The sequence below is a fragment of the Heterocephalus glaber genome, unplaced genomic scaffold (assembly GCF_053883595.1).
Source record: "Heterocephalus glaber isolate CG9 unplaced genomic scaffold, H.glaber_assembly_v1.0 deba00001593, whole genome shotgun sequence".
Classification (NCBI taxonomy): Eukaryota; Metazoa; Chordata; class Mammalia; order Rodentia; family Bathyergidae; genus Heterocephalus; species Heterocephalus glaber.
Window position 1 is genome coordinate 4121288 of NW_028258368.1, and position 501217 is coordinate 4622504.

The following is a 501217-nucleotide window of genomic DNA, read 5'->3' on the forward strand; positions in this document are numbered from 1 at the left end:
AATGTCTTATAATTATTAATATAGTATATAAAATAATACAGTATAATATAGTACTACTTAGAGTATATTAATATAAGTTTTTAAATATCTCTTGAGAAGCACCATTTCTCTCTGTACATGTATCTATTATAAAGTCTAATTGCTAAAAATCAACTATTTTAGTTACAAATTTTCTCTTTTCTAAAGAAAAATTGTTTCATATCTCTTGATCATTTTCCACTTTTGTTTTATTTCAGTACTGGGGATTGAACTCAAAGCCTTCACACTGAGCTTCTGAGCTTCTTCTCCAGCATTTTTGTTTCGTTTTGTTGGGTTGGGTTGGGTTTGGTGTAGTTGGATTTTTTTGTTTTGTGTTTTGTGGGGGGGTTTGGGGGGTTTTTTTGTGTTTTTTTTTGACACAAGTTCTCACTAAGTCACTGAGTTGCCAAATCTCTAACTCATGATCCTCCTCCTGCCTCAGCCTGACAGAGTTTTGGGATTACAGGTGTGCACAATTCCCAGCTTTGTTTTCCAATTTTATGTTACCTTTCTATGCCTTTTGATTTTCCCACTCAAACTGCATACCTTTTTGAAAAAATTAAAGACTATTTTTACTCTGTAATTTGAATTTTTCACTTTATAATAATCCACTCACACATATGTCATTCATCACTAGATATGCCGGATGTCTCAAGACATATCTTCTTTTTTTTTTGTACCAGGAATAAAACTCAGGACCATCCACTTGCGAGGCAGGAGGCAGAACCACTGAGCTAAATCCCCAGCCTTTTTCTATTTTTTTAAAATAAACTATATTGTGTATATTTGACGTTCACAATAATATGTTATGGGATACATATAACATCTACTATAGTGAAGTAGATTAACATTGCTGTTATCTCACACTGTTATTTTTTGTCTGACATGAACAGCTAAAATCTACTTATTTAACAAAAATCCATAGTAAATGAATTTTACAAACTTTCATCCTCCTGTTTAACATTGATAACTATACTAGTGCATATTTCTATATCTGTTCTTTGGCCTCCATTGAGCTGTGTCTTTCTACCTCCTCGTTTATCTTTGTATACTGGCTAGAACATGGATGGCCCTGGGGACATTATGCCAAATGAAATAAATTAACATTTTAAGTCAACAGTTGTTTTCTTCCAGACATATGCTAGTAAGTAAAGATGTGTTAAACATTTATCAAGTTTATGCATGTACATATTTGAGTAGTGTTGCTTTTCTTTCTCTAAGATGCTTTGTTCAAGGTGGCAACACTGAATCAACAGGTACATACTTTCTAATTTTTAATACATTTCAATAAATTCTGCTAGGTTACTTCCTGAAAAAGTCACAATGACTTATATTCCCACTCACAGTGAAGATGAGACCTTGCTTTTCCATACAGCCTCCCTAAATCCACACCATTGCTGGCCAAACTTCAGTTATTCCGAAATTATTAATGTCCAAATCCTACACATTTGCATCTCAGAGAACTTTTAACAATTTAGAATCACGGACCACACCTCAAAACAATTAAATCTTCATCCCCGAGAACCAGTATTTGTTGTTCCCTGGGCAAGTGCCATGTGACCAGTTTCCTGAGATACTACCCAACCCACACCGCTGTTCCTAACTTCACACTTTCATGACTAGTTTACGTGGCAGTTTCTCCACTTCAACTATCTCTTCTGTGAAATTTGTTTCATCCTCTGATAATTTTCTTTGTTTTCACATTTTCCTATTATTTTCAAGGAAGTCTTTTAATAGGAGAGAAATTAATGCTTTATATCATTTTTCTTGACTTAAATAGTTCCTCTAGTCACATAGAAAGTTTTTATCTTTATGTCATCAAATCTGACAAGTTTTCTCCCCCCCCCCTTTTTAGATTCTGGACAGTCTGTATAAAAATGCCTTTTCCACTCTAAGGTTATGCAAATGTTAGCTTGTATTTTATTCTAATAGATCAGTACTCTCCCTAGAATCATTTTTGTAGTTAGCATAAACTTTGTCAGTTTCCAAAAGGATAGATAATTGTCTCCAAAACAATGTGGAACAAGCTGTGTATTTCTGTTATTACTATGTTATTACATTTCAGAGAGCAAGGCGATTATTGAATAAATTATAGTTCATGGTTAGTATTTACTATGATACAACTTTTTTTAAAGATGATGATACAAACTTTTAAAAAATTTGTATGTATTGATTCGAGAAGCTGCCCATTTTATATACTTAAATTTAAAAAGTAAGATGTAGGATAATTTGTATAATATGATTGTCTTAGTTACTTTCTCATTGCTGGGACAAAATACCCAACACCCACAAGTTAAAGGAGGAAAGATTTAATTTGGCTCACAGTTTGTAGGGGTTTCAGTCTATAGTTGGCTGGCTTCAAGTCAGGGGAGCATAATAGAGGCAGATCACAGAGGAGAAACAGTTCATGGCATGCTGGTGTGGAAGCAGACAGGGATCAAGGGAGAAGGAAGGCCACGCCCCCAGTGACCCACCTCTTCCCTCTAGGCTTCTCCTCCCAAGACCATACCTAGCTAATAAACTCATCAGAGAACTAATCCATTGAGGAGTATCACACTCCCATGATCCAATCACCTTCTAAGATCCTCACCTATGAATGCATGAGGTGTTGGAGGGACATCTAGCTATGAACCACAACAGATCCCAGTTTTATTAAAGGAAAAGCCATGTGCATATATTAATTGTACAAGGCAAGGAAGAAGTTTGGAGAGACATAAATGAAACATAAGGCTTAATATTGTGACTCAAGTCATATGGTAGAAAAATCATTTTAAACACTTGTTATTTAAGTTTGACTGGAGTATGTGTAGCTGTTAAATCCAAATTACTGTAGGAATGATGATAATTTTAACAGGTAATGAAAAAGCACTTCTGCTCCTGTATAAAGAGATGACATTTGATTTGCTTTTTAATTTAGAAGAAAATTGTTGGTATGCCCAAAATAAATGATCACATGTCATTTATCGTAAGGGGAAGAATCCTAATGGATGACCTCATACCAGAATTTCATCCTGGATGCTTGGTTGGATTCAGGGAATAAGAACAATGGTAGCAATAGCCACCAATTCAAAATAATGAAGCTCAGCTAGGTGTGGTGGCACAGGTCTATAATTCAGTACTTTGGGAGCCTGAGGCAAGAGGATCCCAAGTTTGAGCATAGCCTGGGCAATTTAGCAATTACTAAGACTCTGTCTCAAAGTAAAACAACAACAACAAAAAAAGGGTTGGGCATGTACTTCAGTGTGAAGGCCCTGAGTTCAATTTCTGGTACCAGAAGAAGAAGTGGTGGGTGGTGGGGGTAAAAAAGCTTAGTGACCAAGGAATTCACTGAACCCCCCAGAGAAGAGTTTCCCTGGGAGAGCTATGCACTTGAGATTCATTTGTTCAAGAAAAAAGAGAAACTTCTTAAGCTACCACCCATCACCAGAAGTCACCCTGCTCACAGGGGATGTCAGGCCAGCAGCCGCAGCCTGATCCTTATAAGTGATTGTTGTGGGAAGTAGTGGGGACTCTGACCTTGAGTTAGAAGTCCCAGGCAGCCTCTTTTTGGGCCTTTCTTTACTGAAACAGGTTCCAGAGATCAACTTGCTTTACTTTTGCCTGAAATCTGTTCCTCTTCAACAACATCCCTCTAGATTCTGCCTACTCAACCTGGCTTCGCAGGGGCTCAGTTCCTCCCCGTCATGTCTCCCCTTCCCTAACCTCTGCTATGGCGTCTACTAACCAGAAGGGTAGAACTGATGGGGAGTCAGGGGTCTGGGCTTTCCTAAAGCTCATTCTGTCCATTCGTAGAGAAGCTCTGCTTATATCACAGACTCTGGACCAGCGCAGCCACTTCTTATCTGCTTAATCTGAGCAAGTTTCTTAATTTTTCTGTTCCTCAGTTTCGTCCTCTGTAAAATGGGATAAAAACAGTACCTACTACATGGGGTTGCTATGTGGATTACATACGCTATGTCATATGTTAAAATAGTGCTGGGCAAGTACTAATTGTTAGTTAATTATACCATTTTTATTACTTTCTCTACTGGCAATTTTATTTCAGAAATAGTTCCTGGGAAGAGCTTACCAAATCTTTTCCCCATGAGTGTTCTAACCATTTTAGGGAGAAGATCTCTTAGAATCATTCTTTACTTTTTAAAATTGTGATTTAACAACAACAACAACAAAAAAACCCACTATGAAACATGAGCTGTGTTCTCAGGAAATCATCAGTATACAATGCAAGATTATTGACCCGAATCATGGTATCATGGGGTAGATCTCGGTCTTAGAGTCTTGACAGCTCTGTGGCAGCTCAGGCATCCGGGGAATGGACGGCATCCTCACAGTTCCTTTCGAGGAATTCCCTCAGGCCTCCAAAGTGTGCACCAGCAGGGCCTCGCCTCACCTCCTTGGACTCTTCTTCTCCACTCACAGACAGCGTGCAGCTGGATGCTGCATGTTAAAGATCTGTAAACTGCAGAAATACAGCCTGGCCCTGCTTTGACAGGCCCTTGAGCTAAGGAGAGGTTTTATATTTTCAAAGGGTTGTAAAGCAGAGACCCCAAAAAGAGCCTAAAATACCTACTCTGATACCTTAGAGAAGTTTGCTGGCCTGTGAGATTGAGTTTCTCAAGACGAACACCATTTGTGGCTTTTCCGACAGCTTTCTTTGCAGAGATTTGTCAGATGTGGGTGCGCAAAGTCTACTCAGCACCCCATTGCCTCTGCCACATTTCTGTCTGAGTTTTTTTTGGTTCCTCCCATGAAACACTTCAGTTTCCATGAAGAATCCCCTTCTTTTTTTTTCCTCCCATGTCCCCTGCCCTGTGTTTGAGGATGGTGGGATTTTCAACCACTGTCTGTAGCATAGAGACAGCGTCTCCTGAGTAATCACACAGAAAGCTGTGCAGGTCCTTTGCTTCCTGCAGGTTGTGTTCATTTCCTAGTTGGGGCACCTTCCAGGTCAGCAGCGCCCACAGTTCACAGAGCTGCTGGCATCGACACCAGGACTGTGAGGACTTGGCTACTCTGCAGAGCTGCTTTCTTGGGGGCTGTGTGCACCCCATTGGTGAAGGCGGCACACGTGGACCCATGTCCTCACTTACAAGTGGACAGTAAAACAAAGAAATGCACAAGCAGAGGTGGTTAGCAGGGGCACAGATGGGGATATAAGAGAATTATCAGGGAGGACAAAGCTTCAGTTTGATAAGAGGAATCAGTATGAATTTTTTGGATCTACTGCATGGCACAGGGAAGTGAGCTAATACTTTAGGACTGTACATTTCAATATCACTAATGTTCTCATGATGAATAAGAGAAAAGGACCAAAATTATACACATATAATCCTGTTTTTTATAATCAATCAGTCAATCAATAAGAGAGGGAGCATGTGTGGCTTCTGAGAGCTCTATGGAGTGGGCAGAATGAGAGTAGGATGGTGACTCAGTTTGGGAGGTGATAAACCTTGTTTGTTCAAGGTTTTGGGTCCTTGGGATTGGCTCTTTTTTCACCTGGAGGCCTTGTCATTCCCCAGAGACCAAAACAGTCCTAAAAGCTTCTAAGATCTTGAGTCTCCATGTCAGAGGAGACTTGGAGGTTGGGAAAAAAGGGACTCATCCAGCTGGGCCACTTCCACAGAAACAGGATGTAGGAAATTTGAAAGAGCATCTATTTTGCCTTTCTGCTTTGATGCAATCACAGGAAGTAGTTGATAAATTCTTCCATACTGCTGTAAGCTCTCTGCCATAGGCATTCCATTGATTTAAAAAAATCTAGACCAAAGCATGGCTGCTTTTTCCATAGGAAGAAGCCTAGCGCCGACTTTGTTTCTGGACTTTCTGGGTTTAGATCTTTCTCCTGCCTGAACTCAGGATCTTATGATCCTGGACTTGAACCAGTTGATAGAAACAATTCCAAGTAAGTAAAATGAGCTTCTCTATCCAAACCTTCTGTCTTTGCAAACCTTCATACAGGTGGAACATTGCTCATCTGAAACACTCCAGTGTCTGAAAGTTTTGGAGTGCCAACACGATACTAGAAAAGTTTAGGTTTTGGAACATACTGGATTTTGAAATTTTAGATTACAATGTGTACTGGTAAAGTCTGTGTAAATATTCAAAAACCTGAAAAACTCCCAAATCTGAAGTACTTCTAGTTCCAAGCATTTCCAATAAGGGATGTTCACCTTATATACATTTCTTTAGCTTTCAGAATAGATTGGATTGTAAAAATTGGTAGGTATATTTTGAAATAGCAACAATACATTAAAAGATAAGTAAGAGATCATGTATTCTAGCTGAAGTCCATTCTTTTCCGAGAAGCACCTAGAAGCTTCCTAGCAGCCCTTCCCTGCATTTTAAAGAAACATTTCCCTGCTGCAGCCCCAGGAATCAGCCTGCACCTGACTTCCCGGAAGGAAGGAAGGAAGGAAGGAAGGAAGGAAGGGAGGGAGGAAGGAAGACACGGCAAGCTCCCAGAGCCCACAACACTGCCCATGCTGTGACTGTACCTCTGCCCTTCCCTCCTGTGCCCCCAGCCTGTGGTCTGGGGCCCTGGGTATTGAAATGTGTTCCTTCTGGTTGTAAATGTGGAAACATTCAGGAATCTTTACAGCTTAACCTCCACTGAGTCTAGAGTGAACTTGGGAATTCAATCAGCCCATAAAAATGTTTACCAGCTCACAAACCTTTCCCTGGCCTTTCCACGATCACTGGTTTCTCAATGAAAAGGCAGCTGATGGCAGGTGCTAGTGCTGCAGCGGTGAGGCCTCACAGCACAGAGTGCATCTGCCTTCAAGGGCCGCAGGCCTCTGTCCTTCCCACAGCTCCTGGTGACTGGAGCTTGGCCCCAGGCCCAGAGTTGGCTACTTGGGAGCACTTTCCCTGCATCCTGCCGGTGCAGTACTGAGCTTATTCCACCCAGTTTCTGTTTCAAAATCGCTCTTCAGAATGCTTGCCCAAATACTGCCTTGCTCCCATTTTTGGTTTTGTCACTCTCAGCTAGTTAGGGTGAAATCTGCTGTTTAGTCAGTTCTGCACAGATACTCTGTGCCTTCGTTATAGCCATGGTCTGCTTCTGGGCCATGAGATAAGAGATGTCTTGTGGCCCCAGAACACTGAGCCTGGCCCAGTACTGTATCAGCTATCAGGTGCCCAGGTTTTGGGCAAAAATCAGTCTTTTGCTTACCTGCTGCTTCTGTCATAAACTGGGGGCAGGAAAGTACCTATCACTACCTCAGTACACCCACTAAGTGCTAAGAGAGGAGTAACTGCTGGTCCGCTGTCCTACCCAAGAAACTGGGGAACACATTTCTCCAGAATTTCAAGGGCATTTTGCCTTAAAATTTCATCGAAGCTTTCTTTCTAGTCATAAAATGGGGAAGCTTGTTGAGATGCAAAGTTAACATTTTGTCTGGTCCTTGAGCATATTTTCATATGTACTCTGTGATTCCCAGTGACACCTAAGATGCTCACAGTGGTTCTTCTGACCACTCAAGTTCAGTGTCAGGAAGATTTGCCCATCTCTGCCATTCACAAGATTTCTGACCTTGGGAAGGTTACATAACTGTGTTAAATCTCAGTTTATCATCTGTAAAATAAGCTAATCATACTTTTATTCTAACAGGGGAGCTGTAAAAATTACCAAGAAACATGGAATAAAGTCACTACGAGATACAGTGAAACCCCAAAAATGGTACTCGTGTGTATAAGTGTGTACGTGTGTGGTTTTTCTCAAGGTAAAAAGGAAAATCAAACATTCCTTCTGCAGAGAGAGTGTCTTTACAGTGCCTTGGCTTAAATGCTGCTTAGTCCACACAGCAGCATCTTCCATCACAGGGGATTTTCCCCATCTCTCCCTTCAACCAGGTTTCCCTGGCCATGTGTAGGCAGTTCCATGAGGAAATTTATCTCTGTCCTCCTCTGTTCGTAGCTCTGCTCTGCAATTGTAAGCTACCATGGATGTGAACTTAAAACTAGCTCCTTAATGCATATAGACCAAATGATGAAGGTTAGAAAAATTTTGCTTCCCCAAGGCACATATTCTATATTTTTGGAGTAGCAAATCTAAACATGATAATTCTGAATTTAAATATCCCCAGAGGCTTAAGGACTTATAACATTGAAGAAAGTGATCCTGTGGCAGAGTGGGAGCTGAATCAATGCATAGATATCCCCAACCTTGACACACACCGATGGGAAGACTAAGATTTTATGATTACCAATATTCCCTCAAAAGGTTGGTCAGTGGAAGTAACAGCTGGCACACATAGAGAGCTCTATTTTTCAGTGTTCTGAGAAGGGTAACAAGGTTCAGACAGGATGTGTGGAGAGGAGGGGAAACAAGACTATGGCCATATAAGGAGACTGAAAAATCTTGATTCAAAAGCAACAAGGCTGAACAAAACTAACCAAGCCACTGCCATTTCAGCACTCTGCAAACTGACCAAAGGTGCACAACAATCTAAGAAATGTTGATTCTTGGAAAAACTGCTAAACTTTGAGTAAGTTCAGTGTGAATTTGTGGTGTTGTCTAGAGCTGCTCCCCACCCCCACCCTCTACCACTGGGTCAGCACCAGAACAGGGCAGGACATAAGAATGGACAGCTTCAGTGCTGGTTTATTATGAAGAATATGGCAAAGAATAAAGATGAACAGGTTGTAGAAGAAATGGATAGACAAGGTACAGAGGAAGGGCACGGAGCTTTCATCCCTTTCTGCACCCTCTAGGCACCCCACGTGCTCAGCTACTGAGAAACTCTCTGAACACTGCTCTTTTGGGCTTCTGTATAGGCTTCGTTACATGCACATAATTAATTACACCTTTGGCTGTATGTGACCAACTCAGCCTTCAATCCCTCTCCCCTCTTCAGAAGTTGCAGGGTGCAGCTCAGAACTCCAAACTTCTAGGCCTAAGGTTGGTTTCCCTGGCAACCAGTCCCCACCTGAGGCTAACCAGAAGCCCACCAAGAGTCACCTGATTAGAACCAAAGATGTCCTATCACTCTGGAAATTCTAAAAGGTTTGGGAGCTCTGTGTCAGGAGCCCAGTCAAAGACCAGATACTAGAATGGAAGATTCTCCTGGCACCCTTATCTTCAAGGTTTTTAAGAGTTCTGTCTTAGGACCTGGGGCAGAGCTGAATTATATATTTCTATACCATAACACAACAATAAAAGGAGTAAGGTGGAAGAGTGAACAAAAAAGAAGACAAAGCAATAGCAAAATGGCTGATGTAAGTCCAAATATAGCAATAATCCCATTAAACATAAATGCTCTGGGAGGGCAAAAGTAATTTCAAACATCATCACTAACAGGGATAGAGGCTCAGTCCACTGGTCCTGTACTAGGTATTGCAGGTGCAGATCTCTTTTCATCTTCACAGGACTCCTATAATGTGGGCACTGTTCTGATTTCCATTTTAGAAAGGAGAAAACCAAGGAAAACAGATTGAAGATCTTGTCTAGTGAGTACTAGAATAAGATTATAAATACCTTCTTGGAATCAAATCACTCAAATATATAAAGAACCCAACCCAGCCTAATAAAGGAAATCAGCCATGAAATTGCAGAGGATTCTCAAAAAAGAAAAAAATGTCAGCCACTGTCTTTAAATGTTCTGCATGAATGAGCCCACGTGTAGTCTTCACAGCAATCCCTTCTGGCAGGTGGCATGATTCTCTCTTTTTATGCTATACTGAGGATATAGTTTGAGCATGCCTCACAAGGATTCATGTGTTGGAAGCTCTGTCCTCAGCGTGGCAATTTTTCCAGGTAGTGGAAGTTTTAAGAAATGAGACCAAGTAGATATAGGTGTGCACATCTGTAATCCCATCACTCTAGGCAGCTGAGGCAGGAGGATCAAAAGTTTGAGCCCAACCTGGACAACTTAGCAAGACGTTGTCTGAAAAAAAATGTACTGTAGGTCAGTACAAAGCCCCTGGGTTCAATCCCCAGGCCTGCAAAAGAGGGGGGGGGGGGAGAGAGAGAGAGAGAGAGAGAGAGAGAGAGAGAGAGAGAAATAGGCCTAGTGCAAGGTCATTGGGGAAAGTACCTTCATAAGGAATTAATGTAATTCTCCTAGGATCCCAGTTAGTTCTCTCAAGGGAGAGTTGTTATAAAAGAGCAAGACTGGGGCCGGGGATTTAGCTCAGTGGTTCCGCTGCCTGCCTCAAAAGCACAAGGTTCTGAGTTTAATCCCTGTACCAAAAAAAAAAAAAAAAAAGAGCAAGACTGGCCTCTCCAATTTTTTGTTTTTCCAGTTTCTTTTTTTTTTTTTAATAGGAGATAAGAACGTCTTTATTGATGAGGGAAAAATAAGCTTTGCTGGTCACTCACAGGACGAGGTCACTGGATGACCACCACCTCCACTAGCTCATCATCACTCTCCCTGTAACTGGCTGATTCTGCAGGCTCAGCCTCTTCGCTGGGGTTCCACCCGGCCTCTGGATCTTCCACTCTGGCTCTTCTGTACCTGACGCAGAGGGCGATGATGACAGGTATCAGCATCATAACCAGGGCTGCTAATGCCCCGAAGATCCAGTTGTATATATACATGTCTTCAAGAACATGTTCTCTGGACATCCGAGGCGTCTGCTGTCCCTTCTGCTTGCCATGGGCTTCTGTCCCCTCCATGACCATGGGGTCAGAATACAGCTGCTGCTGCTCCCACTGGGCCTGGGACACCGTGGACTCCAGCTGCTCAGTCAGATGCATCAGCAGGTGGTGAGACTTGGAGATGAGCTTGGCACAGGCGGGGGACACGGGGAGCTCAGCGCAGTCCGTTTTCAAAATGCTGATGAGCTGGGTGATGAACCATCTCACGCTGTCGTCAGGGATGAGTGGCTCCAGCAAGTGATTCAGCTGTGTTTCTAACCCGACCCCCAGGGACAGCAGCACTGGGGAGGTGATGTGTGTGGGGGCTGAGGTTGAGCCAGAGGCAGAGTCTGCAGCAGACACACTCAGGTCCCCTGGTGCTGACGGGAAGCCTCCTGGAGGGGAGTCCATGAGGCTCCTCCATGACCGGAACCCAGGCCTCTTTGCTGGGCTCAGGTCGCTGCGTGCATTTCCCTTGGTGAGCTGTGCCCTTGGGTTGGCCTGGGCTGTTCTGAGGGACACAGGGAAGAGCATTTCAGCCAAGCAACGACTCTTTTGTGACTGCCAGGCAGGTGGAGTTGCCTTCATTCTTAGCACTCCATCCTGCCCGTGGTTTAGAAACCGTATGCTGTGGGTGAAGTCTTTTGCTCTGCTTCTCACCACAGGCTGGGCTCTGGCAGGGGTGGAAGTGGGGGACCTGCCCAGCCAGGGAGCTGGCAGGGAGGAAGGGGTGGCCACCCTCTGTCCTTCTGTGAGGATGGAGAATCTCTCCAGGTTCCTGGGGCTGGGGGCCCCTATGATGCTGCTCCAGCTCTGTGGCACTGGGGTCCCCGAGGCTGCTTGTGCAAGGGGCCAGGTGACCTGCCTGTCCCTGACCTGCTGCTTCCTCCTGTCCTGCAGCAGCCTTTTACCTGTGCCCTTCAGGCCCCTGAGGCCCCTGTCCACTGTGTGCAGCCTTCTTCCTCTCAGGTTCTCCACCATGCTGTTTTCCTGTGTTGGAGCCCTTCCCAGTGTTCTAGATATTTGGGGCTCCAAGGTGGGACCCAAAATGCTGGGCTGTATACACCTGACAGTGTCTTCTTCCTTCTTAACTTCCTCCATTTTTTTCTGAATTTCTACATTTGACCAATTTCTGAGCAGATTCAGCTCTTCCAATTTATTTTTGTTGGATTCATGGATAAAGGAGGAGTTCTTTATATCCTTTTTTAAAGAATCTGTGTTATCTCCATGAAATGCATTTGGAAAAAGCCTTGCAATGAGTGGCAGTAGAGCTGACTGCACAGCCTCTGGGTTTCCCTCTGAGAGACAGAGCTGAGGGCGTTGCTGAGGGCGTTGATCACATCACTTGGGTCATCAAACTTGAGCTGGTCGCTCATGATGCCCAACCAGGGGGCCACACTTTGCTGCGAAGATGACGTCTCAGGCTCGATGCTCAGCTGAGTGCTGGTGCTGTTGTTCCGGGCCTGTAGCGCCTTCATGAGTGTCCCATCCACATTCCCCATGGCTGCTGCCTCAAGGCACTGCATAGTGTTGGACAGACAGGTGCTGTCACAGTGCAGCTTGACTGTCAGGCACACAACCTCGATATCACTCTTAATTTGGCAGAGGCAGCAGGCCATGTGGCTTGGCAAGATCAGTTTTTGCAACTCCAGAGTCATGGTGAGGATATTCTCCAGCACTGCAGGGGGCACGTGTGTTGCTCCCAAGTCTAGGTGTTTTAATGCTGGTAATTTACAAACAGATGGATCTTTGATAGTTGTCAGAGGGTTATTGTTGAGGACTACTTGATGTAAAAACTGCATCCCATGCCATGCATGAAATGTTCCGTAGCTGATCTGAGAAACAAAATTGCAACGAAGATTTACAAACTGCAAAAAGGGTAGTGAGTCAAATGTCCTTCTTTCAATTGAATGTATTTTATTGCAGGATAAATCTAAGTACTGCAGGGACAGCAGGCCTGCAAAGGAGTCTTTTCGTAATTCAGTCAGGGAGTTTCCACTGAGATTTAGTTTCTCAACCCACTGGTATGTTCTCCAAACATTCTTATCAAGGGAAGAAATAGAATTTCCTTGGAAATTTAAGATGGTGAAGGTCCTGTTGTGGGCACTGGGCTCGAGGGCAGGCACCTCATGCAGCCTGCGGGTGGGGCCGAGGTCAGTGCAAGACAGGGTCGCCTCCTGGCAGGAACAGAGCTCGCACATGTCCTTGTGTGTCGTGCTGCTCTGTGCACTTAGCACAGTTAGAGCCTTCACCTCCGCTGGTTGAGTGGTGACTTCAGTCAGGATTGGATGCTGAGCCTGAACCTGGTCCGGGCGTGGCAACGTTACCCCAGTCTGTGTTACAGGAGCTGTAGATTTCTGCAGGGACAGAGAGTGTGCAGCCCCTGTGGAGGGCACGGCAGTGCTGCTGGGATCCACGTGGGAAGGTGGGCCTGTGACCGGGCATGATGGGCAATGTTGAGTGGGCTTCTGACCAGGACTTGGAGCTCCTGTCTCCGGAGGCACTGGAGGTTGAGTGACAGACTCAGTGGGGTCTGCAGGCTGGGAGGAGGGCTTCTGCACAGCTGGAGGAATTCTAGCTTCTGCAGTCCATGGTGGAGTTCTGGTAAGCTGTGGGTCCAAAGGTCCAACTGTGCCCAGAATCAGGTTTGGTGGTGGAAGCGTCACCTCGGCGGGCCTTGCCTGAACAGCTGCAGACCTCAGAAGCAGTTTTCAGAGCCTCTCTTGCCAAGGTAGCTTGGTACGCAGACCTTCAGGTGGGGCGGCAACCTTAACCAGCTGTGGGGACAGCTGTCCAGCAAACCTCTGAGGTGGAGACAACATCTTGGTGGGCACTGAGGAATCTGGGTAAACAAAGCCCCCAGGCTCTTCTGGGGGAGTAAGAGCAGTGAGTGATTCGAGCAGGAGATCAGAATCGAGGGAAGAGGCCTTATTAGCTGCTAGGGGTACAGAGTTCAAGTGAACTCGGTATGGGGTCCAGCCTGGCTGTGGGACAGCCAGGATGGGCAGGCACATCTGTTGCCAGTGCAGCAACAGTGTAGCCCAGAAACAAAGCAAAAACATGACAGGGCAAGGTTCAGTTGCACAGATCTAGGCCAGTAGGGTGCTGACCCTAGGTCTGCTAGAACCTTTCTGGCAGCCACCTGTGTGGCAAGTGCCTTGGTAATGGTGCTCACCCACATTCTGCCACACCCCACCCTTTCTGTATGACATCATAGGGGAGGAAACCTTTCTCAGGGCTGCCCATCAGTGCCCAGGCCTGGCTCTCTTTCCCTTAAAAGGTGACAGTGGCTTTTCACAGGGCCTCTTCTCCATAGCAATGCCAACGTGTGGTCTTGGGCCTGCACCAGCCATTGGGTGGGGTGGGGAAGAGGTTCCCATGGAAGTTAGGGCTTAGTCTTGGGATGCTCAGAAGTGTTGCAGCAGAGAGGAGCAGCTCTGTGCTATAGCCAAGTGTTACAACTCAGTGAGGTGGCTCTGAAACACAGCTCTGTGGCACAGCTGAGCTTTATTGCTCAGTGGGGCAACTCCGGGTCACAGCTCTCATTCTTTGAAGACTTGAGAATCTGATGGTCAGTTGAAGGGGTAGAGATAAGCCTTTTAGTAGAGGCGTCTTAGCACTCTACCAGAAATGAGAGCCTCCTTATAGAGGGAGCCACGGGGTAGGTGAGCATGCTCATTGAAGCGGGGGGCGGGGGGGGGGGACGGGGACGCAGGGACAGAGTTACAGAACATTTCTGACAGGGTCCAGAGCTTAACAGAACCTTCTTGTGAGAGGGCAGGGCTTGACAGAACATTCCTGAAAGGTCACACAGTTCAAACAGCCACACACCACTTTGATACACTGGGCAGGAGCCCAGCCACATAAACTTACATTTCCAAAACAAAACATTCTGTGGAGAAAAAAATGGAGGCAAGGCCACGGCCTGTCTTACTGTTTAGCACTGCTCTATCAGAAGTAGTGGTCCAGCCCTGGCAACTGGAGCTCTTCTCCCTCCACCTGAAACCTAGAGTGAGTCTTCCTCCCCTGCACTGCTTCCAAGCAAAATCAAGACCAGGTGGGGTGGAGGCAGGGGCCTCTCCAATTTTTGATCTCCCGTCCCATCATGTGATCCCTGGTCCACTCACTATATTAGTCACTTTCCTGTAGCTGGGAAAAAATACTGACACACCCAACTTAAAGGAAGAAAGATCTATTTTGGCTCACAGTTTCAGAAGGTTGAGTCCATGGATGGCTGGTTCTAGGGCATGGCAGCAGGGTGTGGTGAAAAAAGGCTGCTCACCTATGGCAGCCAAAAAGCAGAGAGAGAGAGAGAGAGAGGAGTAAGAGAGAAGACTGGATAAAAATATACTCTCTCAGGTTACACCCCCAGTAACCCACCTCTTTTGACAAGCTCCCCTCACAAGAGCACATTCAACTATGAATAATTCATGGATAAGTAGAGCACCCCCATGATCTAAACTTCCTTTAAAAGCCTGCCTCTAAACACATGGGACTTTTAGGGACATTTTAGACTGAACAATAGCACTCAGTGTTCACCAAGAAGATTTGTCAGAGTCAGCACCAAATTCTCAGAGTCACTTCTTCAGATTTTCAGCCTCCAAAATGGTAAACTAAATAAACCTCTTTTCTGTATGTTACCTAGCCTCAGATATTTTGTTATAGAAACAAGGGAAAGGAGACTAATATATTCTACAAGTGAAGAAGCTAAGGCACAGGGAAATTAACTTGCCCGAGATCACTCGCTGACTGGTAGAATGAGAATTTCAACCGGTTGTCTAGTTACAGAGCCTTATGCATGTATAATGTAGCCTCTCAATGTATCACATCCCCTTCCCCCGATTCATGTTTTATCATGAAGAATATGGGTAAAAGGGAACATGCAGATAGCTTTGTTAAGGGAAGAGTGCCCTGAAATGGAATCCTGGGCTGGAAGTGGACCAGTTTCACTTCCATGAGGAGAGAGAGCTTTTTAAGCTAGAAGTACACGGTCTGCACCATTCATCGTCCATGCACTCATTCATTTATCAATAGTTACTCTCAAGCCTCTTCCCTTCACAGGGAAGGAGCTGGGATTCAGCATTAGAGAACAACTGTTTTAATGAGCACTTCATTTAAGCCACCATTCTCCAAATGAGGTGTTATTATCACCATTTTGTTGGTAAGCTGAAACTTTGAAAAGTTAATTGCCAATAATTCTAAAATTTTCAAAAATTGAGGCTCAGCCTGCTTTCTGCTGTTGTCCCAACCCCAGGGGGATGTCCTGGGATTCATCCCTGGGGGAACATTCTGTAGTAGGGAGGCTCCTGCCATTCAGACCATGGTATTCTGAGGATCTTCAAATCACTTTGATTTCATACACTCAGTAGTGAACCATTAGCAAGAAGTGGAGCATACAAAAAAACCAAAATCTGTTATCTTTATTCTTTATTTGAACATCAAATAGGTTGAGAAAATTGGCTTAGAGGTGCTCAAGTGTCCCTCTGGATTCTTTACTTTTTCAAGGTGCAAAAGAGGTTTACAAGTGTGTTTCATTAAACAAAGCAAAGCTGTGACAGACTGGAATCACATCAATAATAGTAGCATCAGCAGAAGGGCATATGGATCCATCAAATACAATTTGGCATTTGAGCCTTTCCCCATAAAACAAGAGCTCTTTACTGAAGAATATGTAGTGCACAAAAAGCATTGTTTATAAGCTGTGAGAGAACATAAACTGGCATAATGTCACTTATTAATTCAAGTCTCTATGACCAATGACCTCTTTGTTAGTGCAAAGGGGTCTATGTCTTAGGCACCTGCTCATGGGACTATATGTTATTTCCAGGGTGCACAGCTCTGTACACACACACTAAAGATGGATTTGAAACATGGCAGCATTTACATATTTTAAAAGTTCAGGCACATTTGGATGCAAAAACAAAAAAAACAAAGAAGAATATAAATTTTTTAGTCTCTGAAAAAACAGTGCAAAGTTGAAGTATCATAATAGAGGCAGCAATTACTTAGAAAACACTTTTAAGTGACTTAAGAAGAGCTCACACTTTCAATGGAAAAATGAAGCTAGAAACAGTATAATCACACTAATGAAAAGATGGATATCAGGGACCACAGTTAAATCCATTTCCTCCAGGTGAGAGTGAGTAAATTTTCAGGGGGTTAATCTAAAAAGTGTGCAGTGTAATGTGGATCAACCTCCCAAGGCTTGCACCAAAGAGAATCATGGTTGCCTTATGAGCTACTGTATGTCTCTATTTGCCTTTCAAAGGACTAGTTTCTCCAAGAGGATCTGCCTGTGAATGTCAGATATTACTATGGTCCTAGTGATCATTCCTAATATCCACAGTCCATTTCAAAGTTGGAAAATATGAACAGGAAGGGATCTGTAGTTAGTTTTATGTAGGAGCAAGGGAGCTCTAAATCAATGACCATTTGAATGTATACCATTTCAAAGTAAGAACATTTTAATGTGATTAAAAGTAAATTATCAGTAAGTCACTTATTTTTTCAGTCCCCAAAAGGCATAGGATGTGGCATGGTCAAAGAGATTTTCAAGGCTACTAGGGAATCAAAGGTTACACTTCCTTGGGGGCTGAATTTTGCACCCTAGATCAATGGGGATTTTTCTCTTTAGATAACCTAGTCTTTCTCATTGCTGCATGATAGTATTACAAAATCATTGCAGCAAGCTAGGTGATGGCTAAAAGAAACACAGACCCCCAGCTATTCTTTGGACTTCAGTGTCTATGTCTCTTTCTTCTCCAGAACTCAAGCTGCCATGTTGGAAATGGCAGTCACTGGAGCTGGTTATTTTGGATACAGTGCAGAAATGGAATTCTGAAACCTGGTATATATCCCAGATGCCAGAATCTTTCAATATTCTTATTCCTAGTTTCCCATTCTTCAAATTCTCAAACCCACTTCTCCACCTTATCCCAAATCTCCAAGTGGATCATGTCTTTCAAGCTTTAAATTGCCTCAAAGTGGAGGAAAATCAGGGGGAAAATTCTCTTAGCATGTCCCCTATGCCCTACAGCAACATAGGCTAAAAAATATCAGCAGCTCACTATTGGCACTTCAAATAAGAATAACAAGAGATTTCCAAAATTGTTTGAAACTCTTGGGCTAACATTTCAACGATCTGATGTTCTCTGCCCATTTCAAAAGTAGTAGTATCTTAACATGAATACAAACACAGTAGATGAATAATGTAAAACCTTTCACTGTATTATTGTTTGGATTTAGCTGGTATTACATCATCAATAGTCCTAGAAGATTTTTTTTTGTTTTTTATTTTATTTTTAAAAGAAAAATCTCAGTACAAACATTAAAAAGAACCCACCGACCCATTAGCTACTGTCCAAAAATATTACTACTGGTATTTTGGTAAAAGCAAAATTAGCTGCCCTGAATAATTTTCCTTTTCAGGCATAATCTCTGCTACATAAGATTGTCTGTCATTCAATATCCAACAATAGGCATGTAGATTAGCGCTATTTTGTCTACTGTGGATACAAAAGTTGATATGAAATGTGATCTTCATTTAAATGAATAATCACCAGGCTTTAGGCATCAAAACTGCATACATGACAAGGTAGCTTGAAAAGTATACAAAAAAACTAAAATATTTTTCCTTGGTTTTTGCACGTTAACCCAGTCAAATTAAATCCAAAACAGAATTATTACATTCAATTGTCTGATAAACAAGCAATGCAATCTCAAAAAAATATATATTATACTATATAAGGTGCTTTAAAAACAAACAACAAAAGAATTATGTTCTTAAACATATTCTTAGCACAGATATATAAAACTTCTCCCAAATTTAGATGCACATATATGAAAAAACCTTTTAAAAAATTTTTGGCCCTCCTGGTTTCCCAGTCCTTTGGTAGTCACTTAACTGGGAAACCAGAAATTAAAGAAACTCACTTTTCCAAACAGAACATACTGAGAGAAGCCTCGCAGCTCACCTGGGTTGTTGGCTCGTATCTCACCTCTCAATGAGGCTTGAATTATAGAACTTGAAGTCAGGGAAGGAAACCAAAGTTTCTTTTTCATTAAGAAAAGGAAATGACTCAAAATTGCACTAGAGAAGCAAAGGCCAGGAAGGCAACCCTGTGGCTGGAGCAATACTTTCTTTTTTTAGTCTACTGGTCAAAGAATTCTTGTGGACCAATTCTGGTCTTCTTCTCCTGGTTTGTGCAGTTTTAGGGTATGAGTTGGGGGACGGTTTGGAGAAGTAAGGGTATTCTCTTCCCAAGATCATTAGCTGATTTTTGGATGAGCTCTGAATAACCAAGGGCATGTGTAGTCTGACCAGGCCCAAGCAGCCCGAGGGGGTGAATTTTCCAATCCCTGCCCTCCTCCTCTTCCCCTGCCTGGAATGTGCTGGGCTGAGAATGCAGTTGGCTAATGTTACTTCTTCCAAGCAGTGCCACATGAGCATGAAGAAGAGGGAAACCACTCAGTCAACTCCAGGCCAGCTCTGCTGTGCAGTGCAGGATCTGTGAGGTACAAACCACCTGCAGCCTGTGATCTGGTCACCCTATGACCCTGTTGCAGAGTTTTATCCAGTTTCTCCCTTACCTTCCCATTCTCTAGCAGCCACAGTCATCATGCACATTTACTATTTCGTCCCATGCCCTGGGGCTAAAGAAAAACAAGTCCAAAAGTATCACCAGTATGTCAGCTCATTTAAACTGCCCTTGATCATGGCTGAGTTCTGAATAATTCAGTGTTAAATCACACAGGAAGATCCAAGCAGAGTGCCCTCTGCTGGTAAGTGTGAAACCCCACCAGAACAGGTCCTAAATCTGCTTTTCCTGCAAGTTCTGGGGATAGGACGGGGCCTTTCTTTTATAAAAGGAAAAATAGAATTAGAACTTGTCCCTTATATGAGGACACTGATCTATGTGGGAGTGACTTAACTGAAATTGACTAGCTGTTTCCCATAGGTCCTTGGGAAGCAAGGATCACCTGGAACCCATGACCTATATATGTAGTGCTCTGGGAAGCCAGCAGTGGAAACTTGAGCAAGCTTGAAGGTTCAGTGCTTAAGCTGACATGGTCTTGACAATTAAGGATCTTCCTTCCCTGTGTGAATCTTGTATTCTTATAGGGCAAATGAATAGACAATTACCAAATATTGTGCTAAAGCCATGCGACAGAGCAACAAGGTCAAAATATCACTTTTTAACAAAGTGACACATTACAGAGGAATACAAGAAGATGCTCTAATGAACCCTTGAGTTAGCTTTCTCCAAGTCATCAATTAAAGGAGCCACTTTAAATTCTTTCCTGAGGCTTATTCTTGGAGCCATTACAAAGTGCTTAGCAGAGGTGAAAAGTCTGTTCTCCGGGTCTGGGTCTCAATGAGTAGCTTCCATGCAGTCATCTCATAGGCTGAGTTCAGTTGTGCAGAGCCACAGGAATCCTCATTCTTAATAATGTAGCAAAGGGAGGAAGAGAGCTGTTATAAAGATTTAGCCCTGGAATCCCTTTGGCTGTTCCCTACAGAAGATGTGTCACTAAGAACTGAGCAAGCAAAGGAACAGTAACTCTTATTAGAAAGCCACTGGCAGTGGATGCATGCTGGAGTGTGCAGGAGACAGAGTTCTGCTAAAGTGATGCATGACGGGTAAAAGGCTACAGGGATTCTCAGAACCTTGGGGAGGCCAGGAGCTCTCAGACTGTGTTGGGGAAACCCTCTGCTTCCTGGGGAACATAATACGTTTGCAAGGAATGTGCTGAAGAGGAGCCCATTGTGGCCAGCTGGCTCTGGCTAGGCTCCTCTGGAGACTGGCCCATGGGATTGGAGGGTGTGTTCAGGCGATGGGCCTCCAGCATCTCCAGCAGCAGGTCATACAGAGGCACTACGTTCTTGCACTTCATGTTGTACAGATGCTCCATGCCTTTGTTACTGTGGAGGACACAAAGAGGACCATGTTAGGAGGACCCAAATTCATAGGAAGGGGAAGTAAAAGAAACTCCAAGGATACTTGTAATGCCATCTTCCTTCCTATGCAAAGATCCATTTTTTAAGATGGTATCTGAAGAAGACTGAAGGGCTTCTGAGACCCTAGGCTGGGACTCACCTCCTTGTGGTTTTCAAGTCACCCCTCTACAAAAGCAGTCCTACTCTCAGGCACTCTCTTTTCAGCCAGCTCCAGGGACTTCTTACTTGGTGACTTCTTCCTACATTCTGAACCAAGGCCCTGTTCTCCTCTACTACCATGATATCTAAAAGGAGAACCTGACATATGTGGCCAGTAGGAGTGCAGTTTTTAAATATGTGAAGCAGTTCAAGAAACTCCCATGCTGAAGCCTCTCAGTAGATTCTCATGGAACTCAGAAGAAAATGGAAAGTCCTGGCCACATTCTCCAAGGCCCACCTGACCTGCCCTAGTCTCCCTTGGGGAGCTCATCCTGCCTTGCATCTCTCACTCTCCTTAGCCATGCTTCCTGCTCCATACAGGAACTGTGTCCTCCCAGAGGCAGGGGATCTGCACATGGCAGATCCCTCATTCTGGATGCATTGCTCCCAGGTCCTCAAGTGCCACCTCCTCTGAGAGGCTTCTGCTAGTGTGTGCCAATGGTCTCAGACCCCTGCAGTCTCAGCTGCTGTCCTCCACATCATTCCTTTTTCCCTAACACACTTATTGCTGGAATTCTCCTATGAATTTATGTGTGTTTGTTCTTCCCAACTCCAAGCGCACACACACACAAACCAGCACATACTGTGCAAGTTCCAGCAGGGACAAGGATTTGTTCATACTGTTCTCTACTGTAGCCAGAACAGTACCCAGAACTTGGTAAATGTCCTGCAAACAGGGGGTAAACAGGAGGAGGGAAATGTAGGCACATAGCATTTTTCCCATGCTCCTCCTCTACCCTCCTCCATCAGCCAGGGCTCTGCTCTGTCCCTAACACAACACAGGATGGAGATGGAAGGACAATAACCACTCTCTAGCTAGAAACTTCTTTAAAACAAACATGTGCCAAGAGTAGGCAGGCCCAGAAGAATGTCCTAGCAAATATCTGCATTGTTGGTAAGGCGAAAGCCAGCATAAGTTGGAGCCCTGCCATGAAATACAGCCCAGAGCCCTTCAGGCCAGCAGGCCAACCTAAATCACATGTTTAAGTGTTATTTTGTTTTTGTTTTGCTTTTTAATTTAAAATGCTGTTAAAGTTAAATGCCCCTTGGGTCTGGCAGTGTCTCCCTCGTGCAACCTAATGAATCACATTTACAGTCAGGTGAAATACGGTGTTAAATTCTCTTAGTAGGAACATATGGCTGGGGCCAAGTTTAATAAAACAGGTCTATGATTTAGATTGCCTGTAGTGAGGTACCAAAATATTATTGTGTGTATGTGTGTATTTGTGTGAGAGAAAGACAGAGACAGAGAGACAGAAAAATACACAGAGAAACACAGAGACAGAAAGGGGTAGGAGCAGGGAAAATGCCCCAAGATTTCTATAGAATTGCACCTTCTCTCTGGTTTTCTGCACAATTCCAAACTACTTGCTGCTAGGATCTCTATCATACATTGCCAGTAAAATCAGCGAGGGCTAAATATTTAGGGTAGATACTCTTGGTATTACTGGTAATTAATTGGGCTTGTTAATGTGGACAAGCAGTTAATGGCTCTGAAAAGTCAGCAATTCCTTCCAACAAAATAAAGGCATTCCTGGGTACACGTGATTTCTGCAGCTTTACTGAAATCCCTAGCTTGGAGTAAGAGCTAGCAAGTTTTTTTGAGGGAAAGATTACTCTCACAGCTAGGTAATTTGGCAGGGGCGATGTTATTCAGATCCATTCTCTGCTTCCCTCTCTAGGATATTCATCAAAAGAAAAAGACAGGAAAGGACTGGAAATGTTTACTCTGAAGCACCCACCTACTGTACCTGGCAGTGTGAGTCCCTTGCCTATTCACAGGTATTCTTGGGGAGTCATGAGGAGAGAGAACCCAACTAGTTTCTCCCTAACACCATCACATGGAAGCCTTTACTCATGAATTTCAAGTTCACAGGATAGGGAAAAACATGCCATGAGTCATTTAGTCACTGATTCATTCACTTCTTTATTATTCATTTATTCAATAATAATGTTGTGACCACATATTACTGTATATGTAAATTTTCATATATAGCACTCTGTGGGATACAAAAGGGAAAAGGTTATTTCTATGCTCACAAGAAGCTAAAAATTTTGCAAGACTGTCTCCAGGAAGGGTGATACCTGGGTCTTTCATGGCCCATCTTGCCATTTTAATCACAGAGCTCAAGGCCTGAAGACTACTTAAATTATCCCAACTTTTTTTTTTTTTTGGTACCAGGGATTGAACTCAGGTCCTTGTGCTTGCGCAGCAGGTGGTGAAACCACTGAGCTAAATCCCCGGTCCCTATCCCACCTTTTTAGATAGTTTGGTCCTTTCCTCATAGCTACTTAGGGAAGTGATCTCTTTTTAATTCCTAGGAACTTGGTGTAAGCCCAAGGTCATGTCATAACCCAAGGATATCTGCCCCTCTAGGGTCACCGCTCCAGAGTATTGTCATTATGATGGGCTTTCTGGAGTCTGCAATAAAGAATCCATTATTTTTTCATCTCTTTTCTGTAGGCTGAGCTATGCTTAGAAGCATGGTATCCACTAAGCCTGTGGTCAGTCAAGTTCATGATTATTTCGAATGCAGTTGAGGTCATTTCCACCTTTTGGCATAGAAGGAATCTGTTTCCTCTGCTGATGTCCTTCCTTGGCTTCTCTAGAAAATATTTTTTGAATACTTACTATGTGCCTAGCACTGTGCTAGGTTGAATTGGGTTAACAGAGTAATCAAGACAGATTGTGATGAATGCCTCACAGTTTATAGTCTAATGAGGTAGAAATTAATAAACATGGGCAATTATGATAGGGGAAAAATAGGGTATAAGTCCCAAGCAGGTCTTAACAGTCAATATATGCTTCTGAAAGGAGTGACATCTAAGTAGTGATAGGTTAGATTGATATTCAGAAATATTTGCTTCCCTGCCATGTGTCTGTGATCCTTGGCTTTGGGATTTACCATCTGACTCTCTTAGCTAATGGAACGTTAATAGACATGATATAACCAAAAGATTCAAATGAAGCTGCCCAAATGGCCTTGCTTACTTGTGCCACTGGCATTGTGAAGAGAACACATCCCAGCTAACCTGTGGATACAAGGAGGATGAGACAGGTAAAGCAGAGTAAGCTGGACAACCCAGAGGCCCTGCAGATGGGGGAGTGAGCCCCACTGAGATCCACAAAGCTGCCAGCCAACCTGCAGCCTGCAGTGGAGCCTCCAGACGACTCATACAGCACTTTGCTACAGGCTCAGATAATGAGGAGGTCTCAGTAAATTACATAGGGCTGGACCACAAGGAGAAATGTAAAGAAGATAAAGAGAGTTACATCTTTATCTAAAAGCCATGGGAAGCCCCTCAAAGGTTTTAAGCAGGGAGACCACATGATCTGACTTGATTTTAGATTGATCACTGTAGTTACATCATGGAAAATGGACTTGAAAAGACCACGATTAAAGGCAGGAAGATACGTTAGAAATCCAACAGGAAATGACAGTGACTTAGAATACATTAATGGCAATGGAGGTGACAAGAAGGTGTGGAATCAGTGTTACTCTTCAAGAGGCATCTGGCTAGAGAGTGTTTCAGTTAAGGCTTTTCAGGGTAAGTGGGGGAAAGTATGTCACAGGAACACTAAGGGACATGCCCAGTGCCTTCAGAGGAAGTACAAGTCACCCATTTCCCTTGATTGGCCTCTCCCAATGATGTAGGACCCTGTCCACTTCCTCTAGAAAGCCTTCTCTAACATTTTCCCGATGCCCCAGACAGAACCAGTGCCTCTTTCTTCTATCCTCCCACAGCATGTGAGCTTATGATGTTCTGAAACTGTTCCAAGGGTACTCTCCACAAGCAGTAGAAGATCTTTCCTGGCCCAGCTGTCACATGGGTTGGATGAGCCCTTTTTAGGTCTCTGCCGTGAGACCCCACAGTGCCTCACCTCATGTGCCGGATGTGGGAGAGGATGAGGAGGAGCTGAGCCAGGCGCCGATGCTGCTGTTGCAGAGTCAGGCCTGCTTTGGCCATCAGGTGGATCAAAGTGTCTGTGATCTTGTCCAGGACCCGGTGGATATGCTCCTTCTCTTCCAGAGACTTCAAGGTGCTGGACAGAAAGGTGTATACTCCTGAATGTGCAGAGAGAGAGAGAATAACTCAAAGAGGACAAGGTCTAAAGACTGGAAGTGTCCCTGGGGCATAGGTAGAGCCGGGGACTTTCCCTACACAGCAGTAAAGCAGTGAAGCATCCGGGACCCATTTGAAACCAAATGATTCAGTGAAATTCTCAATGAGTGCATGAGTGTGAGCCTCAGGAAGTCAGTGTGACCCCCTGTGTCTCAGCCAAGATTCTCAGAGGAGAAATGTTAGCGTTGGGGCTGTAGTGAGAATGATGGCCACTCCTCGGATTGGTCTGACCAAGACCAACCAACGTGAACTGACCATTTAACCCCGCGAATAACTCCAAGGAGAAACCATCGTTGTTTCTTTAGGGGAAGAGAGATCAATGAACTTGCCAAGCTAAGTCAAACTGTATGGAGTGGAGCTTATACTGCACCCAATCTGCCAACTCCACATCTGGTAATGACAAGGTAGACTCTCAGGAGACATGGGTGAGCCCCAAAATGGTGAGGAGTAACTGGATAAGTCACTGGGAGGTGAGTTTCTCAGGTAGGATTTAATTTGCTTCTATGTTTCTGATGAGGTTTGGGGCCTATGCATTTTTGAGCTTTATCTGAAAAAATTACGATATGGGTGCCTACAGAGGACCTTGGAAAAAGCTTCGTGTAATGCCTTACAGGTTTGTTCTCTATTTCCCTTCTGTACTCTGTGCCATACGTAGGTTTGGGACTGAATCCCAGCTCACCATGGCACTCTGTTCTGGACAGAACTAGTCCCAAGCCAAACAATCAGAGGCCTCTTCTGGGATTGTACATAGAGGTTGTGAGCCAGAAACTCTTTCCTTTCAGGTTGCTAGGCTGGGAGATGAGAATATTGGATAGGGCCCTGAATGGCACTCTTCCCAGCACATGTATCTCCTTCTGCAGAAAAAGGTGAGCAGTAGTAAGCAGAGCCCAAATAGATAGATAGATAGATAGATAGATAGATAGATAGATAGATAGATAGATAGATGGAGTGGGGCAGAGGGAGTCCAGATTCAGTCACAAGGTCCTAGTTCTTATATATTTTTCATTTTACTTCGGAGCTTTTATAGAATCCTTCCTAATGTATGAATCAACCAATTCTTTCTTGGATTAAAAGAATGTGAGTTGAGTTTCTGTTACTTGCAACAAAAAGAATCCTAACTTCCCAGGATGGGAAGAAGGTGAGTAGTAAGGAAGTGAAGACTGATGAGAACAAGAGGAGGAGGGCAGAATGGGGCAGAGCTGTCTTGGGACCACAGGGATAGACTCTATCGGGTAAAAATCTCCAGAAATAAGCTCCTCCCACCTAATCACAGCATCTTACAGGGATAGATGGCATGATGGTTTTCTCTAGATTATGAATATGCAGCAACATTTTTCAGTCTATTTCTATTCAGTGCACTGACCATTTATAACATATGTCTCTTCACTTCCTCTCCCTGTCGTCAAGATAAAGGCTTTCAAGTTTATTGATCCCCAGTTTACACCAGTAATGTGGTGACAAGTTACTGCCCATACAACAACCTGTAGGCTGGGAATGAAAAGAATGAATGTATATGGGGGAGGGGGTGGAGGAACTCATAGTAAACAGAATTGTATCTGCCCAGCATGGAAAATGGCTATGGTTTAAAACAAAACACAAAGAACAACAAGATCAGAATGGTTGGGGTCTCAGTCACATGCAGTGGAGTAGAACAGAATCATGTAGCTTTTGGTATATGGATGCACACTGATCCAAAACACACAGGGGGCAGAATAAGAAAGCAGCAGACAGGCAGTAGGCTAGGAAATCGCTGGATTGCTTCACTTCGTTTCTGTGTGGGCTGTTGGCAGAGAAAGCATGTATCCATCAGAAAGATGGGCAAATTTCCAGTGGCCATGGGTTGAGCTACAGGTAGCAGGGAGGAGTGCCGTGGTGGGCTGGGGTCAGGGGTGGCCTCGGCTGAGCTCCCTATTGGCTTTGCCTCTCGAGTTCCATGCTCTATGTCATCATCCATACTCTAGCCTCATCTCTGAGAGGTCGGGCCATGGGCTGGATATCCTGGGAACCTGCCCAGGCCACAAAGCTGAGTTAGTCCAAATTGAATGATGCAATTTCTCCCAATTTCCTTTTTTTTTTACCACCTAGGATTCTGGCCTCATTCCTCAATAGTCCCTTTCCTGTTCAAGAAAACTCTAGAATTGAGGATCAAACAGCTTGGGGGATTCCTGTCTAGGAAGGTGATCTTTGTTCATCCTTTTTCTCCCTCCTGTGTCCCCAGCAGTGCTGAAACTTCAATCATTCAAAGGCCAGCATTTCGTGAAGCTCTTTCCAATGGAGTTAAAGATGTGGCATTCAGTCTCCAGTGAGCCAAGCTTTCCCTAGGGCTGCCAATTCCCAAGTCCTCCTCCACATGCGTGTGTGTATGGATTCCATCATCTAGCAAGCGTTTATTGAGAACCTATTGTTTGCATCACTGTGCTACTAGATAGGGATTCCAAGCCTGATTTCCTTTCAAGTGTTAATATTTTGAGAGCAGATATTGCCTATGGAGAGAGAATGTTCTTAACACGGACTCTCAGGATGCAAGGCACTCTCAGAATGAGCCTGTTTTGCTAATCCTGTTTTGGCACCAGTACAGCTTATCATCTCATCCTTGTCAGCAGATGCTTCCTAGCTGTGCAAATATACTTAGAAATAAAAATATAGTTCTGTCAAAATGCCAATAATTGACAACAGCAGCCATTATCCTTTTGGACTCTTCTGGCAAAGCTTGGTCCATGTTTGCTGTCAGTTGCCTTTAAGGAGCTGTTGTAGAAACAGCAGCAATCCAATTCCCAGAATGCTTCAGGTGCTCTGGCAACTGCTATTAATGAGCAAGAGCAAACCAGGGCTGCTGGTAATTTCCAAATCCCAGGTGGTCTCTGCCACGCTGGACTGCTGCACCACAGTTCCCAGCAGCACAGGCCAGTACACAGACAGTGAGGCCTTCAGAAAGAGTCTTGCAACAAGGCAGCTTTTGCAACTCTGGAGGATGCTTCAAATCCCCAAGATGAGGGGAAAAAGAAGAGAAGCAATCTATATGTCATCACCCAGGCTCTTATGGTTGGCAGATCTGAGCTTCTACTCACTGAATCCTGAAGCCACCACTAGCAGATTTAGGAAGGGTCTGTGGGGAAACCTAGTGGCAGGGAAGAATGAGGGGGTAAAACCATATGGACTCCCCTGTGTGTAACAGGTCTTCACCCTTTGGCTCTGGCTAACCTGATTCTTCTCTCCTGCCAAGACATTCTCTTCCTGCTTCCCTTTCTGTCTCTACCCTGTAGGATTCCGTTCAGCTGTTTCCCAGATGACAGGGGAAGGTGGGCTTGGAGACTGCTGGGCACATGTGTCTGTGGCTGTGACCAGAAGAAGGAAGCACAGGCATCCCCCAGGGGCCCAGCTCGCCCTGCCTTTGAACTCCACTTGGATGGGGGAGCACATCTGACTGCTGTAGGGAAGTAAGGAATGCAGGCAGAGGCCCTGGCCCTCACTTCTTGAGGACAAGTTCTTCAAGCAAGGCCACATAGTTTATTATTATTTTTTGTTTGTTTCCAAAAGAAAGGATGTGACAGCAGACTCCAGGGAAGTTCCTCAGTTTATGGCCGCTTAATCACAAAAAGGGTGGCGGGGGTAGAGGGTGATTAAAAGGGAAGGTGCAGTGAAGAAGACTGACTCCACAGTTGTAAGCAGTCCCGGCCAGGATGCTATCACTCAGCTTGGGTGCGGAGGGGATCCAGTGCTCACAGAAGACCCTGTGATGAATCAGCACATCAGCATTTGGGGTTTCCTACTTCTACAACCAAATAGCACGTTTGTCTAGATTGCCTTTACGGCTGACAATTTGATCAGCCCACGACTGTCGTCACTCCTGGGGATGATACCATCCCTAGTTGGGTGTCTGGACAGCTCTGTGTTGCTGCTGTCCCTGGCCAGGGCTGTGCATGTCCTATCATGTGCGGGACAGTACCAAACCATGGAGTAGTCTGTCCTAGCCTCTTTATCTCCTGAAAGTCCTGTTGAATATTCTACAGCAAATAGAAATTTGTAGTGAAAACTTTTGAAAAGTGAGCTGGGGATGTAGCTCAGTAGGGGAGCACTTGCCTAGCATGAGCAAGGCCCTGGGTTTGAACCATAGCATCAAAATTAAAATGAAATATAGATAGATAAATAAAAGAAAAATGTTTAAGTTTCAAAAAGCTTTTGAAAGGCTATATTATGCAAACTGGTTTACAGAAAGGGCAGCTTAAACAGAATCCATTTTATCAAAATTATCAAAAACTTATTTACTTTATGCAACCTGTCGATTGAGGATATTGTATGTTTTCCAAGTATACATTCCACTGAAATAATTTCAGTGCAATTGTGTAGGTACTACAAAAAACACACAATAGTTGTAAATATGTATAGAAAAGATTCTTTTAAACAAAATTATTATAAAATAGTATACATAAATGAAACAATATGTTATTGCCTTCTATACATTTTAAGTAATTTTGTAACATGGTAAGAGATCTATTTTGTGAAAAGTACATATTTAAATTATCTAGGGGTACTTTTCTATCTTGCATTGACATTGTCTCCTGAATTTCCCCGCACACTTTTTGATAGACTCTTATGTGTATTACTATTTCTTTTTCCAATCTATTCCCTCTTGTCCATTGCTTATACAAGTGATACGGTCTCTAAGGCCTTTTGAAGTTTGAGATCTATTTGCCTTGATTGTAGTGAGATATTAAGGTCTGTTTCTTAATGTTCTAAGTATCCTATGCATCCTGTTCTGCTAAGATGAGAGAGTTGTCACTTTTTCATCCTATATTATAACAAAGGGAGCCCATTTGACAATACAGTTATAATAAAGCCCAGGTTGCTTGCAGAATGACTTCCTCAATTTTCTTTCACTCTGACAGACTTCTGTGACCCTAAGAGGTGGAAGGTTCCCCTCACCAAAAAGCAAGCAAGCCCTTCTGCAGTGGACACCAGCTAGTGTCCTCTAATTCAATTCATTTCTGACACTGTGTACCTGAAGGTGGTGTCAGATCCAGCAGGTGAGGGCTCCTTCCCAAGGAGTTCCCCCATCCCCTTCAGATGTCAGCCCTAGCTTGTTTTACCTGTGCTCTGACCAACCAGCTAGAAATCCAGGTTCCTACAACTCCTTCCTTGCTTCGGTTCAATTAATTTGCCTAAACTGCTCATGGAGCTCAGGGAAACACATACTTGTTTCTATTGATTTATTCTAAATGGCATTACAATGAATGAGGACGAAGAGTTGCCTAACACAAGCTGGAGAAGGAGTGTAGAGCTTCCATACCCTCTCCAGGGACACCACCCTCCAGGTACCTCCACATGTTCAGCTAACCCAAAACTCTCCAAACCCTGTCCTTTTGGGATTTCATTACAGGGGTATGATTGATTCAGTCATTAGCCACTGCTGGTCAACTTGGCTGCCAGACCTGTAATCCTGCCCTGGTCTTTTCAGTGACCAGCCTACATCCTAAAGTGACCATGGGGTTGCAAGCCAGTAAGTAAACTCATTAACACTTTACACTTTCCAAAGATTTGGAGAATTGTACACCAGGAAATGGAGGGGAAGACCAAATAAATGTTTCACAATGTCACAGACACTAAAATGTTCATGGATCCAGCATTGTTAAGGAAACAAGAAATATACCTCCAGGGGTTTGAACTGTGTATTATACAATGTGGAGCTGATTCATTATAGCAGACGTCCTACTCTAATGCAGAATGAGAAGTATTGTATGACTTACTGATGGTTAAATTAATTCATTTGTGTGAAGAGAAAGTCCAAGGGATGTTCTGCATATCTCCTGTTTTTGAATGCATTTATTTTTATTTATTTATTTATTTAGTCATTTATTTTTGTGAAACAGGTTTTTGCTATGTTGTCCGTGTTATTCAGCCTGGCCTTGAGCTCATAATTCTCCTGCTTGGCCATCCAAGTATCTGGGAATACAGGGAGATGCCACTCCCATTTTCTATATTTTTAGGACCTTAGGTTGTACAGTTTACCTAGAAATCATTTATCTTCCTAAATGCAGACATCACCACCCTTTCTTAATAGAAAACAAAATCTAAATTGTAGAACTCTTTAGTCATCCAGTCTTGTTAACCATTCATTCTGAATTTCAACATCCTTCCTTGCAATCCATTTGTTCAAAAAAACTGAGGGACATTCCAAGACATCTGAATGCTTTTCTTGATGTGATTCAAAACTATAGCTTCCAACATTACTAAGGATGTCACAGGGATTGCTCTATCCCATGAAGGAACTAGATCCATATTTTCTGTTTTAAACAAGAAGTGTATTGTTTTGGGAAATATTTGTCCTCAGGTAGAGAACCTCTATCCTTTTACTAATGTGTAGTTATTTACCTGGAAGGTGAAGAATCTGCTCATAATCCAATGTTTGCACAAATGTGTACTAATTACACTAGTGTGTATAAGACCACACTTATCAAAGTTGTCATCGAGGAACCCTGCTCTCTTAAAGTGAGCGAGATCATGATGTATGGACACAGTGTCCCTGCTCACTTGGGATTGCTATATCCCCATAAGTGCCCTCTTGGCACTGATGACTATAAACCATATACTTCTGATTCAGTAACATTTGTTAATTTTATATAATTTTTAGTGAAATGTACTAGATGTTCCAGAAGGTAAATACTTGGTACAGAAACTCATTCAAGCTCAGAAGATAAATCTCTTAACGATGTCTTCAGATGTGAAGCGATGGACTTGGTTGACTTGAAAAGAATCTGAAATGTGAATATTTCTTTTAAATTTAAGTGGCAGCTGTGTGTTTTCCTGTTATATATGAGGTCTCAGCTCTCAAATTCTATAATAAATAACCTTATATCATTTAGGAAAAAGACATTATATATATATATTTTGCTTAAGAGGCTTATTTTTATTAGTTACATCTGTAATATGTTAAGGCACATCCATGTTTCTGAATTTTCTATTCTTCACTCAGTTTCTATCCTTCCAGGTAAGAAAGCAGATGCCTCAAAGACACACTTGGTGGAAAGCATGTCATGAATCTATCATAAAGCAGCTTGCATGTGGTGTCATGTGTGACTCCTCACCCCAGGAAGTTGGCATGGTCTCAGGACACCCTAACCATTTTCTTTTTCTTTTCCCTGGACCTACCTTTTCTTGACTGTTATTTCAAGGATCATGGAAAAAACATAGAGCAGGAAGCAGCTCTGACACATTAGGGCACATTTTATTTTCCAATGATGACCACACCAGTATCTCCTATTAGCACGCTTGCCTACAAAGGGATCGTCATACCCTTCATATGGAGATATGGGGAGCCTTGTCTCTTGAGTCTGGGCAGGCTCATGATTTGCTTGTAGGCAACAGAATGGGCTAGAAGTGAGCCTGTGTGACTTCTAAGCATATGTCATAAAAGGTCTTGCAGCTTCTCACCTGAGACTCTTGCTTCATGAGGCCTCACTATCCTGTAAGAGTTCCATGTGCCATGTTGTAAGAGGCCACAGATAGGTGTCCCAGATGACAGCTTCCCTTGATGTCCCACCCAATAAGCAGCATCAACTGGGAGCATATGAATAAAGATACCTCATTGTGGCTTCAACCCACAACTATCAAAAGACACCAAGTTGTTGAGTCTCCTCATTTGAGGCCCTACATACTGTATAGAAGAGAAAGCCATTCTCTCTGTGCCCTAAGTTCATGAACAAACTTCTCTTTTACCTGTTAAGTTTTGGCATTATTTATTGCACAAGAGCAGTAACCAAAACATACTAGGTCATCCACATCAGAGCCTTGGAGAAGAAAGTGAGAGCCTTGGAAGTTAGACTCCTGATCTGGCATACCATGAAGTATGCTAGCATTTGGATAGTTCCTGCTCCATGTTATAAATTCTGCTGCCTGCCAATGCTCTGGCTCAGCATCATCAATGTAGTGTACTGACTTGAGCTCATCTTATCATATATGTGCACAGTTAACAGTTTTCATAGGAAACCTGGGGCTTAACCACTCTCCAGCTAATCATCAAAATACATGAGTCAGCCCTAACTGGTAGCCTAAAATATCTGATATCTGTACTATAGTTTCCCACCAGATAACAAGGGACTAAATACTCAGCTGTACAATCCATAGCAAGTCCTGGTTGTCAGAAGTCAACTTTTTAGTGATTTTCCTGAAGAAGAATTTTTATGTTGAACAACTAGTCTATTTTATTTTATTTTTATTAAAGCCTCTGAACCTCATAATGGAATGTGTTTTCTTTAGTTTGGCCAGGCAAATGAAATGTAGAGCCAAATGTGTGGCCCATCCTAGGAACTGTACAGAGGAACTTCTGTGTATTAATGTGATTCCTGGATTTATTTTCTTCATGTTACTCTCCCTCTATACAAATTTGTTCAACTATTAACTTACCCCTTTACATAATATGAAATTTGGTAAGCCATTTCAAATCCCTGAGGCATAGGTAATATATGACTAAACTAATGGAAAAGTTGCCCCTTTATCGCTGCCAAATCAATGAACAATGTTAGTGTGAATAGAAGTGTTTTTAGAACATTGTTCAACTCATCTGACTTGGCCTCCAATCCAGAAAAAAATGGCAAATGATCTAAGAACTTAGCTGATGTGCACACATCCACATCATCCTGATCTGAACAACCAACTCAGATGCTCTGTCATGTTCAGCACTGCTACCTAACAAATGAGGTCATGCTCCTGGTTCTAGCCTGCATGTTTAATTCCTAAGTCACAAACCTGCAGATACATTTTCCCCTTTTACCTTGTTCTCAGTGACTTTTGAAAAAGATAAATGATGCCAAAATTCCTATTTTCAAGCAAGTAGCCATGTAAGGGGTACGTGTCTTTATGTATATCATTTCCATCATTTTAAGCAAGTACTAGAGTGGATAAAAGCTGAAAGACATTACATGAATGTAATAGGTTAGTCTTATTTTTTCCATACGAAGAGAAAATATACTGTATTGCAAAAAATGAAGACATGGGTTTCCAGAACTATCAATTTTAAAAGTACCTTAATAGGGCAGAGAAGCTGAGCCAGTCCCAGCACCCGGAAGGAAGCTCCCCCACCGTCATAAAAAGCTCCTAGGGCAGAGAAGCTGAGCCACGTGGATGCCAGAAGCACCCCACCCCCGTGGAAATGAGAAGACACATAAACAAGCCTCAAAAACAGACTTCCAGATCACCTACAGCAACTCCAAAGGGAAACGAGATGGAACACTCTGATACTCAACCACCTGGACTCTCTGAACTGGCAACAAAAGAGGAGCTGGGAAAAATGAAATCAGAAATAATTACTCAGATAACAGCAAAGATTTTGCTCATGGTGCAAGACATGATTAATAAATCTAGAGAGGACACAGATAAAAAATAGAGGATCTGAGGAACATGATGGAATCCCAACATAGGAAACAAATGGAATCCATAAAACAGATACAAACAGATTTCCAAGAGGTTAAAAACTCCATTGAAAGTCAGCACAGCAGAATGAACCAATGTGAGGATAGAATTTCACATATAGAAGATAAGATTGCAATTAATGAGGAGGAAAAGAAAAATTGCTTTAAAATTGTAAGGGAATGTGAGAAATCAATCCAGAAGCTGCTAGACGATGCAAAGAAGAATAACATAAGACTGATTGGAGTCAATGAAGAAAGAGGAGAGAGTGCAGATGACATAAAAACACTGTTCACAGAAGTGATGGCAGAAAACTTCCCAAGGAGGGGAAAAGAACTTGACATACAGATAAGTGAGGCATATAGGACTCCAGCCAGCCTTGATAAAAAAAAAAATCTACACATAGGCATATAATAGTTAGGATTCCAGAAATCCAACAGAAGAACAAAATTCTACAAGCAGTGAGAGAAAAGGAACAAATCACATACAAGGGAAAGCCCATCAGAATCACAGCAGACTTCTCAGTGCAAACCCTCAAGGCAAGAAGAGCTTGGAGTGATGTATTTCAAGCCCTAAAGGAAAACAGCCTTCAACCCAGGTTGATGTACCCTGCAAAACTATCTTTCAAAATTGATGGAGAAATAAGATACTTTCATGATAAAGAGAACCTCAGGAACTTCATGAATACCAAACCAGCACTCCAAAAAATTTTAGACAATACCCTAGGTAAAGACAATGAGGATCACAACCCCAGGAAACCCAGCAGAATGAATCCATTGAGCATGACAAATTAAACGCAAAGTGGGAGAATCCAACAAAAAGAAAAAGTCATGACATGACAAGGCTTTTAAAATTTTTAACTTCATCTCCCTAATGAGTGTATAATTCAATCTTATTATTGTACTGATTAGTATTTTTCTGATTCTAGAGTTGCACACCATACCTTGTGCTCTACTGGCTATTTATCATCTTCTTATGTCTACATTTTAATTGGGTTGTCTATTAATGAGCTCTAAGAATTCTTTATATATTCTGGTCATAGGTTATATGCATTGGAAATATGGCCTGTATAAGGACTACTTTTCATTTTAATAATGTCATTTAAAGTTCTAAATTTTGATGGAATCTCATTTATCAATTTTTTTCTTTTATACATCATGTTTTTTGTATCCTAGGTAGTTCTTGCCTACCCTGAATTCATAAATATTTTCCCTTATAATTTCTTCTTAAAGTTTTACACTTTTAGGCTTTCTTATTTAGGTTCATAGATCCCTTCAAGTTATTTTCATGTATGGAAAAAAAGGGTTGAGGTTAATTTTTTATATATAGATACCAGGTGTTCTAGTGCCATTTGCTGAAAACACTATCTCTTCCTCGGCTCTTGAATTAAGTTTATATTCTATAAAGTGCTAATGTTAAATAATCTTTCAAAACTCAGTGGACCATATATGTGTGGTTCTATTTCTAGATTCTCTGTTTTATTCAAATGATCTATATGTCTTTCCTTACACCAACACTGCCTTGATTACTGTAGCTTTAGAAGAAGTCTTAAAATTAGGTACTAAATGTCTTCCAACACTGTTTTTGTTTTTGTTTTTAACTTTTCTAGATCCTTTGTACTCCTACATAACTTTTAAATTTCAATATCCAATTCTTCATTTATAGCAAGTATACACAGACCTGAATTTTTATATATACCTTGTGTTTTCTAATCCTGCTAAATTCAAGTACAAGTTCTAGGGTCTCCTAGAGATTTCTTAGCATTTTCTCTGTAGATGATCATTTCATCTACATATAAAGATTTTACTTCTAGTTGTGTCATTTTATTGCCAGACTATTTTGGTTTGGGCCTAGGTTTCAAAGTTTATTGGACAGATAAAGAGTAAGCACATCTGCCCTTGTTCCCCACCTTAAGGAGAAAGCATTGTATCTTCTCCATTTATATAAGGTGTTCTCGTTGTAAGTATGGAGTACATGTCTTTAATCTGTTGAGAAGTTTCTGTTCTACTTCTAGCCTCCTGATAGCTTTTACCATGAACAGCTGTAGAATTTAGTCCAATACTTTTTCTCCAACTAGTGACAAGATCATATGGCTTTTTCCTTTCCTCTGTTAAAATGATGACTTTTGGGGGTGGATCTTCCAATGCTGAACCAACACTGCCATCCCTATAACAAAAGCACTTTGTACATCCTGCCAGATCTGACTTCTAATAATTTGTTTTGTTAAACAAATTTCTATCTATGTTCATACTTTTTTCTTCTATTATCTATTATCTTCTATTTATCTTCTTCTATTATCTTTATCCAGTTTTACACAATGTTTTACACAATGTTGATTTCCTAAAATGAGGGGAGAAGTGTTCCTTCTTTTCTCTGCTTTAATTTTTTGATATAATTTATCAGTTCAAATGTTTATGAGCCTGCTGTTGTCATATAGGTAGGTTTTCAAGCTAGGAATATACTTTCTTTAATAGGTGCTATTCAAATTTTATATTTCCTCCAGAGTTAGTTTCATTAATTTGTCTTCCAAGTTACTTCTTAGAAGTTGTCAAATTTATTTCAAAACAGATTTTTGAAATATGCTTTCTATATCCTTTAAAATTCTGTAAAATCTGTGGTAATGTTTCCTAGACCTTAATATTATAATTTAAAAAATTTATAACTGATATTGTGTAATAGGAAGAAAAGGTCTAAAAGAGCAGGGGAATCGGGAGGGGTAGGGGAAGGGAAAAAAGGGAAAGGAAAAAATATGAGAAGAGGAACAAAATGGAAACAAGGTCTTTGCAAATAGGGAAGGGTGGGCAAGGGAAGGGGAAAAAAATAAGAACCAAGAGACTCATGTAATGGTACAAAATCCCAATGATGAATGTAACTATTTTATACCTAAATGTACCAATAAAGTTAATGGGGGAAAAAAATAAAATAATAAAATAAAATAAAAATACCTTAATACACTGGTTTTGAAACCATTTCAAAAGTAGGACCCCTGTTTTTAAAAAGTGAATCTCATGTGAAACCCTCATATATAAATTGCAAAGTCAGACTTCTGTGATTAAATAAAGAGAAACAACAGGGGACCTTGAGCCCATTCACTCCAATTTTTGTTACCCTGTGCCCCTATTCTCCGGCAGCCCTACAGCTCCTTTCACAGAACCTGGTTTCATCAGAAGAAAGTGTAAAAACCACTAACCCCTAGAGAATGAAAAGAGAAGCCAGAGAAAGCAAGAAAATATTTGCAAAAGACATATCTGTTAAAGGACTGTTATCCAAAACATACAAAGAACTGTTCAAACTCAACAATTAGGAAAACATAAACCCAATTAAAATATGGGCCAGAGAGCTTAACAGGTACCTTACCAAGTAAGATACAGTATACAGAGTGGCAATTAAGTATACAGAAAGATGCTTAGTATCAAGTGTAATTAGGGAATTTTGAATGAAAACAACAATGAAATACCACTACACATTGCTTAGAATCCCACACACCAAGAACACTGACAACTCCAAATGCAGACAAGAATGAGGAAGAGGATGTCTCACTTGTTGCTGATGGGAATGTAAATGGCACCACCACTTTGGACTATATTTTGGCAGCTTCTTACAAAACTGAACATACCCTTACTATACAATCCAGCAATGGAATTTAGTATTTACCAATGGAATTTAAAATTTATTTCTACATGAAAACCTTTGTGTGCATGTTTGCAGCAGCTTTATTCATAACTGCCCAAATTTGGATGCAACAAAGAGGTCCTTCAGTATGTGAATGGATAAACTGTGTTTCATTCAGATAATGGAATATCACTCAGTGGTAAAAAGAAAGGAGCTGCTAACCATGACAAGATATGGAAGAAACTTAAATGTATATTACTAAGTGAAAGAACCCAATCTGAAAAAGCCAAGTACTGTGTGGTTCCAACTAGATGACATTCTGGAAAAGGCAGAACTATGGAGACAGTAGAAAGATCAGGAGAACTGAGTAAGTGCAACTCTGATGATTTGAGGGCAGTGAAATTATTCTGTATGATAATACAATAGTGGAGACAGATGTCAAAAGCCATAGAATGTACCACACCAAGGGTGAACCCTAATGTAAACTATGGACTCAATGATAATGATGAGTTGGTATAGACTCACAGATTTTAATAAGTGTACCAGCCTAGTGGAGGATGAAAACAGTAGGGAGGTTGTGCATATTTGGGACCTGGGGATACGTGGAAATTCTCCACACTTGCCACTCCATTTTGCTGTAACCTAACTCTCTTCTACAAAGGAAAGTGTATTAAAGCGTAAAAGTAAATTTTTTAAAATGTGAAGAAAATTCCAAACCACTGACTTGGTGCAATTATTGTAACTGTTGAGAAACAGAGGCTCAAAGAGGGAAAGGTACTGGGGTTGTCAGAGTCCAGGGCTTGAGGAAAGGTTTCAGGCAGGGCAGAGAGTCTGGACTTGACAGAGGTCGCACCATTGGTAAATAGATAGCAGAGCTGAAACTAGAATCCAAACATCCTTTACTCCTGGCCTCGTGCTCAAAGGCTTCACAAAGAATTTCCTAACTTCAAGGTTTGTGAGAAAAAGAAAATCACTGTCAATGGCCTCTCTTCTAGAGATATCTGAGAAAACTAAAAATGTTCCTGGGATGATTGAGGAGCAATTCAGTTTTTCAAGCAGGATGGTGAGGAGAAAAGGAATGGAGATAAACAGGCATCTTTTCTAAGTTTCTTTAAGGACTTTCACCAAAATTAACAATGATTACTTTTGTGTGGTGAAATTATGATTACTTGGGGGATTATTTTTCTTGGTGGCTTTCCTGTACTTTCCGAGTTCTCTGCCTTAGGCATGCATAACTTTCGTAATTTGATGGAGAAAAAATGCTATTAAAATATAAAATCTAGGTCCCTTTAATTCCTATTAGTTCACAAATTTTAACAACACCTGGATTGTTGGGGAAACTACAGCTGGTGAATGGGTACTTGAAAGAATAAGAAGCTTGATATGGGGATTTTACTTATTAGGTTTTCATATTATTTCTATCATCTCTAAACTGATCGTATTTCTGACACCCTCCAAGGCTTGTTGTTTCTACAGGAAATGGAAGTAGCAATATTTTTACTACAGATATTGGAAATGCTTGTTTTCATTGGTAACCTCTAATATGTCATCAATAACCTGAGCTACATATCTAGGTACAAAAGAACATAGACTTCAAAGACTGACCATCCAGGGTCCCCAGAGGACTTGTGAATTGGAATGCTAAAGAGCCCAGCACCAACATGTTGCCAGGAAGGGCTGAGTTCCTGGCTTTCACTGAGAATGAAGGCTTCACTCTCTAACTCAAAGATTCTCACTTGCTATTCCAACAGGAAGGGCTGACACTTCACCTGTAGAGATGAAAATCAATGACACATTCTGAGTTTCTTTCACCACTACTGTTGAAGCCAATTTTAAAGAATGAACTTCCCATGCTGGTCCCCCTGCCTCCAATTCATGCATCCTGAGCTATCCTTGGATCTGACTGTTGTCAGCTGCACAATGAAGCTGCACCATAAAGCCCAGTGTCTGCTCTCTGTTGCAGGAAACTTTGCATGTAAACTTCACTTGATGCCTGAGGCCCTGGTGGGATTCCACTGGGTGCAGTTTAAAGCAGAGGCTCCTAGTTGCCAGAGAGGGGCACCACAAGAGTGATGAGGGGCTCACAGGTTAAGCTGCTTTTCCCAAGCTGGTTATTGTCTAGGAAAAAGCATGGCAGTCACAGGAAGCCCCAGAGCCTGGAGCAAGGGAAGTCATTGGGGGAGCCAGGTTGTTCTCTGGAAAAATACACTTTCAGCTCTTCAACCACTTCCTTTTCTTTTCTCTCTTCTTCCCTATACTGTGGATTGAACTTAGGCATTCTCTACCACTGAGCTACAGCACCAGCCCTTTCTGTTTATTTGACTTTTTTTTTTTTGGTACTGGGGATCGAACTCAGGTCCTTGCGCTTGTGCACCAGACAGAGAAACCACTGAGCTAAATCCAAGGCCCCTATTTGATTTTATTTTGAGACAAGGTCTCACTGAGTTTCCCAGGCTGGCCTTGAACTTGTAATCTTCCTGCCTCAACTTCCTAAGTAGCTGGCATTATAGGCCTTTTGCAAATGTCTCTTCAAAAACTAAGTGGCATAAGACCAAGGGCAGAAGGCAAGACCAACCCTATGAGTATCCTGACTACTAGAAACCAAAGTAGTTCAACAGCACAGTGTCTGTACAGGTCATAAAACTTAAAATTAGCACAGACACCTATAGAAGTTATCAAAAAGGAAAACTGATAAATGACAATCGGCTTCTGGGAGATGTTCGTGCTGTGTTCTGTAGACTGTCTCACTGTCGGGACAGTCAGAGGACACTGTCACTGTCCACTGTCAGAGGAAGGCAGTAGCTGGCCCAGAGAAAGCTGTCCACTTGCCAGACTCTCCAGAATCTGCACTTACCTGTCCCATAGGCCACTGGGCATAATACGCTTACATAATACATTTACATAAGCACTTTCTTACCCAGCTAGGAAAAGTGCACACTGATAAAGTTTGGTAGAGCAGTAGGCAACATGTATCAGGAGACTTAAAAATGTTTATAACTTTTTAACCCAGAAAATCCACTTCTAACAATGTATCCACATTGATAATTAAAAACAGGCAAAAGATACATGAAAATGAAGCATTATTTGCAATATCAAGACTAAAATCACTTTTAACAAGGTCAGATCGGTTGAATAAATAATTTATATCCTCGTGACCAATTATACAGCCCTGTACAAGCTTATGTTGAAAGAAAATACCTGTGTCTAATCCTAATTATGCACATGTGTCATATAATGACGCTTTGTTCAGTGATGAACCATATATAGGACAATGGGCCCATGAGATTATTATGAAACTGAACAATGCCTATTTCTTAGTGACATCATAGCCACCATAATGTTATCATGCAAAGCATTATTCATGTATTTGCAGCAATGCTGATGCCTGCAATACTGCCAGTCATATAAAAGCATACCACCTACAATTATGTACAGTAATTACTACTTGTTAATGATAAAAACAACTATGATTCTGGTTTATATATTCACTATTCTATACTTTTTTTTTCAGTCAGAATCTCACTATGTAGCTCAGGCTGGCCTTGAACTCACTATGTAGCCCAGGATGACCTTGAACTCACAGTGATCCTCCTGCCTCAGCTTCCTTGGGATTACAGCCAAGCGTCATCATGCCTGCTATACCCTTTATTACTATTTAAGAATGTATTCCTTCTAATTGTTTAAAGAAAAGTTTACTGTGAAACAGTGTACTCTGTCACCCTGGTAAATATCTTGCATTTACTAAGCCTCTTGATGGCTTAAAGAGGCCACAGGAGTGATTGACCTACTAGAGTGTCCAACCCACAACCCCCAGGTGTGTGTGGCCCTGGACAGCCAGTGATGCAGCCCCACAAGATCACAAACTTGTAATGTTATTACATAACTTTTGGTGATGTTTTTCAGGACTCAGTTGCTGATGCTCTAGCACAGACTGACAACAGGGAAGGCCCAGCTAGCGATGTAGTGCTGACTCCACCTCCGGCACCTGACCCAGTGCAATCAAAACCCTCATGTATCAGACATTATATGTGCTGTGGGACTGATAAATGCAGTGGTGGCTCGGTTCATGAACTTAATTTGTTCTACAATTTTGGAAAAGATTGCCATATTCATGCTTGTGTGGGAAAGATGTCTTGTGGTCATGTTTGTAGCCTGATGCAGGCTTTGCAAGTAAAGATAAAATTTTTCCAAGTGCTTTTGTTTCTGAACCAAATTGTTTACAAACAAAAGTGTTTGTGAACCAAGGCACCACTGTATATACGTATATTTTATATGTATGCATTATATATATAATATATATGGAAGTTTTATAACATATACATTAGTTATATTGTGTATTTTATATGCAGCCCAAGATAATGTAATTCCTCTTTCTTCAGTATTGCCCGCTAAAGTTGGGTATCCATGATCTAGACCATATAAATCTTTGGATACATATTCTGATGTTGGTACATAAACTAAGTTACCTCAGGAAGCATTTCTCAGTGTGTATCCCAGTTGCCAGGTAACACAGTACTATTTATGAACATATGCACACAATACAGATAGAAAAGAAAATAATACCTAATGCAAATTGTTAGTTTATGTAACCATCATTCTAAGAGATAACTTGCATTAGGTAATAACCCTAGAAAGTAGGCATTATTATAACTTCCGTTTCATGGACAAGGAAACAGAAGCACAAAAAGTGTTAAACAGTTTGTCCAAAGTCATACAACTAAGAAGTAGCAGGAAGACCTGTGTCTGGAACCAAAGTCCTGTGCTCTTAACACGTTCACTACTTTTTCCAGTACTAACCATCAAAATGTCACCACGGTCGGCTAACATCTGGTGGTTTTATATTTCCTTAGTTACACATTTTGTATTCTTAAATTATCTAAACTGAACATACTATTTTTATCATCTCAATATTATATATAGAAAGAATAATTCTCTTGTTATATCCGTCTTGAGCATCAGGCCATGATGTCCTGAGGTAGGAACCACTTTTCCAATCACTACTCCTGTTCCCGCTGTTGGTGACCAGAGTCACTGCACAGAGCTCTACTCAAGTTCCAGGAAGCTGTACCTCTGCCTGACTCCGCATAAACCACAAGGCAGGACTCCTCCCCATCTGGCAGTTGAGGCAACTAAAAGCAACTTTGTATTTCCAGCACTTAGCACAATGCCTTGAAAGTAATAAATCCTCAGTAAATGGTACAGCTTATAAAGACATGGGTATCTGTTCAACAGGAGATTACTGTCTTTCTTATATGCCGGAAGAAAAATAAAACCTAAAAAGTAGATACAAAGTAAAAATCAGAGAAAATAGAGCTGAAGCAACCTGAATGAATCTCAAAACAGCCATATGCCCTCCCAGGAAAAGTGCATCAGGAGCTGACAGAGAGTTCCATGTCTCTATAGCAGGAAGGGACACTGGTGAAGAAGGAACTCAGAACATGGAGCTTGCTTTTTCTTCTTTCTCTCCATCACAGGGAAGCAGCAGGAGGAGCAATGGGCCACAAGTGGAAAGGCCATGCACAGAAGTAGGTTTCCCACTGCGATACTGTGAGGCACGGCTCAGACTCAGACTCTGCCCAGCAGCTAACTATTCCATTGCATTTGTTCCAAAAGCATGCGTATCCTAACATGTATACTTTGAACACTCATTGAACAAGTAAAAGTATCTGGTGGAAATTTTTTTTTAATATTTCGTTTTCCTTCTAGGCTCAGGCCATTGGTGACATTTCATTCCTGTTTTCTTTTTATTTTCTTTGGTTCAAATGCCAACTCAGTTTTAGACTACAGTCCAGTATCCAGGCAATAAATACTGAGAAATTTTAAGTCAGCATTCGGAGAGTCTGTGCACCTTTTTGTCATTTAAAATTCATTCATACATTACTCAAACTTAAGAATGCCAATTTACATAAGTTTTGGAACTTAGAGAAGGTAGGATAAAATGGCTGTCAAATCAGAGACCAGGGAGGTGAGACTATAAAATGATAAACAACTTCTAGACCTGACATGGTTTGAACATGAATGGAAAATTGATCCTGATATCTAGAACACTGAAAGGATTTTTCAGTCTCCCATCACTTGCTGCCTTTGTTGTCCTCCCATGAATTCATGTTAAAATCCTATCTCCATCCATTTTCTTTTGCTGGTAACACAATTCCAATTGCCTGACTAAATTTTAAAGAAAACAGGTTCATTCTGACTCACAGTTCTGGTCCAAGGGCACCAGGCCACATCTGGTGATGGCTGTCTTGATGGCAGGGTCCAAAAGCAGTGTCAAGAGACAGGGGGTGCATGTGCATGTGGCTGTGTGTGCACATATATGCATATCTTCTTGTCTCTCCTTCTTCTAATAAAGTCATTCAATCATGAATCAGAGCTCTATTCTGATGATCTTATGTAATCACAATCACCTCCTAACAGCACAATACTAACACACCATAGCTGAAGTAAGTTTCTACTTTTAATACTTCACAATGGGGACTAAACTCCAGGATGAGTCTTGGATGTGAGAAATCATATTCAAGCCATAGTTTTCCACCTCTGTTCCCCTGGAGCTCATGTTCTTCTCACATAAAACATACTGTTAATTATCAAAAAGTCCCAAAGTCTAATCGTATCCCAGGATCAATTCAAAATCAATCTCAATCACCTGAGACTCAAGGCAAACTACTTTCAGCTCTAGGCCTGTAAAATCAAAAAGAGCTATCTACTTTTAATGTACCATGATGGGACAGGCAGAGGGTACACATTTCCCTTTTAAAAGGGAGAAATAAGGAAGCAGAAATGAGTAACCAGCCAAAAGCAAGACAAAAACCCAGCAGGGCAGGCACTGAACTTAAAGGTTCCAGTAGAGTATCCTATGTACATGGTGGCAGTGGCAGTTCTGGGTGTGGCTTGGTGGCCTCCAAGGCCTGGAGTAGCCCTGCCCATATGGCTCTCGATCACAGACCACAGCAGGCTGGCTTTGAATACTGCCTTAAGCCTTCCCAAGCAGGCCTTACATGTTGCCTATAGCTCTGTCTTTTGGGGGTTCCTGCTGAGGCCCCACTCTTAGGACTCCACTAGCCAGCCCTAAATTGGGGGCTCTGTGCAGGACCTGGGACCCTGCGGCAAACTTCTGCCTGGCCTTCTCCTTTGAGAGCTCAGTGGAAGTCACCTCGACCTAATAACTCTTGCATTCTGCACACCTCCAACTCCAGCCCAACATGGACCTCACCAAGGCCTGCCACTGGTACAAGCAGCATCCAAACATGTTTGAGCCACAATTTCAGTAGCCACAGGGCATTTTGTTGGCAAACAGTAGGAAACAATCCTCCAAGTAGCCCTGGGTAGTGAGGCCATGGCTGGTACCTCAGTTTCGGTCTCTGAAACAAATTTGCCCTTCTGTGCATTTGGCTGCAGTGGGAAAGGTAGGTTTACTCATTCCTGAGATGCCCTCAGGACTTCTTTCTTCTTATCTTGTGAATTAGCACATGGCTCCCTTTTATCTCCACTAATCTTTTCAACAAGTGGTAGCTTGGCTGCACCTTAGTTTTGTTCTCCCGAATATACTTTTTTACCCTTTGCCTGGACAGGCTAAGAATTCTCCAAATCTTTCCACTTTGTTTCCTGTTGCTCCTGAATCTCACTGTAAACCTAACTAAAAAAGACAAATAATACCCATGCTGCAGCCTCAATACTTCATTGTTTAGAAATCTCCTCCACTGAATCCACTAGTTCACCTCTTTTAAATTTGACTTTCCACAAAGTCTCAAGGCATGTACCAGTTTTCTGTCTCAGTCCATTTTCTGTTGTTAATATAAATACCACAAACCAGTTAAGTTATAAAGAAAAGAGGTTCATTTTTAGCTCAGTTCTGGTCCAAGCATCACATCTCCTGATGGCCTTCTTGCTGGTAGGGTCCCAAGGCAGCATGGTATTGTATGGCAAGAGACAGGCAGTGTGTGCACTTGGGTGTGGGTACTCTCATCTCTCCCTCTTCCGATAAAGCCACCATCTTTCAATCATAGCAGCACTTCCCCGATGACCTTATCTGATCCCAGTCACCTGCCAGAGGCCTCACCTCACCATACAATAGTTGGATTCAGTTTTCAGCTTCCCAGTATCTCACAATGGAGATTTAATTTCAACATGAGCTTCAGAGGGGACAAACCATATCCAAATCATACTACTGCCCCTGTCTTCCCCAAGCTATTGATATTTGGCTGGTTTCTCCAGATCTCAGAAGCTCCAAGAGACTTCTGGAATATGATAGAGCACCAAACTCACCCTATTGCAGGCCTATAATGATTCTATTCACAAGGATATTTTCACTGGGAGGATGTGAGCTTTTAACCCCAGATGGCAAGGGTGAAATCCAGCCTCAGAATTTCCTGGCAGGAATTCATTTATCATCTGCTAAGAAAAACAGATTAATTTCTTTCATAGAGACAAAAGCTAAGATATTTTTATGGGAGGCTGTGGCTAAAGCACCTGAGCATGCAGGGCTATCTACTACATGCTAGGAGCAGTGAAAGATGCTGTGTGGTCATCCTTTGCCTGGTCACAATACTTCCGTGAGTAGGGAATCACTAGTTATTATTTCATACATTAGGCTCAGGGAAGCAGCTCATCAACAAGACTCTATCACCATCCTCTCTTGTGGGAGAGCCACTCCTCTTGAATTCCAGGCTTCTCTGATGACAAAGTCTACACCACACCCCATTTTCAGGAAACTATCAGAGGCCATGAAGCTCCTTTAAGGTCATGCCAAATTCTGGTAGCACAAGAAGTTTCCAAAGTTGAGTTACTGACTCCAGAATCCAGCCAGCTAGAGAGAAGACAATGAACTATTTTAATAGATCTGAAGTCCTATCTATCCCAAGGTAATGACAATAACCAGGCTTCCTGGAGAGAAAGCTTGGCATCGTAAAGAACTCAGGAGATAATATAATCAAATATTTTCCAGAGTAACAACAATGGGTATTCCCAACAATGTGCCCATTTGCAATTTCCAAGTACTGTTCCTGTCAGAAGCCTTCAACTGCTAAGAATAGTGATCCTCAACGTTTACAGTCAATATGTTTTAAACATGTTCTTTCCTCTAAATACAGGGACTCTTTGAATCATTTTTCTTATTTCTAAACTTAAGAATTTGAATGTTCTGTGTAATTATCTAACAATACAAATAATCCAGCTCAAGAGAGAAGACATATTCATTGCAGTGAAAGGTTGCTATAATTAATCATGAAATAAATGCTTCATTGACCAACATGTAGCCTTTGATAAACACAGAAATAGTGAACAGAATGTCATCAGATTTAGCATCATGTGTTTTTCATCCCAGAATGATGATGACAAGAGACAACACACTGACAGAGCAGAACTAGATAGATGACAGACAATATCTGGCACTGTTTTATACTTATGTCTAAAATATTTAATATCCCCTTGATTCACCAAATAAGTACCAGTGTACACAATTTTAAGATTGGACCACAATTCTTTCTAGTACCCTATTTCCCCTTACTTTTGTCCTTGGGTTTTTAAGTATATGTGGATTTTACCTCTGCTTCCTCTTTATTATTCTACCAGTTGAAAGAGAAATATTGTCTGAGGATCAGTTTTGGATGAACAGGTAATCAAAGCTACCAAATGTCAACAGCACAAGACATTCCAGGAGTCACAAGTGCTCCTGCTAATGGTGGTTCAGGGAGCCGGCAGGTTCAGAGATTTCTGGGTAGCTGGAGTAGGTTGTGGGTCAGAAGGAAAAGGACCTACAGTGAGACAGCATAGAAAAGGCCTGGAATCAGATTGACCCCTTCTCCAGGGAGCTAGTCAGATAGTAAAAAGAAAGTGAAGCATGTAAAACTCTTCAGAATTAAATACTTTTAGTCAAAAAGGTGTTTAGAGGAGAGTAGAAATGATTACTAAATTGAATTGAATGAAAGCCAAACCAAACATTCATTATAGATTTATACATATAAGGCTGTGGTACATAAAATTTTCTGAGTCTTGAAACACTCATGAAAGGGATAGCATCCTGATTGGGAGTGGGTCCTAGATGGTTATGAAGGTAAGAAGATAGAGGATCAAATGGCAGATGAATCATGGTTATTTTGCATTGATTTGCTGCAGTTTTCCTCAATGTCTTAGTATATTAAGGTTCAAATCACAATCAGTTATTATCCCTGAGTTCAATCTCACTCTAGTCTTTTGCTAAATATAATTAAACAGCACAATTAACCATCTTGGGGGTAATGGTCACAGTTACTACCCTTTAATGGCCTATCACTACCCTTTAATCCCTGCCTTTTTTAAGCCTAGTTGGAGGCCTTTAAACTAAAGCACTGTTCTGAAAAAGATGAGTCCACTCAGTTTAAGCCAGATTCTCATCCTTGACAATGATGCCTATTGTTGACTGAGGACTATTATGATCCATGAACTACATTAGATACTCTCTACATCATTCCCCTTTCTTCATAATAATCCAAGAGGATGAGCATTAATTTTTCCATTTTTCCATTGAATGGTTTGATATTATGTAGAGCTATAGTTCAATAAAAGGCATGATGTAGTTCAGAATGGGAAGAACAGCTTGGGGAAAATGAGGACTTTTCAGGTCATGTTGGCCATGTTTAACTAATAACCACTTACTAACTCACTGAATGATGCAACATTTATTCAAAGCCCACAGCCTAAAGACTAAGAAGTTTTTGAAAAAGTGTAAATAGCTCAAGGGAAATTAAGAAATACTTGTATAAAGGATGAGAAAACAATCAGGTTAAAGAAAAACGCTGGAAAAGAACCTCACAAAACTGTGACTTTCATTTTGGATTGTTTGGCACAAAGTTCCTAATAAGGAACCCAATAAATGTTAATTATTGGATAAATGAATGAAATCAACAAACTACTCAAATGCTAGATAGTGTGGTACTAAGAATTCGAACAGTCTAGGGAAGATGATGCATGTAGACTCGGGTAGTAGCAAGACTCTGAATGAGGTGAGATCTAAGCACTCCTACGAGGAGTGGAAAGGACTGTATGATTATCAGGCAGAATTGAAGCTGCACAGAGTGGAAGGAGGACCACAGCCAGGCACATAGCCTCCTTCTCAGCCTCCTTTTGCAAATGCCCCTTCCTTCTTTTTGCTGCTGTTGCTTCCCAGCATTTGCCCTGAGTTCATCTGCTCTCATCTTGTTCACCCTCCTCTTGAGCCCTGTCCAACTAGATCTCATAATGTCTTGAAGCTTTCATTGACCTCGGAAAGGCAGTTTTGGAATAACTAGGAATGCCTCTGTCCTTTAGCGTGAAAAAAAGTGTCCTATGATGATTCTAGGCTTTTGGAAGTAATGTAATAAGTTATTCTGAATGGGGGAAAAATCATGCACACAACTGGAAAGAGGGCAGCCCATGGAAATTCTGGCCCTTGGGAGGCCCTTTCAGGACCTCCAGAACAAAATTTCTAGCAGGTCCTCACTACAATCTTTTGATTCTCCTTGTACCTCTGCCCCAAAGTCAGGGCCAATATGGACACAACCTACTCATACTTCGGTGACAAGAACTTAGCCTAAAACCTGAGATTTCTCTGTCCACTGAGGTTTTGCTGCTAAGGCGTAGGAAGGTGTCTTTTAACTCAAGTTACCTGAATTATTTTTAGTGTGGCTTCCGTTAGAGATTCCTAGTCAGTCACTTTTTTCTTTTTTTGATAGGTGAAGAGTTGCCCTAAATGGAAATCATATGGTTTAGGTTTCCAGAAAAATCTGTGCCTCTAGAGGGAAAACATTGTTGGTTCTGGTAACCTTCTTATGATGATCGCTTTTATTCTTAGAAACCGGCTAGCAATACCATCCCTTTGTGTTTTAGAGTCTCGTCCACTTGGATTCTGCCATGACAGGGACACTCAGACACACTAGGAGCTGTGTGCAGCAGTGATCTGCTTTTCCAGAGCACAGCTCACTTTTGCAGTGAGAACGGTTTTGCCTTTGCTGGGGCTGAGAGAGTGCTTCTGTTCAGGTGTTGCTGCTCTCCAGAGCCAGCAGCACCATCCTTGATAGAAAAGACAAGCTGCTGCCCTGTTATCTCATGAAAAAAGATAACTGCAAGCTATGTCCATATACAGAGCCTCGTCTTTCCAATATAGGATTCCAACCTGTCAAGAGCAAGCAAGCACACAAGAGAGCTGGAGAAAGAAGGAACAAGACAAGGACAGAGTGTGAAGTTTCAACTGACGTGACAAGGAATCAGAAGGGGGCCACATCCTGCAGTGGGAAACCCTGTCTTGAGGTTCTGGGACCAGTTTCCAATAAAAGACTCTCTGATGAAGGCTGAAAGATCCCTCCTCCCTCCAGTTATAAAAAGCCTGGGTTGGGCCAGGGATTTAGCTCAGTGGTTCTGCCGCCTGCCTCGCGAGCGCAAGGACCCAAGTTCCATCCCTGGCACCAAAAAACAAAACAAAGCAAAAGCCCGGGTCCTATGAAGCTAATGTTTTGAAGGTCAAATTTCTGACTTTTTTGTGCAATATTAAAAAATAATAAACTAACACTGTCATTGGAACAGAAATTAAAAAATGCAGGGGAAGGCTATATTTTTGTGAAGGAAATATTTTTCATTAACAAGATCAATACATGTGCTTGTGTTGATTCTACAACTGAATAATTTCAGTTCCTGTCTGGGGTAGTCTTTCTTGGTTAAAGGGTGGGGGGAGTCCTAAGTGCAGCCAAGTTTCCCAAAGTTAAGAGATCGCCCACATGAACGCTGTCGCATGTGCCAGCCCTCTACCAAAGAAGGAGCAGGATCAGGACCTGGCAGCATGCACCGAGTGGCACTGCTCCCAGAACTCTCATCCAATAAAGAGCTATTGTGGGAGCTGGACCCTTCAACTTACAGGACAAATGGCTCAAATGAAAAGCACAATGCATGTGAGTGGGACCCAAAACTTGAATGAGTGGTAATCACTTCCTTCGTGCAGATCACATTATTTTCCATGGAACTTCACTCTGTAATTCAGTCCTTGCCTAGTGCAATAGTACTGATTTTCATTTTTCGGCTAAGTGAGAATGATTAGAGTGATAGCCATCGAGCAGTATGGGTTACTAACCCTGCTGTGGAAGAGAAATGGAAAATTATTCAGGAAAATGGGAAGAAACTGGCATTCATCGGGAGCAGACCAAAATATTTCTAAAGAGAAGGAAGTTTTGATTCTTTATGGATGTGACCAAACAAGCTGTAGTTCTGCAACTGAGAAATTTGAGACTAGAGATAATGATGTAAGAGCTACAGCAGGTCCAAAGCTTCAAAGAGCTGGAATTTCCATGGAGAATATTTGAGGCACAGAGTGGGGATGTGGGTAGAAGTCCCAGCTAAAGGCATCTGCCACACAGCTGACACCCACTGGGGAGCTTCAGGTCTCTCAGGCTGCAGATCTAGCTCTTGGATCCACATGCGGAGGGGGCAGGGAGGAGTGAGGATGGACTCAGGCTGAGCCATGGTTTCCATCTGGGTGACCTGCAGTGACTCTACACAGCAGCCAACCTCACTACAGAAAAAAGCAGAGAAGCAAAACAAAACAGATGCTGCTCTTAACTACGCTTTCTCAAATGAATAAATAGGCGGGAGCAGTAGGATTACTGTCCAAAGACCAAGTGAAAAAATACTCCTTCTGATCCACTGATTTACCACATTGCATGTTCCTCAGTTTGGGGACAAGTTTTTTGTTTTTTGGTTTTTTTTAAACTTTAAGCCAACTATGTGTTTAGCTCATCAACTTTAACCAGAAATATAGGCTGTCTCAAATAACTATTATCTGAAGCTTAAACTTGGTCATGATTATTTTTTTTAGAGGGGCTAGAGGTTGAGTCCAGAGCCTTGCACATGCTAAACACAAGCTCTACCATTGAGCCATGTCCTCAGTCCCCAGGTCACAATTTCATTATAGGGTCACTTCGTCTACCTATATTCTGAAATATATAACAGAAATATGTCAGGTGAAATAAGTCTACATACAAGAACCATTTTAATTTTTTAAAAATCCCACGTCTATGAAAGGATGCAAATATTCCATGAAAAAATGCTTAGATTCAATGTCTAATGTCATTATTCATTCATCACATTTGACAAACATGATTCTAAGCAATCTACAATGATGGCAGGTTATTTTAAGTGTGTAATTTCTTTTAATTTATGACATGATACCTTGGCAGCGGGGAGACTATATCTGGTTGAAAAATGCAAATAGATATTCTTCCAGAAATGCAGTATTAAGTTCTCTCATGTTACCAACTCACCAGAATTAAGTAAAATGATAGATTTGAGGCACACAAACTCCTCTCCCTGCAGATTCATCATACGGAACTGAGTTGATGTCGCCAGCAACATGTCAAAGATCTCCACCATACCCTCTACACATCTACCTTGATTCCTAGGAAAACAAAGTTTAAAAAGCATTAAAAGACAGAAAAGTTTCTATAAAGCATAAGGAATATATTCATAAAAATCTACCAGCTCCAAATCGGCATGTAACAAAAGACTCCAGCCCATTCTCTTCATAAGTGCATGAACTTCCATTTGAATCTGAGATGGCAGGACAGAAAAAGGCTTTACAGCAATAAAACATTCTCATTTCAAATTCTTAGATGAGATGTAGTGTTCAGTCACCAAATCTACTATGTTAAATATGGAGTTCTTTAGTCTATAAGTAATGCAAAATGAATTAAGAGTCAGGTAATGGTTTTTCTAGCGCATGTTCATTGATCTCTGTATTCCAAACATTGTAGTGTTGTGGGGATTAAGAGGGGGAGGCTTTGCTTTCAAATGCTCATGACATTCAACTAATATACCAAGCCCTAAAACATGTTTTGAAGTTCTTTTGACATACAGGAAAAATTAGTATACAGTGGTACCTCAGTGTTCATCATTCATTGGTTCCAGGAAGTACAATAAGTACCAAAAACAATGAATACCAAACAAATTGTTTTGGCTGTAAAGGGCAGCAAGTCATGAGCAATTGACATCATCATGTACCAAATGAATGATGGGTACTAGGACAAAATTTTCACACCAAACTGTATCAAGCAGTAAATTTGGTGAGTTTCAAAGCAATGGAATACTGAGGTAGGAGTGTATCTATGGACTATAGCTGGGCTGATTCATGGGTGTTACAGAGAATGGTAGTAAGGGGTAACCAACTCAGTGGCTTTGGAGTTGACCCACATTGTTAGAAGAAATTCAGGCTTCTTTCCTATACAACAAAGCTTTCATATGAAGGGCTTAAATTTAGTACTTGCAATTATTAAATAGAAGAACTCAAAGGGTTATAACATGTAGTATTTAAAAATGTACATGTTTGTATCTTATCCATGGGTTGTTTCAGAAATTAAAGGAGATACTACATATGAAAGGAATGCATTCATTGTGGTGAATGATGTTTTGAAGAATTTAAAACCCAGGAAGATATTAAAATATTCTATGCATATGTAAACATATTTAAAATATGTAAACATTTAAAACATGAGCACAAGCACATTATTTAGTACTTGGTTTTATCTTTAATTAATAGATCTTAGTGTTCTTCATTAACTGTTTTTAACAACTGCATAATTTTTCACTAAACAAAATGGTATATAGTCATTTGTCACTTACTAATGGGGACACATTCTGAGAAATATGTCATTAGGCAATTCTGTCACTCTGTGAACATCAGAAAATTTACTTAGACCAAGAAGGCCACAATGTCACTGTGCAATATAATATTATGGGACAGCATTATACGTGTGGCCCATCATTGATCAAAATGTTGTCATATGGTGTGTGGTTATCATTTATTTAGTTACTTCTTTCTTGGTTGATATTTAGTTGGACAGTGAGTATTGTGCTGTTAAAACATTTCATTCAATGACCACCCTTATGCTTATGTCTTTGAACATGTAGAGATAACTGCAGAATAAATTTCTAGAAATAGAACTGCTATATAAGAAGATATACATATTTTTAATTTTGATGGTTGAAATATTGCTTTCAAAAAGCTGGTACTGTTAGTAGAACTTCTGTTGTTGTTCCTGAGAAATTGAACCCAGAGTCTCACACATGCTAAGCACACACTGTACCACTGAGCTACACCTCCAGTGTCTGGAGAACATATTGGCATGAGATCTCTCTCAGAAAGGCCTGTTCTTGTACCTTGCCCACATTTTTCTGTTGAGTTATTGGTCACATTCATATTGATTCTTAAGATTTCTTTATATAAGATAGTAATTAGTTCTGTGTTATATGTGTTCTCATGGTTTGTAGTATGTTTCTTTGATTTTGTTTCTCGTATCTTCTTTTACAAAATATTTAATTATTACAGGATCAAGTTCATCAATGTTTTTATTTATGGCTCTAGAACAGTATGTCTTGCTTGAAAAGGTCTCTTCCCATTCCAATAGCATACAAAATTACCTCACATTTCCTTTTAGTAAGGTTCCATGCTCTTACGTTTAAATCTTTGATGTTCTGAAATGTATTCATTTTTTGAATTAATACATTTACTTAGATATAACCACAAACTACACAACTCACCAATTTAAAGAGTATAGTTCAATATATGAATATTCAGAATTGTTTTTTCAGCTAGAAAAGCTTTACTAACATTCTTTTTATAATTGTTTTTAATTATTCATTAAATTTATTGGTAGATTTTAGGTATACAGTATGATGACATTCATCATTAGAAATTTGTACCTGTACATGATATATCCTAGTTCTTACTTTTTACCCCATTCCCCTGCTCTCCCTTCAACCCCTCCATGCCTCCCTATTTACAAAGACTTTGTTTCCATTTTTTCCTTTTGTCATATTTATTCCTTTCTCTTCTTTCCTTTCCCCTACCCCTCCCACTTCCCCTTTCCCTTTTGACCTTTCCTTCCTATTTCAAATTATCTATTATACATTTTGATCCTTTTTTACGCTTTCAGTTTCTCACACCAGAGAAACTATTCAGTTTTTACACATGTGTGTGCTATTTATTTCTCTTAAGAGTATGGCCTCAGTGTGGCTAAATGGATGCCCATTAAGGCCATACTCTTAAGTAAAATGAAGAGGACTCAGAATTTATTTTGGCATAAGAAATCAGACAATAATTCAGCTTAATATTCTTTTGATGTAAAAAGTTAGTTTTAAGACTATTTATGGAACAAACCACCTTTTTCTCACTGATTTAAAAGATATGAATTACCTTTCATATATTCATTTACTCCCTACAACTAACTTCTAAGGTTAATGCTTTTTTTTTCTATTTTCCAAATGAGGGAATTAGCATTCAAAACTATTAGGTCAAACCACATTGCCTATCAGCCAAAAAAACTAATAATAATTTCAATAATAAAGATTTTTTTCTATTTTACTTTCTTGTCCACTACCATTGATTCAATAAGATTTATTGAGGGTCTATCAGATATCAGTCCTTGGGCTAGTCATCAGGGTACTGAGAAGAAATCCATAGGCATTGTTAATGAGGAGACAAAAATGGGAACAAGACTCACCAGGAGAAAGACAGGTGCAAGACAATGCATACACTCCCTGGAAAATGCATAGAAAGGCCCTCCACAGCTGAGGTCAGACTCCTCCCCTTCAAGCTAGATCAATATTCAGGCAGGTGCCAGGACATGTTCAGATGAAGTTTAGTGCATCTGTATGTAAAACGCTTAGAATGGTGCATAGCACACAGTAGGGCTGATATTTAAGTATTAGCTGTAGATATACTGATATGTAGACACTTATCTGTCAGAGGAGAGCTTGGCTTCTAAACCTGAAGTATATTGGAAATAAGTGTGGCGTGCACTTCACTTTGTGGATCTGGATGTGGGGGAATGCTATAGCAGCAGAGATGAGACTTTATAAACACAGGGATGAGGCAGTGATCAAGCCAAGGGCCAGAAGTAAGCAGGCAATACTAGCAATGGGTTTTCCTTGTCAAGTACTTGAATTTGTTAAAAGCAGTACGTTTCTTTCTAGTGAAAAAAAATAAACAAGGATAGGCGAAAATGTTTGGAGGATGAAGCTTTAAAAGTAACAACTCATAGCCAAAATAGAGAAATGTTCCTTTCTCAATGTAAAGTCTCTGTTTACTTAACAGCCTGCACACCGGCAGGGGAGGAAGGCTGGGGGTGGGAGGAAGCCTGAGCCCACCTGCTGGGAGCAAAAGTTCAGCGCAAAACTGAGAAAGTCAAGTTTTCATTCTCCTTTCCTCACGTCCCTTGTCAACAATCTTCCACATTTCCCCACAAGAAGCTCGTTTTTAACTCCTCCAGCAAGGGTAGATTTTTCTTAGCCCCTTCTTGCTAGTTATCCTGTTATTCCCAGCCAGCAATTACTCTCTTTGGATGTGCTATGCTTGCTCGGATACTAAACTGTGCCCTCTGAGACGTGCATACCCCAAATTCTCAACTCACTCCTCACTCTGGTCCTGTGCGTGCGTGTGTGTGTGTGTGTGTGTGTGTGCTCGCGCGCGCATGCGTTTCCTTTAGGAGATATAAAGAGGGCATAGGTTGACTATTAAAAATGGAGACCTGACAAGAGGACCCCAAAGCCCACCTTCTACATGAACATGTTTCACAGGCTGGTGGTGTGAGTCACACGTGGAGAGCTGGGGAAGCAAGTATTCAATGCAATGAAGCTGCCATTTTCTAAACAATGGTATTAAGAGCTACAGAGGTTCTTCATGTCGTCATAAGAATCAACTCACTATTCTCTTCAATGAGAAAAACCAGTTGGTCTAAGCACATCAGCCAATCTGTTCCTTGTGTAATAACTAAAAATTTTGTTCCTTGATGAACCTAATGATATTTTCAGTAAATCTCAGAATGTTCCCTGTGTCCAAACAACTGGATGGTTATATGGCACCTGTGGGTCTTCCATTAGCATTATTACCTTGGGAGATTGCTGTGTGATCTAGTGAACAAAGTGACATGTCAAGCTATGATCTAGTGCAAATACATGTGGACTTTGAAGACAGACACTTATCATTTGCCTGAGGTCTACACACTATAATCAGGGCTCCCTCTTCAAAATCCTGTCCAAATTTTCTACACTAGCTTCAAAGAGCAAATCAGATTAGGGCATTTAACTCAGTTTCTGAGGAAACGATACATCTACCATATCAGAACCGGGGAGATTACTAAGAATCTGAAGGTAACATTTCTGTAAGACAAGATCAGTCTAAATCCAAGAGGAGCTTCTGAAGCTGAAAAGCACACGGGGTATGGAAAAACAAGATGTATTTTCAAAAGAAGCACAGCTTCAGTGACAGATCAGAAGTAGTTTACCAAGCAGACCAGCCTGTGACTCCCGCTGTGAGACGTGACAGCCTGCAATGAGGAACTCCTCTAACGATTGTATCAGTCTGCTTTTCAGAGCACCTTGAAATCCCCTTGCGGGGGACGTTGTTCTGCCACTCACCCTCTCCAAATGCAGTCCATTTGCACTTAAGTAATGGTAGGAAGGAGCAGGACTTGAAAGAGTATTTACTCATTGCATGTCCTGGAAGTTTTTCCTCTATAAAAATGAAAGCCTATTTTTCAGAAGCTTAGAGGTACTCTGTCTCCTCATAGAAAAAAAAGAAAAAAAAAGCTCTGATGATCAAATCTAAACTTGTTTATCTTCAAAAATATACCTAAAAAAGTAACCTCCCTTTGCAGAAAAGGAAATTGATAAATGGAAACTGAGAAGACACAGGAGATCAATATAAAACATTTAATTTAGCTGTATAGGGGGAAAAGGACAATACGGTTAGAAAATATAGTTACAAATTAAGATGCTGTTTAAAAATCAATAAATGGTAAGATCAGTTGTATTTTAAAGCCCCTATACTTTTCAATGCTACAAGATCTCTAGGCACTTACTCTTAAATGCTGTGAATTCATAAATATTTGTAGGATAAAGAGGTTTACATATATAATGTTATGAAGTATGGAAGAATGCACTGTAAATTGTAAGCAATACAGAAAGATGCAAATTTTAAAAAGAAAGTGGTTTAGACACAAGTCTGGCTGTCTGGGTTCAAATTTTGATGGCACTACATACTATGTGACCTTGAATCAGTTACTTGTTCCTGAATGAACATGTAGTCAGACTCACCCACACTGGACTGTATATTAAATAAAAAATATTGAAGTCATTGGTATGTGATGATTATAGGATACAACACTTAGTCCATGAAGAGTAAGAAAGAAATTGTTACAGGAAGTGGAGTACTACTCTACAAAATGCTTACTTCCTTAATGTCAGGAAGTAGGAGACATATTACAGGAAGCTAGGGAGCCCTCTACAACATTACAAAACATTTGGTCTGAAAAACTTGGAAGGCAGACCTTGTACATGGAAAAGTAGTTAGAAAGGATCAGACTGATGGTGTTCAGTGGACACCATGGCTGCCAATGGTGAGGTATTACAGGTATTATAAGGAGGTGGTGTGCTCCAGCCAAAACTGAATGAGTCTCAGGCAGACCACTGAATTACCAAAGGGTATAAGCAATGCATTTCCATAGCACCTTGCTGTATAGATTTGAATCACTTCCAATTGGCATGATGAGTAAAGGAATAAATGAGTAGGTAAAATTTGATTTGAGTCTCAAAGAGTTGCTTGATTGAAGATGAAGGAAGTTTTAGGAAGATTCAATGTTATTAGTAAAGGCCAAGAAGTGGGAGAAGACATATTCAGTAATTGTTGAGTAATCTGGCCGGCAGATTTTGATATTTATAAGACAGAAACTTACAAAAAGAGCTGAGAGCATGAAGAGTGGCTAATGAAAGGCTTATGAGATGATAAGACAAGATAATATTTAAAGGAAGAAATGTTAAGATCTATCGGTGGGTGATAGATTTATAAGTGCTTTGGTTGCATTTATTTAGCATCAGTGTGCAAAGGAGAGCAAGAGAAAGAAAACAGCCTAGGGAAGACTGAGGTAGGAGGAAGAATGAGCAAGCACGAGGAAGCCACCATCTTGTTAGGCAGAAGACAACTTTTGAAAATTCCTTTTGAAGGAAGAATAAACAGATGTGGATGAATGATCCACAGTTTGAGCCAAAGAAAAGATTTAAAGACTTCTGTAAATGTGTGATAGGATTAATAGAAATATGATTAAGAAAGTAGAGAAACTGGCAGAAATGGGAACTCAGAATGTTTGTCAATGCTCAGTAGAAGAAAAATTTATGAGTTTAAAATTTTGCAAGACAGGACTATATAAGTGAAATGACAAGCAGAAAACCAAAATTATAGGTCTGAAACTTGGGATGGAGGGTAGAGTTAAACATGTGTTTGGATTAGATTTTTTTCTTCTTTAATAGTGGGGTTTTTTTCAAACGAGCACATGAAAATATACTTATTTTTGAGTGATTGTCCAGTTTTTTCACTTACTCATATTTACTTTAGTTCTTCCGATTAGAATTAAGTTTCTAATGTTTGGCTATAATAAATAATGTGCAAATATATATATATATATATATATATTCTGCACTCACAAAAGTGTACAGAAAAAAGTCCTTACACATATAATATCAGTCAAAGAATGTAAACATTTAACATTTTAGTAAGTAGGACCAAAATGATTTGCAAAAAAATATTATGCTAACTTATACAGCCCATAAGAGAGCATGAAAATATTTGTAAACAGAAATTATAGAGCTAATTGAGTAAGTGAGACTTGGAAAGAGAGTGAAGAAATCAGGAAAGGAGGAGAAGAGAAAGCAGGAGACTGAGAGGGAAGGAGAGAGGGAAGGGGAGATAGAGGGCAAGTGAGAAAAAACAGACAGCAGCGGGAATTAGGGAGCAATGACATCTCCAGCCTGAGAGAGAAATGTTGAGCCAGTGGAGAGGGGGAATGGTCAGAAATCGGCAAGACAGTAGGAACCAGGTGCTGGAGGGCTGAACATCAAAAGGAAAGCTTGGCAGACTGGAGGGTGGGCCCGAGGAAAGAAAGGAAGCACAGAGTTACAGAAAATAGGTGAGGATTGTGTCATCATGGGAGAAGGAAGTCTAAGAGGTTAATGTTGGACACAGTTCCACTTCAATTCTTTTAGCAAATGGCAGTGGCATGATTTGCAGAGCATACGGGCAGGTGGACTGGGGCCTGAGGGCTGGAAGTCTCTGTTGGGCCCCAGGAGGGGTGAGGCTTTTCTCCTTGACAGTGCCTGCAGATTCCTGGTCCTGGCCTGATCTCTTCAAGTCTGTTTCTTACTGTCAACCTTGAAATTTGTGCGGCTCAGTCCCTCTGCACAAAGACATTCCAGAATTCTGCTGGTGCTGTCCTGGGATTATCATATCTCCCCCACCTCAACCCCACCTGCCCTTGGCTACCTCCTGCCCAGCCCTCAGGATCAGTGGGTTCCAGGAAGACCACCCCAATAGCACACCATTTTCTGCTCCTTTCTCCTTGGATTTATATGCTTTTCCTCTGCTGTGAGACTGTCCTTTATCAGTGTCAGCAAATTTTTTCTTCAAAAGACCAGAGGGTAAATATTTCAGGCTCTGTGTGTCATCAGTCTCCATTGCTTTTACTCAACTCTACTGTTTCAGCACCAAAGCACCCATAAACAATATGTAACCAATGCATGTGACTATTCCAACAAAACTTTATTACAAGAACAAACAAAGAAACAAAAATAGTCTGAATTTGTCCTGGAGAACACATAAGAGGGGGATCAAAAAATACACAGTGAATGTTTACATCTTAAAAAATTATTACAGTAAAAGATGTGGAGCCATTAATCCCTCTCAAAATACTCCACCTGCTTTGAACATACTTATCCCATAGCTCTTGCCACTTTCTGAAGCAGTTCTGGAAGTTTTTTTGTTAGTGTCTTTAAGAAGTGTGATAAAAAAATATGGTGAATGCTGCTGCCAAGTCATCCAATGGAAAAGGAGGCTTGGAGAATCGTTACTGTTGTCCTAATCCACTTTATTCACTGGATCTGGAACCATGTGACTTCTGGGTCTTCCTCAAATTGAAAATGACCATGAAAGGTAAACATTTTGATCAATTTAGAATGCCAAGGCAGTTAAGAGAGTACATCTAAAGATATAAAAAATGACTTCCAGAACTGCTTCTGAAAGTGGAAAGAACAATGGGAAATGTGTTCACAGTGAGGGGGATAAATGGCTATGTATGTTTTACTGTAATAATATCTCAGCAGACACAGTCTAAGGAACATGAGCCAGGAAAAGACACACAAAAGCAGGGAGGGAGATGGTATGAGTGAGGGAGGTGACAGAAATTACAGTCCTGGTGAAGGAATTTGAGTTTGATACTACCAGTGTTAGAGTTCCCAGGGGGAGCATTTATTAGAGGGAGGAGGGACAGATGGGAGAGAGAGAGGAAGGGAAGGCAATGAAAAAATAATTAAGATGTGTTATGTACATGTACCAATTCCACATGATGAATGTAGTTAATATGTACTGCAAACACATACTAATAAAAATTAAAGATTTTAAAAAAGAAAAATAAAGGCAAAGCCAAAGAGTTGACATCTAAATCCTTAAGAATATAGAACCAAGTTCCCCATCACTATATTATAATATTAAATGGTATAATATTAAATGATTGATTAGGAATTCATGAAAAGGCCTGACTGCTTTGAAAAAAGACTGGAACTCACATGTTTCTGATTCTTCAAAAACCTCCCAACTTTGCTTCCTCTAAGACTTCTGAACAAAAGCAATTATCTGAAGGTTGCAAGACTGGTTTTGATGATCTCATTAGAAGGACAGCACATCTCCCTAGAGTGTGACCTTCTCTCTGCCCACCTGCCAGGTTGTAAAGGCTTTGAACAAATTCTTGTGCTTTCAGGTTACTGTCCTTTCACTATTGCAAACAATATGTCAAGGCCAACTAGATAAACTATGATGGTAACTAGCAAAAATGCCATTCCCGTTAGATAGGGTAATGTTTAGATATAAAATTAAAGGGAAAATGGAATAAAATAAACACAAACAGGAGAAATTTTACGAACATGGACAGAGGATCATCTTCTTAGAGATATTATGAGAAAATTGAGACAACCATGTCATATGATTTGTTTAGAAGGATTGGATTTCAAGTGGAAATGACTCTGGGCTCATTACCTTGAGAAAAGCTGCTGTGAGACAGAAAGCCAGTGCAGTCTTTTCTGAGAGTTTGAAGAATAAATACATTAAGCAATCTAGCAGTACTTTAGCCATGTAAGCTTCTCAGAAGACACACTCCAAGTCCACCAGACCTTGCTGAAGGAGCCGAGAGCTGAGACTAGAGGAGGAAAGTTCTCGGCTCTCTGCTTTTCTTAGTTTCAAGCCTTTTCTTAGCTTAAAACCTGTTTCTAATGTGGTCTTTTCTTTATTTGAACTGTAAGGGAAGCTATGATCAAGAGAAGCCAGTCTTCATAGATGCTCAGTGAACAGATTTCCAATGAAAAGAAAGCACAAACAAACAAACAAAAAACAGAGATACTTTTAGTATAAGGAAGTCCGTGCACACTGGAAACAAAGAAAAGAAAATTTCTCTCAGGGAGTGTCCTTCAGATTGAGGGAGAAAAGTCATTCTCCTTCTGAGGTCTGCCTTACCAAGACTAACTCACTGATGACCAAGGTATAGAAGCACTGGGCATGTGTGACTCCCCCATCCACACACATCTCATTCCATACCTAACTCCTTCTAGAATGAAAGCCTTACACCTGCCCTCCAATGGTGTCCCTGGCACAAGACACAAGAATCCTCATCCCTCCTCCTCACTCTTTACTGAAATTTCCAAGGCTGGACTTCAACCTTGCAGGAGTCACTGTGCGCCTGCCTACAAACTGAGGGCAGACAATTGATACCGTGATTACTCACCCAGAAGGATTCAGATCCTCTGTATTCATGCTGGTGCAAGTGGCTGACATGGAAATGACACAGGAAATGTTAGACTGACCTACTTGACAGATGTATCTAGATTTTAGTTTCCAACACTTAGTCACATAACATTCAATTATCTTTATTAAGCTACCTGTCTCAAAGAAGAAAGGTTTGATGCAACTCTTGGCCATTTACTTTTCTCACATATGGGGGCTGGTAGTCAAAAGAATTCTTATGCCAAGAGATATTTTCTAATACACAGAAAAAGTTCTAACATGCACTCTTCTTATACTTTTGGGTGCTAAAGTGGCAAAAAAAAGGAGGTTAGAGTTGGTTATTATAGATGCTTCTGTTAGAATGTGTAAAATACACTTCTGGGTTTGAATGGTTTGCCAAAGGGAGATAGGATTCTGCACTTCTATAGATAATGACACACTTGAGTTTGCTTGTTCAGTTTATACAGCTTAAGAGCTACAGTAAATTCCTGGAGGAAAATTCTCTAATGGTTGTGGCTACTCAAATATCAGGCTGAAGAGAGATCTGATCCAGCTTCAAAGACACCCTTATCAAGTATGTCACATAAGGAAAACTCCCTCAGTTATACACTTTTTGTTGGAATATGTCAGAATTATACAAAGTAATTAGGTAGTTTTTCTCCACTGTACTCAGAGGAGCCAATTTTGTCAACAGGAACAAAAGCAAAAGCAATTGAATTGAGAGAGAGAGAGAGAGAGAGAGGGCGAGGGGGGGGAGATTTCTGTTAGGTACTTGAGCATAAGATTCTGCATTTTGATGAACCAGCCATTGTTTCTCCAAAAGAAAATGTGATTAACACTTCATTTATTCATAACTCAATTTGAGCACTATTTTGGAAGTCCATATGCCAATTTCTTTGGTAGGTACTAGGGACATAAAGATCAATTTTCTTTATTGATCCCTTTACTTGTTCCATACATATTTATTGACTCTATTATTTTACAGGCACTGAATTAAGTGCTAAGGGTCAATGATCAATATGGACAGTCTTAACTTCCTGTAGAGCACAGTTTAGTATGGAAGCAGACTAAATATACCTTCTCATACATACTGATAAAATAAAACAAAACAACTAAGTGTGACAAATGCCAAGGAGGCAAAGCACAGGCTTATCAGCAAGCACATCACAGGGAACTAACTTAGAAAGAGAAGGGGTGCTTAAAGAAGGACTCTTGAAGAGGGGATATTTAATCTCAAACTGAAGACCTAGGTACTTGCTGTAAAAAAAAATAGGAGGTGGGCTAAGGAGAGCAGCTTATGAGTTTGGAAGCACGGAAATGCTTGAGAAACACAAGAACCTAACAGAAGGTCAGCACCCTGGAAGCCAGGGGCCCCAGGGACAGGTGGCCTACAGGTCTGGAGAGTGGGAGGCACCCACCACAGGCCCAAGGAGAGGGGCTGAGTCATCAAGGTCAAGAGAAGCCATGGCAGCCTCAGGGGAAGACTAAGATATTTTCTGAGACACTGGCCTCAAGGAATTTAAATGGAAAATATTCCAAGTCATTACAGCATTGAAATAAATAAAGTTCACATTTTTAACCTGGCCATTCCATTGGCAAATTCTTGTGCAAACATATCCAAAACAAAAGGCACCAACATAAGACATTTAAGATTAATCAGTTAGGGTGATTGAAATGTTTGAAGAAAAATAAACACTTTCCTTTCCCTTTGCCTTTCATATAAAACCTTAATCAATCCACTGTCCTTCAGATAAGTGACACTTTTCCAATAGAGACACTGTTGGAATTCCCATAATTAATGATCTACGAATTCTCAAATTGGCGTCTCAGGGGATCCTAATTGCTAGTTCATTTGGTATGTGTCAAGCTCCTATTAGATCCTAAGCAGTTTCTTAGTTAGTCAAGGCCTCTCGCTTCACTGGAGCTTATTATAGTCAAGAGGTGTAGGCAGGCGGCAGATGTGTAACTACATGAATAGGATCATTCTAACTGTTGAAAATGAAACAGGGAGGAGCGAGCAAGTTGGTAGGGGGACAATTTCAGCTAGCTTGTCCTTGAGGAGAAGACATCTAAACTGAAGACCTGAGTGAAAGAAGGTTTGAGGTTACCCAGGCTTCATTTTTAGCAGAGAAATTTTAGGTATTTTTCATTAGGGAAAGAAAGAGGTAAGTATTTTAATGCTTGGTTTTAAGGCTAGGAAAAAGTGTTCTGGCTTTGGGAAGAGCAACAAATGAAAGCATTCTGTCAAACAATGCAACAAGCATGATGTGAAAAAGTAGAATTAGAAGTAGCCTAAATACTGTGGTCCTTTTAAAATCCCAAGTCGTTTTGCCTGTCAGTGCTAAAGTTGTGAATGCAACCATTAAGTCAGTAACAAGTGTCCCTGGAAGCTCACAAATAGACCCAGAATAAAGTGGAAAAAAAGATGGCAGGAGTTCTGAATTGTTGGTGCATAAATAATCCTATTTTATTAAATACGTCTTTCCTTGAGGTTACAACCTTTCTGCAGTTCTTCTGTTTCCTTCATTATTTTATTTTGTCTTCTTTTCCTTTTTTTACTATGGACAATCTTTGCCTTGAATTCACCATGCAATGCCTACCTTATGATTTCATTTTATGCTTCTTAATCTGTTTTTGTCACATAAAAATAAATAAAGACAAACATGTATTTGAAGAAGAGCAAGTGAGCTGTTCCCAGTGGGGTAGAGAGAGTGAACATGTAGCTACCAAGTTCAATACCAATTTGTTTTTAAAATTTTTGCATATAGGTGCTTGTTTGGATGCATACTTTTTCAATTTTTCTTCTGATTATGATAAAATATGAAAAGTGTAGCAATCTTGTGTTGTGTAGCAATAGGTGGCACTACGTAACTAGTAGAGAGCAGTGAACCAGAAAGGAATGGATCAGTGTTTGTGGCTCTGCTCTGGCAATAAATGGCTGTGCAATCTTGGACAAGTCGCTTAATCTTTCTGTAATTCTATTTTCCCCTTGGCAAGCAATGAGGCTGGATCACATCAATGGCTTTCACCTTATTTTTAGAAGTGAGATCCTCTTAATATATAATATGTAACATTGTTGGGATCTAAAATGTCCCTGAAAAGGCTCACTGTGTTGGATCATGATGGCTCTTATCTCCTGGATTAATCCATTTATGGATTCATAGTTTCATGACCATATTGGGAAGAGATGGAAACAGGCAGCAGGGCCTAGTTGAAGGCAATGGATTGTGGGATGTAACCTTGGGAATTAAATCTTGTCCCTGTCCCCTTCCACTCTGACTCTCTTGTTTTCTCTCACTTCCTGTCTCCCAAGAAATGAGCTGCTTTGCTCCACCAGATGCTCTCTGCCATGATGTTCTGCTCACCACAAGTCCAGAAGCAACAAAGCCTAGTGACTATTTACTGAAACCTCTGAAACTATGAGCCAACCTTTTTTCCTCTAAGTTGATTTTATCAGGTATTTTGTCATAGCAGCAGAAAGCTAATTGACAGCACTCCAATTGTAAAATGGAAGCAAAATGCCTTTGCTCTGGAAGAACAGGCAGAATATTCCAGAGACCCAACTCCTCCTTCTTCATCCAAGCAAACCTTTCAGCCCACTCTGTGAAAGTCTGCAGAACACAAAAATGTAAATGTAAAAAAATGTAAAAAAATGTAAAAAATGCTGGTGTAAGACTCCAATGCTGTTCCAATTCTAAAATGATTCAGACAAGACAATAAACATCTCCAAACTGGGCTGGGAATTTAGCTCAGTGGTTTTGACACCTGCCTCAAAACACAAGGTCTCGAGTTCAATCCCCAGTACTCCCCCAAAAAAGTCTCCACACTGATACTTCACAGAGTCAACATTTTGTAGACTCAGTAACCTCTCTAGTAAGGCAAACACATTCACTGTTTAATCATTATGCTCCACCTCTAGTAACTAATCTTTATTTTTTTGCTACATGTATTCTCTTTGATTGAAGGATTACTCAATAAATTTGAAGTACATAAAAATGCACTAATTTTAAATGTGTTGTAAAATGTATGCATCTGTATTGTTTACAGCAGTAAAACTACTATCCACATCAAGCTAACATTGATCTTACATACGAAAGTCATGTGTTATTTATCACATTGATCCATGTTATTTACTACATAAAGTTTCTGCAAACTTCTTAAAATACTGTGATTTGTTCCTTCATCTTGGTACTGACAAAACCTCATGGTTTGAGCAGTGATGCAACTGTAACCCACTACCAGTCCAAGTAGTTACTACTACTGAGAATAGTAGTAACACTGACGCTTACATTTATTGAATTGTTACTAGACTCTAACAAGCACAACCTAGGCACTGAAATCCGATCATCGAATCCTTAAAAATTCCTTAAGAAAAATGTTTCCATTATAAAAAAGGAAACTGAGGCCCAGAGAGGTCATGTGACTGCGCAAGAGTCCCACTGTGAGTTGGTGGCAAGCGTGCAGTTTGGCTGCAGAGCCTGGGCTCTCAATACTTCACACTAAGCACCTCTTCCACCATCAGCTTCTCCCCTGCTGAGCTCACCTCTGCTGCCACTGTTCTCTGCAGTGCCCCATTCTATATTCAATATGCCCAATCGGCGTCTCGGGGATCCTCTCACCTCAGTGCATCGGAACAGGAGGGTGGTAAACCACGCCCTCATTGGTCTTCAAGCTCCCATGGCAATCAGGCTTTGAAAATTCCTATAATTCTCTTTTCTCCAAGATACCAAGTCTGTTCAGTGACCAAGAGCATGATGCCAGTATCAGGGCTAAAACTTGGGAACTTTGAATGAGATTCATGGATTAAAGGTCCCACTGCTCTTGGATCCTTTTCCTAGGTCCTTATAGGAAATTGTGCACCTGCTTGTAGTAATTATCCTTTCTTTTTCTCCACCTACTTCTCCCCAGTGCCACATCCACCAAGGTTAGGATGGGATTGTGAACCCACAGACGGCACTCACCACCCCTGCCCTTCACTTGGCTGTTCATCTAGATTTTATCGATGCAATTAGTCTTATGTGTTTATAAAACTGTCCCCTTCAATAGATTACGTGATCTCAAGACAATGTGGTTCCATATTTTCCTTCGCATACCTAATACCTAGTAGGCAAATGCTGATATTACTAATCAACAACAATTATTAATGGTGGATTAAAGAAGCACTGAAAGTAGAGCAAAGAGTCTTGATTCCTGCTACTTTCTATCCCTGTGGTCAGTGATAAACAACTAGCTTAACCACTGGAGAGGGTTATCCAGTGGAAATATGTGTTTTGTAATGTCCATGTTATCGTCATCCAAGGGCTATTTCAGGGCCCAGGAGAGACCGGGTAGGGTGGCTCACTCTAAACCACAAGGAAGACATGTTCACATTACTGTCACTTAAAACTTTATTTTATTTTCTAGGGAGCAATGCCTCATGAATGCTTAGTAGAAACTGAAATACAAATTAGGAAAAAGTACACCAACTTTGAATAAAACCAAGGCTCACCATCACACAAGTGACTTCAAAGCCAGATGAACTCTTTCTGCTCCAACCAGAGGATATTTCACCTTTGCAGTCCTGTGTACTGGTATTTTTCAAAAACTAAATAAGAGATTATCTAGAGGTCTTTCATAAATAAATGTGCTTTGTTCATCATCCTTACTATGAAGAGCAATGTTTTGTTCATTTTGTTTTGTTCTCTCACCCGTTATGACATATTCCCGAAGCTCTAGGCCACAGTACATATAGATATCATGTCCTTAGTCCAGTAGAATAACACCAGCGTGAACCATTGCCATTGCTCCAGTTTACCAGAAGCTTCTTTAGGGAACAAAAACAAATTACAAATTTACTATTTCATCAGTGATCGACAAAAATCACTGCACTGCCATATATTATCCTGGAAACAACTGGTAAACAAAACTTGAGCCCATTTCTGGGCTTTTAGCAAAACATTGTTGTCTCTTCTTTCCCAGTCCAGAGCACTCCCAAGGACTACAGGCTGCTCTTGGGTCCTCCAGACCTCAATGATGGTTAAAATGGGTTCTGAACCAAGGTGAACAGGACTCCTCCCAACAGTCTGGAGAGCTCCAGTCTGTGGAAAGCTAATGAGGCCCTTGAAGCAGCATGCTTCTCTTCCACCCACACTTTATTGAAATGCTTTTGAGTCTTATTGTGTTGTAATTACATGCTATAGAAAACTTGACAAACATCTATTTCAAGGATGGAGCCCATGACTCTTGTTAAAACATTTCAATTCCATTTTCCTGAGCATACAATCTCTAAATGCATCTGTGAGGGCCCTCCACAAGTATTTTCATTTCACATTTCAGAAAACTTAAAAGTGATGCAGGTTCTTGACTTAGTAGATGATGGATGTAAAGGAACATCTTTATGAGCTCTGTGGGTTCTTATCTTCCTATATCTTTAGTGTAACATTTGATTCATACAAAAGAATTTTTGAAAATATATATTTTAGAGAGCATAATAAAAACAAATACCCATTTTTCAGTAACCTATTTTCTTTTTACTGCCTTTATGAAAGTAGTTATTTTAAAGATATTGACACTATCGATATTACTTTATAGTTAGAATATTTTGTGCTTTGTTTAGATGCAATTCCAAATCATGAGACAAATATTTTCTTATAAAAATATAGTTTTGGCTTTCTAGATTTTCATTCGACAGGAATTAATTTTTCCATATGAAATGAAGTAGAATCAGACTTTTTCTTTTTCCTCTGTAGATAACCAATTGTCTCAGCATGCTTAACTTGATTATTCCAATTTTTTTTTGCAATCTCAGTGCTCCTCTGATACACATCAGCTTTTCATAAATATAGGTTGGCTTTTGAACTCTTTTTTCCATTTTATTAGTCGATGTGTTTATTTTTATGACAATGCCACATTGTCTTAATTATTATAGCTTTAGGATTCTTATAACTTACAGGTTTTGTTACCCAATCTCCTGGCCTGGATTTTAGTCTTTAGAAGCAGTTGGCTATACTTGATCCTTGACATTTTACATGTAGATTTTTAGAATGAACTTAGTGTTATGATTTTAAATGCACTAAATTTATAGATCAATTCATGAAGAATTGATACATTTTTAGCAAGGATTCTTCCTAATCATAAATATAGTACAGCTTTCTTTTCAATGTTTATGAATTCAGTGTCTTTCAACATAGGTTTATAACTTTCTCTACAGAGCTCTTATAATTTCTTTATTAAAGTCATTCCACAATACATTGTAGTTTTGGTTGCAACTATAGAACATATGTAAAGTATATAAAATGATGTTTTGTATTTGTTGCTGGTGTAAATAGATTTGATTTTTCTATATTGATTAGGTGTTCCAAACATTTTATGGGGCTGAATATAAAAAATAACAAAGGAAATTCTCATAACTTCTTTTATAAAACAGAATATATATTAAGTCTGTCTAAATTACTCATGATTATAAAAACTGGAATTTTGGAATTTATGGGATGCAGCTGCTAGAAAATGGGAAATAATTTCATAGGTTATCTCAAGACTGAAACAATAAGTAGCACAAAACCTAAAATGGTTTCTTTTGAACAAATTCAACACCCATACATGCATAGCAATCACAAATCAGCAAAAGTAAAATACATTCCAGCCCCAAAAGGAGGTCCTTTGAAGGCTTCATATGATGGTTCAGGGTGCTTCCAGTGATGGATAACTATGCATTCATGCCCATTTTGAGCTTGTACCCTTTACTAGCTGATAGTAAAACCTTGTTGTGCCTTGAAAACCAATAAAACAAAAGGGAGATACTTTAGAAAAACATTTCATTTTCATAAAAAAGGAAAAAAGTTTAGGACATAAAGTATAAAGCACTTAATATCAAATAGATTTTGTGGGCAGCTTGATGAAGAGAATAAAGAATGAGAAGATAAAGATTAAAACAAAAGGATTTAGGGGAAAGTCCTATGGCAAACAAGTAAAGGGGATGTATAAATGGTCCTTGAAGAACCAATGTAGCAAACTATATTTAAGAGTATGAATCTCCCAACATTCTGAGAGGCTAACACAGGAGGATGGCAAGTTCCAGCCCAGTCTGAGCAACTTAGCAAGACCCTGTCTCAAAATTAAAAATTAAAAAGGGCTGGGGGTGTAGTTCAGTGTGAAGGCTCTGGGTTCAATCCCCAGGGAATGCACCCCTTCCCCTCCCCCAAATACACACACACACACACACACACACACACACACACACACGTGCACTCAAACCAGAGCCTGGTGTAGTGGTGCAAGACTATAATCCCCTCACTCTTGGAGATTGAAGCAGGGGGATCACAAGTTTGAGACCAGCCTGGGGAACTTAGCTGGGGATATAGCTCAGTGTAAAGGCCATGGGTTGAATCCTCATTACAAAAAAGAAGAAAATACTGTAAAAGCAAAAAGAAAAAGAAAAAAGAAATATAAATTAAGAGAGTCAAGAAGTAAAAGGTTTCAATCTACATAGTCTAAAATCATACCATGTACTTGAGAAAACTGACCTATTAAAATAGTCAATGTAGAGACACATCTTAATAAAATTATTGCTATTTAAGTTTAAGGAAAAAAATTTTGAACTTTCAGATAAAAAGTCCAAATCACTAATAAAGGAAATAAAATCAGATTTCCATCCAATTTCCCGACAGCAACATTAGATAACAATGAAGCAATCATTCAAAAATACTTAAGGACAAATGTAAGCCAAAGAGTTTTTAAGCAGCCAGACTTTCCAGTATAAAAGGCATAAAAAGACAATTATAAATATTATTAAACTAAAAAAGAAAAATACTCTCATGAGTATTTTCCTGGAAAATCTAAAAAACAGAAGCTCCAAACAATCAAAAAAGATAAGCAAACACCAGCATTTTGTCTGAGAGTGGACATTAAATATATTTAATGATAGAATTAACATTTAAAAAGGAGCTCTGGGGGGATAGAATAGAGCATGTAACTATGTAAGCTTTAACAATGTATAAAAATAAGTAAGAAAAATAAGATGAGAAAAAATAGTCATCAAAAGTATTATTGCCTTACAATTAATTTGTAGGTATTACTTGGAAGTAAATTGATGTCATTTGACTCTGATAAGTCATGAAGTAGACTCTTAACTGTATTGAACACTGCAAAGTTTAACACACATAATACTAGTGGCTAAAATTGGAGGTGTTTAGGAAATGTTAAGTTACTAGCTAACTTCATTACTGCTCATAAGAAGAAATGAATAACTTCTAAAGGAAGATTTGACTGAGCATATATAAGTTGAATAAGCAGAAAAAATGTAAATAGCTAAAAACAAAATAAATTTAGCAAATCAATAAACAGCAAAGAAAACAGAAGAAATATAAAATAATACAATAGAACTTGAACCAAACAAAGATGGCATCAGTAAATATAAATCAGCTTAACTCATGTATTAAAATTTTTTCAGAATGGCCAACAAATTAAAATCTAGTTGTTGACTATATTAAACAGAGACCTAAAGCAAAGTTATTCTGATGCTTAAAGAATAAAAGATATATTACTTAAGTTAAAATGAATGGGCGTTATGATCTTTTTTCCCCATTTCTAGCCCTCCCTTCACCCCCTCCACCCTTCCCTATTTACAAAGACTTTATTTCCATTTTTTTCCATTTCTCAGCATTTTTCCTTTCCCTTCTTTCCTTTCCCCTGCCCCTCCCACTACCCCTACCCCTTTGGACCTTTTCTTCCTATTTTGCATTATTGATTATTCATTCTAATCATCGGTACATTTTAGGTATGTAATATAATGACATTCATCATTGGAAATTTGCACCTTTACATAGTTTCTCTTGGTTCTTATTTTTCACCCTTGCCCAACCCTCCCTTCAACACCTCCAGTCCTCCCTATTTATAAAGATTTTGTTCCTATTTTTCCATTTTCTCATATTAATCCCATTCCCTTCTATCCTTTCCCCTAGCCCTCCCACTTCCTTCCCCTTTGCCCCTTTTCCTCCTATTTCACATTGCCTATTATACATTTAGTCCTTATTTACACTTTCAGTTTCTCACACCAGAGAAACTATTTGGTATTTATACATGTGTGTCCTATTTATTTCACTTAAGAGTATCACCTCAATGTGCATCCACTTAGCTATAAATGTCTCTAATTTCTCATTTTTTATGGCTGAGTAGTACTCCATTTTATTTTTTAAAAACCCACATTTTCTTTATCCAGTCTCCAGTTGATGGGCATTTGGGCTGTTTCCAAGTTTTAGCTATCACAAACTGTGCTCCTATGAACATGGGTGCAAATATATCACTGTGGTATGAGTCTTTTAATTCTTTGGGGAAGATCCCCAGCAGTGGAATAGCGGAGTCAAATGGGACTCCCAGTCCTAGTTCTTTGAGGTATCTCCAGACTGATTTCCACAGTGGTTGCACCAGTCTACACTCCCACCAGCAGTGGATCAGGGTTCCTCTTTCCCCACAGCCCCGCCAGCATTTCTTATTGGTTGATTTCATGATAGCAGCCATTCTTTCTGGAGTGAAGAGGAATCTCAGCGTTGTTTTCATTTGCATCTCTCAAATGACCAGTGATGTTGAACATTTTTTCATGTATTTATTGGCTATTTCTACTTCTTTGCCTGAGAAATGTCTGCTCATTTCAGATGACCATTTTCAGATTGGGTCTTTAAATTTGGGAGGTCTGATCTTTTTAAGTTCTTTATCGATTTGAGATAGTAGACCTTTGTCTGAGGTAGAGCAGGTGAAGATTTTTTCCCACATTGTGGGTTGTCTCTTCACACTGCTGGTGGTTTCTCTTGCTGTGCAGAAGCCTTTTAATAAGAAGAGATCCCACTTCTTGATTGTTTGTGCTAGTTCATGGGCAACTGTGGTTTTGTTCATAAAATCTTTTCCTACACCGATGTCTTCAAGGGTTCTACCTAACCTCTGTTCCAACTGGTTCAGAGTTTCTATTTTAATATTTAGATCTTTAATCCATTTTGATCTTAGTTTAGTGCATGGTGAGAGATATAGGTCTAGTTTTAATCTTTGGCAAGTTGAGGCCCCATTTTTCCAGCACCATTTATTCAAGAGGGTATCTTTCCTCCAGTGAGGGTGTTTGGCTCCTTTATCGAAGATGAGATGGCTGGTTGTGTCTGGCGTTGTTTCTGCATCTTCTGATCTGTTCCACTGGTCCTCAGGTCTGTTTCTTTGCCAGTACTATGCTGTTTTTATCACAGTAGCTTTGTAGTATAGTTGCAGGTTGGGGATTGAGATACCCCCTGCCATGTCTCTGTTACCTAGAATTGCTTTTGCTATTCTGGGTCTCTTCTTGTTCCAAATGAATTTTTGGATTGTTTTCTCAAGGTCCATGAAGTATGCTGCTGGGATCTCAATTGGAATTGCATTAAATCTATATAGCAGTTTTGGAAGTATGGCCATTTTCACTATATTAATCCTTCCTACCCAGGAGCAGGGGATGTCTGTCCATTTTCTAATATCATCTTCAATCTCTCTTTTCAGAGTGTCATAGTTTTCAGAGAAGAGGTGTTTGATTTCTTTCGTTAGGTTGATTCCTAGGTATTTCAGTTTTTTGGATGCTATTGTGAAAGGAATTATTTGCCCTATTTCTCTCTCAGTGAGTCTGTCATTGGTGTAGAGGAAAGCTATTGATTTTTGTGTGTTGACCTTGTAGCCAGCTACTTGACTGAATTTGGTTATTAAGTCTAGAAGACTTTTGGTGCAGTTCTTGGGGTCTTCTATATAGACTATCATGTCATCTGCAAATAATGACAATTTGACTTCTTCCTTTCCTGTCTTTATTCCTTTTATTTCTTTCTCTTGTCTAACTGCTGTGGTTAATGTTTCCAGAACTATATTGAACAAGAGTAGTGATAGTGGACATCCTTGTCTTGTTCCTGATTTTAGTGTGAAGGATTTCAGTTTTTTACCATTTAGTATGATATTGGCTGTTGGCTTTTCATAGATGGCTTCTATCAGTTTGAGGTAGAGACCATCTATTCCAATTTTTTGTAGGGTTTTTTATCATAAATACATGTTGGATTTTGTCAAATGCTTTTTCTGCATCTATGGAGATAATCATATGGTTTTTGTCCTTGGCTCTATTGATATAGTGTATTACATGGATTGATTTTTGTATATTGAACCATCCCTGCATCCCTGGGATGAATTCCACTTGATCAGGGTGTATGATCTTCTTGATGATCTTCTGCATTCTGTTTTCCATTATCTTATTAAGGATTTTTGCATCTATGTTCATTAGCGAGATTGTCCTATAGTTCTCTTTTTCAGTTGGGTCTTTCTCTGCTTTGGGAATCAAGGTGATGCTTGCTTCCAGGAATTAATTTGGGAATATTGCTTCCCTTTCAATTTCATTGAAGAGTTTAAACAGTAGTGGCAGCAGTTCCTCTCTAAATGTCTTGTAGAATTCAGCAGTGAAGCCATCAGGGCCCAGGCTTTTCTTAGTTGATAAGTTTTTAATTATATTTTCAATTTATGATCTTGATCTTAGGCTCTGTAAAAGTCAGTCCTCCCAAACTATTAAATGAATCAAAAACTTTGTAACACAATAATGGTACATAATGCATAATAGACATAAAGCAAACATAAATATGAGGCTCATATTAGATGATAAGTTTTCACTAAGTAAAAATTTACAGGTCATAAGAAGATAAATAGACACAGGCATAAAATATTTTACCTTCTACCCTAATAAGTAAATAAACCTTCATTTCAAGCGTATGGGAAATGTTTAGAAAAGATAATCACAGCAGGCTACAAATTAACTTCAATAAGTTACAAAAATAATCATATTACAAACAGTATTATCTGATTTCAAAACCAAGCAATATTTTAATGGCAAAACAAAAAAACATCAAAAATGCATTTTAACCTGGAAATTAAACTATTATTACACAATTCTTGAGTGAAAAGAAAGATAATATATGAAAGTGATGAAGTTTTGGGAAATGATTATAAAAGTAAAATATATTGGACTCTGTGGGATGCAGCTAAAGCCGTGGTTTGAGAAAATTTTGAGCATTAATCACCTATCTTATAAAATGAAAAAATGAGCTAAGTATCAACTCAAAAGAACTAGAGATGGAAATAAAAAGTTAACTGATAGGAAGCAGAAGGAAGGAGTTAATGAAGCTAAAACTGTGACTTAATAAGTTAGAAATCTGAAAAACAATAGAATTAATTTAAAAATTTAAGCTAGATTTTTGGAGGAAAGCATCAATGAATTAGCAAAACCACTAGTTGACTTAAGTTTTCTGAAAAAAAACAAAGATAAATACATAAAATAAATTGTTAGGTTGAAGCAACTATCAAACCAGAAGAATTTTTTTACAAAACCATCAGAAATCATTTGTCCAACTCAGTACAATAAATTTGAAAACTCAGATGACACAGATAATTTTATCACAAGGTTTGGTTTATAGTAACTGTCTGTAGTAGGGATAGAAAAATCTAAACAGACCAATTGCAACATAAAATTTAAGTTTCTGGAGAACTCCCCCATATAATGATATCAGGACCAGATGGCTTCAAAATTAATTCCATCAATATTTTAAAGATAAAAGACCAAATAATCCCAATGCTGTTATATTTTTCAGACCACAGAAAAAGAAAATAATCTCAAACTATTTTTGAAATGCATATGTAAAGTGGACAACAAAAACTGGATGAAGACTACCCAAAGAAAAAATTTCACATCAAACATTCTTTGGAATTTTTATACAAAATGGGAACCTTCATTCCTAATGAAATCACTGCAGAGTACAGAAATGCCTGGAAACTTCTGTAATGGAATGTACATAAAAATAAAGAAATATTGTCCACTATTCCTACTATTTTTACAAAATGTTAGACATATTATTCAATGCAATTAGACAAGAAAGAAATATTTAGGTACTCAGGCTTAGAAAGAGGTAAAAGAATCTTCACTTGCAGATATTTGACTGTATTCTAGGAAACCCCATGGGAATTAATGGAAAAACTACTGTAAAGAAGAGAATTTAGTAAAGTAGTAGTCTATAACAATAACATACAAACATAAGTTAGCTACTGACACAGAGAATAACCAGTTCAGGAATACAACAGAAGAGAAGGCCCCATTCATGACATTCAGATACTGAACATGATGTATCTTAAAATATCACATTGATATATTTTCTTATATTATAGCAGTACATATTTATATATATTTATAGACATAATTTTATGTATGAACTATGTATATAAGGATACTTAAAAACACTTCTGAAAGACACACCCACAAAAATATTTTTAACAATGAAAAGCACAACTTGTTCTTGGACAGGAAGAGTCAACATTATAAAGATGTCAGCACTCCCTAAACCAGTTGATATTTACCATAATTCCAATAAAATTATCCACAAATTTCTCTATGGTGTTAAACTAGTTAATTTTAAGGTCACATGGAAAAACAAACAAGGAAGAAGCACTTGCTAAACACTGAAAAATATCAGAAGGCAATAACAGAAGGATAGCACCACCAGATTTAAAACCATTTGGAGCTCCTATAAACAATGCTATTTGACATTGATTTATACATAAACAAACTCTAACAGATAAGTCTTCAGAAAAAGATATAAGTGTACAGAAAATTTTAATGTGTAATGAGGGCTATATCTCAAATCACTTGAGAAAAAACTAACTTTTTTATAAAGGTGTTGGGACAACTAAGTAGCTATTTGGAAACCTGTAAGAGTCGATCTTTATTTCGCACAGTAAATCAAGAAATATTGGTTTAAAAAAGTCTCTTTGACGCTGTGACTATCAGCAGCTACAGGCTCCCTACCTCCCTCACTGCTGGCTCATAGGTCCTTTATCTAATCTTCTCTATCTGTTTGCTCTTTCATACATTTATTTATACTTAACACATCATATTTTGTTTTCTTCCCTCCCATATTTTAATAAAAATGCTCCCTTTAGGAACAATGATCCATAATTAACACAAGGCCTAGACCCTTACCTCTCACTCCTGCCCATCTCTCTAGTACTGACCTCATTCATTTCACTGTCCCTTGACTTTTAAAAGATGCCTTCCATTAGAATCAGAGATTTGGTACTAACTTCTCAAACTTTTTGTTAACCAAAAGCTGGAGTTCTTTTCTATGTAAAACCCATGAAAGCTGTCTTTATCCCTTTGGACATGTCTTTCTCCATTATTTCCTCTAGTTGTCACATTTACTTTACAGTTGTAACTAGGGAGGTGACTCTCAAAACCTTTGATTGTAGCTCCAATCTCTTTTCTAAGCTAACATGCCAACTCCTGGGACATCCTCCCTACCTTTAAAACCCTCATGTGCAGTACAAGGCAAAATTCCTCTGATTTCCCCAGCACCCACTCTTTTTCTATCTTCCCAGCATACCACTGCCACTGCCACCCTATCCAGTGCTGAGACCACCCATGCAGACATCTTCCTTCCTGAAAGCCACACCACACCTGCTTGGGGCACCACCCTCCCTGTCTGCTTCCCTCAAAGGTCAACGTGGATCAATCCTCAGGCTCAACTGCACACAGTAGCCCCCTTTTCAAATGACAAGTTACAATCTATGACAGCAGAAAATGGTAAATATGTAAGCAGGTTAAGAAATCAGTTTTGGGCTGTGGTATAAAATCAAAGAAGACACTGATGGTGTTCTTTTGACCTCTCTTTTCCATTTGATAAAATGAAAATACAGGAAATATAACAAATAATAATATTAAATGACTTAAAACACGTCTCTAGATACATCAAAAGAGAAACTTCATCTTTATTTTTTGTATTAAGAGCCCATAGGGAGAAGTCAATAACACCAGGGTAGAGCTTGGAACTTAATTATAGGTCACAAGGGCATGTAACCATGACACTAATAATAAAGACAATTTCAATTTTTGACAAGAATTGGAAATAGACATTTTAACACCATTTCCTTTGAAGTCAAACATCTATTTACTTATAAAATTAAGAACTGTTGTCATAGAAAAACATCCATACAGTGCTAACACCTTGGGTATATGTAATATTTCAAAAAATGTGCAAACTGCATGTATCCACCTTGTTAAACACTTGACAACACCCTCTGCTTCTCTCCTGCCCACCCCAAAAGGAGCAACACACAAAATGGTCTTGTTTTAGGAGTTTGTACTTATTGTATACTTTTAGGCAGGACAAATAGTGAGTACAGTTATTTTAAATAATCTGCATGGAACTATCAAGAATGAATCAGTATGTCGATGCAAGTGTAAACCAGGAATTGGTTTTTGCTCAGATTTCATAGCTATTAGAAAGTAATGAAGGAAGACAAAGGAGACATGAATGATGTGAGATGCAGTGAGAGAATGCTTTCAATTGCATTCATTTGCACACTAATATTACTTCACCACCATACGATACATTCTCTGAAGGCAGGTATGCCTCTTACTTGTCTCTCTTTTTTGTAGCCTCCAGTACCATGCAAAACCCTATGGGTATGCTGCTCAACAAATATGTAGTAAGTTGGATTAAACTGAATTTTGGCCAACACAACTTGAAAATCTCTCCTTATAAATGGATTTTAATAGCATTCATTAAAGCAAGTGAAGATTGGGCTAGGGATGTGTCTTAATGGTAGAGTACTTGTGTAACATGTATGAAGTCATGTGTTCACTCTTTAGCACTACATTTAAAAAAAAAAAAAGATCTTTCCAATGTCAATGTAGAGAGACAGATATAATAAAAACAGCTACAGCAAGGTCCCGAGTTCAATCTCCAGTACCAAAAAAAAAAACAAAACAGCTATAAGGGCAACATTACTTGATGATTCCTGTGTAGTATATGTGATTTAAATAACAATAGTATGCTTTAAAATTAAGCTCTCAAAAGATTATTTTGATTATACATTAATCAATTTGTTTAATTATTAGTAATAAATGGAAAATAAAAAATAAAGCAGTGTATACATTTGTAAGAATAGTTGAATTAGCCTCCTACACAGGATTAACTGTTTCGTTGAAATTATGCCTTTTCACCTGGAGAAACTGTATATTGAGTGGATCCTTACTGTTTACAGGCTTAACTCTCGTAAGGATTTAAACACCTGTGGCTTAGCAAGTTTTATAATAAAGTGTTCCTTGTTTTTGTTTTTAAGGAGTAATTTTGTATCAATTTGTTTTGATTTTACCTTTTTTACAATACCACCCTTTCAAGCACTTTCATGAATAATGGTCTTGATCAAATTGACTTTTCCTTAAATATCAATATATCTGTGTTTAATATTCTTATTAAGATATATTCATATGTTATATAAATGCTCTACTGAAAGTTTATAATTCAATTAGCTTTTGGCCCAATAGATAGATATTTAAATTCATCTATCAGAAGTGGCAGTAATAATGACAGCTTGGCTAATTCCTCCCATTTTTGGCCTCAATTTTTCTCCTTTACAATTTTACAATTTTCTACTCCCAAAATTTTTTAGGAGTTCTAAACTAAAGATTTTTAGGAATCAATTAATTGATATCCATGTTGAGTGATAAAGGACTCAGAGCTACCAAGAATGAACAGATTCAGGGTCATAATATAAACAAAATTCTTTCCTATTTCCTCATACACTGAGTGAAATGTAGTATAGAGGATAACCCAGAACAGGACTGTAGATATTAAAGAAGTTAAATAAATGCTGGCTTGCTTTCTTTTTCTTTATTCACCCAATTCTGTAAGATGGAGAGGGAAAGGGTTATAAGCAGAGTTGGTTTTTAAAATTTATTTTTAAACTGGCAGATGCTAACTTATGGGGTAGAATGTAACGTATTGGCACATTCATGCCTTGTGTAATGATCAACTCAGGTGTGCATGAAGCAAAGAAATGCATGCAAACCAGTGCACAGGTCCCCAGCACTCCTGGAAAGTTAAGGAGGGACCATGCATTGAAACAATGAAGTCCAGTCAGCCTAGGGCTGACACTGCTGAGCCACTGATCACTACCCAAAGTGTGGTGGTCTCCCTTTTATCATTCCATTGCATTTCTCCTGAAGAGCTATTCAGGAAAAGGGATGGAAAGACCGACACTTCTCTTCATTTCCATAAAGCACACGTGGCCAGATTACATCCTGAATTCATCAACTTATTCCAAACTTAATTTTCTCATTTTTCTAAATTAAAAATCCAGAAAAAAATTTAATGAGTTTGTGGTGGGGAAAAAAGCCAATAAATGAAATACTGAAGCATTGTGGGCTTTTTTTGTTGACATGTTTTATTTGCATATTTTTTCTGAAATATTTACAATAAAGAACCTATAATGAGAATGCTCTTGTTTCTAAAAAATGATTTCTTTTCAATTTAAAATGAATTTATCATTAGAAAACAATCTGCTCTTTAGTAGAAGGGGCAAAATGTTCTCTCTGGTGCAGCAACCTGTTTTTCTCTTAAGGAAGAGAATTTATTCCTATTCCTCGCCTAAGAGTAAAAGAACTTTCTGTTGTCCAGTACTATTTCCTGCAGGCAGAGCCTCTTGATGGGGCAGACATGGAGAGAGTTAGGTCAACAACCCTCTGGCCACAGGCTTGGGAGAAGGAATATTTTGCTTGTGGAATTAGCTTCTGCTTTTCAAATGTGTGGAGATTCTCTCTCTCTCTCTCTCTCTCTCTCTCTCTCTCTCTCTCTCTCTCTCTCTCTCTCTCTCTCGTAAAATGAATAGGGAATCAAAAGAGAGTGCTTTGGCTTCACTGAGAAATCCACAAATATTTCTCAGAATTTGTCAGCACAGATGGCGCCGGCAAAACAGCATCAGACAGCCCCTTAGACACAGGATAATCTCAATGAATAGGAGATTTTCATTGTTTTTAACATCATATCTGCCTTCCACTATAGTTAACTTTTCTGCAAAACAAGGGGACCCCCAGAAGGAAAGAGGCACCCTGAATCCTTTGGCTTTTGTTTCCAGTCTGTATTTTTCTAGTCTGAGCATGCAAGCGGGGCTAAATGAAAAGACTCATTCCCAGTAGACTCAGAAGGCATATTTTGTGTTTACTAGTGCCAAAACACACCAAAGGATTAGGTGCTAGAATGGAAAATGAATTTTCTCCATTTCCCGATTACTTTCACAGGGCTTTGTGTTATCTTTAACTTTCCTGTTATAAAACACACTTACACACACAGCCTAAGAGAAATTACTAGGTCCTTTATTTATAACTTATATTTCTTGGTTTTCACAGAAAGAGATGACTACATTAAGGGCTTGAATCTCACTGCTGCAGGGTACAGAAAAGAGCTAGAAATTGTGGGCAGGCTGAGCCCGGCAAGGATAAATTAGCCTACAACATCTGATTACCAGGAAGTTATACAGGGCCAGAATCAAGATATCATAGGTTGTCATCAGGGAGTAAATCAAGCAATAACTCTTTCTAGAGGGACACAAGATAAAAAATATGTCCTCTGCTCACAAATGTGGGATGGCAAGCGAGGTTTTATATTTTCATAATCTCCACCCCCAGTTACCAATACAAACATCTGAGTAATTACAAGAAAAGGCTGGGACATAGTCTATCCTCCCAGTCTTGTGAGACATGGATGCCTGGATTTGCAAAGTTTTGAAAAATGGGACATTGCTACACTGGATCTCAGAATAAAATTCTGTCTCCTGTTAGAAATTTTGGTGACCCATGGGTTACAAGGATACAAGGCTACTTAGGACTTCAGGCTTCTTTATTCTCCCATTTCTATACAAATGACAACAGCCTCTGAGGGTGGCTAGCACTCATCTTCTGCCTCTAGCTCTCAGTCAACCATCTAGCTTTGGAACTTATGGGCACCTATCTATGTTTTGTTACTAAAAATATTTACTTTCTACCATGCAATGGGAGTGGGGCAATGGGAAGACCACAGTGACTGACTTATGCTCATCAGAGAGCTGAATTTTATCATAAGGAAATTTATTATTCAGAGCATTTTACCATCTGGAAACCTGAAGAAAGGAACCATAAACTCTGTTCTCAGCTACCAATCAAAAGCCATCATCCATGTGTATAAAATTTCAAATGAGCTGCCAGTCACCATACTTTTTACTATTATGTATCTATCAATGTTATCAAAAGCAGTTATCCTCAAACACTAAGAAGGGAATTAAATAAAAATGAAATTAAATAATCTATAGGTACATGTTAATGATTAGAAGAGTCCAGATTTTTAAATATTCTACATCATATTTTATAGTATTTATATTTAAAAGTACATTTATAATTAATCATAATTAACTAACATGGCAAGTATTCTTGAATGTAATAAAAGCTGAAGGATTTTACTTCATAAGGGAAAAATAAGTTCCTTTGCTTACACAATTTGGAATTTAATAATTGGGTAACATGTTTGTGCAGTATAAGCAGAAGTATAAGTACAAGCCAAATAAATATATTTACAAATTCAGAAAATCCTTCCAAAACAGATGGATATTAATTTCATTTTAATCTATACAAGAATAAGTCAGGTATTGATAAGTATCAACGAACACAAAGTGAGTGAGTTTGATGACGATAATAACTGAAATGATCATAAGAGAATGAGTGTTCGCCCCCTGATTCTGCCACAAGCTTCCTAAGTGATCTTGACTAGAACAATTAACAAATATTTAGGGGATATTGTGGAAGACTTTGGACGGGTGGGAAAGGTAAGCCCTAAAGCATAGCTAACACTGAGCAGATTGAGTCTATTACATCAAGGGAAATACGAACTGAACACAGTGAGAAGTTAAACAGAACAAAGGCTACTTCCTGCCTGAGGAGAAGAGAGCTTGAAGGAAGGATTTATGGAAAAATTGCATTTGAAATGAGCCTTAAAGAATGGATAAGTTTCTAACAAGAAACTCTAAAGTTGGAGAGCCCTTCAGAACCAGTGGAAGAAAAACTTTAGAATGTGAAGTTGTGTTCAAAGCTGTGGGTCAAATTCAGCTACCAGGTGTCTTTAGCCTGGGAAAGATCATCTAATCCCAAGCACTCTCTTTTGGACTATCATTGACTAACCTTCTTCATTTACATCATCTGACTGGCTCTGCCGATACTTGTGTCTGTGACACTTGTAATAGACAGCCATAACTGTCAAGAAGCCTACACCGTACTTTCAAAAGAACCAAGAAAGCCAGTAGAAGCAGAATCGGAAAGCATCAAGATTACAGCTGTGCCCTGGGAAACAATCCCTTGTGTCACTATAGTGGAAAGAAAGGTGAGTGAGTACCAAGGAAAATACAGGGTCAGGGAGGCAAGTAATTTAGGGATGGGACAACCAGAATCTATGCTAGGGATGCGGAATGGAGATAAGGGAAGGTCTGGATTCAGAAACAGGTCAGAGAAAAACTCAGTTGTTAACTGGATAGTCTGGTGAGGAGCCAGGTAGAATCCATTATCTATTTAAACATAATTTTTAGCTCCAAGGTCTAGGCAAATATTGATATTATTAAGATAGAGAGGAAATGAACAAGAACAGACTTATTGAGTCTGGAGGTTGATGAGCCCCAAGAGTTTATAGGATGCTGAAGTAGGAATGTCTAGAGAAGTGGCTGTCACCTGGGTTTGCAACAATTTGGCCTCTGCCCACTCACTGCCACACACAGGAAGTATTTAGAAATGACTGGAGACAGTGTTGGCTGATGTCACTTGGAGAAGGGACAACACCTAAAACATACAGCCCAGGGACACGGCTAAACATCCTCAAATGTACAGGACGGTCCCCGAGAGGAAGGCTGATCATGCATGTCATCTGGGCAGAGGTTGAAAAATCCAAAAATAGTAGAAACTCCTAACCCAGACTTTTAGAAAACAGGAATAAAGAGGAGAACTTTTAGTTATTCATATTTCTGTGAGAGATATGAAGGAAAATTAACTACAAGGCAAGAGGAGAAAGAGAAGCAGGTGGCTGACAATATCCTAGGTGCTCTCGCCTCTTTGGAAATATGAGTTTATTGGGTGAGATAATGTCAAAGGCCTTTCACATTAAAAACACAATGATTTTATGAATGTTATCAGCAAAGGTGAGCCTAAAAAGATGGATATGAATGGGGGCAGAAATGAATGTGTGGAAGTCTAAACACTGAAGATACATTCCAATCTGTATGCAGGAAATATTATCTGTGGCCTATGAATTTCATCTGCAAATTTTGAGTAACCTGGCCAGGCAAAAAAGGGCAAAATGAGAAGACAAAACAATAAGGAAATGAATGGAAGGCAAGGCAAGGCACACTGAGGACATAAAGACATCTTCTAAAGACTTTCAAATGAGCTTAAGGAACAAGACCAGAGGCTATTCTCAACAAGTTTGTGAAATTGTGATACTGGAATACATTCCATGCACAGTAAAATCTGCTTCTTGGGTAGTATCATCAATGTTTTTCTAAAGCTAAATTAACCTGACATGACAAAACAACAAGCAACATCTTGCACAATTCTTTTGCATTTAAATAAATTTGGCTGCAGCCTTGCTCTAGGGGGCTTGGCAGGTGCAGGGAACACTGAGTGGGTGGGCCTGGAGAGGGAGGGTAGCTCTCTGAAGCCAAAGACTGTACAAGGATGCTGTGGGCAACCTGACAGCTCCAGAAAGCCGGGCATAGAGGATAAGATTGCAAGAAACAATAGAAAGATGGTCCTTTCCCATCAAATCGTTGTGTACCCTGCAAGATGAACTATACCTGGGAACAGAAAATTATTGCCGCAAACCACAAGCAGCATCAGAAAACAGGACAGAGAGAATGGAAGGAGTGGCCAGGATAAGACCCAGTAGTGTACCGGAGCCAGAAAGACCCTGAATTCAAATCCTAGTCCCACCATAACCTAGGTTTCTGCCTTTTGCAAATAGTGGGATGTCTTTGAGGCTTGGCTTCCTTCCAGGTAAAATGTGGATGATCAAGTTCCTGTTAAATGAGAAAATAACTGTAAAGTGTTCAGCATAGCAGCTGGTACTGGTGACAACGCCATCAGTGGTAGCTGCTGTCGTAAAATGTCTAAATCCGATTCCTCTAAGCAATGATTGCAAAGGAAAACAGTGGGACCCACATTTCAAAGCAAGCCTTCTTTTCCATTAAAGAAGGTAACATATTTGAAAATTCAAATGAATTCATGGAATTGGAAGTGGTCTGCAAAACTCTCTGGCCAATTTTTTCATTTTACTGTTGGGAAAATTGAAGAAGGAAATAAAAAATCTTTTGTGATTTAGATGTAGATGCACCAAAAAAAAAAAAGGTCTTAATTAATGGGAGGCTATTGGTCATTTTTTATATAACTGAAGATGAAGGCAGAGTTCAAAAATTACAGTTTATAGTTTCATGTGTGCATTAGAAATAATAAAGTTCCTCTGAAGAGATGTGTAACAGGCAGCTAGACTTAGCTTTTGGTGAACTTGACCCGGTTCCATCACCTGAATTTACCCATTCACAAAGCAATCATACTTAATACAGCTCTTTGAAGCCTCATAGAGTACAAAATAAAATAGATTGAGGATAAACAGTGATTAGAAAGGATGTGCTTCTCCCAAGGCATAGCCAGGACACTCACCTGTCCAAGACCAAGTTAGGAGCAAACAGGAGCTTCCCGGGGTGCTCCATGGAGCGCCAGATGAGACCGATCATCAGGATCTCTAGCCAGGCACATTCCAGAAGGTGCACCTGATCGTGGAGGATCAAATCCCCAAAACCTGAAACACAGCAAGAAAATCCTGCTGAAATGAAAAGTATTCATCATTGGTAAGTTAATGTGACCAGGGATTTGGACTAGTAGTGTCTATTTTTCTATTCGATGGAATAAAGTATAATAGAAGCATACTTTATAGGAAAGTCAAGTGACTATTTTTTAAACCTAACTGTATCAACAGATTTTAATGTGGTTTTGAGTTTTTTAGTGCCTTAGTGTCACATCTACAGAAATGCACTAACTTATGCAACCCACTTAGCTTTCTGTAAAGTTCTTTACTATGTGTTAAAACTTGAATGCTTTCTACTTAGACATTTCTAATAGCTCTGTATGGCTGTTATTATGCATTTCTGTTTAGTTGATGAGGCTAAGATATAAGAAATTTAAATTACAATCTTAAACTAAACAAATTGGAACGCATGTAGGATCAAAGCCACTAAATGTCTATTCCTTTTGCTTTATCACTAAGCCATGGTCTTCACTATTAAGCCACAGTCATTTTCATAACATATGAAAGAATGATAAGTTAAATAGTACATGTGACCAAATAACTTAGGAGAATGAGTCAGATGAGAAAGAGTGACTGACGATTACTTCTGGGAAAAAGCAATGAAATATGTCCTTTTTTTCTAATGATTGACTAGAAGACTATAGCTTTTTCTAATCACTTCATGGCAACATGATGGAGGCCTAATAATAATAATAATGAGGAAGAGAAGAAAGAAGAAGAAAAGAAAGGAGAAAAAGAAAGGGGGAGATGACAAGGAAAAAAAACAAGACCGATTTACTGAGCCCCTTACTATGTGTTAGAAGCAATGCTAAGTCCTTCCTGTTCTCATTTCTTTTCATCTTTATTAATACAATAACCAGAAGAAACAAGAACTGATATCCCTATTTTATATCTAAAAAAACAGATAACACAGAATGTTCTGGGGGCAACAATGAAAACATAATCTTTAGGACCTGAACCCTTGACCACAATTAACAACAGCTCATCTGAGATTTGTTTAATTATAGAATTTGAATCAAGCAACTAAACAAGTCCAACAATTCAGTGACAGGAAGATTAAATAAGCAAGATACCCACAAAGTCTGCTCCTTCCTACAAAAGTGTGCTATAGTTTTTGCCTGAAGGTATCCAGTCATATTCCTTCCCCTCTCTGTTTATCTTAAACTTGTTGTTCCCTCTTATCCATGACAATGGAGCTAGGAGTCACAATTTTGTTGTTGTTGCTTTCTTCTTTGTTTTCTCTATTACTACATTTTATTAGCAATCTCTTCTTGTACTAATTAAAAAGCCAAAATGAAAGTTTATTTCTTTAAATAGTTAAGTATAAAATTTAATTTAAAAAAACCTTAACAGATTTTCTTCTTAGGACTTATGGAATAATCCAAAGCTCAGCATTAAACAATGTGCTTATCATTTCTTATATGTTTATGCACCAGATTTCATGTAATTGTTATCTCCAAATAGATGATGATTCATAGGGAGAAACTTAAGCCAGAGGCAGACCTCAGAGTCTACACACCTCTCTGGCCAGCATTTCATTTTCAAAAACCTCTTTAATTCTATGTCTGCAGTAATGAAAACTCTTCCTCTTTTTTTTATTCCCACTGATGGCAAACTCAGTATTTAAGTCTTTTGCATTTTTTTGTCTGACTCCTTTACCTCAGCATAATTACTTTAAGACTTATTCACATTGTTGCATCTATGAATATTTGATCCTATCTCTTGAGGAGTGGTATTCCATTATATGGATATAGCCAATAAATAAGTACCACTTTTTTACCATTTCATTTGACATTTTGGTTGGTCCCAGCTTTAGCCAAATTTTAAAAAAAAGCTATGTGAACAAGTTATGAATAAGTTTTTGTATGAACATACGTTTTCATTGGTTCTGACTAAATATTGAAAAGGGTGGTGGCTTGAAGAAACTGACAGTTTTCTAAAATGGTTGTTCCACTTTACACACCTACCATTAATACATGAGAGCAGAAGTCCTTCCATATCCTTGACAGTACTTGAGTCAGTCTTTCATTTTAAACATTCTAAGAGGTACAAAGGCATCACACTGGCATTGAGGTTGTAATTTACATTTTTAAATGACTAACAATGTTGAACATGTTTACACAAATTTCCACCATATCACTTTGTCACACCATGTTCAAGTTAATTATGCATGCATCTGTAAGCCCTGCTAGACTGTGTACTCATTGGAGGCACAAAATGCATGATTCTACCAAATCCTTCTTTTTAAATCTCAAATTTATTGCACCTCCCTATATCACTAAGACATTCCAAGGTCCATGGCAGCAAAGCAGAAATCTTTCCATAGGAAAGAGTGGGTTCCACTCATGTAACTCAGGACAGGGATCTGTAGAAGTGAGAAAGCAAATGGCTTTGTTCATAAGAAAAGCTGAAAGACTAAAAAGTAATGATTTGGTTTGAGAACCACCTGGGAGGGCAGGAACAGATACTTCTACAATGTACAGCTGTTTACCTACAGAGTGCATTGGGTCAAGGGGACCAGTCTTGCTCCAAGAGAGACACTTCCTGGATCTGCCAAAAATGCTTCTTTCCCATTGTCTAATAAGCCAATCCAAATCCAGTGAGCAGAAAATGAAATAAAAGTCCTCAAGGAAGCCTTAATTCTCTAATATTTCACCTTTTTTGGATTAAAGCCTCATAACAGTAATGGGAATTTATCCTGTAAATTAAACTCACTCAGAAATGTTAACACTCAAACATGGTACTTTTCTCCTCTCCTCACATTCCCTGTTTTATGTACACAAAAATGTAACAATGATGAAACCTACCCTCTGTTTTCACTTCATTACATAAGACTCAAAATATTATACTGGATGGGATCAGAGAATGTCTCCCAAGTTCTCGGAAGAGCAGTTGGCACATAACCAACCCACTTTGGGAAACCAAAGGCCTGCTTTCTGGTGGAAACTTCACATTTAAATGCAATCATACTTTTTAACTCTTACTTTAAAACTTCAGTACTATTTTGTAATGGTTTCAGTGATCTTTTGGAAGCCAAAGAAGCTCCCCTCAACCATTTGTACCATATAAGCACAATGATAATGAAAGCTATCTGAGGGAAGTCTGTTAGTAATAATTTGCAGTTGGGCCAGGGATTTAGCTCAGTGGTTCCACCACCTGCCTCGCAAGCACAAGGACCTGAGTTCAATCCCCAGTACCATTAATAATAATAATAATAATAATAATAATAATAATAATTTGCAGTTGGAGGCCAGCAGGATGGCTCCATCTTTCTGTCAAAATGTTGTAGATCTCTCAAAAAGAAACTCTATTTAATTGTCTCACTCAGCAGTACATACTGCCTGCAGACAGTGTTATTATGTGTGTTGTGCAGTGTCATCTGCAAGTCCCTATGACAAGGCTGGGAGATCACACAGAAAAGACTGTCAATTAACCCTTCCCAATGAATACAAGGCCAATGAAAGGAAGTTATTGGATGGAGTGTCTCCTTTATTCTAATAATATTATTTTAATAATATTATTCTCAATATTCTTTTAACCACACTGGAGCTAAAGACCCTTTTGGTGTAGTCCATGAATACTTTCAGTTTGTGGCTGATGGAGAAAAAATAATGTAATAAATCCCAAATAGAACAATCTTGGGTCAACTATCTGTAGACATCAAGTTTCAATTCTTTTACTTATTTTCCTTATGAATATGAAGACTGTTCTGACATGTAACTGGAAATGGATCTGCTATAATTTAGAGACATTCAAATTTAAAATCTCATTTTAAATCTCTTTTGAAGACTTTTACAGGTTCAATAGGAAGATGTTGGTTTAGCAGTTGAATAAGATGAGTGATGATTGAGTGACAAATATTCCCATCGGTGGCCCTCGAGAGATGACTCACACCTTGACAACAATGATAACACAGATGTGGGCCTGTGGAGTCCCCACCAGAGTGACTGAATGCAAGCCTACAAAGCAGTAACAGTAGCTTATGGAGATAAAGCTAAATCAGATGTTAGTAATCTCATTTTATAAAATACAAATGTTTACAAAGCAAACATATCCCTCATCCACATTCACAGGCCTAGTAATAAAGTTGTGAGGCATGGAATATACTGGAAACAGAAAGGTCCCACCTTATTTAGGTCCCACTCATTTACTCTCCACCCCTGTATGAGCAGTGAGACAGCTAATGATCTGAGAGAGTTCTCTTTCATAGAAAAAGACAGCACCCCCTATAACACACAACTAGTTCATTATCTTCAGTATCATCATCATGTAAAGACACACCTGCCTTCCACTCTCTACTGTATAGTAACTGCTTTTCCTCCAATTTATTTTTACTTAGCTTTGGCAGTAACAGGAGCCAATGGCATGTCCACCTCCCTTCCTTGGACTTCACAAGATCCTGAGCCCTCTGCTCTGCTAGGGATTTCTGTACAAATTGCTTAATTGCCTTGGCACAAAAAGGGATCCTAAGGCCTTACCCTCCCTTACGGGATATTGCCAAATTCTTAGAAATGATGTTGAAAGGTATACAGAGATGACCCTTAGACAAAATGACTAATGCAATCTGAATGCTTATGAAATTTCTTGTTGCCTTGAAGTAAAAGATAAATCATGCGGCTCTTCAGTAGTGACAGGTAAAAAAATTCAGCACTATAGCAATTCTATTTCCTATTTGCATGAGATATAATCTATGGAAATATATAGCTGAATGGAAGCCTAGTAAAAAAAAAAAGCAACATTTTCTGGGGAAGTGCTATACACAAACCTAGAAGCCAAGGGATTAGCTTGTCCTAGTAAATCTACTGGAAAAACTATTGGTTTTCTGACCTTCAAGCAAATTAATCATGTCCTCATCTGAGCATAGTGTTCTCCAAAATATGTTATAAAATTGTTTGCTGCATTTTTGTGTGTTACCTTTATTACTCAATGGAAGAGGAGTTGGATATTCTTACCTTCTTTCTTCAGTGACAAAGTCTCAGTATAGGAGAAAAGTAAAAACTAAGAAATGATGGAAGGTTCTTATGAAATTATAGGACATGGCAGCTGTAAGCTCAATAAAACTGGGATTTTTAGGAGAAAGCTGGTAGAAGAGATAGTATCAGAAGAACCTAGATTGCAGTTCAAATGTCAATAATTCTTTCACATTCTCCATTTTGTAATTTTTTCTCCAAAAAATAGAAACTGAATGCCATACCACAGACCATGGACCCCATGATATAGGTGAATATGACCTTCCTTCACTCTAAAATTATTCTTGAACTCCCTCTTACACACAGCCCTATTATAGAGGCCCATCAAAACTGTGGTCACCATTTTATAACACTTCATGATGTCTCCAGCAACAGTACATTCACTGAAAATCTTTTTTTCAAGAAAGGAGTTTAATCCATTTATTATGGTTTGGACCTCAGATGTACCGCCAAAAGATTCATGTGTTCAGAGGTGGGGCCTTTGGAAGCTGACCAAATCATGGGGGCTCTAGCTTCATCAGTGATGAATCCATTGATAGATTTATACATTGATGACATTACAAAGAGGTGATGAAGACTTAGGAAGGAGTCTAGTTGAAAGGGATGAGTCATGGGGACATGACCTAGGGGACTGTATCTCATCCCTAACCCCTTCTTCACCAGCTCTTTCCCTTGCTCTCTGCCTCCTAATGCTATGAAGTGAATGGTTCTCCTATGCTACACTCATCCACCATGATGTTCTGCCTTACCACAGGCCCAAAACAAGAGAGCCATCCAACTATGGGTTGCAACCTCTGAACCTGCGAGCTAAAATAAGCCTTTCCTCTTTTTTTTTTTTAGGTATTTTGTTACAGTGACAGAAAGCTCACCAACACACCATCTAAATAAATAATGTCATCAACCACTTTTCTAAAATATGTACTACCATTAAAAATAAAGGCAACATGCATCACCAAAATAAATAACAGAATATATAATTACTTGATTAGGAACACTATGAATCACAATGTAAAATCCTGCAGCACATTATCAGTACTGTGTGTTCTGGTTTTCCTTGGCTATAATACAGGAAATATGGGCAGCTTCCATTCCAACCTCACACCATATTTTATCTCCTGTCCAATGCCTTTTTATTCAATCACTATATATATATATATATTTTCCCACCACCCTGAAAATAGCAAGCTGGCTGTATGTGTTAGTTTTCCATCACTGTCACAAAATACTTGAAATGACTAAACTTACAAGGAAGTTTATTTTGACTCATAGTTTCAGAGGTCTCAATCCATGGTAATTTGATCCCATTACTGTAGTCCTTAGACAAGGCTGAACATCATGGCAGAAAGTGTGTAGTAAAGTAAAGCTGCTCTTATGGAAGCAGAGAGAGAATGAGCCAGAGAGAGAGGAGAAGGACAAGCTATTCCCTTCCAAGGCACACTCTCAGTGACCTACTTTTTCTGACTGGGCCCCATATTCTAACAGCTCATTCACCCATGAATTCATGAATGGGTTAACTCACTGAGAAGTCAGTGCCAAAGTGACCCAATTATCTCCCTCAGTCCTACCTCTGAACATTGGCACATTGGAGATCAAACCCTCAATGAATCTTTGGGGAATTCTTCATATTAAAGCCATAACACAGACTCCTTCTTTCTTGGGGCAATAATAGACCTCATCTTTGGGTATATATATAACTAATGTACTCCCAAGTCACATCCCAACATAGCACTTTGTTTATCTGAAGGGTACACTCCCAGGTATTCCCACCCCCAACACTAAAGAAGGTGGAATAATGAAAATACCGAAATATCAAGTAGACCAGGCTTACTATCCTTCTGTGACCTATAGCCCCATTATTTAAGATCTCAGAATGTCCTTCTCATATCTAAAATGCAGATGCACTGACCTACCACTCAGAATCACTGTAAAAACTTTGGGGTTAGCAGATGTCCCAGAGTAATTACTCTCTTCCCTACTCATCCCACAAGACTGCAATTTCTGCCTAATAGAAGAGAGCACTACTCTTGCAAAACACCAAGAGATATTTTGTTTTAAAATATTTTAAAACACCAAGAGAGATGTCTTGTTTTAAAATTTTTAGATTTAGAATCTCAAACTCAAACTGGACATTTTGTGTAGCTCTAATTCATGACGTCACGTTGTGTTTTCTGTATTTTTATTTATGTATAAAAATAAACTAATAAGGATAAAAGATTTCCCAGACATCGAACAGCTCTTACAAAACAACATTTATGATTTAAAAGTGGAAGAAACAAGAGAATGTGAATTATAATTTGCCTAAGATGCACATGTGAGAAAATGAAAAAAGAGAGCCCATTTTCAGTTTACTATATCCAAAGCATTTCAACATGTTGAACATCTCCAAAACAGCTATCTTCATACACCCCCAATACAAGTGGTACATGGATTTTTATTGAATCCAAGAGGCTTCTGCAATGTGTTTTGGGTTCATCACTTGTATTGGCATAGACAGAATACAATTTATCCTGTGGTGAACATTCACCTTGAGAAACAAAATGGTATTCTTCAGGCATATGCTAAGCCAAAAAAACAGTGGTAAGCAAAAAACTGAACATGACAAATTTGATATTTTAAAACTATGTCACACTTATAATAGTTCAAAGCCAATCTGAGTAAAACTTCAGGAATTTAGCCCAAAGTTTTTCAAAATAAACAAAGTTAGATAATGCTTTCTAAAAGTAATGGTTTTATCCCTCTAATAACTTCATATTAAAATAAACATAGCTTGAAAGATTTGTGGAAGATGAAAGTCATGATATATATCTACAAACTCCTCAACCTTGACTGTGGTCTGACTATGAAACCATGCATTTTTTATATAACATAATGGACACTTTTATACCACATTATCAATGCCTTCAAACCAATGCTGAAAAACTTAATACACTTTACCCTGAGGATTATTTTTATATACATGGATTCAAAATGATGGTTCTATGGCACATCTAAAATACAAAACTAGTACTCTTTGAGTAATTCCATTTATTCTTCCTTTCTTTGTTTAAATAAAGGGGGAAACATCAACAAAAGTCTGAGATATTATTAAACCTCATTCATGAATGTATGTGTGAATGTATACATGAAGTATAAAGTAAATGTAGAAGAGGAACTTTCCTTTCAAAGGGTTTAGGAAAACCATTGTAGGCTAATTGGTTTGTTTGTTTGTTATGAGGGCTGAACCCAAGGCTTGTGCACTGAACTATATCCTCAGCCCTTTTAAAATGTTTTTATTTGGGGGTAAGTTCTCCCTAAGTGGCTAAGTTGCCCAGGCTGCACTTGAGCTTTCCATCCTGCTACCTCAACCTTCCAGGGTGCTGAGATGACAGATATGTGTCACCATATTCAGTGCAAGCTACTTGTTGAGAAAGGAAAACAGAGACAACACTGGGTTCAATTTTGCTCAACTACTGCTCTGGTTGAAGCTTCACTCTAGACTATACTCGAGAAATCACATTCCTTTCATTGCTTCTTCGAAAACTTGTTAGACTCCATCTCATAAATACATTCATACTCCCTGCTGGACATTAGCCCATGTTTATTTTTTAATCATCGTGAGTTTCTCTCTCTCTTTCTTAGTGTGTGTATATGTGTGTGTATGTGTGTGTGTACTATACCATGGTTACATCTTACTCATCTACTAGTTTGATGATGCTTACATGTGAACAGATGGAACATAAAAACAGTATACTGAAATAAATTACCTCTACTAGAGAATAGTAATTATAGAATTTCTCTGTTTAGAAAGAAAAATAAAGCTATATTGTGTGTGATGTGGCAGTGTTGGTCAGAGGTGTATATGAGATGGCTATGTGGAGATGAGAGACTTTTGGAGTCACACACCCAAAACCTCCCAAAAAGCATGGTTAGAAATTAAAAGAGAGCCTACAAGGGCCACAAGTCCAAGTAGGATCAAAATGCATCACCTTAAAGAATGAATGCTCTGGCCTTTGTCCTCTCCTACTCCAATTTATCATTTAGATTGGTCCCACCTTCAGTCATTTGACAAACCACCCTGACCTTCCCCTGTCCTTCCCTTGTCCCTTACATGAGTTCCTTTCTTTATTCAGATGCCTTTCTTTTTTCTTTGATTCTTGCTTCCTGGTTCTACCAATAAAAAGTGGCAGAGGCTGTCATTTGAGACTTTCTCACACTGAGGGATATAGGTTAATGGCAGCCCCTCTAGAACCTCTTGGAGCACGGATTGGACATTGACTCTGAGTAATCTTTGAGCAATCTTTCATCCTTTTGCGCCATGCCACAGTCTTGAACTGAAACATTATGAAAGCCCCTCAAGATTTTAATGTTTCAAATTATAAATTGTAACATATAAAAAATAATTATAATACAAATAATACAAAAGTTGTTATTCTTGACTTTAAACATGAACTTCGTGAAATATTTACCTTAACCTTAATCAGTTTAGTTTATCACATACATTTTAAGGGCTAGACATGTATTTTCTTCTTTTGCAAAGGCTGAATAGATCTTGATTCTGATCACAGCATACATGAATTTATGAAATATGAGATATATTTAAGAAATTATGTTTTCCGCTTGTGTAATAAGTTGATATGAGAAAATGTCATTGCATCTTTGGCAAAAAGGAAGATGAGGGTATTGGGCTGCATCTTTCATGGAGGCATTTATTTATGAGGCTAATTCCTCTCCTAAAGAATTAATATGTTCCTTTTGTTGGCTACTAAGAACCGAGAGCTGATTGCAGACTGAATGCACCCTTACCAAAGGAAACATTGATACAATGTTCAAGAACAATTACAATTGAACCTGTTTACTATGATAATTATTGTCTTGCTCATACTTTTTTCTGGACTTTATTTTTGGCTGTACTATTGAATTACAAGATACCTCATATCAGACTTTGCAAAGTAGATAAATGAATAAATCATTAAAATGTGTACATTTGTTTATATCCAGGATTATTCATTTTTTCTCCATTTAAAAGTAAGTCAATATGTGATGACAGGTAAGAAAGTAGTATGGTAGGAGAAAAGAATTAATAACACAGCTATATTTGCTTCTCCAAAAGAAAATAAGTCAGAACTTTCAGATTTGAGGATCAGACTTCGGGAATCAAAAAATAATAATGTCCCTTGGAGAAAACAAAGCAGATGGCAAATCTACCTTGTTACCAACCCCATCTGTATTACACTCAGAGCCTTGGTTTATGAAGAGATGGTTGTCATGACAATAAGCATTTGAGAAGAGTTCAGGAGAAGCTGATGAATTTAAGAGTATCTCCTAGCTTCCCAATTTTCCAAACACACTGAAAACCATTCCCCACTTCTATTACTATTTGTATTAGCTACAATTATCCTACATAGATATTATGAGATTTTGTACTTTTTCACATCAAAATCCTCCTGGGAGGGACAGAACAGCTATTTACTCTGATACAGCACAGCTTGAAGGTAAACCAGTCTTTTATTTTTATTCAGCAAAGGCAGTTGTATTAACTACAGCTTAATTTTTTTTTCCTTACAAGCTTAGAAAGAAATCAATTTTAGCTTAAATGAAAAACGGGGGAAGGGAAAGAAATTATTTTCTAGTTTCTGAGAGTAGATTGCAAACTAAAGGAGGAAAAAATTAATAAACTATAAAGTACTTAAGACTGTCCTTTTAAGTGCTTGTCAAATGGACAGGACGGCCAGCCACTGTGGAGCAATTCTGAGTTACCTGACAAAGAGCACAGATGGGCTGCATTTGAAAAGTCAACAAGCTCTTGTCCCTTGGAACATACATTTTTCCCCATCTATCTATAATCAGACCCACAGAGCATTTCAAATACTATTGTCCTCAGTCTGACTTTTCCAAACTGTATGCTCCTGGTAAACCCTACAAATGTCATCAACACAAAGACCTTAAGACAGAAGTAGACAATCTCCTTTTCAATGCAAGTCCCTGAAATAAATGAACAACAGTGATTTCCTCCCACTTCTGCCTGGCCCAAGCCCCTCAAATTGATGATGATCTCATGGTTTTCATACACACACACACACACACACACACACACACACACACACACAAATCTAATTTAAACGTTAGAGAAATACCTGTCATTTCCATTGATTCAGGAACATCTAGCTCTAGAATACATTAGGAGCAAAAATGAGACTGATTCTCCCATTGTTTTACTTAAATGCCTGTTGAAAAGTGAGATTTACAAGGCAAAATCCCAAGAGTTCGCTGAAAGGCTGAATATCAAATCACATAGCTATATTTCAACGGAAAAGCCAGAGGATCAGCTACAGGGTCCATACCAAAGAGGCCAGCAAGTCTAGAGTCTCACAAGTCCATAGAGGAGATTTATTTAGAAAAGATTGTTCCCCCTCGTTTGGTCTTCCAGCAGTTCTCCGTCTTCTGCAATTGTTTCATTATCCTACACAAATTCCAGCCACAGATAGAATAAACAATAAAAGAGAGGAGAATAACTTTCACTTTTTCCATTCCATAGTTGAAGTAATAGTTTATATACACCATTCTAGAGAGAGGTCAAAAAGAGATCAAAATGCCAGAAATTAGTGTCTTTTACCTCCTAAGAGATCCTTTTATAAGCCCAGTAGATCTTGCCAGGTCATTACATAACATTGCTAAAAAAGTGAGTACTAGGATGCCTAAGAGACATTCTATAAAGGCTGATTTTCTTTTTTTTCCCTTAAATTCTTTTATTGGTACATTTTAGGTATACGATATGTTTACATTTATCATTGGGTGCTTGTACCTGTACATGATGTATCTTGGTTCTTTTTTTTTACCCCCATTACCTGTGCACCCTTCACCCCCTCCACCAAGGCTGATTTTCTGTTTCTTGCTAGCTCAACACAACTCCTGGATTGGTACTGGGTCCCATCGATAATGCTGACTTCCCAGGAATTACATCAGAACCACAGCAATGTTTCTTCAGAAAGATAAAGAGCACCTCTATTAGTTTCCTAGGGTTGCTGTAACAAATTGGGTGGTACAAACCTAGCGTAAAATATATTAATTTCTCAAGATGGTAAAATCCCTTGTTCTAAGTATCTCATACCAGAAATGTGAAAGCAGAAATAGGATCACAACAAAATACCGAAAAACAAACAAAACATTGAAAAATACCACACCACATACACCAAATTAAAAGCAAAGCTTTTGAAAATTTAACAAGGCAGAGGAGTATGTACTCCTACTTGCAGACAAGAGTATACTGATACCATACTTGAAATGATATACTCATTCTATGTCTATATGATGATAAGACCAGTGATAGACCTAGAAGACAATTGGTTTATTCCAAGATATCACTAATTGGACTCCGATTTATGCACACAATGCTAAACAAAGCAGAATGAGTACATTCCAGGAAAATCTAATCATATTTCTTTTTTTTTTCTGGTTCAAAAACCACAACCAGTTTATCGCTGTGTTTGAAGCATTTTCAGCAACTGTCATATAATATATTTTCATACATTTCTAATAAGACATTTTCTTTTTTTTTCTTAAATTCTTTTATTGGTACATTTTAGGTATACAATATATTTACATTTATCTTTGGGTGCTTGTACCTGAACATGATGTATCTTGGTTCTTATATTTTCCCCATTACCTGTGTGCCCGTCACCCCTAAACCCTTCCCTATTTACATACTTCGTTTCCATTTTTTTTTCTTTTCTCATAATTTTTCCTTTCCATTCTTTCCTTTCCCCTTCCCCTCCCACCACCCCTACCCCTTTGGACCTTTTCCAATTTCAAAGTATCATTTATTAGTTATTAATCCTTTTGGTCCTTATTTACACTCTCAGTTTCTCACACTAGAGAAACTATTCGGTATTTACACATGTGTGTCTTATTTATTTCACTTAAGAGTATGGGCTCAATATGCATCCATTTAGCTGTAAATGACTCTAGTTTCTCATTCTTTATGGCTGAGTAGTACTCCATTTTATAAAAAACCCACATTTTCTTTATCCAGTTTCCAGTTGATGGGCACTTGGGCTGCTTGCACACTTTAGCTCTTACAAATTGTGCCACAATAAACATGGGTACGCATATATCTCTGTGGTATGATTCTTTTAATTCCTTTGGGAAAATTCCCAGCAGGGGAATATCTGGGTCAAATGGGACCTCTAGACCTAGTTCTTTGAGGTAGCTCCACACTGATTTTCATAGTGGTTGCACAAGTCTGCCCTCCCACCGACAATGAAGAAGGGTTCCTTTCTCTCCACACCCCTGCCAGCATTTGTTATTGGTTGATTTCTTGATAGCAGCCATTCTTTCTGGGGTGAGGTGGAATCTTAGTGTTGTTTTTATCTGCATCTCTCGTATGACCAGTGAGGTTGAACATTTTTTCATATATTTATTTGCTGCTTTTACTTCCTTGTCTGAGAAATGTCTGCTCATTTCAGATGCCCATTTTTGAACTGGGTCTTTGAATTTGGGGGGTCTGATCTTTTTCAGTTTTTTATATATTCTAGATAGTAGCCCTTTATCTGAGTTACAGCTGCCAAAAATTTTTTCCCATATTGTAGGTTGTCTCTTAGCTCTGTTGGTGGTTTCTCTTGCAGTGCAGAAGCTTTTCAATAAGATGAAATCCCAGTTATTGACTCTTTCTGCTAGTTCCCGTGCTACTGAGGTTTTGTTCATAAAGTCTTTTCCTATGCCAATATCTTCAAGAGTTCTACCTAACTTATCTTCCAGCAAGTTTAGTATCTCTGTCTTAATATTTAGATCTTTAATCCACTTAGATCTCAGTTTAGTGCATGGTGAAAGATATGGGTCTAGTTTTAATCTCTGACAGGTTGAAATCCAGTTTTTCCAACACCATTTATTAAATAGGCTATCTTTCCTCCAATGATGGTGGTTGGCTCCTTTGTCAAAGATGAGGTGGCTGAGTATCTCTGAAGTTGTTTTTGTATCTTCTAATCTATTCCACTGATGCTTGGGTCTGTTTCTTTTCCAGTACCATGCTGCTTTTATCACAGTAGTTTTGTAGTATAGTTTCAAGTTGGGTATTGTGATACCCCCAGCCATGTCTCTGTTGCCCAGAATTGCTTTTGCTATTCTAGGTCTCTTCTGGTTCCAAATGAATTTTTGGATTGTTTTCTCTAGCTCTGTGAAGTATATTGTTGGAATTTCAATCGGCATTGCATTAAATCTATATAGCAGTTTTGGAAGTATGGCCATTTTCACTATATTGATTCTTCCTACCCAGGGACAAGGGATATCTTTCCATTTTCTTATATCCTCCTTGATCTCCTTTTTCAGGGTGCTGTAGTTTTCAGCATAGAGGTCTTTTGATTCCTTTGTTAGACTGATTCCTAGATATTTCATTTTTTTGGATGCTATTGTAAAAGGAATTGTTTCCCTAATTTCTCTCTCAATGAGTCTATTTGTGTATAAGAAGGTTATTGTTTTTTGAGTGTTGACCTTACATCCAGCTACTCTACTGAATCTGTCAATTAAGTCCAGAAGTCTTTTGGTAGAGTTTTTGGGGTCTTCTATGTAAAGTATCATATCATCAGCAAATAATGAGAGTTTAACTTCTTTCTTTCCTATCTTTATTACTTTTATTTCTTTCTCTTTTCTAATTGCTGTTGCTAATGTTTCCAGAACTATATTGGACAGAATGGTGATAGTGGGCATCCTTGTCTTGTTCCTGATTTTTTTTCAGTTCTTTATATATTCTAGATAGTAGTGCTTTTTCTAAGGTACAGCTGTTAAAATTTTTTTCCACATTGTAGGTTGTCTCTTAGCTCTGTTGCTGGTTTCTCTTGCAGTGCAGAAGCTTTTCAATAAGATGAAATCCCAGTTATTGATTCTTTGTGCCAGTTCCTGTGCTACTGAGGTTTTGTTCATAAAGTCTTTTCCTATGCCAATGTCTTCAAGAGTTCTACCTAACTTCTCTTCCAGCAAGTTTAGTGTTTCTGTCTTAATATTTAGATCTTTAATCCACTTTGATCTGAGTTTAGTGCATGGTGATAGTTATGGGTCTAGTTTTAATCTTTGACAGGTTGAAATCCAGTTTTTCCAATACCATTTGTATAAATAGGCTATCTTTCCTCCAGTGGGGATGGTTGGCTCCTTTGTCAAAGATGAAGTGACTAAGTATGTCTGGAGTTATTTCTGCATCTTCTAATCTCTTCCACTGATCCTTGGGTCTGTTTCTTTGCCACTGTCATGCTGTTTTTATCACAGTAGCTTTGTAGTATAGTTTCAAGTTGAGGATTGTGATACCCCCAGCCATGTCTCTGTCACCAAGAATTGCTTTTGCTATTCTAGGTTTCTTCTGGTTCCAAATGAATTTTTGGATTGTTTTCTCTAGTTCTGTGAAGTATATTGTTGGAATTTCAATCTGCATTGCATTAAATCTATATAGTAGTTTTGGAAGTATGGCCATTTTCACTATATTGGTTCTTCCTAACCAGGAACAAGGGATATCTTTCCATTTTCTTATATCCTCTTCGATCTCCTTCTTCAGAGTGCTATAGTTTTCAGTGAAGAGGTCTTTTGCTTCCTTTGTTAGATTGATTCCTAGATATTTCATTTTTTGCATGCTATTGTAAAAGGAATTATTTCCCAAATTTCTCTCTCAATGGACCTGCTATTTGTGTATAAGAAGGCTGTTGTTTTTTGAGTGTTGACCTTGTATCCAGCTACTCTACTGAACCTGTCAATTAGGTCTAGAAGACTTTTGACTGAGTTTTTTGGGTCTTCTATGTAAAGTATCATATCGTCAGCAAATAATGACAGTTTAACTTCTTCCTTTCCTATCTTTATTCCTTTTATTTCTTTTTCTTTTCTAATTGCTATGGTTAATGTTTCCAGAACAATATTGAACAGGAGTGGTGATAATGGGCATCCTTGTCTTGTTCTTGATTTTAGCATAAAAGTTTTCAGTTTTTGACCATTTAGTATGATGTTGGCTGTTGGTTTTTCATAGATAGCCTTAATCAGGTTGAGATAAAGACCTTCTATTCCAATTTTCTGTAGAGTTTTTATCATGAATGGGTGTTGGATTTTATCGAATGCCTTTCCTGCATCTATTGAGATGATCATATGGTTTTTGTCCTTGACTCTGTTAATATAGTGTATTACATTTATTGATTTATGAATGTTGAACCATCCTTGCATCCCTGGGATATATTTCACATTTATAGAATGAGAAAAATACCTTTTGGTACCTTCTTTGAGTTCCACATGTCTCAATAGCATTTTTTACTTTTCCATCATGGAATAAGATAAAATAAAAATGCAATGTGTAGTGAAAGGGACAGTGGGGACTATTGGACCCAGGTTTGCTACTTCCTAGTCCTGTGGCTTTGGGTGAATTAATCAGACTCTGTTGCATGCTAGTACTGTCTCCTCTGGAGTATCTTTTGAATGAATATATACATTGTTCTGGGTTTCAAGTCTTCATCTGTGAAATTAGAAACATAATATATCCCTGCAGTATATTATAGTCAAAACTAGAAAGACTATATATCCTGTCATATTGCCTGAAACAAAGAGGTAGTCAATAAATAAAGGTTTATCATTACTTGTTTCTTTTTAATGGTAAAAAGTATCAAATATTATGCAGATGATAAATTTCTTTCTAACTACCTGATCATGAGTATTACATCTAAAGTTTATACGCTGAAACACATTTATGACATGGTCCTTAAATATTTTTGTTCCAAATGGAAGCCTATAAAGTGTATAGGTGCTTCTCAAAGTAATATTTTAAATACATAACAAAAATGTTTAAATCACAAAATGAAACAGATTACACTGGAACTGGGTTCTCCTTAACAACCTTGCATGCTCATAGCCCCAAATTAGGGGTATGGGATAAAGCTAAAATCAGTGACTTTCCAGACAATCAAATTGTGCTAGGAGGTTATCTTGCTATATAGAAGACTATGACATAGTTTGATTCATTACAAATATCCTCTTGAACCTAAAACATAGAAGACTACATAAGAATTTCATACACACTAAATTAAAAATAAGGAAGAATATTTCCCATCTTCCACCTTTCTTAGAACATTCTCATAATATCAAAGAGCAAAGAAAGTATTATAAATGATTGGAAATTTTTGTTATATACAAGACAAAAAGATCTGAAAAAAAAGCCACAATGCAGAACTAGCAAAATGATTGCTATTTAATAGCCTGTATAGGAGTAGGCCTTAATGACTCGTTTTCACTGACTCACTTCACTAGCTATTAGGGGAAATCATTAATATGTCTACCTAAGGAATGTTTGTGAAAATTTATCAAGATTGGAAGATTAAAGGTAAATGGCAAATGTTCAAATAAAGATATCACTAATTTAGTAAATTTTAAAATGATTTTGAGATATTAAAATTATATTTTATTTACTTTTAAGAGAGAGTAAAATTTGTTAATATAAAGTCATATATGAGATAGACAAGTAAAACCTGAAAGGATATGCTTCTCATCTTGCAAATTCTCATAACAATTTGCCAAATGTGTGAAGCTTCAGTCCAGAGATTGACTGTAAGTGGCCAAGAAAACAGGGCATTCATTCAGCCACTGACTTTGATGCAACCTTTGTGGGTATGGTTGGGACAGATAGGGTAATCATTTGACTGTTCACTCAGCCTGCTTTGCAAAATTTCTATGGATTCTGTCAACAGCATCCTAAAAACCAATAAGAGATAAATTTCATGACTAGGAATCAATGGCAAAACGAAATCATCTAAAAGGCTTGCTGCTTTGGAGAACAAATACAGGTAAAGAATCCTAAACTTTGGAATGTAAGCTGACCAAAAAGAAAATCTCATTTACAAGTGCATGAAGAATCAATAATTATATAAGAATCAATAATACTTATTTGAGGAGATCAGTGCAGTCTCTAGTGGGAGCCTGCAAGATATGCACAATAAATGGCACGCTTTCAGAAAAGAAAACCATGATTAGTTGACTAAAAAAGGTTTCTGGTTCTTCCTTTTTTCCAAGGTACTACTCCCCAATGCACACCTTCTGAGTCACCCAGGTATTGTACTTAAGAAGACAGGAGGGTGCAGTTTTACTCCTATTTGATTTCTCCAAAGAACACAGAACTTTGCATTTCACAAAACTGATAGTCACTGTGATGTCTGAGTGATTGTGTCAACTGGAGAAGTTTGGATAAGAGAAGTTTAGCTAAATTGGCTCAGCAATGCCAAGCCCTAGAGCATGGGAGATCCACCCTAGGGTGGCTCTTCCCTGGATGTTATAAAGGGGAAATTAGGAAGGATGCAGCTGCTTCTGTTCCTTTGGAGGAGCCATGGATGTCATCTTTTGCCTTGCAGCACAGGTTCTTTGGCTTCCCGCAGGGATCCTTCAGCCTTCCAGCGTAGACTCTTCAGCCTTCCATCACAGATCCATCATCCTGATATGGATGCGCCAGACACTGCAGTGAACTCCAGACTTTTGACTGAATCCTTGGGTCTCCAGTGCACAGACAAACCCTCTGCACTCTTCCTCATTGGACTCTGTGGGTGGCCATTGTCATCCAATCTTATACATTCTTATATATTTATATGTCTTGTGTTATATCTGTTTCTCTAGTAGATACTGATACAGTCACCCTGTTAAATGAAATAAGCTGATCTCAGAAAGTTAATATAACATGCTTTCTCTTATATTAACAATCTAAAAATAAATAAGTAAAAAGTAGAATAGAGAGGACAGAAAAAGAAGGCAGAGATGGGGAAGGAGATCAGGGGAAGGAAGAGAAAAAGAAGAGGAGAGATAAAATAATCAGAATGTTATATGCATGTACCAATATACAAAACAAATCTTCTGTATTACCAATGTGCACCAATAAGAAAAATAAGTCAAAAAAGGTTTGAAATGAGTATTAATAAAGAGCTAAGTAAGAATAAAGGAAAAAATGATGATTTTTATTGACTATTATTTCTTATTGGTATAATCCTCTAGACTTGGCCTGATTATTTTTAAAATATTATTTTACCTAATATTACAATATCCTACCAAATTGGGATGTTTCAGAGAAATAATAAAAGCACAAAAATTTTAAACACAGAGAATATAAAATAAATAAATCAGAGAGAAAATAATTTTCCTAATAATAAACCAAAGAATGCTATCTAAATTGCTAAATGAAATTTGAAGCAAATGCGTTGATGTTAAATTTAAGAAAAGTAAGACAAAACACTAGAATAAAGGTTTTTTTAATGTTTTCACTACAATGAAATGATCAGTGTTTAAGAAGATAGATGTTTTCAAATTGATTTATAGGCAGGTGTGGTGGTGCACAACTGTACTACCAGCATTCTGGGAGCCTGAGGCAGGAGGGTCACAAGTTAGAGCCCAGCCTGGGCAAACTAACATCTTAGCGACACTCTGTCTCACAAAGAGTATCTATGTAATGAAATGAAATAGGCTGAATCTGCAGCTCAATGTGAAGGCCCTGGGTTCAATTTCTAGTATTGCCAATAAATACATACATACATAAATTTTAAATGTTTTTAAGTGGAGAAAAGAGAGAAAAGCACTTGAAAGATTGTCCAGAACAAGCTGAGTTATAGAGGAATAAAATGCCACCAAGTAAGCAGGAGGGTGGGGTTTCTGCCATCACTTCTGAAAGACTTCAGGGACATGTCCAACAGCTCTTTGTCTTCCTAAGGCTATCCTTGAGTTGCTGTCTAATTCTCCAGGGTGATTACATATTTAAAGCTTTGTGATTCCCTTCACTGTCTTTCTTTTATTTCTTTGGTTTTTTTCTTCTGGTGCTCTCTCCAGTAGTAGTTTAGCAAAGTAGCCATGATTTAAATTTTGAACTACAATTTCAAATAACTTTTGCCCCGCTAAAAGCACAGGCAATGTCAAGAAAGAGGTAGAAAGTGGAATGATGGTTTGTTGAGAAATATCTACACTTTTTGGGTCTATTACCTTCCAACAATTATAGGTGCTCTACACTGCACTTCTCACGGTAGATTTTCCTCCTGATGCATCAGTATTAACAGTTGTAATGGTTTATACTTGTCCATTTGAAGTTCCTACAGCTATAATGGCAATCCTATAAGATACCTGGAGTCTTCTGTCCCATCTTTCGACACTGGGGCTGTGATTTTTAACAATACTCTTTTTTAAAAAATCAGAATCTGAAAACCATGTGTTCCATAATTCTTCAACTTGCTATAAAAAAATCATTTAATTTGAGTACAAAGACTGGTGCTTTCAGTTAGTTAATGTTTCAAATTGTATTACTTGAAGGGTCTACTACAAAAACCTTCATTTATTTAGCAGTTGATTAGTAAATTATGTATAAATTAAGTGCATTTCTAAGATAACTATATTCTAGAAAATTTCAGGAGCCAGACATATACCAATACACATTTCCTACAAAGGCTGATGAAATTCACCCCATTCACTAGGTTTAGGCAAAGTAACCAAAACTATAAACAGTGAAATGCCATTCTCCTTGTTTTTGTTTTTTGCTGTTTTGCTTTTTCATAGGTATTTGTTTTGCTCAGGACTAGAAACTGTACTTATAAAGTATCTTATAAAGCACCTGCTTTTGAAAGCTTCTTATTGCCCTATTTTGCTAGGTGGGATGATGTATTAGAATAACATCTTTAGATGGGCTCAAAACCTTTTTGTCTCTGAAGTCTCTTTTGTCCTGAATAGGTAGTGAAAGGTAGCTTACTTATTTTAAATGGCTCAAAAGATAGGATTCCCTGCACTTTACTTCCAATATGGCACTTACGGATTTGCTCAGTAAGATCAATAGGACAAAAACTTTCCTCACTCACTTATAGAAAGCCTGTTACATTTATAGCACCAACTATGTTAAGGGATGAAATTAGTGCACTTTATTTTCCATATTGACATGGATCCCAGTTCTAATTTTACCTGCTATTTACATGTTCATTGCTCTCAATTGCTACAAAGTGAATGATATACAAAGAGGTATATAACATGGTCTCATTATATCTGTCAAAATAAAGCGTCGTCAGCATGGTACTGGCAAAGGAACAGACCTGAGGATCAGTGGAATAGATCAGAAGATGCAGAAACAACTCCAGACATGCTCAGCTACCTCATCTTTGACAAAGGAGCCGACCACCATCATTGGAGGAAAGATAGCCTATTTAATAAATGGTGTTGGAAAAACTGGGTTTCAACCTGCCAAAGATTGAAACTAGACCCATACCTATCAACATGCACTAAACTAAGATCGAAGTGGATTAAAGATCTAAATATTAAGACAGAGATACTAAACTTGCTGGAAGATAAGTTAGGTAGAACTCTTGAAGACATTGGCATAGGAAAAGACTTCATGAACAAAACCTCAGCATCACAGGAACTAGCAGAAAGAATCACCAGCTGGGATCTCATCTTATTGAAAAGCTTCTGCACTGCAAAAGAAACCACCAACAGAGCTAAGAGACAACCTACAATATGGGAAAAAAATTTTGGCAGCTGTAACTCAGACAAAGGAGTACTATCTAGAATATATAAAAAACTGAAAAAAATCAGACCCCCCCAAATTCAAAGACCCAGTTCAAAAATGGGCATCTGAAATGAGCAGACATTTCTCAGACAAGGAAGTAAAAGCAGCAAATAAATATATGAAAAAATGTTCAACCTCACTGGTCATTCAAGAGATGAAGATGAAAAGAACACTGAGATTCCACCTCACCCCAGAAAAAAATGGCTGCTATCAAGAAATCAACAAATAACAAATGCTGGCAGGGTTGTGGGGAGAAAGGAACCCTTCTCCATTGCTGGTGGGAGTGCAGACTGGTGCAACCACTGTGGAAGTCAGTATGGAGTCACCTCAAAGAACTAGGACTAGAGGTCCCGTTTGACCCAGCTATTTCCCTGTTGGGTATCTTCCCAAAAGAATTAAACGAATCATACCACAGTGATATATGTGCACCCATGTTTATAGCGGCACAGTTTGTAATAGCTAAAGCTTGGAAGCAGCCCAAGTGCCATCACCTGGAAACTGGATAAATAAAATGTGGGGGTGTTTTTATAAAATGCAGTACTACTCAGCCATAAAGAATGAAAAACTGGAGTCATTTATAGCTAAATGGATGCATATTGAGGCCATATTCTTAAGTGAAATAAATAGGACACACATGTGTAAATATTGAATAGTTTCAGTAGTGTGAGAAACTGATAGTGTAAACAAGAGTTAAAATGATTAAAATGAATAATTGATAATTTGAAATAGGAAAAAAGGTCCAAAGATGAAGGAGTAAAGGGAGGGGAAGGGGAAAAGAAAAGAGGGAAAGGAAAAACTATGAGAAAAGAAAAAAAAATGGAAATGAAATCTATGTAAATAGGGAAGGGTGGAGGGGGTGAAGGGAGCACAGGTAACGGGGAAAAAATAAGAACCAAGATATATCATGTACAGGTACAAACATCCAATGATAAATGTAAACGAATTGTATACCTAAAGTGTATCAATAAAATGTACCGATAAAATTAATTAAAAAAATAAAGTGTGGCAAGATGTAGCACCTAATACAACTACAAGCTTAAAGAGTTTGAAAGGAGAAAATTGGTGGCGACTAGTGGGGAGCTTACTAAGGCTAAAACCCACCAGACGCTGGGGTGGAGAGAGAGGTGCACTGCTGATAGAGGAAGTGAGATGGAAACCACACAGCGGGGATGCCTTCTGGGAACAAACATAATACATCAAGAGGACAAGGCAGAGGTAGCCCTGGCTACAGCAGAGGGTGTGCACGGAGAGAAGGAAGTACTTGTCTAGGTGGAGCATGGGCAAATTGGGGAGAACCTCAAGGTCTTGCTGAGAAGTTTGAGCGTCATTCCGTGGTCGCCACTGTGGTAACTCCATAGGCAAATAAGGAAGCTGATCCATACAGACTGTAAGGATGAAGAACACACACTGTTCATGAAAATATATTAGTGATGCTGATAGGCAAGGTCTCTCCTCCAAGGGAACTACAGTGGAGGTAGATAATTCACTGTGCTGTATCTGTGAGTACTTAAGAGTGTGGCCTCAGGAACAGTTGGTCTTGGCTCATCCCAGCTCATCACTTCAGAGTGGAGACACTTTGAGAAAGATATGTAACTTCTCCATGCTTCAGTTTCTTCTGAAAATGGAGGTTTGAAAGAAAAGCTTCCCATTATGGGAATGAACCCATAAACATAAAGCGCAACAACACTGTGATTCCTATTCAAGGTGGTAGAATGATGGGTTTGAAATAAAAATATTTTTGCCTTTAGGATATTCTATTTGCTTTAAACTCTTATCATTTGTGTGAAATAGAACAGTAGAAATAATAACTCAATTTTTTGATGATTTGACCAAAACCATACCTAGAAAGTAGAAATTAAGAACCTCATGCAGTTAGAGCTTCAATCTTAAAATTAAAATACCACCGTTAAATAAGATATAGATCTTAAGTCATAATTTTATTTTAACCCTGACTTCTCATATGAAATTTTTTCCTATCAGTTCATTCCCCTAGAAGAATTGTGTAAAATTTTCCTTTGTGTCTCCTACTTTCTTGTGTATAAATCTTGGATGGATGGATGGATGGATGGACAGACAAATGGGAGAAGAGAGAAAGGAAATCAGTTGGACAGGCTAGTATGACAGAAGTCACTTCTCTCCCATCATTGAAAAGCAAGAGCCCTCTCATGCATGGATTCAGGAGTTTAGAATCCAGGCCACCAACATGATCCTACAGACACACTCCCACACAGTGGTCAGCTTCAGAAGGTGGCAAAGAGTCCTACAAGCTCACCAAACCTGCAATGTGTGCTCTACTCAACCTCCTTTAAAAAAGACTCCTCACTTGAGTTTATAAAACACTGAAGTTATGTGAGAGTGCATGAAAGGTGTAAAATTTTTCCTCTTTGCATATGAGGAATACAATTGTTCAAATATCACTTATAAAAATTATTATTAAAGCCAAGATAGGGAATCTGCCTTGGAAAGTGGGAAAATGGAAGATTTCAATGATAATTCTTAAATGAATACACACTAAGCAAACATAGGCAGGCTTACATAGTCTACTTCTTGCTTGTTCTTTCTTTTTCTTAATGAACATCTTTTTCCTGATTGTAAAGATATTTTTAAAATAATAGTATCCCTCCTGCTAGCCTCCTCACATGCACTCTATTGCACTTATAAAGACAAAGAAGCATGGAAACTTCACTTACTTTGACATAGTTCCCTGGACTCACTTTGAGGAAAGGTTTTGGAAGCTGCTCTTTGCAACACATGTAATAACAAGCCAGGGAGGGCTTGTCACTCCCAGGTCCTCAGTGAGCAGAGTGAAAAGCAGGGCAAGACATCAGCAGGCACTTTTGCCTTGGGTTGGGGTTTGTTTGGAGTATTTTGCAACTCAATTCAACAACTTTTCACCAACTGCACAAGTGTCTAGGGTTCTTCATGTTTGTCAAGAGACACAAGAGATTATATGTGAAAACTTTACAGCAACTTTAGTAGAGGTTATTTTTAAACACCAGGCTCCAGTCAGAAGGCACCATGTCCAGTGGGCATCAGAGAATCTTCAAGCTGGAAGGGGCTTCTGAATTGTATGGTGCAGTCCACTTGTTCACAGACACAGGAACTGTGGCTTAGAGAGAAGGCATTTGGTGTGAACTGTGTCACACAGAACATCTGCACTCAACCTGAGTACTCTCTGACTTCTAGCACTTCTCAGGCTATGAGCTGGGAAACCTATCTAATTCCCTGTATCTCAGTTTCTTTATTTGCAAAAATAATGGTAATTACCCCCATAGTGTTTGGGGGAGGATTAAATATGTTACTGCATATAAATACATGCCTAGCAGAGAGGAGGTATACTAGAAATATTTGCTATTATCATTATTTTATAGTACAAAAAATGTGAGATGAGACCTGTGGCAGAATTCTTAGTATTGCTTCCTCTAGAAAGAAAAATAGCACTAAATTAAGTGTTTATGTGGTCTAATGGAAAAGACACTGCTGCACGTCTTAGCTTCTCCACTAAGTAGTGTGTGGTTTTGGCCAAGCTACGCAACCTGTCTAAACCTCAATTTCCTCATCTGTGCATGGGGATCATAACACTCATTCGTCATCCTGCCAGACTGTTGAAAGGTTCAGCTGAAATATTGGATAATAAAGCATGTTGCAAATTGCTAAGTGCTGTGCCTGTCAGAAATCACAGGGCAGAAATCTGGGGTTAAAGCCAGAGAACTCAAGAACAGAGCTGCCAACATGAGCCAGAGGCGGTGCAGAAGCTGGTCTCAGGGTGTAGAGCAAGTTAGTGCCTTCATGCTTCTCCGGTCTTTTCTTTGGCCTGTATCTTCTGTGACTTGACTTCTGTAACTTACTCAGAAAGCTGTGACTTGGGAGAAAAAGGTTGGTCTTGTTCACTAGCTTTGGGCCAGGTCTGACCCAAAAAGTTAATATTGAATCAACAAATCCTGTTCCGTACCTTGCTGGTTATAATGCAAAGGTGTTGAGTCTCATCGGATAGTAGGTGTGGAGCCCTTTGGCAACTCAGTGAGATCTTTATTAATTTCATAGATTACAATATATACATATATATATATTTGAGAATGCAGAAGAAGCAGAGTATTTAATTTATACATTAACAATCTAAAAAACAACTTAAAACATATAAATTTATTTGTGACATAATTTACTGTGTAAAGAGGTTTCTTCTTATCTTCATAATTTCAATTTAAAAACTTGTGAGAAAAATTCCTTTCACTTCCCAACATTTTGTAATTCAAGCATAAATCACCAAGATTAATGAGCAAGATACATGTAACCACACAATACAGTGCGCTTCCTCCCAGGCATTATAAACACGGAATGACATACAGTGTATCAGACATGTTTACACAAATCTTGACATTTCCCATCTCTTCAGGTTCTAATTCCTTTCTCAACTTCTTCTCTCCTCTGTCATTTGGGTAGGTAATTAAAACAGTGTTCCACATATGAGCCAAAAAAGCAATCACCCATAATCCAGGGGTAAGCATACCCAGGGGGAAAAATACCATATTTGCCTCTTCCTAACTTTTCAGTGGCCCGTCACTGCTCACAGGAGGAAATCCAAGCATTTCAGGAAATGCAATTCCTTTCCTCCCTTGACCTACCCACCTTGCCTGCCTCATCTCTGCAAGCTGTCTTCCAAACTATAATCTATATACTCAGTGTTCTGAAGAAAGTCTCATGAGTATTCCTAAAATATGACATCATATTTCTCTCTGATCTTATACTTTCACTCATAAAGCATGATTATTTTCCATGTGCTAAGAAGTAAGAAACACACAGAAATATAAAAATAAGTAAGACTTCATGGATAAACCTTGAACACATTATGCCCAGTGACATAAGCCAGGCATAAAAGAACACCTACAGTTTATGATTCCACTTACACGAGATGTACTTAGAAGAGTCAAATTCACAGAAAGAGAAAGCAGCTTTGAGGTTACCAGGAGTTAGGGAGGAAAGAAGAGATTGGTGAATTAATTATTTAACGGGGACAGAGTTCCAATGTGAGGTTATGAAAAAGTTCTGAAGATAGATGGTGACAATATTTGTGCGATGGTGTAAATGTTCTTAAAGCCACTGAACTCTTCATTCAAAATGATCAAAATGCTAAATTGTGTGTTATGTATATTTTATCACAATAAAATATAGTTAAGCATAACAGGAAAAAATGAAGTCCTCATTAGAGCCGCGTGCTAGTTGGAGTTAGCAGACAACCTTAAAACAGAAATGCCACAATCGAGGAACCTGAGGACACTCAGCCTGGAGTTGGAAAACTTCCTGGAGGAGGTCTGCTCATGTCAGTTACAAAGATGAAAGAGCAAGTCAGGAATACAGGGCTGCCTGGGAGACAATGTGGGCAGAATTAGGTGGGAAGTGGAGAGCAGCAACACAGCACTCCCCTCCAGGCAGCGAGACGGGCAGGAAGTTCAGGGTTTGTGTTGAGAAATTGTAGGAATCTCAGCACTGCAGAGAAGTAAGAGACAGAGTCACAGGACATGAAGCAGAAGAGATCGTTCCAAGCTTTTGTTCACAATGTCATTTCCACCACAGACACCTTTTCCTAACTGGTGCCTCCTTCTCGGGCCTTTTAGACAAACCTGATCCATCTTCTACAACCAGTTTCCGACCCATTTTGTCTGTTTTTCTTTTTCCGAGATGATCCATGATTATTTTTTCATGTCTCTAAACTCTCACATCTCTCTACCACCCATTTTGCTAAAAATCTATTATTTCTGGATCTTGTTTTCCTTGAGTTGTATTTTGAGCCCCTTGGTGGGGAGAGACCATATTTTGCTTGTCCCTTGCAGCTTCTAGCAGGTGAGACTAAAAAAAAAAAAATTCCAATAAATGTTTTGAGAGTAGATTTCTCCTTGCATTTCCAACTATTAGCTTCTAAGAAAATAAAAATGAAACACAAAACCAAATTCTACAGAAGAAATGCTTCTTCCCAAGAAATAATTTATATATAAATAAAACAGTTTGGGAACACAGACCACACTAAACTGTGACTCATGGTATACACACCTCAAAATTACCCAAAAGCCACATCAACATTTTCTTTTTTTTCCTTTTCTGTCATCTCACACACACACACACACACACACGCACACACACAAATCAGGAGTCACTGATATTGGAAATTAACTTGCCATTGGTATAGAGCTGATGTAAAATGGGCTTTTTACTTAGTTTTGTCCTTTAAAACACCATTCTCCTCAGGGACCATGTTTGTGCTCTGACAACATTTGTGCACTGAAAGTGGCATGGAATTGGCCTAGATCTGAGTCTTTCTCCTGGGGGTGATGTGTGAATTTGACTAGCTAACTCAACTCTTCTTCATCATGTCTGTCCTTAGTATTGGATATTAATTTAGTCATCTGGTGTTTACAGATATCTTCTGCCATGGTTTGAATGTTTGTCCCCCAAGAAAAGGTGTTGAAAGTTTGGTCCTCAATATGCAAATGTTAAGAGGGGGGTGGGACCTCCAATAGGTGGAACTCAGTGAGAGGTCCTTAGCTCATTGGGGGTGTGTCCTCATAAGATGCTCTCCAGGGACCAGATCTCTCACTCTAGCATCCCAGATCTCCATGTGATCGCTTCCCCCTATTTGTGATCCCACAATTGTGGAGCCATCTGCCATGATATGATGCAGCGGGGGAAGGGGGGACTTTACTGAGCTAGTGCTATGCTGTCTGGATTTTCAGCCTCCAAAACTATGTGCTAAACAACCCTCTTTTGTATACAGTGTCCAGCCTCAGGTGTTTCATTACAGTAACTGAATGTAAACTAACACTTTTTCATTACTCATATAGGTAAAATCAAATTATAGAATTAAAAATGGGAGGGAAAGCTTGCTTATTGACCTTTACTGATGATCATTCATATATTTGTCACTCCAATGACAAAGCTGAAAAATGTCATTTCAATACTGTACAGGGCATAGCTCACTGTCTACTAAAATGTATGCTCCTCCCCCACAGTTAATAGTTACAGTTACTGGCCTAGGGTGTGGCTCAGTGATAGAGCACTTATCTAGCATGCATAAGGACCTGGGTTCAATTCCCCAACACCACAAAAATAAATTCTAAAAATATAGTTATGGTTGTGACAGGAAAAAAAAGTGTACAGAGTCACAAATACAGAAATGTTAATACAGAATAAATTTACATTTACTCCCACCCCTAATACACATGTACAAAGTATGGCAGATTTAAATTGCAATGAGGCTGAATCCAATTTCTTAGTAGTGATGTCATACATTAAGACAAAGTATGCTGAAAGTAGTATAGATATTGAAAACAGACATAGAACAGTGCCTTTACATGAGACCCCAAAAATCTAAGGATAACAAAGCTGCAGTATATAATTAAATGTAGATAAAAAGTAATAGGATTCAACATTTTTAGCTATTCTGTCCCTTAAATGATTTACATGTATATGGGGGACTATCTCATCTAAGAAAAATATTGGTTATAACATCTTATTCTGTGTTTATCACTAGATTTTTTTCCTGCTGCCCTGTACAAACCACTTAACCTGCAATAATTTAAAATATAATGATTTTATAAGAGTTCTGAAGTTAATTACTTTTTGGGTTCAGAGGAAGCTATAAATGCCATAATGTAGGCACCCTTGCTATATTGTTTTAAAATTAATTCTAGAAAAAGATATTATAAGAAGACAATAGTAATGAAGAGTGGAAATGCTGTATTCACAAATGCATTTATTAAACCTGAACTTGGTTACCTTATTTTTCATTAAGACATTTAAAAAATGTTTTATCAACTAGACAATACTTATAACTTATGAAGAGAATGTACTGTTGATGCTCGGTCTGCTTAACAGATTTTTAAATTTTATTTTTATGGGGCTTAAGTGGGCAAGATGCAGACAAAATAGTAATGACACTAAAAATTCCTACTTAATTCACATTAGTTGAATAACTCTATCAACTAATAAACTAAAACACCCATTCTAATCCATGCTCATGTTATAGGTCATTTAAGAGCTCTTCTCTCCAAAGGCATTATTCACCAAACTTCTGTGCAATCTTTTACAGTGCGCCTCAGTTTTGCAAACAGTGTTGGTAAAACTCCTAACCAAAATACTTGTCTTATTTTAAAAATAAAATGAAAATTTAAAAAATATGTATTCTTTGGAAATGCATGAATAAATTCAAATATATTCTTTAAAACTATCTTTACATTTTTAATCTGGTCAACTCCAAACAATAGACAAAGGTGGTAAATATTTGCATTATTTATCTTACTTGGGGAAGGAAGCACACATACACAAACACACATGTACATTCATCCCACAAAAGGGAATCACTTAAAAAATTAAATGAAGCCAAAAATACTGCACTAGTAATAGTTAATCATAATTTTAAAACTATGAATGAATATATGAGAAGTACAAATAAGAAAGCAATCAATGCTAAAAAGATATATCCTACTTTTTATAATTAAAACTAATGGCCAGTAGCCTACTAAAAATGATAACAATATGAAAAAAGGACAAAGTCTTCAAAGTTCTCTCACTGGAGGGATACAACGTCAGCCAACCAAAGAATTTGGTGAATTCCTGGAAAGAAGACTGATGGGTAATGAGTGGAATGAGAAGAATATCTAAATCAGTGATGGCAAGCCTTTTAGAGCTTTCAATGATACAAATACCCTCCTGTGGCACGCAAGCCATACATTCGCCACCATTGAGACTAGAAGTGTAAGAGCCACTGTTCAAAGCAAAGTCCACTGGGTTCCGGGCTGAAGGATGAGAAGGACTCTCTGAAGAAATGTCAGGAAAAAGCCCAGGCTCCCCAGTAGGAATCCTTTCTCACAGGAAAGATAAGCAGGGCAGATACCTTGACAGATCCTCCTAAACTAAAGCCTGCCAAACAAAATGGATACACACACTCACACTCACAGGGACATACTCCCCAGGCACACAACAAAAACTGAGAAGTTGAGAAAAGGTTAGAAGAGATAGAGAAAATGATATACATTCTTTACCTTTCATACCAAGAAGTCAAGACATTTTGCTTCAAGTTGCTAAGCCAAGGATATGAGACATAGTCAATCATTCAGAATTGTGGGAATTTTTGGAAAATTGGTCTACAGTAATCACTGTAGAAGACACATTGGTATACTCTTCACATCAGCGCAAACTCATGAGGTAGGAATGATCATCTCCCATTTCAGTGATGAAGAAGATAAGGATAAATATGATTAATTAACTGGTGCAAAATTATATAAGGGACCAGACCTTGAAATCAGGTTTCATGACCCTATGATGCTGTTTCCTTCAAAGTTGCCCCAACTATGCATGTAAGGTAAGCTCAATGCTTAGAATAAAAAGCAAAGTGAAGTACTTTAAATATTTGTTGAAAAAAAAGATTGAGATTTCAGGATAAGTAGAGATTGCCTTGCAGATAGAATCTATAAGAAAAGAAGTAGCTTATTTAGGAGAAGAAAAGCTATCCTCAGCTCTGAGACAGAAGCACAAAATTATAGAAATAATACTCACATATAATAGCCCACCAGTGCTCAGATTATGCATCCTGAGGTGACTGGAGGTAGTGGAGTTGGGCTGTCTGCCTAAAAGAAGCATAGCTAGTATCCAACAACAGGTTAAAACCACTTTGTGTAAAAAGTTCTACATTTGTATACAGGTGCCATAGCTGATGATTTTAGCCTAGCTTCAAGTGCCAAAATTGATTACCAAATTTGTTATTTCTAGTATTTTGGCTCTCAGATCGGATCCTGCTTAGAAAATGTTATTTCCTCATAGTTGGGTTGGAATGGTCATCCCAGATTTCTATGAAAAGTCTCTGATTTCACCTTAACCCATATTTCTCAGAAGATAAAAGAAATTTTATGATTGATGGAAAGGAGTCTTGTAAATAACAACCATAAGAAAAACACACACATAGGTGAGATTTTAGGAAATGTTTCCCATAACTAGAAGCATGACGAGAGACTAAAAAAGACAATCAGATTGGCAGTAAAAATCTTCTTTATGGAATATTTCAGAGTTGACAATTATCTTTTACAGTATAATCTAGAGAATCTTTTCAGATGCATCAGCCTGTTCTTGTCTGAGAGTTTTTTGTTTGGTTGGTTTTAGTGTTTTGGTTTGTTTGTGTAATCTTTTGAGAGAGTTACAGAAAATAAAGTTGCAGGTAAAAAAAATAGAGTTAATTGAACATAAATCTGAAAATTTAAGAGTTAAGAACTGAGTCAAGAGTCATGTGAATCTAACTCATCTCTTCTTTATCTCAGGGACAGGTCTAACATCCCAGAGAGGGGATAAATAGCAACCACTCCACCACTTTTCCAAGTATGGAGTAAAAGAGCCAAAGAATGGAATTTGGCTGAAACATGGTTGACAGTTGAAATGCCTACAGGTACATGACCTGTAGACCCAAGAGCCATAAAAGCCCTTCTCTGTAAAGGTGAAAATTTCCAATGATGAATGTCATTATATTGTATACCTAAAATGTACCAATGATTAGAATGAATAATTGATAATGTAAAATAGGAAGAAAAGGTCCAAAGGGGTAGGGGTAGTGGGAGGGGCAGGGGAAAGGAAAGAAGGGAAAGGAAAAATGATGAGAAATGGAAAAAATGGAAATAAAGTCTTTGTAAATAGAGAAGGGCAGAGGGCGTGAAGGGAGGGCTAGGAATGGGGAAAAAATAAGAACCAAGATGCATTATGTAAAGGTACAATTCCCAATGAGAAATGTAATTGTGATGTATACCTACAATGTACCAATAAAAGAATTTAATAAAAAAAAAACCCTTCTCTGTGGGCCATGTTGTGTTTGCTGATGACAGGCAATAGGATGAGGTTATTTACAGACTAAAAATAAATCTACCATATAATGCATCTATCCCACTTCTGGGTATATATAAAAAGAAAAACAAATCAGCATACCGAAGAAGTACCTGGAGGCCCATGTTTATTGCAGTTCTCCTCACAATAGTCAAGATATGGAACCGGCCTCTGTGGCCATCAACATATGAACAGATAAAGAAAATGTGGTATATATGCACAATGGAGTATTATTCAGCCATAATGAAGAATGAAATCTTGTCATCTGCCACAAAGTGGATGGAATTAGAGGCTATGATTTTAGGTGAAGCCAGAAACAGAAAGTACCATATGTTCTCTCTTAAATAAAAGTTAAAATAAAGTTGACCTGAATGTAGAATAGTGATTATTAGAAGTTGTGAACAGCATGGTGGCAGGGTGGACAGAGGGAGAGAGGGAGGCTGGATTTGGTCAGTGCATTCTGTATGTATGTACTGAAATATCACACTGAACCACATTAATGTGTACATTTAATATATGCCAATTTTTAAAAAGCAGATTTTCCCCACTAGAAATGAATAAACAGAGCAAATTTGCTTACACCCAAAAGAAGACTTACTCATGGGGTAAACTTGAAGATGAGTAGACAGACATTGGAGCTACAGGAAGTAATGGTATTGTGGTTCACCCAGGACCATACCCACATCTTCTTCTCTAAAAAAATGGACCCAGGAATGATATATAGACTCTAAGCCATTTGTCAGGAGCTATGTTTTGCTGAAGCCTCAGCACTCAGTTCAAGGACCCCACAAAATACACATTCAACTAAATACTGCAAATTCAATGATTTATGACAATTAGTCTCCTGTTGATACTTCTTATACTTTAAAGAAATCAAATTGTGGCTGGGGTTGTAGCTCAGTGGTGCAGTGCCTGCCTAGCATGCACAAGGCTGTGGGTGCAAACCCCAGTACCACACACACACACACACACACACACACAAATCAAATTGAATTGTTCTCCGTCCTGCTCCCTACATGTTGAAAGCCTATTGATTTTTTCAAGACCCACTTCATTGATTCTTAGAGCCCCAAGCTCTCTGTCCATGCTTCTATAGCACTTTTCACACTGAATCATCATTCTAGAGCTGCACTGCTCAACATGATAGTCATTCACTAACTATGGCTGGTGAGCACTTAAAATGTGGCATAAGCTAATGTGGCTAAGAAACAGATTTTTACATTTTTACTTAATTGTAATCAGCTTACATATTTATATTGATAATTCAGTTACCAAAGCACTGCTGAGTATACCTGAAACAACTTGAGTATGTGAATCACCTTTATCAGTTCTAAAAGTTATATAATCTAAACACAGATCAAATACTTCAGTGAAAATCCAAATTGAGATATCCTGTGAGTAAAAATCGTAAAGTAGGTTTCAAAGACTCATCCCCAAAGAAGGCAGAACAGTTCATAAGTAACATTTTATATTGGTGACATATTGAAATGCCAACATTAGACTGAATATATTATTGAAATAAATTTTACCCATCTTCTACTGTGGCTACTAAAAAATTTAAAATGGCCTATGTGGACTGAATTAGCATATTTCTAGGAGTCAAGCACTGTTCTAGACATTCTATGAACATTTCCTAAATACAGCTCACTGATCTAAGCATTTTATACGTTAAGCCTGTCTTCCTAGTAAGGAAGCAATGGTGACTCAGGAAAGTCAAGAAACATGGTCAGGAGCACGTCTGAAAAGGGAGAGTCAGTCTCCCAAGCTTCCGATTCCGCCTCATCCCCTTTTTCCCTGGGGCTTGCGCATCACCTGCCCATGAACCTGTCAGCAGCTTTGGTACAGACTCTTGCCCTCATAATGTTCACATCTTCACCAACTTGCACACAGTACAGAGTCAGTATATTCTTACTGAATTACACAGACTGAATGAATGAAATGAGCCAATCCATGTAAATCTATGTGTAACATGACAGGAATCTACATGATCTTAAATTCAAGTTTAACAATACAGAAAGAACAAAACTGGACCTGATTTTTCTAAATGCATTGCAGAACTCTTTAGCTTGGTGTTTACTTTTAACCTAAGAAATATATATTCTTTTCCTCAAAAGGGTCCATTAGAAGCGTGAAGAGTATACCCTAATGACAGACAGATTAGAGGGAAGCCAGGTGGGGCAAAGCACAATGTCTACCAATGGAGTAAAAAACATTAAAAATGGAATACATCTGTACTTTTGAAGTTCAATATAGTTCAAATTGCTCAATTGAGAACAGCAGTAATTTTATGTAAACAATAATCTTATGTTCTCAGGTATGCACTTTTCAATAGACCTTTTAAAGGACATCTACATATAGTTCTCAAGTTCTATTGGACTTGATCTGTCACAAAAAAAATGCCTTCTGTTTAAATGTGGATTTGTTTTTCAAGGAGAAAAACACAGATCTATTAGAAGAGGAATACAGAAACTTAAGTCTTACTTCTTGGGTTGAAATTTTCTCTATATTGTGATTTACTCTAAAACACTCAATTCAATGTCACAAAAATTATTCAAATACCTGCTGGGCGCCACTCACTCTGCTAGTTACTGGTTATTTAAAAGTGAATAAGACCATGAATAAGAAATTCCTCCTGATCTCTGAACTTGTAATTTCTTCCCTTTCTTACCCACCCCTGAAAATGAGTCATACTTTAGGAGTGCCAGCATGGTGGGGCTAGGGTGGGGATACAAGAAGTTCATAAAGGAGCAAGACAAGATAAAATACTTTCTAACCTTAAAATACAAATATAGAATGAAGGAGAAGACTAGGACTACTGTACAACCACAAATAGAAACTGCTCGGAACATACTGTGCAGGACATAAGAAATGAAGCATTACCCTAGAGTTCATGGTCTGGTCATTCTTTCTAATCATTACAAAATAAAATTAGTCTCCTACTAAGACACCTGCAGCCATTTTAAAACCTTAGATGAGTATAATTTGCAAAGCTCATCTATCTGAATATCTTTGGGCAAGATAACCTAGGCAAGCTGTATGGTTGTAGACCGCTGGGTTAACTGTTCAAAGAGAAAAACTCTCAACAGCAGTTAACTGTGCCAACTAGTTATTTTTTGTCACCTAGCAAGAAAAAAAAAAAAAAGAATTTCCAAGTATTTAAACAAAAAAAAAAGTTTTGTTTCCTACTTGGGGAAAAAAATTAGTTTTTCTTTTATTGCTTCACCCCCTCCTCAAAGTCAAGAAAATTATCCTTGAACAGATGCCAAACACTGAAAATTACTCAAAGCATTAGAGTGACACATCAAAGAAAGAATAGAGAGGAAAATTAATTGCAATGGTTTCTTTTGGACACTCTAACAAGTGCTTTAACTGATGTGTAGGAGTGTCAAAATTCAAGAATGTAAGAGGGGAGGATGTTAGAGGAAGAATACAAACTGGAATGCAGCTGACCATCTGAATTTATTTTCTGTCTAGTAAAATTACCATGCAATGTGTTCCAAGAAAACCCATCACTTACCAACCTACTGAAGGGCTATTTTCTTCCTAACAATCCTTTCTGAAATGTGCAACAAAAAGTACATTGCGTGTCTGAATCTTTCAACTTTAGGCAAGAAAATTTTAATAAAATGTCATTTTAAAACTGTATGCAAAGAACTAGGCAATAATTATGCAATTTGGAAAATCTCTTCTGATTATTTTTAAAGTTCTTATGTGATCCAGTCTATGACATACTAAAATGCTTCTCACTGTAAAACTGACAGTGAAGATTATGCCTATTGAGATTACAGCAATAAAAGCTCATTAAATTTTATTTACATGTTCAATATGGTATTTAGAAAGCAAATACATCCAAGATTCCTGTTTCAAGAGGAGGAATATTTACCCAGGTTAGAAGAGATTATTTTTAAGAACCTTACAAAAACTATGTATGACTAATTTCTTAAATGCCAATAATTTTATGTATTTACTAAAGCAAGTTTCTCACTCTGCTTTCCTAACATGAGTAACTGTTCATTCCAGAAAGTAAATGTAAAGATGATTCAATATGATTCTATTTCTACAGAAATTATAGTTTTATAACATTAAAGTAAAGGCAAGAATCTGAGTCATGATTATGAGACTATTGTTTATATTACTAAGGTTTTCTTAAGCACATCAAGTCATTAATAAAATCATAAAGGTGAAAACCTGGTATTCCTTGTGTCTACTTTCTTCTGAAGTTATCTTGGGATATGTACCCAAGTTCAATCCTCTGAAAAAGTTGTATTTTAATTGCTATGGACTGAATTCTCCCCACCTTCACCCCTGGCCTCCAATTCACATGCTGAAGCCTAATTCTCAGTATCACAGAATGTGGCTGTATTTGCAGACAGTGGCTTTAAAGGAATGATTAAGTTAAAATGAGGTAATTTAGTCTGACTGGTGTCCTTATAAGAAAAGGAAATTTATATGCTCAAAAGGGACACAAGGGAAGATTCACAGACCACTCTGTCTCATCATTACCCTCCCAATGTATATACCACTATTGTCCCATGTTTTAGTTCTAACTAATGTGCCTCCAAATTAGATATTATTGCTGTTTCATTAGCCAATGCTTGTTTTTACTCACATATTTCTTAATATTTTTACTCGCCATTCCTTCTTGCATATCAGACATTCTTTCTAGAAACTTATTTCTAATGTCTGAAATATATGCTCCACAGTGTTACTGATTGTTTTTATAGTTCTTGACTGATGATGTCATTACATCACTTTCATTCTTGAAAGATGATTTTGCTATGCACGCAAATTTAAGTTGAAAATAGTAGCCTCTCAAGTTATTGAAAGTATTCCACTGGCTTTTCATTCTCATCGCTGCTACTGAGAAACCAATTGTCTAATTGCTTCTTCTGTTAAAGGTGATCTATCTTTGCTCTCTGGCTACAATTAAGATAAGCTTTTCATCATTTTTTTTTTTTTGGTACTGGGGATTGAACTCAAGACCTTGTACTTGCAAGGCAGGTGGCAGCGCCACTGAGTTAAATCCCCAACCCTAAGCTTTTCATCTTTGATGCTCTACCAATATCCTAACACGGGTCTTGGCGTGTATTTCTTTTTCCTGTTTTTGCTTGTAAATTGTAGGCTTCTGAATTTGAGGACTGGTGTCTAGCAAATGTTCTAGAAAAATTTTAATCATATTTTTTGAATGTTGTGCTTTTAATATTGTATTTACTACTACCTCTTCATAATCTATTACAGTTTCATAAACTGTTCTCCATGTCTCTTAAACGGCTATTCATACTTTCGCTCTGTTTATCTCCCTAAGCATTCTGGATAACTTCCTTGGATATATTTTTCAGTTCAACAAATCTTTCTTATGCTACATCCATTCTGTCCTTTAACTTATCAAATTACTTTTTCAGTATCATTATTATACTATTTGATTTCCAGAGATTTTTAAAAATTGTGTTTTCAAATCTGTGTGGTCATTTTTTCAACTTCTTACTCTTTCCTGATATTTCCAAGCCATCTCTCAATTCTTAGGCAAATTGTATGCACATCTTTTGTACAATGTGTCAAAATTTCCAATATCTGAAGTTTTTGAGGCTCAATCTATTGTTAGTTTCCCTACTGGCTCTCTCATGGTGGTTTGTTTTTGGAAGGAATGGTAGTTTTGTGATTTCTGACTGGTGATTTCTAACTGTGGGCACATATTCTTTGAAATTTTTCAGTGGACTAACATGAGACTGCATTTCCCAGTGAGAATTTACATTTCCTTCCCCTGTCCTCTGTTGTCACTGTTGACCTAGCTCCATACTCAAAGGCCAAAGTCTGACCATGGCCAACTTTGGTTGCACAGATAACCTCAGTCCCTGATCCAAGCTCATCAGAAGGCTGGTGTCCTTATCACACTCTCTGCTGGTTCACAATACCTGATACACACAACTGAAGGGAGGGCATGTTTATTTTGGCTCACATTTCAGTCCACAGTCAACTAGCTCCAAAGCTGGGCAGCATGGCAGAGGGAAACAGCAGAGGAAAGCTGCTCACCACATGAAGAACATGATGGAGAAATGAAGGGAGGAGCTGGGAGGAAGAAAAACCGCACCAAGGCCACACCCCCAGTGACCAGCCTCCTCCTGCCAAACCTTGCTTTCCAACAGCATGCCAGCTACTCTACCACCTGTGTAATACAATCACCTTCCCTACATAAGAAGCTTCCAGAACATTTTAAGACCTAAACCATAAGAGGTGGCTTATGGTTCTCATTTCTCCAAGGCATGTCCTTTCTTTTATCCACAAAAAAGTTGTATCAGGCAGGTTGTGTTACTGTTCCTTCCTTCACTGACAGTTTATTTCTCATTCATTCTAATACTAACAAGGGTGCAGTTTGTAAGTCAAAATGGAAAATTGGGGCTATCAGGCATAAACATTTTCAGGCCCTCCTCCCTCCCAGAACTCTGCTCTCATTTTCTTTTGTTCTCTAAAATGGCCTACTTTTTTTTGCCAGATCAGTAATGCATTTTAAAAGATATTTTTTATCATGTAAGCCAGCAATTTATAGTTGTTTTCAATGGGTTTTCCATAGTACTAAGCTTCCATAGTACAAGCAAAGAAGGTCCTTAAATTCTTAGCAATTTCTTTTCTTAATGCCCTTACTACTTTGAATGGTAGATGTTTTGGCTATATTTTTACAGTTACATATATTTTACACACATATGCATGAAAATTTGGAATTTCTATAAGTGCTAAAAGAGAAAGAGTTATCAACACTTTTTGCTGTAAGGAAATATCCAAGTAAAGCAAGAGATATTGCATAACGTTTAATATTTAAGATATAGGGTAAGAATGTTTAATATTTAAAATAATTCTATCAATGGTTCATTCTCACATTTTGAGTTTTACTAGCATTATACTGTGTGTGTATGAATACAAAATAAAACCTAATTGTAAGAGAATTAGTACTCTTACAGTGTTTCTCAAGTCAGGTTATTATGAAAAATTATAAGAAATGCTATTCCCATGATATACTTCAGTGTACTTGATGATGATCTGAGCTGCTAAAGCCAAAAATGTCTCATAGGTAAAGTGCAACTCAGTAAGTTAATTCACTGTGAAAATTTGTAGGTAAATACTTGGCTTAGTATTACATTAAGCCCTCCAAAGCCACCAATTGATGGGATTATTGTTTTGCTTTTCAACTAATGTGGATAATAATCAAAGTCAACCAAAGTCTCACATAAGCTGGAACCAAATGTCTTAGTCTTACATAAAAACAAGCTAAGTTGTAATGCTGTTGAGTAATAGATAATCACACTTCTGTGGACTACCTGCTTCTTCTCTGTTCCTCCAAGATTTTATTTTAATGAAAAAGTAGAGTGCACTTTATTGAGCATAAAACAAATTTCAAAACCTTAGAAAAAGGAAGAAACACCTTACAATGCCTGAGCTGGTTAAAATAATATGTACCATCATCAGCTCCATCATTGTTAAATGGTGTTATGTGAAGTTAATGAGTACGTGTGATAAGCCCAAAGCTAAATTGTGGAAAAGCCTATCAACTATCAATAAGTGAACTACAGGGCCAAGCACAGTGCAAATATTTCACGCTGCTTACTCAGTCAGTTAAGATGAGCCTCCTTGATTTCTGCATTTCAAAGAACACTACTTGGAATGACCAGCATTTCTATTTTAGGTTTACAGATAGGATATAAGGACAGTTATCAATGTCAAGGGTGAAGAGACATCCTATAAAATGGGGAAAAATTTTGCCAGCTACTCTTCAGACAGAGGACTAGCATCTAGAATATATAGAGAACTAAAAGAATCAGACCACCTAAAATAAAAGACCCAGTCAGGAAATGGGCAAATGTAATGAACAGACACTTCACAGAGGAAGAAGTACAAATGGCCAACAAATATCTGAAAAAATGTTCAACATCCTTGGCCATTAGAAAGATGCAAATTAAAACAATGCTAAGATTCCATATTACTTTAGAAAGAATGGCAATTATCAAGAAATCAAAAAATAATGAATGCTGGTGTGGCTGTGGTGGAAAAGGAACCCTCCTACATTATTGATGGAATGTAAACTGGTGCAACCATTATGGAAATCAGCATGGTGTTTTCTCAAAGAAGTAAAATTAGAAATTCCATATGACCCAGCTCCCCCTTTCTAGATATCTTCCCCAAAGAGTTTAAGACATCATACCACAGTGATAAATGCATACCAATGTTTATAGCCACATAATTTATAATAGCTAAATCCTGGAAGCAGACTATATACACATCAACAGATGATTGGATGAAGAAAATGTGATATCTATACATAATGGAAAACTACTTGGCTATTAAAAAGGACAAACTTGAGACATTTGTAGAAAAATGGATACACCAGGAAAATATAATGTTGAGTGAGCTTGAATACCATAAGGTATCCCTCATTTGAGGAAGGCAAAGTACAAACTAAGAGAAAAACAAAGGAAGGATAGAAAGAGACAAGAGGATGGACCTCTTGCAGATAGGAAGGAGTCCAGGGGACCAACAATGAGAGGTGAGGGGCAAGGGATGGAGAAATATGTAGACTGAAGGTACACCATGTATATGATCCCAATAATCTTAATGAATGTGGACATTATATGCCATAAATATGAACTAAGATGAATGATATCAATAGGAAAGAAAGGGGAAATGGGAATTAGTGGAGGAGGGAGGGGAGGGAGGGGAAGGGAAGGGAAGGGGATTTTTTAAAAAGGAAACTGTATTATGTACATGTATCAACTCCCCAAGAAGATTGTAAAATATATGTACTACAAACATGAGATAAATTTTTAAAAATCTTTAAAAGGATGATGGCTAGTTATCAGGCATCAACTTGGCTAAGACTATGTAGTATTCAGTTGCAAGTCAACCTCTAGACTATCTGTTGTGGTACAAATGTTTGTCTGAAGTAATTAACTTACAATCAATAGCCATTAAGTAAAGCAGATTGCTCTTCAGAGGGTGGGAGAGGCTCAATCTGTTGATGGCCTTACAGGCAGAGACTGAGGTTTCTCTAGGAAGGAATTCTGCCTCAAGACTGCAAACCCTCAGCCTGTGTTTTCAGCCTGTGAGCCTGTCCTACAGATATCGGACTTGCATAGCTACAAGTGCAGGAGTCAATTTCTTATAAGTAAATCTCTTTCCCTGAAGAACACTGACTTATACAGTAAATTGTTATACACCTATTAGAAGGAAAAGAGAGTTGAGGAGAAAATAAAGAAAGAGTTTACTATGCACAATATTGTAAAAGACTTGCTGGGGTAGAAAAGGAACAGTATTCAAGGTTCTTTTCATTTTTCAACTTTGTGCTTGGGGAGATGTGGGATATTAAATCACCATGACTAAGCTATGTGAACTATAGTTCTCTAAAGAAGCCCCATCTGTATTGAAAAGCCTGCAGACTGTTTGACCTTGGATGACTAGAACATCATGATTTTGCAGAGGTGGAATGCTGGAGATCATTAATGTATCAAAGTTTTCTTGGACTATCTTTAGTCCCTCTGAATAGACATTTACTACCAACCTCTGAATCTGACTCAAGAGCCTCTTGACTACTATGTAAGTTGTGGAATCTGCTATGGCCTGTGTCTAGATGTCCCCCTAGCACCTCATGCAGTCATAGGTAGGGCTTTTTCAGAGGTGGCTGGATCTAGAGTGTGTGATGTTGGAATTGATTCATGGTGAAATGCTAGGCTCAAGGGCACTAGGATTTAGGGCATGAGTGCCACCTACCCTAATTAGCCTAAATAAGATATAAAGGATAGAAAAGCTGTGGTCACCACTTGTTGCTTTGCTACCTTGTGGCCACCATGAACTATTTCTCCTCTACGATGCCTATCTGCCATGCCACCCTGCCTTGGAGGGAACTGATTATGGACTGAAACCTCTACAAACTGTAGGCTAAATAAACCTTTCTCCCTTCAACTTTGAGTGTCGGGTATTTTTGCTCACCAATGAGAGAAAAGTAACTAAGACAGAATTTATAGTTACACCGATCTCTAACCTTTGCCAACCCAAAAGCTATGAATTCAGTATCATAACATCTGAATCCTATAGGAGAGATTTCCTTGCCTTGCTATATATACCCTGCTTACTCAATGTTCCCTACAATATCACCGATAAATACAGTGTTCTGTGACTTTTGTTCTGTCACAAATGTTCATGTGACATTTTCTGAAGAGGAACATGTCATTCAGGATAACTCAAATATGTATTCTTGGGCCATGCTCACTCATATTTGACTTAGATATGTTCTTATTTTTTTTAAAGCAAAATTGTTATTTTACATCAACAGCTACTAACATTCAGCCAGATGCCATGCAGAGGGGAAGGAAGGAACTAGGACATAGGTACCTCAAAACTATGACCTGCACATCAATCTTTAGCAAAACTTAGTTGAATTCAAATCATAAAATTGGACTCTGTTCAAAGGTGACTGACTCTTTGCATCCTGGAATCACTTTCACCAACTTCATTTCTACCTAGCTTAAGTAATCTATGAAAAGTCCTTTTGAAAAAAGGTTTAATTGGCTGAAGAATAGAGCCCACCTACCCCAGCACCAAGGAGGTGAGCTGCACAGGCACCAACAGCACACACACACACACACACACACACACACACACACACACACCATGGAAATGAGAAGACTAGTAAACAAGTCTCAAAACCAGATTTCCAGATCACCTAAAGCAACCTCAAAGGGAAATGAGATGGAACAATCTGATACTCAACCACCTGAACTCCCTGAACAACAAAAGAGGATCTGGAAAAAAATGAAATCAGAAATAATTTCCCAGATAACAGCAGAGATTGTGCCCACAGTGCAAGACATGATTAATAAATCTAGAGAGGACACAGATTAAAAAAAGAGGAGCTGAGGAACATGATGGAATCCCAACATAAGAAACAAATAGAACCCATAAAACAGATGCAAACAGATTTCCAGGAGACTGAAAACTCCATTGAAAGTTTACACAGCAGAATGAGCCAATGTGAGGATAGAATTTCAGATATAGAAGATAAAATTGCAATTAGTGACCAGGAAAAGAAAAATTTCATTAAAATTGTAAGGGATCACAATAAATCAATCCAGCAGCTGCTAGACGATGCAAAGAAGAATAACATAAGACTGATCAGAGTCAATGAAGAAACAGGAGAGGGTGCAGATGACATAAAAAAAAACTGTTCACCGAAGGCTGGCAGAAAACTTCCCAAGCAGGGGGAAAGAACTTGACATACAGATAAGTGAGGCATATAGGATTCCAGCTAGCCTTAATCAAAAAAAATCTACACATAGGCATATAATAGTTAGGATTCCAGAAACCCAACAGAAGAACAAAATTCTACAAGCAGTTAGAGAAAAGAAAGAAATCACATACAAAGAAAAGCCTATCAGAATCACAGCAGACTTCTCAACACAAACCATCAAGTCAAGAAGAGCTTGGAGTGATGTATTCCAAGCCCTAACAGCCTCCAACCCAGACTGATTTACCCTGCAAAAATATCTTTCAAAATGGATGAAGAAATAAGACTCGTTCATAACAAAGAGCACCTAAGGAACTTCATGAATACCAAACCAGTGCTCCAAAAACTTTTAGACAATACCCTAGGAAAACACAACAAGGATCACCAGGAAGCCCAAGAGAAAGAATCCATCAGCATGACAAGAAATTAAATGCAAAGGGGGAGAATCCAACAAAAAGAAAAAGTCATGACAAGGATAAGTCAACACGTATCAGTTCTAACCATCAATGCTAATGGTCTCAACTCACCAATCAAAAGAAATAGACTGGCAGAATGAGTCAAGAAGCAAGATCCAACAATATGCTGCATACAAGAAACACACTTAATTCAAAAAGAAACTCAAAGTCTGAAAGTTAAAGGGTGGAAAACAATACCCCATGCAACAGGAACCCCAATAAAAGCAGGAGTAGCTACCCTCTTTGCAGATCAAGTGGACTTCAAACCAACAATGATCAAGAGAGACAAAGAAGGACACTGCAAGCTTGTAAAGGGAAAATCCAACAGGAAGAGATGACAACCATAAATATATATGCATCAAACACTAGTGGGCCCAACTATATAAAACAAATACTAACGGACATGAAAAATCAAATAAGCACCAATAAAATAGTAGTGGGGGACATCAATACCCCACTGTCACAAATAGGTAGACCAACTAGACAAAAAATAAGTAATGAAATACTAGGACTCAACTGAACTCTTGAACAAATGAACTTAACAGATGTTTACAGAGTGTTCCACCACACAAAATCAGAATACACATTCTTTTCAGCTGTACATGGGTCATTTTCCAAAATAGACCACATACTTGCTCATAGAACATGTCTAAGTAAGTGCAAAGGAATTGAAGTTATCCCTTGTATATTATCAGACCATAGTGTGATGAAATTGGAGATCAATGGCAAAATAAACGGCAAGAATTTCATAAACACATGGATTTGAACAGCACACTCCTGAATAACCAATGAGTCACAGAGGAAATTAAAGAAGAAATCAGACAGTTCCTTCAATTAAATAACAAAGACAATACAACATATTACAATCTGTGGGACACAATGAAAGCAGTCTTACAAGGGAAATTCATAGCAGTGAATGTTTATATTAGGAAAACAGAGTGAGCCCAACTGAACAAACTGATGCTGAAGCTTCTAGAAAAGAAAAGCAGGACAAATCCAAAGCTCATACAAGGGAGGAAATTATAAAGATCAGAGCAGATATCAATGCAATGGAGACTAAGAGAATGATACAAAAAAAAATCAATGAATCCAAGAGTTGGTTCTTCAAAAGAATAAACAAAATCGATAAACTCTTAGTCAACCTTATCAGGAAAAGGAAAGAAAAGGCCCAAATCCATGCAATTAGGAATGAAAAGGGTGAAATTACAATGGACCCAGCAAAAATCCAGAGGATCATCAATACCTACTTTGAGAATCTATATGCCAATGAGACAGAAAACAGAAAAAGTGGACAGATTCCTATGAATTACATATGAATTACCAAAGTTGAATGAAGAAGACTTAAAAATTCTAAACAACCCAATATCAATCAATGAAACTGAAAATGTAATTAAAAATTTACCGACTAAGTAAAGCCCAGGTCCTGATGGCTTCACTGCTGAATTCTATAAGACATTTAGAGAGGAACTACTGCCACTACTGTTTAAGCTCTTCAATGAACTTGAAAGGGAAGCAATACTCCTGAGTTCATTCCTGGAAGCAAGCATCACCTTGATCCCCAAAGCAGAATAAGACCCAACCAAAAAAGAGAACTAGAGGCCAATCTCACTAATGAACATAGATGCAAAAATCCTTAATAAGATGTTGGAAACAGAATGCAGAAGATCATCAAGAAGATCACACACCCTGATCAAGTGGGATTCATCCCAGGGATGCAGGGATGGTTCAACATACACAAATCAATCAATGTAATAGACTATATCAATAGAGTCAAGGACAAAAACCACATGATCATCTCAATAGATGCAGAAAAAACATTTGACAAAATCCAACACACATTTATGATAAAAACCCTACAAAAATTGGAATAGATGGTCTCTACCTCAATCTGATAAAACCCATCTATGAAAAACCAACAGCCAATATCATACTAAATAGTCAAAAACTGAAATCCTTCACACTAAAATCAAGAACAAGACAAAGATGTTCACTATCACTGTTCCTGTTCAATATTGTCTTGAAAACATTAGCCACAGCAATTAGACAAGAGAAAGAAATAAAAGGAATAAAGATAGGAAATGAAGAAGTCAAACTGTCATTATTTGCAGATGACATGATACTCTATATAGAAGACCCCAAGAACACCACCAAAAGTCTTATAGACTTAATAACCAAATTCAGTAGAGTAGCTGGATACAAGGTCAACACACAAAAATCAATAGCTTACCTGTACATGAACAACAGACACACTGAGACAGAAATAGGGCAAACAACTCCCTTAACAATAGCATCCAAAAATCTGAAATACCTAGGAATCAACCTAACAAAAGAAATCAAAGACCTTTTGTCTAAAAACTATAGCACTCAGAAAAGGGAGATTGAAGATGATATCAGAAAATGGAATGACACCCCCTGCTCCTGGGTAGGAAGGATTAATATAGTAAAAATGGCCATACTTCCAAAACTGCTATATAGATTCAATGCAATCCCAATTGAAATCCCAGCAGCATACTTCATGGATCTTGAGAAAACAATCCAAAAATTCATTTGGAACAAGAAGAGACCCAGAATAGCAAAAGCAATTCTAGGTAACGGAGACATGGCAGGGGCTATCACAATCCCCAATTTGAAACTATACTACAAAGCTAGTGTGATAGAAACAGCATGGTACTGGCAAAGAAACAGTCCTGAGGACCACTGGAACAGAGTAGAAGATGCAGAAACAACGCCAGACACACTCAGCCATCTCATCTTCAACAAAGGACCCAAATACCCTCACTGGAGGAAAGATGGCCTCTTTAATAAATGGTGCTAGAAAAATTGGGTTTCAACTTGCCAAAGAGTAAAACTAGACCTATGTCTCTCACCATGCACTCAACTAGAATCAAAATGGATTAAGGATCTAAATATTAAAACAGAAACACTGAACCAGCTGGAACAGAGGTTAGGTAGAACTCTTGAAGACATTGGTGTAGGAAAAGACTTTTTAAACAAAACCTCAGTTGCCCATGAAATAGCACAAACAATCAACAAATGGGATCTCTTCTTATTAAAAAGCTTCTGCACAGCAAGAGAAACCACCAACAGTGTGAAGAGACAACCCGCAATGTGAGAAAAAATTTTCACCTGCTGTTCCTCAGACAAAGGTCTGCTATCTAGAATCTATAATGAACCTAAAAAAATCAGACCTCCCAAATTTAAAGGCCCAATCCAAAAATGGGCATCTGAAATGAACAGACATTTCTCACACAAAGAAGTAGACATGGCAAATAAACATATGAAAAAATGTTCAACATCACTGGTCATTCAAGAAATGCAAATGAAAACAATGCTGAGATTCCTCCTCACCCCAGAAAGAATGGCTGCTATCATGGAATCAACCAATAACAAATGCAGGCAGGGCTGTGGGGAAGAAGGCATACTGCTCCACTTTTGGTAGGAGTGTAGACTGGTGCAACCACTGTGGACAACAGTATGGAGATACCTCATAGAATTAGGACTGGAAGTCCCATTTGACCCAGCTATTGCCCTGCTGGGTATCTTCCCCAAAGAATTAAAAGAATCATACCACAGTGATACATTTGCCCCCGTGTTCATAGCAGCACAATTTGTAATAGCTAAAACTTTAAAGCAGCCGGATTGCACATCAACTGGATAAAGAAAATGTGTGTGTGTTTGGGGGTGGTTATAAAATGGAGTACTACTCAGCCATAAAAAATGAGAAATTGGAAACATTTATAGCTACATGGATACACAGTGAGGCAATACTCTTAAGTGAAATAAATAGGACACACATGTGTAAATACCGAATAGTTTCTCTAGTGTGAGTAAATGAAAGTGTAAATAAGGACTAAAAGGTATAATAGATAATGTGAAATAGGAAGAAAAGGGGCAAAGGGGAAGGGGAAGTGGGAGGGGTAGAGGAAAAGAAAGAACAAATGCAATTAATATGAGAAAATGGAAACAAAGTCTTTGTAAATAGGGAGAGATGGAGGGGATGAAGGGAGGGCAGGGGAAGGGGGAAAAAATAAGAACCAAGAGAGATTATGTAAAGGTGCAAATTCCCAATGATGAATGTCATTATATTGTATACCTAAAATGTACCAATAAAATTAATTTAAGAAAAAAGGTTTAATCTTGCTCAGCATAGCCAAGAGATGGGGAGAAATGAATGATCCACTTTTATCAGTAGCAAGATGGGCCTAGAAGCAACAATAACAAGTCAAATACTTAGAAAGGTTAGTGCTGCTAGGGCAGAGAGAGATTGAGTAAACTAAGCAGCAAAATTGTGAAGATGGTCTTAGATGTCAACACCCCTGAAATCCTTTTCCTGGTTTCAAGAACTTCAGTGCTTCTCTTAATTTTTTAAAAACTTCACATAGAAAAAAGAAAGGCTAAGATATATCCAAATGCAAACTAATAACTAACATTTGCATAGTGTTTACCGTTCATAAAGTACATTCATTATAACCTTTTATTGTCACAGGAATCTCTATGGTTAGAAGGGCAATGGCTAGTATACTAATAATTTTATAGTTGGGAAAGGATATAAATCCATTTTTCTCATTTTGAGTCCTATGTGTGGTCTTTCCTCTCAATTCACTAGCATTGCAATCTGTATAGAAGCTCACAGGTCCTGCAGCAGACCATCTATCTCAATACATCAATGACATAAGATGACTGGCGGCCAATTTAAACTCTCTGTGATTCAGTTCCCTCAACTGCAAATGAAGAATATACCGGTAACAGTATTTGCTTTATAAATCACATTAAACAATTACACTATTTACCGGAGTGCCTGACACATAGTGAACACCCAATAAGTGTCAACCACTATTATTTTGATGATTAAATTAGATCGTTGTGTCATCAATTTAGTCATTTCCTGCCTAGCAAGTTTTAGAAAAATACAGAAAACTCAGAATCAAACCTAGGTAGTATCTAATGGGCATAGAACATTTTGTTTTTGTTTTAAATCAGGGCCTGGAAAATTACAGCCGGGCTGCTCCTACAGTTGTTAAATAAAAGTTTATTGGAATGTAGCCATGTCTGTTCATTTACATATTATCTGTGGCTGCTTTGGTGCTATAATGGAGAGCTGAAGAGGTATGATAGAGACTGAATACTAGAAAACCCAAAGCATTTACTACCTGGCCCTTTAAAGCAAAAGTTTGCTGACTCCTATTTCTAATCAATGATGAAAACTGAAAAGCAAACAACCTGGCTAGGTATCCAAAGTAAGGAAAAAAGAATTGTGGGCCTAACAACATCTGAGAATTGAGAAATCTACGGAGTAGAGTTTTACTGGTCCTTTTTCTCTTTAGGAAACATCCAGAGTGTTTATGGCATACAAACTGCATTTTCTATCAACAAGATGCACTCATTGGAGCGCCTATGAAACTGTCTTACTTCTAGAAGCCTTCAAAAAGCTATGATAACTCAGAACCCATTTTTAAAGAGCAAGAAAAGAAAGGAGTAGACAGTATGGGCTGGTGCTAGTGACATAGCAGACACTAAGGAAATAATATCACTTGATAACATGACAGCTTAGGACAGCATTGTGTGTCTTAGACACTCAGCCTAGGGAGTTACTTGGGGGGAATTCCCTGTTGTGCTCCAGAGCAAGATTACCTACCTCTCCTAACCCTCTGATTAGCCAAGTTATCAATACGGGAGTAAACTTGAAATCCTGTTGTATTCTGTAACTTGTTTACCTCTCAGGAAAAAAAAACAAGCTGCACATGCTTCTTAATGCATCCTGAACATTTTCACTCAATCCCTCTCAGCCTGTTCCTCCTCAGTATGATGAAAACAGGTGCCTGTGTCAGAGGTGTTATAAAGATTAAATAAGATCTTCATATGGTTGTATTAATATCTATTTTCCATGAAGAACATTAACCACATTTAACAGTTAGCACTATTCTACTCCCATATTACAGCCTCTACTAGTCAGGAAAAATATGTGGTAAAAATGTAAGGTAAGTTCAGTCAACAAGCATCTACCAATTATTTATGGTGTGCCAGGTACTAGGCTAGGCACTACATGGGGTACAAAAATGAATGAAACATACTTACAGTATGGAAGAAATAATATATAACTACTCACAACTCTGAAATAGGTGGAAGAAACCATAATAAAGACACAAACCTGAGCCAGAACCAAGGATTTGCATTTGGATAGAGATTGGGACTGTCAGAAAAAAAGTATGGCCTTGAAGAATTTGAAAAACAGAACTGGGCTAGCAGAGGAGATAATGGTAAGGGGGAAGCAAACAGTGAATCAACAGAACAGGAAGTCTTCTGGTTAGGGTGGAGTGCAGAGTGCAGAGTGTGCGAGGGGGAAAAGGGACAGGGTCAAATGGAGAATAGGAGGAAAGGTAGCTGCCTGTAACAGCAGGTCCATTTCTTCAAATGCATGGCATCCTGGTCAGTTGTTCAATGTTCCCCCATGTAATCCATTACTAATATTAAAGCATAAATGATTCCCTGTAAACTATAAACTAGACAAGATTCATGGTACTGCCTGTTGTAACCTTTTTCTAATTAACTCAGCTGGGCTTTGCAAAATCGGAGAGATAGGAGCCGCATTGCAATAAGCATCACTTCTGTGCTGCCATCCATACCACATTTACCTGCACCCAGGGAAAAGCAATCTAGAAGGGATTTGCTTCCCTGCAAATGCTCTGTTTGCTTTCACAAAATTTGAGAATGCTCCTGAGAGAGCTTCATGCATGCAAGTGTCCTCGGCCTCAAATGCCATGGCAGAAAGGCAGAGAGATGCTGGAGGTCAGTGGAGGAGGAGGCAGGCAGAATGCAAGTCTTCATTAGCCTCTGTTCTCCCTGGCTGTGTGTCCTTGGCCTGTTTTAATTTTTTTTAAAACCCAGCACTAAGCACAACACAGGAATTCTTCCTATGAAAAGTGTCCAATGTGATCACTCTCAGAGCCATGCATCAGAAAGTACTCTCTGGGGACAGAAGGTACACATAATAAGCAGAACCAACTAGAAGGTAAAAAGCCCAGCAAAGAGCCTAGTGCAAGAGTCCAGGAGGGCAGGAATTGAACAATATCAATGTCATCAGGGAAGAAGGGACACACAAAGAAGACAATGAATAAACTAATTTAAAATCAGGGAAAATAATAAGTAATGTTTTAAAAAGAAAGTCAGATGTGAAGAAAGACATGCTACTAACAAAGGAGCATAGAAGAGACTTAGGGGACTGGGGTGAGAAAGTGAGTTTAGAGGGATGTCACTGAGCTCCAGCATCTCAAAATGACACAATGCCTAAGGTGTTTATGTTTCACAATGGAAAAAAGGAAAGGAAGTCAGCCAAAACTGATCCCACTGCTGTTTAAGGGATCTTTCTGCACCAAGAGGAGGGGGAAGTGGTAGAAAAATGTATTTCCTGCTGATTGGACATGCCACTCTTATTGCTGCCATGGCAGGCTCCTATCAGATTGCTACCATGGCCACTGGCACTGCAAATGGCAAAATTACAGCCACCACCCACACCTGACTGCATTTTCAGGAATGGTTAGGTGAGAGGTTCTTGGCAAGGTGCTCGGTGCATGGGGTGGGGACGTGCAGACGTGTGCAGGTGTGCATGCATGTGCATATACACATTCCCTTGCAGGGCTCATGTTTGCTGGATATCTGAATGGTTCATTTAGAAAAGTATTTGAAAGCATTTTGCAACACAGAACTTCCTTTTGCTTCCTCTTGAAAACAATGACCATTTCTTGATTACAAGTTTATCAAGGCATGTGTGGGTCCAAATGCTAATAACAAATTGGTATAAATATAAAATCTTATTTAATATAACTCTGATGGGTTTCTGGTTCAAGAAAAGGGGCAGACCACACCTACTTACCTCCTCTTTCTCTTTTCTAAGGTAGGATGCAAATGGAATGGACTAGAAGTAGAAAGAGAAGAAGCCATAACTCGTACACCGAAAGGAACAAAGTCCTTCCTAGAAGCCAAAAGTTCTTAAACAAAAAACATCCCCTGGAGCACTTGTCATGGAAATACATTAAAACACTGCACTGGGAAAAGCTTGGAGAACTGCATCCTTTCCCCATTTGTCCTAATAAACCTGGGCCTTTAGCCTCCATGCAAAGCCACTCTGCTTGCTAAAGCTGGGGGATCCAAACAAGGGAATTTCATGCCCAAGGCTTTTGAGGCCAGACAGAGACAAAGAAATACCAGATCTGCATTAAAGAAAGTGAGAAGAAATTAATCAAAAAGACAACACTGACCAAGGCCATGGAGAGTAAGTCTTCTTTATTGGTTCCCCTGCTTGCTCCAAGCATCAATACAAAGGTTTGCCTGTAAGAGGAAGTGTTCTACCCACTGGTCAGGAACCAAATCAGCTCACCCAGGGTGGGGCGAGACATGGCAGGTGAACAGATTCATACACCACAGTGAAAGCATTGACCAGCTGCCTATCCAACCTTGACTCTGATTAACAAGAATGAATAATGAAAACAGAACACCATGACCACTGGACATGGGAAGAAAACCAAAAGCAAGAAAGAAAAGACAGAGGGAAATAATAATAAATCAAGAAAAAAATACAGTAAAGATAATTCTTGGAATAGAATAATATTTTAAATATTCTCTTTTCCATTCTCAGACAGATTGCAACAGTTTATTACATCTATAAAACAAGAGAAAACTGCAATGAAAAAAGAATGTAGTAGTATTGAATTCTTTCCCTTCTCAGTCCTTACTTCTCACCTTATTCTAAATAAGGAAATGCAAAGCAGAATTGCCACTGGAGATGTGAGCAATGACAACATGAAGTGAAATTTTCTGGTCCAATTACAAAGAGTGATGACAAAAATGAACCTGGGAGTTAAGGGTGGTGATGAAGGGTAGAGAGTAGGCAATGATGATGCAGGTGATGGCCGCTGGACCTAGAAGAGACCTGAAAACAACAACCAAACATTTATCCCATTGTATTAGTTATCTTTCTCATTGCTGGGGGACTAAATATCCAAATCCACAACTTAAAGGAGAAAATGGTTTATTTGGCCCATAATTTCATGGGCTTGAGTCCATGATTGACTGACTCCAAGACAGTAACATCATGGTGGAAGCATGGGGCAGCACAAAGTTGCTCAGTTCATGGTAACCATGAAACAGTGCAGGCGAACAAGGCCAGAGATGGAGGAGCCAATAACCAGGTCAAGTCCATGGTCACTCCTCCATGATCCACCCAGATATCAGAAATGTCTTTTACTGTCCCCCTGCATTTCTCTACAGCCAACCAAACTGACAATCCAGCTTAACTGTCATCCCATCATGTTTTGCACTCAATGTTCTGATTACCTGCAAATAAGAGTGAATTTTTTCCAGGTGTTGTAGGATATAAAAGTAAAGTTTCTTGGGGAAAAAAGTAGAATACTGAAAACAGATTCTTAGAAATTAAAACTATCATTGCCAAAATGGAAAATAAAAACACACAGACTGAAAAATAAAATCGACATGACTGAAGATCTTGCAGGTGGTGTCCAGTCCAGAGTATCCTCAATGTGCATGGAGCAAACAAAGACAGAAATATAACAGATAATCTCACAGACTTAGAAGATTCACAGGGACTGAAAATTTGTCAAAAAGATGGTCAAGAAGGAAGGAATGGAGATAATAAAGAGGAAAAATATCAAAATATCATACAAAATTTCACAGAGCTATAAAATGCAGTTTTTGCATTTTAAATGAAAAGCGTATTAAAGACCGATAAGATTAAATGAAAGCAACACTCGCACCTGAAGATTTGACAGCGGAGTTTCATTATTTAGAGGATAAGGAAAAACTTCCTAGAAGAACAAGGAAAGCAACTCCAAAGAAGATGACTCCAGCTGACACTGGAATTTCTCATTATCAGCAACAGATTCTAGAATGTAGGGGCAGTATCTTCAAAGTTTTAAGGCGAAAAGAATTTGAACTTAGAATTTAATATGCACTCAAATTATTAGCAAATAGGAAGGCAAATTCTTTGGACACAGGAGAGATTAAAAAGTTTACAATTCACAAACCCATTCTGAAAAAATTACTCAAGGACATACTCCCCCTATATAAAAGGAATCTAAGAAAGATGAGGTGTGATACAAAAATCAATGGCTGCTGAGTTTTATTCTGAAGAAATGACCTCTATACTTTAAGAAGCCTCCTTGCGTTTCATTGTTCATTATGGTCATGATACTTGTATAATAATGTTGTGAAAGTTAACCATATGAACTTTTACGTAAAGAAATACATTTATGAACTATTTCTTATAATAACAGAATAGTGATTATAAACCTTGTCCATCTAAAAGCAGTAATCTAGGGGGAAAAAGGAAGAGAAAGAGATTTGGACGGAAGGGCAAATGTGCAAACTTGTTCATTTCTTAAAAGTAACCACTACAAGAAACCCCTTAAATTGATAGAACAAAAATGTAAATTTAAGTGTTTTATTTAATAATGGGTGAGCTGAAAAACTATAACAAAAATCAATAATTAGAGGATAAGAAAATGAAAGGAAAGATAAATATGCTAAATTCCTTGGTTTCAATAATGAGGTGATAGAAACGGTCAAATCATAAATAGGTAAAAATATATGCATTATGTGATTCTCTAAGGATAACCTTACAGGTAATGAAACTGGGAGTAGATAGGAGAAGAGGAACTTTTGCTTTTGAAATATAGCCTTCTACACTAAATTTGTTTAACATTTGCTCTCATTGTTTATATAATTTTTAAAGCTCAACAAATAGATTCAAATAAATAAGAAAACAACTACTTTATACACATATGTATATAAAGGAAGGAAGATGTTTTAAAATTATAGCAGGCTTGAAAAATTCTTACAGATGTATATCATAGCTTTGAAATGTGGTCACAGAATCTTAATTGATAAACAGCAAGTTCTGGATAAGATGTTAGATGACCCCAACTGTGTAGAAATAAATTATGTGTGTGTGTGTAAATGTCCAAAACTCTTCAACTTTGCCCACCTACTCAGAGGTAATTTTGCAGGAGTGAAACAACATAGCTTTTCCCTTTGATATATAAACTTCTTCATTATTTCAGTATTTTCAACAAGACTGTTTGTAAACACATAATTAAGAAAACAGAGGAGTAAAGCTGTCTCTGATGATGACATGATCTTATTTAGAGAAAATCCTAAAGACTCCACCAGTTAGAACTGATAAATTCAGTAAAGTCACAGGACACAAGATCAACACACAAAAATCACTAACATTTGTATACATTAATAACAAACTAGCCAAGAAAGAAATTAGGAAAACAATCCCATTTACAATAGTTACCAAAAGAAAACTTAATGATGAATTTAACCAAGATGTGAAAGACCCATACACTGAAAACTATAAAACATTGATGAAAGAATGAAGAAAAAAAAATTAAATGGAATGCTATCTTGTGTTCATATTCTGAAAGAATTAGTAGTGTTAGACATCTATAATACCCAAAGCAATTTATAGATTCAGTGCAGTCCCTATAAAAATTCTAATGATATTTTCCATAGAAATAGAAAAACAATTCCTTATTTCTTGAGAAACACAGAAGAACCCAATTAGCACAAACAATCTCGAGTAGAAAGAACAAAACTAAATAAAGCTCCTTGATTCCAAAATATGTTACAATGCTACTGAATAAAAAAAGCATGGCACTAGCATAAAGCATGATTAAAATAAAACAAGTTTAAAAGCCCAGATATAAACCCACATATTTATAGCCAATTCATTTGCAACAAAGGTATCAACAACCCAGAATCAGGAAAGGACAACTTTATTAACAAATGGTGCTGGGAAAGCTGGATATTCATATGACAGACAATGAAATAAGTCCATATATACAAAACCATATATACAAAAAACAACTCCAAATGAATTAAAGACTTAAACGTAAGACAAGAAACTGTAAAACTACTAGGAGAAAAAATAAGGTAAATTCTCCATGACAATGGTCTGGGGAAGGGATTTTTTGGACTTGACCTTGAAAACATAGGCAACAAAAGCAAAAACAGACAAAATTATGTCACTCTAAAACATTTTGCAAATCATATACCTAATAGCAGCTAAAGTATATATATTAAAATAAATTAAATATAAATATATATATACATTTGTACTCATATATATTCAAACAACTCAATAGCAAGAAAATAAGTAGCTTGATCAAAAAATAGATGAAAATGGTCAAAAGTCTGAATAACTTGAGTTTTATTTTCTGGAGAAACATAATCTAAGAGGTTTTATACTTTGGTACCAAGTATGTGTGTGATGTGGAGGTTTAAAGACTGAAGACAAGCAAATGAATGAATCTGTATTTTGGATGATGGGGTCACTCTATCCTCACTTTCACTTCTATAAAACAGACAATGACGCCTTCACCTGTGGGAAAGAGTGGAAAATTGTACACTGGAAAAAATTAATCAGTCTCAGAGATGACAGAGAAATGAGACGCACTCACTACTCCACAATCCCTGCTCAAATTGCACTCATAGTTCCAGTCAGCATTTTTAGTTCCTCATGGTTAAAAATGAACAGAGGCTTAATTATTCATGATAAGCCTCCAAACCAAGAGCATAATAAAAGGAAGACTGGAGAAAGGGAAAGAAAGAAGGAAGAGGGGGGAGTTGGGGAACAGAAGATGAGTGTTTTTATAAACCTAGCATGAATATCATCAAAGAGCTAAAAATGACACTACAACAATAACAAAATCTAGACAAAAATATATGTGTGCACATATAATTTATTTTATATGTGGTTAAAAGTAATGTTTAGAAAACAAAAAATATCTCTTGGAAAGTAAAAATAAGCCAGATGCAATCTTTTAAAATTCATGGAAATAACTGGAAGATAAAATTGAAGAAATGTTTAAAAGTTATAACAGAGAATGTCCCCCAAAGTCTCATGTGTTCAGAAGTGGAGCTTTTGGAAAGTGATTGGATCATGGGGGTGCTATACTTATCCGTGCATTAATCCACTGACAAATCCATAGCTGAATGTGCTGTTAAGAAGAAGGGCCTGCGCTGCCTCCCTTGCGAGCACAGGGTCCTGAGTTTGATCCCCAGTACCAAAAAAAAAAGAAGAAGCAAGGCCTGGACAGAAGACTGGGATGTGACCTGGAAGGGTATGTCTCCCTCCCCAGCTCCTCTCTTCACTCTCTGCTTCCTGGCCACAGTGAATGATGTGAGCACCTCTTCTCCTGCACATTTTTCCAGTGTACTTTTTCTGCCTTGGAGCCAGTCACCTAAACCCTCTCTTTTCTTTTCTTTTTTTTTTTAACCCTCTCTTTTCTTAAGCTGTGGGTGTGAGACACTGTGTCTCAGCAATGGGAAAATGATTAAGATGGTAGCTCTGCTACTCCCCCACTACAAAAAAAACAAACAAGAAACAAGAAATTGAAAGGGTCCACTGAGTATGTGCCCAGCACGCTGAGTGAAAATAGGCACATAATTATAAAATTTCAGAGAGATGTGAGCCAAAAGGATTCTGTGTGGGAAGAGATTGTGGTAGAAAGTCACATACTTTTCTTTGGTTAGTTGGTGTGGTTTGGCCTTTTTCCTTGATTGGGGCTTTGATTTGTATGGGAAAGAAATCTCAATCACCACTGAATTTCTGGTAGGATTCTGATGGTACAAAGTTCTATTTGAAAGGAAATGACATTAACCAGGAGACCAACATTCACAATTGGGATATGTACTGACAGTTGGGATCATCCCAAAGTAGGTGGAGGAGAGTGGAGCAGAAACCCACTTGGCAGTTCTGGTGGTATCCTCAGGGAAGACAGAGTAGAGCTAGATGTGCTTGGATAACCCACTTCAGCTTTAAGCAACTACAGGAAAGCTATCTTATGAGCCTCCCAGGGAGCCTCAGAGAAGGCAGAACCCTAAACATGCACAGGTTTGAAGAATCCATGCAGAACTTGACTTCAGGGATGCCCTTGCAGCCACAGAAATCCTGCAAGATGCAAGAGCTCCTGATCCTGATATAAGGGAGTCATCATTCATGGATCTTACTCACTATCACTCCCCCCTACCTACTAGAAGTACACTCTCCCTCCTCCCCTACTTATTTTTCCAGGGGCATTCATTCAAATCTCCTCTTATGTGCAGTGCAGTCCTTCTCTTCATTGATCCTACTCATTTTCCAGAGCTATTGCTCAGATTAAATCCAACTCTCTGCTAGTTATACATGCAGCTGACTGAAGAAGACACATTTACATCTCCAGCACCAAAATATCAAGTGGGCCCCAAATACGGCATCTATCTTGATCCATTTCCTCTCCTTTTTCTCCTGGAAGATCACTTTGCACCTACTCCTGTCACCCCAGCCTCTCACATCTCTCCTATATTCACTCTGAGCCAATGACTTTGTTCCTAATTCCTAAGAATTGAAGCATTCAGAAGAGAACATCCATATAACCACATAGCCCACCCCACCCTGAGCATTGTATCCCTACTCAACTTTCCTACCTACACTCCTCTTGGAGACAATCCCTCCTCTGTGCACCAAGTACCACTCTGTTGTCTTCTTGATGATATCACAGGAGCTATCCTTCTTTCTCCCTCCTTTGAAAGATTGGTTGTACTTAATTTTCCCAACTACCTCCCTCCCATTTTCTCAAGAACTCATTGAAATTATCCCTCCACCCTTCCCTCTATTGATACTACTCTTGATAAGATGAACACTTACCATTCTCATGATACTTAGCCTAACAGCAACATTTGACATGGTTAATTATTTTTTTCTTTTTATATTTATTTCAAAATTCCACTGTGAGATGAACTCCATGTCACCCTCCATTGCCAGGTCCTCCTCCTCTCCCTGACTTAATATCTGAGCATCGGGGTCTCAGTTCTTGGTCTTTTCTCCTTCCCTTTACACTTGTTCCATTGGTGATCTCATTAATCCTTTCTGTGGTGAGGATATACAACATTATACCATGTCCATACCCACTTTCAAGTGGTGGACAACTCCACTCAGGTTTGCTAAACCATCTCAAACTCAGCATGGCCAATCCTGAACTACTTTTCCTCTTCAAACACTTTTGTACCTGTAGATTTCCCCAGATCAGTTGTTGGCAATTCTGTTTCAACTCTGCAGGCCAAAACACACTATACCCAGCCCATCAGGGAGATCCAGTCAGCTCTATCTTAGGATATGTTCCACATATGATCCTCCCTTATTGCTTCTCTACTGCCACCCTTGGCAGAACTTTATTTCTCACCCAAGTTGCTGTACAAGGCTCCTCACTGCCCTCCTTGTCTTAGTGCTTGGCTCCCTTTAGGTCTTTTTTCAACACAGCAGCAAAGGGTATGCTAGTAAAACATAAGTCCTGCCATGAGTCCCCTTTTTTCTCAGAATAAAAAACAAAATCATAATTGCAGGGACTTTCATGACCTCCTACCCTCTACCTCTCTGAATACATTTTCTCCCATTCTTACATCCCTCTGCTCCAGTCATACTGGCCCCCTTCCTGTTCTTAGAATATTCTAGAACTGCCTCTGCTGGCCCTTGGTGTGGAATGCTGCCACCTCCAGTGGCCAGCTCTCTCACCTCCCCCCACAACTGCCATTATGGGTTCTGTTCTAACCTGACCATTCATCCACCTCAGTAGCCCTGCTCCAAGGTCTCTAGTTCTTGTTTTCCTTTGTTCACACTCCCGTCAGCGTCCATGAATAAGAAGTCAACTGGTCTATTGTGTTTGGCTTTTTCCTATTTCCTCTATAGACTTTAGCACCTTAGAGGAAGGACTCAATGTATTCCAAGCATCTAGAACAGTGCCATGCTTATAGCATATTCAATGGATACTGATACAAACACAAATTCAGAAATGAAATTTGTAGCTGGTATTTCCAAACATGCTATGGTCTCACAGAGGCAGTGTTTCTCTACACTTTTTTTTTAAGTGTGGAGACTCCATTTGAACATCAGTAAAGTTGGAGGACTTATTCCTAATGCCCTCCTAGACTATGGCCTAGATTTAAAATGTGCTCCCAAAGTCTCCTATGTTTAGAGGTGGGGCTTTTAGAAATTGACTCAATTATAGAGGTGCTTTATTTGTAAGAGGATTAGTTGATTGATGGATTCATAGCTGAATGGGCTGTTAGGAGGAAGAATCTAGTCAGAAGATGTGGGTCACTGGGGAGTGACCTGGAAGAGCAGATTCTTGTCCCTAGCTTCTTTTTCTCTTTCTGCTCCCTAGCCACCATGGGTTGAACAGTCTTCCACCATGCTATTTCTGCATGGAGACAGAACGTTTGCCATGGAAACTTTGCCCTCTGAAACCATAAGCCAAAGTAAACCTCTCCTCATTTACATTATGGATATTGTATTTTGTCCTACTAATGAAAGAGTAAGTAACACAATTCCTTTAGTGAGTCTTGATTGAAAAAGTATTTAATAACCCCCAAATACTGGGATCAATAATGCATTTATTAATTTGCATGTTTATTAACCAAATGCCATTGAAAAATATTTCACAAGTATCTGTGATGTTCCAGGCACTGTTCTAGGTCAGGAAATATAACAGCAAACAAAATGGATACAAATTTTTGCCTATAGAACTCACATTCTTCTGGTTTCCATAAGTTTGTAAACATTTGAACACTTAGGCCGCACATATGTAAGTCATGTTGTTCAATGATTTGTGATCATAAAAGTGGTGGACATCTTACATGAATGCATATATCTTATCAGGGTAATTATTATCTCTGAGGAGCAAAAGTTAATTCTGGAGATCAAGAAGTTTATTATTACAGTGGTTTATGGTCTTCCAAGCTCACCCTAGCTGGTGGGATATTACTTAGTATTTTATTGTTCTCATCAAACTCAGTTCAATTCAGTTCAATTTCTGTCTTGGGATGGGGGAAAGGATAATAATGAAAAACAGTACTGAGGCATGCTACTGTCATGTGTGAGGCTCCCTGAGTTCGTAGATCTCACATACAGCACTCAGGATCCAGGAAGACTCCACAGCTCAGATTTGCACCCTTTCAGGATTGAAGGTCTGCTCCTTCCTCCATAGCTAGTGGCTAGGCAGGAGCCACCCATAGTACAGCACCGCCACAGGGACACTTCTGTGACATGATGGGATACACAGATTAGGCAAAAGACACAACTGAGGGGAAAGGAGAAACAAGGAAAGAGGCTGTGATTATTTAGCCTAAGATGTTTTCTAAAAAGAAAACTTCATGAGAAAATACATGTTTGTGGTTGTTCACAGGTAGAACAATGTGTATGCACCAATGATTCCTAACAATTAAGAGCGTATGCTTTCACTGATGACTAAGTGATTTTTCACTAAGTTTCATTAATAGAGCAATTCAAATGAAGATGGAAGAACCAAGCCAAGCTCTGTACCTGAGCCTGTGAGGGCTGAAGAGGTGCAGAGGGAACATTTCCAGCTGAACAGTGTGCTCCCAAGATGGCAAGTCCCTACATCCATGGGTGTTTGCATTTGCACACTTAGGTGAACGATCCAAGCCCTCCTTACTATCCTCTGCACCTCACTTTACTATCCTTGCCAATGGCAGCACTCCCAGCAGATGCACAGAATATCTCTATAGCCACATGCATGCACACTCACATACACACATATGCATGCACACACACTCACATACACATGCATGCACACACACACACACACACGCACATACACTTGCAGAGATTTTGTCTCTTTCAGTGGAAGTAGAACTCCACTTCAAATTCATCACTGAATCTCAAAAAGGGGAAAAAGCAGACACTTCAGGTTATCAAAGACACTGGCTCTCAATCGCCCTGAGGCTGGGCTTGGGGTCTCAGTGGAGGGCTGCTTTCTGAAGACAAGTAGGTAATATTTCTTCACCATTGTGCTCTGAATACATTCTCTTATGCAGAGAAAAATTCTCCTACAATATAAGAACTGTTCTCAAAGGCAAGTGTGAGTGTGTGCATTGTGATTTATAATGTATATTTTTAAAAACTCTCTACATAGTGCTACCTGATGTGTACAAAGTCCCAAAAGTCAAAAATTTCGAAAGGCAGAATTTTTCACAGACCCTTCAGTTGACATTTAATTCCCTGATGACCAACTCCAACACCCCGATTTACTGTTTGAATTATAAAATGGAACAACATTGTGTGGTTGCCTCAGAGGCACTCAGTTAGAAGTCAGACTGCCCCCCGCTGCCCTGCCACTGCTTAGCTCATGACATGCTTGGGAAAGTTACTTGTCATCTTGTTGCCTCTTCAGTTTTTCTATCTGTAAAATGTCCATTTTACCAAATTCATAAAGGTGTTGTGAAAATAATAAACAATAAGTGGGAGCTTTCTTTTTGTTCCAATATGACCTTAATATCAATTTACTGTTATTGTTCACAGGCATGTGCCACTACATCTCAGCCTACGTTCTGATTCTTTCTTAAAATGATGTTCTGACACTGTAAGTCAGAATATTCATTAAACAGCATATTTAATGCTGAAATTATTATTTTTAGCTTACTATCATAGCAGAGATTTCTATTTGCCTGCCAAATATCCATTCAACTCTTCCTATTAATAGAACTTAGATTTTATTCCAGGTACAATGGAATGATACAGCTTAAATTACTCAGAGACCTCTGTGTCAGATGTAGCCTAAGTTCTGACCAAGGGTTATAAAAGGCAATGGTGCATAAGACTTCCAGGAAGGCTCCTTCCAACAAATGGCTTCAGTAGAAAAGTATGTCCCTGGTGGCTTCCCATATCCCATTTTGTTGCTGTCTATAAAGCAGCTGTTATGGCTGAAGCCCCAGAAGCCATCAGGCATTGACCTTAAGAATGGATGCTTTATGTCAGGTTATGGGAACAAGAAGTAAGAAGGGTTTTGGGTTCTTCTGACATGGAACTAGCACACCATTGGGAAATGAAGTTCAGGTTTCTTTTATGTGAAAAAATGTGCTCCATCTTGTTTAAGAAACTTATGTTTGGGATTTCTGGTTACATGTCGTTGGTTCTAATTCTAAAACAGTTATGTCTTAAGTAGGATTTACTCTTCAATAGATATTATTTCTTACCTCTATATTTTCCTATTTCATTTAGATATTTGTATACATACATACTTTAAGCTTGTCAGATAACTTAAGCAATGTAGCCCAAATCCCTAGTTAAAGTTAACTTGGAAAACTGATAGGAGTTGATATACCTCAGGAAATGTTTTCTTTTCTTAATGTAACACTATGTGAAAGCAAAGCAAAATGAAAGCAAAGAAATAAAAATCAGATTTCAATTATTTTTGGTTAATGAGAGAAGATTATTTGAAAAGAAAAGCATATAATATGAAGGCAGATCATGTAACATACGCTGAAAATGCATTTTGAAACTATTTTCTATCCTAGTTTTGCAAAACGCTGGTCTATCTAATGGTTTTATTGTGTAGTTCAATGACAGTCCTTCAGGCTGGGCATGGTGGGGTAAACCTGTAATCTCAGCATTCAGGAGGCTGAGGCAGGAGGATTGCTGCAAGTTTGAGGCAAGCCTGGACTATATAGTGAATTAAGGACCAGACTGAACTATAAAGTGAGACCCTTTTGCAGAAAAAGAAAAGACAGTCCTTCAAAATTAATTAATATCAAACCCTCAAAGCAACAAGAATAACTGACAGTACTGAATATGTACTGCAAGGCCTGCTTTTTCCCTAAAGTAGGTTTGTGTTCTTAACTTAATGCAATACATAGAAACTCATGGTAATATATATGTCACGTGGCAGGAGAGGAAGAAGAGAAGGGTTTTCATTTTCCATTCAAAGAACGATAAAATGCTACAACTCTTTAAAAATATATAATCATGTTTTCGCACAAGAGTGTTCTAAAATTCAAACTGTTTATCTAATGCTAAACTTCTCTACTATTACCCTGTCTTCCTGAGAGTCTCAACCACAAGATGACATGATGAAAACATGAAAGCACTCAGCTGAGTTAGTACAGGCAGAATGTAAGGAGCAGTGCCACCATGTTGCTCAGCTTTCCATCCCTGTGACAAAACACCTGAAACAATCAGCTTCAGGAGGACCAACTTATTTTGGCTGAGGGCTTCAGAGGTTTCTGTCCATGGTTGCTTGGCCCCATCACTGTGTGACAAGACAGAACATCAGGGTGAGGAAGGTGCGGCAGAGCAAAGTTCCTCACCTCACTGCAGCCAGGGAGAGAGAAGGAGAGGAGGGGAGCAGGGACAAGATGCCTTCACACCTCCCATGAACCACTTCCTCTAGGCCCCTCCTCCTGTAGCTTCCATTACCTCCCAATAGTCTATTCAATTATCCGTCCATCAATTAATTAATCCACTGTCGAGATTAAAGCCCTCATTATCGAGTCAATGTTCCATCTCTGAAACCTTCAACATCTGAGCTTTTGGGAAGCATTTCATTTCCAAATCATAACAGTCACTATTCATAGTCACTATGTGTAGCACATACTCAGCCCCACTTCTCCTCCCCAAGTGTACAAGAGACAGATAATCATAACTGCATTCATTCTTTATCCAGTAACTGGGATAGTCGCATAAGAGTTCTTGGCGGGCAGAGATTTTGTCAAATTTGTTCTCTGGTGCATTCTCACACATAGAACAACATCTGGCACAAAGAGGAAATTACTCATTAAATTACTGTTAAATCAATGAAACTGTCTGTGCTCTTACTACACCGAAAAGCTCCATAGCAGCCTAAGGTGAAATCTGTTTCTATTTATTTGTTCCACTACACTTCATTGGTTTGCAGACTTATCTTCCTGAAAAATGTATATATTTGTATCTAAAAATCAAATTTAATGTTTAGATAGAGAAATCACTTCTGAGTTTAGAATCATTTTCATCTATTTTTTTGACATGTGTTAGGGTTTGTATCTGGAAAGTTCCCCCTAAAGGCCCACCTCTGTGTTAAAGGCATGGTCCCCAGCATGGCACTGCTGGGATGCGAGGCCTTGTGGGAGGTCTCCTTGTGGGAGGTCTCTAGGTGCCTGGGCACAGGCTCTCAAAGGGGACTGTGGGGCCTGATCTCTCCCGCTCTTTTTCACTTCCTGACCATGAGATAAGCAATTTTGCACTGTTCCAATTCCCTCCGTGATGTGCCACCACAGGTCCAAAGCAATAGGGCCAACACATCATAGATTGAAATTTTTAAAACTGTGAGACAAAATACACATTTTCTCTTTACAAGTCGATTATCTCAGGTATTTCTTATAGTGACGGAAAGCTGACAAACACACCATGCAATGTCTGTTTTCTCTTCATGTAAGTTGCGTATTATATCTCCATTTTTATATAGTAAAATATACTTAACATAAGGCTTACTATTTTAACCAGCTTGAAGCATACAGTGCAGTGGCATTAGGTAAATTCACACTGTTGTATAACTATGACCTCTATCCATCTCTAAAATATCCCTTCTTTTTTCAAAATATGGCTTCTGTGCTACATTTTAAAAGTTGCATTTATTAAAAATACTTCAGGAAAATCTTAAATTGATTAACTGTGCTAATAATAACCATGGTCTTTTTTTGATAATCACCATCATGATACAGATTCTGTCAGAGTAGTCATGCTATTTATTAGGCAAGACAAAGATATTTAGATAAATCATTCTGATTTCACAAGATCAGGACCGTGAGTTTTGATTTTTTTTATGATATCCTTTTTGATATGCTTTATTTTTTATGAGTTTTGATATGATTCGATTGTATTTTATTATACTTTAATGTATAATCTTTTAAATTGGAAACTTTTCATAACCAGTTTCAGTGCAGCCTTCTACTTCCACAAACCCAATGCTAAGGCAGCACAGTTCTGGATCACAGTTTGGAGAATTTCAAGATCCACTTAGGAAAAGATAATATACTTTTCAGCACATACTTCTGAATTGTTGACGGCAATAAAGAAACAAAAGTCTGACTGTATTCCATTTCTGCTTCATTGATAAAAGAAGAAAAATACTGACAGGTAGAACTTGGATACATGCTTTAGCAAATATCCTCCCACAAGGATAAGGGCTCAGGCCCTTGAATGAGTTTTTAAATTCAAAGCATTTACCTACTAGTTTGAAATGCCCTAAGCAAATTTAGGAAAACATCTTGACCAAGTAGAAAGAACTACCTGTTACAATATGACATACTATTCCCAGAAGAGACAATTTTCACACCCTGTAGAGAGGGAACTGCCCACCATTTATTAGATTTCATGTTTATAAAATAGTCACATAATAGACACACACAGTACTACAAAGAGAAATTTTAATTCCCTCCAGAGAAGGGCACTGCCACCATTTTATTAAATGTCACTTTTCTTTAGTAATCACACTTGTGTTTTCTCCATTATCCTGTTAAGGGCTCTGCTAGATACAACTAAGTGATAAACAAGACCAAAAGGAGAAGGTTACTTGTGTTTTAAGCAAAACTAGGTTAATGTATCTCAAGAATTTTGAAACAGAGCATAAATTTTAACATATCAAGCAATCTGCTTGAAAACAATATTCCTAAAAGCAGTAGCCAATTCATAGAAATAGAGTAAGTGTTTAGCATGCACCAGGGCCTGGGTTCAACTCCCAGCAACAATTGATCAGTCAATCAATAGATCAATGGAATCAAGTTTAGAAAACCATGTGGAATAGTTTAGTAACCTGAGATAATAGAATTGAAACCCAAAGAAGCCCTGGAACTAAGGGCTCCCAAGCAGAAGCAGTTCATTAAGTCACTTATGCTTCTGAAGAAGATGAACTGAACACTAAGCAGAGATGAAATATCAACACCCCAAGTTGTGTCTACCTTGGTGTTCATGTTCAAATACCATGAGCCATGAAAAGCCTTCACTTTTTCTAATTCATTGCCCTCTGTGTAACCAAGAAGATGGGGAGCGAGCACCTGTTCCTCAATGCCTATCACCTTTCAGCTATGAATCAGTTTAAAAGAATGTTACACTCTCTGACCTAGGAAATAAATCATTTGATCTACAGAAAAGGAACACATATCTATGATACATCTCTTCTAATACATGTTCTTTTCAATCTGTCTCAATGTTCAACTACTTGCTTGAGGTAGTGAATATATTTTCATACTGACAAAATCCTTAACATGAGTACTTGATAGGTAGGGATGAGTTGAATGGAAAAAGTAGTAACTGTACCAAAAATAAACGGTAATTTTTATATTGTAGACTAATGTAAAGATTATAATGCAAACCTTTTGATTAGAGCCCTATGTTTCCTGGGAAAGAGAACAATAATATAAAGGTGGTATGAAACACATTTTAAATCTACTTAGTGAGCTTTCTCTGAAAAGATACTGACTATTGGGAATAGGCAAATTATTTTCTCTTTAATTATACTCTACTATGACATTACTTCCAGTCTATTCACTGTTTTCTATAACTCCACTTGCATAGGCCTCATTATGGCCAATATCAATTTTCTTCCTTTTTGCAGCTCTTTGGTCATTAACTCCTAAAGAAAATTGACTTATCACTGAGGTGTAACCTCGATCCCATAGCAAAGAAATTCAGAGTGAATTCATATTGTTAAAATAATTTGCAGTTTCAGAAAGGAAGTAGAAACCATAGCGTTCCTTTAGGGGAAAATGAACATCAACTTAAAATAGAGGATGGGAGGGGTGCACATATTCAAACAAAAGAAAAATAAAGTGAATACACTGTGTGAAGAGGAGATTGGAAGGGGAAAAAGGAGGGGCCAATGAGGTTGTCTGAGTTAAGCAGATTGTGTTGGAAACTAGGAAGCAAGTGAAAACCTTTCTACAAATGTTCATCCCAAGGGCCTGTCCAAAAAGGTTAACCTAGGGTTAAGCGTCTAAAGGCACAATATAGTTCTATATTTTAAGCTTTGGAGGGCATTATCATTTGTCTATTAAAGTAATTACTACATAGATAATAAGGTCCCAATGCCAAACTTTCAGTCAATTCATGTTCACCTGAAACCTCTGAATGTCAACTTATTTGGGAACAAGGTCTTTGCAGATGTAATCCAGTCAAGATGAAGTCCAACCCACCCAATATTCATGATGTCCTTATAAGAGGGAAATTTGGATACACAGAGAGAGAACACCATAGTGGCCAAGGTTGTAGAGATGTTGCTGTGAGATAAGGAGCACCAAGGATTTCCAGCTTCCACCAGACACTTGCCCACAGGAGTCAGATGTAGAGCCTTTGGAGAGAGGTCGGCCCTGTCCACCCCCTTGATTTCAGATTTCTAGCTTCCAAAACTGTTAGAGAATAAATTTCTGTTGCTTTAAGCCACCTTCTTCATGATACTTGGTTATAGCGGCCCTAGAAAAATCAAGGCAGGGAGTATAGCATTTTGGAATGATGATTTACAAAAACTATTTTGGCCATGGTAAGTAAGATAAATGGAAGGGAAGAGGGGCTGGAACCAAAAAAAAAGATCAGTTAGCAAGATGGTATACTAATTTGGTTTTGGAAAAAAAAATACGATATAGCCAAGATGGTGATAGTGGAATAGTGAAGAACCATGAATTCAGAGACACTAAAGAGAAAGATGTGACAGCACACGATGAAGAGGAACCTGGCACAAGGGGAATGCGAGGTTGGATCAGAAGGAGGGCAGAGGCCCTGGAGGACTGGAGAGGACCAGGAAAAACAAAGAAGTTTTCTAGTAAAGGGGAGAAAGGGAAAAAAGCTAGTTTGGTTTCAGGTATACTGGTAAAAGTGTGATCTTCAACTGTTGTCCTGAAGGCAGAGTGCAAACAGAACAATTTAGTGTTTAGAACCCAGAGAAATAAACTGGGAACTCATAAGCCTAAAAATGCCGGCCAGAAGCTCTGAGAACACGAACTCTTCCAGTTGGGTAAAAGGAGCAGGAGCATGGAAGGCCAGGACCAGAGCATCTAGGGACATCTACAATAGACAGGAGAAGACAGAAGAAGTCATGCCTGGGACATCCTTCCTTCTCTGTCTTGGGGAACAGTTCTGATGACCCTTTAAAGCTGAAAATTCAGCAAATCACCTGACCACTTCATCAGCAATGGTCATATCTGAATGTCTTAAATCTTATGAATTTCTGTCCTTAATTTCCAAAATAAATGGAAAATTACTAAACATCTGCACATAGGACAGATAAGTCTCATTATATATCTGGTTAACATAAATTAATCAAAATGCACAACTTCGAGTAGATTATTTATTTTCTTTTTTATTTCAGAATTTAGAAAAATAACCACACATGAAGACTAATGGTCAAATCTTTGGTCCTACTTTAAAAGCTCTTCAGAATTGGAAGACAAAATTAACAAAGCTCTTAAACTTAGAAGGTCATCTATGAAAGAAGTTTTTAAAATATGTCTGAAGGGCACTGTTCAATATACTGAATCAAAACAACTATGCAGCCACCTGTGTATAAGCAACATGGGAACCCTACCTTACACTCTATTCCAGGATGAATTCAAATGCTTCAAAGATATAAATGTAAAAAGGGGAAACTATGAAAGCTGAAAACATCCTTCTGTTGGTTAAAATCTTTTATAAGATATTTACCGGGTAGAGGCATAGAACTTCAGTACTTCTGAGTCAAATTCAAAGCCAGAAGTTAAGTGAACCACTTGCATGAGCAGTGGAGAGAATCCACACAAGTCAATGATTAGCCAAGCCTACACTAGATGAGCCAAGCATTCCTCTGTAGAGCAGGAACTCCTTTTATTGTCTCAAAGATACAGAATATTTCAATACACTTCGCATTAGTTTCGTAGGCTGCTATATAAAATATCTAAAACAATCTGGCTTTTAAAACAACAGAAATGTATTATCTCACAATTCTTAAGGCTAGAAGTGCCAAGGCAGGGTTATGGCAGGGCCACACTCTCTGAAGGTTTTAGGCAGAGTATTCTTGCCTCTTTTAGGTTCTGATATTTACTGGCAAACCTTGGTGCTCCTTGACTGTACGTATATCATTCCACTCTCATAACTGTCTCCTCCAGGGTCACTTCATATCACATTCCCTTTTCCAGCTCTGTGTCCAAATTTCCTCTTTAATGAGGACCCCAGTCGTAGCAAGCCAGGGCCCAGACAAATGAACACATTTGATTATTGATTATCTCTATAGAGACTTTATTTCCAAATAAGGTCACATTCTGAGACCCTAGGGGTGAAGATTTCAAGATACTTTTCAAGAAAACACAGCTCAACCCATAACACCTCATGGCTAGCACATGAGGAGTTAATGAAAGCTGATAGTCTCCCTGCCAGTGTCCCCTGGCAATGGGAAAGCCAAAGCCAACGCTCCCCATAGGGTGGCCTGGGAACACCCAGCACCCACACATACAGTGCTTGAAATAAACATGCAGATTCTAGAACCTAGACACACTAAAACAGGTCCTTGAGGACCTGCTGCAAAGAGGCCTGGATGAATAGAACACATCTGTCAAATAATCTTAAGACAGGAAAAGAATAGGGCTTCCAAGTTTTACATACAAGAAAAATCAAGCAAGTAGCTGCTTTCCTTGAGCTTCCCCCAGGGCTTCTGCAATAGCAGTACAAGACTAGGCAGGGATGAGTGCTCCAGAGGAAGCTGGGACCTACAGTCCAGAAGGTGGCCCCCATTCATGCTGGAATGAATCTGTCCTGGTGCTCAGGCTCTATTTGTACAATGGTCGCAAAATCTAAACACCAAATCTTGCTTTAAGCACACATATCTGTCATACCTCTAGATTGTCACCCATACTTCTATGTCATGTTCCTCATCGCTGTGCTATGTTCAAAGCATTGCTTTTGAGGATAAACCAGGACAGCTGCAGAGCAGAGTCCACTGGTCTGATTATAGTTGGGAAGCAGAGTACCAGGTAGCCCTGCCAAGTCTCTGAAATCTCCCAGAATAGAATATGTTCCTTGAAGATGCTTCCAAGTTCCAGATGGAGGTATTGTGCCCTCCCCTTGCCCTCTTGTCCTTATTCACTTATGATTTCAGTGACACTAAGAAAAACTGACCTACTGACAGAAAACAGAGCCTAATAAAGTCCCCAGATTTTGAGTGTGCACACTCCTTTGCACACTTCTCTGCCCTTTACAAAAGAAAGGTTGGAAATGGAGTCTCACTGAGGCAGCTGCCAGAGGCATGGTAGAATAGCAGGTGAGTTCTGAACAGAGGTAAAAAGAGGAACAGCATAGCCTTAAAGAACAGTTCTAATTGATGGGAAAACTGAATTTTGGCAGGGCTTAGATTTCTTAACACTAGAAGTTTCAAAAGTCCTTTTTCCTTTGTTCTTTATTCAAGTCTTGCCTGAGCTTGATTTATTGGTAATTCAAATGATGTGGATGACTATCAGAGTCACGGAAGCTAAGCAGTAGATATCTGGGCTATCCAGGAGCAGAAGCAGCCTCAAGCCCTAAGGGTGCTCAGAAAAATAGGCATCCTTGAGGACCAACACCAAAACTGCTGAAACCCTAAGCTTGGGGCTGGCAGGAGGCACATCAAGAAAAAGTGAATCTTCTACCCCTAAGCCAAAATGAAGCCAGGAGGGAATGCAAAGTAAAATGGTGAAGAGTCAGGACTCCTCCAGCCTTGAGGAGAGAAGGACTGGGAAGAAAGGGAGGGGAAAACCGTCATTAAATTGCCACTAAAAGAATGAGGAAGTGGGTAAGATAACATATTTCCTGTGGGCCTAAGCTTCACAGCCATTTGTCCTTTATGCTTTGGCCTGGGCCATGCTTCCAGCACACCCTTCAAGAGCTATGCCAAATTCAAGTGACAGTTGGTGATATCTCTCTGGTGAAAAAAATCAGACGTATTTCACGAACACTAAACCTAAGAATCAGCCACTCAATGTAACTGTGATGCTGACTTTAAAAATATAACAACTCTGCAGTTATATTTTCCTTTTTGACCTATAGCTAAACAATGTTACATTTGTGGACTAGTTTCTTTATGTGTAGAATAATAGTAAATGAAGAATTAATAATATAGTTCCTTTAAAAGTAAATCTTTGTTCATGGATAGACTATAAAGTGTCTATCAATGATTAGTAAACTCAAAGCATACGATAAAGCTACATTTATAGCTAGACATGTGCAGATATTATGGCATGTGTTATTTTTAAAAACCATCTTTTGCAGAGCTCAATAGGTAATTTTTATCATCCTTGTTGGTACTATTGTTTTTAAATTAGAAAGGAAAAAATAATTTCTTGAAGTCATCGTTAACCAGATCTAACGTAAGTTCTTTATAGATTGGAACTTGACTATAACACTTTATGATGTATTCTATTCTACAGCTCTTCACATCTTCACATGTAGGAAAGAGAGATATCAAGTCACAAAATACACCTAGATGTTAACACAAAAGTAACTTCAACTTATGATCAGCAACACTTGAAAATTCTGACAATATTCTCTTAGGAAAAAAATTTCTAGAACTATGAAATTGCCCCAAATATTGATTATATTTAAAATGAAAACCATTCACAGTTTCTGTTATATTAAAAGCCATTCTGAGCACAAGCTAAATGTTCCACACAGGTTTTTGTATCATAGAGCTTATATAGAGCCTATTCCAGGTTCTAGGTACCTGTAGAAATCTTTTTTATTCCCTACTCTTACTGAAATTTTTCTATTTCTACTTTTAAAAATTACTACTATTGTTATTTTCAAATTATTAGCACATAATATAACATCTATATGTATTTTTCAGTGACAGCATTTTTAAAATGACAGATGGTACATGGATATATAAAAGTTTTTTAAAAGGTAATGAAAAGCTTGAGTTCTTCCAGAAGATTTTCCTCGTTCCTCACTTTTCATCCTTTTAAAATCCATGAATATTTCATTCTCCTTGATCTGACAAGTAGGCTTTTGACTTGCAACAGCTATATTTCAATGGTGGTATGCACACACACTCACACTCACAGATCCATGAGTCACTTAACAACAGGAATATGTTCTGAGAAATGTGTCCTTAGGTGATTTTGTCATTTTGTGAACACCACAGCATGCATGAATTAAGATAGCTACTTCATCACAAGGCGACACAATCTTACAGAATGTTGCTAACAAAAACATTGTCATGAGGTACATGACTACGCATAATTTCATTTTTACTTTCATAATTCTTCTTTTAATGATCAACTGATGAAATATAGTTTGGTCCAAGGATTTCAGAGTCACTCAAGTCTTTTGAATTAACAAAGTTACAGAGTAGTTTTCCTATATAGCTCATTACTATAAATTTGTCTAATTCTGGGTTTTATGTGGTTAAACATGGACATAATATTTTTCCTTCCCTTGATTTCTGTCTCCATTTTATTCCTAAATTTAAAAGATTATTGCCATAAATTCTCCATTGACAGGTAATGTATTTGAACTTAATTCCAGTTGTTTCAAATTCTCTTTAAATTTTTATAAATATAAAAATGCCATGAGGGTAATCTACTGCTAAGTATGAGAATTTTATACTTGAGTTCAGCAATGCTCTGAAATTAATATTGCCAAAATTTCATAAAGAAAAGTAAATGTTATAGAATAATAAAACTTAACCATAACCAAGAGTTGGATGTCAGAAATTTGACCATTAGTTTTTGTACATTAATTTTTTCTTCTCTCAAAGTATAAAAACAAGGTAGGAACAAATATAAAGATAAAGGAAAAACCTATTATCCCATAATATCCAGATCTCAGTTAATGCATAATGGATCTATTTACATAAGAAATATGTAGGTACTCAGTAAAATTCTTAATGCCAAAGATGGCCAGGAGTTTTTGTTTGCCAGTTGGACTGACCCTGAAAAACCAAAATCTTCTCATTAATCTCCATGTTTCCATGTAACCCAATCGCCTGACTGGACACCTTCTAAAATGACTGGATCACAGTATTGCTAGCCCCTTATTCAATTGACCACATATTTATATGCTGATATATCCATATACCTGTGAGATTCCCTGAGGCTAGACCTATGTTTGCCCAGCCTATAACATATCAGTGACCCTGGAAATGCAACTATAAAACTCTTTATTTTTCAGTGTTATAAGAAAACAATCTATGCTTCATCAGTAATAATTTCATCTCCTGAAAGAAACCAAATGAAAAAAATTCTCTTTTTACATAATCTGCTCCTCATTTGAGAAATAAGCCCACAAAAGAGATTTAACTTCCTCTGCCTTGGTACAAGCTCTTGGTTATGCATAATGGATATTTTGACATGGAGGAATCTTGTTTCCATAAGAACTAGAGTTTTTTCCTTCTGAAAAAGAGTAGCAGTCCAATTTTACAGGAGCACTCAAATATATGAAGCAAATATTAATAGACCTAAAGGGAGAGACAGACTCCAAGGCAATAGTAGCAGGTACTTGACACCTCATTTTTAGGAGTAGACAGTTCATCCAGACTAGTTCTGAGAAACCAAAGTATCATTTCAACCATGATCTTTCCTTAAGTTCCCTCAGGACTGATGCTTTCATTTATTTCTATTGTATTTCCTTTTCTCTTCAAATACTATGTTTAAACTAGGTTGGAGAAATAATTGGTATTCAGTAAGTAAAGCTATTATTAGCTCTTTTCTTCATAAAGATTTTTAAAGAAAAGCTCTTTTAAGGAAAAATTGTTTATTAACAATTGAGATACTTTAAACAATAGTCCTCAATATGAAAAACTTTTATAGATTATTTACATACAATATATAATATATGTGTCAGTGAGTGTCTACTCCAAATCTTTTTGGCAAATAAAATGGGTTGTGTCAAATATAAAATGGGTTAAAATAAGTTACGTCAAGTTAAAGATTTTGGCATTCTAGATTTTGATTTTAAAATGTTATTTCTGAAATTCCAGGAAAATTATAATATATTTATACTGAAAATTAACAAATCTTGATATAATCTTGAAATTAATTAAATAACAATGTACTGTCCCCCACCCCAGCCACTCTGCTTCTCCCATGACATCACAAGTTCTTCAAAGTTATTGACTCTTAAAATAGAAGTTGAACTTAGCATTCTTACCTGGCACTCTCTTTGCCCAGTTGATCATGTGAACCAGCTCCCTGTCTGCCAGGCTGGTCAATAAGCCCATCATTGATGCTTCACTGAGAGGTTTGGTAGAATCATACTCAGAATAGATTAAGGGGGGCTCAGCCTCCAACAAGGCACTGACCATCTGTTCGGCTGTCAAGGACAAGGCTGGGCTGTTCTTCTTAGTGTGCTTAATTACAAGAGGGCTTGGCCAAAGGTTAGAAGCTCTCATGTCTCCAGAGGGCTCATTCCTCCTCTCCTCATCATCTCTCTGTCTCTTGTATTTCAACATTCTCCCACCTCTTCGGTCTTTCCGTATCCCTGAAAATGCAGAGGAAAAAACAATTATTTTATGTTTCTTTCATGCAAAGATCAAATACAATGCTAATAACTTCCTTTTCATTAAAATAGATGTTTAGGGACACAGGCAAACTAATAAGAGTTTAATAACTGGCTCTCCAAGAAATAAAGAAAAAGCACTGATTTGCAGAATTTTCCAATTTTGTAAATGCCGCCACCATAAGAAATTCCAAATCACTTGTCTGACATTAAGAAGCTTTTGATTCCTGAAGATATATGACAGTAAGTTTTCATGAGCCACAACAAGCTGGCTCAGACAAACCTGGAACCGTGTGTGTGTGTGTGTGTGTGTGTGTGTGTGTGTGTGTGTGTGTATGTAACTGAGAACAGAATGGTAGTATTATTGAACTATGGTTTAACATCAAAGATTGTTTCTGCTATGAATATTTTTTCAATAGTAAATTACAAGAGTATTTTTTAAAATGGAGGAATGCAACAAAACAGTGGAGTAAAACCTACAGAGATGGAATCCCAGCAGCAATATCAATTAGAACTATTCATTCATGAGAGTATTTTAAAGAGCTAACGAAACCATAAGCACCACAGTATGGAGCAATGCCTCCCACCTGAGGGAGGGATAAGGAACTAAATGCAGGTCTTTGACCTGAATCCCAAAACCAATCCCACCGCAGTGAAACCTAGTACTTGGCAGAGTACTACAGTCCCTACCTCCAGGCCACTGGCCTCAGGCAAAGACCATGGATCTAAGCCTACCCCAGTAAGACAGACTTGTATTTCAGCCCATATCACTTTCATTATCTACAGTGGTTATGGGCCATGAAGAGACAACAGCAGGCAAGTCACAGTAATGTGGGTATTGGAATTGCCCCTATACTGCACAAGTCTCACTTGGCTGTGGTCTCCTAGTGTGCTCTAGCATTCAGGCAGCCATGGTGGCCACAGCACTGCCAACCCCATCTCTCTACAACCTCAGGCAGCACAACATGGACAGTTATTGTCCAAAGGGGAAAGAACTGGGAGACAGGCACAAGTCATTACTGGGTCCTCCAAAGTAAGACCCAGTGCCAGGCAGAAACCCATGATACCAAAACAAAATGGCAGAAGTAAAATCTAACTTAAGAACATTTACCCTAAAAGCAAACAGATTAAATTCTCCAGTTAAATAAAAATGAGTGATTGAATGGATTAAAATACAGACATAACTAAACACTGCTTATAGGAAATTTGCTTCAGTTCTAATGACGTGTAGTTTGAAAATAAAAGGATGGGAAAAGTTATTCTATGCCAATGGAAGCCAAAACAGAGCAGGAATAGCTATATCTGTACCACAAAAAGTAGACTTTAAGTCAAAACCAGTAAATAGTGAGAAGGAAAGTGATTATATAATGATGAAGGAAGGAATCAGTTTACCAAGAGGAAATAACAATTCTAAATATATGTGCATCCAGTGTCAGAGCACCCAAATATATGAAGCAAATATTAATAGACCTAAAGGGAGAGACAGACTCCAAGACAATAGTAGCAGGTACTTGACACCTCATTTTTAGGAGCAGACAGTTCATCCAGACAGAATATCAACAAATAGCAGAGTTAAACTGCATTAAAGATCAAGTGGACCTAAGAGACATCTATCTATAGTACATTCTGTTCAACAGCTGCAGAATACACATTCCTCTTAGCAGAACAAGGAATATTTTTTAGGATAGACAACACAGTAGGCCAACAAAAAGTCAACACAATTTTAAATTTGAAATCATACCAATTATCTTTCTTTCACACAATGCAATAAAACTAAAAATCAATAATAGGAGAAACTTTGGAAACTATACTAAAACATGGAAATTAAACAACGTACTCCTGAACAACCAATGAAAAGAAAATTAAGAAGGAAATCTAAAATTTTGAAACTATCATTTCCAAATGACAGTGGAAACAACATACCAAAACCCAGCTGATATAACAAAAGCTGTATTAAGAGGAAAGTTTATTCATTTGCATATGTTGAACCATTCTTGCATTTCTGCAGTGAATCTCACATGATCATGATGAACAACCTTCTTAATGTGTTGTTGAATTTGGTTTGCTAATATTTGTTGAGAATTTGTGCATTTAAGTTCATTGGGAATATTAGCCTGTATCTTTGTCCTGTATCAAAAAAAGCAGACAGATCTCAAAAAAACCCTATTTTTGTACCTCAAATAACTAAAAAACATGAAGAAAAAAAGCAAAAATTAATAGAAGAAAAGAAATAATGAAGAGCAGAACAACAATAAATGAAAAAGATTAAAACAACAATACCAAACTCAACAAAATAAAGATCTGATTTTTTTAAAACAAACAAAAACAAACTTTCAGATAGACAAAGAAAATAGAAAAAAGACTCGAATAAAGTCAGAGATGAAAAAAAAGTTAACAAGCCACACCACAGACATGAAAATGATCAGTAGAGTCTACTTTTGACAACAGTATGCCAACAAATTTGATAATGAAGAAGAAATGAACATTTTCTGGACACATATACCTTGCCAAAACTGAATCACAAAAAGTAAAAAATCTGAAAAAAATGATGTTGTCTAGTAAAACTGAATCAGTCATAAAACTCACAATCAGATTACTTCTCTACTGAATTCTACCAAACATTTAAAGAATAGCAATTATTTTCAAGTTCTTCAAAACATTCTGGAATAAAGAACACTGACAAAATCCTTTTTATGACAATAGTACCCTGATAACAAAACCCGATAAAGTCACACAAGAGAAAGCTACAGACTAAAATCTTTAATGAACACGCATGCAAAAATTCTCAAAAAAATGCTAGCAAACTAAGTCCAACAAAATATTGAAAATATCATTCACCATGACCAAGTGGGATTCACCCTAGGGATGCAAGAATGGTTCAACATATGCAAATTAATAAATATGATACATCAACAGAATGAAGGACAAAAATCTTTCTGATCAGTTCAATAGATGTAGACAGATGAATTGATGAAACTCAATAATAACCTTACATGACAAAAACTTGAACAAATTAGCTATAAAGTACATACCTTAATATTGCAAAGAACAAATACCAGTATAATAAGCCCAGAGCTTATATACATTGAATAGGGCAAAGCTGAAAGCTTTCTAAGATCCAAAACAAGACAAAAAAGCCTACCCACTTTCACCACTTTTAGTCAACCTACTACCAGCAATCCTAACCACAGCAATAAGGTAAGACAATTAAATGCCATCCAAACTGCAAAAGGGGATGTCAAATTATCACTGTTTATCATATATAGAGATTTTAAAACCACAAAGACTCCACCAAAAACCTTTTAGAATTAATAAATTAATTCAGCAAGTTTGAGGATAAACAATCAATATGAAAAAATCACTAGCACTTTTACAGATTAATACTGAATTACCAAAAAAAAGAGAAAAGTCAAGAAAGCAAAACAATCCTATTTTCAATAGCTATATATAATAAACAATATATATATATTATATTTATTATATATAATAGCTATAAAAATAAACAAAATACTTAAAAATAAGCTTAACCAAAGAAATGAGGGTCTACAATGAAAACTACAAAACACTGATGAAAGAAATTGAAGTGGACACACAAAAAAATGGAAAGATATCTATGCTTATGAATTGGAAAAAATGTTGTTGAAGCATTCATATGATCTAAAGTGATCTACAGATTTAATGGAATTCCTATCACAATACAAAGAACATTCTTCATAAAAATAGAAAAAAACACTAAAATTTGCATGAAACCATAAAAAAACTTGAGAGAGAAAGAGAAGACATTAAAATATTTTACTTCAGAGAGAGGTCTGGGGGAGGACGGAGCAGTGAGCGGGTTTGGCAGCGCCATAGAGACAGTGCAGCTGAGGAACCCGCCTCGCCGACAGCGGAAAAAGTTGGATGAAGATAGTTTAACCAAACAACCAGAAGAAGTGTTTGATGTCTTAGAGAAACTTGGAGAAGGGTCCTATGGCAGTGTATACAAAGCTATTCATAAGGAGACTAGCCAGATTGTTGCTATTAAACAAGTTCCCGTGGAATCAGATCTGCAGGAAATAATCAAAGAAATTTCAATAATGCAGCAGTGTGACAGCCCTCATGTAGTCAAGTATTACGGCAGTTATTTTAAGAACACAGACTTGTGGATTGTTATAGAGTACTGTGGGGCCGGTTCTGTATCTGATATCATTCGATTACAAAATAAAATGTTAACAGAAGATGAGATAGCTACAATATTACAATCAACTCTCAAAGGACTGGAATACCTTCATTTCATGAGAAAAATACACAGAGATATCAAGGCAGGAAACATTTTGCTAAATACAGAAGGACATGCAAAGCTTGCAGATTTTGGAGTAGCAGGTCAACTTACGGATACCATGGCCAAGAGGAATACAGTGATAGGAACACCATTTTGGATGGCTCCAGAAGTGATTCAGGAAATTGGATACAACTGTGTGGCAGACATCTGGTCTCTGGGAATAACTGCCATAGAAATGGCTGAAGGAAAGCCTCCATCTGCTGACATCCATCCAATAAGGGCAATCTTCATGATTCCAACAAACCCTCCTCCCACTTTACGAAAGCCAGAGCTGTGGTCAGATAACTTCATGGATTTTGTGAAGCAGTGTCTTCTAAAGAGCCCTGAGCAGAGAGCCACAGCCACTCAGCTCCTACAGCACCCATTTGTCAAGAGTGCCAAAGGAGTGTCAATACTGTGTGACTTAATTAACGAAGCCATGGATGTAAAACTGAAATGCCAGGAAGCCCAGCAGCGAGAAGTGGACCAGGATGATGAAGAAAACTCAGAAGAAGATGAAATGGATTCTGGCACAATGGTTCAAGCAGTAGGTGATGAGATGGGCACTGTCCGAGTAGCCAGCACCATGAGCAATGGAGCCAATACTATGATTGAGCATGATGACACATTGACATCACAGCTGGGCACCGTGGTGATCAATGCAGAAGATGAGGAGGGGGAAGGGACTATGAAAAGAAGGGATGAGACCATACAGCCTGAAAAACCATCTTTCCTTGAATACTTTGAACAAAAAGAAAAGGAAAATCAGATCAACAGCTTTGGCAAGAGTGTACCTGGCCCACTGAAAAATTCTTCAGAGTGGAAAGTACCTCAGGATGGAGACTATGAATTTCTTAAGAGTTGGACAGTGGAGGATCTTTAGAAGAGGCTCTTGGCTCTTGACCCCATGGTGGAGCAGGAGATTGAAGAGATCTGGCAGCAGTACCAGTCCAAGCGGCAGCCAATCCTGGATGCTACTGAGGCTAAGAAGAGACGGCAACAAAATTTCTGAGCAAGGCTGGGCCCTGGGCTTTGGTGAATCCTGGATTGCTCGTCTCACGTTTGTCAGCCAGCACTTACACTGTGTCATTTCTCCACAGCACCTTTGTGAACTCAGGAATGTGCGCCAGTGGGAAGGGCTACCTTGACAGTCATTGTGCCATCTTGATGTGTGTATTTATTTTGGTCAGGGATATTATTTTGAAGATTTATGTTGGCGCTTTTAACTCAGAATTTTAAAACCAGAAACAGAGCCTCTTAGTTGATAGCTGGAAAAGTTTTACATTATCTTTTTGTTTTTCTTTTCCCAATAATTTTTGATTGGTCTTTCTGAAAGACTTTTTTAAACTATATAAATATGCATATATATATAAATTATAAATCGATTCCCCACTCAGTGTGGTGGCATCTCTGCACAGGTACAGTTTTGAACAGTTCACCTCTTTTCTGTAAGATTATGGTACTGTGGAACATGGGGGCCGAGGACATCAGGAACCTGTTAGATCACTGAGTCCTGGGAGCCAACCTCACCCTTTGTAGGGCTGCATTTAAAACTCAGGATTGGTTTCCACCATGGTTTCGACCTTGCAGTCATCACTGACTGGCTTTTGGAGCTAACAGTGATGCTCAGAACACCTTGAGAATTTGTGTTTGCTCTTTGAGTCCCAGGAGAAGCCTGGTACCCTTTTTGCAAGTTGACCTTTAGTGTTTCAATGTCTTTCATCCATCTCCACTCTCCCAACTGCCTAAAGTCACATCACAGATGTTTCCCAGTGCCTTAGAAGAGAGGTGATCTGGTAAAGGGACAGGCCTACCAGGAACTCTCGGCAAACACAGGGCTGTGTTCAGTCCACAAAAGGAAAGGGATTTTGAAGCTCTCGTTGTTCATGTGAAAAATTATACAAGTGGCATTTTGCTCTGTATTCCTTATAGGCAGGGGTATGGGGCATTGCTTTTTTTTTTATCCACATTCAAATATGTGACTGTTTTCTTTTTTCTTTTGCTACTAAGGGGTCTGGGAGTATAAATGAATACTTCAGGATGCTCAGTCTGGACATATAGAATGCCAGAGCTAGAAGGGACCATAATGATCATCTGGTCTGACCCTGTAAGAAGGGAAGTGACACGGTCAACCTCAGAAATGAAGTTACAGTAAAAGCAGGGATCGGAACTCAGGTCTCCATCCCTGGGACACTGAACTGAGCAGCTCCTTCCCTAAGGAAAAAGATTTGAGTCCATTTGGGTTAAGTTGTCCCACAGATCCCAGCTGACAGAAACCTCTTGCCTTGCTTCTTTTTAGGTGACATGGCTATGAAAAGATTCCCCAGAGAAAAATATCAGAGAGTCCATGAGCTCTGCTGTGCCTAGCAGACATGCACCCTTGGAGGCAGATTTAGGGGCCAAAGCACAGCAGAGGTCTTTGCAAAAAGATAGCATGGAGCCTTCTTCCTACGATTTTGGCTCAGAGCCACACTGGTTACACAGAAAAGAGAACACAATTGGGAAAGACAAATATCTTTTTATTTTCTTCTAATATCTCTTCCTTCAGCTAGGGGAACCGTGATTGCACCAAAGAATATTGTAATTTGACTCCATAATTGCTCTTGCTCCCTCAACCTGAGAATCAATGGAAAGGCAGGGATAGTTCTTCTGTGATCAGATTCTGTTCTTTGCAATTAAAACAAGTTTTTAAAAATACAAAAGGCAGTTGATCTTCAGGGCTTAGCCTAGCTATGTGGTAGATTGAAAAAGAGGACAAGTAAGGATCTTGCAGGAATAATAAATGGCAGCTAGCATTTATTGCCAAGCCCTGGGCTAGGTAGGCTTCAAATTTCATAGTAGTCCTCTGGGTTAAGAACTTTATCTCCAGTTCATAGGTACAAAGGAAAATGGGTTTGGAGAGAAATATTCCTTCCCAAGGCAATACGGCCAATAAGTGGTAGAATCGGGATTCGTAGCATTGCTCTATAGAAACACATGCAGCCATGTCCAACCTGCAGACCTCAGGCATAACAGATATAAAAACAAAAAAGTTTTGTTACTTATATAAACCAACTATATTTAATATTTTTATGTGGCCCAAGACAATTTTTCTTCATTCAGGGTGGCCCAGCCAAGCCAAAGGTTGGACACTCATGGCAGAGAACAGGAAAGTCATGAGTCTATTTAAAATGAAATGACCATCTTTTCTTGCCCAGACTGAGTGGCATTTTTGGTTGGAAAACAGCTGAATTAATAGGTCTGACAGTCAACTAAGTTTTAAAAACCAAAGCATTGAGCATTGAGCATTGAGCATGGATGTTCCACTTGCTGTGCTAACAGTTCTGCCTTAGTCTCTTTCCTCTTTAAACACAGAGCTCAGAGAAGAAAGCCCTTTTCTCCCTTTGTAAGCAAGATCTAAGTAAAGGAAAGCTCAGTTTTTCTCCATAAATATTGGTGGGCCATGAACCTCGATCTGGAGGTTATTTTGTTCTAAGCATATCTACATCCAACATACTGACCCAGCAAGTCATTTGCTCATCACTCTAGCTAGACAGAGCCCTTTGGCTAGAAGTCAAATTGTTTTGGATCAGATAAATTTCCTGTATATTTGTTTTCTAGTGACAGAAAGGCAGAGGAGCAGGTCCTAGTCATTTTTTCCTTAAATACTAAATTCAAGATATTTCCGTTTTCATTGAGTTTAAGCATTTGTGTCTCAAGCTTCCAAGGAACTCTGAGGCTTTCTGTACTTCCAAGAAACCATGACCCACACCTATTACATCTTTTAAAAAATCTCATAGTCTCTTAAAATATCTTAATTGCTCTCCCACTGGTGAATTTGAAGCACATTTCTATTTTTTTCTTTATATTCTTTTGTCCAACTACTAGTTGGATGGATGAAAATTTGGCTGAGGAGAAAGATGGATGGATAGAATGATATAGGGCCTGGATGAACTAATGAACCAACATTCTGAAGCAGTTTATGAACTATAGACTTGACTCCTTGAAACTGTAGATTCCAACCAGGAAACATTCATTTAGCACCTATCAGATGCCAGAAATTTATTACACCATATAACATTCAGTAGCACAGTCTGGTGTCAGAAATGAGAGAGATGACATCATGATAGACCCTGTAGATATTAAAAGGCTAATAACAGAATCATATGACCAACTTTATGCTAATGCATTCAACAATTTAAATGAAATAGACAAATTCCTAGAAAAAAAGTTCCAAAGCACACTCAAGGAGAAATAGATAATCCAAACAGCTCTATTTCTATAGAAACTTAATAGCTTTGAGAGATACAAGTAAAACTCTCCTCATTCTATACATGATGAAACTAAGGCTCAGAGAGGTAAAGTCAGTTGCTCAAGGCCATGTCACTATAGTATAGAAGAGTCAGGGTTTTACATCCATGTCCTCTGGTTCTTATCCAGTGTCCTTTCTAACATACCACGTTGGCTCGACAGACTGCAGCTCCATATTTATGGGGGAATTGTTCCTCCTCAATCCACTCTCCCCTCTGCACCCCATGCTTTCTTGGCACCATGTTTATGTTTCATCAGCATTCCAGTCATGGTCTTTGGAATCCATGTTCTCGTTTGTGTTTGGCAAAAAACTCACCAGCTTGCACTCGGACCAACTTGGATTTAAAAATAAGCTTAAATGCTGTCGCTAATGTACAATTTAAAATGTGAAGTTTGTAGCTTTAATTTTTTTTGTAACAAAAACTAGTAACACTGGCTTAAGTGCTGACTTGAAATGCTATTTTGTAAGGTTCGGATGTAAATAATCAGTTGAGGTCAGCAGTTTGTATATGTATGAGACATAGCTTCCTCCATTACCTTTTACTATCTTTTTTTAAATTTGAGATGCTTCCTATATACTTTCATGTTAGATTTGTTGTTTTTCCTCCTCCTTTCTTCCTGTACCTTGTCAACCTTTGTCTTAAATAAACTGTCCTTTGGACCACAAAAAAAAAATTTTTACTTCAAAATATAGTACAAAGCTATAGTAATGAAAAACAGCATAATATTGGTACAAAAACAGACATATACACTAGTGGAAAAGAACACAGAGCTTAGAAGTTGTTTCACACATCTACAACCAATTGATCTTCAATGAACGTGCTAAGAGCATGTACTAGGGAAAGAATCTCTTCAATAAATGCTATTGGGAAAACTAGATGTCCATATACAGAAGAATGAAACTAGACCACAATATCTCACCATATAAAAAATGAGCTCAAATATTAATTAAATAACAATTAAATGTAAGACATGAAACTAGGAAACTATTAAAGAAAACATAGGAGAAACACTTCAGGAATGGACGAGGATTTTCTAGATAAGCCCCCAAAAGCAAAGGCAATTAAAACACAAGACAAATGGGTTTACATCAAGGAACAATAGAATAAAGAGACTAAACATACAAAAAAAGAAAATAATTGAAAATTTTCTACAGATATGAAGTTAATAGTCAGACACTGTACATAAATTCAACTCAATAGAAAAATTGTCATTATAATCATCATCATTGTTCAACTTTAAAGTGACCAATAGACCTACATACAGGAAAACATTACTCAAAAGAAGACATACAAATAACCAACAGGTATTTGAAAGAAATGCTCAACATCAATAATCATCAGAGAAATCAAAATCACAATAAAATAATACCTTGCACTGGACAAGATGGCTATTATCAAAAAGACAAAGATAACAAGTGTTAGTGAAGGTGTAGAAAAGGGAACCCTTCCACACTTTTGGATTGTAAATTAGTACGGTCACTATGGAAAACAGTACAGAGATTCCTCATTTGATCCAGCAATTCCACTGCTAGGTATATATCTAAAGGAAATGAAATTAGTACATCAAGGAGATGTCAGCACTCCTGGCTTGTCCACTGGAGCACTATTCATAATAGGTAAGAAATGGAAACAACCTAAGCGTCCATCAACTGGTGAATGGATAAAGAAAATAGGATACATACACTCAGTGGAGTACATTCGGCCACAAAAATAATAAAATCTTGTTTGCAACCACATGGGTAGAAATGGAAGATATTGTGTTACATGCAATAAGCCAGGCAGAGAAAGTCAAGTACTGCATGATATCACTCATATGTGGAATCTTAAAAAGTGGATCTCACAGAAGTTGAGAATAGAAAAACTGATCCAAAAGGTTGAGTGGAAGGGAGAGAAAATAAGAAAGATTGGTCAAGTGGTGCTAAGTTCCAGGTACATAGGAGAAATATATTATTGGGTTCTGTGGCACAGTAAAGTGACAACAGATAATGATAATGTACTATATATTTCCCAAAAAAGCTACAATTTTGAATATTTTCACCACAAAGAAATTATATCCTGATTTGAATATTATATAATGAATACACATATTGAAATAATCAAAATATCCACTAAATGTACATAATTTTTATATCAATTGACTATTTTAATCTAGTAAACATCCTTATTACACAAGTAGACCTCCTAATAGTGCACACTGAAGAATAGTAACTTGCCAAAAACACGTGTTACAATCTCAGGATCCCAGCAGTGCCCAGAAACTTTCTCATAACTACTAAACTGCACCTTGTTATCTTGAAATTGACCCAAGTCATGCTGTGCTAATGAAATGCTATCAGCTAAAACAAATAATTTTTTAAAAATTTTATTAGTACATGTTTGCAATTCTTGCAGTTTACAATCATCTTGGGAGTGATTACATGTACATATTATAGCTTATTTTTTTAATCCCCTTCCTCTTCCCTCTTCCTCTTCTTTGGGTTCCCCTATCCTCTTTTTCATACTTGTTATTATTCATCTTAGCTCATGTTATGGCATATAATGTCCATATTCATTCAAATTATTAGGATCATGTACATGGTGTATCATCACTCTATCTATTTCTCCATCCCCTGCCCCTCGCCCCTCACCCTTGGTTCTCTGGACACCTTCCCATGTACAAGAGGTCTATTCCCCTGTATCCTTCTATCTTCATTTTTCTCCTAGTTTGTACTTTGCCTTACTCAAATGAGGGATACCTTATGATATTCAAGCTTTAGTGTCTGATTATCTCACTAAACATTATACTTTCCAAGTGCATCCATTTTCCTATAAATGTCTCAAATTTGCCATTCTTTTTTATTCATTTTTAAGTTTATTGGTACATTTGAGGTATACAATATGATGACATTCATCATTGGGAATTTGAACCTTTACATGATATATCTTGGTTCTTATTTTTTCCCCATTCTCCTGCCCTCCCTTCAACCCCTCCACTCCTCCCTATTTATAAAGATTTTGTTTCCGTTTTTTCCTTTTCTCATATTTTTTCCTTTCCCTTCTTTCCTTGCCCCTATCCCTCACATTGCCCCTTCCCCATCCTCTTTGGACCTTTTCTTCCTATTTTAAATTATCTATTATTATACATTTTGATCCTCATAATATTCCATTATAAATAAATGACACAATTTTTTTCCCAATCATCTGTTGATGGGTATACAGGCTGCTTCCAGGACTTAGCTATTATGAACTGTGCTGCTATAAATATTGTTATGCAAGTACTGCTATAGTATAATGATTTATGCTCTTTGGAGAAGAAATCTAGAAGAGGGATAGCTAGGTCACATGGAATTTCTAATTTCAGTTCTTTGAGAAATCTCCATACTGATTTCTATAATAGTTGTACTAGTTTACATTTCCAACAACAATTAATTGAAATAAATTGGACACACATGTAAATATTGCATTGTTTCTCTGGTGTGAGAAACTAAAAGTGTAAATAAGGACAAAAATATATAATATACATTGTGAAATAGGAAGAAAATATTCAAATGAGAAAAGGCACAAGGGGAGAGAGAGAGGAAAAGGAAGGAAGGGAAAAGAAAGATAAAATGGAAATAAAGCTCTTGTAAATAAGAAGAAGAGAGGTAGAAGGAAAGAGAGGGGAATGGGAAAAAAGAAGCAAGATATATCACATATAGGTACAAATTCCATATGATGAATGTGATCATTGTGTATATCTAAACTGTACCAATAAACTTAATGAAAAAATAGAGAAATGAACAGACACCTTACAGAGAAAGAAATACAAATGGTCAAAAGGTAAATGAAAAAATATTCAACATCTCTGGCCACTACAGAAATGCAAATTAAAACAATGCTAAGATTCCATCTTACTCCAGAAAGAATGGCAATCATTAGGAATTAGGAAATCAAACAATCACAAATGGTGGCATGGTTGTGGTGAAAAAGAACCATCCTTCATTGTTGGTGGGAATGTAAACAAGTATTTTTTAAAGACAAAATTAACAAAAGCTTTTATATTTTCAAAAAAGTTACTTTTTCCAAAATTTGTAAGAGGGCAAAAGTTATTAGATTTATATACAGGAAACTGCCATTTCAGTAAAAAGTTAATACAACTATTTTTAATACTAAGACATGAGAAATAAACAGTCTACATATCATCTGTTCTATAACTCCACAGTAAATGAATAACTAATGTGAGAACTTTATTCTTTTTTGCTCTAGCTTGCCAAGGAATCTGGACAAATGTGTGACTGCAAAAATTTGAATACACACCATTTATTCTCGTAGGTTTAAACTAGGTATATTAGGTGATATTTTTAAAAATAAAGAGATGTCATCAACCCATCCTATTCACTCAATATTAACATAAGTATTTATCAGAGCTCTTGAAATAAGTAATAATAATAATAAAGATTATTATCGTTAGCACTAATATGCATTGAGTGCTTACTGAGTACTTTACTTACATATACTTTACTTACATGGAAGAACATTATAACATTTTTTGTCCTCATAAGAAACATGAGAAGTAATTATTCCACTGCTGCTTGGAGAGTTTCATGGACTTGTCTATAATCATTCTCTGTGACTCTAGATGCTTCCCTTGAAATGAAGCTGGTTTTGTTCTGGGGTTTTGTGAGGTTTTTTGGATAAATAGAGATTTTGAATCTACTCATTATTATAGATGCCAAGTTGATACATGTAGGGACCCCATAAGTAAAGCATGTCAGATAAGAACAATGGTACGTGAACAACCATGATGCATAGTCAGGCCTTTCTGCTATTTCCTTGTCCCCTGTCCAACACCTGAACTAAAGGAGAGCATACTGCCACTCTATGCTCAGCTCACCAGCTCTCCGGAAGTATCATGCTCATTGCTAGATGTTACTGTTTAAGAAAAATAAGCCTGTTCAGATTGGAGTGGCTGGAACACTGAGGAGTCACAAAGTCAGGTTAGCTTGGAGAAAAAGTGAGGACTAAGGAGATGTGATCCCAGAGACAGGAAGACTTAGAGGAAGCATGAGCACACCTTGCAGATTCCTTATGAGCCCAAAGGCTAACACAGAAGCAATGTGTAGAAACTATGGACAGTCATCTACAGTGTAGGGGAAACAGACAAGCAGCGTGTAATGGAGTGACTGTTAACAAAGACACTGCCACCATAAAAAGGAAGTAATGAGTTGGACCACTGGAGGTTTCAAGAATAGGTTAGATGGGGCTGGGGATCTAGCTCAGTGGTTTCGCTGCCTGCTGTGCAAGCGCAAGAACCCAAGTTCTATCCCCAGTACCAAAAAAAAAAGAATAGGTTAGATGAAAACCTTACAGGCATTTTGAATCAAATTATGAAACAACCCTTCTTGGAGAAATGTAGAAATACACTACTCAGATGGTTTAGTTATAGTACTAAAGCAATGAGTTGAATCACCACAACTGTTTGAATCTTACAACTACAGGATTAAGTTATAGAATACATGACAAAAATGGCCACAGTTTTGAGATGTGGAACAATAAAATACTACTGGAGAGATGAAGAGAGAGATGACTATTTTTAAAATCATCAAATAAGGAAAGGTAGATTCAATGGATACTGGCAAATACTTTTTTTCTAATTTGCTTCAAAAGTATACTATTTTCAAATGTCAAAGTCCCTACAAAATGTACAAACAAAACAAAAATAGAAAATTATGCATGTTTGATGGCCAAATGCATGTGATAGAATCCCAGGGTATGTATGGTTGTACTAAAAAAAAGTAGTATTTTACTTGTAATTAGTATGTAATTGTACAAATTACTGTTGGTAAATATTGCACAAATATTTTATAGCAGCTAAAAATCTAAACAGAATTTGGTGGGAAAAGGAAAAAATGATCCAACGTCTATTTCTATTTCACTCTATGTAAAGTGAAAACTGAAGATCAGAGTCAACGATTACTAGTTGCCTCCATGGTACAAACAGCTAGTTCTTAGTTAGAAACAGCAGTGGGGCCATAGGAGTGCCATGGACAATAAAAATCTAATGATAAAACTAAAACTTCATCTTCCGATCCCTTCCAAGACATTTTCCATAATTATTTGTAGAGAACCAACATAAACTCACCCTCTTTTTTCTACCTTGTTTTAATTATCCAGGGAAAGGCCCAAAAGACTAAACTACCAATTCTTAAGCAGAGAAAAAAAAAACCTTCACTTGATTGTTAAACAAGCAGTAAATATTAAATAGCTTATTGAGAGTCAAGAAGTGTGTATGTTGTAAACAGCATCTTGCATATAGCATTAAATAAATAAAACAAAATGCCCCATATAGTCATTTAGTATATTAAAATATCATTTTCAGAATATTTGAGCTTATGGACTGGATACACTATCGTACTTCATTATTAGCTCTCAAGTTGTATCACTGATTAAATTTTATCTCTCTGGGGCTAGGCAACTCTACCTTCATCACATTAATACAACGATTTAGAGAGGCCAAGTATAGAATCTCTACTTAATAACACTTACTGTAGATTTAAGTGATTCTTTTCTCACCCTGGGAGGTGTTAATTTTAGGGAATTTATTAAGCCAGTCATGCTAGGAATGGGAATTAGAATGAAAGGAAGAGGATCCATGCCTAGGGTGCTGTCTAGGAAAGGCAGCCCTGAGGAATCCCTTCAAAAGGTTTCCTAAATTTCAGGGGTCAGCTGAGAGATCCTGTAGGGGCTGAGTCCTGGAAAGGGAAAGGGGCCAATGACAATGTCAACTGCTTAAATAGTACTTGTTCTGGCCCTAAAATAAAAAGATCTCTCCTAATGAGTCAAGTGCCTGAGTAATTCTGAAAGACTACTTCTAATTATTTTAGAGTTTAAATGTCATTCTTTTTTAGTAATTAAATTCTTCAGTTAAATTCTTCAGTTTATCCATTGAATCTCAAGAAAAGTTAACATACTGTACTATCTGAATATTCATTAATTAGAAAATGCATTGGATTATTTGTTTCTAATCTAATGCATTCTATTTTTTTAACGTTATTTAATTGAAATTATCTTTTAGCCTCCTAACAACCTATGCCTGTACCACAAAAAAGTAGTATAATACCAGTAAAGTAATTTTTCCAGTTTCCTGCAACTACCTCATTATACTACTAAATAGTTTGAGCATTTGTGTAATCACTTTTCTTTCATTTCTCAATAATTTCACATACTCATGAGGTATTAAAAAGCCAGGCAAAGATGTACACTAAAAGCTTTTCAAATTCAACATGTTGGAGAAAACAGAAGGACTGAGAAATAAAAAATTAAACAAAGATGAGAACTAATAAAATTTCTTCATAAAGATTCATGTGCGTACTGCAAGAGAAACCACCAACAGAGCTAAGAGACAACCTAGAATGTGGGAAAAAAATTTTAGCAGCTGTATCTTAGACAAAGGACTACTATCTAGAATATATAAAGAACTGAAAAAAATCAGACCCCCCCAAATTCAAAGACCCAGTTCAAAAATGGGCGTCTGAAATGAACAGACATTTCTCAGACAAAGAAGTAAAAGCAGCAAATAAATATATGAAGAAATGTTCAACATCACTGGTTATTCGAGAGATGCAGATGAAAAGAACACTGAGATTCCACCTCACCCCAGAAAGAACGGCAGCTATCAAGAAATCAACCAATAACAAATGCTGGCGGGGGTGTGGGGAGAAAGGAACACTTCTCCATTGCTGGTGGGAATGCAGACTGGTGCAACCACTGTGGAAATCAGTATGGAGATACCTCAAAGAACTAAGGCTAGAGGTCCCATTTGGCCCAGCTATTCCCCTACTGGGTATCTTCCCCAAAGAATTAAAAGAATCATACCACAGCGGTACATGTGCACCCATGTTTATAGCAGCAGTTTGTAATAGCTAAAGCTTGGAAACAGCCCAAGTGCCCATCACCTGGAAACTGGATAAAGAAGATGTGGTTTTTTTTATAAAATAGAGTACTACTCAGCCATAAAGAATGAGAAACCAGTCATTTATAGCTAAATGTATGCATATTGAGGCCATACTCTTAAGTGAAATAAATAGGACACATGTGTAAATATCAAATAGTTTCTCTAGTGTGAGAAACTGAAAGTGTAAATAAGAATTAAAAGGATTAATAATGAATAATTGATACTTTGAAATAGGAAAAGATCCAAAGCGGTAGGGATGGTGGGAGGGAAAGGGGAAAGGAAAGAATAGAAAGGAAAAATTATGAGAAAAGAAAAAAAAATGGAAACGAAGTTTATGTAAATAGAGAAGGGTGGAGGGGGTGAAGGGCACACAGGTAATGGGGGAAAAAAATGAAAACCAAAATACATTATGTACAGGTACAAGCACCCAATAATAAATGTAAACGTATTGTATACCTAAAATGTACCAATAAAAGAATTTAAGAAAATTTAAAAAAATTCGTGTGCATAAATTTTAATGCTCTCCTTTCAATTACTCAGAATGAATCCTCTAAGGATAAGAAAGAAGCTTGGTTAACAATTATGTACAAGGTCATCTCAAGGACAACACAGGATTTGAACCAAGGTACATCTAACTGCAAAGCCTAGGGATCACATTACTGTATTGGTGCAATGCCCTTATAAAAGCATTAAATTATGCTCTATCTTTAAGTTATGTAATTATAGATTATTATTAACCTTGCTGCCTCTACAGTCATGGACCTGTGAATTATCCACTTCATTTAAAGCTTGTTAACATTCTTTCTTTTCTTCCTTTCAAATCCAAAGAATCACCACGACCTAACAAGCATTTCCTCGCATAACTCTTGCTTTAGCCCCTTGCCTTCTGTTCACTGCCACCATCTGCTATGGTTAGATAAACGTCCCCCAAAGGCCCATGTGTCAAAGGCTTGGTTGCCAGCCTATGATGCTATTGGGAAAGGTGGAACTCCAAGAAGTGGGTCTTCATGGGAGGAAGTCAGTTCACAGGGTGGAACCTCTCAAAGTAGGGCCTACTGGGAGGAAATGAGGTCACTGGGGGAACATCCTTGAGGGGGATACTAAAACTTTGGCCACTCCTTATCTCTCTCTTTGCTTCCTACTTGCTATTAGGTTAGCAGTTCCCTTTGCCATAAACTTCCACCACAATGAACTGCCTCATCAGAGGCCCAAAGAAACAGGGTCAACCACCCATGAGCTGAAACCTCTGAAACCATAAGCCAAAATAAACCTTTCCTCTCTTTAAGTTGATTATCTCAGGTGTTTTATTACCATAACAGAAAACTAACACGTTTCCAGTTCATCTCTTCATACCTTCTCGCCTGTCACCTTGCTGGCCTTCATTTTCCCCTCCAATTCAGTTAACTGGTGACTGGTGAATCTCCACTATTCATCAAGCTACTGTCTGTCTAAATCCATCAGTAAGTGCCTCGGTTGTCAGCAGGAGTTGTTTAACCAACTCTGAAGACTGGGCAGTTCCATAGGGGATATCAAAAATGGTATTGTTTACTTTTGTCATAGATAGATACAGATGACACATATATATGACATATACATGATACCTATGCTTAGATAAATATATATGCTATGATATATATCAACTATGTTTATATGTAATATATATTAGTTTTAATTTAAAAAGACATTAAACTATTGAATAAATCAAAACTCAAGATTAGATTTCATAGATTTCACAAATACTTTTCCAAAATACTTTTCAAAATACTTTTCAAAACTATCTTTACAAATCCTCTCCACAAACCTTATGTTTTTGTAAAATAAGACTAGGCTTGTATTTCTATAATACATTCCAATACCGCCGTCTTGTTCTCTTTCTATGTCTTTTATTCGTTCAGCCTTGAAAACTTCAAAGTCCCATCTCATCCAGAATGAATCTTGGCTCCACTTCCATCTCATGCCTCCACTTCCTCTGCTCTTGTAGCTTTTATTCCCTGTGCTACACACTGTGCTACTTAACCTGTTAAATCATACCCACGCTCCTCTTCCTTTACTGTGCACTGGGCCTTCCTATAGACAGGAAGTGGAAGCAATCACAAGGCTCACCTCAATTATTGTCCTTTTTTCTACAGATATCCTGCACTGGTTGATACCTAATGTTTAAAAACAGCTATTTCATATATTTTGTCAAGATTTTTATTCATCTGTTTTATGTTTCTGTTAGGAAGGTAATCTAGTATCTGTTACTCCTTCTTGGCTTGATGTAAATGTTATTCTGATCATTAGTTTCAACAAAATCCCTTATTTTCATCTTGTCTGTATCAACAAACTACCGGTTTGAAGTCCTCTATTTCTTCTTCTAAAGTTTTACCAAAATGAATCCCATTAGGATCTCCTTTTCCTCTTCTGTAAAATGTAATGAACAAATGGTTTTCAAGTCCAATTTTTAAAAGTTGAGAGGAGAGGAATTAAAGGTTATTTTCAGTAAGGATAAGCTTTGCACTTACTCTGACCTAATTTATCTCCCAAGTGCCAAGTTCAAGGGTCCCATGCCTTTAACTTGCTCTCTCCATTTCCTAACTCTGATTCATTGCTTTCACACTGCAATTTTTGCCTTTCCCATCTGCTAACCATGAGAACATTTCCATTCTCATTTATCTGATGATCTTAGCTGGTCTGGAGGATGACAGACTGGAGACAAGGCTGCTCTCAGGCCCTTTATAGTGTAACTTATGGAGGCCACACAAGCTCATGACCCTAGAAAAAGTTATCTCTCCAGAGACGTGCAGCCCTTCACATGCTCCTAAAGTTCCATTGTGCGAATGTAACTCTCCCTTTTTTCATGGGATGATTTATCAACTGTGTAGGAGCAGGTTTCCAAAGCAAGTTGGAAAAGTCTTCCTGGTTCATGTTACATGGTGACAAAAAGGCACAAAATGGTATGATTGAATGAAATTAGAATTTGAAAAATATCCCAAAGAGTCTTCAGTTTTCTAGAAGTCCAGAGTTACTACAGAGCACCTGAGGTTCCAGAATTTAGACAAACCAGAGACCAATGGGAGATTTGTGTCATTCTGTTAAGTAGTTCAAACTACCGTAAGCTGGTGTTTACAGCCATTGTTCAAACCTTACTGAAAGACATAATTTCATTAACTCATTGGTGTCATAAACATTTGTTAGTTCTTGGTTTCCAGGGATATTAATTGTCTTACTATATTTGTCAAGTTTCCTAGAATATGAGCTGGATGACGCCCAAACTTGTATTTCATTTCAAAAGCCACAGGGACAATTCCTGCTTTCTGTAGCTACAGATTCTAAGGTGATCGCCTGGGTGCCATCCACAGCATGCTTCCCCCTGAGACTCTGCAGCCAGGACACAGGGCAATTCAGTCTGTTGCCCTTCTGTGACTCAAGTGCCCAAGAGTGGAAGCAGGTCAGCTGCCAGCCTGCTCCAAAGAGTGCTCCACATGCACAGGCGCTGGCTTCACACTTTTCTCCATGTCACCTGATTTCCAAGCCTGCTTCTTCAGTCTTCCCATTAACTTTGTGACCTAATCCAAATCACTCCAATAATTGTTTTCTCTGCTTAAGCAAGAGCCAGTTTGTACTACATGTAGTCAGCAGTAATAAAAATAGCAAATACTTATTAAATGTTTGCTATATACAGGTGCTCATCTGAGCTCTGGACCTAAATTCTTTAATTTCATTTTCAATGCCAAAATGTAAGGTAGGTTATACAATATCTCTTTCTATAACCAAGGAAATTGAGATACAAAACGGGGGTTTGAACAAAGGGCCCACACTCTTAAATACCATGCCACTGCTATCTCAGTAAACAGATTGGTGCAATTTGTACAAACCTATAAGTGTTATTAATCAACAAAATAAAGAGCTTCCATTTTGTTTCCTTATTTACATTTGGGACCCTAGTATTCCTGGAAGGCAAACTATTAGATAGGCCAGAGCTTTTATTGATTCACCAGAGATACAATCATGATTCTATAATTCTTGGAATTTTCATCTACAACATTTCTTATCCAAGATTCTAGATTATATAAATCCTAGTCTGCAGATTTAAATAACATATTTCCTCATTTTCCCATTCATGCTTTAATTTATGCAAATTATTTGCCTATTAATAGACCATAATGTCTATCAGATGTATATAGACTGTGTTTCCCCAAATGAAGCAGGTGATCTAAAATTAACATCTATCTCTGACCAAAATAGCTCTCAGAATCACCTTCCCCTTGATTTTTTGAAGATGGTACAACCAATTGAGAATGGGTTGGTTTCAAAGACTGTCATATATCACTTAGGTATACATATTCACATATATTGTACACTTTAAATCAGTTTTAATTGTACTCATTCATTCATACAACAAAAAATATTGATTCCCAGGTACTCCTATGGTGTAAAAAGACAAAGTTCCTATCATCAAAATATTCTTATTTTTGTGAGACAGATAGACATTAAACAAATAATGTCAGATAACTGGAAGTGTCAGGAGGAAAAACAAAGTAGAACAGGGAAGGGGAGGGTATATAGAACAGGAAGCATTTCTCTGAGAATAGATACCAGAGCAAAGCAAGCAAAACAGCAGTCCTTTCTGTAGAAAGAAGGACCAGCAGAATCCCCACATGAAGAAGAAAATGTAGCCAAAATGTTTAAGGAAGGGCCAGAGACCAGGAAGGTCAGAGGCCTGAGCAAGGAAGGAGTAGGCTCCAAAGGCCAGCCCCACCAATGTGTAGACTAAGTGGAGGTCTGTGATTGTACTCAGAAGGTGATGAGAAGCCATTATTTTTGAGCACTGGAATGACATGATAGGGTATTTAGTTTCAAAATATTACTCTGATACGTCTAGGGAGAATTTAAAGCCAATAGTGACAGTTGCAGAACAAGTTAGCAAGCCATTGCAGTTCAGTAGGTGACAGAGAACAAGAACTTACATTAGGGTGATGGAAAAGGAAGTGAAAAGTACCAGAGTCCAGAATACATTTTCAAATGAAACAAGATTTGTTGATGAATTGGATGAAGAATGTCAGGAAAGAGAAATTTTTTAATTCATTGTGACTAGTGAAAAAAGCAGACAATATAGAAGAACGGATGTATAATAAAAGATGTAAGTCCTAAAATAAAAATCAAAATAAATGCTAGAAATGTAAAAACACTGAAAAGAAAATGAAGAATGTCTTTGATGGTTTATCAGTAGACTCAACTGGCCAAGGAAAGAATCAGTGAGGTGGAATTTAAGTTGGTAGAAACACCCCAAATTAAGTTCAAAGGACCAAAAGAAATGCAGTCAAAACATGTAACATAGGCATAATTGGAGTTATCAGTAGGAAAATCAAAAGAAAAAGGAATATCTGAGGTAATTAGCTGAGACCTCTCCAAAATTAATAACAGACACCACACTGCAGATACGGGAAGCTCAGAGAACAGCAAAGGGAATGGGGCACCTCCCAAAATAACTCTCACCTAAGTATATAGTAAAACTATAGATAGACAAAGAGAAAGAAAATCTTTTTAAAACCCAGAAGAGAGAGAATATTTAACTAACTATGGAGAACAGTATAAGAATACATCAGATTTCCCTTCAGAAACCATGTGTAAAGAAAGGAGAAATATGTTGAAATATATAAAATGTTGAGGGGAAAAGTGACCAATCTAGAATAGAGGTTCAGGAAAACTATGCTTCAAAAGTGAAGAAGAAATAAAAAAACAAGCAGACAAAAACTGAAGGAATTCATCACCTTCAGGAAATGTTAGAAGATCTTCAAGAAGGAGGCAAAGAATCTATCAGTCAGAAATATGTATTTACATAAAGTATGAAAGATTGTCAGAGGCAGAATAAACAAAGGCAAGTAATATTTTAGAATTATTAATAAATCTACCTTGGCCAGGGATTTGACTCAGTGGTTTCGCCACCTGCTGCTCAAGTGGAAGGATCTGAGTTCGATCCCCAGCACCAAAAAAAAAAAAAAATCTACCTAATAACTGTGTTTAAAGTAATAATAATAACTATGAATTAGGTGATTGTAACATATAGACAAATGAAGAATGACAGAAATGTCACAAGGAACAGAAAGGAGGGTTTGGGAACATTGTACTATTACATACCTATTCTATGTGTAAAGTGGTACAGTGTTATTTGAAGGAACACTTCGATTAGTTAAAAATATGTACTGTAAATGTTAGAGGAACAACTACAAAAAGATTAAGTATAATTGATCTGCTAAGAGAGGACATAAAATGGAATTAGATCAAAAGTTCAAATTAAATCAGATTGGCCAGAAAAGAAGCCTCTGTCAATAAACATGAAATAGTTACAAACTGGGTTGATGTTAACCCAAATACCTCAATAACTACTTTAAATATAAATGGTTTAAATATACCAAATGAAAGACAGACATTGTCAAGACTAAATCGTATGTTTTCAATAAGAAATTGACATAAAATTCTAAAACTCTTGATACGTTAAAAGCAAAAAATGGATGAGCATATGATACTAATTGTTAAAAAATAAAGCCAAAATCACTATATTAATTTCAGACTAAAGAGCAAGAAAAGTTACCGAAATTTATGTTTGGGATTACATAATGATAGCAAAATCTATTGTCCCAGAAGATAAGATAAACTGTATGTATACTTAACAAAAACACATCAAAATATATAAGGCAAAATTTTTAAATCTTAAAAAAGGAAGTAGACAAATGCACTATTTTAGAGACTTTACCATTTCCATCAGTAACTAGGAGTTCAAACAGGCAGAAGACCAATACAAATACAGTTGACCTGAACAACTCCAGATATGGTCTTGATCTAACTGACACTTATAGAGCACTGCATTAAACACCAGTGTTCTCAAGCTTCAGTGGGACATTCACCAACACTAGGCTACAAAATACCCTTGAAGTTCATATAAAAATCATACATCTGATGTGATACTCTCACATCAGAAACAAACTATAAATCACTAAGAGAAAGTTACATGGAAAATTTCCAAACATTTGGAGATTAAACAATACCCATGGAAGGGGGTGATCCTGGCTCCATAATCAGAAAAGTAAGCCTAGAGAGTGTTGGTAGACTCAGTGATAAACAATGGACTGACAGTCCTAGGGACAAGAGAAAGCCATGGGTATTGCAGGCTATAAATTCAGTGCAGGGATTTGGTCTGAAAGTGACTCCTCCTGCATGGCAGGCTAGCTTTGGAAAAGAAATCCATGTAGCTCATGCCACACCTTAGAGAACTATCACCAGGACCTGGATGTTGTCGAACTGCACAGTGTCTGGTGATTCCAGGCTCTTGCTGTCTCGCCCAATGAATTGGCCAGGGTAGTCGATGAATGAAAAAAGAAATGTTTATTTAAGGCAATAGAAGAAAAGAAGGAACAGTGAGTAAGTGCAAAAGTGCAACAAGAGAAAAGTGAAGATATGTCCTGCATGCAGGACGGGCCACTGCAAGAACAGGAAGACAGCAAAACAGGAAGACAGCAGTGGTCTGAAGTCAAAGATCACCCTCTTTTCTATCTTTTCAGATGCGCTGCCTGGGAAGTTGGCCTGCACCTGTATCCCAGACCAATTTGACAGTTTCCCCTGATTGACAGGTCATGCCCAGTTGCCCAGCCCCCATTCTGGTTCTTTGTAATTGATAGTTTATATTCTGTTGTCCAGCCACTTCTAAAGGACATGTGAATCAAAAGAAAAGAAAAAAAATGAAAGGTCTGGAGATAAATTTTAAAATATTTTGATATAAGTGAAAATAAAATTCTTAGAATGCAGAAAAATTAGTGCTTTGAAGAAAATTTATAACATTAAAGTGATTACATGAGATAAGAAGAAAAGTTTAATATTAATAACCTTAGCTTCCACCTTAGGAAATTAGAGAAAAAATGCTAGATACATGTAAGGTAAGCAAAAATTAATAATAATTAGAATCAAGAAAACTGAAAACAGGAACACAATGAGAAAATCAGCAAAACAGAAAGCTGTTCTTCAAAACTGTCAATAAAAGCAACAAACTTCTAACTAGGCCAATTAAGAAAAAGTGAGAGGAGTCATCAACTACTGGTTCCATGATCGTTAAAGAGATAGGATAACAATTCCATGTCCCAAATTTTCTAATGTTGATGAAATGGGCAAATTCCTTGAAAGACACAAACTACCAAAGCTCACCCAAGAAGAAACAGCCCAAGTATTTCTATATTAATAAAACTGAATCAATAATTAATAACCTCCCAAAAAACAAATCCCTAGATTCAGATTGTTCTACAATTATTTCTAACAAATATTTAAGAAAGAAATTACACCAATTTTCTGAAATTTCTTTCAGAGAACAGAGCAGGAGAAACACTTTCTAATTTATCCTACGAGTTCATTAGCACACTGATACCAAAATTAGTTATAAGAAGGAAAAGTAAACCAATTTTTTTCTGATCATTGACACAAAATCTCAGCTGTTGTCAACAAGTCAAACAAAACAATGTTTTTATATATCATAATCAAATGGGATTTATTCCAGATATTTAAAGCAAATTCAACACTTCAAAAATGAATTAATGTGATCTACCACATTAATAGAGAAAACAATAAAAGTTATAAGATCATATTGATTGATGCAGAAAGACTTTTGACACAGTTCAACACCTATTTATGATTTAGAAAAAAATTCCTCAAACTATAAATAGAATACTCTCAATTTCATAAATGATATAAAAATAAAACCTACAGCTAATATTATCCTTAATCTTGAAAAACTGGATATTTTCTCTCCCTAATCTAGATAAGGCAAAGATTTCTTTTCTTCCCTTTCATTTTCAACATTACACTGGAAATCTTAGCAGAAGAAGAGAAAGAAAAAGAAGAGGAGATAAAAATATGTGGTTTTAGAAAAAAATGAAACTGTCTGTATTCACACATGCTATGGTGTTTCACAAAAAATTCAATAAATCAACAATAACAGCAAAAATCTCTCCTGGAAGTAATAAGTAATTTTACCAAATTTACTGAATATAAGACTCATATACAAAACTCAATTGCTTTACTTTATATCACAACAAACAGTTGCAATTTAAAGTTTACAAAGCAACTATTTATAATGGTATATAAAGTTCTAGGCTATCCATTACAAAGCATGACCAGATCTAAGTATTAAAAACTGTGAAACATGGATGAAAAATCAAAGAAGTTCTGAAAACTGAAGACGTAATTTCGTGGTCACAGATTAGAAGTTCAATATTGTTAAATTTTCATATTGTTTAATATTGAGAAGATGTAAATTCTTCTCAATTTATAAGTGCAGTGTAATCCAAATAAAATTCCCAGCGATATATTTTGCAGATATCAATCAATAACACAAGTGTGAAGTTTTAACGGAAAGACAAAAGACTAGGTATCAACTTCAATACTGGGGAAAATCTGATCTAGAAGTTAGAAGACACACTAACTGATTTCAAGATTACAGTAAAGGCTGCAGTAATAAAAGACAGTGTGGTCTTGGTGAAAGAATAGACAGTTACACCTGTCTGGATCAGGACAGAAAGCCCAGAAATAGATCATACAAGTATACTCGACTTATTTTTAACAAAGATGAACAAGAGAAAAGACAATTATTTAAGCAAGCATTGCTGAAACAACTGGATCTAAATGTGCAAACAACAAAAAGAAAACCTATCCACAAACTTTTTGCCTTACACAAAAACAACTCAAACTAGATCACTGATTTAAATATATAATGCAAAACTACTTTTTGAAGAAAACATAGGGAAAATTCTACATGGTATTGAGTGTGATAAGTTTTTACATACAAACAATAACACAGCCCATGGAAGAATATAAAATAAATTAGATGTCACTAAACTTTTGAAACTTTTCTGAATAAAACACTGTTTACACAATTAAAAGACAATCCAAAAAACTGAAGTTTTCCAAAATGCATAACATACATAACTAAAGACTTGAATCAAAAATATATAGTACAAAGAACACTTGAAACACAACAAAAAGAAAAACAAAATAACTGATGTTAAAATGCAACATAGATCTGACAAAGACTTCATCAAAGAAATATACTACTTCCTCAAAAGAAAAATCATCTTGAAAAGACCATCAGTATCTTTTGTCATTAGGAATTACAGCCAGATGTAGTAGTGCACACCTCTATTCCCAACACTCAGGAGACTCAGACAGGAGAATCACTGCAAGTTCAAGGTTAGCCTGGGCTACATAGTAGTTCAAAGTCAGCTTGGACTCCATAGTGAGACCTTATCTCAAAAATAAATAAATAAACTAAATTAAAATAAAGGAACCAAGAAAACGCCACTAGATACCTATTAAATGGCTAAGATCTAAAGCACTGCAAAACCAAATGCTGGCAACAATGTAGAGCAGCAGAAATTCTCACTCACTGCAGGTGGGAAAATAATGTCACATGCTACTTTGGAAGACAAACTAAAAATTTCTTACAAAGTTGAATACAGTCTTATTACATGATGCAGAAATTATAGGACGATGTGTTTACTCAAGAGATTTGAAAACATGTTCACACAAAAACTTGCACAAAACTACTGATAGCAGCTTTACTGCTAATTGCCATAAGCAAGAAGCAACCAGAAGGTCCCTCATAGGTGAGTGGATAAAGAATGGTCCATACAAGAGAAGATTATTTAGTGATTAAAAAGAAACAAACTATTCAACTGTAAAAAGACATGGCTAAAATTTAAGGGCATATTGCTAAGTAAAAGTAGCCAGTCTTAAAAAGCTATATACTGTAGGATTACAGTTATATGACATTCTAGAAAAGATAAAACTATATGTATGTTAAACAGAGCAGAGGTTTACAGGTATTCAAAGTAGAAGGGAAGGGTTGAATAGCAGATGAAGCAAAGGAGATTATTTATGGTAAAGAAATTATTCTGCTACAGTAACAGAAACTTTATTTTATAGTAACTATGTTAGTATATTGGTGAATATAATACCTTAAATACTGTCCACACCTATAAAACTTTGCAGGACAAAAAAAAACACCTTAATGTGTGCAAATTTTAAAAATAATTTAAGATGGATGGAAGGATGGAATATAGACTATTATCCAAAAAAGCAAAATGTATAACAAATATACAGGTATGAAAATTTCTAAGTATGAAACATGAAGGGAGGAGGGAAGAAAGAAGGTGCTAACTTTGGATATGAGTAAGTGGAGTCCGTGACAGCAAAGGAATTGTATGTAAACACTATGCTCTAACTGATGAAGTTGTTTCCCACAGGATTGTGGTTAACAATTAAATGGTAAATGAATAGCAGGAAGGAGGAGTGAGGCTTTTCACCACTGATTTACAAAGTGACCAATACAAGGAGGAGGCTAGAATGATCCATGTTATAGAGGTTAGAGGTAGAGACATCAATGTACATAATCATATTTAGCTTAATGTGGATGCAAGTTGTTACACATAAAAATATTTATTGATGTGTGTATATTTTTAGCTCACATACATACATCTCTTTCCAGTCAGCTTAGAGGATCCAGAAGTAAAAACACTCGGTAATAATCAATACACCAACTGCCCAGATCTTGAGTCTCAATAGAAGGAACTATGACTCCTTGGAAAAATGGTTAATCATAGGATTGAGTTAGAAAATATACAAGATAAGTGTGAAACATCTTGCAGTGATAAATAGTAAGAAATTGTTAAAAGACAAAAAAAATAGTTCACCAATGATAGATGTATGTCCAAAAGATACAGGAGTCCACAAATAGAGCTCCCAAGGACCAAAGTTGGATCAATATGATCAAAAGAAAATAATGCTGGATTGTACTCCAAGTATAAAATTAATATCTTTAGGTTACATATACACTTACATGCATGATTTAATTAATTAAGTAATTAATGGAGGAGAATAGACATTTCTAAATAATTTATGTACTTTATCACCTGTGAGGAGATGGAGTATTTTGAGGCATAAGCTACCCATTATGACTTCCTTCCAAAGAGTATGTATAGAAAGAGAGAAGGAAAGAGTAACTGTACAGTGAAGAAATCAGACAGATGTTTCCTCAAGCCAGGTAATCAAGGTCAACTTTAATAATAAGTCACACTGATAGAATGCACTCTTTATGTGATGTGATGAGAATTACATTTAATCTCTATGGTCTTCCTTCCCAAAACATACTAATCCCAGTCTCACCATTCAAAAAAGATCAGACACATCCATATTGAGAAACATTCTACAAAATACCTGATCAGTACCCCTCAAAACTGTTCAGGTCACCAAAACTTGTCATAACCAAGGAAACCCAAGGAGGTTACTAAATTTAATGCATCTTAGTGAGATCATGGAACAGAAACATGACATTAGGGGAAAAAATACCCTTTTAAAAATCTGAATTAATACAAGCTTTAATAATAAAGAATAAAAATTGGTTCATTAATTGTGGCAAATGTCCACATAATGTAAGATGTTGATAGAGAAAAATGCATTACTGTCTTTGCACTAATTCTGTAAATCTAAATCTGATCTGAAATAAGTTTTCTTTTAAAAAATGGTCAAGGACAAAACAGTAAGCAAGAAGTACTTTCATACAATATGAAAAGTGGCTTTCTGCTGCCCCTTCACTATTTAGAATGATTAGTCTCTGCTATTTCAACTGCTGCCTGAAAGAAGACAGCTAACTTGTCCTACCTGAGAGCTGGAGTCAAAATACAATCTTATAAAACTGATTGCACCATATAAGTAGAAAATCACAAAATTGGTAAAGAGTAAAAAACAAAGCAGCCTATAGATCAAAACTGCAAAGATTCTATCTTTGCTGCTTAAGAGCTTTTGTCTCCATTTTCTGCACTCTGAAGAATCTTTGATGATTGGGCACTAAGTCCAACCCTTTATAACATTCATATTTTCCTAGAAGGCATGCACATGTGTACGTGTGTGCATGTGTGCATGTGCGTGTGTCTGTATGCACATGCCTAGAATACTCTTCCTCCTTCATACGTCCTCTGCTTTCTCTTGCCTACTTAATTCCTACTCATCTGAGTCCAGCCAAATGTCTCTCCCTCAAGGACATTTTCTCAGACTCTCCACTCCAATCAATCAGCCAAATACTGCTTTCCTAGTGCACAATTCTTGTCCTTCAGAGTACTTATCAAAATTGCAATGAAAATATCAACTTACATTTTAATGTTTAAATGACTGTGTAATCTGAAACTGATTACTGAGATGGGGTCAACATGTTCACAGGGGGTCAACATGTTGTATCCACAGAATCTAACTCAATATTGTAGTAGACCTCAAATAATATTTGTTCCACTGTGAATATTCTATGGTTATTATTATTTTCAGAACACTCAGAAAAGTTTTAACACCACTAAAAAAAAACTATAGTAAAATCCATACAAGGATAATCAATTGCATAATTCCAAAAATTTTAACCCCACCAGTTGAGCACTAAGTTTTTTCTTTCAATGTAAAACAATCAATAGTGTTAGTGAGTCTCAGAAATGCACCTTGCATTTTCTTCCTTAACACTGAATTTTTAAATTAAAAATTTAAACTAAAGTTTTTACTTAAAGACTTCTCCAATGAAAGAAATAAAATGACCACATGAAAATTCCAAAGAGCATTTGATAATAAACTGCAGGAAGGCAAGGGCTGTGCCTCTCTCCTGCAGCATTGCTTGTGTCCAGAACATCTGTTAAACTTCAACAGGTATGTGCTCTTTGAATATTCACCTTTCTAGATATGATCTCAAATTATACTAAGGAACATATTAACAACATATCTTTTATATATTAAAAATATCGTGACCACTACCAGTTATTGATATGTTATGACAAGAGTTCTCAGAATAGGCTTTCTGATAAAGCATCTCACTTTATAGAATCAATGTGACAGAAATCGTGTCATTGCTGAACAAAAGAAGTAACTTAGGATCATTTGCTCTGCATTAATTCCTTGATCCAACTATAAAGCCTGTGTTCTAATTTTACATCCTGATCCCTCCATCCCTTCCCTGTATTGCTGTTTTGTTTTCATTACTTTAGATATTTGAAAGAAATTTGTCAATACATACCAGGGAGGCGGGGAGTCGTACACAGGGTAGAAACAGATTGCTTCATTAGTTCAATTTTCTTTAAAAGTAAGTAATTTGTAACTTTTCCATCATTTACTATCATAACCACTTGTGCCAGGTGCTATTTACCAACTAACTTTGCCCTTCTCTCCTGGCCTAGTGACCTACGTTCCACCTTCTCAATAAACTTATGTATTTCTGAGCAGCCAGAATGGTGCTCCTGCAGTGTCATGTGCCACCACTCATATTCAAATTGACTGGCAAGTTATCATAACACTGGAGTCACTGGGGTTGATTAACCATGATGAACCAATTGTCCTTGAGTCTGTGTCAGCACAAATGGGCAGTAGTTCTTCCTGGGGGTAAAAGGGCACATTTTTGCTCTTCCCTCTTGAACTATGGCTACAGTGATGTCTGCCAAAGTTGGCCCATTGTATGAGTTTTCTGGGCCTACTAGAACAGCTGATCATAGTCCCCCAGCCAAGGAGGAGTTCTCCTTATCCCAAAGCCTACTGCTGGGTTCCTGCTTGCTGTGCCAATAGGAACTCGGTGATGAGGGAAGAAATCATGGCTAAATAAACCTTAACTCACACACTGTCAGCCCTTCTTGGTCATGCGTGTCCAACCATAGGGCATGTAACAACTTTCCAACAGCCCAAATCTGCCCTTTGAGCTCAGATGGTCTGACTGAAAAACACCTGATAAACACAAACTGCAGAGTAATAAGGATTCTTCTCTGCAATTAGCATATGTTGGCAATCAGAAAAAGAACATAATTTATTGTTGTTAAAATTAATTTTTACATAAAGTAAATGCATAGGGTCTATTAATCTTTCTCTTTTTGCTGAGATACATTGGAAAAGTACAGTTTACTTTGATAATATTTGTTTCAAACTTAATTTTAAAAAGGTATTGCACTGTTACTCCCCTGACTTGCTATATTGTTTAAAAATTGTCCCTTGATGGAGATGATATAGCATGTGCAGTTTGCAAGAATGCAAGATAAAGTGAGGAAAAGCTGAATTACCAAGGGAAAAGTAACAAGGAAATCACCAATGCAATAAATAATTACGTCAAGTATGTAATAAGAGTGGAGAAGGGCTGGGGATTTAGCTCAGTGGTTCTGGTGCCTGCCTCACAAGCACAAGGACCCAAGTTCAATCCCCAGTACAAAAAAAAAAAAAAAAAAAAAAAGGGAGAGAGGAGATGAGCCACTCCTAGCACAAAAGAGGAGGCTTCCTGGCCACCACACCACCCCTGCCAGCACACACGAGGTGAGCCATGTGGGCGCTGGCAGTACATCCCACCCCCACGCCCCCACCCCCATTGAAATGAGAAGACATGGAAACAAGTTTCAAAACCAGACTTCCAGATCACCTACAGCAACCCCAAAGGGAAACAAGATGGAACACTCTGATACTCAACCACCTGGACTCCCTGAACTGGCAACAAAAGAGGATCTGGAAATAATGAAATCAGAAATAATTTCTCAGATAACAGCAGAGATTGTGCTCCTAGTGCAAGACACAATTAATAATTCTAGAGAGGAGCTCAGGAGCATGATGGAATCCCAACATAGGAAACAAATGGAATTCACAAAACAGATGCAAACAGACTTCCAGTAGATTAAAAACTCCATTGAAAGTTTATGCAGCAGAATGAGCCAATGTGAGGACAGAATTTCAGATATAGAAGATAAGATTGCAATTAGTGACCAGGAAAAGAAAAATTGCTTTAAAATTGTAAGGAACCATGAGAAATCAATCCAGCAGCTGCTAGATGATACAAAGAAGAATAACATAAGACTGATTGGAGTCAATGAAGAAAGAGGAAAGAGTGCAGATGACATCAAAAAACTGTTCACAGAAGTGATGGCAGAAAACTTCCCAAGGAGGGGAAAAGAACTTGACATACAGATAAGTGAGGCATAAAGGATTCCAAATAGCCTTGATCAAAAAAAAAATCTACACATAGGTATATAATTGTTAAGATGCCAGAAACCCAACAAAAGAACAAAGTTCTACAAGCAGTTAGAGAAAAGAAAGAAATCACATACAAAGGAAAGCCCATCAGAATCACAGCAGACTTCTCAATACAAATCCTCAAGGCAAGAAGAGCTTGGAGTGATGTATTTCAAACTCTAAAAGAAAACAGCCTCCAACCCAGATTATGGACCCTGCAAAACTATCTTTCAAAATGGATGGAGAAATAAGAACTTTTCATGACAAAGAGCACCTTAGGAACTTCATGAATACCAAACCAGCACTCCAAAAAATTTTAGACAATATCCTAGGAAAAGACAATGAGGATCACAATCCCAGGAAGCCCAGCAGAATGAATCCATTGGGTGTGAAAAGAAATTAAACGCAAAGGGGAAGAATCCAACAAACAAAAAAAGTCATGACAATGATAAGCCAATATGTATAAGTTACAACCATCAATGTTAATGGTCTCAATCCACCAATCAAAAGAAAGAGACTGGCATAATGGGTCAAGAAGCAAGATCCAACAATATGCTGCATACAAGAAACACATTTAATTCAAAATGAAACTCATAGTCTGAAAGTTAAAGGGTGGAAAACAATACTTCATGTGACAGGAACCCCCCCAAAAAAGCAAGAGTAGCTATCCTCTTTGCAGATCAAGTGGGTTTCAAACGAAAATCTGAAACACTCTGGTCCCAAGATTTTCAGATAAGGGACACTCAATTTGTATGTACGAATCTATTGTGAACATGTGTTTTCATTCCTCTCAAGTAAAAACTAAAGAACAGGGCTATTGGTTCTTAACAGTAATATAAGAAATGTCTATATTGTTTTCCAAAATGGTTTTATCATCTTACATTCACATTAGCAGTATTAGAAAGTTCTAACTGGTTCACACCTAAGCTAACATTTGTTCTTTTAAAACTTTTAACTTCATCTCCCTAAGAAGTGTATAATTCAGTCTTGTTATTGTATTGATTAGTATTTTTCTGATTTTAGTGTTGCACACCTTTCCTTGTGTTACACTGGCTATTTATCATCTTCTTGTGTCTACTTTTTAATTAGGTTGCCTATTAATGAGCTGTAAGAGTTCTTTATACATTCTGGTCATAGGTCATATGCATTATAAATATGGTCTGTTTAAGGACAACTTTTCATTTTCTTAAAGATGTCATTTAAAGTTCTAAATTTTGATGGAATCTCACTTATCAATTTTTTTCTTTTATACATCATTTTTTTATGTCCTAGGAAATTCTTGCCTACCCTAAATTCATGAACATTTTCCCTTATGATTCCTTCTTACGATTTATAGTTTTAGTCTTTCATATTTAGGTTCATAGATCCTTTTAAGTTATCTTTCTGTATGAAAATAAAGGGTTGAAGTTGATTTTTTATATACGGATACCAGGTGTTCTAGTGCCATTTGCTGAAAACACTATCTTTTCCTCTGCTCTTGAATTGAGTTTATGTTCTATAAAATGTTAATGTTAAATAATCTTTCAAAACTCAGTGGACCATATATATGTGGTTCTATTTCTAGATTCTCTGTTTTATTCCAGTGATCTAGATGTCTTTCCTTACACCAATACTGACTTGATTACTGTAGCTTTAGAGGAAGTCTTAAAATTAGGTACTGAATGTCTTCCAACACTGTTTTTTTTTTCTTTTTACTTTACTTTTCTTTTTACTTTTGTAGGTCCTTTATACTCCTACATAACTTTTAAATTTCAATATCCAATTCTTCATTTATAGCAAGTATACACAGACCTGAATTTTTATATATACCTTGTGTTTTCTAATCCTGCTAAATTCAAATACAAGTTCTAGGGGCTCCTAGAGATTTCTTAGCATTTTCTCTGTAGATGATCATTTCATCTACATATAAAGATTTTACTTCTACCTTGCCAATCCTATCCTAATTGCGTCATTTTACTGCCAGACTATTTTGGTTTGGGCCTATGTTTCAAAGTTTAATGGACAGATGAAGAGTGGGCATATCTGCCCTTGTTCCCCACCTTAGGGAGAAAGCATTGTATCTTCTCCATCCATATAAGGTGTTCTCACTGGAAGTATGGAGTACATGTCTTTAATCTGTTGAAAAGGTTCTGTTCTACTTCTAGTCTCCTGATAGCTTTTACCATGATCAGCTGTAGAATTTAGTCCAATATTTTTTCTCCAACTAGTGACAGGATCATATGGCTTTTTCCTTTCCTCTGTTAAAATGATGACTTTTGAGGGTAGATCTTCCAATGCTGAACCAACACTGCCATCCCTATAATAAAACCACTTTCTACATCCTGCCAGATCTGACTTCTAATAGTTTGTTTTGTTAACAAATTTCTATCTATGTTCATACTTTTTCCTTCTCTTATCTTTATCCAGTTTTAGTACTAGCACAATGTTGATTTCCTAAAATGAGGGGAGAAGTGTTCCTTCTTTTTTCTGCTTTAAATGTTTGATATAATTTATCAGTTAAAATGTATATGAGCCTGTTGTTGTCACAAAGGTAGGTTTTCAAGCTAGGAATATGCTTTAATAGGTGCTATTCAAATTTTGTATTTCCTCCAGAGTTATTTTCATTAATTTGTCTTCCAAGGTACTTCAAATTTATTTCAAGAAAGTTTTTTGTAATATGCTTTCTGTATCATTTTAAATTCTGTAAAATCTGGGGTAATGTCTTCTAGATCTTGATACTGTAATTTTTAAAATGTATAATTGATATCATGTAATAAGAAGAAAAGGTCTAAAGGACTAGGGGAAGGAAAGAAGGGAAAAGAAAAAATATGAGAAAAGGAAAAAAACAGAAACAAAGTCTTTGCAAATAGGGAAGGGTGGAGGGGGTGAAGGGAGGCCAGGGGAAGGGGACAAAATAAGAACCAAGATATTCATGTAAAGGTACAAGATCTCAATGATGAATGTAACTGTATTTTATACCTACAATGTACCAATAAACTTAATGGGCAAAATAAATAAATAAATAAATAAATAAATAAATACTGAAAAAAAATTGTCCCTTGAGGAAACTAAAGTTACCAAGGAAGTAGGTTCTGTCTAAGGTTGAACTGCTTCTGAATTTTCCCAGAAGTCAGGGCAGGGAGTGTGGAGAATGGGAAATCAATCACATGTTGCCACACTTTTATTTGCATGTCAAATCACACTGCCTTCTCCCAGCAACAAAAACCAAGCCTCAAGGCCCAAAGTAAATAACTAGTAAGTAACACCCATATGTGTTCTCAGTGACATCCATTTCAACATAAAAGTATAATGATCATATTTAAAACTACTGTGTATCTTATTTTAATAAAAATTCTGCTAATAAAACCTTATTTCTTGAGGCAGCTGTGGCAGGCTGTTCTATAAGACTCTAATTTATTAATAACAAAATTTATGGGGTGAAGAGAAAAGCAATACATGATTTTCTTGCCTGGCTTCATTTCCCTGTAATATCTTAGTGATGAGTATCCCACTGGCAAGCATTCTGTAGCCAAGAGGAATAAATAAGACACGGAGCTCCAGCCCATGAAGTTCTCTCTTTTTTCTCCCATTCCTCAGCAGCTCTACAACTCAGACCTGAAATTTTCCTTCTCTAATCTGCAAAAGCAACAGTTTGTCTCCCTGGTTCTCCACTTGTCTCTTTTGTCCTATGCTTAAGCGTGCAGAGTTGGAGACAAATAAAGTTCCTGTTGTCTTTAGTTTGGTCATGGATGAATCTTCCCAGCCTGGCTTGAGTAACCAACACCCAGTTACACTCTCTTGGGCAAGAAGTGCTTGCCAGTGGGACAGTCATCATACAACAATCCTACATTAGATCACAACCTAATTCACCCTAGCTAACGATTTAATAAGTCAACTAAGAGCTCGTCATATTTCCTGAGCTCTAAAAAGGCATATTATTTTATAAAGCCTCACTGGTGAGCTCTGTCACTTTAAATATAGTCACTCCCTATAATACTGAAAGCCTATACTGAGCAAATTAGAGGCTCAAAAAGTTCTTCTTAAATGATGGATTTACATCTTAATCTGATGGTTAACAAAAATCATTGGACTTACCAAGCATAAATCTTGCCTAAAATATTGATCTGACAAATCTTACCTAAAATATTGTACCAGAGGAAGATAAATTTGAGAACTGTCAAGAGTACTAATGGTTACAAAGTCTAACTTCTCTAATTTTAACAGAGAGGTTGTCAAAATAAATATCTTACTCATACCATTGATATCAGAAGCAATTCTTTCTCACCATGCTTCTTCCCAAAAGACTAACTTCTTCCCAAAAGCACCAAATTTTTCTCTGAAACATTCCTGGACTTAGAAATTTCTTAACAATAAGGACTGTGATCTAGTTCTCTGTATGTCCTACTACTTAATTCTGTGTCTTGTGAGTAAATGAGCTTTCCAAAGTAAAGATCAGTGTTTGTTTCACGTACTAAAATGAACCAAGGCCTTTCAAAGAAGACACGTTCCGCTGAGGGTAGAAGTAACACCCCAGGATCAACCTCTCCTCCATAGAATTCTCATGTCTCTTTTCTCTGACTGTGTTTCATCATGAGCTACTTCCCACTGAAACCAAACCAAGCAGCAGATTTATTATACAGTGATTTATTCCTGAATATCAAATATTTCACCCCATCTGATTTGAATTCCATTATTCATTCTCACAAGTTCTTATCCACTTTTCAGACAAATTAATGCATCTTGATGCAGGCAGCATGTCCACATCTGTTTACTTCACCAAATACCAACTGAATCCTTTGAATACAATTGTAAAGCTGAAATTGTATTGAGAATATCTTAAACAAGCTTGTTTATCAAATGTCAAACACTAAACATATGCATCTTTAGAATAATGATCCTTCAGTGAAAAGACTCTTAGAAACCTGATATAATTACTGGTTTGTTATAAAACCTAGATTTTACTAATAGAAATGGAAGGTGAGGGGAGAGAAAGAAAGAGAGAAAGAGAGCATCAATCAAAATGCAAAAGCATTTTGACATCTGACATCACTTTGTAACAATTAGGGATGGAGAAGAAATCCCAAAATAAGTGGAGAGAAGAGTCTTAAACCAAGATAAAATGTATTTATAACCTTTAAATCTATTTAAAAAGAAAAAAATTCAAATTGGGCATGATGGCACACACCTGTAATCCCAGCACTCTGGAAAGCTGAGGCAGAAAGCTAGAAAGTTCAAGCCCAGACTGGGCAATTCATTGACTTAATGAGACCCTGTCTTGAAACTTACAACAATTTTTGAAGGGAATGAGAATGTAGCTCAGAACAAGGGCCCTTGGTTCAATGCATAGTACCACAAAATAAATACCAAGAGATGGAGGTAGGGTTGAAGAAGAGGCGGAGAAAGGGAAGTAAAAAGAATTAAGATGTGTTACATATGTGTATTAACTTTCCACGACGAATGGAACCATTATTACTGCAAACATGTACAAACAAAAATTTCTTAAAGGCCAAAAAACCAACACAGTTCAAGGTTTAGATTAAATCATCAGACATGTTAACTGTCCAATTAGAAGTAGAACATATTGGAGCTACCTTTCCTCTCATCATTTGAGTCTTCAAAGTCCTAATATTTTTTAAGGATAATTAAGAGTTTTTCTAGCCTTATATGTATTGCATCTACATCTAAAAGCCATTCATTCTGCTCCTATTTAGTAGAAGCCAGAAGTTATGGTAAAGAACTAAGAATTGAGAACCAAAATGAGGAAGATAGCACTCCAAACTGGGAGTGGGGGGAACTATTCTTATTGTTATAATTTAAGGAAAAAAATTCCTAAACCTTATAGCTCGCAAAATTGTAGCTAATTAGTAGCTGTTTCACAGGTAGCTATATAAATGGAAAGATCAAGGGCTTCGAAGTTCCAAGGGCTTCCCCAGCTGCATACTTTCCTTATAGAGAGAACACAGGAAATTTTTCCCTTCGTCATGAAGGCTAGAGCCATGCAATTAATCAACTTCATTTAACACTTTGGTACTTGACAATTGGTAAATATATAGCTTTTTCAAGCTTAACATGTGTTAGAACTGTTTATGACAGAGAAAGGGTATTTTTGTTGTGATTATCAGCCTCTCATAAGCCAACTTAATATATCATAATCGAACTGGTAGGGCTTTGATTCAAAGAGACAGAAACGATTACAGCCATCTTCATGGGCTTTCAGGTGTATTCCTAGGCACACTCAGTGACTGAGATCTCAATGCTAGCCTCCCAGAAAAAGCCAGTGTAATCACAAAGCCAATGAAAACAACTTAAATGTTCAAACTCAATGAGAGGTACAAGAAACTATTTTGGGCCAGATATTAGACTCCTTTTGTGATGAAATTGGAAATATTTTAAAAACGAGAAAGAATATTTAGTTGAGACTTAATAAGATGGGAAATCCATTCTAATATGGTTTGTGTTGCTAGATGAAGTCAAAATCACATTGAGCTACCCACGTAGCTCATTTATAGGTAATGATAAAAGCAAAGCCATCTCTTAATTAAATGGTTGTAAACAGGATAAAGTTCAGCCATCCCAAATTCAAATCAGAAGTGTCAATTTTTAGGAAGGAGAATTAACATTATGGAGTACTGACTGTAGTATATACTGTAGAGGTGTTTTATGTACCACTTCATTGAAATGTCTGAGATACTAGCCCATTTTATAAATGAACTACTCAGGTGGTAGCTATGGCATAGTCCCAAAATACGCATTTAGGGAATAACAAAAAGTTACAAGAAAATCAACTAATCCCAATATCCACATCCTCTTCCTTGCTATTCTCAATACCACTATGATTTGCTAAATTTCTTTTTTTTTCTTTTGGTACCAAGGATTGAACTTGGGTCCTTGCACTTGCGCAGCAGGTGGCAAAACCACTGAGCTAAATCCCAGCCCTGCTAAATTTCTAATGAAATGGTGATTTGTCTTCTGGGCTGGTTGACCCAGTTCATGATATATGCAGATTCTGTAATTAATTCTTAGGATTGTATTCATTATAAGCTTCTTGTACTTCAGCTTCATTACACATAATGCAGTAACCTAAATATGCAAGAAGATTCTTTCATGGTATGTGGTGATTTTTAAGTCATTCAGGAGTTACTTAATTCAGTCTGATTAAGTAAGATGAAAAGTTTGGTTCAATCAATAAGCAGATGGATTTTAAATATGGCAATATACTAATGATGAAGTAAAAAAAGACTGATGTCTCCTTTTTAATGAAAAAGTAGACACAAGTACAAAGGATAATATCTGAAGCACACAGAAATTGTGAGCCCTGAATTGCAGAGAATGGAGCTGGGTAAAAAAGTTTCTTAGAGTAGACAGAAGAAAAAGGAGAAAATTGGCTTACAGAAAATGATGATGGAATTGGAGACAGAGATAAAGAAATGGCTGTTATTTTTTCCCATGATTTTAAAGTGAAGGAATAGAACACAGAGCTCCTGAAACTAAAGATTTTATTTTTTAAGAAGAAAGCACATTAAGAGCACATACAGTAGAGGAAAGAAAAAATTAAGTTCTGATGAAATGTTCAAAATGGAAAGAAGAAGAATAATGAAAAAAAGTTCCCCAAGATGATACTTTGAAAATTACAAGATTATTGCAACTCTTGAAAAAGGAGTCATTTTGAACTAAGGAGCTGGTTGTTAAAAGAATTTTCTGGTAATTTGTGATGCTTATAATTTTTAGCCCAGTACACAAAAAGATACAATGTATGTTATTCTTCTTTATAATATTATATTTGTGCAAAATCTAAAATATCACACTGGGAAAGATTTCAGCCTTCTTCAGGAGAATAGAATTAAAATAAAGACATATGGGCTAAAATGGGAGGAAAACACTTTGATAACCAAGTCTTGGTACAATAAGTTGTTCTAGTTAATCTTCACAGGCATCTTAATAGAATAAACTTCCTTAAGTTATTATCTGTATTAGCTAATATTTATGATTATTAAATATAATAAACTGGCTTTACCTGCCAGTGATATCAGTTAAACTATCATTTTAATAATTCCTTCTTGTACCAGTGAATGTCCCTATTTAAAATAGGGTGACACTTAACAGGATGAACTTGTTAAAAATAATGTGTATGCATCTGTGAAATTGTAATTATAATTACATAGTCATTTGTGATCATTTTTGATAGTTCTTGCCAAAGACAAATGAGTATAATGAAGTCCATTAAGGGACCAATATGTTCTGTTAACATGGAGGGAGGGGTTCAATAGAAGTATCCTAAAGAGCAGCAGGGCATAGGAAGCTCAATACCAAGTGGCATCAGGTGGTAAGGGACATGGAGTGATAAAAGAACACTGGGTGATAAGGTTTCAAGTAATTTGAGAAAGTGATTCTCACCAAAAGTCAGTAAATACTCTGCTGGTAAAATGGCTACTTTTACCTTTTTAGTAAATGAAAAATGTATTAAGGTGGATATTCTGCCATTACTGATGTTCCTGATATCATAAAGCTCTTCAGTGGTGCTCTATGAAGATGTTTACCCTGATGCATTATTAGAGCATGAAATCTGCCATAGATACCACAGTGCAAGGCAATTACTGACACCCTATTTTCCTTTGGCAGGATTAGAAACCTTGGGCCTATTTCCACCAGCTGTTCACCTCTTCCATAAAGCAATATAGATTTCAGAATGGATAGCTTCTATGATTAAATTGTTTGTGAATGGAGCACACCACCAAAACTAAATTAGGGATTGAGTGAGATGCTCTTACAAATACTGTGACAAGGGAGATATATTAAATAATGGTGAAGTAAGCAAAACCATATAAAATTAAAATAGGCACCAGTCAGTCCTTCCCCTAAGCTAACCAAAGTTTATTTCAACTGAATTTAAAAATTAAGAAAGTCATGAATTATTTTCCAAATGTAATCTAAGATATAGCACACACCACCCCCTACAGAAGGCTCTGAGGTTTTTGTATATCATCCCTTCTCTCTTTGACTTCCATCTCAATAGTTCCCTGTTAGCACTGTTGAGCATAAATCTCTGTGATCACAGACGTGTTTTCTAGCTGCATGGCCCAAAGGGGTGGCCACCAATCCCTACTACTACCGCGCACTTGTACATGACTAGGTAACTGACGACATGAATTTATAATATTCTTTAATTTTAATTGGTATAAGTTTAAATGGCCCCAGATGCCTAGTCCCTACATAGTGTACTGTGCAGCAGACAAATGGGCAATAACTAAGCAACATCTGAGGACGTCTAGGAGCCACAGGGCTCAAGGTCAATCCAGGATGCACACTACAGTCACTTGAAGGGTGGGGGATGAAAGCAATTCTGATAACTGGAACCTCCTTCAGGGGGTGCAATCTAATTGGTTTGGGGGAATGGTGTTATTATCTCCAACTCAAGATCATAAAGGAAGCTACATCTAGAAAACAACCCAAGAACTAGAGCCTGGGGCACCATCTCCATTTTCCATCCCAAGTGGGGCAGCTGGGAGCTGGGAGGGAGGTGCACCAGGTGAGGCAGAGCAAGGTATGTGAGGCTACTGGGTTTGTAAATATACTAGGTTTATTATGGAGTCCACGTGAAGGTTAGAGGGGGCTGTGAAGATACAGGAAAGCTCAACAGGAAGAAAAGGAACACTCACTGAGCATAAAACAGAATTAAAAACTTATACCAAGTGAGCCAGCTAATACAGTCATAGGAAATGCTATAAAGAAAGCCCATTCAGTAACTATACCTTCCATGTTACTATATGATCAAAATATCTGAGAGTAGGATAAACATTTAATCACATTAGTCAGCCTTTGGACAGGCTGTTTTTTAAAAATAAAATTTAGTATTGCTCAGAATTTTTTAGTATTCCTCCAAATTTTTTATTGTACATCTCTACTAGAAAAAAGTAATTTAGCAAGTACTCTCAAGAGATGAGAGTGTCTGAATCACTTCATATACTAGGATTAGTTATATGCATATAAGACATACAAACCAAAATATAATTTTCTTAATGAGACTTTTAAAAAAGACAGTCTTTCATTTTCACACTTTAATAGATTCTGTTGCCGATTGCCTGCTTCCAAAACTGCTTTAAAAACAAACGCTATATAATTTGGAGGAATATTTAGAAAGTGCCTCATTCACTATCTACTGTTTAAGAAAAATTCCATTACAGCTAAATCCTCATTTTACAGACACACACAGTGGTACAACACAGCTCTTGAAAAGGAGTCCGTGTTGTCTCTGACTTGTGTTTCAATAACCCCATGAAAGTATCTTCATCACCACAGGCAAAGAAGTTTACATTGTACAAATTAAACAATGAGCACTACCTGCTTGAGTTGAGTATGCCGCTGAGACCAAGGAGAAAGACCCATTTGGGCTTTGCCATCTCATTTACTTATAACTATTCATTTACATTGTCCTCCTTATTGGATTTGCTGCTACCACTTATAATAGACTCTAGATCTGCCCTGTCCAGTCAGTGTGGTAGCCACTAACCACATGTGAGTATTTAAAGTGAAAGGTAATGTAACTTGAACTACAATTTCAGTCCTTTGATCACACTATCAACATTTCACAAGCTCAATCACCACTTGTAGTTTGTGGGCAGAACAGAACTCTCCCATCACAGTAGAAAGTTCAGGGGCTAAAAATATGCTGCCACCAATGACATAATCTCTGCCTAACATTCCCATAATGATCACTGATTACAACATCCCCCCCTTAGTTCTTCCGAATTCAGAGTCTCGCAGCTGGATTGGTCAATAGCCTCCAACTATAGTTCAGTCCCTTCCTGGGCCCACACCAGGTAAATCAACAGGCCAGCTTGCTGATTCAGTGCAACCTATAATTACATCATGCTCATAGATAAGCATAGCTCCTACATCCATGCCCACAGCCTGGCAGATTACTGAACTGTTTACGGCATATTCCCCACTCCTCAGCTATGTCACTCCCCAAAAGCTTGGTTGGCCAGGGTCCAGAAGTCATGCCTCTGCCAGGATTTTCAGATGTGTCTCAGCCCTGGGTCCAGTGGAGGCATATGGCCATGTTCTATCCGTGGACTCTCTCTCCAGACCCCTTGCTGGGTGCTGGATGCCCCATCCCTTGTAGATAGTTACTCTGACACTGGCCTATGCAGTCATTGCCATCTGAAAACTCTGCTGTTCTTGGAAGATCTTTGGTGTACCTACTGGGTACTGAGAATCAGTTCAGTTTTTCTCAGTTTTGCTGGGCTCTGGCTGAAAGGTGCTCAAGGCTGGCCCTCATCCCTGGCCTCACAACCAGCCTCAAGTTGGAGATTCTCTAAGCCATGACATGATTCACTAAATATTCAATCTCCTTTGCCTAGCTGTGAATGGCTAACAGATGTCCCAGGAGTTTGCCCCAATGCAGTGGGGTTTTTCCACTGCAATTCACTGCTCTGTAATGGGATAGAACCTACGACCTTGGGGTCATTAGCCTGAGCTTTCACCAGCTGAGCTACATCTCTGAGTTTCAATGGAAGTTGAAGGTCACAGAGATTGGGTTGCCTTTTACCATTTTATTCTGTGAAGCTAGGGTGAATTACCTTGATTGCAGAAGATGCCCAAATAAAAATGTTTCAACTTTGAGATTTTTCTCAGAACAGGTTGTACTCGTAGTGGATGTGGAGCAGGCATCAGAATGAGCTGCCATGGGTCAGTTACAGAATTGCCCTGAAAGGAAGCCTGACAGCAGCGGATGTCTTGCTGGGAAACAATGGCATTAAACATAATGAAAACCATCAACCCCGTGGGTAGTCACTGCCTTAAGAAAACACATTCAAATAAAAGGATGGGGCACAAGTTATTGTTTCAGAACAATTTTTTTCAGTTGTTTAGGAAGCTTTGTTTGTGAAACCTCTTTGTCCATTACTTAATCTTGTCCAAGTTACCTTCAAGAGAGATTGAAAACATCTTGAGACAGGCATGAAAAAATTAACTTATTTCTCTATAGCTTCCTGAAGTGACTCCTGAATGAATAACACCAACCACTCATGCTTCAATTTTAAGAGAAAAGAGTGTGGAGTCAGTGGCTTAATGGTATTGTTGTCATTTACAGTAGTGGCTGCCTTTCATCATCAAAAAAACATGAATGTTCCAAGTGTGGTGGTGTATGTCTGCATTCCCAGCTACTCAGGAGGTTGAGGCAGGATGATTATAAGTTCAAGCTCATACTGAGCAACTCAGCCAGATCCTGTCTCAAAATAAAATAAAACTCTGGGGAGGTAGGGGCTTCTGAGCCACAGTCCCACCGCTCCTGGTCCAGAGGAAGGGGCTTCCCGGTTACCATCCCTCCCGCTACTCCCAGCCCAGAGGAAAGGGCTTTTGGGCCACCTTCTGTCCTGCTGCTCCTGGCCCAGAGGAAGGGGCTTCCGGGCCACCATCCCTCCCACTGCTCCTGGTCCAGAGGAAGGGGCTTCCTGGCCACCATCCCTCCTGCTACTCCCAGCCCACAGGAAAGGGCTTTTGGGTCACCATCCCTACCACTGCTCCCGGCCCCTGTCCCACCTCTCCCAGCTCAGAGGAGGTAATCCGTGCAGGTGCTAACAGCCCCCCGCCCCAGTCAAAATGAGAAAACACGTAAATAAGTCTCAAAACCAGACTTCCAGATCACCTACAGCAACCCCAAAGGGAAATGAGATGGAACACTCCAATACTCAACCACCTGGACTCCCTGAACGGACAACAAAAGAAGATCTGGAAAAAATGAAATCAGAAATAATTTCTCAGATAACAGCAGAGATTGTACCCATAGTGCAAGGCACGATTAATGAATCTAGAGAGGAGTTCAGGAACATGATGGAATCCGAACATAGGAAACAAATGGAGTCCATAAAACATGCAAATAGATTTCCAGGACATGAAAAACTCCATTGAAAGTCTACACAGCAGAATGAGCCAATGTGAGGACAGAATTTCAGATATAGAAGATAAGATTGCAATTAGTGACCAGGAAAAGAAAAATTGCTTCAAAATTCTAAGGGAACATGAGAAATCAATCCAGCAGCTGCTAGATGATGCAAAGAACAATAACATAAGACTGATTGGGCTCAATGAAGAAACAGGAGAGAGTGCAGATGACATAAAAAAAAACTCTTCACAGAAATAATGGCAGAAAACTTCCCAAGCAGGGGAAAAGAGCTTGACATACAGATAAGAGAGGCATAAAGGACTCCAAATAGCCTTGATCAAAAAAAATCTACACATGGGCATATAATTGTTAAGATTCCAGAAACACAACAGAAGAACGAAGTTCTCCAAGCAGTCAGAGAAAAGAAACAAATCACATACAAAGGAAAGCCCATCAGAATCACAGCAGACTTCTCAACACAAACCATCAAGGCAAGAAGAGCTTGGAGTGACATATTCCAAGCCCTAAAAGAAAACACTCTCCAACCCAGACTGATGTACCATGCAAAACTATCTTTCAAAATGGATGGAGAAATAAGATACTTTCATGACAAAGAGCACCTTAGGAACTTCATGAATACCAAACCAGCACTCCAGAGAATTTTACACAATATCCTAGGAACAGACATTAAGGATCACAATCCCAGGAAGGAAAGCAGAACGAACCCATCTGGCATGACAAGAAATTAAATGGAAAGGGGGAGAACCCAACAAAAAGAAAAAGTCATGGCAATGACAAGTCAATACATTTCAGTTATAACCATCAACTTTAATGGTCTCAATTCACCAATCAAAAGAAAGAGACTGGCAGAATGGGTCAAGAAGCAAAATCCAACAATATGCTGCATACAAGAAACACACTTAATTCAAAAGGAAACTCATAGACTGAAAGTTAAAGGGTGGAAAAAAATACTCCATGTGACAGGAACCTGAAAAAAAGCAGGAGTAGCTATCCTCTTGGCAGATCAAGTAGATTTCAAACCAACACTGATTAAGAGAGAGGAAGAAGGACACTACATCCTTGTAAAGGGAAGAATCCAAGAGGAAGAGATGACAATCATAAATATCTATGCACCAAATACTAGTGCACCCAACTATATAAAACAAATACTAACGGACATGAAAAGTCATATATGCACTAAAGCAATTGTAGTGGGGGACCTCAACACCCCACTGTCACAAATAGATAGATCAACTAGACAAAAAATAAGTAATGAAATACTAGAACTCAATCGAACTCTTGAACAAATGAACTTAACAGATGTTTATAGAGTCTTCCAACACAAAATCAGAATACACATTCTTCTCAACTCCATATGGGTCATTCTCCAAAATAGACCACATACTCACACATAGAACATGTTTAAGTAAGTGCAAAGGAATTGAAGTTATCCCCTGTATATTATCAGACCATAGTGTGGTGAAATTGGAGATCCATAGCAAAAGAAACTCAAAACATTTCATAAACACTTGGAAATTGAACAACACACTTCTGAATAACCAATGGGTCACAGAGGAAATTAAAGAAGAAATCAGACAGTTCCTTCAATTAAATGACATGACAATACAACATAATGGAATCTATGGGACACAATGAAAGCAGTCTTACAAGGGAAATTCATAGCAGTCAATACACATATTAGGAAAACAGAACGAGCCCAATTAAAAAACCTGTTGCTGAACCTCAAGCTTCCAGAAAAAGAAGAGCAGGACAACTCCAAAGCTCATACAAGGGAGGAAATTATAAAGATCAGAGGAGAAATCAAGGCAATAGAGACTAAGAGAACAATACAAAAAATCAATGAAGTCAAGAATTGGTTCTTCGAAAGAATCAACAAAATTGACAAACCTTTAGCCAACCTTGTCAGAAAAAGAAAAGAAAAGGCCCAACTCCATGCAATTAGGAAGGAAAAGGGTGAAATGACCACAGACCCAGCAGAAATCCAGAGGATCATCAATACCTACTTCCAGAACCTATACGCCAATAAGATGGACAACACAGAAGAAATGGACAGGTTCCTAGATACATATGAATTACCAAAGTTGAACAAAGAAGACCTAAAAATTCTGAACAACCCAATATTAACCAATAAAATTGAAAATGTAATTAAAAACTTAGCAACTAAGTAAAGCCCGGGCCCTGATGGCTTCACTGCTGAATTCTACAAGACATTTAGAGAGGAACTACTGCCACTACTGTTTAAACTCTTCAGTGAAATTGAAAGGGAAGCAATACTCCCAAATTCATTCCTGGAAGCAACCATCACCTTGATCCCAAAAGCAGAGAAAGACCCAACTGAAAAAGAGAACTATAGCCCAGTCTCACTAATGAACATAGATGCAAAAATCCTTAATAAGATAATGGCAAACAGAATGCAGAAGATCATCAAGAAGATCATACACCCTGATCAAGTGGGATTCATCCCAGGGATGCAGGGATCACTCAATATACGAAAATCGATCAATGTAATACACTATATCAATAGAGCCAAGGACAAAAACCATATGATTATCTCAGTAGATGCAGAAAAATCATTTGACAAAATCCAACATGCATTTATGATAAAAACCCTACAAAAAATTGGAATAGATGGTCTCTACCTCAAACTGATAGAAGCCATCTATGAAAAACCAACAGCCAGTGTCATAATAAACGGTCAAAAACTGAAATCCTTCACACTAAAATCAGGAACAAGACAAGGATGTCCACTATCACCACTCTTGTTCAATATAGTTCTGGAAACATTAGCCATGGCAATTAAACAAGAGAAAGAAATAAAAGGAATAAAGAGAGGAAATGAAGAAGTCAAATTGTCATTATTTGCAGATGACATGATACTCTATATAGAAGACCCCAAGAACTCCATCAAAAGTCTTCTAGATTTAATAACCAAATTCAGTCAAGTAGCTGGTTACAAGGTCAATACACAAAAATCAATAGCTTTCCTCTGCACCAATGACAGACTCACTGAGAGAGAAATAGGGCAAATAATTCCTTTCACAATAGCATCCAAAAAACTGAAATATCTAGGAATCATCCTAATGAAAGAAATCAAAGACCTCTTCTCTGAAAACTATGGCACTCTGAAAAGAGAGATTGAAGATGATATCAGAAAATGGACAGATATCCCCTGTTCCTTGGTAGGAAGGATTAATATAGTGAAAATGGCCATACTTCCAAAACTGCTATATAGATTTCATGTGATTCTAATTGAGATCCCAGCAGCATACTTCATGGACCTTGAGAAAACAATCCAAAAATTCATTTGGAACAAGAAGAGACCCAGAATAGCAAAAGCAATTCCAGGTAACAGAGACATGGCAGGGGGTATCACAATCCCCAACCTGCACCTCTACTACAAAGCTACTGTGATAAAAACAGCATGGTACTGGCAAAGAAACAGACTTGAGGACCAGTGGAACAGATTAGAAGATGCAGAAATAACGCCAGACACACTCTGCCACCTCATCTTTGATAAAGGAGCCAAACACCCCCACTGGAGGAAAGATAGCCTCTTTAATAAATGGTGCTGGAAAAATTGGGCTTCAACTTGCCAAAGATTAGAACTAGACCTGTATCTCTCACCATGCATTAAACTAAAATCAAAATGGATTAAAGATCTAAATATTAAAATAGAAACTCTAAACCAGTTGGAACAGAGGTTAGGTAGAACCCTTGAAGACATCGGTGTAGGAAAAGATCTTATGAACAAAACCACAGTTGCCCATGAACTAGCACAAACAATCAAGAAGTGGGATCTCTTCTTATTAAAAGGCTTCTGCACAGCAAGAGAAACCACCAGCAGTGTGAAGAGACAACCCACAATGTGGGAAAAAATCTTCACCTGCTCTACCTCAGACAAAGGTCTACTATCTCAAATCGATAAAGAACTTAAAAAGATCAGACCTCCCAAATTTAAAGACTCAATCCGAAAATGGGCATCTGAAATGAACAGACATTTCTCACGCAAAGAAGTAGAAATAGCAAATAAATACATGAAACAATGTTCAACATCACTGGTCATTTGAGAGATGCAAATGAAAACAATGCTGAGATTCCACCTCACTCCAGAAAGAATGGCTGCTATCATGAAATCAACCAAGAACAAATGCTGGCAGGGCTGTGGGGAAAGAGGAACCCTGCTCCACTGCTGCTGGGAGTGTAGACTGGTGCAAGCACTGTGGAAATCAGTCTGGAGATACCTCAAAGAACTAGGACTGGAAGTCCCATTTGACCCTGCTATTCCACTGCTGGGGATCTTCCCCAAAGAATTAAAAGAATCATACCACAGTGATATATGTGCACCCATGTTCATAGCAGCACAGTTTGTAATAGCTAAAACTTGGAAACAGCCCAAATGCCCATCAACTGGAGACTGGATAAAGAAAATGTGTTTTTTTTTTATAAAATGGAGTACTACTCAGCCATTAAAATTGAGAAATTAGAGACATTTATAGCTAAGTGGATGCACATTGAGGCGATATTCTTAAGTGAAATAAATAGGACACACATGAATAAATATCGAATAGTTTCTCTGGTGTGAGAAACTGAAAGTGTAAATAAGGACAAAATGTATAATAGGTAATGTGAAATAGGAAGAAAAGGGGCAAAGGGGAAGGAAGTGGGAGGGCTAGGGGAAAGGATAGAAGGGAATGGGATGAATATGAGAAAATGGAAAAATAGGAACAAAATCTTTGTAAATAGGGAGGACTGGAGGGGTTGAAGGGAGGGCTGGGCAAGGGTGAAAAATAAGAACCAAGAGAGACTATGTAAAGGTGTAAATTCCCAATGATGAATGTCATTATATTGTATACCTAAAATGTACCATTGATTAGAATGAATAATCAATAATGTAAAATAGGAAGAAAAGGTCCAAAGGGGTAGGGGTAGTGGGAGGGGCAGGGGAAAGGAAGGAAGGGAAAGGAAAAATGCTGAGAAATGGAAAAAATGGAAATAAAGTCTTTGTAACTAGGGAAGGGTGGAGGACATGAAGGGAGGGCTAGGAATGGGGAACAAATAAGAACCAAGATGCATTATGTAAAGGTACAATTCCCAATGAGAAATGTAATTGTGTTGTATACCTACAATGTACCAATAAAAGAATTTAAAAAAAAAAAACCTCTGGGGATGTAGCTCAGCACTCCCAGGCTTCAATCCTCAGTACCAGGAGGAAACAGCACTACAAATCTAACAACAGCATCCTAACTCCCCCCAAATCCTTTCTTATTACTGACATTTTAATATTAAAATGATGACACTTAATGAACTATTCAATGATATTTGTGAGCTTACCAAAAATAGTTAAGTGTCAAAAGGAAAATTAAATAATTAATGGTTGTAAAATGTATTAGCTAATACAGTAATGATAATGTACACAGTTGTTAGGAGAAAAGTAGCACTTTTCAAAGGAGAAATAAACACTTAAAAAGAACTGAAATGAAGAAGTATTTCTTAAAATGAAAGAGAAATATTATCCCACTAATCTATCAGTTTTAAATTTTTCATTCTTCAGTAATTCATAGACATTATTTAAAATACAAAGTACAAAAGAAAAAAAGAAAAGTAATCATAATTCCTTTGTACAAGACTAAATGCTGCTAGTAGTTTCTTATATATTCTTCCAGAATCATTTATTCATCTATTCACACTTCTCTTTACTGCTCAGATTAGCCTATGCAGCTCAAATCCTTATACACTATTTGTAATCCATTTCCTTCATGTCTATTCCACGTCAATAAACATATTTCTATAATGTTGAAATTCGTACTTCTTTAGATTATTCTTTTTATATGATATATCATGATTTCTAGACCAAAATATTTTTACAATATATAGCAAAAGACATGAAAAAGTATATAGCCTTTTTTTAGGGGGGGTACCGGGGATTGAACTCGGGACCTTGCACTTGAGAGGCAGGTGGTGGAACAACTGAGCTAAATCCCTGGCCCAAGTATATAGCTTTTGATCCAGAAATTCAAGTTCCAGAAATTAATCCTTAAAATGTAATTGCTGTTATATGCAAAGATTTAGCAAAAAAAAACAAAAACCTGTTCACAGTCACGTTTAAAGTTGTAAAAGTTAGAAACAATGTAGATGGCCAATAATACAAAAAATAATTAAGTATACAATGTCAGTGCAGCTCCCTTAATAATTTTGCTTTGACAGACACCTAACAGCAAAAGAAAATGTTAAATGAATAGGCAATGCAATCTCAAATTTATAAGTTTTTAAAAATACATGACACATCTAAAACAACTAGATAATATAATATTTTAAGAGATACAACTTCAAAATATCAGTGAATTACATGGCTCTGAATAAATTTTTAAACATACAAAGCCTCTTGAAGAAAATTAAAAATTTTCTTTAAAGTCATTTAAAAGGACCTAAAATAAATGGAAAGTTGTAAAATGTTAATGGATAGAAAGACTAAATATGATAAGGATGTCAATCTATGTCAAATTAATTAATGAATTTAATGCAATTTCATTAGTGGTTGACTTACAGTTTCATTTGAAAGCAAAAGTAACTATAAATAACCAAAACAATTTTGAAGAACAAAGTCCCTTTCACGAAAGATTATGAAGTCGAATCATTAAAACCATTAATGAAGATATAGACAAATAAAGAAATAGAAACAACAGTTCAGAACAAGATTTTCTTCACACAGAGATCTTCGGATATAATAAAGGTAACTTTAAAACAATTGGTTATCCAGATGAAAAAAATTAAAATTACAGTGGTACTTTGGCTCATGAACTCAATTCTCTCTACAGTTCTGGTTGAAAACCAAATTGACTCCTTAAGGTCAACATTGAATTTTTTTTGGATTCTCATCCAACTCAGGTTGCTACCAGAATCGTAGAAAGAATAACGTTTGTGAACAGAACCACTATATGTATAGTCCTTCCTCAATAATATACAAAATTCTCTTTCAGGTGGGATAAATAACAAAATGTGGAAAAGGCAAAGCCTTAACACTTTTCAATCATAATATAGGTAACAGCATTAGGAAGCCCAGTCATAGAAAGATTTATTAAATCATCTCAAAGTATAAACTATAAATTATAAGTTGGATAAATTCCAGAATTCAAAATTTAAAATCTTGAAATAGATGATGCCATAAATAAAGCAAAGTCAAGCTACATACTACATTAATATATTGGCAATATATAACATAAATTAAAAATTAGGATGCAGAATACATACAGAGCTCTGAAAATTAATAAGAAAAGATAGCCCAACGTTTCTACACATTTTTCTTGATGGCATTTTGTTGTGTGAGTTTTTGGACATAAGAATTGAGAACTGTTTTATATGTCTGTTTGAAGAGTCACTTTTTTAATCAGACTAATTATTTTTTAACATGTGTGTAGTTTATTTTCACTATTTTAAATAATATTTCATAAGTCTTAAATAAAATTTATTATCAACTTATTTTTAATGATAACTATGGGGGGTTTTTTCCATTGCAGGATTTTAAACTATGTCTTTCCTAACTAGCTCAAAATCAACCTTTCTTAAAAAGTCATACATTTTAACAAAATCTGTACTTCCAACTTCCCAAATTGACTAAGTAAACTATCAGTCTGTGAGGGGGACACAGAATTAACAGTTTGGATTTATCCACTACCTGTCCTACCACCTTGGAATATGTCATACTTCTTAATCTCATAATTTAAAAAATAAAGTGTATCTTGTTCATTTAGTTTCTGAACATTAACTTTTTGTTAATGCAGTCATCTATTATCCTTCAGTTTTCTTTCATCTGGTTTTAACAATATTTTCAGGTATGGTTTTGTGACTCCTACCAGGGAAAACTGATTTCAGTTTTTACTAAAACTTGAAAACTGATACAATTTTCACATCTTGAGATGGCATTTTCTGCTCTCAAATTGGAAATGTGTATTGCCTATAAAATGTGTTCATGGTGCTTATGAAAAGTTTCTTAGGTTTTTATGGTTTTCCTTAAATCTGTGTGCTCCAAACATGGAGAAATATATGTGTACTCTTGAAACACTTTAATATTGTACTTTTAACACAAAAATTTCTCATTTTTTTAAGTGAAAAGTAGATTCTACTATCTGTCTTTGAGAATTATGCCCCAAATCTAGGCCCCTGGTCATAGGTCATTTCCTTTAATGAATATGCCTCATTATTCTTCTTAAATGACTTTATTACCTGAAGTTTATATCTATTTTTCCTATTTTTAGGTCCACCAGCTCGGCCCGAATTATCATCAGCTTTTAATGTAATTTAGAATCAACTGATTTTTAGTTAATAAAATAAATGTCAAATATTTATTTTGTAGGTGCACTTAGTGTGGATTCCACATCTCCTGGTGTTTTTATTACCATTCATCCAGGCTTGTTTCACACCTAGGCAAGTTGCTGGGCTTCCTTCAGCAAGCTCTGCCTTCTCCCATTTAAAGACTCTGTAAATAGCCTTAAGTGCTTTATTGATTTTTTAATCTTCTCAGCATCTTTTTAAACTTACATTGCTGGAGTTTGTACTGCTGTTTTGTTATTTTGTTTTTGTTTTCAGTTATTTACTCTCATTTCAGACAATCTTCTGATTCTCTGCATTGGATTTAAGTCAAAGAGGTCACCTAGTCTTGTTCACTCTTTCTCCTTCCTCACAACTTCAGTTACAAAATTCAAGCAATATTCAAAGCCAGAAACTGGCATTTCTTTGGGGATAAACAGTACATCCATGTGAAAAGAATCAATTCCACATGTACAACATCTAATTTGGGGAAGGTCTGAACAGAGTGAATGGTGAACTTCAGCCTCGGAAAAAACAAGTTTTTCTAAAGCCTATTATTATTAAAGAAAATGTATAACACATTTTTAATCTTTCACTTAATGTATTAGAACCATATTTAGAGAGAAAGGGGAACTGAGGAAAGAATATGTGAATGTGTTGAAAACCAAATAGAACTACTATCTGTCGTAAGAAAGAACACATGGAAAATTCATGCTGGAAATCTCATCCCACAAGGAATCATTTATAGGGAATCCTGATGTAGAATATAAAATACAAATTTTTGATCATCCATAATACAAAATAATAAAGATAAAAGTATATGCTAAACCAGACAGGAATTCAACAGAAAAATGTTTGATCCAGAACATCTCCAAACAAATGTCTATAGAGTATCAGCTGCCAAAAAATATATTCATCTTACCTGTGATATTAAATATCATTAAAATAATTCAGCAATAAAGAAATCTTATTTAGACTTAATTTTTATTCCTTAAGATCTATTTTCTTTGAGTTAACATACAGTTTTATTTATTTGCTACAACAGTTGCAGTATTTAGTATCATTAGTTTTTGTACTTAAAATTACATAACGAACTTTCCATAGGTCTATGTACTGTATAAACAAGAGAAAGAGACAGTGATATAATTATGGTATTATACTACCCCAGTCATGCTTATATGACCAAAATAGATTTATGTGAAGAGAAGATTTAGTCAAACACTAGCATAAATCATCTCTTTTTCCTTTATCATTTAAACTCACCATCAATGACAAATATTTGTAAAATATATTACTATTATAAATAAAATAAGAATATGACTGTTCTACCTTTAGAAATTAAAAATATAACTGGATATATAAAAGATAAGTATATTTTTAAAATACTAAGTTGTCCACTTGGCTTAACTTTACTTGACACATGAAAGGTGAGTCCTATGTCTCATTCAATTAAGTGTTCAGTGAGCAATGCTACATTAAATACAGGCCAAGCAGTCAGCTGGATGTTGGTAGGACAGTACCAACCAAGGGTCAGGAGCTAACTCTCACTTGAGACCAGGCTGAGCTGACAGCTGTTAACAGTACTGAATCAGTGTTAATGACTAGCATATCTATGGGTGCATCATAGCGAAGTCTGTAAACAAATAAATGCAGCAAAGAAAAAAAAAGTGATTAATCAAATAAACGACCCGAAAGTCCAAAATCAAAACCTTGTACAGATTGTTGTCATGCTGAAGACCAGAAATAAAGTGAAGCAGAGAGCAGGGGTTGGAGTGTATGTTAAAGCCAAGGAAGCAAGAGAAACGGGAGTTAGACCCAAGTATTATCTATCACTTGATCACAGAAGCTGCTCTGACAATCAGAAATGACTCTACACCTAGGTGTCCAACTTGCCTTCAAGCTGGCAGGGTACAAAGGGCTCAGAACCTCAGTTTCTCTGACAGACCCTCTCATTAGACACCTGGAAAGGGTGTATTAGGAATTCAGAAAGGTGATGACTTGCAGGGAGTCCTCAACTACAGGGTGGGGCATTAGTAAACAGGGAAATGTATTACTAATGAACAAAGTTATTAATAACTAACTTCATATTGGAGGGATGCATAACAGAACAAAATACAATCTGTAGTCAATGAACAGACCTGTTCGCTGGAGTCAAGGCTTTGTTAGAAAAATACGAGAGAGTACCTGAAAAAAATAGACGTGATTCACAAAGTGAAAAACATTAGAAACCAGGATTAACAGGAGGCTAAATTGTAGGCTCCTTAGGGCGAGGTGCTACATTTTATATATTATTGATTACCCAAGTGGAACCAAATGCATGCTAATTATTTACTTAATAGTTTTTGTTTAATCAGGATGATAGTACAGCGGAATTGTACTTTATATAGAGACTAAATTAAGTACAAAAGGCAGAATTAACCAATTTACAAGGAGGGCTCACTGCAAGCCAAACATAACTAAAAGCTTTACATTCATTCTTATACAAGCTTATTAAGTATTATTATTCTCTTCATTATTTGATAGTAAAGGAAACTGAGATCTGAAGAAGTTAAGGATCTTGTCCAAGGTAACACATCTACAAATAGAACTAAAATTTGAAAGTAGGTATTCTAATTCTAAAAGCTAGAAACCATACTCTGCTTTCTCTTCAAATGGTATAAATCTTTTGCCTTTTGCTAGACGCTAAAGACTTAAACCAGAATGCTACACTGTACATGAATAATAATATCTGATTCTATATGTCAATTGGTAATTATCAAAATACAATTTGTGCCTTCAAGTCTTGGAATAGCCTTGGGTGATAGTTACCATTTTCATACAGTTATTTTTTCTATAAGACTGAACCCCACAAAGAGGAAAACCTATCTAGCATGGGTAGTACTTTAACGTGACAATAGAAAATATCCCAAGAACATTAATCAGAAGTTAAAACCAGGAAGAACAAAGGACCAGTGAATGTGAGCTTGCTTGATTCCTAGGAGGAAGATCAGAGCAAGTGAGTAAGCTGAGACAAGACTTTTGGGGCCAACACCAATCCGAGGGCTCTTGAAAAAATGAAGGGGTCACCTTTTTATGTAAATGACCTCTTTCAATTAGGTTCCCTGAACCTTGTGGTCAGTCAGTGACCATGTCTTAAATCTCCTCATGTCTCCAAGACCTTCACGTTGTAGATACTCAGTAAGGGTTATCTATAGAAGATTTAAGCTGAGAAGTTTGACTAGGCTTGGCATTTGTTAGGTAAAGTTTTCTAAATATGACTATAGGCTGGGAGACTAGCTCAGTGACAGAATCCTTGCCTAGGATGTGTGAGGCCCTGGATTTAATCCCCAGCACTATAAAATGATAGATAAATAAACAGATAGACAGACAGACAGACATTAGGTAGGTAGATGTAAATAAAACTGTCAAAAATTTAAATACAAAATTAATGCAATAATGATTAGTCTTCCAAAGCAAATAACTAACTTAATTATTTACACTTCTCAGTAATTTTTACCCACTCAATCAACATGAACCATGTATTGCCTCCAGGTGTAACAAGAGCATTTCTTTTTTTGTTTGTTTTTTTTTTCTTTTTTGGTACCGGGGATCAAACTCGAGACCTTGCGCTTGCCAGGCAGGCAGCAGAACCACTGAGCCAAATCCCCGGCCCAGAACATTTCTTTATAAAGTATACCTCTGTTTTTTACCTCAGAATCTTTCTCAGAAATGGTATATATTTCTGTGATTTCCAAGAAGTCTGGCCTCAAGTGTGTTGGTTTATATTTAGTATTTTAGGCAAACATCACTAAACTAGCCTATTTGATCTTGCATCAGGAACTTCTTAAAATCACTTCTCTCTGCCTCTTCTCCTTCCACATAGCAGCTTTTTGAAAGCGGTACCAGCTTGGAGGACTTGAGTTCTAAAGTTCTACCAGCTTTTAGGATTTGAGTCTTAGTCATAACTATAATGATTCTAGCAACAGAAAAGAACTTAGTCTTATATTCAAAGTCCTTCCTAAACAAACTTTGTTCTTGAATTCTTCCTGTTATGTGGCTAATTTGTAGCAATTTTATAGCCACTTGCTTATGTTATTATGATCATTATGATGATAACATTAAATTCATTTTTGTGATATTCTCCATTCAGAAGGGATTCACTTTCAGGTTCTTGAATGAAAATAACTTTATCCATTCTAATAGATTGTTTTCAATTGCTAGTTGCTATGTTAAATTTAGCTTGAGATATAAATATAATAGCTGAAGTTGTTCCTAAGATTGAGAGACTTGTATATTCTACCTTTAGCTTTATATTCTAATCTTTCTATTATTAATCTGAATACAGATCAAAAAAATAGAACATTTAAAATTAGAAAGCTATTTTAGACACTAGTTACTTCTAAGCCTGTGTTTTTCAGAAGTAAAAATTGAGAGCAAGTAGTAACCCATTTTCATGTCTATAACAAAACACCTGAAGAAATTTATAAAGAACATAGGTTTATTTAGCTCACAGTTTGGAAGCTGAAATTTCAAGATTGAGCTGTCCATTGATTCAGCCTCTAGTGAGGCCCTCGTGAAAGATAGTATGATAGCAGGAGAATGTGTGCAAGAGGGATCACATGGTAAGACAGAAAATCAGAGCATATAGAGGGGCCAAGCTTGCTCTGTATAGCAACCCACTCTCAAGGAACTAACTGAGGTCCCACAAGAACTACATTAATCTCTTCTAAGGGCAATGGCCCAAATGACCTGACCACCTCCCATTGGACATCACCTTTTAAAGATTTCACCACTTCAACACCACCACATGTAAACCTCCAACACATTGATGCTTAGGGAACAAACCACATTCAAACTATAATGTGCAAAAAAATTAAGTGATATACCCAAAGTTCCTAGGTAGTCAGTAAAGAGCCAGGCATATACATCTGACCCTTTGTCAGAGTCCCATTTGATAGAACGACATTCCTGTACAGCAAAGTAGCAAAAACCTTTAAAAACAAAAACAAATTTTATAACGAAGACTGAAACTACATGAAAGTCTATGGCCTAAAGGAGAAAATGCCCTTTTTAAATTATATTAAGTACTGTCTTTACAGTCTATATAAATTTATTTTGGTACTTCTGCTGTACAGTGAGGTCCAATTTGTTAATTAACATTTTTGTTGAAGAAGAACAATATTCTGTGTTTACAGTAATTGTTCTTAAGTCACAACTTTGGCCTGTGGGATGTTAATGTCTTACTTATGTATGTGTCTATCTTTCATCATGATCCATGTCATCAACGGGTCAGCTTGGCACTACAGTACAATAAAATGAGCATTGATTCAAAAGTCAGTCAACTTGCTGAATTGCCTGAGCAGTTGACTAGCTATGTGATCTGAACAAGAACAATGAGCAGAAAAACAAAGAGGTGCATCAGGTAACCCTTAAATTCTATTCATTATCCTATATACAACCACTGAGACAAAAAGTCAGTATATGAAAACTCTTGGAGTCAGGCTTACAGGATTTTAAAACAGCAATTCATTTATACTACTGCCCCAAACTTCAACATTTATTAGACTATCTCCATGGAAAGTCTCCTTATATCACATCAAAAATAATTTAGTTTTGAAAAACAAATGATAAGAACAAGACAGACTCTGAAATTTTCATCTGGCCCTGAGGCAATGCCAACATTTCATCTAATATTCAAGGTACGATATGGCCATTCTTGAAAAGGTAAATAAAGACCTCTCTTTTTCCTTCTTTAAAAATCAAAATGACTTCAAAATAGGCAATCAAATTATTTGAGCATAAAACAGTATAGTCAAAGCCAAGTTGTTAGCAGTTTTATATACCTTGGGAATATCCAGATGATGTGGCACATATCTGTAATCCCAGAACTCTGGGAGGCTGAGGCAGGAGGACCACAAGTTAGAGCCCAACCTGAGCAACTTAGTGAGATAATATCTTGAAATTTAAAAAAAAGGGCTGGGGATATATCTCAGTGCGAAAGCCCTGGGTTTAATCCTTAGTACCACCACCACCACCACCAGAAAAGAAAAAGCCTGCTTTAACTCTAAGAGGTTTTAAGCCTAATGGTCACTGCAAGGCAAAAACCTATAGTAAATAACAACAAAAAGCAAGGATTCAAAGCATAACATCGGAGAAAAATCACCTAATCACAAGGGAAGATAGCAAGAAAAGAGAATAGATCTATATAACAACCAGAAAACAATTAGCAAAATGGCAATAGTATGACCTTACTTATTGTCTTAGTCATTTTTACGAGGCTGGATAAAATAGCTAACATCTACAGCTTAAGAGAGGGAAGGTTTATTTTGGCTTAAGGTTTCAGTCTATGTTCAGCAGTGTCCAAGGTAGAAACAGAACAACAGACAAGTGTGGCAGAAGGCAGGGTGCTCAACTCATGGCAGCCAGGAAGCAGAGAGAGAAGGGAGGAGCTAGGGACAAGAATACACCTTCCAGATCATGCCCCCAGTGACCCACCTCCATCCAGGCACCAGCTCCTGACAACAGTCAGCTACTGCACTCATTAGTGGACAAATCCACTGTTGTTGAGTTTAGCACCTCCATAATCCAACCATCTGCACACATGAGAATTATGGAGAACAACTTAGATCTAAGCCATAACCTTTATCAATAATTACCTTGTGTATAAATGGATCAAATTCTCCAAAAAAAGATTTAGGGTGGTGCAATGGAAAAAAAGAAAAAGAAAAATAACAAGACCCAAGAGACTCGCTGATCCTATGAGGACAGGGATTGAAAGTGAAGGGATGGAAAAAGATGTTCCCTATAAACAGAAAACACAAGCCAGCATAGCTATACTCACACCAGCCAGACATAAATTGTAAAAATGACAAAAATTGTATAATGACAAAAGGGTCAATCTCTCAAGAAGATATAACAATTATATGTGTATATGCACACAACATCAAAGCACTAAATACATAAAGTGAATATTAATAGACCTGAAAAAAGAGATAGCACATAATACAATAAGTATAGGGAACTTCAATACTCCACGCTATGTTTTATATCTAGAAGCTCCCCAAGAGTCTTGAGCATTCATAGGCAGGGCATTTGGAAGGTGACTGGATTATGGAGGCTTACAGCTGACCTGTTGTCAGGAGGTGGAGCCTGGTCAGAAGAGACAGGTCATTGGGGCATGATCCTGAAGGGTATGTTTACCTCCTCTTTTTATTCTCTCTGATTCTTGGCCACCATGACATGAGCAGCTTTCCCACCACCATGCCCCTCTACCATGCCATCCTACCTTGGCACCAATAGACCATGTACTGAGCCAAAATAAACCTCTCCTCCTGCAGGATGTGGGTGCCAGCTATTAGGTACCAGTGGCAAGAAACCAATTAAGATTCCCCACTTTCAGCAACATACAGACTACCCAGGCAGAAAATCAAGAAAGAAAGCTCAGGCTTAATCTACATTTTAGCAGGAATCAAAGTGGAGAAAGTGGGCACTCTTGTCTTGTTATGGATCTCAAAGAGAAAAAGGTCAACTTTCCCCCATTGAGTATTATGTTAGTTGTGATCTTATTATATACAGGCTTTTTATTATGTTAAGGTACATCCCTTCTATACTTCATTTGTTGAGAGGTTTTTTTTTTACCATGAAAGGGTGTTTGAATTTTATCAAATGCCTTTTATGCTTCTATTGAGATGATCATATACTTTTTAATTAGCATATTTTAAGCCGAGAAATAAACCCACACATCTACAGCCAACTGATTTTCAACCAAGGTTCTAAGAATATACATTAGAAAAAGAATAATCTTTTCAATAAATTGTATTGGGAACATTGGACATTTATGTGAAGAAGAATGAAATTAGATCCTTGTCTCTCATCAGTTACAAAAATCAACTCAAAATGCATTAAAGACCTAAATGTAAGACCTGAAATTATGAAGCTACTACAAGAAAACAGGGGAAATACTCCAAGATGTGAGAATTTTTTTGTTTTTGTTTTGTTTTTTGCTTAAGACCCCAAAAGTAAAAGCAACAAAAGCTCAAATAGACAAATGGGATTATGCCAACTAAAAAGTTTCAGCTTGGCAAAGGAAACAATCAACAGAGTGAAAAGACAACTTAAAGAATGGGAGAAAATACTTGCAAGCCATACATCTGATAAGTGGTTAATATCTAGAATGTTTATGGAACCCAAACAACTCTACAGCAAAAGAAGAATAACCCAATTTAAAAATGAGCAACAGGGCCAGGGATTTAGCTCAGTGGCACCATGCCTGCCTTGCAAGTGCAAGGTCCTGAGTTCAATCCCTGGTTCCAAAACAAAACAAACAAAAAAAGAGCAACAGACCTAGATAGACATTTCTCAAAGGAAAACACACAAATAGCCATCAGGAATATTTTTAAAATGCTCAATATTACTAATTATCAGAGAAATGTAAATCAAAGTCACAGTGGGTTATCACCTCACTCCAGTAAGAATGGTTATTATCAAAAAAGCTAAAGACAAAAAGTGCTAGAGAGGATGTGGAGAAAGGGGAACCCTTGCACATTCTTAGTGAGAATACAAATTAGTGCAATCATTATGTAAAACAGTAGCAGCTTCCTCAAACAATTACAAATAGTATTACAGTATGATCCAGCAGTCCCACTACTGGATATATAGTTAAAGGAAATGCAATTAGAAAGTCCAAGAGATACCTGCACTACCAGATTTACTGCAGCATTATTCACAAGACCCAAAACATAGAAATGGCCTCAGCATCCACCAATTATAAATGAATTAAGAAAATGTGGTACCTACACACAATGGAACTCAGCCTTAAGAAAGAATGAAACGCAGTCATTTGTGTCAACATGGATGGAACTCTGATCTTATAAGGAGAAAGTAGAATGGTGATTGGCCAAGGTTGGGGATCATGGAGGAAAGAAAGGATAGGGAGAGGTTTCATAAATGGACACTAAGTTATTATTAGAAGCAAGCTCTGATGTGCTATTGCACAGTAAGGTGACTATTGGTAATAATAATGGACTGTGTGTTTTTAAAAGCTACAAGGAAAGAGTTTAGAAATTTTCACCATGAAGAAATGATAAATGGACCCCAGCCAGAGGCCTACCTGAACAACAGTGGCACAGGCACACAGACCCCACCCAAAGGCCCAACAGGACACCATTGGTAAGGGTGCACAGGCCCCAGCTAGAGGCCCATGAGGATCCAGAAGCCCATCATTTGGAGCCCAGGAATTGGTGTGGAAGTGAACAGTAGAGAGAAGGCCTCTCTGAGGCTTGTTGAGAATTGAAGCCCACTGGAAGAGCAAACAGTCACTTCAATAAAGACGCCACAGACAACAGCAGCTGGTAAGTTGTTGGGGTCAACACCTCCTATAGGAATCAGACTTGTTTCGGTGAAAGGGCAGTTCAAACCTTCAGTAGAACTGTGCAGAGTTCAAACTCGAAGGTCAGGGAGCTCAATTCCAGCCTCCCAGCCAGAAACCAGCCTAAACTTCAGTGGACTACACCTGGCTCTCTGAGATCAGTTGACACAGATCTGTATGCTACCACAGTGTCTGCCAGGACAACAGAGACACAGCTTCAAGGGGACATTTGTTTCTTCTTTTCCTTTTTCCTTCCTCTTCATTTCTTGCCTTTCTTGTTCCTGTTTTTGTTCTGTTTTTTCTGTTATTCTTATTTTTATAGGAGCAAGAATTCAGTTTCTGGCTTTTCTGTTGCTGTCAGTTTGTTCTGTTCTTGTTTTTGTTCCTTCCTTCTCTAATTTCCTTCTGTCTTCACCAGTTTCCCAAAGTTTGCATGATCTTCTTCTGTCCTCTACCTTACTTCTAACCTTTCCCTCTCCTTCCATTTCTCTACCCACCCAATTCCTTCTAAATCATCCGAGAAAGCAAATTCACTATATTGAAGGGTTTATTTACTGCAAATATATTTCTGGTTGGTTCTACATTTTGATATATAACCACAAGTCTGGTTCATGCAGTCAAAGGTGGTCGATTAATAGTTACCACAGTTTGTCATTTTCTAGGTTGTGTTTGATGCTATTGTTGATGCTGATTGTATTACTTTGGCCACAGTGACATGATCATTCTAGTCAGTTGTCTTTCCTGGTATACCAAGACAGACTGCCTAAGGGCCATTACAGACTCAAAACCCAGGGGGCAACTAAACCTGGAAGACAATCCAAGAAGTAGCTATTCCTAAGGGTTCTAAATACTAGCAAAAAAGATGCTCACAATAAGCAATTTATGAGCAGAAACCCAGGAATTAAAACCAAAAACATCATCCACAACACCAAAAAAAAAAAAAAAAATAGAAATAAAAACACACCTAAACAAGACTCAAAACTAAACTTCCAGATCACCAAAGGCAACTCCGGGGACAACAAGATGGAACAATCTGAAACTGAACCACCTGGACTTCCTGAACTGGCAATGAAAGAGGATCTGGAAAAAATAAAATCAGAAATAATTTCTCACATAATAACAGAGATGGTGTCCATAATGAAAGACATGATTAATAATTCTAGAAAAGACACAAATTTTAAAAAACAGAGGAGCTGAGGAACATAATGGAATCCCAGAATAGGAAACAAATGGAATCCATGAAGCAGATGCATGAGATTAAAAACTCCATTAAAACTTTACATAGCAGAATGAGCCAATGAGAGGACAGAATATAAGAAATAGAAGACAGGATTGCAATTAGTGAACAGGAAAAGAAAGATTTCTTAAAAATAGCAAGGGACCATGAGAAGTCAATCAAGTAACTACTAGACAAGACAAAGAAGAATAATATAAGACTGATCAGAGTTAATGAAAAAACAGGAGATAGTGCAAATGACATAAAAAAAATGTTCACAGAAGTAATTCCAGAAAATTTCCAAGCAAGGGAAAAGAATTTGAAATACAGATAAGTGAGGCATATAGGACTCCAACTAGCCATGATCAAAAAAAAAATCTACACCTAAGCATATAATAGTCAAGATTCCAGAAACCCAACAGAAGAACAAAATATTACAAGCAGTTAGAGTAAAGAAACGAATCACATACAAAGAAAAGCCCATCAGAATCACAGCAGACTTCTCAACAGAAACCTTCAAGCCAAGAAGAGCCTGGAGTGAAGTATTTCAAGCCTTAAAAGAAAACAATCTCTAACCCAGATTGAAATACCCTGCAAAACTATCTTTCAAAATTGATGGAGAAATAAGATACTTTCATGACAAAAAAACACCTGAGGAACTTCATGAATACCAAACCAGCACTCCAAAAAATGTTAAATAATATCCTAGGAAAAGACAATGAAGATACAACCCCACAAAGCCCAACAAAATGAATTCATAAGTCAAGGCAAGAAATTAAATCCAACAGGGGGAGAGGAATATAACAACAGGAAAAAAATCACCACAAGGATAATGCAATATGTATCAGTTATAACCATCAATGTTAATGGTCTCAATTCACCAATCAAAAGAAATAGACTGGCAAAATGGGTCAAGAAGCATGATCCAACAATATGCTGCATACAAGAAACAGATTTAATTCAAAAAGAAACTCATAGACTGAAAGTTAAAGGGTGGAAAACAATACTCCATGTGAACCCCCCAAAAAGCAAGTAACTATCCTCTTTGAAAATCAAATGGATTTGAAACCAACACTGATTAAGAGAGACAAAAAAGGACACTACATCCTTGTAAAGGGAAAAATCCAAGAGGAATAGATGACAATCATAAATATATATGCCCTAAATACTAGTGCACCAACTATGTAAAACAAATATTGATAGACATGAAAGATCAAATAAGCACTAATACAATTGTAGTGGGAGACCTCAATACCCCATTGTCACAAATACATAGATGAACTAGAAAAGAAATCAACAAAGAAATACTAGAACACAACCAAATTCTTGAATAAATGGATTTAACAGGTATTTACAGAGTGTTCCATCCCACAAACTCAGAATACACATTCTTTTCAGTTGAACACTGACATTCTCCAAAATAGGTCACATACTTGCTCACAGAACATGTTTAAGTAAATGCAAAGTAATTGAAGTTATCCCTTGTATATTATCAGATCATAGTGCAATGAAATTGGAGTTCAATAGCAAAAGAAACTACAAGAAATTAATAAGCACATGGAAGTTGAACATCACACTCCTGAACAACCAATGGATCAAAGAAGAAATTAAAGAAGAAATTGGACAGTTTCTACAATTAAATGGCTGTGCCAATACAACATATCAAAATGTATGGGACATAGTGAAAGAATATTAATATTAGGTAAATAATGCTGAACCTCAAATTTCTAGAAAAAGAAGAGCAAGACATACCCAAAGCTCGTGCAAGGGATGAAATTATAAAGATCAGAATAGAAATCGATGCAACAGACACTTGGAGAATGATACAAAAAATCAGTGAAGCAAAGAGTTGGTTCTTCAAAATAATAAACAAAATTGACAAATCCTTAGCCAACCTTATCAAAAAAAGGAAATAACAGGCCCAAATCCTTGCAATTAGGAAACAAAAGGGTGAAATTACAACAGACCCAGCAGAAATCCTGGTGATCAAGACCTAAGTTGAAAACCTAAACCCCAATAAGATGGAAAACACAGAAAAAATAGAGAGATTTCTAAATATATATGAATTACCAAAGTTGAATGAAGAAGACCTAAAATTTCTAAACAACCCAATATCAATCAACAAAATTAAAAACATAATTAAGAACTTACCAACAAAGAAAAGCCTGGGGGGCTGGGGATTTAGCTCAGTGGTTTCGCCACTGCTGCACAAGCTCAAGGACCCTAGTTCAATCCCTGGTACCAAAAAAAAACCCCCAAAAAACAGAAAAGCCTGGGTCCTGATGGCTTCACTGCTGAATTCTACAAGACATTTAGAGAAGAACATTGCCACTACTGTTTAAACTCTTCAGTGAAAGTGAAAGAGAAGCAATACTCCCAAATTCATTCCTGGAAGCAAGCATCACCTTGATCCCAAAAGTACAGAAAGACTCAACCAAAAAAGAACACTACAGGTCAATCTTGCTAATGAACATAGATGCAAAAATCTTCAATAAGATACTGTCAAATAGAATGCAGAAGATCATCAAGAAGATCATACACCCTGACCAAGTGGGATTCATCCCAGGATGCAGAGATTGTTCAATATACGCAAATCAATAAATGTAATACACTACATTACCAGAGCCAAGGACAAAGACCATATGATCATCTCAATAGATGCAGAAAAAGCATTAGACAAAATCCAACACCCATTCATGATTAAAAAAAAACAAAACCCTACAGAGAATTGGAATAGACAGTCTTTATCTCAACCTGATAAAACCAATCTATGAAAAACCAACAGCTAACATCATACTAAATGGTCAAAAACTGAAATCCTTCATGCTAAAATCAGGAACAAGACAAGGATGTCCACTATCACCACTCCTGTTTGATACAGTTCTGGAAACATTGGCTACAGCAATTAGACAAGAGAAAGAAATAAAAGGAATAAAGATAGGAAATGAGAAGCCAGGAGGGCCATGGGTAGTGCCACCCCCACACCACCGAGGAGCCAAGGACCTGAGATGCATGGAAACTAGCAACACTAATATCAACACCTCCCACTACCCCACCCCCTGCCTCTGGCCACTGGGCCACGCAGATACCTGGATCCACACTGCAGAGGTGCAGGGGATCATAAAGGACATTGTTCTGAGCTCCAGAAGATAGAGCAGAAGGGAACAACAGAAAGAGGGCCTCTTTCAGGCTCCTTGATGAAAATTGAAGCCCACCGGAAAAGTGAAGAAAATTTCTGCAATAAAGGCACACCAGACCACCATAGTTGGTCAGTTGGAGGGATCACCACCTCCCATCAGAACTGAACTATCTTCAGGGGAAGGGCAGCTAGAACCTGCAGTAGAACCTTGCAGAGTTCAACCCAGAAAAGGGTCAGGGAGCCCAACTTGGGCCTTGAAGCCAGAAATCAGCCCTAATCCCAGGGGACTGCTGCTGGCTTGCTGAGACTGATTGACTTAGATCTGCACACTGCTGCCCACATTGTCTACTGTGATAGCAGAGACATACCCTGAAGGAGGCCCTTCATTTTTATTTTTATTTTTTATTTTCAAAGTTATTTTTAATTTTTTTCTTCTCTTTTCAAATTTATTTCTTTTCTTTCTTCTTTTACTTTTTTCTTTTCGCTTGCACTCTCTCCCACCTTGTTCATCTCTCTTCTTTTTTGTTCCTGTTCCTGTCCCAATTCAGATTTCTTTTTTCTTTTTCTATTCTTCTTTCTTTTTCCTTCTCTCAATTGTCATTAGTTTTAAAGGAAACTGAATACAGTTTCTAGCTTCCCTATTGCTGTTGATTGTTCTGTTCTTGTCTTTGTTCTTTTGTTCTGTCTTTTCCTCTTATCGCCAACATTTTCCTAGAGTTTGATGATCTTCCTGTGTCCTCTGGCCTCACTTCTAGCCTTTTCCTATCCTTCTACCTATCTATCCCTCCCTCCTCAACTCCTAAGTCCCCATCCCGAAGGATAAAGTTGCTATATTGAAGAGTTTATTCACTATAAACATATCTTGGGCTGGTCCTCAATTTTGATTTCATTCACATGATTAAAGGTGATAGATTAATAACTACCACAAATTGTCATTTTCTAAGCTGTGCTTGATGCTATTGTTGTTGGTGATTGTATCACTTGGGCTAAGGTGTTGTGATTGATCTATTCAGTTGTCCTTCCTGGTATACTGAAAATAAGACTGCCTGAGTCATTAGAGATTCACAACCTAAAGACAAGCTATATCTGGAAGACACCTCTGAGAAGGAATCATTCCATTTGGGTTCTAAATACAAGCAACAAAGATACTTACAATAAGCAATATTGAAGTATCAACCCAGGAATTAAACCAAAAACGGTACCAACAACAAAAATAGAAACAAGAAGACACCTAAGCAAGGAGCAAACACAGACTTCCAGCTCACCAAAGGCAAATTCTGGGGGGAAACAAGGTGAAAAAGTCTGATAATCAACCACCTGGACACCCTGAACCGATAGCACAGGAAGTAATAAAACAGGTGAATGAAGGTCTAGAAAAATTCAAAACAGAAATAATTTCCCAGATTGCTACAGAGATGGTGAACAGAATGAAAGACATGATTAGAAACTGTAGAACAGAAACAGATAAAAAAAAATAGATGAGCTCAGGACCATGATGGAAGCCATGAATGCCCGGTATAGGAAAGAGATAGAAACCATGAATGTTCAACACAGGAAAGAAATGGAATCCGTCAGATTCAAACACATATCCAGGAGATTAAAAACTCTATTGACAGTATTCACAGCAGAATGAGCCAATGTGAAGACAGAATATCAGATATAGAAGACAGGACAGTGGTCAGTGACCATGAAATAAGAGATCTCTTAAAAATAGCAAGGTACTATGAGAAATCAATCCAACACCTCCTAGATGATACAAAGAAGAATAATATACAACTGATAGGAGTCCATGAAAAAGCAGGAGAAAGTTTTTTTTAAAAAAATGTTCACAGTATTAATGACAGAAAACTTCCCAAACAGAGCAAAAGGATTTGACATACAGATAAGTGAGGCATATAGGACTTCAATTAGCCATGATCAAAATAAATCTACACTTAGACATATAATAATCAAGATCTCAGAAACCCAACAGAAGAATAAAATACTACAAGCAGTTAGAGAAAAGAAACAAATCACATGCAAAGGAAAGCCCAACAGAATCACAGCAGACTTTCTAACCCAAACCCTCAAATCAAGGAGATCCTGGGGTGAGGTATTTCAAGCCCTAAAAGAAAACAATCTCCAACCTAGATTGATGTATCCTGCAAAACTATCTTTCAAAATTAATGGGGAAATAAGATACTTCCACGACAAAGAATACCTGAGAAACTTCATGAACACCAAACCAGCACTATAAACAATTCTAAACAGTATTGTAGAAAAAGACAATGAAGGTCATAATTCCATGAGGCCCAACAAAGCAAATCCATCAGGCAAGGCAAGAAAGTAAAGAGGGGGGGAAAAATAAAAAATAAAAGAGCCAACAACAGGAAAATAACATGACAAGGATAAGTCAACACATATCATCATATATCATAACATATCATCTATGTTAATGGCCTCAATTCACCAATCAAAAGAAATAAACTGGCAGAATGGATTAAGAAGCAAAATCCAACAATATGCTATATACAAGAAACGCACCTAGTTCTAAAAGAAACTCATAGACTGAAATTAAAAGGATGGAAAACATTTCTCCTTGTGATGGGAACCCAGAAAAAAGCAGGGGTAACTATCTTATTCGCAGACAAAGTAAAATTCAAACCAAAACTAATTAAGAGAGGCAAAGAAGGTCATTACATCTTCTTAAAGTGAACAATCCAAGAGGGAGAGATGACAATCATAAATATATGTGCAATAAATATGAATGACCCCAACTATACAAAACAAATATTAATGGACATGAAAAGCCAAATAAGCACTAATACAATTGTAGTGAGGGACCTTAATACCCCACTGTCACAAATAGACAGATCATGGAGAGAAAAAAATCAGCAACAAAATACTAGAACTGAAACAAGCTTTTGAACAAATGGACTTAATAGATGTCTACAGAGTGCTCCACCCCACAAAATCAGAATATACATTCCTTTAGGCTGCACACATGTCATTCTCCAAAATAGACCATGTGCTAGCTCATAGAACATGTTTAAGTAAATGCAAAGGAATTTAAGTTATCCCCTGTATATTATCAGACCATAGTGCAACTAAACTGGAGATCAATAGCACAAGAAACAGCAATAACTCCACAAACACATGGAAAATGAATAACACTCTCCTGAACAACCAATGGGTCAAAGAAGAAATTAAAGAAGAAATCATACAGTTTCTACAATTAAATGACAAGGCCAATATAACATAGAGCCATCTATGGGACACAATGAAAGCAGTTCTATGAGGACAATTTATGGTAGTGAATGCCCATACTAGGAAAACAGAGTGAGCTCAAATAAACTACCTAATGCTGAACATTAAGCTCCTAGAAAAAGAAGAGAAAGACAAACCAGAGGCTTATACAAATTATAAAGATCAGAGCAGAAATCAATGCAATGGAGACTAAGAGAACCATAAAAAAAATCAATGAATTGAAATGTTGGTTTTTTGAAAGAATAAATAAAATCAATAAACCCTTAGCCAACCTTATCAAAAAGAAAGAAAAGAAAAGGCACAAATCCATGCAATTAGGAATGAAAAAGTTGAAGTCACAACAGATCCAGCAGAAATACAGAGGATCATCAATACCTACTTCAAGAACCTGTACTCTAATAAAATGGAAAACAAGAAGAAATGGACAGATTCTTAGATACATATGAATTACCAAAGTTGAATTAAGAAGATATAAAAATTCTAAACACCCCAATTACAATCAGTGAAATTGAAAACATAATTAAAAATTTACTAACAAAGAAAAGTCCAGGGCCTGATGGCTTCACTGCTGAACTCTACAAGACATTTAGAGAAGAAATATTGCCACTACTCCAAACTCTTTGATAAAATTGAGAGGGGGGCATTACTTCCAAATTCATTCCTTGAAGTAAATGTTACTTTGATTCCAAAATCAGAGAAAGACCCAACCAAAAAAGAGAACTACAGGCCAATCTCGCTAATGAACATAGATGCAAAAAACTTCAATAAGATACTGGCAAACAATACAGAGGGTCATCAAGAATATCATACACCCTGACCAAGTGTGATTCATCCCAGGGATGCAAGGATGGTTCAACATATGTAAATCAATAAACGTAATACACTATATTAACAGAGCCAAGGACAAAAACCATATGATCATCTCAATAGATGCAGAAAAAGCATTAGACAAAATTCAACACAAATTCATGATTTAAAAAAACCCTACAGAAAATTGGAATAGTCTTTATCTCAACCTGATAAAACCCATCTATGAAAAACCAACAGCCAATATCATACTAAATGGTCAAAAACTGAAAACCTTCATGCTAAAATCAGGAACAAGGCAAGGATGTCCACTATCACCACTCTTGTTCAATATAGTTCTTAAAACATTAGCCACAGAAATTAGACAAGAGAAAGAAATAAAAGGAATAAAGATAGGAAAGGAAGAAGTAAAACTGTCTTTATTTGCTGACGATACGATACTCTACATAGAAGACAAAAAAAACTCTGCCAAAAGACTTCTGGACTTAATTGACAGATGCATTAGAGTAGCTGGATACAAAGTAAACACTCAAAAAATCAATAGCCTTCTCGAACACAAATAACAGACTCACTGAGAGAGAAATTAGGAAAACAACTCCTTTCACAATAGCATCCAAAATAATGAAATATCTAGGAATCAATCTAATGAAGGAAGCAGAAGACCTCTACATTGAGAACTACAGCACTCTGAAAAAAAAGAGATCGAAGAGGAAACAAGAAAGTGGAAAGACATCCCCTGTTCCTGGGTAGGAAGAACCAATATAGTGAAAATGGCCATACCTCCAAAACTGCTATATAGATTCACTGCAATCCTGATTGAAATCCCAACAGCATATTTCACAGAACAAGAGAAAACAATGCAAAAATTCATTTGGAACTAGAAGAGATCCAGAATACCAAAAGCAATTCTAGGCAATAGGGACATGACAGGGGGTATCACAATCCCCAACTTGAAACTATACTACAAAGCAACTGTGATTTAAAAAAAAAAGCATGGTACTCGCAAACAACCCGAGGATCAGTGGAATACATTAGAAGATACAAAAACAATTCTAGACATACTCAGCTACCTTATCTTTGACAAAGGAGCCAACCATCCTCACCAGAGGAAATATAGCCTCTTTAATAAATGGTATTGGAAAAACTGGATTTCAACCTGCCAAAGATTAAAACTAGACCCCTATCTTTTACCATGCACTAAACCAAAATCAAAATGGATTAAAGATCTAAATAAAAAAACAGAAACACTAAACTTGCTGGAAGATAATTTAAGTAGACCTCTTGAAAACACTGGCATAGGAAAAGACTTTATGAAAAAAAACCTCACTAGCATAGGAACTGGCACAATGAATCAACAACTGGGATCTCATCTTTTTAAAATGCTTCTGCACTGCAAGAGAAACCACCAACAGAGCTAAGAGGCAACCTACAACATGGGAAAAAATTTTTACCAGCCATTCCTCAGACAAAGGTCTACTATCTAGAATATATAAAGAACTAAAAAAAATCAGACCCCCAAATATAAAGACCTAATTCAAAAATGGGCATCTGAAATGAATAGACATTTCTCAGACAAAGAAATAAAAGCAGTAAATAAACATATGAAAAAATGTTCAGCATCACTGGTCATTTGAGATTTGCAGATGAAAACAACACTGAGATTCCACCTCACCCCAGAAAGAATGGCTGCTATCACGGAATCAACCAATAACAAATGTTGGCAAGGCTGTGGGGAGAAAGGAACCCTTCTCCATTGTTGGTGGGAGTGCAGACTGGTGCAACCACTGTGGAAATTAATATGGAGATACCTCAAAGAACTAGGATTAGAAGTCCCATTTGACCTAGCTATTCCTCTGCTGGGTATCTTCCCAAAAGAATTAAAAGAATCATACCACAGTGATATATGTGCACCCATGTTTATAGTGGCACAGTTTGTAATAGCTAAAACTTGGAAACAGCCCACTTGCCCATCCACTGGAGACTGGATAAAGAAGATGTGTTTTTTTAATAAAATGAAGTACTACTCAGCCATAAAGAATGAGAAACTAGAGACATTTATAGCTAAGTGGATATACATTGAGGCCATACTCTTAAGTGAAATAAATAGGACACACATGTGTGAATACCAAATAGTTTCTCTGGTGTGAGAAACTGAAAGTGTAAATGAGGACCAAAATGTATAACAGATAATGTGAAATAGGAAGAAAAGCTCCAAAGGGGAAGGGGAAGTGTGAGGGGTAAGGGAAAGGAAAGAAGGGAAAGGAAAAAATATGAGAAAAGAAAAAAATGGAAACAAAGTCTTTGTAAATAGGGAGAGGTGGAGGGGGTGAAGGGCGCACAGGTAATGGGGGAAAAATAAGAACCAAGATATATCCTGTAAAGGTACAAATTCCCAATGATAAATGTAATCACATTGTATTCCTAAAATGTACCAATAAGCCTAATGAATAAAAAAAGCAATGATCAATGTTTGAGGAGGCAAATATGATTAACCTGACTTGAATATTACACAATGTATCTATATCTCAGAGTATCACTTATTAATTACCCCATAAATGTGTATTAATTTTTATGTTTTTATATATGCTTTAAAAATATTTAAAGTTTTAAAATAAGCTAGGGATAAATATATAACATTAATTTTAATTTCTTTATTATTTTGGAATAACCCTAAGCATTAGATTGCTATATGATCATCAAAGTAAATAAAGACAAATTCACAATTATTACTTTGTCTCATTTTGGTTTTGAGACACAGTTTTGCTAAGTTGCCCAAGCTGACTTAAAACTTGAGATCCTCATGCCTCAGCCTGACAAATTGGTGGGTTTACAGGCATGTGCCACCATACCCAGTCTCAAATTTATTTTCAATATGTTATGACAAAATACGGCCAGGATGGTTAATGCAAGAGTCTTACACATCAGTAAATTTCTACATGCCAATTTCTTTATCTAAAAAAATGAGAACCTTGTCATCAAGTGCCTCTGAGCCTATTATGAGGAAAGAACTTCAACAGATCTATGTAAATCTCTGGCATCATAAAATGATAAACAATAAATATCAAGCCATCATGCAGCTATGTCTACCATATGACACCGAGAAGATTTTTTTAAAAGCCTAAGTGTCTGAGCCAGGTTTTGATTTTCACAAAGGAGTTAGATATGTATACCTAGTAGAAGTGATGAAATTGCCATTCTCTTTCTTCCAACTGAAAAAGAAAGAAAAATGAAGTTCTTAATGAAGATAGGAATTATTTAAGACAGAAAAGATACAATAGCTAAGCCTATATAGTACTTTAAATTTGTAAAGTATTTACATGTATTATGATTTGTGATCTTCATGACAAATGGGTTGAGCAGAAAGCATCTTATCTTTCTTCTGAGAACAGTGAACCTCATAGTGGCTTTAATGGGGTTACTCAGCAAGTCTGAGATGGTAACAGTGTTTGAACTAAGATTTAACTTGTGAAGTATTCCCCTTTTCCATTAACTAAGCTAGTATGTCAAACTCATGGGAACAACATATACCTTAGAAGTCAGATGGTCTGAATCATTTTCTGGGTTGGACTAAACTCAGACCTAGTTGACTAAACCTCTGGACTTTCAATCTGATTTTTCATAATTTGAGCCATCTCCCAACGCAGTCAAGTTTCCATTTATCTTCTGGTTTTTTATTTATCATTTAATATACAAATGTCCTCTTTGGACTGTGAGGACACTGATGGAAGGGACAAGGGCCTTCTTCACCTTCTTTTTACCTATAATTGTACATAAGCTATAAACAGATAACTTTAAACGAATTGAATCAATTCATCAATTTGTACCAAAAAAGATTAAAAACTATTTTGTGATCTGTTTAGTGCTAGGGAGGTTAACATGACAGAGAGAATTGCAGACTGCCATCATGGAGTTTATGAAAGATAGAGGAAGATGGGCAGCTGCTAATAACTGTGACGGGATCTCAGAAAAGAGTTGCTTGCTATGGAAGCTAAAACACAGGGACCCAACCTAGTATGGGGGAACAGGAAGGGTCTGCTGGAAGCAAAGACATTTAATCTGCAATCTAAGGTAGGTACAGAGGGAGGCAGGTGAGAAAGGAAAAGCAATTTAGACAGAGATGAGCACATGTGATCATGAGAAAACACATCCCCGAAAGGCACAGCTTAAATCCTGCATCTTATTGAACCACCATGACTCAGGACCAAATCCAGTGATGATGAAGATTTTCAGGGACAGTGGCATTCTCACAAGTTAAAATTATTTCTTTGTGTAGATAAATCATGTGCTCATTCATCTTAAGATACAACTTTAGCAAATGTATTCAGGTTTTCTATAAAAGTAAGAAATAGGTGTGTGGTTTTCTGAGATCAAACTTTTAATTTCAGAGACAGAGATTCAATACTTGAATTGGTAACTAGCCTAGTTAAGAAAATGGATTGTTGTGAAGTCAGTCAGAAAATGTAATGATTTATTCAGTCACAGCTGGGGTTTTTTAATAACGACAAATTTTATAGTTAGTTATAATTATAATTCCAGTTATAAACTAAGGCCATTCAGTGGGATTGCCAAACAGTTGTTATATAAAATGTTAAGTGTGGTATCCTATGTTATAGAAAACACAAGAAATCATGTTGCTTTATGGCAAGCACCTTATATATGTGATTAAAATGATGTGTTCTCACAGACTTATAATAAATTTATAATAAAACTTGACTCACAACTATCCACATACATAAGCTGCCAGAAACACAAGCTTTTGTTTTCCAGTAGACAGACACTGGACAATCACTGAGTAATCCCAATAGGATACCCTTACATACTGAATTCACACTAAAACCCTAATCCCCAGGACCTCAAAATGTGACCGAACTGGGAAACAGAACCTTTCAAGAGGTAATTAAGATTAAACAAGGTCATATGGGTAGTCCCAGATCCAACATATCTAGTGTCCTTATACAAAGAGGAAGAAACACTAGTAGAAACTTGGCAGGGAAAAGGTCACGTGAGGACAGAAAGGAGGAGGCAATCTTGAACCAAGAAGAAAGTCCTGAGGAGAAACCAAACTTACCAACACGAAGATGTCAGAATTCTAGCCTCTAGCATGGAGAGCAAATTGATTTCTGTTATGTAAGCTACCAGCCTGTGGTATTTTCTTACTGTCAGTCTGTTTTGAACTGAATTGTGTTTCCCTAAAATGTATGTGTTAAAAGCCCACCCTCAGGCAGGGGATTTAGCTCAGTGATGCCACTGCCTGCCTCACAAGTACAAGGTCCCATGTTTGATCTCCAGTACCAAAAAAAAAAAAAAAAGCCCACCTTCTAATAGGACTATATTTGCATTAGGGCCTTTATGGAGATAATTAAGATTAAATAAAGTCAGAAGAGTAAGCACCAAATCCAATACAACTGCTGTCATTATAAGAAAAGGAAAAGCCCGGCAGTGTGTGGGCAGGGGAAAGGCCACGTGAGGACACAGAGAGCCTGAAGAGAGGCTACACTGGTCACCAATTCTCTAGCACCTTGACCCTAGCCTTCCAGCTTCTAATCATGTAAGGAAATTAATTTTTGTTATTTAAGCCACCTAGTGTGTGGCATTTTGTTGTGGCAGCTCCAGAAAACTAATACAGATACATATCTCACAGCCATAAATACACATGTGCATGTGCACACATACCCCAGCTGACCGAGTGCAGTCAAGTTGTTTAGACTCCTATTCAAAAACGTTGAGAATTTTGCCATGGATTTGCAAATTAGAATTTCTTTTAGATTAAACATAAAAATGCATAATTTATATATATGCTGCCAGGTTGAATCTGGATGATAATTAGGAGAGAAGAATTGTTTTTATGAAACAGTCTCAATATATGGGAAGTATTAAATTTTTTTAAATGTTCTGGACATAGTCACAGGTTGATTGTTTCAGCTCTCAGAAAGAATGAAGATCCTGGTTTAACAAATCACCTAAAATTAATATTAAACTTGGACTCTACTGTTTCAAATTAAACTTTGCTGATGTAGCTGTTATATTCCTGTCCACTAAGATAATTTATTCCAAATGCTGTATTCAAACTCTCAACCTCAACAAGGAGCTTTAGTTGTAAGCTATGTAATCTATGTAATGATCGAGCAATCTTCATCTTTATCTCTATTCTTAGTTTTCCTTCTCCTTCCTTCTTCATCCAGGTGTTAAGGAGTTAAAAGTTAGCCACCCTTGATCGGCAAAATCACCATTCTTTTTCATTGCAGCTTTGTTCTTCTTAGCTCATCTCAAGCCTCACCTGCTTCTGAAAAACTTCTCCCCAGGACAGTCAGCAGGCACCAGGACCATCAGCCCCTCCCTCTCTCCCATGTCACCATGAGACACTGAATGCTTTGGGACTTTACCCAATTACACAGTGCCTGTTTGTCTTCCCACTGTGGAGAAGGCTGTACAAGTCTACAGGCAATGTTCCCCAAGGGGAGATTCCCGGGAATACAAAGAGAATAATCTGGCAACCACATTAAGGAGCATTTAACACCCCCAGAACTGTCCTCCAGATTCCCATATACAAAAACTAGAAGACTGAATATGTGAGAAGGCAGGAAGCCACACATACACCTGAAGCCACAAAGATAATCAGCGGGGAGGGGCACAAAACTTGAGTTCTTGATTTGTTAGAGCTCAGTATCATTTAACTGTTTTCAGCACTGAGCTCATGAAACATACCTCTTGACTCAACTTCCAAGGAATGATGCTTTGGGGCTGAAATTCAAATTCCCAAATTGTTTTTAAAAATTGGAAGGTTGGGCCGGGGATTTAGCTCAGTGGTTCCAGCGCCTGCCTCACAAGCACAAGATCCTGAGTTCAATCCTCGGTACCAAAAATAAAAATAAAAATCGGAAGGTTATTAAATTAGCTATTTAGTTCTTACATGTATGAGTCTCAGCTGAGGAGAAGTTTATCTCCAGATAACATTTTCTAATATTAGCAATATAAACAGTAACTGAAAACACATTCCAAGAATAATTCACTGAGCCATCTTCCTTTTCTTCCACCACTACCTCCCACACACCTTTGATTTAAATATAATTATTTACATTGAAAATAATAAAACACAAATGGCATGCTGGAAATTACAGCACCAGTCTCTTCCAATGTTTTGAAATGAAATGCATGATAAAAGCACATTTTGCTGTGATGAAAAATAAGAATAGGAAGAGATTAATTAGAAAGTACTAAACTCCAAATAGAAACAACCAGCACTGCGCAGTAGCCAAAGCCACCACGACAGGCCGGGTCAGGTGTACCTACCACCTTTTATCATGCCCACATCATAGCACTTGCGGAGCCGGCAGGCCTGGCAGCTCTTCCTCCTGTTTTTGTCAATCGTGCACTGGTTGGTAGCTGGACATATGTAGTCATTATGCCCTGGTAAAAGCAAGAGGACAGAATTGATATTATTTCAGGAAACTTCACTGAATTGACAGGGAAACAGCTGGAGGATGCTTTGCTGTCAGTAGAGCTCACTAAAGTGCAACCTCCATCTTCCCCCTCTTTGTCTGTTAATTGTAAACAAAAAACTTTGCTAGACTTAATTTCTACCTCCACCCATTGCTGTAGGAATCCTTTGGGCAAATCCCCTTCAGTTCACACAGTCTATGTTGGGAAGCAAACTGTGATTTTATTTATTAACTTTTTCTTAGCCACGCCACTCACTAAAATGGTCAGGGTAGAGCTATTTGAAATCAAACTTTCAGATAGAAAGTTTCAAAGTGGCCTTTCATAAAATATAAATTAACGAATCTTGAATTACTCAAATAATAAAGCCCAGAATACCTGAAAAGTCCAGGATGGTGAGCTGGGTGGTAGCAAGGTAAGTAGGTTAGTCTATCATTACTAACTGGCAATGTTGCCCATCCCTAGGTCTGCTAGTCCTCCTCTCTAACCTAGAGAAGGTAGTAGTGCACACACTACCTAAAATTACTCTATGACTTTAATGTGAGAATCTATGTCAAGGGTTTGCCAGAGTTCCCTGGATGGGGTTAGCCTTCAAAAGACATCAGTTGTTGTTATTATGTAACTACAAATCCACTTTCTTTTCTCTTTCGTTTGTTGACTGCTTCCCGTTCACATACTTCTTCCCCTACTGCTTTATTTGTGTGCAAGCGTGTTCCACCTCACTAACTGCCACCTCACATCCTGCCCTCCTTCCAGCTGAACTCAGAAACATGTATGCTGAGGGGTCCTTTGCTTCATCCCTCCTGCAAGGCTCAACCCCTGCCGATCTGTTTTCCGCCTCAGTTGCCCCAGAAAAAAAGCTTTGCTAGATCACTGACAGCCCCAGAGCCAAATTCAGGTAAGTCCAGGACATAGCACAGCTGACCTGTCAGAAGCACCACTGAACCCTCCCCACCTCTTGAAATGTGCTTGCCCTTGGCTGCCATCCCACAACCCACCCACCCCCATGTACCCTCTCTCTCAGCCTGTGGGTTCACTTCCCTCCATCCACTAAGCCAGAGCTGCTGCAGCTCAGGGCTAGGTCCACTTCTCCTCCTCCTACTCCACATTCTCCCCCAGGAGAACCTGGTCCTCGCCCATGGCTTCCAGTACCACCAACTGCACGTCACTCATAAGTTGTCACTCCCAGCCCAATCTTCCTTTCTGAGGTCCAGGTGTGTACATTCAATTCCCCACAGGGAGTCTCCACTCTTAAGACTTAGAAATCACCTCTATTTCTTTATCCATCCAGAGAAGTCTGGTTTGTAGCACGCGAAACATTGAACTTCACAGATTAATAGTTATTGACATGTTTTTAGGTAAGTCTAAATTGTTACATGCCTTAGGGAAATGTCCTGAATTTAGACTAAGAAAATGATGTGTACTATTCTAAACATGTTTCCCATTCTCAAAAACTGAATATATATTTCACCCTCTAGTTCAGAATATAGATTCTCTACCTAGGTCTCTATCATCCCATTTTATAGGGGCGGGACGTGGCATGTCGTGAAATGTTTTAACACAGAGCTTCTTCATTCAATTTAAGGGTCAGTTCCCACTTGAATAGGGTGGGATGGGGACTTGACAATAAATGCTGGCCTCGTAAAACCTGGTCCTCTATCTTTAGATATACATTATAAAAATCATTGTATAAACAGGCTTCAGATCAAATTAACATCTGTATTCTTTAGTTACATAATAGAAACCAGACAGACAGACAGAAGTTATGAACTCAAAATTTTGGCAAGAGACCACACACTGCCTTAAATATCCATGCATGGTTATTATTTTAAAATTGACCTCATCAATCAGGACAATCTGAGGAAGTAATAGAACTAGAAACAAAATTTATATGGACAGATGCTAATTCTAATCAAAAGAGGGATATCTGGTACCTTAAAGAAACTTTCAGTGTTTGGTCTCCTATGGTGTTTATACAGAATACACTGACATTTTTAGCTAAAGGAAAGTGAGTATACTTTAAGTTTCAGAGGAAAACAGTTGATAAACACTCAAACCAAATATTACTTTGACTCACTTCTCCCCCAAAGCCAAGTGTATTGCAAGCCAGAAGAAGATAGGAGAACCAAACTGGGTGGGAGGCCAATTGGCTGGATCTTCTACTTGGACGGGCTATCCACACAGATGGGTATCTTTATAGAGCCACGTGAAATGCTTGAACTAACATGCCGAACACAAAAAATGTTCTTGATCTGTGCAACGGAGTCTGTCCCTCTACCGGAATGAAAACAGAGGCACAACAGGAGTGTGCTCACACTCAAAACCTAGTGTGACAGTGCTGTGTTTTCTCCTGCCCGAAATACCTTAAAATGTTGAATTGAGAAATTGGCAAGAATCAAAACTGAATAAGTACATATTTGATATCTACAGTTAAAATTGCTCTTAGCTAGGCGTGGTGGGGCACGTCTGTAATTCCAGCACTCGGGGAAGCTAAGGCAGGAAGATGGCAATTTTGAGCCCAGCCTGGGCAACTTGGTATCTCACCAGAACCGGATCTCAAAATCAACAATTTAAAAAGTGGCAGGGATGTAGCCCAGTGTGAAGGCCCTGGGTTCAGTCTCCAGGACCCCCAAAACAAATTGTTCTTCACCTAACACCATTAACACCTATTTATGTCTCCAATTTATATCAGAAGGACAACAACAAAGCAGTTCTTTCATTTAATGAATACAACTCAGTCATATTGGTAAATTATTTCTGTTGCTTTAAGAAGAAAGCCCTTTTTTAATTTTCTTATTTGATCTTGTGAAAACAATAAATAAAAAATACTACAGAAGTAGAGTCATTTTTTTAAACAGTCAACAATTGCATTAGTGAGATACATAGTGTTTCAGTGAAGACACAGAAGATTTTGTCTAGCCAAGAGCACCCTGTTCACAGGCCTGAAAGAAGCACTAAAAGCCAAAGCAAAGATGTGATGTCCACTTCGAAAAATAGTCTTAACTCACCCACCACAAAATAAAATGAGGTGGAAGGTGAGGCTCTGTGGTAGTGTTTGCCTGGTGCTGGGTTCAATCCCAAGCACTGCTAAATAAAAAGAATGCAGAGTCTCTGAGGGAGTGTGTGGTGTGAACAATAGGAAATGGAGGACACAGGAAGCATGGGTGACAATCAGAAGGACCAAAGAGTGGGGACAGAAGACACCTGTGGGCAGGAGCCGCCCAGCCAACCCTGGCCCCTGAGGATACACACAAAACTTTTCCTTTAGTGCCTCTGGGATTCCTTTGTCTTGACTTTTTCTTCTTCCTTTCTCTTATTTTCCCTCTTCCAGTAGCAGCTGTAATCATCACTCAAAAAGTCCACATTTGTTAATCATGAAAATAAACAATGACCCATATTCAGAGATTCCAAAGGCGTATAAACACAGGCCAAATTAAAACAAGCAGGGATACTGAAAGAAACCGAACACCGTGGCTCTTTCCTTTTGTCACCTCTTCTCTTAGTACTTGTGGGCAGTCATCTCAGTTCAAATCTCATTCCTGAACTTCAGACCTGACTTTCCATCCAGACTTGAGTCGCAGACCTTTTGGGACCCATGTCACTCAGCAGACTGACCATCTCCTCCCCTCAGCAACCTGTCCCTTCTCACTACCCCACCATGAATCTGGACACATGGTGTCATTCGCAGTCTCCTCTCTTCTTCAATGGACCCTTCCTCCACAACCCGCCACACACACACACACACACACACACACACATACGCACACACATCAAATCTGCTACTGCCTAATTAAACCAATTTTGTTCTGGCCCCACTATCTCTCCCAGAATCCATGCTGTCTCCCACCCAACTCATCACCACAGCCCACTGCATGACCCCTGCCTCCTGCTTTCCCCTGCCAACCGCTCTCCACGGTGCTGCCAGAGTGATTGCTCCCTAATCACACGCCACCCTGTCCCTATCCTGACTTAATATTCTAAGGCACCTCAAAGCCCTAAGGATAAAGTCTAAATGCATCAACACAGCTTGCAAAGTTCTTCCTAACCTCTTTCCATACTTCTCTCCACACTCTCTAATTTAGATCCAAGTTCCAGCTGCATCTTCTGTCCAGGTTTCCTCTCACTCCCAGGACTCTGCACGAGCTCCTCTTTCTCATGGATTCAACCTTCCCTACTCTGGGCCTAATGGGCTCCTATTCATCTTCAAGTGTTCCTTTCAAGGTATCCATGCCTCTGTGAAATCTTCTCTGTCCCACCACACCTAGCTTCCACCCTATTGCAGCACTTACCATGATGTATTTTAATTACTTGTCTCAATCCCAGATGGCTTTAGACTTGGCAAGGGCTGGGCGATACCTGCTTTATCTATCACCACTGATCCTGAGCTCAGCACACTTGCAGGTACAAAGTGGACCTCAGAGAGCAAAACTGTGAGCTGAACCAAAGGTGCTAAAACTCTGTGTCTCAACCTCCCCCCAAATGTCTGTAGGACACAGGCCTCCCAAAGAGCAGACTGGGATCCACAGAGGAAACAATGGCTGAATGAAGTGATAGCTGCTATACCGCAAGACTTCAAAACTCAGGTCAATGAGAACAAGACTTGGTCCTCAGCATGGCACAGGGAGAGGGAAAACAACTGGGGAATGGAGGAGACTGCTGTGTAGCATGGAGTGAGGCCAGACATGAGCATAAAGGCACATCTCTTCACCAAGGAAAAGGTTGTGTTACTGTGAATTCTCTGCACCATGGCCTCTATTTTGATGCCCCGCTGATATCCTAATATGAGTGCATTCTATGACTGCTAAAAAAAAAAATTCTAATTTTCCTAAAGCTTTTCCTTACAGAAATGCATTCTGAATTGAAATGTTGTTTCTGCTGTGGTTTGGAAATGATCCCCTTGTGTTTAAAGGCTCTGACCCCAGCATGTGGTGCTATTGAGAGGTGGTGGAAAGTTTAGAAGGCAGGGTCTACAGGAGAGAATGGGGAAGGGGGCTGGAAGGGGACATTAGGACCTGGCCCCTTCTTGTCTCTCTTTACTTCCCAGCTACCCTGAAGTGGGCAGCTCCTTCCACCTCACACTCCTGTCTTCACTGATGTGCCCTTGCCACAGACCCCAAAGCAATGCAGTAACCAACTGTGCACTGACACCTCCACAAGTGCCTCCACAGGCAACGTTTCTCTTTCTGAGTTCATTACAGAGGGTATTTTGTAAGAGTAACAAAAATCTAATGAATGTGCCTTCTAATTCTGGCTATTTATCCATTTAATATGGTTCATTTTGCTAATATGATTTTTCATAGGGTATTTTAACTTTTAAAAAAATCCACTTCATGTTTTTACCAAATCTCACAAGATTAGCAGCTTCCTCAATTTCCCCCTTACTGCCATCTCTAGAGAACATGTTTAGCTGTGAATATAACAGGTCTATTCTATTATTTCCTAAAGAAAATAAAAATTATCATAAATGAATTACTAAAAAGGAAAGGGTATTAGTAGAGGAAAAGGCGTATCTTTTTTTGTTGTTAAACTCTTTTATTGGTACATTTTAGGTATACAACACAATTACATTTCTCATTGGGAATTGTACCTTTACATAATGCATCTTGGTTCTTATTTTTTCCCCATTCCTAGCCCTCCCTTCACCCCTTCCACCCTTCCCTATTTACAAAGATTTTATTTCCATTTTTTCCATTTCTCATCCTTTTTCCTTTCCCTTCTTTCCTTTCCCCTGCCCCTCCCACTATCCCTACCCCTTTGGACCTTTTCTTCCTATTTTGCATTATCGATTATTCACTCTAATCATCGGTACATTTTAGGTATGTAATATAATGACATTCATCATTGGAAATCTGCACCTTTACATAGTCTCTCTTGGTTCTTATTTTTCACCCTTTCCCAGCCCTCCCTTCAACCCCTCCAGTCCTCCCTATTTACAAAGATTTTGTTCCTATTTTTCCATTTTCTCATATTCATCCCATTCCCTTCTATCCTTTCCCCTAGCCCTCCCACTTCCTTCCCCTTTGCCCCTTTTCTTCTTATTTCACATTACTTATTACACATTTTAGTCCTTATTTACACTTTCAGTTTCTCACACCAGAGAAACTATTTGGTATTTATACATGTGTGTCCTATTTATTTCACTTAAGAGTATGGCCTCAATGTGCAGCCACTTAGCTATAAATGTCTCTAATTTCTCATATTTTATGGCTGAGTAGTACTCCATTTTATAAAAAAAAAAAATTTTCTTTATCCAGTCTCCAGTTGATGGGCATTTGAGCTGTTTCCAAGTTTTAGCTATTACAAACAGTGCTGCTATGAACATCGGTGCACATATATCACTGTGGTATGATTCTTTTAATTCTTTGGGGAGGATCCCCAGCAGTGGAAGAGTGGGGTCAAATGGTATTTCCAATCCTAGTTCTTTGCAGTATCTCCAGACTGATTTCCACAGTGCTTGCACCAGTCTACACTCCCACCAGCAGTGGAGCAGGGTTCCTCTTTCCCCACAGCCCTGGCAGCATTTGTTATTGGTTGATTTCATGATAGCAGCCATTCTTTCTGGAGTGAGGTAGAATCTCAGCATTGTTTTCATTTGCATCTCTGAAATGACCAGTGATGTTGAACATTGTTTCATGTATTTATTTGCTATTTCTACTTCTTTGTCTTAGAAATGTCTGTTCATTTCAGATGCCCATTTTTGGATTGGGTCTTTAAGTTTGGGAGGTCTGATCTTTTTAAGTTCTTTATAGATTTGAGATAGTAGACCTTTGTCTGAGGAAGAGCAGGTGAAGATTTTTTCCCACATTGTGGGTTGTCTCTTCACATTGTTGGTGGTTTCTCTTGCTGTGCAGCTTATTAATAAGAAGAGATCCCACTTGTTGATTGTTTGTGCTAGTTCATGGGCAACTGAGGTTTTCTTCATAAAATCTTTTGCTACACCGATGTCTTCAAGAGTTCTACCTAACCTCTGTTCCAACTGGTTCAGAGTTTCTATTTTTATATTTAGATCTTTAATCCATTTTGATTTTAGTTTAGTGCATGGCGAGAGATACAGGTCTAGTTTTAATCTTTGGCAAACTGAAGCCCAATTTTTCGAGCACCATTTATTAAAGAGGCTATCTTTCCTCCAGTGGGGATGTTTGGCTCCTTTATCAAAGATGAGGTGGCAGAGTGTGTCTGGCGTTATTTCTGCATCTTCTAATCTGTTCCACTGGTCCTCAAGTCTGTTTCTTTGCCAGTACCATGCTGTTTTTATCACAGTAGCTTTGTAGTAGAGTTGCAGGTTGGGGATTGTGATACCCCCTGCCATGTCTCTGTTACCTAGAATTGCTTTTGCTATTCTGGGTCTCTTCTTGTTCCAAATGAATTTTTGGATTGTTTTCTCAAGGTCTATGAAGTATGCTGCTGGGATCTCAATTGGAATTGCATTAAATCTATATAGCAGTTTTGGAAGTATGGCCATTTTCACTCTATTAATCCTTCCTACCCAGGAGCAGGGGATGTCTGTCCATTTTCTGATATCATCTTCAATCTCTCTTTTCAGAGTGCCATAGTTTTCAGAGAAGAGGTCTTTGATTTCTTTTATTAGGCTGATTCCTAGGTATTTCAGTTTTTTGGATGCTATTGTGAAAGGAATTATTTTCCCTATTTCTCTCTCAGGGAGTCTGTCATTGGTGTAGAGGCAAGCTATTGATTTTTGTGTGTTGACCCTGTAACTAGCTACTTGACTGAATTTGGTTATTAAGTCTAGAAGACTTTTGGTGGAGTTCTTGGGGTCTTCTATATAGAGTATCATGTCATCTGCAAATAATGACAATTTGAATTCTTCATTACCTATCTTTATTCCTTTTATTTCTTTCTCTTGTCTAATTGTCATGGCTAATGTTTCCAGAACTATATTGAACAAGAGTGGTGATAGTGGACATCCTTGTCTTGTTCCTGATTTTAGTGTGAAGGATTTCAATTTTTGACCATTTAGTATGATATTGGCTGTTGGTTTTTCATAGATGACTTCTATCAATTTGAGGTAGAGACCATCTATTCCAATTTTTTGTAGGGTTTTTATCATAAATGCATGTTGGATTTTGTCAAATGCTTTTTCTGCATCTATGGAGATAATCATATGGTTTTTGTCCTTGACTCTATTGATATAGTGTATTACATTGATTGATTTGTGTATGTTGAACCATCCCTGCATCCCTGGGATGAATCCCACTTGATCAGGGTGTATGATCTTCTTGATGATCTTCTGCATTCTGTTTGGCATTATCTTATTAAGGATTTTTGCATCTATGTTCATTAGTGAGATTGGCCTATAGTTCTCCTTTTCAGTTGGGTCTTTCTCTGCTTTGGGGATCAAGGTGATGGTTGCTTCCAGGAATGAATTTGGGAGTATTGCTTCCCTTTCAAGGAAAAGGCGTATCTTGATTAAGGGTCTCCTTGCACATCGAATATATAAGTTGTTCGGGAACTGTTTTCATTTTGTACAAGAAACCAAAGTTCGAGTGCTCTATTACAGTCTAATCTATGAATATGAAGATATTAAAAATATTTGCTTCAATCATACCTCCTGAATCCTGAGATGGATTTACCTAAATAATGCAAGTCTGGGACACAATTGTGTCATTTTCCCCCCTTTTTGATACTTCTTAATTTTGTGGAGTCAGAATGTTTGAATGTTGTGCAACTATCCCTATCTCTGAACAACAAATTTTGGAGCACTCTGCAGCTCACAATCTTCCTCAGGAAACACCACACATTTAATTCAGGACCAGAAAACTCCAAAATACATGACATCAACTCTTATTTTATGGCTTCTTTTCTAAGTGAATTCACTAAAAATGCATATAATATTCTGGAAAAAATGCATTAAAATCATGAAGCCCTTCCTGAGGTTAGAGAAAAAGCTAAATATAAAAATGGAAATATTTTGCACCATTAAGGAATAAACACTTCACATTTCTTTACACACCTAAGCATTTAGCTAAACGTTTGTATTTCAAGGCACATAAATCATAATGAATTCTAAAGGATAAATAACTCTCCATGTTAAAGCATCCACACATAAATCAAATGTAAACTAATTGTAGCTAATCCTGTCTAAAAGTCTTGTTGGATGATTCCAACAAAACAACTTTCATTTTTAAAGTCCCCTCTCTCTTTCTCTCTCTCTCTCTCTCTCTCTCTCTCTCTCTGATTTGGTTTTTTGAGACAAGGTCTCACTGTGTAGTTCAGGCTGGCCTTGAACTCAGTGTGTAGCCCAGGATGGCCTTAAACTCACAGTGATCCTCGGCTTAGCCTAGGCGCTGGGATTACAAGCATACACCTGATTAAACCATAAATTTGGCTAATGTCTATAAAGCTTGGCTAATTTTACATTCTCTTTATTAATGACTCTCACTGAATATATGTATAAAATTAACAAGAGTTTATTATAATTTAAATTATTCAGGAGTTGTACTTGAATAGTTTAAATTGCCAAAAAGATATCAAATCCTGATTTATTTTCATGTGTAAGTGTCAATATGTATTAATACAGTGTTAAATACAGTTTAAAATTTGATGTAAAATCTTAGGATCACACATGTATTTGAGCAAAGGGAAATCTGCGACATTTTAGTTTAACAGGAAGACTATACAGCCATTGTTCCATGACTTACAATGAGGTTACATCCCAATAAACCTAACATAAATTAGAAATATCATAAGTCACCAATGCATTTAATACCCATAATCTACCAAACATCTTGTTTAGCAACACAAGGCACTCCAGAGTCCCAGTTGTTAACCCAGTGATGATGTGGCTTCCTGGAAGCTGTGGCTTGCTGTCACTGCCCAGAATCACAAAAAAGTATGAGACTGCATGTTGCTAGCCTAGGAAAAAAATCAAAATTCATAAATCAAAGAGTTTCAAGAGAATGCATATTGTTTGCATGCCAGTATAAAATCGAAAACTCATATATTGAACCATCATAAATTGGGAACCATTTGTATTTTTCTTTAGGTGTTAGATCCAAAAAAAAATCAAAACATCATTCTGAGTCTTAACATATGAGAAAACAATAAGAATCCACTGGTGAATTTTTGATCCACAGATATTCAAAGTAGCCACTAGCGAGTTCTGAGCAATAGCATTCCCTGAGTAAGAGACGTTCCTCTTCCTGCTTGTTCATTTCACACCTGTGCTCATATCCTGTCTGGAGCCCCTTTTAGGAACTTGTCTCTAAAAACTGACCCTTTTAGATAGTGAATTTTATGTGCCAGGCATGGTGTAATACATGGATTGCTTCATTTAATCCCCTAGAAAATGTATGAGGGAGGGATTATATCAATGCCCCCTTCACAGATGTAAAATGATGGTACAACTTTTAAAGCCTGCTCAAAGCTATACAGCAAGGAAATATTAGACAGATTTTGAACCAAGATCTGCCTCATTCCAGTGGCTGAACTCTTATCCATGCTAACAATCTTCATACGTGTAAGGTTCAACTTCCCCAAAGAAGATCTTCACAAGGGGCCGGGGATTTGGCTCAGTGGTTTCGCCGCCTGCTGTGCAAGCGCAAGGACCTGAGTTCAATCCCCGGTACCCAAAAAAAAAAGAAAAGCTTCACTCAACAACAGTATTCACTTTCCAGATGGAAATAATGGTAGGAGTCTCTGCAAATATCTGATTACTGAATATTCTGATTCTTAGGAAACTCACACATAAGAAAGTAAAAGTGAATGGTTAACACAGTCAAGCAATGTTATAGCCTTCTAATTAACATAGCCACAAGGTAAGTACAAAGGCTAATGTTGAATTATTTGGGCAAAAAATAATTTGACAAAGAAATGAGGTGCGCAGTCCAACCATGCTGGACATGATGTCACAGAAGAACAAAAGTCTTGTCCTGGGGCCGGGGATTTAGCTCAGTGGTTTCACCACCTGCTGCACAAGCTCAAGGACCTGAGTTTGATCCCTGGTACCAAAGAAAAAAAAGTCTTGTCCTATATATTGGTTTCCTTTCCATTGCTGGGACAAAATACCCAGCATACACAACTCAAAGGAAGAGAAGTTTATTTTAGCTTCTGGTTTCAGAGATTTCAGTCTAAGACTGGGTGGCTCCAAGGCAGGAACATTATGATGGAAGGGCACAGCAGCCAGGAATCTGAGTGAGTAGCAAGAGAGCCACAGAGACAGGAAGGGCTGGGACAGGAATACACCATTGTAGTTTAGCTCCCAGTGACCTACTTCCTCCAACCGGGCCTGATCTCCTAATGTCACATTCAGGTATGAACTCATCAATGGATTAACCACCAATGAGTTTAGCACCCTCATGATCCTGTTGCTTTCTGAAAGCCCCACCTCTGAACACATGAGACTTTGGGGATGCATTTTGGATTTAAACCATAATTCCCTCTCTTAAATGCAGAGGAAAATATGGACTTCCTCTTTATGTGCATTGACCCTAACTCCTGCTTCAGGAGTGATGCTTTATCTTGGTAGTGTCATACACATTATACACTGTCATCAAAAAAAAAAGTATTATGGGAGCAGTCAGGTGGAACAGAAGGATAAGTTCAAACAGTGATGTTGGGGGGGCGGTGCTCACAAGCAAAAAGAAAAGGAAGACTAGTAAACAATTTATTATAGAAGTGAGACTTCCAAAGATTTTTAAATGACAGTGGGAATGTACGACTGTCATAAAAAATGAAGGATTAAAAGCATTCATAGTTATACCAAGGAAAAAAGTCATACCAAAATATGTACTAATCATCTCTGAGGAGTAAAGTAGATGAGGCAGAGAGATGTGAAGAAGTTTTAAGTAGATTTTCCAAATAGTTAAGGCCAGGTAGGGAGAGGAGGAGGAGGAGGAAGTCAAAGATTCTTGATGGTTTGTGCCAGATGTCTTAGAAACTGTTCTTACCTTTAATCAGAGAGAGGGTCTGATTTTGAAGTGGGGTTGGGGAGAAGAGATGTGGAACAATTTTGAATAATTTTAGGTTTTGTGATTTCAACCTAAAATGGCCCCCCAAGTCTCATGTGTTCAGAGGTGGGACTTTCAGAAAGCAGCTGTATGATGCAGGTGCTAATCTCATCAATGGATTAGTCTATTGCTGAGTTAGTTCATAGCTGAATTTCCTGTGAGGAGATGGAGCCTGTCGAAGAAAGTATGTCACTGGGGTGACTTACAGTAATGTACCAGTAACGTACCAAACCACTGATCAGCAGGCCATTGTAAATGCAGTACTAAAGCTTGGAAGTTCAAGTCAAAATGAAGCTGGAACCCACATTACCTTGTAATTCAACTTTCTTATGTATACTTAAAAGAGTGGTTAAGGGTATAGTTCAGTGCCAGAGTGTATGCTTAGCATGGAAGAGGCCCTGGGTTCAATCCCCAGCACTAAAATTTTTTTTTAAAAAAATTAAAAGCAGGGACCCAGAGACATATGTGTACTGTATACCCATGATCCTAGCAACATTACTTATACTAGTCACAAAGTAGAAATAACTCAAGTGTCCAATGACAGGTAGATGAATAAAAAAAACTGACATATATAATAAAATATTATTCAGCCTTTAAAAAAGAATAAAATTCTGACATATACTACAACATGAGTAAAATTTGAAGTCACAATGTTATGTGAGATAAGCCAGACACAAAAGAACAAATATGTTATTCCACTTACATGATGTACCTAGAACAATCAGATCCATAGAATCAGAAAGCATAATCATAGTTACAAGGAGTTGTGTGGAAAATGAATGTGGAGACATTGTTTTATGAGTACAGAAAAGTGTTTGGGAAAATGAAAACGTTCTGGTTGCACAACAAAACATAAATTAACTCAGTGTCATTTAAGAATGGTTAATGTAGTAAACTCTGTTATGCATATCTTGTTGCAATTTTAAAATATGAAGTTGGAGTTGTGACAAGTATCTACACAAGAAAGGGCAGGAAAGGGATCAAAGTCGAAGAACATGAGTTGGCCTGTTCTGATTTCCTTCCATGCACCAGTCTCTGCCTTGAGGACTGGTGGGTAACAAGGGTCATGTGCTTCTCATGACCAGGTCCCATGTTAGATGACTTCAGCTCTTTAACTCATCTAATCATCACAAAAAATGAGTAAGTTTTCTCTATCTCCTAGTTACAGGAGTCAGAAACTGAGACTCTAAGGAGTTGACTGTGTTCAAGGTCACGTGGCTAGCAGATAGCAGACCCATGAATTTGTTTTGTTTTGGTTTTTTTTGATGAGACAGGGTCTCACTGTGTAGCTCAGCCTGGCCTTGAACTCACTGTGCAGCTCAGGCTGGCCTCAAACTCAGGGCAATCTTCCTGCCTCAGCTTCCCGAGTACTGGGATTACAGGCATGCACCACCATGCCTGGCTAGAAGACTCATGATTAAAATCCAGGTCTGTCTCATTCACAAGTCCTTGCTCTTCAGGAATATTCTGTGGGTTAAATGGAAAGAACTGAACGAATGCTGCCCCAGAATGCCTAAATACTAAGTTAGACTTTAAACCATAATAAAAATATAGTGTACTAATGGAATTCCTATATCATTGGAAGGGGATTTCAGAATCAGCAATACAATTAGTTCCAGAACCTGTGATTCTTAACATTCCCATATATGTAGCTCCCAAAATATGAAGGATTAATCACATGAAAGTTCTTCGTCATATAAGATATTACAGAAATCTTCCTGGAAACCCTTTCAGCACACTCCAGCATAAACCAAGGAGGGAAAGAGAAAGTAGAAAGCAAAGTGTTGAAGAAAATAACAAGAAATTTATATACTATGAAGAACAACGGCAGCATTATATTTGGAAATAAATTTTGATTCAAATATTAAAGCAAATACTCTCCCATTTATAGCCAATGAAATGAGCCAAATAAAATTTGGCTGTCTTGGTGAGTACATTCCTAAAACTCCAGGGAGGACTTCCAATGTGCCATGATTTGAACTATTTCACAACCACATCTGTACGTAATGGCATGCAAATAAAACAGCATGCCTTAATAACACATCCTAAATTACATTTTTACACCAGTCAATTCTAGTTAACCATATCAATAACAACCACCTCCTCTTTGACACTTTAATTGGCACTTTACATGTATTTTTTAACTAAAATAAAAAATATTATTGGCATCTAAGTATAATTTCAAAAGATCTTTCTTAAAAAGGAATTCTAGGAAAGAAAATAGTCCTGGAAAGTTTCTTTTTCTAAATGAAAACAAAGCAAAGAGGAAATCCCCTTTGCCCTCATAAGACCCCAGGCTGCTAAAAATTTGGGGCCAGGACAATAACATGATCCATCTTTTTCCAGCCTCTAGATTCCATCTGAAAACCACGATTGTTTTAAGTACCTGGCACAAGATCTAACCAACAGCTGCAATAAAGGAAAATATAATGAAATCAGTGACCACCATCTCACTGTGACACTTGAGAGACAATGAGTGGCTTTCAATAATGCTTCTCAGGGCTCCACAAAGAATCCAACACTGTTCTACAGCCCTGAATAGGACCTTCTGAAATTGCTCCTCCTGGACAACAGATAAGTATCAAACAAAGAGGACAGCAGTGTGACAATTGGTGTGATTAGCTCAATGGTGAGCACCATTCAGCTCACCTCTGGACCTCCCTCCTTCTCTCTGTTCAATTGTTTCTAGAAATTTCTCCAAGCTTTCTTCCAATTTGGCCTCCTTCAAAGTTCAAACCCTGGTGTCCAAAAGTAGAAAAAAACATTCAAGCTATTCCAGTTCTAAGCTGACAAAGCAGGAAGAAGAAAATGATCTCAGAGTCAGAGCAAGACACCAAAGCCTAGAGACCCTGAGCAGGACTGCTTACTACCTTGGATCTGCAGAGTCAGGAACAAGTACCTTTTCCCAGCCTCCCACTTTGGGATCATTTCCATGCTTTGAGAGATAAGTCAAAAGCTTGTGTTGACAAAGATCTGGTGTGGTTGGAAATATGAATGTCCTTCACACTGCCACAAACCAGTGTTCTCTTGTAGAGTTTTGGCCTTCTAAGTGCTAAATAAAGGATTTCACCTTCCTTAAGAGCCTTCCAAAGTTCATTTTCTATGTGAAGTTCCTCCCAGGCATTGTGACAAGACTAGCAACAGAAGAGCAGGAGCTCTGACCAGTGGGCAAAGGGCTCCTTTAGCACATCTGTAACATGAGTTCGTCCACCACCACCACACCCATCCTATTTTTTTTTAAATTGGTTTAAATCCATTTCAAAAATAATGAAAAACCCAAAAGATATCAGGTTTAGAAATGACTACGAACCAACTTTCTCAGCTCAAGTAACAATTTCTTCTAACTAGTACAAATAATGAATGCTGCTTTGTCATTCATTTACTGCCATCAAACCAGATAGCTATTGAATAAAAGAAAACCAAAGGAGAAATGTACATTTATTTGCACTTCTTTGCATGGTGAATTTAACCCAAAGTAGCATTATCTCATGCATTTTTTAATTCTCATGGCTGGGGACCATTTCTTCAACATATGCTGCAATAGTACTGCAACCCGGAAGACAAGAGAGTGGATACTAGATGCTCAGTCAGCAAAAGCTCAGGGGGAATGAAAATCCACACTTTCTGGACATCCAGACCACTGTCCCAGTGGAAGAACTATCTTGGATGAGCTTCACTGCAGCACTAAAAAGGAGTGCCCTTGTTTCCCAAGACTGTTTGGTCTCAGTCTACATTCTGTCTACTTCTCTTCTGGTGGATCAGAACAAAAGAACCCAGAAAAAATCTGGTGTCCTCCTTTCCTCCCCATTTCAGAACTAGCCTGAATCTGCTATTTGGCATTTGCAGACCACATCTAGGTCCTCTTCTGTGAAAGGAAAGACAGGAATCTGTTGATCATTGGGCCTCATCTGAACTTTAAACTTCCTTTTTTCCCTTTTCTTACTCTCCTGAGGTCCACATTTCCTTGCCATCTGGCTTCTTGACATTCCAGATTGGTGATCATTTCATTCCTTCCAATGTGTAAGTGGTGGCTGCAGGAATATTGCAGGAATATGGGCATATTTAGGGGATGGTACAGTGTTAGGAACATTAGCTTAGGTTTGAATTCTAGGCTCCATATAATCTTGGAAAAACCAGGAAACCCATCTGGACCTCTAATAATGGCTGCCATGTGGCCCAGTCAGAATATAGAATATATATATATATATATATATACACACACACACATAGATAGAGATATATGTATGTATATATATTAACACTGTGTCAACTATGAAACTTTATGCTAATAAAAGGTATTGCTTCATACTATGGATCACAATAGAGCCATCAAAAAGGATTAAGTGAGACCTATATGTTTAAATATGGAAACATCTCTAGTCTATATTATTCAGTAATAAACATCAGGTACAAAATAATATGTAGTGTATAATGCTATTTATGTTACCAAAAATGTGTGTTTACATATGCAATTTTCAAAAGAAACTATTAATAGTATTTAACTATTGAGAAGAAGACAGTGGATTTTGGTGTAGGATCAGAGAATGGCCTTAATTTTTCATTGTGTACCGCATTTCACTATTTAACATGTAACCTTGTGTATTCATTTATTGTTTTTTAATAATAAAAAATGTCTAAAAGCTTTCAAACCAACACCAGCCCAGCATCAACAATATTAATTTCTCTTCTGGTTCTGTTACCATCTCATCCAGTAGTTACTTCTCTCTACTCTGCAACCCATGCACTGAGAAATAAATTTAGCCACCAGAACCTTGTTAAGCAAAAGAAAACTGCCACATTTATTTTATACAGAATAGGAAAAAGGTTACATATGGGCTGTGCTTTTCAATCTCCGGAGTCTCCAGCAAAGAATAAGCAGAGACAAAATGCAGGAAGAGAAACCGAGCTGTTCTGGTCTGGAGTCTCAGAACTATCTGAATAGATCCATAACTCCTCTCTCCCCAAGCTGTGCCAGGCATGCACTGCCTGCTCTCAGCCAACCCAAACCTTTACCCCTAGGGAGCATTGCTATCCCCTCTATTGCCCCCTGGCAGATAGCACTAATCCCAGACAACTCTGTGACCCTTCTATTGCCTTCTATTGCCAGCTGTGCTCATGTGGGAGTCCTCACTCCCAACATTACTTGAGAAGCATTCCCACCCTCATGGGAGGCAAGAGAAGAGCACACTGAGAGTCAGGGCCTGCTGTCATGCTAGTTGGTTCCAATATTGCCTTTGCCTTAATGTACACCACTTCCTCACCTGGAAAATGAATGTAATTAGAGTGCTGACTTCCTAAAATTTTGTGGATTAAATGAGATGATGCCTATAAAATGTGTAATCCAAGGCCTGAGGCAGGGCAAGTAATCTTTAAATATTAAACATCATTATTATTAGGTACTAAATCACCAGACCAGCACAGATTCAATTTGAAGGGACAACAACTAAAAGGCAATACTTTCAAACCAGTTTATAATAACCAGTCATTTCTTAGTAAACAGTCTGTTTTTGCCCTTAAATCAATCTCTTCACATCATATAACTTACAAGAATACATTTATGCAATCAAATGTAAATCATGCAGAACTCTTGGTTCTATCCAAAAAAGAAAAGAAAAGAAAAAGAAATATCTACTACAGTCAGCACAAGTTTAACTATCAGCATTGGAATCTCTGCTAACATTTGAAAAAAAAAAAAAAAAAAGCAAAACCGTAAGAATAGCTACTTATTCAAGCCTTTTGGCAAAATACATTCAAACACCTTTGTAAACAACCAAAAACTATCTAATGCCCCAGGACTGTGTGAAAGTCACAACGTGGGCGTCTCCGCCATCCCCTCGCCGTCCCGGGGCGTTGTACGCCTCCTTCCGGGACCAAAGCCGCCCACAGTAGTGGGCAGCCCCAGCCGCGTCCCCACCCAGTGCCCGGAGAGCATGCTGGAGAGTGAATGGGCCAGAGGGGCACGCTGGTGCATCTGTTTGCCGGGGGAGAAGCAGAATAAGGAAGCATGCTAAAGGACATCTGTGTTAGACCCTCAAAATAGGAGAAAATACTCAGATGTAAAAAGTTCACATACCTAAGGTCAAACAGCTTTTCATACATGTAAATGAGGATGTGGTGGCACAGTGGGAGCTATTCTGACATGTTCACTGGAAGTTGTAAAAACACGGCTGCAGTCGTCTTCTGTGACAGTTTCTATCTCTGAATTCAGCTGAACACCATGGCTGGAGCCAGTGTTAACCAAGTAGTGTCTCCTACACCCCTCCATTGCCTAAAAGTAATCTTGGAAAAAGAAGGGCCTCGTTCCTTGTTTAGAGGATTAGGCCCCAATATAGTGGGGGTGGCCCCTTCCAGAGCAATACACTTTGCTGCTTACTCCAACTGCAAGGAAAAATTGAATGGTGTATTTGATCCTGATTCTACCCAGGTTCACATGATTTCGGCTGCAGTGGCAGGCATTTACTGTACATTTCTCCCTAGAAAAGAGTGAGATCGTGTCATCTCATGTTCCCCATCCGCAGGTCACTTCCTGTAGAAATATGGACTAACTTAAACCTCATTTTACTGCAATCACTGCAACCAACCCCATTTGGCTTATAAAGACTCGGTTACAGCTTGATGCAAGGAACCGTGGGGAAAAGCTAATGGGTGCTTTTGAATGTATCCGTAAAGTGTATCAAACAGATGGACTTGCAGGATTTTACAGGGGCATGTCTGCTTCCTATGCTGGCATATCAGAGACTGTTATCCATTTTGTTATTTATGAAAATATAAAGCAAAACCTACTGGAATGTAAGACTGCTTCTATGATAGAAAATAGTGAAGAGTCTGTAAAAGAAGGATCAGATTTTGTGGGAATGATGCTTGCTGCTGCCACCTCAAAAACTTGTGCCACAACTGTAGCATATCCACATGAAGTTGTAAGAACAAGAGTACGTGAAGAAGGAACAAAATATAGATCCTTTTTTCAGACACTGTCTTTGGTGGTTCAAGAAGAAGGTTACGGATCCCTCTACCATGGTCTAACAACTCATTTGGTGAGACAGATTCCAAACACAGCCATTATGATGGCCACCTATGAATTAGTGCTCTACCTCCTCAATGGATAGCAGCACAGGCTGCCACACTGCAAGAGGGAAGACCAAAAGATTATAGTGGATCATGGAATATTGGAGTCAGCATGGTGGACAGAAAGAATAGTAGTTTGGGAACATGTACCATAATATGCCCAAGTGGAAGTTTGGTGAAGATAGCTATACCACATTACTTAGTTTTTCAGTAATGTGGAAAAACCTTAGCCACCTCTAAAGGAAATGCCTTTGGAAGCACTCCTTTGTCAAAACTGCCATTTCTCTACCATGTCCACCAGATACAGTTGTGTTTTATTGACCTATAACAATGAAAGTATAGTGTTTATTCCAAGAGGATTTTTCAAGTCTTCTAAACAAAGCCATCCTTAAATATGTACTGTACTGTAGATAACATAAATATCTAACTTCTGACTTTTAATTCCTGTAATACTGTAAGATAACAATAATTGGTAGATTCTCAGTATTCCCATTTTGCTGAGATGACTTGGCACAATATTTTTTTTTTTTTTTGGTACCGGGGATCGAACAACAATATTTTAATTATTTGGCACCAGTAATCACTTTTTGACAACCAAGGAACTGTAGTCTAAATATCTTGTGTATTAAAATGTTTGAGTCTCTTCAGCTAACAGGTGCTTGATGTTTAGCATAATGTAGACTTCAAATTGTTACCATATAAAACTCACATAATACTTTGCAGATTAAAAAATTAACCAGTAAATTATTGATTCTTGACCATTTCAGTGACTTGAACGTGCTTATGGAACATGAATGAATGCATTTGTCTTTTCAGTAATTTACTAGTTTTGATCATGAATTATCATCTATCATACCTAGGTATCATTTACTTAAATTAGAAAAATTTACTGCTTCTCTTTACTTCACATTACAAATTTGGGCCTGAATTTATTTCCAGGTCAGTATAGATTACACTTATTTGGTAGAGAAAATGGTAATTTTCAGTTTGACCCTTAAAATTTTTTTGAAGGTGATACTAATATCTGGGACAAAATAAATACTATAGAAGAGGGGCTTTCTGCTGTCTGATTCAGCAGGCAGTGTTTTTAATTGACTTTTGTAAATGAACAAGGTGATTTTGATAAATTTATTCTGACCTAGTTTCCTTGAATGGTATATCATAGATTCAGGTTCATTTGGGTTAAATGTGCTAATAGGATATAGTTTTTAAATTTTGTTGTTGAGTCATCTATACCTTTTAATACTTTAAATGTATCATATGCATGACCCTTATAAAGATGTTTGCTGTAATACTGTTAGGAGACTTTGCCTATGGATATTGCTCTCCCGGTGTATGACACTTCTACAATTAAACTCCAGTGTGTTATTCAAAAAAAAAAAAAAAAGAAAGAAAGTCACAATGTGTCTCTTTGAGATGATCTAACACAAACTGAAATTCATTTCTGGGTTTTAAAGTGAACATGGTTGCCTCTCCTGTTCAAGAAGTAAAAGGACAATAATCACCTATTGTCTGAAGGAAGCCCAGAGCAATTAAGCTAACCTGCAAAACAGAGAGATGTACTGCTTTCTGATTCACGCTGCCTGAATTTTCCATGTTGCTTACAAATGAGAATAGGGAAGAGGGACCATATTTTAATTAACAGAATATATTTTAAGAGGTGTTAAATTTGGTATAATTACTTCTTTACAATCTACTCTTTCTACTGATTAATAATTTGGTGCAATTCCAAACTCCCACTTTGAAGTAGCAATTTTAAAGGTTATGATGAAGTTTGGTTTTTCTTTTTTTAATTAACTAAGAATGCTAGGCTTGTGTGGAAGCAGAGCCCACACAAGCTCTGGGAATTGTTTCATGGGAGAAAGAGAAGATTATATTATTGGTGTCACTATCGATCACATAGCAAGCCTAATGGACTAGTAAGACTCATCCAGCCATTAGATAAAGTATATTTCAACCATATATACATACAACAAAATCTAATTTAAAAATCAGTGTACTGTGATACTACACTGTACAGGTTAAACACTACCTTCATTCTCTAAATACATTTTAAGTAAGGAAAGGCTAAAAACTTTAAAAACCTTTTCAAAAAAAGTGATATAGTTATAAAAGAAAATTCATTCAAAGAATTTTCTAAATTTCAGCTACATATGAGAAGCTACATACTTATTACAAGAGGCTCAAAGATATACTATCTCTGTTCACTAAGGATTAACATTCAGAAGGAACAAAAGCATAGGTGAGAGGCAAAAATTCAATTTTTCAAAAATTCTTATCTATTCTTTTGGTTTTGTAGCACAAATTGTAACTTTAGGTGCCAGCTATGAGAAAGAAATTTATGTTTAAAAAGTAGGGGAGCGTTTTTCTTTCTGTGTCTGGCTTAACTCACTTAAAACAGTGTCATTAAGCTTCAGCCATGTTGTTGAAAATAACAGAATTTTTTTGCTAAAGATGAATAATAGTCCATGGGAGTAATATTTCAATGAGTTGTATATACAATTTCAGAGTGAAGGAACAGGGATAAATGAGATGGCAGTCAAAGCGTCTAAAGGATCTGTTATGTAGAATGAATAAATATATATAATATACATAAAATGTACAGTTATAATAGACAATGTGATGACTAGAGTTACTAGGACAGTACTGAATATCGGAAATTTGCTGAGAATAGATTTCAAGTGCTCCCACCACACAAAATCATGGTGAGATGTGAGCTGAGAGGAGATGGGTATGCCAGCTAGCTTGATGTCATAATCATTTCACTACATTCATGACTATAAAATGGCATGCTGGGCACCGCAAATATATACAATTTTTATTTTTAAAAATAAATTAAATTTTAAAAGAAGTAAGGAATAAAGATAAGTGTAGACGCAAAATAATGAAATGTTAAGTTACTTGCTTTACTTAGTTTCAGAGCAGGAAGAGATCAGTAGGAAACTGGTAGAGCCAACTGGATGATAATAATCATGGAACCTCCATGCAGACACTCACTGTAGGCTAAGTGTGACCTCTAATCATTATACCACCCAGCAAGATAGGAGCTGCTGCACCATTTACCACTGAGGAAATGTAGGTTCAGAGACATCGGGTTGAGTGGTCACCAGGGTCAAGATGATAGGTGCGAGGTGACTGGCTCACGATGATATCCCAAGATGACCCCAGGGACTCTGTCTTCTGACAGCACCCAACTGGTCAAGAATAGCTCAGACCAAACCTGGGCCAATCAGAGTCCTCTAATATTTGCTCACTAGAAGAATGTCACAGGGTGTCAAGCTTGGCAACTGTTGCCAGCCCTGCTTCCCCTCTCAGGGCAGAGGCAGATTTATAAATGGAGAGCAAGAAGCTGCCACACAGGGAGCACCAGAGGCAAGTCTGGGCTCCTGGCCAGCTCTGAGACTCTAGGACCCTGGTCTAGGACTGGCTGCATCCCTGTCCTGTCTGTAGTTAGCCAAGACACTCAGCTAAGCTCCCACCCACATCCATCCCTTTCTCTTCCTCCCCGTCTGCAAAAGCTACTGGAGTTGGGCTTTGCTCATTCAAAACCAGAATCCCTAACAGATACGTGAACTTAATTTTCTAAGACTATGCAGATGACTGGTCATAACAGTGGCAACAACATTTTGATGACAATTTATGGCATATAAAGCATTGTCTTATAATTATTTTTATTAGCTACATTGTATAAGTTGTGACAAAAATGTAATCCAGATTTAAAATGCAAAAAACACAGAGGATAAAGAATAATCATGCTATTTGTTATAAATGATGAAAGTTGAAAAAGTAGAAGAATAGAAAAAGGAAGAGTTAATGAATCTCACATATTTTCCCTATTTTTCTGATGCTTCTTCAGGCACTGCCGTACAGACAGCACAAGGCATACAACTATATAAGGATTTCCCCTGTAAAGATTTTCCTGGAAGAATGCTACTGTAACCTGACTCATAGAACTTTTATAACAGTTCATCACACTTAATTGGTAATAAAACAAAGACAATTTTGAAGAAAAGAACAAGTCTCCACTAAGTCTTGAAGTAATAAATCAATCTGACCTGTTATTTCTTGGTAAATGATTCACTCTTTAATTTCCACTCCTTTTGTTTAAATGGTACTATTAAGTATTTAAATGACTACATACTGTAAACTATAAATCACAGTGATCTCGAATCTAGGTACAGTTTTAAGCAAAAGAGTAATCCTCAACAAGATAGTATCAGACCAGGTAAGTCTTATTTTTATTTGAATACAAAGCTAAACTCCTTAGGAAAAAAATGAAGTAATTGAAAGAAATATATTCATTCATGGATAAAATGCCAAACACAGGGAAGGATGAAGAGGCAGGGTATGGACCAGAACATACTTCAAATTCAATTCCTTTCAGTCCCAAACTGAATTTCCTAAATTCAGTTAGGAAACTGAAATTGCTAAATTGGTTTCCTAAGGAATGCGCTTCAGCAAACTTTCAGCCTTCTTGACCCAACATCTCAAAATCGCTGCAACCACTTCCTCTCCCTCAAAACCCAGTCTGTTGTGAACTGCTGCCGGTGCTGCTTTCTAATAGCCCTTCTTCAGCAAGCAGAATTTCTGCCCATGTGCTGAGGGGCTGGCCACCACCAGCCACTGCCTGCACATCCTGGGACCCTCTGCAGGGTCCTCCTGGTCCCTCCAACTTTCTGTACCATTCATCTTGTCTATTTCAATGATCTCCTGCTCCAATCCATTTCAACACATGCAAAGAAAACCGCACAAGAGCCAAGGGACAAATCTTCTATTATAACTTTCTTAACGATCTTTTTCAAAGAAATGAAAGTAAAAGGCTTTTAATAACACCCGAATGGCCTCAAAAACTGAAATTAACTTAGAAAAATCCCAGCATTATGTATTATGTAAGAAAATTTAGTGTTTCTGAACAAGAAAATCACAAAGATTCTCAAACTTTCTAAGAGTTAATGCAACAAAATACTGTTTCTACTCTTAAAGAAGAGAAAAGCAGAGGGCACATTAGCACAGAGAGGATGCTCTTTGTACATCTGCTCCTAAGCAATCAGGAGCCACCAATGCTGAGCTCAGAACTCTCTGGGACTTCAGTTTATTCCAGAACACCAAAGCATCAGCTTCTTGTCAATGGGAATGTTTGTATCCCAAGGGCATCTTAAAACTATATACTTACTTTTAGTAGAGTAAGAAGAAAAAGAAAAGGAGGAGGAGAAAAAGAAAGCAGAGTTACTATTATGGTGATCAGTCCATTACAAATGTGATAGTCAGTGGTGATTGTCAATTTGATTGGATTAAGAGACACCTAGCAGATTAATAAAGCACACTTCTAGGTGAGTAAATAAAAGTGTTTAGAGATTATTGGTTTGTGGACCAACAAACAGGGGGAAGGCCCACCCTGATGTGGGGAGTACCATCCAATAGACTTGCAGCCTGGATAGAATGAAAGGGAGGAGTTGACCTGCATTTAGAAAGTTCCATCTTATGTGAACTGTGTTAGTTACTTTTCTCACATTGCTGAGACAAAATACCCAGCACCAAAAATTAAAGGGGAAAGAGTTTATTTGGCTTACAATTCATAGAAATTTTAGTCCATAATTAGCAGCTTCGAGGCAGGGTGACAGAGAGGCAACAGTTTGTGGCAGCAGAAGCAGCAAAAGTAACAAGGGAGCCTTCACAGCGTCTTTCTGCCCCTTTTATCTTATTCAGACCACTTAGGGCAGGTAGCACTCACGCCCTTAATCCTAGTGCCCTCAGCCTAGCCTCACCATGAACCAATTGCATACTCTAGATCTGGCCACTGCCAAAATAGCCTATGACCACATGAGGCTCTGGGAGGACATCTAGACACAAACCATAACAGTGACCTAGTGTGTTTTGTTACAGCCATTGCCTGTAGAAATCAGACTCGAGCTTTTTCAGGCTTTCAACATGAATTCACACCACCACCTCTCCAGGGAGCTTCCAGGACTTCAATCTCAAACTGGTGTGACATCCTAGATACCTCTTATCGGAGGCTTCTGGCCTCTTGGACTGAGCAGCTACATGAAAGAAGACATCCAGAACTGCTTCAGAAAGTGGCAAGAACAATGGCTTAAGTAGGTTCAAAGCAAGGGGAATATTTTGAGGAGGATTAATGGCAATGTGTCTTTACTGTAATAATTTTTTTACTTAAACATTCACCAAATATTTTGATCACATCTTGCGTGCTATTGATTCTGTTCCTCTAGAGAACCCTAACCAATGCAACAGTCAAATAGAGCTCTTCGCTTTCAATTTTGCCAGCTTCTTCAATATGACCTTTCTACTCTTTCTCCAATTGATTTCAGAATTTAAAACAAAAAATACTTCCAGACAAAGAAGTGGGAGCAGAATGAATTGCAAGAGTTTATATCATAAGTCACTTTAGGTCCCATTGGTACATAGAGCTGCAGCAACAGGCAGAATATCAAGGTGGGAACAAGCACGACCTCTAGATGGATAAACAAATGAATCTAGTCTGTGTAAGCAGCATGCTTTGCAAATGTGTGCAGACCTCAGGGCAAGTTTGTGTGTAACTATAATCAATGACTGGTAATAACCCAGGTCCCTTCCAGAAAGCTGGCTCCACCTCCCCAGGCCCATCCCTACCTCCAGGTGGGATGTATAGTTTGGATAAGTGTCACTGTTTGGTTACATGACAGAAATATGTCTTCCTTGCTGGTCAGACCTTCAACATTAAAGACCTAGATTCTTATTAGAAATTGTTTCACCTCCTCTGCTGTGATTTCTTCAAAACCCAGAAGGAAGAATATTTTATTGACCTCAGCTACCTACTACAATTTCGGTCGGGTTCATGAGTAACAAAATGAAAGCCCTGCTTCCGTACAAACTTGCTCTCTTGTAAACTTATAGAGATGTTTTACACACAAAATAGGAAGACTTGGTTGAGCCATAATACTTGTTCTCTACCAAGAGAAGAGTAAAGGTAACACTAGTGTGAAATCAGTTAATCAATAGCAACATGGGTCTTTAAAATGGTTTTTGTTATAAAAAATACACATAATCAAAAAGAACAAAATTTATCCATAATGCTACAATTCAAAGAGAGTCACTGTTCATATTTTGTAGTACATGTTTCCAAAGGCTGTCTGTACTTCTGTATCTCTCTTTCTCTCCCTCTCTCCCTTGTTGTCTCCCTTCGCCCCTCTTCCCCTCTCTCCCCACATGTGCATTGTATGAATACACATTTATGAATATATATACCTGTGTGCATATACACACATACACACATAGAGGAAAGTATTTACAAGAAACTTTTAATTCAAAGTCTTTTTTCTGCCTTATATTCAGAAAAGATGGCCACCTAGAAGGCATTTAAAAGCAATAAGTGTCACATAGGGCCCTGGACAGTAATTTCATTTCTAGAAACAACTCAAAATCAGGAATGTGACTATAATTTGCTTCCTTATTTCAGTAAGGAGGCATGGGAACAAAAACAGAAAAAGGAACAGGGTACCTCAAACCCAAAGCTGTGCTACCACACACCTTGCTCTTCCAGCTCCTTTCCTGGATTTACAAAAAGTCAGGAGGAATGCAGTCAGAATAGGGCCACACCATTAGCACCTCATGTGTTTGTACCATATGCATGGATAGTACCAACATCGACAAAAAGTATTAAGGAGAATGGAGAGAAGAAGAACTAAAATTTTCCAGATACTCTATAATAATGTAATTGATAAAAGCTCAGTCTTCTCTAGACCAGTTTTACTGCCAGGATTTTAAAAATTAAAAAGTGTATCTAAGTTTATTATCTACTAATTGTTTGTGTTGTGGGAAAGCTAAATGTCAACTCTTAGAAGCAAAAATGTCTAGCCAATTTTTAAAATATCCTTCATAAATATCTCACAGAATTAAAACCTGGGGAAAAATAGAGAAAGCTGCAAACACAAAAATGATTACATCTAAGCTATGCCTGCCTACATAAATCTTTACTTAGGACCAACTGTTTTCTTTCACATCATAATGAAAATGCCAAATGCAGTACATTTACTTCCATAATTGCTACATTACAAACTACTACAGAGGGAAATCTTTAGGTTTTATTAATATCATTCTCAAGTCAAACCTCAAAAGTAAGTGAAATAGTACATTACTCACATCCTGGAAATAGATAAAATATAATTCAATCTCTGGATACATATTAGACTTATTGCTAGTGATAGTGGGAAAGATACACCTATGGACTATGGTAAAATATATATACTGATAGCAATATAAAGACCTCATTGTCATAACATGCCATTCTTGATACTCTCTTTTAAAAGATTCTCTCATGTGGTGTTTGGCTTGGAGCTGGGAAGTTAAGATGCTTAGGTCCTGGATCTTCAGGGAATTAACTGTGTGACCTTGCACAAGTCATTTACCTTCTCTGAGCATCAGTCTCCCTGTCTTGTAAAAAACAGCAACAATACCTACTCAGAGGTTTGTTATGGGGATTAATTATAAATAATTTCTGTAAAGTATTTAAGGTTGTTGAAGGAGGTGCTATATAAATACAAAATGATGTCTATTAAAGGTGGTTTATATACAGTAAAATCCTGGATTGCAAGTAACTTATTCCACAAGTATTCCACAAGATGAGCAAACATTTCTAGTAAATTTTAACTTGCTAAACAAGAAATGTCATGCAATACAAGTAGTATGTGATGTCAAATGTTACATAGTCACAACTGAGCCAATGGTCTTTCCTCTCCCTCTCCCTCTCTCTCTCCCTGTCTCTCTGCAGGATTGTGGGTGATCATCTCCCAACAGCATAAGGTTATGGAGGGGATTTCATCTGCAGAGGAGGAGGAGAAAATGTCAAGGAATCTTTCCAAATGTGATTAGGGAGATATGTAAAATGTGGAAAACCATGCAAAATTTTGTAGGAAAGCACCACCTGAATAAGGCTGTAGCAGTGGGGGCGATTAATCTGATGACAGTGCAAGATCATATTTCCATGAAATTCTCAAAACAAGGCAAAAGGTAAAAGCAAGTCATTGGATAGGTTTCTTGTTAAAGTTGCACGAAAAGAAAAAGATTTCATTGAGCCAATAGATACAGTGCTTCCATTAGTGATAGTGAAAACTGTCCTGCATAATAACCTTCCTCTCTCTTATCTCCCTCACACCAGCCATATTTTCAAAGGTAAGTGCAAGTTAATTTGTTTATTCTTATTTATATTTTGTATTTCTTTTATCATTTTGTGTTATATTACAGTACTATAACCATTTTTATATGAATATTTTTGAGCTGTGGAGCAAATTATCTGAGTTTCCATTATTTTTTATGGGGAAATTCACTTTGAAATACAAGTGCTTTGGCTTACAAGCATGTTTCCAGAATGAATCATGCTCACAAACCAAGGTTTACTATATATGTAGCATGGGCTGGGAGTGCAGCTCAGTTATAGAGCAATTGTGTAACATTTGCAAGGCCCTGAGTTTGATCCCTAGCTCTTAAAAAAAAAATGATTTCTTCTAAAAATGTATTACCAATACTGTAGTTAAAGCCTGCATTATTCTAGAGTATTATCTAATGCTGCACAGTACTGACTATGTGGTATTGAGCACGTACTCACTAACGACCAGAACACTCAGAATGAAATAGACTCCGCATGACCGTTTGGATGAAAATCAACCTCGACACTATCTCTTTCATGAAGCCGGCTAGTTTGTTCTAGAGCATTGTGTTTGCTCTCGCCTTGGAACTTCTAACATTTGTCTGAAATAACCTTTGGAGCCTTTATACATCTTCAAGCTATCTCTTAACTCCCATATGTTTTACTGCATATTATCCCAACTTTTCAATTTATGTGCCAGCTGCACCCTTGGTTGTATTTTGGGGTCTAGGTACAATACATCTCTTTAAAAAAAATTCTTTTGTTGGCACATTTTAGGTATACAGTACGTTTTTATTTGTCACTGGGTCCTTGTACCTGTACATGATGTATCTTAGTTCTTATTTTTCCCCCATTACCTGTGCGCCCTTCACCCCCTCTGTCCTTCCCTATTTACAGAGATTTCATTTCCATTTCTTTTTCTCATAATTTTTCCTTTCCCTTCTTCCCTTTCCCCTTTCCCTCCCCAAAATATGGAACGCTTAACAAATTCGCGTGTCCTCCTTGCGCAGGGGCCATGCTAATCTTCTCTGTACCGTTCCAATTTTAGTATATGTGCTGCCGAAGTGAGCACAATGTGTACCATACATCTTTTGTATTTCTGGCTGTGCTAAAAGAAGAGGCTGTGAGGAACTTCAGTAGGGAGGTCTCCGGGTGCGTATGAGTGCATGTGTGCTAGAGCAAAGTGAGAAGAAGGAAGAACAGGAAGAGAGAAGGTGAGGGCGAGGCTGGTGTGTAGACACTAGTGGAACAGGAAAAATCATCCAGATACTAGAATTTAGAAAAAAATAGAAGGAAAATCATCTCCACAGTGATTATATTACACCATCATGGTTAATAGTAGTGGCAAAATACACCTGTCCTTTAGTCATTTTCAAACGAAATCCCTTCGAGTAACTCTGATGTGTCAAAAAGAATAAGTAACTACGAATTTTGATTATTCCAATACCATAATTTATCTTCTATAGTGTATAAGGGAATATCATGTACAGCACTCAAGGAAATACCCTAAAGTGGCGTAGCCACTCTTCTAAACCATCGTGCTTAGATTTCAATCTCAAAAAATCATATTGCTAAATGTGACCCAGCCACCCACTCAACATTAGATTTCTCTACTCATTCACTATTTACTTCCTAATATATGATTTTGAAAATTCCAAATGAATCAGATAATATTCATTTGGATAAAATTTACAATACATTTACTCTTTCTCAAAGAAAATAGACTAAGAGCCTGTTACAGGAGAAATTATTATTTACACATTAAGTTGTCTTTTCTTTGTTCTTGTTATTTCTTGGCAACTGAAAAAGAAATAAAATCTCTTTATTTCAGCTAAAGGAATATGGCAAAGTGAGGTAAATAATAGGAGTACTTTCCACACTCTACTTATCAAGTAGAGCATATCTTCCATTTTAAAAACTAATAAATCTGCTCTCTAACTCACACATGACTACAGAATTAACACACTAGTAAAAAAAGTTTTGCAAACTGGATGGCAAATTTACAGAAAATGACTGGTTTCTTTTTTGCATGTGGAATTTTTCAGCAACTACACAAAAAGGTCACAGTATAGTCTGAGGGTTACAGTATAATCTGAATATATCAAACTGAAATAGTACAGTATATAGTTCAAAAACAATCACCCTACATCTAAAAGTACACCTTCCTCTAAATGGATATCAGACAAACAGATCCTTCTCTTTAAAAGGATATAAAGGTATGAACTTCTTCTATGAAGAAGAGCGAAATCTGGAAGGATTAGGCTATTGACCACAGCTGGGAGGATTTGTAAGAACCGTGTCAGCAATAATTTTGAGGGCTGGTTGATGCCCTTTGAAAATGTGCCCATTAAAGCCTATCTATAATTTTGTGGGAAATTATTGCCACTCATAAATGGGGCTTTCTAATGGAATTGTTGATAAGCTTAACCACTATATATGGGCACAAACTGCCACTTTAATGGAAATAGTCAATGCCATGACCAGAACAGAACCACTTAGTAGGGAAATTGGAAATTTAATTTCAATCAGATGAACAAAAAGTGAAGAAGAATGCATGAAGTGGCAGCATAAAAAACGCCAGCGATTAAAAACATTTGGAACCTTTGCTTACCCTTCAAAGGCATTTGTTGCCATGGTTTTTAAAGACCTCTGAAAGCCTCAGCTGTGTCCACAAAAGCTGCCAAGAAATAGGGGTTCTATACCGATTTTATTTGTCAGAGGCATTTTGTCTTAATTATCTCCAAGATAAAGATTACTTAGCCACAGGGAGCGGGGAGTCACTGTCATTTTACAGGTAGAAACACTAGAATTTTACCTTTCTGAGACCTTCTTCAAATGCATGCACGCAGCCATGTACACACACGTCTAATTTTTGTACTATCCCATCAAAAAGTGAAAAACACTTAAAAACAATAATGGAAATTCTTACACGGAAGGAGGTTTTCAGGTTCTCACTTTCATAATGTGTCTTTGTTTTTCTCCAATGCAAAGCAGAAACCAAATATCGAGCGACTGTATCAATACCTGGAAGCAACGCCTATCTTTGGAAAGGGCCCATTGTAAATGCTCTCATTTGAGAAACACGTGGCAGTTCATCTGTGTGCACACTTGAAACTCTTCTGGCCTTCAGCCCCAACAGTACTGTTTCTGTTACATGTTACCACAAGGTGGAGAATTTAAAAATGTAAGTATAAATAATGGAATAGTTAGGCAAGCTCTGGATCAGAAAAGGGGGCCATGAACTCTCAGAGTATAACTAAATTGCCAAAAATAAACAAACTATAAAATTCTTGGTTCTTGCTTGAACACCCATAAAAACACTCATATTTACTCCTGTGGTTTAGTATTTATACAGCTAACTATGTTGATGCCAGCATGTTCTTTTTTAATTATGAGTTCCTGGAGATCATTATTTGGCCTTGTTGGGCAAATTCATAATTTACAATATATTAATTTAAATTAATTTATAACATATTATAAGACACAAAAGGAAGTCTTTGGCATTTCTACTAAGGTTTGGATAGGCATCCCCAAAAGGCCCGTGTGTTAAAGCCTTGGTCCCCAGCCTACAGCAGTATTGAGAAGTGGTAGATTCTTGAAGAGGTGGAGTCTAGAGAGAGGTTTTCTGATCATTGGAGGTATGCCTTTGAAGGGGACAGAGGGATTACCAGCCACTTCTTCCTCGATTCCAATCCCACCCACGAAGTGAACAGGCTTCTTCCACCACATGCTCCTGTCAAGCCCTGATGCCTCATCACAGGCCAAAAAAGCAACAGGGCCAAATGACCATGAACTAGATCCTCCCAACTTGTGAGGCAATATAACCTTTTTCCTCTTTCTAAGCTAGTTATTGTAGATATTTTATTAGTAATAGAAACTGACCAACACCATTACTTTTCTGTTATTAATGATGTGCAATCTTTAAAAAGTATTTAAATCATTCCTTTCATCACATTTCTTTAAAATTAATTAAGGAAATTGATTCAAATCCCCACCCTTGGACTATCTGCAGTGTGCTGCTTCTGTTTCTGTGACTGCTGGATAATTCCATCTGGATATGCAGCTGTCACCTCTAACTCAGCATGTCTAGAATTGAACTCACTCTAACCCCCTGCTAATTGGACTTCCTCTAGATTTCCCTAGTTCATTCATTTCCCAGTTTATTCTCCTTGTGTCTGAACATCTGGAGCACCATTCTCTCTTGGATAGCCCATATTTAATCAACTATTACAATGTGTATTATTTTATTATTCTATTCCCTTTTATTCTGTTCCCTTTCTCTCATTTTAAAAATACCCCAAAAGTGCAGATTTCTAGTGTGTGTGAGTTAAATATTATCCAAATTAGTCTTCATGCTTCCATTCTCCCCTTTCTATAGTCTCTTCTGTTTCCAGTAGATTAAACTTTATTAAAGACTCTCTTATTACATCTATTTCATGTTGAAAAAAGTATGATGGTCTTATATTACCTAAAACCCACAAACTGATCCTAACCTTTCTTTCAGTCTTTATTTATTCACTGAGTGATCCTTATAAGACAAAGCCTTGATTTAGTCCTCTGAGGAGCTCACAATCAGTATGGGAAAGGAGACATATAGACAGATATATGCAATACAGTGGGACAAAGTCTTATGAGATCCAAGAGCAGAGGTTTTGATGACAGTTGTTTTTCACAAGAATAAGAATTTTCACAGATAAATCTGAAAAAAATATTCCCACAAAGGAATAGAATGCTTGTATTTGAAGAGAGCAAATAAGCCAGTTTGTATAATTTCTGCCTCACACAAACAGAAATAATAACTTTAAAACAACTAGAAAAATAGGGTACAACAAGACTGTGTAAACTTGTCTCAGGATTATTCCATGGGTCATGGAAGTCTCTAAATGACACTGTACATAAGATTGACATGTAGTGATTTACTTTAACAATATCGATAGAGTGGCAATTCACAGACAGAATGGGTTGCAAGAAGGAAAAAAATGAAACAAATGGATTAGGATCAGGGAAACAGAAACAGTGAATTATTATGATGGTTCTGGTTAAAGATAAGGAAATCAACTCTAATGGAAATTGGATGCCCATGCATTTAAGAATAACTCAAAAGACCTGCAGAAGAGTTCTAATGGGAAATATCAGGGGCAAGGGCTGCAAAGTGAATCAGTAAAGATAACTAAATCTGAGTTTGAAGTGTGGACCTTGAGATGGTGGTTAAAGAAGGAGGAGTGGCAGGCAGCACAGGGAAGCACCAAGGAGTCACTGAGATATCTGGAGGGGCAAGAGACAGATTAGGGAGGTATTTGCATAACAGTGACACTCTAGGCCTTAAACATTGCATTAGTTTACTAGGCCTAATAAACTATCACAAATAAGTGTCTTTAAAATAATGTAGGCTAAAAGACTGAAATCAAAGGGCTAGAAGGGTCATGCTCTCTCTTGAACCTGTGGGAAGGATCCTTCCCTGCCTCTTTCTAGCTTCTCATATTTTCCAGCAATCTTTGTTGTTCCTTGCTTTATACATACAACACTCCAATCTCTTTCTGTTGTCACATGGTATTCTCTCCTCTGTGTCTGCATCCAAATTTTTCTCTTCTCGTAAAAGAAACAGACATATGAGGTAAAGGGACCACTCCACCTCAGTATACCCTCAACAATAAGGTCCCATTCTCAGATGCTGCAGGTTAGGACTTCAATGTATCTTTTGGGAACACTATTCAGCCCACATTAGATAGGTATGAGATTCCCTAGGAAACTGCAAGGAAAAAAAGGAAGAGGAAGAGAAAGAAGCAGAGATTACAGATCTGGGAAAATGCCTACTTTTAGAGAGCTGAAGAGGAAAAATAATGGAGAGAACAACAAACCCACTCTTCTCTCAAGGCTGATGTCAATTTCTTGGTTTTTGCTCTTTCACATCTCTGTAAATCTCTTCCAAAATTCTCATTACCTATGAAAACTCTGTTTCTTTCCAGGATTCTGTCAGATGTACCATTTTCACTTTAACACACTTTTTTCTTGTCGGTCTAACCCAATGAAATGGCTTCCTTATCTGAGATCCTCTAATAGTTTTTATCCATCATCCTTGACCCCTTGCCATATTCTACTATTTAGCACACATGTACTTGGTCCTACTAAGGGACAGGAGCTATGGCAGCAGACAAAGCTCACTCAGCTCTCATGGAGTTTGTATGCGACTACAAGCAGATGGTGCCTAATGCAGATAGATGACCATGAAACAAATAAATAAGTAGAATAATTTCATAAAGGTTTAAAGGCTTAAAAGAAAAATAATCTTCCCAGTAAAAGAAACAATCAATAGAGTAAAAACATAAACTATAGAAGAGGAGAGAATGTTTGCAAGCTGCATTATCTAATAAGGGATTAATAGGTTGCAAGTGTAAGAATTAAATTCAATAACATAAAAACAAACAAGAAAAACTTATAATCTGATTTCTAAGTGGGCAATTAATCCCAGTAGACATTCCTTAAAAGAAGTCATACAAATGGCGAGTAAGTACAGTATATCAAAAAATGTTCAACATTACTGATTATCTGGAAAATATGTATCAAAACCACAATGACCTGTCACTTCACTCTAGTTAAAATGACTATGATCAAATAGCCAAAGGAGGGGCTGGGGATTTAGCTCAGAAGTGCCGTGCCTGTCTGGCAAGTGCAAGGTCCTGAGTTCAATTCCCAGTACCAGGAAAAACAAAAAAACAGCCAAAGGAGAAGTGCTCCTGAAATGTAGAGAGAGGAAACCTTTATACACTGTTGGTCAGAATGCAAGGTAGTACAGATATTTCTCATTTAGTGACCAGTCACATTCCTGCAACTAGGTTGGTAAATAAATTGGTCACTACATGAAGAATCGTATATCATATGTATACTACAATGTTCAGAACAAAGAAATGGTCAACTTGATGACTTAGCTTTATTTGAATAACTCTTACTTGCAGTACTGTAATGTGTAACAGAACATAAAACTACAGTACTGTACTACACAGTATCATCAGCAAAAATCTCAGTACTGTATGAACAAAGATTATTGTACCAAAAAGAAAACATTGAGGGTTTATTAACAAGATATATAGAACTGTACCCAAAAAAGAACAAGTTCTAAGTCCAAACTGTGTGCCTCTGTCCTAAGTCTGAAAAGTCATTTAACAAGTAGGTCCTTAAACAAGGAATATATGTAGAACCACTACGGAAAACAGTAGGGAGATTCCTCAAAAGAATTAAAAATATAACTACCACGTGATCTAGCAATCTTACTACTGGCTATATATGCAAAGAAAATAAAATCAATATATCAAAGAAACATCTGCACTACCATGATTATGTTAGCCTTACAATAGCCAAGAAATGTAATCAGCCTATAGAATATATAATATTACATAATATACATAATACATAGTCTATATACATACGTATAATGTGGTAAATAGGTGAGAAGAAAGCAAAATATGTATAATATTTTAAGGCATAGAAAAGAGGTTTTACTCCAATTACACTAAGAGTTTTAAGCTCAAGATCATATGATTTGATTAATTTCCTATAAGGTCTATCCTGCTGTTGCGTGAAGACTGGACTTTAGAAGGGAAAATGTGGAGAATGTGGAAATATGGAGAACAAAGACAATATTTTTGTGTGCATATGTTGTTATATCTCTTAGAAGACCACAGAGATAAAACAGTCATGTGTTGAAAGAGCAGCCTCCACTTCTTACTCTTTTCTGATATGGGTGCATACATCAACATGAAACTAAATGTGGAAACAAATCCATCATGAGTGAACAATGGTGAGTCTCCAATCCTAAAATGACTGAGTTCTCTTTGAACAGAGCTCCACAAAGTCAATAGAGCCAGTTAAATGGGCCACAGGTTCTTTAGAAATAAGTCTTTGCTTACCCTCAGCTACTATTACTGGAGCTATCCAGGGTGCTGGACTGTTTCATGCTGAAGTTTTCTAAGGGCTGGGTGGATCTGCTCTGTTATCCTTGTGAGACCTAAAGCCCCTATAACTGGACTCCACAGTGTTCTCCTAGGGTCAGCTAAACTATGAGCCAATATCAGTCTTGGCCATGTCTGTCTGAAAAAATGTTGAGCAACCTCTGCATACGCCTGATAGAATATGAAGTGGTAGTACAGCTAGTGGCATATAGATAAGCTTAGGCACATCCTTCTGAAATAATAATGTAAGAGAAGCAATGAGCTGGGCTGGGAGTGTAGCTTAGTGGTAGATCACTTACTTAGCATGTGCAAAGCTCTGGGTTTGATCTCCAGAACTGGGTGGAGGGGGGTGCAATGAGTTCAGTAGCAACCTTTTTCCTTGGAATACTACTCAAAAATTATACCTGGCTGCTGAAATTGGAACCTCATCTGTTTGCATAACTTATTCCTTGGTCTCTCTCTAAAACACACCTTAAAGCATAATTCTATGCCTTCAACATTAATAAATTCATAGAATATTCAGTTGCATTCCTCTGCCCTAAATAGCATCCTTGACTTTGCTTTAAAACAAACAAACAAACAAACAAACGCATTCCACTGGAGGCCATTACTCAATTTCTTAAGTAATTGAGTTTGCACACTAAGTAGTAGATGAAAATTTGTGTTTTTTCAAATCAAACACTTTACCTCTTCAACCAAAACACTCAGAACATGAGAATAATCTGATGTATACTCATTTCTAGCTCTCCTCTTAAGTAACAAGCAGCACAGAGAGAGCTGCAGCATCTTCAGAACTTTCCACCTACGTGTTGGCCCCTTCACTGTTCTTCAATGTGTGTGAGGGGCAGCATGATTTACAAAGAGCCACAGGAGTTCAGTCAAACTTTTTAGTTCTAAGTTATCAAGATTCAGATGAGAAAACAGGGCTAGAAACCCTTAAATGTGCTCTTCTATATTCCCTTATAAAAGCACAAACAATTTGTGCCATTAAAATAACATGAGGACCATTTACGTTGCTCTTACATAGTCTAATATTAAAAGAATAGGCCAAGAAGATCTTTGCTTAATCTAAAGATAAATTAATTTGGTTAATTTTTATTCACAGAACTCCCACCCTCTGTCTTCTCTCCTGGTTTCCACAGATATGTTCATTCATATGACTGAACACTCATTCTTTCCTTCATCTTGCTCACTTGATTCATCCTTCAGGGTTGATTTTAACCAGAAAAACTTTTATGAAAGCCTTACTCATACCTCTCTGGAAATGAGTGAAGTTTAGATTCCTGTAAGACCCTACATTCACATCCACTTTGACACATATCTCACTGTAATTTAATCGCTGGTTTATGTATCCATTTCTCCCTCTGACTTGTAAGCTCAACGAGAGTGGGGACTAGGTTTTTCCTAACATTGTATCAGTGGTTTGCCTAATAATAATGGAAACATTCAATTAATGAATTAATGAACTTTATAATTTTAAGGTCCCTCTCTATCTCTAAGGTTAGTGACTCTGTCTTGGTTCCAGGCCTTTTCTGTAACTTTGGGCTCAATAATCTTCCCTTTTAAGAAATCTTGAGATGACCATATAATAATACCCAAGAAGTTTCTTAAACCAAGTATAAATTGCATTTTATATGGGAAAATTTCAATAAAATCCTACTATTTAGTTCGCATTTACAAGATGGAGGGGAAGACATATTTTTTACTCTCAATACATAAGGAAAATTTTTTAAAATATTTGAGCTTGAAATAATGCCACACCAATAAAATACTGAGAATACTGCTATTGTTTCAATACCAATATTTTTACATCTGTAACCTACAATATTTTCTTCCCTTATAGTCAATATTCTCCTTTCATATTCAATATTTTCTTCTCATATTCATCTATTATTTTACTTATCTTTATCACACAGGTAATTCTATTATGAAAACAAGCATCTTTTTTTCCCAAATGAACATCCCAAATAAATTCCAAATTTTGTTGGATTATGAATTGCATCTTACACATTTTTCAATTTCTCTCAGTACATCTATATTGGTACAGAGTAAGTTCTCAATAAAACATGAATAATCAAAGCTTTACATTTAAAAACCACCTATTTTTTCCATAAATAATGGTATGTAGGTTACATATGATCAAATAAAAATTAAATCAAGGATCAGCAAATTATGGCCCTTGGGCCACTTCTGTTCAGTTCCCTACTTTTCTAAATAAAGTTTTACTGGCACACAACCACTCCTATTTATTTGCATTTGCCTGTGGCTCTTTTCAGGCTACAACACTAGAGGTGAGCAGATGCAACAGAGATTGCACAGCTTGAAAAAACTAAAATAGTTACTGTTGGACCCTTTATGGGAAAACTTTAATGATAACTTCTCTAAATCACATTTACTGATGAGGGAACTCAGTCTCAGATAAGTGACTCATCCAAGTGTATAGCAGAACCTATCCACTAATCACATCTATATCAGATTCTATTTCTCTACCAGATTAAATGCTTGGTGAAAATAAAGATATTTTAGATTATGCAAAATCAAACAGTAAAACCACAAATGAAGATGCTTCCCAGAGGACTTTTAAGAGTTTATATTAATCTAAGCTGAGACATAATTTTCATTTTTCTGAATTAAGATAATAAAAATTAATAGTCTCTCTGTGTGCGCATAACACACCCATAGACTAACTCAGGGAATATTGCTAATTTTTATAAAAATACCAGTAAAAAATGTTCAAGTCTTACAGCAGAGTTCTAAAAGATGTTGAAAGCAATAAGTGTCATAAAATGCTTTAAAATGGACTACATTGACCTTACCAGCTACTCTACTAAAATATGAACAGGTTTTTTAAAAATCCACTGACAATGGAAGGAAAAATAAGTAGTACAGACCATCCCCCAAGTTTTAACTCCTTATCAGGGCAGTGAAGAGCCACAGCAGAAAGTTCCTGAGAATCACTCCTTCAGTCAGTGTCTATTAATTTAGCAGACTACGGTTTTCAACAAGTTACTTTAAGTCTAGATTTCTGTAGAGGGAATCACATTAAAACTCCCATCAGAAGTGTTCTTAGTATTTATATAGCAAGCTTCACTTAAGCTGAAAAAGGAAAGAAATAACAGCAGAAAAAAGGACTCATTATTAAGACAAAAAGTAAATTCAATAAGCCTAAACTGCTATCAGACCTCTGCTCCTATCAGACAAAGGATCTTTAGCACAGGTATTTCATCAAAAATGATTGATGTTTTCAGAGAGTATGTCCTATATAATACAACAATATAGAAATTCCTGGAGTGGAAAAAAAATGTAGCTGGCAGAGTATTAGAGAAGCTACAATGGATAAACTCTATACAACAAAAGGACTGAGGTAGACAGGAGAACAAAATGTTACTGTAGTATACTTAATAACTCCTTGGTACAGAGGATACCTCCCTTATTATAAGTCACCAGACATTGCATCTGCTCATGTTAGCAAAAGGTCATGTCATCCACTGAGACAAGAAAGAGATGGAAGAAAGGAAGAGAACAAGCTGAATTAGAATTGGTCTGGAGCAAAGATCAGAACAAGGCCAAGACAGAGAAAGAATTATGCACAGACAATCAATATCATGCCATATCGTATAAGCAGAGTTGCCAGTAGAATATGAATGTCCCCTGCCATCCCCCAGTCAGGGCAGAGACAACAGGTGTTTTTACCTCAGAGACCCAGCTACCGAAATCTTCCTTCACGAGAGTTGGCTCAAGACTGTCTGGATCGTGCCAAAGGGAGGAAGCAGAATGACTCAGCCACAGCTGCCCTGGCATCTGCCAACTCCTCCTGAGATTCTGCTTCGTCTCCATGTTTCTATCAAGGATACCAGTGGACCTACTAGGTGTTAACTGTTTTATATAAATGTCTGATCATGTCCTCCTTCCTCTGTTACTTGTGCTCTTAGGGTCAATACAGAATAAGTTGTTTTCAGCACACTACTACCTTGAATACTTCTCTTGAAGAAGGCCTTACAGCCCTCACAGGACCAAACGCCATAATGGTAGCCGGAGGCGTAGTCATTGCACACTGCGCAGTAGCGGGTCTCCTTGGCTGATTCCAGGGTTATACTTCCTTTGTCACTGCTACTGGCCAATCTCTCTCGGCCACTCTGGCGTCGATTACCTGAATTTGGCCTGGAAAAAAGAGTAGAGAAAAAAATAACAGTGAGTCCATTAGCATTGCAAAATCAAAACATGCACTTCATTCTAAAGAATAAGATGCTTGGGAGATGAAGCCAACGCACTTTATTCTGACATTTTGAAATAATGAATCATAATGTAAGCCAATCTTTCAGTACCTCTTGCCTTCTGTTACAGCGAAAGGTGTTTGCCTATTATACTAACCTTGAGGGGAAACTGTTTATCACAAACTTGCTTCAGAAACAGGCTGGCTACCCTGTCATGTACTACTCAGAAAAATAACAAAATGAAATTAGCTGGATTCTAATAGACTTCTTCATTTACTCAAGGATTCACAATTAGTTCAGAACCATTATCAGCCAATGTTCATTCCAATTCTAGACCCTACAAAGGGTTGTTAGGAAATAGAGACAAAGCATAAAAGAGCTGAAATATCTGGAATTCAGAGGACCTGATGAATAATGTAGAACATATGTTGAAAATTAATTCAGATTTTTTTCCATTATTGTTACCAACTAACTCTAGATCTTTATAACGACTTGGGGCCGGGGATTTAGCTCAGTGATTTCACCGCCTGCTGCGCAAGCGCAAGGACCCAAGTTCGATCCCCAGTACCAGAAAAAAAAAATGAAAACTATAACTTGACTGTATAATTTGAGGATGCTATTCTTCAATATTAAATAGACCTCTTTAAGAACCTATGGAATGAGAAGCGTAGAGGAACCCAGATAGTTATCTCAACCATTAAAGATTTCATGGAAGAAATATATCATCAAAATTAAATTGAAAATTGAACAGCAAGAAAGTTTTGTTCTAAAAGAAGCAAGAAAACAGATACATACAAACTTTTAAGAAAGCATTAACGAGAGAAGTGGTCAGTACTGCCAAATGGGGAAGAGAAGCTAAAAAAAATAAGAACTGATAAAATAAATTTTGAATTTGAACAAGATACTGAGCAAGGAGTTTTAGGGAAAGGGCAGAGGTACAAACCAAATCCCTGGGTGGAAGAGTGGCTGGATGAGACATACTCAGCCACTTCATCTTTGACAAAGGAGTCAACCATCCTCACTGGAAGAAAGATAGCCTCTTTTATAAAAGGTGTTGGAAAAACTGGATTTCAACCTGCCAAAGATTAAAACTAGACCCCTATCTTTCACCATCCACTAAACTAAAATCAAAGTGGATTAAAGATCTAAATATTAAAACAGAAACACTAAACTTGCTGGAAGATAAATTAGGTAGAATTCTTGAAGACATTGGCATAGGAAAAGACTTTATGAACAAATCCCCAGTAGCAAGGGAACTAGCAGAAAGAATCAACAACTGGGATCTCATCTTTTTAAAGCTCTTTGGCACTGCAAGACAAACCACCAACAGAGCTAAGAGGCAACCTACAATGTGGGAAAAAACTTTACCAGCTGTTCCTCAGACAAAGGTCTACTGTCTAGAATATATAAAGAACTAAAAAATCAGACCCCCAAACAAAGCCCCAATTCAAAAATGGGCATCTGAAATGAACAGACATTTCTCAGACAAAGAAATAAAAGCAGCAAATAAACATATGAAAAAATGTTCAGTATCACTGATCATTTGAGATTTGCAGATGAAAACAACACTGAGATTGCACCTCACCCCAGAAAGAATGGCTGCTATCAAGAAATCAACCAATAACAAATGCTAGTGGGGTTGTGGGGAGAAAGAAACGCTTTTCCATTGTTGGTGGGAGTACAGATTGGTGCAACCACTGTGGAAATCAGCATGGAGATGCCTCAAAGAACTAAGACTAGAGGTCCCATTTGACCCAGCTAATCCCCTGCTGGGTATCTTCCCAAAAGAATTAAAAGAATCATACCACAGTGATATATGCCCACCCATCTTTATAGTGGCACAGTTTGTAATAGCTAAAACTTGGAAACAGGTCAATTGCCCATCAACTGGAGACTGGATAAAGAAGATGTGGGGTTTTTTTTATAAAATGGAGTACTATTCAGCCACAAAGAATGAGAAACTAGAGACATTTATAGCTAAGTGGATGCACATTCTGGCCATACTCTTTAAGTGAAATAAATAGGACACATGTGTAAATTCCCAAATAGTTTCTCTGGTGTGAAAAACTAAAAGTGTAAATGAGGATCAGAATGTATAATTGATATTGTGTAATGGGAAGAAAAGGTCTAAAAGAGTAGGGGAAGTGGAAGGGGTAGGGGAAAGGAAAGAAGGGAAAAGAAAAAATATGAGAAAAGGAAAAACTGGAAACAAAGTCTTTGTAAATAGGGAAGGGTGGAAGGGGTGAAGGGAGGGCAGGGAAATGGGGGAAAACATAAGAACCAAGACACATCATGTAAAGGTACAAGATCCCAATGATGAATGTAACTGTTTTGTATACCAAAAATGTACCAATAAACTTAATGGAAAAAAAGAAATTGACAGATATAGGAAGGATGGAGTGGAGGTTCTCATGTGATTTTTCACAACAAACAAAACTCAAATGAGATAAAGTAAACTGCTCACAGAGCCGTGGGTGTCTGTTGGTTAAGGAGGTTCCTCTTCCTGCTTCCCTTGCCCACTCAGATAACCAAAGCATACTGATTCTCACTTGCCCTCCCCTCACAGCCCTAGCTTTGCTTTTAGCTTGGATTTTATAACCCTTCTCTGCTCTTCTCACTCATTAATATTGTACACAATTTTGTGGCGGTAGTTCTCAAACTACATTTGCCATAAAAGTCACAAAATATCGGCTCCTTGGGTTGAGTACATCTAAGTTTGCCAACTTTTTCCATTCTAAATAACTTAGCTCTGAGGTTGGCAGGCTCAAATAGGATTTCTTTATTTTTTAATGATCCTTAGAGAGCACTGGCTGGCAGTTTGCAATTCTAGTTCATATTCTGTTACTCGTGTCTTTCCATTTCATCACCATGCTGTGGAGCACCCACCCCCAACCTCAGATCTTTTTACTGTCTGTTTACTAATGTCTTTTGCATGATTCAAGTCAGTAGGAAGTAGCTGTGAATATTTAACGGTAGAAGCTGAGTGCCTGGGGTGAGAGTAGATAGTTAGCAAGTATGAAATGGATAGAGTCAAAGTCTTAGCAATGTTATTAAGCCCCAGTAGCTAGCTCAGCACCCAGGACCCAGCACCAAGCACCAAGCACCAGAGGCACTTGATACACTTTTGCTAGATAAGTGAATGAGTAACTGAACAACGTGCATGGGCAACAGTTCCAAGGTAACAAATAGCCTCCCCATCGTCCCTACAGAACAATATACACAACCAGGTTTTGAGATGTACAGAGATCCACTTGTTTGTGGATTTGGGGGAGAGGACATGTGACAGTTTGAACAATCTTTCACATGAACATGTAACCTTGGAAATATCAAAGAAATTAAGAAAAAAATATGTGTATCGTGATAGTATTTTATATATATATATATGTATGTATGTAGTTAAGAGTTTATTTTCCCATTTATAACCCTTAAGATATACAGGAATCTATTACAAGTTAAAATGCATCAAAATGTAGCACACAGACACAGACTATACATGGCACCATATGCAGCTGAGAGAAATGTGCACTAAGATAAAGATGTGGCAATAAATCATAACTGCATAAAATCATAGGGGATTACTGCACTCATATCACAGCCACCTCCTGTTGCGATTGAGCAGAAGCATTGGGAGTAGCTACCTAAAACTCTCAAGAGCAGTTTGTCCCTCCAGTGAAATGTGTATCGCACTAAAAAGGGAACACTCAATAGTTCACAAATCTTTTTCACCATTTATCACACACATAACATACAATACACGTTAGTCGACTGTTGATGTTATTGGTAAGGGTTCTGCTCAAAGGCAGGCTCTCAGTCATTCCATTTTGAGGCAGTTAAAAGCCATACGTGGAGTTCGATCAGCAGTGGCAGTGCAGAGCAGACCCCAGGAGCCCTGAGCAGCCCACTACCACCACTGACCCAGTTACTGCCACACCCCTATTAATCACCATCACCCCAACCAGGAGCAACGACACCCAGACCCAGCTGCACCTTGCCATGAGGCTGGTCCCACAGACACCAGCACAGGAGTAGAGGCACAGGTGCCCACACATCATGGGGACACCTTCAGGCAGAGACAAGAAGGTTGTGGGAACCAAAGTTTAGGAAGAGCTGAATGATTCAATGTAAGAAAGGGATGTGGTTTCCACAACAGACATGAGATGAAGGAAGCTGTATTTATACACCAGGCTTCTACAAAGAAGGATAACCAGGGAGAGTGTGAGGTTGATATTGTTGGAGAAAGGGGCGTGAGGTAGTCAGTGTTTTGGGCCTTGGAGGACCTGAAGTTCAAGGCAGTAACTAGACACCATTACAGACACTGTTCCCCTACACAGTCGTCGGTAGAGTTACCAGAATAATGAGAGCAGAGAAAAAAATGGGGGATCAGAGAGCACTCCTGAAGACAGACCCAACAACATTTGGCAAACATTTCCACTTTACTGCATGCAGAAACTCCAGTGACCAGCAGTTCTCAACTTTCCCACTAAAGGCAAAGCGATGGGGCTGCCGACAGCCAGCATGCAGGAGCCCAAGGTAGCCCAGAATGTTTACAACACATTCTGCTCTCAAGGACCCTCTCTGGGGCCCTCTCTGCCAAGGACTGTCCATAAAGCAACTTTTTAGCCAAGTTGGAAATCCAAGTGTATAAGTTCTGCTCTATAAAGATTCTCAAAATGTCATGAAAAAGAATAGCGATCCCCTCAGGCTAAAGGGCAGGGAGATCTTCCCATGGGTTTCAAAGCCCTGTGCACCTTGCAGTAGCTCTCAGGTTGTCTTGAGTGTCCATCAGACCAAGCCAAATGGACACAAATGCCCCTAGACAGAGAGTTGTGTCCTCAGAATGCAGGACTCGGCCTAATCATTTGCAGTGGAAGGGAGCAGAATAGGGAGGGCTCCAAGACTGAGCTCAGACCTCACCATAAGGGTGAGGTAGGCACCAAGCTGGGATTACCTAGTCACAGGGCCAGGCTCACCTCCTCCCACCCTTGGCACTGTTAGCCTCACACCTCCTTGGCAGGAAGAGCCTACACCATGTTTAAGTCAATCTCAATCTTTCCTCTCTCTCTCAGCCTTGGAGGTCCTTTTTTTGCATAGGACCAAGATCAATTATTCTTATTATTTTCATGTCCAAAATATCGTTAAGTTCTTCCTTCTTGGCAGTAGTCTTCACATATCCAAACCTAGCCCGAAGCCCTTTATTATAAGTAGAGGACTAATTGTCTAGCAAAACAGCAAAAATATGACCTTCTTTGTAAAAGCCCTCTCACTGAATTATCATGAAATTTGTTATGGTTTCTCATCTTGCCCAATTTCTCATAAGACTCAGTTAATTAAGCTGACTGGATTAGCAAGCTTCATACTAAGAGATTAAATGTTTTTCAGTCTTATAGACAACTTTCAAGGTTCTGAAAATAAGCAGGGAAGAAGCTTAGGAGGGTAATAAAGTATGTTTTGCATCAGTGACTTAACACATTTCCACCATGAAGCACACAAATAACGAAGGAACAAAATAGTCACAGGAAAAGGATAGCCAGAGGCATGAAAAAAGGTAGCAACACCACTCATCTGTGGAAACTCAAAACTCAACTCAATTTAGTTCCATTTTCATTATATCAATTGACTACTAAATATTGCCACATGGATACACCACTGATATTACATACTTAATTAATGGATGCATCTGAAGGCATTCATATAGGGTTCAGAGAATGGACTCTCTTGGACCAAGTAAAAACACAGCCTAATTTTAAAAAGTCTTGGCTCAGCAGATTTTATTAATCAAAATAAAAAGTCTGAAGCTCAGTATAAGCCAATATTGTTGTTTTCCAATCATAAATAATGGTACCAGCGATCCAAAAGCATCATTCTCCTGACTAACCAAGCATTTTTAAAAATTTTGAAAGCCTTGATTTCTAGAGGAAATGTTTTCAGAAAGCTAAGTTAAAAGAATCAACAGATGTCCACTCCCTAGAAATATGGCTTAATTAGTGCTGGTGAGATAATGTCACAATGCTGTACTCTCTCACCAAATCAAGCCCCAAGGCTATGTGGCCTCAAAATCCTCTATACTTCTTCTTCTCTTACGTTTGGGTGATTATTGATAACTGTACACTTCCCTAGTAAATAGAAAACTCCAAGAAGACAATAATCATGTCCATTTGCTCCAAAATTTAACCAACACAGAGTAGATCTCAACAAATATTTGCTAAATGCAATCCTACCTCTTACCCATCAGGAGTCAAATTACTTCTTCCAAATACTCTGCCTGTCCTTCTTTCCACTCACTTTTACATCATTATTCTTGTCTAAGACATCAATAGTACTCCAACTTACAAATGCTAGAATTAATTGCCTATCTTTTACTCAAACTCATCCTGCCAGACACTCCTCAAAGAATTGCCATCAAACACAACATCCATCTTTGAATAACTTCTCATTGCATGCATTTATGGATTATTACTTTCGGGGAGTCATGGACCAGTTTGAAAATAATGAAAACTTGGAACCTACCTTTTCTAGAAAATACACATGAACAAATCTTTCAAAATTATGCCTATATTTTTAGGAGAGTTATAAACAAGAAAAATGCAAATTTTAAAAAAATAATCAACATACAGAATTTAGCCCAAATTCTTGAATTCTCTACACCAACCAGTATCAGTCTCTTCGTAGTTTCCTAAGCAAAATGCTGTCAAATTCACCTCTAGGAAATCCACCTATTCATACTCATAGCCTCCTGCACAATACATGTCTCATCTCTGCTGAAAAGCTAAGCTCTGGTTTCATATCACCCCTAAGACTTGCCCTGTGCACTGCAGCTCACATAGGTTCCACTGTGAGTTCTTACAGCACTTAATGTCCCCACCGGGTCTCTTTTCACCTAGTTAGACATTGACTTCAGCCACTGGTGACCACTCCTCCTCAGTTCCCTTTGTCCTATTTTTTTTCTCCACCAGGCTTCTGAGTGTCAGTGTTCCTCAGGGTCTGTCCTCAGCCCTCTGCCATTCTCAGTCGACACCTGGACTTCAGGGGCTCTCAACCATGGGCACAGCCACACCCGAATGCATCTCACACCCTCTCTGACTTCAGACCCACTTGCTAAGTTCCCACGCTCCCCACTATTCCTTGAGCAAACCGAAGAAATCTCAAGCTTAATGCCACCAAAACTAAAGGCTGAATCTTCCCCAAACTCCCACTTTTACTTTCGGTTGCCATTTGAGCCACATAAGCTGTTGGCACACTCAAGCCTGCTGCTTCACCTGCCGAGAGCACCCTTCTTCACCCCTGATTAACTCCTATTCATCCTCCGGTCCCACTCATACTTACTCTCCTCCAGAGTGCTTGCTGACTCATCAGTCTAGTTTATATAAACCCAGAGTCACCCTCAGCAGCAAAAGTCTCCCACTCTCTACTCAAAACTTTTGGCCAGGCTCCCATTGCTCCAAGAAGAGAACTCAAAGTCCTCGGGTGGCCTGGAAGGCCCAGTGAAGCTTGTCCCCTGCCTGCCACTCATCGCACTCTGCCCTTGCAGGCCCAGTTCCAGGTGTTACTGTTGCTGCTGGACAATCACACCACGTGCTTTCCCTTCTCGGCACCCTCTTCTGTGGCCTGTTTCTCACCACGCTGGCTCACACCCCTTTCCAGAACTGCTTCCTGATCATTCTAAATGCGGCTCCCTCTTACCTTCTATGTTCTTACATTGGTTTATGTTTTCTTTGTAGCACTTTCCACCACCCCAACCTGATCTGAATGCATTGATTTTATTGTCTGTCTTCCCCCTGAAACATAAGCTTCACTCCCCAGCACCTTGAAAAGAACCTAGCATAGAAAGATTCATTGAATGAATACTTGACTGGTGCGATAGGCCCACACTTTGTTATGTTCTGCTTAATTATGTACTTTATCCCATCCCCCATGCCTGAGACTATGGCATCCTTACTTGCCATGGTCTACCAGTTTATCCTGGAGCCTATGACACAGAGGTGAGTCTCCACCCTAGACTCTCCAACTCTACACCCCTGCATCCTGCCACACCCCTACATCGGCCACACACCCCGCATCCTGCCATACCCCACAGTGAATTTATCTTGCACAATGAAGCAAGGGTGAGGGTTCTACCATTCAAAAATCTGTCCTGTGTCCTCATTACCTACTCTAAGCCTTCTTTACTAACTACCTATGTCCTCATTAAACTGCTCTATGCCTTCTTTATCTCTTTGTTGGCACCCAAGGAAGTACAATTATTTAAAGACATACAGATTTTGCTTATAATCTTAGGGTGGATGTTCACAATCCTCCTGAATTTCATATACATCTTCCCAAAGCCAGACTAAAACTCACTGGCCCACAGAATACACACAGGATCTTCAGCATCTGCCCATTACAACCTGGCTGCTGTCTGCATCTCCAGCCCTACCTCTCTCATGGTGCTTAGTTGCATGTGTCACACTCTCCCAGCCAAGCTAGTTATTAAGGCTTGTATCTAGATATTCCCCCAAAGCCTCATGCAGTTATCAGTAGGGAGTATGGAAAGTAGCTGGATTAGGGTGTGAGAATGTGGATTAGGGGTGTGATACTGTGATTAAGGGTGCAGATAACAGAAGCCCCACCCTGAGTATGAGGGCACCAATTAATAGGCTTGTAGCCTGGGTGGAATATAAAAAGAAAGAGGGAAAGCAGCCTTGCTGCTGCTGCTTGCTGCTTCACTGCCTCCTGACTGCTTTGCCATGGACTGTTTCTCCTCTGCCATGCCCTCCTGCCTTGGAACCAGCTGACTATGGACTGAAACCTCTACAGACTGTACTGAAATGAACCTTTCCTCCTTTCACTTGTGGGCTCTGGGTATTTTGTCTCAGCAGTGAGAAAAGTAACTAAGGCACTAGTTCATCTCTGGCCTTCATCCATAGTTTCCTATCTTAGCCAATAGGCAAAAAGCATCCTTCTCAGGTAGCACCAGCTACTACCATTCTCAACAGAAATAAGCTGTCCCACCAGAGTGTCACATATATAACTGTTCTGGAGTCTATATCATTATCAGAAGACCATGTGGTCACTGTGAATCTCCAGGAAGAAGACCCTACCATTGCCACAGTTGTTTCTCAATTTCCAACACAGTACTGACAAATAGCAGGGATTCATAGATGGTTGTGGAATGAGTAAAATTCCAAATGTCATATGGTATATCTCCTTCCCAAATAGGCAGCAAGCTTTGTGTGAGTATGGATATTGTATCTTAAGTATTTCTATTGCCCTAATTTGTATCACCTGTATTTCTTTATTCATAGTAACCAATAAATACTTGCTAAATAAATTATTCAACAAAGAAGAACAACTTGCAAAAAGCATGTCTGAAGCTGTTGTTGTAACAGAATGATGTATCGAGGTGATGAGAAAACAGTTATCAATGTTCATTTGGGTACCAACATACAAATCAATCAGAAGTGGTTCCTTGTGTACCTCTCTGCTTTAAATATTGGTATGGACAGGGATAATCTGGCAGTGCTTTATACCTATGACCAGAACATACTTTGGGAGTATTTTACTCTCTATATAATTTTGCATTCATTTAGATTTTTATAAATTCTGTATTTTTCATGGAAGCAAATAAATATTCTTCAAGAGAGCAGACAAGAATGGACTCTATCTAGTAGAATCTAAATTGGTAGAATCTGGAAAGAAAAATACTAAATCACATCTTTAGAAAAGTTCAAGTTAAATGAGGTCTATGCCTGGTCAAGCCTAATCCCTAAACCATGTGGTAGTTACGTTCTGAAGCAAAAAAGTTATAAATTACTCTCTGTGTGACAAAACAGACCCTTTCAACCTGTTTGGAAATCAGCACCTTTACATTGTTTATCTAAAAATTTAATATTTATCTATCCCTTGCCTCACATTAGCCATTTAATGAGTTTAATTCATACCTTTTACTTATTGTGTTTTTTAGTTAATAAACAGAGGGAGAAAATGCTCTTCTCTAAAAGGGTCAGAAGAAAACTTCTTCCAAAAATAAATGTCTAGTAATAAAAACAATTGGAGGCAGCTCCATGAAATTCCCTAGCTGAGACTCCAACTTCTGCTCCAGGTTCAGACCACTTCCTAGACTTCTGCAAAACCCACCTGACTCTTGGTCTAACAAGAGCAAAAGAGCTGGTCCGGTATGAAAGCAAATATTCACTCTACATTGATGTACACATGTGTTCATTCACATAACTCTTACAACTGTTCTGAGCAGCACCAGCCTAGCCCCAGTTGTTTCATAAATGAGGTAATCTAGGCAACTGATCAGCCATACAATCAGGGAACTCTGAAGTCAAGGACCCCAACAGTCTGAGTGCATAGCCCAGGCTCCTCACAAACACAATCCTGGGGAGCCCCACCCAGAGGCATCACAAGCCAAGGGCAAAGCATTTTATATCTGAGAACAAAATCATTGCCACAGATCTCATTCTTAAACATACTAGATATTGCCTGCAATTATTTATTACAAGGCCAGTAAGGTTCTTTTTTTTTTTTGAGGGAAAATGTTAATTTTATTTCTAGGCCAAAGGTTGAGATCTCTGTTGAGTTCCATGAAAATGGAGTTAGTGGAGCTAACAGTGCTACAGGAGAATAGCTTGATGAAAGTTTGAACATTTCCTACAAATGCAGTGGCAGAAAATACTATTTTAACTCACCAACAAATACAAAATGATGTGTCATTAATCCTCATATACAAGAGTTCTGAAATTCTTTATGCACAAAGAACATTAGCATTCACCATTCAAAATGCAATGCTCTCTGTAAAATGTCAAGAGGTTTTCCCACTCACTTAAGAAAAATGTCTTCACTCCAAAACACAAGCAAGTGTTGATTTTTCACACTAATGGGAAGCATGAATATCCTGGCATATAGTTCCCTGAAACCCCATTTAGTCAATATCTTTATATCTTTTATCAGTTACTAATGTGTAACCAAATGACCCAATGTAAGTTTCATCACCTTCCTTTCTCTGCTCACACCAATCTGTTGTAGGTGCTAATGAATGACGAGGTCTAGGAGCCCACAGAAGCAAGAGGCAAGGCAAGTGGGTGGCACAGAAGTAAGAAGTCAAGAGAGAAAGAGGGTTGTGGCTTGACTCCACACCTTCTTTTTTGAAAATCTGATATCCAGTGTAATTTCCACAGAAAACATGACACTATATTAGGAGAATAATAAATGTACTTGCATGCAGAATTATTTCAAAATTCATTCATTTATTCCACACCATTAAAAGAGTAGCTACCTATGACTAGCCAGAGTTTATCCTAGGAGGAAGATGGCTATAAAAAGAGGAGGGAAGGGCTGGGGATTTAGTTCAGTGGTTCCAGTGCCTGCCTCGAAATCACAAGGTCCCGAGTTCAATCCCTGTACCAAAACAAAAAACAAAGAGGAGGGAAGAGAAGGGAAGTGGAAGGGGGCACAGAAGAAAGGGAATAAGGCTTTGGAAAGTAGATGACTCAAGGAGGAAGACTTAGCCCCTTGGGAAAAAAAACAATAGAGACAAGAGTCCTAGACCCACTAGCACTTAAACATAGAACATCAAGGACCAAAAACAACTCAGTTTAAGCACTGGCCTCTGGCCTGCTTTTAAATGTGATCTATAAATCATTTCATTTATGATCAAATCCAGGAGATAAGACCAGTATGTCATCACATAAAAAAGTCCACACAAACATGTCCAGAATTCCAAATGGAAATTTTTGCCTACAAAAATTATTTGGGAAGCTGTAGGTTGTTAGGGACGACATTTCAGCAAATGTGATAAACTTCAGGATAAAGTAAGGAGGGGAGGGTGCTATGGTGAAAAAGTTCTAGGCGAGTTCTAGACAAAAGGCTGCCAATAGCAGCTGCGTGGCTGAAGCAAATTGCCAAAGCTTTCTGGACCTCAGTTTCTTCATCTGTATAATGAGAAATCACAACTGTGCCTCCTAAATTCCTTTCTGGCACTACAGTGGTGTGATCATGATTCTATCCCGTGGCTCAGACCAACAATAACATCTATAGCCAGCAAGAATTTCTCCAGTGGGTCCCAGGAGAGTACTGACCATTTCTCAGAGCTCTTTCCTAAGAGTAACAAAATGCATGAAGGACAAGTCAGGAGAAGGTGAGAGCACCACTGATACGTATTCTCAGTGCTCCCAGGACCAATTAATGAAAACACACACCCATTGGAGCACAGGCAGCTGTCAATTTAGGCACTGAGTTTCTGTGAAAATGACATTCCTGTGAAAATGGAAGTCACTTCTCTAATAGAAAGTAAGAAAAAACAGAAAGAAAAAGAAAATAGAGGGGAAGAATCAAAAATGGAAAAACAACGAAAAGGGAGAAAACACTTCTGTACATTTGACAAGTTTTTGGTTCACTGAGGTCGGTCAGCAGTGATTGAGGTGGGAATTTAAATCGAAGGAAGAAGCTGAAATGTGAAAGACAAAGTCAGCATAATCTGCCAGTTGTGGTGTTGCCCAGCTTAGAACCCATGGCAGGAAAAAGATACAAAGCAAATGAATGATTCTGCAATAAGAGACAGTTCGGATATGATGTAAATAAGCAAAGGTTCTTTGCACAGAGCAACTTTATCAACTCAGCAAGGCCCAATCTCTCACATAGTCAGATACCCTGGGCAAGCATTAAGGGCTCTCTTAGATGTGGAAGTTAAACCTCAACCTTCAGGGTTCTTTGACTTTCTTATCCACTTCAAAGGGCAACTATTCTTTTGCTGATGATGTAACAAAGAAAAACAGTCTTGCTTCCTTCTAAAAAAAACACAGTGGAGTGTTCTGGGGCACAGCCAGGACATTCAGCAATGGTGTCATCTGGGAACCCACATCCGGATATGCATAGAGCTGGCCACTACTTGGACCTCATGGCTCGAGGAGACTGGGTCAGTGTGTACAATCTCCCTTTAAAGGCAGTGATTCCATAACTTGCTCAGGGTTCTGAAGTCTAGACCTGCTTTTGCTGTCTCTTTGACCCTGGATAACACATACAAAGTGCTCTCTGGAACGTAGCGAAGCTTTTTCAGTCTCCTGTCCTGAAGAAGCGCCTTCACCCCCTTTCCGCGTCCTTTGCAATCCAGCAACCAACTACAAGTCTTTCCCCAAACTGCCATGCTGTGGCTCATGTGGCTTCCTGTGAAGCACAGCCTCTTTCAGTCCATCCTACTGCCTCTGCCTCATACCCATGATTTCCTGGCCTCCTCCGTGCTGCTTTGCAGTTCACAGTTACACAGGTTCTGTGCCTGCAGGCCTGAGGGATCCCACAGGGGAAGCAGCCAGTAAATCTTCTAAATTTATTTAAATTGAATACTATTTAATTATATAAATAACTAGTTCTGTGATACTCCTTTAAATAATTATAAATATCTTGAGAGGCTAGTAAATCAGTCCTGACAAGTCCCTAACGACCTGCCCAAATTTCCCATAAGCAAGGAAGGGTAACATAGCAAAAAGGAGCTCAAGTTTGGATAAGTCACTCTCGTTTTACCAGCGTTTTCTAAACCAGATTTCTAAAAATCTGGGAGGGTTTTGTTTTAGTTTGGTTTGGGTTTTGGTTTTGGCAGTTCTAGGGATTGAACCCAGAGTATTTTTACTGAGCTACATCTCTAACCCTATTTTTAACTTTTTTTTTGAGATAGGGTCTCACTAAGACCCTAAGTTGCCCAAGGTGGGCTCAAGTTTATTATCCTCCTGCCTCAGCCTCCCAGAGTGCTGGCATTACGGACATGCACCATCACTACCTCTAAGGAACTTTTTAAAAAGTTACTTAATGTGTGAGTAATTCTATGCCATTTTCCTCATTTGAAAATTGGAGTAACAGCATTTTTTCTATCTAGAGAGATGGTGGCATTGAATAGTGTTTCTGGGAAGAAATAAAAAATTATAAAATTAGTGCTTGCTGTTGCTGTGTGTGTGTGTGTGTGTGTGTGTGTGTGTGTGTGTGGTGTGGTGGCATGCATCTGTAATACCAGCACTCAGGAAGCTGAGGCAGGAGAACAGATGAGTTTGAGGCCAGCCTGGGCTACACAGAGAGGCCCTGTCTCAAAAAAAAAAGAAAGAAAGCTAGAGATTATCTCAGTGGTACCCATGCCTACCTCGCAAGCGCAAGGTCCTGAGTTTGATCCCTGGTACAAAAAAAAAAGAAAGAAATACATATATAAAGAAATATATATCAATAAACGCACCACTCTGAAAGGGATTTTAATGACTGTCAGATCCTTGATTTCTCTCTCCCATGCTACATGATACCTATCAGGAAATCTCATCAGCTCAATCTTCAAAACATGTATTGATTCAAATTCTTGACATTTAAAGAAGTAGCATTCATTTTTTAATTTTAAATAGATTTTCATTACACAAAGGTTGTCATATAAGTGGATTTTTCTCCACTTTGTATATAGCTCTTCTTACTCTCCATAGAAGGCTGCTCCTGAACTTCTCATCTGTGATGGCAGGCACTAGAACCCTGACTGTAACAGAGCAGTACACTGGTATGGGCCTCTGTCAACATTTCAGTATTATGCAAATGCTTTTGTATTCAAAAGTACAAAATAAAATATCTGTAGGCACAGACAATGACAGTGGTAAACCATTATACATTATAAATGAAAGCAGCAGTGATGGGTATGTGATTTTCTTACATCAGCCACTTTTACCTCGTTGCCTTCACCTGACTTCTCTGAAGTTCCTGGTAAGGACTCCACATGGAGCTTTCTGTCACAGTCCATCAGCGAGAACCAAGCACTATTCTAGGCTTAGAACATCCTATCGCCCATCCCATCACCCATCCTGCCCCCTATCCCACCCATGGCAGCCATCACAGACCGGGTCCTTCTCCTACTTAGGAATTTCTGAAACCATGACTGCTGCCACTGCTAACAGAGAGGACGCCCCTGCAGCATCTGGTAAAGCAGCTCTTACAACCTTTGTTGGACCAATGATCCTCATTCTACCATATTCATAAAATCTCCAAGCATAGCGTCATAACCAACTTCGGAGGAGTTCTGCAGGATTTTCTCAACTATGAAAGATCCGCCCATGCCTGTGTTCTTAGTAATAGTCATCACAGGAATTTTGAGTGTTCTTTTAACAATTTCTATACCAATTTTTTTTAATCTTCGTGAGCAGGTGTTAAGAAGTCCAGGGTGGGTATGCTCCGAAGTAGGGCACAGCCCTCCAGCACAATGCCTTCTTCCATGGCTGCCCTCGTAGCATTGAGAACATCTGTGACTGTTTCTTCTCATTCACCTCAACACCAACCTTCAGCACAGCTGCTCCATCTGAAAGCTTCGCCAGTCAGTCACTCCATTTCTCCTTTACATTTTCACTAGTTGTGATTTCTAATTGCTCAGTCATTTCTTGAATACATTTTTCAGTGTGTGCTTTGTCACCATTTCCTTTCAAAAACATGGCACCATCTTTGGTCACAATGATCTCTCCAGCTTTTCCTCAGTCATGGAGATGAACATCTTCGGGATTTAGGGTCAACCCCTTTTCTCCAAACACTGCACCACCGGTAGCAATAGCCATATCTTATAGCTAGTTCTTCCTATTGTCACCAAACCCTGGAGCTTTGACTGCAACAACCTGAAGACCAACCTTGGCCTGTTCAAAACCAGGGTGCTTAGAGCTTCTCTGTCAGTGTCCTCAGCAATTATGACCATGGGCTCTTGGTGAACATTGACAATTTCAAAAGCAGGTACAATGGGCTGCATGCTAGAAATTTTCTTCTCACTTGGTAGAACACAGGCATCCTGAAATTCATATCTCTGCCCTTTTGGTGTATTAATAAAGTGGAGAGAAATATATCAAACTTCATGCCTTCAATAATTTCTTTATTTTTAAAATGTAATGATATTGTAGTTGTGTTTTTAAAAACAGTCCTCATCCTCTAGAAGCATATACAGAAGTATTTACAAATGAAACATAGTTGTTGATGCTGGGTAATGCACATGAAGGGTCATTATACTCTTCCATTTCTGAAAACTTTGTGACAGCACACAGTCAGATCAAGTCATTTCTCTCTTTACAGTGTGCTAGTGAATCTCCGTCTCATTAGAAGGGAAGGCCAGCTCCATCTTCTTACTCCACTCCAGCCGAACTGGCCACTCTACTCAACACACCAGACGGACTCCCGCTTGGGGCCTTTCCACTTCTGTGCCTCAGCCTCCAGTGCCTGTCACTGGGCTCTCCATGCAGTGCTGTTCCCTCCCCTGTTTCATTTTGCTGAAATATCTCCTTTGCAATAATAACAAAGTCTTTGCAATGCGACCTTACTGATTTGTCCGCTTTGATAATTGATCTATTCCCAGTGCCTAGAGCAGTGCCTGGCATAGAGTAGGTGGTCAATAAATACTTGCTGAATGCATGAATGAACAGAGTTAGACATCCAGTGAAGCTAGCAGGGGATTTGACACCATCAGCTCAGTGAGGTAAGAACATGTCAGACAGGCTACACTGGTCACTGTAAACCAGACTGCCAAATAGGGACTTCAATTACCTTTTATAGGGAATAAGAACGAGGACCCAGTGGCAAACTCAGAAAGTCTGCAAAGCTAATGCAGCTGAGTTTTCTGGAGCCAAAATAACAAGCAGCTGCAGTTGCCCTGCTCCTCTCGGGAAGCGCCAGTGTTGCAGGCATCCACGCACAGACGGGATCATTCCCATTTTTGCATCTGAAGAGCTTCCTCTCATTCTCAGCCAGTATCCTCTGATGGTTTTGTCTAAAAAGTAGAATCAGAAACAACCAGAAATCTCTGAGGATAATGGCTCAGATTCTCAACCTCTGCCTCCTATGAAACTTGGCCTTGCTTGGTGGAAAATGAGCATTAAATATCTTTATTACTTTTTATAAGTGGTATTTATAACTATTTATATGTATCTTCAGAATACTCTTCTTGATTCTCCTGCTATAGTTCTTCAAGGTATAACTTTGTTATGAAGCGAGAAAAAAACCCAGCTAACCAACTTTTAATTCATTACCTCCCCATCCGGAGTCCCTGCACAAACCTGACTCACACTCAGTTGGGACAAATCACTCACCTGTCAAACAACTGCTGCGGCTGCCAGGAGTTAAGGCAAATTTAGCTTCCTAAGCACTTGAACCAGAGAGGACAGGTGTGCTTCTGCTCTCCACTAACTTTTGCTCTCAGCCCTGCCTTGGAATGTGGCTCTGGGAGTTCTTTAACATCCTTGGCTCAGGACTGAGTAAAAGGAAATATTTTAGGGATTTGAAACTTCTCACATCCCTTTCTCTATATTTTCATCAAAACAATTTCAGAGAACCATCCCTGCCCAGAAAGTTGCATAACTACAGTTACCTGGCCTATATTCAAATGATTCCTGGAGTGGGTCCTTACTTTCCTTTTCACACTATGGCCTTGATTTCTTTACAAACATAACTATGCAGGGGAGATTCCCCAGCACCACTCCATGCAGCAAGTTATCTCCCAAGCCACTACAGCTAAGCTCAAGCCCTCTTGCTATGCAGCCAGACAAGCCAAAGTGCAGCAAACTGGGGGAAGGAGAGGAGTACACATCTCCCTAATATGTGCTTCTAAATCTTACGTGTTTTAGAATGCATTCTGGAGATGTATTTGTTCTGAACAACTAATTCCTGAAATCCAATAAAGCCACACAAATAAGAAAATTTCCCCCAAGACAACCAAAAAAAGGTGTTATTTCTTTGTTTTATTAGTACATGTTTGTAGTGCCCAATGTTTACATTTTTGTGGGGAACTGGTAAGTGTACATAACACGTCTGAATTCTTTTTTTCATCTTCTTTCCCTTCCCCCATTTATCTCTTGGTCTCTTTCCTTTTTTTTGTTTATGTTTGCAATACATAATGTTTACAATACATAATGTTTACATTCCCTGTGTGATGTTATTTCTATAATACTTACTACCATCCTCACTCACAAAAGTAGTCCATAGTTCTGGAGGCAAGACTGTTTCTACCTGATCCTTACTCTTTGATTTTCTCCTCATGCATTGTAATACTTCTTTCATATTTTTTAAATTATGTATTTTTATAATTGTCAAAATGTATGGTGATCAAAAGTCACAATTATCTGAATAACAACTATACCTATGTTTAATCTAAACCTATGTCTTCTTCACAATCAATAATAATGGCAAGGACTAGTATTCAAATTCTACATCAGGTACTTCCTTCCTTGGTAGGGAGGGACAGATGGAGGCTTATGTATTCACTAACAGGTGATGTAACAAAAGATAACCTCCAGGCTTCCAAACTAAACACAGTAAACAGTGAGGCCACATGGGTTGGGCTCCCGATTTAACCAATCAAATTGCAGGATACCCAATAAAACTGCAACTGCAGATAAACCACAATTTTTACTATAATATCACATGAGAAATAACTAAAAAGTTGTTATATATTGTAATTTCAAATTTCAAATTACATAGGCTTCCTATATTTTATCTGATAGCCCTACATATGACCTAAATAGCCCTAAACAGCCCTAAATATAAGGAAGGCAACAGCAATGCTTGAGTCCAGTAGCAATTACAGATTTGAGTTCAGGACAATAGGAAAAGTTAATCATCACACACTTAATCATGCTTTTCTCGTCAAAAGACAAAAAGTTTGTTTGGGACAGAATAAGGAAATGCTGAATGAAGACTCCTGGTCCAATCGGACTGCACATTAAATTAATGTTTATTTGTTTACTAAAATCACCTGCAAGTTAAAAAAAGACCAACGTGCCTTGCAATTCACAAATCTGAAGTTACCAAAGAGAAGTTCTCTCACTAGTAAGTAAGGGGCATGAGGCATGTGGCTTTAAATTATCTTTCTTGTTTTCTCTCCACTTGCTGATGCTCTCCTTGTGTATTCCCATTAGACAGTTTTAGCCTAGATGTTAAGAAGATTAGTGTGTCCATCTTCCAAGAAGAGACACTGACTTTTAAAACACTGTCACTGACCTAATCTTCCCATGCGTAGCATCACCTGTCTCCAAGGAGCTGCTGAACTCCAGGATGCTGTGCAAGAGCCTCAAAAAAAGAATATTTCGAGGGCAGCTTTGCTTTCACTCCTTAGCGGAAGTCATTTTACTGAAAGGATAGTGATACTGCTTTCAAAACCAGAAAAGAAAAAAACATTTTGGTCTACAATTTTTCACAAAAGAGAAAACAAATACAGAGGTCAACCTCAAGAAGTCCCTACAACATCTCCTACTTCAAATGTTTTTTCTTTCACATAAATAAAAGTCATAAAATATTAATCAGGATTTATTTAATTTCTACATGCTGTCTTTATATTGGTGTGAAATTTAAGATCATTACTATCTCTTTTTCAAATATTTTAACTGACAATTCTGACAGTTCTTTAACTCACTAGAAAAAAATGCTATACTTTTGCTGAATTACAAATCCTATCCTGATAAATATAAATTTCTACAGAATAAACTGTATTAAATTATCTTCCTTTAGCCCAGTAATAATTCTTCAGAAACATTTATCAGGAACATTAATTATATTTCCAACATATGGTTCCATCAATTGCAATTCTTATTAAACTTACATTTCATTTCCTGGAAATGAAATGTTAAATCACACAGAGGAAAATTTAATAGTAAATAGTATACAACCAACACCGGGTTTAGAAATTAGTCCTAGAAAGACCCACAGCTTTCATCAAAGGAACCACATAACCAACTTTTTATCATAACTAGGTTTATTTTACTTTGGCCAATACTGAGGAGAAAGATCTATGATGATTAATACAAGTTCCATTTTCACATTGGTAATGGTGGAATAAAAATAGCATCCAACTGCTTTAGAACTCTGAAAGGAGTCAGCATAAATCTCCAGGGAAATCTGGCAAGGTACTTCCTAACCTTTAAGATTTGGAAACAGAAAAAAAAGGAAAACAAGAAAGGGAATCTTCAATCTCAAAGTAAACACAATATAATTATTAGGACTGAGAGGAAACAATTTAAATGGAAGGGTAGGAAATAAGTCCCCACTAGAGAGCTAAAACTAAACTGCCAAATGGAGCTTAAAATTTTTCTTATGGAGCATAAACCAATTAAACAAATGACCAGTTGAGGCAGGTACAGCTATTGCATTCACTTTAGCCATCATCATAATTTTATAGCCACCAGAATGGGGCATTCCCTCATTCCACTTTGTTAAGTTTCCATTACAAATGCTAGAACTCCAAGTACAGCATGGTGTCTTGTGCCCTGCAACAACAAGGCTTGTCAGATGAGGGGTAGTAGACAGGACTCCAAAACAGACATAGCCCTGGCTCTGTTCTCCTGGCTGGGAAACCTTGAGGAAGTCACTTCACCTCTCTAGGCTTTTATTTTTTTTCACTTGGAAGATAAAGTGATAGGAACACATAATGTCTAAAGTCTCTTCTCAACTTAAAATTGTGGGATTCTATGATTTTACTTCTATGAAAAGTAAGAGGTTGTGATAGATCGTGTCTAATGATGCCTTTAGATGAAAATACTTTGATTTTTCTGATTTTATCTGTTCAGTGAGAGTGGACCAAATGAATACTGTAATTCTATCCAGATTTGAAATTCTTGGATGGGTTTCACATGCAGAAAAATGATTCGCTATCAACAAGTTTTCCTAGGATTTTATTTAATAGCTCCTTCTGATATTGGAAGAGAAAACATCCCCCTACTTAATGGAAAATTGTTTAAACATGTAAGTATCATAAAAATAGCCATTTCCCATAAAACTAAAAGCAGCAGCCTTGGGACACAGTCTAAGATTAAAACATTGTCACAACTAAAAATAAAAGCATTACAAAAAATTAAGAGACCAGCTGCCCAGTAAGTTGATCAGCAACAGAAGACATCTTGTCACATAGCACATGGTTGGTTAAAAGCTTCAGCTCCATTCTTCCAAATTTTAAAATCCCTAGCCTTACATTATTAGCAGGGTGAATTTGGGCAAGTCACTTCCCTTTCTAAGTCAACTTCTGCATCCATAAATGAGAATAATATTACCAGCCTCTTCAGACTTTCAGCAAGGTGCCTGGTGTACTGTGCTTCAAAACCCAAAACATGCTGGCTGTCAGTATTATTAAAGCTATCTCTCTGAATCTTAACCATTTACTTTTATTTTTGTTAACTCAATGACGTGGTGCTGCACATTATTAAGTATTTATTCTGTTGAAGGAACTGGGCTGGAGTTTCAGGGAGTACCAGGGTAACCAAGGCATGGCCTGGGCTGGCTCCTTTGCCAAGCTAAATCCATCAAACCATCTTTGACCTCTGCCTCGAGGGACCAGGACTTCCCACCTGGCTGAATGTCTCTCCTCAGTGCTCCTCCTGGTCTCTAACACAATTCCTATCCCACTGTTCACTTGTCTACACACTCATCGTCTCCCTGACTGGACTCTGAACTCCTTGATGACATTACAATGTTTCTCATCACTGTCTCTGCCACACAAGCCAGGACCATCAACAGCCAATGAAGCTTGCCGGAAGAGTGAATATATATGTAAGTTAACAGAATTTTTAAAATCAACTAAATTAATGTATAACATTAATGCAACCTATTAAACCAATCAGGGTGGTGAATTTATTTTTAAACAAAATGAAAGGAATTGGATGGTGACCGGAATAAAGGTAACATGCGCACAATATACACTGAAAGTGATCAGGAAGAAAACTCACCTGGTAGAGGGAGCATTTGAGCTGAGCTTTGACTTCTGAGGAGAATGAGTCTAGCAGAGATGAGAGTCACGTGCTACAGACAGGGATGACTGTAAAGAGCAGAAGTTGCAAAGTGCCATCCAAAACTGGCTTTGAACACAATGCTTCTTGGAGTAACAGTAGGTGACCAAGTGGCTTCAAACTGCAAGGGTTTGGATGCCAGAGCATAAAGCACATGTGTATGCTGACCAGTGAGAAAGCACCGAGGGCAGGTGACCAGACAGCTGAGACCAGATGAGGTGTGTAGGTGCTTTGAGGATTTCCTTCTGTCAAATCCAGGCTTCTTAGAAGAGGGCTGGATTCATTATTAAGAAGCTTTGGTTTCATCAGCCCTAATTACTGCGCATCAAAAAACAAAGAACAAAGAACCAGAGAATCTGGACCAGTGGGTTGCTGGCCCCTCATTGTTCAAGACTTAGAATCTGTGAGTGTTGGAGGAGACTTAGGCTCACTTCTAACCCTTTAGACATGTTTCTACCATTTCAAAGGCTTGCTTTTCGCTGCTTATTCTGAGCAGAGTCATGGGAGATAAAGAGCAGGCTTGAGGACTGTTCATTGTGGGGATGGAGCCTAAGCAGAATGTGCCAGAGGCGTGGTGTCAACCTTCTCTCTCATCAATAAAGCACCAATAAAGTGGCCTTCCAAAACAGAAAACTGGAAGAGGGAGCATTACAAATAGCACACATTCTAATTGCATTAAGAATTCTACAAATACGTCACAACAGAAGGGAGTCCATCAGAAGAGTTGTAACTGAGTCCTCCTCCACTTGTCCAAAGATTCCAACTTAACAGAAAACTTTCCAAACATTCAACTGGAAATGTTGTGCAATCAACCAATTGTACTGTAATTTAGAATTTTATAGCTGCATAAACAATGCTCAAGGTTATATCCTACCACTAACAACGTGATGTTGTGGCAACTCTCTGAAAACAGAACTCTACTGGAGTGGAGGAGGTCACACGAGCCTTATCATCTTCATCTTAACACTTAACAAAAATCTAATTAGTCAAGGTAATAGGCATTGGTGCATGTTTGTATCAGTGGTTCAGATTATTCCCTAATTTCATCTTCATATCCTGGGGCAAAAGTCAGCATCCTCCTATTCTTCAATCTACATTCTTTGTATCAACAGCAACTGCAACTATCTACTTTGGGTCTTATTTTGGAAAGATGAGTAGAAAGGAATGCTGCTGCCATCTTTGTCCTTAGCACTCCCCGTGCCCTCTTCTTCAAATACCCAAGAGGCCCAAATGAAGGGAAGAATTAGGAATCAGGCAGACTTGATTTGAACTCTGCTTCTCAAGGTTGGACTGAAGCAAAACCCAGGGACATACCGGGACTCTCCTGCTCCCATCTCCCCATATTGAGAACTGTGCTACAGTGGCAGTAAGATGGAACACAGGGACAGAGACCTGCTGGGAAACATAAATCAATGCATTACAAGAAAAGCTCCAAGGAGATGTTTTGTTTGCTGTTTTTGTTTTCCTTATTCTAGTTTAAATCCCAGAGCAATTATCACAACTGCTAAAATATGGCCCAAGTCTCCATAGGGTTTCTGTTTTGATTGATTGATTGTAGTGCTGGGGATGGAACCCAGGGGCACTCTATCACTGAGCGAAACCCTACCCACTGGTTTTCTTTTTTTCCTTTCTTTCTTTTTTGACAGGGTAATGAGGCAGGGTCACCAAGTAACCCTGGCTGGCCTCAAACTTGCAACTCTTCTGCCTCAGCTTCTTATTAGCTGAGATTACAGGAATACATCATTGTACCTGTCTTCAGTTTTTTAATCATCTGGATGAACTGCAATCATCCTTGATTCTACTATTTGGCAAAAGTTGGAAAACCAGCCTCGTAGATGCCCACAATGTGTTCTAAGTCACAGAGGAACACCCTCCACTGCCTGCTGCTTGCAAAAGCTTTTCCCAAAACAGCTCACCTCCACCTCAAATCTTTCCCTCTGGGATCACTTCACCCCACCATACTTGATGTCTCACTTTTTAGAAACTAATTGATTTTTACTTACTTGGAGTTTATTAGTTGCTCTACTCTTTTCTAGCACAGTATGTAGCATATATTAAGCATTTCAGGAAATACTAGCTTCCTGCTTCTTTTTGGTTGAAAAAGTTTAACTTCTAATTACAAAGAGTATTGAAGTTGGCTCCCTAAAGGCAAATAAAACAGAGGGTTGTTACCAATGCTGTAAACTCAGAGAACTCAGTTTTTCACCTTCCATGTGTAGTTCTCATTTCTCTTTTAAAGAAGAAATAATATAGTAACAATATAATATAACATAATAAAATTATGCCTTGTTATATGCTGGGCATGTTTTAAGCCCTAGACATCTACTCATTTAATCCTTACAATGGTCAAAAGATATGTGTCCTATTCTGGTAGTCATTTTTCAGATGAGTAAATTGATGCACAAGTTAAGTAATTTGCCAGAGATTACTGCCAGGCAAGTCAAGCCATGATAGAAACATAAGATGCCTGGCCCTCAAACATATGCTTAATTTATTCCCTTACAGAGTTCATTCTCATTATTCACGGTAGTCATGTTTGCTAATTCCTATGAATGAGGAATTAGTGAATACTGAACCATTGCTCTGAGGGTAACATGGGGTATGTCTCTGAGAATCTCTGGTCACAACAATTTTTTCAACCAATCAATATATAACCTTATTTTATGTGTCTTTCAGTTTCAAAGAACTTTATTTAATATAAACTTCTGATACAGTAACAGTGAACTCAGCCAATCACACAACTCACCCCTACCCAGAGCCCATCTCCATTAGACATGCTATGGCTTTCTTGCACTTGGAAAATTTTCATGCCTCCCTAACACCACTTAAAACACCTTCATGATACAAGAACAATGAATCGTAGATGCACTTAAACTGCTTTCAAAATTAGTGACTTTGTTGTTTGGGTAGGAAAACAAAGTTGGCATGGATGTTTTGTGCAAATTCTCATGGTTCCAGAACTCCTGAAACCTTGTCCACAGAAGGGTAACAGCCAAGGCTGCACCCTTACATATCTCCCTGGCATATACACACACAAAAGATTTGTGCATTAGAATTTCATCTATTCGGACCATAAGTTTTCCCAGCTATTGCACGGAACACCATTATTGCTGGTATCACAAAGGTGTACTTTATATAATCTATGCCTTCAATAAGCTACTCAATTTGGAACAAGGAACCCAAATGAATGAATGAATGAATGAACTGTCCAAGCAATTCTACTAAGTGAAAATTTCTTCCTGACTTTGTTTCAAGTTCCTAGATAATAAAAAACATTTTTTGAAACTTTTAATCTAGTTAATCCCACTCTGAATTATCAAGGCATGTCCTCACACTACTGGCTTTCCCATGGTTGGTAGAAACTCTGTTGAGCTCTGTTTCAAATTTCATTAAAATAACAAATGGAATAGGTCAATAAAGAAATAAACCAGGAAAGGTGGAAGGAAAAATCTGAGAATACACAGATGGAACAGCTAAACTAGAAAAGAAAAAAGGTTTAATGGGAAGAAAGAGCCAGAAAAAGTTGAAGGGGAGTTTAAAGTTTTTATTTGCTAGAAGATAAAGCAAAGGAAACAAGAAAATATGAGAGTGGACTGAAAATGAAAAGATCACAGATAAAGGAGTCAGTATGCCAATTCACAAGTGACTATTTCTTTTTTCTCTTTTTTTTTTTTTGTACCAGGAATTAAACTCAGGACCTTGTGCTTGCCAGGCAGGCGTGGCACCACTGAGCTACATCTCCGACCCCACAAGGAACTATTTCTAATATCATCTAGGTCTAGGAGACTAAAATGGACATTTATCTTTAGCTTTCAAGTCCTTAGAAGAAACCCAAAGCCTGTCAGTGAGTCTAGGATCAAAGAAAACTGCCCAGAATGCAGCACCAGCACACACAAGTTGGCCACTGTGGACCCTGCGTAGGCCAAGGCTTGGAAACAGGGAGATTGAGCCCAGAGCCAGAAATGCAGGACTAGAATGGAACCAAAGAGGATCAGTTAGGCTGACAGTTTCATAGATTCTGAGCTGAAGGTAACAGCTAGTGGCCTTTTGCCACTCTTGAGGTTGGCAACATTGGGAAATTCTCAAAAGCAACCCATCTGAGATGTTTGAGGGCTCATTTGAATGAATAAATCTAGTCCTCAACATTTCTTAACTAACTTCATTAATTTTAAATGAACTTCTGCAGTTTTACCAAGTATCAGTCATAAAACCTCCAGAAAGTAGACAATTATAGGACAAGGAAGTCAATTATCTTCTTATAGATGACATATTCAATTCAAGCAGAAAATGTTATAGGAACAAACTAGTGACACAATTTGTCCCTCTAAACAGTTTAGAAGAGAAACAAACAAACAAATCCAGGTGTTTGAAGTTTTTTGGTTTGTTTGTTTTAATTTCCTTTGTAGCAGTTATAGGTACACAGTAGACTTATGATATTAATATTATTACCAATAACCTAATTGAAATTTTCAAACTATTAAACTTAACTACACAAAAATGAAGAAAATATATTCAAAGGATTTTGTGTCTGTATAAACATTTCTAGGCTATAAAAACACACATCCAGAAATACTACCAACCCAAATGAGCTCAACACCTGAGGGCTGCCATGATTACGTTATCAGCATCGTCAACCAATCCTGGATTGCCACCACCATGTTGCAACATCATGTAGCAGTGGTAGCCATACCACATTTTTTTATTTAACCAAGCCCCTTATAATTATTACTTTATTAAACTACACAAAATTTTCTCTACTGGGATCAAAATAGTTCTCTCTCTATCCTTCATGTGTTTAAAAATGCACATAATCTAAAACATTGTTGGAGTCACATAAAACTTTCCTCATAATTCCTAATAATATTCTCCAAGGCATACAACTCAGCAATTATGATTTCTTCCCCCATGAGATTAAGAATATCATAAAAGTGCTAACCTGGACCTCCAGCCCACATAGGCCCTCTGATTTCAGAACACAGGGTGAAGGTGTTTTAGGGATAGAGAAGGGAACAATACAGAAATGTTTTTATTTTTAAAAAAATTACATCATCCATCAATTCACTGGCCGAGTTGAAAATATAAAGTAAAACCACTCCATGACTTGGATGAACTGCCTCCTTTCTATGAAATCCCTTATGCTTTCACTTTGGTTAGTTGGTGTGCAAGTGGCTGTGTATCTGGATTTAGATAGCATCTTTCCCAGCAGTATGCATTTGGTTCTAAACAAGCGTAGATACTCTGTGTCTTCTTTCTCAGATAAGCAAAGCATTAAGACTAACCTGCTCCTCTCCATTCAGTCTCCTAGAAAAGAACGCACACGGCATGCTGCTCTCTGAACTGGGATCTTCTAAAGTTACACTAAAAATAATATTGAAGTCACAGGGAGGTGTGAGATGTATTAATTTTGTACTGAGTATATAGTTGAGAGAAATATAACTGATTCATGTATCATTTTATGTAAGATCATTTTCACATTATCTGTCAGACTGTTGACATTTTTAAATTTTTATAAATGTTCTTTATGACAAACCAGGTTGCAAACAAATGGTGATAAAGATGTTACCAAAATATGGCTTCCACAGAGAAAGATTTACATTATCATCATTTTATATCCACAACATTAAGTCCTGGCCACTTAAATTGCTCTTTCTTCCTGCTTTTTAGCCCACAAAAGCACCAAAACAAATATTAGTGCATGGATAAAGTAATAAAAATATCTAATGTTTATATAGCTTGCATACTACTTTCACATATACAATCTCATTTGACAAAATTATTTTCTTATTATTAATAGGAAGTTTGACATCTTTTATAGTTTTCACTGCTATTCTTGTTGCCATTAGCAATTTCTTGCTCCTGTTTTTCACATCCTTAAAAGTATAAGAAACCAAAATCATCAACCTGACTTTTCTCAAATTGTAAAGCGTCAGAGCTTAAATATATTCACAAAAGTAAAGAACAAATAATTATAGCCGGGATCCAAATTAACAGAGTGTGAGAAAGATTAGAATAAGTGGCAATTATCCTTCAGAAGCTTTCTACCAAACAGGTACAAGCCACATGGAGAAGGTGAAAATGGACTAGAGACTGGAGATGTAATTCCGTTTTCATCTGAACATATACTCGTTCCCCAGGCAATCTGTGGCTCTTTGGACTATTCTTAAACCAGCACAGTGTCAAGTAATCAGTTACAATTTAAATGGGTGAAAAAAGTTAGAACAGAAGAAAACAGGCTTTAATATCATTCAAGTACAAGGAAAGAATTATTGGAAACTTGAACATTAGCCACTCAAATCTCTGCCTGGAAAGGATCCTCTGTTCAAAGTTGAGAAATAGCTCTAAATGATCACCATGGACAAACTAGTTGTCCAAAATATGCAGATAGCTAGCACACAAATTACCAAAGCGTTGACTGATTTAGAAGGTTTATATCCTTGTGTGTTGAGGTTTTTCTTTTTTTTGAGAAGTAATCAATGTTCAGCCTCTAGAAACGCTGAGTGATAAAATTAAAATAAGCATGCAGCATTTAATAGTTACTTTGAATTTTTAAAATTTGGTCAATATAACTGTTTCGACTTTAGTTTAATTCAGAACCTCTAAATTAATCCCTAGAAAGGAACCCAGAATAAAATAACTCTCAGTTGCCTCCATCATGAAGTTTTAGGTAAGAAAAATCTTGCAAAATCACAGCTTGCCTAATAACAAACTCATTATCTCTTAGTAACAATTTGTTGGGATATATGGCAATCTTTCCTACATTATCATACGCCCTGAACAATTTTATCTCTTACTTTTTTCATACACAAATATGGTTGCATATTATGGTCAAAAGAAGAAAATAGCCATAACATCTTAATGCTAAATAATATGAACCTCACACAATTCTCTGAACACTGCAGTGGGGCATTCATGAGAAAAATTCACATGATAGCACTCTTCCACAAAGGGAAAACATAAAATTCAGGAATCAAAAAGCTTTGTATGACTGACCTAAAGACACAAGCCTAATGTTTAAGGGGAAAATTGAGATGATCAAATTAGCTTTTTGCTTTATGTAGATAAAACCACAGACACTTGCTGGCGTTTTGTATTTTCTACTGAACACAACATTTTAGACCTGTATCTCTCAAACTTTTTTTTTTAACCTCAATGCACAGTAAGAAATACATCTTACGTCACAATCCGCACAAGCACACAAAATTAAAAGAAATTTTCAGGAACCAAAATTACCCTTACTAAGTATCATGCACTCTCATATTTTCTACCATATTCTTCTCTTCTTTTAAAAAAAAATGTTCTGGACTCACTAAATTGATTTCTTGATCTTCTAGGTTATGATAAGCAGCTTGAAAACATCGCTTTGAGCCCCACTACTTTTGAGAACTATTTGAGAGAAATAAAGGTTTTTTAAAGAGCCTGATCAATTGTTATCTTTTTTATCCAGTTATTCAAACAGGAAAACTGAGAAGAAAAATTATTAAATAGCATTTGTCCATCTGAAACACTTGCATAGATGTATCCCTTCCTCCCTCTTAAAGAAGAGGTAGAATTCAAACCAAAGACCAGGCTGTGATAAGAAATAAACCAGACAGGAAAAAAAAAATTCTAAAACTGAATTTCCATGCAAAAGTCCACTTATGTGAGTTTTCTTACTTTAGTTTTTAAAGTTTATGTCATTTTTTATTATTCTAAAAATATTCAAATATCATTTAATTGCAAAAGTTTAAAATGGGGGATATTATAGTGATACTATTTGCCACTGGGTTGATGAAGAGTTTTGAATAAAATGTGATCCCCTCCTTATTTGACCATGCTCACTTCATAATTATTACTAAGGCAGTAAATAATCCTCCAAGGAGCAGTCTCATTAGTGTTCATTGAAATTCAGTGGCATTAATTTGCAATAAAAGAACTGAAAATTAAATGGAAGAGAAAATGGTTTCAGGAGTCCACCATAAGGTTATGGAATTCACATCCTACCAATGCCTTCCTTCATATCAAGTTTTACATGTTGTGTGAATCACACTTAATGGCTATAATTTGTTCTCCTAGATGAAAAGAAGTGAACAGAAGAATTTTTTCCCCTCTATTCAGTTTAACCCTGAATTAAAACAAGTGAAATTCATTTGATTATGCCAACTTAGTAAAGTTTTGTTCACTGTTTATCTTTTAAGTAATAAAATATCCTGGACCTGTGGGCTGTGGGATACTCTAAAGTCCCGAAAGGGGGCTGAAGATGTGTGTTTGGACACCCCAAGAGCCTGCCTTTCAGGATCCTGGAGCCAACCTGCACCTTAGTCCTGTTTCAACTGCTATAAATACCTCTGGAAATACAACACTGAGCAGAAAACGGCCCATGGCTCTCAGTGCAGAGGATGTGGCGAAAGCAGGAGGCAGCTCCAGACGCCTATGCCAGTGTACAGTGGGGAAGTGCCTAATTTAGCTCCCTGTGGGCCCTCTGAAGCAGGGGAGCTGGGAACCCACCCCGCTATGCCTGTAGCAGCAGGCTCCTTCCTGGGACACCTGCGTTTACCAGAACCGCCCACCTAAGCCCTCTGCAGGCCCAGCAGGGGACAGGGAAGCTCTCAGAGGGAAAGAGGAAAGAGGGAGGCAAAAGGAATGATCTCAACAAGAAGAAAACCGAAATAAGGACACAAAACAATGGCCACTTAAGTCTCAAGAGTTCCCTGTGTCCTGGACTGCCCGAGCTTCTTCCAGAGATTGTGAGCCGGGCCCAGCTGACCCTGGCCCCTCCACACCACACGCTCCTGTGCCCCTGGGCCAGAGATGGAACTCAGCCTGCGGGAGATGTCTTCCAAGCACTGGTGCTTCGATGTGGCATGCTTCAAACACAGGGCACACCTGTGCATTCCAACTTCGGAAGGTACAGGCCAGCACTCTACTTCAACAGCGACTCTACCAGAAACTCAAGTGAAAAATCAGAAACTTGTGGAGACGCATTTAACTCCTGTATGGCTCTTCTAAGCAGTGCAATTCAACGCACAGCCCGCCAAGGAAGGTGGGGTGGGGAGGAGGGAGAGGGTGGACGATAGGGACTGCTTTCCCTGAAAGAATCATCACCATCATAGCTTGCACAATTCCAGTCCAAAACTCTAGGTGAAAGGAAAATTTCTCCAGCATATTAAAACAAAATTATTAAAATAATAAATAAAACACTCCTGAACTCGCGCTAACCCCAACGGACTCCTGCCTTAAGTAGCAAAGTAAGGCCTTCTCTATAACCCAAAGCGCCTGGGGTTCTACTTGCTTCAGGGTGCGTTCCCCCAACAAATAACTGCTGCTCCGCGAGGTTTTCCGACACTTGCTCAATGAGGTAGCCTCTCGGTCCGCCTCCTGCACACGGGAGGGGGTGGAGAGCCATTTCTCTGGGCCGCCAATGGAGAGAACGCGGGCCGCACAAATCTCGGGCGCCGCGGCCCGCGCCCTCGCCCGCTCCCTCCCCGTCCCCGGCCGGGCGCGGCCACCTCGGGGGCGCGGTACCTGTAGAAGGCCGGGGCGCCGGCCTCGCGCACCGCGTAGCCGCTCGGCTCGTTCTCCAGGTAAAAGGGGACCTGCTGGCCGTGCGGGTGCAGGAAGGGCGAGAGCTGCGGCGGCGGGTGCAAGAGCATCAGCGGGCTCGGGGACACGCTGTTGAGCGGCGGGAAGCCGCCCAGGCTGTTGGCGCCGAAAGCCGCGGCCGCCTCGGACCCGGGGCCGTAGGCGAGGCCCGACTGGCCGTAGACCGGCGCAGAGGCGGCGGCGGCGGCGGCGGCGTTGAACTCGTACGCTGTGCCCTCGGGGTAGTTGAAGACCGTGGGCTTGCCACCGTCCAGGAACACCTCGCCCTGAGACTCCTCCAGGGGCATCTTGAGCTGCGGGCGGTTTAGGGGCTCCAGCTCGCCCGCCTGGATCTGGTGCAGCAAGGCCATGCCGGAGGCTTTGGTGTGGAGGGTCATGGTCATGGTCAGTGTCTGGCGGCGAGGCACAAACCGTCCCGGCGCTCAGCGGAGCGCTCTGCAGCCGACGGGCCACCTGGAAAAAGAGCACAGCCCGCGGTGAGAGGCGGCGTGGCGAGTCCCCCCGCGACGCGCGCTCCGGCGCTAGCCTGGCCCTGCCCCGGGCCCAAGCGGTCTGTCTGGTGGAGCCCGGTGGCCAAACTCCAACAAGTGCCGCCCTGGCGCGGGTGCGCTCCGCCAACTCCAGGGTTCCCGGGTCTCCGACTTTAAGCACTGGTCTCCCCTGCTCATATGCATCACAAAGGTGCTGGAAGCAGGCCAGGGACTGCTGCTCCGCACTGACATTGGTTTAAACATCACTCCTGGCACCCCTGATTTTGGAACAGCCCCAAAGAGCCGCTTCCCTGAACTTAACTTGTCCTCGCTGCCTGGTGGAGGCTGAATTTCACTGCAGGGAGGCAGGGGCGCAAGAGGGTCAACGAAGGTGGGCCGGGGTGAACCGGCTTTTAAACAAACGCGGAAGACTGAGCCAGGAGCAGGCTCTTTCTAAGGTTGCTGCCTCATGTGCCCATGCCAGGCTTCAGTCTATCTCTGTTTATCTCTTTCTGCTTGATTCACTCTCCTTGTCTAGAAGTGTGGATGTGTACATAGAATGACCCTGGGGAGGACTGGTCTGTGACTGAGATAGGGCAGATAGAATGGGGTGTGCGGTTGCACACGCAGCCAGCCACAGACAGCTATATTTAGCAGCTGCAGGAACTGACAGAGGCATCCTGGGCGCGGGGTCGGGGGGGGGGTCGGGGGGGGGGCTCAAGAGATCCATATATTGAGATACATTTTGCAAGCAGTAAAATGCTGCCAGACTTTGATTTCTTCGTCTGCAAAGGGCTACCAAAGTGGTCCCTTACAGTCACAGCCTTCTGAGATTCTCCCAGCCTGACTTTTCTGTTTACGTTGGACCACAGTTCTGTACTTGCTCCTTTAGAAATTCTCATGTGAATGATGATTCAGAAAAACCTTTGGTTACGCGCACATGGGTGTTCATGCCTTCCACAGGTTATGTGAGGAAAACTTTAGGAAAGTGAAGATGAAATGCAACCTTTTTATGCATAACCTCAGGTCTTTAACCAAAACTTGGGAAAGTATGTTACGCGGTGTAACTAGGAAATTTTCAAATGCATTTCGGTAGTTCAGTTCTTTAGTTCTCCAGTTGGACCTTCTGGGTGAACTTGGGGTAGGATATGCAGAATCAAATATCCGAGTGAAAAAGAAATAGAGAAAAGTTTTGAACTCAATGTAATTAAAAGCCAATAGTGATTTTAATTAATGAGATGAAAGGTTTGTTAAGTGTGTCATAACCCAAATCTTCCATAGTCTATCATTTTTAATAAAGTTCCTTTGCTCCAGCCTAAAAGCCTCTGATACCACCATTAATAATACTTTAATTGCTATCCCAAGCACCCAGACTACCTGACCAGATGTTCAAGGCATACATAAATGCCAAGGTTGCAGCTACCAACACTAATATTTTAAAATATTTATAATGAGTATATGTTTCATCTCATTCTTTAAAAAACAGACCATTTCTGGATGATATGCAGATGAACTGATTTAATATAAAGCCAAAATTGAGTTTAGCATCAATAACTATGGACCAAAAGCAAAGAAAGGGTTAAAAACACATTAGGTGAATTGCAGATATTCCTCTTCATGGCCAGCAACCATTACTTTCCAGAGCAATATTTTTACAGATGATTTAGTTTCCATAAATCACACTTTCAATTTTCAAATGCCTTTTTAAAACACATGCAAAGCACTTCATAAGGCTCTTTAAAAATCTGAGCCTGCCAAATTATATGTAAATGGTACAAAGAATCCTACAAGTCCCGAAAGAAAAAGGACACAGGAGAGACACACATATTCCCCTCATGGAAAACAGCACATCCTCATCTCCCCGCTAGAATCAGACACTGGCCAGGAAGGTAAGAGTTGCTTTCTCAAAATGCTCAAGCTACAGAGAGAGAAATCAAAACAATCCTACCCTGCTGGATCAAGAGCGTGTTCCAGAAATGTTCCATGGGCTTGTAGAAGTCAAAGTCTGAGACAGTGAGAAGGAAGGAAGGAATGCATTCGCATGTTCGAGTGGCTCAGTGTGTGATCCAGGCGGAGCGCGTGTGGATGTGTTTGTATGTGGAATGGCAGGACTCAGGAAGCAGCCAGTAGGCAGGGCACTTGGCAGCCCCTCCCGGCAGACGCAGCAGCTGGGCTGCTGCTGCAGGGAGCTGGATGAATGGCAGTGGGAGAGAAGAGCGACTTGCAGTGTGGCGGCTAGAGTAAGCACCACCGGGGAAAGACACTCCAGCCTCCGTGCTCCCTACCTGTGGAAACCAGCTGGAAGAGTGCCCCGTGCTCTCTGTCCCCATCCTAGACAGAGGGGGAAGCAGCCTGGCTGTAAGTCATAGGTTTACCGCAAAAGTAGAATGCCAGCCAAAAGTGTATGGAAAGTAAGTTTACAAAATGTGCTGGGTGGTTTTTCCTAAAAAATATAATTTAACAAGAAAAGCCTTCTGAGATGCACTAGGATCAAATGTCTTGCTGGCCCTAGCCCCCAAAATTGAAGAGACACACAATTGCCATTGCCGTGCCTCTAGTGGCACAAGGAAATCAGACTTTGGAACAAATGTTTTGGCATTCCAGGGATATGTTTCCAGTTAAAAATGTGATACTCCTCCACCTTGCGAACCAAACCCACAGACCTTTCCACCAATAGCTCATTGACTGCTTTCTGTAAACATGTGGGAAAATACATTATTTAAATCTTAGTGTATAAAGATAAGACAAAGATGATTACTTTTATTTCAAACTGACGATGAGGAGAGGTCTGTCATGTTTGATGGTGCCCACATAGATCCACACCTGGGCCTCAACTTTTCTTCTGACTATGGAATAACACACAGTGATAAGGTGCTTCTAAGGTGCCAGGACACAAGATGCCTAGAGAAGCCTTTGTTGCCAGACATTAGTCACCGCCTTGGGTATTAAATGATTCTAACAATACCAGGAGTGGCCCATCTCTGGCTCTAGCACCCTATGCAGTTACCAAGAGATTTATGGGTGACTTTTGAAGCCAGTACCAGAAAGAAGTAGAAAGTTAGAAAAAATGTTAATGATGTCATAATGCAAATATACATTTTTGTGCTTTGAAAGACTCAAGATAATGCACTATTGGAACACATAAGGGCTCCCATCACAATCAGCAATGATAATAAATATTGAATATAAATAAATACTGAGGACTGGGTTATAACTCAGTCATAGAGTATTTGCCTAACATGTGGGAGGCCCTGGGTTCCAATCCCTGGCACTGCAGAAAGAAAAGAAAGAAAGAAAGAGAGAGAGAGAGAGAGAGGGAGGGAGGGAGGGAGGGAGGAAGGAAGGAAAGAATAAATGAAGGAAAGAAGGGAGGGAGGGAAGGAGAGAGGAAGAGAGGAAGGAGAGAGGAAGAGAGGGAGGGGGAAAGATTGTTATATTTTGTTGGTGACAATGGTGAATCTTGGTGACAGTAGCTCTTCCTATATGTCAACAAAGGACACTCATGCACTAAACCAGTCCAAAATAAAACAAGATAAACAAGGAAGGAGGCAAAGAGAGGAGAAGAAAGGAAGGGGGAGGGAAGAAAGAGGGGAAAGAAGAGATAAGGAGAGAGAAGAAGGATAAGGCACCTGGAAATGTTCACCTTTAACATAGAAAGGATAAAACACCTATCTTCTCAGAGACCTTGACTGTGAGAAATTAAAATCTCTGATTAAAATCTCACCATGTTCTTTAGGCCTGACTTTCCCTCTTCAGTGTCAAAGACTTGCAATCACTCCTGCCCATAAAGACAGCTTTCTAGACCGCGTGCATTCCAGCAATTGCTTTCAAATCCTTTTTGCCCAGCTTCATGCTCCAGGCTTGGCAATGGTGGGAAACCCCAGTACACAACGCAGATTTTCTTCTGGTGCTCCTGGAAACAGCGTCACGCTGAGGCACAGCCCTCTGTCTTCCCTCTTGACTCTCACCTTGGGCACCATAGTCTCACAGGCTGTGACTTCCTGGTGTTCTGGATGAAGGAAGGCGAGGCCTGCTCCTCCAGCTCTACTGCCCACTGTGTCTCCAGACCCACTTTTCTAGCCATCTCCTGGGCCCTGTTGGTTTGTTCAACTTCAGGTCCTCCTTCTCTCTCCTCTATCATGGTGCGCCACCCACCCCCCCATTTCCCTTTACACTGAGCTTTATTATCTCTCTGGTTTCCCAGATTAAAATTTCACCCCTTTCTTTGAGGAGCTGACTTTCCCCTGCCTTCCATAACTGATCAAGAAGTTCCTGAGCATCCTCTAGCTTCGCAATCCCTTTCCATTGCATGTCTGTTGCCGATTCTCAGGGCCTCAGGCCTTCTACCAGCCTCCTAAGGCCCTCTCTGCCTCTTCCCTCTGCTTCTTTCCAGAGCCTGCTCCCTATTTATTTTCCTGGCTTTCCATGGCTTCAGGATGCGTTGATCATGATCTAGACCCATCTTTAACCCAGATGCAGCTTCCCCAGTTGTTCAGGCCTCCCTCTTTTCCATAGCCATCCTTCCTAGCCTAGTGCTTCCAAAGTGGAGCCTTTGCTTTCACTAAATGAAAACTCAATATTCTGAGAACTCCAAAGCTTTCCTTTTTTTCTGTCCAGAACCCCACTTTCCTAGCTAATCAAAGGAAAGCACCTCCTTTTTTTTTCCAGTACCGGGGATTGAATTTATGGCCTTGCACTTGCGAGGCAGGCATTGTGGCACTGAGCTAAATCCCAGGCCCACCACCACTTTTTTTAAGCCCCATCCCATGCCACTACATCCTTGATGCAGGAGAATTCCTTTCCTCTGAGCCCTAATGGTAATTCTCATGCATTCATCACATTCCCCCTTGAATTAGAAGTTATTTATCCCACATCCTACACTGCCACTGCCCCTTAAGGAAAAAGTCTGGCTGGAGACACTTTGGGATTTCTGTGCCTAAGAACAGTGCCTGATCACTGTTAGGTCATGAAATACTAGCTAACTTATTCATGTAGATAATTCAAAGAACAAAAAAATATCCCGCCTGTCTAGATAACCATTTCCAAAGCCAACTTTCCATGTGATGTCCTGCTACATTCAAAACTATCCCTGCTAGACAGTTATCTTTGTATCTTCCCAGTGAACCAGGGAATAAAGTCAAATTTTAAATTGGTACAACCTCGAGGCCTAAGCCTGCAGTCCTTGGCAGCATGATTCACCAGACAGCTCTGTATTTATTTTCAGTTCTTAAGCAGATAATACTGTGACCAAACATTAACTTCTTCCCTATCTCCATAAAAGCCTTTTACATTTACAAAAACATTATTCCTCCAACAGCTACACAGAAAAAAATAAAGGTGGAAATACCTCATGATAGCTATATCACCAGATACGGTTCCTTCACTTTGAGAGAGGTTTAGTTCTGTTGCAACTGATAGCCACACTGGTTTTTAATTTTTTTCTAAACTTTTATATCTATATGTTTGCAATACACAACAATTGCATTCATTGTGGGAAACTAGCACCAGTACCTAACACATCTTAATTCTTTTCACTTCTCTTTCCTTTCATCTCACTCTGCCTTCCCTCCATAGCTAGGTCCCCTTGCCATTTACAAAAGATCTATCACTCTGTTTCCTATTACATATCTTTCATTTTGCTCTTTAAATTATTTATACTTTGGGTTTCACATATAAGAGAAACCATGTGATAATTAAGGTTGTGTATCTGGTTTATTTCACTGAACATTGCGATCTCAAGATCAATCCATTTTCCTACCAATGATTCAAATTCATCCTTCTTATGGCAGAGTAGTACTCCACTATGTATAAATACCACATTCTCTTTATCCATTCATCTATTGATGGACATAAAGCCACTTCCAAAGATGCTACAAACATGGCTACAAACATGGGTAGGCAGATGTCACTGCAGTATGATGTCTTCAACACTTTCTGGAAGATACCTAGAAGGAGAACAGCTGGACCAAATGGAATTTCTAGTTTTAGTTTTTTGAGGAATCTGCATACTGATTTCCATTGTGGGTGTATTCATTTACGTTCCCACCAACACACTGTAGAAGGGTTCCTTTGGCCCCACAGCCTCACCAGCATTTGTTATTATTAATTACTTGATGATAGCCATTCTTTCTGGAGTAAAATGGAATCTCAGCATTGTTTTAACTTTCATTTCTCTAATGGCCAGAGATGGTGAATATTTTTGCTATATTGTCTATAAATGTTCTATGTGGGAGCTTGTTTTTTTAACATGTGTTTGACATCATCCATTTTCCTTTGAAGTAGAAGACTTGCCTTTCCTTTTATCTATTCATTGTAAAGATAGTTTGATCATTTCAGTGTTTTTTATTAGCTCCTAGATTGTTTTTTTTTTACCTAACTTTGGATTTGTGCTTTTTGAGGTAAAATTTGCATACAGTGGAATGCAGGTATCTTACCTACACAGTCTGATGAATTCAGATGAATGGATATGCCTGTACAACTGCCATGCCAAGCAAACCATGGAGTATTTCCATTGCTGCAAGAAATTCTTCGACATCCATGTTAGTCAATGCCTAACCTCTACAAGCAAGCACTATTCTGATTTCTGTTACCATTGATTTATTTTTCCATCTGGCTCAGGTGATCCCTTAGGAAATGGAACATATATGACCCATTTCCAACCAATGGCACAACCAGCCAGGTGGTGAGCTTGTGGCTGCGCTTGGCGTCAAAGTACCAAGCTGCCCTCTTCTCAGTCACAGCCTTCTCCTGGGATGAGGTCCCTCCTTGTCACAGAATTTTACTAATACTCTATTATTCATGGACCTTTTTAAGTGTAACAGGCTTTTAACATGATCACATGTTACCTAAGCCTGCAAGGATACATGTTAACAAGCCAAATAGAATCAGTGTTCTTTCCCATGTTTCTAAGCAGCCTTTTGTTACCCACTACCCCTCCAAAGAAAAACGGCATGATTTGTAAACCAGACTGGATATGCCAAGGACCCTTACTCTTAAAGATCTATGGCCTCAGATGCCATTTTTTGTCTTCCTACTCAGTACTTGCAGATAATTTGAATTCATAGTTGCCAAGCAGAACAGCTACTCTTTATTATGAATCAATGTGGGATTCAGATTTAATTTTCCAGCTTAATAGCATTAAGTAGCATTCATCTTACATTTTCTTAGAAAATATATTTTTAAAATTTTTTATATCATTTGCCTATATTGTCTGTGATAGAAGACAGTTTAAAAAGTACTTTCACTATAAGTGCCATGAGTGATGCAAAAATTCCAATTATTCCAATTATTGTTACACTATGTCCCTCTTCCTTCCTTTATCTGTTGTTTACTTGAAGAATTTCATTGCCAGCTTAGGGTATTACTTGTTTGTAGAGAGTAATATTCAGATTGTGACTAAATACACTTGGATTCAGATAGTCATATCTAATGTTAAGGAGAACTTTTACACACACACACACACACACACACACACACACCATATAATCTACCAAAAACTATCCACAATTTCAGAGCCAACCCTAAGCGAATGATTTTTTTTAAAAGAGCGAGAGATTCCTGAGTTTTGAATCTTTTCAGGCCTTTCTACTTTCTTACAGCCATGGCTGCTGCCATTCCCTCAAAGCACCCAGAACCCCAGGCTAGCAAGAGCTTCTCCCCTCTCCCACCCTCCTCCACTGTCTTCATACCATGTTGAGGGAGAAACATGTTTATAAGCATGCCATTGTATAACTCATTCATTCAATTCATTCAAAAAATATTGATTACCTGTATTTACCAGGATCCTCTCTAAGTGTTGGCCACCGCCTTGGCCCAAGATGCCATAACAAAATACCAAAGACTAAGTGGATGAATGATATTCATCTCTGTTTGTGCCAGAAGTCCAAGCTCAGGGTACCAGCATGGGTGGGCTCTGGGGAAGGCCCTCTTCCTGACCTGCAGACAGTTACCTCACTACTAGGAGGAGAAGCGGGAGGAGAGAAAGCAGGAAAGAAATTGCTTTCTCTCCTAATAAGGCCAGGCCTTATAGACTAGGACCTCACTCTTACGACCTCATCAATTTCCTTTTAAGGACCCTGTCTCCAGATAGTCATAGTGGGGATTAGAGCTTCTATGTACTGTACCACTGTATAAGTTTGGAGGGACACAATTTGACCAATATCAGGGACCCCAAAATAAACCAGACACATATCTCAGCTCTCACAGAGCTCATGTCTAGGAGCTTGGTGTTTAGGGACTTCTTACTCAGCTTCTTCTGAGCCCTCCCCTTCCTCTGGTAGCCCTCAGATTTTGGTTCTCCTCTGCCTTCAGCTTCTGCATCCTCTTCTCTGATCCTTCCTCCTTCTCCTGCATGATCACAACCACTCCTGGAACTTAAGTTTCATCTTTACAATGAAGACTTCAGAGTGGATATCTCCAAGCAAAATCACCATACTGGTCAGGAGAACCCCACTTCCAGTTATTTATTAGATATTTTCAGTTGCACACTCATTCATTCAAAAAATACTTTTCAATTCCTTCTATACACCAACTATTAGAAGCTCAACTTATCCAAAGTTAATTTAATATCTCTTCCCCAGAAATGCTCTTTTCCATTTCCTATCTCAGCAAATGACACCACCGTTCTTTTAACTATACAAGCCAAAAGAACATAGCCCTCAGCCTTGACCATTCTTCTCATTGCTTATATTTCATCTATCACAAATTTTTATTTCTATCCCCTTGACTTCGAGTCTGCTTCCTTTCCTCATCTGTGTTAGTCAACTTTCTGTCACTGTGACAAAATACAGAAAATCAACCTAAAGGAGGAATGATTTATTTTAGCTTCTGGTCTCAGGGGTTTCAGTCCATGGACAGTTGATCTCATCACTTTGGGCCTGAAACAAAGGCAAAAATCATGGCAGAGAGCACATGGTAGAACAAAACTGCTTGCCTCATGGCAGCCTGGAAATTTGGCGGGGGGGGGGGTCCCAATATTCCACTCAAAGACACGCCCACATTTCCAGTTTTCTCCAATTGGTCCCCACTTCCTAAAGTTCCCACCACCCCCTTCCGAATGGCACCACCAACCAGGAACCAACCCTTCAACGTAAGAGCTTTTGGGGGACCCTAAGATCCAAACAGTATCCTCACTGTCATTCAGACTACCATCTTCTCTCTGAAGATCACCGACTTCCTCCCATCCTTCTTCATGTGACTTTTTCTTACTCATCTTTCATGTCCTCCTCAAGATACCAGAGCCAGTAGGAAGCTCTCCTAATTTCCTGTTGAGTGCCTCTTCTGTGAATGTTCATATCTCCTTGTCTTAGTTCCTGCTGCAGTAACAGAACATCACAAACTGTGTATGTTATAAACAACAAAAGTTTATTTGATGATGGACATATAGGCTGTTTCCAAGATTTAGCTTTTATGATTGTGCTGCTATAAATATAGGTAGACAGGTATCATTGTGATATGATGTCTTTAACTGTTTCAGGAAGATATCTAGAATGAAAATAGCTCAGTCAAATGGAATAATACAAATATATATCCATCAACAGGTGAATGGATAAATATGATATTTATACACAATAGAGTACTATTCTGCCATAAAAAAGATAAACTTGAGTCATTTGAAGGAAAATGGATGCACCTTGAGGCCATAATGGTAAATGAAATAAAGCAGACACACAAGCTTAAATATTGCATGGTTTCTCTTACATGAGAAACCAAAATTATAAATAAAGAGCAAAATTAAAAAGATAGATAATAAGAAATGACAAAACACCTTTCTCGAATGGCAAGGGGATCATGAGATGAGGAGTTGGGAGGAGAGGGTAAGGAGATGTAAAAAGGAATTAAGATGTATTATGTACACGTACCAACTCCACACAAGTAAATATGTACTGCAATCATTAAATGAATAAATAGACAAGCAAGCTTACTGGGCTGTGGTTCTAGTATCTGGAACTCCAAGATCAAAGGGCCACATCTAGGAAAGGCATCCTTGCTGTGTTATAACCTAATGGAAAAGCTTCAGGAAGGAAGCCCAGGTGCAGGATAGAAAAGTCAAGCTGAATTCATCTTTTTGCCAGAAGTCTTCTCCCTCAGTAATGCTCTTAGTCACCTCACCAAGGTCTCCTGTCTTCACATTGCTTCAATGGCTATGAAATTCCAACTTGAGTTTTGGAGTTGACATTCAAATCCTAGCCCTCCACAAGTACTCCCATTTAGCCCTTGTCACAATGTTGGATTTTCTATTTACTTCTCTGTATTCCCCACTGGCCAGTAAATTCACAAAGGTCACACAGGGAGTGTTTTGCAAAAATACATGTCCACTTTCTAGTATAATACCTGATGCGTAATTGGCCTCCAACAAGTACTATTTGAATAATGACTATTCCATATGTTGTATTTTCTCTGTTAACTGAATTTCACAAGGATTTAACTCAAAGGAGTGACTATAATTCCTAGAATTTAGAACTAAAGCTTGGAGGAAAATTCAGAAGTAGATTAATAGTTTTGAGAAAAATTCACATTTCTTATTACATAATAGACTATTAGAATCGATGGTTCCTTTATGAATTCTCAAGTCCAAATTATTCAATGTACTTAAAAAAAACTGGAAAAGCAAAGGAGACCAGCTAGAAGACCTGGACTGCTGTCTGGGTCCCCAAACTCAGACAGAATGCATCATTCTTTCTAGCCAACCCGAGACTACGTGTGTAGAGACAGCATTGTTCTTTTAGTGTGGCCCATGCTCAGCATAAAGTAAGTTAAGACATAATCTTGATGGCTTAATGAGCTATTCCAATAGTTTTAAAAATCTCCAACTGTTTGGAAAAGACAATGAGACTTCTTCCAGGTTCTCAAATCACTGATAAAGAAATGAATACAAGGTTTGAGTATATAATGTTTTTAATAAACACTGAAACAACTTGTGTTCAGAGACATTACTTCCCTTAATAAAACATAAAGAAAAAGAAAAAATATGAAAAAAGGAAAAAATGGAAACAAAGTCTTTGCAAATAGGGAAGGGTGGAGGGGGTCAAGGGAGGGCAGGGGAAAGGGAAAAAAATAAGAACCAAGATACTCATGTAATGGTACAAGACCCCAATGATGAATGAAACTGTATTTTATACCTAAAATGTACCAATAAAATTAATGGGAAAAAAGAAAAAAAACATATAAAGAAATGAATAATCCACCTTCCATTTATTGCTCCTCAGAAAAGAGTTCATTTAGGTCTCACTTTTATATTATATAATTTGAATTGAACTTTCTACCTACAGAACAAATTTAAATCCTTCCTGTATCTGCTACATTATACGAATTTGCAAATATAACACCTTTAACCAAACAACAAAAACAAAACTAATTATTTTATTTCACTTGACACATTTAAATTTCCAAGAGAATCTATTTGAAAGACACTGCAGCTCCTTTCCATTTTGCTATCACACTGATTAAGGAAGCGACTTAGGATCAAAAAGTGCTAGCCTTCCTGAAAATCATTAGCCTCTTAAAAGAACTAGAAAAGTTATTGGGAATAACATAAACATGCCATTAGAACTTAGTGACAAATTCTTGGTTGATTCTTGCATACAGGTATTACGTTTAGTGACTCTTGTCAGCAGCTTTTTGTGCCATAAATCCAATAGAAAAAAAGAACTCCACAAACTTTTATACCAAATACTAACAAATAGCTGAAATGTACAAATTACACATTTTTCCTCTTCTCCAGCCTGCCCTTCTTCCTAGTTTCCTGTTCTTAATAGAGATTTACATCTTCCTTCTTGTAGCTCTTCACAGAGGTCTTCATAGGCTAGCCCAACCCAACCCCTGTTCAACATGGGTCACCCCATTACCTTCAGCTTTTGAATCAAACTTCACAGTGGAAAAAAAGGGCCTGAATGTGCATTCCCTCTCTTAGATGGTGTCCTTAGCCCTCTGGATCTCCCTTTCCTACAGGCCCAGGCAGTGGCATTTGTTCCTTATCACAGCCTCCCCAGGCCTCTTTTCTGGTCCAGGACCCAACACTCAAGTTTTACAGCTTCTCCACTCCCTATACACCCATCCCATCTACATTCTACTTGCTCAAGGTCTTAAGTTCAGCCTGCAGTTTGTTGAAAAATACCTACTTGAACAAGTTGCCATTCCTACTTCAGATGTGAGTATTGAAGTTTAAGAAGGGAAATCTTATTAAACTAAAGAAATCCCTACTTGAACTGCAAAAGAACAAATAGGAAAGCATAGATCTGGGAGGGGGTATCTATACATAAAATATATTCCACACTTTTTTTCTCAAAAGTTGAAAATTCAAAGTTAGAATGAGCTGTATAAAATCAGGCCTTCGTTAGCTCCTAGCGTGCCTAAGTACATTATTCTTCATATCTCAGTAGGGATGTGTCTCTCTTACCATCACAGAAATGGAGTGTACTCTTCTGTAAGCAATTAAAAATATATAATAAGGGCCGGGGATTTAGCTCAGTGGTTTTGCCACCTGCTGCACAAGCGCAAGGACCCGAGTTCGATATCCAGTACCAAAAAATAAATATATATATATATATATATATATATATAATAAGCAGAAAGAGTGCCTCTGAAGAGAGCTAAGACTTTCATAGAATGTGATCCACCATGCTCAGATCAGAGGAGCTAATGATTTGCCCAGAGAAAACTGAAGATGAGAGCCTGCCAAACTCTGAACATAATACCTTTGCTACATACAATGCTACACACAGAAAACATAAAAATCAATAAATTCCTTTTTTAAATGCTAGCATAAAATATCCAAAAGTGGTTCCACTGCTCCCAGCACAGAAGAAGGGGCTTCCAGGATGACATCCCACCACTTGCAGCCCAGAGGTAGGGGGTTCCGGGCCACCATTCTACTGCTGCCAGCTCAGAGGAGGGGAGCCACGTGGGTGCCAACAGCACCTCCCTCCCATCAAAATGAGAAGACACATAAACAAGTCTCAAAACCAGACTTCCAGATCACCTACAGCAACCCCAAAGGGAAATGAGATGGAACACTCCGATACTCAACCACCTGGACTCCCTGAACGGACAACAAAAGAAGATCTGGAAAAAATGAAATCAGAAATAATTTCTCAGATAACAGCAGAGATTGTACCCATAGTGCAAGGCATGATTAATAAATTTAGAGAGGACACAGATGAAAAAAATAGAGGAGCTGAGGAACATGATGGAATCCCAATACAGGAAACAAATGGAATCCATAAAATAGATGCAAATAGATTTCCAGGACATGAAAAACTCCATTGAAAGTCTACACAGCAGAATGAGCCAATGTGAGGACAGAATTTCAGATATAGAAGATAGGATTGCAATTAGTGACCAGGAAAAGAAAAATTGCTTCAAAATTATAAGGGCACATGAGAAATCAATCCAGCAGCTGCTAGATGATGCAAAGAAGAATACCATAAGACTGATTGGAGTCAATGAAGAAACAGGAGAGAGTGCACATGACATAAAAATCTCTTCACAGAAATAATGGCAGAAAACTTCCCAAGCAGGGGAAAAGAGCTTGACATACAGAAAAGTGAGGCATACAGGACTTCAAATAGCCTTGCTCAAAAAAAATCTACACATAGGCATATAACTGTTAAGATTCCAGAAACTCAACAGAAGAACAAAGTTCTTCAAGCAGTTAGAGAAAAGAAACAAATCACATACAAAGGACAGCCCATCAGAATCACAGCAGACTTCTCAATACAAACCATCAAGGCAAGAAGAGCTTGGAGTGACATATTCCAAGCCCTAGAAGAAAACAGCCTCCAACCCAGATTGATGTACCCTGCAAAACTATCTTTCAAAATTGATGGAGAAATAAGATACTTTCATGACAAAAAGCACCGTAGGAACTTTGTAAATACCAAACTAGCACTCCAAAGAATTTTACACAATATCCTAGGAACAGACATTGAAGATCACAGTCCCAGGAAGCAAAGCAGAATGAACCCATCTGGCATGACAAGAAATTAAATGTAAAGCGGGAGAACCCAACAAAAAGAAAAAGTCATGGAAATGACAAGTCAGTACATTTCAGTTATAACCATCATTGTTAATGGTCTCAATTCACCAATCAAAAGAAAGAGACTGGCAGAATGGGTCAAGAAGCAATATCCAACAATATGCTGCATACAAGAAACACACTTAATTCAAAAGGAAACTCATAGACTGAAAGTTAAAGGGTAGAAAACAATACTCCATGTGACAGGAACCCAAAAAAAAGCAGGAGTAGCTATCCTCTTGGCAGATCAACTGGATTGCAAACCAACACTGATTAAGAGAGACAAAGAAGGATGCTACATCCTTGTAAAGGGAACAATCCAAGAGGAAGAGATGACAATCATAAATATCTATGCACCAAACACTAGTGTGCCCAACTATATAAAACAAATGCTAACGGACATGAAAAGTCATATATGGACTAAAACAATTGTAGTGGGGGACCTCAACACCCCACTGTCACAAATAGATAGATCAACTGGACAAAAAATAAGTAATGAAATACTAGAACTCAATCGAACTCTTGAACAAATGAACTTAACAGATGTTTACAGAGTGTTCCACCCCACAAAATCAGAAAACACATTCTTCTCAGCTGCACATGGGTCATTCTCCAAAAGAGACCACATACTCGCTCATAGAACATGTTTAAGTAAGTGAGAAGGAATTGAAGCTATCCCCTGTATATTATCACATCATACTGTGATGAAATTGGAGATCCATAGCAAAAGAAACTCAAAAAATTCCATAAACATGTGGAAATTGAACAACACACTTCTGAATAACCAATGGGTCACAGAGGAAATTAAAGAAGAAATCAGACAGTTCCTTCAATTAAATGACAGTAACAATACAACATATCAGAATCTAGGGGGCACAATGAAAGCAGTCTTATGAGGGAAATTCATAGCAGTGAATACGCATATTAGGAAAACAGAAGGAGCCCAATTAAACAATCTGATGCTGAACCTCAAGCTTCTAGAAAAAGAAGAGCAGGCCAACCCCAAAGCTCATACAAGGGAGGAAATTATAAAGATCAGAGGAGAAATCAATTCAATGGAGACTAAGAGAATGATACAAAAAAATCAATGAAGCCAACAATTGGTTCTTCGAAAGAATCAACAAAATTGACAAACCCTTAGCCAACCTTGTCAGAAAAAGGAAAGAAAAGGCCCAAATCCATGCAATTAGGAATGAAAAGGGTGAAATGACAACAGACCCAGCAGAAATCCAGAGGATCATCAATACCTACTTCCAGAACCTATATGCCAATAAGATGGAAAACACAGAAGAAATGGACAGATTCCTAGATACATATGAATTACCAAAGTTGAATGAAGAAGACCTAAAAATTCTAAACAACCCAATATCAATGAATGAAATTGAAAACATAATAAAAAACTTACCAACTAAGAAAAGCCCACGTCCTGATGGCCTCACTGCTGAATTCTACAAGACATTTAGAGAGGAACTACTGCTACTGCTGTTTAAACTCTTCAATGAAATTGAAAGGGAAGCAATACTCCCAAATTCATTCCTGGAAGCAACCATCACCTTGATCCCAAAAGCACAGAAAGACCCAACCGAAAAGGAGAACTATAGGCCAATCTCACTAATGAACATAGATGCAAAAATTCTTAATAAGATACTGGCAAACAGAATGCAGAAGATCATCAAGAAGATCATACACCCTGATCAAGTGGGATTCATCCCAGGGATGCAGGGATGGTTCAATATACCCAGATCAATCAGCGTAATACACTATCTCAATAGAGCCAAGGACAAAAACCATATGATTATCTCCATAGACACAGAAAAAGCATTTGACAAAATCCAACATGCATTTATGATAAAAACCCTACAAAAAATTGGAATAGACGGCCTCTACCTCAATCTGATAGAAGCCATCTATGAAAAACCAACAGCCAGTATCATACTAAATGGTCAAAAATTGAAATCCTTCACACTAAAATCAGGAACAAGACCAGGATGCCCACTATCACCACTCTTGTTCAATATAGTTCTGGAATCATTAGCCACAGCAATTAGACAAGAGAAAGAAATAAAAGGAATAAAGATAGGAAATGAAGAAATGAAATTGTCATTATTTGCAGATGACATGATACTCTATGTAGAAGACCCCAAGAACTCTACCAGAAGTCTTCTAGACTTAACAACCAAACATGAAAAATAGACTCACTGAGACAGAAATAGGGCAAACAATCCCTTTCAGAATAGCATCCAAACAACTGAAATACCTAGGAGTCAACCTAATGAAAGAAATCAAAGACCTCTTCTCTGAAAACTATAGCACTCTGAAAAGAGAGATTGAATAAGATATCAGAAAATGGACAGACATCCCCTGCTCCTGGGTAGGAAGGACCAACATAGTGAAAATAGCCATACTTGCAAAACTGCTATATAGATTCGAGACAGGCAGCAGCACCACTGAGCTAAACCGCTGTCCAAAAAAACTGCTATATACATTCAATGCAATCCCTACTGAAATCCTAGCAGCATACTTCATAGACCTTGAGAAAACAATCCAAAAATTCATTTGGAACAAGAAGAGACCTAGAATAGCAAAAACAATTCTACGTAACAGAGACATGGCAGGGGGTATCACAATCTCCAACTTGAAACTCTACTACAAAGCTACTGTGATAAAAACAGCATGGCACTGACAAAGAAACAGATCAGAGGACCAGTGGAACAGATTAGAAGATGTTGAAACAACTCTAAACACCCTCAGCCATCTCATCTTCGAGAAAGGAGCCAAATACCCTCACTGGAGGAAAGATAACCTCTTTAATAAATGGTGCTGGAAAAATTGGGTTTCAACTTGCCAAAGATTAAAACTAGACCTATATCTCTCACCGTGCACTCAACTAAAATCAAAATGGATTAAGGATCTAAATATTAAAATAGAAATGCTGAATTGTCTGGAACAGAGGTTAGGTAGAACTCTTGAAGACATCGGTGTAGGAAAAGATTTTATGAACAAAACCTTAGTTGCCCATGAACTAGCAGAATCAACAAGTGGCATCTCTTCTTATTAAAAGGCTTCTGCACAGCAAGAGAAACCACCAACAGTGTGAAGAGACAACCCACAATGTGGGAAAAAATCTTCACCTGCTTTTCCTCAGACAAAGGTCTAATATCTCAAATCTATAAAGAACTTTAAAAGATCAGACCTCCCAAATTTAAAGACCCAATCCAAAAATGGTCATCTGAAATGAACAGACATTTCTCAGACAAAGAAGTAGAAATAGCAAATAAACATATGAAAAAGTGTTCAACATCACTGGTCATTTCAGAGATGCAAATGAAAACAACACTGAGATTCCACCTCACTCCAGAAAGAATGTCTGCAATCATGGAATGCTTGTGGGGCTGTGGGGAAAGAGGAACCCTGCTCCACTGGTGGTGGGAGTGTAGACTGGTGAAACCACTGTGAAAATCAATATGGAGATACCTCAAAGAACTAGGACTGGAAGTCCCATTGCAGGGTATCTTCAATGCTGGGTATCTTCCCCAAAGAATTAAAAGAATCATACCACAGTGATATATGTGCACCCACATTCATAGCAGCACAGTTTGTAATAGCTAAAACTTGGAAACAGCCCAAATACCCATCAACTGGAGACTGGATCAAGAAAATGAGGGGTTTTTTTATAAAATGGAGTACTACTCAGCCATAAAAAATGAGAAATTAGAGACATTTATAGCTAAATGGATGCACATTGAGGCGATACTCTTAAGTGAAATAAGCGGGACACACGTGTGTAAATACCGAATAGTTTCTCTGCAGTGAGAAACTGAAGTGTAAATAAGGACTAAAAGGTATAACAGATAATGTGAAATAGGAAGAAAAGGGACAAAGGGGAAGGGGAAGTGAGAGGGGTAGGGGAAAGGAAAGAAGGGAATGGGATGAATATGAGAAAATGAAAAAATGGAAGCAAAGAAAAAACATGGAAAAAATGGAAACAAAGTGTTTGTAAATAGGGAGGGATGGAGGGGTTGAAGGGAGAGCAGGGGAAGGGGGAGAAAATAAGAACCAAGAGAGATTATGTAAAGGTGCAAATTTCCAATGATGAATGTCTTTATATTGTATACCTAAAATGTACCAATGAAATAAAACTTTAAAAAAATTAAAATATCCAAAAGTTTTATAGTTCCATTTTCATTGGTTTCTTTCATGCAAAATGAGATCTTTGACTCCTTTGGACATGATAATTTAGTCTTTTCAAGATGAGTATGAGAACAACTGAATTAAATATAGCTCTTGCTCAATAACTCTTTTGTTTTGTTTTGTTTTGTTTGGCACCGGGGATCAAACTCACGTCCTTGTGCTTGCGCCTCAGGCGGCAAAACCACTGAGCTAAATCCCCAGCCCAACATGCTTACTCTTAAAAATAAATGCTACATTCACTCCAGTGAGTATTTCTCACTCAGCCCCAATTCACCTTTCACTTTGGACTAAACAGACTGCCCTCCTCTGCCCACCAGACCTGCTTCCTATTTAGGGGGAAAATGCTGACCTGCTGAAGGATCACATCCAACCCAATCATCTCTTTTTCACTTTGTTTACAGTGATCCTCTGAGCCCCAGCCTGTGTCCTTTAGACCTGGCTCTTGCTGGCAGTATCAGCGCTGAGTATATTCTTAAGAGATTTGTCCCCTAGCACTCCAGTCTATAGGTGGGAAAGAAGTTAGTAAAAGGAACCAGATTGCATGAACCGGCTTGCAAGCTGGATTGCTGGCAAAGATTATTTCTGTTCTCCCTCAAGTACACAAATATGCATGTGAGGCCAGGGATTTAGCTCAGTGATTTCACCACATGCTGCGCAAGCGCAAGGACCCGAGTTCGATCCCCGGTACAAAAAACAAAACAAAAAAACAAACATGCATGTGACCATCTACTTTGGAGACTTCTTTCAAGTTGGTTTGCCCATGAGGAAATCATCATTTCTAAAGTTTATTTCTCTGATCTTCTTCCTCTGAGGCCTCACCAGAAGCATAAGGGAAAGTTGTTATGATGGTTGTTAATTGAGTATCTATCATGTGCCCCACAGGTATCATTGTAAAATTTTATTTCATTTATTTTTAAGTATATAATGCAATTTGTATTTTAAACTTCAAAAGATATTTCCAAAGCCTTAGAAAAATTTCCTCCAACCACCCATCAATTTTCTCTCTCCAGAGACAACAAATGTTACCAATTTTTAAAAGTTTCTTCCCAGGTATATCCCATGCATATGGACCAAAACACAAATACACACACGTGCATGCACACACACACCCACACACACACTTTTCACACCCTTTTTACATAACCCAAATAATAACATACACCCTATATCTGTCATTTTTGTTTTATGGACAACATATTTTAGATAACTGCCTATTTCATGTTATAAACAGCTTCCTCATTTTTGAAAAGTATATTATATTCCATTGTGTGTAGAAATAATAAGTTATTTTGCCAGATCCCTATTGGTGGCAATTAAGTATGTCTCTGGTTTTTTCCAGTTGCCAACAATACTAAAATTAGCAAATCTGTATGAAAGTCAAATCTCACAGCAGTAACTGAATGATTTTAATTTTAGTAGGTCTTGCAAAATGGCCTCATAGTGGCTATAAAATTTGAATTCCCACATCCTCACAAATATGGTGGATTTTTAAACTTTTTAATGTTTTTCAAAACACTGTCTCTGTGCAATTTTAATTGATACTTGTTTTTACTATGAATGATGCTGAGCATCTGTTCACACAGTTTAGTTTTAATATTAGCTCTATCACCTGCAGCAGTGATGGTGACCCTATTGGCATGCACATTGCAGTGGGCTATTTATATTACTGAAAGCTCTAAAAGGTTTGCCATCACTGACCTAGAGGTTGTATTACTTGGATGAAGTAAAGTCATTAAGATGAATCTACACAGTGCAGACAATATCCACCTCAAATAATTGTTACAAAGACCAAGTACCATGATATAGGAGATGTAAGTTCTTCTTAATGGTTTGCACTATCTTTTCCTCAGTAGTTAACACTTAGGGGGGGCTTTAAAAGCACAAGCTAAGAATTCAAGGAAATAGAAAGTGATCAAGACCCCAGTTGTATGGCCCAAAAATTACAGGTGAAGTAAGGACCTATTATTTAATGCTTGTTCACTACCTTCACCAAATGGCAGCTTGCTTAACACAATGTCACTGAAATTCTATACAGCCAGAATTATCTCCCTGGGGAGAAAAAATAACCATGCAGTGTCACCAGAAGCTAGCTATATAAACTTGGAGGACAGAAACTCACTTGTAAGTCCAGTGTGGTTTGGGAAATGGATTGTTGCAATTCAGTTTTAACCATTTTACAGTGTTTTCAGACCCATTGAGAACCACCTTCTATTCCTCCCACTGGGACATTGTACAATGTAAGTAAATATCCATCATCAGATTTTCAACCATAGGTTGTTGACAAAATTGTAGTCCTGTCAAGAAAAGGACTATGGGTCCCGCCACTCCTGGCCCAGAGGAATGAGCTTTTGGGCTGCCGTCTGTCCTGCCACTCCTGCCTCAGAGGAAGGGGCTTCCGAGCCACTGCCAAACCACTCCCAGCCCAGAGGAAGGGGCTTCCGGGCCACAATCCATCCCGCCACTCACGGCCTAAAGGACGGGACTTCCGGGCCGCCATCCATCCCGCTGCTCTTGCCCCCTGTCCCACTTCTCCCAGTTCAGAAGAGGTCAGCCACACAGGTGCCAACAGCACTGGCCCCAACCCCTGATCAAAATGAGAAGACATGGAAAAGAGTCTCAAAACCAGACTTCCAGATCACCTACAGCAACCCCAAAGGGAAATGAGATGGAACACTGATACTCAACCACCTGGACCCACTGAACTGGCAACAAAAGGGGATCTGGAAAAAATGAAATCACAAATAATTTCTCAGATAACAGGAGAAATTGTGCTCCTAGTGCAAGACATGATTAATAAATCTAGAGGGGAGCTGAGAAACATGATGGAATCCCAACATAGGAAACAAATGGAATCCGTAAAACAGATGCAAATAGATTTCCAGGACATGAAAAACTCCATTGAAAGTCTACACAGCAGAATGAGCCAATGTGAGGACAGAACTTCAGATATAGAAGATAAGATTGCAATTAATGACCAGGAAAAGAAAAATTGCTTCAAAATTGTAAGGGAACATGAGAAATCAATCCAGCAGCTGCTAGACGAATAGAAGAATAACATAAGACTGATTGGAGTCAATGAAGAAACAGGAGAGAGTGCAGATGACATAAAAAAAACTCTTCACAGAAGTAATGGCAGAACACTTCCCATGCAGGGGAAAAGAATGTCACATACAGATAAGTTAAGCATATAGGACTCCAAACACCCTTGATCAAAAAGAATCTATGCATAGGCATATAATTGTTAAGATTCCAGAAACTCAACAGAAGAACAAAGTTCTTCAAGCAGTTAGAGAAAAGAAACAAATCACATACAAAGGACAGCCCATCAGAATCACAGCAGACTTCTCAACACAAACTATCAAGGCAAGAAGAGCTTGGAGTGACATATTCCAAGCCCTAAAAGAAAACAGCCTCCAACCCAGATTGATGTACTCTGCAAAATTATCTTTCAAAATTGATGGAGAAATAACATACTTTCATGACAAAGAGCACCTTGGGAACTTTGTAAATACCAAACCAGCACTCCAAAAAATTTTACACAATATCCTAGGAACAGACATTGAAGATCACAGTCCCAGGAAGCAAAGCAGAATGAACCCATCTGGCATGACAAGAAATTAAATGTAAAGCGGGAGAACCCAACAAAAAGAAAAAGTCATGGCAATGATAAGTCAATATGTTTTAGTTATAACATCAATGCTAATGGTCTCAGTTCACCAATCAAAAGAAAGAGACTGGCAGAATGGGTCAAGAAGCAAAATCCAACAATATGCTGCATACAAGAAACACACTTAATTCAAAAGGAAACTCATAGACTGAAAGTTAAAGGGTGGAAAACAATACTCCATGTGACAGGAACCCAAAAAAAAGCAGGAGTAGCTATCCTCTTGGCAGATCAACTGGATTGCAAACCAACACTGATTAAGAGAGACAAAGAAGGATGCTACATCTTTGTAAAGGGAACAATCCAAGAGGAAGAGATGACAATCATAAATATCTATGCACCAAACACTAGTGTGCCCAACTATATAAAACAAATGCTAACGGACATGAAAAGTCATATATGGACTAAAACAATTGTAGTGGGGGACCTCAACACCCCACTGTCACAAATAGATAGATCAACTGGACAAAAAATAAGAAATGAAATACTAGAACTCAATCGAACTCTTGAACAAATGAACTTAACAGATGTTTACAGAGTGTTCCACCCCACAAAATCAGAAAACACATTCTTCTCAGCTGCACATGGGTCATTCTCCAAAAGAGACCACATACTCGCTCATAGAACATGTTTAAGTAAGTGAGAAGGAATTGAAGCTATCCCCTGTATATTATCACATCATACTGTGATGAAATTGGAGATCCATAGCAAAAGAAACTCAAAAAATTCCATAAACATGTGGAAATTGAACAACACACTTCTGAATAACCAATGGGTCACAGAGGAAATTAAAGAAGAAATCAGACAGTTCCTTCAATTAAATGACAATGACAATACAACATATCGGAATCTATGGGACACAAAGAAAGCAGTCTTATGAGGGAAATTCATAGCAGTGAATATGCATATTAGGAAAACAGAGCGAGCCCGATTAAACAATCTGATGCTGAACCTCAAGCTTCTAGAAAAAGAAGAGCAGGCCAACCCCAAAGCTCATACAAGGGAGGAAATTATAAAGATCAGAGGAGAAATCAATTCAATGGAGACTAAGAGAATGATGCAAAAAATTAATGAAGCCAAGAGTTGGGTCCTCAAAAGAACCAAAATTGACAAACCCTTAGCCAATCTTATCAGAAAAAGGAAAGAAAAGGCCCAAATCCATGCAATTAGGAATGAAAAGGGTGAAATGACAACAGACCCAGCAGAAATCCAGAGGATCATCAATACCTACTTCCAGAACCTATATGCCAATAAGATGGAAAACACAGAAGAAATGGACAGATTCCTAGATACATATGAATTACCAAAGTTGAATGAAGAAGACCTAAAAATTCTAAACAACCCAATATCAATGAATGAAATTGAAAACATAATAAAAAACTTACCAACTAAGAAAAGCCCACGTCCTGATGGCCTCACTGCTGAATTCTACAAGACATTTAGAGAGGAACTACTGCTACTGCTGTTTAAACTCTTCAATGAAATTGAAAGGGAAGCAATACTCCCAAATTCATTCCTGGAATCAAGCATCACCTTGATCCCCAAAGCACAGAAAGACCCAACTGAAAAAGAGAACTATAGGACAATCTCACTAATGAACATAGATGCAAAAATCCTTAATAAGATACTGGGAAATAGAATGCAGAAGATCATCAAGAAGATCATACACCCTGATCAAGTGGGATTCATTCCAGGGATGCAGAGATGGTTCAACACACACAAATCAATCAATGTAATACACTATCTCAATAGAGCCAAGGACAAAAACCATATGATTATCTCCATAGACACAGAAAAAGCATTTGACAAAATCCAACATGCATTTATGATAAAAGCCCTACAAAAAATTGGAACAGATGGACTCTACCTCAAACTTATAAAAGCCATCTATGAAACACCAACAGGCAGTATCATACTAAATGGTCAAAAACCGAAATCCTTCACACTAAAATCAGGAACAAGACAAGGATGTCCACTATCACCACTCTTGTTCAATATAGTTCTGGAAACATTAGCCACAGCAATTAGACAAGAGAAAGAAATAAAAGGAATAAAGATAGGAAAGGAAGAAGTCAAATTGTCATTATTTGCAGATGACATGATACTGTATATAGAAGACCCCAAGAACTCCACCAAAAGTCTTCTAGACTTAATAACCAAATTCAGTCAAGTAGCTGGTTGCAAGGTCAACACACAAAAATCCATAGCTTTCCTCTACACCAATGACAGACTCACTGAGAGAGAAATAGGGCAAATAATTCCTTTCACAATAGCATCCAAAAACTGAAATACCTAGGAATCAACCTAACAAAAGAAATCAAAGACCTCTTCTCTGAAAACTATGGCACTCTGAAAAGAGAGATTGAATAAGATATCAGAAAATGGACAGACATCCCCTGCTCCTGGGTAGGAAGGATTAATATAGTGAAAATGGCTATACTTCCAAAACTGCTATATAGATTCAATGCAATCCCAATTGAAATCCCAGCAGCATACTTCCCAGACTTTGAGAAAACAATCCAAACATTCATTTGGAACAAGAAGAGACCTAGAATAGCAAAAGCAATTCTAGGTAACAGAGACATGGCAGGGGGTATCACAATCCCCAACTTGAAACTATATTACAAAGCTAGTGTGACAGAAACAGCATGGTACTGGCAAAGAAACAGACTTGAGGACCAGTAGAACAGATTAGAAGATACAGAAAAAACACCAGACACACTCAGCCATCTCATCTTCGATAAAGGAGCCAAACACCCTCACTGGAGGAAAGAAAGCCTCTTTAATAAATGGTGCTGGAAAAATTGGGTTTCAACTTGCCAAAGACTAAAACTAGACCTGTATCTCTCGCCATGCACTAAACTAAAATCAAAATGGATTACAGATCTAAATACTAAAATAGAAATGCTGAACCAGTTGGAACAGAGGTTACATAGAACTCTTGAAGACATCAGTGTAGGAAAAGATTTTATGAACAAAACCTCAGTTGCCTGTGAACTGGCACAAGCAATCAACAAGTGGGATCTCTTATTATTAAAAAGCTTCTGCACAGCAAGAGAAACCACCAGCATTGTGAAGAGACAACCCACAATGTGGGAAAAAAATCTTCACCTGCTTTTCCTCAGACAAAGGTCTACTATCTTGAATCTATAAAGAACTTAAAAAGATCAGACCTCCCAAATTTAAAGACCCAATCTGAAAATGGGCATCTGAAATGAACAGACATTTCTCAGACAAAGAAGTAGAAATAGCAAATAAATACATGAAAAAATGTTCAACATCACTGGTCATTTGAGAGATGCAAATGAAAATAATGCTGAGATTCCACCTCACTCCAGAAAGAATGGCTGCTATCATGAAATCAACCAATAACAAATGCTGGCAGGGCTGTGGGGAAAGAGGAACCCTGCTCCACTGCTGGTGGGAGTGTAGACTGGTGCACCCACTGTGGAAATCAGTCTGGAGATACCTCAAAGAATGAGGTCTGGAAGTCCCATTTGACCCAGCTATTCCCCTGCTGGGTATCTTCTCCAAAGAATTAAAAGAATCATACCACAGTGATATATGTGCATCCATGTTCATAGTAGCACAGTTTGTAATAGCTAAAACTTGGAAATAGCTCAAATGCCCATCAACTGGAGACTGGATAAAGAAAATGTGGGGTTTTTTTATAAAATGGAGTACTACTCAGCCATAAAAAATGAGAAATTAGAGACATTTATAGCTAAGTGGATGCACATTGAGGCAATACTCTTAAGTGAAATAAACAAGACACACATGTATAAATACTGAATTGTTTCTCTGGTGTGAGAAACTGAAAGTGTAAATAAAGACTAAGAGGTATAATAGATAATGTGAAATAGGAAGAAAAGGGGCAATGGGGAAGGAAGTGGGAGAGGTAGGGGAAAGGAAAGAAAGGAATGGAATTAGTATGAGAAAATGGAAAAGTAGGAACAAAATCTTTATAAACAGGGAGGGATGGAGGGGTTGAAGGGAGGGCTGGGCAAGGGTGAAAAATAAGAACCAAGAGAGACTACGTAAAGGTACAAATTTCCAATGATGAATGTCATTATATTGTATACCTAAAATGTACCAATGATTAGAATGAATAATCGATAATGCAAAATAGAAAGAAAAGCCCCAAAGGGGTAGGGGTAGTGGTAGTGGCAGGGGAAAGGAAAGAAGGGAAAGGAAAAATGATGAGAAATGGAAATAAAGTCTTTGTAAATAGGGAAGGGTGGAGGGGATGAAGGGAGAGCTAGGAATGGGGGAAAAATGAGAACCAAGATGCATCATGTAAAGGTACAATTCCCAATGAGAAATGTAATTGTGTTGTATACATAAAATGTACCAATAAAAGAATTTAAGTAAAAAGTAAAAGGACTATGGCTTTTACAAAAATAAAACGTTTTGAAGCAGGTCATCAAATATTAGATTTTAAGATGCTTTAATATACACCTAAAATGATTGACACTCAAATGGCAAATGTGTCTACAGTTTAATTTAGAATTCCTTTGTGTACAAAATTATCAGTAAAGTGTAAACAAAATATCACCCAATTTTTCTTAGCCATAACTTTTAGTCTTTCTATTTATGTCATCAATAAATGCTAGCACTGGATTTGAAAATTATTGAAACCCTCCTGGACCCCAGTAAGAGAAAACAAGGAGTGTGATTTACTTTTGGTGAATATTAGAGGTTTTATATATATATTTAATTTCTCATTTTTGTAAAAGAAGCCAAATAATCGTTTCCACATTAGGACCAAACTCAACTGTTACGTATTTAAAAGTTTTTAAATCCGTAGCATATCTATTCAAGGTAAGTTTATTCTAAGACTCCTTTCCATAATTATAGATACTCTATCACATTTTGTTAGAAACCACTGAAGACAAAAGTGGATTTGTTTGGACCTCACACATTGCTACACAAAGAGTCTTAACACTGAGCTACATTCTCAGCCCAAAAATTTATAGAATTTTTTCTCTTTTTTAAAGAGAGGTTCTCACTAAATTGTTCAGCCTGGTCTTGAATTCATAATCTTCCTGCCTCAGTCTCCTGAGTAGCTGGATTTACTGGTGTGTGACACTATGCTCCGCAAATAGTCTATCATTAAAGATAACATCCTATTCCCCTAATATTTTCCCCTAATATTTTTAAAAATATGTCTTCACCAATGTCCTGAGTTCAATCCTGGTACCATAAAAAAAAAGTCTTCGTATTTCAAGAACATGGATCTAAAATGAACCGAGTGGATTTAATTTTCCCATGGAGAGGGGGTAGGCAGCCTGCTATTATAGGCTATGTCCCTTTGAATTAAACATTCTATTTTTGTGCTATGTTTCCTCACTAGACTTTGAGATCTCTTTAGACTACTAACCTACTGCATGGCATATATTTGGTAGTCAAATACGTTAGAATAAAATAAATGAAGGAATAAAATTAGTTGAACTTGTTGTCTGGCTTCACATATGTCTTAGTTACTTTTCTCATTGCTGAGACAAAGTACTTGACACTCAAAGTTAAAGGAGAAAAGGTTTCTTTAGCTCACAGTTTATACAGATTTTAGTCCATAATTGGCTGGCTCTAAGGCAGGGTGGCACAAGCCAAAGGGGCAACAGTTCATGATAGCGGAAGAGAGAAAAAATGACAAGGGACCTTAACAGTATCATTCTGCTCCTTTTATACTTTATCTAGGCTACCAGGCTGAGAGTGGTGCCAAACCAGTCAGTGGACTAATTTAGTCATCACATACTCTTAATCCCAGCATCACACACTCTAGAGTCAGCCCCCTCTGAAAAAGCCCTAAGACTGCATGAGGCTTTGGGTGGGACATCTAGACACAAACCATAACATTCCGCCCCTAACCCCCCTGCCAAAGACTCATGTACATTCCTTTATGATAAGGGCATTTAGTCCATTTCTAAGAGTATCCAAAGTCCTAACAGTTTCAGCCTTGCTGAAATGTCTAAGTCCTAAGTTTCCAAAAGGTACAAAGAGGGGCATAGAAAGGAATGGGAATAAAGCAAGACCAAAATCCAGTAAGGCAAACATTAAATCCCACAGTTCCACTTTCAGCATCCACAGCAATCTGTGTGACAAGTTGTGAACTCAAAAGGGCTTGGGTGGCTCCACCCCCATGGCACTTCTGGTGGTGGTAGCTCCCATGGCTTCTCTCTTGGGCCATGTCTGCTCACTGCTGGCAGCTTTCCTCAGACCATCCATGCTCCTGGCTTCTCCAAACTTCTGGGGTCTCCACTGCACCTTTGGCTTCACACACACAGCTTTACACATTGCCCTCTCGGGGGCACATGCCTGGTCTCCCAGGCCTTCTTCTTAAATCTAGGTGGAAGCCTTCCTGACCCCACAACTCTTGCATCCTGCATGCATCTAAAACCAGCACCACGTGGATAATGCCACAGTCTTCTGCCAGCTGGAGCAGTGGCCAGGCTTCCTTCTCTCTTGGCTGTAAGGGTTGAGTGCCTAAATCACTGAGCACTTTGAACCCAATTCTGAAGAACAAATTCTCTAGGCTGTCACCATCCTGGAACATGATGCTCTGGGACTTTCTTCTCAATGCAAAGTCTTTCACTTTTGCAATTTTGAACCTGCAAAGGGTGGAGTCCTGCTCCTTCTTGGGATACCCTTAGGCCATCTTTTCTATTCTCCTGATCCTTCTCAGCAATCAAAATCCCCTCTGCTCTATATTTGCAGTCTACAGCTTTAAAAGTTTTCCTTTCTTGCCAAATTCTTAACGTTTAAAATCATTTTGCTGGGCAGCTTGCTCTTGATACTAAAAATAAATCTAACTAAAAGCCCTCAACAGTAGCCACGCCATGGCCTCAACATTACACTGACTTGAAATTTCTTCTGCCAGATTAATTAGTCTGCCACTCTTAATCTTAGTCTCAGGCAAAGTCTCTGGACATGAGCAAAATGCAGACAAACTTTTTGGCAAGGTATTGTCTGGAGTACAACAGCCAATGTAGTCCTTCTTCTCAGCAGAAACCTCCTGAGCCTAGCCTTTATCAGCAGGAATTCTATCAGCCTTCTGGTCTTTTGAGCTCTGACCAGAATCTCCCATCAAGTACAGCCTAAGCCATTCCAGCTCTACTTTTTCAGTAGGCATCTCCCATATCTACCCACAAGCCAGCTCCAAAGCCTCCTAAACCACATGGTCAGGTACAGTCACAGAAACAACCCCACTTCTCTGGCACCAATTTCTTCTTAGTTAGTACTCTCATTGCTGAGACAAAATACTCAACACCCAATGTTAAAGGAGGAAAAGTTTATTTGGCTTACAGTTCATAGAGGTTTCAGTCCATAGCTACTGGCTCCAAGGCAGCATAGCACATGTCACAGGGGCATCGCAAAGGAGAAATAGTCCATGGCAAGTAGGCAGGTGAGAGAAAGCAAGCAAGGGGCAAGAGAAGCCTCTTTCTGTCCCTTATATTGTGTCCTGGCTACAAGGATTAGAGTGGTGCCAAACCAATCTATGGACTGATTCAGTAATCACACGCCCTTAATCCTGGCATTGCCCATGAATCAATCACACATTCTAGATTCAACCACCTCTGAAAAAGCCCCACCTATGACTGCATGAGGCTTTAGGGGGACATAACAACTTAGATAAAATCTTTTCAAACTTTTACCTGTTGTTTGGATTTATACAGAATTTACCATGTGTTCTTTACTATCTGATACGTAGCACAATCTCCATTTCTCAAGAATTGCATGGTGAGAAGACAGGTTCTGATTAGCAATGCCTTAAAAGCCAAGTTCCAGACCTGCCTGACCTAATAGCTCAGACTCTTTGTGGTTCCTGCTCTGGACTTCTCATGTGAATGACCTTCAGGAACTCTGTGACACTGTGGCTCAGTAAATGCAGACCGACCACACAGGTGATAAAGCCAAAATGTACAGCTCAATTGAACAGATCCAGTCCCTGACCACAACATGGCCAGTGGGTTCCAAGTGATCTCCTTGTTCATGTCTAAATGCAGCAATTCTGCTCAGATACCATCAACTCTTTGTAATCATTAATAGCAAGTACCACTTACTTTGGTACTTTTAGAGAAACTCATGATGTTCAACTTTACATGCTTTTTCATGTCCAGTAATTTCATTATAAAACCAATTTGCAAAACAAAATTATAAACTCCTTGAAAGTTTGAATCAATTTGGGACTACACAATGAAGGTTGTAGGAAGATTGCCCTCATTATTGTAGTCTTTTATTAACTGAATTAAGAGATTTGATGAAAGGTTATGTCAGCTGAATCATGTTTATTTGGTCAGTTGGACATATGTTTATACACAAACAGAATGTTAATTTAGAGTCATTTATGCCTAGTGTTAGGATCCCCAAATATTAGATGGCACATTTCAAATTGAAGTCTAAGGCCACTATGCAGGATTTTGGGGGAGAAGAGTTTTTAACTCTTCTCTTACACAGATTACAGATATAAATGGGTCAGGAGTTGAGAAATTAGAGGATTTCAGGAAAAGTTTCTGCTGTCAGTCCCCTTCCACTCACAGAGAAGAAAGGTGTGCCTGCTTTACTGGAAGCCCAGGGAAAGGGGCTTAAGAAAAACCCTGTTATTGCTAGCTGAGAAGCCCTCCCAGGCATAGGAACCACTGTGACAGGGATGCCTGAGAGATGGAGCCATGGATGGATGTGCAGAGCAGATGTGAAGCACAGGAAGCCATGCAACAGCAAGGATAGCTTTACCACTCGTGAAGGCCCTAAGCCCCTTTCTAGATGTTCACACTGGGCAAGTCCAATTAAAGATGAAATGAGGACCAGAGCTAACATAGAAATTGAAAGGTATAAGAGAAAACTCATAGATGACTTCCTATGAAAGAGAAAATCAACATTGGGAAATTCTGATTCAAAGGAGTTTACATATGAAGGGCCTGATGATGTGGAGATAGAAGCAGATTAATTGTGGAAAGAAGACTATTGTCTGTGGTTACCATATTAAAGAAGTCCCCAGATATCTTTGACAACCTCACATCCATCTCACAACTCCTAATAAACTTAAAAAGTATACTTGCCAATCATTGGACAAACTCTGGGAGGTAGGCCCTGAATTTTGGGGTCCTCTGAAGAGCTGAAGAATGATGTAATTTGCATGAAATACACCCTGTAGGCCTAGGGGAAATGGAAAGGGAATCTACTAAAAGCTGCTCCTTATCCTACACAAGCTCACAGGAGAACTTTGATGTGTACTCTGGCACACCCACCAAAGTCAGGCACATGGACGGCCAAGTGGTGGATGCATTTGATTTGGAAGCTTGTTTAACTGACCACTTGAGAGACTTCTCAGCAATAAGCCAACTGCCACCTGGCGGCCAAAGAGAAAACAGTTGCTTCCACCTGGCCAGGTGGAAGGCAACCCAAGACTAATAGCGTGTATAGGTAGACCTGGATGGTTTCTTTATCCTCCTGATGAGCTGTTATTCTTGCCTTATTTTCTTAAGACATTAATTTCATGAGTGGTGAGTATATATTGCATGTTTTAAATTGTAAATGGAACTAAATCTGAAGAAGACTGAACAGGAAGCAATCTTGAAAGAAACTTAATTGCTCAATACCACCATGTCCCAAGTCAGATTGACGATATTCTTTAACTGGTTTCCCACAAGCATCTTAGATTTTCAGTTGCCACTTATCAGATGGGTTGTGGATTTAACTGTGTATCCAAGTGACCAATCTAGAATCAGCTTTCTTTACAAGTATCCGACAAAGTAGAGTTCAGATGCCTCTAATGACTTTTTAAAAACTTATTTTCTGATATCTTATCAATATATCAAAGTAAGTTTTTTTCTCATACAGAACTCTCAACAGTCAAAGATGTTAAACTCAACTGTTGAATTAATGGGTTTATATAAGTTATGCTATCTTAATTTGGTACTGGTTAACAGCCCCAGTTCAGACCTCAATCTGTAGCACTCTGAGAGTAAAGGAAGTTGAGGAATTAGGAAGGAATTTGTTTTTACAATCAGTTAATTTAGCATGTAAAATTGCTACAAATAACAATGTGTAGAGTTTATATTCAATTGTAAACTTAAGACTGTTGAGTTTCTATTACTTTTATATAGAATGATACTACAAAAGTTTTTTAAAAATTAAAAAGAAAACCCTGTTATGGCTTAGATTTAAAATGTCCCCCAAATTTTTCATGTTTAGGAGTGGGGCCTGATTTGAGGGGGCAAGTCATAGGGACATGACTTGGAAGGGTATGTTCTTGTCCCTGGCCACCTCTCTAATCTTTTCTCTCTCTCCCCCTCTCCCTCTCCTTCTCTCTTTCCTTTTGGCCCATGAGCATGAGGTGAGGAGCCTTCCTCCACAATACCCTTCCATCATGCCATTTCTGCTTTAGAGCTAGGTGACCATACATGAACTGAAACTGTGATCCAACATAGTCTCTCCTTCTTTAAGTTGCATGTGTTGAGCATTTTGTCCCAGTGATGAGTGAGAGGCTAATACAGAAAATTTGTACAAAAGAAGTGAGGTTGTTGCTGTGATTATATCTTAATATATAATGCTTCAGAATCCTTTGGAACTTGTTTGTGAGAGGATTTTGGAAAGGGTTGGAGATATTGGCTAGAGAAGCTTTAGAATGCTATAAACTAAGCTTGATGGGTGAGTCTAGTTGGAACTCAGAAGAACAGAATCCTTATTGGAATCCTAGATGGAGTTAAAAAAAACCAGCCTAAGGCAGTTTCAGTTTGGTTCAAGAATTCTTTTAACAGCTGTACTTGGCTATGTATTTTACACTTTGGCAGAAAATGTCTTCATTTTTCCCATGTCTGAAACTTTGTGAGAGAGTGCAAGTCAGGGCAGTGGACTAATTAATCTGCTGGGGGAAATTTCAAAGTAGCCCAATGTTCAGGCTGTAGCATGAGTATTTCTGGCTGCTTTCAGCCATATTTACAGTGAATATCAAGACCAAAAGATCAGAGTTGAATATGTTGAAAACTTTTGCTGGTGGCCAGAAAGAAAAGACCTATACAAGTGGGTTTGAGGAAAGTGTGGTTGCTGAAAAGATTAGCTTTAAAAAGAAGCCACATACTTTGCATCAGGTAAAAAAAGAAAGATGGTTTAAAGGTATCTCAAGAATCAGCAAGATTCTACCAATCACAGGCTCAAAGGTGCAAAAATATGAACATGTCATTTGAGCAAAAAGCCTCTGGGGAGCCCTAGTCTAGAAGGGCTGCCTATGAAAGTGGTCCCCTGGGTTCCATTTCATCATACTCATCCATCCAGGCACTCCAAGGCCATTTCACTCATGGTCCAGGGGCCTCAACTCCTGCTCAAGCTCACAGTAGACTTTGACATCATCTATGTAGTACTGATTTTACAGTCATGCAGAATGCAAGAGTTATAGGATCATGGAGGCTTTCAGCCAGATTTTAAAAGAAGACCTGGGATGCCACGTAGTGTGCCTCCCTGAAAGGTATGAGACTGTGAGAGTAAAGCTAAAAGTGCAGTGAGAACCCAGGAAGTTGTAGATGCCAGGAACATGGAACATCTGCCAAGGAAAGCCACAGACAGTAAATGGAGCCAGCCCAAAAGAGAAGCCATGTAGGCTGCAATTGGCAAGGCCATAGTGGTCAGTCTGCCAACCTTTTGGAGCTCATATCTCACCATAACCTGTGCTGAGTGCTGAACTTGGAGCTATAAGATTTAGTATTTGCCCTGTGGGACTTCAATTTTGCTTCAGTCTCATTTCTTTCTATCCCCCTATCTCTCCCTTTTGTAATGGGAATATTTATCCTTTGTCATTATATGCTGGAAGTATTTAACTTTATTTTTTAATTTTACAGGCACTCATAGCTAAGAGTTTGCCTTGAGTCTCAGAGGAGACTTTGGACTTAGACTTTTCAGCAATGCTGTAACTGTTAAAACATTGCTGACTCTTAGAGAGGAACTAAATATATTTTGTATTATGAGATGGACATGAGTTTTGGGGACCAGCATTTGAATGTTATGGTTTAGATCTAAAATGTCTCCCAAAATTCTCACATTCAGAGGAGGGGCCTGGTTGGTTGGAGCAGGTAACTGGGTCATTACATGGAAGGATGTGTTCTTGTCCCTGGATCTTTTCTTCTCCTTCTCCTCCCCCCCCTCCTCCTCCTTTTTCTTTTCTCTCTCTCTCTCTCTCTCTCTCTCTCTCTCTCTCTCTCTCTCTCTCTCTCTCTCTCTCTCTTTCTCTCTCTCTCTCTCTCTCCTTCCTGACTATCATGAAGTGAGAAGCTTTCCTCCACCATGCCATGTCTACCTTGGAGCCACCATGCCATGTCTACCTTGGAGCCAGCTAAACAAGCATGGACTGAAATTGTGAGCCAATATAACCTTTCCTTCCTTAAGTTGTATGGGTTGGGTATTTTGTTCCAGTGATGGGAAAGTGACTAACACACCTCCAGAACACTAGTCTACTAAGGACTGGCAAACATGGTGACCTCAGCAGTCTGACACATCTGCAAATCCTACAGACAAGAGAACTCTGGCTTGCAAGGCTAAACACAAGCAACAAAAGTTAGCCATGGCAGGATAGAGCTGCTTCCAAAGTTTGTAGAGGTTCAGAATGGAGCTGCTGTGGGCAACACTCAAGGGGGAGCTAGTGTAGCTGAAATTTGGATTCAACCCAAGAAGGCTTCCTGAAAGGCACAGCTGACCTCAACAGGAAGTGCACTGTGGTTCCAAAAGGTGATTGCTAAAGCCTATGCACAACCAACCACAGGATATGGAGAGGTCTGCACAGCAGAGTCTACAGGTGCAAGATACCAGAGCAAGGCAAGATACAAAGAGCCCATGAATGAGCCCCTAAGGGAAGAACAGACATCTATCAGAACCAGAAACCATGACATCAGCTCACCCTAACATCCAACAGCTTTTGCTTCTCCCCTTGATTCATCTACTTCAACACTGTTGGGGTCAGAAATTTGGCCTGGCAAGATTTATACAGAGCAATAAATGTGAGGAAAGGAAAAAAAGAGGACAGCATTCCCTAATCCTGCTGAAGGCAGCAAGCTAGTCTGGATTTTAACTGGGAAAGGAAGGAGTCATGACATTAAAAGAAATGCACACATTTGATATTTACATTGGACTGGTTATATTAATTAGTGACTACTGGGCCTTTATTCCTTGGAAGTGATCAGAAAGTCTTGAGACTTGCTTTACATTCCCTTCATGGAAATGATTGGTCCCATGGAAAAAATTAAAGGCACAGTGAATACTCCTTATTTATATTCCATGAGGCCCGAATTCCACATTTATTTTCCTTCAAGGAATTAAGCCCTTGTTCACCCTTCCTTCCAATGCCTTCAATAAATAGGACAAATGGATGTCATAATTGATAGTTTAGACTAATTAGAGAGAAACTTACTGAGCCAAAAAAGTCAATATGTCTTCTATTTCCTTTCATACTTGATGCTCACTGGAATAAGTGTTCTAATAATCCTTCATATATCAAATTACAGACTTCTTAAATAAATCAACAAAAGGCACTCTCAGAGTTTCAGTTTTTAGCCTTGTGGAATGCTGAATGGCTCCTTTAGCAATACTGGTGTACATAAATGGCTGTTCGTTGTTGATGTTCTAAAACACAAAATTAGGAGAAAATGAACATGTTTTTCTCCTTAATTACTCTCTAAATCAACTCCAGTATGGATGAAATAAAGAAAGGGTATATTTAGTTAAGAGCGCACAGGGCTCCATTAGGTCTCCAGCCCTTTGGGACAATTTTTCTCCAGCCTTTGCCGTCCCTGGCAGCTCTCCTGGACTTGAGTCAGGAAACTAAGGGCAGCCTCTTACCAGAGAGTGGATGGCAGAGGGGGACATGCAGGAGGACATGCCTTGCAAAGAACATTTGATTTTGTAGGCTAGTCCTGACCCTACTAGATTCAGAAAAAGTCTCAGAGAGCTGATCATGACCAGCCATTTTCCTAAAGTTTGTGATGTATAGCTTTGTGACTTTAATATTAAAATTATGTCAAAGTTGAGGGCATTATGTAGGTCCCAGGGCAACTTCACCACTGTCATTTGGAAATTTGTAGAAGTACAAATTCTAGTTCCTTCCCTTCTTTTACAGACTTTCATATTTGAGCTCAAATATGAGCATCCTATGAAGACAAGTCAGGGAACCACAGGATGCTATGGCTGAGGAGAACTTAGAGGCCATGTAGTTTACCAGGTCTCAGTCTCTTCCCACTCTCATGAAGAGTGAGGCATAGAAAATCTTCACATGTGCCTCCTTCCAAGCCCAAGTTCTCTGAAGTCTCTCCCACATCAAGATTTTCCTCCCACATAAGAAAAGTTGAGAGTGGAAATGACATGAAAAAAGGAATAACCAACCTCTCCTTCATACACTATACACATCCTTCATTTGACATGTAGTTCAATCATACTTCCAAACAAATCTCATTACTCAAGTGCACCACCAAAATGTATTTTAGAATTGACTATCCACTACCATTTCATCTTTGTACCAATAGGGAATCTGAAATCCTAATGGATTCAGTGGTTTCCTAGAGTGATAACCCAAAATTATGGCATCATGTGAGACTTGTATTGTTGTCACCTCTGGGTAAACCTAGTTCTTACTTGCACCAGCCTCTTATCTTCCATTTGTTCTCGAGTCTTTCAAAGCTTCCCTCTTGAGATTTTGCCTTCTCAACCATGCTGCCAGTCCCTCAGACCTTGTGAGGTAGATATTTTGAGGGATGTGATCACACTGAAATGCTATTGAGCTTTCCCAAGATTCACTGCATAATAATGAAAGTGTATATTTACCCCATGGTTCTCAGTGTAGGTTCCCAGGGCAACCACATCAATATCATCAAGGCTTTGGGAAAGTGATCAGAGCCTGAGGGCTTTAACTTCATCAGTGGATTAATCCATCAATGAGCTTTTAATCTGGTGACATTACTGGGAGGTAATAGAAAAGGGAGGTGGGACCTGGCTGAACGGAGTGGATCATGGGGACATGACCATGTGGACTCTATCTGTTCCCTGGCACCCTCTTCTGACGCTCTTGCTCTACTGGCCTGGCTGCTATGAGGTGAGTAGCTTCCCTCCACCACTTCTTTCCACCATAATATTCTGCCTCACCTTGGGAGTGCAACAATGGAAACACCCTACCATGGACTGAAGCCCTTGAAGCCACTGGCTAAAATAAATCTTTCCTCCTTTTACATTGATTTTCTCAGGAATTTTGTTATGTGATGGAAAGTTGACCAACACACTTAACATAACTGGTTCCTTCTCTTCTTTCTCTTCTTTCACAACTTTTTTTTTCCAGTACCAAGGATCAAACTCAAGACCTTGTACTTAAGAGGCAGGCACAGCACCACTGAGTTAAATCCCCAGCTCCCTTTCACAACTTTTCTTATTTCCTCTCAAACCTCACTTCTCTTGGCCACTCCATCTAAAGTATACCTATCTTCTCCACTCTCCATCTCAGGCCTGCCTTTCATACCCCTGCCACCTATTCTTGCTCATGACACTTTTTTGTCTTGGTCACTATGATGGTCAATAAGGAATTGACTTGGTTAGGCTGTAGAACCCAGTGATTTAATCAAACAGCAGTCTAGGAGTTGCTGGAAGGTATTCTGTAGCTGTGGTTAACATCTACATCAGTTGACTTTAAGTTCAACTCCATTGTGTGAGTGAGCCTCATCCAGTCTGTTGAAGGCCTTGCCAGCAAAAACAAGTTTTCTGCAGAAGAAACTCTACCTCAGGAATATAGTATTAGGGGCCAGGGACTTAGTTCAGCAGCACTGTGCCTGCTTCACAAGCACAAGGTCCTGAGTTGGATCCCTAATACCAAAGGAAAAAAAAATGTGGCATGAAGTCTTGCCTAAGTTTCCAGCCTGCCAGCCTTCTCCACAAATTTAAACTTCCCATCACCTCACAATTGCATGAACCATTTAATAAATATTATAAAGATATGAATGAAAAGTAGGGTTTGGGTGGGGAACACTCATAGAAAACTCTCCCAAAATAGAAACTAGTCTATGCAAAAGTTGTTTGGTGGAAAGAATTAAAATAAGACCTAACAACTGGAGCCCACTGAGGGAGATTACAATGGTCAAAGTGAGTACACTGTGCAGCTCAAGAAGAGATTTGTCCTGACTCCAGGAGCAGTGCACTACCAGGGGGATTTGGAGGAGAAAATGGCAAGACATTTATGATAAGATTGAGTTACATGTTGCATAACAGCCTTGAAAATTCGTCATTTTTTCTAATCTTAGCACACTGAAATACAAACACTGACTTTTAAACTGTGAGCAATCAACAAAACTTTATTTGATGGAAAATGGTATAAGTAACAGTCATTAAAAATTTTAAAAACATTTTCTCTTAATGGCTTCATTATTTGGTAGTGTTTTCATACATAACAACATTTTTTTTCAAAAATGGAACAATTTGAGCAATAAAATAAAGTAATAATGTATTATACTCTAAAGTACAAAATACATAACCCTGAATCCATGATGATATAAATAAATAATTGAATAAATAGAAATAGATAAATGAGGGCAAATAGAGAAATCTCCCTGACAAAAGAATTCCAAATAATTTATGCAGAAGCTCCACCCTCAAGAAGGAAGAGCATAATTCTCCACTCCTTCAGTGTGAGCTGTGCACAGTGACTTCTTTCCAAAGAGTAGTATAGAAAGCTGGGTAGGGAGAAACCTAACAATGAGAATATCTGACAAACACTACTTCAGCCAGGTGATCAAGGTCAACATTAAGAGTCATAAATGATATGGATGGTATATACACTCACTATGACGTGATAAGAATGGCATTTCACCTCTGCAGCCACCCTCTGGAAGAATCTATAATTCCATTTTAATCATGAGAAAAACATTAGTCAAATCCTGAGTGAGGTACATTCTACAAAATGCCTCCCCAGTACTCCTCAAAACTGTCAAGATCATCAAGAGCAAAGAAAACCTGAGAAACTGTCACTAACTAGAAAAGCCTATGGAGACAATGCAATGTGACATTCTGCATGGGATTCTGGAATAGAAAAAGTCATATTAGGTAAAAACTAAGGAAATTGGAATGAAATATGAGCTTGAGTTAATAATAACAGTGTTATCAATATTAATTGCAATATGCCATACTAATAAAATATGATGCTACTAATAGGAAAAACTGAGTGTGTGATAGAAAGAAAATCTCAGTCTTCTGTTTTTCTGGAAATCTAAAACTATTCTAAAGTAGAAAGTTTCTAGAGCTAGGAGTGGTAGTACATGCCTGTAATCTCAGCACTCAAGAGGCTATGGTAGGAGGATCGCAGTGAGTTTGAGGCCAGCCTGGGCTACATAGGGAGTTCAAGGCCAGTGGACTACATGGTGAGACCTTGTCTCCAAAAAACCAATAATATTGGTGGTGGTGATGATAATAATAATAATGTTTCTTTAAATACACATGTCTTCTATGAAGAGTAAAGTATAAAATTATTTCCTAAATAGAACTATACATGCAGAGATTCTAACACTACTCCCTATTAGACTACGCTGAAATTAACTCCTTTTACCTGTTGTCTACACTCAAAGCTTCTGAGGCTTCTGCGCTCTGAGAGGCTTCTTCTGCCTTTCTTACCCTGCACAAACCAGTGCAGGGCACCTGCACTTAAGAATCTGGGACTTGTCAATGAACTGCCAACCCTTCTCCAGCTAGCAAAATAGCTGGCATCTCCTCTAAAGGAGAGGAGACATGGGACTCTTCCTGACCTCTTGGAGCCTTCCTGGGAAGTGGCAGGAAGTGTCCATTCTTCCAGGCATCCACAGCCTCTATGCCATGAGGTTTGTTGGGGTAGCCAACAGGGACTAGATGCCAGCTGCCACTTGCCCCCTCAGCCCAGCACTGGCAGTTGTACAAGTCCTCAGGGGACACGGGGTAACATGTAACTTGTAGGTTCCTGCTGGTGATGTATAAAAGTGGTGGTAATGGGGTAGTGGGATCAGCCTCTACTACAATAAAACTTACATACATGAAACACTGAGTAAAAAATCTCTAGGTCACAAAAAATAAGATCAAATTTCAGTGACTGGGTGTGGGGCTTTGGAAAAAGTATGCACAAGGAAGGGGATTGGAGGTATAGTTCATGTTGATTTTGGTTTACATTTAACCCTGTGGAGGCTTTGTGGGAACTGGCTCATAATTATTGGTCTTAATCATCCATTCACACATTCACTTCCCATGTTTAAATGATTAGCTTTCTGGAGGAAAGGCTTGGATAGCTTGAGTTCCAGAAGGCAGCTGGAATAATAGAGTGATGAAATGGTATCTTAATCCATTTGTGCCACTCTAATAGGATGCCACAGACTGGGTCATTTACAGAGCACAGACACTTATTTCCTCACAGTTCTGGAGGCTGGGAAGTCCAAGTTGGAAGGGAGAGCATCTAAGGGGCCTTCTTGTGGCCTCATTCTATGTGGAAAGCAAAAAGGCAAAGGAGCAAGGGGAACGAATGATGAGCTCACTCTGTACAAAGCACCAATCCATGAACACAGAAGCCCTCATGGCCCAACCACCTTTTGCACATCCCACCCCTGAATACTGTTACAACGTAGGACTGCTCGGACAATGGCAATCAGATTTCCACATGCATTTTAGAAGGGACATTCACAGCTTAACAGCCCTCACCTCCACTCATTTTTAAGTGTATACAATCATGGAGGGAAATATGGAAGTGTGTATCAAAAGTCTTATATACATTATACTTTTAAAAGTATCTTGAAATCTTGAGGAACTAATCCAATATATAACAAGATAACATATAGAAATGTTCACTGAAGCCTCACTACAGCATATATATATATATACACACACCATATATATGTATATCAATATATATCCCATTATATGTGTGTGTGTTTGTATATGTATATATTGGAAATAGGTAAAAATCATTATCTATAATATTCAATTATAGCATTAATTCTTGAAAATAATGTATTCCAAAATAGAGTTATTATCTTATTTAAAGTGAAGAAACTAGATTATAGAAATATATACAATTCTTGCTTCTTTATACACTGTAACATTTTCTATACTCACATTTTTACATGAAAAATTATTACTTTCAGAAATAAAAGAAAAACTCATAAATTTCTTTCCTTCTTTTTTTAATATTCCGATCAAGAAAGATGTAGAATCAGATTCAAGTTCCAACTCCAACAGATTACTGACTGACTGTTGTCAAGCAAAATTTGAAGTCTTTATTTTTAAAAGAAAAAGTCTGAACTCAATAATCCAAATCCCCAACTTCCATAATCCCATGACTAGAACATATACTTCTGCACCACATTACAGCTAATTCTACTTCAAAGGAAGTTTTAAGAGACCAGAGATTCAGCTCAGTGGTTCCGCTGCCTGCTGCACAAGCGCAAGGACCCGAGTTCGATCCCCGGTACCAAGAAGAAAAAAAAAAGGAAGAAAGAAGTTTTAAAGGAAATTGATGTTTTTGAAACAAAAAATTTCATTAGCATTCACATTCTACAACAAAGACGACTAAAATCTGAGTATTAAAGAGCCACTTATATTTAATAAATCTGCCACATTTTCATTAAAAACCAGGCCAAAACAAATTGAAACAATTTCTAGTCAGAAATTTCTACAACTCTTTCCTCAGATGGACCAAGTAGCAAAGAGCTTTCAGGACTGGGAGGGTCAGAACCTGAATGGGGATAAGCAGTTTTTGTGTGATGATTTAGATTCCCAGTGCTCTTCTGGGTGGGCCAGCAACACCCAGACATCAAACATAACCTAACTCTCATCTGAAATCCGTTCCTAGAAAACCTGAAAGTCCAGTGGTTGAGCCCAGCTTGTTGCACCTTGGGATCACAACCAGAGTGTTTAAATCGTGTACATGCCCAGCCCCACCCCACACCAAAGAGAGCAGAATCCTGGGGGAGTCCACAACAGGAATTTTTTTAACTCCTCTGAGTAATTCCAGTATGCTGCCAGTCAAAAACCACTGGGTTAAATAATGAGACATGAGGAAAAGGAATGAGAACTGTTAAAAAAAAAAAATTTTTTTTTTAAAAAAGAAGACAGACTTCACTTAGCAGCATGCAGGTGTCTGCCATTGTGCTTTCTGGTCTACACTGCCCTGAGCACAAAACAGGAAAATACATGCTTAACCACAAGAACTCATGGACAATAAATATAAAGAATTTAAGAAAAACAACTATCATTTTCTAAGGAAAATGGAAACTTCTTTTAAAAATTGAGTCAGAAACAAGCTGTGTCTTCGGTAGTTAAATATCAAGATGTGCCTTTCCTGGCTTTATGCCATCTATTGTACATATTAACCACCTACATCTGCCCCTTGCCTCTGAGTTAATCCTTCTGTTCTCCCTCTGTTATGAATTCCACTCCTCCTATGTGCACTCTCGCATTAACACCTCTCTAACCAAAACCACCTGCTTCCCAGAGCGTGAGCAGCCAGGGAAACACCTGACTCACCCCTTCTTCCCAATTCCACAGCTGCAGTTTTAAGCAATATCCTTACTAGGGACTGGTAAAAGAAGCAATAAAAACCAAAACAAAACCCTCAGAGCGGGACAGGCTTTTCTTCCACTTTTTCACAGAGCTAGCGATCACACAAGCCTGGGTGAACCTTCTTCAGAGTTGCACCCCATCAATCATTTTGGGCCTTTTTGTCTAATATAAGAAAACCTGAATACAAACCTGCTAGTCCATCCCATCAACTCACCTTCCTATCTCTTCTCTAATCCAGCCAATCTGTGGGCAGGCTCTTGAGCACATGTAATTCTCACATCTATGTAAGAAAACTCATCACTGTTTCTCCAGTAATTAACAGCCATTAGTACCTGTGGCTCTGTCCTTCTCTTTGGCTGCCCAATGAGCCCACCAGACCTTGTCTGTTCTTAGTCATGGCAGAGAATAGACAGCCTCCACTTTGGTGTCTGACACCATGAAACTGCTGCAGGAATCATTGGTACTGCCCACAAACCCTTCGCACCCCAAGCTGAGTTACTCGGCCTCCTTTTCCTAACATTTCAGTGCCATGGTCACTGCTTGTGCCAGTCTCTTTTAACCCAGGCACCATCTCCCCAGCCTGTCTCTGCCCTCCCTTATGTGCTCAGGATTGCCAATTAAAGTTTCCTCATGTCAGGTGCCTTCTGACCCAGCAAGTTCAAGTTGCTATACCAATTCTTTGCCTCTACAGCCCTGAAGTTTTCTATTTGCATCCAAAATTGCCAGTGATTTAAGGTGCTTTCATATCCATTCTTATATTTAGCCAATTTTCTGATCATAAGCTTTGCCATCCAGATCATTAAAAATCTGGCATAACTTCTGGCTAGACAAAACCTCTGCAGGGATGACTTTGCTTGTCCTGCACCTTCCTAGTGCTAAGCAGGCCTTGAACATCCTCTGTAAATCATTTGGGGGGGTGGGGGGCTGTGACCCCCCCCTCAAGACTGTTCTAACTTGCTAGTGCCAGTGCTTCTTGGCTTATGATGAAGTTAAGATCTTGATAAATCCATCAAAGTTGAAAATACATTAAAAACATCTAACCTACTCAAGGTCCTAGCTCAGCAACAGAGGGGACTGAAAGGTGTCAGGTGCTGACGGAGCTGTGCCCACTGCTGCAGCATAGCATTAAGACTGAGGGTTGTATTGTATATTGCTAGCCCAAGAAAGGATCAACATTCAAATTCCAAGTGCCATTTCTTCTGAATACCTATCACTTCTTCACCCCAGTGAAGTTAAAAGATCCTAAGTCGGTTACCATCGTAAGTTGGACCATCTGTGTCCTTGTCAAGGAGTTCTCCTGTTGTCTAGGATACACAATCCCCATGGATAGATTGTTTTCCCACGTGCTCTTTGTCCAGCCTCCTTTAACTCCCCTGCAGCTTCAGTCCTCCTCAGTTATGGAACTGACTACCTAGAGAGTAGTCAGGTGGATAAATTTTGATGTTTCCCTTTTCCCCAAAACAAAGGAATACACTGGACAAGACATTAGCTCCAAATCTACCCCAGCCCACTCTTTCCTTGCAGTAAAATGAGAGGCAGGTCAAGTAAAATGATGCTAAAAATGAAGCCAGTAACAAACCAAGAGAAAAAGTTTCAATAAATGTATATTCATTTAATGGTACTTTATCTAGTCCCAAGTTGATTCTACTTCCCCAATCAGCTAATTCTGTTAATGTGCCCCCCCAAAAATAAATCTAGAAAAGCTTTGGCTTCTTTCAGTTTCCCCTGCAAATAAATATTCACCACCATGGATAGAGGACATTTCCTTAAACCGCTCACCTCTAACTACTATGAGAAAAACAGACTTCTCCAGAGGGAAGTTGGTGGTGAAAAGCAGTGACAAACCAACTTTCCTAGTACTTGTGCAAAAACCAAACTAAGAATCTACCACAAGCTGCTTACACTTTTAGATAATACAGAAAGATTATGTGAAGGGTCACAACCCATCCATGACTAATTGGTCCCCAGTGACCCAGAAACTGTTACCCATTCTTGGCATACGGTGCCTTTTTGGAGACAGAAAAGTTCAAACAACACAACTTAACTTCAAACAAAATGTCAGTTATTCATTACACAGAACAACCATTTGTCCCTCTCCTGCCACCAACTTCATTGTTTTCTGTGAGATGTTATGTTTCCTAAAATGGCACCATTCAGTATAATCAAAGTATGTATCTGGAATAGAGCAATAAATAAAAATCTACCCTTCTCTATCTCTGCTTGCAAGTGAATTTTACCAGCCAACAGAATGGATTTGGTCCAAATTCATTGCAACATGAATCAAAACTGACCATGATCTGCCCAAAGCCTTCTCTAATTTCCTGAAAGCAATATTCCTTACAATAAACCTGCTAAATTAACTTATTCCAACTCTACAAATACTTCTTAGACACTTATGTTGTGCAAAGCATTGAGTCCCAATCTGTCTGTCACTCTTGTTTTACACTTTTCTTTTTTATGTTACCACAGTAGTGAATATGTTCGGTATGTTTATTTAGTTGAAAGCCATCTGACAGCAAGCATTAGTGAAACTCACAATCCAAAAGTGAAACTCACCCATCAAAAGTGACCAAGACCGAGGCATCGTTTTTCCAGCTAGAACCTCAATGGCTCACTCATTTGCCAACAGAAGAACTGAGAGCTTTTTTCTTTAAATCAGATTCTCTATGTCAGCTCTGACCATGACTCTATAAACAGCAGGCTCTTCCTTCAATAAATCAGTGGAAAAAAGACTGCAGCTCCTACTTTCACAAAGACCTGAAGAGTGAGGAAACAACCCTAGCTGTCCTGCGTCATGGGGTTGCCCGCCAGGAAGGTGACCTGACTCCACCAGTGACCTCCGTCAAGTAGGTTGAGAGTAAAAGCCCCCAGTTGCCTCCCAGCAGCTGACTTCAAGCATACACTCCTGCAAAGGAGCATATTCTTCATCAATGGACTTTCAGCTTCTATAAAAACAAGAATTGTTCCAGAGCATTAGTGTTGAAAGAGATGAGATGAGAGAATGTGTTAGTTTGTGGGACGGCTGTAACAAAGCTCCAGATTGTACCAGAAATGTATTGTCTCCCAGTTCTGGAAGCTAAAGTCCAGAATCAGAGTGTTAGCAGGTTGGTTCCTTCTGAGGGCTGTGCTCAAGACTCTGCCCGAGCCCCTCCTTAGCTTTTGATAGTTTATTGGCAATCTGTGGTGTGTTGGCTTATACAAGCATCACTCCACTTTCTGCCTTTATCTTCACTTGACTTTCTGTGCATGTGTGTGTGTGTGTGTGTGTGTGTGTGTGTGTGCGCGCGCAAATCCCTCCCCTCCTTTTTTAAGAACAGCAGTCCTATTGAATTAGGGCCAACCCTAATGACTTCATTTCAACTCCACTACATCCATCAAGACCCTATCTCCAAGTAAGGGCACATTCAGAGATACTGAAGTTTAGGACTTCAGTGCATCATTTTTTGAGAGAGACACAATTCAATCTATAATGGAAAGACATTTAAGATCCTGGAGAAAAGGGAGATGTAATAATGCAAGAAACAACAGACTTGAGTCATAAATGACTGAGGATTTTTTTTATGAGATGAATGGAAGCCTATTTTTAATGCTTCACAATTTCTCTGCTTTACAACCACTCAGATCTTATCTTCATAACCCGTCTGTCAAGCAGTCTTTTAGCATTTAGGAATATGTTAGGGCTGGACATCTGCTAAGAATTTAAAGCTTGATAGTTGATTTGTTAGCCTGGATTTTTCCAATGAACAGAACTCAATTTTGAATAGCTCCCTAGCATGTAAGTGAAGCCTTTTGTCTCTCTGGCCACACTGTACTCAGTTTCCCCCAGAGGCCCTCTGTAATAAATTTTTCTAAAAGTAGTTAATGTTTTTGACTTTGATAAGAATTTTGGTAAGTGGTTTAATCTGCCATATATTTTGCCAAATATTTGGCCTTAAAAATTCAAATAAAGGAATCCAAGAGGGTGAAGGAGGGGAGGGGAATGAAAAAAAATAAGAACCAAGATACATCGTGTAAAGGTACAAGATCCCAATGATGAATGGAACTGTATTGTATACCTAAAATGTACCAATAAACTTAATGAAGAAAAAAAAGGGATCTGAGGCTAGCCCTCCCTTCTCTTTCTCCTCCTCCCCCAACATACCTATGGCCACACAAAATGCAATCCATCCTTTCATAACATGATGGAAGAGTTATTATAAAAGTTATTGGAAACAACTTTTTCTTTATTATTTTGTGGCATATTGCAGGGAATTCAGAGATTCAGATTGGTGCATATGTTGGAAGGGTCACCCGTTCATGACATTTGGGTGCCATGTCACAGTGCCCAGGACAACTGAGACCCCTTCTGATACTTCTTGTCTTGTTGTTCCAAATCTCTCTTCCTGCTTCAATTTGATAAACCAACTGGTATAAAAGCACGGTCTCCCATTGTACTGCCCTGTTAAACACCCACATTCCTTGATTTTCCACAATGACTTGCATGTAACACTGCTAACTAACAAAACCAAAATGAGGCATTTGGGCAGGAGGTGGGAAGGTTGAGCTGTTCACTTCATTAGAAACATTTACCCTTCCTTTTCAAAGTGAACTTCCAAGAAAGGCAGGGGAGTTTTGATTTAGAAAAAGAAAATAATAGTCAAGCAGCATATCAACAAATTAATTATTTAAACATATTCTATCCCCAAGAAATTTCTTACTCCCTGTAGTTGTTTGTCAGGTTTTTTTTTTTAATTACAAAACACTTGCTCATTTTATAAGTTCAGACAATACAGTATAAAATAAAAAGTGAAAATCTCCTTGGCTTTTATTACTTTATCCCCAGAGCTAATCACTGTTCATAAGTAAATTATCTAAACATATATATGTAAGCATGACTTATACAATTGCTTATTCAAAAAATAGGATCTATTTGACGTTTGTCCTATAACTTGTCTTTTTTTACTCCATGAGGTATTACAGCCTTTCTTCATGTCACTCCTTGTTTTGTTTTGTTTTGTTGAAAGAACAGTTTTATTTTTTAACCAGTGGGGAAATAGTAACCAAGCTGTAAATCTATGAGCATAAGTAGCTATCCTGCCACATGAAAGTCTGGCTGATTCTCCACTGCAGGACTATATTTTCAACAGGTTATCCCAGGAACAGTGGAAACTTTAGAACAAAGCTGGATGAAGAGTATTTCCTGTGCTGTGGACAAAGGTGGGGGATTTCATTACTTCCAAGTGCCCAATTTTTCTACTAAGAGAGGATAAATGCTTTCAATTACATGAATTCCCATCAGGCAGACAACAATAGGCATGGGTACAATTCTATAGCTTTTGAGCAATAAAAAGTATATCACAGGACAGAGAACAGGACAAAGTGAAACAGCTCTGCCTCCATAATAAGTCATTATCTGCAAAATGCTGCTGAAGCACATTAACTGGAAATTTTAAGCAAATAAGTTGTACACTATTTCTGAGTGATTTACAGTACTTCTGCAGAAAACTCTAGTATAATCTGTGCATATCTGGGATATCTTACTGATTTAGGGCTTCCTTTATATTTCTACTGGTTTTGGGTTTTTTTGTTTTGCCCTCTTTTTCCCTTCTTCAAACATTTTTCTCTCTAATCTATTTTCGCTTTCTTATACTTTTTTGCTCAGAAACAGGTGAAATATTAAAAATAATCATCTCCATGTCTAATTTGAGATGAAGATAGATTTCTATCAAAGACTCTTTATCTGTCTAAACTTTCTTTGCATCTTATTATGAAATGTTCTTGAGGAAAAGAGGCTTGGTTAGATTTATGATAACAAAATTACACACAAATTATCTATATTAGAATCAATTATATCTAGCACTTTTGCTTAAAAGTCTCAATATTTGTGTGATGGTTAAGATTGTCAACTTGATTGCCTTGGGAGCCACATAGGAGGTCAGTGAAGCACACTTTTGGGTGAGTCATGGAGGTGTGACACTGGGCACTATCTGGTCCTTGGCCCCTTGCTCTCTGGCACTGGTCCCCTGTTGTGGTTCCAGACTGCCATGAACTAAGCAGTTGTTCCCTGCCACGCCTTTACGCCATGATGTTACTGCCCAATCGTGGACTGAATCTCCTGAAGCCATGTCCCAAACTAAACCTCTCCTTCTGTAAATTGTGTTTGGTACTTGTGTCTCAATGATGAGGAAGCTAACTAATAAAATTGGCTTAATTCTCCTTTGCTTTTTTCATATGGACCCAATGACAATGACCTCTTGGAAAGAAGTAGGCAGTTTTAGGATTCTTCTTCATAGTTTAATTTTAATCTTCCCAGTTATATTTATCAATTATATTTAATAATAGTCACATTAAATCAAATACTAGTTACAGCTATATAACAATTATATTTTAATAACTAGAGTATAATTGAAATTACATCTGGCTTTATTAGTCATGACTATATTTTTAATTCTGTATAACAAATACTTCAAGAGTGTTTTACCCTAATTTAATAAATATTTATAATGAAATCTCTTGCAAGAAAAATAGATTTTCAATTTTAATTTCATTAACAGTCTGAGTTAAGCTCTGAGAAAACTGTGACAAGTATTGCATAATATTTTCTTATTTAGAGTTGAAAAAATAAGAGCATATAGTGCTCAAGTGAATTGTTCAGATCTACAGGAATGTCACCACAAATCATCAGCATTAGTTGTAGAGGTAAAGAATTTCCTTCTTGTTTTACTTATCATGTTCCTGTCTCCCACCTCTCTATTTTCTTTATTCTGTTTATTCCCTCCAAGCTAATATAACCTGAGTTCTCCCCTCCCCTCTTAGAGCTTTTATTTAAAACTCTTCTGTAAGCTATCATGCCATTGTATCTTACCACAACTTTCCATTTATGTTGTTCAAAACAGTCTTTAAACCTCATTTTCTTGGAAGTTTATTGATTGACAGGAATGTAGAAATAAATATCCAACCCTTGAATCATTATTTTTACATGGCCCTTTTACAGAAACCTAGTATGTCCCAGAACCCATAATCTACCTCGTCTAGCCTAATCTACCTTCCCTCCACTGTTTCCTATCTCTCTATATGTCACCCACATTCAGTTACATTTAGCTGAGAAATTCACTTTCCATTGTTACCAAGCCTGTCAATTATAGATCCTAAATGTTCTGTTCAGTTCCACTACTCACCATTGCAACTGCCTCTGTGGAAGCTCATAGAAGAAATAAAGATTGCGTCTATGTAAGTGCTTGTTAAGAGCTACATACTGAGGAAGTTATTAATAAGTGCTGTTAAACAAATTAACCTGCCAACTCAGGCTATTTGGGATTATCCATTCAGAGTTGAGGAAAGTTGACATAAACCAAAAAAGTTGTCTCCTCTGACAGCAGTGAACCAAAGTTCAACCTCTCTCAGTGAAATTTCTAACCAAGTGATAAGAGATTTATGACATCAGTGCCAAAGAAATCTGTCTTCCATTTTCTATAACAAGATAGTGCCTTGTTTACTTTTTCACTGCTGAGACAAAATACTCAACACCCAATGTTAAAGGAGGAAAGGTTTATCTTGGCTCAATGTTTAGAGGTTTCAGTCCAGTGGACTGGCTCCAAGGCAGGGTGGCATGGCAGAGTAGCATCAGAGGAGCGACAGTCCATGGCAGAGCTGGCAAGAGTCAGCAAGCAGCAGGCCACAAAGCCTTTCCCTTTTATCCCATCCAAGCTACAACCCTTTTGGGTATTGCCACCCACACCCAAGGTGGGCCTTCCAATTATCCACACCCTGAACTATTCTAAGCCAGTGAAATAATTAGGACCACATATACTTAATCCCAGTATTACAGACCCTAATCCAGCCCCCCCAAAAAATGCCCCACCTATGAGCATATGAGGCTTTTAGGGAGACATGTAGATGCAAGCCATAACAATGGAATGTGCTGTTTGCATGGCAGTTACACTGAGATGCACAAAGAAATCAATCCAGCCTTAATTTAAAACATGAATTTATTGATCTAATAAATTATAATATTTGCAATAGCAAAGACCCTGCTATGTTCCCCATTGCACCCATAGCAGTAAATACCATGGATGGTAAGCAATAAGAGCTCAATGAACATTTGTCAAATATATGCACATCTCTACTGTCTCTTAAGTGCATAGTAATATTGTGATACAAAATCCAAAAGATCAATAATAGTCCTGAATCAAGACAATAATTCAAATCATAAATTATTTCTCAGTGTGAATTCAAAGGCTATGGGAAAGTCAATAGATATTGAAAACAGCTTTAAATTATCTGGCCTATTTTTCAAATTAATAAAACTCTGATAGTAAGGCAAGCTATGATCAATGTGTCCAAAACCTGTTTTTCTTGCAGTGTATACCACTGACGCTGACAAAAATGTAGGCTCTACAACTTCACTGATTCTCAAATAAAATCTTATCTCTTTCCACTATCTCCAGCATCAGAAGATCTTGATTAATCTAATCTGGTTGGTCGGGGATAAACATATGGCTTAATTTTAGTTAATCAGTTTGAATCACTAATCTCACATAATTTTAGGAATATTTTTACCCTGTTCTCTTATTAAGGTGAACAAGAAAACCTTATTCTGAGAGCTGATGAAAACAACTTTTTGATAATGGGATAACCCAGCCTCAGGATAAAACAGATATATGGAAAATGACAGAGCAAGAAGTTGGAAAGAACCCAGGTCTTTGATAACATTATCAAGCTAATGATTCACCCAACTCTGGATTCCAGTCCATCTCACCCTACATCTGGACTCTCTGCTTTGTAAGATTAATTTTCAAATTTTCAAAACCAGTTCAAGTTTTTTGCTAAAATGCATCCTATCATATAATTCTCTTGTAAAAGATATTTTCTTGAAAAAAAGAACTGATACAAGCTTTGGAAGGAATATCCAAAATCAGTCTTAAATGCTATTGAGAGGAAGGATTTCCCATTTAAAGATAAACTTGGCCTTGCTTCTTATTCATACTGAGAGAGCTATTCCTACAAAATTAGCAGAGAATGCAGAGCAAAAGATGAGTGTTCCACCAATTTTCTTATTAAGGAAAGATTCATTCCACCAAGTCATGTTTAGGTGTCTTACAAACTATTTCATTTGAAACTCAGAAAAGCTCTATGTACTATTAATCATTTTTTAAAAGGAAACTGAACTCATAGAGATTAAGTACTTTGACCAGCATCACGAAATTCCTGAGAGACAGGACTGTATCATAAAACTGCCTAACTTCCAACCTTAAGCTCTCTCCACGACCCTCTGTTGTCTTCCAGAATTGAATTTGGCAAATATTGGGATCCAGTACCCAAATCTAGTAAGATGGTGATTAAAATGGTGCAGATAGTGTGTATACACCACTACAAACTGTTAAAAACATTTTAAAATAACATATAGTAAGAATATGCACACACACACATCTATCTGTCATCAATCTATCAATCTTTGCATTTTCTTAGATATAGCAATCTTACTCTGGGGATTTATCCTCAGCAGCTCATTCAACAGAGGTAAAATGCATGTAGATGCTTTATAGGCCAATAGAGGTTAATTATCTTTCAGGAAAAATATTTCAAATTCTAACATTCATGGACTAGTTGAGTGAGTTCTGGCATAAAACTTAATAATAGAATATTACGTATACATATTATGTATTTATATTGCATTAGCACTGTAGAAACATTTAAAAGGTTGTATATAACTATAGATCAAAAAACATAATACAAATCATATCTATTTTATTTAAAATTTTTTCAAAAGTCAATAATATTGGGGCCAGAGATTTAGCTCAGTGATTCCGGCGCCTGCCTTGCAAGAACAAGGTCCCGAGTTCGATCTCCAGTACAAAAAAAAAAAAAAAAAAAAGTAAATAATATTAAGAGGGTAGGCTTTTGCATGAGCTTTTGATTTTTTAGTCCTATTTATAATTAAATTTCCTTTATTTATATAAGGTCTACTACTCCCAATAGAATAAAATTGGGGAGCTTCTGCTGGATTTTATTTGTAGAACCCTGACAAATACATCAAGGTCCTTTGGCTTTGGGGTACTTTACTTGTAAATTACCTTACTTCTAAGTCAAATTTATTCCCACAAATTTAATGTCTAAAAACATTAATTAAAAGAAGATTTTCTCCCAAATTAGAGCCGTAGGAAAACTGTCCATGGGTTACCTAACTATGATAAAAATTATAGTTAAAAATTATAGGGTCATTAATATCTCTTTAATTTCCCTCCTCACTATAATCTCATGGGGGAGGCGGCATTGCATGTGGTCAGAGTCAAAATCATATATATTAAGGATCAGAATAAGTTGAATATAAACCCAACTGTTTTAAATGGTATTAAAAGGCTATCATAATTGCTCCTTATTCAAAGAAAAAAGGGGAAATTTTCTTAGATTCCTAGAGTATTACAAGTTGAATATTCCTGTTCTGAAATGCTTGGAACCACAAATATTTGGGATTTTGTTTTTGTTTTTTGTTTTTTTTTCTTTCCAGATCTGAACCACTTGCATATGCTTAATGAGATACCTTGGGGATGAAACCCAAGTCTAAACACAAAATTCATGTATATTTCATACACATCTCAGATCCACAGTCTGCTGGTTTTTTGTTTTTTGTTTTTTGGGGGGTTTTTTGGTACCAGGGATCGAACTCGGGTCCTTGAGCTTGCGCAGCAGGCAGCAAAACCACTGAGCTAAATCCCCGGCCCCTCTGCTGGTAATTTTATACAATATTTTTAGTGTGCCTGTTTTGACTGTAACACATCACATGAGGTTAGATGTGGAACTTTTCACTATTAGCACTCAAAAAGTTTCAGATTTGGGAGCATTTTGGATTTTAGATTTTCAGGTTAGGAATTCTCAACCTGTATATGTCTTTGTTAATAAATGAACTCGATCAGATCTTTTCTTCTAAAAAGTCATGCTTGGCAAAACACTCTGCAAAAGTAGACTTCAAGTCCAGATTTTCCAATGAAGTCTTGGTGAAACCATTTATGATTTTGGCATTAAAATCTACCCATATGTGTAAGACACTATCAAGAAAATAAAATCCCAAAATCTACAGGATTGGTATGCAAATTGGTAGGCAACAGCCATCCATTCAAGAACAGGTTTGATATTACCAAGAAAATGAATTAAAATATGGAGAACTACAGCCTTTCCACATGTCCCAGAAACTCCTAGGCTTATTCTGGTGTTAACTACAGCATCAGTGACCAATCCAGACTGTCACCAAAGGTTCTTTGAGAAAGAGGAAGGCAAAGGCACATGAAAGTTAGAAGAGCAAAGCTTAATTTTTGTCTTTTTAAAAAATAATTTCAGACTTAAAGGAAATGTTCTTTAAAAGCACAAAATATTCCCATATATGTTTACCTCAATTCCTTAAATATCAACATTTTTAAAACATCAATATTTTATCAAATTTACTTTATCATCCTTTCATCTGCCTATCCATTTATATAGATCCATCATCTTTCACATTATTCTACATAGGTAATAGATAGACAGACAGACACAGAATAGATTGTGCTTTTTTGATACGTTTAAGAACAAGTTGCACATATTTGTATGGATCTCCAAAAACAAGGTCATATTCTTCTTGCTTAACTGCAGTATCAAAATCAAGAAATTCAGATAGATACACTACTATTTTCAAAGCTATAAACTTTTTTCTGACTTTGCTAGCTCTCATTGTCTTACTAATATCCATTTTTTGATCCAAAATGCAAACCAGGATTACATTTCCATTTAGTCACCATGTCTCTTTGGCCTTCTTTGATCTAGAAAGGTCCATGGCCTGGGCAACTGTGAAGAATGTTAGCCAGACTTTGTATAGACGTCCCTCAATTCGAGATTTTCTGATGTCTCCTTCAGATTAAGGGTTATAGACAAAAACACTATAGAAACAATTTCGCTTCTCCTTTGAGTGATACATCAGGAAGCACAAGATGTTAAGTTGGACCACCACTGGCGTCAGCTTTGATCACCTGGATAAGGGGGTGCCTACCTGATCTCCTCCTCTGTGGAAAGTTACTGTTTTCCTTTCGCAACTAATAAATACCTTGTGTGGAAGTACCTTGACACTTTGAAACTATTTACTTTCCAGCCTATTTTCCCTCACCAATGTTAGTGTCCACTGATAATTCTTCATTCAAACACTTCTTGCTCCACACCTCATGCACACACCTTTCCTTCTCACACAGCTGAAATGCAACTTCCAGCCTCTTAAACCTGGAGTACGAGTGGGGAATAACTAGTTATAGCCCGTAGAACTATGGTTGTAAGTGGGTACGTCCTTTCCAGGGTTGGCCTCTCAAGTGTCCCCTATTATCCCACAGTCTTTGCTTCTCATTCATTTGGATGTGTACAATCAAGCAGAGGGCTGTAAGAAGACTCTGGTAATTCTATCAGTAGACCTTTGGGTTGTACCATTCAGGAGTCAAATCAATGTGGATGGGGAAAACCTGTCTTTATTTTTGCTGACTTTTAACTAGAATTTGACTTTTTTTTCATAGCTCATAAAGGAATTTATTTCATTTTTAAATTGATTTTATTGGTACATTTTAGGTATAGAATATAATGACATTCATCATTGGGAATTTGCACCTTTAAGTACTCTATCTTGGTTCTTATTTTTTTTCCCCATTCCCCTGGCCTCCCTTCAACCCTTCTGCCCCTGCCTATTTCAAAGGCTTTGTTTCCATTTTTTTCATTTTCTCATATTAAATTTTTATCCCTCATGAATACAGGCAACAACTACAAAAAGGTTAGCATCACCTGTGGCTTTGTTACATATATTTTACTTCAAATATACAGTGTAGTTACCTTGAAATTTACCTACCCCTAATTTGAAATAAAAGTTGAATTTTAGTTATTAGATCCATTATGATGTCTTTTTTTTCTTTTTTTCACATTTAGAAAAAATATCTTAGGAGGAGGTTCAGAGACTCCTCCAGACTACTAAAGGGGTCCAAGACATAAAATAGAGTAAGATGGAGATAGTGTCTCCCTAAGTCACTACATTTTAAGGAGTCTCCCAGAAAAGTAGGTATAGAGTATCTACATTAGAATGTGTGTGACAGAGAAATAAACTCTTATGAACTTAAACTGAGATTTATGAGGATATTTGTTGAGCAATGATTCTAGCCTGACTAATAGAAGAATAGAGCTGTAAATTTGCAAATTATATGCATGGGAAGATAGTTGAATGCAGGGGATGAATATGATCATTAAGAAGATAAAGAAAAAAATAGAAGGCAAGTCCTGAGTTTGGGGCAACTGCTGAAGTTTTGAAAGGAAGACAAAATGCTGTTAGTGAAGCAGATGAAAGAATAGTCTGAAGAGAATAAAGAGAACCAAGAAGATACAGTCCAAGAGATCGTATACGTCTGACAACAGATTTTCAATTCTCAAATGTCTTAATATAGACTCAGTTGTTATATGTTATCTCTGTTAAAAAGATAAGAAACAAAACTATTTCAGTATTTTCTTCTCTCGACTGTATCTGTGTTGAACCTCTGTAAGGCCAGGGTTTTTATCTATAAAAAAAAATTGCTATGCAGTTAAAGGAAGCAATGTGAGCAAGCACCTGCCAAAGAGCCCACACACCTGCTGACACAGAGCTGTCACAAATAAGGTCAGTGCTCCTGCTTCCCAATCTTTCCCTCTATTCCACAGCCATTACGATCCATTTCATGTTAGTTTGAAAGCACTGAAGAATATATTAAGAAAACTACAGTTTTTCTTCAATCAAAAATGTAGCGTGATAGATTTATTATACTAGCTAACTACAGTACAAATATTCTGGCTATGAAGTAAAGTCATGATTAAATTCAAGCAGAACCTTGATACTCTATTTGGGAAACAAACTAAAGGAAAATTACCGTAAAGAGAACCTGTATTTTTTAAATGTCAATCAAAAAGAATCAAGATGCCCAACCACAACATGTTGGGATTTAGTACCAGACAGATCTCATGGGCTAGACACAGATACACACCAATCCTCAGGAAAGCCAGCCCTGAATCTCTCCATCCCTGTCCACGGTACCTCACTCTTGACCCTGTCCCCACCACTAGGGCAGCGTGAAGGAGTGGGGAGAGGTGCTTCAAGACGTAAAAACATGAGCTAGGTGTGGCGGTGCAAGCCTGTAACCCCAGCACACCGGGAGATTGCGGCAAGATGATCACGGGTTCAAGTCCAGCCTGGGAAATTTGGTGACTTAGTGAGATCCTGCATCAATTTTTTTAACATAATTTTAAGATCTAAGGATGTATCTCAGTGCAATGGCTCTGGGTTAAATCTCCAGTGGCACAAAAAAATAATTAATTAATTAAAAGCATGAACTTTATACAGTTTACAGGTAAATAGTAACCTTGGATGTCTTTTCTTAAGTCCTTTCAGTACTGGATGTGGATATCTTATACACAAAATCAATATGAAGTTCTGCATCTATTCTCAAAACTTCAGTTACAACCTTCAGTGGAAAATGAAAACATAGGCTCGTTTTGCCACAGCATATAAAATAAAAACTGCCCCTCCTCCACTTTGAGAAGTTTTATTAAGTGGCGCTTGGAAGCACCACAGGTGAGGGGTGGACAAAAGCAAATAAAGGCGTTGTGATAACCGGTCTAACTGTGCCCCCTTCCTCCCGCATCGCCCAGCTTCATTGCTTTTTATCCTATCTGAGCAATGAGCCATTATGCAGGCTGGAGGCTGCGAGATTCTTTCCATAATCAATAGCCATCTGTGCAGAATGACAATAGAGAAAAAAAAAAAAGACTCTGACCCTATGCTACCAAAGAATTTTCCTGAGACTTGAGATTCTCTATGAAAAATGCCAGAATCTGAGAAGTCCTAGCAACTCCTCCTCCTTTTAGTTTCAGGATAAAGTGCTGCCACCTACAGGGAGCATGTGGAAGTAATATCTATAAGAATGGCGTAAACTGGATTTTCAAATTGTCATCAGCTAAAGAGGAAAAAAAGAAGCAGTACCATGACAAAGGAGAGAAATAAAAGGTGCCATTTTAAATTCTTACAACCGATATAGTCTATGTTTTTCTTGTCCAATAAAGCCACCAGCCATACGTTGTTACGCACTTAACATACAGCTAGTGTGGCTGAGGAAATGTCTCTTAAATTCTTACATTTAATAGTTTGGTTAGCTTGGATTACTTTTTAAGCAAGTGATAATACTTCTATCCTTTAATTTTACATGAGAAATGTGAATTCAAACCATGGTCAAGATAGTATTTTGACCTTTTTTTAGCAGATTGTATTCCCTTGATCAATTTGAACTTGGAATTACTGATCAATAAACAAAGGACATTACTAGCACCTTTAATTTTCAGAATTGTAGTCAGAACAGTGTTATCAATAAACCAATTGCTTAGTAGGTTTTGCTTTTGAAACTCAAAATAGAATTTTTTTTTTTTTTTTTTAGTACAGGGGATCAAACTCAGGACCTTGTGCTTGTGAGGCAGGTGCAGTGACACTGAGCTAAATTCCCAGCCCCTCAAAGTAGAATCTTGGTTATTAATACAACATAGAATTTTTAAGATGATGCCCAATTTTGTATTTTCTAATTGCCATTAATGTGCGCCAAATGTTTCAAGCGCTGTTGATCACCTATTCTAAGGCTTATCCACTCAGATAACTAGTTTTCTTCTGAGTGAATAAGCCATATTACTGTGCAAGAAAATACTTTTCATTTTAGTTAATCATATTTAAATTTTAAACCTGATGTTTAGTTCTGCCATTGAAAACTGAAATACATTTCTAGCACCTTAGGTGTCTGAATCTACTTTTTCAAATGCAAATGTACATGCATAAAGATCAAATATACCTAATAAAAATTATTCATCTGAATTGAGACTGTTATAAGTGAAAAATATACACTGAATTTCAAAGACTTAGTATAGACCGAAAAAGCCATATATCTTGTTAATAATTGTTTATATTGATTACATGTTAAAATTATGATGTTTTAGCTATATCGTGTCAAACAAAATATAAGATTAATTTTATTGGTTTCTTTTTACTTTTTAATGAGGTTACTAGAAAATTTTCAATGAGATATGTGGCTGACATATCTATTCATAGTGCCATTCTAATTTAAAATGGAAAAGCACGGAAGATCTGTTCAGACCTACAGAATTACATAAAGCTGTATATTTACATATGTCCTATTTGATCTCAAGATTAATTTTAAAGCTATGTAGCAGACACTGGCACTTGTATAGGTTAATATAATGTCATTTTCAGAAGATATAATCTAAGTCTATCTTCACTGACTATCATTGTGACTGATAAATATCTCAAAATGGCAAAAGGTAATTTTAATGGATGTAATTATGTTATCTATCATGGTTAATGAACCATGGACAGGAACCACACATTTTAAAGAAATTCCACTAAATTTGTTTCCTGTTTCAATTCTTCCATTAACTTCCAGCAATATCTTCCCACACACACACTCTCTCTCTCTCCAAGAGCTCTCTGCTCAGCCTCTCTCGCCGTCCTTCCTTCTCAAGAGCACAGCACATGGACCCCTCTGAGTCCCACCCATTGGTCCTTAGCTGTTGAAACACTCTTCCTCCAAAATACGAACACATTCTTCAACAAGGATATCTTCTTCTAGTCTACAAACATCATACCTCCTCTTTCCTGCTCTTCCCTATTCTGTCTTTAACATATCCTTCTATTACTCAGCAGAAAAACAAAGCAAACCATACAGGCCTTTGATTCAGTTGACAGATACCCACACAAAGATAGGATGTCCAACTGTCTTGCTTTGTTTGCCCAAGATTGCCTTGGTTTTAGTACTGAAAGTCTCACCTTCTCTGTAGGAAACCAGAGTCCTGAACAAAGCAGGTACATCTGTCAGCCTCCTTGCCAGTCTCCCCTGTTGACAGCAAAGCAAGACAGCGTCTCCTCACACTTTGGACTCCAGTACACTGTGCTGCCTGTGTTTCCCTGCAGGTTTTAGCCTCCTTCCCTTTACCCACATGGCCACCCTGCTCTTCCTCCTCTAACTAGCTTGACTTCTGGTAATCTTCCAACATCTTTCCCTCTCTAGCCCCTCACTCTTTCCTCCAGGGTGAGATTAACTGTACTTAACATGTCGTATTCTAGTTCTCTGCTCTGTCTCCAAGCCTCCCATCAACTGTGCTTTCCTTGAAATCAGGAGTCTTGCTATTCTTTCTAGCATTCTTATCACGTATTCACTGAATTTGTGAATGAAGGATGATTGGTGTGTCTTAGGAAGGCACTTGAGCTCTGCGTAATCTCCTTGGCTTTCTTCCAACTAATACACCTTCTTCCTATGTAACTAGTAATGAACTGTTCTTAGAACGGGATGTCTCTGCACTTCTCCAGGCTAGGAGAATCCTTCTCCATTAACCCTTGTAACACAATGGATGACACTACGCCCTTCAGTCTGTCATCCCTAACACCCACTCCACACTCCCAACCCCCAACCCTGGCTGGGGGAGATACACACAAAACATCCACACACCAAAAACCAACAGCAAAGACAAGCCAAAGAAAACAACACATTTTCACTTTCATTTTCTAAGGGAGCTACTGATTTTTGCCTTCAGGCTTTGGAATGGCACATTATGCATTCCAATGTAAGAGGGAAGAGAATCTGTCTTTGCCACTGAGAAATGCAGTCAGGAGGAAATAATATGTAGAAACATTGAAAGACGTGCACTTTGAGACACTTCATGGGGACAGGTGGTCTCAGAGTGGTAAGTAATAAAGATGATACAAAAGAACATTAGAGAGCCTTGCTTCTCCAGAAGCTACCATGGTGATAATTTGAAAATTACATAAGTATGTTTTATAAATACCATAACACATAGGGAAATAAATTGTGTTTAGAAATACAGAAAAATTTAAATATTTGGTGTATATTCTAACATATTAATTTATATGTGTATATTATGTATTTTATACTCATTTGTTTTAATATACTTTAGATAAAATGTACATGCCTTTATACATTAAAATATATTATAAAACATTAGATTATTAATGGTAATTTTTCAAGACTAATTATGTAAATAACTTTACCTCAAAAGCCTATTGCTACCAGCTATATCTAGATGGTTCCCTAAAGCCTCATGTAGTCACAGGCAGGACCTTTGGAAGCTGATTGGCTTATAGGACAATTATGGCTGACTTGCTGTTAGGGAGTGGGGCCTAGTCCGTGGGTGTGACCTGGGTAGGTAGATCTCGCTTCCCAGGTCCTCTTTTTTTTTGTACCAGGGATCCATTTCAGGACCTTGCGCTTGTGAGGCAGGCGCTGTGCCACTGATCCCCAGCCCCTCCCAGCTCCTCTCTTGAGCTCTCTTTTCCTCTGCTTCCTGTCTGCCATGCCATGAGTACCTCCCCTCTGCCATGTACCTCTACCGTGCAGTCCTGCCTTGGAGCCAGCCTACTATGAACTGAAACATAAGCCAAAATCAACCTTTCCTTCTTGAAATCATGAGTGTCAGGTATTGTGTCTCGGCAAAGAGCAAAGTAATTAAGATACCTATGAAGTAGTTCTACAATTGTCTCTATTTCACAGAGCCACCTGAGACATAGAGAAAAGATGAAACTTATTCATGGCATAAAATTTATAAATGGCTAAGGCAAAAATCAGTATGTACCCTGCTTAGAAAATTAGAGTGATTTGGTTTTGTTCTGTTTTGTATTGGTTTGGTTATTGTTTCTGTGTGTGTGTGTGTGTGTGTGTGTGTGTGTGTTGTATATATCCTACACTCCCTCCCCCGCACCCACAGAGGTTAAGTGGGGATGTAATTAGTTTGCAGTTACTGACCAAGAAGATAAGATGGAAGAGTCAGGACTTAAGGAAACTCTTTAAAGGTAACAGCAACACTCCGGGATTCAAAGAATTATATTCACACCATTCTAGTAATCAAACAAGACATCAACAAAACTGATTTATAACAGTAATCTGCAATGTGCAAAGCAGTAGTTCAGCATGCACCATCCCTGCATGCTGTACAGCAGACCTTCTATGGATGCTCTAAAAATACACATAACACCTCATTAAAGAAAGGCTTTTTTCCTCATAGCATTAGCCTATGTGTGACAGAGTGGATGAGGGAGTTGTAGTAACCAATTCATTTCTCTATCACTTAAGTTAAAAGTATAGTCATTTTTTACCTAAAAGAGACATTAGAAGTGTTACCAACTTTGGTGACTCTTTGGAAACACATGAAAAACTTTAAAAGTCACCAAGGCCTGGTTACTACCTACAGAGGTTGTGATTTTGCTGGTCTGGGACATAGCATGGGCATAGGGCTTGTCAAACTCCCCAGATGGTTTGAATATGCAGTAAAGACGGAGAACAGTTTTATTTATAAACAAAGTATGGTCTCCAGATCAACAATTTCAGTGTCACCCATGAACTTAATAGAAATTAAAATGATTTGACCCTATCCCAGACCTACTGAACCAGATATTGAGATAGGGCTGACACTTCATGTCTAACACACTCTCCAGGCGATTCTGAAACACACTTGAGTTTGAAAGCCACTGATCAAATCCAGTACCTTCATTTAGAGATAAATGAAATCCAGAGAAGTTAAATAATTTGCTTAAGGTCACATGACTCATGAGTGGTGGAGCTGGAAATAAGATGATAATAATAACTAACATATTATTAAGGGCCTCCTGCTATAGGGATGTTATTTTGCATCGACTAATTCACATAATCACTGCGGCAAGCCTAAAGGGATGCATTCCATCATTATCACATTTTACAGACAAGGAAACCGGGTCACAGAAATGTCTCATGGTCACAAAGCTCAAGAATAGAGACATGGGGATTTGAACGTGTCATCAGTGAGGATTCCAAGGGAAATATGATCCAGAATCTGATCCTGTCTAAGAAAGAGTGGCTGAAGGCTACATTTCCTGTACAGAGTCAGAAATATGAGTGACAGAGCCCAGTGTTCCTTGCTATGCACAATTGTTTTACTATTTTAAAGTACTCCATGGGAATACTTACTTTTTTAGCTAGCTAATACATTCCAAAGAAAAGTGGTTTTTAAAAATAAGGATAAAGAATAAACATTAAAATGAACACCTAAGTGATAACCGCCAAGATATTATTTTCTTGATTTTATTTTTATTTTTGACCTACATTTCTATGTGTTCAATAATTAGCAGGGGGAAATAGCATTGGACCAGAAGAAATGTGTGAATATGTTTGGCCTTGCTCTCATTCCTCAGGAATAGCACAGCATGCTCATAGAGAATGATGTTTATGGGTCGGGGATTTAGCTCAGTGGTTCCAGCACTGGCCTCGCAAGCACAAGGTCCCGAATTTGATTCCCGGTACAAAAAAAAAGAGAGAGAGAATGATGTTTATATGCCTTCTTGAAAGCAGTGCACTTAACCATAAATCTACCACTTGTCTATGCAAATCAATTCACATAAATATTTTCTAATGTTCCATGGCAGATCTCAATCATAGAGTTTTATATCTCTCAAGAAATTATTAATGGAAGTTTAATTGATTAATTGATCATTTTCTGAGTATCTTAACTAATAATAATGTCAACCAACTTCTCCAGGACTTAAGGAAGAGGTTGCAGTTTTGTAAATAGCTTTCATTTGGCTCTCATAGCAGTCTGAGGACAGGTGTATGCAGCATGTCTACTGTCACAGTGGGAATGAAGAAGTTTCAGGAAATAGCAAGTAGCCTAGGAGGATTCAGGGGTAGCTTGTCACAAGAGAATAGTGGGAAGCAGGCTGGAAAAGTAAGCAGAACTTATCTAGGAATTTTACAATGACTCTACCAGATTCTGGAAGGAAAGAACAAAATAAAGATGAGCTAAAATATTCTAAATGAGACAGCAAAAACATTAAGAGGTTAAGCTTGTCTCAGAGTGGAAATATTGGGAAAAGAAGACAGGAGGGACCTTGGAAGCCTCAGTTGGATAATGAACTTAAGAAGAGGGACACTCGGTATTGTATTTCTAGGTTCCTGTGTGTGGCAATGTCTCTCTTTTGCAGAGTCTACCACTGACCACAATGTCTTGTTAGGTTGCCCTTTGTGGAAATCAAAGAAAGGCAATAAGTTCTACCCCTGAACCCACACAGTGTGGAACATGGTCATGGCCCACAGAGCAACAAAATAACCTGTCAATGATTAGTTCAGGAAGAGCTGAGAGCCCAAGATATCCTTGAAAAATTAGTGTCCTGGGAATATGAACTTATTGAAAGGGTAGGGCCAAACCTCAGCTACATCTTCCATGCCTAATGATCCCTGATGTCAGTTTCCTCAAACACACCCATGTGCACTTCAGGCAGTGTTCAGTACACTGTGCACAGATTCATCTCTAGCACAAATTTCAAGAGATTTCATCAAGCTTTTAACAACTTTAAAACACTCTGAATTCCACCAACCCTTCTAGATGCTTAAAGAAAAGTGCCAGAGCCACTTCTCTGACAATCAGAGAAGGAAAGCCACTTCTCTAAGAGTGATCCCTGAGGAAAGTCTCTTCCTTTTTGATTATGCCACTGGATATCCATCACCAAAAATGTTTATAAAATATAAGCACAGGCTTGCGCCATTTTAATCAAAAATGAAACTGCATCCCAAGAATTCTATTGTCTAGGTATCAGCCCTCAGGTGGTTTTCTGCACCGTGATGCTCTACAGCCAGGGAGGGCCAGGAAGGCCAAGGAAATGTTAACACACCTTCAACTGTTTGCACAATTTAAATACTAAAATGAGTCTAATTTACAAATCCAATGTTTGATATATTGGCAAAGCCACACTCTCTTATGTAAGGGAAATCATGGGAGTACTCAAGTTTAATGTTTGGTTTTCTAGACCATGTAGTACATTTTGATGAATTTGTTCTTATTATTGTTATTGATGCTGCTGCTGCTACTCCAAAGTTTGTAGTAATTTTCATTTTAACTCATTGTGATGACAAGAACACTTGGAAGAGATTAGGTGGGTTTAATGTTCAACTCTGACAGAAAATCAGCGTGTGACTTTGGGTGGGTCACTGCCCATCTTCAACCTTAGCTTCCTCTTCTGTAGACAAAGGGCTTGGGGCAGGTTTGACATTCCTTCAAACATGCTAAATGTTCTGGCTCTAAATGCTTCATTATTGTTGCTGCCCTGGAGTTATTATGGAACAGCTTACAAAGAGCAAATCAGCTGAAGATTATTAAATAAATGCATAAAGACAAACAGAGGGAGTATATTTTAAGTTGCATTGATGAAAGGGGACTCTATAATAATCAAGTAGTCTGTATCTTAGCATCTATATTGCTATCTCTATTAGACAAAGCAAACAAACCAGCAAACAAACCAGCTCATGACTGATTAAAGTGCACACAATTCCTACCAAATTCTAGCACACAGGTGTCTCTCAAGGATGCTAAATGGCCAAGAAACAAAATCACAAACCATTTATATAGTGTGAACATTCAAAACGCCCAGGAGTTCTGGAGTCTTTGAGTAATTTTACATTCCTAACATTTTGCAAGCTATACTAACGTTTCTAAACTACCTTGTATCAGAGACAAATGCCATGCTGCCTCTAGCCCTAGAAATGGCTGCTGTGTTCAGAAGCCTGCTTCAGGAGATGCCTCGAGGTCAGACCACTGCCGTGTTACAGGAAATGGATGAAGTCATTCCTGGCTGCTCATTTTTCTGAAAAACTACCTGCTGTCTCAGGTTACCACGCCACATCCCGCTGTATCTCTCTTTTTGTCTCCTTGGTTGCAGCACTTGATTTGAGACTCGCAGCCTTCATCTCTGTTCTAGTTGGGCATGAGGAAACACATCTGCGAAGCACAAACAAGCACAGGGTCCAAGTGAGAAGGTCTGCTTCTGGAGATAACGGCGGCTCCCTGAGAGCTTGCTCTTAACAAACATGCATGCGCTCACTTTTAGAGAACACTCGCTGGAGCAGTAATTCTAGGTCAGCATCCAGGGTTGGAAGCCAGCTGCAGCCCAGTCTGGGCTGGGGTGCATTTCTTCCTGACTCTTGGGGTCTCACTTTCTGACCATTTGGGGCACGGGGAAGGAAGATGAGAAGGAGGGCTACAGACAAGAAAGATGGAAACTTTTTAATACGTCCTTAAAAGCTTCTTTATAGAGATGAGTAATAAAAAGACTGGGGCCAGCAAACATATTCAACCTTTCCACATTTTCTCTAAACAGTTATAAAACCGAGAGTCTTGTAACGTCAGAGTTAAAGTAATACGGCCTTGTTTTTGAATTTTGAATGCTTTTTAATGGAATGTTAAAATAGCTTTGGTACTAGTAAAAGGTGTGCGCAAGAGTCTTGAATTGATTTGGGAGAGGGATAACAGAATCCACCACGGAAGAAGGTCAGATAGGTCTCAGGTGAACAAGCACCTAAATACTGAGTAATGTTGTTTGGAAACCACACCCCCCCATTTTCCTTCTCATCCAATCAAATAATGAGATACTGTGTGATCATTTAATTTATGCTGACCAATTATAATTTATTATTAAACTCATTCTAAACACATTAATTATCTACTAGGTGCTATGTGCAGTCCTAATACTGAGAATACAGAATTGGACAAAACAGAACCCTGACCTCATAGAGCTTATATTCTAGTGTAGGGAGCCAGACAAATACATAAATGAAATACACAGTAGGTAAAACCAGGCTAAAGGGAAAGAAATAAAGTAAGGTAGGGAGTAGGTGGATATGAGCAGTGGTGAGGAGATGGAGAGAGTTAGAATTTTAAATTGTGTGGTCAGACAAGGCCTGGCCAGGGTGAAATTTTATTAAGCACCTGAAGAAAATAAAGTTGCAAGTAGACCTAAGCTGTGCATTTGAGCAGATGGTAAATGTGAGAGTTCTGGATGAGAAGCCAGTTCAGGGCATCCAAGGAGCAGCAAGGAGACCGGCATGCCAGCAGCAGAAGGAGGATGAGTCAGCAAAAAGTCCAAGAGGTAAGGGTGGGCCCTGTGGGTTTGGCCTTTACTGAGTGGTTTTTAAGGTGATTGGGAGAGTTTAAACAGTCATAAGAAAATCTGATTTTTTTTTCCTTTTTTTGCAGCTCTGGGGATTGCAGTTCAGGACAATCACACTGAGCTGTATCCCCAGTCCTTTTTTATCTTTTATTTTGAGACAGAGTCTTGATGAGTTACTAAGACGCCCAGGCTGGGCTCCAACTTGCAACCCACTTGCCTCTGACAGCACTGGGATTACAGGCCTGCACCACTGCACCTCACCTGATTTTCATTTTTAAAGGACAAAAGTACAGAGCTAACTGCTTATGAGCAGGAAAGGCAGAAACAGAGAGACCAATTCTGAGGTGACCACTGTGTTCCAGGCAGCAAACGATGGTAGCTAGTGTGAAAGTGGTGGGATCAGCAGTGGTAGGAAATGGCCAAAATCCAGGTGTATTTTTATCATAAAGCCAGTAGGATTCTTTAATGTTTAGATGAACAGTGCAGAAGAGAAGACTCAAGAGTTACCCCCACAGGTTACCCCATAGACCTGAGATCTGAAAGGAAGAATTTGTGGTCAAACAAGATGGGACCCTTTGAGATGAGAAGGCTCGGAGAAAGATTAGGAATTTCTTTTTAAACATGTAAGGTGTGAAAAGCCTGTTAGACATCCGATTGCAGAAGTCAAGATGGCAGTTGGATGGACAGTCCAGATTTCAAAGGGGGAAGAATGATAGAAGGTGTATGAACCCATGATACTGGAAGTGAATGAGACAAAGGAGAGAAGTCCAAGGACTGAATCCTGGGGAGTGCCAACTTTGAACGAGTATGGAAATAAGAAGCAATGAATCAAGGAGACCAAGAAAGTACAGCCAGTGAAGAAAGGCAAAACAGTGGAGAGCAGGGTATAAAGGACAGGTCAAGGAGGGCTCAAAATGTCAGGAAGAACCAACTGTGGCTAACAGGTCAGAGAAGATAAGGGCTAAAACTGACATCAGATTTAGCAGTTGTCCCAAGTAATGTCAGTGAAGACTGCTTAAATGGCCACTAGTCTCAGTAAAAGAAATCATAATTAGAAATGGGGAGGATTATCATCTTCAGTTGTCCTTCATTTCATAAATCTCATTTTACAGGCCAAAGGCAGGGTAGAATAGGCACTCTGTTAGTCTATTCCTTATCAAGTAAAACAATACAAAACAGATAGAGATTTTTACGTTCTCTCCAATGGGAGCCAGACTTAGTAACACTGCTTAACTAATCATGGAAAGCTTAACTTCTTGCAAGGTGCAGATGCTTTTTTCACTTTTTACACTTAGGAAATTACAGGAAACATTTTTCTTAATTAAAAATAAATTTTTGTTTCTTTTCTAAATTGTAACTCTAATGCAAAAATGTTTCTTTCCACTGACCATCTTGAGGTGAATTTTTGTTCTGCATTTAACTTCTCCTTACTGTCGGTTTCCTCCTGTGTCTCCTACTCTCACCTCCTCACAAGCTAAGTAAGATTCGCGTCCACACCCTTGCTCGGAACTATCATAACTGATTTGCTCCTGGGCATAACTTTCTACTCATCCCCATGTCAGCAAACTAGTATCAATGACAGAAAATAATGGACTCTAAGAACAGGCCAGCAAGACAGAAAGGGGGCAGTGGGAGAGAAAGCGGGTAGAAGAAAAGAAAGAAGCTGGAGGTGGGGAAACTTAACCATGGGTTTCTGTGATTTCCCACAGAAACAGTGTAATTGAGACACAGCAGAATCTAGAAATTTCATACTGAGAAAGTCTAACCAAACTTTTCCCTAAATATTGTTGTATGTTTAATAAGTCAGCACTATTGGCAGTTATCTACACATTCAAACTAGTGGTATTTCTTGGGAAATTTAAAACTCATTATAAGTCCATCAAATAAATAATTTTGAGGAAAGCTTCCAATTTGAATAATTTTTTTCAAACTGATTTGTATATATAAATTGCCTAATTCTCAATGGTCAGTAGGACAAACCAAAATGACAGCAATTTGTGGAATTTTTGACAGGATATTATAATCCTAATTTAAAGCACATCAACAATCAAAGAAGCATATAATTAGTGGTTATAGTACTAGTATATTACGTTTAAAAGCTGTAACTTTAATATCTCTAATTTATTCATCATGGGGAATCTTAGAATCTCATCAACTAATAAAATTTACTTCATGTTCTACAGGAGCTTTGAAGATTTTGGTGTTGTTGGCTCTTTTTAAAGAATCAAAACAAAAGGGCCGGGGATGTAGCTCAGTGGCACTGCGCCTGCATCACAAGCACAAGGTCCTGAGTTTGATCTCCGGTACCAAAAAAAAAAAAAAAGAATCATAACAGAGCATAAAGGACAGTGACACTCTAGTTGCAACAAGATAAATTATTAGTCTATTAATCTTACTATGCCTTGGTGGCATGAGAAAATCCTGAACTCAACAGATGTGTTTCTCCCACAATACCCTTTAAAAGAAAAAAGGCAGAAAAACATAAGAATCATCCTACAGCCTAGAACCCTCCAGAAAATTTCTGAATGTAAACATTTTCAAGAAAAGGATGTCAGACTTAAGAGAGAAAAATGTTGAAAATTTTTAAAATAAGTACTACACGTTGACAACATTTTCAATAGCATACAATAGTCCTTTCCATTGTGGTGTATTTGAAGGCTGGAAAGGAGGTCAAAGAGAATCTTCTTTTTTCCCTACATCTTTGCGAATTGAAATGATAATTTTTATTATCCTGGTGAAAAAGTTTTGCAAAAAACAATGGAAACACACATAGGCAGCGGGTGGCAATATTATAAATTTCTAAGGAAACAATTTCAACATTGATACTAAGATTGAATTCAAAATTTAGAAGTGAACTCTAATAAAACAATATTTAGAAATAATGCTGTTGAGAAGTGCCATTCACTCCATATGCCCCCTATATCTGAAGTCAATGTTAATAATAAAGGTCACAGTGTTTGCATTTTGGCATTGCTAATTTTTCTTTCTTCTCCCACAGTATGAGTAAGATTTTTGTTATTTTTTTTAAAGACTACACTGTGAACCAGCCTCAAAAGAGGCTGAATTCCTAGTAACACCCAGTGCATGGCACTTACTGCTAATTGGATGTGGCTGCTTTTAGCAAATCTGGTAGCTGCTAAAAGCCACTGTTGTTGTGTCCCTACCTGACCAGCATTCAGGGCAGGGTACTATTATGTCTCCTCTACCAAAGCTGTGTCTGCAAAATTTGCCAACCAAAATACAGAACCAAATCCACCATTTAAATATATAGAGTCAGAAATCTTAGAGCAAGGTCACTGCAAGGAAATATGGCTAATAATTTTTTCCATTTAAAGTATTTTGGTAAAGTATCTTCCTATTATATGTTGTTTCCAGCTCTGAACCATATAAAGTAGGTTACAAAATGAAATTTTATTAGCACTATTTATCTTCTTTCGTATGTGCCTCACCAACTGGCAGCACAGTTTTGGAAAATATTGTGGACCAAGTTATATCTCTGTCTCATATCATCATTTGTGTTTATGTAGGATGTTTGTTCTGAGAAAACTGAAAATGCTTTGTTTAAATTGGATCCCATTATACCACTTAAGCAAAACTTACCAGGTAAGTCTCCTGGTTTGAATGTTAACTCTTTCTGTTTGGGTTTGTTTTGTTTGGTTTGGTTTTTTCCTTAATTTGCAGCTCCATGAAAATATTCTATCTTTTCAAAATGTATGTTCTATTAAACCTCTCCAACAATGATTTCATAAAACATTCATAGTCCACCAGAACTGTCCTCTGAGAGCCACTGTACCCATTTCCCAAGACTCTTTATATCTCACTGTCTCTACTAGATGTATTCTATGATGGTAAACTGGGTTATTAGAAAACATTACTGAGAACAAATGAGACAAATATCCACAAGGAGTAATACTAAAACAATCCACTTTTACTCTCAAATAGACAATGAATGAATTCTCCAGTTCTAGAATTATGAATCAAATATATGCAAATGTCAGGCAAATGAGCATGTACCTGCTCCCACTTCACAGCTGTGACCCTAAAGAAGCTAATATCACCAATATCAGGTAAATTTGTCCAGGTTCATATGGAAAGTCAAGTTCAGCTAAAAACAGAGCTCACTGATGCTAATGCTTGATTATCATGGTTTCTTAAATATCTCAATGTCTATGGAATGCTATTTTCAGTGTCCAAAAACCAGTACTGAGACACTTACACTATTTAAATTCCAGTTCTCCAAGACTGTTTTTACTGCATTTCACATGAAAGTAATTTTTTGTCTACTTGGGCTACTTTTCCAGGTTTCTCTACAAATAACACTTTAGCTCCTAGAACAAAAGCTTACAGAGGCAAGATGAGCAGTCTGAACTCTGACTTTTGCTTTCCAGTTGAGAGAATGAAGGGTTTTTATTTTTGTTCGTTTGAATCATAGTCATAAAATTAAGTCTGATTTCCAGAACAATGCTAATCTGATTGGCAATGACTTTTCAAATCCCGTGTCTTCAGAAATTGTACATTTGATGGCAAAATAAAAACTATCTAAAAACATCTTGTTTTAAGATTAGCATTCAAAGATTCTTCTACTTCAAGAAAATAATAGGACCATTTCTTACCAAAAAGGAAAACCACTTTGGAAAGTGTGGCAAAATTATACTGGGTCGTATAAATTTTTTTCATTAGAAACCTACAAAATATTCTTCATCGAGACATCCCTCTGGCTCTGAAAGAAAATGACAAAAGCTTCCTCTTAAAATATCCAGAGAAGAAATAGCATTCTCTACCTAGGACACTGGAGGCTCATTGTTCATTGGTATTACAAGAAGACATTGACTCAAATTTGGGAAAAAGATCCAAACACTACCTCTCTTCCTCACTGGCTCTCCCATGTACCTTACAAATTACTAGCCACCAATTTTCTCAGTCAATGTCCAAATTGCCATCACTTAGAACAATTTTTGACATAATATCTCTTACCAGGGACAGTTACATAGGTAACTTTTGCTTTCTGGAAAACTTTTGCCGTAGGAAAAAAATATACTCAGACATGTTTTTAAAAATTGAATTCCTAATAAATGTGGATATAAATAGCTAGAGTTTCCATGGAGAATTAAATATATAAAACACTTGGATCTACATTTTAAAAAGCATAAAGAAGTACCTGCAAAAGTAAGTATAAGTTTACATAACTAAATACCAAACATATCTTAAGGATCTTTCCTTGATAAGACCCATTGAGTCTCCTCTCTCTCTCTCCCTCTCTCTCTCTCTCTCTCTCTCTCATTCTTTTTGTATTTAAGAAGCTGTTATAGTTTGGATTTCAAATATCCTTCAAAAGCCCATATTCTAAAGGTTTGGTCCCTGGACTGAGGCACTGTGAAAGACAGCGGTACCTTCTCTAGGTGAAGCCTAGTGAAGGATGCTAGGTTGTTGGGGACATGTCCCTGAAGGGAAAATTGGGACCCTGGACTCTTCCTGTCTCTTTGCTTTCTGGTTTGCTATGAGATGAACCGAGCTCCTCTTCCACACACTCCCATCACGATGTACTGTGCTATCACAGCCCCAAAGTGACAGGACAAAGTGACTATGGACCGAAACCATGACCCAAAATAAAACTTTCCCCTTTTAAGTTGATTTATCTCAGGTATTTGTTATAAGTGATGGAACTTTGACTAACAAAGCAGCCATTCCATACAACATCATGTACACATCATATTCCACACCATGTGTTAAATGATCATGTGGGGCACATTTATCACATTACTGTAAGATTTTATATAGAATCACCTTGTTCATTAATAACTTGGGGGTCTCAAGAATTTGTTCCTCAATGAGATTGTAAGCTCTGTGTTGGCAAGGTTCTATCCAGCATTTCTTTGTCCCTGTGGTATTAAAATTGTCACACTGGCACACCCTCCAAATGTCCTCCAAATACTTTCTGACTGTTTCCCATACCTGGAACCTAAGGCCATGTTTCTCTGCCTCCAGAGTAACACGGAGGCCCATGGCCACACAGCTGGACTTTGTGTTCCAAGACCACCTTGGAACTACAAGTGGTTTGCCAGTGGATTTTGAGAAGCACAGTGTACACCTTCCACACTTCCTCCTTGAAAGAAAATGGTTTGATCCTGATTTTCACCTTGATCTAATCCACGAGTTTTTCTTGTCTTTTCCTGAAAGCAGTTTCCCAAGTATTTGGGAGGAGGGTTTCAACCATATTACCTAGAGCTCAATACATTTGGAAAGTTCAAGTCTTATAAGAGCATACACATTACTTGCTCTTTATAGCTCAAATTTATTTCCTCTAAATTATTTTTCATCTATCACATTGGCCAAAATGGGAAAGTATGGTAAGTGTTAAGTTGGGGAGATTGTGAGCTAACAGGTATGCTCTTTACCAACTGGTGGTAGCACATACTAAAATAATTTATTTTTCCTGTGAATATCTTCACACATGTTTTCTAACACAATCATGTGGATGCTCACTGGAGCATTACTTACAACAGCAAAATACTGGAGCCAATCAAAATATCCTCCAATAAAAAAATTACTTATATGATTATAGTATAACTGCATAAAGAAATACTCTATACAGAGCAAGAAAAATGGGGTGGATCAAACGTTTTTCTATAGAAATTGCTCTAAGGTATGTTTTAAGTGAAAGAGAATGATACGAAATAGCATACTTCTAGGTGTGTCTTTTTAAAAATATATATCTAAGGCTATATCACGTGTGCATAGACAATTTTAAAGAATTGTAGACAAAATTGTCACTTTGGGAGGCAGTTTGGGCCTGGAAAATACCTTCTGCACTGTTTAAATTTTTTTTTGTACTGGGACTCGAACTCATGACTTTGCACTTGCGAGGCAGACACGGTGCCACTGAGCTAAATCCATGGCCTTGCACTGTTTAAATTTCACTTTTACTCTATAAATACATTACTTTATTCAATAAAAAATAGTCTTAGCAGTTCATGTCTGTATGAAAAGACAGACAGTAACAAAAGCTGATAAAGATGTAGAGAAATTGAAACCCTCAGACATTGTGGATAGGAATGCAAAATTGTGCAGCCATTTGGCAATTCTTCCAAATACTAAATGTGGAGTTCCCATTGATGCAACAATTCCACTCCTACATATATACCCAAGGGAATCAAAAACATATATCCTCATAAAAACTTGTACAAAAACAGAGCAGCATTGTTTATAACAGCTAAAACGTGAAAATTCAAATATTTCTTGACTCATGAATGGAAAAACAAAATATGATATATACTCAGGCCATGAAATCTTACTTGATAATAAAAAATTAAGTAGTGATACATGCTACAAGATGAATGACCTTTGAAAACATAATGCTGAGTAAAATAGGCAAGATACAAAAATCAGTAACTGTATTGTTCCATTTGTATAAAATGTTCCAAAACAGAACTCCACAGAGACATGAAGCTGAGCATATTCTGAAATTAGATTGTGGTAATGGTTGCACAACTCTATACCTATACTAAAAACCAGTGAATTTTGCACTTTAAAAGGGAAATTTCACATCCTCATGTGAAATATATCTCAATCAATTGTAAACAATAGATTTTGATGTGTTATCCCACACATGCTCACATCTGATCTTCACACCCTTCCTTAGGAAAAATGGAGAAGTAAAGATAGCAGATGAGATGTTGTAGACAACTAAAGCCAGAAAAAAAAAAACTGATTACTTTAAAATTAACATATGACTCTTGTCGAAAATAGTGGGCTGGGTATTTACCTCTCTTAAATATTTTTGTAGTAAGAGAAAAATTTATTCAGGGTTTGCCTCCCACAGCCCATCTGCCTATTCAATGATTCATTCATTAAAAGCTCTTAGTGTCGCCCAGAATATGTCTGTGATGCACTTGCTGAATCTCCTAGTGTTTCCTGTGCATTCACAACCTAAGCACTTTCAGGATACAAAATGTTCCATCCATTATTCTTTCCATTTAAACACCACTAAATGACTAAAAGGAAAAGGGATGTTAGACCTTTGATTTTTCTACATTTATATACCATTCAGTTAAAAATGCATATGTACTTCTTTTTGCATATGACAACATCAATGTGTAGGATAATCTAAGAACTCAGCTCCTACAAGAAAATTAATAACAAAACCTTTTATATCATTTCCTCCATGCTAAGCATTGCTTTAGCAAGTTACATACATGGATTCTCTTCAATTCTACAAACCATTATTAACTGTATTTTATAGATGAGGCAGTGAAAAACTTGCCAATGTCACACAGTTCGTAATGGCACAGCTTGGAGTGGAACCGAACACTTTGAATCCAGGATTCATGCTCTTGATCATATTCTACATGTTCCTTACCTAAATCACGGTTTGTTATGTTACACTTGTTTATTGAATATTGTTTTCTTTCATAATATTTTTAACAAAAGAAGTGAAAGTTTCAACTCATATAATCACCCTAATTTGTACCTTTCATTACCTTATGCTTGCACAATAAACTCAGTAAGAATCATCTTTATGCTGCATAGAACACTTTGGTTTCTACTACCACATCAAACATCACAATCACATCATCTGAAATAATGAACAATGGTTTTAATACAGATCCACTCTCTGTATTCTGAGGCAAAATAAATATGACTTGCCATTGAAATACATAAGATTTGCTATAAAACATGAAAATAATCATAAACAATTTTTAAAATTATTGAAAGCCCAAACAGTTGTCAGGGAGACAGTTTTTTGTTTTCTTTGTTCGGTTGGTTGATTTTGGTTTTTTTGAAGCAAAGTCTTGCTCTACTTCCCAGACTGCCCTTGAACTCACAGCAATCTTCCTGCCTCAGCATCCCAAGTGCTGTGATTACAGGGATGCGCCACCACTCTTGGCAGTCATGGAGACAATTTAACCATCTTCTTCATTAGTTATGTCTAAAATGATATAAACCCCACAAATTTCAAATGAAAAGAAACATTTAAATCAATCAAATATTGTTTCTACATACTCCTCCTCAGAAAAAAGGGAGATTCATTGTTCCTTTGTCATTAGTATGACATATTTTCCTCTGAATTGAACAATATTTTATTGAAATAATATAAAACTAGCTAGTAACACATCGGTGAAACTATTGATTCAATCCCTAGTACTTTGAATGGGGAGTGGATGGCAGGAGAGAGGGAGAGAGAGAAAGGGAGTGGAAGGGCAAGGAAAGGAATGGAAGTGAAGAGACAGAAGAAGGAAGGGAGGGAGGGAGGGAAAACTAATGAGGTAGTGCTGTATGCCATAATATGGATGAGCATTGAAAACATGCTAAATGAAGGAAACCAGTCACCAAAGGCCACATGTTGCATTGTTGTATTTATATAAATTGTCTAGCATGGGACTCTACAGACACAAAAAGTAGTTTAGTGGTTTCCAGGGACTGAGAGACAGTGGAAATGGGAAGGGATAATAGTAGCAGTAGTAAATATTTAATAGGAATAGTAGTAGTAATAGTTGGAGGTGACAAAATATTCTAAACTTAGTGGTGAAGGTCATACAACTCTGAATATACAAGAAACTACTAAGCTATACACTTAAAATGGTAAGTTTTATTATATGAAAGTTATAAACAAAATATGTTATTTATTTATTTACTAACTTTTAAGGACTGGGATAAAAAGGAACTGGGATCCTAGAGAAGTTCTTGTCAAGTCATACTACCTACGCAGTCTAATGGAGAAGCCACCATTGAGACATCAGAAATCTTGGGGACAGGGTGAACTGTTTCCACCATGCCTGTAACATCAAAGGCCAAGTCACATGGAGTACATGCAACCTGAAAATGAAGTGTAGTCTTTGAACTCATATTTAGCTGCTGATGAGCAAGTCAGAGGGCCACATCAAGATGCCAATACCAGCAGTTCTGCTCCAAACTCACACACCTATTTGCTTGATGATTTGTTTTAGATTTATATGTCCAGTAAAGCACTTGTGAGCAGAGGAGTTTAGTGCTTTCCAGCAAATGGCTCTGTGTGCCCATGTGACTTTGTCAGGGCAAACCAGGCCAACAAAGGAGCTGATGGGTAGGAAAATACAGCTAGAATGTCTTCACCCATCTGGTCTTTCCCTCCGAGAGCTCCACATGCCTGTCCAGGTCTCTTCTTTTCCCAGATCTCTCTGTAGCTCAGCTCACAGATACCCTCGCTCTGGTCCCCTGTGTCATTTGCCTTCTGTGTCTGCACATCTCAGACCTGGCTCTACTGGAACTCATTGGGAAATCCTAGAGACATTTTTTTATAATAAAAGATTCCTGAAGCCCAGTCTAAATGTATTGAACAAAAATTAGTGAGTTTGGCTGGAAAATCTGCAATTTTAATAACCAAATAATTCTCTAAGAAACAATCTTGAGGACACTGTGGTACATGCCTGTAATCCCAGAACTCAGGAGGCTGAGGCAGGAAAACTGCAAGTTTGAGGCCAGCCTGGGCTACACAGCAATTTTAAATCTGGCCTGGACTTCACAGGAAGACCTGGTATATTCATCAACTTTCTCACTGCCAAACAAAATACCTAATATCTGCAATTTAAAGGAAAGGTTTATTTAACTTACAATTTCACATATTTTAGTCCATGGTCAGCTGTTTCTAAGGCAAGAACATCATGGTAGAAGGGTGTGGCAGAGCAAATCTGCTTGCTTGATGGTGGCTAGGAAGCAGAGCACAGGGTAAGAGCACCAGGGAGGTATTCACTCTCCAAAGGCACATCCTCAGCAACCTACGTGCAGCTGGACCCCACCTCCTACTAGCACACTGAGCTATGAACGTGGGTGGATTAACCCACAGATGAGCATGCATCTCCATGTCACCTCTCCGAGAATCTCTTAATCCAGTCCACCTGACAATCAGGATTAAATGGCACATCCTGTCTCAAAAATAAACTTAAAAATACTCACTTGAAGTGATACACAAACTAGTACAGTATTTAAGTACTATGCTGTTATCATCTTATCTTTGTCTTGTATTCCCAACCAGTCTATGAAGCCTAAAGGAAGAAATCAGACTTATATTTCTTTGTATCTATAACACCTCACCCACTCCTTTATTCATTCAAAAATACTAATTCAGTACCTACTATATCTCCAGCTGTATCCTAGCTGTATTGACCACCAATGAACAAAACCCATACCTTCACTCAATAAATGGCTGGTGATCTTGATTATAATAGGCCTACTAAACTTAATTCATCATATAACAGCAAGCATTTAATTACATATATTTATATGCCAGTAATTGTCCTCAGCATCATTATTATCATTCCCAAGTTACAAAAGAAAAATTGGAGGCACAGAAAAGCTAAGCAACTTGTCCAAGTCTGCATGGCTAAGAACGAGGAAGGACAAGATGCAAATGCGACCAGGCTGATGCCAGAGAAAATGCTCACAACAAGTTTGTGTGTTTGTTCATCACATCCACTCACTAAGCTTAGAGAAAAAAATATTAATAACACCCTGCCCTTCTATTATCAAAAAAGCGAGAGATAACAAGTTCTCCCAAAGATGTGGAGACCTCTGTACACTCTTCATGGGAATGTAGATTGGGAAAAGCACTAGGGAAAATAGAATGGAGGTTTCACAAAAAGTGCAAAAAAAAAAAGTAGAAGTACCCTGTGATCTCTCTTCTCTACCCAGCAATCTCTCTTCTGGGTATACATCCAAAGGAAAATAAGTCAGTGTGTTGAAGAGACATCTGCATGCATTCCCATGTTAACTGCAGTACTACTCACAACAGCCAACATGTGGGATCAACCTGACTGTCCATCAGTGGATGAATGGATAGAGAAACTGGTAGATTAACACAAGGAAACACTATTCAGCCTTTATAGAGGAAATCCTGCCATTTCCCACAAGGTGAGTGGCATGGAGGACATTATGCTGCATAAAATAAGCCAGGTGCTGAAAGAAAAATATTCTATAATCTCAATTATATATGGAATCTTGAAATCAAATTTATAGAGATAGAAAACAAAATAAAACAGTGGTTACCAGAGGCAGAAGTAGGAAGAGGAAATTGGGAGCTGTAGATCAGAGTATACAAAATAACATTTACTGAAATGAACAAGTCTAGAGATCTAGTGTTCAACACAAAGATTATAGGTAATAAAATTGTATTGAATTAGGGGTTTTTGTTAGTGGATCTTGCCACACACAAATGTATCCTATGTGAGATGATAGTTATTTTAATTTGCTTCTTTGTAGTAATGATTTCACTATCTATATGTATCCCAAAGCATCATGTTGTATATCCTAAATATAGTCACTAAGGTATGATCACAAGTACAGTGAATGCTGCTGCTCAGTACCATCCCAGTGTGTCCTCATCCACCTTATTCACTGGATCTGGCACTATATACCTTCTGGCTCTTCCCCAAATCAAAAGGCCCATGAAAAATAATGTTTTGAATCAATTCAGGACATCAAGGCAGCCACAACAGTGCAAGTGAAGACACTCATGAAGGAGAATTTCCAGAACTGCTTCAGAAAGTGGCAAGAGCAATGAAATAAGTGTGTGTGAATCAAGGGGGAGGATTCTGAAGAAAATAGTCATGTGTCTTTTAATGTAAAAATTTTGATTGAAGCTGTAATAATAATTAATAGCTATTATTTTTCAAACTAAAAAATAACACCCTGCCCTTATCTTGTATAAGCTCCTAAGTAGAGAGAGAGATAAAGTGAAATGGTAAGTGCTATACCATGGAGACAAGCAGAGGAATACACAAGACTCCATGAATTTTATTTTTAAATGGAAAGAATTTATGATGAAAAACATTTGAGCTAAGCATGATAAAAGAGCAAGGAGGAGAAGAACAAGAAAGAGGAAAAGATGCAGGAAGAGTAGAAAGGGAAGAGGAGGAGGAGAAAGAGAGAGGAGAAGGACACACGTATGACATTAGGAAGACTGTCCTTAGGCGCAGAGGAGAGGAGACCAGTGTTATGGATTGTAGGGAACAGTAGTGACCAAAAGACCTCCCATGACCTCATCAGAAGCGGAACTGTTCAGTCTTACAAAGGAAGCTGGCTGGCTAGGAGGCACTGAGCCCCAGTAGCAGCCACAGGAATGTCACAGGTAGTCACAGCAAGCAGAAGGAAGGAATGGCTGGGTCTTAGACACTGGTGGTCTCTGAGTCACATTCATCCAACTGAAGAGCAGAACCTCAGCCCTGCATGTTGAGCCTAGGGCTCACAGAGACAAGGCCAAAATGCTCTTGCCTGTAATCCCAGCACTCAAGGGGGCAGGAGGATCACAAGATCAAGCCTAGCCTAGGGAACTTAGTGACCTAGTAAGACCCTGTGTCAAAATTTAAAAATTTAAATAGGGGTAGGGATATAGTTCAATGCAAAGGCTCTGGGTTCAATTCTGCATACAAAAGAAAAAAAAGTCTAAGAAATTTTTAGAATGAACCAAACAGAAAAATGGATATCAGATTCATAGATAGGCCACCCTGGGCTACATAGTGAGTCCTTGTCTCAAAGAACAACAAAATAACCACAAACAAACAAGCAAAACAAAGAAAGGATGAGAGAGGAAGAAAAGAGCAAATGAAGACAAAGAAGGAGAAGATTGTGGATAAATTGCTAAGAGATAAAACTAACAGGTAAAAAGAAAGAGCTTCTGCCAGAAATAAATTGAAGTATGATACTTATAAGTAAAGACAGAAATGAACTCAGAACATGAAGAATGAAGAGAACAAGATGAAACAAAACAATTTGCCTTAATCTTTGGCACTATGGCATGGCCATATTTTGGAAATGGGATTAAAAGATTTTGGAGTTATAGCATGCAAGAACTTCCCTGACTTTGAGGTAGAGGATAGTGGAAACAAAGGCTTGAGTTATATTGCACAGAGCACTTTGAGGATGTCACAGCTCTGCTGACAATAGCTATTTTTCCCTTTAGTTGACAATAAACAATCAGAACTAGACTTGGAATCTCTTCACGTTAATGGAAGGAAAGAAAAAGGAAGAGAGACAGGAAGCAAGGAAAGAAGGAAGGGAAGAGGGGAGGGGAAGTGTGGGAGGGAGAGAGGGAGGGAGGACATCTACACAAAAACAGAACATGTCTAGAGTAAGTAAAATTCCCTTAGAAAGGAGCCCACACCATGGGTCCATACTTTTGAGTATATGGAGTAATAACTAAAATCTGATAGACCTCAACAATGACAAGAGATATAATCAACAATCGCTGTGTGTATCTAATTCTCACAAGCAAATGACTTTGCTTAATGCTTTTCAGACCTTAGCTTACCTGATCCTCACAACTCTAAGAATTAGATACGAGTGTTACTGTGATCTCTATTGTTAGCAACCCTATTTTAAATACTAGAAATGTAACAATTACCAAGATTAGGAAACTTATCCTTGGCTTCACTGCCTCCTGCCTGCTTTGCCTATTCTATTTCTCCTCTGCAATGCCCCTCTGCCATACCACCCTGCCTTGAAGCCAGCCAACTATGATCTGAAACCTCTACAAACTCTCTGGGCTCCACCACTCCCAGCCCAGAGGAAGGGGCTTCTGGGCCGCCATTACACCACTCCCAGTGCAGAGGTAGGGGCTTCCCAGCCACTGTTCCACCACTCCCAGCCCAGAGGTAGATGCTTCCAGGCCACAGTTCATCCACTCCCAGCACAAAGGAAGGGGTTTCCAGGCCACTGTTCCACTTCTTGCAGCGTAGAGGAAGGGGCTTCCAGGCTGCCGGAGCACCACTCCCAGCCCAGAGGAAGGGGCTTTTTTTCCATGGTTCCACCACTCTCAGCTGAGAGGAAGGGGCTTCTGGGCCACCATTCCACCACTCCCAGCTCAGAGGAGGTAAGCTGTGTGGGAGCTACCAGCACGCCCCACCCCACTGCACCCCCATCATAATGAGAAGACACATAAACAGGTCTCAAAACCAGACTTCCAGGTCACCTACAGCAACCCCAAAGGGAAAGAAGATAGAACACTTTGATACTCAACCACATGGACTCCCTGAATTGGCAAGAAAAGAGGATCTGGAAAAAATGAAATCAGAAATAATTTCTCAGATAACAGCAGAGATTGTGCCCATAGTGCAAGACATGATTAATAAATCTAGAGAGGATACAGATAAAAAAAATACAGGAGCTGAGGATCATGATGGAATCTCAACATAAGAAACAAATGGAATCCATAAAACAGATAAAAACAGATTTCCAGGAGATTAAAAACTCCATTGAGAGTTTACACAGCAGAATGAGCCAATGTGAGGACAGAATTTCAGGTATAGAAGATAAGATTGTAACTAGGGACCAAGAAAAGAAAAATCACTTCAAAATTGTAAGGGACCACGAGAAATCAATCCAGCAGATGCTAGATGATGCAAAGGAGAATAACATAAGACTGATGGTTGTAGTCAATGAAGAAACAGGAGAGAGTACAGATGACATAAAAAAAAACCTGTTCACAGAAGTAATGGCAGAAAACTTCCCAAGCAGGGAAAAAGAACTTTACAGATAAGTAAGGCATTAAGGACTCCAAATAGCCTTGATCAAAAAAAATTTACACATAGGCATATAATTGTTAAGATTCCAGAAACCCAACAGAAGAATAAAGTTCTACAAGCAGTTAGAGAAAAGAAACAAATCACATACAAAGGAAAGCCCATCAGAATCACAGCAGACATTTCAACTCAAACCCTCAAGGCAAGAAGAGCTTGGAGTGACATATTCCAAGCCCTAAAAGAAAACAGCCTCCAACCCAGATTGATGTACCCTGCAAAACTATCTTTCAAAATGGATGGAGAAATAAGATACTTTCATGACAAAGAGCACCTGAGGAACTTTGTAAATACCAAACCAGCACTCCAAAGAATTTTACACAATATCCTAGGACCAAACAATGAGGATCACAACCCCAGGAAGCAAAGCAGAATGAATCCATCAGAGTGACAAGAAACTAAATGTAAAGGGGGAGAACCCAACAAAAAGAAAAAGTCATGATGATGATAAGTCAATACGTTTCAGTTATAACCATCAACGTTAAGGGTCTCAATTCACCAATCAAAAGAAATAGACTGGCAGAATGGGTCAAGAAGCAAAATCCAACAATATGCTGCATACAAGAAACACACTTCATTCAAAAAGAAACTCATGGATTGAAAGTTAAAGGGTGGAAAACAATACTCCATGCAATGGGTACCCAGAAAAAAGCAGGAGTAGCTATCCTCTTTGCAGATTAAGTGGATTTCAAACCAACACTGATTAAGAGAGACAAAGAAGGACCTACATCTTTGTAAAGGGAACAATCCAACAGGAAGAGATGACAATCATAAACATATATGCACCAAACTCTAGTGCACCTAACTATATAAAACTAATACTAAGGGACATGAAAAGTCATATATGGACTAATACAATAGTAGTGGAGGACCTCAATACGCCACTGTAGCAAATAGATAGATCAACTAGACTAAAAATAAGTAATGAAATAGTAGAACTCAATCGAACTCTTGAACAAATGAATTTAACAGATGTTTACAGAGTGTTCACCACACAAAATCAGAATACACATTCTTTTCAGCTGCACATGGGTCGTTCTTCAAAACAGACCATATACTTGCTCATAGAACATGTTTAAGTAAGTGCAAAGGAACTGAAGCTATCCCCTGTATATTATCAGACCATAGTGCGAAGAAATTGGAGATCAATATCAAAAGAAACTCGAAAAATTTCATAAACACATGGAAATTGAACAACACACTTCTGCATAACCAGTGGGTCACAGAGGAAATTAAAGAAGAAATCAGACAGTTCCTTCAATTAAATGACAATGACAATACAACATATCAGAATCTATGGGAAACAATGAAAGCAGTCTTATGAGGGAAATCCATAGCAGGGAATACTCGTATTAGGAAAACAGAACGAGCCCAATTAAACAACCTGATGCTGAACCTCAAGCTTCTAGAAAAAGAAAAGCAGGACAAATCCAAAGCTCATACAAAGGAAGAAATTAAAAAGATCAGAGCAGATATCAATCCAATGGAGACTAAGAGAGCGATACAAAAACTCAATGAAGCCAAGAGTTGGTTCTTCGAAAGAATAAATAAAATTGACAAACCCTTAGCCAAACTTATCAGAAAAAGGAAAAAAAAGGCCCAAATCCATGCAATTAGGAATGAAAAGGATGAAATTACAATGGACCCAGCAAAAATCCAAAGGATCATCAGTACCTACATTGAGAATCTATATGCCAATAAGATGGAAAACACAGAAGAAATGGACAGATTCCTAGATACATATGAATTACCAAAGTTGAACAAAGAAGACCTAAAAATACTAAACAACCCAATACCAATCAATGAAATTGAAAAATGTAATTACAAACTTATCAACTAAGAAAAGCCCAGGTCCTGATGGCTTCACTGCTGACTTCTACAAGACATTTAGAGAGTAACTACTGCCACTACTGTTTAAACTCTTCAATGAAATTGAAAGGGAAGCAATACTCCTGAATTCATTCCTGGAAGCAAGCATCGCCTTGATCCCAAAAGCAGAGAAAGACCCAACCAAAAAGGAGAACTATAGGTCAATCTCACTAATAACATAGATGCAAAAATCCTTAATAAGATACTGGCAAATAGAATGCAGAAGATCATCAAGAAGATCATACACCCTGATCAAGTGGGATTCATCCCAGGGATGCAGGGATGGTTAAACATATGCAAATCAATCAATGTAATACACTATATCAATAGAGCCAAGGACAAAAACCATATAATTATCTCCATAGATGCAGAAAAAGCATTTGACAAAATCCAACATGCATTTATGATAAAAACCCTACAAAAAAATTGGAATAGTCTCTACCTCAATCAGATAAAAGTCATCTGTGAAAAACCAACAGCCAATATCATACTAAATGGTCAAAAACTGAAATCCTTCACACTAAAATCAGGAACAAGACAAGGATGCCCACTATCACCACTCTTGTTCAATATAGTTTTGGAGACATTAGCCACGGAAGTTAGACAAAAGAAAGAAATAAAAAGAATAAAGATAGGAAATAAAGAACTCAAATTGTTGCTTTTTGCAGATGACATGATACTCTATGTAGAAGACCCCAAGAATGCCACTAAAAGTCTTTTAGACCTAATAACCAAATTCAGTAGAGTAGCTGGATACAAGGTCAACACAGAAAAATCAATAGCTTTCCTCTACACAAACAACGGACTCTCTGAGACAGAAATAGGGCAAACAATTCCCTTCACAATAGCATGCAAAAAACTGAAATACCTAGGAATCAACCTAACGAAAGAAATCAAAGACCTCTTTTCTGAAAACTGTAGCACTCTGAAAAGAGAGATGGAAGAAGATATCGGAAAGTGGAAAGACATAACCTGGTCCTGGGTAGGAAGGATCAATATAGTGAAAAGGGCCATACTGCAAAAACCACTATATAGATTCAATGCAATCCCAAATGAAATTCCAGCACCATACTTCACAGACCTTGAGAAAAAAATCCAAAAATTCATTTGGAACAAGAAGAGACCCAGAATGGCAAAAGCAATTCTAGGTAACAGAGACATGGCAAGGGGTATCACAATTCCCAACCTGCAACTCTACTACAAAGCTACTGTGATAAAAACAGCATGGTACTGGCAAAGAAACAGACCTGAGGACCAGTGGAACAGATTAGAAGATGCAGAAACAACTCCAGATACACTCAGCCATCTCATCTTCGACAAAGGAGCCAAACACCCTCACTGGAGGAAAGATAGCCTCCTTAATAAATGGTGCTGGAAAAATTGGGTTTCAACTTGCCAAAGATTAAAACTAGACCTATATCTCTCACCATGCACTAAACTAAAATCAAAATGGATTAAAGATCTAAATATTAAAATAGAAACACTTAATCGGCTGGAACAGAGGTTAGGTAGAACTCTTGAAGATATTGGTGTAGCAAAAGATTTTATGAACAAAATCTCAGTTGCCTGTGAACCAGCACAATCAACAAGTGGGATCTCTTCTTATCAAAAGGCTTCTGCAGAGCAAGAGAAACCACCAGCAGTGTGAAGAGACAACCCACAATGTGGGAAAAAATCTTCACCTGCTCTTCTTCAGACAAAGGTCTACTATCTCGAATCTAAAAAGAACTTTAAAAAATCAGACCTCCCAAATTTAAAGACCTAATCTGAAAATGGGCATCTGAAATGAACAGACATTTCTCAGACAAAGAAATAGAAATAGCAAATAAACATATGAAAAAATGCTCAACATCGCTGGTCATTCAAGAAATTCAAATGAAAACAATGCTGAGATTCCACCTCACCCCAAAGAATGGCTGCTATCATAAAATCAACCAATAACAAATGCTGGCGGGGCTGTGGGGAAAGAGGAACCCTGATCCACTGCTGGTGAGAGTGTAGACTTGTGCAACCACTGTGGGAATCAGTATGGAGATACCTCAAAGAACTAGGACTGGAAGTCCCACTTGACTCTGCTATTCCACTGCTGGGGATCTTCCTCAAAGAATTAAAAGAATCATGCCACAGTGATATATGTGTACTCATGTTCATATCAGCACAGTTTGTAATAGCTAAAACTTGGAAGCAGCCCAAATGCCTATCAACTGGAGACTGGATCAAGAAGATGTGGGTTTTTTTAATAAAATGGAGTACTACTCAGCCATAAAAAATGAGAAATTAAAGACATTTATAGCTAAATGGATGCACATTGACTGATACTCTAAAGTAAAATAAACAGGACACACATATGTAAATACCAAATAGTTTCTCTAGTGTGAGAAACTGAAAGTATAATAAGGACTAAAAGGTATAATAGATAATGTGAAATAGGAAGAAAAAGGGCAAAGGGGAAGTGGGAGGGTCAGGGGAAAAAGAAAGAAGGGAATGGATTTAATATGAGAAAATGAAAAAATAGAAACAAAGTCTGTAAATAGCCAGGGATGGAGGGGTTGAAGGGAGGGGAGAGGAAGGGAGAAAAATAAGAACCAAGAGAGATTATGGAAAGGTGCAAATTTCCAATGATGAATGTCATTATATTGTATATCTAAAATGTACCAATAAAATTAAATTTTTTAAAAAAAAGAAACTTGCCCTTGATCATTGAGTGGTCAAACCAAGAAAGTCTTAGTCAGAGAAGCCCATTTTTTTTCACTCTTATAAGATAAAGGATGAAATATTGAAATGGACTCCACACAGAGAAATCTCTGTTAGTAGTCCTGATTCTCTGACTTGACCATGGCTCTAAGCATCTTATTCCTTCAGGCAGCAGAAAATACCTGCTAGATGTCTGTGGAGTCCTAATATTTCAAGGTGACACAGTAAGTAGGAATGGAGGCAAGTAAAGTGTCAACATTGTTCCAGTTCCTCCTTAATGAACATTTACCCACAAACAGTTCCCAAACCACAAGAAAGGTAACCAGTCATTTCATCTTAATCAATTCCAACTCAACCTTAAGCCTTGTGGACCACAAGCATTACACTTCAGCTCATATCCACTAGAAATTACTTTACAAATGAGGCATATGTATGATGGAATTAACCCACGGAAAGCAAGTGTTTCAACCACAAGTCCTCCTAGACTGGTTCTAATTTTTGATGCTGGTCTTATAGAATATATGAAGTTAAGGGATGTCACTTGGACACTGTTTCAAAAATTTCTGACAGGAATGTAACATTCAGAACAATTGATCCTGACACCCATTAGAATCAGCTACTAAAAAAAAACCCAAACAATATTAATTGTGGGAGAAGATGTAGAGAACTGGAATCCTCATGCAATGTGGTCGGATTGTAAAATGGTGTTGCTCCTATGGAAAACAGTATGTTGATTCCTCAAAAAATGAAATGTGGAGCTACTACATGATTTAACAATCCCATTTCTGGGTATATATCCAAAAGAACTGAAAGCAGGATCTCCAAAAGATAATTACATACTCTCATTAATAGCATCTTTATTCACCACAGCCAATCCGCCATACTAAAAGAATCTAAATAAACAAAGAGACAATGCCACCGGATCACCAGAGAAAATCACTCACAAACCAAACCAGGAAGATTGATAGATTTCATTACATATGAAAATTTTCTTTTATTCACTCTAAAACAAAAACAAAACAAAAACAACAAAAAATAAGCCACCAAAAAAAAGAAAAATGAAAAGGCCCACAATAAAATGGGAAATAAAATCTGTCATTTAATACAAATAGTGGTGAACTTGTTTTACAACAAAGTCTTACAAATCATCATCAATAACAAGTTAAAACTATTATTTTTTAAAATATTCAAAAAACACTGATAAGCAACCATAAAATAAATGTTCATAGCCAACAAACTGATGTTAATATTTAAAGTGAGATAATTCTTTATTCATTGATATATAGTAACCAGGATATAATGTTAAGTAGAAAAAAGCAAGGGGCCAAACAATATGTCTGGTATCCTTCTGTTTGTATGGAAAAATACACATTGTTTGTGTGCACGCATGTGAGTGAGTGTGTGTGTGTGCACTTAGACACTTCTTTGACTATCTATGCCCTACCCTCGTATGAAGGCTATGCAAAGTGGTAACCATGATTACCCCTGAGAAGATTACCGATGGCTGTCTCGGAGGTAAGTGTGGGGCTTCATTGCATAATATTTTCTTTCTTTAGCATTTGAAACAATGTACATCTGTTCAAGGAATAGACAAAAATTTCTTAATTCTTGAACTTCTTGCAAATCAAGAAAATCACATGGAAATGAGGGACTCTCCTTGGTTTTGTCCACTAAACAACGAGTGGAGGGGCTGGGGATTTAGCTCAGTGGTTCCAGCACCTGCCTCACAAGTTCAAGGTTCCAAGTTTGATCCCTGGTACCAAAAAAAAAAGAGAGAGAGAAAGAGAGAAAAGAATAATATTCCCAAGGTATGCAGTGTCCAAGAAAATAAGCACTCTTGTTTGCCATTAATGTTATGAAACTTGAGATATTCTTTCTGGAGGACAATTGGCAAGATGAATAAAGAGCCTGAAAATGTACATCTTCTTTGTCTCAGCCTCCAAAGTGACTCTAGCAGTCTATGGTGAGGAAATAGTCAAACATATGTCTAAAAATAATGTGGAGTGACATTTATTGCAGATTTAGAAATAGCATAAATGCCTTTTAATAAGAAACTTAATTATAGAAATTGTGTACTTCCATACAATGGCATAGTGAGCAGTGAAAAATTCATGGTAAAGAATTCTGAACCTGAGAAAATGCCAAAGGGACGTTACAAACCAGGATGTGTAAAGAAACTGTTTTGATTCCTTTAAATTTATATGCACATAAAAATTCAGAAAGTGCATTTAGCTAAATTTTAAATGCTTCATTATAACAGGTATCTTTGGATGATGGGAAAATGGAAAAATTACCTTTTCCCCATGTTTTTTAGTTTCTCTGCATTAAACAAATTCAACACAATTTTGGGAAGAATGTGCTCAGGAATCAGACTGATGAAATTTAAATGCCTACAGTGCTACTTGCCACAGTGAGACTTTTGATAAGTTGTATAATCTCTCTGTGCCTTTTTCCTATTTGTAAAATGGGGATAATAATAGTTACTACCCCAAAGGGTTATTGTGAGATCAGTGAACTAATAAAAGCATAAAGCTTAAAAGTACCTGGAAGAAAAATATATTTTTATATTATATGTATTTTACATCATGTATTTTTATATAGTTATACATACAAAGTCTTGTTACTTTTAGAATTTGGGAAGAAATCTTTTTTGTTTTTGTTTTTGTTTTTGGTACCGGGGATTGAACTCGGGACCTTGTGCTTGAGAGGCAGACAGCGGCGTGGGAAGAAATCTTTTTAAAATTCAAGTTTATGATCTACTATGCAGTTTCAACTTTCAATTTAATCACTTTCACTAAGAATAAAAAGGCAACTGTATAAAATTTTGGGGACAATAAATTGACAAATATTTAATCAGAAGATTCTTATAGTGCAACAGACTAATATTAATTAGGTTTCCTAAATTAAAAAGGATATAGAGCCTTGTATTACTGATATCCTAACACAAAATCAAAGTAACAAATAAAAGAAGCCTATAAAAAAAAAACCAGGTACAATACCTCCACACTGAGGGGAAACTTCTGCAATCTTGCCTTCTATACAGGGCTATTTTATTTGTTTTTTTGTTTGTTTTTTGGGGTTTTCTTGGTACCGGGGATCGAACTTGGGTCCTTGTGCTTGCACAGCAAGCAGCAAAACCACTGAGCTAAATCCCCAGCCCAACAGGGCCATTTTATTGGGACATCTGATTGTGAACTCATAAGCAAGTTCTACTGTTTTTTCTACTAAACTGGTGGAAGAGCAGGCTCCATAAAAAACGCTTTAAAGATGTTCTGTGGTTGATAAGCACAAAACTTTTACCAACCTGTGGGAGACTGGTGATCAAGACCATCCTACTTAAATGAGAAATCTGTTGCTAGGATTCCAATGCCTCAAAAATCTGCAGGACGACAGGGAACTGATGAGCCAGGCTTGGCAAGAGAGAATTACAGACCTCAAGGACCACAACAATGCATTATGCTATCAAAACTGGTCCAGAACTATGAAAAAAAAAACCTGTTGATGTTAGATTGGTCCTGCTAGCTGTCATCCATCCTCAAAATAGCAGTCATGAGAGATAGCATCTTTGTTTAATGAAGGAATGGCCAAAGAATATAATTTGTCTGCTCAAGGTCTGCTTTATAATTTTTTTATTTTAGTGGATTTTTGTTAAATCAGCCAATAACCCATCAGATCCTAGACTTCATTTCAGCTTATATTTTTTTTCTTTTGGAGCCTGCCTTTGCCAACATACAGGGAGCAACAAGCTGCCAAGAAGTGCAGCAAGTAGCCTTTCACCTTCCCACCAGGTGGCATGGCCCTGTTCCCAAGCGGTCAAGGAGCAGAAAGAGGAGTCACCTGCCAGGGAGCAGCAAGCCTCAGGTGGGGCTTTGTCAGCTGGAAGATGAGGCAGCTCCTTTGAAGCTCCCATAAATTAATCTTCCTTTTAGCAAAGGAGGTGACTGCATTTGAAGCCAATGCTGGTCTCTAAGTCTGCTCAGGAAAATGCCTCTCAGTGACCCTCGGAATTGTGGCTGTCTCCTGACCTTGGCAAATCACAAAGATGGAACCTGACTTTGGTTAATGTCCATTCCATTTGTGTATCTCTCATGTACATGATAACTTCTCATTCTCACAAGCAACCAGCCCGCTCATATGGCCACTCATGTGGCTCATTGGCTGTTCAAGGAAACTGAGAAAAAAGCCTCACTATTTAAATATAAGTTTGCCTTTTTTTAAAGTAACCTCATGCTCCAAAATAACCTCTCAATCCTACAACTAATTAAAACTTCTGTTTCTGGGGCTGGAGGTGTGGCTAGTTGGTAGGGCAACTATCCAGTATTTGTGAGGTATTTGCTCTCCAGCACCATGAAAAACAAACAAAAACCGCTTCCATTTCTGCAATTGTATGAGCTGAGATGTTCATCTCACAGTTTTCCAATATGAATACGTAATCAACAGAATTCATGGAAGAAAATAATTGTGTGAGGTGGTGGTGTCCATTGTAGCAGAAGTATTGCTGTGACTCTATGAAAACCTGGCCCTTTTCCTCAGAGAGACAGCTACACATTCTCTGACCATTTAGAGTTTAACAACAAGAAGAAATGAATCCTAATATCTGGAGAAACAAATCCCTTCGCCTTATTTTTTTCTCACCTACTCAGTTCTGTTTTTCTTAATTAATTGAGGATGTAGTGGACAGTGGTAAGGGGACGTTCAGGAGCCAAGTAGAAGAGTCTCAAACTCCTGTTCTACCAATTCCTAAATGCAAGGTCTTGACAACTATAAAATGGGAACCAAATGAATCTTACAAGAGAATTAAATCTAACTTACCTCAAATGTGCCTGACATATAGTAGATGATGATGATGGTGATGGTGATGGCAACAATGACAATTAATAGTAATAAGGCATCTGCAAGTTTGGCCACAGGTGCTGGAGATGGTACATGTTTCCTCATAACAAGTAACATACAATTTAAGCAGAGGAGAATGAAGTGGCACTGATAAATTTCACTGTGATGGTGCCACATTTTTGATCTGGATTGGAGCTGCAGCAGCATGTGCTAGCTAATAACATGACTGGATCCAAATCCTGACTCCACAACTCACTAACCATGTGGTCTTAGGCAAATTGTTTATCCCATAATGCCTCAGTTTCTTCATTGTAAAATGGGGGTGTATGTAGGGCCCATTTCATTGGATTGACTCAAAGAATAAATATATGCAAAGTACATAGAATAATGCATGGCATACAGTAAGTATTCCACAATGAATGTCATCTACTGCTGTAGACTGAGCTTTTCATAGGTCTTGAAAATTAAAGCTCCAAGATGAAGGAAAAAAAGTGGGAAGGGAGAGGACTGCAACTCAAAATAAGTGCCCAGAAACCGTGAGATAAGTGGCAAGAGAGGCTCCTCATGAGCTCCAAAAGGTAGCCATCCCTTTCAATTTCAATGTGATGGTGACAGTTACCACAATTACAAGATGGGATCTGATGGCTAGTAAAATAGCGCTCTTCCCGAAAATATATCCCTGCCAGACTCTATAAAAGCCCAAAAACTAGAAGAGATCTAGAATACCAAAAGCAATTTTGGGCAACAAAAAGCAAGCAAGGGACATCACAATCCCTGAAATAAAATTATAGTACAAAGCTACAGCGATAAAAACAGCATGGTACTGGCAAAAAAAAAAAAAACAGAGCCAATGATCAATAGAACAGAGTAAAAGATGCAAAAACAATTCCAAACACACTCAGCCACTTTATCTTTGATAAAGGGGCCAAACACCTTCACAGAAAGAAAGATAACCTCTTTAATAAATGGTGCCGGAAAAACACATTCCAAAAGCTGAAGATTAAAACTAGATGCCTATCTCTCACCAAGTACTAAACTAAAATGGAAATGGATCAAATATCTACATTCTAAACAAAAACACTAAATTTGCTGGAAGGTAGTATAGGTAGAACTCTTGAAGACATAGGTGTAGGCAAAGACTTTATGAACAAAACCCCAATCACACAGGAAACATCATAAAGAATCAACAAATGGAATCTCTTCTCATTAAAAAAGTTTTTGCTTACCAGAAGAAATCACCAACAGAGTGAAGAGAGAACCCACATTGTGGGGTTTCTGCGGCGGCTGAGGAGGTAGTCGGCTAGGCTGCTCCTCCTGAGGCCCCCTGGCTGCTCCTGTGCTGCATTCTGCAAAAATTGCTTCAAAATTGTAAGGGAACACGAGAAATCAATCCAGCAGCTGCTAGATGAGGCAAAGAAGAATAACATAAGACTGATTGGACTCAATGAAAAAACAGGAGACAGTGCAGATGACATAAAAAAAACTGTTCACAGAAGTAATGGCAGAAAACTTCCCAAGCAGGGGAAAAGAACTTGACATACAGATAAGTGACACATATAGGACTCCAAATAGCCTTGATCAAAAAAAAAAATCTACACATAGGCATATAATTGTTAAGATTCCAGAAACACAACAGAAGAACAAAGTTCTACAAGCAGTTAGAGAAAAGAAACAAATTACATACAAAGGAAAGTCCATCAGAATCCCAGCAGACTTCTCAACACAAACCATCAAGGCAAGAAGAGCTTGGAGTGACATATTCCAAGCCCTAACAGAAAACAGCCTCCAACCCAGACTGATGTACCCTGCAAAACTATCTTTCAAAATGGATGGAGAAATAAGATACTTTCATGACAAAGAGCACCTGAGGAACTTCATGAATACCAAGCCAGCACTCCAAAGAATTTTACACAATATCCTAGGAACAAACAATGAGGATCACAACCCCAGGAAGCAAAGCAGAATGAACCAATCTGGCATGACAAGAAATTAAATGGAAAGGGGGAGAACTCAACAAAAAGAAAAAGTCATGGCAATGACAAGTCAATACATTTCAGTTATAACCATCAATGTTAATGGTCTCAATTCACCAATCAAAAGAAACAGACTAGCAGAATGGGTCAAGAAGCAAAATCCAACAATATGCTACATACAAGAAACACACTTAATTCAAAATGAAACTCATAGGCTGAAAGGGTAGAAAACAATACTCCATGTGATGGGAACCCAAAAAAAAAGCAAGAGTAGCTATCCACTTTTCAGATCAAGTAGATTTCAAACCAACACTGATTAAGAGGGATGAAGAAGGACACTACATTCTTGTAAAGGGAAGAATCCAAGAGGAAGAGATGACAATCATAAATATCTATGCACCAAACACTAGTGTGCCCAACTATATAAAACAAATACTAACAGACATTAAAAGTCATATATGCACTAATACAATTGTAGTGGGGGACCTCAACACCCCACTGTCACAAATAGATAGATCAACTAGACTAAAAATAAGTAATGAAATACTAGAACTCAATCGAACTCTTGAACAAATGAACTTAACAGATGTTTACAGAGTCTTCCACCCCACAAAATCAGAATACACATTCTTCTCAGCTGCACATGGGTCATTCTCCAAAATAGACCACATACCCACACATAGAACATGTTCAAGCAAGTGCAAAGCAATTGAAGTTATCCCCTGCATATTATCAGACCATAGTGTGATGAAATTGGAGATCCATAGCAAAAGAAACTGCAAAAACTGCATAAACACATGGAAATTGAACAACACACTTCTGAATAACCAATGAGTCACAGAGGAAATTAAAGAAGAAATCAGGCAGTTCCTTCAATTAAATGACAATGACAATGCAACATATTGGAATCTATGGGACACAATGAAAGCAGTCTTACAAGGGAAATTCATAGCAGTGAATATGCATATTAGGAAAACAGAACGAGCCCAATTAAACAACCTCATGCTGCACCTTAAGTTTCTAGAAAAAGAAGAGCAGGACAACCCCAAAGCTCATACAAGGGAGGAAATTATAAAGATCAGAGGAGAAATCAATGCAATGAAGACTAAGAGAACGATATAAAACAATCAATGAAGCCAACAGTTGGTTCTTCGAAAGAATCAACAAAATTGACAAGCCCTTAGCCAACCTTGTCAGAAAAAGGAAAGAAAAGGCCCAAATCCATGCAATTAGGAATGAAAAGGGTGAAATGACAACAGACCCAGCAGAAATCCAGAGGATCATCAATACCTACTTCCAGAACCTATACGCCAATAAGATGGACAACACAGAAGAAATGGACAGATTCCTAGATACATATGAATTATCAAAGTTGAACAAAGAAGACCTAAAAATTCTAAACAACCCAATATCAACCAATGAAATTGAAAATGTAATTAAAACCTTATCAACTAAGAAAAGCCCGGGCCCTGATGGCTTCACTGCTGAATTCTACAAGACATTTAGAGAGGAACTGCTGCCACTACTGTTTAAACTCTGCAATGAAATTGAAAGGGAAGCAATACTCCCAAATTCATTCCTGGAAGCAACCAGCACCTTGATCCCCAAAGCAGAGAAAGACCCAATCAAAAAGGAGAACTATAGGCCAATCTCACTAATGAACATAGATGCAAAAATCCTTAATAAGATACTGGCAAATAGAATGCAGAAGATCATCAAGAAGATCATACACCCTGATCAAGTGGGATTCATCCCAGGGATGCAGGGATGGTTCAATATATGAAAATCAATCAATGTAATACACTATATCAATAGAGCCAAGGACAAAAACCATATGATTTTCTCCATAGATGCAGAAAAAGCATTTGACAAAATCCAACATGCATTTATGATAAAAACCCTCCAAAAAATTGGAATACATGGTCACTACCTCAAACTGATAAAAGCCATCTATGAAAAACCAACAGCCAATATCATACTAAATGGTCAAAAACTGAAATCCTTCACACTAAAATCAGGAACAAGACAAGGATGTCCACTATCACCACTCCTGTCAATATAGTTCTGGAAACATTAGCCATGGCAATTAAACAAAAGAAAGAAATAAAAGGAATAAAGATAGGAAAGGAAGAAGTCAAATTGTCATTATTTGCAGATGACATGATACTCTATATAGAAGACTCCAAGAACTCCACCAAGTCTTCTAGACTTAATAACCAAATTCAGTCAAGTAGCTGGTTACAAGGTCAACACACAAAAATTAATAGCTTTCCTCTACACCAATGACAGACTCACTGAGAGAAAAATAGGGCAAATAATTCCTTTCACAATAGCATCCAAAAAACTGAAATACCTAGGAATCGACCTAATGAAAGAAATCAAAGACCTCGTCTCTGAAAACTATAGCACTCTGAAAAGAGAGATTGAAGATGATATCGGAAAATGGAAAGACATCCCCTGCTCCTGGGTAAGAAGGATTAATATAGTGAAAATGGCCATACTTCCAAAACTGCTATATAGATTTAATGCAATTCCAATTGAGATCCCAGCAGCATACTTCATGGACCTTGAGAAAACAATCCAAAAATTCATTTGGAACAAGAAGAGACCCAGAATAGCAGAAGCAATTCTAGGTAACAGAGACATGGCAGGGGGTATCACAATCCCCAACCTGCAACTCTCCTACAAAGCTACTGTGATAAAAACAGCATGGTACTGGCAAAGAAACAGACATGAGGACCAGTGGAACAGATTAGAAGATGCAGAAACAACTCCAGACACACTCAGCCATCTCATCTTCGACAAAGGAGCCAAACACCCTCACTGGAGGAAAGATAGCCTCTTTAATAAATGGTGCTGGAAAAATTGGGTTTCAACTTGCCAAAGATTAAAACTAGACCTATATCTCTCACCATGCACTAAATTAAAATCAAAATGGATTAATGATCTAAATATTAAAATAGAAACTCTGAACCAATCGGAACAGAGGTTAGGTAGAACTCTTGAAGACATCAGTGTAAGAAAAGCTTTTATAAACAAAACCTCAGTTGCCTGTGAACTAGCACAAACAATCAAGAAGTGGGATCTCTTCTTATTAAAAGGCTTCTGCACAGCAAGAGAAACCACCAGCAGTGTGAAGAGACAACCCACAATGTGGGAAAAAATCTTCACCTGCTCTTCCTCAGACAAAGGTCTACTATCTCGAATCTATAAAGAACTTAAAAAGATCAGACCTCCCAAATTTAAAGACCCAATCCAAAAATGGGCAGCTGAAATGAACAGACATTTCTCTGGCAAAGAAGTGGGAATAACAAATAAACATATAAAAAAATGTTCAACATCACTGGTCATTCGAGAGATGCTAATGAAAACAATGCTGAGATTTCACTTCACTCCAGAAAGAATGGCTGCTATCATGAAATCAACCAATAACAAATGCTGGCAGGGCTGTGGGGAAAGAGGAATCCTGCTCCACTGCTGGTGGGAGTGCAGACTGGTCCAACCACTGTGGAAATCAGTATGGAGATACCTCAAAGAACTAGGACTGGAAGTCCCATTTGACCTAGCTATTCCACTGCTGGGGATCTTCCCCAAAGAATTAAAAGAATCATACCACAGTGATATATGTGCACCCATGTTCATAGCAGCACAGTTTGTAATAGCTAAAACTTGGAAACAGCCCAAATGCCCATCAACTGGAGACTGGATAAAGAAAATGTGTTTTTTTTATAAAATGGAGTACTACTCAGCCATAAAATATGAGAAATTAGAGACATTCATAGCTAAGTGGATGCACATTGAGGCGATACTCTTAAGTGAAATTAATAGGACACACATGTGTAAATACCAAATAGTTTCTCTGGTGTGAGAAACTGAAAGTGTAAATAAGGACTAAAATGTGTAATAGGTAATGTGAAATAGGAAGAAAAGGGGCAAAGGGGAAGGAAGTGGGAGGGCTAGGAGAAAGGATAGAAGGGAATGGGATCAATATGAGAAAATGGAAAACTAGGAATAAAATCTTTGTAAACAGGGAGGACTGGGGGGGTTGAAGGGAGGGCTGGGCAAGGGTGAAAAATAAGAACCAAGGGAGATTATGTAAAGGTGCAAATTTCCAGTGATGAATGTCATTATATTGGATACCTAAAATGTACCAATGATTAGAATGAATAATCAATAATGCAAAATAGGAAGAAAAGGTCCAAAGGAGTAGGGGTAGTGGAAGGGGCAAGGGAAAGGAAAGAAGGGAAAGGAAAAATGATGAGAAATGGAAAAAATGGAAATAAAGTCTTTATAAATAGGGAAGGGTGGAGGGGGTGAAGGGAGGGCCAGGAATGGGGAAAAAATAAGAACCAAGATGCATTATGTAAAGGTACAATTCCCAGTGAGAAATGTAATTGTGTTGTATACCTAAAATGTACCAATAAAAGAATTTAACTAACTAACTAACTAAATAAATAAATAAATAAACTTATTTTAAGCCTCAAAAAAAAAAAAAACCCACAGTATGGAAAAAAATTTTGCCAGCTGTTCCTCAAAGGACTAATATGTATAATATATAAAGAACTCAAAAAAATCAGACCCCCCCCAAATTTGAAGACCTTATCCAAAATGGACATCTGAAATGAACAGACACTTCTCAGATGAAGTAGAAACAGCAAATAAACGTATGAAAAAATGTTCAACAACAATGGACATTCAAGAAATCCAAATTAAAACAACACTGAAATTCCATCTCACTCCAGAAAGAATGACTATTATCAAGAAATCCACCAATAACAAATGCTGGCAGAGGTGTGGGGAGAAAGGAACCCTTCTCCACTGTTGGTGGGAGTGTAGACTGGTGCCACCATACAAATCAGTATGGGAGATTCCTCAAAACACTAAAACTAAAGGTTCCATTTGACCCAGCTATTCCTCTTCTTGGCATCTTCCTGAAAGAATTAAAAGCATCATACCACAGCAATATATGCATATCCGTGTTTATAGTGGCACAGTTTGTATTGGAAACAGCCCAAATGCCCATCAACTGGTGACTGGATAAAGGTGTGGGGTTTTTTAAATAATAGAGTACTACTCTGCCATATAGAATGATAAACTCAAGATATTTCTAATTAAAGGGATCCACCTCAAGACTGTACTCTTAAGTGAAATAAATCGGACACATATGTTTAAATATCACATTGTTTCTCTGGTGTGACAAACTGAAAGTGTAAATAAGGACCAAAATGTATAATAGATATTGGGAAATGGGAAAAAAATGTTCAAATGGGAAAGGGAACAAGGGGGTAGGAAGGAAGGGTCAAGAAGAAAAGAGAATAGAAGGAAAAATGGGAACAAAGCTTTGTAAATTAGGAGGGGAAGAAAGGTTGAAGGGAGGGGAGGGGAATGGGAAAAAAATCAAGATATATCATGCACAGGTACAAATTCCCTATGATGAATGTGATCATTTTATATATCTAAAATGTAGCAAAAATAAATAAATAAACAGGAGTTCACAAAAAAAAAAGAGCCCAAAAGTCTTTTCATCATTAAAGAAAATTCTGGATTAAGGAATTATAGCCAAAAAAACTCTTAAAATGCAATAGGTCAACTGAAACGAAGAACAAACTGAATTAACATGCACTAGCACAGAAGCATGATATGTGTACATCTCATAAAATCACACACACGCACGCACACACATGGGAGCCCTATTTATCAATGTGTAAATTCTCAAAGCAAAAAGCCTTTTTTGTTTTAATTGGAGAAATACCCAGCACATCTTTCTCATAAACAAAATAACTTCAATTTGCAAATAAAATTAAGACCTTAGTTCTTTGGAATTACATTGGCAAGATGATGAAATCCCTTTCCATTTTTCTGACAAAATGAATCACATACAGTATATGACAAAATATCAGTTACTTTTTATTTTAGTTAAATGACTCATAGTTTTTTACAATGGAAATTAACCACCTGATGCAACTAATACCCTATGAACTTGAGCTGGCTATTTATAATGGGAATTTTATAATTGAAATAGAAATGTTAGGCTAAAAGAAGGAAAGAAGCATGATTTTCTTAAAACTAAAAAAAAAAAACTTCTTTAAAAAAAAGAAACTTAAAAAGTCATCAATTGTAACTTGAAGAAACTTACATTTACAGATTTTTATCTCCAAAAAAATACTATAGAAAGACTTCCAGAGTAAACAGCAATGAGTTAATAATGGTGATCAGAAAGGCAGGATAAAGAGGACATTTCTAGACACCACCTATCATCTCTCACAATTCCATATCCCTGCTCTGTTTCTTGCCTTCTACTGAACAGTGAACCCATTTCATTACAACTAGCAATTTGTTTTTATGATTAGTGGGAAAAGAGCATTTTCTCTTGTCATAGAATTTTCTACAGTCTCTCAAGACATGACCATCGATGTATCCTCTATCTTGTTCTTGCATAATGAAAGTAGTAATTCAGACCTTTATTTTGTCTCTCTGATGGGAGGAAGAAGATTCCAAAGGTTTTTAGCAACCAAAGATCCTGCAACTCACCTCACAATGATCACATGTTATTCCATGTGGCCAAGATAAAATCTGATCAGTACTCTATCATGAGGAAACCATGGCTAAACCAGTAGGTTGGTGTAAATTCTTGGAGGGCTTAAGAGTTTTATGCAAACTTGTAGGACTGACCTAGCCAGAAGGAGCAGGCACTTGGCACCATTTCTAACTCTCCTAGGCCTCCAAGGAGACTACAGCAGCTTTTCAATCTCCACACAGCTCTAGGTGCCAGGCCAGGCAAGCCCAATCCTTCCAAAGGTTATGAATAGAACAAAGCAAAAAAAAAAAAAAAAAAAAAAAAACCTGATCTGCATCTACTTTTCTGTCTGCCAGTCAATTTCCCTGGAGCAGAGACAAAGCACAAAAGGATGAGTGTGATCCTCACTCTTGGGTGACATGAGCACCATTCTAGACTAAAGAGGCAAGGAAAATGTCTTTGTTACAATGAGTTTTGTACAAAGATCTATCAAACTGAAGTTTGGCTAGTCAGAGAAAATTACCTCTTTAATTTAATGACCTATTATAACTTGTGTGAAAGTGGTCTCTCAGATAAGAGGAAAAATTAGGATGAACATTTCATTAGGGAAGACTAGCAGAGATGTCTCCAGTGCTACACTTGATTCTTGTAAACTCCAGCATATCATATAATCACATGTCCTTGAAACACAGGGTGCCCAGAGCCTTCTAATGATGTCTAGACATTGAGTATGAGACACTGCTTCCACATAATGCCCTGGGCTAGAACGAGCACCATATGGGATGGAATTAACTGTGAAGATATGTATCTGTTTGCTAATGATTCATAGGACAAGGTCAAAGCCTGATCACAAAAGAAAAATTCTGAAAAGGAGATAATAATAAAGTCAGATGAGATGGATGATACAGGTGGTGTCCACAGGACCAGCGAGATCTGAAAAAGCTAGAACTCAAGCCCTTCTGAGAAGGAGCAGATCCCACTGGAGACAGACCAGCCATGGGAAATGAGAGTCTGGACCAGAGTAGAAGGTGATCAGAGATCCTGGGACCAGTTAATGGGCCAGGCCAGACCAAAACATGGAGGCAGGGAGTTCCATTCAGAGTGATGGCAAGTATGGTTAGTGATGATGGATGGGATACAAGCAGAATGCAGGACTAGAAAGAGCAGTGGCTCAGCACCCGGGCTTAACACAGCAAGAAGAGAAGCCCTGGTTCCAGCTCTGGGGACCAAGAGGCCTGGATGGGAGTCAGATACTTAGCCCTGAGAGAAAGACAGGGGATAAGAAAGGCCTCAGAAACTCAGAGATTGTTGTACATAACAAGAACAGAAACCTAGGACCTGGTCCGAGTGAGGTACAGCCTTGCAACAAAAACCAAGAAGAAATTGGTTGCCAAGCTCAGGCACAATTCAAATCAGAGACAGGGACAAGACTGACGTGATTCTGATTCACAGGAAGAACAATACTAAGCCCTCTTAATTGTCCCAGAGTAACAATAGCCTGTTACCACTTTCAACCTCGACAATGATAATTCTATTATCTTGGGCAAATTCCTTAACCTCTCTGAAAGCATCCTGATTTAGCTATGGGAAAAATCCCCTTTCCCATTTGATATTCTCATCAAGGTGTTCTGACTCTCTGCCATGGGGACCATCCTATATCCTATTTTTTCTAAGTCTAGTTTGTCAACTTTTCCATTGATAAAAAATAATATATCACAAGCAAGTTGGATTTAGTTTAAAAATGAAAAATGTGTTTGAAAATCAACTAATGTAAATTAACATTCACCATGTTAAATAAGGGACAATATTCATATGATCATCTCAATAGATACAGACATTTTTTGCTGAATGTGTATTACTTAGTATAGTAATAATAACATGTTAATTAATTTGGTATTGATTCATTACTTTTAATTGTTAGCCAACTAGTTAGAATGAACTACCATAATCTCATATAAAGTATCTGTAAAAATCTGTAAAGCAGGGTTGAAGGGTATAGGTCAGTGGTAAAGCATCTGCATGAGCAAGGTCCTAGGTTAGATCAACACTAGAGGAAAAAAAAAACTATAGAGCAAATATAATTCAGATTCATGGTGGTGAAATGTTAAAAGCTATCTTTCTGCAATCAGATATGAGAAAAGGATGTCCACCATCACCTTCCAGTCACATTTTATTAAAGGATCCTCATTAATGCAGTAGGTGAAAGACAAAAAAAAATTAAAAAATTAGGACTGTGGGTATATTTCTATGGTAGGGCACTTGTCTAGCATGGGCAAAGCTATTTCCATATCCCAGGACCATACCAAAAAAGTAACACTGTAGAGTTAAGAAGAAATGAAAATTTCATTATTCATGATTGTAAAGTTCTAAAATTCAAAAGAACCTACAGATAAACTTATTATAACTAATAAGAAAAATTAGCAAGTATTCTGGATATAAGGATAATATGTAAAAATCCATTGTATTTCTATATAGTATTAACAACTAGAAATTGAAATGTATATATTTAGCAACAACGTAAAAGTGTAAGATATCTAGGAACTAATATAATAAAAAATGTCCAAGTTTTTTACATAGAAAACTATTTAAACTATAAAAATAAAGATAAATTAAATGAGGCTGAAATAAATAAAGGGATAGAACGTGGCCACAGATTGCAAGACTCAATGTTGTAAATTCTTTTTCTGCTTAAGGGAGCCAGAGTTGGTTTGGGCTCCCTACCAAACCAAAGAACCCCAACTGACCCAGAGGTTTGAGATTGAGGGTACCCCTCCCACACACAACTGGTGTCCTCGCTCTTGGTTGATAAAATATGCCTTGTGGTTTCCACCTCTTTTTTTTACTCTTCTTTCTCACCATCTGCCCAAATCCACACATTCAACAAGAGCCCATCTTCTGCTAACTCCCTCCTGTGCAACTCAGTTTAAATTCATTTCTTCTGCCTTGAATTCTGTAATAATGTTTGACATATAGTCTTACTGTCTGCAAACTTATATTATCTTTATGTAAATACTTGTTATTAATCTTTTCACCACTCATCTTCCCAAGGAGAATATTCTCTCCGAGAGGGCAAAATTCAGACCTTAGATTTCTTCATTTCGACCTCACATAATGCCCTTCATGTAGCAAATGCTCAATATACATCTACAAGTGTGACTTGTTTTGGAAGCAATATGTTGTCACAATCACTGGATAAGAATGAGACAACCCTTTACTTCCAAGCCAAGTAGCTGCAATAGCCCAAGACCTTAGAAATTTAAGATTTATGTGGCTTTTTCCCTATTAATTAGAAGAATATGGCAAACAATAATCCTGGGAGCCTTACCAATTCGCAAGAATTTACCAAGAAAACTAAGAGAATTTACCCAGAAATACTGTAGTCCCAAATCAAAGAACATAGCCTTAAAAAAATGAAAAGACTCAAGATCTTTTTAAGTAAATTTTGTGTTCTTGAAGTTCTCTAATACTAGAGGGACACACTTAAACCAACCACCTTCACATGACCTTAAAATACTCTGATGGTGGCTCAGTAAACACAAAAGCTAAGCTCCAATCAACAACAACTCCTAAGTATAGACCAACTGCAGGGGTGGGATGGATTTAATAAGCTTTCATGGAAAGAAGTCTGCAATTCTATAATCAGAGTCCAGAGGTGGGATAATATTAAAAAGTTGTAGCAGAAAGCCTTCCATGGGATCACACGCAAAGTGAAAGAACTTATTTTTTAAGCACTGAATATGAAATATAAGACAAGAAATGTACAGAATTGCAATGAATGTTTCCTGATTTTGTTTGTTGACATTATAAGATAAAATATTTAAAATTCAGAAACTTACTTTTAAGATCACCAAATAAAAGCACATTGCAAAGGTTCCCTGAGATTCCTGGAAGATAATAAAATCAAACAACAGATCCAGAAGTTTGCTCCAGGTTTACCACATGTACTAACCCTGGATTTAAATCTGAAACAGAAGACGGGCACGGAAGAGCCCAGAATGGACCCAGGACAAACAGTGTTGCTGCTAACACTAAGCAGAGTTTTCTCTGCCTCACAGAGATCTGTGTTCGGGGTGGAGATGGCTTGGCCAAGAACACATGCAACTACTTCTTTTGGCAAAGAGTAGCTCGAAAGAGATACAAAATGTTTTTCTTCCTGTGTAATTCCTTCAATGGAACGGAAGAGTGTGTGTGTGTGTGTGTGTGTGTGTGTGTGTGTGTGTGTGTGTGTGTGTGTGTGATTGTTTGGTTATCTTTGTTTCAGAACATTAAAAGCTTATGGTGAGCCCTGGCTGTCCATTCACATTTCTGCCTTCTGTGTTTGTAGAGAAATCGGGTGGCCAGTATCAAGGCTGGGGATAAACCTCAGTGTGAAGACCCTGAGTTCATTCTCTTGTACTGAGAAAAAAAGTCAGTTTCAGAAGATCAAGTCTTCCTGTCACTTATTGAAGTAGGAGGGACTCTGGGGTCTCCCCCATTCAATATAACTTGAAAGACTTCACTTGATTTCTCTATTTTCAGGAAGACATTTACACCCTTTCCACTAAACTGTAGAGTTTAGAAATTAGGAGGATAACTGTGGCTTCAGTAGCCACAGATACTGACTTTCAATCAATTCTGTTTAGTGCCCATCTCAACCCTAGTTTTCCAGAGGTATCTTTTGCCTCATGACCCCAAGTCAACCTGAAGTTGCACAGTTTCATGAGCTTGCCTTTTGTGCCTCTACCTCTACAAGTGTAGGAGCTACCCCAACTGCTCTGCTAAGCTGCTTATCAGTCATCCATCCACCTCTCCACACACTAGAATTTTATGAATTTCATGTATTACTCCAGCTTGTGGTTGTCCCCTCTTGTATCATTTTTGTTATTATGGGATAATGCCTGGTTTTGTTCCTTTGATGTCATTTTAAGGGCATAGCTCTACCTACACAGTTCCCAGTGCCCTTCCCACTTCCACCCTTTCCTAATACGTAATTCAAAAATGTATGCCATGTGGCTTCAGGCACATTGAAAACCAAAATTGAGAAATACACATGCAAAAATCTTTCAAATAGATGACAAAGTTCTTAATACACTAAGACCTTGAACATATCTAACCTTTGATATTTTGTACATATTTGTTTCTGTATAAGTGTGGCATGTAGCTTACATTACCACGGTATTTTTAGGTTTTTTTCCCCAGATGTAGAGAAAGGCATATTATAAGTGTTATGAGATATAGTTAGCTAAAATAGTGCTGATATTCTGCCTCTTAAGTCTTCCTTTCCTTATACTATAAAGAGACAATTGGCTCAGATAATGAGTTAGCTTTAAACAGAATACTGTCTGGATGGCTACATGAAAAGTGGTGTGCAACTTTCAATCATTACCATTTTATGAAAGAGACAATGGTTTTAGACAGGCCTAGTTTTTTTTTATTCATTAAGTTTATTGGTACATTTTAGGTATAAAATATGATGACATTGGGAATTTGTATTTACATGTTATATCTTGGTTCTTATTTTTTCCCCATTCCCCTGATATCAATGTGGGTTTTTGGTTTTGGGGGGGGGTTTTGGTGTGGTGGTGGTTTGTTTGTCTGTTTGGGGTTTTTAGGGTACCAGGGATTGAACTCAGGACCCTGAGCTTGTGAGGCAAGTATGGTACCACTGAGCTAAATCCCCGGGCCAAGAAGTCTAGATTTTTGTCTCAATATAACAAGACTACAAAGTTGCTCGAGTTCAGAAACATATCAGGAGTTATAAACATTTGAGCATATTAGTGCCACAATTACTATTCAGTAGAGGGACCAGACTTCAGTAATCCGGGACTCTGAGACCACCTTGTTTGAACATCCTTCACTCTCAGTTGTGTTGGCTCACACATCCTTACCAAAGACACCATTTGTCCCGAGTGCAAAGCTATGGGTGGCATTTTCCTCTTCTTGCACTACCTGCATCCATATCTGCTCTTTCATCTGCACTGTCTTGGCCTCCTGCCTAAACCAGGCCCTTTCCATTCTAGTCTTCCCTGTACAAGCAAATCTTTGCTTTAAATGTGTTACTTTTCCATTCAAAGCACTCTAATGGTTGACTGTCACCTCAGAGAGAAGCCAAAACCTCTCAAGAGGCAGGTCAGTCAAAGTTTCCACAATCTAAGCACACCAACTTCCTCAGGCTGAGGCCTTCACTCTCCCAGATCCCCACCAAAGCCCTGAACATGCCATGTCCACCCCAAAGTTACCAAGCCCTTGCTCAGGGCCTGTTCCCTTTCATCAAGCCACCTCCCACGTCAGTTATTCCCACCCACTTTCCAAGGTCCAGTCTGTGATCTGTTTCTCTAACAAGATTCTCCCAATGCCTCTAGGTCAGGTCAATCTTTTATGAAATCAGTGTGTCATCAAATGTTGGAAAATCAATCACACTCTGCCCAGTGTAGCTTGACTAGTTTACACATCTGTGGATTTATTTCAAATAAAATGAAACTTCCTTAGCATTTATATCTAGCTCCCTGAGAAGCGATTATGATGCTATGTACATTTATTTAACAAATAAATTGGGAGTAAATGAATTGTTGGGTAAACGAATTACTTTTGAAAAAAAGTAAAATCTTGTTAGACAATTATACCAAAAGCCCTGGTTGCAACTGTAAACCAATACATCTGCTATACTGAATTCTGGTGAAGGACAGCCCTGGATCTAGCCAGCATCTTACACAGCTTCTTACTCTCCTAGCACTGGGCACACTGCCTAGGCCAGTGTGACCCTCAATAGAGAGGAATCAAACAAATAAATAAAAATCTTTACCATCTTGCTTTTCAAATATTCTGGTTCCATAATTTCCAAAGACTTGGTGGGTGTGTCCTGATGTTGCTACCTAAAATTTCTTTTTCTAATTTTAAAATATCAGCAGCTATACTACCCCTCTCTCCATATACCTTTTTATCTTCTCAGGAATCTCACTACATCAGTTATTCACCATGTTCCCCACCACAGCCATAGTGCTCTTTCCAAACTCACATCTGATTCGTGTTCTGTCTCATGAGCCTGCCTGGTTTGACCAAGCCCACAAGTGATCTGCTCACTTACAATCTCTCCATGGAATCCTGCACTCCAGCCCCAATGAATCACTTTCAACTCCCCAAACATGCCAGATCCTATCTTGTTACCCAGACATATTTCTTCCTGCCTCTTTCTTGAATACTCACTTCTAGCATGCTGTCTTGGTCCTCCTGATAAACATGTATGCCTCCTTTAAGATTCAGATCAAACATCACCTCCTCCTGGAAGTCTTCCTTGGGCAGAATTAAGTGCCTGTGCCTCTGTTTCCATAACACATCACTGATGCAACACATGTAGCACTTATTTTCACCCAATGAATTATTTGAGTCTCCCACTCTACTGTGAGCCCACAACAGGAGATGTAAACTACTTAGGTTTGTATGTTCTCTTTATATTACTAGCACCTAGTACAGTGTATGACACTAACAAATGGTTCAATTAGTTAATTACCTTTTCAACATAACCTAAAATTTAAAAAAAAAAAAAGAATGAAAATTACTAGAAACACATTATGTCAGATTACCTATAAACAAAATTAATGTATTGTTCCAAACTATAGTTATTTTTTAAATTCTTCTGACTTTTTAATTTATCCAATTATATCTTTTCATATAACATATCTCCAGTGTTTCCCAAAGAATATTAATTTACTACCCTAATGTTTTTAGAATTGGATGATCAAAATGTTTGGAGGAAACTGGGCTTTAATAAGTTAATTAGGTTTATTTGCTACATACTAATCTGCATGTAAATTTCTTAAAAGGAAACATAGGGTTTATACCCATTTATTTTAACTATGTGTTAGCCACACTGATATAAAATCAATTTTAAAAGTTCAGAAAGACATAGAAAAACCAGTGAGCTTCAATCTTATAAATTTTTGAATCTGGAACTAGTCTTGAAAAAAGTTAATTTCAGCCCAGGGTTAATTTTTTTATAAATAGCCTAAAAATTACTTGGAATATCAATGCAACAAACTACTGTACTTAAATTTGCAAACTCAAGTCACAAACTTACAAAGTTAATAGTCATAGTAAGAGACAGAGCCAAATAGCAACCGGTTACCTCAGTTAAGTTTGAAAGAAATTCTGTCTTCTGTAAGTGGAGAGAAATGTGTGACCAGTTGTGCGCCACAAAATTTGCAGCATTTATTAAAGTTATTTGAACATGAATTTTGCAATGAAGCATCTAATGGAAATGATTTGCAAAATGCTACCTTTATGTATCTTTCTAAAAATAAGTCTTTTTTCATTTAAATATAATTGAGGTAAGAGCCAAGTATGCAGGCAAAAGAGAGAATATTGAAATGTACCACTTCTGAGGTCTTAGTATGATCTTGAACTTCTTATTTAACCTCTTTGGGCCTCAATTTTCTTCCCTTACAAAATAAAATTAATGCCAATGGTTACTCACATCACAACATTTCAAAACATTATTATCAAACACTAAGTTTTGACCTTGCATTCTTTCCAAAAGCGATTAGTTTAGTCCTGTAACTAGCCAAGTTATGGTTCTAAACTATGATTGTGCACACTCAGTGGAGTACTTCTACCCCTTCTAATACTAAAGAGAAATACATTAATATACTCAGTGGTTACTGGAACACAGTTCCATCTCAGTAGCTGTGGAAGAAACCTACTGTACACTTTTCACGACTCCTTTATAAATCTTTTCTCTAGTGGTGAAGGAAAAGGAGAAATTTACATGCCAAATTTTCCTAGAGCTCTAAGGAAAGATCACCATGTGGCAGTTGGTTTGCCAATCACATTTTCACCTGAAAGTGCTGTGTAGAGAGTACCAAAACAAATGGGAGAAGCTGTTGCTTAAATTTATCCAAAGCTTTACACCCCACCCCACCCCCCACACTCCCTTAAGGAAGAGCAGTTCCCAGGCTATAGTCACATGAGGCCCCTCTGACCTTGTCTCCCTGCTGGCTCCAAGCACACCACTCTCCTATGATTCTCCAGCCTCACAGAAGGCTCCTGCCTTGAGGCTTAGCACTGGCTCTTCCTTCCTTGTGCCTGGAGCCTCCTTCCCTGGATACCCACCGTCTCACTCCCTCAACCCCTTCCTGTCTTTGCTCAGAGTTCCCTTCTCAGGGAGCATTACTTTGACCATCCTGCATCTTCCCTCTACATACACCTTCCTTGTCCTACTTCTCCTCCTTCCTGTAGCACTTACCACCTTCTGACACTGGCACACACTTGTTAAGCTTATTATTCATCACCTGTCTGCCTCTACCTTCAGATGGAAGCCTCATAAGATCCATGCCTGTGCTGCTCCCGGATGGTGCTGAGCATCCAGAATGCTACCTTGATGTGGCAGGACCTCAGTATTTATGGCTGAATGAATGAAGACTGCCAATTATGCAGGGCCTGGCAGAGCTTGAGGAAAGGGGAGTGATTGTGACTGAGGTAGTAATGAGGAAGCAGCGAGCCTGGTCCCTTTCTTCTTTCTCCCGTTGTCACTGATTCAAACTGTTTCATCAATCGCCAAAGATGTGGAGGAAGAAAAGACAGGTTAAGAGGAGGGGAGGAAAACAATAAGACAAGAAAGAGAAGAGGAAGAAGTGCAAAGGGGACCCATCTAAGAAAAGGCAGAATAAAGTTCAAACCCTCCAAATGGACGGTGAGCAACCTTCACCTTCCCCTGCCCTCTCCTCTCCCTTCCTAAAATTGAAACAAACTGCAAGATATTTTTAAAGCCCAATAAAACTGCATGATTTAAGCAGATACTACTAACTGTCAGCAAGCAATGGGGACTTGCTGGGGCACCATAACCTATTTTTCAGTCGTATGTGTAGTAAAACCGTTCCTCACCTCTGCATCCAGCCCACTGGCAAAGACAGATAGAATTTGTCTCCCCCTGTTCTTGTATAACTTTTCCCATTAACACAATATTTTAGTAGTAAGTAGAAAGGCAGAAATCTCAGGCATATTTTCAAAATGAGAAGTCCAATTCTTTGACCACCAAAAGTATTCAATATTATTTAATTAATTTGCCAATACTCCAGAAGACTTACTAAGTGTTCATTCCAGTGCTAAGTACTGTAGATGACATGATGTGATTCTTGGTTATAATGCAGGGCTCTGTCTTTCATGCTTTGTATCAGTAAGTACATTGTATGCCTCTCCTCCAGGTTGAAGTCTCTGGAGTGAACTGGCTTCCTCAGGACAATTTCTTACTACTGATTCATAGAAGAGAAGGCCTATCCTTTATATTTTCTCACCAAACAACAATATATTTTATTGAATTTTATTTTCCCATTTCATTGTATGAAAACAATAGACTTTTGGCTTGTTTCCTAAACACACAATGTTAAAACAATCGATTGTAATGTTTCATGACATGCATTCATTCATTTATCAAATGTTGACTGAGTGCTACTAGATGCCAATGAGGTGCCATGGTTAAAATAGTGAATATGGAGGAAAATGCTGTGTGGTTTATACACACAGCCAGCAGAGAGCCCTACCATCCCAGCACCTGTCTTCCTTGAGAGCTGCTGGTCTAGTGAGATGACTATTGGAGTCCATGTAAGGCTCTGGTATATGTGACTTTCCAAGACATGATTGTTCCCATGCATCTTAAAAATAAATGTTACTAATTCTTTACTACTATGAAAAGAATGTATGATCAATATGGGAAAGTTGGAAAGTATAGAAAAGTGGAAGTAACAGAACTAATTCAAGATCAGCTAATATGAATAGTTTAATATGCACATTTCCTTCTAGTTCTTTTCCTCCTACTGAGCTATTCTTATTTTAAGAGAAGCAAGCCAGAAAGATATGAGACCAATCTAAATAAAATTAATCCTATGGGAGAAGCTAACACAGGAGCTAAACTATGTAAGGATGTAGCATGTTCTTGCATAAGATACTATTACAAAGTGGTCAAGACACAGAATATTAGACTATTAAATTATGTTAATAAGAGTCATAAATGAAGTACATTTTCCTCTTGTTTATGTTCTTTTTAAATAAACGTGCATAAAATTCTTTTAGAATTTATATGGAAAACTTAATGTTGAAAACTAGACCAAATAAGTAAAAAATAATCATGAATGGTGGACATCAAACGTGACCAATGTTAAAATATATTATATATCTATTATGATCAAAGCAATATGTCATAGACCTGCCAATAGAAAAATAGGTTAGGAGAATACAAAAAAGAATTTCTTTAAAAACATACTAGTATAGGTCGGGGATTTAGCTCAGTGGTTCCACCGCCTACCTCGCAAGCCAAGGACCCGAATTTGATCCCTGGTACCAAAAAAAAAAAAAAAAAAAAACTAGTATAATTTAATTTATTGGAGAAAAGAGAGTTTCTTTCACAAGTGATACTTAAATAATAGACTATTCATATAAAAAGAAATACAGTTAAACTTCTGCTTTTACGTAAAAATAAATTTCAGATGTAAAAAAAAAAATACCAAAATGTTAAAACTAGCAAAAGAGAAAACAAAATTTTTAGAAAAAAATAATTAAGAATATAGAAGGTAGGAAGATCTTTTAAAGTAATGCAGGAAATCCAGAATCTCTAGAGGAAGAGAGATTCGATTTCATAATTCTCTTTAATTTTGTGGCAGAAAATTATAAAAATAAAATCAAAGAATAATTTTCAATGAGAAAAGGTAACAACTAATGCAACCAAAAAAGTCAATAATAAGCCAGGTGAGGTGGTGCACACCTGTAGTCCCAGCACTTGGGAGGCTGAGGCAGGACCACTGCAAGCTCAAGGGCAGCCTTGAAACTCTCGAAACTTTATCTCAAAAAAAAAGTCAATAAGAAAAATTTCAACGTCATTGTTTGACATGATTAATAATCAGAGAAATGGAAATTAAGCAATATCACCTCACAACTGTTAGAATGGCTACAAGACAAAACATAGCAAATATGGTATACTGTTGGTCAGAACATAAACGAGTACAACTACTATGGGAAACAAGATGAAAGTTTCCCAAGTGATTAAAGATAGAACTACCATATGATCCAGCGTGTATATGTATACATTCATTTACATATAAAATGAAATCAGTAAGTCAAGGAAATATCTGTACCATGTTTATTGTAGCCTTATTCAGAATAACCAAGATATGGAATCTATCTAAGTATCCACAATGGATTAACAGATAAAGAAACGGTGGCATATATGTTATGGAGTACTATTTAGCCTTTAAAAAGAAAATAGTGTATTTGTAACAACATTGATGAACCTGAAAACATTATGCTAAGTGAAATAAGCCAGGGACAGAAAGGCAAATACTGCAGGATCTTACTCATGTGTGGAATTTTTTAAAGTTGCTCTCACAGAAATAAAGAGCAGAATGGGGTTACCAAGGAGTTTGGGGGGAGTATCAGTTAATGGATATAAATAGGGGGGATACGTTCAGGAGATCTAGTATATGATATGGTGACTATAGTTAATGGCAATATATGCATTTTGAAAACTGCTAAGATTTTAAGTGTTCTCACCAAAAAGAAAATGTTAACTTTGTGAAATAATGCTAATGTATATGCTAATTAGCTAGATTAAGCCATTTTACTATGTATATATATTTCAAAACATCATATGTGTATGATGAATACACACAAATTTATACGATGATTTTAAGAATCTATAATATTCAAGGGGTCACTTATAAATCAATAAGAAAAAAAACAACTATGTAGGGCCAAAATAAGCCAAGGACACTGTTAAAATTTACATCTAAAATATCCCCCCAAAGTCTCACATCTTCAGAGGTAGGGCTTTCAAAAGGTGATTGGGTCATGGAGGTGCTATACTCACTGATGGACTCCTCCATCGATGAGCTCATACTTGAGTGTGCTGTTAGGAGGCGGGGCACAGTTGGAGGAAGCAGGTTTCTGAGGGATGCCTTTGGATGGTGCAGCTCTTGCTCTGGCGCTCTCTCTCTCTCTCTCTCTCTCTCTCTCTCTCTCTCTCTCTTTCTCTCTCTCTCTCCTGACTGCCATGAGTTCCACAGCTTTGCTCCACTACATCTTTCGGCCATGACATTTCTGCCTGGGAGCAAGCCCACCATGAACTAAACTCTCTGAAACCACGAGCCCAGGTAAACCTTTCATCCTTTAGGCTGTGTATATCAGGTAGTCTGTCCCAGCTTGATATGTATCCACTACTCATGTCTGCCCACTTACATGACTCTGTACAAACATGTGCAATGATATTTGGGGGAGTAGTCTCTTTGTTTTAATGTGAGATCAAGTTGCATAGGATCCCTGTCTCTATTTGTGTGTTACTCTGTATCTTGGTTTTCTCACTTTGCAATATATCTTGGAAGTTCTAGGACATGTAAATCTATTTTATTCTTTTCAATAATTGCATGAAGTAAGAATTTACCAAAATTTAATTCATGTAATATCCTACAAAGAGGTATTCTGTTATGAAAAGTCCTCAATATATAAAAAATGTGATGCCACTACAAACATTGTTAGCACATATTCTTAGCTATTGATAGTTTTATTTTTATGGTGTAAGTCTCAGAAGTAGCCTTTCTTAGAAATCAGTAAATAAGAAAGTCTACCAATGAAGCAAAGAGAAAGAAAGAACTGTGGATAAAGACCAAGAAAAAAACAAAAACAAAAGACTGTAGCATAATAGAAGATATGCTTGGCACAATAACAAAGGATTTGTAGGAATTAAAATCCACCCACTATATTAATAGAAATAGCTAATAATAGAATAAGTTCCTAGACAAGGTGACATAGCCAAATAAAATAGTGACTTGATTTCTAAATGGAATTATGTTGTATATTGGATTTTTTCATTAATATTATGCTGTGTAAATTTTTCATATTATTTTACATATATGTATGTACATATATATATATATGCACACACATATACATATGCACATGCATATCACCAAAAAAGACCAAAAGAAAATGTACTAAAATATTAGTAATTATTTGTGGTTTATGAGAATATGGGTTATTTCTACTTGCATTTTTATTCTTACCTCTTTTCTAAACTTGTTAAAATTTGTAGACATTCTACAATATGCAAAAGCACAATAACAGTTTTTAAATGGAAGCGTAACAAAGAAAATGCTCTCATTTTGAAAGAGTGGCACTTCAAGAGTATTCTAAATGATCAGAAGTGGAACCTTTCTCAAGTGCTCTATGCACGAGAACGTAGTAGGACACCAAGTAATGTAAATACACATCCGTCTCACCTGCCGGTTGGGTAAGGGTGGAAGCACGCAGGCCTCTAAATTAACCCACGACCCCTCCAGCCTCGGAAAGCCCTCACAAGCCCCAGAACACTACAAACCCTCGTGTTTCGAGGCTGAATCTCCCGAGTATGCAGTTGGGCATAGAGGCTGCCCAGAAAACCTTCCTATGACTCAATCCCAGCAGCGCTGCTTCTCACATTACCTCTACCAAACATGCATAACTTATTTCTCCAGATCTCCACATAGAGTAGATTTCTATGGTTTTGGACTGAGAGCTCAATGTTGGAAATGCTTCCTCCATGTTTTCTCTCGTTTCTGCTCCTGGGTAGAAAGAATTATATTTGCTGCACAAGGCCAGGTGATGGTGTGTGAAGACAAACCACTCACTCAGAAGGACCTGGTGTGCTCTGTGTGCTCATGAGCACAGAAAGGACAACCAGTAAGCTTTGTTCTTATCCCACGAAATCTACCCGGAGTGGACCTGAAAACCCAACAAAGTAAACACTCGTTTCTTCCCTCCTTCTCCCTTCCCACCTTCCTTTAGAAGGGCTTTTGCTTCTGATAAACAAATTAGGATTCCACACCGCAGCTTTACCCTAGGGCCCAGTGGGACTGATGAAAGAGCAACAGAAACACGGGCAGATTTCTTTAAAGCACACTACCCAAACCTTTCAGTTGCCAAAGTAACTTTAAGAAATGTCCTGTGCGTGTTCAGGCTGAGTAAAACTCAAGAAATTATTCTGTAGAACTTTTCAATACACAATTAGTAATGAAATGTTATTTACACGTTGATGGGTGATAGCACATTATTATTTAAATAGGAACCAAAACAATAGCTGAGTGTTTCAATGGGAAGAAAATGTAGACAAGGATATATACATGTATGTCCTGATTCCAGCTCCTACTGTCTGGCTTTCTGTGGCATCATGTAACCCAGGATTCCAGATGACTAAGGTTTCCACTTATTGTTTGCATACAGCTTCAGACTAGATAGAACATTCTGCTCCATCTTATTTATTATTACCTACCAGGTCAACAATACGAACAGAAAACTAGTGTAATTAGCTATGTGCCACTATTATGCAGACAAGCCAAAACCAATTTAATAAACCAAGCTGAACCTTTCAGACTCCATCAACCATAATCAAAGTGTGCTTTGGGCTTCCTGTTAGCACATATCCAGACTGATAAATTAATAAAAGAAGCCCCTTTCTTTTGCTACCTGACCTAAAGACAGGAATGGCAATAAACAATATCAGAATATACTTGCTGAGTTGCAATTAGAGATAAAATTAAAGCGATAAGATAAAGTCAAAACTGGGAGAAAGCACAGTAAATAGGTATAGGAAGAATGGAAATACAGTAGAGAAATAATTTGTCACAAATAGAGAATGAAGGAACATAATGGTAGCTTATTTATTAGTGGAAATGAACACATTGTTATATTGTAGTCAGTTCTTGATTATTCATGTGTGATTTACCAATTATGTGGATTACCCTTCCCTCTGCCAGCCTTTCTACATGAGTCATCCCTTCCATTCATGAGTTTCTAAAACACCCAAAATAATGTTTACCAAAACCTATGACACACTTAGGAAACCAAAACTGATGCGTGGAGGAGGATTACTGGTGAGAGGGCTCCTTCACTTCTCTGGTTTGAGACCAAATCTGGTGGTGACACATTTGCACTAGTGGCAAAGAAGTCAGCATAGAAACTGAGCTCAATAAAGGAATACATTGGTCAGCTAATCATTACCTGTTATCTTTTTTGCTAAGTAAAAGTGGTCTAGATATATAGATATAGATATATAGATATATATTAAGTCAATTCTATTGAGTGTCATTTATAGGCAGGAAAATGTACTCATATGATGATAAAATATAGAAAAGCCATAGTCCAGGCCCTGAAAAGGCTCATACTCAGAGTTCTTGACTTGAGTGGACAAGTTCAAAACAGTAAAAAGAGGAAATCATAGGGATCTGTCCCATATACTAAGTTTGCAAATAGGATTTTAAAGTGGAAATTTGAGCTTCTTATTTGAATAGATTACAAGCTCCTTCTGGAAAGAGATCTTTCCTTCATACTACTTCTGTATTTCCTCCAGCATCGAATTGTTTTGCCTGATTTCATAACCTAGAAACCCATACTTACAGCGGCCAAGATCCTATGTATTGTCCTGAGTTCAAATTTGATCATACCGCTTAGCAGCTAGGTGCTGATTAGCAAATTCTTTGATTTCTCTGAGCTTTGGTTTGCTTCTCTGAAAGTGGACACACAGCCACCCACTGTTGTAATGACCAAAGGAGTTTTATTCTCAGAAAAGCACGAAGTACTACCAAATAATGTGATGGGTGAATGTATAAAAATTATTGTCATTATATTAACTACTTGACCGAACCCACTGACTCCAGGTATGAGTAGTAGGCCATAAAAAATAAGACTTTCAAGAACTGACTTCTGTAACCTGAGAATTTGCTCTTTTTTAAAAAATGGGGACACAGCCCCACTTTGGGCATGGCAGTAACCTACTAAAGTACATTTTACAAATCTTATTTTTTAGGTCTTAGATTATTTTTATGCAAGACCAACATTTAATATTAACAGAGTCAAATATAGTTGAGAATGGGAGGAGCACTGATGTCTGGGACTGTTGATAAATAGGCAGCAAAAATGGGAGAGAATGACTCTGCTGATGGGAAGGAAGTGACACACATTACTTGAGTAGATGTACAATGATCCCTGAGTTCAGTGTCGCCTAGAATCTCACTGGTTTGGTTCCAGATCTCTTTCAAAGTCCCAGCAACAGTACAACCTTTACCTTTCTGGGATAACCAACCAATGATCCAGGACCTTAAAAGAAAGACAGAGAGTGCAAGACCCCTCAGGGACTGCTAAGGGCTTAGGGACATAGAAAGGGTGATTAGAAGGAGTACAGTGCTTGAACAATGGTGTAGGAGCCACAATCCCAGAATTTGCACTGACTTCCCTATTTTCTCACCCCCAGCAAGACTTTTGCTTTTGTTAAAACTCTTTCCTTCTTTTTTGTTCACCCTCTTTCTCCTTGCTATCCAGAAGAAGAATCAAACTAGCTGTCTCCACTGAGCTGGTAAATAGCCACAGGCACGGTCTTCTTGGAAGGACAAAGCCACAGAAGTCATCCCCATAGCTCTTCCGTGATTCACATGAGAGCTGACTTGCAGCTGCTGGACTCTTAAAAGAGGCATTAGGACTATACCTGTTTTAAATTCATGAGCCAGGGAAGTTTGAGGGGTGGGTAGGGGGTGACAGCCTGCAGCTATCCATGACCTTATAGACTTGGCTGTAAGGGTTCTGAGTGCCCAGTGACAGTTCCTCATCTCTGGTCTCAGAAGACTGGCCAGATCAGTCCCATGGCACATTTGAGGACAGTGACTAAGCCTAGAACTGGTAGTATTATTTAACAATTTGGTTAGTCACCAAGTAAAGTCTTTGCCTGGAATCTTTCATTTCCTAGAGAGTAGGATAGCCAAGATCTAACCAAAAGCTTTCCTGAAATACTTCACCAAAACTGCCCATTTCTGCAGTTAAGAAGTTGCGAAGCTCAGCAAAATATGCCAATCTGGACCTTCAGAGGGTCAAGATTGGTTCTCCAGCATCCCTGGGTCCACACCCACCCATCCCTTGCAATCTGGGCAGGGCAGGGCACATAAAAATAAACCACATATTATTCAATTGACTCAGTCTTCTTCTGCTTCTGAACATTTTGAAGGTTAGCATTGTATTTACAAATCAGAGGGGCTTTTAATATTTCATATCACTTGCCTGCTTCTAGATTCACAAAATAAACACAGCCTCTCAAGCTGGCTTCTAGGCAATGGTGATAATTTGTACTTCCTTTGAAATAGTAGGCATGGTTTGCCAAGAGGTTTGTGAACTGGTTTTAAAATGTTCTATGGAAGAAATAAGAACTGAACTTGAACTTCAATGAGTTGTTTTCTCTTTTAAATTATGAATAAAAAATGATGTGATTTTTTGGTGCCCACAACACAAGTGAACTGGCTGCTTGTCCAACCTAATTGACCTCTCCCCTCTTGTATGAAACTGCTGTCCCTTTGAAGAGTTAAATTCAATAAAAAGATTTCCTAATTGTTGAGAATGTAAGAATCATGTCTCTATTTTTAAGAAAATAACTGAATCTTTAATGTCTATATTCTGAATATGTTCTCCTATTTTAGGGTTAAATTAAATGCACATTTGTTATTTCGCTTCATACTACCAGCACACCATTTGGCAAAAGGAGAAAGAGTTTATGAAATTCAAGTAAGAAAATGTTTTCACTTATTAGGAGCTATGATACAGCTATGGGGGGGAGAACGAAATTTAAAAGCTGGAGGACATTTTTGGGGTTTTCTGTATTTACAGTGAGCTATTGAGCATTTCATATAAGTTGGTTCATCTCCCTGATAACATGTAAAGACATTTCAACCAATGTATGCGAGAGATTTTTTTAGATCATTTATTTCAACTCAAGGAGCACACACAGACTTCTTGTCAGACAGTAAGTGTGCTGCTAAGCCCCTGGAAATGCATGCTTGATAATCAAAGAAGTTAAATGAAAACTCATTCCCCAAAATGATGTCCAAATTAGGTTTTATGTATTTATGGAAGAAGCCAGGAGACGGAAAAAGGAAACTAGTATGTTCACGCATACCTCAGTCGTGGTTCAATTGAGATCAATATCTTCATCCTTTCTGGAGAAAAGCTATACTGAAATTTGGTATTAGTATCATGAACAATATCAAATGATTTTTGTGTTTATATCTTTCTGGTTTACATCTTCCTTCTGGGAAAGAGTAATATGGGTGATTTCCAAAGTTTCCCTTATGAAAGCTAGTTTGGTCCCCCACTTAAATGAAACAAGGTGATTAAAAATAAGAACAGTTTCACTTATCAATAGGCAACATAGACTCAATGTTTTACTTGTTTTCTCAGATCAAACTCGACCATATTCTTGTATGAAGCTAAATTAGCTATTTGCCATTGATATAATTAGCTAAATTAGCTATTTGCCATTGATATAATTAGCAAGCATCTAATCATACGCACAGGCCATAACCCACTACATCAACTCTGGTCCCTGGGATGACTATAGCTCCATTTGCCTTTAGAGAAAAAACTGCTAGCCCATAGTATCTCAAAGTACTGTATGTGCTCAGCAATACAGTGTACCTGCTACAGCTGTGTCCTATGGTTTTTGCCAGACATTCAGTCAACGATAGATTATGGGAAATGTAGTCACTGAACAGAGCAAGTGAGGAATCAACAGTTCCACCCGATACAGAGCTTTATCTTATTACTATACAACAACTTCTTAAGGCGTCAACAATTCCACCTAATACACAGCTTTATCCTATTACTACTATACAACAACTTTCTTAATCTTTACTTGCATGTAAAATTCTTCTTGAATTTTTACTTTATCATAAGTATCTCAATAGACTCCCTGGAGTGTTTCAAGGATATTTCATGGGGGACCAGGGATGTAGCTCAGTGGTGCCACTCCTGCCTGGCAAGTGCAAGGTCCTGAGTTCGATCCCTAGTACCAAAAAAAAAAATTCATGAGCATTTTTAGTAGAGGGTTCAAATAGTCCATGCTCAAAAAAAAAAAGGTCCTAAGTTAATTGTTTCTAAAATGCTTGTCATGGCTCTCCATGGACAAGAGATCATACAGTGGGGAGATAAACTTGTTCTTAGCTTTAAGTCCAACATTGTATAAGGAGTCGTTAGGATTAGCAGGTACACACTGACATATTTATAGGGGACAGTGGATGGATAGCTATACGTTAACACTGGGAAACATCTACTTGAAGTAGTTTAGGGATTCCATGTCAAATAGAAGAAAATAAACACCACACTGATTCTGAGATTTTGGTCATTTTTTTAACCAAAAGTAATGCAAATCCTATTCTAGTGGGTTTGTATACTTTCTTCTCATGTTCCCATGTGGCAGAAATTGCCACATGAGGAAATGGGAAAGCTAAGAGCACATCATTACCATACACTATGGCGGGGAATAGAAAACTAATTAAATATAACATTCAACAATAAATGGGACAGTAAAAGAACCCTCCTGGTTTTACATCAGATTATGTAGGCTTCCTCCATCACTTCAGTCCATTAGTCTCAAATAGTGAAATTCACTCCCTGGAAAGACTCAGAATTCATGTCACAGATCATCACACAGATATGAAGAAATTTTGCACAAACATGCAACAACTTGGTAATGAACTTCTTTGTTGTTTTTTTTTTACCCTAGTCTTTTAGTCTAGTACTAAATGACTACTTGGAGCGAAGAATTGGCTGTTATTCAGGAAATCTGGACTGTGGGACACTGACCAAGTTCTATGACATGTTACCCTCACTCTTTGTCCTATTTTCAGCCAACGTTTTCCTTCCACCGTGACTTTCTGACTATCTAGCATGGCCATCTCCACTGCCCACTTCAGATAATCACTCAGCTCTCCACTTGGCTCCTGCCGGGTAGGCTTGGCCTAAGAGAATGGATGAAGAAAGAGCCAGCCTTTCCCTTTGATCTCTTAGGAAGCAGGATTCCATTATATAAGCTACCATAAATCCTTGTAGTCAGATTGACATTCACTTTCAAACTTACCAGGATATGGCACTCTTAGTTGATTCATCATGGATTCTGACATTTCTTCATATGAACTCAGTATTTCAGTGTGTTAGTGATATGACATTTTTCTTCATTGCCTTCTCAATAGTTTTGAGGACTTCTTTGATTAATTTTTCCCTTCTGTGATCTTAAGCTTTCTATGCCAAATGTTCTAACTGGCTATCTGCCTCTACAATTTAAGCTCACAGATGTTTCCTTGTGGTCACAGCAAATATCACTCCTCTGAGAATAAGTTTGATAAATAAAACTAGCAATAAATTTAGAACTAGAGAACTAGATAATGAAGTCAAGTGCAGCCCATATTCACTACACTTTTGTAGGTTTACAAACTTATCTCATGTACCCAATTCTTTAGTATCAGTGGTAGTGGATTCTAGGAATCCCACCAACAAATTAAAGCCTTGGATAATCCCAAAGCCTCCTTGTAACAAAATAAATCCTCTCCCCTACTGAACATATTACCATGGCTGCTGACAAGGAGAAAATTGGCACATTTAAATTTTACTGCTATTCCGAGTGCTGAGGGAGGAGTAAAATGGACAGAATCCAGATGGTGAAAGAGCAGTGAAACTAGAGCTCTGTGTAGTCTGAACACAAATAATTTGTGAACTATTCTAAATGATTAATACTCAACTACTTAATACTGCTTGTGCAACATGAATGCCACAGTAAGCAGACCTCTGCTCTCTGGCTTTTCCTTTCCTAGAAAACATTTTACTACGAATCTTTTTGTTACAAACGAGGCTTGAACTATCTTTCTGCTTGAGGAATAGAATACCCAACCACCACAAGCAATGTTCTTCCTGCTGAAGAGTTGGATATCACCCTCTCCCTGTACTTCTTTGCTCGAGACACAAAGGCTAGATATTAGCCACCACATAACACTCTCAGGAGCACACCCTGGGCACTGGAAATTTATTGTTACTGAAATTAAAAGTATTGAGTACACTTGGCCTTTTCTCCCAATCCCCACCCCAGTAACTCCTTGCCTTTTCTCTTTTTGCAATTGTCACCCTCACCTTCTACCTCTCCTTAGAAGAAAAGGAAGGAGGAGAGAAAGCACAATCCTCCTCCCCTCTACTCTGAAATCACTGGATTCAGTTCCCCACTGCCATAGAGTAAAGCATTTTGAGAGTGAAAAGAGCTATCAGTCTTTGAAAAAGAGTCCTGAATCAATGAAATGATGACCATATGTCTTTTACTCCCAGCCAGAAACCTATGGGTTTTATTGTGCTTATGATAGTATCTCAACCCCCCATCTAAATGAAGGTTGTTTAACATAAGAACTGCAGAATCACAGAATGCTACAGCCACAGAGAACATCAGTTCCCCCAGTCCGCTATTTTCAACCACCTTAGGAGGCCTCAAAAATCAAAGATTTAGGCTATTTCTACTTCTTTGTCTGAGAAATGTCTGTTCATTTCAGATGCCCATTTTCAGATTGGGTCTTTAAATTTGGGAGGTCTGATTTTTTTTAAGTTCTTTATAGATTCAAGATAGTAGACCTTTGTCTGAGGAACAGCAGGTGAAGATTTTTTCCCACATTGTGGGTTGTCTCGTCAACATCACTGGTCATTCGAGAGATGCAAATGAAAACAATGCTGAGATTCCACCTCACTCCAGAAAGAATGGCTGCTATCATGAAATCAACCAATAACAAATGCTGGCAGGGCTGTGGGGAAAGAGGAACCCTGCTCCACTGCTGGTGGGAGTGTAGGCTGGTTCAACCACTGTGGAAATCAGTATGGAGATACCTCAAAGAACTAGGACTGGAAGTCCCATTTGACCCAGCTATTCCCCTGCTGGGTATCTTCCCCAAAGAATTAAAAGAATCATGCCACAGTGATATATGTGTACCCATGTTCATAACAGCACAGTCTATAATAGCTAAAACTTGGAAGCAGCCCAAATGCCCATCAACTGGAGACTGGATAAAGAAGATGTGGGTTTTTTATAAAATGGAGTACTACTCAGCCATAAAAAATGAGAAATTAGAGACATTTATAGCTAAATGGATGCACATTGAGGCGATACTCTTAAGTGAAATAAACAGGACACACGTGTAAATACCGAATAGTTTCTCTAGTGTGAGAAACTGACAAAGTGTAAATAAAGACTAAAAGGTATAATAGATAATGTGAAATAGGAAGAAAAGGTGCAAAGGAGAAGGGGAAGTGGGAGAGGTAGGGGAAAGGAAAGAAGGGAATGGAATTAATATGAGAAAATGAAAAAATGGAAACAAAGTCTTTGTAAATAGGGAGGGATGGAGGGGTTGAAGGGAGGGCAGGAGAAGGGGAAAAAATAAGAACCAAGAGAGACTATGTAAAGGTGCAAATTTCCAATGATGAATATCATTATATTGCATACCTAAAATGTACCAATAAAATAAAATTTAAAATAAAATAAAATTGACTTACAATAATTCTCTGAAAAAAAAATCAAAGATTTAGGGCTGGGGATTTAGTTCAGTAATTCTGCCACCTGCCTCGCAGGCACAAGGTCCTGAGTTCAAACCCTGGTACCAAAAAAAAAAATCAAAGATTTGCTCAGTACCTATTTAATAACTATACAGAAATTTTAATAATCTTAATCTAAAAGGCACATGAACTATTTTCTTATAAATCTATATCCTGTTCAGTTAAAATAATTTTATTATAAAAATATTCTGATTAAATACGATTTTACACATTCAAGGTGTGTTTTTTTCCAAAGTTCTAATATTTAGTATTTAATGCAGATATTAGGCAGTTGTTAAACCCATTTTACAGTTGGAAAGACAGAGTGGGAGGCTTGTTTACTAAGCACATCAGTGACAGAGTAATATCTTTTGACTTCCATCTCACTTCTTTGTCCACTAGTCATTTTTGAAACAAAATCTCTACAACCCTAAACAATTATGATTCAAAAATCAAGTCTTAGAAGATTTGTTAAATTGTTCAATGTAAGTCATTTAATTTAAATTAATAGTTCACTACCCTTGAACTATTCCAATCACCTCCTAATTAACGTACTTGTTCTTCACCTGAAAACTTCAATTTACACATTATTTTCTTAAAGTTAAGGCATTATGTCATTCCTGCACCAAGATCTTTAATGCCTATACTATGAAGTCAAAGCTCCTTAAAATAACATTGAACTCTCCGATCTTAAATTCTCCTTCACCACCCCTCTACACATTTCTTATCTGTATTCCTGGCTAAGGGTTCCCCAAGCCCTCTTCCCCTGTCTTTTGCTTATACTCTTCCCTTTCTTTACATCTTCCCAGGGAAACATTGTCTATCCTCCAATATCAAGGTGGGCGGTCACTTTTGCCTGAAACCACCCTGTGCCAACCGGAAATAACTCCCCCCATACCCACAGCATGGAGCTCATCACCCTCAGTGCACTCATTCCACTTTATCATATTACCTAATGTTATGATATAAAGTATATGTGACAGTTTTTATGCAATAGTTGTATGTCATAATATGTGCCTAACTGACCATACCTGGTAGAGAATGTCTAGGGATTGAGGAATATGTCAGGCTCAGTTGAACACAATAGATATGTAGCTGACATCACAGTTAGGTATCTATAATCATACAAGCTTAAGGGCGCAAACCTCAACAACACCCCACCATTGCTCCTGAAGAATGTGCAGTCTGGTTGGGAACAAAGTCTCCAGGACAGAGCTTAATGAATATAGCAGGGTTTGTAATTATCACTCTTTCCTAAATGAAATTAGGAAAAGAATGTAATGATATGGGATAAATTGATTAAGTAAACTTAATCCCTAAATATCCTTAGTAAAATTCAATGCATGGTAGGATTTTCAAACACAGCAAAAAAGAAAGAAATTTATATCTGTATTTGTAGCATAGCTATAATGTAAAAGATATTAATTAAAATGAATTATTACATATGATGCAATCATCTTTATTAAGTCTCTTTCTACAATTTTAAGAAAATGAATCTTGATGAATGATTGTAATAAAAAGTAGCGTCAAAGACAATTGCTTTCTGTCAGACAAACACAAATTTCTTGTGGATTTCCTGGTGTCTTTATCAAAATTCTGAAAGGAAATATCCCAATGAGATGATGTTTATAAACAGCAGAAAGAGGAAGTGCCCGAGAAATGCAGATCACCCATTTGTAGGAGGTCTGTGATGGGTTCTTCTGAACCAGCCTGGGGGAGCCAGGGAGCTTCACTGCAGGCCACTGAACAAGAAAATGGCTTGATGAGCTCTGCAGACCAAGAAATATCAAAAGGCCAGGGCCACACTGCTATCTCCAGTGAAAAGCAGGAACCACAAGGACCAAAGACATAACAAGTCTACTTACACTTGGAAAGTTCCCCAGGCTTGTTGTCATTTTGTTGTGGCCTGCTTCTTCCTCCTTATGATTGGCAGTAACCACAAAGGGCCTGGGTATTGTCATTGAGGCACCAAGAAAAGGGCAGCTGGAAAACTGTGCCCCACTTGTATCCATTCTTTGCAGGAAACACCAAAGAATTGAGAGATGGTGATAGCTTTCAATGAGAGGCTAAAGCCAAGTTCAGCTGCTGAAGGCTGTGGTGAGGACAATGAAGGTCCAGTTGTATGACCAATAAGAACCTTCATGGTTTGACTCCAGCAAGCTCCTAGGAGCTTGTCTTCTTCAGATAAATCACAAAGCATCCCCTAAGGCTGCAAAGATGTGCCAGGGAGAAGATTACCATCTCCCTTCCAAAATCCCACTCATCCACCCCTGAACTCAAAAGCAAGCTTGTCACATGGTGGGGTTCAAAGACTTTCTCCACTGGCACTACCACCACTCTGCACACCGTCAGCTCTTCTGAAACAGAAATCAACTCACTTCTCATACCTGGTTTCTAGCAACACACCCAGGCTGCCCTCTCTCACTTTGTAACAAGAGTTTACATGTAGCTGAGCAATAATTTATGCATTTCATATGACAATTTGCATTTGATAAAAGTGAATTTTTTCACAAAGTTCCTTTACAGACACTACTTGATTTAATCCTAATCAATAGCCACAAAGCTTCCTTAAGTCATATATTGTTACTAACATTTTGCAAATAAAGAGCTGAGGGGGGTCAGAGATTTAGCTCAGTGACACCAAACTTACCTCAGAAGCACAAGGTCCTGAGTTCAATTCCCAGGACCAAAAAAAAAATACTGAGGGTTAGAGAGGGTGTAGTATTTCCCATGAGCTCAGCCTGTTTCTCCAAGGCAAAGTTCATATGGATTAGAAACTTTGGGAACCAACACTCTAGCAAGTAATGGCTGAGGACATGGACTTGAGAATTAGAGAAGCTCATCTGCTAGGCCTAGGGCTGTCATTTATGAAGCTGCATAATGTGGAACACATCATCCCATTTTACAAAACCTTGGTTTCATCACCTGTACAATGAGAATCATAGTTATGATCTGTAGTTGATGTGAGGATTAAATGTGACAATACCCAGAAAAAGCATCGCACAAAACAAGAGTTCTCCAAACATTAAGTGCTAATGTGGCTTCAGTTTATTGCTACCTCGTGGGCACTACACATATGTGGGGCCAGTGATAGACGCTATCTCTGGTCTGTGCTGTCACAGTGAGTTAGAAATTTAACACATAAATCTATGTGTATGTGGACTGATTTTTTTTTTTTTTGCCCAACAAAGAAAAATGCCTTTCTTTTGGCAGTGTTGAGGATTGCACCCAGGGTTTCATGAATGCTAAGCATATGCCTTCCCATTGAGCTACTCTCCAATCCCTCAAAATACTATTCTGGTGTAAAAACAAATGTGAAGCATTTGTAACAAGTTTATGATATGCTCATCCCAGCAGGATCTTCCTTACTACCTTTCTCAGCACAAAGGGATGACACAACCCTTACAGGCACAAAGGAGAATAGGAAAGACATTGAAAGTTTCTAGGTCTTCTCTTTCAATACTGTGCTTATTACAAAAGTACTAGCACCTCAGAAGGTGGATTGCTCAGCTGGATGGACTCACCATTTTTTATGTTTCAAGGAAAATCCCCAGGTACGGTCACATGGACATCAGCTCCAGATACAGTGATGACTTTGGATTCTATTCACTTTTCAACCATCATTTATTGAGCACCAGGCATTATACTAGGCTTGGAATGAAAACAACTTCTCATATAAAGTTTCTAACACTTGCTTAATGTACTTGCATTTGTTTAATATTTACAAGAAGTTTAATGAATGGTTTAATCTCATTTATTCCATATAATTGTATCTGATAGCTATGTTGGTACCTCTACTTTGCAGACAAGAAATCCTAGATCAGAGGCAAAATAATTTGCCTGAATTGCACAGCTAGGAAGTGGTGGGAGCTGAGGCCTGGAATTAGTTGTCTCCCATGGATTTGTGTCTGACTCGTCACTAAAGAATCATCAGTGGTGAAAATCCTGAGAAGAGGTATAAGCTTTATAGCAAAAAAAAATTTTTAGGGGTACAAGGCTCTTCAGCTTCTAAAAGAGTCACAGACTTTCAGGGAGAAAAATGTTATACTCCGTAGAAAGAACCGTGAAACTCACACATGGAAGAAGTCTACTGGGATGCTGCCCTGAAGGCAGACACACCATCATCATCACGGGCTTCAGCAAAAGCCACCTTTAAGGGCCTTCATTTTAAAATAGCACTTTTTTAGACCCTGGGGCAAGGAGGGAGGGCCTTCCCTGCTGGCGTTTCTTTCTTAGGGATTAAGATAGAGACGATCCCTGGTAAAGGTGGACAGGCAGGACGATACTTCAATCGCCATCCACGAAGCAAATGCTGTGAGTTTTACTTCTCAGAGTGGGTCACTCTCTCTCCTGCCCAGTTTTCTTTGTAGCTCACCTGTGACCATAGAACAGAGTTGTTCTCTATTCAGAGCAAACTACAGCTCACACACAGGGCCTGAGCCCAGGCAGTGGTTCTGAGTGCTGGGCTCACTGAATACAAATACTGGGACAATCCTGGAGGATAACCATGTAAGAATGTTTAGCAGGCACCTACCTAGTGTGTTTCTATTGCATGGTGGCTTAGAGTGAGTGTTTCAGGAGAAGGTAGAGAATAGCTTTCTCCAAATCGTAGGCTGCACAACACAATTCATTGAAGATGCACAGTACAATTCATTAAAATAAAAGGAAACTTTGATTTTGCTCTCACTCCAAGTATAAGACACATGAGCTTTTTCCTTTCCTTGACTGTCACGAGCAATAAAACAAAACAAATATCTCTCAATGTCTAAGAAAAACATCCTGCTAATAAATATAATCCTTGCACTTATATTCAAAAATCTGCTCATTTTTGCATACCGTCTCTCTGATATCTATGTTATTATTTCTAATTTCTTTGAAAATCTAACAACCTCCACAGTGTTGTATCCAACCCCTATGGATGGTATCATATCCTGTGTGCCAAGGCCTAGTGGAATTCTTCATGAGATGTTAACAAAGCTGAAGCTAATATTTGCTTTTTTAAAATAGAAATAGACTGAACCCAAAAGCTCAGAAGTTCCTCTCCTTCTGAATTTCTTTTGACTGTGCATTTTAAGATTTAGCTCAAAAGCCTTCTACCTAGTATTTCTAAGTTCTATCTATCTATCTATCTATCTCACATCCAAAATCAGATGAGTTTCCCAGCAACCTCATACCTGAAGGTGCTCTGTAAGCCTATTCAATCTGACCCTAAAATCCATCAAAAGCTGGCATCTTGGGATAGAAATCAGTGCCATGATCACAATTCCCAATTAAGCCCAACCCTTACATTAAGTAAACTCTTTCTTAAAAATTGTTTTGATCATGTTGCCTTCTGTGGACATGCCATAGAGAACAAACACTGCTTAGCTTCTTGAGCAAGCATGAAACTGACAACTTAACGAATGTTTCCTGAAATGGGCGGCATTCCTCTGGCCAAAATGAAAGTATCCTCCAGCCCTGCCTTTTGTGACTACCGCATCACTGCAGGAATCGCCCCCTGTATACGTGGTACAGTCCTTCATGTGTACATGATCATGCCGCAAAGTCATCACTAGTGCTTTTCAGATAGAGAAAACCAGGACAGCAGGAATCAAAAGAATTTGCCTAAAATCATGAGAAATTTCAAGACAAGACAGGATGTCTCATTCTTGGATTGCTAGATTGCATAGCTTTTCAGAAAACTTGTCTGCCCTCGGGAGACAAAAAATGGCTCATTCAGATTGCTTAGTTCAAACTCCCATAAGTTATGGAACGAAAGATTAAGAAAAGAGGCAGTGTTCAAGCTAGTTCAAGATCAGTCCGATTATGAACTTCTAAAATTCCAACACATTTCAGCCCTGCAGTGTCTGATGGCTGGAACTGGATCCAGTAAATATACGTTATCTGGGGCAGGGAGGCAGCCTGTCAGGGCTGTGCTAGCAGGGTCGACTTGTTGCCCTCTGACTCAGCTGAATATTGCTCCCAAAGTGAATTTCCCCTGGACCGAGTTTAGATTGAGCGTGTTAACATCGTGACCATACTTGCAGCAACTTTGCAAAATATCCCTGGAGCAGTGAGAGAAAAATGACCATCTTTCAGCAGGGAAGGTAAGCTCTGAGGTTCTAGCCTGCTTGTATACAGTAGCACATTACAGTAAAAAAGAAATTGAGAAGAAGAAATAGAGGAGTACCTACTTGAGGAGAAGAAAGTCCCTCAGAGACTGTCTTCTTGTGCTAGAGAGGGCAGGAGAAGGGGCATGAACCTTTGCTGCCCGTCAGAGAGCTGCTGAGCATGGAGCCTGCATTTTCAGTTTTGGTAGAAGCTGTTCCGAGGCTGTTGTGACCATGAAATTAGGAAATGCAGAAGCTCAAAACTAAAGAACTAGCACCACCATTTGACTGGGATTGGAAAATCTCCTTCAAATAGTAGAGGAGGGGGTGGCCTTCCTTGCTCCAGCTAGGCCTGCTTCAAACTTTCATGGCACTTCAGTTAAATAGATGTTTAACAAGGGCAAGTCATGTGTTAATCTCCCCCAAAATTCTTTTATGTAATCCAGCTCATTTTCTCTGTACTCCTTATAAAGTTCAAAGTCTAGACAGGCATGCTGAGTTGGGGAAAAGAAAGTATTAATAAAGCCTTCATTTGGCACGTAAATTTTGTCCATCGGCAATTAGCTACTGCTAAAAGCAGGGGTGAGGACACACCTACAGGCATTTTTGTAACTGTCTCTTGCAGCCACTCAAGGACCTGCACTGCACTTCTCGTCACTGACTATTAGGATCTTGACTTGGTAACCTGCACAGGTTTGGCTTCTCTGACTAGGAAGTCCTTCCTCTGGCTTATGATAAACCACGTCGGATTTCCTGCAATCATTTACAAGCCTATGGGGGTTTTGTTTGGGTATTTTTGTTTGGTATGTGTAGGGGATGTGTGTGTGTGTGTGTGTGTGTGTGTGTGTGTATTTTATTTTCCCAACACAAACATAAATATCCTAAAGTAGAAAATTAGCTTAAAAATAATTGGGGGGCGGTGCTAAGGATGGATCCCTGGGCCTCAGCCATGCTACTCAAATGCTTTACCACAGAGCTATTCCCTCCAGACTCCCAAATTTTTAAACAATATTGAAATTTTAATAACATAAAATCTGCTATGGGATTTATGTACTATGTATAGTAAATACATATTTTTAAAAGGCATTAGGTTTTTGGACTCCACAAGCCTGCACAAGGCTGGCTTTCTGGAGGCAGGAGAGGACTGGGAAGAGGAGCCCCTCTCTGGCTGCTGCACTCTTCAGCTTCTCCCTGCAGTCTGATGCCTATCCAGCAAGAGGTACAGCTCGGAATCAGCTTGGGAAGGAAGAGACCAACACTCCCATAATTGATGCTTTCAATAGTTTTGAAATAAATGATCTCAACTGTCTTCAATTTTCTCTATATTCATGACTTGGCCCATAAAGTCATTTAATATGCAAATGTGCCTGAGATTAACTTCTCCAGAATATATATGCACAGCAGGGTACATTTTAGTTAATATGTGAAGTCTTTGATTTCAATTTTACCAAAATAAAATTTCAAAAACATTCATTTATACAAGGAATAATCATGTATACTAAGCATTTCAGAGATTTCATTAATATTTTACTGTGATTTCTGGTGAAAGGTAAATTACTTGTCAAAATCAGTTTAAATATTTTGAAAACAAAATATTTTAATTAATTAAATTCCATGATTATTTTATTTGCCAGAATGGGGAAATTATGCTCTTCAAACAGCATTTAGCCACCCATTTAAATCAATTGTGCACACAAAAACACAGAAGAAAATGACCTAGAACAACAGTTCTCAAAGTAGGACATCCAATAGATTCTGAACTGATTTTAGATTATATCCTTTTCATCAGAAAATACACAATATAAATGCATTATATAAAATGTCAATTAAATAAGTGATCCCTAAAAGACTATTACTGATATTCATTTGCATTCCAGTATGTGCTTTCTTAAGAGGAAAAGAATTAAAGTAATACACTTTTCACAACAGTAAACACTTTCACAACAACCAAGTGAGGTAGTACTGCCAAGAACCCATTTTACGGATGTGGAAACCATTTGATACAAGAATAAGTACCTACACCAGTGGAGCCAGGGCTTAAACTTGGATGTTTCAACTCAAGCCCTCCACTCCCACACAGCATCTGAGCCCACACAGAGTTATGCACAGGGTCTCACTATGCGAATTCTCAGGTCGAGTATGCATCCTGGCAAGACGGTGAAGATTTCATCAGTGAGCAGGTGAGAACATTTTCATCAGATTGACACAGAAAGGTAATTATGAACCATTTTGAAGTTGATCATCCTGATAAATTCACAAAAATATGTACTTGAATTAATATTGTTGTAAAATACTGTGTGCTTTCTCACAAAGAAAAAAATATCCCCTTTGAAGAAAAGCATCTAATTAAACCATATTCACTACTACTAGACAGACTTGGTGAAGAAAAAGCAAGAAGAAAAAAATTTAAATGAAGCTATATAATGCAGCATAATTGAAAAAACACAGAACCAATTAAATCTCATAAGTATAATTCAAAGACAAGTATTATGCCTTGATGCCTGACTCCCTCACATGTCTTTTCCAAATTTTAAAGAAAGCCTGACTTTTCGTCAAAATAATGCTACTCACTACATCTTTCTTTAAAAAAACAAAGAAGGCCAATATATAATTCCCTTATAGTATCATATTAAGAAACATAGAACAATGAAATTCTAGCATTTTTTTCAGGTTACAACCTTGTCCTTTTTTTTTTTTTTTTTTTTTGATACAGTCTCCTATTCCAGGAGTAGCCTGGTTTCTACAAGTAAAGTAAAGCAGAAAATTGATGCAATCTGTCTGGGTCATTCAAGCAAAATCTTGCTGTGATCTGGGTGATTTGGGCTAAAATAAAAATCAAGGCTTTTTATTTCAAGTGTGTGCTTTGTCCAATACCCCAGCCAACAGCAGAGTTGAGGACTCAGATATATCAGTAATTGCCTAAATTCTCCATTTGTCCTTATTAGCAATGTCCTCATTGCCCACTGCCCAGAAACTACCTCAATTCCATCTCACTACAAAAGCAACTTGGAGTTTCTAGTTTCCTTCATGAAGAACAAGCAGAATTGAAGAGCTGCTCCCCTGGAAACACCAGTCAGTGCTGACCACCTACCCAGCCATCTTTTAAAGGAAATTGCCCTGCCCTCAGGTCCTGTTGCCTAGACAACCAAGGAAGCCTACAACCAAGTGAAGTCCCAGCCCCCAGCACAGATCACTGATAACTGGGCCGTGGTGAGGTAACTGATCCAGGAACAGCTGGTCTGGAGTCTGCTCAGTGACCTGGGACACGACCTAACGCTGAACTTGACCAATCAGGCCAAGGCTCTCCAGACTATGACTCTGGAAACCTTGCTTGAGGTTGTGAGCTTCAGAGAGGATGCCTAGGGTGGAAAGAAGGACGCAGCAGACAAAGTCCCCTAGGAAATGGAGCCCTATAGGGCCAGAGAAAACCAGACAGCCAAGAAGAGCAGGCACAGGGCACTCATGACTTCATGGCAGGGTCAGGCTCCTGCTGCATCTGTCACCCCCAGCAGCAAGAAATTATGCATATTCTTCAGTACCTCTTACGACCAGGTGTCCATCTTCCTTCCCATCAAAAGAGCATGATCAAGGAACCCTACTCCATTGTTGGTGGGAGTGCAGACTGGTGCAACCACTGTGGAAATCAGTTTGGAGATACCTCAAAGAACTAGGACTGGAAGTCCCAGCTATTGCCCTGCTGGGTATCTTCCCCAAAGAATTAAAAGAATCATACCACAGCGATATGTGTGCACCCATGTTCATAGCAGCGCAGTTTGTAATAGCTAAAACCTGGAAACAGCCCAGTTGCCCATCAAATGGAGACTGGATAAAGAAAATGTGGGTTTTTTAACAAAGTGGAGTACTACTCAGCCACAAAGAATGAGAAATTACAGACATTTATAGCTAAATGGATGCACATTGAGGCGATACTCTAAAGTGAAATAAATAGGACACATGTAAATATTGAATAGTTTCTCTGGTCTGAGAAACTGAAAGTGTAAATAGGATCAAAATGTATAATAGATAATGTGAAATAGGAAGAAAAGGTGCAAAGGGGAAGGGGAAGTGGGAGAGGTAGGGGAAAGGAAAGAAGGGAATGGAATTAACATGAGAAAATGAAAAAATAGAAACAAAGTCTTTGCAAATAGAGAGGGGTGGAGGGGTTGAGGGGAGGGCAGGGGAATGGAGAAAAAATAAGAATCAAGATATATTATGTAAAGGTACAAATCTCCAATGATGAATGTCATTATATTGTATACCTAAAATGTACCAATAAAATCAATTTTTTTAAAAAGAGCATGATCAAAACACTCCATCTGGATCCCAGGTGCCAGTTTTTAAGGCACAAAATCCAGCATTGACTTTCTTTCTTTCTTTCTTTCTTTCTTTCTTTCTTTCTTTCTTTCTTTCTTTCTTTCTTTCTTTCTGTGGTACTAGGGATTAAGCCCAAGGCCTTCAACTGAGCTACAACCCCAGCTCTTTTATATTTTTTTAAGACAGGATCTCACTAAATTGCTAAGTTGCCTAAGCAGGGCTGGAACTTGCAATCATCCTGCCTCAGCCTCCCAGCATGCAGGAGAACAGGCTTGTACAGCTGCACTCAGCAACAGGGCTATATTTTCAATGCACCGACCCAGAGTATTTGGCAGCAGAGTCGTGTTATGGCCAATACCCAATAACACTCTATACAGTCATTTACTCAATACTGAAGCTCTGGTTAAAGCTTAGAGAAATGTAATCTCTTTCTCAAAAGAAAAAAAACGTGTAGGGAACTGTCTTCCCTTAGATAACAATGTCAAGCAGAAAATACTTTTGGGGAAAAACCAACTTAACTGAACTTTACATTTCATCTGTAGAAAGACACTTCATAGAATTGATATTTATCAAGCTACAAATATCCCATGTGAGGAACTAATTGTTGAAAATTTTCTATTAGAATATATGGGCTTTGTATTTATAGAATGGTACACAACGATTTAAAATGGAAGAGTTGTTCACTTTCCTGCAAAACTAGCTCTCTCACCCTTCTTTCTCCCCAGAGACCTGCCCTGTGATTCTTCTTCTCCCCAGGTCCCGCCCTTATGCCCCACCCCATACACTAAGCCCTGCCCCATAGGCTAAGTCCCTCCCTTTCCACATCTGCTTCAGTCACCAGACACACACATGCAAACACATCTTCATAGAAAAGGTCACAAACCTGGGCCTGCTGGTGCATGTCCATAATCCCAGCTGAGGAAGGCTGAGGCAGGAGGATCACTGCGTGTTCGAGGACAGCCTCAAAGATTTCTGAACTACATAGTGAGACCTTGTCTCAAAAAAGAAAAAAAAAATTAGGAAAGGTCACAAATAAGATTCAGAGAAGGGCACCCCTTCCAGCAATTTATTTTCATCAACAACAATCATGTGCTTTGATGAGAAAGGAAAACCCCATGAATTTCATTCAAGGATAAGGAACCAGTGTCCAAAAGAAAAAAAAGATTTTTAAATATAGCACAGAGTCTGTCACTGAGTTCGTCTATCTAGCTTGTCCAAGCCCTGGAATCACAGAGCGAGTGTAGGCTGATTTGCAGAAAACCTTCTGCTGGCCACTGAGAGCAAAGGAAAGCCTTGCTCCTAACAGTCATGGGAATCAAGAGCCCGAGAGGACTGCGGCAAAGAGTCCTCCCCCAGGAGGCTCCCTGCACCTATCAGGCTTCGTGGGGAGCGGGTCCCACCCACAGGGCACCTGCAGCTGGCACCAGCATCAACACCCTGGTCCAGCGACATTAGTGTCCTTGAAACGAGCGAGAAGGAAAAGGTGCAGCATAAGAAAGAATAAGAAAATCCAATTATTACATCAGTGATTGGGTGTACAGTACAGTATTTAAATTGCATGGTATTGGCATTAAGTAAAATAAGAGGATAATAGGCAATAAAGAGCAGGAATTTAGATCACAAGGATCACTGTGAGTGTAAAACGTCCTTAAAGTGGATAATAATATGAGTATAATTTTGTGTCATTACTTGGGCAATGAATGTGATTAAATAGCATTTCCCTCACAACTAACTTTTTTCTGATTATTACATAATGACATTTCTCTTCCATAAAATCAGTGTAGGTTTTATTTGCTTATTCCACCCACACAAAGCAAACGTCTACATGGGTATTCCCGGGGCATTTGTAATCCCTGAAATCACATCACTCCTGGGTACAGAAACACATATACATCTCCTAAAGGAAGAGTGAAAACTTCATCAGATTCTGAAGAAAGCCTAAAGAAGACTAAGAACAAAACAAATAAATTTATCACTGTAAATGGAACATTTAATATCCTACAATGCATCCCATAGTTTCTTCCCAATTTGTAAATATTTTCCATATGTCATTTTTCCTTTCCAAATCAGTACCTCTTACCGAATTTTACAATTTTCATCTTTCTTCTAAAATAAACAGGAACAATCATTTCTCATTTTTTGAAAATTTCACTTGTACAGTTTCAAAAAGATCCTGTTTTTTCAGAACTTTCAGCCTACTCAGCAATCACCAAGTTGTGATATGAACCAGCCCAAAGGTGCAGAATGAATGACATACAGACTGTGCCCCTCAGAGACCCAATTCTGTCCTCCCCATTATACCAGTAAAGCTTGTGGTTTGAGGAAAGGGAAGATGTCCAAGCTAACTGAGCATGGAATAGCATCGGTCTCTACTGGAAATTCATAGTGCTTTTTGTTTTTCTCATAAAGAAAAACAAAGAAAATAGAAGACAGAATAAACAAACCAAACAACAGGCAATAGGAAGAATTCTCTGGGCCTGGGAAATAACGTGAAAACCAAAATCCTGGACTAGGAAATAAAGAGTTGGATGCAGTACCATAAGGTAGCAGATGGACAGTTTTCTTATGGGGGTGCAACACACAGCTGATGTGCCTGCGTCTAGAACCCCAGATTTGGGGTCTCTCCATTTCTCTGTGCCTCCTGCTGTGACGCTGCACTTGGGAGATCCGAGCAGACTGCAACACAGACTTCCAACTCCAAACGGCACTGGTAGCTTGTGGTGAACAGACCTTCAACAGTTGCTGTGACTGCCACAGTGCAGGCTTGTTTGCTCTGGGTGGAGATATTTCAAAGAAGTTTTGGAAGAATCCACACCCAAAGGAAAAAGCAGGAAGAAAGACCTGGCCCCATGTCCAGCTGTGGCCACTACTGAACCAACAGAGCACCAACCCTTCAGCAGGAATCTGCCTGGCCCAAGAGTTTGTGTGCTCTTTATCCAGGTGTTTGAACCAGCAAGACAAGCTTAATCATTTACCACTGGAGATGAGGAGAATGAGGGTTTGTTTTCTTTTCTCTCTCTCTCTCTCTCTTTCTTCTTCTTCTGGAGAAAAGTGCTGTGAAGAAGTCCAGGAACAGTGCCTAGTTTCCTTTCCACAGTCCTTCAGGCTTCCAGAGGCTTCTATCTGACCAGCTCAGCAGTCACAGCCCTGAGCACAGAGCTGGAGGACCCTCACCCACTCGCCACTTCCGCTTGCCCATCAGGATCATGGGAGGCTGTGGCCAAGTGGTCCTCTTAGTTATTTGAGAACAACTTCAGTCCAGCGCGCTGAGAGATTTTCACCACTTTCTCATACTCCAGTGCAACCTTAGAGAGAAGTATTATTTATGTCATCTGGTGTGCAAAGCCAGCCAGAAGTATCATTAAGAATCATTCAAAGGTTCCAAGTTCGATCCCTGGTACCAAAAAAAAAGAATCATTCAAAGGAGTCCTCAGGCAGGAGTGGGTGACCAATGTGTCACAACTTCAGGAGCTGAGCAGTAGTAAGACCAGGGGTGCTTATTTAAGGGAAAAGCAAGAAGGTCATCCCCAGGGAGGTCTCAGCCAGGAGATGGGCCACAGAAAAGGCAGACAGGGCCTGGGTGCTGTGAGAGAAAGATTCAACCTGCTAGCTGAGCAGAAACCAGGAAGTGACCCGCATTCGACCCGGGCAGCTGGAAGGGCTCCAGGCAGACAAGGCAGGTGAGGAGCCTATACAATGGATCATGGGAGCCTGCAGCTCTCCCACAGGTGGACAGTTCTACCCAGGGAGACCCAGGCACAAAGGCAATACTTGGTCACTGGAACTTAGAGATGCTGTAGGAGACCTGTTCATCTTTTCAACCAAAAATTGTTTATTGAGCACCTACAATGTGCCAGGCACTGATCTAAGAGTTAAGGTCACAGCAGCAGACAAAATGAACAAAAATCTCTGACCTTGGGGAGCTTATATTCTAGTAGAGTGAGGGAAACTATTATGGAATGAAAATTTGTGTCTCTCCACCTCCCAAATTCATATGCTGAAATCCAAACCTCCAATGTGAAGGATTAGGACATGGGGCCTTTTGGAAGGTAATAAGGTCATGAGGGTGGAGCCCTTTTGCAGGGATTAGTGCCTTTATAAAAGGGACCAACACCAGAGTGCTCCCAAGCTCTCTTTCTGCCATGTGATGACAGAGGTAGAAGGCAATCAGCAAGCCATAAGATAGCCCTCACCAAAAACCCACCGATCTCCCACCCTGACCTCAGACAGCTCCCAGAACTGGGAGAAATAGATTTCTACTTTTAAAGCCACCCAGTTTATGGCATTTATCATAGCACCCCAAGCTGATTAAGACAATAGTCAATGGATAAAATACGGAGGGAGAAGGTCAAATGGTGACATCATTAAGGTGAAGATTATCAGGGAATAAAGACAAGGAGGACAGGGGAAAGGGTTGAACTTTTTAATAGGTGATCAAACAGGATGACTCTAGAAGATGACACATCATAGTGAAGCACATTCTGGGCGTATAACAGCCCATACAACAGCAAGTGCAAAGACCAGAGGGTCCCAGGCATGTGTAGCATGGCTGGATTGGCACCAGCAAGGAGCAGAATAAGGAGGAAGTAGAAGAGGTACAGGAGCACGGATTGGGTGGGGCCTCACAGGCCATCCAAAGTACCATGGATGATGGGGGCTCTGAGACCATGGTAACCACTGGAGCCTCAAGAACAGGATTGACATGATCTGACTATGCTTTAAAGCGCCACCGTAACTGTTATTACAGAATGTGGCTTGGGAGGTGGAGGGGTGAGGACCAGTTAGGACCTGCAACAACCCAGGTGTCTGAGGCCACTCCGGCTTCTACAACAAAAATACCCCAGACAGAGTGGCACAAACCACTGAAATGTGTTTCTCAGTCATATTTGGGACATGAAGCATCTTTTGGTATATTTGAAACATGTGACTCTTTGAATCACATGAGGCAGGACAGCTGACACTGAAGCTCAATGCAGTGCCCCTGAGATACAAAATAGATGTGCCATCCCAGTACAAAATACAACCCCAGAACATAGCGTTTCCACAAATGGATAAGGGCTTTCAAAAAAAAAGAAATAGCACTGCAATTTCCATAACAGCAAACCATATGTTATGACTTGTGTCTAGATGTCCCCCCAAAGCCTCACGTGGTCATAGGTGGGGCTTTTCAGAGGTAGCTGGATCTAGAGTACGTGACTGATTCATGGTCCAATGCTAGGATTAAGGGTGCTAGGATTAAGGGTGCTTTAATTAAGGGTGTGAGTGCTACCTACCCTAAGTGCAGATAAGACATAAAGGACAGAAAGAGGCTTGTCCCTGGTCATTCCTATTGGTCACTTGCTTGCTTTTGTTGTCTTCTACCTGCCATGAACTGCTTCTCCTCTGCAACACCTATCTGCCATGCCACCCTGCCTTGGAGCCAGCCAACTATGAACTTAAAACCTCTACAACTATACAGCTAAGTAAACCTTTCCTCCTTCAACGTTGGTGTCAGGTATTTTGTCTCAGCAATGAGAAAAGTAACTAAGACACCATATCTCTATTTTATACCTCTTCATTCAGCATTTCCATATTGTCCTAAATGCTCAAGAAGTTCAAATAAGACAAACTTTGTTATGTAAAGTCAGGATGAGGCAGACAGCAGGGAGCAAGGCCAGAAAGGAGGCCTAGCAAGATAAAATCTCTGGACAGGTGTCGGCCCAGCCAGATGTCTGACCTAGGCTAAGACTCCTTGGCAACACTTGTAAGAAGCCTGTTTCTCCTGGTTATCAGTAGTTCCCAATCCTAGCTTCATGCCTAAGGAGCCTTGCAAATATCTGTGCCTAACCCACACGCTTAGATGTTCTGATTTCAGGGGAAAGATGCAGGTGTCCATATTTTTTTAATCTTTGTGTGAGTCTAATGTACAAGAAGACCTGAAAACCAACAGGTTGGATTTCTTTTTTCAACACTGCTAGGAATCCGTCCCATTCAGCCCCACGCATTGGGGACATCAATCAGACCAGACCATGACGTTCCCTGTTCCTTACACCTCCACTTCTACTCACTCACTTCCAGTTTCTTTCACTACATTTGTTTTAACATATTTTTTCATGGATTTTAAAGATGTATTTAACATGTTTAATGGTACTGCTCAAGATAATGTGTGAATTCTCATTAGTGAAAACAGAATAACTCTGAGAAACAGTTCCAGCATTTGAAAAAAAATAAAGCTAAAAATTCCACATTTATACCCAGCCCTCCCCACTCTGCAAACTCTGCTACAGAAATATAACTGTCACCCTGCTCCCTGCAGGACTCTATTATTGACAATGTGGGTAAAGAAGTAAACCAAAGAAAAAAAAAAGCCATGCTCATTTCAAGCCACTAAAAAGCACAGGCCAAAAGAAAAATAAAATCAATCAACCTTTTCCAAGTGCAAAAGAACAAAACCAGCAAGGACTGATGTTCTATATTCAATCTTTTAAAGAATATTTCAAATAATAGAGAACAAATATTGTGTAATAACTCCAAAGACTTACAAATAAAGAGAACAATGCAAACTGAATCCATACTACCACTGGGTGTCTGTTTACTCTATGGAGAGACTCTGGGCACCCTGAATTTCATTAATAAAATGCTCTTCATGTTGGTGTTCATTCACAGAAACCCTTTGTCTCAGAGAACCATCAATCTGGCAGTAATATTCTCCACTCTTACCCTAAAAAAATCCTTTTGAAACATGGTCAGCAAGCATTTTAATTTCCATTTTACAGAAAGGTACATAAAGGCAGGAAGGGGTTAACTCTTCTGGTCAATAAAATAGTCATTAAGCTTCCCAAGATACAGCTAAGAAGAGGAACCAATAGATCTTGGTGTCATTGCTAACCAAAAACTTCCCACCTGTTATGGTTTGTGTCTAGATGTCCCCCCGCAAAGCCTCATGAAGTCTTAGATAAGGCTTTTTCAGGGGTTGCTGACTCTAGAGTGTGTGATGCCAGGATTAAGAATGTGTGATTACTAAACCAGTATACTGAGTGGTTTGGCACCACCCTAATCCTGGCAGTCTGGATAAAATAAAAGGGACAGCAAGATGCTGTTAAGGTCCCCTTGTTGCTTTTGCCATCTTCCACCACCATGAACTGTTGCCCCTCTGCCACTCTGCCTTGGAGCCAGCTAGTTATGAACTGAAAACTCTTTGAACTGTAAGCCAAATAAACCTTTCCTCTTTAACTTTGGATTTTGGGTATTTTGTCTCAACATCGAGAGGAAAGTAACTAAGGCACCACCCATTTTCGCAAGAAAATCAGTTCTGTTTGATGTCCTCAGCCTAGCTCAAATTTTTTGTATCTTCTAAGAACTCCTTCATATATTCTCCCTTTGTCTTTCTCTGTAGTCTGTCCCCATGTCCAAAGTGTCTTACATAATTCAAACTCTGTTATAATTAGCTCCGAGGAACTATCCAAAAGCCTTCTGTTGCTGCTGCTGCTGTTGCTACTGCTAAGGGTTCTGGGGGATAGATGTGCCTTGAGATAAGCCACCATCTGCTAGAACTTGGTGAAGGTCTTTATTGGATGGCAGTCTCTCTGACAGGGCTGCTAATAGGAGTGGCAGGGAGGAGCTGCTCCCTCCCTCGAGAGGTGCTGAATGCAGCATACAGAGGGTGCCAAGTCAGGGAGGCAAGGCTGCCCGTGCGTTGCCTCTGTTAATTAGCACCATTTGAAGATAATTATGACAAGACCACACAGGGAGAGCTTGATGTTTCGAGTGTAGTAGACCATTAAGTAAACAGGAGCACTGAATTATATTTCCTCAGTGATTGTGAACAGTCTTGCAGAAGACAGGCCTTAGTCCTTTACAATAACTGGAAGGATAAAGCCCAACCAAAACTGCACCACCACCTGATCTTGACTACATCATCCCAAATGTCTCAACTCACTTCAGTACTTGTTACATTGACTTTTTTTTTTTTTTTATGGTACCAGGGATCGAACTCAGATCCTTGCGCTTGTGAGTCAGGTGGCAGAACCACTAAGCTAAATCCCTGGGCACTTCAGTACTTGTTAATGGAACAAGAACATCCATTATAATTGCAGTTCCACAGATATGTGGCTGGCATCTTTCAGATCTCAGCTCACTCCGAGCCACTGCACTTAGGAGACCAAGCTGGATGAGGTCAGGACCTGCCCACCATGTTGAGAAGGCACTGGAAGAAAGACGGATGAAGCAGACCAGCTTCCCCAGGTACCTCCTGTCTTCCCACCCACCCTCACCTTTCTGTTCTGATGCAGCTGCTTCCACCCCCAAGCTGTGTGCATCAGCTCTGAGTCCTACTGCAATTCCTGCTACCTCTGCATTCTCATCTTGGAGTTTCTCTCTTGCTTTCCTCCCTTCCTCGAACGTGCTGTTAAAAACGTGACTCTTCCTCCCATCTTGCTGCCACTGTCACCATACCTGGGGTTACAAAGAACTATATTGGCCTTCCTTTGGGTGGCCCTCAGTCAGCTCTCTGCTGCCCCCACCTGGCCTGTAGTGGAATCTATAGATGGTAATCCAGTAAACTGTCCCTTAAATCCCATGCCTGGGCTTCTGGCCTCGTCTGAGCTTTGCTAAATTTATTTTGCCATAGCCTGACCCACTTTATGGATCTCAAACAATTCTCAGTGTTTATGCTAATGATAAATGACCTACTTTAGGAGGAGCACATTAGTTTTAAAGTAGGTGCAAGATACTGGCAGTATGGTAAGCATTCTGAAAAGTCCTGCCTAAAATGATGGAGGCTTTTTCTTAATCATTGGGACACATTACGTAAATATAGTTACTCCAAAAAAGTAACCATTTGTGTAATATTGATGTTTTTCATCATTTATTTCAAATTTACTAAAACAGAAATAAGAGTAGGGAAGAATGAGGAAGAGGAGGAAGAAGAGATGAATTATTTGTTGTTTCCAAACACCTTTCATTTGTGAAGCAACTTACCAGAATAAATTCCAGCACCTGAAACCACTGAGCTAACCATCTAACAATTCATGCCTGGAGCAGTAGCCAGAGCATAAATATGTGCCTGAGCTGTTCATCTCTCAATTGCAAGCCTCTGGCTGGAATCAGATACACCGGAGACCAACAATCAGTATTTGCTGAATCAATTTATGGATGCACATGTAATTGACAGCACTTTGTAAACCATATTTCTCCTCAGTGCATGGTAAGTATCCATTATTGTGTACATAGCCTGGCAAGGAAGAGCATTCTTTTAATAGGCAGATACTGCATGTGCCAGTCCCCCTCCTCCTGCAGCCTTAGCTTTTCCTACCTTTATACTCCATGTTACTGGTCAAAAGTATGGACTTGGGAATAAAAAACATGTGTTTTCATAAATCACCAAAGCACTTCAATGATCCAGTCAAAAAACAAATGATCACACAGTACATCTCTACATTTTTCTTTCTTTTGAAAGCAGAGCATTTCTCCAGGGACATCTAATGCAGTCTTACTACGTACTCTATTGGCCATGAACTTGCACGAATATCTGGAAGATATTAAAATGAGACAGTGAGTTTGGTGATCTTAATAAAAATAGAACTACAACTTAGATCTAATAGAAAATTGTCCATTTTCCTTTATAATGGAGAGAAATCACCTGGTTATAATGAAAGTTCAAATTAAGCACTTTGGGGGGTAAATAGGTAAATCAACACCTCTGCCCACCAAAATGGCAAAAAGTAATATGGATTTCATTATAGACTATCTTGAGAAACTCACCCTTGGAATAGACTTAGAAAGATAAATCCGAGAGACCCAGTTCTTCATGACGAGGGCAGAGCAGACTAATTAGTTTCAAAGAGTCATGTTAATCCTCTGATATTTTAGCTAGTTATGAAAAACTGACCAAACAGAATAAAATAAGATATTCTATAGTATAAAAGGTACCATCTTGTAAAGGAGGTAGAATGGTCAATAAACTGGAGGATCCAAAGCACAGCAGCTAAGTATATGAAATAAAAACTATTTAGAAGTGCAAAAACTTGATTAAAACATAAATCATAGTGAGAGATGTTGGCACATTTGTTTTAGAAGGGATCAGTGTTACATTCAATTATCTACATTTTCTAGATAGAAAGATTCTTACATCTTTCAGTTAGAGAAATGTTTTCATCTATCAGCCATTTACAAAAATATAGTTATGAATTCGAGCGCAAAGAACGTGTTAAAAATGTTAGAGTTTTACAGTTCACATAATCTGAAACAATCCAATAAAATCTGAATAAAAAGAAAATATTTAACTGAAACTGGGACATATGTATATATTATATATACCTAATTAACTTTTGGAATCAAGAAAATAAAAGGTAGCATCTTTACTATCTTGAAGGCAATAAAAAAATAGTTTGACCAAATCCTGTGGGCCAGGGGAAAAAAATGGCTTAAATGCAGTTTAAAATGCATGTGTGTATTATTTATAAAATATTGACTAGAAAATATTAAAATATTGATAAAACATGCATTTAATATTCATTTTAAGAAGTTCTAAACTGAACAAAATAAATTCAGTGAAATAAAGAGGAGTGATTAAAAAGTGATGCTTAAGTAAAGACAACAAAAAACAAAAAAATAAGCAAATGTGAAAGCTGTTTCTTTGAAAAGATCAATAAAGTAGATAAACTTCTTCTAAACCTGACACAAAAGGAGAAGAATTAAATACAAAACTAAGAATAAGAAAATGTTAATGTTTAAGAGAATTATGCATGCAAGCCTAGCTCAATAAACTATAAATAAATACAAATTACTAAAATTGACTTGAGAAACTGTGAGGAAAGTTGAATAGATCAATTAGCAAAGAAAACAGGAAAAGTTATTGAAGAGCTATGTCTGGAAAGGAGTCATCCACCTAATGAGATCCCAGCTGAGTCCTACTTCACACCTGAGATACTTGGGAGAAGACTTTACTGGGGGAAGAAGATGCCCACAGGCATTGAGTTGGGGTAGGTGAAACTGGTGCCTTCTCTCTTCCTTTGCACTTGAATTCATTGTCTGAACCCAGGTTGGGTTCTGGACAGTAGAGACCCTGGAGCCAGGAGATTAAGACTGTACGGCGCCAGAGTCCGGTCTGGGATTGGTCCCAGGCATCTCCACTGCTAGTAACCACTCACGGCCTTAATTTTCTTCGCTAGCAAAAAGAAATTGGCACCACTTTAGAGGTCACTGTGCTGATGAAAGGAGCAACAAATGTCTGCAAGATTTGTCACACAGAGTCCACAGTGAGTGCTCAGAAAGTGTTGCCCATTGTTATGACTCCAATTAGCCCAAGAAAATGCATCAGAAAAAAAAAACAAAAAACAGAGTAGCAAGTAGCCAGAGCCAGAATCTCCGACTTCCTGCTCTCCTGAATGGAGAATTCTCAGTCCTAAGAACTTTCTTCTCCATTCCTTGGAGGATGAGGGAAGTCACCGTGGCTTCCTCTGCTTTTGCTATATCACCACTTCTTTGAGCCTTTCCAACACTCTGATCCCCAGTCCCACTCCTTCACTTTCTTTTTCATTAATGGCAAATAAAAATTATATATATTGACCAGGAATAACATGATATTTGGCTGTGTACAATGTGAAAATCAAGGTAATTAATATATCTATCACCTCAAATGCTTATCATTTGTAATGAGAACATGTGAGATCTCGTCACAATCTGAACATATACAGTACATTCCTATTAATTAGAATTGCCATTCTGAATCCTAGATCTCTGGAACTTACTCATTCTGTCTAAAACTTTGCACCCTTTGACCAACAGCTCCCCATTCTGTACCCCACATCCTTACCACAGAACCTCACAGTCCTACTCTCTGGTTCTATGTGCTCAGCCGTTTTAGATTCCATGTATAAGAGGTCATACAGTATTTGTCATTCAATTATTATCTTATTTCATTTAGCATAATGAACTACAGTTTCATCTACCTCATCCCAAATGACAAGATTTCCATCTTTTTAATGGCTAAATAGTATTCCATTGAATACGTAATTTTCTTTATTCATTTACTCATTGATGGGCATTTCCATTAATTCTATATCTTGGCTATTGTAAATAATATGGCAATGAACATGGGAGTGCTGATGTTTATTTGAAAATACAGATTTTATGTCCTTTGGATGCACCTAGAATTCTATCTCCTCACTTACATTATTTTACTTCATGACTTACAGTAGAAAATTAAAGTACTATGATTCAACTCCTCAATGTCATTCTTCTGCACATCAAAATCCACCTTCTTTACCTAGATTTGCCACTCATTTTCTCATCTATTAAAGAGAGATGTATTCATTTATTCATTCAACAAACATATGATTGAGTTCCTGTCATGTGCCAGCATTGAAGGATACTGTAATGATCAAGCAGAAGAGAACTCTGCCCCCAAAGCAGCATACATTGTAGTGAAGAGAGACAGGTGATATCAATTAAAAAATAAACAAGAAGACATGAAGGGGTGACAAATGCAATACAGAGATGGAAGTCAGGCAACATGAACGATGTGGATGGCGACGTTGAGTGGCAGCTCAGGAAGGCCTTCACGAAGTCCAAGTGTGAGCTGCCTGCTGCAGAGGAGCCGGCCCAGTAAGGGTCAGGGAGCTGCAGGAAGGTGGACTGGCTAGAGCCAGGCCTGGGCCAGGACAATTCTTGAAAACTCTGGGAAAAGGCAAGAAGTGCAAAGAACAGAGGGAAGAAGGAAGTGTTTTGCTTAGAGAGACAGGAGCCCATCCTGGGGAGCTTTGAAGGCCCAGGTGATGAGTCCCAATTTGATTCCAAGAACAAAGCAAGGCCACTTGTCCTACCTGAAAGACTCAGTTTCCCCCATGCACTCATTCCCACTCCATTAGCCTGGGTCTCAGTTCACCTCCAATAGATCTTATTCTCTGTCTTCCATTTCTTCTCTCTCCCATGGGTTTGTCCCTCAGTTGAAACATGTTTAAAGATCTCCCATTAATTATGGGGAAATGTTTCCTTTGCTTCTGCTAATTCCCACCTGTCCTATTTATACAGCTCTTACAAAGGATGCTAGAATAGCAAACACATACATCGCTTACCCATGCCAGGCTCTGCTCAGTCAGCTTTATGTTTATGGACACATTTGATCCTCACAACATCCCTATCAGGTGGTTAGTATCACACCCCCATTTTACAGATGAAGAAACTGAGTCAAGTGTACGTAACAACTCACTCAAGTTCACCCAGGAAGCCAGTGGCCACTTCAAGATTCAGACTCAAACATTCCAGCACCAGAGTCCCTGTGCTTCCCTCTGAGTCCCCCTGGGCTGGTCTGTTGCCTTCTCTGGAATCAGGTATTTGCCTCCTCCACAACTAAGTTTCCCCAGGGTGTCACAGTTTTTCCTTATCCTCTACCCCCTTCACTTCTCTGCAGACCCTAATATTACTGCCTTCTTCTCAGTGGGCCTCAGAAGCCCACGTTTCATCCCCTCCCTGACACCACCCCATGTCCAGAAATCAGCAGCTCCACTCCCTCTCGGCTCCCTAGCTCCCAAACAGCTCCCTGAAACCTTTTGGAGGCCAGCTCTGCTCCGATATCAGCTCTGGATCAACATTTCCTCTGGAACCAAGTCCAAGTGCCTTTAACCTACTCACAACCTATGTTTCCAAGTGGATCTGCCGAGAGCTGGCTTCATGTAACCTCCCAGAGCTGAACTCCACCCTCCATTCTCAGAAGTGCTGGAGGCTTCCCACCCTCCCTGCTCTTCTCCCCAGTCTTTAAAGGCCCAAATCTAGCCAGACTGAATACTGAGCTCAAACACCACTTCTCTAACGATGGAGGCGGGAGCAGTATTTTTTGCTTTTAAATCCTTAATAGGAAAACCATCTGGAGAGGACTGAGAGGAAAGAGGAACACCTATTTCATCCCACTAGACATCACCTTTGCCATATTTTCATTATAGATATATCTTCCTCTATCAGATCCCATGATCCTTGAGGCTTGTTTATCTTTTTATCACCTTAGCACTTTGGCCAAGAATGCACTTAGTAATATTTTCCATGGGAATAAATAGAAATGCAACAATATATGCATGTAGACATATGGAATTCATTGCTCTCTTCTTTCTGGATCATTCTTCCTGCCTCTGGAGAAAGAGGATTATCTCTGAAACACCTCAAAAATGAACTTGCCATGGCTCATCAGCATATCTTCATGTCCAGGATAGATTTATGGGCAGCTTCCTTCCATAGAAATGGCTTGTTGCTGACTCCCTCTTCCTGCTAATTAGGACTGGTCCAAGTTTCAATCTGCCAGGCCTCATTCAAGATCCTCTAGAAACCATCTCCCAGGCAGTTACAGTTTAGCTTATGAGGTCCTCAGGGTCTTTACAGGCGATATCCTTTCTTATTGAGTTAAATTATTTCTGGATGAGGCAGAATGCCATGTAAGCACAAAATCACCAAAGACCAGCGCCAGAAGAGTCTTAGGTATGGACTAGACCAACTCCCTCACAGCGGGAATGAGGGTCCTGTGTTCCAGGGAACTGAAGTGACATGCCCATAGCTCTAGACTTCCAGCAAATATTTAGTTATTTATTGTGGGCAGCAGTCATCCTAGATACCACGGCTACCATGATAAAAATAGACACTACCTCTTCCTTCATGAAGCCGATGTCGAGTGGGAAAGGAAGCTAACAAGCCATTTGAGTGACATGTTGACAAGTGTTATGATACACACAGCATCCTTGCAGAGATAACAGATGTGGCACATAAGGGATAGATAGAAATGAATCAGCAAAAAGGGAGAAGGTTCTAGCCAGCTCAAGAGACCTGGACCAGAGAGCAAATCTATGACTTTCTGTCTCTCTCAATCTTTTTATTGATGCTTTAAGTTACTTTGTTACTTTCTAGCTCTCCTCTTCTAAGTACAATTTCTTATGACTTTCTACCTACTCTTCGACTTTCCCCTTTTCCTCTCCTGCCTTCCTTTTCTCCTGTCCTCTCTTTTTAACTCTTCCACTCCACTTGCCTGATGACCTCTCCCACTCGTCTGAGCCCTGAACAACCCATAGGCATTAAACTTGGCTGGGCAGAGGAACACTTAGAGGAATAACAGCCTTCACCCCTGCAAGCACTCATTTTGCAAACACTTGCTGACAGCTACATGTTTCCCAGAGGAAGTGGAGACCTCTGCAGGGTGGGTGGGAGCCCGCAGCCTGGCAAAGGTCTGCTTCTCAGTCGAAGTGCTCCAGCTGCAGAAAGAGACACATGAAGACCAGGAGCTCCCGCACTATGTCAGGGGCAAAATGCTGCAGGCCAGGCAGGCTCAGTGGTGGCCAGTGACGGGGGCCGGCAGCCTAAGAACTGTAGGTATTTCTGTCATTGTCATCCACTGACAACCCGATATCCTTGAATGATATCTCTCCCAGGTAACAGGAATATTGAAGCTTTTCCCATAGAAACAGTTGGATTATTAACCAGAAAATACTTTTTAAAGGCATCAATGTGAGAGTGGCTAGAGAAGCCCATGTCTCTCCCATCACACCAGTCATGCACCTTCTTTTCCTCACGACTGCTTTAAAAAAAAAAAAAAAAAAAAAAAAAGCCAACATCTGCAATCCTCTGCACATGTAACTTGTTGGGACTTTTTTTAATATCTCTAAATCTAAGATTTAATTTTCTCTGTGCAGCTTTTCTTCCTTGCTACAGCTCTAAATCAATTTCAGGGTGCCCAGTTACTTACGGCAGACACATTTCAACCATTTTCTATGAAGAGCCCAAAGAAAGACAGTGAAATTAGCCAATTTCTTCTGATCACTCTGGTTGTGCTAATGGAATCTTTTTCAGTCATTCCTTAGTTTTTCAATGTAATCCTTTAGACCTTGACCAAGTAAAATGTAATTTTTAAGTGATATGAGAAAATTTGGAAGGAAATAACTGTCCCAGAGATTTAGGCAAAATGAAATGAAATAAAATAACTAGAATGATTTGAGAAGCAGAGTGGTGCAGAATTCTTGTCTCTGTCTCTAGAGTAATAATTTCAGATAATGTCTCTATGTCCTTAAAAGAGAATATGGATAAAAATGAAATCACTTCTTAATATGCCGCTGTGCTTGAGGAAAATGTGATAAAACATTATGTGTGGTCATCTTGAGATGATTTGGAAATCATTTGTATTTGAAACGTTTTAAGTCTTGGCATGGGAAAGGGAGGGAAGATGAATTTAGAAATGAAAAGAAGAGGTTGCATAGATAGGACAGGAGCTCCCACCCCCAGCCTCCTTCTCCTTCAATTAGTTAAGCTGTCAGCAAAAGGAGAGGGAGGGGACTATGGCAAAATCTGCCCAATCGAAGTTGATCCTGCATTTAATGTAAGCCATCAAAATTACTCCCACTGAGCTCAGCGCGGCCAGGGCGGGGCTTGGGGGGGGCGGCGGCCAGGAGTGAAGAGCTGTGTATAGCGAAAGATCTGCACACACAGCACTCCGTCTCTGACTCTGGCTCAGGACTGACCACTTTCAGCTCTGGAGTCTGGTGCCTCTGGTTGAGAAATCACGATTCCCTAAATGCATTTTCTCTTTAAAATAAGCTCTCTCTGAGGCCAGTTTAAATGGTGAAATTAACAATGATTTATGGGTCAGGACAGACACTTTTAAAAAACAAACCACTTAAAAACTCAGGGGACTGGCTGAAGCTCAGGTTGAGGTCCAATGCTCTTTACCCTGACGTTTCTCTGACCCATCCCTCCTCATTTTCTTGTTTAATGCAGGTGGCTCTGAGCCAGGAAAATTAGAGCAGCCCTCAGCATGAAAGCGATTGGGTTAGACACAGCTGTGCACAAGGAAGAACATGAATTCTACTAACTCTAAACTAACCCCGCCTCTGCATCCACACACAGATGGAATTTGGGGTGTTCACAAAACTTGATTTGAGCTTTATCCCTGCTATTCATAGTAATAATGATAACAGCAATGCTCCAAGAATTACTTTCAGGACTACAAGTTTAGGGGAGTTTGATCTGACATGTTTTCTACCCACTTAACAATTTAGGGTAGTAATTTGGAAAATACTTATTACCTTTGTTAAAGCCAAACTTGTCATAATGAAATGATTATTAGCATCATCGCTCTTCATCAAAGATCATCTTAAAGGCTATTCACAGTCTTTCTTTCCTGTATCCTTCCCAGTTCAGAGGTGGGAGGGTTTTGTTAGAGGTGTTTTAAAGAGAGTTGAAAGCTGAAAAGCACATACACATACATTTTGCTTAACTGACTTTCAACTACAATGCAGATCTCCCTATAGTGCGATAAAGAGAAAATAAAACATGACACACAGAGGAGGAGAATTCAATGTGTTGATTTTCAAACTTCAGGGAAACCACGCACATTGGGTTGGAGAGAGGCAGGTGCTGCGTGCATGGGCTGGTCGGGGTGTTGAGTCGTTGACCTTTATCAGATTGGCCGCAGAGCAGGGATTTTGGCAGGTCACTCTGTCAAAGATAAATGTGCTCTAGGTTTTTTTTTTTTCTGCCTAAAGAAAAATTGTCTTCTCATGTGAATTTATCACGTGATACATTTTAATAGTTATTTCTTTAGCTTATCTGTAAACTGTTGGGTTAGTTATTATAGATAATCACTTAGAAATTGTAGTTGTTCGAGCTGCTTAAGTTCTCTGATTTCAGTTACTTGAAAATTTACTGCATCCTTCTTTGATGGCCCCTAAAGTAGGCCCAGCTTCTCCCAGTCATCTGTCAAAGCAGCCTTCATTTCCGCCTGGTGGTAATGGAGTTTTTAACATGTCTCCAAATTCCAGCAGTGTTTTTTTCATGGAATCTGTATTTTCTCACATCTAAGTAATCACATCCATTTTTTAAACTTCAAATTATGCTTACCTTTACTCACTTAGCAAGAATGTGATGGAACTGTCATGGCATCGAGCACATAAAGCAGAGGGCGAGGGGGAGGAGCCCTCATAGAAAGGTCACCTTGACACGAGAGGGCCGGGCCAAGGGAGCCGAAAACAAGCACCGCAAAAAAAGAAGCCCACACCAAACACCAGCACCTCGACTAAAATTAACAAGCTCAGTGTTCCTATTTGAGTTCACTCCCGACACCTGTGTCTCATTCATGGTCTTGTTTCTTCACTATGGGCAACAAAGTCTGCTTTGTTTTAGAGGTCCTAGTAGACCATAGCCATAAAACACACACAATCAAACCCAACATCACATATGGTGCTTGTATTGCTCCCCAATCGTACTGTGTGCAGGGCTTTTGTCTTCAACAATACTGTTGTCTCCTTGAATAGAACAGCACTTTTTAAGGACCACAGCCCACCCACCTGGTACAGCTCTGGAGACACAGTGGAAGGGCCACAGCAAAGTAATGGACTCTAACAAGGAAGAAAACAGCCTCCATTGCCATGTCTGTGACTACTTTGTTTAATAACACAGACTACATGAATGCTTCGATCATTACGGGCAATTAATTAAAAAACTGAAGACTTCTCTGTCTCTTGCAATGTGATGCCCTATACCAACTCAAGACTCTCTGCCAGCAGGAAGGCCATCACCGGATGCAAGCCCTTGACCTTGGACCAGAACCATGGAACAAATAAAACTTTTTTCTTCATAGCATTAAAAAAGAGAAGCATGGTATGGTGTGGCACGCCTGTAATCCCACTACTATGGAAAGCTGATGCAGGAAGAGCAGAGGTTTCAGCCTAGCTTGGACAACTTAGCAACTTAGTGAGACCCTGTTGCAAAATAAAAAATAAATAAATGGAGATGTAGCTCAGTGCAAAGGTCTTGGATTCTATCCCCACTACTACCTTCCAAAAATAGTTGAAAAAGCCACTGTTTTGAAGGAACTAAATTAGAGTCTATACTAGGCAAATATTAAATATACCAAGCAGGTTACTGGCAATTACCCTATTGTCCTGAAATCTTACTTGAAGGTGGGGATTTAGCTCAGTGGCATCATGCCTACCTTGCAAGAGCAAGGTCCTGAGTTTGATCCCCAGTACCAGAAAAAAAAATCTTACTTGGTCTCTACGAAAGAAAAGATTTTGAAATAAAAATGATAAGTAGAGAAATGTGAATGGGATTATGAAACACCCAACTCATATTGAGATCTACAGGCTATTAATTGAGTAATTAATTTCTAAGCCACTTTCTTTCGATTATGGAGACACAATCTCAAACCCCATATGTATCAGACATTTTATAAAACGCTCTAATTTGCTACCACATGTAACTGAATAACCACCAAGAAAGAAGCTGAGGCACAGGGAGCTAAGACATGCATGAGAAAACATGCAGCCAAATCCCACTTGAGCAGTGGACCAGCCCAGCATCCTGGATTAAAGATGAGCTCGCTGACACTCAGGCAGACTGAGAGACTTACCCACTGTGACAGGGAACTTGGCCCAAAACCATACCTGGAACAGGTCTCCCAAGCCACAAATCAGGCATGCTTTCCATTATATAGAATAAATAATGGTTTAATTTACTAGCTGCACAAAAGTTTAACAAGAATTTTTTAGACAAGCATGGGAAAAATCCACATTTTTTTCTCCCAAAAAAAATTCTTTGTTTTCCAAATACATGCTTGGAGTCTTTCAACACTGTTCTTTGCAGCTAATTTTGAAGAGAAACTAACTGAGAAGGGGTGTGCTTGTGACTCTTCTCTCTTCTCTCCTGCATGCTGGGGCTGAGCGCCCCTTCCCAGAGGAGGAGCAGAGTCTCACACTTCCTGGGGGCCTTCTCCTCCTGCTGCTGTCACCTCCTTGCCTGAGCTCTGCTCTACTCTTCATCTTTGGCCTCTGAAATTTGCAGATGTGGGGGAAGGAGGAGGAGGTAGAGAAATTGGCAGAGTCCAACAAAAGAACACAGACATTCAGCCTATCTCAAGGCCAGGCAAAGCAGGATTTGAAGGCTGGCTCTTCCACTTTCCCACTAGAGCTGGGGCATGGGAGGGGTCACTAACCTCAATCTCCTCCCCTTTAAAATGGCACAGGCTCCAAGGGTTGATGTGGAGGTCTAAAGCACCAGTTCTCAGTAAGTCTCAGCCATGATTATTATTTCCCAAAACAGGAGGCAAACCTGCATTTTTGCTCGCAAACTGCATGCATGTATGCAAAGAAAAGGGTAGAATTTCAGTTTCCATGATGGGTAGTAGGCAGAGCTCATACTCAACCAGTACGCATTCTAAGGCCACATTGACCTTTGAATATGGAAAAAATTCCTTGCTGGAAACTGCTATATAGATTCAATGCAATCCCGATTGAAAAACCAACAGCATATTTCACAGAAATAGAGAAAACAATCCAAAAGTTCATCTGGAACCAGAAGAGACCTAGAATAGCAAAAGCAATTCAAGGCAACAGAGTCATGGCAGGGGGTATCACAGCTCCCAACTTGAAACTGTACTACAAAGCCACTGTGATTTAAAAAAAAAAACAGCATGGTAGGGCTGGGGATTTAGCTCAGTGGTTCCGCTGCCTGCCTCACAAGCGCAAGGTCCTGAGTTCAATCCCCAGTACCAAAAAAAAAAAAAAACCAGCATGGTACTAGCAAAGAAACAGACCGAGGATCAGTGGAATAGATTAGAAGATGCAGAAACAACTCCAGACATACTCAGCCACCTCATCTTTGACAAAGGAGCCAACCATCCTTACTGGAGGAAAGATGGCCTCTTTTATAAATGGTGTTGGAAAAACTGGATTTCAACCTGCCAAAGATTAAAACTAGACCCCTATCTTTCACCATCCACTAAACTAAAATCGAAGTGGATTAAAGATCTAAATATTAAAACAGAAACACTAAACTTGCTGGAAGACAAGTTAGGTAGAACTCTCGAAGACATTGGCATAGGAAAGGACTTTATGAACAAATCCTCAGTAGCAAGGGAACTAGCACAGAGAATCAACAACTGGGATCTCATCTTATTAAAACGCTTCTGCACTGCAAGAGGAACCACTAACAGAGCTAACAGGCAACCTACAATGTGGGAAAAAGATCTTTACCAGCTGTTCCTCAGACAAAGGTCTACTATCTAGACTATTTAAAGAACTCAAAAAAAAAATCAGACCCCCCAAATATAAAGCCCCAATTCAAAAATGGGCATCTGAAATGAACAGACATTTCTCAGACAAAGAAGTAAAAGCAGCAAATAAACATATGAAAAAATGTTCAACATCACTGGTCATTCGAGCGATACAGATGAAAACAATGCTAAGATTCCACCTCACTCCAGAAAGAATGGCTGCTATCATGAAATCAACCAATAACAAGTTCTGGCGAGGTTGTGGGGAGAAAGGAACCCTTCGTCATTGTTGGTGGGAATGTAGATTGGTGCAACGACTGTGGAAATCAGTATGGGGATACCTCAAAGAACTAGGACTGTGAGTCCCATTTGACCTGGCTATTCCCCTACTGAGTATCTTCCCAAAAGAATTAAAAGAATCATACCACAGTGATATATGTGCACCCACCCATGTTTATAGCAGCACAGTTTGTAATAGCTAAAACTAGGAAACAGCCCAATTGCCCATCAACTGGAGACCGGATAAAGAAGATGTGGGTTTTTTTATAAAATGGAGTACTACTTAGCCATAAAGAATGAGAAACTAGAGGCATTTAAAGCTAAGTGGATGCACATTGAGGCCATACACTTAAGTGAAATAAATAGGACACATATGTGTAAATACCAAATAGTTTCTCTGGTGTGAAAAACTAAAAGTGTAAATAAGAATCAAAATGTATAATTGATATTGTGAAATAGGAAGAAAACATTTAAAGGAATAGGGGAAGTGGGAGGGGAAGGGGAAAGGAAAGAAGGGAAAAGAAAAATATGAGAAAAGGAAAAACATGGAAACAAAGTCTTTGTAAATAGGGAAGGGTGGAGGGGGTGAAGAAAGGGCAGGGGAATGGGGAAAAAATAAGACCCAAGATACATCATGTACAGGTACAAGATCCCAATGATGAATGTAACTGTATTGTATACCTAAAATGTACCAATAAACTAAATGGAAAAAAAAAGAATTCCTTGCCAGTTGTTAAAGAGCCACTCACTCTGTGCCCTCTCATGGAACCCCAGTTGCCTTGGCCCCTATTTTTGGACCGCCCCTCCCATCTCAGTCCATCTAAATTAAAGTGGCAGCCCCTAGCAAGGTGGTGGATTGGTAGTAGGGGAGACACCAAGTCCCTACTCATGGGCTACTGGTGTGTGGGCAGGGAAGACACCTGCCTTGTGAATTACTCCTAGCAAGGATCTCATCCCCACAAGGGCCCACAGCAGGGAGTGGAGACTTCTTTCAGAGGCCAGCTCATAGGGTTCTGGAGACATAAGAGTGCCAGGGTATCCCTTACCCATGATAAACTCAGTGACAAGAGGGCAGGACATTTGCATCACTGAACAAACCAAATGGAAAACCACTTTACAAATGGATCTTTGGAGGGTAAGTAATAAAGCCAGAATAGGAGGGAGCTGCTGACAAAGTCTCAGTAGGAAAACCCTGCCACTAGGACTAGTTAAGGTCAATGTTTGCCTTAATATTTTTGGATTCAGCCTTCCTAAGTTTCCCTCTCCTAAGCCCTCGGCTGGCCACCTTTGAGGGAAACCTCTTCTTGCATATATGTTTAAAACTTGGATTTAGGTCCAAGTGTGGCTGCCTTGCTAGCTCTGTGATCTTAGATACACAAATCTTTCAATATCAGTTTCTCTGTCTGTAAGCAATAGCAATATTCCCTCCCCTCAGGACTGTGTGAGGATGAAGTGAAATCTGAACTTTAATGGACTTAAAGCAGTGCCCAGAACATAGTAGATACTTAATATATAACAACTATTATTTTTAAATAATAATATTCAAATCACTTATTTACAAATGCCGATCTAATATTGGTATATGGAAGGGAAAACAGAGCTATGTTATTGCCTCAACAAAATGAAGAACAGCATACTGAAGATCATCTCTTTTTTTTAATAAGGGATACTAAAGGTCATAATTTTAACAAAAACAGCAAACAGCAGCCCTGGGTTTCTTGTGTATGCGTGAAGATATACAAATTATTTCTTAAATTCAGAGATATAGGAGAAAAATAATTTCAGAGTTTATAAGTATTTTTGTGAGCCACTTTATCTACACTAAAGAAAATATTTAAAGAAACTAAAAAGTACAACCTAAACTGAAACCCAGATTTCTTAACGGAAGTTTAAGTTACCTTCAGCATATTTTATCACACTGTAATCAGGACAATCAACAAATATTTACTGCAAGCACATTGCCCTCAAGACACTGAAGTATGAGCAGCATTTACACTCAGAAGATATGGACAGTTGCTTACCCTTGCTGGATGATTAAATTGTAATTGGAGAGACAGACATAGCAATAAAATAAATATGTACAGGCAAAATCATGAAAAAAACTAGGCTACAAAATGTTCCAATGTTCTTCAGAATGTGTTTATATTTCTCTAAAATAGAAAAATAGGAAGTGCTCCTGGTCCAGAGGAAAGGGCTTTTGGGCCATCATCTGTCCCGCTGCTCCCAGCCCAGAGGAAGGGACTTCCAGGCCACCATCCCTCCCACTGCTCCCAGCCCCTCTCCCACCTCTCCCAGCTCAGAGGAGGTGAGCTGTGTGGGCACCAACAGCATTTTCCTATTCCCCTGCTGGGGATCTTCCCCAAAGAATTAAAAGAATCATACCATAGCGATATATGTGCACCCACATTCATAGCAGCACAGTTTGTGATAGCTAAAACTTGGAAATAGCCCAAGTGCCCATCAACTGGAGACTGGATAAAGAAAATGTGGGTTTTTTAATAAATGGAGTACTACTCAGCCATAAAAAATGAGAAATTAGAGACATTTATAGCTAAATGGATGCACATTGAGGCCATACTCTTAAGTGAAATAAATAGGACTCACATGTGTAAATACCGAATAGCTTCTCTGGTGTGAGAAACTGAAAGTGTAAATAAGGACTAAATGTATAATAGGTCATGTGAAATAGGAAGAAAACGGGCAAAGGGGAAGGAAGTGGGAGAGGTAGGGGAAAGGAAAGAAGGGAATGGAATTAATATGAGGAAATGGAAAAACAGGAACAAAATCTTTGTAAATAGGGAGGACTGGAGGGGTTGAAGGGAGGGCTGGGCAAGGGTGAAAAATAAGAACCAAGAGAGACTATGTAAAGGTGCAAATTTCCAATGATGAATGTCATTATATTGTATACCTAAAATGTACCAATGATTAGAATGAATAATCGATAATGCAAAATAGGAAGAAAAGGTCCAAAGGGGTAGGGGTAGGGGGAGGAGCAGGGGAAAGGAAAGAAGGGAAAGGAAAAATGCTGAGAAATGGAAAAAATGGAAATAGAGTCTTTGCAAATAGGGAAGGGTGGAGGTGGAAAAAATTAAAAAATAAAAAAATAGGGCCAGGGATTTAGCTCAGTAGTTCTGGCGCCTGCCTCGCAAGAACAAGGTCCCGAGTTCAATCACTGGTACCAAAATTAATTAATTTATTTATTTATTTATAAAATAGGAAAATATTTAAAATCTTAAGATGAAAGGGTGAAAAGATCTGTAGTCATCACAAAATGCTAGCCAAAAATTTCACAAAAGTAAGATATTTGATTAAATGATTGATATTAGGTCATATGTCAGTATTTCATCACTTTTTACGTACCAAAAAATGCCAAAATTATATATAATTCACTTTAATCCATTGTTTAAAGCTGAATATATATTGTATATGTGTAATACTTGTAATCCATGTACAAGAATTCCTGCTGATTTCTTCAGATTTACAGTAGATTTAGAGGAGAAAATTACATTATGTTTAAACTGAGGGACTGGAAAATTAGCACAAAAAATTGACTGATGCTACAGAAAATTTCATCCAACATACTTCATAAAGGACAAAAATATCAATGCACATAGTAAATCCAGTAAGTCGTATTATGCAGTGATACTATCCTACATTAAAATTAAGAATAGGGTCAGGGATTTAGCTCAGTGGCACCGTGCTTGCTTTGCAAGTGCAAGGTCCTGAGTTTGATCCCCCGTACCAAATAAATAAATAAATAAATAAATAAATAAATAAAATTAAGAATAACTTTCCCAAAAAATGACTAAATTTGTTTAAAAGATTATTCAATGTATGGGGCCAGGGATTTAGCTCAGTGCTTCTGCCGCCTGCCTTGCAAGCACAAGGTCCTGAGTTCAATCCCTGGTACAAAAAAAAAAAAAGATCAAAGTATGAACTATTAAACTGTCACCCAAAATATTTACCTTCACAACACATTGAAAATTATTTCAACATTATACAGTTTACATGGACTAAAATTTTATTTCAAAAGTCCTTTAAAAGTTGCTCCATTGGATTAATTTCCCTTTTTCAGTCATGACTTGATTCTTAACATTTAAAATTCACCTATATTTTGCTATGTATTTCAAAACTATTTCAAATTCCTACACAGTATTAAATTTCTTTACAGCTATGAATCTAAAATTAAAAATTTTTAAGAAAAAGGACATGTTGAGTGAGATACAACTTATACTCATCAAACAAAGAAACACATCTTTAAAACTAAGAATAGAGAATTTTTAAAGTTGAGCACTTTAAAAAACCAATTTCTACCCAAAGCCTAATATTCAATAATTAAATTTTCTGCAGAATTTTTTTGTTTCATTTGTGATATTTAAATCATTGAGACACCTGGATTTGAATATTGTATGTAATGTAGGAATTCAATTTTTAATTTCATCCTTTTTCACTTTTGTCCAGTTGCATTTCTAGAGCAAGCCCTCCTTTTCCTGACAATCTAGCATTTTACCTCTGTTAGAGATCAAACTTAGATTTTTATGGGTTTTCAAACATATCCTATTGGTCAGTTTATTTATTTGTATGTCAGGACCACACTACCTTAACTTTGGTAGGTTCAGAACAAATCCTAAAAACTGATACAACCAGATTGTTCTTTATTTTTCTTCCTTAGAAATATTCTAGCCACATGTGATGGTGCACACCTGTAATCCTAGTGCTCAGGAGGCTAAGGCAGGAGGATCACTATGAGTTCAAGGCCAGCCTGGACTACATAGTGAGTTCAAGTTCAGCCTTAACTGTAGATCAAGACTCTGCAAAAAAAAAGTCAGAAACATTGAAAGAAAGAAAGGAAGAAAGAAAGAAAGAAAGAAAGAAAGAAAGAAAGAAAGAAAGAAAGAAATGTTTTAGCTACTCTTAAGTCTACTTTTTCATGAAAATTTATCAGTTATTCACATGCTAAGAAAAATTATGTTGAGATTTTGATAGGATTTGCATGAAAACTATAGAACAATTTGTGGAGAATTGACGTCTTCAAAATGTTAAGTCTTCTATGTATAATATAATTCTGTTTACTTATACTTTTTCTAACACATCTCAATAAAATTTTATTATTTCTCCTTCAAGAATTCTTTCCACATTTTATACTGGATCGATTCTTTGGTTCCTGTTATTCTCTAATGTAACTGTAAACAGTCTCTTTTTTTTTTCAGTCTTTCTAAATTTTGCTAGTACATTGAAGCAACAATGACTTTTGTATATTAATTTTATATCCAGCTAACTTGCTAAGCTGTCCTATTTCCAATAACTTATCTGAGGATTCTTTAGAGTTTCTATATAAATAAGTATATAATCTAAAAAATAATTACAGTTGTATTTCTTCCTCTCCACTCTTTATGCCTGACTCTTTAGTTCTCAGTTTTTAGTATATGTTGAAGGAGGTAAGCCACATGTATACATATAGGAAACTGATATATATTCTTGATGAATTAAATCTTAAATTTTTGCATTACCTTTCTCTTACTAATAATGTTTTCTATCTAAAAGTGAATGTTATCTAATACTAATGGAACCATACCAATTTTTCTTTGGTTAATACTTACTGGGTTTTTTCCACCCTTTAATTTTCTGGTTTTGTGTGTCTTTGCACATTATGTATAAAGAGCACATACTCTATCTAGATTTTTTAAATCTGATTTAGTAGTTCCTTTCAGCTGGCAAGTTTAATCTATTTGTAGTTATTGTAATTAATACTATATTTGCATTTCTTTCTATCATCTTTTTATCTTCTAATTTGATTAAGTGTATCTGTTCCTTTTTAGCTTTATGTTGTTCCTTATTTTTTAAGCTTTATATTTATATCTTTCCTTGAACAAATCAAGGATTGAACATAATCTCATATACTAAGGTTTTCTCCCACATTATTTCTTTATTGTTACATAATTTAGAATTTTAAGTCTGAACTAAGGTTTTCTCCCACATTATTTCTTTATTTTTACATAATTTAGAATTTTAAGTCTGAATAATGATGAAAACATTTATTCTTGTGTTCTCTGGTACTTTTTATATCTTTCTCTAAGTCAACACACTTTTCCAACATATCTTACCATCTTTATTTCAATACATCTGTTAGGTGGGTGCATGAAGGCGGAGAGGCTTGGAGACACTCCTTAAATTACACCTAAGACCTACTGACATCCTCAACAACCTACTCCCACCTTCCTGGGTGCTTGAAGTTAACTTCTCAAGAAACTTGCACAGGAGTCTAAGCCAGCACAGTGGAACTGACACTGAGCAACCAGAGAAGAAACAAAACTCCATCCAAACTGCAGCACCATCCCCAACACACACACTCATGTGCACACACCAATGCAAAATGATCCTTGTGGAGTTCTCTGAATGTTGATGCTTTCCTTCTGTGTCTTCTTCAGATGTGACAGATGAGGGCTAGAGGTGACTGCCAGTTCAGCCTCTTACAAGAACTCAAGCCTTAAACTGAGCATGGTGACACATGCCTATAATTCCAGCACTCTGGAAGACTGAAGCAGGAAGATTGCAAGTTTGAGCCTAGCCTGGGCAACTCGGTGACTTAGCAAGACCCTGTCTCAAAGTAATAAAGTGGCAGGGGCAGGGACAAGGCGGGCTGGCTAGGGACATACTTCAGTGGGAAGGACCAGGATTCAATTCCCAGTAACACAAAAGAAGAGAGAGAGAAAACTTAAATCTTATTTATTTTGTTCTGTTGCTTGCTTTGTTTTGTTTTTTTGAGACAGGGTCTTGCTATGCAATTCAAACTGGCCTTAAACTCACTATGTAGCCATGGCTAGCCTGGAACTCATGACGAGACTTCTGCCTTAGCCTCCTGAGTCCTGGGATTATAGCCGTGGGAACCCTTAGAAAATCATATGAAATGAAATGTCCCTAATGACATTTTTATAACATTTTCAAAATCTTTACAATCTTTCCATAAGTTTTTTAAGAAAAATGTTTGCTATATCTATGGGATAAAATACAGTGCAGCCGATTCAATTATGTTGTACAAAAAAAACTTAATGTACTTAATAAATGGAAAAAATTAATTTATGAAACAGGCTCACAATGTGATATAGTATATATATAGTGTACATAAAGAATATACAAATATACTGTATATATAAAGAATATACACTATATATATGTTATACACACACACACTTGTTCATATACACATAGATATTATGGGATGTGAGTGAAAACTAGCAAAACCAGAATAAGATCTGTAGTTCAGTTTTACCAATTTCAATTTCCTTATCTTAATAATGTACTATGGTTACATAAGATGCTATCATGGGGGAAAGCAGGATACAGTGAAGATTGCATAGCAACTCTCCTGTATTGCTTTTGTAATGTCCTCTGAATCAGAAAACAAAACACTGTTAAATGTTTACACATTGTGACCAACCTTTGAGAGGGGGAAAGGCTACTTATCAGCTATTCATTTCTCCACCTGAGACCACTTGATTTCCTTTTGGACACTATGAGAATAAACGTTCCTCCACTATGAACAGAGAGACTTTATGGAATTCCGAATCAAAAGACTTTCATATTTCCAAGCCCAAGGCATCCACAGCATTTATCATAGCAGTAATGCAAGAACGACCTTGTCATATCGGAGGCAAAGGAACACCCCTCGCTGGTCTAACCAGACCTTCTCTCTGGAGACTTTTGATCTGGAGGGGAGTAATGTGATGATGGAAAATGGTTACAGGCTATTTGACCCCAAGTGCCCAAATATCTCTTGTTGCCTGATTCCAACTGTTTGTCATTCCAATTCTATGTTATTCTATGATATATTAAGCACTTTGTGTTTGAGTTAGAGGAAACAAAAGCAAACAAAAAATCATAACTGATAAATGTGTCTTATCCATCCCTGTTCTAAAACAAAGACTGAAGCAATTATATTCTCCTGTGAACTCCCTTTTTATTAAGGGCAGTTGGGCACACTCTCATTTCTTTCCATCAAAGCTCAATCAAAATTTTTCCAAACCTTGCCAAATTTAATAGCAGTTTCTTCTAATTTGTATTTTGTTATCTCCAGCCTGATACTTTTACCAGGAAGTTTTTTCTACCAATCAATTTTTTTTAACCTGAACTTCTCTTTCTTCTTTCAAAAACTTAAGATAATCATATAATGTCACAGATCATTTAGAGTATTAAATAAGAGTTTTTGTAAGGTTGCTAAAACTGTCAGCACTGAGAGAATATTCATTCCTTAAGCCCTTAGCTAAGCATCAGACAATTCGGAGAAAGAGAGGAGGAAGGGGAAATAGAGGGGGAGTGGGACAGGGGAGGAGAGAGAGAAGTAAGGGGAGGGCACAAAAAAGGAAAAAGGAAAAACAAGAAGGGGGACTGGGTTTCTCTGCTCCAGTAAAGAAAAAAGAATTTTAAATGCTCTAAGTTTTTAATTGTTTTATATGTGTCATCATGTATGTCCTCACTGCAGACCATAAAATAGATAAAGCAAGTAGGAGAAACTGAGGCACCACACTAAGTCTAGGGGCAGAGCCAGATCCAGAAGCTCAGTTTGGGCCCAGTTTCTGTGATCCCCTTGGCCTAATCTATATGTTTCAGGACATTTGTAGGTGACATCTACAACCATCCAGTTTAGAAATAGCTCCCTTGGCCAGGCATGGTGGTGCATGCCTATAATCCCAGCACTGGGCAGCAAAGGCAGGAAAATCACTTCAAGTTCAAGGCCAGCCTGCACTACATAGCAAGAACTTGTCTCAAAAAAAAAAAAAAAGGAAAGAAACAAAGAGAAATATCTCCCTTCCCTGCCAAAACCAGAGATGACTTCAATGTATGTTATAACCTGAACAATCTCTTTGGCTATGTGAGAGGAAAAAATAGTTTTTTAATCACATGCATGAAAATAATAGATTAAAGTTGTACCAAGAGTACTTATAAATAATGGCAACTATGTATAAAATATTTTCATAGTATTGTATTTGCACTTAATGGACAGAGCTGCAATATCATTCAGCAGTGACTGAATATTATATGACAGTGTTCAGAGTTACATGAGCTATCAAGTCAGCAGAGCCATTTGCTTATGTGACAATATCACACCAGGACAAAATCTGATTTCTCAGTGTTCATCTGTTAGAGAACAAAAAAATGGCCTTGTGAAAAATTATCTCTCTACAATTTGTCTTTATGACTTCCTACCTCTTTAGGGTAGGAAGAACAAATATGTCTTAGCAAACGTATTGTTGCAATAAAGTATAACAATGCAAGGAGACACACGTAATTTTAATAATGCAATTAAGAGCCCATGGTGAATTTACCAAAATGCTTGATCTATAAATAGAAGTGCAATTCAAGGGAGGCGCATAAAATGTTAGATTTGAAAACACATAAGAAACTATTACTTTAACTGGCTCGTGAATCAAAAGCATGATTTCTGTAACCATGCTAGAAATAGAAGGGGTAACTTTGGTGGGTCATGAACTACAAGAAAGCCCAGACAACTGTTATGAGATTAACTTGTAGGCAGGAAATACTGCCACAACGTGCAGATGGAGGAATCAACAGCAGTAGCTCCAGAGGTACCCCTGGTGAGAACATGACTGAAAGGGCAAAGGAGAACACGGCTGCTTACAGAGCAGCTCTAGGAAGAGACAGGGTGCAGCCAGGCCCCGAATTGCAAGACTGTCCTCCTGCAGCAGAAGCTGTGACTGTGGGAGATTGGCTTGGGTGGGTATGATGTGCCCAGGCAGGCTGGCACCCACTAAAAGTAATATATCACACCACACACTAAAATTAGTAATGACTTCTTTCTGTGGCATCAAATTCCACCTTCCTGACATGTCTAAGGAAGATTTTTATGAAAGGAGTCCATACTTACAGACAAGCCAATGACAAACCTCAAATTAAATGATAAGCATGCAACCAAGACTGTGGGTACCGCACAAAAGGGTTTTTTTATATGTACATGAAAGTAATAGATACTATAATTGTCTGTTAGTCTTTCATTTCCTTTTTACATAAGATCCCAAAACTGTAACATTAGAAAATAAAGAATCAAAAGAATGAAAAAGAGAATAGTTCCTGCCGTGATAGGGAAATACTCTAGAACAAACAAACAAAAAACCTTCAGACTAAAAGAAAGAGATAAATAAAAAATGAATCACACCATACAGTACTATAAAAATTTCAGTGTACTAAATATACAAAAGAAAGCTTAAAGTCTCATAAAAACTAAAAATAGATTATCAACTAAGAAAACAGAATCAGATTGAAACCAGAATTAGATTGACATGAGTAATAGATTGACATCATTAGTGACAGTGAAGGAAAGATGACAAAGAAACAGGTATTTCAAAGGTTGAAATGCAAATATCTCTAAAACTCCCATAAAAGTGTCAGGAAAAAATAAACACATTATCACATTGCAACATCATAGAAAAGGTGTTAGCCAAGAACTATTTTTAAAGTATTATTGGAAATATTCCATGGGAGGAAAAATTGAGACAGAGAAATGAGATTTTTTTAAAAGGGTGACTATTAGCAAAAGGATAGACTTAGGTCAATGGTATAAAACTAAAAATCCAGAAATTAACTCAAGCATTTATGGTCAGTTAATTTTGATAATGAAATCAAGACAATTCAATAAGGGAAAGGAGAGTCTTCTCAATAGATGGTGCTTAGGATAACAGAATAATCACATGCAAAAGACTGAAATTGAGCACCTACCTCACACTATATGGAAAATTTAACTCAAAAAAGACCAAAGACCTAAGTGTAAAAGCGAAAATTATAAAACTCTTAGAAGAAAACAGAGGTGTAAATCTTCATGACCTTGGATTAGATAATAGTTTCTCAGCTATGATATCAAAAGCAAAAGAGCAAAATAAAAAAATAATAATTTTGACCTTATCAAAATCAAAACTCTTAGCTTCTTAATACACCCATTGAGAAAATGAAAGGTGGCCAGGGATTTAGCTCAGTGGTTTGCCACCTGCTGCGCAAGTGCAAGGACCCGAGTTTCATCCCCAGTACCAAAGAAAAAAAAAGAAAGAAAATGAAAGGCAACACATAGAAAGTTAAAAAAATATTTGCAAATCATATATCTGATAAACTTTTATCTATATAAAGAGCTCTTATAATTTATGATAATCAGCTTTCTGTTACTATAACAAATACCCGAGATAACTTGCCTTATACATAAAAGGTTTGTTTTGGCGGACAGTTTTAGAGATTTGAGGCCATGATAAGTTGGCCCCATTTGCTTTGACAAGGCAGCACATTATGGCAGGGAGCAAAACTGTTTACCCTATGGACAAGAAGCAAAAAGAGAGCAAGGAGGAGCCTGGAATCCCACAATCTCCTTCAATGGCACACCTCCAATGACCTAAAAACTTCCCACTAGGCCCCACTTCATAAAGGTTCCACCAGTTGCCAATTCCACCACCCTGGAGATGAAGATTTTTAACTAATGGGCCTTGGGGTACATTTAAGATCAAAACCATAGCACAACTAAACAATAAAAAGATAACTTAATGCTTAAAGTGGGCCAATGGTATGAATAGATATATTTCCAAAGAAGATATAAAAATGACCCATGAGTACATGAAAATACACTCCTCCCTAGTCTTTTGAGACATGCAAATCAAAACTCCAATGAGATACCACTTCACATCCTCTCATACGGCTGCAGACAATTACAAGTCCTGCCAAATTAGAACCTGCATGCAATGCTGGTGGGAGGGTATAATGGATTGTATAATGGTACAGCAACTTTGGGAAATGGTATGCAATTTTTCAAAAAGGTTAAACAGAGTTACCATACAACACAGCAATTCCACTCTTAGCTACATAAAGAAGACAAGTGAGTATATACATCCACACAAAAACTTGATTATAACATTTTTATCAGCTTTGCTCGATATCACAATTATTCAGATAACCAAAAAAAATGGAAACAGCCCATGTTCACAGCTAATAAATGGATTTTTTTAAATGCAGCATATCCATACAAAACAATATTATTCATTAGTTCAAAAGCAATGAATTACTACAACATAGATGAAAATATTATGCTAAGTGAAAAACAATCCAGTTGCATGAATAAAAAGGCACATACATATTGTGTGATTCCATTTATGTGAAATTTCTGTAATAAGTAAATACATAAGGACAAAAAGTAGATTCAGATGTCAGGGTAGGGAAAGTGGGGGCAGGGTGACAGGGACTAGAGTTTCTTCTCGGGAGAACAAAAATGTTCCAAAACAGGACTGATGGTTGCTGAACTCTGAGTAAACTTTAAAAACATGGAAAACCAGGCTTGGTGTCACATGCCTGTAATCCCAGCACTCAGGACACTGAGACACAAGGATCAAGTTCAAGGCCAGCCTGGGCTACATAGTGAGTTCAGGGCCACCCTGAACTATAAAGCGAGACCCTGCCTCAAAAAACAAGAACAACAACAAAAGATGGAATTATACACTTCTAGTGGGGAAATTATATATTATGTAAATTATATATAAATGTTTGTTTTAGGTCTCGAGTCACGCAGAACACGCCGAATCAGCCTGCTGCAGACAGGTAGGTCTGCGCATGCCCTACAGAGGTCAGGAGTCCCATGGAACATGCCAAATCAGCCCACGCCCTGGCAACAATCCACTGGACACCCCCACCCACCCACCCACCCCCGCTCCTCTGTACAGCCACCTGGTTCCACACTACAAAGATGCAGAGGACACCGGCCCACCAGACCACTGTACTGAGTCCCGCCACTCCCGACCCAGAGGTAGGGGCTTCTGAGCCGCCGTCCCACTGCTCCTGGTCCAGAGGAAGGGGCTTCCTGGCCACCATCCCTCCTGCTGCTCCCAGCCCAGAGGAAAGGGCTTTTGAGGTACCATCCCTACCACTGCTCCCGGCCCCTGTCCCACCTCTCCTAGCTTAGAGGAGGTAATCCATGCAGGCGCCAGCAGCCCCCCACCTCCAGTTGAAATGAGAAAACAAGTAAATAAGTCTCAAAACCAGACTTCCAGGTCACCTACAGCAACCTCAAAGGGAAATGAGATGGAACACTCTGATACTCAACCACCTGGACCCACTGAACTGACAACAAAAGGGGATCTGGAAAAAATGAAATCAGAAATAATTTCTCAGATAGCAGGAGAAATTGTGCCCCTAGTGCAAGACATGATTAATAAATCTAGAGAGGAGCTGAGGAACATGATGGAATGCCAACATAGAAAGCAAATGGAATGCATAAAACAGATGCAAATAGATTTCCAGGACATGAAAAACTCCATTGAAAGTCTACACAGCAGAATGAGCCAATGTGAGGACAGAATTTCAGATATAGAAGATCAGATTGCAATTAATGACCAGGAAAAGAAAAATTGCTTCAAAATTATAAGAGAACATGAGAAATCAATTCAGCAGCTGCTAGATGATGCAAAGAAGAATAACATAAGACTGATTGGAGTCAATGAAGAAACAGGAGAGAGTGCACATGACATAAAAAATAACTCTTCACAGAAATAATGGCAGAAAACTTCCCAAGCAGGGTAAAAGTGCTTGACATACAGATAAGTGAGGCATATAGGACTCCAAATAGCCTTGATCAAAAAAAATCTATACATAGGCATATAATTCTTAAGATTCCAAAAACTCAACAGAAGAACAAAGTTCTGCAAGCAGTCAGAGAAAAGAAACAAATCACATACAAAGGAAAGTCCATCAGAATGACAGCAGACTTCTCAACACAAACCATCAAGGCAAGAAGAGCTTGGAGTGACATATTCCAAGCCCTAAAAGAAAACAGCCTCCAACCCAGATTGGTGGACCCTGCAAAACTATCTTTCAAAATGGATGGAGAAATAAGATACTTTCATGACAAAGAGCACCTTAGGAACTTCGTGAACACCAAACCAGCACTCCAAAGAATTTTACACAATATCCTAGGAACAGACATTGAGGATCACAACCTCAGGAAGCAAAGCAGAATGAACCCATCTGGCATGACAAGAAATTAAATGGAAAGGGGGAGAACCCAACAAAAAGAAAAAGTCATGGCAATGACAAGTCAATGTGTTTCAGTTAGAACCATCAACGTTAAGGGTCTCAATTCACCAATCAAAAGAAATAGACTGGCAGAATGGGTCAAGAAGCAAAATCCAACAATATGCTGCATACAAGAAACACACTTAATTCAAAAGGAAACTCATAGACTGAAAGTTAAAGGGTGGAAAACAATACTCCATGCAACGGGAACCTGAGAAAAAGCAGGAGTAGCTATCCTCTTGGCAGATCAAGTAGATTTCAAACCAACACTGAGTAAGAGAGACAAAGAAGGACACTACATCCTTGTAAAGGGAAGAATCCAAGAGGAAGAGGTGACAATCATAAATAACTATGCACCAAACACTAGTGCACCCAACTATGTAAAACAAATACTAACGGACATGAAAAGTCATATATACACTAATACAATTGTAGTGGGGGACCTCAACACCCCACTGTCACAAATAGATAGATCAACTAGACTAAAAATAAGTAATGAAATACTAGAATTCAATCGAACTCTTGAACAAATGAACTTAACAGATGTTTACAGAGTCTTCCACCCCACAAAATCAGAATACACATTCTTCCCAGCTGCACATGGCTCATTCTCAAAAAGAGACCACATACTCACACATAGAACATGTTTAAGTAAGTGCAAAGAAATTGAAGTTATCCCTTGTATATTATCAGACCATAGTGTGATGAAATTGGAGATCCATAGCAAAAGAAACTGCAAAAACTGCATAAACACATGGAAATTGAACAACACACTTCTGAATAACCAATGTCACAGAGGAAATTAAAGAAGAAACTCAGACAGTTCCTTCAATTAAATGACAATGACAATGCAACATATTGGAATCTATGGGACACAATGAAAGCAGTCTTAAGAGGGAAATTCATAGCAGTGAATACGCATGTTAGGAAAACAGAACGAGCCCAATTAAACAACCTCATGCTGCACCTCAAGCTTCTAGAAAAAGAAGATCAGAACAATCCCAGAGCTCATACAAGGGAGGAAATTATAAAGATCAGAGGAGAAATCAATGCAATGGAGACTAAGAGAATGATACAAAAAAATCAATGAAGCCAAGAGTTGGTTCTTTGAAATAATCAACAAAATTGACAAACCCTTAGCCAACCTTATCAGAAAAAGGAAAGAAAAGACCCAAATCCATGCAATTAGGAAAGAAAAGAGTGAAATTACAACAGACGCAACAGAAATCCAGAGGCTCATCAATACCTACTTCCAGAATCTATATGCCAATAAGATGGACAACACAGAAGAAATGGACAGATTCCTAGATACATATAAATTACCAAAGTTGAACGAAGAAGACCTAAAAATTCTGAACAACCCGATATCAACCAATGAAATTGAAAATGTAATTAAACACTTACCAACTAAGAAAAGCCCGGGCCCTGATGGCTTCACTGCTGAATTCTACAAGACATTTAGAGAGGAACTGCTGCCACTACTGTGTAAACTCTTCAGTGAAATTGAAACGGAAGCAATACTCTCAAATTCATTCCTGGAAACAAGCATCACCTTAATCCCCAAAGCAGAAAAAGACCCAACCAAAAAGGAGAACTATAGGTCAATCTCACTAATGAACATAGATGCAAAAATCCTTAATAAGATACTGGCAAATAGAATGCAGAAGATCATCAAGAAGATCATACACCCTGATCAAGTGGGATTCATTCCAGGGATGCAGAGATGGTTCAACACATGAAAATCAATCAATGTAATACACTATATCAATAGAGCCAAGGACAAAAACGATATGATTCTCTCCATAGATGCAGAAAAAGCATTTGACAAAATCCAACATGCATTTATGATAAAAACCCTACAAAAAAATTGGAATAGATGGTCTCTACTTCAAACTGATAAAGGCCATCTATGAAAAACCAACAGCCAATATCATACTAAATGGTCAAAAACTGAAATCCTTCACACTCAAATCAGGAACAAGACAAGGATGTCCACTATCACCACTCTTGTTCAATATAGTTCTGGAAACATTAGCCATGGCAATTAGACAAGAGAAAGAAATAAAAGGAATAAAGACAGGAAATGAAGAAGTCAAACTGTCATTATTTGCAGATGACATGATACTGTATATAGAGGACCCCAAGAACTCCACCAAAAGTCTTCTAGACTTAATAACCAAATTCAGTCAAGCAGCTGGTTACAAGGTCAACACACAAAACCCAGTAGCTTTCCTCTACACAAATGATGGACTCACTGAGAGAAATAGGGCAAATAATTCCTTTCACAATAGCATCCAAAAAACTGAAATACCTAGGAATCAACCTAACAAAAGAAATCAAAGACCTCTTCTCTGAAAACTATGGCACTCTGAAAAGAGAGATTGAAGATGATATCAGAAAATGGAAAGACATCCCCTGCTCCTAGGTCAGAACAATTAATATAGTGAAAATGGCCATACTTCCAAAACCGCTATATAGATTTAATGCAATTCCAATTGAGGTCCCAGCAGAATACTTCATGGACCTTGAGAAAACAATCCAAAAATTCATTCAGAACAAGAAGAGACCCAGAATAGCAAAAGCAATTCTAGGTAACAGAGACATGGCAGGGGGTATCACAATCCCCAACCTGCAACTATACTACAAAGCTACTGTGATAAAAACAGCATGGTACTGGCAAAGAAACAGACCTGAGGACCAGTGGAACAGATTAGAAGATGCAGAAACAACTCCAGACACACTCAGTCATCACATCTTCGATAAAGGAACCAAACACCCTCACTGGAGGAAAGATAACCTGTTTAATAAATGGTGCTAGGAAAAGATTTTATGAACAAAACCTCAGTTGCCCATGAACTAGCACAATCAACAAGTGGGATCTCTTCTTATTAAAAGGCTTCTGCACAGCAAGAGAAACCACCAGCAGTGTGAAGAGACAATCCACAATGTGGGAAAAAATCTTCACCTGCTCTCCCTCAGACAAAGGTCTACTATCTCGAATCTATAAAGAACTTAAAAAGATCAGACCTCCCAAATTTAAAGACCCAATCCAAAAATCGGCATCTGAAATGAACAGACATTTCTCACACAAAGAAGTAGAAATAGCAAATAAATACATGAAAAAATGTTCAACATCACTGATCATTCAAGAGATGCAAAGGAAAACAATGCTGAGATTCCACCTCACTCCAGAAAGAATGGCTGCTATCATGAAATCAACCAATAACAAATGCTGGCAGGGCTGTGGGGAAAGAGGAACCCTGCTCCACTGCTGCTGGGAGTGTAGACTGGTGCAACCACTGTGGAAATCAGTATGGAGATACCTCAAAGAACTAGGACTGGAAGTCCCATTTGACCCCGCTATTCCACTGCTGGGGATCTTCCCCAAAGAATTAAAAGAATCATACCACAGTGATATATGTGCACCCATGTTCATAGCAGTGCAGTTTGTGATAGCTAAAACTTGGAAACAGCCCAAATGCCCATCAACTGGAGACTGGATAAAGAAAATGTGGTTTATCAATAAAATGGAGTACTACTCAGCCATAAAAAATGAGAAATTAGAGACATTTGTAGCTAAGTGGATGCACATTGAGGTGATACTCTTAGGTGAAATAAATAGGACACATGTGTAAATACCGAATAGTTTCTCTGGTGTGAGAAACTGAAAGTGTAAATAAGGACTAAAATGTGTAATAGGTCATGTGAAATAGGAAAAAAAGGGGCAAAGGGGAAGGAAGTGGGAGGGCTAGGGGAAAGGATAGAAGGGAATGGGATGAATATGAGAAAATGGAAAAATAGGAACAAAATCTTTGTAAATAGGGAGGAATGGAGGGGTTGAAGGGAGGGCTGGGCAAGGGTGAAAAATAAGAACCAAGAGAGATTATGTAAAGGTGCAAATTTCCAATGATGAATGTCATTATATTGTATACCTAAAATGTACCAATGATTAGAATGAATAGTCGATAATGTAAAATAGGAAGAAAAGGTCCAAAGGGGTAGGGGTAGTGGGAGGGGCAGGGGAAAGGAAAGAAGGGAAAGGAAAAATGCTGAGAAATGGAAAAAATGGAAATAAAGTCTTTGTAAATAGGGAAGGGTGGAGGGTGTGAAGGGAGGGCTAGGAATGGGGGAAAAATAAGAACCAAGATGCATTATGTAAAGGTACAATTCCCAATGAAAAATGTAATTATGTTGTGTACCTAAAATGTACCAATAAAAAATTAAAATAAAAATAGAATAAATGTTGGTTTTAATTATTTTTAAACCATTGTTTAAAATTATCTCTAAAAACATCATATAGCTAGTGTTATGAACATTGAAATGTGGTAAAAAGGATATTAGTAAACTTTGAACAAGATTAAAAACACAAACAAGGTATCATTAAAGCTGCATTCAGAGGAGGAATATCCAGAATCTTAAATGTATTCATTAGAAAACCAAAAAGACTAAAAGTAAATGAGAAAAGCTTTCAGCTTAAGTAATTGAATAACAACAAAATTATTCACCCAAAACGAAAGTACATGTAAAAAATAAATAAATAGAAATTCAGAAATCAATACATTTGAAAACACAGCTACCAGGGAAGCACAAAGCTTTTCTTTAACAAGCACAGTGAAATAGACAAATATTTTAGGAAATGCTCTCTCTGTGACTTTTTACTTCTGTCCTCTCACTGCAGGACTCTCCCAAAGTTTTATGCTCACTCAGATGCCCACTGTGCAAAATTAATAGCAGAGCAGTATCTTTGTCTGTTATTATTACCATGTTTGGTGCTCAGTGGGGACCAACACAGCTACTGTGAAGTTCTCCAACATTAAAATAGCTTTGTTTGTTTTATCTTATCATGGTAAGAATATTTAACGTGAGATTCACCCTCTTAATAAATTCTAACTCTTCCGTGCATTAGTGCTGACTCTCAGTATAATATTGCCCTAAGGTCCCTGGAGCTTATGAACCTTGCTTGACTGGCACTTCAGAATCCTTGATTTGGAACTCCCTCAATTACCTCCCCCTTCCCAGGGCTGCTATTTCTCCCTTTGATTTCTTGAATTTGACCAATTTAGAGGCCTCATACAAGTGAAATCGTGTAGTATTTGTCCATGACTACATTATGTATACATAAAAATATATTTTTTAATCCAAGTGGTAGAAATTCCTTTTCTCCACGGGCTATCAGGCATTATTTGGGACTTCCAAACACTGTACATGTGTACTTACAGGATTTAGAAATATCTTCAAGATCAAGGCTGAAGTTGGGAGCTCTGGTTCTACCAGTGCAACAGAAGAAAACTACCTCAGTGACAGAAAAGAATCAATAGAATACCTACTTCCAGTGAGCTTTCTAATAGATAAGAGAGACCATATTCTAAATAGGTAGACAAGTAGGTAGTTTGGTGAACAGATAGATAATTGATATACATGGATATATGGGTGGATAGATGAATGAATAAGAAGGAAGGACGAAGGGAAGGAGAGATGATAAACAGATAAGGAGAAAGACATACAAGTATACTCAACAATTGTCCAGGTGGATCAAAATATGCATTCTAGGGCCAGGGATTTAGCTCAGTGGTTCCAGCACCTGCCACGCAAGCGCAAGGTCCTGAGTTCAATCCCCAGTACAAAAAAAAAAAAAATACATTCTACTATAGTTTGTAATTTGCTGTCAGCATGACCCAGATTAAGCATCAGATAGAGTGAGTTTATACGGTGAGCCATCAGATTATGAAGAGATGTGAGAACCGTGCTGAGGTCCTTTAAATGTGATAGCTGTTTCTTCTCTCGGGACACACACTTGAGTAAGACATTCTGTGATGAACAAGCCTAGACCAAAAGAACCTTCTTGCCAGAGTCATATGCCAAATCTTTTCCACTGAAACAACCTCACTTTCATGGGACTTGTTTACTGAAGATGAGATAATTTATTTGCCCATAATTATCCATCTGCTTCTAACATCTCTTCAGTGAGTTCTTTTAATACTATGAGCTACACATTAATTCCTAATGAAGTCTGTGTTTTGGCTTCTTCTGAAAACATCAATAACCCACATAGTTAATATCTTGTCACCCTCAGTACTCTCTTTCCTATTGAACCATGGAGCAAACTGTGGAATAGGATTTTGCCATTATGTAAGTAACAATGTCTGCCTGTTGTTTTGGGCTTTATGGGTAAAGACAGCAAATTAAGAGATCACAGGTGCCTACCAATCAATAACCCAACCTGAATCCCAGGAGTTGATAACTCAAGTGTTCTAGGAGCCTTGTGAAGGGACTATAAGGACTAGTGCATTACTCCCTGCAGATGGCCATCTGAGATTGGAGATAGCTCATTGTCTTGACCCTGTCCCCACCCCAGCCATGACTATGGTCAGGATATGCCCCACAAGGCTTCCTCGGGTGCATGCATCCATGGCATAAGACAACCACAGTGAAGAGAAAAAATATTGGCAGAAACCTCATGAGCCCAGTGCACCCTGTACCAGACAAGTCTCCCTCCCACTTCCTGCCACCATCATCTTATTCAACTGGGTCTCTGGATTCCAGGGGTTAGCTTGTCCCTTCCAGAGAGATAGGACATTGCTCCCTTGACTTCTGCAACACAAGTTTTATTGTTTGTACATCATTTTAGTTTATTTGTCTGACATAATAAAGACCAACATTTGCAGTTGCTTCCCATATGGCAGGCTCTTTTTGCTCCCATTTTTGTTAATCCTTACAACTGCCTCATTGAGATAGGCATTATTTTAGGTCCCATTTGATTGCTACCAGAGAATTAGAAGACACTTTGGCCAACATCACACAGCTTGCGGGTGGTGAATCAGAACTTAAGATTAGACACCTTTTATTTCAAAGCCAAGCTCTTCACCTCCCAAATGTGTTAGTAACCATAAGCTGTTAAGTAACACTTCAGATTGTTTCTGATAAATCCAATTTCAAGGAATTTTAGAGTACTTTTTAATTAGTATATATTCAATCATACCTCCATATTGGTAAATTCTGCATCCATGGATTCAACCACAGGTAGAAAATACATGGAAAAAACACATTAGTACTGAACAGGCATAGACTCTTTTCTTGGCATTATTCAAACAATACAGTCGAAAAACTATTTACATAGCATTTACATTGTATTAAGTATTATAAGTAAACTAGAGATTATTTAAAGTATACAGGAGGAGGTGCAGAGGTTATATGAAAACATTATGCTATTTTACATAAGAGACTTGAGCATCCATAGATATTTATGTCCATGGGGTTGCTGGGGCCTATCCCCTGCAGATAACAAGAGACAGCTGCATTTATTCATTCAACAATACGTCTTAAGGGTCTACTACATCTCAGCCTATGTTATTTCTCAAAAGCTCAGCCCAGTGCGAGAGGCAGATACACAAATAACCATAATCCAGTGAGAAGGAAAAAGGACAATGGGAATTTATTAAGTCCCTTTCTTCTTTACAGATCACCCCTATTTTTCGCCCTTTATTAGAGTATCTATTTCTTCATAATTTTCACAACTACATTTTTGCAACTCAGAAAGAAATCATATTCTCTCCTTCGCAAAAAATTATTAGATTTGTTAAAGAATCAATATCTTAACCACGCTTTTCCCCAAATTTGATCATGATCATTATTAATAAATTATTTCTAGTTATACAATGCTAAGGTTACATTAAAACTCCCAAATAGTATTACCTTTACAAAACTATTCTGAGAGAAAATATTTGCAAAAGATGTATCTGATAAGGGCTCTTATCCAATATATACAAGTAATTCTTAGAAGTCAACAACAGGAAAATGAACAATTCAATTAGAAAATGAGCATAAGACCTGAATGAACTTGCCAAAGAAGATTCACAGATAGAAAATAAGCATATGGAAAAATGTTCAACACCATATGTCACCAAGGAACTGTAAATTAAAACAACAATGAGATGCTATTACTTATCTATTAAAAGAGCCAAATATCCAAAACAACACAAATACCGCCAATGTTGTGGAGTAAGAGGAACTTTCCTTCATTGCTGGTAGAAATGCCCATTGGACAACAGTTTCTTCTGGTAGTTTTTTACAAAACTAGATACACTCTTACCACAAGACCCATCAAGCAGGTTTCTTGGTATTTATCCAAATAAGTTGAAAGCTTTGGTCCACAAAAAAAACCTGTACACAAATATTTATAGACGTTTTATTCATACTTGCTAAAATTTGAAAACAACCAAGATCTCTTTCTGTAAATGAATGTATAAACTGTAGTACATCATGACCATGAAATATTATTCAACAAAGAAAAAAATTAGCAGCCAAACCATGAAAAGGCAAGGAGAAACCTTAAATGCACATTACTAAGTGAAAGAAACCAATCTGCAAAGACTACACAGTATATGATTCCAGTTACATGACATTCTGGGAAGAGGCAGAGCTACCAAGACAGTAAAAGAATCAAGGGTCCCCAGGGGGTAGGAGGGAGGGAGGAATGAACAGGCAGAACACACAAGATTTTTAGGGCACTGGAGCTACTCTGTTATAAAGATGGCTATATATCATCACACATCTGTAGAATGTACAACACTAGGGAGACCTAACGTGGTAATTGTATGCCGATGTAGGCCATCAATTGTAACAAACATGCAGGCTGTTGACAGCAGGAGAGGCTGTGGATATGTATGTCAGAGGAGGGAGTCTAGGGGATATCTCTGTTCATTTCACTTGATTTTACTGTGAACCTAAAACTATGCCAAAGAAGTGTATTTTTCAAAACATTTGTTCAAAACTGATTTTTATTTTTCCATCCTCCTAATCATGAATTAAATGTAATTTTCTCCCAAAGATTTAGAATCATCTCTAGTGTCGAAACCAGCCAATCCACTTCATTTAACACAATGAATGACCAGCTATTCAGGAAAGGGAAACTGAGTCAGCAGAGGCAGCAACAGTTAGGGTATGTACCTGAGCCGTGTGTGGAGCAAGAGTACGCTGCATGTCACACCCTTTCATCATCCTCAGAGCAGATAGGCCCACCTCCCAATGTTCCATAGTGTTTTGTCAACTTAGAGCTCTCTTAAAATAACCCAAATCCCTACCCTGCTCTTCTTGCTGACTACACATTCTAGAAAAACCCCATCAGAGTACAACTGGCTCTGAGATTTTCCAAATAAAATGTTTGTTTCTGACAATATAAATCGTCCTGTTTTTCTGTTGTAAACACTAGGTTTTATTGGCAAATGGAAATGTGAGTCGCATTATTGTGGTGAGGCTGTTGGAATGGCTGTGGCTTTTTCCTGAGCCCCATACTGGCTTTCCCATTAGGCAGGAGTCCTGGCAACTCCCTAGGCACCTCCTGATGGACTTCTTGGCCCCAAGATGTGGACTCATGATTCAGATGGGCTACTCTGAGCTCTCTGAAAGCTCCTCACTTTCCCACAGCTGTCCATTTGCCAGTGGGAAGAGAGCAATGGTGCTTTCTTGTTATTAACACAGTCTCAGTACCAGGTTGTGTTTCACAGTATTATGCAGACATTACAAAGGGTGTTTCAGTGATCTGTTGCTACATAGCAAAACACTCCAAAAACTCCATGACTTAAATTAACACTAATTTATTACTTGTCATAATTCTGCGAACTGACTTGGCAGTTCATAACCAGAGTGCCCTCTGTGGTTTCCTCAGCAGGAAAATTGACTCAGGGGTGAACTCAACTGTGACATTGACATGGCTGGGTCTCTCACTGTCTGTGCTCTTATAGTCTCTGAGTAAAAAGATGAGCTTGGCTTGTTTTTCTTGAACAGCATCCGGGTTCCAAAAGTGCGAGCCCTAGTACGCAAGAGCTTGCCAAACCTCTGCTTGCTGCACATTCATGGATGCCTGATGGCCCAAAGCAATTTGCACGCCCAGGCCCAGAGTCAGTGTGCACTGGGGAAGGATCCCACAAAAGGCAGCAATCTCATGAGGATCATCCATGAGACAGTCAACCCCAGAGGGAGGGGAAAATCAGCATTGGATACAGTGACTTAGTTCAGCAGCAAAGGTATTTGATATGAAAACACGACAATTGGACATATTCATGGCTTAATATTCTCTATTGCACTTAAGATATCAAAGTCCTATAAAGAGCAAAATATGGCTTAGGAACCTTTTGGATGGAATGGACAGCTTATGTGCCCATTAGAATGTTTCTTTTTCCCAAATGTAAAAATTTTAGTCTTGCTAATCAAGTCTTTTTTGATAATTCTTTTCACTTATGTTCACAAAGCATGAGCTATATGATCCAGAATTGAGTGAAATTTCTACATTTTACCACTTTCTAATTAATGAGTTTGGGTGTGTCCCTTTTCATTATTTTTACATGTTTTTCCTCATCTATAAAAATGAGAACCAGTTCCACTGCCTGCCCCACAGGCCCAAGGACCCGAGTTCAATCTCTGGTACCAAAAAAAAAAAAAAATGAGAACTAAATCTTCCTTTAAAATTCACTGTGAGGCCCTGGGGTATAGCTCAGTGGTATAGCACTTGTCTAACACACACAAGGCCCTGAATTTGGTTCCCAGCACAACAAAAAATAAGTTAAAATTTTTCTGAGGATTATAGGAGTTATTGTATATGGAAATGATTGGTACAATATTGGTATTGAATAGGCATTTGTAAAATTTTTGTTCTGCCTTTACCTTTTTAAAACAAATTACAGTACCTTCAAACTTGTATCACATCAGAAAAAAGTTCTTCCTGAAAGCCTTTATCATTAGCAAATACAAGCTTTTGCCTAAAAAGCTGTATATTAAGGGATTAAATTCTTTACAAATATTAAAAATGAAATTAACCACTGTCTTCCAAAAATGGGGCTGGTGAAGCAACCACACATTTCACATTGAGTACACACTACCATTCTCTTAGAATTAATCACTGGGGTTTACACCCACATACAAAAGGAGGAACTGGACCGTCATAGTCACTTTCCTTGTCGCTGGGACAAAACACTCCACACCGGCAACTTAAAGGAGGAAAGGATTTTTGGTTTATGGTTTTGGCCCATCATCAGCTGGCTCTGAAACAGAATGGCACAAAGGCAAGGTGAATGAAAGCGTATTCAACCATGGAAGCCAGGGAGCAGAGAAAGAAGGGAGGAGCTGTAGGCAAGAATACCCTTCCAGGTCACACCCCCAGTGGCCACCTCCACTCAGGCTTTGGGGGGACATTTTAGATATAAAATATAATATGGGCTAAGGCTAAGAGATAACTTTTAGGAATTAAGCAGTTGATCCTTAAGTATACTTGCCATGAAGGCCACCTTCTGGGCTTAATTTAGTCTCCACTGAAAATCACAATCACTAATCACTAATACCTTATCCTCAGTTTTCCTACAATGTTAAGTTACAATCAAATCATTACAACATGGAGATATTACAACACTCTCACTTACAAGTGGAAACACTGCTTTTTCCCGGTCAAGAAGCTACTCTCTTGATCTTCAGTCCAGTGGACAGCATAGCATGTTACTAAGTCCCATCTCTGAGCAGCCTTAAATCCTTTCTGTTAATTTGGGGACAGGCAAGGAGCACTATAGAATAGGTGGATATTTTTCTAAATGCTTTATGTTATTTAATTGTTACAACACATTTATAAGGTAGTGTATGAGTTCTCTAGTGCTGCCCCAAAGGAGTTCCACAAACTGAGTGGCTTAAACAACAGAAATACATTCTCACTGTTCTGAAGTCAAAGTCATTCACTCTTTCTGAGGACATGAGGGAGAGTCTGTTCTCAATTTCATTTCTAGCTCCTGGCAGTTTGCTGACAACCCACCATCTCTTGACTGGTAGATTCATTACCCTGAGGTCTTCTTTCATCTTCACATGATGGCATTATCCTTGTGTGTATAACTCTGTGTCCAAATCTCCCCTCTTTATAAAAACATCTGTCGTATTGGATTAGGAATTAGCTATTAACTTCATCTTAAGTGGATTATCTGCTACTTCCAAATGAGGTTATATTCATGGATTCTTGGAGTGAGACCTTGAACATCTTTTGGCAGGACACACTTCAATTCATAACAGGTAAGGGACACAATTCAACCCCTAACTTGTTTTACAAGTGAAGAAACTAAGGCACAAGGAGACAAGTAACTTGCCTTAGGTCACAGGGCTAATGCACTGAAAAGTGTCTAAAGTAGAAGAGGAATCCAGGGACAAATTCCCATGGAAGCCTCACATCCAGGAGACAGGCACAGGACCCCCTCCAGGACCATTATGGACTAGACCAGACGTAGGTGCCTGGCCCAAGAGCAACTCATCCACACTTGTCACTGGCCTCTAAGGTGACATGGTGCAGAAATGCTATTGTTCATCTGGGTATCTTGTACTGAAGAGTGGCTGACTAAACCAATCAGGTTCTCCAGCTGGAGGAGAGACACAGAGAAAAAAAAGCAAGAGCACCTATTATCCCTGGGTGCACAAACAGCAAAACAAAGACAAGCCAGAAAGTGTTAGAAAATGTAAGCAAGGGGCAAAGGTAGATGCAGGAGAGGAGAAACGATGGTGGATATTAGCTGAAGCAGTAGGAGCAGAGACAGGGAGAAGAGAGTCATCATTACAGGATCAAAGGAATCCTTGAACTAGGGGATAGATAAGAGACCCTGTGCCCTGCCCTGTGCCCTGCCCTGTGCCCTGCCCTCAGCCCTCCAATTCTGGGACTATCGTGTGCAATCCAAATTTTTAGGACATCTGACTGCTCTCTACTGAGTTTTTGACTGTGAGGTCAAGATTCCCACTCTTTTACCCACTCTTCCTTACTTGAATCTCCCATTTATTTCCCATTTCTTATAGCCTTAAATGTATCTAACTCAACCATCTAGAGAGGTGGGAGAAAAACAAGTTGCATATCACATCATGGAAGTCAATGGTAGAGAATGCTTCAAGAAGGAAATAGTTGATTGAGTCAGTTGTTACAGGAAGTTCAAGTAAGATAAGCACTTTAAAAGTAACAGTAAAGATCTGCCAAGCAAAATGTGAGCACTGCATGAGAGGAGACAGAGCAGGCTGTGGGAATGGCATCAAGCACATGATGGTGAGGCCAGAAAGCCATAGAAATGACACTTTCAAATGGCACAGCTGTCAAGAGGAAGTGAGAACCGAGGTTCTGAGGAGATGCTGGGAAGGAGTGGGAGTGATGTTTTAAGATAAAAGATGTTTTGACATATTTAAATGCTGATGGAAATGGGCCACTAATGAAAGTGAGCATGAAAACTTTTCAAAGGAAAGAAAACAATTGAAGAGATGAAGTTGCTGAGGAAACAAGCACCCAAGTCGAGGAAATAAGCTGAGGTAGAAAGAGGGCAGGAGGAAAGATGCTGTGGATACATAGAAGGCTCTACCAGGAGGCCACAGAAAAGGGGTTTTCTGTATTGGCTTCTATTTGCTGAGTGAAACTGGAGTGGAGATTATCCACTGAGAGGGAAGAGGGAGGAGGCAGAATAACAGCTTTGAAAGAGAGAAGAGTATTTGCAATAGTTGTTTCAGAAAGTAGCAGTGAGATCTCAGTGAGAAAACCCTGCACGATTACCAGTTAGTACTGAGGGCTCCACCGAGATCAAGGGGCATGAATTTGGGATGCCACTTAGCTGCAATTTTATGTGATTTTCTCCAGCCTCATTCAGTGGGGCAGGACAAGCAGCAGAAACATCGGCAGTTGAGAATAATTCAAAGTTGAGGACAGAAGGGCAAGGGAACAAGAAGTTAAAGGAGCAAGGAAGAGAATGAGTGAAGAAATGAGCCATAATCCCTAGACTGGCTCCAGACGGTGTGAAAACTGGGAGGGCGAGGAGGGAGAAAAAGTAAGCACCAAGGAAACTCGGAGGCTCAAAGAATAGCTATTTGGGAGCAAGAGGTAAAAGTCTGGAGTGATAAGAGGTTGGGGGGATTGGAAGATTGTATGTGTGTATGAAAGCATCACACTGAGTCCCATTAATATGTACAATACATGCTAATAAAAATTTAAAATATTTGAGAGTTGGAGAAGTTCTAGGTAATTGAAAGGTGCAAGTGTGGTGTGTGTGTGTGTGTGTGTGTGTGTGTGTGTGTGTGTTCACCCTCTCTTTCTTTGGGAAATTTTCCCTCTGTCATTACAAGTGGTCCTGGTGGAATAGTTCATCTTCATGCCTCACCCCACCCCACCCCACCTCACTGGTCACCACCTGGCTCCACCGATTGGCTCGAGGTTGGGTACAAGGATTCAGGGGTGGGACTTGGGTGTCTTCTTCTCAGCCCTTGGGTTGTAAAGACCATTTTTCCTGACAGTATGGACAAACCCTTCTGCAAAGGGAGAAAACATGCCAAAATGCAAAGGCAAGCAAAATAAAGCAAAAATAAGAGATGAATAGAAGCAAAAAGAAGCCAGACAATAATTTTGAATCCCCAGATCAAGCCATGTTGAGGCTACTCTACACCTGAATCTTTCAAATGAGCCCTCACACTTCTCTTTTCAGCTCAAGGTAGTCTAGTTTGCATCACTTCCACTGAAATTTAGGGTATGAGTGGCTGAAGCAAAGGTAGAGAAAATGTATGAGAACTGAGTAGGCCCGGGATCTAAGGATGAGATTACCTGGGTTGGCCTTACAGGCATTAAAGTCACCCAAAATGAAGACACTCATGGGGTGGAAAAGACTAGTATAACTTTTGCAAAAGTCTAACCAGGGAGAATGGACAGGATACTAAGGTAAAGCAATGAGGACCAGTGGAAAATTATGCTTTTCTTAGCAGGAGCTTCAAAAGAATGTTAGTTTTTATACAAAGGTGAAAGAATGAATAACATTATGGATAGCATGTTGGGGAAGGAGAAGCATCCAGATCCCACTTGCTAATGAGAATCTACATGGAGTGCATGATAATGTAGATGAGATCACTACTCTAAACTGGGACATGACTTCCAAGTCAGAGGTTGAAAATTAGACTCCAGTTCTAAGTCCTAAGTATTATTACAACATCACTATTGACAGCTCTTCGGCCCAGCACCACTTGACCTTGAACCACTTGCTCTTCCTCTATAAAACAGACTATAAAGTGAAACTGGAAATTTAGATAGATCATAGGCTTATATTTTTCCCAGTTATTTTATGAACATATTTAGAGTCTCAGTGACCTAAACAATACCCAAGTAGCAATTTCATTTGTGTATTTGGTAGAAGAGTCAGCATTAAATATTTGAAAACCTTATCTAAAAATCTCATCAACCTAATGCCAACTCTGGAATAAGTGTCACAGAGGAGAGCCAGAAACCAGCTGGGATTTCAACAAGGAGGGAAATGGCTTTACTAATGAACTCTCAACTTCTCCAAATGACAAATAAATAGTTAATGTGTATATGAACTATATGCATGTACAGAATTTTATCCCACATGCCCTTTCCACTGAAAATCTCAAGTGCTATCTTAAAATATTTCAAATGTTCCTGTATGTATTAAATATTATTGTGTATATTCTTGAGTCATACAGTAGAAATATTATATAAACATATATTTGGGTAAATGGAATGTAATAAAGAGAAAGTACAGTACTAACCACTAAATGATTCTTACAGGAATCCTGACATATAATTAATGATAAATCAAAAGCGTGACACATTATCCTTTTAGCTGATACTATTTGAAATATCTTTGGTAGGGAAGGAAATAAATTTCCAGAGAAGATGAATTAAATTTTAAAGATTGTATTTAGAAGATGAAAATGGAGAAAATATACAAAAACATCCGCTCCCAACACACACACCAATGACTGCATCCCTGGGTTCCTGCTCCAGGGACATAGCAAGATCACTTCCTCCACTTAGGCAGGGAGTGGATCCAAAGCAGCAGTGAGAATGTAGCGTTAGGGTTAGGGTTAGGATTTGGCCCAAGACTATAGGCATGCCAGGAGCCACTCTACATAATTGTTTGGGAAAAATCATTTCATAATTAAATTATGATTAGGACTGTCTAAGGCCCAATGTCTTCTTGCCTGCAAGCTGGCTATGGCATGGGGAAACATAACTCCATTTTGCCTCCAGTCACAAGTTGAGGCCTCAATGGTCCTGTGATACTGTGATGCTCAAGGGCAAGATTACATCAACTGAAGACACCTTGGTTCAAAAGAGAGAGGTTTCACCTGGTGGGGGACAGATTCCTTATTAACCTACTATCTAGTCCCACCTACTATTGTAAGAATGTTTTGCCCATCTCACCATCCTCATCAACATATGACCCTCATGACCTTAGATCCTCATCAACCTAAGATCCTCATCAACATAGGATTACTGTCACCCTCTGAGTCACTTGATATTCCCTCCAATTATTGTGTGCATGCAATAAATAATGGCTGGCTCAGAATGTTTTTGTCTTTGCCCACTCTGAGGCACTGACCTCCCAGCCACCCATGTATTATGAAATTATGCAAGTCTCTATTGTCTTTCTTTCTTTACCCCTCACCATCCCCCTTTTTAGGCAGATCAGAGGATTGATCAGCCTGTGATATGGGCATCCCCCTACAAAGCTTCTCTGACCTCTGGTGGGTCCAGCTGGTGCCCCCAATCAGGGCTGGAAGGTGCATTTGCGTACTAGCAGAATATAATGTTCACCAGCCTTGCACACCAATGACAGAGGGCAAGCTGGACAGAGGGCCTGCCCCTCTGAGCAAAGCTGTGGTCACTCTCCCTCTGTGAGTCTATCATCCAACATGTGTCACTCACTTACTTTGTTTGATTTTTCATTCTTTTTTTTTCAAAATCTACATTTATTAGATACCAATGTCATTCAAAGAAGTTCTTCACTTTTCCTCCCATTTGATCACTTATATTGGTAGGAAACTGAATTAGATGAGAACCAAATCAAATTTCCCCATAAGGTCAACATTGAACCTAACCACTGACTTTGAATCAGTTCTTGTCCAGTTCAGTTTACAACCAAAATCATGGAAAGAATTAAGTTTGTGAACTGAGGTACCACTGTATCTTGAACAACAGTGTGGATTCTTGGTTTTTTTAATTATTGAAAGAATAATAACCAAAGGCATAACATTTATCAAGCTTAAAATTATCTAGTATTATCTAGTATTATCTAGTATTGAGTCCATATTCAAATTTACCCAATTGTTACAAAAATACTTACGTGCTTTTTTATTGAGACTAGATTAGATCTAGTCTCAAACTTTGTAATTGATTATTGTTTCTTTAATCTCTTTCAGAATAGGAGCACACCATGCCTTGTTTGTAACATTGACTTTCTTGTAGCTTGAATAGAGTTAATTGTACATTTTTCATTTTCTCTTAATGTTGGGATGTACTAGATCTGTTTTTTGCTTTAATAACACATTAGTGCTTCTTTCAGAAACTATAAAAAACACATTTCACGTGGTAAAAATAAGATAAATTATTTAAAAGAGATAACACATTTTCTCAATGAAGTTTGCTTGGTTTAGTTTGGTTTTGCAGTCCTGGGGATTGAATCCAGGGCCTTCACACTGAGCCAATTCTCAGCCCATTTCTTTCACTTTTTTATTTAGGGATGGGGTCTCCTTAACTCACTAAGTTGCCCAGGCCGGGCTCAAACTTGCAATCCTTCTGTCTCAGCCTACCAGAGTGTTGGGTTTACAGGCCTATATCACCATGTCCAGCTCTCATTGAAGTTAAGAATATGGTCTTCTGAAAAATATTTGTGCAATAGAAATTTTAAAGATGACATAATATAATATAGAATTAAAATAAAATCTCTATCCCAGAAAATTATCATTGCTGCAAGTATACTTGATCCATTGGTGAGTAAAATCATATGGAATTTCTTCATCTTACAGTTTTGGGTTCATACGAAGGTTTCATTCTTTAAGTGCTGAGGTCAGGCAGGTGTAATGAAATTGCCTATAATCCCCACTGAGGCAAGAGGATAGCAAGTTTCAAGCCAGCCTGAGCAACTCAGGGAGACTCTTTTTGAAATAAAAGATAGTAAATTTAAATTCTACAAAAGGACTGGGGATGTAGCTCAAAAGTGCAGCATCTGCCTTGCATGTGTGAGGCTCTGGGATCAATCTCCAGCACAGAGAGAAATAGTACTGAGGTTATCCCTGTTCAAACATTTAAAATTACCACCAGATACAGGCTGGTGGCAACATTTAAAACAAAGTTTCTTACTGAATCTCAGACCTCTGTATATTTTATCCAAATAAATTAGTTGCTTTACTTTTCAAAGAACAGAAAAGTAGAATACACTCATCACTTTGTCATTTTTGGACATTATTAGTCGTAAGGATGTTTTCCTTCTTCATGCTGGCTGTTTTAGTTACTTTTCTTGTTGCTGAGACAAAATACCCAACACCCAAAGTTAAAGGAGGAAAGGTTTATTTAGCTCACAGTGGCACATGGCAGAGGAGTGTCACAGAGGAGAAACAATTCATGGCACCCACACAGTAGCAAAGCAACAAGGGACCCTAATAGCATCTTTCTACCCCTTTTATATTATTCAGACTACTTAGGGCAGGTGGCACTCATGGCCTTGATCCTAGTGCCCTCAGGGCCTAGCCCCACCACCAATCAATCCCACACTCTAGATTCAGCCACCTCTGAAAAAGCATGAGGCTTTGAGGGGCCATCTAAACACAGGCCAGAACATTCCACCCTGGCCCCTCAAAGACTCATGCATATCCCTTTATTTAAAAAAGTATTTAGTCCATCTCCAAGAGTTCCCAAGGACTTAATTGTTTCAGCATTGCTGAAAGTCCAAGTCCAAAGTCTCCTCTGAAATTTAGGGCAAACTCTTAGCTGCAAGTCCCTGTACACATGAAAAGAAAGTTAAACACTTCCAACATTCAATGGCACAAGATAGACATTTCCATTTCAAAGATTGCAAGCAGGGGGATACAAAGGAATGGGACCAACACAAGACCAAAATCCAGCAGGAAAAACATTAAATCCCATATTCCCACTTCCAGCATCCCCAACAATCTGTGGCAAGTTGTGAACTCCAAAGGGCTTGGGTGGCTCTGCCCTTACAGCTCTGCAGATAAATGTAGCTCCCACAGCTTCTCTCTTGGGCTGGTTCTGCTCCATCCTTGCAGTTTTATTCAGACAATTCATGCTCCTGGCTTCTCCAAACTTCTGGGGTCTGCACCATACCTTTGGCTTCATACTCACAGCTTCACACCCTGCCTGGCCTCCCAGGCCTTCTTCTGAAATCTGGGTGGAAGCCTTCCTGACTCCACAGCTCTTGCATTCTACATGCATCCAAAACCACCACCATGTGGATGACTCCAAGGTCTGCTGCCAGCTGGAGCAGTAGTCAGGCTTCCTTCTCTCTTGGCTATAGTGCAGTACCTATGAACCAAATCTCAAGGAACAACTTTCCTTGGCTGCCACCATTCTGGAACATGGTGCTCTGGGGTTTTCTTCTCAAAGCAAAGTCTTTCCCTTTTCCAATTTTGAGGCTGCAAAGGGTGGAGTCCTGCTGCTTCTTGGGATGCCCTCAGGCCATCGTTTCTATTTTCTTGTTTCTTCTCAGCAATCAAGATTTCTTCTGTTCTATCTTTCCAGGCCACATCTTTACTGGTGCTTCCTTTCTGGCCAAAGTCAAAATGT

At 38.4% G+C, this 501217-nt stretch overlaps 2 protein-coding genes, 1 non-coding gene and 3 pseudogenes across 8 annotated transcripts; 3 read left to right on the top strand and 3 right to left on the bottom strand.

Annotated features, from left to right (window-relative positions):
- Positions 1 to 10299: 10299 nt before the first annotated feature.
- LOC101716425 (leucine-rich repeat-containing protein 37A2-like) lies at positions 10300 to 13305 on the bottom strand (the record flags this gene model as incomplete). Its single annotated transcript, XM_021237958.2, is given in 2 exon segments — positions 10300 to 11805; positions 11808 to 13305. Coding segments are annotated over 2 exon segments (2958 nt in total), but the record flags the coding sequence as incomplete, so codon positions are not given.
- Positions 13306 to 15994: 2689 nt separating this feature from the next.
- On the bottom strand, positions 15995 to 442361 carry Esr1 (estrogen receptor 1). Of its 6 annotated transcripts, none has more exons than XM_021237950.2 (10): positions 442083 to 442361; positions 312189 to 312719; positions 280713 to 280903; positions 240480 to 240596; positions 236360 to 236398; positions 161368 to 161697; positions 86210 to 86348; positions 52151 to 52284; positions 24634 to 24817; positions 15995 to 20516 (listed from the first exon to the last, which is right to left on the bottom strand). In XM_021237950.2, the coding sequence occupies exons 2-10, from the start codon at positions 312647 to 312649 to the stop codon at positions 20282 to 20284; spliced, it is 1830 nt and encodes a 609-aa protein (XP_021093609.1). In that variant the 5' UTR covers positions 312650 to 312719; positions 442083 to 442361; the 3' UTR covers positions 15995 to 20281. The 6 variants fall into 6 exon arrangements, with proteins under 6 accessions (XP_021093609.1, XP_021093610.1, XP_087049570.1 ...); XM_021237951.2 differs by lacking the exon at positions 442083 to 442361 and adding an exon at positions 377825 to 377943; XM_087193444.1 differs by lacking the exon at positions 442083 to 442361 and adding an exon at positions 362292 to 362530.
- On the top strand, positions 162627 to 167067 carry LOC106010408 (serine/threonine-protein kinase 4 pseudogene; annotated as a pseudogene).
- On the top strand, positions 259141 to 260165 carry LOC101715639 (solute carrier family 25 member 36 pseudogene; annotated as a pseudogene).
- On the bottom strand, positions 269762 to 269868 carry LOC147823326 (U6 spliceosomal RNA). Its single transcript, XR_015444085.1, has one exon. It is a non-coding gene; the product is annotated as a U6 spliceosomal RNA (small nuclear RNA).
- LOC101716767 (histone RNA hairpin-binding protein pseudogene) lies at positions 343280 to 344013 on the top strand (annotated as a pseudogene).
- Positions 442362 to 501217: the final 58856 nt, after the last annotated feature.

Excerpts from the sequence above, each read along its gene's own strand:
- Esr1 (XM_021237950.2), bottom strand. The coding sequence starts at position 312,649 with ATGACCATGACCCTCCACACCAAAGCCTCCGGCATGGCCTTGCTGCAC. Across the intron at positions 161,698-236,359 it reads AATTTCATCACTTCTACTAG|GGATACGGAAAGACCGAAGA; the intron begins GTATACATATCT and ends CTGCATTTTCAG. Across the intron at positions 20,517-24,633 it reads TCCCACATCCGGCACATGAG|TAACAAAGGCATGGAGCATC; the intron begins GTGAGGCACTGT and ends TGTCCTCCACAG.